At 30.0% G+C, this 576,716-nt stretch overlaps 2 protein-coding genes across 3 annotated transcripts; both read left to right on the forward strand.

Moving 5' to 3' along the window:
* Positions 1-24,541: 24,541 nt before the first annotated feature.
* Positions 24,542-479,148, forward strand: LOC148232216 (uncharacterized). Its single transcript, XM_088191623.1, has 8 exons — positions 24,542-24,666; positions 115,204-115,242; positions 200,721-200,960; positions 209,335-209,505; positions 209,853-210,059; positions 213,365-213,505; positions 309,980-310,067; positions 478,972-479,148. Exons 3-8 carry the CDS (start codon positions 200,786-200,788, stop codon positions 479,003-479,005), a joined length of 816 nt encoding a protein of 271 aa, XP_088047749.1. The 5' UTR covers positions 24,542-24,666; positions 115,204-115,242; positions 200,721-200,785; the 3' UTR covers positions 479,006-479,148.
* Positions 479,149-484,369: 5,221 nt separating this feature from the next.
* Positions 484,370-485,541, forward strand: LOC148232217 (uncharacterized). Of its 2 annotated transcripts, XM_088191622.1 has the most exons (2): positions 484,370-484,510; positions 484,601-485,541. In XM_088191622.1, the coding sequence occupies exons 1-2, from the start codon at positions 484,417-484,419 to the stop codon at positions 485,497-485,499; spliced, it is 993 nt and encodes a 330-aa protein (XP_088047748.1). In that variant the 5' UTR covers positions 484,370-484,416; the 3' UTR covers positions 485,500-485,541. The 2 variants fall into 2 exon arrangements, with proteins under 2 accessions (XP_088047748.1, XP_088047747.1); XM_088191621.1 differs by having other exon boundaries at positions 484,384-485,541.
* Positions 485,542-576,716: the final 91,175 nt, after the last annotated feature.

Raw genomic sequence — 576,716 nt, forward strand, 5'->3', positions numbered from 1 at the left:
TATTTCATAGATTTAGTGTTAAAATAACTATTAATATAGAAAACAATAGTTATGCGTTAGTTAAAAACTTATTAGCACATTAAATTTAACCTAATATCTTTTATTATTATTTTAACATCGATCTCATGGAAATTATTTGCATTAGAAGTTGAATTCTAGTATGATAATAAATATTTAATTAAATAACAATAATTTTTCTTAGTAATGAGTTTAACAATATAATTAACACATTTTCTTGATTCATATTAAAATTTGTGTTTATTTATAATTCGATTTAATTAACCCACACACGTTCTGCTTATTTGTGACAAGTAGGTACTTTATTAACAGTAGTAATAAATTATTATGTTATATATGTTACAGTGAAAGTGTATTACTACTATAGTTATGTTATATTTTCACTAGAGTCTCAGTGAAATCATATCTAAATACATTTTAAATGGTGTATATATATTTTTACTAGAAAAATATAATTTAACTGAGCGTAATAAAATTTATATGCTACTTAAATTAACCATTGTCTCAAGTGTAATCCAAAAACTAACGAAATGAATAAACCAAAACTTACTTTACTTAATGAAATTTTAAAAAATAATTATAGTTTGTAAGCTATTTTTTATCGCATTTTTTAAAACTAAAAATACGCACACCAGATCATCCGTTTGTTTACAAATACAGGTTCACTGATACTGAGTTAGTGAAATTGTATTTATTTTACTATTTATAGCTTTACTAGTAATGCACATGCACAAAAATATAAAAAAATATGTATCATACATATACATATTTTTTACTAAATATTTAATATTATTGGCAATTAAATTTAGATTTTAATAATTAAAATGTAATTTATCTTATATATAATTGTTCTAAGCCGCTTTCGACCGCGCTCGCTTCAGAATTGAAATGCTCTACGTGCAATTTGTAACTCTGTAAATCATATCGCTCTGTATGAACGGTTGGTAATAATACACGAAAATTAAGAGGCTCTGACTGTCGACAAATAAAAAGTCAGCATTTATATATAAAACAAGATGATCGGCAGCAACGTGACAGTTGTTTATAAAAATAATTTTCATTATTTTTTCATATGCCTTGTTCGATTTGACTGAATATAAATATTGTAATTGGAAAATAGGTACGTTCTAACTATGAAAATTAAATATAAACGTAATGCGTGTAAGGATTAGAAATGTAAACTGATTCAACTATATAAACAATTATAAAACAATTTTCGTAATGTTCCATCGACATGCACCGAAACCGAAAAGTGAGGCAATTTGCAATACATAAAAATTTTAGTTTCTTCTGACAAATAATTATTAATAGTAAGAGATTCATACAATAGTTAATAACATCAAAACACATTATATTCTTATACATATATAATTGATCTAAGACGTTGGACTTGAGGATGTGACTTTTTCATACTAACGTCATATGTCCCTATAATAATAAAGCGCCGTAAGCGAAGAATATACAAGTGGGTAAAAGTCATAAAAAAATTGTATACAATTGCATACATAATTAAAATTAATACAGAGCAATAACGTATCAAAAAAACATTTCAGACGTTTGATTTCAAGTGTGTCAAAATATCATATCTACATTGAAGAGTTATAGCAACTATTGTTCATTACGATCATTTTTTTAAGATTAGCCAAATTCTAGCTATTCACTTAGAGCAAACATATGTTCTTTAAAAAGAAAATACTTTAATCGTTCATTGAAAAACACGATTTAGTGTAATCAATTTGATTGTTATAAAATCTTTATCGTATTTATTGTACGCTAAGTATTTTTATAGATGCCCTTTTTTTAGGTGTTCGGTATAGTTTCATAAATATGGTAAGCTTATATACACAAAACCTATGCATGGTAAAAAAGCAAATAGCTTTAAGTTCTCGGAGTTTAATTTAGCACAAATAGCTTAATTTCCTGATTTGTTCTCATTTTTAAAAATCAGTACAAATCAAAAAAATATTGATTACCAAAAAAGTTGACGATCCTGTATATGTACACTCCCTAGCTGCGGTACCTTACGACAGTGAGAGACCGACAGCTAGTATTATATACATATATAATTTTTCATATATTCGCCGTTAATCTGGCTTGCTTTAAAATTGAAACACTTAAATTGTATTGCTGTGTATAAATAGTGTGAGATTTTATATGAAAATTGAATAAAAATATTTAATTTAAATTAATAAAAAGCAAAATTAAGTTTGCTCGATTGCTTTCCGAGCCCAAAGAATTGAATTGATTTGTTTTTAATTGGAGGCTCTGGCTGTTGACTTATGAAAAATCGGCATTTAAAGAAAAAATCAACATGGCTGGCAGCAAAGTGACTTGTTGACAAAGTTGTTTATAAAAATAATTTTCCATTTTATATGTGTATTTGCTTTTATTAAATATAAACATTCAGATTGCAAATTAAGTAATTACGTTTTAGCTATGGAAATGTAATATATACATACATAATGTGTTTTAAAAGTATAAATGTATTATACTATCCCTTAAAAAAATATGAAACATAATCTTTGTTATAATATTTTAACTATTTAAAAATGGCTTTACTAGCACATATGCTCACTTATTTTACATTTTTTTGTTGGCCTTACACTTTATGATATGTTTTTGAAGTGCTTTATCAATAAAAAAATATTTTTTTAATTTTGATTAAATATTTTTTTATCTAAATATTATAAATTAATCATTTATATGATTTAAATCGTCAATTTATATGAGATATTAAATTCCTCAATATCAATAGGTTCATCACATCAGAAATTTATGCTCAAGATTGACAGCACCTTTATGCTAAAGAATTTGTATCCATCAAAACTGTGGAATGAAACGCGGTTAATTGTTGAATCATAACAATCATATGAACACTTAAAAGCGAGTATATTTATTTCCAGAATCCCATTGATCCACGGCCTTTTTTTTTCTTTTAAATTTTCAATTTGTTGTCACCTCAGCATGGCAATAAATAAATCTCAGGAATGGTCACTCAATGTGACGTAGATTAAATTAAGGGACGACAGCTTCTATCATTGTCAATATAATGTCGCAATCTTACGAGCGGAACATTCAAAACACTTATCCGTGCTAGCAGATGAAAATTATTCATCAAAAAACATCGTGTTTAATAATACAATATAACTGGGAATAACTAAGTATAAAAGCTATAATATACTGTATTAGTATTAGATTTATTTAATGATTATGATATAATTAATATATTGTTTGTCATTCTATAATATATTAATTTGCCGTTAGAATTCCAAGAAACTATGTTACGTTGATAAAACTAATTATCTTAAAATATACCACAATGACATTTAATATCAAACTGGAAAGTAATTATTTTCCTTGTTGGTCGTTTTAATTTGATTAAAAATTTCATTATATTAAATTTATAGTTTTTTATATGAATTTATATATGTTTAATTATACATTTTTTATATGTTATTAATTTAAAATTATTTTATAGATCAAAAATATATTTTACAGAGAACCACTTTTGAATTGCAGTTTCACATTACGTCACTCACTCCGAGTTTTTCATTTATTGCAACGAGAGTACTTTACAAAATGAAATATATCCAGATGACTAAGTGCACTTTGACAATATGGATATATTGTACTCATATACAGCACACGTCGAATGTCGCTTTCTGTAAAATATTTTTATCTTTGCGAATTGTAGTAATACCAATAATTCCTTTCATTTATAGAGATAGCATTTTGTCCATTTTAAATAATAAAAATAACATAGACTTTATAAATAAAAATCGCCACAAACAAAGACCTCGTTAGGATCCGGGCAAAGTTAATCGAAGTTAGTTAAGTGAGCGACTTGATAAAGCGGAATGGTAATGGGCAGTGACTTGTTCACCTTATTTTGCGCAAGTCTTATGTTTTCGCCTTGGCTCGTAACACGGTTAGACCCCTGAAAGTTGTTACGTGTTCTCCTCCAGACCTCTCAGACGCAATTAAGTTTTTTCCTTCTGTTCATTTCTATTGTGATTAACAATGGGTTGAATTTTTATAGTCATTTGTGGTGATTATGTATAAAAAATAAATTTTAACCTTATGACTGCGATGTGTAAATTAAAACGTATTATACTTTTTAAAATTGTTAAACTGTGCAGTTTTCATTGCAGTGTTACACAGCGTAGAGTGCAATATTTATAGCTTAATAAGAAACAATACAAAATTGGTTCGATCTATCAGACTACTATAATCATTAAATATTTTTTAACGTTTATATAATAGCTCACAGAAAAAGAGTTTCAGTTGAAACACACGCATTGCTTTGTAAACTGACGCAGTCTTGCAAATCAATGTCACGCTTTTGGAACATTTATTTCGTCACTTTTTTTAATTATATTCTTTTAAACGGAAAAATTAATGCTCAAAATTGTTTTTATTAATGCACGGTTTATATATGAAAAATTCTATTTAATACTCAAAATTAAAGAAATATTTGTTTAGTTATCAATAGTTAAATAGAATGATGGAAGATTTTTTATAGATTACAATTTAATCGATTATGTTCGTCTAACAATAAAAAAACATTTACACACTTTATAAATTTATGTTTTTTTTTGTGTTTCATAAAGGCGTAAGAAATATACTATTTTTAATGTGAATTGTTCCTAAAATGATGATATCTGAAATCTAGATATTTTTTAAATTTATTAATTTTTTCGCTAATTATTTCTTATTAAAATTTCCCATTATATGAGTGAAATGATTTTAATATAAAGAAAAAAAACATTGTCAATTAAATATGTATATGTTTAAAATAATACAAAATTTAAAGCGAACAAACGCAAAATTAATTCAATACATTAAAAAAGTACTTAATATTATTATGACTTACGAAGCTATCATTTATTTATAAATATGATTCGAACTAGGTACTTAATTAAATTTTATTTTAATTTTTTTTAGTAATAATAAATAATTTTTAATTTAGTTATTTTTTATAAATAGTAAAACATAAGACTCATCGTACATGTTTTTAATGTGCTATTTTGCAGAATACTTGATTAGAATCTGTATATCAGTTACACTGTTATTTTTAAATTATGTGAACGATATGACTTTAAAAAGTAAGACATTAATATATTATTGTAATTAAATATTTATTCTTGTACTTGCTTTATAATTTTATTTTAGTTATTAATAGATTAAATGCTGAATTTTATTACTTATTAGAAAAAAATTTAGTTTATTTTATTCATTAAAATTTTTTTAAAATTATATTGCATATTTGTTGTAGGGATGGTAAATTACATTATAATTTATTAAGTATATATTTATGAGATTTAAATAAATAATAAATATAACTGATGTGATTAACCCGGGATACACAATGAAATTGCACAAAAAATACATATTTCAATTATTACACAAGAAAAAAAATACATTTGATTAAATTACAAAGAAAAAAATTACACACGCAAAAAATTCACATTCTTTAGTAACGTATTTAACCCTTTCAGTTTGCATATAAAATATTAAAATCAGAACCAAAAATATACTTTCCTTCATATTTTTTTATTGCTGATATAATGTGATTTTAAATGATTTTTTAATATTATACATTAAAATTAGTATGGAAGATTTTTTATATGTTATAAAAATAAGAGTTTTAATCTATATAATTAGGAATAAATTTTACTTTTTGTAAAACTCTCTCTTATTTCCCCCTATTTTTATAATGAAAATTTTTATGATCATAAATGTGTAACATAGCAATTAAATTAAATTACCATTATAATAATAAAGAACATTTTTTTATTTGAATTAATTTATTATTGCCAATTGATTTTATTAATAAAAAATATACACATTTTTGGTTTAGTTTACGATAATGTATACACACATCGAAAGGGTTAAATATGTTACTAGAGAATGTGAAATTACTGCAGTGTAAAATGTTTTAATTGTGCTTCCTTAGAAATTTCTTCTTGTACCATTTTTCTGTGTAATTTTATCATATGTAAATATTTCTTTGCTAAATTTTTTTTTGTGAAACAGAAAAAAAAAAACAGTTTCAGTGACAGTAGAGATAATTTTAGTTATTTTAAAAGTATCAAGGGGTTAACTGCGGCAAATCTCTTTATTGAAATTTAGTAATTTTTTTTAATTATTAATATTATTCTGAGATCTATGAAATCTTACTGAATTTAATTTTAATACGTCTATAATATTATAATTTTTTAAAGTTTCAAATAATTTATATGGATCTATAGAGGTGTATGTAATTTTTTTTAAACTCCTTTTGGAAGTGCAATACTATACTGATATTAGAACAAAATATATCGTCAATTTGAATAGTCTATGAAAGGTTATACATACGGATAATTTTAAGAGAAATCTCATAAAAAAATATAATAGATAAAGTATACATATATAACTAAAATGTTGCAGTACTGCAAACAATTAGACAAATTAAGTAGAGTCGAGTCAAAAACAATGTTATATTATGTATAAATATGTTTCACTTACTTATTAAATGAGACTAAAAAGCCATATTTAATTAAAATAAGAAACTTAAGCAATTCAAATGGTACAATGACATTGTTATTTAGATTATGTTTAACTTCCATTATTTAGTCTAAGAGGGTCGATTCGTTTATATACATAAACACATAAATACACATACATAATAATATGAAAAAAATAATACCGTATGAACCTAAATATTTTATCATAAGAAAGCAAATAATAATGAGAAATGTTTTCGAACGTCATATATAATGTATGATATTACAAAAATAAAATTATATTAAAAAAGGAAAAAATCTTCAAACGAGGATGTACGTAATTGTTTCGTATAAATATAATATGATATATAAACGCTGCATTGTGTTTCCTTTTATACTAGATTTTCTAAATTGGATACAAAAGAGAATAATCTCATTTTCATAATCTTTGTGTAACGTTTTTTTAAGGTATGATGTATAAAGAATTATTTTAATCTTATGATCCGAGTTTTAATGCTATTAATAAAATATAATATGATAATTACATATGCATATAATTAATGAATGTATCTTTATTCAATAATAATTAATAACTTAGTTTTTAAGGTGGCAATTTTTAACGTTTTATGTGATAACAAGTAATACATTTTCAATTAAATAATTAAAAAAAAAATATTCTATGTTTGTGTAAGGGCATTTTAAGTAAAAACACCATAAGATAATCTACGAAAAATATAATGGTTCTATTGAAAAAAAAAATTATTATAAATTTGCACAATTATAATTTTATTTAAATTTTTAAAAACTTATTTATTTTAAATTAAATACATTTTTAGCAATTGAATACAAAATATTATACACAAGGATAATATTTTTCATTAATAGATTTTAATAAGTTGTATTTTACTCTTATCATGAAATTAAAAAAAAAAACATAAACTGCGATGATCAGAATATGAAAAAAAGTAAGTGTAAGTTTTTGTATAATTTACAACAGATAATTTATGAAATTTCTGAAGAAACTTTGAATGTTTTCATAAAGTTTTAAACATTATGGTTCAATTTATACCAAATTCGAGTTTGATTCACCAAAACCGCGCATAAAGCATTTTAACATGAACATTATGCGTTTTTCTCTTTTAAAAGGTTAAAATTGCGTCTGCGGTTGACGTGCGATGATGTATATTATATGTGTGTGTGAAATGTGAAAGTGATATAAAGTGAGGCGCGTTCGATATATTATGTTATGTACATATCGCGAGGGTCTTTTCAAAACACATATATATACACACACACTTTCGCCGTTAGCCACTCAAAAAAAAACTATTAACGTCCATGGATATTATTCAAATATACGTTCTGCCAGCGTACGAATATAGTACGAATTTACGAGTTGTAACTTTACGATCTATCCCTAGCGAGACATCTTAGCATCGCAAACGTTGGAAACGCTGGATAGGTCTGTGTTGTAAACGAAAGATGAGCAAAAGCATTTAAAATTAAAACGGAGCCGTTGAAGTTGAGATGATTATGACGTGAAATTTAAATAAAGCGAACATGATCTATATGAATTATTTAGTGACTTTGATTATTTTAATTTTAAACATAATTAATATTTTTATATAAAACACAATTAAACCATTTTAAATTATTATTTATAATTTTGCTTAAAACCTAAAACTTTTTTATAAAATAAATTAATGGCATTGCATTGATTTTTCTTTATAATTAGATCGATAATTTACGATTAGAAATAAATTTATAACATTTTCGGTTAATTTAATTTTTATTTATTAGTTTAATTAAAAATGTATTAACACTAATAAAGAAAGTATTTTATTAATGTTAGATAAAAATAGATAGTCAGTTATTCATCGTTTCGTCACACTCATAATTTATCCATTTTACGTATATTGGACCAAATACTTAATTTTGTTTACATCTTCCAGGATTATTTTCGAAGAATTACTCATACAAATGCCGGGTTTTATTTCTGAGAATATAATATGATCTAATATATTTTAATATTATTATAATACAAGGCCACATATCATATATTTCTTTGCATTTTTCAACGATCATTTATTTAAGCTATCAAATTGAGATCAGAAAATAATGTACATCGTCAATTAGGTTTGCTTTATTTTTATTTTTTATTTTGATGTATATAAGAGTATCACATAACACTGGTATTACAATTCAAAATTTATTTAATAAAAAATATCTGTCACACAATTTCTATTGTTGATATATATGTCAGACGACCAATTATATTTAACAAGTGGTTTTGCGGCGCAAACGTCTAAGCCCATACCACGTTATCTTCACAATTAAAATGGCGAATTGGCATACGTGTTTAACCTTTCAAACTTTATTTATGTCAATGAAAAATTTCGGATTTATATAAAAAATGAAAGGTGTTCCCGGGTTCATAAACGTAACGAGAGTTGATGAAAACAATAGCTAATAATTATTTAAGGCAATATGATAATACTAGATATAGCTAAAACTTGCATCGAATATTTAGTCAATAAAACCTTAATTTACGAACATAATTTGTTTTGAAAAAGAAAATTTGACACTGTTAATTTGTCGAAAATGTGACATTGCTTTGTCATTGAATAGATTTATGGCTAGCACTGTTAAAGCACACACGAGTGGTGATTTTTTATGAAATTTTGCACTGCTTTTCATATTTTACAGATATTTTTAATCTAATTTGAAGTGAAGGGTTTCTCAGTATATTAAAAATAAAATATTTGAGTCTGTTACTGTGGCTCAAACCCGTGGTCCCTGGGTTACCAGTAGAGTCTCCAATTACTCGAATCATTAACTACTCGAGTATCGAATATTAAAATTTTAAAATACTCGAGTACTCGAGTACTTTCGAGTATTTACCAAATGTACCAAAATAGCTATTATTCAAATTCGTCCACATATAAATAAATAAATAAAATACTTAGTATGTTAATTTTTACAATTATTTTAACTTCACGAACATACTTTTTAAAAACAATAATGCAAAAAGTGTCTCGAATTTAATATTACTGCTAACCTTTGGTTTTAATATTCCCGTTATGGAAAAAACCCTTTCCGTTGCTGTTGATGTTGGTCTTATTGTCATTAACGCGTTGAATAAGGCTTCTAATTTATATCTGTTCGCTTTTTATAGATATAAAAATTTTTGAACTCTCTTTTTATGTTCTCTTCTTTCATTCCCTTCTCTGCTTTTCTCTTATTTCCTTCGACTATTGACAAAATAGCATTTTGTAATTCTTCTTGAATAGATTTTTTTTCTTAACAATATACAATATTCTACTTCTTCTGATTAATGCGAAGAATTTAAATCTATATCCTGCGAAGATGTATTTGAGTGAATCCCTTTCACTCTAGAGCTAAACGGTTCGCAAAGAACTGACTTTACTTTAAATGCCTTTAAAACACACAATTGTTTTGATTTATATTTTAAGCTGAGGGATCAGTATAAACAATTTACAACACTTTACGCTACAACTGCATAGTCATAAAACCTAAAAAAATTTTTTGTTGATATTTCATATTGTTCATTGCCATAAATTAGATAAGTCGGGATTGTCGAACAGAAAACACAAAAGAAATTTCTCCGTCGTACCCACTAACATAGCCGACGACCGGAACTATGCAACTATGGAACTATGAAAAAATTATACCTGATAGTAGCTGCTCTAACTCGGGACTTTGGGCATAAACGCCAAATAAAAGCAAGACGTTAATCTTTACCGGACCGAGTTAAAGTTATTTTTGTTTCTGAAATATTTCAAAATTTTTTAATTTCGAGTATTAATCGAGTAATTTTCAAAATACTCGATTATCAAGTACTTGAAAAATAGACAAAAATACTCGAGTATCGAGTACTCGATTACTCGAATTGGAGACTCTAGTTACCAGTATAGACCTTGCGGACTACACTATCCTGACTTTGTTTCTTAGTCAAAATGCTATTTATTTGAAATAGAGATATAATTGTGAAGAAAATTTTTAAATTCATTTTGTACTATATATCGATTTACAGATTTAGCCCTATAAACATTTTTCAATTCAATTTTTTCAATCATTTATCAATCGGTTTATAAATTAATTAATAAAGTATTTTTTTACAAACATAGTTTTTGTAAGTTTGTATATTTTATAAAAATACTACTGTACTATATAATATGTATCTGCAATCAATCTCTTATGATGAAATTCAGTGATTTTTATGAAATTAGACGCTTAAACCGCTCGTGACTGATTAATGTTGAAGCCCGTTGAAACTAAATTATTACCAGATTCCAACGTGCGTGTTCATTCTGATGCCTTCTCTTCTATGATGTCGGGGTTTTTGATTTTGCAGATTTATTCATCATAACAATTAAATTCTATTAACGATTATTTAACATTTTTTTATATACGATTATATATATAGTATTTTATTAAAAATTTCTCGCGAGACTCAAATAATTGCTTGGTTTCCAAAGTATAACTAACTGAATTAATATTGGTGTTATACAGCTGTGTTTACCAGATAACTGACGCGTTTTACTTAGCACATAAGTATAGATACATTTAAAGTGTTCGTAAAGCATAACGAACTAAAAAGTTGGAAATCACTTTGGAGCACTCAGTGGCGGCGAGAATGCAACTTAGCCCATTTATGGCTGTCTTTCGTTTTGTTTTTTGCCCCCGCGACCCGACAATGGATTTATTTTTATTCCCGGCTTTTTGACACAAAGTCTTTCTTTGTCTGCCTCCCGGGCTACCTGTCTGCCCTGAGTGTATATATGTTTCTATGTATGCACGTGTGCTACTGTGTGTGACATAATTGTTTTTCCTCTCCCTCGCGGGAAATGAATTATTGTCGCGTGAACATCCTTCCTTGTTGTGTATTTTTTATATTATTTTTGCAGCAACTACCTCTCGCAAATTTGATACGTAAAGCGTTCGAGGACCTCGCGGATCCTCTCTTTCTGGTGTTCGTCCCACACTCCGTGCGCGTTTGTGTGTACCCTATGCCTTTTTTCAACGGGCCATATTTTTCTTTTCAAAATCCACTTTATAAGTGAAAAGGGCAAAGCGAGCTTTAAAGCGTTTGTAGATTTTTTAATTTTGAAATATTTTTTGTTTTATTTGCACGTGAAAGTTCTGATATTTGAAAATGCAATGATGTGATTAAAAGTAAACTGTTTAAAAATACAAATGAAAAGTTTGCTGAATTATTATTAGTATTTTGCAAGCCATTAAAAAATATCACGATGCTTAATTAATTGTGTAAAAAATCAGTGATTTTTTTGTTTTGTTGTTATCTTACGACCTATGTTTTTCTTAATTTATGATTAAGAGTAAAAAGTAGTAAGTAAATGAATGAAGTAATCACATTTTTTTATTACTTTTATTAAGAAAAATACGCGCAAATCTTACTGCTATAATTAAAGATACGACAAAAAAAAATTATATGGCTTAAAATTATTTTTTAGAAAATAATTTTTAATTCCACTTTTGGGTTTTTGCATATACCAAAGATCAAAAGCCAGATTTTTTATCTCAGCATAAAAGTAACCCCATATTTGTTATTTAATAAATAATATTCTTAAATATATTGTTGGTGTATTTCATGAAGATCAAGACATTCAGCTTTATCTCTTTATCAGTACCTGAAAGATTTGCATAGTTATTATTAAGATTTAATCTTGCTTGCTTCATGGTCAGAAATATGTTATAGTTTAATTTAATTAAAAAAAAACAAAGGTAGCTTTTTGGTGGATCAAAATATATTTATAATATTTTAGTTATAATTTTTTTATTCTAATTATAATTAAAAAAAAATATAAGTACAATACTATATAATTTAAAACGCACATTCAGCAACATACTTAGGATTAGATTTTTTTAACCTTTTAAATGGAATAATGTGTTTTAAATAAATTTAATTAGCATGCGTAGTATTCATATTAAAAAAGAAAACTAAAAGTTACTTACAAATTTCGCTAAATTTTGAACGTTTTCTAAAAATATTGTTTTTGCCACATTCTATTTAATAAACATAGAGTCGCAAGTTTCCAACTCTCAACCATAAGTTTTAAACCCTTAATTAGCATCAATAAAATATATTTTAATTTAGAAAATGAATGGTATTGATTTTAGGTTAATTCAAGGTAATAAAACATTATAATAATTTGAATGAAAAAATCTATATCTGTTTCTAAAATCATTTAGAGATATAGGTACATATGTATACGTATACAAAAATGTATAATTTTACTACATTCGAGTAAAATGAAAACGTAAAATTAATATTTTCTATGCTTTATTAAAGTTTAGGAATTTACATTTTTTTATTTTTCTATTAATCTATTAAAATAAAATAAACCGGACTTTATCAAGCTAAATATATTCAGTAATGTCATGAAAACAAGCAATCAATATACAATAAAATAGTACGTGAATAAAACCTGGCCTCTGATTGCTTGTTTATTTGTTTAGCTTTTATGTATGTGATTTAGAATACTACTGCATTAAAAGTAAGAAACAATAATAAAATAATTTATAACTTTAAAAAGTAAGTCTTATATGTAAATAATAACTTGTTTTACATTTCCTTATAAATATATATTATATATATCATAAATAATGAACATGTCCTATATTGATTTCATACGTCAAATATAAATATTGACATATGTGTATATATACAAAAATTTGTTGCGAAAACTTTAAGGAAAACTTATTGCCACAGATCAAGAGTAAAAGTTTATGATGTCAAAACTCCATAAAATATTTATTTTGCAGATATATTTACTTTCAAAAACAAATAATATATTTTTTTTAAATTAAGAATACTTCATTCTCTGTTAAAAATGGTTGTAGTTTTACAAATAAAAATTTAAAATAACACAAATATTGGTAAAAATATATCACTATATTTTTAAAGTAAACATTAGTGGTATAAATGAATAATAAGTATTCACATTACAAAATATAACATATAATTAAGGGACACGTGTATGTATTAAGCATATAATGTAACGCAATCACAATTATTATGTTTTTTTACGAACGATATAAAATATCGTTGATGCATTATATATTTAATATATTTTTTATTATGTAACGTAAAACCAATACGATCAATCAAAGGGAAAGATCGGAAGGTTTTATTTTCTATTTACACAATTTAATGCGACGCCATTGTGTCGATGCCAGTATAGAAAGGTTAATAAGAAAGGGAGATATTATCGTGAAAAGCCTCGCAGTAACATTTTTATTGGATACTGTTTATTTTTTATACATACACAAATCTAAATAACATCGGTGTACATATAGAACGAACTGAAAAAATATTTTTTATCATTTTTGAATACATTATAAAAAAATTATAGAAAAAAAATGTTAAGAAAGTTAAGAGACTGAATCGTAAAATAGTGAGGTTTAGCTAAAGACTTCAAGTAAATACTAAGATATAATCTTGAACTTGTATAAACATTTCAAAGAAAAAAAACATTATCTGTATATTTATGGTTGATTTATATTTTAAAGTAACTTTTCGTCAGCCGTATATATATAGATTTAAGGTATGTGCGTGGTGTTTTGTATAGGGATGAGCGATCGATACAAATTGTACATTTAACGGTAACAATAAAAGTGTATGGGGTTAATATTGAGATTAGTGCCATTAAGCGGCGAAAGGTCAAGCGTTCACCAAAAACCTTATTAGTTTGGCTTGTATGCAAATTATTCACTACGTTAAAAATAAATTATGCAGTAATTATTTTAATTCCATATAGCCTGTAGTTGCAATTAAAACTTGTGTATGTGAGATTATTTTTTTAATCAATTATGCGTGGTTTATTTTCAATAGGGGAAGGGTGAAAAATTAAGGTTTTAAGTTTAAATTGTAAGTACGTTTTAAGGTTTATTGTATAAATTTGGAACATGTGATGCCGTGGAAATCCATTGCTTTAGTCCCTTTTCGCATACGAAAGGAATTTAACTTTGGACAATTAGCAATTAACTCGAGTTAATTACAGTAAAGCAATTAAATAGTTATTTCATGGTCAGTAATTTGTTTTCTACTAATAATCAATTACGATAAGTGTTTAAAGAGAGATTTTTCAATCGATCAGTGTAGAAATTGCTTAGAAATTTATAATTTTAAACATACAAATTCATATAAAATAATTTTACAGTCTGCATAAATATATTTTAAATGTAATACATTACATTTTTATTTCATTATATAATTTTATACAGAAAAGGAGGGCTTACTTTTTGTTAAAACAAAGGGATACGAATATATATAAATACTTAATATTGTCGAACGACAAATTGTATCTTGCACTAATTTAGGAAAATTGCATCCAAACAAATACACAGCTAAAGGAGTATAATTGTTTTTGTAGTTAATTTGCAAGAAAATATGTTTAAAAAATAATGTATGTAATAAAACTTAGATGGATATAATGTCTTGAGAACAATATAATTTAATTTCTTTACAAATGATTCGTAACGATACTCAAACAGGAAAACTTTTAATGTTTTAATCTGTTTTTTGACTAATGTTCCGCGGGTCAACAACGAATGACTCGCAGACCGATGCCAGTCTGCGGACCACACTTTTAGTAACACTGCTCTAGAGCCCCTAAAAGCATTGTCAGAAAAAAATACTAGCAACTTCTTTCTGTTCTCTAGAGTTAAAATACAACCACATAAATTTTAATTGATGTATTTAGTTTAGCGTAAGTAAGATTGCCATTTATGCCTTTTAAAAAGTTATTTAAAATCATTGTAAAACGAAATTTTATGTAAAAAATATAATATAAATATCTAAATTTTTACTCAATAATATTATTTCATTTAAAGGTAATTTTTACTCCCCATATTATTCGATAAAATTTATATAAAATATTGTAATTTTTTCTCCAATAATTATTAAATATTGAAAAATGGGAACCTTAATCATATATGCTAACATATATATAATTGCTTTTTTCACTATTTTTTTCATGAGGTAAAATCGTTTACATTAAGCAAATAAATATTATTAAATATTTTTGTATTTGTTTTATAAGAATATTTTTACTATTGTCGTAATATTTATACTATTACTTCAGTGCAAGAAAGCTCATAAATTATTTTATTCCGGCTGAAAAGTTATATCTTGAAAAATAGTCCATGCACACAGTACAGTAAAAAAATACTCGTTACCAACTGTTGCATTCAAGGCACACACAATCTTTAGAGAACGAGAATGAAACAAGGTTACCAAAGACGTGGCGAGATTAAAAAACTTCTCGAAACAATGCCGCGATACCGTTGCATACACAAGTTTCAGCGGAACTTTTCCGTGCTCCTTTCTGATTTCGCAAATGTTCATAATACGTAATATTCTTATATATAAATATGAAATTGGCTTCACGGAACTTGTCATGACTCAGGACGATTAATATTATGCGAACTGTTTTCCGCGCGCTGTGAATACAGCAATGTCTGGAAATAGATTTTGGAATTCGTTCCGCGCTTGAAGCTCCCACGTTTCATCCCTTGATCTTGTAATTAATTCCAGAAAGCGTCTCGCGTAATATGTGCATAATTATGAGGACGTGTCTTTAGTTGGATAAAGTCTCTGGTAATAAATTGTGAATCGTGAAATAGCTAAGATTCTATTACGAAAAAAAACGGATGTTCTAAAATCGTTATAGAATTTTATAGTATATTATTAACAACTGTCGGGTTTTATGGCTTGTGTCTTTTGCAGTTAGTTAAACGCTTGAAAAACTGTGGAAGAGCAACGGGCAAAAATTAGACCCCTGCGGTACTCCAGAACGAGAGAAATACTATGCTAAATAAGTAATGAGTATCATAAAGTGCTTTGAAAGAATCTGTATCTGATTAAATCCTCAATTGGTTTTGAACAAAGATTTTTCTTATGATGTTTAGACGGTTATGTATTGTATATATAGTAAAAATCTATAACTATAAGTTTTTATTTATAATATTTTGCTATACAAAGAAATTTCCTCAACGGTATTCGGATGTAGATCTGCTCGTTCGAAATATTTTTCCTTAATAACCTTTTACAAACGATATAACTTTTTTTGTTAACAAAACCGAGCGCTACAGTTTCAGTGATGGACGTTGGGAATTAAACAGTTTGCAAAGGCCGAAACGACCAGGGGAGCTCAACCGCCGGCACGAGCGATTCACATGCAAGCGCACGTGCCGTTTTATGACGTCATAAAGCGAGGTTTCTGTGTAATTGTCTCTGCCATAGCATAGCCACGGACTCTAAGCTACCGCCATCAAATATTCATTATATCCCGTGCCGAAGACCGTTTTTTCTCTTCTTCTTCTTTCCCTCCTTGACCCGTTACATCTTTTATGCGGGACTCGATAGAAATTGCGAATTTATTTTGCGTTGATCCGCTACGCGTTTATGGCCGTCACTATTTTCGGCTATGGGTAACTAAATAATTTCTGGTTAAGGTCGCTTTCATACACTTTTGCCGTTTGCACTTTTGCATCTCAGTTAACAGTTATATAATACATGTTAACCCAAACCGACGTATTAAACGTAAATATCTGAGTAAAGTTCAATTCTACAGAATATTATTTTCAATAAGCTCTAACGTCTATTACGCACTAAATCAGGCTATATCGCTTTTGCCATTATTTTATTCAGAATCTTATAGATTTCTTGCTTTTAGTTTTCAGTAAAATTATTGTAAACTGAGTGCGTGATACCTCATTGTCTGCGTGTCGTTTATGTTTTCGTAGTTGCCGCCGACTCGCTGTTAATATCGAAATTGGCGTAAACGCTTACATGCAGATTTGATTTGATAGAGAAAGCCATTGTTGTTATATTTAGGTATATTTAGATCGTAAGATGATTCTGAAAAAATAAAAACAAAATAACAGAAAATAAGAAATAAATTAAAAACAAAAAAATATTATTTTGTATTTAAAAAATATGTTCCTTTTACGAACTATGTACATATATGAACTTGACAAGCCGGTGAAAGTTGGATTTGATGACTTCTTAAGGTTTGAAAACCCTAGGGGTGTGACTTCGTAGCCAGTGAGACGCTAAATGGAATCTAGTTAAAGTTCTTATTAGTTTGTATTACAATTGCGACATACAATTAATGGCGAGATGTTTTCTCCGAGCGGTGGTGGAAAAGCTGGCGTGAGGATGATGTCTGTGGGAGGTCCTTAGAGGTCTAGTAGGTAGCGTGGCAGCGAGTGTACAGCGGAACTAGATCCCTATCTGCTACGGAGGTGCTCGGTATGGAGGAGTTCCTCTCGGGATATGAACACCCACAACAGTATGTTGCCGCGGTTTGCTAGTCTCTTAAAGTATCTGCTTGGGTTTTCGAGTGGCTGCTCATGACTGCCATCTCCTCATCGGAGTCCAGGCTTAAGTATCTAGGGCTGTAAAGCTTGCTGATCACAATTGCTGCAGTCGCTTCCTAGAACGGTGAAATAAATATACGTTTTAGAAAGCGATATTCGCTTGATGGGAATTGTTCAAGGTCGTATTGAATTGCAATGATTATTTATTATATCCGTGACCGTTTCGCAACAAAGAAATATTCTCTCAATGACGGTGAATATTTATTGTAAGAACAAAACTCGTAATATTTATGCAATTTTTCTGGTCGTAACGAGAGTTGTGTGATTCATCCTTTCCTTGTTGATGGATGATCATTTTGGTAACAGTAAATTAACGCAAATTTGAGACAGAGACCCTTTCAAGCATAGTCATCTGTGTGTGGTCGGCACAAATTTATTTTTATGAGGGTATTAAAGTTTAACTTAGTAAAATTTTAATATCATTTAATATAAAAAAAAAACGTAAAATAGGTTTTGAGATATAATAAGGTGACTATATTTTTATCAGGGTTGCAAACGAGAAAGAAATAGAACATATATTATGCAACATAATATACATGATATTTATAATTTATGCAAAGTTCCTGTGAGGGGTTTTAACCACCTGTGCCATTAGTCACAAATAAGAGGTTACCATAATGACAACTTGAACAACGAAAAGATAAATGTACCTCATTAAAAAGTATCAAACTGTTACGAAAGTTAAGACATTAAAATAGGGATCTTAATATTGCAAAATACCAACCTAAACAATATAAATTGTGCACGGACATCTAATATCACGTTAACAAACCATTCTCACCACCAATAAAACAATTTTTTTGTGAGAAGTCGCGCGCCAAAGACAATTCGTTACCGATCACCGTAGCCATTTGAACCATGTTTTCTTTTAAGGCGTAAATATATTTTGGAGGTATGTTAAATAAGCGATACAATTGGTTTGTAAACATCCTCATCTGCGATTTGCCAGAGTTGTCTCGAGCGATCAATATAACAGATACGATACTTAGGCCACATAGGAGCATACTAAAGAGACATCGAGGTAGATACTCGGACAGACACAGGAGACATCAGCATATCATACAGAGAGTATCACAAAAACATGACATAACGATAACAATCCCAGCTACTCTACAAGCATTCAGCCGACAAATACAACTCGACACACAAGTGAAGCCTCTCTGACTTCCAAAAGCCGCATGCTGATACAAATTGATACAAAATAAATTGTAGAAATTAAATAAATGCCTAATTGCCACCCGTCACCATCCCGTCGCCAAAAAATCATTTAATTATAGTGCTCGTCTTAGTTTTTTAATTATCAAGGAGAGTAGGAACATTTATTAAATAAATAATAATATATTTGCTTAGAAGTAAATGTAATACATTTTTAAACTATTTAATAACTCATACATAAACGTGAGATTTTTTTAAATAATAAAAAATTATGATACTAAAATTTATTAAAGGCGTGTTAAAAATTAGAAGACAAATAAAAATATCAGTTTGTTTGTTAAAAAATAATACATTTGACATAATAAATATATATGTATGTATATAATTTGCATTTCACTCAAGTAATTTAAATGACACAACTGATAAAACATGGTATATATAATGACAAACGTAGCCTAATGTATTATTTAAGTACATTATATAAATATACAAATTATGGTACAAATATATAAAAGGGTGCATAATCTTTATCGTAAACTCATTAGTGATTGATCCGTAAAATATTAAACACGTTCTAATTTTAGACGTAGCATACTTTATTATTTAATAGCAAAGGCTAAAATAAAATGAAAGCTATAATTAATTTACCGAGAAATGTTGGTTTTATTTGAAACATGATCACCTTTACATAATATTTATTATTTACACAATATTTTTACTTTATAATTAATCTAGAACGGCATTTTTGTTATTGAAAATATAATATAATAATGAGAATTATAATAAAAAAATAATTATCGAAGTAATAAAAAATTTTGATATTGCGAACAATGGAAAGTCTAAAAACGTAACTCGTTACACCAAGAGGCAACGTGACACATTGTGAAAGGCTTAATAATAGATAAGTCACTTCGGAGGCGATTAAGTCGGACCGTTTAAAAGCGCCGCAAAAATATGAAAAGCTCGTTTAATTGTTTTTTTTTCAGTTTAGAAAGAGTATTCGACCCGCTCGGGCTCTTCTGTGTAAAAACCGACCCCGGAACAATTACAGTCAACTTTTTACACAGGGAAAACTTTGCGCCATAACGACGGTTTAAATTCGTGGCCCGTAAGTCAGAGGCGCAAACGATAATTCAAAAGTTTCGCTCTAAGGTTAGAAAAGCTCGCCAGATGACTATCGGTAGTAATTTTTTGCTTCGAACGTGTTGCAAATTAAACAAGGTGAAAGTGCGCCTACCCATCTCGGTTCAAGATCTTTGAATTTTTTTTCACTCAACAAACTTTTTATAGGAATTCCGTCGCAGTTGAGAGTTGCCGTTTCGCGAAACCGAATACATTCGCGTGCCACTTCATTCCGGCCGATAACGAACTCTTAAACTTTTTATTTGTTCGTAAAAAGCGTTTTAAACGCTGACATATATGTATATGTATATACGCGTACCTACAGACTGATCCATTATTTATTTTACATTTAAAAACCTAATGCTAGGCAATATGCTATTAACGTTTATTTTTATTATAATCCTCAATTAGAGTCATGATCTATAATATATATTATGTTTTTGTTCATAAGCTCTCCTCTATTTATTATTTAATGTATTAAAAGCGTCGCTCTACAACATCTACTAAGCCGATTTATATTGCTAGAATAAACGGTAGAGATGTTCTCTACCATGCATTATCTTTTTACGAACCAATGAGTTAGCGGATGCTCGGGTCCTAAAGCTTAGTTTGTATTGCGAAAACAAACATAAAGTTTACTATATTATTAGTTTTACTGGTCAGAGAACCACGCTAATTGACCCTAATTTGGGTAAAAAAATCGGAAAATTTAAGAAGTGAAACTGCAATTTTAAAAATAAATTTACAGAAGCATTTCTCGCCCTTTAAAAATAAGCATATATTGACTTTAGACTAAGAACAATTCAGATCCTTTATTTTTTATATAATAATAAATAAGCCACTGAAATATTAATTTTCAATACCGTTAATAACAATCTAAATTGTGTTGTCATCAGAATAGGTTTTTGTTGTTATTGTAATAAAGACAAAACATCATTTCTCCAAAACCGAAAGTAAAAATTATTTAATGAAATTTTAATTCTGTGATTTATTTAACATGTCGAAACATATAACCACTCAACGTGAGCGCAATCGCGCTCCTTTGCACTCAAATGGTTAATCATAACATACGTGCTAAAAACTGAGATTATTGTCAACATTTTTTTAGATTACTTTTAATTTTATATATACATTGAGTTATTTGATTTTTTTAAATATAAAAGTGATATAAAGATATTTATTCAGTTTAAAAAAAACGATAATTTATTCATTTATTTTCTATTAGAAACACTTTTATTTGTATTTTTTGTTTTTTATTACAAACTAAACAATTGAATCCATTATTGGAAAATCACACAAAGAAACGCCTCAGTTGTTATAAACGCTGAATGCGGATTGTGGTTTCAAAAGAAGTAGTGAAAATATTATGTTTTAGTGTGTGTTATAAAGAATTGAAGCACTGCATAACGTTGTAAAGGTACACACATTAATTAAATTAAATAAAATAGATTTTAATACGTTATTTATCTATTCATAGTATTATTTGTCATGTAAATTATTTCCATGCACGAAGTGTTTGTGCAAATTTTTCAGATTGATAATATTGGAACTCATGAATTTTAAGATCGAACTCATTTGTAGTGTATGCGTTCATGCGTAGAATTAGACAGACAGGCACAGGGCTGAAAGAGCTTTTGCGTTTGTCGAAGGGCAAAAAAGGTTTTTGAGCGAGAGCAAAGGTCACGATATGATTGAATGGAAAGACTTTTCCATAGCCATGTATTAAATGTATATAGACGAGGAGAAATCTTACAAGCTTTGATTCAATTTCGCGGAACGTTCGGACGAGACGTTTGTATTAAAAAAAAACCCACGTAGTTATATGATATTATGAGTCTTGATATGAAGTCGATGAGTACGTTTTTGAAAAAATGAGTAATATTATACGTTGATGTGTGTGGTTTAATTTGGAGAATATGAAAACCGTTTATTTATTAAACCGTAAAGCACTTTTTCAAATAATATAACTGCTATCACTTCGATTATTTGCGCAGCCATAAAATACGTTTTTATCAAGAGGTTTATTCGATAATATAGAAATTTTTGTATTGAATTAAAGGGTATCATATATTTTTTAAAAGGTATACGAATTTGAAGCATTATAACTTCTGATGGAATTTCATATTTATATAAATATGTATTTAAATTTCAATAATAGATACATTTGCTTTCAGTAATAATAATTTAAATTACAATTTAAGATTCATCAGGTAATTCATACTCGAAAGACCTGGGCTCAAATTATTTTTTGTTTTTAAATTTTTATCGTGTCTGGGATATTAAAATTAGTGAATATTATAGAATTAAAATTTCGTTCGATCTTCACAGATTAAAACCTTACAAATAAATATTATAATGAATAATTCAAAGTCATACATATAAGGGATAAAAAATCTCTAATAATACGCAATTTCAACTCATACAGAATATAACATATGTATAAAAAAACTTATATGCAAATGTTGATAATTTTAAAGTTGAAATTTTTTTTTTGTTGATTCCTTTAATTGTTTTTTAGCTCTCTAATCATTCATTATTATTTGCAATGCAGTACTTGTTGAATTTCTCATTGAAATCCGATTACTAAAAAATAATACTTTTATTAAACGTATTTAAATTTGCTAATTCGCTAATATTTAAAAAAAATATTTTTAGAACGGAATGTTTATAATATTTTAATGAAATAATCTTGGAACAGAATCTCTAGTTGCTAATTAGTAAAATTATTTGTGGCTAATACTAATTCAAGAATTCTCAATTAAACTAGTTTAGTCTATTGCTTTAATAATTTAGGTATAATAAAAAAGTCTGATCCTCCTTAAAAGTTAGAAGGCTTTGTAATGTAGTTAAATGGTTTATAAAGGTTCTAACCAGACTAAGCTGGTTTTAGTAATGATAAACCATGAATTTTGGCGAACTTCGAACAAGAGGTTCTGGTATATGATTAATTCTAGTTAATACACATTATGGAGTTGGGTTTTTTAAATAATAATAATTTAATTTACCACATTCAACGCTTGCATGACAGTTACATTCATTTTTGGGATTACACAGACCCACCGGTAATTTTTTCGCAGTTATAAATAACCGCGAGTGCTGGTTATTAGACACGAGCACCAGTGTAGGCATACGCGAATTCCTTAAGTTAGTGCAAATACGAGCAGGCATTCCGGTGGCAGCCTGCTTGAGAATAATTTATCGCGTTCATACAAAACATAATAAACACACTAGCGCGGGGCTGACAGAAAGTACGCAAATTAAAATTCAAAGTGTAACATAACTGTGTGCCGTTAGGGTCTCGAGCCAGAAATAATGGGGCTGTGATGTGATTAAATATGGTCGAAAGTCACACAGTACTCTCTTTTGCTCCCTCAAAGCCTTTTTGCTTCGGGGCACTGTACATATTTACTTGGGAATGCTAAGAATATTACATTATGTCGCTTTCATATTCTGAAAACAGTACGTTGGCGAAAGTTTAAATTTTAATAAAGTATACTACTGCTCTACAATCAAAAGTAAAATATTATCTTAAAATCTAGAATTTATCCTAGATTTAGTTACATGTATTAGTTTAGTGTTTAATATTATTTTAATTTATAAGTTTAATATTTCGCTCTAATGCTTAAAATAATCGAGAAATAAATTACGAATCACTATGCCGTATCATATATAAGAGACTTTCAAATATTTTGATTGTATGTATATATATATATATATATATATATATATATATATATATATATATATATATATATATATATATATATATATATATATATATATATATATATATATATATATATATATATATATATATTACATATTATATATAAAATGTAAAGATTCATAATCTAAACTATATTTTCACGAATTTATTATCGTGTCTGACTTGAAATAGTTAGAGAATACTACATTATTTATTGTTAAACATATTTATCTTTGACTTTCAATGCATTCATTAGCTTGTAAATGACATTGTTAGAGCATAGTATTATGCTTTATTTTTCAGAACAAAAAGTATGCAGCGTTTTCAATAACTTGATATTTCAGTGAATAGTTTTATTAAATTTAGTTATTTTTCATCGACGTTTACAGTAAAACCTACTCTTTTCTTCATAATAACTTTTATGTTAATATTTATATTATTTTAATTATTTTTACAGGTGAACTCTTTAATTGTTACTAGTGCAATAGTGACTGAACATTGGTTAAAGATAATTTAAACAATAGTGTTTTGAAAACTATCGTTCACTTTAAACCTGTGTGCTTCTCGTTGTTTTAAGTTCAAGTAAATATGTCAATTCTAATAATATAAATAATTAACATTGATCGTTTTAAAATAAATAAGTGCTTAAATAAAACCAGTGAATTAAAAAGTTTTGTGAGTGTTGTGTATTATAGAAATTTGAGGATTGTAACGTCATCAATATCATCATAATTTGCAGAACTCCTGACATAATGGGTAAGTACATTTATTATATTTTAATTTAATGTTTGGTCAACATTTCTATGATAGTTTATGAGGTATTTATCTGGTTGAATCATACTAAACTAATTGTTGTAAATTAAATTATTGTGTCCTTGTAACTTTAACATAAGTTACTTAAAATATTTTTTTAAGAGCAAATAAAAATTAGGGCAATTTAAATGAGCAATATATAAAATAATTGTTCCAAAAATCTATTTGTTTGTGCATTACTTTTTGACGGATTAGGTGCGAGTGAGCATTGGTCAACACAAAAGTAGTGTTTCTTCTCGAAAATTTCTCGAGAAATTTATTTTATAAATATTTTTTTATTATATAAAATTTAATTTGTACGAATATTTAAAAAATATTTTTAACTACTGCTCTTTTATAACGCTGCATATGTTAAGGCGGGTTCATGCCTAATATGCATACTTTTTGGAAGGTTTTATTTGAGATCTGAGAATGATAAAAATTGTTTACAAATTTTTAACGCTCGAACTCGCCTTATTTTGCTTATGTAATAAAAAAATTCATTCATACAAGAAATCTTTCTATATGCCATATGTTTGAAAATATGTATACTTTCTTTAAAGTTCGAAAGTATTTGATTGATCAACGATTTTTTTTGACTTTCTATTATTCTAACCGGCAGGCGGTTTTATCTTTGCTTTGGTGATCTAAGAATCCGCTCTAAGCTAAGCTCAAAATTTTAATGGTTAAAAAAAATTAATTGCTTAATCAAAGAAACCAGATATTGATCGATCAAAATCCAAGTCAAAAAAAAGAATGAATTCTTTACTTATTCTTCGAAAGCAAAAATATGTAAAATGGGGAAAGAAATTATTCGCCGATTATATATTGGCCCGACGAATTCTAAGCACCCTCTCTACTCCATTATTGGACAGAGAATTTAAAATATTTGATTCGACTAGTAAGAGAACAAATAATTTACATTGCCTATTTATACATTTGTTGTTGATTAAACCACCATCAACACAAAACGAGAGGAACTTTCCCATGGTCGAAATTTTTTTAACAAAAAATAAAATGAGGATGTTTGATTCTACTTTAGATGGCATATGTTCTTTAAAGAGTTATTTTAAGATTAATATGTACTAATGTATTTGCATTACTTTACTGTATTACATACATTTTTCATTCATCAAAATATATAGAGAAATTTGAGAGGTAAAGTCGAGAATTCTCATTTCTCGACAAATGAAAATCATCGAAATATCAGAATGCTTAGTGAACACCTTATGAATAACTCTCTGAAATGAATCCTTTTTAGAAGAAAAAATCCTCAAATTTACCTTGCATACATGCACAAACAATTAGTTTTATGGAACAAAGTATTTATTTAAATGCATACATTCTTAAACATAATTTTCTGTTAAATAGCACTTAAAACAAATTATGATTAACTAAAATGTTGCTCTTCACAAAGCAAACAATTTGTTCTACTACCCAACTTCTTGATCTAATTTTATAATATAAAATAAAAAACTAACAACTTCTTTAAAGCAAATTAACATTCGATTTTTTAAGTATTATAAAAAGCGTTATCTTATTGGAATCGATTGATTGCATTAAACGTAGGAAGGAATACTAAAATAGTGTTTTAGCTAGTAATATTTAGAGACCCATACACAGGATATTTATTAATTTATTTAAATTAAATTAAGACCATTATGACCTAACATGTTATCCTAATGTACCACGTTGGTCAAATACCAATGTATTGTATTATTACAATGTTGGTAATATTACATAAAAAATATATTACAAGTAAGATAAAAAATATTACATAGGAAAAAAAATTGCATAAAATATCTAAATAACCAAATTTAAGGTTTAATTAGTATCATTCTGTAAATATAAGCTAAACCCAATTAATATTAGTACTTCGCTTTATAATGCAAGTGTTTTGTATAATATTGATACTAGCGATTGTTATAAAATTATAATGGATTTGTATATATTAATATGGTTATAATTTTATTTGACCAGACTAATCACGTTTTCACATGCGCTTAATGAACCGGTTAGTTTAAATAAGTCTTCCATAACACCTTTAGGTGCAATAATTATAGTCACGGTAGGTCATTGAAGCACGTCATGAATGAACATGTGCCACAACTATATGTATGTGCGACATTCAAAAATAACCTATTGCTGCTCGTTGGCCGCAAATAGCACGTCTCGGTTTCTCCAAGTCTTTATTTCTTGTGTCTTATGTCTCTCGCCTGTCTCGGTGACTTAGCTGTTAAGTCAGCTTAAGCCCAGAAGCAATCGTGGATCGCCAAAGGTAAACATTCTTAAGGTGTAGTCTTCGAATGTAATCGTTTTGCCAGAGTGTTGATTCAATGTGGTTGTATTTATATACCGCTCCGAAAGGTCTGTTCCATATTTTTGAGTCTAATTGTACGTATTCCAACTGTTGTTTATTATGCGCTGTGTGCTCGTGCGATGTACTTGGAAGTCGTATTCAATTTGTAAACATTCAGTATTTTTAATTAATTTGAAAAACATGACTGTAAGATATAGTAATATATTGTTAAATTTCCATGAAATGTAAATATAGTCAGATTGAAAACATGCCATTTTTTATTTTTATTTAAAGGCTACTATTTGAACATAAATCATGTTTAATTTGTAACACTATAAGTATGTATACATTAAAGCACAATTCTCTTATTGTTTATTATTCTTATTTTCAACCCTTAGGATGCAACGGTATTTTTTCCACATATTCATTGTTTCTTCCTATACATAATAATGTATAATTAAATTCATTCAAAAACTATTTCATGCCATTGACAAATTTTTTAATTGTGTGATTTTTTGAGAATTACGTTATTCAATAGGATTATATTTTTAAGTCACAGTGTAATATTGTACTACAGATAAATCAAAGCAAACTTTCTGTGATTATTAAAGAAATAATTTATGGCTTTATAGTTGTAAATTATTAAAATCTGTAGTTTATATGTTTAAATTCATTTATTTTATTGTAAATTATTTTGGTAAGATTGGTTTTTCACGAAGCTTAGAATATAATAAAAGGTCTAGGTATCTGCCGTATTGTGTTAATCTTTGTGTATATTATATGTACGTACTAATTCAAACAAAAATATAATTGAAAAAGCACTTTTCGTACAAGAAAACCCTATTTAGATAATTTTTATAGACATAGAAAGACAATCATAGCAGTTATATAACAATGAGTTAAATTTCTATAAGAGTTATTTAGAAAATGCAAATATTTTTAAATTAGAGCTTAGGGAACTGCAGGACATCTAAGCTTTAAAAAGATGCTTTTCAATTTTTAATTATTTTCAACGAACCATTATATATGTACCTGCTTTTACGCGATTATAAAGTACAGATAGGTAAAATACTAGTTGATGATATTTAAAAAAAATAGTGAAAAAATGACCAAACGGCTTTATAAGGAATTTATTCGTTGCCGGAGACTGACTTGAAATAGGAACCCGTTAAAGAGTATTTTCAAAATGGTTTTAAGGTTAACTTAAGTCAACTGCTTAGTTATATTAAAGACTGATAGCTAATTTCTTAAAGGTTAATGCAACATTTTATTTTTTTAATTTTCTTGAGATATTGTTATCATGTTTACCAATGGTGATTTTGATTTTTTGCTGTCATTTAGCTAAAACGTCTGTAAGAACTTCATTTTTTTTATTAAATTTTTAACAGTAGTTGGCAGAGAGTTTGTATTATTTATTTTATTTTCAACTGTGCAACGTTTAATTGACTGTTTGATTATATTTGTGAATGTGCTAATTTCATCTTTGATGTATATTTCGTTGTTCAGAGTTTTGGGTTCCGGAAGGGATTCCTCAATATAATTGGGGAACTAGTCACATATTATTTTAGAAGTATATGGATTTATTAGATTTAACGAGTATAAGTTAATTAATGATAGCAATGGGTTGTAATTATAATTTAGGGTAATATGAATTTCGATATCTTTATAATCAAAAAATACTTTTTTGATTTTTAATATTTATTATCTCAGTGTAGCGTTATTTTTACTATAAACTTAAGTAATATATATTGCAAAACAAAGTTTAAATTATGTAAATCACAATAATTTTATTGACATTTTGTATGTATATATGCATATCAGGTTACACAATCTTTATGAAAAAGTGCAATAATAATAAAATTGTCGGTTTACTCAATTTATTAAAAAAACTCTTTTCATAGTTATAATTTACTCATGTAATGTTAGTAAACGTGATGCAAATTAAATTACACGCACACACATACACAATAATGTGTGTTACGTAAAGGCGCGAACAAATTACGAATACGTCAGGACTAATAGTAATAAACACGTAATAAAATTAAATCAACGTCCGCATTGTTGCCACTATTATTCCCCACATTTTTCAGGCGTCAATTGTATACGTGTAGAAAATCACGTCACGAACTGCTGAAATATCACGCGGAGTTTTGTCCGTACCAGTGTTGTTTTCATGTTTCGAAACGAGGGAAAGATTTATTTTTCGCCTTTCGCACAATGCGTTTTGAAATACGATTCATGTGACGGAAACAATGCTACCGCCGACTGTTACCCTGCCATAAAGGAGATAGGCGCAAACTAAATGGCGACCCGGTAATGAACGATAAATTTAAAGCTGCCGACCTCTGACGTCATTAATTACACTTTCCGTATAATTTATTTAGTGTACAAGCGGGGGAGGGCGATGAAAAAATGCGATTTGCATAGCAGAAACGATTTACTTATGTGATTATGTACGTTACATTATGTAGATCTTTAATTCTCGTAGTCGCTTTTCAGCTCTGAAAGACAAAGCTTTGATAAATGGTGAGCTTATGTACTCATATTTTATTTTCATATCGCAACTATTTTAATCTGTTTTTGATACTATATTGTTTCAGTCATGCATGAGTTGCATTATCTTGAGCAATCTATTCAGTTTTGCTAAAAAGCAATTGAACTAAAAAAAATATAGTGAGTGAGAAACAGTAAACTCTTCAAGCATATCTATGTAGATTATGCATGAGTATATTAAAAAAGTCTTATAGTGAAATTAAGTAGTAAAAAGGAAATACAAATTATTTCTTCTAGAATATATTAATTATAAACACACAAATAGCAAAAAATGGTTTTATATTCCGGAGCAATAAAATTTGTTTTGTAAGAACACTTGACAGAAATAATTTCAACACTTATTTATCTCTCGGTTCATTATGTATCCGAAACGTTGGATAGGTCATTGTTTGAAGCTAGGATTATTTTATTTATGTTTTTGGCGTAGATACTATTTTAGCTAAAGCAATTGCGTATACGACACAAAAACTAAAATAGGTATTTTGGTACTGTTAGATAGCAAAAGACTATGTGTTTATAAAAAATACTTGCGTACTATCGCTCGTTGTCGTGCGACTATTGGTTTTATAAAGAAAAAACTACAGTTTTTGCAATATGTATGTGTATTAATGGTTTCAGTATCTTGTAGAAATATTTATTTACACATGTTTATATACTTACACTTATATACTTAAATATACATTCTTTTGAAAAAATCTTTTGCAGCTTCTATTGTGAATAAAATTATTTAAAGAGTCATTATTACTGCTTATTATTATTTTGAATATAAGTGTAAAAAACATTCTGAAAGTTAGAACTTAATTTATTGATTATTATCTTTCTATATTTCGGTTGTAATGCTCCAGCCATAGTCACGAATTTTCTGTAACTGCCGCTTTGGTCCTCGACCATGTCTTATATACACGTTTTTGCGGTGGAGCAGTATTAATGATATTAATTATATGTCCATTTGCGTGTCATTAGTGTCTGTGTTTTGTAATTGTGTGACAATTGGGTCGGTGATAATTTTATGTGATTTTTTTGCTCGCAAAGACTAAAACCGGAAGCCAAGATTTTTAATTATGCTACTGTCATCTTATTTGTTCATTGTGATATTTTTATGAACTTAAATTTTGTTTTTCAGGCATTTCAACGCTTTTATCATAATCTTTAATTCTGATTTTTGACCGACACTTATAATATGCATAACGAAGATCTTACTTCATAGTATACAAAAAATGATTTTTATGCCGCTTTTAACGCGTTAAATGTTTTGTCATATTATACATTGCATTAAATGTTTTGTACCGTTTTGATTGCCGTTGGAAATCACAGTTCTATGGTTAATTTCTTTTTTAGTCTATGCTTGAAAACAATTGTTTCGAAGTTTTGATATTCCAAAAAATCTATAGTTATTTTATTTGCACTCATATAAAGCATGACTAGTTGTATAATTTGGTGACTAATACACAAAATACCTATATGAACACTAGTGTTTTTTAATTTTTATCGTATCTGGGAGATTGAATTTATGATTATTATCTTAGAAATATATCTATAAATAATACATTTTTATATATAAATCAGATGGGTAAAGTAAAGTGGGAAGTTTTATCCGGGTCTTGAAGGTTGACAATGCAAAATTAAAGGAAAACTTATTACTTTTTACAATATGAATTATTAATTATTATTCTTTATAATATAATAACACTCTTTTACGTTGATAACTTTTTAATAAGTCAACACAAATTGTGTGAATTGTATACAATTATTTATTTTATTACGTGTTTAAGTACGGTAACAGAAAATTTAGCCTACACGATTAGTATTGCATTACACGATTACTCATCAGCTTTACATGACTTTTCACCAAACACAGTAACTCGCCCTTCGATTACATAATGGAGAGTCGTGTACAGGGTGATTAGAACGTCAGTCACGAAATCGAAAATAGACTCGGGGCGAAGCGCACGCAGGAATTTTCCTTCGCCACAATTGAAAAGCGAACACGACACGACGTTTATAATTGATGACACGGAAAGATTTACGTTAATTGCCTCCGACAAACAATCCCACCGTTATCTTTCGATCGATACGGTGTTTAAGAAAAAAATCCCTAATGACTTTACCCATAGTTGTATATTTCTGGCATTTAATGTTCTTTGAATGACGCCGTTGGATTATTAAGATTGACGTTTGGTGAAAAGCATGTTAAAATGTTTACCGCGAAATCGCTAAATTCTTCCAAAGTGTAATGGTTAATAAAACAGGTGTAAACAAACTAGCTAAGGTTTAAGGTTTTAGATATTTTTTTGGGAGACCACTGGTTTCAATTATTTATAGATAGATTTGAGGATATTTAAAGTAAGGTCATTGATATTTTATTATAATAAATTATGGAATAATAATATATAAATTAAACAGCAATATTAAAAAAAATTAATGATAGGAAAAAATTTTTTTTAGAGAAATTCGTATTTATTTTGCATAGCTTTATTCTAAAGCATTAAAATCTCTACAGAATCACTCGGATCATTAAAAAAACGACAGTGCTAGCATCACATATTTACTAGCTCCATATATTTTTTTTAAGTATACTTTCATATATACATAATGTATACATAAATAATAGTTTTACTCCACACGTTTGTATTAATTGCTTGAATTGGAATATTTTCGACTCGTTTATTCTATATAAATATTGACTCGATTCTAGTTGCCACGTTACCATAACTTAATGCAAATATTATACTTGTATCACGCAATATACGCACACATATGCGTGCTAGTGTATAAATTACTCATACATCGCTATTATATATAACACAGTGAAAATTTATTCAGGGTTCGGATCTTTTGTGTAATGTTCGCTCAGCAAGAGGCAGGATAATGACGTTTGAGTGGGTCTAAAGCTGCGTATCTGTTCGCTTGACAAAGGATAGTTGGATAACGTAATAAGAAATTTAACTATTAAATTAATCACAAAATCGAAATAGTAATTACGATAGTTGAATAGTTGTGAAATGGTGTGCGAGCAAGTTGCGTATTCATATAACGGACGTTGAATTAGATGTAATTTACGTTAATGTATTATTAGATAGTTCATATCATATCATGGGCTAAAATAACGTTATCACTAAGAAGCTAGTATAATAATAAGTTTTTTTTTTATAAAAACAAATAAGTCAGAATAAAAATAGAATGATTTTAGGATTTCAAAAAATTACATTTAATTAGGTTTTAAATATTGAAACATGAAAATACATGTATGCATATTTTCTGACAGTTTTTGGTCAGAAAGAATCTGTTATATATTTATAACTATAGTTTAAACAATTATTAAAATCAATATAGTTTTTATTATAATAATGGTAGTTGTAAGTGTTGTTTATTTATTCACAGTGACATATTGGGTTAGCATATGACATGTAAAAGCAGTAGTAACAATAACATATATGTATAATCATATTTATACGTTGAATTAATATAAGGCACTATCAATCACTCTGTTTTCTTTTCTTTCACACGTATGTAAGTATGTACCCAAATACATAAATGTATATATCTATACATACAAACATTAAATGAAGTTATGAAAACATAAGGGGCTTTCGCTGGAATTCTTTTCTTTTCGCCACCCCCCCTGAATATTTATTTTCGATAACAAATATAGGCCATCCTCCCCTACGGATTTCCTTTTGCTTTTTCTGTTCGCTCGCTTCACACATAAAACAACGAGGGGTCGAAGGAGAGAAAAAACCGAGGCCGAAATACAGGTGAGATATTTCTTTCCGATAATGTTATTTATTGAATGAAAGTAAATACATAGAAAGTTTGGCGAAGTTCGCCGGCAGCTCGCACCCACCCCACACCGCCGAAAGCTTTCATAAAGTTTCTTTCTGGCTAAATTGAACCCTTAAGAGGTATTATGAATTGAGGTATTGATATGATTTTAGAATTAAATTTGAATATACAGTATGTACCGTAAAAATGTATATGTAACGTTTATTTTCATGGTTTCCTAACTTAATATTTACCCATTTATTAGAAAGTTTAGTTTGATCAATATAACATTATTTAAAACATACAGAAATTTATAAACTGCTTAACAGAAAATCATAGGCAGGTCTTAAGTAATATACAAATATAGGAAGCATTAAAAATTAATTAGATTGGATTGACATTAAAAAAAAATATTTTCATAGAAATAAAAATTAAATTTATGTACTGAAGTAATAAAAAAATAATATTTGCACGAAAATAGCACCAGAAAAAAAGTATAATTAACAATAGGAATTATAAGAATAAAATACAATTACTAAATAGTTTATATCAATAAAAATATTATATTTAAATATATACCATTTTTATTGTTTTTAATAATAGGCATAGCCTCAGATGATTTTTTGCTGTTTACCGGTTTTACCAAGATCCCGGAATCATTTTTCCGTCGTATCTTTTGTTCATGCAGGATGCTTTGTTAATTTATATTTTAACAGCTTCCCACTTAGTCTGAACAGGGGGATTTTTTTCTTTGTTTAAGTTTTAATTGTTTTATTTAAAAAAATCTTTGGCTAGAGCTGTGTTTTCCTCAAATATTTTCAGCGTGTTTTATGTCTAGATAATCTTTGTGATTTTTTCCTCTTGATTTGAGCAATGTAAGATTCATGCAATTTACACAATATATTTAAAACATTCCCTGAAAATTATTTGAAATAAATAATTTAGAAATAAGTACAATTAACTAATTTTTAGGTTTATTTTAATATTTTTTTTCATTTTAAAACTGATCATCATTTTTCAACAGGTTTTCCCAATGCGTCATGATAGTTATTATACAAAAAGTAATAAATATACATTCATACATATCTAAACACAGTTATGGTGCACTCTTAAAATTGATTTACCACATCTCACAAAAAAAATTTGAGCTTTAAAAAGTGATTCATTAAGCATAAATTAATTAAATCTAAAATTTAAAAAAAAAATGTAGGATATAAATACGGATACGACTTACTCCCTTTTGTAAAGATATCGTAGAAAAATTCTTTGAATTCTCTTTAACAACAAGAAGTAATTCACTTTATTCGGGTTTCATACAATGGAGTCATATTTGTGGACGCTACGAACTAGCGTATCGTACAGAACGCAAATCAGCAATAAATTATTAAAGTGACATGAGCTCCGCATGACGAAGTTGACCGTTTTCGACGCCTTATTGCAAACATTGGTGATTTGCATAGAAAATCTTTATTGCTGCTTAAAAATCGCTCCCAAGTCATAGACGGAAGTATTTCTGTTTAAAACACATCCGCCTAAACCAGTGTTTCTCACGGTGGGGCGTACGCCCCACCGGTGGGGCACCACGCCTCAGAGGTGGGGCACCACGCTTCAGAGATGGGACACCACACTTCAGAGATGGGACACGTCGGAAATTATCAAATATTCCACATATAAATATAATTTGCTCGTTCACGACTAAATATACCCACGTGCGTAGGATTTCTTAAAATTTGGATTTATACCTGCTAGGCATTACGAATGCCTACCTTTTTGTCTTCTGTGTGAGAAATCCTTTACCAATGAAACAATGAAACGAGGTCGTCTTGAAGCACATTTGAAGGCAAAACATAGTACTCATATTAATTCAGATATTATTTTCTTTCAAAATCTTAAAGAAAAATTTGGAAAACAACCAACATTAACAAATCTATTTTGTGCACAAACTGCAAGTATTGATCGTAGTCTTGAGGCTAGTTACCAAATTTCATTGCTCATCTCTAAATGTGGAAAAACCCATACTATAGGAGAGGATCTAATCAAGCCATCAATATCAGCATTTCTTAAAACAGTTCTACAACAAGATGACAAACTCGTGAAGGCTATGCCCCTCAGCAACACTACTGTTTGCAAAAGAATAGACGAATTGAGTGAAAACGTAAACTAGCTTACGTAAGATATATTTATAAAAGAGAATTTGCAGAAGAAATGTTATTCTGCAAATCATTAGAAAGCACTACTACCTCCAAAGATATATTTAATAAGCTAATAGAATATTTAGATGTTAAAAATATACCAATGAAAAATATAATATCTTGTGCTGCAGATGGTGCCCCCAATATGATAGGAAAGAAAAATAGCTGCTTAAAATTAATGAAAGACGAGAATCCAGATATGACTGTGGTGCATTGTGTTATTCACAGGGAAAACTTGGAGGCTAAATACATTTCACCTGTTCTAAATGAGGTACTAAATTCCGTTATAAAGTGTATCAATATGATTAAAACTAGTGCTAAATCTGAGCGTCTCTTCAAGTTATTTTGTGAAGAACAAAATGCGGAACACGTAAGACTGTTACTTCACACTGAAGTAAGATGGCTCTCAAAAGGAAATTCCTTAAAAAGATTTATGGAATTATTCGATACCCTTTGTGATTTTTTAAGCAACCGATCTGATATGAAGTTTTTGATGACGGTCGTCGGTAAAGCATTTGTAAGCTATTTAACTGATATATTTGAAAAATTAAATATTTTAAATAGCCAACTTCAAGGATCGGAGAAAACACTTGTCGATGCAAAAGCAAAGATATTTGCATTCACCACTTTTATCGAATTATCTAAAAAAAAATTTTTTAACAACAATTTTGCAACAATTTACTGGCTCCAAAAATGTGAAGTGACTCATAATGCTAAACGTGTTATTTTGGACCATCTGCAAACTTTATCAACTGATTTTAAAGAACGATTTGCTGATTTAAAAGAGATACATTTTCCAGCTTGGTTGGCACAACCAATGCTGGTAGATATTCCAAATAAAAATTTGTATGAAGAAGAACTTTCGGAAATGCAAAATGATGATTCGATTACAAATTTATTCAATATAAAAGGAATAATGGCATGAATGTGCGAAGAAACTAACACAAAATATCCTAATATTACTTTGCATGCTAGAAATTTATTATTACCCTTTCCATCATCTTATTTAGTGGAATGTGATTTTAGCGCCATAAGCGATTTACTCATTAAAAAAAGAAATCGATTGAATATTACAAATAGAGGGGACTTAAGACTGAAATTACCCAAGTTAGATCCAGACATAAAATTTCTTTGTAGCAAGCGTAAGTGAATTTAATAATTTAATAATGGATTAGGCCAGGGTTTCCCAAACTTTTTCAGCGACGGAACACTTGACAAATCCGAAAACTTTGGCGGAACACTTAGCTTATTTTTTAGGTTGGGTAACTCATAATAGTAATATCATTTATTTCATAAACATAAAAATTCAAATAAATAAAGCTCCTAATGACTTTGGGTTCTTAAATTACAATTTTTTTCATATCAGGCATAATATTGATCAGTTGTATTCTCAGTTTTTGGATTATTTTTTTCTTCGATGATAGATGTATCAGTAGAAGTATTTGGCATTTCTTTCGTCAAATTTTCTGTTTTCAGCCAAAGATCCATGGGTAGTTTTTGAATAATATGTAAATTCTGTAATATTTTTTTTTGTCAAAATGGAAAAAAAATCTGTATTTTAAGCAACCAGACTAAATTAATGTACAAGAAAATCAATTCTTTTTATGCAAATTTTATTTAAATCATTTATATTTCTAAAAGTATACACCCAATCCTGTTTTAACGCAATAAATTACAATAGTTTCAAGCTTTTTTATTAGATTTATGAACAATTTTTATGTATTAGCAAGACTAACAATTTTTTTAATATACTCCAAATATTTGTGAAATATCTATTTAGACTCCGCGGAACACCTATTTTGGATCCGCGGAACACCAGTGTTCCGCGGAACATAGTTTGGGAAACCATGGATTAGGCATTACCATTTTATTTTATTTTACTTATATTTTTAATTTGTATTTTGTAATTATTTCAATTATCATATACGTTTTGAAAATTTAACTACTGTTTTATTAAAAAAGATGCCGGTGGGGCATATGACTTTTGAAAAGACTACGGTGGGGCATGGCATAAAGAAGGCTGGGAAACACTGGCCTAAACTGTAAGAAAATTCTGCCAGACTAAGGAATATAGAAAATGTGAATGTATAATATAAATTATATAATTCAGATGGTTATTTGATATTGTTGCTTTCTATGTTGGTCTAATAAATTTAGTTTTATTCTTAGACATACATAGGTTACCTTAAAATAAATATGTTTTAAACTAAAAATAGCTTAGAATAATATTTCCAATATTATATTTTAGGTAACATTTATAAAAAAAATATTTTCTGTTTTACTATATTTAATTGTCTATCAGAAAAATATGTTGCTTTTTTATACATAAATCTCTTGATAACTAATACGTGTGTAATAAGTATTGATATTTGTCAGATTATCAGAAGATTTTCAACAAATATACTGATTTCAATTGATGGATGATACTTTTGCGTGATGTATTTGACGTCATGGAGTTACAAAAGAAAGCTTTCAACGATTTATCATAATATTTTATTTATTACATTTTTTCACGCAATTGATCATCGAACCTTTGACGCGCAAACATTTTAACTATAATCGTTAAACACATTACGTTCGATGTACGATAATAAATTCAGATTAAACGTTTGTGTGAAAGTCAATATTGGGAAAATTTACAACGATCGTTTATAAATAAAAAAATCCATTTAACTCATACTTTTTTAAAATATATTAACTGCAAACGGTCGCATAACAAAGGTGAAAAAAATACCACGAGCTGCCATTGGTTATTTAAACCTTTTCTTTGTGATGCTGACGTATTTACACGCCAATAAAAGACCAGCTTGTGTTAACAATAATGTATGAAACCCTTTTGCTGCACAAAAGGGTTGAAGGCTATGAATGGCGTATTGATGACATATGGCGGGCTGAACGGATTAAACTGCGAGACTATTAAATTAAACCGATTTGATTGACTGGGGTGCTTCGTTAAATATATCGAATTTCATATATTAAACGCTTTATTTGAACTTACATATACATATGTAGTTTTGGTGAATACATTTATTAAAAAGTTTAATTAAAACTTTCATTTGCGAAATTTCATATTTAATATTTGATTTATATTTTTGATGCGTTCGAGTATTAAAATTTTTCACTACTACTACGCTTTTATGAAATATGATTATATACAAATCTATATAATGAAGGTGATTTATAGAGTTAAAAAAAAGTTCTCAGTAGTAAAAGTAATTTATATTATACATAAATAATGGACATGTGTAATATTGAAACCAGCGCGAGATTATCTCTCGTCTATACCTAGAACCGTGAGCGCGGGCAACCTACGCTCTTTGAATCTTCCTTATCTCTTTTACGCAGTTCGAGTGTGATCTTTTCCGGCTCTGTTAATTTCCCTAAGGTACCGATAGGGCTCATAAAATTAACCATCGTCAGGCACACCCGAGAGCGAACCGATCGTTAATTATGGCCAAACCGATAATGCGGAACGTCTCTAGATTTCGTTGCGAGCGAGCGAGATTTCCGGAATAAAACACGCCCTGGATCAAAAATTCATATTCGCGAGCCGGGGGGAAAGTCGTAAAGAATCTTGTTACGCTTTTATTTCGAGGGAAAGGGACGTCTTCGGCGTTAAATATGTCATGGCGCTGTTAACACTATTCTCAGTTTATAAAGCGCGTGCGCGCGCTCGCGCGTGATAAAGTGTCGCTTTTTTACGCAGACTATAGATACGCAAACGTGATAAAAATGTCACATTAATATAAAATATCTTTCGGATTATTGAACCTCGGGGAGCCAAATGGCGCACGAACTTACACGGCCCAAGGATCTGCGAAGCCTTCAGCGCGCCACATTTCACTGAACGACTCAAACAAATAAAGATGCAGTACATAACGCACGCATATACAAGGGATAATGTTGACGCCTACCAATTATGGTTGAAACCTAAAAGTCATATGTGACACCACCCCGCTCCCCCCTATACTTAACAAAAAAACGCTTTAAGAAATAGCTGAAAACTTGGGAGTCGTTTAGATGCAAAATTTGTTATCTAGCCCAAATTATTTCTTTGAACACAATTTTTTTATATTGAGAAACAAATGAATCAAACGTTTGCAAAATATTTAAAATTAATAATTTAAAATACAAAAAGTATAATTTTGCTTCTGTTCAGTTCTTAGATACTTGAAGAACATTTGGAGGAGGCAAAGACCCATCTTTGTTTGTCGGGATAATAATGATGATGATAACACAATAGTAATAATTTATTTTATTTTCAAGCTTCAAATACTGTATTTATACTATGAAAACTTCAATTTTAAGATAAATTATTTAATATAAATATATTCATATAAAAAATTGGTATTTTTTTACTAATTTTATTATCAGTTTTAAAGCTCAATATAATTTTTCTTCTTTATGTATTATAAATTTTTGTAAGTAAATACAATCAACTTAAGTAAAAGACATATTTGATAATGTAAAAATTTGATCTTTCAATTTAGTTATCTTTCATCAATTTATTTTCCAATGTTATAATACATTTTTTTTTTACATATTTTCATATATGTATATACTAAGGATTTTGTGTCAAAAGGATCCGAGAATTCCCAGTTATCGTGTTATCTTGTGTCCCATGACTTGCAAAAATATTAATCTGTCTATACAAAATAAAAAAGTTACTTGAAACGTATTACTAGAAATATTTGCAACGCTGAAGTAAAAATATAAGTAAAACGAAATAAAAAGTATATTGGTAAAATTAATTTTTTCTTAATATATCTCTCGGGATATTTTATAATTTGTATATGTAGAAAAATTCATAAGCTTACGTACACATATTAAAAAAAAAATTGTGTTAAGCTAAGTTAGGCTGTGGTATAACTGAGCCTAACCTAACCTAACTCGAAATATTTAATAATTCGAGTAAGTAGAAAGATTTTTAAATTTAAGTAAACGCGTTAATATGAATATTCGGTTTTGGCTAAGTTAGGCTACAATATAATTATTAATTTATTTATAAACTGCTTGTAATTATTATGATTTTTGTATCTTGACACAAATTTTAGCACTTTGTTATATTATCAAATTTTTTTTTTTAAATTTAATCGTTACTTTACTTATTTATATTGTATAAAAGACATATGTTAATTGCGATATTTTTTTCAAAATTAAATATATTTAATTTTAAATTAATTAGGCCTTGTAATTAATTTTAATTAAAAAAATTTAAAACTTTTCTCTTTTGCCATATATTAAAAAAATTACCGTCATTTTGTTGTTTTTGGAAAATTAGGGGTAAATTTTAAACTTTGATTGGTTTTTCTGAGCAAGCATATTTTTTTCTTGTTAATTTTATCATTAATACTACACGTGTTACAAGATAAAAATAACATTTAAAATCAGCCACTTATAAATGACCTATAATTTATATCTGAATTAAATAAGTCATTAATTCAATAATCTATGTGAAAGATTAAGCATAAGCTATTATGCATAATAAAATATTCTTAATTTTGGTTATCGTTATATTATTAACATGAAAAGAATTTTTGCTTTGAAACGACTTATAATAATTGGATTAATATGGTATTGAAAATTTAATTGCCATGAAGATAATTTCTAGAAAAATAAAACGTACAAGACGTGGTACAACTCTAATGATAAAATATTAAATGAAACAAACACCTTAATAATTCCAGCACTTATACATTAAATTTATTCCCAGAGGTTTTTAAGCTATTCTTATCAGTAAAAACATATGTTTTATACTCGGAAAATTTTGATCTAAAGTGCAAAACCTGTTTCTCAATAAATGAAAATGTACCTTATTTCATATAATACTTTATTTGATAGTATAAATTTTATTAATCAACTTAGTTTGCCAGAAATCGTTTTAATATCTCTAATACGTAATAAAATTACGCACAATTGCATAAAAGTCTAAATATCTTCTTAGTGTCGTTTTCTTAGGTAAAAGTCATTAGGCAAATAATTTTATATCTAATTTTAGTATTTTTATTGATGTATAGAACACATTAAATATTTAAAGTAGTTACAAAAAGCATTCGTTTATTATAGCTGTATAATAATATGAAGTGTTCATTTTGGTTTAAAAAGCTTTTAATATGAAAACAAATTACAATTGTTACAGACGATTTGCTAGAATTTAATTTAACAAGCAAAGCTACAACAGTGTGAACATCAAACACCACTGTTGCAATGAGTGGTTAAAGCAATCGATAATAATATGAGCTTCTTAACGTATTTTGAAAAAATAATTTTATTAGTCAGTCATTTATATGATATAAAATTAGTTATAAAGTGGTAATAATAAACATTATTTATCTCTCATTTTAAACTACAGCTTAGCGAGCAATAAAATAAAATATGAATTAGACTTAAAAAATGCTTTTATAAATATTTTTTATATATTTTTTAAGCATATTTTTAAAGCGAAATTGAATATACTATATATAAAATTAATTAAAAAAATAAAAATAATACAATTACAGAAAAGTGATATCATAGATATTTTATTTTATTTATTTGTTGCAGCATCAATGGTTTACAAAATATTTAAAACGGTAATTTACAGTAGAGCTAAGACTATTTCGCTTTTTTTTAAAGTTGCATTATATATTAACCTTTATTTAGTGACCTTAAGCAATCTGCACATTAAAAAGGTTTTTCTGTAGTTAATTATTTTTTTGTATTCTATATTTGTTTTATGCTTTTTAAGTGAATTTAATGTATGCTTCTTAAGTATAATATCAAAGCGAGCTTTAGTATACTACAAATAAAATGATGTTATACTAAAAAAGTAATTTTAAAATTGTTTAAAATTTATATATTTTATTGTATCAAGTATAGCTTTACGAAATATTTAAAAAGTTAATTTACAGTAGAGCTGAGAATTTTTCGGTATAATTTTAATGGTACGTTATATATCAGCCTTTACATTAAATATGTTACCATAACAGGCAAACTTTTGCGCTTTTTAATTATTTAGATGTCGTTTTTTATAATAACCAAATAGTGATTGCCTTTATATCGCTAGTTTATTTTAATTAACTCTTTCCATTTTTATTTTCATGGCTGGTGAAATTGCTACGCGCCTAGAAGGGGTAAATGCTAATTAAACGCCCGATACAAATTATTTGTTTCTGCGGCGGTCGCCTTGATTGAAATAGTCCATTTTTCGAAATTAAATTTCGAACGCTAGTTGAGAGAATCCGCATCGGAGAGCAATGAACATAAATAAACCTATCGAATGTCTAATTTTCCAATTCTTTGCTAGCAGATCGTAACAGCGATGGAAACCTCGACAACAAACGAAATCAATCATCTCGATTCGCATTACAATTTCAAATTTATTAAGAATATACACAAAGAAAGCAATTAATTACTGGACTCCTTATCGAGTTTATGACCACTTTGAGCAGTATTATTATTACACATTTTTGTAAAATTAAGATGATGTAAGAAACACAAAGCCGATTCAAAGGTCTTTCACTTATTTTTTAAATATACAAATTTCATATTTTGAGGCAACCGTTATAGTCACATCAAAGTTACTAAAATTTTGTTAAAAACTAAGATTAAGATATGCATAAATTAGGATATGTATTAAACTTGAACTTTAAATCTATGTAGATTAAAAAGTAAAATTGTAATAATCTCTAATTTTTGAATGGCCGGCTACGAAAGTGCTTTTTCAGTAATGTCCTTACCTTATTATTTAGAATGATACAATCGATAGGACAATTTAAAGTATTGGAGTAATAGATAAGTTTCTCAAATATCTTAAATCAAAAATACAGTTTAACAAAATAATTTTATATCCTCTGGCAAAAGTAAATGCAATAAAATACGAATCTTATCGTTTGAAATGAAAGAAAAATATCGTTCGTCGCATTTTTTTGTTCATCGAGTCTCACACGAGCGGCTCTTTATTTGATCTTTTTCGTTAACGAAGCGCGCCGTAGCGATAGAGGCGGAGATCGGGATGTGATTTGGCGATAAAGGAAAAGCGACGGTTTCGTACGGGAAATTAATTTCCTGTTGATCAAAGAATCACAAGCGAATAATGGCGTATTAAAACGCTCCACGAGAGCGACGAGTAATTGGCGCACGTAGTACATTTTACATACCTACCTTTTAAACTTCTTCAAAGTATAAGGTATAAAAATATACATACAATAGTTAGATAAAAGTATGAAGAATAATTCGAAAATTGATTAGCTAGTTAAATCAGCATTTAGTCAATTGTGGCGTAGTCCGTAACGTCTCAGAATAGTATCTCTGAGGTTACGGGTTCGAGCCCCTGCAGCGGCACTCGAATTTTTATTAATAAAAAGGCGCTGTTATTAAAAATTAACTGGCTCAGCTGCATTGATATCTATGGATTATAAATTGTATATTACTTATTATTTTTTAATGGAAATACTTACGTACTTGTAAGTATTCATTATGTCTGATTGATTTACTCAGATGGTACAGATTTGATTGTTGTAACACATTGAGAAAACTCCATACATATTAGGAAAATCGTAAGAATTTTTATCCATTAAAATATTTCCGACCTCTATTAAAAGCTTTTAAGAAAGCATGAATGTTTTCAAACATCTGGCACAGACACAATTTTTATGTAGTGGTTGTAAAACATTCTTAAACATATGTTCAACTTTAAATTTGAACAAAAAGGGCTCTGTGAATTTTTTTAATAAATCAGCAAATTTCTCGATACATAAGAATTCTCGATTCAGAATTTTATTCCTAATAATTCTCAAACAAAAATAAAACAATATCCGGTATTATATAGGCGTATCTTATTTACTCTTCTGGTATAATATATCTTACATAAGTTCTACCCTATTACTGCCATGCATCTTAGATACTTATTTATTTATTTATTTATTTATTAAAATTATAACCATCGTGACCTGACAGGCAAACCTAATGCGTCACGATAGTCAAAAGTACTAATACATCATAATACATACAAATATAAACAACACAAAACAACAGACACAAATCACCTAACAGGTGTGCATTGTCCCATACGAACTGAACCAAAACTTCATAAGTGCAAGAGAAAATGTCAATATTACTATGGACAGAATTGAGCAGATAAATAGCCTTGGCCAGAGAAGAGTTGGCAAGTGCTCCATTTCTACACTTAACAGGCAAGAATAGTGGACGCGACCGAGAACTATATCCACCTTCAGGAGCCCACATTTGAAGCTGCTCGAGCACTGAAGGATTGTCTACGATGCCCTTGAGCAATTTCCAGAAGTGTTTAATTACATAAACGCTTCTGCGAGTCGACAAAGAAACGTATCCCAGGGCTCCCAAAATAAAAGCACTGGGAAACAAGAACGGATAATACCCGTATTCCTTCAAGTATAAATATCGAAGAAATTTACGTTGTACATTTTCCAGCTTCAATTCATTACATTGATTCAATACGCCTGGGATCCAAATGATGGAGCTAGTTTCTAGTATGCTGCGGACTAGAGTATCATAAAGAGTGCGCAATACTAAAGTATTCCTGAAGTAACGCGCATTTCTCAAGATAAAACCGAGTATTTTTAAGGATTTGCTATGAGTCTCTGCAATGTGCTGGCTAAATTTCCAACGTTCTTCGAAAGTCACTCCTAAATCCTTAGTTGAAGAAAACCTTTCCAGAAAATATCCTCCTAGATGGTATGAATATTTTGCCGGCGTTAATGACCTAGAAAATGAAATTGTGTGACATTTCTTTACACTGAAAGGCAATTGGTTATAGCAAGCCCATTTCCATATAGAGTTGAGATCCTCCTGTAGGTCGAGGGAATCAGAAATCGAATGCATTTTCTTGTAAATTTTCAAGTCATCTGCATATAATAAAAAATCTGAATGCTCTATTGCTGTTTCTATGTCATTAATGAACAATAAAAACAACAATGGACCCAAATTGGATCCTTGAGGTACTCCAGTAAGGGTCTTATATCGTTCTGAAAAAGAGTTATTATACTTGACGAATTGATATCTATTGGTCAAGTAATTTGAAATTAGATTTATGAGATCTTCAAAAAACCCGAAATTAGATAACTTTTTTACAAGTAAAGCATGGTTAACTTTATCAAATGCTTTTTCAAAATCTGTGTATATGACGTCCACTTGTACACCAGAGTCCAATGATTTTGAAACATAGTTAGACAAAACCATTAGATTAGTGACAGTGGATCGAGATTTACGGAAACCATGTTGTTGGTCCAAAAGAATACACCTGCAATGATTAAAAATGTATTTATGCAAAACAATTTCAAATAATTTTGCAGGTGATGAGATCAAAGCTATTGGCCTGTAATTGTCAATCTGAGATTGTTTGTTATTGTTTTCCACAATTCTGGAAAACAATACGATCTCAAAATTAAATTAAATATAAATTTATAAACTTTGTTTGGCCATTTGGAATCTCTAAAATTTTAAAAAGTATACGTTGTACAATGTCAAACCATTTAATTTTAATCTTATTGATAAATTAAATTCTTAATTGTGAAAAAGATAATAGTTTTTGTAAACTTACTTAAACATTATACTTCTTCGATGTTTATATATCAAGTGTCCCATTCTATTTTTTTATCTTATTTTTTTGAAATGGTTTCGTACATTACTATATATTATATAATAATAAAAGTTAAAACTACTCGCTAAAAAAATCTTTATTAATATACTAACTTGTGAAGACATACAAAAGGCTAAATCAGGATGAGGTGAATGTTAATTGTTCTACTGTTATTAAAATGCACAAGGATGAATTAAGAAAAAATATTTTGGCTTAGTGCGAAACTAGTCAGATTATTATCGCTCAAACTAAATTGAAAAGCGTGTTTATTTTCCAAATAATTAACGCTAGATGCCAATCAGTAGTCATGTTTAAATGTTTGCTTTTATATATAATATAATGTTAAGTATAGTTTTGATCTGTTACCCAGTTTAAATATTGCTTATATGTTTATAAATCAAATGTACCAACAAAATATGAAATTTCTGTAAATATCGAGATAAACTGAGAGTTAACGTGGAGCTGGTACAAAGCAATATTGATTACCATATCGGAGGGATGTATGTGTGTGATTGCGGTCAGGACGCGTACCACTGCATCAATATCACTGACGGGGCGCACTCATGAAGGCTTCCATTTGCCCGCGCAAATATTTGCAAATGAAATTTTATGTTTGCTATTTTCATGTCTCTTTGAACCACGACTTTCAACGGAGGAGAAGAGAGGTCTCTGACGTAAACCATGATATATATTATATTATAAAACAATTTCGCTTTGTGTTTTTAAATAAAATATGTTATCATATTGTGACAATATATGTTTTGTCTCGTTAGTTACATAGATACATGATACATCCATCAAATTGTTTTTGCCTGAATACCAAGGTATAAGTTAAAGTATAGCTTAGCATATTTACATAAATATGTTATTCAAAAAATTTATCGAGAAAATGTATAATTAATCAAGTAATGGGAAACCAAATATTTTACTTGTTCTACAGAAATTCCCAAGCGTAAACACTACTTCAAACTATCCGTCTTTGGAAAACAATACCAGCGTTTCACTATGTATATTCTTAAATGAAATAATAACTAATTTGCCTCATTTTACTAGTAGAATTGTTTTTAATTAATAACTATTTTCCCAGAAATGTGGAATTAAATCAGTGATTATCAACGTGCGGTGCACGAGCAATTTTATTGACACTAATTGTAAGGTGACTGATTCTGTTATACATGTTGTGGAGCATTTGGGTAAAATGATTGTGATTTAAATAATAGTTTTAAAAGAAATTGTTTTCCCACTTTGAGTAATACAAAATATCGAGAAGAGCTATTAGAATTGCAAAATAATGAATTTTTAAATACTTGTAAAATTGATTTTTTTTGTACATATTTACTTACGAAAGCCAGATTAAAAATAGTTTTAACTATGTGCATTTTTATTTGAAGCAGCCATTTTTTTTAATTTGGTAACTATAAAATTATGATAGAGAAAATATAGATTTTTGAAGCATTGAAGTTAGGGTTCACTTATCAAATAATAAAAATACAGAAATTTTGAAAACTAAAAAAACTTTTGAAAATTGCATGAAAGGTTCCAATTAAAAATTATTGTATACATTTCAGCTTTCTTATTTCCATATAATTAGCAACTATTTATTTTCATATTATTATTACTTAACAATCTTCTGTTGATTTCTTCCTTATTACTTTAACTGTTTTTTCTTTCTTTTATTTTTCTTTTTCATGGACGCCAAGTTTGTTATTACTGGAGGGACATTAGGATTTTAAAGATGCTTTGGTGAATGTTAAGAAACACTGAATTAAACATTTCTATTAAATGTTTTCAAACGATAAATTATTGGCAATAATTAGTAATATTCCAATACTTAATTAGCGATTAATGTCGATAGTGTAATTAACTATGATTCGCGAAACTGATTAAAAACAGGGTTTAAAATTTGTAACATGAACTCATCCTGTATATAAAAAATTTAATACATCCCAGCATGCAATCCAATTATCGCTTAGCTGCAATGAATTATATCGTACTTAAAAACGTCGACGTTTAATAATTAGCGAAATTACGTGCATTGCAAATCGTAGCGATAAATCTATCGCGTTAATTAGTACAAATACATATACACACACTACGGTGTATAATTTGACAATTAAAGCCTCGTATGCAAATCGATTTTTGGTTATTGCTAACCAATAACCGTAGTGTTTGAATCTATAATTATAATGGCGTCGTGTATAGCAGGGATGGGCAAAATTTTAAGGACTGCGGTTTACTCGTTAGAACATTACAAATAAATCTTGTTAAAACCTCAAATTTTGGACCTTAAAAATTTATATAAACTTTATTAATTGTCCTTATAGTTTTATTATTTTAAGTATGGCCGAAATAAATTATGTTTTTCTAATAATAAAAAAAATCACATTTCTTGGTTAATTCCATTAGCGTTATAGTTGGAGGCTTTCATGAAAAATATTCCCATAGAACAAATTTTACATCGTCTTCATTTTGTTTTTTTACATCTAGGAAGTGTTGCATCGATCTAAACAAACGGTAGTCGGAAGAAGAAAGATTTGAAGAATGAAGGTTATTGGATAAAACTTTCACATTACCAATTTAATTTTATCTAGAGTCAATTTCGCCACATGGGGACGCGCATTGTCGTGTTGTAGAACTGTTCGAGGTCTGTTGACAAATGCAAGCCTTTTTTATTTCTTCGTGAAAACGATCCAGCTGATCACAATATAAGCTTGCTGTTACTGTTTGACCAGGTTTAAATGTTTCATAATAAATAATCCCTTTGCAATTCCACCATACAAAAAAAACTTGTTTTACAGTGAGCCCAGGCTTCTTTAGATAACCACTGTCTTCTAAATTTATCATCTTTGCCATTTACGTATATCTAATGAATCACCTACCATTATAAACATGATTTTAGTGGCTGTATTTGCAATTTTTTGTTTTGTAAGTGGTGACCGTTCGCTTAACATGATAACAGCGTTTCTTATGACTTAATTTTTAACTGCTTTATAATGTGACTAGAAACCATTTTAGAAATTCTTTTAGAAGAAGATACAATTTAAATTAAATATTGTTGATTATCACACGTTTCTGAGTGCTTCCAAAAGACTTTCTACCGTCGCCAGACTCTGGGAATATCAACAATTTTGAGTCACGATGGATAGTTGATTTTGGGTAGTTGACCAGAATAGAGAAGATAGTATACTTTTTTTGCCCAGGACTGGTTGGGCTCTACAGCAAATACTCTTCTGTTAGATGCTGTGGTAATGCATCATATGGAGACTTAATTAAGACTCCCTGAAACTGCGGCATTTGCACTACATTCACGGAGCAAGGTCTTCTTTAGAATGTCAAGCAGTAATCTACGCCTTCATTTATAGCAGTCTAATTAGCGTTGCTCATTCTTTGAAGAACATTTTTATTGTAGTCCGTCACTCTAGTGGTTTTTATTCTCCGTAAATGCAGCTCTAATGACTAGGTGTTTTCTGTGTAAGTTTGACGAGCCAGGGGAAAAGCCGTGGCGTTGAGTCCAAATTCAGAAGTTGTCTCTGTAGTTCGGGGTTATATCAGCAAAGACTATATGTTATTGCTCGGTCATGAAACAAACACATTATTTAGTTAAGGTGGAGAAAAGAGAGTTTTTGGAAGTAAACCTTCGTAGATTTTGATTACTCGTCGAAACATTAGTCGACGAGTCATCATTTTATATTTTTTCTTGGAAGCGGCTTGGAGTAACATATGGTTTTGTTGGCTTAACTTATTTGCTATAAATGTATGTAGTTAAATTGAAGGAATTTTTGGAAGATTCTCCTAAAACAAAATGCTACATTTCAACTGTTTTTTTGCCTAAAGGATCATTCTTTAAAAAAAATCGCAGGAGTAATTTGATGGTAAATATTTTAATAAATTTTATTTTATTATAAAGTACAAAGGTATATTTAAGGGATTAAATATATAATATATTTTATAAATCAATTGCGATTATAATTGTAATCATAAATTGGTTGCGCAGTGAGAATATTTTTGGTAATTAACTACGTTTAAACGTGTCTTGTATTAAGATGCTTAGTTTATTTGTAAGATAAATATAAATACGACATTAACTGTAAAAATCAAAGCAGTAGAATACTATTATCGTAAACAAACTCATTGAAATAACGTCGTTCAAATTTTCTTTATTACTATATTAATGGCTATTTCTTAAATGTTTAATACAGTAATAAGATCAATATACATATGTTTTATTATTATTTTTATTATCACATTTATTTTGATTAAATTATTATTATATTTGTAGAAGAATGCATAAAAATAATTTATTAACCATTATTACTCCCGCGGGCTACCTAAAATAGCGCTTTGGCCATCCCTGGTTATTAAAAGTTATTAAAAAATTGTAATTGAAGCTATGTCAGCGACAAGAACAACAATTCGACTTTCTTATCAGACAGAAAGGAAACCACAGATGTGTGAAATTGAAAACGGATCTCTTTCTCTCTTTAAAAATAAACCTAAATCCTGCGTCATCTTACAGCCGAACAGAACAAAAGACACTTTAACGAATTTTCCTTTGGATACGCGAGTATATCGATTTATTTTTTTGATAGTAAAATAATGTGTTTCTCCGCGTATATGTATCAGTACATGTGAATGTAGTATACCAGTCGCTTTACGGCCGAGTGGATCAGTACCTTGTCCTTTGTGCTATGTGCGAAAATAGCCAAATATCGAAATATTTCAATCTTATCGTTTTAGTTTGGGAAAATATATCGGGTTTTATACATCTGTACATATGCACACGGCTTATAAAGTACATATAATAAATTACATTCCTATTTTTAGGTTATACAAAAATATGCAAAGTGTACTTTGTTAAATTAAATTATGTTACGTGAATAATATTTTATTTATATTTCATGGATTCCTATCTGGACATAGATTAAATATTATTATTAAAAGTACTTTTAGTTAATGCATTCAGGCTAAGAATTGTGGTAGGCTTTAGTATTTAAATATTATAATATGGTTTTTTTATTAAAAAATAGCCATTTGCTTATTCATAACATTATTTTACTCCCATAAATATTATATGTATTTATATAGAAATGATTTTATATATGTATGTATAAACAGTCGATTCGGATCTTACCCATTTATTATTTATAATTATTGTACGTACGTATATACTATATAAGGTATACGCTAAAATCGGTTTGTATGGTGGTAAATAGCAATTAACCAAAGCCGCAAATCCACACAGTTTCCATTTAGAAGCTCGAAGACGGGCGCGAACTGCGATCCTATCAATCCTATTAATGTCTTATTTATGTTGTAGCTTTGTTGTATTATTGCTCTAGATTAAATTGAACCAGAGTTTTAAAACACATTATATAGTTCTGAGTTTTAATTGGATTTTTTCCATTATTCTTTTAAAATAAATAAGGATTTTCATTTGCCACACGGATGAAACCACAATATTAATGGTTTGTTATCGCCGCTTTATCGCAATAAATTTAGCCCAAGATCTCTCTCCAGTATAAATTGCTGTCACCGTTTAACTTCGGCAATTCGTCGAATTGAAATCTGAGAGCATTTCGCCCCCGGCTGAAACTCAAACTGAAACTCGTATCTGTACCGAGACTTATCCGACATCTCCACGGTTGTTATTGAAAACGTGCCTTCTTCTACTGCTACCAGACGAATGCTGTTTGCATACACTTCAGGTTGCTAGGTTTATATCTTTCCGGCGTCAATAAGGCTTCTTGCAGAACCTTATATACATAAATATATACATATATAGTGTATATGCTGTTTCAATTTTCGCGAGAATGATTCGAGTCGCGATGCAGAAACAAATTAAATATAATATTTATAGTCTTAGAAATAATATTAAATAAATTAAAGACGCAATAGAATAACATTTTTTTACTTAAGCACTTCATAGCATTGCTTTAGATTTTCTTTTGTATACAAATATTTTGAAATTGTTTAAATGTATTCGATCTGTTATGGACTTCTGTGATTTAGATTCTCTATGAGATGCTTCCATCAATCGTCTGCCCGTTGATGTCAGAAAGTGCCATAGTGTACGATCAGCTTTGTTATGAGGAACGCATTTCACTTTGAAATTTTGGTGACGAGTGTATAATCTTTTTTTCCTTAATTTTTAATAAATACATCTTATGAAAGTATTTCATAACTGTTAAAATGTGTATTGCGCTTTTTTGCGTCAATACGACGACAATGATAATTGTAAAATCATTTTATGAGTGCCGAAAGGAGCAAGCATGAGACAATACTGGTCGAATAAAAATAGTTTTCCTTTGGTTGACACATTTCCATTAAGTACGTATTGTAAAGGTTTTATATGTAAATTCTATAATAATAAATTTTAAAAATATTACATTGACTTTATATATTTGTATCTTTCAAATATTCATCCTATATAATACAATCGGTTAAGAATTTATACAGGCCTTTAAAAATTCTCGGACAGCCTAATATTTTATGCGTAATCGAATATGGCAGAAATTCGGTAATTTTCTTTCCGATGGACACTGATGTGGCGCCATTGCCCGGAAAAGTATGCAAGATATTTATCAAACGAAAACACAAGGAAAATATAATGGTAAAAATTAGGCCTTTCCCTTCTCTTGAGTGGAGAACAAAAAAAATAATTGGAAAATCTTCCGAAGGAGAATTTTTTTTCTAATATTATAAGATATTATTTCCGCATCAGCGAAGGTCCCCAAAAAGGGGGAGAACCTGAGATTAAGGATAACGATTTTGCAAAAAAAAATAATGTAGAAGAAAGAGCTCTCGTTGCATTTTCCGTCTCTCCGATAAGCCTTTATTATTACATTTAAATGAGCGTTTTCTCGGTAATAGAATTTAATTAATGAAATATCTTCTTTCATACGGCGTAGTATTATTAATGTCTTTTCAGTTAATTACGCATATTTGAGCGCTTAGTATAGAACAACGAAATTAAAAAATGCGCATAAAATAATAATTGCTTAATAAAACACATTTAATAAATATACTATATTTTGTGTATAAAGATTTTCGAAAATATCGGTCTAAATTTAATTATGTACTTCTTGAATTATTATATATTTTAGAATTAAAATAATTTTCAAGTAAATGTCAAGGGTTTTCTATTAAAAATATATCAATTATTTATTTAGTATGCGTTTAGCATTTTTAGTTACAATTTTAAAATTACGCTTAATATTTATACGTTGTAACTTTAATGAATATTCACATGTGTAACATATAAATGTGGCATGTCGACAATTTTTGTAGTATAAAAATTGAAATATTATTTACAAAGATAATAGAGGATTATTTAAAAAATACATGCCTTGTTACTGAAGAACGAATTCTTATTAATAAATTTCAAGAAGAAATGATTTTTTTTTGCACATATTTTTTTTATTATTATGATATTGGCATTTGAAGAAAACATCCCATTGGATGTCTCTTCGTATTTATTATTATAAAATCTAATTTATTTGTTTATGCTTATTTACTATTTTACACTTATTATTTTCCATGTCTGTCAGGTATCGTTTAAGTCTTCTGGTTTTGTCATGTCTACAGTCAAGTAGTTCAGTTGCTATTTTGTTTGGGTAGAGTTTTAGTCTATCTCTGTTTTGTCCAGATATGCACCAGTTATTTGACCTCTTTTTTGTTGTTATAGTATTTGACTATTTAGCGAAACATTTAGGCAGGTCTTTTTATTCAATGTGAACGTTACATGCGTTGATTTTGTCGTGCTTGTTTTCATTGATATTCTCCAAGTTTTCATCCATTGTTCGATTCCGTGAAGGTTTTTCTGGAGGTTTTCTGACGCTTTTAATGTGTCATGATGAGAAGCGATCACAACTGTATCGTCCGCAAATGTCGGTGTTGTTGCTGAACCTATCTTTGGATATCAACTATGTATATAAGCTAGAGTACCGGTCCTAATACACTTCCCTGTGGAACTCCGCGTTGACTTTATTGTACCTCTTATGTAGGATTCTAATAATTTATAATTTTTTTTTGACAGTTTTACTTTTATCATATAGAACAATATATCGTACTTTTCATCGCTTGTCTCGAAACGTTGCTCGGATATTTTTATTGAGGTGTCATCTTCATAACTGCGACGTGCTAAATCAATATATTTCTACATATTTAAAAATACAACATTATTATTTTTTTCTTTCAGGTTTACATATTTTTAAATTTATCGCGCGGGGTAAAATTTATTAAGTACCATAGTTGCACATTCAATACAATTTTGTAGGGAATCACAGTATTTTTATAAATAGAAATAAAAAAATATGGTGTATTAGCGCAGTCTGTAATGGTTCAGACTAGTAACATTGAATCTACGTATTACATCTTGTTGACAAGCTTACATCTTGTGGTTAACCTAAAGAACGGTGTTGTACAAAATATGTACTTCCCTCCATAACTTTCAGATTTAATATACACCTCTCATACCATTTTATTATTTTTTTGTATTTTTGTTCTCTTCTATGAACTTTTCTTCGAATTTGAGTTTGAAATCCGTTCACGTCTCGTACATGAGAAACGACCAACGCCGACGCCCGGTTTCTCTCGCTTAATGAGATTTTTTCATTTCACTGCATGATGAATGCGACAATTCAATGTCTTTAGAAAATTATTATTGTCGTGTTCCATATTAAAGTTAGGATAATGAAAACGGACACTTGTTTATTTTTGAAGAGAATCACGTTAAAGTGATACCAATCTGTGTTCATACTATTATTTAATTATTCACTAATCTTTTTATTTTACTTATTTAAATTTATAATTGTGTTTAAATTGTCCTATTTTAACTTGTTAAATAATTACTTTAAAATTACATAAAAAACCTAAACATCTTGTTCTGTATTATTACTAGTGACTTGAATAATGCATTGTAATAGAGTGCTAATTATGGAATTAAATCCTCAGCTAAAACTACAATTCCGCAATTTTGGGACTGGTCCCGGTATCGTGAAAAATGTAATTTCCGATATTTTGTGGATTAGTTTTTCTAATCCCCTGATTCAAAAAATTGAATTGCTTAGTGCTGCTAATTATAATATGTTCTATATTATATTAGTAATATAAAAACAGGCGACTAATTAGAAACAAGGGTAGAGGAACACTGTTCCGTTTTATTGTTATTTTATAGTAGTGAAAGTGTACAGCAGCGTATTAAAATGTATCATTTATTGGTCTGGTCAGAATCTACTATGTTTCAAAGGCAGACATCTCGCTTGTGACGTCATCATAAATAGGGATACTAACCGCGTCTGGTCATTATAGATTTTGTATAAAACGCAACGGGGATTATGTAGAAAAATAATAATGTGCCACTTTTGCTTTATATTATATATGTATTATGTATATTTAGGGATTTCATTTTTTTTTTATTAGTTTTCAACTGTTATCTACAGTTTCAGATCTAAGGTAGATTGCAATTTTACTTGTGTATGAATTAAGGCACAATAACAAAATGCTGAGAAATATCAAAAACGAAAAGGGAAAGGGGATTCATCATGTATATATATGTATATGTATGACGAAGGTATAGGGTAGCAGGAGAACTACACAAAATACGATTTATATTGTAGTCTTGAGACCCATTCGCCAAGAACATCTTTCTCGGCGTAACATTAAATGTTAGACCTTTTCGGAAATGTCAAAGGCGCCTCGGTCTTGATGTCAAAAACTGAATAAATAATTCACCGCGAGTGCTGGCACGCGCTTCGAACGAACCGCGCACAGGGCGGCCCAGAAAGTGCGTAAATTCTTTCGAATTTCTTTTATACTGATCGTATCGGGCAGACGCTTTACGGCTCGGCTCGTATCATTGTTCCCGCGATGACAGTATTAACTTTGACATTATTTAAAACATACACACTTCTTTATTTCGTGCTTGACGAAATGTTTATGTTGGTCTCTTTAAGGTTGGTTTGGTCGTTCTACGTGAAACAGTTTTACTATTTCTTATCTAGAAGTCTAGAGCCGTCGAATGCCCATATTTAAAATATATTTTGCTTAACATTGATAGACTAAGATAATAACATAGACTTGTATAATTTGCGCATTGCACTTAACATTTTTCCTTTGCGCTCTTAATCGTAATTGTATGCTTTGCACTTGAGCCGGTAATATGCAATATCTCGTTCATAATATATGTTGGACGTATAAGTAAAAGAAAGTAGCGTAGTACTGATGGATAGGAAGTTGTGTTTATATGACCCAGTGATCCATTAACCGCAGTTGTCGTAGTCGCTCTCGATTTATTCTGAACAAATCTTTATGCGTGGTATCTACACAATTTTTAGCTACAATTTTTTAAAATCAGAATCTGCTGCTGTAACTCCGTGGCTTTTCTCATCTAAGTACTTATTTTTTATTATCAAGCATTTTTTATAATGCTGATTTGAGACAGCTCTAATGAATCGCAGATAGGGATATTTGTGAGCCAATTGCATCAAATGTGTTTGCAAGCCACTTGCTTGTTTCTATATTGAGACGTAAACACATTTCGTAGTATGTCCAGGAAATTATGCAGTTGGCCCGCAAACATCTCCATCTGCGATTCGCCAGAGCTACCTTGAACCAGCTCTGGCGATGTAGCGGTCACGGAGTCACAGCATTAACATTAACCAGTTCAACGCCAAGCAAATTTCTATGAATTTGCTCTGTAGGCCACCATTTTCAACCCTTTAAATTATTATGAAAGTGGAACATTATTTACCTGGAAAATCACTGTTTACTTTCCTTTTTATTAATTTTAACATAAAAGTGAAAAAAAAAGCACAGAAATAACAAGTTTTAAAAACCACTGTCAGGGCTGCCACACACAAATATTATATGTAATTTATATTGTATGTGGTTCATATTATATGTTTTTGGTTGTTTTTAATATTTGTATGGGACACGATAATTTCCGTTATTTTAATCAAAATCTTTTATCAAAATGGCGGCTACTTCATATATTTAAAAAATTTCAACTTTGTCAAAAAAATTTAAAAAAAAGTAAATATGGCAATAATGGAATAATATAAACAAAAACAAAATTCACATTCAACAAATGTTTTTTTTTACAAAAAATTGTGTTTTTTTTATCATTTAAAAAAAATATTGTAGCAGCCCTAACAACGTCTGTATGCTCGATCGTAAATAATAAAAGAATGGTTCAAAAATTCCACATTTTAACGATCACATTCTATTTAATAGATGTCTCTGTATTAAATTAACGAAAAAAAAATCAATTTTATTAATAAATGTGTCCGTAATAACATTTGCGTACCTGCACGCGCTGGCGTTTGACGGTCCGACAGCTTTGGCGTGCAGGCACGTCACTGGCGTCTAAAGGGTTAATTGCCCAGAGGGCATTATGATAACACATCGTGACCAAATTTACCAAAATCACAGCCGACAATAATGCAACTAGACATACCAGCGAAGATTCTCTGACTTCCAAAACCTGTCATTTCAACTCAACTACCTAATAGTGGCACATATGTGATAATTTATATATATTTATAAAATTAATTATTTGACTGGAAAGTCACACCCCTTCAGTCTAAAAATCCGAAATTAATATTTGTTTCCTAGCTTTTATTTTATATTAATTTTATTTTTTTATTTTTACTGAAACATAAAAAGTGATAATGGTGAAAGGTAAAAATAATTGTGCCATTTTAAGAATTTCAACTTGAACAATTTAACCACATTTGGAATTGCTCTAATGATTGGTCATCAATACATATTATTCAATTAAATGTCATTATCCGAAAAGAAATACAAAGGATTAGAAATAATACATATGCAATTAGGAACGGTTAAAATATTTTTACTTAAAATAAATAACTATTGTATATTCTTTTAAAATTAATAATAAAGTTCGTAATTGATCATTCTGTATAATACAATTAAAGCCCAGATAAAAAACAAATTCATTGTACATTCCCAAAATCCATAAATTTGAAACATGTTTTTAAAACACACGCCATTTCAAAGTATGCTTTTTCATTCGTAAATAAACATAAAGCAGAATAAAACGTATCCATAATGTAATTGAGCTTTTTAATAAATTCCAACACACGAATTGCGCGGTACTTACGTACCCAAAGCATAGAGTAGAAAACCGGCCCTTTACCATTTGTTTGAATAAAATTTACCGTTGTGTACTGAGTGTATTTTGACAGTAGCGATCTATGTGTGTGCTCGGATTGTGTATTGCGCATTTAAATCAAATAACACACAAAAATATTATACGAATTTATATGGCACGTCTGCGAAACGAGTTATTCCTCTATGGGCTTTGGTCTTGTTTGTGTTTCGTGACTAAGCATTTTGTATTTCTTTTTATTTTTTTGTATTCGGCATGAAATAAAAAAAATACATCGAAAATATGATCATGATTAATTTCACGTTCCTTATGCGAATTTATTGTTTTGGCCTAGTTGAACTTTTTAAAGTAGGCCAGACATGAAATGGTAACGTTTAACCGAGAGTTATTAATATAATTCCTTAAGCATTATTATGTATGCGAGCATTTGAATATTAATTAAAATTATGTTTTAGTAACTGCGTGTACATATATAAATTATGTAACTGACCAGATTTTGCTTCAAGCTAGTTTTATTCCTAAGTTTTGACACAGTTTATTGGAACGTTAAATAACCCGAAAATTAATGAAATGGGTCGGAAGCTGACAGAATCACAATGTTGCCGTCTTGTTAAGACAATAATGAAATTAACATTTGAAAACTAAATAATAATCATACAACACTAAAGTAAATAAATATATTAGTACGATTGTACAATAGGAGATTATTTTCTACATTTATTTACTAGCTTTATGCTATCGTTTCATTCAACATTTGACCATAGACGATGTTCCTATTTTAGTTATTTTTAATTAACAAAACATAAAGGTGTCACAATAACAGCTCCTTTTTAATTTTTTTAATTAAACACATTAATTAATCGTAAAGTAATAATATTCTTATTTCGTTGTAAAGTACAAATGTTCCGATTATGTATGAAATGAAATATCGGACAAATGCGCATCACGGCTCTCCTTGCAAACTTTAAGATAACATCGTTTCATAATTGAGGCGTTATTGTGGCAATAATACGTTAGATCTCCGCCTTAAGCTCTCTGATTATTTGTGGATTATTGCCATACAAATTTGACCCAAAAGAAAAAAGTCGCATGGTGCTCTCCATTTTAGCATGAGTTTTAACAATAATAACGCGTTTTTTTATATTTACTAATCGCAAGATTTACCAATATTTTTTTTAAATGACTTATGTAAAAAAAAATGGTGCGAAATTTAAAAAAGGCGCTTTTATAGGAACACCTTTATAAACTCCGATGATGACATTGATCATGATAGTAGCGTTATTTATCTCAAATTAACTATCACATTCAGATTTTTTAGTAGTTTTTTTATTGTAAAGTCGAAGTCAAAATGAAATGGAAATTCATGTTGCTTAATGTTAAAAAATGTTAAATGTTAGCTTCTACCTTCATTAAACTGTGTTGCGTAAAATGCAACTTTTAGAACTATATTTTTACATTGTAAATTTATATTTTAATCATATTATTTGTAAAAAAACGTCTTTTATTCGTTTTTCAAGATTAAATTTAGTAATGTATTTTCTTTTTATTTCCATGAATTGTTTAATTTATGGTTGAAGTTGGCAACCACTACTATTTCATAGAAAAATAAACTTATTGTGATAAAACACATTACTATATTCAGCATCGATACCAGCCAATAATTTAATAAAAAAATATTAAATGTCTAAATATTGATTTAGTAAATCGCCGATACTACAGCATCTATAACATTTTATTGGAAATTTTCTCAATATGAAATACTTGATTTTAGTAATTTATATAAAGCGAATTAATAGATTGTCTATCTCTCACATAAGGCTCTTATCTCTAGCAATTTTAATTATATTCAGTAATAAAAGTGGTGTAATTTACTTCATTTTTTTACATCATGCACGTAAATTGCAGTGTAGCGATTTCTATGAACGCATTGAGATACACAATTAAAATGATTTATATTTCTAGTAAACTGTTTTTGTCGATAATTAATTTTCTTGCTAGGACGCAGGTTAAGCCGCCCTACCATAAAAGAATCGAGAATCTGTAACTAAAAGTCACTAAGAATCAATGGGTATAAATATAACGCTAATTCTTGTAAAAAGGCATTAGAATACAAATAAAAATGCGATATTGAAAAAATATTAAAAAAATTTCTTGTGGATCATATCTTTCAACAAGTAGTTAGTTAAAAATCCAGATTTAAGAATATTATAAATTCATTACATTTGTATATATAATACTTTTGAAATGATCTATTTTTAATCTGCCTTATTTATTTTGCACCCTATTTTCATATTTTATTCTCTAAATTCTATTCCTTTCACAGAGACGCTTACGTATCCTTACCTCGCCGATAATTAACGTATATCTTATCTTTGTGCGGTTAAATAAAGCCCGAATAAATATTAAATGCGTGTCGTTAAATCTCGGCATCCCCAAGACACGAAAAGTGTTACTTCACTCCGGGTCGAATTAAATATTTAAATGGCGCTCGCTCCGGAGCCGGAGGGCGACGAAAGGCGTCTGACGGAGTCTACTCTTCGTGATGAGAGCTTCCTCAAGAGAGTAAGAGAGAGAGAGACAATCATTAATTATTACACTAGGATTGTCGACGTGCAAGCAACGCGAGGACAAAGGGTACACACCCTTAAAACTTGTTGAATTATTATTTTCCACCGGGCGGTGGTGGAGCTAACCAGCAGCCGACTAGATAGACCGGTACCCAGACGCTCGATTTTACTTAACTAGTCATTTATATGAAGGAATTAGTTTTATAATAAGCAATGGCTGTATTGTAAATGCCGTAAAAGGTCGAAGAGTAATGATGCGTACTTGAAAAGACAGGTCCACCAAAAGCGGTTTTACCAACGTTGATAATAATTACTATATTTAGTATATAGCGTAGATGTTTAGTTTACAAATTGCCATTATAGCACTTGAACTACGTGAAATTATAGCAAGTATTATATAATACAATGTGGCGCAATAAGTATGATCTTATAAGTAAAGGCCACTATTTTTGCGAATCGCAACTTATGCCATCGTAGTTTTGACATTTGCATATCAGAATGATGTAAAATACGCAACGATATATGATAAAATCATTTTGGATAGGTTAACATATTTGTTTTTGCAATAAACTGAAAATCCTTATATAATTTACATTCACTTAAAGTTACTGTTTTGTGCGTCTTTTATGCTAAAAATATGATTAATCCCTACTTTATACACGAATTAGATGAGTTGGGTTTGGAGGACTTGTTGTTTCAGTAATACGGCGCCACTTAAAACACAGTGCATGAGACAATAAACTTTTTGAATGATTTTCCCTGGCCAACTCTTGTTTTAGTAATTTGTGATAAACAGCATTTGGCTGATATGCCTGTTCTAGACTATTTTACCTGAGGTTATATAGTTATTAGTTTATTTAAAATATATATTCTCTTTTAATGCCATAAAAGTATGATAGAAGTAATGGTTAATGCTATAAAATATTAATTTCATTATAATTATCATAATATTTTGTATCATGGTGGACAATAGTCTATCATAATTTTTTATACTCGATATTATAAACATTGCAAACTCTGATATGATATTTTTTTTATTCATTTTAAAAGGTATAGTAAAGCAAATAGTGTCATACTTTTTGCGCTACGTTTTTGCGTCAAGTTTATTTAAAAACTTCTGCACAGTCAATTAGCGCGTACATTGTTTTTTCTGTCAGGCATCATTGATAAAAAAATAGTTCATGCCAGTCGCGTATTCTATTTAATATTTTTAAAAATCCTAATAAATTTGTGTGTATGTATATGTACATTATTAAATATGTTTATTATTTATTAATGTGAAAATATTGCTAATATTAATTAAGTTTTTTTTTATTTAATTATTTTTTATTTAGAATGTACTTAATTATACTATGGCACTAAACATCAATTACATAGACGTGTAAATTTTTATTAAATTTTCTTTAATTCTGTAATTTTTCTTATAATTTAATATTTTTAATATTTTAATTGTTAGCAATTTTATACGTAGGCAAAAAGGCTCTTATTTAATTTATTCAGGTCAATGTAAACAAATCTACAGCCCTGGTTAAAATTGTAAACTAGTGTATTTAAATGAGTTCAATGTTTCATAGATTTTACACTTGAAACCTGAATTCTGTCAAAAAATTTTGTGAAATTCTGCTACGAGATGTCTTATCCAAATTATCTATTAAGCACTGATTGTAAATATCTTATAAAATATTACTTTAAGTAAAGATCAACAATCCACCAATTCATGTGATTTGATTTGCAAATTTTAAGTAACTAAGTTACTAAATATAAAGAAACGAGTAATAAGTTTAAACTAAAGTTAGTAAGAGAATATTAACTAATTTATTAATCTAATTTAGCTTGTTGTGACTTCAAATGGATTCTAAAACTAAAAAAATCTCTAGTCGAGGTGTTTTTTTTTCAAATAATGAACTAAAATCGCCTTTTGAGAGGTTTAAAGAATCGAGTTTTGAGAGGTTTAAAGAATTACTTAAAAATTTAAGAAGATTTATTTAAAAAACATAGAGTCAAGTAGAAAATTCAAAAAAATATTGTATTTAATATAAATTAGTATAAAATATATTTGCTTAAATAAATGTAAATTGACATTATTCATTGAGCTTTAGTGACACTGAATTAAAAGCTTTCATTATGATTAAATAATTCCAATACTAAAATTGTATGCGTGTTCTGCCGGAAAGCTTTCACTATTTCATGAATGTTATTCGTAAGGCATACGAAAAGTGCCATGTATTCCTTAATTCGACGACCGGACAGCGGCATACATAATTAATGCATCATTAATAATTCATATAACGAGAAATATCGATCGAGACGAATTTCATTATTAAATAAGACGTAATATATGGTGTACTTAACCGAAATTCGCTTTTGACGTAGAAACTCGCGAACTCGGATAACGCTGATGGCATGACTTTGCGAAACAACGATAACGAATTCGGAATTAAAGGACAAAGATTAGACCATTTAGCGTGAATATATTAGAGTGGGTATGTTTATTCTTAACGCACGGGACAACTTCTCTAATCTCCCTTCGGTATTCGGATTTAATTAAGGTAAGCCGGATGTATAAAGATAAGTCATGACTTCATGTACGCGGGGCTTTATGATGTTGACGCTTGTACATGTGAGGTTTCGTACCTACCTAGCTTTTGTGAACGACTAGAACTTTTTCAATCAGTAGTTGGTTGTTTTTGGTTGCGGAAAATAAAAAAAGGTAATTTGCATCGGACGATAGACACAAAAAATGCTGCTGGAATTTCGGCGAAAGCTTTTTAAATGTGGGTCCCTTTGTATGTTATTTTTTATCCAATGTAAAACGTATTAAATTAACGCTCTTGATGAAATTTCTGTTTAAGAAATTAGAAAAAAATACAACTAAAAGTAATTTAAATATTAATGGAATTTTTTTGGTGTGTGTGATAAAATATTATTATAAGTTTCTGTGCGGCTTTTTATAAAACATCATAATATACTATTTGATGTTATTCAAAGGTTTTCCATTAAATTAAATATAAATGTGTTTTTAATAACTTATATATTATATTATATTATATATCATAATGTATTTTATTATACATGACCAAATATTGCATTTAAAATATTCGAATTAAAATATTATTTCATGTTAATTTATTCTTTGCAAATTTGCTGCTTTTAAAATATCTGCATCAATGGTTTGCATTTAAAAAATAAAAGTCAACTTTTGCGTTAATTATAAATACAAGCATAATATTTTCACGCATGACATCCGCGTTTAATATATTATAGAGCTTTCACTCAGCGACTTAATTTGTCCCACGGCTGATGCACGGCACCGCTTATCTCCCTCAACTTTTCCAGATATAACTCAATCGAGCTTGAAAGCTCAGCTCATGCAGCACCCCCTCTCCTCATTCCCGTTCCGAACTCTCCTCCCAGTCTCATTTTGTCCGAAAACATCGAGAGCGTAGAGCTTTCGGCCGTCCATCATTGAGTCGCTTTGGCAGCGTGACAAAAAAGATCCTGTGTGTGTTTCAAGCACTAATCCGTCCGTTCTGTAGGATATCTTTTGAAGCGGTCGGCTATTTTTCACGGCGGCGATGAAAAATTAAGTCGCAGCTCGATTTATTACAGAGCACGTGACAAACAAACGTCGCGCTTTGTCACGCGCGCGTTAATTGCACGGAAGTCGATTCGGTTGTGCGTCGTATGTCACCCGTCACGCCTCATATGACCGGTAAGCGGTCCTTGCATAAATCATTTTAATTTGAAGCGATATGCGGGAGCAGTGGTGGCTCATTCGAGAAAATGTAAAACCACAGTACCATGTATACATTACTATAATCTACAAACACATTATACATAAAAATGTAGAGCGAAAAGCTAAAATATGTAAGCCAGCTCCTCTTAGCTTCCGCCGACAACATCTTTGTGTCTGGAAATCTTGTTGTAAAGTTTAATGGCTCGTGTTAAAGACATGTTCTCGATCGCTTAAGTCTTACGACAATTAAAAAAAATGTATTAGGATACTAAATCTCCCTTTAATCTCATATTTTAGGTATGAAATATATTGTTGAGATTACACTTGTTAACATTTTTGCAACAAATGTTTGTTTGCAACAAGCATTTAGAATTTTTATCATTGAAAATTTTATTACACGTAAAATTTATATTAAATATAAATAAATAATTGCATATTACAACTGCAAAACATTGTATTTAAGACTGGAGCAAATATTTAAAAACAGTAAATACCTTTATTATGAAAAAAAAATATACTTAAAAAATATAATCCAATGCCAAAGAGCAGCTATAATTAATTTTATTAATTTGCAATTTAATATTATTAAAGTAATATGCTAAAAACAAACCTCAAATTGTAGAACTTTCAAAGAACATCGTTGACATTTATAAAACAAATATGTAATTGAAAAAAAGTTATTTATTTAATATTATTTTAAATATAATATTATTCCACAAAAAATGCTAAGTAATAAAAAAAAAATCTTTTTTAAACTAAAATATCACATTTAGAGGCTTTATTTTAATTGTAAAAGGTTTTTTGTTTTTTTCTCCCAAATTACAACCAGAATCGTTTTTTTTCATATTCTTATTTTTTTTTATCAAATTGGCACTTATAACAAACTGTAAACATGAAAATGGTTATAAACTAATAACACGTGTAGTATATATTTTATAATTAGTGTATATGTTAAATTATTTATATAATTGAAATAAACGTAATTAAAAACTGTAATAATACTTTTTATAGCATGTTTTTTTAAATACCATAATTAATTTTAAAAACGTACTATAATATGCAGTATAAAACATGTTACTGATTTATCACATTTTAATGTGTACAATTTGTTTAATAGCTATTACAATATAATAAAAATGGGAATATAAAATAAAACACTTGTGATTACTTTTTTTCAAAAAGTAACCACAAGTGTTTTATTTAAAAAAAATAACTAAAATACATTTCACTTAAAGATAAAATAAAAAAATAAAAAAACCAATGAATTAAGTACTAAATTCTAAAGTAATATGTACTTCGACATTTTGTGAATATATTTATTGAGATTATGAGATTAGTGGGTTAATGTAGTTACGCAAAATATTTGTATGTTATTTTCTGGTACGGGAATAAAAATACTCTTTTATTGTTAGTATTTGTAAGCATTTATAATTATTTTTTATGAATAATATGAAACAGCTTATTAAATTTATATGGTATTTCTATAGCTTTATTTTGGATGTCTTGTAATTTCAAAATCATAAAAAATACTTGTTTATATATTAACATTTTATTTTATGTAGTAAGTGCGATCTTTAAATAATATATTGTTATAAGGGCTGAAAAGGCGGCAAGCCCTTTATAGCGAAGTTTTAAAATGTGTTTGTTTAATTTGGGCTTGAATTCCAGGTATTTAATGCTTGATTTTCATTTTCCGTTACTGCCTTGTTCTCTTTGGAGAGGCGGTGGCAAAGTTTGCCTACGTTTTGTAAATTGACTTTGTTTTATTCTGGGTGATTTTAATTTTCCACTTCTCATAATATTTATTTAACTTTTCAAAATAATTTTGTAATTTATTCGCGATTAGCTAAGAGCGTAAGCACTTGTTAAACTAGCTGTATCATCAGGGGGATTGGATTAACACGTATTTTTTAATTTCGGGATATCTTTCTTTGAAAAGAATCGAAAAAAAACGAGTGTTCGTTATTTAGTTAAACAACATAGCTTCTACTTTTTAGGTATAAGCGTATTAAACGTAGCAGATAGTAGTATTATATTTGTATATGTTTGTAAATATAACCATCACGCTACACTGCGTCGAAAGCATTTTTTATATCTAACATTAAAATACCATAATATTTTTTATTTAAAACTGTTAAATTGATGTGTTTTCAAGTGATTTTCGCAGAAGCTAATCTGTTAATAACTCTATGTCTCAGAGATTATTTAAATTAATTTTTTAATCAGTTTATTAAACTAATGGGGTGAATTAGAATTGTAGAATTCTTTTTGGGCTACCCTTATTATTATTAAAATAGTGTAGTAACTGCTTTAGCGTTTTCATTTCATTTTATGCTTCGCCAATTCAAACTTTTTATGCTACGAAAAGTCAGTGTTCAAATATTTCACCAGTTGCAAAAAAAATAATTATGTATTTTTGTTCATGTTGATTTAGTCGTATATTTTTATAAAGTTTTACTTACCACTTTTTCTCAAACATAAAACTTTTAATGAGACTCAACGAATGTACCTTTTATATTTTAGTTAGCCACACAGAAAGAGAGGGATTATGAGATATAAAACTGGTTAAAAAAGACGCAACTAAAAAATACCATTAAGAGCTAAATGGAGAAACTTACTGACGTCCTCTGACATGGACATAGAAAGTTGTATAAGAAGAAATATTTAACTTTTAACTCGATAATACAGCGGTTAGTGGAGCTAACTTTCATGCCTCTTTTACTATTTTTAACGTTCCGATTAGTGTGTCATATCATATATAAATCGAGTTGTATTAAATTTGAGGCAAAAATTTAGCGAAGTGTTATTGAAAATATACTTTACATTAATATAAATTATGCATGTATTCGTATAAAGAGAGAATATAAACTCGTCGAGTCGTTCGAATGCAAATAAACGCGTTCGAGCTTCGCTTTCATAAATATAAATAAATGTTCACGAATGAAATACGTTATAATCTAGACCTTAATCGCGCTTTTCTGCTTTCTCCGGGCTTGTGTAAAAATATTTCCATCGTGTTATAAGTAATTTGCTTACGGAAAATGGAGCTTTCGTTCGCGGCACTAGTTAGCGAAGCGAGAGTTTATTTCGTTAATCGGAAACGTTGCCCTGCATGTGTCTGTTTTTTTTACAGAATTTTAATTATATAGAATGTCTTATGACTCATCGAACATACATATAAAATAATTATTATGATAATTATTTTAATCATTTAATTGCTTTGGGGTACACTAATGTTACCATGCCATAGTACTAGACCGTTATTATTTTTTAATCATTTTATAATTGACGTGATACGTAATACGGCTTACGATAAAATTGCTCCAGTGTGTACGACAAACAAAGCGTCGTTAAGTATTGTGTTACAAATGAGGCGGTTTTCTTGTTCGCCGTAGTAGCTTTTAAATTCTAGAGAAATGTATAATATATGTACTCGTATTGTGTATGTAAATTCGTAACTTACTTTATTTTTTTATTATTAAATATTAGTATTATTAAATGCGCGTATAATGCTACGATTATGAATTTTCAAAGTCGTCCGTATAATTTCGGGCTTACGTAATGTTTTGTGCAAGTAGATTATTTTGTGTTTACGAGATGTACTTTGGTCTTTGTGCGCGAAGAAGAGATTAAATTGCAATTACTACAAAGTTCTAAAACAGACTAAATGTATACAAATATACCTTTATTGTGTTGTTTTAACCATTTTGTAAAGCGTAGAATCTAAATGTAATCAAAATAAAATTATTTGAACCGTAAAACATTATTCCTGATATAATATATTTAACAATGAAGTAGTAATATTTAAATTAATAATAAATATTATAAGTAGGTCAATTGTAGTACATATTATATGGTTTCTCAATCTTCACTATCATTCGATTAGTGGTGTAGCTCCGCTTAGTGCGCGTTCGGATGTATGTAGTCAAATTTTGATGAAAGTTCTGACTTATAATCTGAACGGAAGTGAATAATGTACTTTATGTGTGCGTTTATAAATGTTTATTCTAAAAGGAAGATGTACTTTTGCTTACCTATACTCAAAGCGTGCACTAATTGTGATGATGTGGGTGTGATTAAATTTATCTTTCTTCGTAGAATCATTTACAGATGAGATTTAGCAACACTGCACTTTTCGTTCCGCATTCCACATGCTGTCAGTATTGTTAATGCTATATCTTATTTTATGTAAAAGCGTCAAATTGCTCATTTAAGGATGCTAGTTCTTTTGAATATTCGATCGTCACGTTAATGTGTTAATTCATAGTCAATGCATATATGCGACAAGTGCTTTATATCTGGCCATAATTCCAATCCAATTACTTGCAATCAAAGTCTGAATTTATACTATGAAAATAATGTAACGAGGGTTGTGCGGTCCAAACCCTTTACACAATTGTCTTGTTTCCTTGTTGATGGATGATCATGATGGTCATAGTAAAAAGACAAAGAACCTTTCAAACGTGGTCATCTGTGTGTGGTCGCTACAGGCACAACAGGTTAGCAATATTTAGCATCAAAAAGTTTTCAATCATTGTCCGGAATCAATCACAAATGATGACACAGCTGGCCATAGCTATTTAAAAAAAAATATGGTCCAATTATTCTTGCTGACGTAACACCGCACCAAATTATACAGATAAGTGGATGGCACTGACGCTGATGAGCCCTTCTTGGATTTTTCGAGCCCCAAAGTCTGCAGTTTTGCTTATTAACAAACGTGTAAAGAAAATTATCGTTTTTGTCTGATAAATATTCGAGTTTAAAGGAATAAACAAGAGGCTCTTCGGATCCAATGGATTCAATTCTTGCACTAATTTAATTTTTCATAGAACAAGGTGCAGATTATTCTTTAAAATTCTTTGATGTTCTGGAAAACTCAAGCTGTGATGAACGTCGCTTGGTTGATGTTATTGCATTTTCAGCAACGTTCAATCGTGGCTGTAATTTAAATTGTTCGCGGCCTTCCTGTCTGAGAAAAGTTTGTAAAAAAGGCAAGTATTCGCCTTATAGCCAATTGTGATGGATAATTTACAGTAATAAAATGAAATTTTAATTATTGTGACTATTTTAATTGTTTTCCACCATAACCGCTGTTTTAGTTTAGTCTAGATACAAGAACAATGCATTTTCATTCCTTTGCTGCAGTGCTTAAAAATAATGCGGAGAGTTTTAATTTGTATGCGAGTTGCGATCGCTAATTGCAATGAAAGCCCACACGACTGTATTGTATATTTTCTCTGTTACATATAATATATAATATAGGGATACATACGTATACTAATGATTATAATGCCGTTAGATCCTACGTCTCCTTTTTGCACGATTTCGGTTTAATATACGCATTCAGAAATTCCTCACTAAATTGAACCCTTGCTTATATCGCGCGAGCGTAATACCGTTGAATGAAAACGTCACAGTTTTGGGTACAGGACAGACGAGAAGTTTTTGTCGGAAAACAAGGAGACATCCTGAAACGCTGACAGCGACTCCATCCCCTAGTCTTAATATGATATTATTCACGCCTTCATTAATCTTCCCCCATATATCCACGTCCGATGATGAAAAACGTTAACGAGGACATCAACGACTACCTATTTTTTACAAAGCATGATCGATAAGGCGGATAAATAATTCTTGAGTAAAATTTGGTATTTTAAAAAAAACTAAAATCTTTTTTTTAATAAGATAAAGAGTACCATCTCATTGGATTGTTATTGTTTTCTTCTTTATTTTACAACTGACAAGTTTAGGTGAAGTAAGTTTTTTTTGTGAAATTACAACTCAACACAGTGAAATGGTTACATAAACGAACTATTTGGGCAGAAACATTGCTCGTGTAAAATGTTAATTTTTAATAACGCTCCGCTCCATTAACGACATTAATCTCGGTTAAATTTTCGTGGCAGCGATTGTAAACATTTTTAATGGCGACCCCTGCGCACCGGCAGTCGGCAGATGGTAAATCATAATTAGTCATCGCCGTCCATTCATTATTTGAAGAATTCTCCCGTCGAGACAGTACTGCCGCCCGGACCATTAAGAGTCACGGGTGGATTCCCGGATTTTTTACCGGTATAATACTATGTAGACTTCACGCTTCGTTGGTCTGAGTTACACCTATAATCCACACTGCACAAAAACGACAGACATTTCTTCTCTCAAAGTAACGTTAAGCTATTTTTAAACCTTAGAAATATTTTTCTCTCTTCGTTAAGGTATATGGTAAGAGTAGAACGGCGTATATAGTAATTAGATCTAGCGTTTTATTCAACAGTTTTACTTTTCTAGTCTTCAGAGTAAACCTTTATTTAATATCTAATTTATAATTTAAGCTTATCTTTTTAGTCTCAGAAATATACTTATATGCCTAAAATGATATATATCATATTTTATCTAGATGTGTATACTTGCAAAAGAATCGAGAGATTTGGATTTTTTAATTAAATGTATATAGATATAATATTATCAATCTTATCTTAATATTATAAAAATCCGTAATGGTAATGAGTTAATTAGCACTATTTTTATTTTTAAGATAATCTGTAATTATGTATCTAGCTACACCACTTTCACATTAGGTCTTTAAATAACTTATGAAGAAAAAATATGTAGTTTTTTTTCCAAAAATAGCCCTCCCTTTCGTAATCGATTCAGATACTTCACTTCGGAATCTTTTAACACAACCATCATGAGTTATTACGGCCTTTGGTTGCGTCGTCATATTTCATATTATAGTGTCGGATCGTGTCAACATTTCCAAAATAACGGTTCACTAATTGTGCAAACTTCACGATTTATAACCCACGTGACTAATGCCATAAGCGACAAGGAATGCCAGTACTAATAACAGGATGGTTTATATGCGGCACGTGGAGCGAAATATGTAAAAGATTTAGTGTCCGAATTGAGTGACACACGTGTCGACTATTTAGAGTTTCAGGAAATTTACACTCAGATTGAAACATCATACGTTATTCATAGTGTTCTCGCCTGGATTTTTCTAGTAGCTTGGAAAATGATTTCTAAGAAAAAGTGTATTTGACTCTCACTATTAAACGTGTAGTCCAAGTGTATTTGACTCTCACTATTAAATGTGAAGTCTTACAAAAAAGTTTATATAAATATCAGTTTTTTTTACTTTCTATAGGTTGATTTAATTTTTAAAAATAATAATTTTTAAAAAACAGCATACATATATTTTTTAATTAATGGCGAAAAAGCATTCTCCATGAAATCTAAAATTTTTTTTAAACATAAAATAAGCCCTTGTTCATGATATATTTTCACTAAATAAGTATTAAAGTAGTTCATTCTAAAGGTCTTAAAATTAATTATTTTGAATAAATACTTTAGAATATTCACTAATATTTTTTCTAAGCAAAAATAGTTTTTAATTTTCAAACTAGTGAATATGATTTTATTTGTAAAAAATGTATTAAATTATCTGTAGTTAATTCAAAAATTAAATCTTTGAAATGAAAAAAATACTACGTGAGCTACAAATTTTTACTAAAAAGTTTAAAACTATTTATAATACATACTAATCTCTTTAGTTGCTCTCATAATATTAGCAAATTTTATAATTATTGGCAATATAAAATAAATATTTTTTTTACAAGTTGGATCAAATAATTCTATTTAACTTATTGGTTTATACTTAAGTCTTAACTTATATATAAATCAATGTGTATTTAAGTCGTAAAAATATTATATTTGACATGTTTTTATTCTTGAGAAAAAACATATTTTAAATATATTATTTATTTATACTTATATGTATATTATAATAATATATAATAATAGAAGATTATTTGATACGAAATATTCCATGAAAATGCCAAAGTGTATTTACTATCAATTTTAAATAATCTTATTTCTTGCTTGTAACGTAAATCATACATGTGCATATAGACGTGTATTTATTTTTACGATTTATAAAATTTTACCTTCACATTATTATTGTGCTCAGCATTTTCCCTTTGTGTGTTATTTGTCATGTCAAAATTGTACGTTATATCAAAGAGAATGTTTATGTAGAATTTGTATCGCGTTTTTTTATTATTATATTCAAATTTGTGTACAAAACATTTTACCTATTCATTCGGAATAATAGTAAATAATATTTGCTTTTAATATTATGTTTGTATTCATACTGAAATTTCATTTAATTTCGCAATTAAAAATGTTGTTGTTTACATTATTTTAGATTAAAAAAACTAGCTAATATTCGAAATACGCTATATAAAATTGTCGAATGCAATTTAGCTGTATTTATGGTAATAATTTGCAACTGAAATATAAATATTGCGCCGCAGGAACAATATCGGCGGTTTTTGCGCTGGACGCATCAGATTTAATAAATCAGATTTTCGGGTATATGGCTCGTTGGACACAATAAAACTCACAATGCAAATTTGTTCATTTTTGATTACATTGAAGCTTTTATATAAAATTTGACAATGTTGATATGAAAATGTCAAATTATACCGAAATATGATTTTACCTGCTTTAATAAATCGTATTGTTTATAATAGTTTAGTTATTACCATATACGTTTTTGTAAAAAATGTATCTTTTTAATCTTAGTTTATATACACAGTTTGTATATCTACATGCTTAAGATTTATTGTTTTATTGTAATGTATTATATTATAACATACAAATTTTTAAGAGCGTATCATAAAAATGTATTGATAACCCAAAATCCAATATAAATATTCTTTTGACGAAAGATCAAACTTTTACTTTTTAAGTATTTAAAAATAACAATAAAATTAAAACTTTAGTTTATGATATATTGATATTTTGTCGCTATTATTTCAAATTTAAATCTTGCTTAAAAATATTATTACATAAAATATGTTTTATTACGTTTAAAGTAATTTGCAGAGCTCAGTGCAAATATAAGTTGTCAAAATTAAATTAATATCCATAAAAAATGTCAAAGAAAATACAAGGACAAATAATAGATCGAGCACATTAATAGATTTAGTATTTACCAATACCAAAAGAATTTATTGTAAAGTAAAATCAACTCCAAGAATAACTGACCATTCTATTGTATATATTTATATAGAAAAACATAATGAACTTAAGGTTAAAAAAACAAAAAAAATTGATATTATTAAAAAAATTAATTTTAATAAATTAAGATTAGAATTACAAAAATGTTACTGGAATGTAGATAATATGGATGTTAACATGATATGGAACAAAATTTATAAGAATATAGTAGATTGTAAAACAAAAAGTCAATATAATTTTAAAAAGGAATATCGTTACAACCCAAAACCGTGGTTTAATGATGATGTTAAAAATGCTATAAAGAAAAGAGATGAGTCATACAAAATTTTTCAAATATTAAAAACAGAACAAATAGAATATAAGTCTTTAATGAAAAATGGAAAACATACACACAATGTAGAAATATGGCAGTCAAAGTATTAAGAATGGCTAAAAAGAAATGGTATGAAAAATTGATAGATGAAATACAAAATGATCCAAATAAGATGTGGAAATCAATAAAACAATTAATTAATCCAACTCAGCAAAACGACATAATAAAAATGGAAATTAATGGAAATATATATCAAGATCCTTATATAATAGCAGAAAAAATGAATACATATTACATTGAGAGCATAGAAGAAATTGTGAATTCAATACCAAGGATTAGTAATTTAGTACAATATAATAATAAAGCAATAATTGTAAAATTTAGTAAATTTAAATCAGTATCATTAGATGAAATTCATAACATAATATGTAAATTTAAAAAAGGAACTAGTACTGATGAACTAGATATAAATATAATTAAAGAAACATGGGAAATAATAGGAACTAAATTAAATTATTTAATAAATAAAGCACTCTCCTTAGGAGAAATGCCTGAAAATTTAAAGATTGCTACTATTGTACCTATACCTAAAATAAAAAATAGTAAAAAAGTTGAAGAAATGAGACCAATCAACATGCTACCGTGTATAGAAAAATAATAGAAGAAGTAGTAATCAAACAATTAAAGGAATTTATTACTTCTCAAAACATAATATGTGAACAACAATCGGGATTCAGAGAAAAGCATTCCACTGAAACTGCATTACAAGTAGTGATAAATGATTGGCTGTTGGCTAAGGATACAAACAAAATCATTGGAGCAGTTTTCTTGGATTTCAAGAGAGCCTTCGAAACAATAGACAGAAAAATAATGTTAAAGAAATTGGAGAGTATAGGTATAAGTGATATAGTTTTAAGATGGTTTAATAATTACTAATATAAAAGAAAACAAAAAGTTAAAATAAATAATGTATATTCTGAAGAGAAATTAGTGTCTTATGGAGTACCACAAGGGTCTAAATTAGGACCATTGTTATTTGTTTTGTATATTAATGATATATGATTTGCGGATGACACATTAATGTATTGCATAGGTGATAACATTAAAGAAATTTTAAATAATTTAAATAATGAATTAAGTATATTAGAAATATGGTTAAAGAATAATGTACTTAAATTAAATGAGAATAAAACTAAATGTATGTTTATTAATTATAAAACAGTTTTAGATAATAGTACCAAAATAGTAATAAATAACTCTAGTATAGAAATAGTGGATAATATAAAATATTTAGGAGTAATTGTTGATACAAAATTAAATTTTAAAGAACATTGTAATTACATATTAAAAAAAATTAGTAGAAAAATAGGTTTATTATCTAGATTAAGAAATATATTAAGTATAAATACAAAAAAAAAATTTACAATAGTATAATATTGCCCCATTTTAATTATTGTGCAACACTATTAAATATGTTAAATAAATTAGATAAACAAATGTTGCAAAAATTACAAAATAGGGCAATGAGAGTAATCTTAAATAAAAATAGATTAACTAATTGTAAAAGTATGATTGATAGATTAGAATGGTTGAATGTTCAAGAAATATTGAGTATGAATGTTTTAGTATTTATATATAAGTTAGAAAATAATATGTTACCAAAATATTTTATTAAGTATTTAATAAGAAATAAAGATGTACATAAATATAATACTAGAAATAGAGAAAATTTAAAGAAAATTAAGTATAAGAAAACGAGTACGGCTAGGGGAATTATGTACGGAGGTTTTGATTTATATAATAGTCTTCCAAGAGAAATCCGAAACAGCAAAAATATAACGGGTTTCATAAATGGAATAAAAAAACACCTTCGTACATATAGAAATAAATTATAATATTAAGACTTTATTATTGTATATTTTTATTTTTTATTTCTGTTATGTATTTTTTATATATTTTTATATATGTTTACTAAATTTGTTAGATGTAAAGATTAGCTATTAAGCTAAATAAATTAATAAAATAATAATAATAAAAGATAAATATTTGCAAAACTTTTTGTTAACTTTCTCTGTTTTAAATCAGCCCAACTCGATTTTTTGTAATATTATAAAAAAATCTTCTAACCTCTTGCGATTATGTCAAAAAATTGATGATCGTTGGGTTGAAATATTTTGTCTCATTTCAAGTTATATTTATATTTTTTATTAATACTTATTAATTTATATTTTATTTTAAGTCCATGTCCCTAAGCTATTTCACACATCAACTCGGATTAATACCGTTTCTAATATAAAGATGTTAACAGAAAGAGCAAAAGCACTCGATGTTCTTACATAATCAAATTGTAATTTCTTTTTAGAATATATTAATTATCAGATACATTCCTACGGGATTATGATATAAATAAAGGATTAAGAGTATATTGTAAATAAATAATACTTTATTTACATATTATTGTAAATTTTTTAATACTGCCATATAAAATGTAAAACATAACAGAGTTATAATATTTTATTCAAATACTGTATGTATTTTTATCGGTATAAGTACAAACAACACAATTTATTACATTCATGCATACAAGAGAGATAAAATATAAAACATTCATTTAATAATAATAATGAAAGCGGAATAATTTAGTTTTCACGCACAGTGCCTCCAACAAAAGTGTCGAATCCAATTTGTTTGTATTCATATGCGTAATTTGCAACCGAATATATAAACACAATTGAACGCCGAGAACAATATCGACGTTTTTTTTGCATCACAGCTTTCCGTTATATTTTGTATGCGTATTTTGCGAAAAACGTATACATGCATGTGCTTGTGTATATTTGTGTTTTCGTTCATTTTTCCGGCGAATTGTGCGCTCTCAACAATGAAGCTGAAATATTACAATAATTAAGCTCGGACAATGGGCGCGCTGGATTTTCATGAAAACTTGACCGCAGAGCTTTGGTCGCACAGCACGCTCGTGTTGCCAGCTGCTGTACAATTTTCACGGTGCACACGGTCAATTTTCATTTCGTGCCCTGTCATTTTAACCGTACAATGACGCAGCACAGGTGTGCGGTTATTCAATGTAAAATAACATAAAGTCGTAAATATTTATATTCGAATGTGCTCATCACAATACATATCGGTGAGAGATCAAACTGGTGCCTTATGACATTAATATCAATTATGTTATATTGACATACATACTTAACGGTGAGAGATCATAAAGTGTAAAAAAGCTTGAGACCTAATTAAGTTGAATATATATATATATATATAGATACGAGGTATATTTATAAAGTGAAGATTGGCTAGTAAAGTAATAATATTTTTTACTCGATTTTTGCAAGGGTCCATGTGACTAGGTTCATTGTATTTTATGTGCAAAAAAAATCTGCTGCTAAAATTTACCGGCAAAATGTTTCTGTGCATCTAAATGATTTATGAATAATTGGCATTTATAATGTAGTTGAAGCACATCAGAGAAAAATGCTAAGCGCTTACATATTATTTAACTGTATGATAAATGTAAATGAGTTTCCAAAACTGTTCTTGTAATAAGTGACAATAACATTGGGTGTCAAGAAAGAGAGCAGCCGTGAGAGTTCCTTAAAATTAGAAAATACACATGGTAGCTATGTAATCAATTTAGAACTATTTTACTTGCTTTGTAAATGTTTTATACCTTTACATCTTAACTTTTTACATATACCTTGTATGAATATATAACTGACACGGGTCTAAAAACTTTCTTAGAACTAAATTCTTTGTCAAATATTCAAATATAATTAACCTTAACCAAAGTATTATATAATATGATCTCCATAAGGCAAAGGTAAAATAAATCAAGCACATATATTACAAATACATTTCTTATTTATTCTTTTATAATGTAAAAAATGTGACGTTTAAGGATTGTAGCTTACAGAAATTATTGGCAAAAAATGTTTGGTTCACTGATGATCTAATTACTTCTATTACTTAAATAATATTTTTATTGACCCCATTACTTTAAAATATATTTCCATTAATATGGAAAAAATACACAGACTCGTTTTTAATGTTAAAATTAGTAAGCTGCAGGAAAAGATATACATAATTTATTATAAAATTAAATTTACATTAGATACATAAATTTAACATTTTTTAAAATTATTTATGGACATATAAATAATATATATTAAGATACTTAATGTGTGTATTAATAATGAATTTTTAAATTACATCATACTGCCGATTTATGTTTATTATCAAGTTTAGCAAAATTATTATGATAGGCGAATTTTGAACAGTTTTTTCAGTTCATGAATATTTACGATTAGATTATTACTTTTTCCATTTATTTTGTATTTTTAATAAATTATGTTTTGCGTTGGTAATATAAACATAGAAAGCTTTCGCATAATTTATAGTCTTTTAATGTGATTTTTAACTAGTACATATTTTAAATTAGTAATAACATTACTTTATTATAATTGTAACTGTATTTATACTATTTTATTATCCAAATCTAAGTAATATTTTAATGCAAATCTCTTTATTATATATTAAAATTTAATTAAGCTAACAAAATTATGGTACCGCATACCGTTATTTAAATTATTAATTATTTTTTTATAAAATTATGCGTAAGGTCTAATAGCTTTACGTCAATGCACCACACATAAAATAATATATATTATGGGCAATAAAAATCTCATATACTCATATATATATAAAAAAAATATGTACGTTTATTACATTTTATTAAATCAATCTATATCAATCGTACAATATTTGTAAATATTTATTATATATGAATTAATACGATAACTCAAGAAAACCAGAGAGAAATATGACTTCCTGTTTCGTTTTTGCTGTATTTGTGCGTGGTAGAAACGCCGGCAATATAGTCTTGAATTAAACTCGCTCGATTCTGTATGTGTACTTAAAAAAATATTTTGAACTTCTTTAATATTAAATTAATGAATTTGTACCAACTGGGTAAGTTGGTCAGACATTATAAATATCTAAGAGCAAGTTTTAACTACTGGACGGAAAGTCTGGTAATCGGTGACATCTATATAATTAATAATTAATTTTTATATGTGGATTCATTTCTAATCAATAAATTTTAATTTGCAGCTAGAGTCGGTTTATGATAATAGTGCATTTTTATGAATTAAAATCCGAGTTTGCTGCTGTGGCTCGAACCCATAGCCTTTGAATTACCAGTCTAGAGCAAATGGACCTCGCCATTTCCACTTTAATTTATTGGTACTACTGCAGATATTATCCCAAAGATTCGAGAAATAATTTTTAATACCAAAATTTAGCCTATAGATTGACACGTAAATAAGTGTTTTAAGTTATAAAACTAAACAGGACACTGAGCGTGGGTCCAAGTTTTACCCTGGGATTTTTCACGACGCTTTTACCACCGGCCGCCCATTCATCACTGTGTTTTATTGCGGGCAATTTGCATTTGCGAAATCGACGCTATTGCCGCCGAGCATAAATTATATCGTGAACGGGACGATACTCTGCCGCTCGTTCTGATTCGTATATGATTTATGCTCACAGTATCGGCAAGTTGGAAAACGGGACTAGAATCAGCTCTGGGATTAACCACAAGCATGACGGGAGTGCAAAATTTTCGGTCTATTTTGCTGCATCGGAAATAACTTATAGTGTGAGTTCATCTTTCTGTTCGTTTATTACTATTTATTGTATATTATAAGTTATATAATAGTTTACTTTAATTAGTATTCATTATAAGTATATATTAATTTAAATTATCAGCATAGACATCTAGAGAGATTAACATAACTTCAATTACGAAGTTGCCAGTGATGTGGTATACATAGAAAGGTTCACACAGATAAAACGATCATCATCTTTATTAACGTAAATGTGCAATATTATAGGACAATTTGCATTTAGCACAAATCCGAACCTCATTATCAGTGCTCTCGGAGGTGTACACGCGTTTTCGCTCTGGCGAAGAGGGCAATCGTTTTGGGGGGGCCTTTGTCAGTACCCGTGTCACTGAGCTTTCGTTCTCCGGTGTGTTACTTAATACGTTTGACTCGAGAATCAGGTAATATAATGCGAAGGCTCGGCTTATGAAAGGGACGTTGATCAAAAGATACGGGCGAAAAGTCTCCTTCGAGCATGTGTATGTACATATATATTATTATATCATATTAGATACACGTGTATACTCTCTGAATGTATAGGATAATATTAGCACACCACCTTAGTCATTGTTGAATTAATTTTAAATATGAGATATATTAGGAAAGTACGGATGGAAAGTGCAGAAAATATTTACACATGGATATTTTGTCAATCTAGAATTTTATTATACATCTTAAATCTAGAGATAATTTATACATCCAAGTGAAAGCCTTTTTATTTATATTAAAACAATTACTGTAACGGTTTATTAGGATTTAACGTGAACGGGTTTTTGTCCAACAATTTTACAATATTTTAAGTCTACCGCTCAATGGGAATTTTATACGAGTATAAAATGTCGGTGGCGTCGTCACGCGTAAATAATATTAATATCAACGATTTAACACATGATTTTTATTATATTCAGGTGATTTAATGGATTTAACTATGATTACTGGAATGTTGAGTTTAATCAATTATATTTAATACTTACATACCAAATAAGATTAAAAGCTTAATCAATGTCCAATACCATTTCTGTGGATTTTTCAGTCAATGTAGCTATATATGTATATGTTTTACAACTCGGTTTAGTCGATCGATGGCGAGATTAGAGCTTCTAAACACAAATTTTTTAACATGAAAGTGTTCATTTTGTATTCTTTTTTGCATATTTTATAATATTTGCGAAGGACAGTTAATTTATATGTGAAAATCTGGAATAAAACGCAGTATGTACCTACGTGTTTCATAAAGTACTAATATGTCAGTTTGTTTTTATGTGGATAAGAAGTAAATTTTTTAAAAAGAATTGATAGCAATTTGTAAATCTTTTTTTTATTCCAAATCTAAATTGCACGTGATGTTAGTATAAAACGTCATTATCATCAGTTTCTGCAGGCACTGATCGTTTAACAAATTAAAAGTAGTGATTATAATCAAGCTAAAGATAGCTTTGTATCTATGATTATGATTTTTGTTTTAATTAGTTTCAAAATTCAGATTTCTGTCGGTAGTGATTTTATATATATTAATAAATGTATTAACATCATCAAATTGATGATAAAATAAAACATATGTACCTATATTTAAAACTAAAATTTATGCTTGAAATATTTCCTGTTTCATCTTTTGAAATACTAAACAAATTAATAAAGACTAATTTTGGTTAAATTAAATCAATAGTCTAACAATTATTATAATAACATATGCGAGTCTTTTTAATATTGTTTTATCATATTTGCTTTAATTTCGAACAATTCAAATGTATCATTATATGTTTGTGTCTTAGAAACATTACAAGTACAGCAGTTTTGAAAAAAATATTTCAAAGAATTGAATTTCAAGTTATTGTAATATTAAAATTAAATTATTATCATATTTACTATTTTCTAATAGCAAAAACGTTATTAATATATTTAAGTATCAGTTATATTTTAGATTATTACTTATAATAATAGTACATATATGAGTCTTATTTTGTATTTTTTCATCAAAGAACTTTTATTAAAATATCTTTAAATATTTTTCAATAATAAAATACATTAATATATTTATTATTAATGAGTAAAATACATTTATTAATTATATTATTAGTTGGAGTGATAAGTTGGTTGGAGGTTTAATTAAATGAAACGTAAATAATAATTGGTAGATTCTAAGAATATTATACGTGTAATTTAAAACTCTGGTTTTGACCTTTTGTTTGATTTATTTTTATTATTTAATTCTCTGAAGGACTATTTCTTTTTATAAAATACTAATTTTAATTAAAAATTAATATTAATGGTAAGTGCAAATGTTGCAAAATCATGCAACGGTGGTTTTGTTATATTTTTGAAAGGAGTTCCTCTAAGATTTTTTGTCTGTTGGCGATGATACCGGTTATCTTAAAAGGACGAATTTATTTGTAATTTAAACCGTGCTAGTTCTACATTTAGTTATTAAATTGTTAATTGCTAAAAAGAGAAGTTTTACTAACCTATTATTTCTAAAAATCCGCTCAAAAATCGTTGTTTTAATGCTTATGCATAGAAAAAATGACTGGTTAACAAGATATTGTACAAATTATAAATTATTCTAAATTACATCACCACCTATGGCGAATAACATTTTAATTTAAATTACATTTCTATTTTTAATGAACATACCACGGGCCATTGAATATTACTATTACTGTGCTCTCATTGTATAATAAAAAAGCAAGGTGTTATTGTGAAGTTTATGAATATTTTTATAAATCATAAATATTTGAAAACTTTCACAAAAAATATTGCTATTAAAATTAACTTCTAATACTATAGAGATTGTGAATGATTTTTACCTAATATAAGAAATATTTACTAGCATATTATTTTCTGTTATATTTTACGAGTATTTTTTAACGCTGAAAAATACACATTTATTTTAGCAATTGATAATAGATAAAGTTTTCGGTGCACCACTTTTGACTTTATTGGATAAAGTTAAACATCTCGATTGAATTGCTATCTTACTTATTGTCATTGCTAAAGCACAGCAAATTGGGAACTAAGGTCGTTTAAATAAAAAAGGAGAATCGGTTTGAATCAAAGGGATTTTAGGCATAAACGCCTTCAAATGTGTTCAAAGCCTTGTGTGCATTTACAATCTCCTGCGGTCTATTGAACATCTCAGATCCTCAGTAGGGTTATAGGGCAATCAACCTAAATATTTTTTTTGCGCTGTGGTAATATAATTAGATTTATGAAATTTCAGATCTCAATAATGTACCTTTTAGTATTATATTTTTCCATTATTGGCAACCTGTGTCATCTACCGAACCAATAAACTTATTTGATGGATTTTTACATTGATTGGCTTGCTTTTAAAGCAATATTATAGAAAAATAACTATTGTAGCCATTATTTATTCTTAAAATTAAAGATTTTGTATGGTAATTAAATATTACTTGAAAAATTATAGAAGTCTTTTTTAAGTTTAAAGTATAACATACTATTATCAGTTGTTGCTGATTCAAGTCCAAGTTTTTTCCGCGAAGGCGTATATAATTTTACGACGAGAAGCTTATGAACTTTTTATTGCTCGAGAGTGAGGAGTCCTCAGCGCCAGACCAATTACTGTGCTGCGCAAGAGATGGCCATCAAAAGCCAAATAAAATCTGGCACACAGCGATGTCTGCCTGCTTTTCTGGATTCGCGGGAGCTTTTAAAGCCCTCGAGAAAAAGGTCTATTAAGCATCCGAGGCGGCTGGGAAAAGCGCGCCCAGAACGAATCAGATAACGCCGTCGGATTGTATTGAGAAGTGTGAGGGTTACGATTTAGCAAGAAAGCTCATTTGCGGATAAGTGTGTATGTGTGTTCGCTCCGCGGGAGCTTTCCTTTGGGGAAATCGTTGATTAATACAGTTGGCGGTGATAAATTGACGGCGCGATGAAAAACGGCGTATTGAGACGTATAAAGCACGGTTTTGGGCGTTGTGTTATGTATGCAAGGTGTGGTGAAAAAGTTACTGGACTGTTTTACTAATCAGAAAACTGGGATAAGAATGTGATACTACAATATAATAAGTGTTTTTAAGCTTAATGCTCTGAGATATCAGTTTTTTTATTACTGGATTTTTAAGGTTGCTTTCTGGCTTCATTTTTGGACCCTTTTTGTCGCATAATATTCGTAAGCGAATGATATTTTGACATGCGGTTTATCTCGACATTTTCAGTCACCATCCAATGGGGATGCGATCCCAAATGTAGGAGCCGGTCGATTCGAGCCGAGTGAGAATATTGAAACGTAATCCTCGCGGGACTCGTTTCGTGGACGCAAAGTCCTGTTGAAAGAGAGCATCTCCATTGCGGACCCACACCGGAAGTAACTTTCTCGAATCGAACCTTAAAGCTGCTCTTTCCACTTTAAAGCGCACTTCCGAGAAAACTTTTGCATAGTGTAAGTGATACGCTATATAAACGTGGTGCTTTTTAGCCAGTAAGTATATCTAGTGAAATATCATTTCAGATTTGAAAGTTTCACTTCTACCTGCATAAGTGGTTGTGGTCGATATTAAAAACATATGGTAATTTTATTTTAATAAGAAAGCTGTTTCTTAATATGCTGTATTTCTATACATTGTCCGAACGAGCGCAGTGAAAAAAATAAGTGACAATCGCAGACCAGGTGGGAAAATTCTGTTAAGGGTTAGTAACGCAGCAGTTATTTTCTCATCTCACTAAAATAGCAACAGTACATGAGAACATCTTATTTTATTTAATATTATATATTAAAATCAAATATTGTAAAACAATAGTTTTACACCAGAGGGTTATTATTAGGTACATATTTATTGTCTAACAGTTATTAAAGGTTAAAATATATTATATGTACTTACTTTTAATAACAAATTACCGAATAGATAAAACGATCAGTTTCCTTTGTATTAATATCAAACGGAAAATTACGAAACGCCTAATATTGGTGCGAAGAATTACCAGACGCTTAGCATGACAATAATAACGCAATACAAAAGCAAAACGCGTACAGCAAAGCGGTTACGTAAATACTATATAATAAATAGATACACAAACGTCAACACAAATTCTCGCTTGAAAATACGAATGAACGGATGTATTATGCTAGTTTCTATCATGGTTATGTTTATATATGAAAATTAAATGTCTGAATTCTAGCTAACTATTTACTATATGTTAGTTCAGTGGCAGTTCTCTACAACTTGGGGCTATAGACTATGTTTACAGAAATAACGGGGCGCTAACATTGAACCAATAAATTAACGTATTAGATATACAAGTAACATAATAATATATTTGTAATTGGTTAAATTTACGTTTAATTTATTTGAAATCGAGTGAATATGCTTTGACAGATCATACCTAATTTGTATACATGCATACCAATGGTGGTGAAAAGTTTGTGAAGTTGGAAATAACAAAATTGTGGCGCTCAGTGTCAATCTAACTCTAAATTATAAAAAAATCAATATAATTGTGAATATAAAATTTACAATCAATTACATGTTTAATGAGCACGCATAATACAACACTTGATAATTTGATTTACTGAAAAGGAAAAATAATTTTATTTTCATGGGATTAGAGACACATGATAAAATCGATATTGTAGCAAATATTTTTTTAGGCAAAGAAGAATGTTACGATACCCGTAATACCCCTATATATTATTACTTATTCTTGGAAGGTGTTTCCATCGAAATATTTCGTGAATTTAATTATGAATATAAGTACATTAAAATAATTAAATTAGAAATTAAAAATCAACCCTTATGGAAGTATTTTAGCTTTTGAATTCTTCTAACCTTTTCTCTATATATTAGAGTAATACATCGAATATTAAAAGTACTAATGTATTTTTATAGTACATCAAAAGTTGTATGTATTAATTTCTCATTATTAGAGAATTTTCAATATTTAATATGTACATTTTAGCTCCATTTCAATTAATCGTCACCATATCCGTGAAATTAGAAAATTTAGTTAAATCTAATCTATGATGGTCCTAGGTAATCTATGATATCCTATAAACGATAGAAATTGAAAAATATTAAAGTCCATATCGGATTGGAACACAAATCATTTTTGCTCGATAGTTAGCGATTTTTACCACTTGTCTATCGTGCTGGACATTTAATTTTAGGACTTGTAATGTGATTTTATTTTTACTTTGTAATGTGGATATGCTATAATTTACATTAATTTAACTTATTCCAGCAACATTTCTTATTGCGCTTTTTTAGGGGGCGTAGCCCTTGGGGTGGTTGACCTCACAGCCAATGAGACTCTTCGGTGAATCGTGCGCAGGTGGTGATGGCCGTTAATGATGCTCAGGGCTCTTAGGCTGCGTGCGGCGAGTGTCAGGTGTGATCTTCAGGTCTGTCGGTGAGGGCGCGTGACTGGTAGATCTTGGCTCTCTGTTCGTCTGCGTCACTGGCTCTGCTGTCTCTGTGCCTCCGTCTCATGTGGTGCCGTGGACCGTCTGCCTTAGGCCGTCTGTCTTCTCCTCGTTGGAGTCTGAGCTTATATCCTTTAGGCTTAGGGGGATGCACGCTAGCTGGCCAATCGCGATTATGCAACGATCTCCTAGCCAATCGCTGCAGTGGCTTCTTAGAATTCGAGAAATCGGACGTTGTGTTTCCGAAAGAGAGTTTTTCGGAAGGGGTTTGCATTGTAATGATTGATTGCGTCCGTACCATTTTGTCACAAAAGAGATTCTCTTAACAACCCGTGTTGTGTGTGGTCAAAAGAAATCCCTCTTGTGCCATGATGTTTGTCTCATTGTCAACGAATGAACGTTTTTGGTCACTGTCATTACAATGAGACAATCGCCCTTTTAAATGTGCCTATATGTGTGGTCGCCACACATTATTATTTAATATTCTAATTCTTACATCAACAAATTATAACTAAACATACTTATATTATAATATATAACATAAACAAAAATTGAAAAAATACCTAATTTTTTAATTTATTTCTTAATGCAACTTTTAAACATTTAAAAATTAAACTTTTTGCCTCTGAGAGTCACTTAGGCCACGCCACAAATCCTTGTAACAGAACTGAACTTATAGTAGCAAAAGTATCATGAAAAAAACATTAATTACCGCAATTATCATGTCTTATAAAAAACACTAGTTAACTGATAAATTGAGTCATATTAATTTGTTACTCTGTAATTTCTGGCTTAATTATTTGTAATACAAGTATTTTAAGTAAGGTAAAATTTTCAATATAATGATAATTTTCTTAGCTGCTTTATTTGTTTAAACGGTGTGATTACTTCACAAATTTTCCATTGTTTTGATACGCAGTAAAGCATACATGAGCTTTTTCGTCATTGCATCGCATTCATGTATTTTTGAAGAATATAGTAGTTTTTATAGTTAACAATTGGTGTCCAGGTCATAATATAAGTCCTAATGTTTGGGTATTAACCAAAATTCTGATTTAGGTAAAAAATCAGAATAAAAAATACCACGAGATAAATAGATTAAGCTACATATTGATAAATAAAACCTTTCTTTTAATGGATTTAACTAGTTATCTAAAATATATAATGAGAGCTTAATATTAAAGCATATTCCCACTATCTGGAAAATTTATATAATTAAAAAACCTAGGAAAGATTATCAATTATCGTCGCTTAGTAAAACATTTGAAAAGTTAATCTTATGTGTGTGTAAATTTCTATTTTTTTCTATTATTTGCTTTACGTCTACTTTTTTAGAACTTAATTTTGACTGATAGTTGAAAATTTTTAATGAATAGCTATGCGTTAGACCATGGTTTCCCAAACTATGTTCCGCGGATCCAAAATAGGTGTTCCGCGGAGCCTAAATAGATATTTCACAAAAATTTAGAGTAGATTAAAAAAATTGTTAGTCTTGCTAATACATAAAAATTGTTCATAAATCTGATAAAAAAGCTTGAAAATATGTGTTAAATATTTAACATTGATGTGTATAAAATCTGGAGGGAAAAGTTTCATAAGTCGGTGTTGTTTTCTTTTAACTTTAAAATTTGATCGTATTTAAACAATATTTTTTTTGTTAATTAATCACACGATATTAGTGCTTGTTATACGAATTTTATTTATGTGACTACATATGCTACTAGCAGTCACTGTATTTTGCATAGGCATGCACTGTTGACTAAAAAAATTTCCACAAATTTAAAAAATGTTATGAAGTAGCCGTGAAAATGATAAACTATGTAAAATCTAGACCTCTTCAATCCAGATTATTTAAAATTTTGTGCGATGAAATGGGTGGTGAACATGAAGCACTTTTATTACATACTAAAGTGAGATGGCTATCCAGAGGAAAAGTACTATTAAGACTTTATGAACTTCGAAATGAATTATTAGTCTTCTTGAAAGCACAAAATAATTTGCAACATCATTTTATAAATTTTTTAACAAATCCTTCCTGGTTGATATATCTGCATATCTGGCGGATATTTTTACAAAGTGAAATGATGGTAACTTATAATTACAAGAAAAAAGTGTTACAATTTTTAATATGAGAGATAAAATTGAATCTTTTGATAAAAAATAACAATTTCAGATTTTATCGGTTGAATCTAATAATTTTGATTGTTTTCCTGTCTTGGATATGAATGTTTAAATGAATTGAATTTTCAAGTAGATAAAAAAGTTTCACAAGTATTTTTAGAACACCTATATTACTTGAAAATAACTCTTTCGGAATATATAGTAAGGACGATTCCTGGGTTCAGAATCCATTTTCCGTGACAGTAAAACCAGTGGGCTTAAGGGATTATGAGAATTTAGTTAATGACTCTGATTTGAAACAAAAATATCAGCCATTAAATGATTTCTGGGCGAGTCTGACTGAAGAGTTCCCCAAGGTGTCAAAACAAGCTCAGGTTTTTTTACTTCCGTTTTCCACGACGTATTTATGCGAAGTGGGATTTTTTAAGTATATTGCAACAAAAACAAAATACAGAAATAGACTTTACGCCACGGCAGATATGAAAATACAACTAACCAAAATTGTGCCTGATATAAAAAAAATTGTTATTTAAAAACCCAAAATTACCAGTCATTAGGAGTTTTATTTATTTGTATTTTTATGTTTATTAAATAAATTTAATAACTTTTCTTTAATAACATGTTTTATTTTATTATGAATTACCCAGCCTAAAAAATAAGGTAAGTGTTCTGCCAAAATTTTCGGATTTGCCAAGTGTTCCGTCGCTGAAAAAGTTTAGGAAACCCTGCGTTAGACTATAATTAATTAAAGTGAAATTAAAGAAATTTTGCAAATAAATAAGGCCTTATAAGAATAACCAATAACACAGTAGAACTAAGCAATGTAATTTTACATTGGAATTAAATTATGTTCGTATTGTTAAGTGTTATACTATATTTATGACTATGTAGTTAAGCTTACCCCAGGCGTTTGAATCTCGATTTACGCATTTATTTTATTTCGAATACAGGTGTGATTGATATATAAAAACGCTCGTAAATAAAACATTACCCGTCAACAGGGTCACCCTTCCCACGCAATGTACGTACGAGGGTTAATCCTCAAATTTTATATCGGCGATAGCTCTCCCTGTCGTGTTCAGGGTCGAATTAAAACGTAAAGCCTTCGTTATGAAAGTCCGGCTTTATTGCATCCGATATACGACCATTATTATAATCACGTTACACAAATAAATTTATCGCGTCGTTTCGGGCCTGCAATTTTACGAGAACACTCGACGAGTCAGACCTTCCGTTATACGACTTATGTCTATGACTAGGGCCGTTCTATGCCGAAACACGCCGTTAACGCGCCGACCCCGTAAATACTTTTGCGCAATTATGACTTAATTTCAATCGATCTCCAGAAGTACCAAGCTATGAAATTTATTGGCTTTCGGACGACCTACGCGGTGGCGAGCAACACTTTTGGCAACTTTGACGATGGGATTTATCACCCATTGTTGCGATGATTTATTGCCCAACTTTGCCGGCAGGTGATTTTATGTGGAAGGCTGAAATAAAAAAATAATATTTTGTGATTACATCAAAATCGAAAATCGATTATATTACTTGGTAATTATTTTTTCTATATATGATAAAATATCGAATATTTAATTGGTACATAAGCTATTCGGTAAATATTTGCATTTAAGCAGCTCATAACCTTTCAAAGATTCGATATCTTAATCCACATTTCGCCTACTGATAATAAGGGTGAGCTTTGTAAAAATATTGTTTATTAATTTAGGAATATAAATAACAACCCTATTATTTAAGTTTTTTATCCCAGAAAAAATACATGAATATGTATTATTTTATGTCCTTCAAAAAAACTTTGTTAATATAAAAATAATGAATAACTAATTCCAGAATCTTGTTATTTTACTGCTAAGTATTTTCTACTTGCTGATGTATTGAATTTGTAATTCTGTTGAAATAGAAATCTCGAGAGATAATATTATTATTAATAAAAATACAATTTTATTCATATATAAAATATATATTGAATGGTAGTGGTTTGAGTTCAGAAACAGAGGTGTACGAGTATAGTCACCGTGACGTCACGGTACATTACTGCTTCTTCTCGTGTATTCTACGCAATTACTCGCGCACTGGATTAGTCGACGGTGCTTTAGGCTTAAATGCTGCGAAACCCTCTTTAGTATAAAATATATATTTTATACTTATTCATACATGCGTGAACTTTATATAAATATTTTATTTTATGATTTAACGGCGAGACTCCTATTCAAAATTGTGTTAATATTACAGTATAATTTTAAACTTACTATTAGCATAACATTTAATTGAATCGAGAGAATGGTGAGGTTTGATGGCCTACGCTTCATCATTAAAACTTATCACTTTGGGTCAAAGTTAGAGAGGAAATATTTACTTTGGCCATATTAACATACAGAGCAGTTCTCTAAATATGAGTAGAGAGCAAATGGTGTTTGATTGTTATTATGAATAACATTTTAAAAATCAGTATGTAAATAACTTTTAAAATTTAGATAGTTTACTGTTTATTTTAATAATATACATAATTTAACAAACATTATAATTATATATATATATATATATATATATATATATATATATATATATATATATATATATATATATATATATATATATATATATATATATATATATATATACTATACATGTTACTAGTTTATACTCATTTTCTGTTTACAATTTGATAAAAAATAAGGGATTTAAAATAAATTGTAGGTTGTTATAATTCAAGAAAAAAAAAACTGATTTGATCTACACTGTCCTATAATTCTCTATTATATAATTTTGCTTCCTACAAATTCCCATTTAAATAAAACTTAGATTTTAGATGGTTTAGTAACGTTGTATCCTTATTTTATTTTTAATAATAATGTTATGTTCCAGTGTATGATTTTATTGTCCTTAAAAAAATATGTCATCAATTACTAATAAGCCCCAATTGCTTTAATCATTAATTTCAATTTTCGATAACAATGAAATAGATTTATAATTCTTCCCAGATGGTACTCAATTGCTAAGGCTCATAATCTATTTTGGGTTAATTATTATTATTGTATTATATTATAAACACATGGTGAGGCCGTATGAAAGGCGGCCAACCATTAATTTAGAATTATTATTTAAGTTTCTGTGTGTGCACAACGCAGGTTCAAACATAGAATTTTGGCTGTGCGAGCAAGTATGTGCGTTCGAAATAACCCGTAAGCAGATGTAAAACAATGCGGTTGTGATGTGAAACATTGTCGTTGGGATTTCGTATTTAAACATATGAGAGACGCGTATTTTAATGGGGAACAAAACTAAACAAATACCCTCCAAATCCGCAATTTCGGCATAAGAAACATACACGGAGCATTTTGAGGCTTTGTTCCGTGCACGCGCCCCGGCCGTGACAAATGAGTAATATATTACACATTGCGCATTATATGCGTAAGCACAAATATGTATGTGGGCGTCTATTATAAATTACATAATAACGACAATTTGAACTAAACCTTTAAGTTCATTATTACGTTTATAAGGCACGGGGGTATCGTTCTCTCGGGACTAGAAAGCAATAGCCGCGTGTTTTCGTGGAAGTGTTTCTGCAAAACGTTGATTGCTTTGTTGATAATTTTGATTCACGAATATTGTTACAAAAATAAATATAAATACATCTTTGAAGTTATTTATAGAACAATAATAAATTAAACATGTTTATTTTTTGTTAGAATAGCAGTAGTAAATATTAAGTACCTCAAAGGGGACTTTACGTGCTTTTGACGCAACCATTCGACGACAAATCAACTTTATAGTTTCATGGAGTATATTTGCGCAAATTTTTATTTAGCGCGGGCGTGTTTATGCTAGATAAAGAAAAATATCTCAAATACAAATAAAGGACCGTGGATTCTCTGCCACATTTAATACGCTCATATCTAAAATATATGTTGTTTCTCGTAATACTGAGCATCCGATACCGCGTAAAATGTTTGCAGATGTTCTTCGGGAAAGATTGCATCTATACATGTGTGCCTTAAATCATAGGTTCTTAAAGTGGGCAATATCGCTCAGCGGTGGGCAATGGACGATTCTCAGTGGGTAATTCTGGCTCTGGGGGAATTTGATGGGCGATGGAAGAGCCATGTAGGGCGACGAAGAAGTGGAAAAAATTTTTTTTCAAAAAATATTGTTGTGAAAATTTCTTTTAGTCATTTCATATTTATAATAAAATAAATATCTTTTGCATAAAATATTATATGTTTTAGGATCTTTTGAAAGTAGCCGTTGTAATACTTTTTTTCAGGTAGCTATTGATCAGACCCGACCCGTTAGGGTGCTTACTTACTAATTACGATTTTTTTTAAATTGCGAATACTATTTTTATAAAAAGCAATTCTTATTTATATAAGTAGAAAATATTTAATATAAATAGCAGATATTAATTACAAATTACAATTTAATTGTATTAATTAGCACTGTAAGAATAATAAAAAATATTTATTTAATTTGCAAAAAAAATTGTCAGTAATATTAGAAAAAATCTTGTGTGCGTTTTTTATTTTATCAAATATGATTACAATTTTTATTCTACGTTCTTTTACTTGTTAATTTTAAAAGTGTAAAGTTACATATACATTTTGGTAAAATTAAAAGAATATTTGTTGATTGTTACGTTACAATTTTTTATTAAATGAGATAAAAATATAGTTTTCCAAATTTTGCAAAATGTTGAAATATGGTTAATAAGTCAATTTTAAAACAATTGTAAGTAAATTACAAATAACTTTTTCAATTTTATTAAAAAAACATAGAGAAGCTTTGCCAGCAGTTAAAGTTAATATAGTAGTAGTTTAGATTGGAAATTGGGCGATTTCTTATTTTTATGAAACGTATTAATAATAACAATAATTAAGTTTACAAGCAAGGTCGGAATATTGTAGTCCGTATGATCTTGTCTCGTAGCCCATGCACAGGTTCGAGCTCCGGCAGCAGACTCGAATTTTTATTAATAAAAATTTACTATTATTTAAAACCGACCATCAAATTGACATCTATTAGTTATAAATTATAATATGCATTATCTATAATAATAAATTTTATTACATCTATTAGTTATAAATTATAATATGCATTATTTATGATAAATAATATGGCATATTTTGCATTGTAAATATATTATTATGATATATATTTTTGAAAAAATATATATCATAATAATATATTTACGATTTATTTTTTTAATATGGCTAACGGTTATTAAATTTATTTAAACTGATTTTCTATTTTCAAGCTATTTTCAAGCTATCAATCGTTCACGACTGTAATAACAATGCCTACGTATTTTATGCATTTATTTTTTTAATATTTCTTAGAACTTCTAACGACTGTCTTGTGCTTATTGCGCTTCAATGGTCATGCGTCTTTGTTAAAAAAACATGCGTAATTGCTTTCTTTTTTTTTTGTTAAAGTAATTATTAGTAATTTCGAATTATTAATTGGGTAATAGAATTCACAGTAAAATATTATTATGCAATTTGATTGTAATAATTTAATTTAATGTGGAAACAATATTTATTGCTTTCTCCGAAATAACCAACAAATATTTTAAATTAATAGGTAAGAAAAATTGATTAAATTCGAATATTTTAAATATAACCCCACTATTATAACCAAAACATGTATGTGATAGAATACCATTATTTAAAATATACTTGTATAATGTGAACCAAAAGTCACATTATCATGTATCAGATTTATTTTATTTTTGTTGTAGATTCTAAGAATAGACACTGTGTGTACATAAAATAAATTACTGATAGATCAACGTGTATGGCGTATCTAATTTTACTTTGAATATTGTTGAATCGTTGATACAGACTGTGATATTATCCATTAGGAATTGATTAGAATTGAAATATAAATATGGAGTAATGGTAAAGAAATATTATTTTTTTATGATTAAACCGTATATTTCAATCAAGGGAAAAGCGTGCTAACAGAGATTTTATTCGTTGATTGTTCACGAGCGATCACAAGCATAATAATGTTTATACTCACTAAATGTTTGTATTTATTAGTTGTGTATCATTACACGAATATCGGAACCAAGTGCGTATGTGTGTTGAATTCATAATTATATTGTAAAATTGCGGCAAGGGCAAGGCAAACAATCAATTACGTGCCACGTGCCATTATGGGGTAAAGAGTGCTTAAAATTTCGCCCGTAAGCCTCTTTACATACACACGTACATATTTCGTCCGTAGAAATAAAACTCGGCCCTTTTCGTCGGGGAGTTGTTTCAAGACACGCCAGGTCCGCATTTTACTTGAGCCGCCGCGGGGGTGCGATATTTTATTGCCCTCCAACCACCCGCCGCTTCCACCCCACATTTTCGTTTAATTGCGGCGGAATGCGTCCGTGGACTTTACGAGCGTCTTTCGCCGGCAGAGTGGCACAGTTTCCCACATTCGCAGAGCGGAGAGTCATCCGCTTTTATTATCCGCTTAATATTTCCTTCCGCTCTTGTCGGGGAGGGCCTGCCCTGGCTGAGTAGCGATAACCGCTACATGTCGCACGGCTCCAGCGACTCATCCGTCTCGAATTGTTTATTAATTAATTTTAATCTAGGACTAATGCCGGAGCCGGAGATTAGTCAGTGTGCCGGGGGCGCTCATTTTCGAGGGCTGGGGTTTGCCTTTGTGTGTGCTAGTGTTTTATCTGCTGAGATATGTTGTTTACCGAAATTGTCTTACTGCATAACGTATTGAGGTTCATCAATTTTTTATGAACAAGTTAGTAGAGAATAAAGTCGTGCTGTATACCCATTTATTATTTTTCACAAAGATTTATAAATTAGGTGTATGAAAATTGTGAAACTTGGTAATGGATATCTTATTTAGTACGTTTACGTTATTTATATTACTATTTTTTATAAAAACAGATAATTTTAATATTTTTGCTTCGCGTTATACTTTAAATATTATTAATTAATATCTATTTAGCTTTAAATTAATTAAATATTTACTATTTATCAGTATTCAAAATATTATTGTTATTACGTATATTAAAAAAATATTTTTTAGGTGTGTATAGCAAATAAATAAAAAACCTGAAAAACGACACAAATTAAATAAGCATAATAAATGCGAAATTTTAAGTGCTATAATTAGTTTATAAATTAAAATAATTTTAAATATGACTCGCCTATAATATCTCAAAAAGAATGCTTAATTATATTTTTTTAGAACAGTACAAAATATTATATAATTAAATTAATATTATTTATATTACGAGTTTATCGTGCAATTTCATTATTAATTTTATTTAAACATAATATTAAAATGTCTTAATAAGAATAAATATTAATAAGAATGTTGCATCTATTGTAAAAAAATATATAGATAAATGTTAAAATTTTACATACAAATTTTATTCAAACTTTTAATGAGAATAAGCGAGCTGTAACATTTATATTTTAGTTTAACCACACGAAATTATAATATTTAAAACCTTAAAGTTAGTTTAAAGAGACAACCAAAAAAATTGAAAAACTCACTGACGTCCCCTGACATGGACATTAAAAGTAGCATAAAAATAAATACTTTAACTTAATAAAGCTATTGGAGCAAAGTTTAAAATTGCTTCCATTATTATTATTTCTCTGATTTTGGTAAGTAAAAAATATTTTGAAATTTTAATACATTTAAAAAACTTACTATTAAATCGATTTTTTATTGTGTTAGATGACTAATAAATAGTCAATAATTTAATTTAATTCAAATTCTTTTTTAATGATAAAATCATTGAGAAGGTGCGATTGAGGTAAAGTCGTAACATTTTTTTATTTGTTTTTATGTTTGCGTATTAGGGGACATTTTCTTTTTTCTGGAAAAAAACGTCCGTCGAGGGTTCTATTAGGGTCAGTGCTTTTTGATAGTCTATCAGCGGCCATTCGGTACACGTGATCGCCCCATTTAAGCTTTAATAGTTTTTCGATAGTGGCGGCGGCGAACAGGTTATCTTGTGTCAACCCGTTATATAATTTTCATCAGTGTGAGATCGGAAAACAACCGAAAAAATATATGTCACGCATTACCGGGCGATAATTTATTTTTATGACTTTTGAAACATACACTCTAGCTATGCTTACTTAAGCAAGCTATATTTAGTATAGCGTTTTCTTTATGTGACCAAGTATTAGATATTTTATATTGCTGATTCGAGACAAATTGCGGATGAGGATGTTTGCAAGACAATTGCAACGCTTTTTAGACACATCCATGAACTTTGTATGTTCACGCCTAAATAGAAACGTTCCATATGGCCACTCGGGTGATCAATAACCAAGAGTTGCAGAACAATAGTATATATTCCTTTCCAAATACAGAATAGTTTTTTCTCTCATCCATTGTTGTAAATATCTCTCTTTTCGTTTCTTTTAAATGGTCGTTTGTATATATTTTTAATAATTGTGCAGATGCTTAAAACCCATACAAGTAAATTAATTATTTGAATTATCTGTTTCATAATAAAGAAGTATATCAGCCAAGAATAGCCAAATTACTGTTTTTCATAAGTTCGGCGTAAAGTAGAAATCACTGACATCATTTAAAAAAAAAAATTACATACCTCGCTTTACTAAACATAATTATTAAAAGCTTTAAGAAACGAGCTAAGAAAATGAAATAAGCGAAGTTGACATCTTATATTAGAAATTAAAGCAAGTACGTGTATCATTAAAACAACTCCCTAAAACGCTAGTGTCACAAAGTAAACGTTATACTCAAAAAGATATTTTTATTTGTTTTTACCTATTAGACAATACATATTAAAAACTTTTTTTAATGAAAAAGTTAAAAATCTTACTTACCGAACGACAAGAATTTATGGCAAAAGTAATATTACTGTACTGTGACTTGTGTTTTGTATGTTAATATTTTTTTATAGCACGCATTAATTTAATTAAGGTTTTGATTTAAATGTGTAGTCGTAACGATATTTTAAATTAAATTACCGTGTGCCTGTTAGTTAAATTGCGCACAACTCGCAAGGTAAATTATGAAAGCCATAACTTTAATTCTATCAAACGTACAATTTTAACTCTACTTGTAACGACCAAGTCCGTCATAAACGAAACATTGTACGTATGCGTTATATTAGATTTTATAATTTAATTTAGTAACGTCGTAAAAAGCGTCATATTCCACCAAATCTGACACTCAAAATATTGTATGAATACAAATGTGGAATAACTTACGTCGACATAATAGTTTCGCGTCGTAATTTATACGTCTATTTATTTACCCTCGTCCTTTTGGTTATTCTGCACTTTTTTACGACCTTCTCGGCCACTTTTATCCTTTGATAAGTGTATAAATTATCCTTCGACCCGGGCACAAAAAGCGTTTGTCGTGCATTAGGTTATTAAAAATAAATAGAAAAAAACGTGAGCCGTAAATCTTACGCTCATAAATAAAAGTCGTTAGGCGCAAAGAATTTTCAGACGTTATAGATACAGCCGGTGGGGAAAAATCTTCGCGCCACATCAAAAAGCGTGTTACTTTTTTTGTGCTTTACTCACTTCTGCGTAATAACCATTTTTCTCGAGCGAATCAAATGGGCGAGAGACGCGAGCAAAGGGCGTGATGATGTCGGAATCGAATTAGCTTTTTGACAAAAAATAACAACACTTGAAAAATAAGTTTTAACAATGTGTTTCAAATAAAAAATAAATATATATAAATATAATAATTTTGCCGATCTAAGGCGTTTTCTTTTTTTCAATCATGTATTTTAAATTGTTTTAAGTATTAAATTAAATTAGGCTTAGTCGAAAATATTTTTTTTGATCTAATAAATTTTTATCAAAGTGCTAAATTTTTTTTTTCATGATATATACAGTTTACTCTAAATTTTATGGCTGCAAAATATCGGTGTTTAAAACATATTTTATTTTTTTAATCAAAAATTTTGAATAAAATAAAACTTTTAGTGAAAAGAAAAGCGAGTAATGGGACTAAAATAAAAAAACCTACATTTTAATTAAAATAACCAAAATGGAACACACGTGTATAGACTGATTTTCAAAGATTGGTTCAAAACCACAAGTGAGAGATTTTTTATAAGTGTAGGCTTGCCACAGAAAGCAGCATTGTTAATATATAATGCTTTCTTATCCAAATAAAAGCATATTGAAAACGAACGGCGGTCTTATAGCTGTGAAATTTTTACTCTCTAATGTTACAAGTTTGATTCAACCCATGTACCAAGGTGTTATATCATCAATGAAACAGCTTTACCGTTGATTAGTTTATGAAAATAAAAATGACGACATTGGATGCTATACATAGAATAGCTAATGATCAGTAATACATATTCGATCGTGAAGAAAGATTTTTCCTGACTTGAAAATATATGTATTGGATTCTGAAGAGACAAGTTGTATATCTAAAATATGCAGATTAATGAATAATTTTAAATGCTTGGAAAATGTCGATCAGAAAAACATTAAGGAGTATTTTATGCTTTACTGGTGTGGATATAGTTTCTATTCTTACTCAAACAGAAGATAAAGATGATAGTGAGATTACAATTCATGAGAATACTAACAATTACATTAGTCAGAAGATGGTACTGACTGAAACTTTACTGGACAACATTGATCAAAAGAGATTCGAATAAAACGATATAATAGCTCTTAGAAAAAATCGTTCTGATATTCAAAACATATTGAGAGGTTCGTAAAAGCAAACGAGAATAGATTATCTGTATTGTAAAATTTGATAATTCGGATTATCCGTGTTTTTTTTAATATTTGTGAGTATATTGTAGTATATTCGAAACATAATTTTTTTAGTAATAAAGTAGCTTAGTAAAACAATTATACTTTGATATGATATTGTATTATTTAACTCTCTCTAAACAAATATTTATATTTGACGAATCAGAGTTATAAAAGTTTGCTTAAAATTAACTTAACATTCAAATATATTCAAAAGTTATTATTTTAGATAAAACACTTTTATTCCCATAATTAAGTAAAACATTCAAGAGTCTTAGTTATTTATGCAAAATAAAAATCAAACCTTACGATTGTTAACCTTGCGGAATAGTCCTATCATTATCATTAAACGTTCGAGAGGGCCCGCGGGGCTTGTTTCTTATAAAATTACACGAGCTGACTTTTACTGTGGCAGTTAACATAATTGCCCAGGGAAGGAGGAGGAAGGCACACAAAATAGATACCCACCGTTTAGTTGCCATTTTTACGTTTTGAATGTCAAACGAGCGGAATCGATTAAAGATAACCGATCGGAGCACGCACAACGATTTCATATAAAAAGGTACTTTCATTAAGTAATTTATCATTACAAAAGCACAAATTTTTAGATTTATGTACGCAGGTGGTCAATTTGTCATATTTTTATTGTCATATCTTATATATGTGTATGTGTGTGTATGCGAACGTAATATGCTAATCTTTCTAATAATCTACCCAGCCCGCAATAAATGGTCCAAAAACGTGGATGGGACTTCGGGGGAGGCAGATTACGACTCGACCGGGCCAAAGGGATTTGCTGCTCTAATCTTTTGTTAATACACCGATTTAAGGGAAGTGGCCGATCATGCCGAATTTCCCTTTTAGGCAAAATATGCCCGGCGGAAGGGTAAGGAAGAGGAGGGCCCCGATATCCGGAAAAACACATCGGTTTAACGGACAAGAAGGATTCATTTTTGGGGTTATATTTTTTAGCATAATCGCTTATTTATAACGCTATTTGGGATATAGAAAATACATAATTTATAATGTAATTTTATTTAGTAACTGTTTTATTAGTATTTTTAGTAATAATTGATATAGCAATCACATAATTTATGCTGCATAGCATCACTATAAGATTTATTGATATTAAATATTTACAGTTTTTTGTGTTGTTAGGGATAATTAAATTGGGTTAAGTAAGATTAGGTCTTATATCCGCGACTTTTGTTTTCCTTTCATAATACAACTATTATGAAAAAACCTTTCATAATACAACTATTTCAAAACATTAATAAACCAACAGGCGCTGTAGACGCGAAAATTGCATAACCTAGACAGCGATCGTTTTAATTGTCAGTCAGTAACTAGACGGGATTCGGTCGTAATTCAATCTCAGGTTTCTAGGACAAAGGATATCTTAGAATATTCGTCCAAAAGTGGCAGGGGTAGGTTTTCGGGTATGGGTTACGTTCTATATTACCCATCTATATAGTTATAGGGTGAGCTTGAAGATGATTACAGAGCAGGACTTGACCCAGCCGAGCCGTCGAGAAACCTAATTGAATTCGGACCGTAACACGTTACCTCATAACTTATACATTTAAGAGAAACTTAAGTTCGATTGGGGGCATACTGCACCCTGAGCACGTATGTGTTCAACTTTATGAACCCAAACACGCAACTCAACCCGCGAGACTTGTAAAATATGTGGGATTTCGAAATTATCCTCGTACATATGCATGTTAATTATTTAGTTGTTTAGACGCAGTAATATTTAATTAGGATGTGTGCGTAAATTAAAAATATATAAAACCGAAGATCTATTTACTGTGCTAAGTTTGAATGTTCGTTAAGGATTATCTAATTGCTTAAATAATAATTTTATTCTGTAATAAATGAGATGTTTTTGATACCAAAATGTTTCTAAACTTAACCTGTAAAATTAAAATTTTGAATAAAATTATTACTTCAAAATTAATTACAACGGCGGCTAAAAATATTGTCTCTTGCATAGCTACTATCGTTGATAAATTTATCAGTTTTAAAATATTTGCAGAATATAATCTGGTAACATATGTTACACCGCAGATTAAACTAATGTGATTTTTATAAAATTTTATTTTTGTCTCAATAAGTCCATAATTAGGATTAAAACTTGTCATGAAAGCAAAGTTAGATAGAAAAATTGCCAAAGATATATTTCAGAACCACTCTTGTTTCACTTTTGGTCGATGAGGGTGGGATAATTTTGAAAAGGAACACCCGCCCCAATATATTGTTCATTTAATCTCTAAATGGATTTTGCGAAATATAATAGTCGGAGAATTTTGCATCATGAAAATTGTGTGAGATATATATTTCATACAAAGAAATCAAATATATTATTAAAATTAAAATAACAGGGTATTCGGTTCTTTTAAAAACGCGCAAATACCCGGGTATACGGTTCCAGTTCTACCCAGGTTGGAAGTCCTAATTCTTCTTCTGTGCATCTGCTCAATATGGTGCATTGAGATCTTCATATATTTTAATGCATATACTGAAAGTTGGTTTATTTTGTATGGGACAATGATCCGTCTCAAGCCTATTTTATTATTTTTTTAAAAATTAAAAAAAAATTTTCTGTTATTATGTCCTGTCATGTAATAATAGTTTTAATTTTGTTAAAAATATAACAACAACTAGTTTATTACTGGAATTCTGGACAATATAGCAATATTCGAGGATGCTACAGACTAATGTGTCGTACAGAATGGGAATCGGAATGGGCCGATAAACATCCTTAATGCTTTAACGATGTGTGTTCAAATCTTCATCCATGCTCGAACGTTACTCCCAAGACATCGACATAAACATTTCTAGTTAAATCACTTTCGCCTAAACTATAAGAAAGTTCTTCTGGGAAAGAGGATCTAAAAATGTAACAATGTGACACAAAGTAGCAATGTTGAAAAGTGTTTGATTGTTACACGACTTCCTCCGCATTTATACGAATATTTTGAAACATTTTTAGGTCATTAGAATATAATAAATATTAGGATTAATCAATGTCAGAGCCGTAAACCCAAATTATATTTTTGACTCTAGGCTAAAATATTTGGTTTGTTATTTAACAATTGACTATTAATTTATTAAATTACTTGGCCATACTTAATTACAGTATTAAATTAGGTGAATGGTCACTTAGCCGAGCGTGCCAACTCGGCAGCTGAAGAGTGTGTGAGATTATAATTTAAATACTGTTTTTTAATTTTGTTATAATGAATTAGATTTAATCTAGAAATTTTTTCTTAGTATTTAACTATATGAAATTCTGGTTAAATTTATAATATTATTTATTGTATTTTATTATGTGGTATAGAACTAGAAAGTTTCACGTTAATTCCTCGAAATTATTACGGCGCGAGTAATTAAATTCAGCGTATATTCCCGTTGATAAATGTCGGTTATGAGTCGAGTTTTCTGGAATGGGGCCGTCGGTTAAATTCAGTTTTCGCCCTCGGGGTTTATTTCCCGTTTTTAGCCGTGACCCCGCCGGTTTCAACTCCGAGGATAATCCAGTGCTATTTTCCACAGTGCGCCAGGGTAAATATTTATCTGCCGCGTAGAAGAACGGATCCGACGGGAAACGTCGACGTCTCGTTAGCGGAACCGGAACTGAAATTTTATACGAGCTTAAAGCGCTGGTTCCGATGTGCTAATTCGCCTTGATTGTGTCCGTGTTACAAACTTGTTTGAGTCAATGTGATACTTTGATTTTTAAAGGATAATGTTAAGATCGACGAGAAAAACATTTTTAACTGCGCGGAATTTCAAATGTAATTAACGGTGTGTAAATAATTATTGATTTTTAAACCACGAAAACAGATTAAAATTAGAAAGATTAGAAAATTGCTTTTACGTTGTTGAATTGATTGACCAAAAACTTCCAAGTTGTTGCTGATTTCCAATAATTTAACCGCTTGGTGATTAAAATGAGTTTTAGTATAGCATATGTTAAATTGGCTCCTTATATTTTTATAGCATAAGTAAATCTGTTTTTCAATAATATTTTTTTTACGAATATTCAGATGTAATTCAGGTTTTAGTATCGGGCGATGATGTTCAATTCAGATCAATCAAAATTGTTGTAGCAGGCAGTCAAGTCAGATTTAAAGCTAGTGGAAAAATCCTAGTAGAAAATTAGAAGTTGCTTGAGTCCTCAAATAGTTGATGTTTGTGCCTCTCAAAAGTGTGTGTCGAAGTCAGTCCCTCTTTATCTGCTCTTTTATATCTGATTTAGTGAGCAAGTGTCAACCCTTTTATTTTTTCTCTCACAGAATAAAACTTACTTAAACTAATTAAGCCTTATTGTCTAACGTAGCCTCTATAATTTTTGCCCCTTCAAATGAAGCATGGTATTATCTCTTTGATGGCTATATATATATGAAACTATTGTACAATAGTTGGTTCACAAAAGTTTCAAAAATCACACTTGAGCGAGATAATGCCTATTGTATTGACGAGTACAATAAATTGCTTAGTGGTGATAAACAGTAATATAAGTTTAGATTAGGGTGATCAATCGATTAAAGTCATTTTTTACGTCTGGTTATTGTATATCGATAATAAAAATATTTTTGAAATAGAGCTTCTAAAAGGCTGTATCCCAAAAATTATTACTTGACAACAATACCCTAATTTCTATTATAAATGTATCCTCAAACAAATTATCATAACCTCAGTTATAAGCAATAACAATAACAAAAGGTATATGTGTGTCGCTTTAGTGAGAGTTCCAAACGTGTGCAAATCGCATCATCCGATTTTCGACCGAGCTTTTCCTCCGTCCAGATCGAAATCGGTCCCTCTCTTATTAGATGGTATATATGCAAAGCAGAACATGGTCCTGTTATCTTGTTCGGTGTTCTGGAATGATGCCGATATCTAAATGGACCGAAACTTGCCCCTCCTCACGCCCACTCCGAAGCCTTCCGGGGATTTAATGGATTGTGGAATTTAATTAAATCAATATTCACGATTCGAATCGATTTTGGAAAGCGCATAACACATGTATAGTAATGGGAATAAATTAGCAAAAAAAATAACTACAAACAGCACACGCGTCTAATAATATTGGGAACGATAATAAGTTTGAGGGAAAATATACAAATAATATAATAAGTAGATAAAAATATGAAAAGAGATATGAAAGAGATAAATTACAGGTTTGATATGTTAGACCAGTGGTCGGCAAACTTATTGGCCGAAGAGCCAAATATGTACATTACAACGATTCAAAATAGTTCTGAGAGCCAAATCTGTTTTTTAATTTAGTAAACCTTTATTATAATTTTAAACCTTCATTAAATTACAGGTACACTGAATAAAACTTGATTTCACACTTAATAAAGATTTATTAGTTGATAAACAATAATATGAAAGTAAGGTATCCATAAATTTAAATCATGACAATGACTGACAAACACTTAATGCAAACAATGTCCTTGCATCTCCTTGGAAAGTTTCAGTAGGTCAGGTTTATATGTTGTTGTTTTTAATTTTAGGCATGATTCCAGGTTCTCATCAATAAGACAACTTTTCAGTTTACTCTTGATAAAGTTCATGATTGAAAAGGTTTGTTCGCATAAATATGTAGAACCAAAAAGGGAAAGAACAGCAAACGCAAGTTTTTTCAGCGGATCTTAAGAGTCAGGAATACTATTCCAAACGTTGAAAAGGATCATGACTTCATTCTCCAGGTCTTTCAAAGCAGACCACTTGTGTTGTGAACTAAGATCACATTCGTTCTTCTCTGATATTTCCAAATCAATACAAAGACGTTCAAATTTGGAGCTTCATATTTTCTTGTTTTTTAAATCCTGCAATTATATTTCAAAGTTACTAATGTCAATGCCAAAAGGAGAAAATTTCAACTCAGTTTATTGTTGCATTAAGAAGATTTTTGACGAATGCTAAGGTCGCTTTGAAACCTGCTGAGAAATGCTTTCCTCATACTTAAAATTGTTGTTTTGAAATGGTGTTTGTCAATAGAGGAATTATTTTCTTGGCGATGCTTTAGCAGGCTCGGAAAGTGAAACAATGTTTCCCTTTCAAATACTTGAGCAAAAGCGTTTTAAAACGTTCCCTCTTGATAACCATCGAACCTTGTTATGAAGCAGAAAATCAGCGTACTCACTCTTCATTTCAACTAAAAATTCTCTGAATTGACGATGATTAAGAGCTTTAGCTACAATGGAGTTGATGATCGTGATCACTAATCCCATAACTTTACTAATTTCTTCCGGAAATATCTGCGCACAAAGCGCTTCTTGGTGAATAATGCAATGATAAACCAATATCTCGTAATTATTTTTTTCTTTCAAAATGGCAACAAACCCTTCTCTGACGCCAGTCATACTTTTGGCCCCGTCTGTAACCGCCAAGTACGCAGATTGACAGCCGTCATACTACTACGCTGCGCTGCGCCCCTATCGGAAGAAACAGATACTACGTCAACGCTCACGTACACATTCAACGTTGCATGGAAAGGACACTCGACCAGAATTAGCGCCCGGGCCCGTGGATATTTGTGCCAGAGCCGCACTCAAGGAGCCAAAGAGCCGCATGCGGCTCCGGAGCCGCACTTTGCCGACCCCTGTGTTAGACGATTGACTGAAAGATGATAAATTAAAGTTGAATTTAAAAAACACTTTTGAGAAAGTACTTAAGTAATATAATGGGTCGATGTAATTAAATACTTAAGTGCTTGTAGTGTTAAAGTTCATTATTTGAGAGTTCATTATTTAGCAAAACAATATAGCTTCGACATTTTAGATATTACCGTATTCAGTGTATATGTTAACAAGGGGCTTTAAAATATTTTAATTTATACATTTAGCTATTGTGTATTTCTATGTCTAGCATTACAAATCTCGTATTTTTTAATAGTAAAATTGTCAAAATATTAGCATTGTTTTTGATAATGTGTAAAACATAAAGCTAAAATTTAAAATCAGAAAACTCTACCCTTAATATTTAATCAATAAAACACATTTACATCCCTAATAAATATATTAGCAGGTGTACTTCAAATTACTGTGCTAGGACCGATATTTCTGTTATACATATATGTATATGTATGTACGTATGATAAGATGGCATCACTATGAAGCTTTTAAATAATCTATAGAATGACCTAATATAACATACCCAAAAAGAGTTAAGAGGTCTTAAATTTGCATATACAGCAAAAAAAATTTTAATGAAGATATAGATTTAAAAATTATTAGGTGGAAATTTTGATTAATTATATATAATATAGAGATTATATTTTAATGAATAATACATTTTTATTATTAAATAATTTGTACGAAATTGTAGATATTTTGTTGTGAAACAAAATAAGAAACACTATTTTATTATTAAATACTAAGAAAGAAATGCTTATTACATATGATACACTAAATATTTTTTTTATGGATCAAATAGATCCAACACGAAATATTGTATTATTTAATAAAATCAAAAGCTCAAACAGCTGGAACTTTTTACGTTAATTAATAAATTGTGATGTTGTTACCCGTCAATGAGAATCTCCTTTATGTTTAGTACTATATGTGATTGTTAATTAGAGCGAGCATAGATTGTATTAAGCTACATGCATAATAATACACAATGTATATACTCTCTTGTTCGTGACATATTTGGCCATTATTACGTAGTGAATATTCACCTTTAGTCATGCAGGTTGTGCCGTCATAGAGTAAACTACTGCAGTTATCTTGAGCAAGTAAGCCGCACGATTTTACACACATATATAAGCAGCTTTAGATTGCGTTGTTGTAATAGATTCCTTTTTTTTAACAAGATAAGTTAAAAATATGAGAGAAAAAAAAAACATATTTTGAAATTGTCTTTTAATATTATTTTTATATAGAAACAAGTTGACGATGAATTTTAGTAGCACTTTATTATTTCGAATCATTCGCTAAGCCAATTTAATCATTGCTGTTACTAAGGTGTGAAAAAGTTTGCCTTATTAACGGACCTTGATAAAAATAGTAAAAAAAAATACGGATACATTTACAAAATAAATAAAAAGGTACGAGTTGACTCATTCAATCTCACTCATTCTTGTTGCTCAAAAGGTTTTCACTCAATAGGTGTTTACGAGTTTCAAGAAAGAGACAATGAGTTGTGTTTTGTCACGTAAAATCGCTACGTTACTACGTTAAGTATTATCGCTGTGCTCGTCTCACGTGTCCCGAGCACGCGGCTCCTGTAGAAGACATGACCCGCCCCAGGCTATTGTTTAAGCGAAAACGCTAACTTGTACTACATCGACCAATCCTATTATTCTTTCCTCTGCTTTTCCACCCCAAGCTGTGTGTTCTGTTCCATTTCCGAGCTTTTTCGCCGACCGAGTACGAACACACATAGGTCCAAACCCTAGGGCACGATAATTCCACCCTCTCAGAACTAAATTAACCTCTCGGACGTCTCGATGCTTTCTTATCATCAACCGATCTGCGATTAAATTGTGGTTATTTTAAGGACGCGTTTGCGTTTAACGAATGTATTTTTATTTCATTTAATTTTTAAACGCGAAAGTAAATTAATTAAAATACTTTTTGCTAACGCCATTGAATGGACAAAAAAACACCGAATAAAGATATTCATTTAATATATATTATTCTTTTCACGAGGGAAAATCTTCGATACTGTATTGTATGACTATGTATTTAACCAGCACGATAGACTTGTTGTATAAGTTGGTGACTAATACCCGAAAGACCTGGATTTGATCCCATATGAACCTTGTGTTATTAAATTTCTATTGTATCTGGGAGTTTGGAATAATTAATTAAAATATATAAATAAATGTAGTCTAAAATTATTGTATTAGTAGGGACAATGAAGTGTTTTATATATTTTTCGATTCGACTAATATTTTTTTAAATTTTGTTGAAACCATTGACGAAATTACTGTAAATACCAATACCAAAAATATCACATATAATAAACATAAAAAAAATCATATCACATTTATTTCACATGTCACTTAGTAACATCGCAAATATGAAAATAAATCAGCTTGAAGCGAAATGGCAATTCTAGGAATAAACACATTCTTACGTTTAAATAAGTTAAATGGCTTCACAAGCAACCGCGTGTCTAAAGCTTGTCAGTAGCATTATTATGTCACTGAAAAGCCTTAATAGTTTAGAAACTTTGATGGTAAGCTTATGCACTTGGATTCCGGGAATCTAAGAAGTAAATTGTATCAAGTGAAAACTATTTCAACAACATCTATCTTATAAACAAATTTTTTTAAGCATAGCCTTTACAATACATTTTCATACAAATAAAAAAATCTGTAAGTACACACATATGCCACTTTGGCGCATTTCGTCCATCACTTTTTTTGTGATACTTGTTTAACTAAGGCCATCGCTTTGGGCTAAGGAAAAAATATCTGTATTCAGGATCACCCCTTTATTCCATGGAGATTCGTTCGTTGTTTTCGCAAGGGCCGCAGACGTGATAGTCGCTCTACCTCTATGGTAACTCCGTTTCGAACAACGGATAACGTCTTCTTCGTTGTTCACCTTTCGCTTAAACGTTTTCACTTTTAAGTGCTAATAAAGAGAAAAAGAAAACAACGATGTTGATTTTTTATGTAATCACCGAATCGACGCGAGTTGTTGCTGTCGAAAGCTCGTCTTCTAAAATCGTTGTCATAATTCGACACTTTGCGAAGAAGCGACAATAGTCGTAAAATCTCAACTAAGTGTACTTATTCTGTTCAATGTTATAAATCGATTTAAAAAACGATCAAGGTATAGAGAAAATGTATGTAATATAAAATACATTTATTTTATATTTTTTACAAAAAAGGCTATTTAAACTGTAGTTGCAATGTAAATCAAAAATACAATTTTAGAACTAAATATTTGGTTTCAAAAATTATCGTATAAATTGTTGAATCTTGTAACTTAATTTCAGCATTAAATTTCTTTTCTACTTAAAAACCTATATTTATATTCTAAAGTTTATTAACTTTATTATTAATATAAAAATGCAAAAAAGGTATTTTTAACCTTGTGTTGAAAAATATTATTTTAATAAAAAAAAATAATAACATCAATTAATTTGCTCAGATATAATATTTTTTCAAAGTTTAAAAGCAGCATGTAAATACATTTTATGTATTTAATTTTGTGGCATATAACAACATAAATAAACCAAAATAATAATCTTTTAAATTAAAACATTAATATAAAAGATATTAATATATTTTATATATAATGTTTTTATGATATTAGTGTCATTGAAAATAGTTAAATATAATACTTATTAAACTCAAATAAGGTTTCATAACGTTGTGTGCTTCATCATTTATATAATATATTTAGAATCTCTGAAGTTGAGAGCTAAAGTGCTTTGCACATATTTAACTTACAAAATGAATATAAAAACACATTAACTACTTTAATTGGATTCTGAGATAATATAAATATAAATGTATTTATATTATATAGAGAAAATACGACAACATAAGATATTCTTCATTAGTTATTTATTTGCCATATATCTATCTACAGTAAAGTAATATATCGAGTAGCATATTACCTTTGTCTCTTTTACTGTATAATGTAATATATGAGACTGAAGCTCTCAAAGCACTCAGTGAAAGAGGTAAACGAAACTATAGTAGGATTGAATGGCAATTAACGTTTTCGATCAATCTTCGCAGAGTGTATTGTATACACTTCTGTACTGATACATATCCAAGCTCAATAGGTAATATTTTCGAGCTAATATCACATTTTTTATTTTAGGTTAAACGTATCATTTATTTGTTACACGTGAAACCCACATATAATGGTTTTGTCACATATGGTAAGTGACATATTTTCATAACATAACATATAAGTTGCTCCATAAGTCTTTGCATTTTTAAGGTGCGTGGTAAATAAGTAATAATTTTACTGAATTAAATACATATTCTCAATATTTTTCTACTATTATTAATTAAGCAATAAATCATTTAATATCGTTTTGTAAATCCATTTTTGTAAAATATATTTTTCACCTAAAATCTGTTGCAGGGATTTAAACATACAATGGTGGATGATAAAGGAGCTCCAAAAAAATAAAAGTAAAAATTCGCAGAACGAAATTTTAAGAAACATATTTGACATTTATGTATTTAATAATATAGCTTTACTGAGATTATTTTATCTCCACTACCATTGTTAATTTAGAGTTGAAAATATCGAAACAAATAATATTCTATTACTAAATACCATCATTGATAGCTTTGTAAATTGATTATATATCACGAAATTTGAAGTGTGACTTAGTGTTCTGTTTTTAATTGAGCTTAGCTTTGTGTAAGCATATGTATATGATGTAAAAAACTTGCTAGGGTCTGTTCTATAGTTTGAGCTTTAATATTCAGCACTCCAATATAACCACTAAGTATTGTTTTGCCTTATCTAAAATTTTTTTGCATTCGTTAATCGTACAATCAGCGTCGAAAATCCGACGTCGGATATTAATCGGGGCAGATAGGCTAACGAAAAAATATATATATATGTGTATATATAATTTATATATATTTTTTCTTTGCTAATGCGAAAAGTTGCAGTCAACAAGAACTCGAGTCGAGTGCTAAACTCGTTAAAGCGGATAGCGTTTACCGCTCTCGTCCGCCGCGAACATGCTTTCGCAGATTAAAGTGAGCAATGGCCGAGATAAGTCGGCGGCCGGTTATAAATTAAAAATGTAAATAAGATAAGAGGCGGGCCTCGGGATCCTCGCGCATAAAAATTGCCCTCGGATCCGCTTCCTGCGGGGCCCGTAATCACCCGACCAGAAACGGCTTAATTCGTTTGCCGCATTCACTTAACGGCGGTATCTCCTCGCTGCCTGCCTGCCTGCCTACCTCTGCCGATGAGGAGGCAGTCGGTGGCGGAAAAGCGGAGGAAAACGCTGGAAAAACAACGCTGCCATCGAAGACACTGCCAATAATAATCTAGTGAATGTGCGTGACGTAGCAACGATTGAAAAATCTTTGCCAAATGTCTTTAGGCTTAAAACTCTCTCATGTTTATTTTATTAGATCGAAATTATTGTTCATTCTAGTGTAGATACATTTTAGATATAAATTATAATTGAAAATCAAGATCGAATGTAGCGAAATATATTCCAAGTAATAAATAACAGGCAAAAATTGTCTTGCTTAATTTTCACGTAACTCAAGATAAACACGTAATAACGAAACCTTCGCGATTCAACTTTAATATAAATAGTGATATAAATTTTACTTGAGTGATTTTGGATGTCGTAGCTCTGTTATTTTAACTGGAGATTTTAATGCAAGATAACTTGATTGGAATTGTTTTGGTGCGAACCGATCCGAGAGAATTCTGTTTGGATATTTGAACGACACAGATACGATTACAAACACCCAAATATAATGGAAAAAAAGAGAATAAAATTCATACCATTGGTAAATAAATTGACCTACGATATTTACCGTAAAATTGAATAGCTGTAAAGCGACAAAACAAAATCTAGCCAAAATTTTTTTGAGAAAATAAACTTTATTATTTCATTGTTAAACACGGAAAATAACATAGAGAAAACTAATTTAGAAAATTATTAAATGCTAGCCAGTGCTTTTGCTACTTATAAGTAGCCACAAAATTATATCAACATGCAAACCAACAAAAAAACTCAGAAGAGTAGTTCGTAAAATAATTCATATAATCAGGCAATTAGCATAGTGAATCCAATGTAAATTTAAGTTAATTATTTAAAAAAATCTTTATTTTATTACTTCTCACTACTAATCAAAAATATATATTGAAAGATTTGGGTATTTTCTCATTATCATGAAAACAGCTATAATGTATCCAATTAAAAACATGAAAGGTGAAAGCGTTTGGATCTATTATCATCTCATTAGCTTTATTATCTAAGCTTCTTCCTAAGGCAAAAATAATCTCGATTTTGTGAAATGCATTTAACGACTCACTAACTTAACAGACTAAATGAACACATTTCCTTTAATTTCAACATGAAAAAGTACACGATAAAAAATGCTAAACATAGACAAAGTATTCGAAATTGTTTGGCACAACATCATACTCTATAATTAATCTAAATATAAAACCCCTAATTGACTTATACCTATAATACGCACAAAGGTTGTAAAGGTCGATGCTACACCTTTGTTGTTTCGCTTATTAATGAACTCTCGATATCGCGTAAAATTCTTGCTGGAGTATCGCAGGGTAGTTTTATCAGGACTTTCCACTTCAACTATTATTTATTTAATACTAATATTATTCCCTTCTTAAAAAATATCCAACATCACAATTAGTTTTAATGGTCTAAGGGAATATGTTATTGAGTTCTATTTAAAATTTTATTAACTGTTTTAATAAATAAAAAAATAAAATAAACCATAAACAATCTGTAACATCTTTTTTACAACACGCAAATAATTCTTGCCTTCATTTAATAAGATTAAACAATTATTATCTGTTTTTTTTTAATCTAAAACCGGCTCTTAATATGTGTGAAATCTGAACTTTTAAGCTTTTTTTAGCTGTTTTGAGCCTAAAATTTTATATGAAAGGGTAAAAGTTTGTGAAATTTAACTTGAAAATACCTTTCTATATTTTTACTTTTTTGAAGTAAAAAATTTAGTAGTAAATTTTTACTGGCCGCATAAATTAAGTGTGATTATTTTTCTTAATATTAATTTTATTATAATTGTACGTATGTTTTTTGTTTTCTTTTTAAATCGTACACAGGTGTTTTTTATTATCAATGTTTTTAGAATCAGAGTATATTTAATTATTAAAATATGTAACTAATTGCTACTGTTTTTATTAAAATCCGAAATATGAAATTATTATTAGCAAAAAAAGATAAAAAGTTTAATAAAATATGTCTAATACAAACCTAAAATTTTATTAATTGTTTATTTGTTCTACAACGTTAAATATATTTTATTATCATAAATAAAATTTATTGTCGAAAGTAAAAAAATACATTTTATTGAATATTTAGTAATTTAGGCAAAAAAAATATTGTTTCAATTTTTATATATGTTTACATTTATTTATTTATTTATTATTTATTTATTATTTATTTTATTAATTTATTAAGCTTAATAGCTGATCTTTACATCTAACAAATTTAGTAAACATATATAAAAATATATAAAAAATACATAACAGAAAGAAAAAATAAAAATATACAATAATAAAGTCTTAATATTATAATTTATTTCTATATAATAAAAATATCAGTAATATTCTTTATTTAATTTAAATTTTTTTTTATTATTTAGTACATAAAAATGACGCTAATCTAAACATTTATTTCATAGATTTTAGAGCAATTGAGATTAAAGACCAAAAATTTTAAAAAATCATAAGAAAATTTTATGTAACATAAATTTTGTAAAAGTATCGAAAATATGCAATTTGTAAAAAATCAAATTAAAAACTAAAAACTACATTTAATATTTGTGTAATAATTTTATAACGTAAGTAACTACATTAAGAGATAACATTAACTGCTAAATTTTATAATATTATTTTAGTTTATATAGAGTTTAATTTTATTAACTAAACATACCGACAGAGACATATGTATTTTAATTTTAATTAATGTTTATTTATAATAACAATTTTTATTAAATTTATTTATTTAATTTTAATTTTTCATCATAAATTTTTACTTAAAGGGATTAAAAACTGCTTAGTCAAAAACATTGTTTACAAATATTTGTTCTTTTATAGTGTTTTTTCCACTAATATAAAATAATAATTTTTTACTTTTAATTTTAATACATTTAAGATATTCTCTATAAGCTATAATAACTTATTATTAGAATATTTTTAATACCCAATAAGTACGACCTGGCTCGATATTTATTAATCATTACGATATTCATACGTTATTAGAAAGATCTAGATAAACCTAATCTGTGATGATCGATTGGAATTAAAATTATATAATAGTCACTAATTTTGATCCGCCACACGATAAAAATTTAAAAACTAAATATGAATATATTTTTTTGTTATTGTTATTATACATATATATTGCATATAAATACATATTTTTGTAGTTATTTTTTTGTATATATTTATAAAAAAATACAAAGTATTAAAACATATTTAAAAAAATGTGAGTTATGTAAAATCGAAACCTTATAGAAGATATTATTAAGCATTTAATTATACATATAAATCTCTGTGGCAAACATATTGTTGCACGATGTAATTATTATACGTTGACTTGCACTCATTCATATTAAAATCGTATCCTATCCATTTTCCCCATAATCTAATAGAAAATGTTGGGATTACTTTACGAAGTAAGCAGGGGTTAGTTATAAATTATGCACCACTCTTATCTTGCACAATGCCTACCTTGAATATATAACAAAAGCGAAAACATTACCTAAATTTATATTACTTAAAAATTCTAGAGTGGGTTGTAATATATTTATTGTACTTTTTTGCTCTTAATCAATTATATTAACTTGGTTAAATCAAACTTTATAATTTTTGTATGAGATAAACGAAAAAATCTTCAATGTTTTTAATTTGCTCGTAATATATTATTTTCTTGAAATTTATATATAATATGTAGTAGGTTTTAAAATATTCATAGCGAGATTATGAACATAATACGACCGCATTTTGTTTGTGACGTGAAATTATAAATTGCGTATAAATATGACGAGCGTTTGTTTTGCTTTCATCCGACAATTTGTTAATAGCGAGATATAATCCTCTTAACCATGATTGAATTTCAAAGTACATTGTATATAATACGTTGCTGTGGTGTGAGCCGTTTTTGTTTATTAAGCGCAAAACGTACTTAATTATACGTAAAATTTGTTTTAGTTAGGAATTTTTATTGCGATTTTTGATTAATTTTTAAGACAAACGTATAATTAAGAATTTATATTTATGTCGCTCAATACTTTGGGTTGTAATTATATGGTAGTCTTACCATTTTTAAGACAGATTAAGGCTTTATAATTATATTTTTCTAAACAAAACATCAACTGTATATTTTTCATCATTTAGAAAACCACGTTACCTATCTAAAAATAAAAGAGCATTTTAATCAATAATTCTTCCATTAGCTTATTGAATATTACAAAATATGATTTTAATTTTTTACCAATGTATTTTACCATTGTTTTTTTGTATACTATAAAGTAATTAAAAAGTATTTGTATGTATGTAATAATATTAGATTAAATTTTTATATAATACAACATACAGTAGTTATAGTGATTGTTGACATAAAAGCAATTATTTTACTTTATCCTTATTGTATTACTTTTATTAAACATATTTTTTTTATTTTACAGATACTTCAGAGTTAAACCGAGAAGTTATTGCTGCAAACGGTGAGTTTACCTTGTACTCTGTAAAAATAACAATTATCTTTTGGCCGTCACGCGCTATGCGCCGTATAATTCAGACAAAGTTTAAAACTGCTTCTCGCAAGCCACGTAAAAGTCTCGGGCAATTGTAAAGTAGATTTACAACTTTTGGCGTTTATAACTACTTAATTTTTAAGCTGCGAGTAAAAACAAATAGAATCCCAGAGTAAAAACGCCAGCTCGGCGCTGTTGGCTCGATTTATAGTTGTGTCCGTGAAAAGAATCGCGCAAAACGTTAAAAGGGGGAGAGCGAGAATAATTTAAGGGGCTAGAAAACTACGCAAGATTTAGCTTGCGTACATATATTGTGTATCAAGTAATGATAAAAAAAAATATTTTATTTTGAGTCTAATCATCAAACAGACCATATTAATTTATATTAATTGTCTAGCAATTTAAAAACTTAAAAAAAATGAGGGATACATCCTCTCAATATGCTGTACTAAAATAATTGGGCTAATGTTGAGCATTGCTTTTTTGGCGATATTTATACAATTATTCGAAATTATTCATGGATCATGGACTTTTAAATGAGATCACTCTTTTGAGCATTGAAATCGCAGTGTTTTCTTTTTCTTATAACTAATGATTAATGAAATTTAGTTGTGATCTACCATTAAATATAATTTTTGCAACCACTAGTCTGTCAATTCTGAATATTGAATCTCAATATTTTTATTTCTTTTAAGAAAAAAAGCAAAACACAATAAAACTGCATCTGTTAAAAGCCAACGCACTTTGTTGTGAATGATATGGTCTAGATATTTGCCATCTATTTAATTTTAAAACTATTTAAATTGCCGATGGTAGAGCGCTTTTGCCTCAATGTTGTTGGTAATCTTAAGTAATTACTAATTCTCTGCGCAAGTGCTTCTTGATGGATCATAAATTAAAACATTAGTACCTCTTTACCTTTTTGAATTTTCTGTTGCAAATAATTAATATTCAAAAACTATAAATATATGCTTGCATAGCAAGATATGCAGTTATATTTATTTAAAGTAGAATATATTTAATATCTTAAGGATTTTGACCCTAAGGGTTGTGACGTCGCGGCCAGAAAGAAGCCACTTGAAACTGGTAATAATTTATTGTTTAATATTACATATATTGCGACAAACTATGTTGGGCGAGTATCGTTTTTCTCTGAGCAGTGGTGGAGAAGCTGGCGGAGGGATGATGTTCAGTGGATGGATCTCGGAGGCTTTGTAGTGATCGTATTCGGGAGTCCCTCTCTGGCCCTGACCGTCTATGACCGTATGCCGTCTGTGACCTCTCTTCATTGGAGACGAGCCTTAAGAGTCAAGGGTTGCAAAGCTCGCTGTCAAATCACAACCATGTAGCGACCATCCAGCCAATTGTTGCACTCGTTTTTTCGACCAACAAAATAGTATGTCCATGCCTCTAGAAAGTGACATTTGCCTGATGGACATCTTTTCGAGGTGCAACGGGAATATTATGGCTTTACGGTGCTTTTTGTCTCCTAGTGATATATTGATTTCGTGCCCGTTTTCATTGGAGAATAATTACGTATTATTTATGTGTTACCATTTTTTCTGAACGTAACAAAGGCTTTTGTTTAGTCCGATTCTTTACACTCTATTGTCGTTGATCTTTATTATACCGTGGTTACGGTAATTATTGCGCGAGTTTCAAGAAATTTTTTTCAAAACACTATTTATGAAACATTTTCACACCTTATAAAGAAGTGAAAGTTTTTTACTCATTTTTAATTTATTCATAATTATTACAAAAAATAAATTTAATTGTATAAAAGCAGAAGTGCTAAAAGTAACTTTATATGTTAGTGTAATATATTGTTCAGTGTTTACATAATAATATAATGTATGAATTTAGTACTTTTTATATGTATCTTAACTAGTAATAAGCCTCTTTCTGTCCCCGCTCCTGATAAATTACTAAATTATTACCGCAAAATATAGCTCAAATCCGGTACACTGCAATACCTGCTACATTTTGTCTCTCCAGTGCTCACCAATATCTTCTCTTTTCAGAATAATATATATCGAATCAAAGTATTTCACGCCTGCAAGCTTGACACCCATAAGACAAAGCGAAAATCCGCGAATCGATATAACGACATATTTACCAACAGCGTCACAAGCGTCGCGACGCCTTAGGGAAGCGACGCAGTACGTAGCGGTAGTATATAGCCCGAAAGGAATAAAACGGCAAGTTTATGTATAGCCGCCGTACCCCGTAACTGGCTTTCTTAGTAAATTCGCGTTAGGGAGCTCACGTCCGAAAAGTTTACGAAAGTGTGGCGTGTGTGTGTGTTGTGTGATATACGGTCGTAGCCAGACACACGTGTTCCGGTTCGGTCGTGTCCTTCGTACAAATGACGACCCATATAGGGTAGTTTAGGCGTATTGTGACAGGCGGAATATGCCTCATACTCTTCCACGCAGAGCTGGAGTTATTAACCTTTTGATGTGAAACATTCTTGTTACAAAAATGAAGGTATGTTAGTTAATTTTTAAATAGGTATTCAAGGCGTTAATATTTTTTATAGATACTAGTGAAGTTTAGATAAAATTACTTTTTTTCAAATTAAATTATCTAAAAATACACATTATTAAGTACAATGATTTATAATCGGTTAGCGGTTAGGGTTCATATAGCTATTTCTCAATTGCAGCGTTGTTATACTTGCGCGTGTTAGATCTTTATGAGTATGCGGTTCGTTAGACTAACTAAGGTTTGTTTATAGCAATGGCATTATGAACGAGCTAAGTAAAAAGTAATAGTGTGAATCTATTGGCTTTAACGGGCTTGTTCATTCTTATTTATCATCTTAGTTTTGGTTTTGTGGGGGCCTGTTTATTTGGTTGACCATGAGCCCTATTGTGACACACTGGAACACTTTGACATAGCGGTGAAGTAAGCAACCACGACGAGAGTACAGCGGTCGGCGGGGCCTTGATCGCCAGCCTCATAACATTCAATAACAATAACTATATACATGTACTTCAATAATAATGTACTTTGTTGCTTCTTTAAGTCTCCATTGTTCAAGTTTTTTTCGTGCTCAGACTGATTTGCTGCGTGCTATAGAAAATTTTTCTTGTTCACTTAGACTCACTGTGTGTTATTGAAGCACTCGCTCGCACTTACTTACCGTGTGTATAAAAAAATACACATTCACCAATGCCAAGACCTCCGCCTCTTCACCTAGTTTCGCAATTTTAAATTGCTAGAGTGGAGTGCTGTAGGGCCCAATTTATTACGGCAAAAAAACAATAGCCGGTGGGTCTCGTCTGTTAGTGTCATATCATTCAATATCAATAACTATGTTTACTTCAATATTCTAATTGCCACTCGTGCGCTATGTTTTTTTTAATATTAATGGACAACTCCTAATTAAATATTCATACTATAATGCGTTCATTACCATTTGATTGTTAAATACTATTTATTGACATAGGCTGTAGAGCAATGTATGCCACAGCTTCTAATTTTTACACACATACATTCGCGCATTCTAGAGCCGAGTCACAAGAAGAAAGTCGTTTGTTTTTCTTCAGAAATTTTGCTAGTCTCATATATCTGATTAAAAACAATCGTCAATATCGTAATAACTTCTTCGTCTAGTAATTTTATTGGTTATGCATGTGTGTATATTATCATTTCCTGAAACTTTTTTGACTGCATTTTTATAATATATTTGGACTTTTTAATAAAAGAAATTTAAGTAGTAATGACAAAAATAAGTCATACTAAAACATAAAAAAATTAACTTACGAATCCCTGGTGAATTCAAGGATTGCTGAATACGAGTTGCGAACCTCTGCTGTACGTTAAAGGGCTTACCGGCTGAAATTTGAAACGGCCTACGCGAATTCACGGATAACTTCCGCTTCCGGATAACACCTATAAGTCGGACCCATTAATGGATTGACACATCGTACGGGAACAAACAGCCGCTAATGGACACTGATGGGGCGCAGCTAGCCACTCTACCTCGAAGGTGATTAGCACATACATGTCTGATTATAAACGTATACAAGTAAAGGTCTTGGCAATTCAAAGATATTATAGGATCGCATAATTAATAAGTTATGATTTTCATTAGCTGGAATTACAAGATACAGAGCTTAATTGCTAGAAGATGATTTCTTTTCAAATGTAAAATACAAAGTAATAAATTTTCAGTTTTTTGTTTTTAAATGTCTTAGTTTACAATAAAATCGTATAACTACAAAAACTTTTTACATTGAGAAATTAAGACAACATTTCTAATAATTAAATTAGTCACATTTATATGTATGTAGATATTCTAAATCTATATTTTAATCTTAGCTTCCTAATTATAGATAATGTTTTCAATATAATTATGGCAGTGAACTTGATACGTATTATGAAATATACAGATACTAACATTTCTTAAAAACAATGATAGGCGTTGATTAATAATTAAAAATATAATTTTAAATATGTAAAGTTTATATTTGTTTTAAGGCTATTCTATTCTTCAATATTTGATAATGTACGGGGCGAAACATTTTGCCTACAGCAATATTGAATGTAACATAATATCTATTTTATGCAAAACTCCACAGTAAAATATAGATCTACTACATGATACATAGAATTGAATAATATCTAGATAGATAAATAAATAAAATCAATTGCTTTTCTTATATTTTTTTAATTAATTCAACTAAAAAATATATTTGATTAAATTTTGCAGGATTAGATAATCCTGTCTGTGTGAAATAGTATAGGCGTATAAGCGAATTGTATATGCATATATGTATAACGAGAAGTATAACGTAAGCATATACACAGTCGTATATCCGATATCGTTTGCATACGAACAAAAAAATCCAACGCTTTTTTCAGACTGATATATAAAAAGAGTGAATAAAATCGCGTAACGAATTCATCAAATGTTTCTCTTTATAAAGAGCAAGCTTTTATAGGTCGTAAGGATACGGGGCGTATTCTTAGAAAATTGAGTCTGATAAGAAAATTGTTCATCGGGGCTTATGTTTATATGTATTTGAGAGAGGCACCCTTTGTATGTTGTGAAAAAAATATTTTATATACAAGGTGATCCAACAAAAAAAAATTAGTAATGCTGCAGAAAAAATAATAAAAATAAAAATAGTAAGATCTACTCCTATTATATTCATATATGGTTTTAAGGTCTACCAATCACTAAAGTAATATGCTTCACTTCAATCTTTGAAATAAAGTGATCTTATTATTTATCTTCTTAGTCAATATTATCAGTATTTTATCTATTTAAACATTTTGCAATCAAAATTGTAACATTTTTTCGGTGGCAATTGAGTTAAAATTATTTATATACGATACAGAGTAGTTTTATGCAGCAATAAGATATAATGATTAATGCTCATTTAATAAAGTAAAATTTTTGGAGCCACCTTGTATTATACAGCATAAGTGTAAGAAGCTTACGCGGCTCGAGAAGGTTTAAAACCACTCGCATTCGTTATTCCTCGTGCACATGACAGTGCCCTCGCGCTGTTGTACTCGTTTGTCGCCAGCGGTGCCTCCCTTCCGAACCTTTGAGAATCAATGGTAGTATAATATGTAGAGCGTAATACTTTTACAACCCTCGGCGAGAGTTTGATCCTCTTTTTACGAGAATTTGCGTTCTCGGTGCGTATTTATATAATTTAATACGAATTTGCTCATTCCTAACGCGTGTGTTTGTGCATGCGATCAAACGAAAGTGAATTTTTTGAATGTGGAATGTTTACGTTTCGATATACTCGTATAAAAAAACATGTACTTCTGTATCTAATGTAATATGTATGTATTTACATGTACACGCGCATGCTTCTTATCCCACGCAAATGGAAGCGAATTTCGCTGTTGCTTGCGAAACATTTAACCCAAGTTTTGCATTTAACAAGAAAAATAATGGTGATTTTTAGAGAATATATCGATCTGACACTTATGCCGTTTCATTTGGAATAAGCTGAATCATTTTAACGGTAATATAATATTATACGGAGTCGTTATTTATAAGTATAATTTGTATTTATTTATTTAAGAATCATTTTCACAATAAGTAAAAAATTACATTAAGATTAATAATGAATATAAAAATGATAAATTTTAAATATTTACATAAAATGTTTTAAAAAATAAAATATGGAATTAAAAATTTTAATAGAGAGGCATTGATAAGTTACATAATTTTCTTACTATAAATAATATTAGTTCAACAACACTGAGGCTGATTAAAAAAAAATATCATATTGTTTTCTAAGTATCATTTTCACATAATTTTTGTTTAAATAAATTATACAAGTCTTTCGCAATTTAATCTGACTATAAGTAATTAAAATATAAAATAATTTCATTATTTATCCCCCGTCATATCAGAATATTTTAAATCAGTTCATGCTAATGAAATGATCGATAGGTGGAAAAATATTGTATATTTAGAAATAAATTATATTTCGAATCATTAAAATAAAAACTTAGAAGCGATATTTTTCTTTTAATAAAAATACATTTATTTTGAGATTATCAAATAATATTAATAAAAATATTTCATCATTATATGCAGCAGTTTTGTAGAAAATGAATTATATTTGGATATTTTATGTCATAAGTGAGTCAGTTGCATTATTTGCTAACCAGATTAGGAAAGCATGTTCGAGAAAGGTACTAGGTTATTATACAAGGTACACAATGGCAAAAACAAAAGCTTTATTGGATATGTTTTCTGTATGCTGATTGACATGCGACACCTAAATCGGTTACCATTTCTGAAAATTATAAATAAAAAATAATATTTTGTGTAATAAATTTACACTTATCCATATTTTTAGAATTAGGGTATGACGAACTTTATCAAAAGCGTTTTCAAAATCACTATAGATGGCATCTATTTGTTTGTCTATATTGAGATTCTTCATCACTAAATTGGAATAACAATGCTGATTCGTTGCTATTGATATTTTATGTTCTGTATTCATATAAGTATTCTTTAGAATTGTCTAAAGCTTACCCATAAAATATGATTTCATATACTTTGGATGGTGCTGATATATTAATCTTTTTTCAAATTAAACACTGACCTCTAATTATCAGCAAAGATTTGTTTTCATTTTTGTGAATCGAAGGCAATTTTGTTGTTCATACATCGGGAAAATATTTGTTTTTATTAAAAGTAATAGAGAATGTGCGCTATGGTCCTGTATTTCTTTAAGCATACTAGTTAAAATAAAATCAGGGCCTATCGTTTTTTTTGCAAAATTTCAAAACTTGCCAGAGCTGCGTTGAAAATATATAATATTTTAATATAGACACCAGAATAAAAAATTAATATATTTGTATACAAAGCTAATGATAATATTAACTTGTTCATTAATGATGCGACTGAACGGTTGATTCGCAACCTGGAAACCTGGAGTTGATTGGTGGAATTTAGACGACAGACTTCTCTCGAAAAGCTTTGCAGTATTTTAAAGCCGTATAATGTGCACGTGTTTAATCAGTGGTTTTAAGTCAAATTAAATTTTACATTAGGTCTGCTGCTTTAGAACAGAATTTTTTGGTTCAGAATTTTGTTGATTTGATCGCTTATAAATATTTTAATAAAAACGAATTATTACTAATAAAATATGTGCATATAAAAATCGACATTGTTATAATAAGTGTTAGATGTTCCATTTTAAAACCATGTATTCGTTATACAGTCAAAAAAACAAAAAAAATATAGATTAATAAATAAAGTTAAGAAGTTATAAACGCTTTTTGGAAAACTCATAATTTTAATAATGGGTTTTTCGTGAATCACCTTTCGAATTGTCAATGTCAAAGCGAAAAAATGTGACTCTCGCATTTTTGTTGTTCCGAGGTCGGAACTCAGAAGCAGAAAATGGTTTTGTTTAATTTTCCCTCGTGTATTCTTCGCGGCCCGTGCACAGATGTAAACTGCTTAGAGAGAAAAGACGAGCGTTCCTCTTTCAGACTCGAGATAGAGAAGAAGGAAAAAATCAGGTCACGTTATTATATCGGACCTTTGTATCAGTTTGCTGAATGTCTTTGTATTATTATTCGAATGGTGCTCTTTAATGTTATTGCTATTTACATTTATTTAAGCATGTGTAATTGGAGTTTGTTTTACGATATTATAGCAATTGCTTTAAGTATTGTATTAGATTAGAGTCTAATTTATAATTTCTTGTTTTTTTTTTTTAAAAACACCACATTATCCTAATATTATGATTCTCTTCATTATGCTTTGTTGCCTTTGATCTATTCAAAATAAAAAGCAACATGTGTTTTCTTTGTATTCTTATATAATAGTAACGTACCAAAAAATATATTGAAATAACTGATAGTTTGCAAAAATTATTATCATGATATATAGAAATGGCAATTGAGTAGAAGAGCCTGCGGTGCAGTTTTATTTTTGTGCTATGATAAAAATTATTTAATGGTTGTGTAATATTTAACAAAATATATATTAAAAATATTTTGTTAACGCATTACCTTTCAGATATTTTTTATTTATTTAGTAAGACTTGCATAATAGCAAAAAATAATTTATGTAAGACAAAATATTTATTGTTGCAATATGTAATGTATTCAGTAATTTTATTATTATTTTCTGTTTTAAAAAGTATGGTCAGAGATCATAATGAATTGGTCATAATTTCATTGATTAACTATAACTTTGTTACTGATTTAGCCTAAATTTGCGGATACATAACCATATGATAATTTTATATTCCAATTTGTACTACTGATTATAAGCGCTTGCGTCCTGTTTATGAGATGTTATTTAAAAAACATAACATCTAAAAAATATTATCCTCTCTGTGTAAATGAACTTATTATTATAAGACTGTGTGTGCCAAGATTCATTTTGAATCCACCCGTGAAAAGCGTAAAAACTATTTATTGATTATTATTAGTGAAAGGGATAAATGACGAAAAGAAAAAAGGGGGTGTGATTTAAAAAGCTTTTGCACCTGTGATGTAACCGATATGACCTTAGAATTCACCGATAAATTTATTTTTAAATGGAAGCTATTCTATTTTGAAATGCCATAAAAGCCTCTTAGGTGTTTACGCTTATCCGATAAATTCTCGGAAGGCAATTCAGATAGCAAGCTCATCCGAGATATTTGTCATAAAACGACGGTGCGGAACACTGAATCTGCTACTGCAAAACTGCTTGTCAACTATAACAACCCCAACACATGCATAGATAGATTTTCACATACATACATATAGCGTCCTGGAATAACATGACGTAACGGGAGGCGAATCAAAGCATCAATATTTATTCAACTACGAAAAAACACTCGGTGATGCGCCATATGGATATATTGAGATTTAGTTTTACCTCTTGATATATATGATATATAATTATTAAAATATTATTATTTTATAAGACGGTATATGTTTGTATTAAATCGATCCATCTGTTTCGTGTTTGGTTCCATTAAAATTAATGTAATATTGCGGCATTTAATCGAATAATTAGTGCATTCGATTTACGGGTTATGTGTTGTTTCACTGATAACCTATTAGTTGTTTATAAATTTCATAATGTGTACAGAGAATAGGTATTAAAGCAATTCAATATGGTACAACTGATCTATCAATCTAGGTTTTACGGATATTTATTTACATTAATAATCACTCGTAGAACCTACACGTAACTTATAGATATTTAAAATACTTCTAACTAATGTGTAGATGAAATAGGGATAGAGAAAAAAATACGGCAAATATTAAGACAAATAAACGAAAATTATTTTTACAACTTATATAGAAAATATTTTTTGATTGGGGTCCATTTGTTTTAATTTTAGATTACTTAAAATATATAAGTTCTAATAAGATTAATTTAATTAAGTTAAACTTAAATTAGAAAAGTATTTACTAGTAACTAATTAATACTGTTCGTATCTAATTTTAATTAAATGAAATTAATCTTATTAGAACTTAAATATTTTAAGTAGTATAAAGTTGAAACAAATGGAGCCCCATTAAGTGCTTGGTTATATTATGCATTTTATGTTGTATTTTTTCGACAGGGCCTTAATTTATAGCAAAGTCACTAAAATAATTAGTACATTATGAAGTATTACCGTTCAATAGATGTTAATAGTGGGTCAGAAAATTTCGGTAAATAGAGATTCAAAGATATACATAAATCAGGAGAAAAATAAAACTTTTCGCAGAAATTGCTAAATGGATCAGATTTTATCCAAAAATAAAGTATTTTTTACATAAACTCCCATATTCATAGTCTTCAGTGCTGGAACATTTAAAAAATATTCCTAATGTGAATAGAGTGGGTATTTAGACGCTGCACTAATTAAGAACAGCTAAATATTTTTTTTATTAAAAGTCGTAATTAAAAATATGAAGTGGATAGTTTACGACAATGTTAGGCAAAAAAGACAATGGCTTTCGTCAAATGAAACAACGGTTCTAACCCCTAAGCGAGGGTTAATGCTTTGAAAGGTTCTTCCGTACATTTGGTGGGATGTTTGCGGTTTAGTTTACTTTGAAACCAGGTGAAACAATTACTGCGGAGGTTTATTGTCGACAATTGGAGAGCTTAAACCATAAGCTGATAGATAAACGCTCAAGTTTAATTAGCCGAAAGCGGTAATTCGTCATCACGATAATGCACGCACACTGGAAAAAATATCAGTGAAAATATTTAAAAGGTTCATATTTTCTGAGTATCGCACTTTTTATTCAGGTCTATTGAACACAGATCAAAAGATAAAATGGTGGTGTTAAAAACTAAGCTGTGTATTAAAATACACAATTTAGAAAAAAATGACTTGAAAAGTTACAAAGATATAAAAAAAAGTATTGTATAAAAATATACTATAGAATGAAATTTAACCATATTTTTAAAAAATAATCAATATTTTTTTGCCTTATCCGAACAATATACTATATAAGTACAAATTAAAAACATCTTAAAAATTTATGAATAAAATATAAGTATTAATTTAAACATTAGTAGCTTCAGTAAAAACCAATATATCTTTTTTTGCAGTATTATATTTAATAATTTAATAATATTAACATACTCCAAGACAAAATTTAGAAAATAATTTATTTTATGGCTAAAGAACCTCATACTTTGATTTTATTTTTAAAGCTTCTGATTCAAAGATTTACATATATTGTAGAATAGATTAACTAGGATTATAATAATATATTTATACTAAGTATAGCATCTTACATGTTAATTTAGAAAAGAGTCCCAAAGTAGAGTAGCTGAAAGTTGATATACCTACTTCAGTGGGGCCAGATTTTTTTGTACTAACCTAGCGAGAAAGCGTTCGCCGTGGGTGAAGTTTATAAAACTTATTAAAAACTCGATACCGTGAAAAATTTCCCGAACACATAAAGAAAAGTTGGCGGCGTCAACGAAACAAAGTACTAGTACTATAGCGGGACTGTCTCATAAATATTTAAGCATTTGCATAGTGCTAGAGGAGGAGTGCCTGTCAAACTTCAACAGACAACACGATTCTGCCGATGGTGGCAAATATACCATGACAAGACATCTCAACGTCACAATGATACTGTCAGATAATCGTAAATAACTTAAGGAGTAACAAAACGGCAAAAATGAAACGAGCGATCAGAAAAGATTCTTAGATATCTGTCTAGATCTGAAAATTATATTGTTGCAATTCTATTTCGTATGTGAAAGATGGAACATCGAACCTTGAACCGAAAAACATATGCATTTTAAAAGTATAAATATATATATCTATATAATTATTAAAAAATGAAGACATGATGTCAGAATATTAGCTTTGAGAGATTTAGAGAAATGCTGCATTTGAAAATACACATTTCTCTTACTTCATTATTTGCTTGACAAAAATCTTCTAGATTAAAATTTAAAATAGTTAGCTTTTCCATGTTTTATTCATTCTCAAGAAAAATAATTTGAAGCTTTTTTACACAAACAATGAAAGTTTATTATAGATGCTAACTTTATTTGTATAATTATGTTTTTAGTAGACCCCCAATAACACGGTAAATTGGGGTAGTGCTATTTGGGTGCCCCTTACTTTATGTGCGAGCGAGCCATAGGGAGGATATCTCATCATAAGCGCCTGATTCGTACGTACGTATTGCAAAAAAATTGTCTAGTCTTGTAAAAATGTCCGCAATTTACCGTGTTATTGGGGGGTCTACTATACTTGTTTTTTAGACATTGATTATAATATTATTATATTTTATTATATTATAATTATTGATTTTCAAAGCAGATTTTATTTTTTGTATGAAAATCTCTATAATTTTTTTCATGTAATAGTATATAACCTATGGCTGTAATAAAAAAAGCTCTGTGAAGTTCAACAGATTAAATCGGAAGAGGGCTGAATATCAGCTAGCTCTTGGGGTCAATCAGTTTCAGGAAGTCGATCGGAGAGCCGTACTAGATCCAGACAAACTTTTTGATTGCTGAATTCTAGCTCTGCAAATTTCAATAAATGTTCTGTAATTTTTGAAATTAAGAAATGCTAAAGCACATTGAAACGCTCAATTTTCGACTAATTACTTTGTGCAACTAGACCTGTGGTAAAATTTATCCTGGTGAATAACTGTTTCTTAAAGACAATTACCTGCTGTGCTACGTATCCTTTTAAAGTATCATACATGATTTGTGATTTCATTACTGCGTAATTGCTTTTCTATTTAATTAATTGGTCTCGTTCCTTGTAGCTTCTATTAGACGGTATGGTGCTTTTAAATTCTTTTAGCTTTGATGCTGTTTTTTTATAAAACTCAATGCGCAATTGAACGTCTCTTCTGCGAATAATCATGAGCAACTATTTTATGCAAATATTTGTTAGTTTATTTACGTGAAACTTTTTCGCGTATCGTTGATTGGTTTGATTGTTTCGTCGGATTTTAAATGGAATTTTACTAATTTTTATAGCTACGTGTTTGAAGTGTAATAGGTATGTTCATGCTTTATCACTGTTCTCAATGATAAATATCAATATAATTTGTTCAAGTAATAAATGTCTGTTATTTAATAGTTGATGCATTATCCAACAATTTTAATTGTTCTGTGAGTTTCTTGTACACTGACACAACAAGACGTTCATTCAGGATAATGAAAAAATTCCTATCTACAATTAAAAACAATGGCTCTCTGACGCGACGCTGCGAAAGGTTTCGCTCCGCTACAAGATATTTTCTAAGGGAATACTTAAAATTCTTCGAACAGACCCGACACAGATTTTCCCTCCGCTCTAGTAACTTCCGAGTGAAAGAGTGAGAGAAGAAATAAAGGCTACCTGGTCTGAATTAATATTTTTGGGCGAAAAATGCCACCCCAGCCATCGGAGCCGTGTATATTTTTCTAAATTTTATTTATGCGCAAGAAGAAGAAAACGCGCACGCTTATGATGAAATATATGGCGCGTATCCGAACGTAGCTTGTGCGCGAGCTTATCTTGTTCGAAAGCCTGATTTGCCTTCCGAATATATTATATATTTATAGTATGTGGCGTGTATTTTTTGAGCTTTTAAACTATATATTGTATCCTTGTTTTATCTCAAAAAAATAATATTATTGTATATAGAAAAGTTGAAAACCAAAAAAAAATATTTAAGCTAATTTATTTTTCTATATAATTGAATTTATTAAATAAAAATGGCAATGACAAGCAAACACATTTATAATTTCATAACAAAACTTTATAAGTATATATATGATAACTCGTTTTATATACAATTTAAATTAATCTTTGATTTTAGCTGTATAGGTTTATTTCAATAGGATATTGTCTGTTAGTTTTTTTTACTTTTTCAGTCCCTTTACTTTTCTTTCGAAACTTTTCTTTAGTAAAATACATTAAAAAATCATTTTAAATAAAACTTTAACTAATGATGAACAAATCTTTTAAATTATTCAAAACTTTTGTATACAATTTTATATTTATGTATTTGCATAGTAAAAAAGCTTTTTGATTAAATCATCAGTAATTTTTGATTGTGCCATATAAAGTTTACTGCTGTAATTTGTGTTTTGTTGATATATAAAAATATATTTTGTTGTGTTGATATTTAATTGTACTTATTACATTGATTCGTTGAATAATGGTATTTTATACATATGATATATATAATAAAGGGCAAAAATAATATGAATGCCAGCGTAATAATAAGTAACACTAGGGTAATAAAAATACAGTAAAATATATTTTGTTGCATTTTTAATTATTTATTTTTGTATTACTGTATTAAAATATAGTTTAAGTCATTTCTGTATGTTTTATATGTGTTATACATATGTGTTTAGAATAAATTGGATCAACATTAAATTAAAATTAATAAATTTTCTCCTACAAAGTTTAAATAATCTTGTTTATATAATGTGTAGTGATTTACATTTATTAAATATAAATATTCTTGTATAATTTTTTATTAGATTTTATAATTTTTACTTTGCGTATGATATGTTATTCTACGAAATTATTAAAAAATATTTTGTATGAATCACTACAATAACAAAAAAAATTAGAATAGAAAAAATACTTTGTATTTAAAAAAAGCATATTTTTAATCTAAAGCTTAAAAATATTTATTAAATGTACCGAGTATTAAAACAAGCATCTGGCATATTAAGTTTTTGTTTGTCTAACCTTTTCTATTCACTATTTAAATATCGATGTATTATCTAATAAAAAATAAGAGTTAAAAAAAAAATTGCCTCTAATATAAATACCGTGTAGCTCATTGAACATATACCAAATTCTTTCTTTATTGATTTAATCAAATTCGACACCTATTAATAAATAGCAAATGTTATCGAATTTTGGCAACTCAAAGGATAGGGACAAATACTTCAAGGTTTTCAGTTTTTCGCTTTATGTAACATTCAAATTTATACTATGATTCTTGCAGCTAAATAATAAATAATTTTACATTACTGTTACACTACGTATGTCTTAAGATTGTGGACAATTAATTAACGTATTTCAAACTCAACACGAGATGTGTTATTTTTTATACTCCAACGTCGAAGCTTGGTGATTAAACCCACCAGCTGGCCGTTAATACTTTAAAACACTTAAATAGTTTAATTGACTATATCAAAACTTGGATTTGTCAAGTTTCTCCTTTACATTATCAATCTCTTATATTAATTTAAAAATATGGTGAATGTATTCTTCTTGATTTAGGCATGTAAAATTAAAAGTCACTTTTTTTTATTTAATTAAAGCAGTGATATAAAAGTATACTGATGATCAAAAATCAAAGAGTTTATTTCATAGAATTTCTTTGGACATATTTATAGTGCGCAACTCTATCTAAAACGGTTATTAAATATCTTGATGTGGCACCATATGGCTTTTTTTGTAGTTGTGCGGTAGTCGTTCTATGTGGGTCCGAATAGTAAAAGCTATGAAACACAGTTGGCCAGAGCAATATCGTGCCGGCCGACGATATAATGAGGGTGAAGCGAATGTTTGCGAAACTCCCTGTTGAAAAGAGGTTGTCAGTCGACAACAAACATGACGTGCATGCGCTGCAAATGACCATGATGACATATTGTTAAGGAACACGTCGCCATTGTAACGCGAGCGGTAATTATGACGCCAAGTAATAGTTACACGGTAAAAGTAAAATGTGAGCTTAAGTTGAAGCTAAAATGTTAAGTCCTTGAAGATACGACTCTATTCTTATCATTTCTGGGCTAAGTGGTATTAAGTTTTGACTGTAACTTTGCTCATTAAATGCATATGAATAGAAATGATATGATAATTTAGAAAGCTCTTAAGCTTTTAGGAAATATCGTAGAATATACATTATGTATAAGGGTACGTTTTACAGACTTTGCTAAAATAGTAGGAATCTTTAATAATTGAATTAAATTTTATGCAAAATAAAAAAAATTATGCTAGTACCATAACATATTTTAATTATATTTTTAATGTTTAGTGATAGTTTAAAGTTGCAACCCTTTTTGAAATGTGCTTTTTTATTTTTAGTTTTTCCGCAGCAAAATTTTTTCAGATTTTCAGTTATGTTCGACATACTTTTGTGTTAGTCTCAGTTTAAAATCCCCTATGAGCCCTTTTCAGCTATATCTTTTAATTTTTTTCTAAAAGCCATAACTCACGTAAACTTTTAAGAACCATAAGCTTATTGTTGTGACCCTTTCGCTTAAGTTTGTCATGAAATGAATGTCGTTCAGCGCTATTTTAGGAATCCATTTAAGACAATAACAATTCATTATATTCTATTTTAGGATATTAAAGCTCTATTTGTCATATTAACTGTGCAATTCGATAAGTAATTTATAAACAACTGGCTAATTTACTATATAAAATAAATTATTATTAACACATAACACAACCAAAGTAAGCAAAATAGCGTATTAATGCAAAATTTTAGGTAAAACTACTAACTTAAATATATTTTTTAGATTATGCAGCATTTAACGCTTCTGCAATTAGAGCCAAAACTGTATTATTTACATGTTACAGTGAATGTGTATTTTTCTGACCAGTTATATTTTCACTAGTATAAATATAATTTCACTAACTAGGTAAGTTCAAATATTTCATGCAATTGATCTACAATTTCACTGGTAAACTATTTATTAACAGTGTGGATAATTCGGCACTTGTACTATGCTACATTTTAAAACTGAAACGCTATTGAAATTATGTTTCCTTAAGCCATGGGTAACAAACTACGGCTCGCTGCCTATTTTAATCCGTCCCGCGAGCTAAGGTTAACAATTCCTAAATCTGTACAATTTCAAGAGATGTGCTCCTGTCGAATTAAGGAACAAAATATAATCGTATGTTGTGCTCATATTGCTTCTCTTTTCACTGTTACGTTATGCAGTTATAATTCGACAGCGTCTTAGTGTCCCATTTTATTATCGCGTAATTTTTTTGTCATTTTATAACATACTTAGTCACTGTCAAAGCTAGAGAAAAAGAGTGGACTTGGAATATTATAACTTTAAAGCGAAGTGGAGTGTAAACCTTTTTTTGTTATGGTATTAGATGACAAAGTATTATGTTTATTATACGTTGATATTATGTCTATAGTAAAATAATACAATATATATGGCCATTACTAGCCTAAGCACTCCACACAATATTCACAACTCTCAAAAAAGTAAGAAAATGAGGCTATAAATAAAGCTAGTTTACGTGTAGCTCATATTTATTATTAAAGGAAAGCCATTTACCAGTGGTAAATTGATTAAGTCATGTTTTATTGTGGCTGAAAAAATGTGCCCAAAAAAAATCCTAATTTCTAGAACGTTTAAGCACATTGTGAGTAACATCAATAGCCAATTAAGTAATAAAGAAAATTTTTTTTTTTTTTGCCTCACCAAGTGCCAAAAATATGATTTTTCCCAGATTTAGCTATGAGCAAGAGAACGACTTTTATTAGCATTTTGTTCTAAATAAGTTTATTGTTACAAAATGATCCTTTATATTCTTTAATTGGTTTAAATCATAGCTCACACAAGTGCGATATTTCGTCTTTAAATGTGTTTTGAATGTTTTTATAGATTCGTTGATCAAAGAGTGTTCGCATAACGAATATCATTAGTAACTGGTATAAAACCAAAATTAATAAAACCATTTTATTTTAACCTCAACATTCATCGTTTCTTTTCCTTGCAAAGTCAGGTTTGCAATACTAAAAAAATATTTTCTACAAATGCAATTTCTTAACAAAAACAGTCTAGACCGGTGTTTCTCAACCCACGTTAAAAAACAATGTCATTGAAACTCAATTTGACAGTTGCGAAATATCGATTTGCTGTTCATACCCAAACTTAACCTAAACGAATTAACAAAACCCAACTTGACATAATGAAGGTTCAAAAACCATAGTTTTTTTAGAACCAATAATTTACCTGTGAAAATGCATTCGGATCTTATTTCATTAAAATGCCAGTAACAAATATAACACTGTGGCATACAAACCCTTCGTTTGAATACGTCATCATATTGATATATTAAAAATCTATAAGTTACATTGCATATTACAATAATATAAACTTAGATTTCGACACTTTTTAGAAAATTTAATGATTTTATCGTTATTATTTTGGAATTTATGGTTTATGAATGCAAACAGCTTGGAATACATTTATTTTGTAATGCAAGATGCAATGGTAAAACGTCTACAAAAAATGTATTTTTAATTGGCTAAACGAAGGTTTGCCTCCAAATGGCTATTCAATTACATCTTCCGACCATACACCCGTCATGTTGCGCCATTACTGCCGAGTAAATTAGTAATAGAAGGCTGCTGGGCAAAGAAAAGGGGAAAAACAGTCTCTGACGCCAGCTGGCTGAGTTATAAACCAGGCTGGCTCATCAAAAGATATTTTTTTCGTATAATACCTTATTATATAATACAATATATGAGTCGGTGGTCGAGACTCAAGAAGTTTTTTTGCCTCGGGGAAAATATGTCGCCGGAACCTTATCCGCAGTTTATGCTTGGCCATAAAATAGAACTTTGGCGTGTTGGCGCAGATAACTTCAATATTTGTTGACGCGACGGCGATATTGACAGTATCCATAAACAATGGAAATGAAAGTGGATTCATGAGTTTTTGATTTTTTCGAATGCGGCAATATTTTTTATGGATAATCTCTATCTTTACATACGAATCCAAGTAATAGTTCTCAAAGTTTGTCATACCGTTAGGTTGCCTCAATAAAAAACTCATAAATGTATATTTTTATAAATAATGTTATGCAAATAAGAATAAATATTTGAACTACAGACATTAATCATTAATAAAAAAACGGGGTTCTTCAACATTATTTTATTTTTATTAACAAAGTGTTTGAAAATTTTCTATTAGAATTATCTAAAGCTATTAAACAATATACTTAACTCTTAATTTGGATTTAGAAAGAAACGCTTCTCCATGAACTAAATGCTCATAGAGATATTTCTCAGCAATATTTATTAATTTCTCTTAGGCTTTTAATAGAGTATAACATAAAGGTATTATTGAAAAATTAGTAAATTAATCCAGAAAATTACTGCTAATTGCTCGATTTATATACAAATATTCAGGGTCTCTTACAAAAAACAATACTCTTATTCAGCTTTAGCAAAAGTACCCCAAGGTAGCTTCTTAGAATACTTTATACTGTGAAGATATCAACAAGAGTCAAACCCATGTAAAAATTTACTGATGACACTGTAATAATGACATCTAGTGAATCAAAAACTGAAGCAGGTAATCACACACTACGTGTATTTAACAAGATTAACCAGTACTCAATAAAATAAAATCAATATACGTTGTGCAATAATCATATTAACCTGCATACTTTCCTCAGTGGAGTACAAATTATACAAGCAGAATAAAAAAAAATTAACTGAAAACACCATATTAGACAAAAAGAAGCTACTTCGACTAAAACAACGAGACACGTAGTGGTTGATAGGGAGATACTCTAAACTTAACTCAACTCAATCAGCCTATGATTAAACCGATTTTGCCATATAGCATCCAACTTTGCGGCTGTACTAAACAATCAAATCGACTAATTATTCAAAGCTTGTGATGCTTATCGCTACGTAACTAACTAGAAAATACACAACGATCTTGACATTAAATGTAAAATAATCCAAGACTATGCATATAAACAGCAACTAATTCCAACATACTAATATTGAAGTCATACAACTTTTGGACTCATTTTAAGTCATACGAATTAGGCATTTAAATACATGACATTATCAACCGCATCTATTATAAATTAAAATAATTAAAAAGTTAGATTTAAATTACTACATAAATATTTATACGCAATGTTTAAAAATATAATTATTATAATGTATGTATAACTGATCGATTAAACATAAAATTATACAATACATAATTTTTTTAAATATACCAATACAACAATATGATTTATACTAAGACTATATAATGAATGGCTGAAAAGTTTCTTTGCTTTTTATATGTTCATATTGCTTTTGAAAATGGATTGTCTAATTATAATGCGATTTGCTTCATCGTTTTATATCTCTTTATCGAAATCCTTTCTTCGGTTTCTATAAAGTTTCCAGACTGTTTTATTACAAATACTAATTAATATTTCATAATTTTTGCACTACCACAATTTTGAATCAAATAAATATTATTGAATATATCTAAAAAAATGTTTTTGCTACAATTAGTGGTATAGATTTTTATAAATTTATATTTATACAAATATATCAGTAAAATAGTACCTAAATTTTTGCCATTTTCGAGATTAGCATAGCGACAGTTGTTTCCATCAAAAGCTAAGGTTGCGGTTTGAAATTTGGAGCGTTTTGTGCCGTTGTGGTGTCGCGTCGTTGCGAACCAAAGTTAACTTTAACCAACGGATATGAAAGTCCCTCGGACAATTGAAACTTTGCGCTTTGTCTTTCTCTCAGTGCGGATCCGTTTGCGGACAAATGTGAAGTGTAATGTCAGTGAATTTCGCTATGCATTAATCAAATCACAGAAAAGCTTCCTCTGCATCTCTCTGTCCAAATGTTCAAAAGCATTGATTTCGTAAACATGTACAAATGCACATTTGCTTTCTTCATTTTACATAAATATTAAATTAATTAACTATATAAAAAAAAATTAATATTTTTTATTACTCTCACTTAATCCCTACATTGGCTGGTTAAATCTATTTATTTTGACAAAAACAAAACTGTACTTTAAATTTGCTTAAAACCCAAACTAAAAATATACTTGGAAGAAGGCATGTCATAAATACAATATTTTTTTAATTAAAATCCTAATGTTTTATTATTTTTTTTAATTGTTGATGTTTATACATGATCATTAATAAAACGTTAAGTTGATGCTGCGATTAAATAAATATGCTTTTTATAGTTTTAATTTTAATAAAATTTTATTTTTTAATTTAAATTGTAGATTAGAAATAGTTAATATAATATTAGGTTTTATTATAAAATATTTTTTTTACTAAAACATTTATTTTTTAATTTATTTTTTACACCATGTCTATGTGTCCTCCCCTATTATTTTCTCGTTAAATCGTAAATTCGATGCATTCAAAATGTCCTACGACTTTGTTGCACTGTTTTAGTGAAAACGAAAATAGAATTACGTATAAAGCGTATATGTCACACAAATTATTAAAAGAAGTCAATGATAAGTGTTATTTTATTTATATTAACAGCGTTGTTTTTGCTTATGGGATTAATTGTAGGTAGTATTTTTTTCCATTGTAGTATAGATAGTTTATCTGGATTCGCATTATTTTTAAGAAATATAATACTTGTTTCTGCATACAATATTTACTTATGTATGTAAATATTGTGTGCTAAAATAAAAATAATAAATGTAAAGAAAACATTTTTTTGATAGCAATATTGTAACGAATATCTATATGATAATAATAGTTTCGAGGTCCACCTTCAACTTCCGACAGGCAATTATATTATAATATTATATTACAACAACAGTTAACGCTAGACAAAGGAAGCAAGTAACCTTTGTTAAAGTGAACAAGTCATAGTGTGTAACTTGATCATCAAACAGCCTTAAGTTATAAAGTGTCCAAAGTTTGATCGTCTGAAGTAGTTGTCCATTATATTGTCATAATACAATAAATTAATATTATTTATTTTACATAAAGGATGCATTGCAACATTCCCAGACGCATCTGCAGCTTCAAGAAATTGCATCCAAGCTAAGTGTAAATTTTAGAAGCCGCACAAAGCGAATCGACGATATATCGACGTTCCGACACTGCAGACCATTATTTACATACGAAGTGGGTCAGAAGCAACCCCCGGTTTAGCTTTGTCGTTACTAGGTGTGATTTAAAGCTGGATATAAATTTTCCCATGTGAAACTATTTCGCGCATGAAACATTTTAAATTTACAGCTGTGCGGCTTATTATTCATTAGGTACATTTATGTGTTGCTATATAATGTGCATTCATTTTAGGCGAATCGGTTTGTAAGAAGCTTGTTAAGTTGTTGAGAAGGGTTTGTGGTCGCAAAAACTCTTGGCTGTCTATTAACCGCAGATAAGTACCCTAAGAGCCGGTTTTGCAACTAGTCTTATTCAAAATAGTAGAGCAACCCTTAAATTATATTATTCGTCATAAATAAAAATTAATCTTTTTATTGTTTGCTTCATGATTGATTAGAAAAAGCATTCTTTATATTCAGTTATCATTAAATTTATATATTTTTAATTGAATTTATGAGTATCGAATCAATGTAACGTTAGTAAATTAATTAATTCAATCATGTATTCCAAAATTCATTTAACCAACTCAGTAAATATGGTACACGATAAAACATACCAACAACTCAAAATAAACAACAAGAGGTAGTAAAAGTTATATTTATCTTTGTTTATTTTATTTGTAAGCTTAGGCAATTTTGAAGCTAAATACTATAAATGGAAACGAGTTATTGAATAAAAATTACTAGCAATGTATCAATATGGTTCTTCATATATTTGATTAAAACCAGCGGTGTGCAGGTTATTTTTAATTTGTGTTCAATGTTTTAAATCGCCTCAGTAGCCTTGAGTTCAAGCTTTATTAATTACAAATTAAGCACCGCGTTATAAAACAAAGATTGAATTAATCAAAACTTAGTATATCTCAAAACTTAATTCTTAATTTTATTAAAATAGGTGGTTTTAAGAGCCTTCTTGCACCTTTAGAGCTTGCTTTTATCTTTTTTTGTAGAATTTTGTATTCTCAGAAATGATACATTTATACAAAATGGCAGCAAAATGATTTTAAATAAATACAGTAGCGGAAAAATTATTTGAAAATATTCTACATAAATATTATCGATCCTTGCAAACAATTTGTGGGGACCGTTTTATGTCTCACTTCGTTATATGTGTATTCTGGCGTCTGGCATGGACGAATGGTGACGGGATTAGACGCAGATTAGACCGCTGCAGTAGTATTTATTGTAGTTATGAATACTATAATTGTTACATAGTTATTGAGCGTTATAAACTATGGAAGGGGAGCTGCCAGTTGTCAATCAAAAAAAAAATGCGTTGCTCTTCCCGCAGCCACGCCACTGTTGCCAGAGTAAATAAAAGCTTGTGGCTGAATAAATCGGCGCCCCACATGATTTTTCTTGATCGACACATTTTTGTACTGTCGCAATTCCAATTACATTTGGGAAATATGTAATAAAATCTCTTGTTAATAATATTCGAATATATTAAAAATATACGAATTTTAAAACATTATTAAATTTTGGTTTTTTAATGAGCTAATAAGATTTTTTGATTTTTAATTACATCAAGAATCGCAATTAAAATAAATACTGTGGCGACTGTCGACCACCATAAATAGTAACGGACAAAAAAAGGGCAATTGTCTCATTGTTAATGCCCGTAACCAAGAATGTTCACTGTTAATAATGAGACAAACATCATGGCACAAGAGGGATTTCTTTTGACCACACAACACGGGTCGTTAAGAGTATCTCTTTTGTGACTAAAACGGTGCAAATGCAATTAATTATCACAACAGCAACCCTTTCCGTAGAATTGGAAAGTCGGAGCAAGCAAAAACTCGCTTCCAAATATGCAACATCCGATTTCTCGAATTCTACGAAGCGACTCCAATGAATGGCTAGGAGATCGACGCACAAGCGTGATTGGCCAGCAAGGGTGCATCCCCTAAAAGAATATAAGCCCGGACTCCGACGAGGAGACGGCAGTTGATCCGAGTTGATCCGCAGTGGACACAAGACCTTGGCAGACAGCCCGAGGCAGTCAAGCGAGACGCTGAGGCACGAGACAGAGACCAGACGCCAGAGAGCAGAATCAGCGGCAATCGATCTACCAGCAGCCTTCCTGAGGAACCAGCTACGCGCCCCCACCTGACACTCCTGACACCTGTCGCATGCAGCTTGAGCCATCCTGAGCATCATCAACTGCACGAACTCCGACATCACGAGAAACGTCACGCCATATTCGTCCATTAACAAACTTGTAAATATAAAATAATAAACAGTCTAATAGGATTCGACCAGGAGTCTCATTGACCGCGAGGTCAACCACCCCTAGGGTTACGCTCCCTAAAATACTTTAAGACAAAACATGTTTTAGAGTGCCGCAAAGATACAATTTAATCCTATATTTATATTTTATATTTTGTTTATACAATACATGACAAACGCAGAGGTTGTTTACTTGGACTTCTTATTTTATACTAACGATTTTAAAACATTAAAATTCATATTGATAAGAGCGATTACTGATTCTTTATTTGTACGACATTATTTTAATTCATTCAGTAAATCATTATGTGCCATGTTGTAAGATTAATTAGAATCTTTATTACTCTTGGCATGTTTATGATCGAGTTTTTTAAATTCAACATTGCTTTGGTTCTCTTTTTTGTTATTTAGTCTTAAATATTCCATTTTTTTTATATATACAGGCTTTACCATAAAAGTAGAGCACCCCAATAAATGTGTTATATCCTAAAAAATCGTGAAAATAATAATAAAAAACCGACTAAGGTTGTTTAAAGTGTTTATTTTAAGCTTATTTTTAATATTTAGTAGGCTCACCTTTAGCCATAATTACAGCTGCAAACCTTTTTGACATGACTTTCGGGTAGACGGAAACAATTTTCTCCATTCCATCTGCAATTTTATTTGCAACTTAATTTTGGGTTTGCAATTGTGTTGGTCAATTCTTTTAATTTCGCTCATAAATGCTCTATAGGATTTAGGTCTGGTGACTGTATAAGCCATCCTAAAAGCGTCAAACCATTTAACGCAAACTAACCCCTGCTTTTAGTGAAGTTTGGCATGGAACGTTTTTTTGCTGGAATTGGATGGTAGCGCGGTCTGTGCTTGGAAATATTTTCTAGTAAGAATTGATTAGAGTGGATTACAACATTGAAATATAAATGTGTCTATTCATACTATTCTCGCAAATATATAAGTTTCCTACTCCTGTTGTTGCCTTGCAACCCCAGACCATTAATCTTCCGCCATAATATTTGACTTTGGATACTACGCAATCAGTTAGATATTCTTCTCTGACTCTTCGACGCACTTGTACTACACCAGGGGTCCCAAAAATATTAAAAAATAAAATTATTGCTTTAAAATTTTTTGAATAAATTTAGTTAATATTATTTTTATATTAACCAATTTTAGTCTAAAATTATCTTAAAGTTGGTTTCGCCGGACCAAATGACTGTTTTCAAGCCCACTCTAACCTTCAAGTTTTATTTATTTTTGAAAGCCATGATTTATGTGAGGCTTTAAAACCTCTGAGTTACATATTGTTGAGCTTTTTTCTAACCGTCCGAAAAAAATGGACAGCCCTCTGCATGCAGAGACTTCAGCAGTCAGCTTTGAAGACATTTTTTGACGATTGTTAAGGGACTTGTGAATCAACATTCGATCTTCGTGGGCAGTTGTCTTTCGTTTTTATCCAGTTCTTGGCTTTGATTTTTAATAACCACATTTGTTAAACCGTTTCAAAGCATTTTGAACTGCGTGTCGTACACAATTAATGTGTTTACTAATTCTCAATATATTCAGTAAATAATATGCAATATACTAATACAATAAAATTAAAATCGCTCTTATAGCTTCTCTTAATTCGCGTTTTTTTTGATATTTTTGAAATGTTTATGTAATATTTAAAATAAATTATTAATTAAAAAAAACTATAATGACAAATAAAGAAGGAAATCACGCAATTAAAGCTAGACATTTTAACTTGCATTAAGTGAGCAATTAAAAACGACAAATTTCTTTGTATAGTTCTCAGAATTACGGTCAAAACTATCTGCTAAAATATTTCGGTCAGACTTATTAATTAGCATTTTTTAAGCTTAAAAAAGTCGTTTCCATTAGCATCGATTAGCTTGGCAATGAATTTTAGCAGTGATTTCTTTTTTCGCACAGAAGACACAGATCACTGATCGAACCTTGGATCTTAAACACAGGCTTTAAGTGCATCCTTGTTATTTACATTAAAGGTTTCATGTTGTTTTGTATGTGTTGTATAAGTGCCTGAATCAAAATATCTTAATAAACGTAAAATATTAATGAATTATTTTTATGGTTAATTTAAGCATATCAATTTATCTGGTATAAAAAAACTAAATTGCTCATTAGAGTATTCGCCCTTTATGTACGGTAAAAAAAAGACGGAATATCATATTAAAATTGATTTTTTATTATTTCATTAGCATATTTTCCGTCGTATTGTAGCACAAACATTGAATTTTTAAAATTTCATCTCAGAGATAAGATCTGTCGTGCCTCGCCACGTCTGACTATCACCCAGAAAAATAATCCTGGAAACTCGCTAGAACGACAGAATTCTGTCACTCCCACCCCCGTTCCTTCCCATAATCCCTTTCTCGCCCCCCCACCTTTCACCTGGCGTCATAAAAGTGCCGCGCTTGACCCGTTTCCGGTTCCGGATTCGACGCACATAAATAACCTGCGCCGTTTGATATATAGAAATTCATTTTATCCTCGGACGTCCGATGTCTAGAGCCAATTTCATATCGGAGTCGAATCGGATGTTTTCCGAGATTCGAATCCGAAGAGATATGTATAAAACACATATACACTACATGCATACGTCGTTCTCTTCTCTCCATTCTTTGTTGCTTGTCGGCTGACTTCACTTGCCAGATAATATAATATATTCAAAATGCGTCAAGCTTTAAACAGGACGTTTACGTGGGATCTCTTCTGAATTTATTATGTTCAGATTATCGACGATGGCGATGGAGCCACTCTCAACGAGATTAAATACGATTTGACGTAAGTGCCTCTATTTATGGCCGAGAATCCCTTTGTTGTCAAAACAAAGGTTACTTTGAAATGCTTGAAATATTCAAATTTAATCGCGTCTAGACAATTATTGTCTAGACGCAAAAAAATAAACATGGCAAAAATATTAGTATTCATTCTATAATCTAGCAATATTGTTTAAATAAATACTTGCAAATAAATAGTGTGTTATAACTATAATTTAATTATGTAAGTACCATTAGCTAATGGATTTAAAACAAGCACCAAACAAATTAAAAGTTGATGAAATCAATTTCTTGATTCAAAAGACGATACCAGTTGATTAATTAAATGAACGAAGCAAAAGCTACAAGTTAAGTTATAAAACTCCCTGAATTCAAACTAACACAAACTAACTTCATTTGCCTTTTCATTTCAAACAACATTAGTTAACAATTCACATTGTCTTCGCCATGACAATACTTGAATAGCAAATAATTAAAAAAATAATACATCTCTTATGTTTTATTTTATTTGTCAATGAAAAATGAGTAAGGAGTTATGAGTTTTCGAAATTTTCCATTTAAAGTATCTGCCAAAAAATAATTGATATGTAAAAAATAAAAATTAGATTTTCTGTTTTATCCCGACAGTGCATTGATTTTTGCATTTAACTTTCGACGATTTGCAGAAAATCGCTTCATAAACTATATTACTTAATTATAAATTTATATTGGTTTAATAATATATTTATAAATAAGTATATTTGTATTTCATTAGCTCATTCGATTTATTAAATGGGATTTACTTTTAGCCTAAAGTCATTTCTTAGTTTTTAAGATAGGTTTTTGATTTTTTTTACTCGGTTTTATTATCAGGAAAATATCTAAAACCTTTTATCATTAAACATGCAGAGACCTTTTTTACAATAATGTATTTGAAATATGACCCCATCGCTCATAAAATAGAATTAATATTCATCGAAAGTTCCAAAATAAAATAATGACACACCAACGACTGAATGATACATTTAGACACTTTTCATTTTGATGACACGCGTGGCGACATTTTTGCTAAATGATGATGGATTATCCATGCCACATTTTGCCTACACGCGAACCACAGTACCTACACACAAAATACACAGAATGTATTTGTTCGAATGCAAAGCACAGAGCCGGCTCCGAAATAATACCTCGAAATGAGCACGCCTCGACGCCGAATCAGCCGCCATTGAAATTTGGAAATAATCTAATCACGCGGCTCCGATGGAACGTGATGCTGTGGAGTTCCATTTCGGCCGGTTTCTCTCTTTTCCACCGGAAAATGCCCAATGCGGCTCTGGAATCAGTCACAGACACCCTTCGGGAACGTGACTCTGCTGCGTCCTGGGCGGATTTCAATTTTTCCGTCATTACGCACCGAGAGGCTTTGCCCGATTGAATTGTTTTATTTTGCGTGGTAGATGAGAAAATTGCTACAATGTACTGTATTGTATAAAGTGCCTTATAAAATATTATTATAATAAGAAGCTTACCCTAATATGGATTACCGTAGCGTTTCCAAAACTTCCAAAAGCAAAGTCCGCTTATATATACATTTATATATTTTTAGTGAAAACACTTAGCATTACTCTTTCTTATCAGACAATTCATAAATTACTTTTGTAATGCTTTGTTATAAGTAACATAATTTATTTTGACCTCTGGGGTTTAAATTAATAATCCATTAAGAATGCTCACTCTGCAACATAAACATGTATATTAAAAAGCATAATAATTCTAAGTTAACCCTTGATTAAAAAAACATTAAGATCTTACTGAAAATTCAAATCTCTTAAAATGCCCGTAAGTAGATATTTGATTAAATGCATGGAATGAAACACTATTTGTACAAATTTTTGCGCAGAAAGTTAAACTGTTGCCTTAATTAAATTTGTGAGCATTTTTACGTCAATTTTATTTATTGTAAATTCTACGATGGTTAATAACATAACAGATTTAACTACCCAGTTAAACACAATCAACACTACTAAATAAGTTGCAAGACACTAATTACTCAGTAAATAAATGACATATATTTTAAACAATAATCATTTCAAAACAATCAACAGATGTCACAATCTACAATCTACATCTACCTATATAATATTTTAATTATTTATAAAGTTCCGTAAGATTGAGAAAAGATAGGAAAACTTTATCTGTAATGATCGATCGGAATTATAAATATTTGAACATCACTAATTATCCGGACATTTACCGGACATTAATAGAGATATATGAGATATATAAATAGCACTAGAGTTGATATGGGATGCAAAAGCCAGGTCTTTTAGGTATTATTCATTACCTTTATTCTTTATCACGTTGATTAAAATGATTGTGTACCTAAATATTAAAATCAAGATTATAATGCATGAATATTAAGACATGTATAGTAGTAATTGTAGAAGTTTTATACTTTAATATTTATAATTTCTTAAAACTGTTGCTTTGATAAATTTATAACCAATTTTTTATTGTTTTTTATAAGTGATTAAGTTATAATATGATGCATTTTACATATATATTAGTTTGAAATCTAAATAAAGTAAAGTTATAGAATAAAAATCATTTTTCATAGTGTTTGCTGTCATTGGCTTTTTGCTTGAAAGTATTATATATTGATATTAATGTTTTTTGGTGAACAATTAGGTGTATAAATTATAAAATAAAATCCTGTGTAGGGTAGTATTATATTTATTTAGCAAATGATTTTAACTATATAATTGGGTTGTCTTTTATGGTCAAGCATAATAATGAATATGGTAATGTAACACAATTATACGTAAAATTGATATATGCAAAATCAAACCTAAATACAATTGTAGATTATTGATTACTATAATAACAACATTATTAATTTTATAAAAAAATACTTATATTCATGATAAAAATGTGTTTTTTTGTGCGTATAATAGCTGTTAAAATCATCAACAAAAATCGTAAAAATACTAGACTAAAAATTCAATGTATTAAATAAAAAGAAAAGTAATTTAAATATTATATGTTATGATAAAAATTTCATAATATATTTATGCTCGAATTTTCGATGATATATTTATTTGATAAGACTTCTTTTGTGTATCGAAACCATTCTATCACCGTTCGTTCGCCGCAAAGATCGTTCGGAAAAATCGATGACGGCAAATGGAAAAGCCTTGGACACTATCAATGAAAACTCTGACGTCCACAAGAATCGCGGAAATGCGGTACTGCTAGATTAAATCAACGCAAAAAAAGGAAAACGACGAAAGTGGAGGAAAACCGAATCGCACTGAATGGGTCGAATGGACGCGAAAGGGGGCTTTAAGCTCGATTATGTGAAATTCGCTTAACAACCAACATACCTAATACACGGAGAGATTCAAATATATATGTGCATGTACAACAATGTAGACATGCACATAGATCAGTATAAGGATTATCCGCAGGCTTAACATAAATTTAATATAAAGCAGATCATAATATTAAATCAAAAATTAAATCAAAGCGTAGACTCAAATCTCAGAAAAAAAGTGTACATGTTTTTTGATAATGTGTTATGTAATTATACATAAGTGATCGGACATACATTTATTTTTGAATAAGGTCATTCAAGTCACACCAAATTATCTTTTTACTGTTATGATTGATAGTAGAAAATATCAATCAACATTACACATTCACATATTTAACCAACATATAATAATCAAATATTTTTTTACTAGCTTACAAGACAAAAATGTTATCGTTAGTGATATGCGTTGTTACTACTTATTATTTGTAAACAGTAAAATATATCTGGCAAATATTTGAGTTCAATGTAAAGTAATCATTAAAATGGGGATACAATAGGCATCACAATTTTTGGCTTGTAAAACATGTTTAGAATAAAGAATGTATAGTGACTGACTAGTGCCTGATCGACCTGCGTTTAAATACTAAATATTCTGAATTATTATTATTTTTAGTTTGTATCGTGTCTGTAAGATTAAATTTGTTTTAATGATATACTTATAATCCTGCTTAATAATAAAAAATACGTTAATTCTAGGTTTTCCTAATTTCATGAATTAATATTGTTATGAATAATTTTAATAAAATTGAGCTAGGTCCTGTAAGTCGTAACAATAGTTACATTTATAAAATCGATGTCACTAATTTATGGACTGATTTTAGTCTGGTATCTCATTACTTATTAGTTGTCCTTTAAGTAAAGTTTTTTGTTACAAAATAAATAGATTATTTTGTAGCGATTTTTACCCCAAAAATATTTTTTTACTTATATATATTAAAATATATTCTAAATATGAATTGAAATATATTCTGAATATAAATCTAAATATATTTTATATCACATCAAATATTGTTAATTATTTGAAAACAATGAATTTTTCTGACGAGATTTAAGGGAAGCAAAAATGATTCATGATATTGAGTGGAATGTAATTTCACATATAGAGTTAATATATCTTAGTGACTCAAGCTGTCAATACTCTTATTATATTTGTAGTAACATTATTAAGCTCGGAAGTTAGTTTTATATATATTAATTGAATTTAAAATACTTTTATTTTATATAGCAATGCTTGTTTGGCTTGCATTAACGCGGGTCATGCGATAACTTACGGAATATTACCGTAAACACGTTTTACACACTTTTATCGCATTTTTTACGATTCTCATGTCTACATACATATGTACGCTTTTTTCGTCCTGTTGATTACCAATTTATTTTTCGCTTAATTCGCATCACGAGCAGCATTTTCGCGTAAACTGGTCACGCTCGTGTCCCTCGTAAAACGATCGTCAAATGCCGGACGCACTGCCATATTTATTTAAGTCTCCACGAGGTTAGCTATACTCTTTCTGTGTTTATTTCGACTCGTCTTGAAACTCTGCTATGAACCAGCTTTGGTCCATTTTACCCCGAAATCCGAGCAAACACGGAGACGCTTTTATACGAGCACTTAGCGAGATGCGCGCCCCCTATTAGTTGCCGGGCGGGGATAAACTTGGGCCGGGGAGAGAAAAAAAGTGGCCACAATTTGGGTGCAAATTAATGGCGGGACCGGCTAAGTGGATATTTGACCCGTTCCCAAAATAATGGTCACCGTAAAAACGTCCCTGATTAAGTGATCTGAACGCTGCGCGTCCGTTTTCACCGGGTTAATCGGTGATACGTCGACACTCTGTTGTGAACAAATGTAATGGTATAAATTTATTATTTTTCAGAACATAATTGCCTTTTATTTATTTTTATTAAAAAATATAAGTAATTATATATTTTTAATATTCTTTCTGTTTAAAACGAAGGTAATTTTCTTTTTCCTCCCTACAGTAACATCCAAGTTGCTGTCAATATGCAACCCACAACTATAAAGACACCATTGTTTAGTGACATTAATTTTCTGTAAAGTCAGTATTTTTATAGAATTTAAATAACATATAGCTTAACAACTATAAATATAATTTCTCTAACTGTTTCAGAGAAATCATTTTATAATATAATATCACCGGTAAATATATATTTTTACTGGGGAAAAAATAATTAAACTAATCGGCGTTAGTGAAATAATATGCTGCTCTCAAAAGTCTACGAAACTCATTCTAACAGTTTTTATTTAAAATGAAATCTAACCTAAAATAATTAAATAACATTACCTATAATTTTTGAACTTTTATTAGGACAATTTGAGCTTAGTAAATACGTTTTGGTTACGTTTGGATTTAACAGCAAACAGACGTTTCGCTACTGTAATGCCTGCACTATATTCTCTGGAAGCTGGCCAAGGTTGGTCAAGGACGGAGAATATAGTGGGTTACATCGGTCGAGTTCGGTTCTGCCCGCTCTAAAATCTCTCAGAAGTTGTCCGAGGTTACCGAGAACAGGAAGTAAAGTGGGGGTAATTCAGTCGACTTGGCCAGCTTCTAGCGCTTCCGAACATTGTCGGCAAAAGGACCAAAGTCGGAGCTGCTCTTTCGAGCGCGAGCGGTGAGATACTTCCCCTTTCGCTCTCTCGCGTGTTAAGTGACGAAAGTGAGAAAGATAATGATATGGTTTTTCGCAAACTGAGATAGAACGAGTAACTCGGTTCAATTTTAGTATGCGCGTAGGCGTCCTATGGTCAACACGCATGACGAGCGCTGCATCGTGTTTACGTGGTCAAGTTATAATACCACATGCTTATCGGGGACTTAAACAGACTCTTTTAATATTTTTGGTCACCAAAATATATTAATTATATTTTTGATAGTATATTCTTCTAATAGATATCGTTATTATATTTTTTTCATATAAAATAAAATAATTAGTAGTACTTGATTTTGTTAAAAAAAATCGTTTCAAATATCCTTATGTATTTTCCTAAATCGGTTTATATAAATGTCACACCATAACGAATTCTTATTTAGAATCGATGGCGACAAATTATAGGATAGTCAAAGATGTAGTGTTTGTATTCTAAAGTATCATTTTTATGTGTTATGACATTTTGCAAAAGCCGACAAAGATTTTGCGTAAATTTAATATTTACGACCAAAAAGTTTTCACTGATATTGTATTGGTGAGTGCCAACACAAACTTTTATAATTATCAGTAGTGTAATTTTATTATTATGACAATTTAAAAATTAAGATTATTTGGCACATTTTTTGATCGTGCGCTAATATGCGTGCTGCGGCTGCTGTCACGCTGTGCGTGACAGCAGCCTCCGTGCGGACGTCGTTTACGGCTGCCGTCCGGACGGCATATGAAATTTATGGCAGTGTGGCCGCTACTCGGAAGTCGGCGACCTCGGCCGACTTCAGTTGAACTTCGGTTCGGACAACTTCCAGAGAGTGTAGTACAAGCATTAGAGTAGATGCTAATTTTTCACTAATATAAATATTATTTCAATAACTAGGCCAATTAAAATGTACAATTGACTTATGCTTTTACTGATCAATATCAGTCAAATCGTATTTATTCATTGCGCGGATAATTCGGTGCCCTTATGTGTGAAACATTTTGTCCTTGACATAAAATACGTCACCCAAGAATTTAAAAAAAAAACGCTGTCAGTTTTTATTAAATACAAAAATATTATGCGCTTATAGTGCATTTTAAAAGCCTGATTTTTTAGTGAATTAAATATTTTTTAGATATTTATAAACTGATGATTTCAATTCATTTTATAAAAATAGATTTATGATTTATTCTTTAAAAATCAGAATAGTTTTTTTAGCGAAAATATATTTATCAACAAATATAAAATTTCTAATATGCTATAAATCTAATATAATCAACTTTATCTACTAAAAATTTTTTTTTAAAAAATTACAATGTTCCAAATAGAGCAAATTTTAATTCTTAAAATATTTATAAATATATATTAAAAAGTCGAAATATAAGATATTTACAATAAATTAGTTTTAATCGAGATATTTAATTTTGTGATGAATATTTTATAAGATAACGTAAAATGTATTTTACCATTCAAGTACTGATGACGTCCGACGTGTCATGAATGTAGAACTATCCTGCATTCAAGACGCTTCATGGTAATCATCGCCGAACGATTATCTCCGGTCAACTCATTTCAGCGTTCCCGAGAGGATCGTCTGAAACTTTTGACGGAACAAAAATCGCAACAACCCTCCATTGTCTTTGATATCTGAGGTGTGATGCGGAAGTCCCATTGTTGTACCACACAATGAGCAACAAAAGGTGGAAGCGCTTTGCAGCGACATAATCACGCCGCTAGTAACGAAAAGCCAAGTACGTACCCGTAAAAACGTGCAAAAATATTATATCTATGTAGGTATAGTGCAAGCTATACCATTCAGAAACAATCGCCGGACTTCAGAATTGCCAATTTCAAACGCTTTCCTATTGGACGCATGACTCAGATATTGATTTTGCATAGAACATTCGGTAATGTTAGTTATAAATGATCTCGATGAACGCTAATGCATTTACATTTACCAACACAATACTAAATAATAACTGCATTTCAAATATCATTTATCGCCATCTTGAAATTATATATGCTATATTGCAACTGTCACGTATTCAATCTGGGTCAACTAATTTTTACGTGTTAATTGTACCTAAGAATATTTCAGTTTTGATTTTCCATATGATATTTAAATGAGGCAGTGAAATTGTAAGATGTGTTTTGGTTAAAGTAATTTAATTTTTACGCATTAAGATCTTTAAGTGGAATTAAAAAAAATATAGCATTGAATATAGCACGCAATTATATTTAATAAGGTGGGTGGTTAGTGTAGGTGGGAGATTGGTATTATTTCAAGTAAAATTTCTTCGAAACGTACAAATGAAACACGTTTTTTGAGATAAAGAAATCTCAAAATTATTTTTTAAATTACCATTCGCAATGCTTTATTTTTAGCTGAAAGCTATTTATTTTAATATGTTTTATAAATAATATCTTGTGCATATTCGCGTCACCATTTATTTAAATTATTATTGAGCTCGTACATTTCGTGTTTTTTTTATTATACAATGAATTTTAAAATTTCATCAGGCAGCACTTTCGCGAATTTTTCGGGAATTAATGTTCTTTTTTTTGGAAATTTATTTTTGCAGCACAAATTCGGGGCAAAGAGGTGTCCCACGATGGCTCGTGCTTGCGCAACACATTTCGGGAGATATCTCCTTCGGGTATTGTGGGTGTAATATATGAGGGTGGGTACAGGGTGGCACACACAGATCGCGTTATGTCACACAGGGTGTACCGGCAAAGGTGAACGCTTAACGGCTGCTCCGACCGCGCAAATTCGAAACTGATAACGAACGCTATTGATCCGAAGGTCCTTTGAATTTTTGCATGCGATTAAAGCTTTGACTTTGCGATTTCGCTTTATGGCACACGGGTTGATTTTTTTAACGAAATATAAATAACATCTATAGAAAATAAAGAAAAATAGATAAATATTAGTATGAGGTAAAAAATTAGCTATAGGTAACTAATATTTAATATAATTTATGTATATTATCAATTAAATATTCTACGCTGTCTTTAATAACACAACCAATTTAAGTTAAAAATTCTACACAACAGCAGTCAGAACTTGTCAAAGAGTATATTTTGGTTTTTATGTATACATTGCTATTTTATTGTCATTTTTTGTTATATAATATCTTTAGTAAATATAATTTTTTATATCAATTTATATGTACCATAAAGACCATTCTAGATTTAAAATCACTAGAGATTTTTGAAGTACTTTAAAAATAATGTAAAGTTATACAAATAAGGCACTTAAAAAAACTTGCTATTTGTGAAGAAAAAAAGTAGGATTGGTTGGATATTTTATTAGCTTACACAGTATTTTTATTAAATTTGTATTACAAGTATATATGGGTGCTTAACATTTATAATTTTTATTAATGTTTTATTAGGATCACTCTGTATAATTCATATATTTTATTTATCGTGTTATTATATTATTTTATATCAACTCTTTTTTTCTTTGAAATAAATGTGTCTGGAAGCAAAATGCTTGGAAAAGATATTAATGCTAGTCTCACTATATTTTTCATAAATAATGTATCGCTAGCGATAACGCCGAGGTTTAAAAGCTCAATCGTGCACACATATCTATGCAAATAAAAATTCGAACAATAAATTATTGAAAGAAGCTGCGCACGATATATCTCGGGCTACAACAAAGCTACAATATAAACTCTGCGGCCGCTGGCCATTTTGCTAAAACATTATTCGACACGCGGTTATGTGTATTTGGCTCTGACTTTAGCAAAAGGTTGGTCGAGCTTTGTTTTATTTTTTATTTTCAAATAAAATATGTGAAAATGTAGCAGAGCGGTAAAGGGCGAAACAAATTGATACGTTTTATCACCGCATGAAGCACGAATAAAACATCCATAAATTGGGCTAAAACAAGGCGGCCGGCCCGTGGGCCATAAATTTTTGAGCATGTACAAAGATCACTCATGGGAATCGAAAAACAATAGCTGCGGCCCTTGGAAAAAATTGAAGTTTATTGCGGGCCCGCGGCGACCGATTTCATAGAAAAATTCGTGCCCCGGAAGGGCGAGCTCTTTTGTACCGAATTTATGGCCCACTGACTGCGGCACGAACGGGGCCGCACAATGAAAATTTAATTCCAATCGCTCACCGCGCGGCCATAATCGAATTTCAATAATTGAACATAAATTCGACTTCTTCGAGGGCCAGAGAGTCTTCGAATGACGAATTCGATCTGTTTGCCAGCTGAGAAATAAACCGAGTAAAAGTGTTTCTCAAACTTTTTTATATCGGTTAAAATTATTTTGAGTAAAGGGTTAAAATTTATATAAATAAAATATAATAGCGTAAATAATATTTAAATCAATATATTCAATTTAAAATTGTATCGTTTATCTAAGGCTTAACATTTAGGAATTTATAGCGTTTATTGTAAAACAATCAAATGTCGCAAATATTTGTAAAAAATAAATGTTTTTTAACGACATATAGATAATAATATATCTTAAACCATAAAGGGCAACAAAGTGAAAATATAATTTTAAAATATATGTTAAGGCTAATTTATTAATAAATAATCTTAGACTACAAATAGATTGATATATAAAATTGACAAAATTGAACATAATTTGAGATATAAAAGGCCAACTAAAAGTCTGGTTATTGAAGGGTTTAAGTATAAAAAATCACAAAGCAAATTATGTAAATAAGATAGCAAAGTTACAACCGATTGTGACGTATAATTAATTCCTAAGAAAGTATCTACAATATCTACAATAATACAAAGAACCTATTTGCAGGAAAAGTGTATTAATTTTTAAATATAATAATTGCGAGATAATATTGAGCATTGCTCTTACATTATTAAATTATATAATTTTATTTTTGTATTATCACAGTACATAAAAAAATATGTTAGTATACTTCATTATGTTATGTTGTATTTTTAATATCCAGGTTTCCGCATTCACGTCGGCGTTTACAACTAACATGAATTCAGATTACACTTTGGAAATTCATAGGCTTTATTAATAAATTGCACACGCTACAAGTAAAATATAATGTAATTAACAACACCATTCACGCGGAAATAAATAATTCAACTCGATTCTTTGACAGGAAACGATCTATTAATCATGTTATATACAATCATTATACCGTCATCAAAAGCGTGATGAATCGTATTTTCAGTCACATAAAAAGCTAATGTATGATAGCACTAAATCTAGCACAGCTCTCGGTATGCCTAGATGGTTTTAATTATGTTCTCGTGATGAATCATCTGGACGAAAAATTCACAACGCGCAAATTGCCTCATCCAAAAGCTTTTTTGCCCGAAAAAAGCAGTAATAATAATACATTTTCAACGCGCGACCCTTGGTACGACCCCCATTTTGATAAAAGTGAGACCTTCATGATCTCCATTTAACCCCGATCGCGGGGGCTGAAACAAAAACACTCATTAAATAAATTCCCGCGAAAGTTGCGCAGGGCGCGAGTCTGCTAATCCTTTTTTACAACTTCGCAAATGCGATCCACGAAACGGAGCAAGCACACAGTGAGCTAAAATTTAAGTTGTGTCGCTCATTTTTTTATTAAATTTAACAAATTATATATTTTTTAGGTTTCATAATAAATAAAAACAAATAATGCGCTTAAGTGATACTCGTATTTCGTAAAATGCTTGTATTTCGTAAAATAAAGCTTTCACTACACATTAAGTATTTAATATATCGAAGGCATTAAATTACTTAGAAATATTACAACTATTTTATCATGTGTATTTGACACATAAAACTCACATTCTTAAAATTGCAAGTAAGCAATACAGACAAGTCTTTAAAAATTTATTGTAAATGAAAGTATCATTGCAATATGTTTAAAAATATTTATTTTGCACGCGTAACTGAATATTTTTTACAATAACAAATTTGTCAATTTAATTAAATAAAATTACATATAACGCTTATTTCTGAAAAAGGTTAAAATAAAAATACCCAATGAATGTTTCATGAAATTGAATAGTATAGTTTTATTTTTTGTATATAATGCAATGGTATAATTATGCAAATATATTTTACCAAAGTTTTCGATAAGGCATCTAAGATTCTCGGCTTTGTTATATTAATAAGTTATTGGCGACTCGCGTTCTGTACAATACCCTAGTTCGTAGCGTCCTCGAATATACTTCTATTCTCTGCAATCCGAGTGAATTGAAGAATTCATTGTTATTGAAGAGAATTCAAACTTTTTTTTACAGATATCTCTACAAGAGATGTCTGTAAAAATACATTAATGTATTTTAGCTGTGATTATTATTATTTTATTATTTTATTAATTTATTTAGCTTAATAGCTAATCTTTACATCTAACAAATTTAGTAAACATATATAAAAAATATATAAAAAATACATAACAGAAAGAAAAAATAAAAATATACAATAAAAAAGACTTAATATTATAATTTATTTCTATATGTACGAAGGTGTTTTTTTATTCCATTTATGAAACCCGTTATATTTTTGCTGTTTCGGATTTCTCTTGGAAGACTATTATATAAATCAAAACCTCCGTACATAACTCCCCTAGCCGTACTCGTTTTCTTATACTTAATTATCTTTAAATTTTCTCTATTTCTAGTATTATATTTATGTACATCTTTATTTCTTATTAAATACTTATTAAAATATTCTGGTAACATATTATTTTCTAACTTATATATAAATACTAAAACATTCATACTCAATATTTCTTGAACATTCAACCATTCTAATCTATCAATCATACTTTTACAATTAGTTAATCTATTTTTATTTAAGATTACTCTCATTGCCCTATTTTGTAATTTTTGCAAAATTTGTTTGTCTAATTTATTTAACATATTTAATAGTGTTGCACAATAATTAAAATGGGGCAATATTATACTATTGTAAATTATTTTTTTTGTATTTATACTTAATATATTTCTTAATCTAGATAATAAACCTATTTTTCTACTATTTTTTTTTAATATGTAATTACAATGTTCTTTAAAATTTAATTTTGTATCAACAATTACTCCTAAATATTTTATATTATCCACTATTTCTATACTAGAGTTATTTATTACTATTTTGGTACTATTATCTAACACATTTTTATAATTAATAAACATACATTTAGTTTTATTCTCATTTAATTTAAGTACATTATTCTTTAACCATATTTCTAATATACTTAATTCATTATTTAAATTATTTACAATATCTTTAATGTTATCACCTATGCAATACATTATGCAATGCAATACATGTGTCATCCGCAAATAGATGAATTTTACATTTTTTCACGTTATTAACTATATCATTAATATACAAAACAAATAACAATGGTCCCAATTTAGACCCTTGTGGTACTCCATAAGACACTAATTTCTCTTCAGAATATACATTATTTATTTTAACTTTTTGTTTTCTTTTATATAAGTAATTATTAAACCATCTTAAAACTATATCACTTATACCTATACTCTCCAATTTCTTTAACATTATTTTTCTGTCTATTGTTTCGAAGGCTCTCTTGAAATCCAAGAAAACTGCTCCAATGATTTTGTTTGTATCCTTAGCCAACAGCCAATCATTTATCACTACTTGTAATGCAGTTTCAGTGGAATGCTTTTCTCTGAATCCCGATTGTTGTTCACATATTATGTTTTGAGAAGTAATAAATTCCTTTAATTGTTTGATTACTACTTCTTCTATTATTTTTTCTATACACGGTAGCATGTTATTATTGTATACAATTCACTACTTTTCTTGGCGTAACATTTACATGAAATAACAATGTTTGAATCTGATACTTTGAACCCTCTCAGACTTTTATTTAATTTAATTTTGAGATCCTCTTGTTTTCCAGAGTGTGTAAATGCTCTAAGGTCACCCCGATTCATAAAAAGGGTGTAGAGTTTCACATTGATATTTACAGGCCAATAGCGTTGCTTTCAGCACCTGCAAAATTACTTGAAATTATATTACATAAATACATTTTTAATCATTGCAGGTGTATGCTAAGCATACTATGCTTCTCAAGCAGCAACATAGTTTCTGTCACTCTCAATCCACTGTCACTAATCTAATGGTTTTTACTAACTTTGTTTCGAGATCATTGGATTTTGATTAACAAGTTGACGTTATATAAACAGATTTTCACAGGCATTCGATACGGTTTATCATGATTTATTTGTGAAAAAATGGTCTAATTGAGGTCTTTTATCATTCTGCAAAGAAGTACGAAGAAGAAACGCACATAATTATTTTACAATTGTTCTTTGTAGTTTATTTTACAAAATTTTCAAAATTATTTCCTTCATGTATATATATATAATATATGTATATCTTTATTTTATTTATTTAAATAAAAAGTACAGTTCCTTTTCTTTTCTTTAGTTTTGTTTCGTCCTTCTAATATTCTTTCCGACTAAAATTGAATTTTGGCTCAATGTGCGTGTGACGGTAGGGGTAGGGTCTCAAAATTTCGGCGAAACATCGCAGGTCCGTAGATAAATATTTTATCGCCGGTCCGCGGGCGAACTTGGGCGATGATCGAGAAATTGCGGTCGTTCGACGGTTAGAGTGTGCCGGGGAAAACTTCTGTTTTATTATGATGTTTAAGCTCGCCTCGTGGAATTGGGCTCGTTGTTAAACGAAATGCTCTGTTTTGTGTTCTTTGCCGAAACTTTAACATTTAATTGCCACTGTTACAATGGCGCGTATGTATGCGAAGAAACGAGAGATGGTTGCAATTAAATGTTTTCCATTTGCCATATTAAATTCTTTACTCTAAAAATGTGCTGTTTGTTGGCGAGTTTATTTCGTTAGAAAGAGTTTTTTCATTAGAGTACAAGGAATAGTTAAATTTTTATATCTATGCTTATTTTTTTAATATAATATATAAACATATTTACATATTGTAAATTTAAAACAAAACCTTAAATACTGTTTTCGTTTTGAATTAAAACCAAATGTAATTTATTATTTTCATATAAATTTATTTTGTATATACATATATTTGTTTTATTTATGTTATTAAATATACTATTCGTTAAGTGAAGCACTGGCCTTACTAAATAGCTCATTTACTATTTATCAACCCGAAATTCCCAAGCTATTCGGGATTACACCATTAGTTACGCATTGATCCATTCAAGTAAATAACAAAACATAAACTATGCATATTTATTAAGCCCGCAATAAATTTATTGCTTATTGAAAATGTAATAAATTATGTTTGAACAACGCGCAGCTTTGTTGTTTAGATTTGTGGATACAATTTTTTTATTTGCAAATAAATATAGATATGTATTGATGGCCTTTAATATAAGTAAATTAACTGCAATATATCTTCTTTTCCTACTTAATTTTTTTGAATATCCGTTCTATTTGTAAATTAAATATTAATATTTTTTCTGTCAGTTGGTATAATAATCAAAAAATATTTATTAAGGAACTATAATTTTATTAATATATGTATCATAAAATTTGATTTAAAATATTATAAATATTATTGTTTATAAATATTATTGTTATGTAATTTATTTACTATAAATACATATATTAAATACTAAAAAAAATGCGATATAAGTGTATTATAATTTAAAACTTTAGTTGTAAGTTACTGTAAGTATCTTACGACAAGCCACAATAAACAAAGGTAAATAAAAATTGTTCAAGTGTTTAATTGGTAATTAATTTCATTGTTATCTTATATTTTAATTTCAACACAATCTTACGTACGTGTACACTATTAAAAAAAATCTTAATAAGAAATATATTGTTTTAATTTAATTTAATTTTTTTTATTTTGTTATAAAATGTGATACTTCTGATATTAATTTTATTCATAAGTATTCTTTATCTAGAAATATATTAAGTCAAAATATTTTTTGATGAATATATTACATATTTATATATACTGTGTGTATTATATATTAAATTTACTCCCTAATATTATTTTTAAATATATTTAAATTCAGTCAAAACGCATTATGTAATTCCTACATACGTAAGATTGGAAAAAATATACATTCACAGGGAAAAACTAAGAAAGAGCTTTATCACGTGCAAAAGACGGGGCATAAAAAAGGCGGAACCCAAGCTAGTAACGAACGTCTTTTTCTTTTGAAATTTTCTTTGCTCGCATACAGCAAAGCGAAATTTAATCAATTATAATTTCAGCACTGACATATTTATTATTTCGTTTGCATCGTAAAAGTATGAATTTATATTATAATGAAAACGGTAGTACTATCTGTTCTGCAGCGTCAATCTGTTAAGATCTAAAACCCGTACATAAATAGAGCTAGCAAATAATTAAGGTAATGGAAGCCATTATCACTGATACATTGCAGTGTACATAAATTAGCTGGATTAGAATCTGAAACTTACCTAGACTCGGAATAAACACTGTTACGATATGGATTAATTAAATTACTATGTGCGATTAATTCCATTTTAAATAGACTGCGTAAACTGAGGTAAGCGTAAACTATTATGTACTAGAAAATATTGTTACAGTGTTTATAAATATCCACACCACAAAGTTTGCACAACGTTCTAATTTTTTTTCTGTATGAATTATTATACTGCAAAATGATTAAACATAAATTAATACTTGCAAAGCAATACAATAATACAAATTTATACAAGTTGATTAATTTTCTGCAAAATCCAAACCATGCAGATTGATCAAGCTCTCAATGCTTAACTCTTGAACACGACGATAAAATCCGAGTTCATACGAGCGTGTATGGGGTTCGGTTCGGTTCAGCTGTAACCGAACGTATCTACGTTGCATCGCTTTTCGCTCTTCCGCAGGAAGAATGATATTCATTTCCGTTTTGCGGAGGTTGCAGAATATGAATGAATGTTGACAAATTACGTGGCCACCTCCTCCATCGTGCACGTGAGGGAATTTTAAATAGACTCAGGCAAGCATTACACATTCATCCACCACTACTCCACCCTAAAAACTAACTGAAAGAGGGTGTAGGAATTTTTTTCCTACGTGGGAGTGAAAAACTAGTACACACACAATTTGTCGCAAATAATGGATTCTAAGCACTAGTCGCTATATTTGTAATTTTTCACGTAAAAAGTACTATAAATAACATTATACACAAAAACGTATATATTTAGGAATGTTTTTTTTATATTTAGATGCTTGTATGGGTTTATAAATAAACATCTGAAAATGTCACTTTGACTTGACCATTCCAATACATATGCCATGCTTATGTTACATTTTAAAATAGTTGAAAATTAAAAAAAGCTTCACAAGAAAAAAATAAAATAAATACTACTAATATCTTAGTTAAGCACTGTTTATTCAGACTTGTGGAAAAAAAATTGAAATTGAAATATAATGTCACAAGATAAATTAGGAATATTTTATTCAAGAAAACCATATAGTTTGCTGCTATTTTAATGTGTAGAATAATTATTTATATCTTATATTAATATATCAACTGACAATTTATAAATGTGCCACATAATAATACAAAACAACAAATAATATTCCCAACATTCGTATACTATACATTATTTGAATAGTTAGAGTGACATATATAATATTAGTAAATATAATAATAAAGTGTGATGTATAATATTAAGAAATAGCGTAAAATTATTGGTTCGTGAGATCGTGAGGTTTTTTGGGCCTCTTTGTATATATTCTTATCACATGAATAATTTGAGCTAAAAATATAACCTTAATACATATTATTTGTTGTGACATCATACCCTGAATAAAGCCTTATTCCAAACATACAGTCACGATTATTAGACGGCATTTAAAAGGTATGACGTAAAAGCAATTACTTTCTACATATAAATTATAACGAGTTTCTCGGCAGTGTTACGGTTAATCTATTATTTATTCAACTACAAAGGCTGAAAATATAAAAAATACATATTTAAAATATATATATATAAAAATAATTAATATAAAATATTTATAAAATGTGTCTTGAACCTTGAAATTTTGTGTATGTTCTAAGATATTTTATAAAACGCTTATTTCAATTCAACAATTTTAAAAATAATATATTTTATACAATACAATATCGATTTGAAACCATTTTATTAATTTACAAAAAAATGCATTACTTATTTAGTGAAACAAAAAAGCTTCTACTTCTCAAACATGAGTGTATTAACTGCAGTAGTTAGTTGGGGGTGGAAGGGGGGGAAGTTTTATATTTGTACAGTTCGTGAATTAAACCGTAATGCAATACCGCGTCGAAAGCTTTGTCTATATCTAGCACGAAAATACTTTTTCATTTTAAATGAAGAAGTCATTATCATTTTAATGTTAAATTATTAAGTTGATGTTTTTAGAGTTTAATATAAGAATAATAGATGTTTAAAAATATATTTTAAATATTAAATTAAATTTATTACGCACCACCTTGTATTAACTACTTTTCTTCATATTAGATTCAAATTATCCATATATGTAATTTCATAATAATTATATATGATTTCGCTTGAATTTGACGTGAATGATGTAAGCGTATTCAATAGTATGAAATTTATGTCGTAGCACGATGTGTAATTTGTACGTTCATTACTAGTATTAAAACTCCAATACGTGGTTACGGTTAATTAATAAATGTCACGTCGTTGACGATGCAAACGCCACGCCACGAAATGCCATACCTACGAAAGGAAAACATGACGAAAATAACGAGGGTGGATTTCGGGGAGTCGTCCTGTTTGCTCGTGACGTTTACACAGTGACATTTATACGCTTGAAAATAATACAAACGAAATGCGGAAATTGCCACCTCTCGTTTCCGTAACATCGAGATCTTTTTGATTTTTCTTTATTTTTACTTTTCCAGGTTGCTACCTGTGTTTGTTTACTCAATTTTTGCGATTTAATTCAATTCAAGAAAAGCTCAACTTAAAATAAATACATGCTAAGATTGTTCAAAATTTATTTACTAATAAATGATACGCTACGATAGAGTTAAAAATCATGAAAAGCAGATTGCCTGACGAGCCGAGCCCATAATCCTGATTTATTAATTGACCAAAAATTAAAATGTAATTAATTTTAAAAATTCAACATCGAGAGCCACAAGCTACTTATTGATTTTAAAGCTGCATATGACTGATAAATAGAGATGTATTATATTTAGTAATCTATTAAAATTAAAATTTATTACGTTTATTTGAACAATATAAATTATTATACAGACATACTTAATATATTGTATATAATATACTAGTAACCCATTTTCATGTTTACAATTAGTTATTAGATAAATTTATTAAAAAAATAAGAATATAAAACATAACTTTTGTGGTTATAATTTAAGAAAAACAATTCAAAATCCTTGAAAATTAAAGCGAAAAAAAATTTGAGTTACAGGAAACCATAAATTAAATGATAATTTACTTTGATTTATTATTTATGATGCGTTTTAATTTGTAATGACTAGGATTTAATCATTAAAAGGCTCCTTAAATGCGACATTGTTTATATTAAAATTTTTCCATAATATGCATGTCTTGAATAATTTTATTTATTTCGACTATTATGTATCGCCATAAGGTCGCGTTTAATTAGTTTATAAAACAATTTACAGTCACTTAAATTAACGGCGACAAAACGATATCGTTAAACGTTATTGGCGATTAAATTCAAGTTTCAAAAGTCGTTCGGGCCAAGCGCACATACACATAATATATAGCCTCTGATGAAAATCGTGCGCCGAGAATTTTCCCCACAATAATAATTGACCATAAAATCCATACTGGAGCCACCGCTCTGTCGCCACGTTAGATTAGATAAGTAGTAAGAAATTGTTGGCATTACTTTGCCGACTTAACATAACAACTTGGCATATCATGCGATGGTTGAAATTGATATTTGAAGTCAATTTCGCTCAGAGCTTATTTCGAGAGTGGTCAGTCACGGCAAATATTCAATATTTCATATATCAATTTATAATGTAAATATCTCTGTATATGTATTAAAGTCCTGAAATTTAATTGGTTTGGAATATATTATAAAGCATTGTTTGCGCTTGTGTTGTTATAACATTTCATGTCAAATTTAAACGCTTTCTAATTTGTAATATGGCAATTTATTATTATTAATTGTTAATAATGTCCATAGAGCAGGATATGTTCTAAGAGTATATTTTAGCAAAATGGAACATTTTAAATATACCAGAAAATATAATGGTAACAATGTGCTTATTCTGAAGTGAAACAACTATGCTGCTACGATATTTAATTAAAATATTTGTTTTTATAGAATTAGTTTACGTACGTATGTATGTTAAAGTTCATTGTTTAATATTATATAAGGCTTAACATAACTTTTGTTCAGTTACTTTATGAGGGAAATTCTTGGCGTAAACATTTTGCGGAAAAGCGTGAGATAAAGTAAATCGTATTAAAACTTTGCTGTGTGTAGCTTACATATTGAAACATAGTTTTATATAATATCTCTGTCACGGGTAAAATAAGCGTAAACAATATTACAAAGAAAGCGACAAAGCTATCTAGGAAGCTGCAATATTTATCTCGTAAACCGGAAAATATTTCGCGAATTTAGTTCACAACGCAGACATTAGATATAGTTTGTAGGATTGTGTATGCAACAAGTTGTCACATATATCATAGCATATTTTGTATGAATTATTGTCGGCAGAACGTGTGTTATTGAAAAATAATAATAACATAAAGCACTAAAATATATAAAAGAAACATTTATTTATATAAATACATTGCTCTAGATTTAAAGATATAAATATTATATAATACACTGCAATACTCAACATTAAGAATATTTTGTTAATGTAAAGTAAATTGTTAAAGGTTAACAGATAAGCGCGATTGTGTATCATTTTACACTTATCTTTACGTTTGATGTATGACCACTCAGCTTTATTTATATTCAAACAATGTCTCATTGTTTTAATGTTTGTGGAGTTTATGATGTATCTACATGGAATCTGTAAAACACATTATTGATATTTAGCCGTAAATATTTAGGGATTCTTAAACTATATATAAACCTCAATGCAATCTATGTATATTATTTAATAATTATATAAATTGGCAAATAGTATATTATTTTTTTGGCAATATTTGATCCTCAGGCATTTCCAATTATATATCTGGGTTAAAAAAAGCTATGGTTCAAGATTCGATACTTTGATACTACTTTTGGGAGTGAAAAATTATATTTAGCAAACTCTCGACGCTCTTTGCAGTATCATTATTTATACATTAATTACATTTATGATTTTACGAACATATTTAGTGTTATTTTGATTGATTATGAAATATTATTTATTATATCATAACTTGTATTGTGTCATATTTACATGTTCACGCACATTTCTCACGTTTTCCGTTGTAATGTTTTAACTTGGAAATTTTATTGAGAAATAAATTTCACCTCGCCGCTACGTTTCGAATAAAATTTAATCGTGTTATAAAATATTTTACGTTCAAACTGGCCGTACTGAATTCCTTCACAAAACGCGAGATGAAAGCACACGAAACCGTAAAATATCCTTAAATAAAATTTACAGCCGCGTTTATTATCATTTCGCCGATTCGGCGTTTTTACACCGAAAGTCCAAACCTGGAAAAAGTGTATAATTATTCAAAAAATATACAATGTCAGTATTATTGCATTGTTTACTTTGTGCTGAAGTCTACATAAATTAAGTTTGTTAAGCTAAGGATTTTATTGTTCTATTAAGTTATTCGGATTTTGTATGCAATTTTTAGTTGAGACACTTTTTCTTAATTCAATGGTTTTTCGCAAAAGTTAAAATTCAATATGTATGCAAAGTCACGGTTCTATCATCAAGATCGAAAGTAAACTGTAAAGTTTTAATGAAATTTGCTTAAGTGGAATTCGCCGATTTTGAATCTTCAAACGAACGAATTTTACAAAATCGCTTTCGAATATAATGTAATTATAACGTAATTTCAATGTAATTACAGAATCGTAACAAACCTTTTGATAATATCTTACGAATCAGCATGAAAATAAATATATATATTGTTTGATGTTTATATAAATATTTATTCATGACAAATTTTTATTAAAATTACATTTACCAAAAAAAGTATTTTTAACTTTAATTTGTAAAAAAAACGTCAGAGGAATTTTGGGGTATATATAAAAATATTTTAATTTCAATTTGTTTATCTTTAATAAAATAGTTTTAAATTCAGTTTTACTAATGCTACAATCCATAATAATGATCATTCAGTTTTAAGTTTATCTGATAGTATAGTAATAAAGCGAATCAAAGACTTAAAACTTTTTTAATTTTAAACTTTAAACTTCAATTTAAAGCTTTGTAATAACTTTAAAACAAACTTTATTTTAAAGTTATTACAATCCAAATTAGAATCTTTTTAAAAATTATTTTTAATGTTGTAAAATTTTATATGGAAATACGTTTTTTTAGATAATTCTTCTTCTAAGCGTTTTGTTGATAATATGGCTATTTTAAAAAAAAAAATTATAAAAAAAATCCATTTGACGTAACTGTTGAAAAAATTACTAAATTTACTGGCAAATGATACATTTGAATTTTTACATAAAAATATGAATATAACATAAAATATAATAAAATAACATAAAAATATAAAGAATTTTGCTCCATTTTTAATACTAGTTTTTGGAAATACACACTTATGTGTATAAGCATTATTTGGAATTTAACATATTAGATCAAATGTCTTAAGAAACAATATTACTAGTTCAGTGGCAAACGTCGACTATAGAGTTGCAACCAAAAAACAAACACATTATTTGAAATAATTATTGTTAAAAATATTTGTTTTAAATCTGTGATTTTTCTTTACTATATAAATAATAATATGCCTATATTTTATTATTATTAAAATTAAAATTTAATTATGTTACATTTTATTGTATATATTATGTTAGATTTTATTGTATATGTATTCGAACTTTTTTTTATAGAACATAGCAAAATTCTTACTTCAGCCTGAACTAACCCTTATATTAATTGCACAATTACTATTTGGTCTTTAACCTAAAATGTTTGAGAACTACTAGTCTACGTCATTTTATTATTTTATATACATACATTAATATAGCAAAACATGTACAAGCTTAAATGTAAAATTCAATAGTTTGAGGATCCACTACACAATATTTAATATGCTCTTTTCTACAAGATGGATATTTTAATCGTATCCAATTATCAGTGTTGCGAAAAATATGTTTTTTCTGTATTGTGTAAAACAAATCTGCTTTGTCAAGAATATTTTTTAATAAGTTTATATAAATTAATATTGATGAAAAACTTTAACCGCCCAAAATCTTGATGTTTGATAATTTGTATTTAATTTAATTTATTGTGAAATAAATTTAATTTATGGTTAAAATTGAAAAATCACCTGAAAAATGCGTGTGTGTATACAAAAAGTAATTAATAATGGATTTGTATTTTATTTGCTTAAATAAATTAAAAGCTAGTAATGGAAATGTATATAAATATTAATAGCTATTCAATGATAGTATCTCTAAGAAATAGCATGTTTCAATTGTCATTCAACGCAAATTACACTGTCAGTCCTCTTGTTTCAAATCTGACATCTGAATTTAGTGTCAGATTAATTAAAAATAAAATACCACTGCCGCAAAGCGAACCGGACGATTTGTCAAAAAAGTTTCCTCGAATTAGGGCAAATCGTCGGGATGCACGCGAGGTCTAACAAAGTGCGGTATTATGTATACAAATTTAGGCAAGGGGGAGAATAAAGAAAGGGTAGCAGAAAAAAATACGCGCACATTATGGCATATTCTTAGAGAAAAGTCTTACGTTCGCCACAAGTGTAAAGTTCGACAAAATTGAATCGGCTCGAAGCTCTGCCTTCGGGCTTCATTCATATTCACACAGTGATGCAGAAGGGTGAACGCGAAAAAAGGCCCATACGATAAATGACAACGTTCGTCATAAACGCCCTGTTGTTGTGGGGTTGAATTCGCGAAAAGTTGCTCTAAAAAATATTAGACACACGCGCGAGAAACCCCTTTCGTGTTACTTTGACTATACCCACCTTGACACACTTTAGGGTCGCTTGTGACGTAATTTTTTATAATAAATATGATTAAAACGGCCGCGCGAATATATTTCTGTAATATTTCTTTGTTATTTTTTAATTTGTGTGAATTAAATTGCAGACAATTAAAACCATATTTACTAAGAAGTGGTGTATTGAAAGCTTGATTGTACATAATGGCAATTAAATCATAATATTTTTTACATACAATATTTATGAGCTAACGATAATGTCAAGCTATAGTTAGGGTTAAGCCTCGAGTGAAACCCAAGAATAAGAAAGCTGGCTTTTGCGATGATTGTAAATTTCAGTTGATTATTTTGGTGTGCTTTCAATATGGTCAAATGTAAGCGACTCTTAACAACCTAATCTCCGATTTTAAATTATGCTGAGCTAATGATAAGTCTAATATTTACAGAAATCTGAGATAGGTACTTAAAAATCTAAAACAATCACGTTCTATTTGTCCTTCTCATGAACGACCTTTTTATGACTTCGTATATATTTTTATGCCAATAGTTTTTTGAGTTGTATTTTTGCTCGCGTATTAATTTTTAACTTAATTGCTTTGTGCATTTATACATTTCAATTTTTGACGATCATTTACATTAACGCTTATATTTAATGCTAAACAACAATTTTGTTGCATTTAATATTGATTGTTTAAATATTTAAAAAAATAATATCTAAGTTTTAAGTTTAATTTCAGAGCCAAATGTGTGTCAAAAAGCTATAATAATACAAACATATTTATTGAATTATATTTTTATGAGGTTTTTTAATATTTTGAATATCTTTTAAGAGCTTTTAAAAAATATGAGAATCAATTTTCAAAATTTGAGGCCAAAAGGGTGTGTCTTTACAACCAAATAGACACCGGAATATTCAAAAACAGTTTATTTAAAAAAATATAAATACACTTCCATATATACAGAAATGTATTTGCTGATATTGGAGTTGAAGTAGAATGTTGTGAAAGCCATAAAGTATTCGCTGGCGTGTCTAGTTTGTATTATTGTCGGCTGTGATTTCGCAGAAGAGCTAATAACTGTCGCGATGTCTGGCTTGTCTCAGATCGTATCTGCTGCTGTGACTTTGTGGCGTCTCCTCTAATCTGTCTTCTGCTTCTTATGATCAAGTGTGACGTATTTTATGTTCCTGGTTCGAGACAGTTCTTGCGAATCGCAGATGAGAATGTTTGCGGGTCAATTGCATCCCTTCTTGTACACATCTATAAAATGTGTTTATGGCTTAAAAGAGATACGGTTCAGGTGTTCACTTCGGCTTTTGATCCATACTTTAAAAAAAATAAAATAACGTCATTGAAAAAATATTATACTGCCTTATTTAATAATATAAATTATATTATTTTAAAGTTTTTATAAAATTATTTATACACATATATTACAAATAGCATATTTTTATACTTTTATGAAATTAATTATGAAAATTTTATAATCAAGGCAATTCAATTTTGTGTAAGGCAATATTTGATGACTATTAGGACGTATGCATAAATTTATTTTCATTCCACTATCTCTCTATATCATAGATTGACGTGATTGTTTGAAAACGGGAGAGATGAAGGTATGTATTATACATATGTACATAGGTACACCGCGGACCTCTCTGCTGGAAATTGATTTTTGACAGAAGTCAACTTGTGATGAAGGAAACAGGATTCTGCAATATATATGATAATATCCTTACATATTGTGGATGTTTTTTTCCCGTTCGACGTCAAATGTGATTTCGACGAAAACGTTTTTTGCACGCATAAAATATGATTTTTTTCCATATAAACGGTTGTATTATAAAAAAAGAGCGTGATGTAAGCGAACCGCAAAAAGGTAATACGTTCGACTCTATTTTTTATCTAATAGGTAATTTCTATGAATTTTATTCAACTTGTGCGTTGTCTAATAACAAAAATACTATTGGCCGCTTACTAGTATTTTTCTTGATATATTCACATTAGCCATGTTATTTTATTTTGGGGGTTTATAATTTATAAATATTTTTATTACACTACTGTATTCAGTTGCGTTTACTTATTTATTGACAATAATTATTAAACACAACAATAAGTGCATAATATTAAGACAACCACTAATAACAATAGTTAACAGAAATTTTGACCGATGATTAAGTGTTTTTATCAATAATACTAATTAGATTGCTATATTTACTGAGGATTTTAAGACGAAGCAATGATAGGTGACTTTTTTTGTTTCTCACTTAAGAAAATCATTTTCTGTACTACTTGAAATTTATATAAATAACATTAAACGCATTATAAGATAATTATGAAAATGGGTGTAAATTGAATTTTTGTATTTTTACTCAAATGTTTATAACTTTTATATTTTCCAATTGATTTTGACAGTCACTTATTTTCTTTATAATAGAACGGGCTTGAGCTTTCAATCAAAGATCTAATATTTTTAATAAATTTACGAATAGTGCTTAAATCTGATTAAAAAGTATTGTATTATAGAAACAGAAAGTGAAAATTCAATAACCTCCAATTTCATATAAAATACTTTGCAATGAGCCATTTAAAGCGAAGATATTTGTAATAATTTTTTTTTAACAATGTCTTGAAAAATGTACTACTTTTTTAATTTTTGATTTTACATAGAAATTAACTGTCAAATTGGATTAGTATTTTTTTATATTTGTCAAATAGTGTAATTAATTAGTAAATATAGCAATATAATTGGTATTATTTTTAATAAAAAACACTGAAAATATCTTAATATATTGCTTAACACAAAGTTTTTGTAATTAAATATTTGCTGAGTATTCATAAACGAATTAAAATAGTTATTAAATGAAATATCTAAAAGCACTATAAATTATAAATATGTAATATATATAAAAAAAAATATCATGAATATTTAATTGTTCACTTTTAATTTCTACACGAGCGAGAGCCGCCCCTAATTCCCATAAACCCAAATTGAGTTATTTAATGTCACGTTTTAGTAGAAGGACACTTAAAATACTGGCAATATTTAGACGAGCAAGGGCGAGCCGCTAAGTGCGCTGCAATAAACGAATAAATTGTTCGACGGCCGGTAAGAAAATTGGCCGAGAGCGGTAAGTGGTTTATTATGTTGTACAAAGTAATTAGATTTGGTAATTCTGGCCATCGGCGAGGTGTTGGGAAAGTTAACGAGGGGTCCACCCACCCCTGGGTAAACTCCAGATACAGGAGGCGAACCATCCACCCACCGGTCAGGTCGTTGTCGGACACCGCTTTGTTTTGACGACACCGATTTCGACTGTGACAAATCTATCGGAAAAATCGCACGAAGAGTTACGGGTAGTTTCGTGATAGAATTTTTCATGAACAAGAAAAACAATTTATCATATATAATAGTTCGAAACATGAATGGTTTTTTTTAAATCAATAATAAAAGTAATTGTTACACTCTTAACGCACAGAATTCTATATTTTTATACAGAATTATTTCCATGTTTGATGATTTCAAAATGTAATGTTCAAGAAAAAAATATTTTTAAAGCAAAATTATAAATAAAGAAAAAGTAAATACACACACACTTTAAACACCATGTATAATAACCAGTTAATCAGCTGTTGACTATAGTTTTAAATTACTCGAAGGCGTTAAATCAATGATTAATATTAGTACCTTAAATTAGCGGAAGAGCTTTATATAGCTTTGATTAAGCATGTACGATGATTAAAAATAATCTATATAAAGAAGATAATTTAGTACAACATTTTTTTTTCTTAAAAACAAGGAGCTCTTTGTTAAAAAAACTTGTGTTGATAGTTTCTTTCGGAGAATAATCGTGCAATAAAACTAAAAATATACTGTCTTTATCAAATTTTCTGTGGAGTGTTCCAGTTTTACCTATTTGGGAACACTCTCCGCTTTCGTACAATTCTTTGCCGTTTTGTCTTGTTACGCCTCGTCTTTCGTCACAACACAAGTAAATAAAAAAATATTTATTTTCACTATGTCTGCAATTTGTGTGTTGTTTTTGGTCCTCAAAAAACAAACATCCACGATGCACAAACTTTTCAGAAGTAAATATATTATTTTCTGACGATTCATAAAATTTTTAAAATATTGAATATATTTTTAGGAAAATGGATTTTAGTATCATATACACCTAATCGTTTCAATTTTCTAGCACTTTTCCCTATAAATTACATTTAATTGGCGGTGGATTTACACTACCATTTTCAGTGAAAAATCACTTAAGGTCATTTTTAGAAATTTATCAATATTACCGATTCATATTCGATGTGTACCATCTGCCTAAAATTTTATTCGATTTTCATTAGTAATAAATACACTTTCAAAATGCAAATTTATTTTATATATTGATTTTAATTTTTTCGTTCAATCTGTATAGGTAAAGGTCGATTTGCATTATTCATTAACCAACTATCCTTTATGCAAGGGGTCTATGTTGGAAAATTTCGAGGTCCGCCCCGCGGAAATTGAAGTTGTAAGGAGGGAAGCAGCGATATAAAAACGACGCCGCCGACGCCACTGGCTGGTCCAATAAAAACCGGCACGGAATGAAATTCAAATGAAGTTTCAGACCCCACCAGTTTTGAGAGCCTTTGACCCTGTCCGTACTGCATTACCCGCAGTTAACGAACGCCTCGGACGGTTCAAGTTTTGATTGCATCTTGCGCATTTCCGATTCGTTTGATGTTCGGTCTTTTTCGCCTTTATTGACTGTTTGCCGTTTCAATTTCGCCATGGATTTTATTAGTTTGCTTTACTCAGAGGATTATTATGGTTTTCAATCGGAAACGATTGGTGCTGGTAAATTAAATTTTTGTATTCTCTAATCTATCTATACAAATTAAGTTGTTAATCTATACAAACTAGTTGAGGCCTGTTTTTCATTCTATTTCTGTAGTTTGATATTTTGCTTTTAAATCTTTTAAACAATAAATGTTACAATATTACTTGAGTCATATCACATTTCAGAGAAAAATACGTGACGGTTATTTTGTAAAATATCAAACAAATCAGTTCAATTTTTTGTTGCTATATAAACGCTACTAAAGCTTGCGAGTCAATTGGTTAGCTTCTTGTTTTTATTGAATAGTGACACAGTAAATCATGAATTAAATAAAATATCTTATTTTTTATGATATAAAAAAGTAGAGAATGTTTTTTATCAAAATATTGCTAGCTGTATAATTAATACACAATTCATACCTACTCCTAACACTTACTAAAGAGTAATATTCTCGAACCAATAATTGATATTTTTAAATTATTAGTATAAAAGCTACGCATTTTACGAGATAATTTCAAAATAAAATAATAAATTCCGTTTGGCTTTAAAGGAATATCTACCTGACAGGTGACGTATTTTGGACAAGTAGCAAAAATTAAATTAGTTTCAAACAATACTAAGCGGAAACTTCGTTACACCTTTTTCGATAATTTGCATGAGATTTTTAAAAACAATAAAATATTTTTATTAAAAGTGAAAATAAAAGGCAAAGCATATTCTTAGAATTGGTACTGTGGATTGGTATATATAATAATTATAAAAACAGATTTTGATGTGCTAATCCGTATATAATTTACAACAAAGGGTTTATTTGTTAATAAAAGAAAGGCTACAACTCTAGTATTACATATCTTGAGTAATGTTTGAAGTTACAGTCTTAACAAATATTGACTATTTTTTATTTAATACAAATAAAAAGAAAATTTATGAATTCTTATACTTGACATAATTGCTAACTCGTTACAAAAAAACCCTACAAATCTTTTGTATCTGTAATTCTCCCATACTTACTAGTAATGTGAAAGAAAACATTAGGTAAAAATCATTAAATTCACCTTATAATATATTCATAGTGATTTGAAAGCTGACGACAACAAACACACATATTAACAAATTGCATGGCAACTAACATTTGATAGTAATCGTAAGCATTATATTATGAATTAATTATTAACCGAGCTTATATAATTAATTTACGATTCGTTTAACGATCACGCGATGTCAGTCATTTGTGGTTATTATAAGTTATAAACAATGCAGCTCAAAAATTACTATTTACATATTAATGAGTAGGCGTTAGATAAAAGGTTTTTAATACATACATACGTGACTAATATATGAGTAAAATTTATGTAGAGGACTTTTTGATGTCGTCCTAACGATATCCTACATATGAGCTTATGGATAGAATTCGTTATTGTTCCATAAATATGTCCAATGCGTTTCCCTAGGGAGCATATTAGAGTCTGTCGCTTTATGTGGTTTCTTGTTTTGTGACCGGTCCAGATTATGGAGGTTCCCTGAATCAATTGAGACGGGAAAGCGATTGTCGCGTGTTATCGCCCTATTATAGACCTTGTTCAATGATTGACGATTGCCTTGTTTCGTTTTATCGCACAGTCTATAAAAGATTGGCTCCAAACTATAATGATTAGACAGATTCGTTAAAATTAATTTGAATTTACTATGTATAATAAGAATTTTAATTAAGAGGTATAGATTTTTATTTTGCCATTTCTCTAGTAGTTAAAGTATATTTTATTAATCGATAAGTTCCTCTGGTTATTTAATATTTAACTAAATAAGTCGTATATATATTTTTTGATACATTTAGTAGCTAAAAAATATAAATGTTATATAGATTTTTTCGAAAATAATATGCATATTATCTAAAACGAGTATCACATTTATAAATCAATTATTAATTAATTTGGAATAGCCATGTAATTTTTAAAAATTAAAATCAATATTTTTGTGGCGATATGAGACGTAAAAAGTATAAAACTACAGCTGAAGAGATAGTAATATTTTTTATTGTGATCGGAAAATATTCGCTAAAATGACTAAAATATTCATAGTAGTTTTTTAATTTAAAATCAATGAAACGGCGCTTGACTGTATAGCTTAAATGTGCGGTATACACAATACATAATTTAATATATAAAATGAATTTCTGTCTGCGCATTTAAATCGCGAAATATTCTAAAGCCACCCCTACTCCATCACAGCCCCACCATCCATTATGTGGCAAATCCTGCGCAAGTTATTTAGGCGTGGGTTTTCTGCGGGTACCTTTCGGCTCCGTTCGCATTTATTTACCTAATTTTGTGACCATACAAAAGCATTTGTTATTGTAACCTCAAGTTGGAATTGAAAATATTACGCGTTGCAAAACAAAGACAAATTCGGTCCCATTGTTTTCACACTCAGACCGAGGCGTTCAAGATACGCATAATGATAATATTTTAAAATAAATTAACGAAAAAAAATAACAACAAGGGTAACCAGAACAATTGGAGAGGTCAATTCGCAGACGCTTAATAAACTTTTGTGTGTGTGTGGTTGCATTGCAAAACTTATTATCTCTGTTTTTAACGACGCGCAATAATAGTGAGCTTTCTGGATATGAACTCAGTTAACTGCGACTTTCGACGCGCAATCCCGCGGGTGGACTTTGGAGTAATTTTGCTCGCGAAATACCCTTATGCGGTTAGGGTTTAATGCCGTTAACCCTTGGCTTTGAATGTATATTAATGAAGCGAAAATCGTGCAATAATCTTGAACGACTTTCACTTTGCCCGTGTGTATATGACTTGGGTAGCATAGGGTAGTTTTAATTTTATGTATGACTCACTCAATTTCCGCAGAAATATTGTACCTAATAAAAAATATTAAGGGGTAACACGCATACCTTTAATTATTTGACTCAGAACATTCCAAGGTGCAGCAATATGCTAACTTTAAAGGATACACGTGTGAAGATAGATAGCTTATATATATTCTCAAGAGTTATTTAATCAGCTATAGATTTACAAAAGTAGTTTTCGTAAAGATCGTTAAAAAATGTCAGGAACTTAAAGACACTGGTTTTTAGTCTATGGTAAAAAAAAATTGGTAGGTTTATTCTAAAGGTAATTTGAGTTAATCTCAATTCATTTATAGCCTTTAATATATTTTTTATTTGATATATTACTGTTATATTAACTTTCTAAATAACCATTGTTAAATTATAATTTATATTTATATTAAAAAGTGTTAAAGGTCATATTAATTTCATATAGCTATACATTGAAAACTTACATAATACTACAACCAGGCAATACACTTGTCTTGCATGAGAGAGATACAAATTAATAATCTCTAGAGATAATTACGCTTTCGGTATTGCCAGCAAATGGTTTAACATTTGCAGCCACTTATATGTCAGAAAAGTTAATAACAGTTTATTATAAAAAAACGATTGACCACATATATACAGAAAGATGAAAATAATAATTTACCTTTGCTATGGTGTGAGAGTATGTACCGTGGTTGTCATTGGTTGCCAGTAATATTTTAAGTGATTTATCACGTGCTGAGAGTATACATCTTTTACACTGGTCTTTCGAGGAAACTTGGACGTATAAGATACGAGGCCAATTGAGAGGAAATCGCATTAGTCTGACAACACCTCTAAAAGTCAACCCATTTATTAAAAGCTAGTTAAAGGTAATATATTGCTTAAACAACCATTTGATAATCACAAAAATATTGTTTTTTGAGTGTGTCTTAAGCTTATAATTTTTTGATTTTGCTTTTTTTGCTGTTTTTTTTAATATGTGTGGCTATTGTGCAATATTGGGTGCTTTGCCAATTTAAAATGTTTATTGTTGAGCGCCTATTTATTGATGTTTGCATTACTTTTAATGTTTTGTTAAAACTCCTATCTTGTACATTTTGTTGATGAGCTTTCCGGAAGTTTATTTTTATTAATATACTCGATATTGGTTCTTTGATAAAAAGCTCCTATAAATAATCGACGTGTAAAGTTAGAAATAAAAGCCTTAAAAGTATTTAATTTATATTTTTGTATACAATATTTATCAACGGCTTGTATGAGCTTTGAATTAACGAATACAGAGAATTACATCATGTTTAATATAATTTTTGCTCGTATAAAAAAAATCTAAATTCCTGTATTTTTATATTTTATACCTAAATATAAATCGGAAATTATATTGTTAAGCTAACTTCAAAGTAAAATGTTTTTATTATTTATCTTTTTTGACATATTTTTGCTAAATATTATGTAATATGTAATAAATTTTATAGCAAAAAAAACAAAAAGTATCCAATTATATTTAGTTTACGAATTTTAGTTTTGGATTGTCTTTATTTGATGTTTTTTTTTATATTCGAATAATAAAATTTGATATATAAAAAATACTGCAATAAGTAATGTGCCTCTGATCGATTATTTTAAGTAAGTTTATTATAACTTTTCTTAACACAATTCGAATACAAAGTATTGATTTAAAATAAAATTTGTATTATAATATTATAAGTATTATAAATGTAAGTATTCATAATATACATGCTAAAATTGCAAAAATATATATAATATATTTATATATATTAACCACATATATTTCAAGATAAAAATGTGCTTTATTAACTATTTTATCGGTTGTGCTTAGTTTTTGATGGTCCGCGGAGCATCAAGAAACCGAAATATTTTTTTTCACTATGGTTACGAATTTTTTCATTATGGTTACGAACATGATTTTAAAACAAAATATCGGAAAAATATAGATTTTTTTTCTTTGCGTGTAGCACTATCTACAATTGAGCCACGACTTGATAAGCTTGTAAATAATAAACAAGGTTACCTTTCGCATTAAATGAATTGTTTTTATATAGTTATGTTTGTTTAAAAATTTATTTTAATAGTTTTATTTATTTTTTTTAGTAACTTTAGTAGGTTTGTTATTTACGAAAGTATTGTTTTACCATGTAACAACATTTATTTTATAATACATTATAATCCTGTATATTAAATATTTTATAATATTGTTTGTTAAAATAATACATAGGTCTCATATAAAAAACAATACTAGTGCGTTTTTTTATTTTAAATCAACTTTGATAATTAAAGCTTAAAACAGTTATTATTAAACGGTAATAATATTGACGTATTGAAAAAGAAAAAACTAATTATCTTAAATTTTATTTAATAGTCATATAAAAAAATATTAATTTGCTACCGGTCCACCAATTAAAAAAGTTTGGAACTCACTGTATATAAAAAAAAAATAAAAAAATAGTAAAATATTATATTAATTATAAACATATTGTTTGTTAATCAGCCGCTAAGCGAAATTATTTTACATATGTTTATGGTTAACGAGTATTGTAAAATGTATTTATTATAATATAATTATCTGATAATATATATGTGAATAGCATTTCAATAACTAATTGACCAATACTTACGTATAATATTCTTAAAAAAAATAAAAATATTTTTATTTGCTAAGAAGAGCTATCCGATATTTTTGATTACATTCCTGTCCGGATCTTAGAAAGGAGAATATCTATTTTCTCTTGTTGTATTATGTAACGTGTATGTGTGAGGGTGTTTGTGTCTGTTCTCTATTGCTTTGCGGTATTCACTACATAAAGACGGTCGAAGTTCCATTTGGGGTTAATTGGGTAAATTGTACTCTTGCTGTGGCAACCTTGGCTTCGGATAGGTCAAGCGCAAGGAAGATTATTCCTTCAAATTATTTTGAGACCTCTCGTTCGGTTCACTCCCCATTCTTTGTTCCGGTTAATTTGTAGGTGGGCATCGTTTGCGACGGATGCTGGGAAACCTTTCGCTAAATTAAACAATTTGTACTTGTCGAATGTTTCTCGGAATTCGGGGTAGAAAAATATGAATTCTTCATTTTTTTAATTAAAAATACCTAATTTTTTTGAGGTTGATAATTCAGGATCAATTTCACTGTCGAAGCATTTGATTATATTCAAAATGAATAAGGGGGTAATAAGCATTATTGACCTAGAAAGTTCTCCAAGATTTAGAGATGCAAATCGCGATGTTCAGATGAACTATATGTGAGTAGTAAGGATATACAGGGCCACTGAGAGCGAATTCGGACCCTGGGAAAACAATGATTCCGGGCCTCATGACAAAAATCACATTTTTTATATTTTTTAAAATCGTAATATAATTTCTTGCATAAATAATAATAGGTACGAGTTAACCCTTTCTATGCTACAAATAAATATAAAAATTTTCTGAAATCATATTTTTTGCGAAATATTTTAAGTATGCATTAAAAATTATTTAAAATATCTACTCATAATATTTATCTGATAGTTAGTCGTGTTTTCTTTGCTGCTCAGTGTTACCATATAGTGAATTTCCAGTCCAGGTCAAAACCAATAAAATCGTGCTATTGCGGTGAAAACGCTCGATTATTAAGCGTTTATTTTAAAACTTTTTGTAGCAATTTTACGAGTGAGAATCAAATAGAGTACATATAAACTAAATTTAGCATAATAAAAGAGCGCAAAAAACAATCAACCCTTCTCAGAAGTCAAAAATCTACGTCAAAAGCAATAAAATCGTGTCGTCGCTATCGCTAAATCTTTTTTACTCGTAAAATAAAACTTTAGCTCCTTCGCGCATTTCCATGATAATAATAGTAATTTAATTGGCAAAGTAACAAAACCTGCCAGATTTGTCACCCAAGTGACCTTAGCTAATTAAGGTATGGCTTCCGACATTGTCAAACAAATATACTTGGGCGCGGTTAAACCTAACATTACACATGCCTCACCCGTATGGGCGCACCTTTTTAAATGTCGCAATCTCCGTAATCCCTGGTGTCGTACTGCTAAAGCTGAATGTATAATTTTTCTCTATCGGATTTGCTACACATTGCAGCGCTCTATGTCTTACCAGTCATCACTATGAAATAAAATTCACCCCTTTTGGCGAAACCATAGTTAGTGTCAAAATTTACACATCTACCAGCATGCAAGCTTCAGCTGGTCATAGCCATTAAGTGTGCTGCTTCTTTGATCCATCCTACCAAAGGCATGCACATCTATCCACAGAGCGTTTTAAAATCTATATGGCAGATTCTCTACAAATCACTGTATAACTCAGACGTACGACATTCAAATATTATATTGGTAAGATTTTTGTAAAACATTTGTTTTCAAAAGATTTTCACTGTGCTAAAAAAAGACCACTTTATATAAGTAAAAAAAAATTAAATTAATTACAATATACACAACTAGTATAATTAACCATCCTATATTAAAACTAAAATCGTTACGAAAAAAAGCCCTGCATTTTTGGTTCCTAATGATATTTTACTTAGCTGATTTTCTCTTTGAATGAGCTAATAGCACATAAAGAAATTAAATTAAAAAAACAATAGTAAATAAAATTATTTAAAGGAAATAAAATATTGTAAAAAATAATATGAATCTCGCTTCAAAGTAAAACGAAAATGTAAAAAAAAATCAACAAAGCTATTCTCATTTAGTTTCAAAGAAATATACGTGCATCATCCTTTATCAACATTTCTCTTCGTATCCGAACTCGCGTGCTTGTTTCGAGAGGCAATAATACCTTCCGCTTTCTCGCGACGCAAAATATATTTTCATAGTCAGATTCTGTGACGAATCTTCGATTTTATTGCCTACGCGGAGTCCATATGTAATTCGTGCGGATCAAAAGCACCCGTGATGGGGGGAGGTATAGGAAGTTATTTTTTTTCATTCGCAACTCACACTGAATGGGTTGCTCTGTTTTATGGTCATGATATAAAACTCGATATAGTTATATGTGAGATTCGGGACACGCCTTTAATATATCCGACTCGGTCAGCTCTTTTCGTTCGTGGGGAACGCGAATCCCGGTGCCCGAATAAAACGTCCGAATGGGGTGACACCGTGGGAACGGGGGGTGGTATCTACGGGGTGGATATATATGTCTCCCGCAGGACGCGCATAAAAAATAAAAGGGATTTTAAGGTGTCGTAAGAAAACTGTCATTTCGGCACCGACCATTATGCGGCCCGAGTGGGGCGAGTCAAATTTTTCACGTTACTGAGAAAATAATTATGGCAGATTTATTTAGATAGAATATTTTAAGCTATAATTAGAAAAATGTATTTTTAATAGTAACATTTACTCAGAACTGTTATATTTAATGTAAAATTATAATACAATATTTTATTGTTCATATGTAACATATTAAAACCAAGGAAAATACATACATATACCAATTAAAAAATATTGATAAAATAAAAAGATTGATAGACCTAAATGGCAAGGATCCTATGCCAGTTAAAAATTATTCAAGTCTTCCAGTATGTATGTATGGATGTACATATAAATTTTGATAGCAATGACTATACAATAATACGATTATTAATTGCTACAGTTTGCTTATGATAAATATTTTAAATGTTTAAACAATCAAATTAAATACATATAGTCAAAGAATAATACAAAAACGGATTAAAATCATTGAAATAAAATTTTCGCAATAAAATAATAATATTTCATACAATTCACACACAATTCACAAGTAATTAAAACCATTGTTTAGTCGCGCTTCATACATTTAACATACATACGGATTAATAATTAGGGATGACTAATATATAGGCAATTAATTAATTGTATTATTATGTACATATATTAAACACATTACTTGAAATAATGTATAAGGTAATTTTTGAGAAAGCTTAATTAATTTTTTTAATTTTATTTATTTGTGTATTGAAAAAAGTATATATTTTTACTATACATATACATATGTAGCATACCGAATTGTAAATACATAAACAAATTATCATGTTATCCAATAAATAAATATTTATTTATTATAATATATGATAAATTATATATGTATAAGCAAATCAAACTTTACAATTCGATATGCCACTTTTGATACACATATGTTTAAACATTTTATTACATAAAAATATTTTTTTTTCAATAAATTATAGCTGCAAAATTATTTTTTTTAAAGTTAAATTTTACTAGGATATATGTATTAAATTACTTGTATAGATCAGTTATAATTATAAGCCTTCAATTATTTTTCGTTTACAGTTTTTTTATTGTTATTTCTGTGTAATTTATTTAAATTTAAGTGTTTTTTGATAAACATAGTAAAATTTAATTAAAGGTTCCAATAAAAATAAAACCACTTTTGGCAGTTTTCGCAATGTGTTTGAATTACATTGTTTCTGATATAAGTAGTTTTCTGTTAATATTTGGTATAAATTCATAAAAAATACATATTTAATATGTTTAAATTATAATTAGATCATCATTAAACACAAAGAGTACTTATTTAATATTTATTATAAAATAGTGATATTTATGTTTACAAAAAATAGGAGCAAGATCGAAAAATAGAGTCAAAATCGACTATATTTTTCAATCTTGCTTTTTTGATTTTGCTATGATATATTAATGCAATTGTGCAATAATTAAATAATGTTACAAATTACTACCCTTACTGGACGCCAGCTTTTCTCACAATACGCAGGTTGATTGAGTTTATCATTTGGAAGCATGTTTATAATGAGTTGACCTGTTTAGTGTAGAGTCTCCTCCCGAAAGGAGAACATCTGCAAGAACAAGAACAAAAAGAAAAATACCAAGACAAATACTTATAGCGTAAGTGAGGCGACTTAGGCGCGCTCTCAGCGCCGCCGGTGTTTACAACTTTGTGATATTAAAACACATATCTCCCGCCGCCCGACAGCCCACCACTCTGTGCACACAATGCGAAGCCTTTGTAGGAAAAATCTGATCAAATAATACCCATCCGCCCATCCGCCCACCGGCGCCACCCTTGTTCTGTACCCGTTTTTAATGCTCTTTTTTCAAACGCGAAGCGCACTGTGCTGCTGACTTAAACTTTGAACGGGACTTTAGAAGTGTACAAAAATAATTCGATACGGATTTTGTGTAAGCTGTATAGTGTCTCGTTAGATTTACACTTAAAAAAATAATTGCAATATTGGAGCTGAGTCATAAAGTAGCTTTAAATTTAAATTTTAGAGATTTTAATCCATTTGATTAAAAAAAGTTTTAAGACGTTTATGGAAGTAAGGGTCGTTATACTACTACTTCTCCAACCTGTTTCTAAAACAAAGGACACTTAAAAGTAGATGCAGAAGAACCGGAATTACCAGTTTTGATAAATGAAACTTTAAGGAATAAAATCCTGATAAACTACTTTGTACTACCTTGCAAAGATGATACTCGTATTACATATGGGTTGTTTCGAAAGCTTAACGTAAAATATAGCAAAACACAACTTTGTAGGTGAACATATTTATTTTGCATAACTCAGCAATTTTCGGTACGTGTATTGCTGTGTCTATTCGATGCTGATTTTTTGTATTACAAGCTATGATATTTACAGTTTTATAATGATAATTGATTTATACATACGTGAAATTTGATTTCATCGAATATTGAGAATTTTAACGGCGAACTCAATAAAAGCATATTTTAAGTTAATTGGGTCCAAAGTTCCTGTTGAAACCCATCACAAAACTACTTGGGTAAAGGTACGGGTTTTTATTTTTGCCAATAATATTTTGAAGGTATTGGTAAATGTTCACTATTTATCTGACATAATGTAAGATTATTTTTTATTTTATAAACATTTATTTTGGAATGGAGTTTTTATTATATGAAATAAAAAAAAATGATACCTGGTTGAGTTTGCCTTACCCCTTCATATTACACTTGAAATTTATATTCTTGGTTAATAGCCATGTCACACAGCTTATTTTCACAAGTTATTTATAGTAAATGGAATGGACATACCAAAATATTGATGTATTATTTATATTATATATAATCATATATGCTTTTATTATATTATTTTATCCTGCTAAAACTTTTGCTTTTGCGCAAGGATTAAATTTTAAATTTATTTTTTCTTTAATATTACAAGTAAAAATAATTTTAATAAAGTAAAATTTAAGCTTTTTAGTGCGCTTTCTGCAGCGTTAAAAGCTCGCAGCAGGCAGGTGAACGAGCGCGCTTTCGATTCGCGCAGCCAAAACAAACTTTAATCGTAAACAAGCCAAGTCGGCTGACTTGGGGTCTGCCTGACCCACACCACTGTTCTCGGGGCAAACGTATCTGGCATATCTAGCTGGGTCACCCTCTGCACCCCCGCCGATAATAACTTAACTCGCCGAGCCCAGCCGAGCAAATAAAGATAGTGATATTTTTCGCCGATCGCTGCCGAAAATTCCCCCTAAAGAACCTCTTCGTATTTACCCCGTCTCGGCCTGATTAAAGGTCCGCCGGAAAGTTGGGGCCACCCAAAAAGTCAACAAGTAATTTTGGCGTTTTTCAGAAGAATTTGCCGCTCCTGCAAAACTTTGGACTTTTCATTTTCAATTACGTCACGGCCAGTGAAGGCAATTTTTCCTGCTGTCTCTCTCTCTCTCCGTTGAAAATAAAGTTGAGCGATGATGTAAAATTTTCGCAGAGTTATTATTCATGATTAGGCTGTTTTTTATTGTGTTTTTTATCTGGTTATTTGCGAACGTGCGCCGTTTGTTCCGGTAAAAATGCCGAATTTGTTTGTTCGATCCTTTGTTCGGTCGTATGCTTACATTTGATTGTATTTTACGTTTGGTTATACGAGGGGGATAGATGAAAAACGCTATTCTCTAATATATGTTTTTTTATGGGAAATCCAAAAAAACTCTTAAAGGCGCTATACTACAGATTAAGAGGCAGCGGGTTCAAGTCTCTTCAAACTTCGCAAACTAATACGTTATGTTAAGGCAAATGATAAAGAAAACAAGTCATGTAATATACATGTACCTGATCAATTTACTTATACATATTTTTTACTTAAATTGTAATTTTATTAAAATAGCATTAAAATAGCTTCATTAGCATAAAAAATATATATGAATAAGATTTATATTTAAATAAAGTATTAAGAAAATAAAATGCAAAATGTTTAAAACGAAAATAATGTTAAGAAAGAAATGTTTTTACCCAATTCCAGCTCTACTTTTTTCTCTAGCAATAGAGATCTTGCTCTAATGTTTAATTCAAAAAGATCTAAAAATACTATTTTTTGCTTTAGTTTTAGAATAATTCAGTGGGTGTACACATGTTATCAACAATGCGGTGTCACGTCTCACACGTCAAATGTGTTTTTACGGGTTCCAAAGAAATTCTCTCGAAAATAATATAGTGTAAGTCTAGTTTTAACAAGGCTCTATTTTTTGTATGAATTTTAAGGTTGTATAAATATATATGTATATGTTAATATTGATAGAATATTTTATAATAATTTTATTTTGATATATTATTTATGACACAGTATCGAAGATTTTATTTTTGTAATGAATCTGCATATAAAAACGCTTTTTAATTCACACACAAATAAAAAGAGTAAAGATACATTGGCGCGGCGTTAAATTAATTAAGTCTACGAAATTGCCCTCATTAAACCCGAGTCTAATTTAAATCGACGAAATTAAACGCCCGCGTTCCTTGCAAGCCTAAATAATTTTGCGCGATCCTGCCGTTCAAATCCAGGACTAATTTGTATCTAATCAAAAATATTCTTCTTAATAAATATTAAATGTGTTTGGGTTATAACGCCGGAAGCCTGGACATTTTAATGAATTTAATTCTGTAGCTTAATTATATTTTGCGGTATTAAATTTATTTATTATAACAATTTTTCATAGCCATTTATAAATAGGCAATTTTGAAGTTAATTTTATTACGAAAATGTTTTCTCAGTCAGATATGCAAATGATCTTTTGAAAACTTTACAGACATTTTACATTAAGTTAATATTTTTTTAATACAGGTCCAAGTAAAGATTTATACATAGCTTTGTATTTTACTCTTTATTTTTCTTTCTCTTTTTGTTTATATATTTTTTTTAATTAGGACATCTCCGTTTAAATATACAACAAAAAGTAAAGTTTAATCAAAAAGTTTATTTTTAAATACTGAATGAGTTAACTACAGAAAAATCTTATCCTTGACATTTCTTAGACTGGTAAATTATGATAAGCAAACCTAAGGTCTTGTCTTTTAAGAAAATGTATTTCAGCTCCAAGTAATGCAACCCCACATTTCCATCCTACGAATAAGACCATAGAGTATTTTGGTACAGCAGTTAATTGATCTGACATATAATTTAACACTACACTACATTTTTGATTTTGTACCTAGTGTGACACTAATTTAAGCAGGCAACAAGCCTCTATCAAAAATACTTTATTTTCTTTTAACCATTCGGTAATATAAAAAACTATTTTAATTACATCATATAATGTAAAAAGCAATTAAAATAATATTTTTTTAGCAACGTTTGTATCCCACACTTTATAAAATACGAAGCAATTTTATGACATTGTACAAAAGGGTTGAAATTAAAAAACCGTGCTTATTTATGACTCCGCCTTAAATATTTTATATATAGTCACACAATAAACGCCAATGAGAGATTTTAGGATGTTTTGCGACCCATTTTAGGTCGTCAGTGAAATATTTAATTTAAACGACGCGACGGGCGATTATATCACATTTTTTTGGACGCTCTGGATGATTGATGTCCGCGGAAAACCGAAAAACTCGCATAAAACATTCATGAAACAATTTGGAGCCATGAATCGTCGTTCGGTCGCTTCATTCGGTCTATCAAGAAGGCTAGCCGCACAGTGGTCATAAATGCAACTTAATTTCGTCAATAAATTTTTAGCAAAACTGCATGAAAAAAAGAAAGGTTAAAAACCCTAATTGACGTGATTGATCAAATGGGTAATTTTAATATTAATTACAATTACTAAAACTGATCTTTCAGATATAACACAAATTTAAAAAAACGTCGTAATGAAACACTGAAATATCAGTCAAAATTTCATACTTTTACGTTTTACGATAACTCTCTCGGATTAATTACTATCTTATGAAATGCTATATATTATATAAATAATCTATAATTTTAAATTCCTTAGTCTAATTTGCATCTCGCAACCCATTGTGCGTTCGTTGTCAAATTGAATATTAAACTGACCCGCGCCCACGCGATGATGAATGGCCGGTGGTTAAACGGAGTCTGCTAAAAACACAGTAGCCCAAACGACAAATGGAGATGTCTTGTAGGGCGGAGACGAAGAGCCCTGATTGATTTCAAATATTTATCGTAGAGATTAGCGGTCGACGGAAGCACTTTTCTATTATTTACAAAGCTTCGCATAGGTGACCCTCGTCTGTTTGATATAATTTGACACTTTTCGGATGGTGCTGCGGTCGCCAGAGATGAATCTTTAATATGGATTTTTTATTCGGGTACACCGCATGCCGTATATTTAAGGTTGAGTTGAATTAATTATTTAAAATGACTGCAAATAAGTATGGGGCGTTACGACTTTAATTCTATTCACTTACCCGTTAATAATAGGGGAGCTCTAAAAGTTCGCGGATTGAGAGAAAAAGACATGTTGTGGATTATTGGTTAATCCAGTAGTCTCCAAAGTAAAATATACGAATCAATACGTAATACAACAAAACAAGCATTAAACATTTTTTAATAATTTATCAATAGTACTAACAAGACAAAGTATTCTAAGAGTAATAGCTGTGTAAGCAACCGTGATGACACAATTGAAATAATAAATCTAATGGATCAGATTCTCGAAAACGTTCTGGAACCCAAAACTGGAATTCTTAGAGAATAGTTTAATTGTCAACAGCACCATTCAATAGTTAAAATAAATGCTTAGCGACCTACAACTTTTTTCGAGAACTCTCCCAACGCTCCTAAAAATAAAAATAAATGTTTTTTAGATAATTAATAATATTAAGAGGGACTATTTGGTTATACTGGGATTCCAAATTTAGATTCCAATTCAAGAATGCTGTGAACTAAAGTGTCATATAGACATGAATAACTAACGTATCGTCAAAGTGAAATGCGTTCCTCATAACAAAGCCGAGCATCTTGTAAGATTTATTGCAGACGTCGTTAACGAGTAGAGAGAATCTCAACATGCTTTCAAAAGTGATTCCGAGATCTTTAGTAGAAGTTTTTCAAGCCAAAATGTTTCTACTGAGATAATAGGAATAATCTTATAGAAAAATGTCAATTTCAAGATCGAAATTGCTCTGTAAAGATGAATCCGCATCAGATTGAATGCATTTTAACATGTTACAATCATCTGCATACAGAACAAAACTTGAATTTTAAACTGCAGTATTCATATCACTAATAAATAACGTGAAAAGCAGAAAGTAAATATAAGGTGAGTGTATTACTTTTTAATATCAAACATCAAATACCGCTTCAAGTATTAAAAAAAAGTTTTTTATCTTGAAGGTTCATATGTATTTTTAATAAATTAGTGCGCATAAAAAGAAGTCAAATCGTTTTTGTAATATAATACTAGTTTAATATACGTCTTAAAAATATGTTGATAAATTAAAACACTTTTTAAATATGTGTCATTTAACAATAGATAATGTTAAATTAGCGCAAATATATAAATAAAACTATTTGCCCGTTGATCAGTGATTTTCTAATACACATTTTGCTATTGACTGCTAATTTCAACTTGTAAGCTAAAATTTCAATGATTTTATCAAATCAGGTTGCCATAAATTGTTCCAGTATTTATACATTACATTAAAAAAAATGATGTAACGTCATGTGTATTATTTTTATGTACTCTTCGTACACTTACCCCATGAGACCTTGATCATAAATTTTTGCACAAACTATATCTCAATAAATTTTCTATTCCAGACCGATAAATCTTGCGTTTTGTTACTTGCCATCACAAATTTCAGATCCCAGAATATATAATTTGGCGTTTACATCAACCAAAAGCACTCATACTACACCCAGGACACCGTGTATAAATATTAAATATAAGGTTCGAAACCTCAACGTCGCAATTAAAATTGTAGAGATAGTCGAATTAAACGTTCAGTAACCCGTTATAATTATTATATAAATATGCTGAGAGCATTATTTTTGCCCCAACGTTAATTAAAACTGGATTTCGTGCGTGTTATGTGTAAATAAGTCAATAAAAGTATATAGTTAAAAACAGAAATAAAATGGCACGCCATATTTAAACTTTGACTATAAAGTTCGCTCGACAGGTTTAACGCTTTAAAGTCTTAAAAAAGTTTGAATAATACGAATTCCTATTGGGTCAATATATCTATTAATTTGTTTAATAATTTATGGAATTGTATTATATTTTACGTATTTTTTTATGAAAATATTACGTTGTTAATATCGTTATTTGTCACTATCAAGATAACAAGTCATAATTGAAATACAGCTTTCTTTTAGAATCCATTAAAAATTATTTAAATTGCACCGAAAGCCTTCAGAAAATTAGTCTTTTATATTGGCTCAAATTTTTTCTTCCATTAATCGATTTGAAAAAAAATTGAAATATATTTAAATCAATTAAAAATAGTTTATTGCATTCACTCATAAAAAATATTATCATTAATGTAAAATTATCAATACAACTAGTATAAAGTCAAAAAATGTAATGTCTGCAGTAACAGTATAATTATTAATGTTTATGTTTTAATATTATTATATAAAATAAAATATATTTTACATATACTATAATATATAAATATGTGCTAATTTTAAAACCATTATTGCCATATTTATTATTTTATTCTTGACTGTAACTATGCTTTTATTATAATAAATTAAAAGTTTTTCTTAGATTTTTAATATGACTGTAAATTATATAAAATCTTATAAATAAATTATGTACATGAAAATATAAGCAAAACGTATATATATATATTTTTTAATTTAAAAAAATAAAGTTGCAATGTAAATGGTTAGGCTAGATCAAGTAAAAAATATTTTTTCAAATACCCATATTTATATGCTATAGAGAAATTATTAAAAATAGGAGATTGAAGAAAATAGATAATTAACGGTAAATTATAATAAATAATAATAATTAAAAACATAAAAAAGCATTATCTATGATAATCGATTAAAATTATAATATATAACATACTTTTTCTTGAGTTTTTTTTATCTCACGAAGGAATATTGTAATAAATAATTAAAATTATACCTTTCTATATCAAACTCAATTATATTGATTGTAAAAATAGCCGATAAAAGACTTTGATTTCCGTATGGTATCTCAATACTTATTAAGTAGTTTGGCTTATTTTATTATATATAACGCCTGTTATGTTGCAAGGTAATATTTACAATAAATTAATAAATAAACATTCTGCGTTTAATAAATAAACTTATATTATGTGAATAGTAAAAACTAACCCTTTGCGTTAGATATAATATTAATAAATTATTAAATACACAAATTACATATGGATTATTTATAATTTTTTTTATGTAGGTCTTTTAGGTAGGTAAATGGATCGAAAATAATACAAATATATGAAGCTCGCATGGATATTACTTTGACAAAACAACATAAAAATGATCGTAATATTTCCGTACTACGCATAAAATAGGTTAAATTATTAATATAAAACACCAGCATTCCCGTTGAGTTAATATCGGTATGGTAATATTGAAAAAATGGTCGGTATACCGGAAGACTTTTCAGATTTGTTTGGTTCTTTATATATGCTGTTTTTTCATAGGTACAATTTACGTAAAAATATTAGCGTACGCTCTCTTTTCTATATGTTGGTGTAATTTTAAAACTTTTTTTAGATTAATTCATTTTGCAAAGATAAATGTTTAAAACATGTGTAAATAATGGTTGAATCAGTGGCAATAATGGGTATCTTTACATAGAAGGGGAGGCAGCCAATATAAACAATCATTTCCCTATCACATACATGTAATATATTGTCATGTAATTATTACTGCACAATTTTGTCCATGTGGTTAATGTTTTAAGCAATCGCTCTTCTTACGTTGTGAACAATTTGAATAATAAGACACATTACAAAATCTTATTACTATTATTCGTATTTCGTAATGTGTAAGACGCGTTTATTTATTTAAGTTTGTTTACCATGTTTAAGAATTCATCTTAAAGTTGTACAACCATCTGATATTATTCTCGTTAATGAATATTAATTTTCGCAGAAATATTAATAATTAATCAGCAAACTTTTTAATCTCGCCAAGCAATTAGCCGAGCCGAAGTCGCTCGTGGCCCAACTTGGCTTTTCCCAAGTGAGAACCTGGCTGATGAGTATTGGTTGTCTTAACGGGAAATTCCACTGTTACCCAAAACACCTTAATTAGTACAAACTCGATAACCTTTTAAAAACAACCGGCGTTCGAGGGCCTCCGGGGGGGTTAATTTGTAGGCCAATGCACGGTGGTTACTAATTTTTTCTTTTCGAGGCTAAAAAGCAAAGTTTTTTAGGGGCAAAAAAGGAGATATATAGTGCGGCGCCATTGCGCGAAATTTCTTTGTTCCGATTCGTGTTCAGAGTTGTTAAACACCGAAATTGCGCCATCAACCGTGAACGAAACGCGAAATTGTAATTTCGTTATGTTCTTTAAATATTAATAAAACCCCTCCACGACCAGGGGGTGTGTTATTATAATATTTGTTAATTAAAAACCATTTCGCGCGTCATAAAGTTTTATCGTCATTTTGCGCAGTCATTATCGGAAAATGTCCCGAAAAGATAACGTCAACGCGCCGAAAAACGATAACGAATTTGTATTTCGACCTCATATTAATTATATAATACTTCGCAGTGTATTTTTGTGATAATATATTTTTTTGGAATATTCTTCACTCCAACCCTTACATATTTAGCGCCTTGTGCTGCCATCTGGGTGGTTTGAACATTTGCTAAATTGAAAATGTTCGAGAATATTTTCATAGATGGCGATAGAGTTCTGAAAATCTAAATATTATTTTAAATAATATAAACTATAACTATTTAGATCTTACAACACATAAATACTATGTAAATAATTATTATTATTATATTCTCATGAAAAAATATTATTTCATTTAAATATTTTTTTTCGTTATAATGTTTTAATTATTTTAAGCTTCATATATAAAATTTATCCTTGTTATTTTTAAATTAATAAGACCATTAAACTAATTTAGGGTCTGGAAATTAATTTTGCTTTATTTATTTTTATAAAATATCATCATTTTATAATGTTCACTATTTTTTAAATACAAATTGCCATTAATTAAATAATAAATTATATAATAATTATTTTGTTAAATATACATAATTATTAAAAAAGCATTTTAAATATAGAAAAATTACTATATAACATATGATTAATCTCACTAAATATGAAGCAAATCGTATGTTTTCTTTATATACAGTTGCGATATTACAACGCACAAACGTGTTTCAAAGGCAAATTTATTTATTTATTTATATTTATGGTAAATACAAGTTTAAATATTTATTTATTGAAAATATTTCAATGTACCGTGCCAGACGGTAACCCAATGCGCTACAGCGGGATAAGCACAATCGTATGTTACTAAGTCACCAGACTGATATCCAAGTTTGCAAAATAGTTTTATTATTATTAATGGATCTTCCAGCCTATGGCTGCAGTCGCTTCGTAGAACGGCGAAATAAGTCTACGTCCTTAGAAAGCGACGTTCGCTCATCCAAGGTCGTATTGAATTGACATTTCCACAAATGTATTCCAAAATTCTCTTAACGACGGAGAATATTTACTGTGAACTCATGTTCTGTGTTGTCTCGCAAATTCTTTAAGCTATTATGTTGTTTATCTCCATTGTTAATAAATTATCGTTTTTGGTCACAGTCATTAACGCGAGTTTAGGGTTTATTGATCAATATTTATAATTAAAAATTGTATTGTATTGTATTGATCAATATTTATAATTATAAATTGTAAAACTAAAAATAATAAATTATACTGTAAACTGAACTACATTAAAAGTCTACTAAAAATACACATTGATTTCAAGTGTGTTACTTAATATAATGAATAGTAGATATTTTGTTAATGATTTTTAAAAGTTTTTTAGCATAGCATTATATGCGTAGCTGTTATTGTTTTTAATAAAATGTGTGTATATAAAATGTCTTCTTGAGTGACAGTTTCTTAACTGAAACTTAGTTGCTTCACAGAACTACGTTAGAAAACAAATATAAAGAATCAAGCATGACATACGACATTAAATTTTTTATTAACATAGGAGCAAACTAAACTGTTTTACTTTACTTAAATATATATATATATATATATATATATATATATATATATATATATATATATATATATATATATATATATATATATATATATATATATATATATATATGGTTAATATTTCTAGGAGTCGGATTACTCCGCGTACTTTTTTGAACAACCACATGCTGGGCTTTGCCCACACCGGATGTTCATATTCTCAATTTTCCCCTGAGGATGGCTGGGCGAATCTGGCCGAAACGTAGGGACCATGATTCCACACGGAATCAAAAAAGTACGCGGAGTAATCCGACTCCTAGAAATATTAACCAAATATTTCTCCGCGAAAACGCATTCAACCACATATATATATATATATATATATATATATATATATATATATATATATATATATATATATATATATATATATATATATATATATATATATATATATATATATATATATATATATATATATATATATATATATATAATATATCGTATTATTACATTACGTCTATGTTAAATTGTAAGGCTTCTTCATAAAATATGTCTTAAAATAACACATTGAATTTAACATAATGTTTTTTATAGCATTTATGTATTTGCCTCTTCAGAAATTTATCCAATAAAAAACAAATATGAACCGAACATCATTCACGTATAAACATATAGAGCTACACGCTTGAGTCTACATCTATATATTTATATATGACACTTGGAAGCACACTCGAGTTTCTCGTGTCAAACGGCGAGTATACGTCAAACCGGGTATTAGATAAATTCCTTTTTATCGTTCCGTTTTGTTCCTTTGTTTCCCCGCGACAACCTCCCTACTCACACCAGTGCGTTCTTCGCTTGGCGCGCACACGCACCTAGAAGATCTTATAATATGTAAGAGAAGACACACAGACCCAGAAGCAGAAACGTCAGGAATTTCAATTTGAGAAAGCACAGAAACACACGCGTGTTCCTTTGCACAGACGCTCTGAAGCCTCTGCAAGAAACGGGCGGAAGTACTCGAGAGGGTCGCCAAGGCGACGGAGGATTTTCCCAGATTAAAAATATATATCAAGACTGATAATGAAACTCGAGCCAGCTCCTCGGGCAGTATCTCTCCGGGACGTTTTAAACGAAAAGTGGTGATGGTAATATCAAATGTCGGTGAGATTTGAAGAATATTAGACATATCGACTTTTATAAATAATATGAAACTCTATATATCGCTTGTTAGGTTGTATAAAATACAAGCGAACAATTCTTTTGATAAAAAGACAAGACATTATTGGTTATAAATACAAGCTATGGTTCTTACAATATATGAGTCTTTTGCTAAAAAGCTTTCATATAATAGTTCTAAATCACTATACCATTAATGGGTTACTTCACATACAAAAAATATTTTAAAGTCTATGTCCAAATAAATTAGATTAAAATACGAATCAATTTATAAATTTAATGTCAGCATTTTAAAAATTAGGTCTTTCGATTATAGATGCATAAAATACTGTCAAACCGGTGTAGCATGATAGTAGCATAAAATATCAATTTAGCATTAAAGACGCATAAGCCCAAGACTTATATTTTGTATGTAGTTCTATGGCTTGTTGTCATCGTGGCCCTAAGACGGTTTTTATAGAATATAGCGCGGTGTATATAAAAAAAAAAATATCTAAACAATAAAAATCAACAACAAAAATTATTATAAATGAGATGCATAATTCAATAAATACCAATATTATTTTTACATTATATAATAATTATTTTAGGTATCGAAGATTGAATATAAATAAAAATATGTTTAAAAATATAAATATATATAAATTTTGATGGAACACAAGTACATAGAAAACAAGATTGTGTCATAATAATACTTATTTTCCACTTGTAATTTGACAAACTGTATTTATATATTTCAAGAGCCAATGAATCTGTTCAGTTTATTTTAATTAATTAATCTGATTTCGAAGCTCGAACCGTTTCAGCAATATAATAATAAGGAGATCACGCGAGCGTAAAGAAGGCACCCGACCAGATGGAAAGCTAAGGACGCCTCGAAGGGACACAGAATTTTCGTTGCGAACCGAATTCGTCAAGAAATCGATCCTTTTTTTGTTAAACGTCTAATTGATTTGAACTGAGAGGAGCGATTAAAAAATCGAACCGAAAATGGGGGATATCCGTCGAAATTTTCCAATTATCGAAGGGCGCACAGTTTCGCCGGCGACTTTCTCGAGTCATTAGTCGGCAATTTGGGGCCCTGTGTTTCGGCGTAGAGGTCGCAGAGGCAAATATTGTAGATTCGGAGAAAATACGCCCTTAAAGAGTATCCCTACGTTTTCCTACGCTCGTTTACGCCATCGTAAAAAAATGGAACTTCCACTTCGTTAATGAGAATCGGCTTTCCATTTTTCAACGCGAGGACAAAATTGTAAATTTTAAAAATGCAAATTTGTTTTCTTACTGTTTGCCTATGAGGTGCTTTTACAACACAGGCTGTTTCTAAAACGAAGTAAAGGAAACGTATAACATAGCATATATGTATATTGAAGAAATTGTTATTGTTCTTTTGTAATATAATTAAAACTGGTATTCAAAATTATGTATTTTGTAATAAATATTAGTATTTTGAAATAAATATAAGTATCTTAAATTAAAAATTCTTCTCAAAAAAAAGGGTTGTTTTTGTGCTACTAATATATTTTTTTCGTAATGTGATGTGTGGCATAAACTATCGAAACAGGTTGATAATGATTTAATGTGGGAGATATCTCTTTTCATTGTTCAATTGATCGTTATAGTGATCTTTAAATTGTGAATTATGACGCAGGTAGTTGCTAACACTCACATTAGATATGCACTTTTAAATTTTTAATAACATTTAAAATATAAAGTATCTGTAGAAACACCTATACCTAAAAATTGTATTAACATCCAGTTGTTAATGTGCTTTTGCTACGTGTCTCTTAAATTTTAATCACATATTCAAATAATTGTGTTTGTGTACATATAATTTATTTTAATATTGCGTCTTTTGCTATATCAAATATTTATATGTATATACTTGCTAATTAGTAATTTTGCTATTACTAATTAGCAACACTTGATATTGCCAAATAAGTAAAGACCTATTATTTTTTAAACAAAATATAATATTTTAATTGGGAAATAATGATTTTTCTATTTAATATATTAAAATAGCATTGTAAAACTTGAGAATAATGAAGACTTTAAAACGATTAAAATTAAATTAAATAATTTGTTACAATTACTACTCTAATATAACTCTGTAAATATACAAAATAATATTGTGATTTATTAAGGTAAAAAAGTGAAATATTAAGTATAAATAAAAAATTTTCTTGTATGTTTTTGTAATGGTTATATTAATTTTTTTTTATCTTGATTGCCCCATAATATTTGTTGAATATTTCTTATTCAATGAAATCTTAGTAAAACACGACTTTACTGAATGAACGATATAACTTTATATATAATACTTTATTATGAAAAGATTTTCATTTGAAATTATTGTATATAAATAAAAAAAATCATTCAAGTGCTAATCTAATGTTGGTATTCATAATATAATTATAAAAAATAAGACGACTAAAAAATCAGCTACATATATATGAAGTAGTTATTTCTTTATAACAAAAAATAATTTATAATTTATATGAATGTATTATTAACAGTGTTCTAATTTATGGTTTAAATGATTTATATAATGTTGATTTATTCAAAAATATAAGAATTTAAGTATGTGTTGTATGCTTTTTCATTGTCATAAAAAAAAATATAAACATCACATCAAAAATTAATTTTACTTATACACTTGTCTAGACAGTTTCGGGGGAAAGGTCCTAAAAAGGATCTTCGGATCTCGGCGGGACGATGCCATTAATATCATACATACTGAATAAGTTCAAAACAATAGTTCGTTGCCGTTCTATCAACGGTTGAAAGTCAGTTCTTTTTTTCCTAATCTGTATTGCTTGTACATATTCTGAAACAATGTGTTTCGCACATCCATCATGCAGATAGGCGTTAACACATCATAAATCACATTTTAACAATGATCAACTGGTCAGGCTTTCGAACGTAACCGATCATTGTCAATAGTCCATTCCGGTCATTATTTACCCGGTATAAGTACCTGCAACATACCTGTGTTATAGATATGGCGGGCAAGCTTGCTAATAAATATAAACACAGCCTACGCTGTCTGAGAGCAACATCTTCATCAACGTATGGTGAGCCGCCTATTCGTCAGGGGTAGCTGAAGGCATTTACATTTTACATATTTTCCAATTAAGACCGCCCTGAACGTTCGACACGCGGCTTAACAACGAAGCAAGGGCGGCGCGTTATAGAGTATTAATATAAGGATATGGACTCGGTTAAAAAGTCATCTGACTTGGCATTGATTTGTGTTTAAATATACTATTTTTTAAAGTTATATAAATAATAGGTTATTCATCAAAGATTTTACAAATTAAAATACTTGTGTTCTTATTTATATTTATTTTAATTTTATTTTTTATTAAAAATTTGTATGTGCGCCAACCAAAAATTTTTTTAGCTCCTCATAGTTATCGCCAAAAACAACCTTGTATTTGTCAAGCGCGCTGAGAAGCTGAATAGCTCATACGAGTGAAATTCACGAGCGCTGGTGTCCTGGCAGCAACGGTAAAGAATAAGGGACGCGATCACGATATCTCTAAGCATTGATAGATTGTCGACATCGCCCATAAGTAATTTTAAAGAGCGATTCATTAAGTAGGCGCTATAAAATGTATGTAAAACAAACAATTGGAAGCTAAATCTATAATTTACGATAAAAATATTGTGATTTTATTTTTAAGAAAGACCAAATTGTATCACAGACTACATTTTGAAAAGATGCTTGTCTGGTATTTTATTTTATCCTCGCGTTAAACTGAGTTGTGGAAATGTCCTAAAGTCACCAGATTCATAAAAGAGTGACGAGCCATTGGTAATAACAGGCCAATAAATTTTCTCTCAGCACCTGAAAAATGATTTAAAATTATATAACATAAATCTATTTTTGATTATTACAGGTGTATGCTTCTCGAGCAGCAACATGGTTTGCGCCAATCTCAATCTTTTTTTTCAATTTAATATATTTTGACTGGTAATAAACCTTCACTGTAATCTATAAATATACACTTTACACACACAACGTCACAATATTTGTATTTTGTTAAGATGTTCAGCCCGTAAAGCGTAATAAGGGGGTACGTTTTCAGAGGCATTGATTATTAATTTTCTTCATGAAAATCGATCGCGTTCAGACGCAGTAGAATTTAAATTGGCCGCAGTACAATAATCAGTCACGAGCCGTGACACTCCGTGCCATTGACAGGTAATTAATGTGCGGTCAGACTCTATAAACTATGCTCGGGTTTGCGGTAACGAAATCTTAGTAAATTCTAGATCGAACACGCCGACGAGGAGTTGTTATACGCAAATTGTTACAGTTTTGTAACATTAATATGTATTGTGTTATTGTTACAGTTTTGCAACATTAATATGTATTAAAATGCAAATCTGTACAATTACCTACCCACTCAAAACTGAAATATGACTCCACGTAATACCCCTCCACTGGTCAATGGATGTTTGCGTCGAAAGTTCGGAAACGAAGCTCTCACACACGCCGGCGGTTGCTGCTAAATTATTATGATACCTAGCCACTTCCGCTTCCGCTTCGCATCCGAGCTTTTGAGTTGGTAGAATCCCTTCAGAGGGTGGCGAGAGGTGGACCCCTGTAAACATTTCATTAGCTATACTTTCAATACTCCTCTCTCATTTTCATACCCATATAGTATGATATTAGCACGGGACATCTATCGAAGTGGTCCGTAAGTAATGTATTCTTATTTAATTTTCGTCTCATTAGTTTTATTCATAGAGTTAAATTAAGTCTTATTATTAGAATAATTGTGCTATAAAATCTTTAAATGCAGCTCAAAGCAGTGCTTTACCTTACATATACGTTAACGCGAATTTATATTATAGTTAACATTCATACTCAAAGTTAATTTTTAAACAATGCTACAATTATTATATATCAATTTTTTAAACCAATTTAAGTGTTACTTTTTAATTTGAAACACTAACAAAATATTTATTTTTTTGAATAAAATAACTGTTTAATTTTATAGGCAGTTATCGATATTACGTTAAAAATATCTAATTTTTACTATTAGCTATTTGATATTTGCGCAGATATTAAAAGCTTTGGTAATTTTTAAAGACCAATTATTTGCCATAAATTGATTATATTTTACATAACATAAAAGTGACTTTACTGACTTTCTGTTTGCATCCACTCATCTACAGCGATGGCAAAATTTGTATATATATTTTATTTTGGCAGAATAAAGAGCGGTTATTACTTTTATCTAAAACCATAAAGTATTTTCAAGGTGATGTTAAGAATGTTTGTGTATTTTGTCAAATTAAAATAAATTAGCAAGAACTTACGGATCGGCCTGATTTGTTTTTCCCTTATACCACCTGCTATGAATGGATACCCGTCACGTGATTTTTGTACCGCCCCCACGAAAAGCGCACAAAAGTCTATAGGAAAAATAAAATCCGCCATTGAACGGCCATCGCCGCTTTGGGGGGCGATCGGAAAATTCGCTGCCGGATGAAAAAAAAATGGTTTTGCGCGAGGCGTATGAAAGCGACATGTTATTTCCGCGTTGATAAACAAAATTTTAATTTCGAGATCAAACATGCGAGCTCGTCGATTCAGGCACAGTGTTATATATATATATAATACATATATGTTTTTCATGTGAATAAACAAAAATGAAACACTATTCGCGTTTATAATAATAACAATAAACAAGGAAAGTGTGTATAAAAGCACGAAAAGCGCTTTTTTGGGGATTTAAATATTTTAAAAGATAACAATTATATTGTGTGTATTTTATTAAAAAAATAAGGTAAATAAAAACTATCGTGTTTATATTTACTATTTAAAAGGTTACGCAGAACTACAACCTGCAAATTTTATAGATGTTAATATCTTGAGGCATAACCAGATGTTAAATCATTTTATTTAGATTTTTTGCTATGATCTAAAAATGTTTTTGATTTAGTCCGGTTCAAAGTTTATGCTAAAAGTTCTGAAAATAATTTTAAGACCCGTGCACAGAAAAGTAGCTGAGCCAATGTTTTCTAAATACGATTTTGTTATATTTTAAAAAAACATTTACTGTGTTGATGAAAATTGAAAATAAAAAAAAAACAAACAGCAAAATCTTTTATCGTTCTTTAAAAGCAGTAATAGTAAGAATAAGTATAGTAAAAATACTGAAAATTGTCCAAAATGAGTACAAAAAGTTTAGGCACGATAAAAAAGTACTTGATGTTTGTTTCACTACAACCCCTAAAATTTAACTATCTCCACGGAACTGACGCTATAAAACCTTTCAATAAATATATTATAAAATTAAATATTTTTTTAATTAGGGCATTGAAACGTAGTTTCGATGTCTATGTAGCTTTATTTTTGGTCATAATATTTTTATTATAAAATTATTTGTTTATTTTAGGTTAAATTCCTTCAATTTATATCACAATTTTATCAACTTGAATGAAAATCTTGACAAAATTGAAATTCTCACACGATCACTTATTTCGCATAATAAAACGTTTTTAATCAAATAAATCGCTTCAAGAATAACTTTTTTCATACACAGGTCTTTAATATCATTCCTTCAAACATTTCCTGCACAATATTCTCCTTCATCTCGACAACAACGATTTAAAATTGAATTAATTACATTTCGTCAACAAAGCGTCGCACTTTCAAAAAAATTCCCTTCATCCGGACGACATTTTTTTATTTTATTTCCCCCGTTTCCTACCATCAATATTTTAGCACGTGAATAATTCAATCACGTCAAGTCTTCCGGTGTCTTTTCTGTTCTCATTTCCCTTCAATATACACCATATATATTTACTTTGGCAGGCTCCCGAGCCGATGCCACTTCGATACCTTTTTCGGCTACACCAAATTTTATTTAGCGAACCGAGAGGATTTCTCTTGTAAGTAAATTTCACCGACACGCAGGTATGCTTATTGCGTTACTTCGACTTCTTTCCGGCGACGGAATCTTTCTCTGCCACAATATTCGTTCAATTCTGTTAATTGGCTACATTTCTAATATTTATTCTGATCGATTTCGATCCCCTACTCCCTAGTCGATGCGGTATAAAAAATCTGTGTAGACGTTCATTAAATATTTCCCCGCGTTTTGTTTACCATCCGCTTATAGTTTCCTCACGTTTCCGTCGTTTGGACTATTGTGCAGCTCAAACATTATGATCGTCTGCAAAATGAGAAACCATTGCAATTGTTGAGAGGGGGGTATAAATACGTGTCGAAACACTAATCCGGAGGATAGCGTCTCGCAACTCGGCGCTACTGTATTGACGGACAGTTTTTTTATACCGAGCGAAAAGCTTTCTCCTCTGTTTTATTTAAAAATGTCTATTATGTGTTTTTAACTAGAAATAAAGCAGCTTTTAGTGAGCATTTTGGCAACAAAACTACTATTTTACATAGTAATAAAAGTAAATATTAATTTTGCTTGACTATGTTTAAATGTCGTAGACTAATTTGTATACTAATAGTAAAAATAAATAATTTATATATCTATTTATAGAAATAAAAAATAAATCTTTCGATTTATTTAACAGACACATTAATATTATCAGTTTTTGTGTTTCTTTTTTAATTTTTTTTAGTTTCTTGAACTAAAGCTTGAGCAAATATTGCTTAAGATTTACTATTCAAATTGTAACTATAATCCCCTAAGTATATTTTTAATATCAATCGAGTGTGTTTTAATAACTATATTTATTTTAAATGGATTGCAAAAAAATATATATAAAATAATAAAAAAATATTAAACTTTTTAAAATCATAAAATAATTTACATTTTAAATATTGTAGAAAAATATATTTTAATCGAAGTTAAACTAAATTTATTAATAATAGAAAGCTAAAAATAAACAAGCTTTGAGACGGCTATTATCTGAGTTTAATTAAAAAGTTTAATGTGCTAGAAAAAACAACTAAAAATTTATAACAGCTGAGAGATACATTATCTACTTATGTACATACCAAATTAAAACCTACTTTTAGTCAAAATGAGCGTAATTTTTCGGTTTCGGTACTTAATTTGACAACTCATGTTAAATGCATTTTTTATTAACATTACTTGAAAGTAAATTATTAGATAATTCATACCTATAACCTAAAATTAAAAAAAGTAATATTTAACATGTAATTTAAATTGATTATTGAATATTTTGTCGAAGCAAGAGTCTTGAATTTATCACAAAAATTAAAATATAGTATTCAAAATTATTTAATGATTTTTTGTTTTGTTTTTGTTTAGTGTACTAAAAAAATTCAAATGATATAATTTATTAATTATATTCTTTTATTTGTTGCAGAGGTATCGCCATGTCTCAAGACGTCGCTTTAAGCCACTGACTCCACAGGATCGATCCTGATCATCATGGAGTCGGACGTTATGAGTAGAAACGGCCGAAGGTCAAGGGCCGGTTCCCAGGGTGGAAGCCAAGGAAGTCGCCGAAGGGAATGGCGAGGTAGCAGCTCAGAGGACGAAGCTCCTAGAATGGACCCTCATGTGTTCGCCTCACTCTTGGCCCAAGCTCACCAACAATACACAGGTGAGTTATTTTTAACATATTCGTCTAGTATATATTTCCTTTAGAGCTGGGTATCTTAAAATCAACAAAAATCCTATATGTACAATGAAGAAATATATATTGCAATATATATTAATCTTTTCGTTAAGTACAATATTATAATATATTAATATAAATACACGACATATCGAATATATATTTATATAACAATATTAAAATATTTTTAGAATCAAACCCTAATAGAATCATCATATATTTTAAATATTAATATATTCACTTATCAACTCATTCCTTACTTGATTGAACAAGACGATCAAAGTACGAAAAGCTTTTTTTATATTGAATGTCACTGGTATATTTTTGTTTCATGTATTTCATTCGTGAAACACAATAACAGGAATCGAGGAAGACGACTGAAAAACCATTTCCCGTGGGTCTCTTCTATCACAACGTCAGATTTTTTCTTCGAAATTTCATCAACCCGATGGGTTTTATCTTTGGAAATGCCTTAAAATAGAATTCATATTTAAAATGTATGAAATGTGACTTGTTAAGAATTTTATTAAAAGTTATGTTTAAAATTGGTACTATAAATAATTTCTTACGTTAACATGACGCTTAAGAATTTATCAGAACCATGACCACCTAGACGAGGTTTCCTTATCTCTAGTCCTGTGATCGATCCTTCTACCAGCACAATATCTCTATTCCACCAAAACAGTTGCAGTTTTGCGAGCTTAAATATTGTATTTTAAAATAAGGTATATTTTATGTATGTATATTTTCTACCCACTTAAGTCTTTAAAATTTAGCGAATGATAGAGTAATATCATTTTGTTCTTTAGGGCTTCTAACATGCTACTAATATAGAGACTGCTTAAAATTTAATTATCTATGTTTCAAAACAAAGAAACGAAAAAATAATGTACCTCTTCGGAGGTACATTATTGTTTACATGCATTCTTTCTTCTGCAAAAATTTATACTGTTTATATGCATTTATTCTGCTGCAAAAATTTTTTCTTCACAAAGTGAATAAGACTATATATGAGCGTTGGCCTTTTAGTGTCGGAAAAATGCCTTATTATGTCCTTTTACCGATCTTTTTGAACAAAATAATATTTCTACAATAACGTTATTTAGAAAAACGTTCACCAAATATATTGGAATCACTTTTGAGAGCATGTAAAAGTTTCTCTCTACATGTAAACGTGGCTTATGAATCTTCGGCTTTGTTATACATGTCCTCTAATACACCTGGATTTGCAATATATTTGAATCGGGGTATAAAATTTGTAAACCTTGATTTACCAAATACTCCCTTTTGATTAAAAAAGTTTAGAAAATGTTCTTAAAATACCTTTGTATAAATATATTTTATTCATATTTATTATTTTTTTATGTTGGAATACGATTTTTAGAATAAAGTATCTCGCTAAGCATAGTTTCAAATTACCGAAGAGTGTTGTACATCTAACAATACTCGAAGAATTCTAGTATTGTTCTGGAATGACTTCGAGAGTCACGATTGCGCCCTTTTCTGTTCCTCATTAGAGCCAAGACCTACGCACTAGCCATCTTGCTCCTTAATACGCAATCATTGCACATTCATATATCTAATGTCAGCTATTAAAAGGTGGTCTGGATCATATCATTACATTTTAATATTTTATGAAAATGTTATTGCATATTGATTTTTTTTACAAAAATTAGCAAGTGCTTTACCAAACTATTACCTGATATGCCATATTCAGCAGAGAATAAATCAGTCACGGTGCTCCCAATTTGGATCAATCCATCAAAACTTTTTAACGAAAAGGTAAAATTAATCCAGATTGATAGATGGTCTCGAGCGACCTTTTAACTCCTCTCGCAATTTCGCATGGGCGCCCTTAACACTTACTTATATCACGTCTGAGGATCGTTCGAAGCACTCGGGTGCGTGTCATCCGAAACGAAATTAAATCTCATCTCTGCTACGGTACAACCTGTATGTGGGTGTATAATAGATAACGCTACGGATAGAGCGCCAGTCGAGGAGATATAACAGGGGATTCCAGCTTTGAGTTTCTTCTCGGTAATAGCCGCTCATAAAGGAATATAACGTATGCTTGAATTCATTAAGCCAGATTTATCTTAGCTCTTAGTCGTCGTTGTGCAGCTTAACTGTACAATAATATTAAGCCTAGATTAGTGATAAATATATGCCTACTAGATTTGGATCCTCTACTCTAAATATACACGTACGTTTGTCCTTTTGTTGAGTATAAGATAATTAAAAATTATAATATTGTACTCCACATATACAGGTTTGAATAGTATTTATTTTTTCTATATAGATAATATGCGGTATAACAATGCTTATATTTCATGTTTAATCACTTACTTAAACGGTCTCATTGTTAGCCGTCAATGGCTATGAGTTCTATGAGTTCAAAGATTACTTAAACCAGATTTAATCCGCTTTTGAGTAAATGTGCTTGAGTTACTAGATATGTTTTGTTAAAAATATACTGCTACAATTACAATTCGAATCGATTCAAATATATTTTTTTATTAGATTTTTGCAAAAAATATTTTTATGGTCATTATTGGGAAAAAATATTCAGTTGCTTCAAAAAGCTTATCATTTTCAAACCAAAATAAATTAGTAATTTTTTATTATTAACAAAACTTATTTTTAAATTTAAATTTACCTGATTTTTATTATTTTATATATATTTGTATTGGTTAAAAATATGTTTTATTAAATTTAATTGCATTTTTGATTAAATTTAAAAAATACAATAATCTTTTTTAGCAAGTATAATCAATATAAGTTTAAGTTATTTTTTTAACGTACAAGATATTAACAATTTTATTGAATGCACAATAAAATTGTTAATATCTTGTACGTTAAAAAAATAGCGCATTACTTGATCATTCATCAATAAGGATAAACTATATAATAGTGGGACCACACAAAAGCCCTCATTACGACTATAAAAAAAGGGATTTCCATGCATTGAATGAATATTTCTTTGTCACAAAACGGTCACAAGAAACAAGATATTACCGGAAAATAAAAAGCACCGTAAGGCCACAACTTACCGTTGCACAATCCGACCTTGGAGATGTCCATCAAGAAAATGTCATTTTATAAAAGCGTATACATATTTTGTTGTTCTAAGAAGCAATTGCAATGACTGGCTGGATGATCGCTGCATGATTGTGATTGGTCAGCAAGCTTTGAGACCCTAAATATATAAGACTGGTCTCCAATGAGAACCAGGCAGACACTAGCAGATTCAGTCCGCCCGCGGACAACATACGGTAATGGACGCTCACATCCTGGGAGATTCCACCATACAAGCACCGCAGCATAGAGGGTTCAACCTCCGCGATACTGTTGCTGCCATACCAACCAGAACTCTAAGGATCTTTCACGAACATCGTACCTACGCCAGCTTCTCCACCACCACTCGCAGAATAACAATCTCGCCCATCATTGTCTGTCGCAATATATAATTTAATCTAGGTTTATAGTCAAAACAAAGTTTCTTCTTGTAGAATCAACGGTTTCTAAATAACAAAACCGTAAAGAAAAAAATACGCAATTGCTAGATAAAAGGCCTATTATTTTTAAATAATAATAAACTGGTAATTTTTAGTTTTACCATTATTTTTTTTAATTCTAAAAACTAATATATTTACTAATAGACGCGTATTTTTCTCGTCCAAGAAAATAGACACGTTCTCTAATAAGAATAAATTATTTATTGATCATAAATATATAAAAATAAATATTATAAATTTTCTGATTTTTGCAAGCCAAAATTATCATAATACTATAATATTATATATCAAGAAAACGTTAAAAGAAGAATAAACTAAATTAAGTTTGGTATGAAAACTACAGACAAGATTTTGTATGAAAACCTGTTTAAATTAGTGTAATTGCTAATAATATTTTACACATTATAGATCTACCACAAATTTTATTCAAACATATAATCAAAGATGGGTTAGTCTGAGCACAACCTGGGTTGGAAAGTGGAGCTTTACGACATTCGAAAGTTGAAGAACGGACAAAATCGTATACGAAATTCAGACAGTGGAACGATAATGTACACAGCGGTGAAACTAAGGAAGCAAACTCCTGACGAAGGTTCAACCACTTCCGCTATAAACAGGAAACGTGACAAGCGAACAACTCTGCCAACTACCCTCATTTTTCCTCTTACTTAAACCGAGCAGAGCGGAGAGGTCCATTAAACGTCTCTGCGGCTTAACTCACTTTAATATATTCATTCTCAATATGCGACTTGCATAACGTAAATAAATTACATCTAAAAAAATAATGTCTATGAAATCTATAAGATCGTAATAACACTGTTCGGTAATAATTATTGTACCGTGCAATAATAGCTTTAAATAAAATACCAGTAACCGGAAGAAAACAAAATGACAAACGGCATTCTGGTTCATTAAATTTTATTTTCATTTATTGAACGGCAATAAAATCGCAAGGGGAAAGGTAGCAGTGCCTAGTACCTAGAAACGTAAAAGAGAGGCAGATGGCATTGCTGTCGCTCGTTGTGCTTTACCTTTTATTACATCGCTGCCTGTTTCCGACGACAATTTGATGATTGTTGTTAAAATGAATCGACGCTCGTTAAGGATGTTCTAATTGAACTAGGCGCAATCTCAGATGGGTACTTTGGTGTTTTATGGCTGTGAGGACGATTAAGGTGTTTCTTGTAAAAACAGTTGTTATATCGTCTCATTATACATTAAAAATACTTAATTTTATAATACCTGAATCATTTTAAAAGTTTACGTGATTATATAAACGAGAGATATAAGATAGGTACGGAACCAAATAATTTTAGAGATTGACTTGTTCATAAAATCATTGTCATAAACAGAAAGAAATTAAAATTAATTAAAGATCAATGCAAGATATTTTAAAATAACTAAATTTTATTAAATCACTTATATTTTAATTTTGTAGCTACTGCTTCATATGAGATTTATTTAATATATTATTTATATCTAATATTTTTTATTTTAATATCAAATTTATTATATAATTTACTAGCTCATGTTATTATTACGTATCATAGCATACATTGAATTAAAACCGAACAATACCGCTCGCGTTGTTAACCGATATTTTTCCAAAGGGCAGGGGTTGTACTTTGGCGGGCCGCGAGCGATCGACCCGCGCACGATGTAACCACCCCTGGCGGCGTCGTTCCCCTATGAAATTACCTGATTAAATTTTCATATTCAATCTTGAGTTGTTTGCCCCTGAGACGCGGCTCTCTCCTGGAGGTGGTTTTACCCACCCCCATCCCTCAGTACTTTGGTTACAAATCCCACCATCGTGGCCCTTTCTGCCCAAGGCGATTTTCCTTACCGCAGTATTTGTATAAGATACCCCACCTAAACGATCCCGACATGCCCTAATGAAAACATTAACGAAAGTTACTGCTGTCGTTCGATTCTGGCCGTAATTAATTAATTCACATAAGCACATATAATAAATGTATATATTTAATTTGTAGTTGTGTAATATTGTATCGTTCTAGCATAATGAGCTTTTAAATATTATTAGGTTATGATAAAATTATGACCAAAGCCTAAACTAGTTGGTAAAAGTATTGCCAAAAAATATACTATAAAGATTATTTACATTTTGAAGCCTAAAAACATAATTTTTGCGTATAAATTTTCGGGTTTTTGAGGCCGAAAGAGCATGACTTTGCATCCAAAATAGGTACCGGAAAAGCTAGTAATAGTTTATTTTAAAAACATACATTAATTACCAAATATGTAGAAAAATGTAGATGCCGCTATCAAGCGATGGACTTAATAGAAATAACAGATCATGTTCTTTTTTGCTGCTGTGACTCCCTTGAGTGATCTTTTTTGTGAACAAGTGCTACATCTTTTAAAATGCTGGTTTAAGACAGTGATGTTTGTAAACCAATTACATCGCTTGTTTTTACGCTTAAAGACGATAACCAAATGGTTGAATAAAAATAGTAATATGCGCAGATTAAAATATATTGTATATAAATCGCGACCTTTCCAAACAAAGATTATTTTTTAGGCCGTACTTATGTGTAATTAACGTTTGGAAACGGATGTAAAATATTTTCAATTAATAACGCGTTTGTTTTGTTACATGATATTTTTTCCAATATTGTAAAAATATTGTGACTTTCCAGACCTGTAATCTCTCCTTTTGTTTGCGTGAATGATCGTCAGAGTGACCTCTAAATTAAAATACATTAGGCAGGTGGTTTAATCACAATTTAAATTTTTTAGGAAAGAAAAATAACCATTTTTTTATACAAAAATTATGGGAAACTTTTGATATTGATATAGACCAAATAGAAATATAAATAATAATATAAATTGCCATTAAAAATGTTAGATTATTTATATAAAAATATTAAAAAAAACTGTGTAGTCAAGGGCTTATAAGATTTAATGGAGTAAGGTGGCAAAATGTATGATGATAATTTTTATTATATGATTTAATATATTGTAGGTGCCATTATTTTTCATTACATATTGCATATAAAAACCTAAATCTAATGTGAAATCCATGCTCCATATAAAAAAATGCCAAATAGTGGATCTTATATTTTTTATGAAAATTAAATTTCTCATGGAGAATATCTAATATGTATTAAAAATAAAAATATATATATATATATATATATATATATATATATATATATATATATATATATATATATATATATATATATATATATATATTGTATACTTAAAACATAATTGTAAATTTACAAGAAGAAGCTAAAAAATTGGGGCAAGTCAAAAAATACTTACGAGTACGATTAACAGTTTATCGCTTATATTGATTTTTTAATATTAAGAGGATTTTTTTGATTAAATGCATTGTAGATATTTCAACTTATAATAAAGTTCCTAAATGATTTTACACAATTTTTGTACTGAGTTGAACTTAGTTTTAGCCTACATAAATAAAATACAATTACTTATAAAATGTATTTTATAAGCATGCATAGTTTTCAATTATTAGAAAAATCCTTGTTGTTGCGTTTTCTTGAGAATAAGTGTACGTTATAAGATTCATATTTCTATTATTAAATCTATCTAAATTTATTTTTAGGTATATTTTTAAATATTTATAATCTAAAAATATTGAATGATAATTAACAATGATAAAACTTCATATAAAGACTTTATGCATTAAAAACCATCATAAATATTTTATTTTTAATATATATTAATATTACATTATATCTATCTGACTTATATAATATATAGACTATAAAATACACATAGTGTTGTATATATGTTTTTTTTATTATTCAAGATATTAAATATTCTTATTGATTGATTATATACATTATTATTTGATTACTTAAATTTCAGATTAATAATATAGTATTTTTTATATATAACAAATATCATGTTTTAAATTAAATTATTTTCAACCAACAATTATAGGGACATCTAATTTTTGTAAATTTCTACTTTTAAGTGTTATTTGGTCAACAAGATTAGATTTTCTAGACACTAATGAAATTAAAACTTATCACTTTTATGTATATATGATGTCTAGTGTCCTACCTTAATTTTCATTAAAAAGTGACCAAAACAAGACTAAAATATGTAATTAAACCCGTAATTTATTATAATAATACATATCAACATGCGTATTTTTTTTGTAATTATATATATTTTTAATTTCATGTTATAAATTAATAGAAATATAGCAAAAAACAAGGTTCTATAAACACTTATTAAAAAAATATTTAATAAGTTCTAAACGCATATATAACATAGTTACAAAATTAGACTTTAATAAAATATATTGTCCTTGGACGTTTTTTTAATTAATTCGCGTAATTAATAAATTCAAAAGTATAGCAAAATTTGCTAAAAATAAATTTGAGCTAAGAGTTTTTATTTTATAATTATACTTATTATTTAATTTCATAGAAGTTTTTATAATAAGTAATTACTTTTGTAAATACTTTATATTTGTCATATATATATTTTTCTGCAATAAAGACAGTATAAGATAAATAAAATTTGCTTCGCATATTATTTATGTTTGCGGTCCAATCGCATAGTCTCATCTAAACGTTAATGGGCATCTTATATAATGTTACGTAAAGCCTTCTTGAGCCCTGAGGTCAACCGTGGCGATAGAAACTCCCTACAAACCAGCATTATTAACCATCCACGGTATTAATGATTTCACACGCCCGTTTGTTTACCCCCAACTACCCCCAAAATGTCTCCGCACCGTTCCATTCGAAACCCTTCACCTCCCTCGAAGCAATGCTTATCAAGAGATCGTTTTAATAAAACTTTGCACCAAGAACTAATTAATTTATGATTTTTAGGTGACCATAGATCTTATAGATCTGATTGCGACGAAGGTGGGCCAGGGGGAGTTCCGGGTGCTCCGCGTTCTCCAAGATCTCCTCAACTTCGCCAGTCGTCACCATTTCCGGTTGAGAACACTAATCGCCGCTTGATGTATAATGCTAATCAAGATAGGTTGAGGCCTAATGGTAATTACGCACAGTTTTTATATGTATGTATGTAAAATGTACATTAAAAATATTAAAAATAATATATTTAATAACGGGCGTAAAATGTTCCTATGCTATTTAATATAAATTAATTCATGTCTGTAATTTTCTTTATTTTTTTTATTAAAAAGTATTTATTTTTATCATAAATTATTTATTTATGTTCTTTACTATGATGAAAATACGTTTTAGAGCATGGTGAAAAATTAATTTATAATATATGTAATATAATTTATTTATCAACATTGCTATCAGTACATTTTAGTTGTTTCTTCTAAAGCAAACATCAGAAGTGAGAATTATATGTGATTTTATTTTATTTTTAGGAGATATCATTTACGCTAGCAGCAATCCAAAGAAACTGCCGTCGAATTCTAGTTTAAGTAGATCCGGAAGGGCGGTGGGTCGCAGGAGTCGTGGTCTAACACCGTCCAGTAGTGCTTCGAGCGGTCTTGAAGGTCCTGCACTTAGGGGACCCGAACCTTACGTGCTTGATCAAGATCCAAGATTGGTCGGACTTTGTATTACTCATGGTAAGTTTGTTTATTAATATGCCTATGCACACACTATAAATATGTCTGTACCTATACACACCAGCAGTTTGTTGAAAGTTAAATTGATTTTGCGTCACCCACTATGCACGAGGATGTATGAGATCAACGAGGCCGTAGCCTGTGTGTGATTCAATTTCACGAACTTCACCCCGTGGAGCCAGACAAAGCCAATTTGTCAATTTGCGAAAGGGTCGGGCGTTTTTGCTTATCGGGTATGGATGGTGTGACGTCATTTAAGAGCATTATCCATGTGTAGGGTATGCTTGCACATTAAATTAAAGAAATACAGGATAGCTAAGAATACTGCAATTGAAATAATAAACACTTTTAAATATGATTTTTAAAATAGTTTTCGTTTACTTGACGAAAGTCGTTATAAAATAACTTTTTTAAGTAGTCCCGATTTAAGGCTTCATAATTATATACGAGATATACGAAATACTGCTACAAATAAATAAGAAAGTTAAATATATTATTAACTGTTTTGCAATAAAAACAAATTAAAACTTTTTTTTATAGATTTATTTGTCTTAAAAAACCCTTCCAATGAATCTATCAACTTTTATTTTCAAGTTATATCGTTAAACTTTAATTGTACGAATAAAACACAAAAAATCTATTATTAAAACACGCAGTAAAAAAATATAGATGTTCTTTTTTAAAGTATTTTTCAATCTCGGGTTTAGACTTTGCTATGCAGCAGTTAGCAAGGTGTTCCTAATTGTCTTGCAATATAATTTTAGGAGCAGAACAAGTGAGTTTAATTAGTTTCCAAATATATTTAAATATATTCGTGAAGTTGAAAACTACCGAAAAATAGAATTTGTAATATTATTATTTATTTAATATAAACATAAAATGCTTGAAGCTTTAAATGAGTACAGAGTTTCATTTTAATTATTTTTGCTAATCAAAACACTCATTTAGCTGCTGTTTATTTGATCATTATTGACAGAAATGGATTGCAGCAATTACTATAAAACTCGGTATGATAAAAAAATACCACTATAGTAAATAGTAAAAACGTTATTATGAATTAAATTAATCATTTATTGCTTTTACAAAATTATAAAAATTCAAAACCAGTCGTTAAAAAAGATCACAGCTGCATTATATATATTTGAAAATATTTTTATTTAAAAAATTTCGGCAGTAATAAAGTGATTTTTTTTCATTATCTTGTATGCTACTTCTTGTGTATCTTTAAGCTTGATTTTAGCCGTTATGAATAACTAAAATATAAGATTATTCATTTTGTAACAGATTAAAAAATATACACTATACTGTAGCATGCATCATTAAAAAATTGACTACCTGAGTTGTTGAACTGAGTTAGTGCAATATTCGTCTGGAAAGTAAAATTTAAAAATTTTGGTAGCATAATTTTAATAATATTATGGCATGCTATTGTTAAATAAAGTTTGTCATTGATCAATATAAAACATCTAAAAATGAGCTAACATTGCTATTTTACAAATTTGGTTACAAATTTTGGCTTAAGTTAATTTAATTTATCATTTAATTTTTTTTGTAAAATCACCGATTTTAAAAGCATTTTTAGTTTAAAGGAATGTCCTTAAAGAAATAATACATTAATAATATTTAATTTTAAATTTATACTTTTGTAACACTATTAGTCTTAAGTATTTCAAAGTGAATTTACTTAATAAATGCAATAATTTTAAGTAAATCTAAGAAAAACTCCTAAGAATGTGTTTAAAATAAGCTTTTCTTATTTTTTTAATAAATCAATACCATCAGCAATGAAGATACTTACAAAAAATATCATGAAATCTTAACATTTTTGAACAAGTTTCTTGCTCATTAAAATGGAGATTTGCTGATATAATTACACACTTATTAAATTATTAAAATCAATTAAGATTTAAAACACATTATTTCAACAATGAAGTATATCGTCTTTTAAGAACTCGCGATTAATATTGATAATTATAAAAAATGTAAGCATAATCAATTTAAGTATTAAGCAACTAATATACTATTTTATTGACGGTGCTATGTGATATTCTTAATTACAATAAAAATAAACATTGGCTACCTTTTGGGTCATACTACATTCACGGTAAATTGAACGCGAAAATTATTATATTTTTACGTAACAGATCAGTAAATTATATTATTAATTTGGCTAAAAGCATCAGATTACATGTCTGTAACTCGCAAGTTTTTCCCTAAGTATTTTTCCACCGTCATATTTGGAGTAACGGACGAAGGTTTACGACCAATGCTTCGACGGCTGTCTGCTCCGAATAAAAGTTTTATTTATAAAGTTACTTTACTTTTCCGTGTGCCGGGAAAATTCCGAAATTATTTCTGTATGTATTAGATAAACATATGTATACACGTAAAAGTTACGGACGAATGTTGTTTGCATATTCGATTTGAAACTTTTCCCGTGTTGCTCTCATTTCGGCCATCGTTCGAATCGGATTTTAGATTTTAAATTTTGTATCTCAAAGAGGTCAGTTATGTAACGGAATGTTTATCTTTGGATGCCTTTTAATTAACTTTTAAACTTTCGAAGACGTTTAACTGTTTAGTGGGGGTCTCTCAGTTGACATAGACGGAAACTGTTGTATGGCTTTCGACTTAATTAATCTCGAGGCAAACAGTAATTATGAACCCTGACCCTAGGGGTGGTATTGTATTATTTAAGGGCGCATCTCAGACAGAGCATGCTGCTGGCCCAAGTCGTAAACCCTATCTTTTGACGATCGTCATAAAGGTCTCACCCTTCTTTTGACTGCTTTTTCTGCTCCACGTGGCAGCGGTCACCGACCACGTGGCACGTGGAATTATTTTGTTTGCCCTAAAGCTAAGTAAAATATATGTCATTTTACAGAAGAAAATGCATGCCAAGATGTATTATCCTAATGCTGTTTTTAATACTTCTCGTAAACGATGATGTATGCACATAAATTGTGTTATAACTATAATAAAATAACAATGACTAAAACTTTATTCCGTTTATTAAAGATTATTGTGAAGATTAGGCGTAAATATGAGCACTTATTAAAAGCATATTATTAATCGACGTTTTATCAATTTACTTCTGAATTAATAACATAAACAAGTTGTTACAAATATGTGGCAAGAAAAATCTTTCCTATATTATTTAAAATCATATATAAATGGCCGAATAAAACGCAGAAGCCATTTCAGACTCTTTAAACTGTTGTAACACAATAAATAAATTATTATTTATTTTTATCACTGCAATAAAATTAAACTATATTAAATTTAAAATATCTACATAATTTTAGATCCTGGTGAAGATTCGCCACCAGAGCCAGCGCCACCAGAAGTACCTCCTAGAGGTCCATCTTTGCGTAGAAACGGAGGAGTACAACCGGTTCAACCGACCGCTTTAGAAAACGTCCCAAACTGCAACTTTTACAACGGAGGTGAGTCTTTCTCTATTCAAAATTACATTATTATGTAACCTGCACGTAAACAAATTTAAGTTCTCTACACACAAATAGAACCGTTTGACTCGTAAGATAATTTACATAAACTCTCGTTTTGTTTGCGGTCCAAATTAAAGTTTCTCCCCTGCGGTTTTCCAACAGTTGCGATCCATTAGTTTAATTTGAGCACATCCATCCGTTCGGTTATCTTTCACAATGAGAGTGAATTAAACGGTTTGCGAGTGTTGTGAACTCAATCCGGGCCAGTTTAATTTCCCAAGTGTTTCCCTAGGAGTGTAGTAGAGTAGCGGTACATAATTCGACCCACTTGACGATTGACCGATCGTTTGCTTAATGTATTATCAAGATTAATTTAATCTGATTTATATTATTTTTATTTATTGAATTAAGTGAGTCTAGTATATTTGCAATAACGCATTGCTCACGCGACAGAATACTGTTAGTATCTGATGAAAATTCAGACGAAATATTTATCATCATTTGACAACAGTGTAAATATTCAAATTGCCTTATACCATAACTAAGGCGAAGACGTTAAATTGAATTTTCGAAAAATTGCTTTGATGTGATGCCATTCGTAAAAATCTCATTTCTTACATCAAATTACATTATACAGAAACATATACTTTCATGTTATTCAAGTATTCAGGTATTAAAGTTATATTGATTGTACAATTACGTACTTCAAACATATATTTAAACAGTTTTTTATTGCTGATAAAATGTGAACACATATGAGGCTACAAAATTATAATGATCAATTTGTTTAATTTAAATTAGTTTCTGTATTACAGATATTTTTTATTAATGTTGATTCATATATGTACTATATATTAAAAATAAATTAAAAATATACATTAAATATAAAAAAGTAACTTATTATAATAATATAAACAAAAATTATCTGAAAAAAATGTTTATATTTTAATGATATAATATGATTTTATTTAAAGGCTCACAATACAAATGAGTCTAGTAACTCTGGTCATTGTTACTGTGAAGCTCAAATTATTTAGTATGGGGTGAGATCTTGCGTTTTATATCGAATTTGTTTACTAACTCTGTAATAATCTATTCTCTAATACTATTATTAATTTTCTGTTCTAATACATCTTTTGATTATTGCGCTTTGGCCTTCTGAAAAATCACTGGTATTAAAATATTTTTTTGCGGATCTGCTAAATATTCAGTTATAGTAGACAATTTTTTAATTTACACACCGTGAATGGCACAATTATGCATTTTAAAATGACATTCATATTACTTACTTGTGTGCATATATTTAACCGACTTCGTGACACCCATACATACACGAGATGAGGCAACAACGAGCTACTTCATTTTGTTTCTCGGGCAAATTCAATTGGGCCCGCCGCTATAGGGCAAACATTTTGACCGAGCAGCAAATAATAGAGTTGAAGTTGTTAATTTTTTACGAGGCCTTCTCTCCGGTAAACAAGTGCCGGGGGTCAAACAAAGAAAAAGGGATCAGCCGGCTAGCGCGGCGGCATGCGGGACGAATAATACGTCAAAAAGTTTCCAGCGGCCCTTGTTTGTTCTTAAACTCGAGTTAAGAATTATAAATCGTCCACAAACTCTAGACCCGCCATACATACTAGTACGTACATACGTTACGCGATAGTCCTGTAGGTATTAGTTTGCGGGAGCCCTTTAACGTGTGGGCTTTTTGCGCGTGTTTATTCACGGCGTGCTCTTGATGAATTATACTTGCTCGGCAAGTTCATGATTAAGAATAATTTTGAAACATTATTAACGACGCCGCGGAAAATGGTGCTTACTGGGACACAGTGGGAAGAAATCTTATTCTAGCTAGATAAAATAATATCAAAATGTACAGATTTAAGCATCTTTAGCGATTACTGCTGAATAAAAGTACGTAGAAACTCACCCGATTTTAATAGTTAATATCATTATATTGATTTTATCGAATTAAAGATAAGCTGAACCCTTTCTAGCTAGGTCAAGTAAAGTTATTTAATTTTGGTTTAAAGGACTTGCCCCTTAGCGTCGGCGTATCGGTATATTTTTGCGTTAAAATTAATGAAAAATTATTCTTAAATATTGAAAGAGTGGAGCGAAAGAAAGAGATTTTAACTAAATTACTTATAATATTTAGAAATTCATTTTTTTAAATACAGAACATGAGCATGAATGGATTTAGTGAACCTGAAAAGTCTTGAATCTGCTTTATTTTCTTCTCAATAATCGTTTTATAAAAACAGATCATTTCGATGTTAAATCTCAGACAATATATAGCAATCTACACCTTTCACTTTTCTTCAAAAACGTGACATATTGCTACTCTAAATTAACAACATGGTTTTACCATATTTTAAATGCTTATGGTATAACTTTTCAAAGCTTATTTTAACGATGATATAAGCTTATTATTTGCATTATATTTTTACTATCCGAATATTTGTTAGCAAAATAATACATGTGATTAATTTAATCGATCTAAAAATCTATTGAAATTCTGACTTTAATTTAATTAATAGTGTTTTATTCGTGTTTTTGAAATAAGTTTAAAAGTACTTATAAGTATTCTATATTGGGTTTTCGACCCACTGCGCCTTAATTCAGTACCAAAAATTAGTTCGCGGTGAATTATTTTAATTAATGATCTGATATATGCGTGCGTGAATCAACTGATGAAGGCTCTTGCATCATTAGACGCGGATGTTCATTAAAATTGCGGGCGAGCTTTCAGCAATTTGAAATTTTGACGAGTTGGCTGCATGAAGTGTGCGTGATATTTAATATGGGAATAACTTTGGGGTCATTAACATGCCGCCCTATATATGTATAATATGTTCAACGCATTATATACTGCGTATGTTGTGTGTATGTTTTGCGCCAAGTTAGATGAGGTTTCCGGATAATATTAATAAGTACTGAACTACGTTTAAAGTATGTATATAATATATTGAGTTAAGTTATTTTTCTTAATTTGGACGTTTTAATGTCAACTACAATATACTATCGACTATCTGGGGGCAAAATAATTTATATTCTGAACTTTCAATTTTTATTTGGTTTTAAAATATGTATTATTTAGGGGTTATGGCCCCAAGGGTGGTTGACTTGCGGCCATTGAGACTCAATGTGAATCTAGTAAGACTTTTTATTGATATAATTACATGAGTGCGACGGACGATTATCGGCGAGACGTTTCCTAGAAGCTGTAGTGAAGCTGTCGTAGGTGATGATGCCCGTGGAGAATCTTCAGGGTTTTTATGGCTGCCTACAGTGGACGTCAGGGGATAGTTCTTCTTGTGGTGAAGGTCGTTCAGGAGTTCCAGGTTGTCTCTCTGCGTCTGTCAGTGAGGGATCGTCTGCTGGTCTCTTAGGGTGGCTGCTGGTGACTCTTACTCTCTGACTGTCTACTTGTGAGACAAAAGTTGATCGTTTTTTTCTGACCCCCCTTCCAAATAACGTCACTGATTTTAGACCCTATTATAAATATAGCTGCAGCTACTGAATTTCACACCATAAAAAATTTAATAATTGATCCTCCTATTGACTTAAAAACATTTTATTCCGCGTTAAAAAAGTTAATTGAAAAAAAGAATATTAGATAACAAAAATTAGAATTTGCACTTTGGGCTTGCGTTTTTGCCCAAAAATATTGGCCTTAAGATGTTGATGTGTAGTTGACATTTAGAGAGATGAAAAACATTCCAATCAGATTACCACTAAATGAAAAGAAAATTCGTGGATTTTGCGAATACATTCTCGAAAACACATCCTGAAAAATATTGCGTTTGGTATATGCTAAGAATTTATTAACATTCCTTAAAGTGAAAGTGAACGCGGGTTTTCGCAAATGAATCTAATTATTACCGCCAATAAGACTAATACAGTTTTGGCACTTTTGTTTATTAAATTCGTCGGACCACTTTTGCCACTTTTCGTTCCTTCGAAATACGTTGATCTGTGGTTTCTCAGATTTTATTCGGCTTTATCAGTCGAAAATTGGACAAAGCTTTGGAAATCACTATAAACTTGTATTCAAATATATGATGTTTCATAATTTTATTTTACATTTAGTCTTTAGTTGTATATTTGTATTTGTTCATTTAACTTTAGTTTTGCCATATCTTAAGTAAAGAAAGTGCATAATAAATTTTGTTTAATTTTTTACGCGCTTCGTGCAATAGGAAAGGCTGATTTATATTTCATTCGAAGGATATTTGAATTTAATTTTCTTTAGTAAAAATCTTGACAAGAATTATATTCCGGCACTTTTTTATTACATAAAAATGCCCTGGTTTAAACCAATCTTCGAATATCTCACTATTTATCCATTTTTTGATTACAATAAGCAACATGAAGATTTTTTTAATTTAGTCCACTAAAATGATCTAAATTTTTTTGCTTCTAAAATATTATAAAAAAAATTTAATTTAAAAAGTGGATTTATTTGATGCACGAATAAACTTCAACCGGATGGATAATCGAGATTAAATTGTATATGTCATATATAATAATATTATCTACAATAATAAACCATTATTTAAAATGTTTCAGTTTAATCTAAAAACAATTTCAAAACATATTTTTGCATCACTAAATTATCAATCATATATTTTTTGTTTGCTCATCAAATAAAATATCATGTATTGTTAAAAAATCTTTACTGTTATTTTAAAAATAACATTAAATCCATAAGTTTTTTTACAGACTGAATAGTACTTTCTTGTTATTATTATAGACTAATAACTTACAATCAATATATGTTAATAGGCACGGGATAGTACCATTTTATTTTAATCATTTATCACGATATTAATTTGTAAAATTTTTACAATTAAGATCTAATCTGTAATGATAATTTCGATGTTTTTGACACATTTTTTCACAAATTTAAACCCAATAGTCATTAAATCTGGCTTATAATATATTGAAGCTTTTCCCTTAAAAGCTATTGCAGTAATATTTATAAGCATTTTTTTTTTTTGAAGCTATGAGAACATACTAATATAATAAGCATAATAAAATATGTTGGAAATAGCGAATTTAAGCGAAAGAGCGCCATAGCAGGCCCCATTATGAAAAATGTATTCTTGCACCTAGTTTCAACCCGAAAGCTTATTGGGGCTCAAGAAGTTGGCTTCAGTACACGGCATGTATCAGAGCCTGAGGGTAATAAATTACTTAGTGCATCATTACACGACGGTGAACACGGCATACTGGAGACCGTTGCCAATAATGTGATTGCCGATAAATTACATTACGGCCGATATAATAAAAAGGCGAACATTGTACCCCTTTATGGGCGCAGTTCTTCCACATGTAAAGTTTTCCGTCGCGACGAAGGGATTAGCTCCTGCTGTACGATAAAGCGATGATTCGTTCACTGTAAAAGGCTAACGTCCACTTAAAACTTGAATCGTAAATCCGACTTATAATAAACTACTATATGAGGCCATTGAAGCCCGGTCGTATAAAATGCGTAATTCAGTCGAATCAAACGCTAAATCCTTTATGTTATTTGAAAGAAGGTTTCGTTGAACTGGGCATTAAATTATTTTAGATTATGTGTTTGTGTTTAAATTTTCTTTGCGAAAATAATTTTAAATAATAGTTTTTTAAAATTATATATAATTAAGCAACCAATTAATAATTATTCATAATTACACAAATAAGTTTTTTAGACTTCAAGGCGATTTATGCGTGTATAAAAAATAACTTAGTTTTAAGTAGTAGTTCCAAGTTAGTTGCTTAAATTCATTTGCTAAGACCTACTATACTAACAGTAAAAGTAATTATTTAATTATTGCTGGTATTTTATTAGTCTATATATGTTCATAGTTTCCAACATTTAAACCAGCAAAAATATGTTTCTAAACAAATGTTGGGTACCCAATAAATGTTTTTTTTTTCATGAAAGTATTGTTTTTGGCTGGATTAAAAAATATTTAATAAAGAGGAAAATTTTATAAAATTTGATCAGAGAGAGCTCGTTTCATATTCACGTATCTATAAAAACATCATATAATAATAAAAAGGGCATGTGAAATATTAATCGCGTGTTCTATGGTGTAAGCAGCTGCATTATCTAGACCGATTTTTATCTGGCCCGAGAAGAATCTGTCCAGATATAAGTATTAAATACAAACACTGGTAGATTTTTAGAATGTGTTAATGCTTGCGAAATCTGCACGATACATAGAAATTATTAGATAAAAATGAGAACATAACTTCTATTTGCTCTCACCTAAATTATTTATAAAAATATAAATAATTTAGTTCGAAATATAACTTTACTAGTATTTAAATAATGTCTTAAAAATTAATTTTACTAATTCAGTGGCAAATATCGAATATAAAGCTGCAACCAAAAAGTATTAATTTCTGTTAATTTTCTTTAATACCTCTGATTTTTTATTAACTATCTATATTATTATTATTAAAAATAAATTTAATTTTTAATAACATTTGATTGGCTTATTGTCAGATTTAATTGTATATACGTATGTACGTATTACAAATTTTAAATAAATTTTAGCAAAATATGTATTTTTCTTACTATTTAGCTTTCGACCTAAAAATCTATTTGGCTTTCGACCTAGGAAGTTTAAAGACCCCTGGTTTAGGTAAAGCTATTGTTGCTCTAGGTGTTTAATTTATCTTCCATATATGTTTAATACTAATGGCATATGACTATACCAAGCAAGTTTCTGTATGTGAGTAGATATTAAAATTAGTATGGTTATCCTTCGTAACGTTATAACCTGGAAAATTGCGTTAGTAAATTACAATAAATTATTGATTTATTTTAATATATAATAAATTCTTTGCTTGAAGCAAAATAATTGAATATTTTTATGGATTGTTATATTCAAGCGGTGATTGGGTGTCCTAAATACAATATATTTAATGTATTGCTCTATAGTCATAAACCGATCGGACATATTTATTTAACAAAGAGGGTTCAAAGGTCAACCAATTTTGTATAAATATAAATCAACCATAATATCATCTGAAATCGTCTTTAAAATTCACTGAATAGCACATGGTAAATTTTCATTAATTTAGAAACAAGCAACGTATAAAAAATGCCATTTTTATACATTTGTTTTACTAAAAAAATATGCAAATGTTTGCTTCACATATTACACGTATGAATATGCGACTAACACACGTTTAATATCTTACACTCGCATACAGTGGAGTCGTAATTCAGACGTTAAGCGAAAAAATAAAGCGCACAGTCATTACGAGCGTAACACACGTTCATGACGTTCTACAATATACGCGTTTGTTTTTTGTTTTCTCTCTTTTTCCGTTGAATGAGTATGGGCTGCGCGCGTGGCCGATGCCTTTATATTCATGTCCATAATAAAATTACCATTTCCAAGCAAAAAAGGTAGAATATAACGTAATAAAAATTAATGATGGACGAAGTTTTCCGGGGGACGACTGTGCAGTAGTTATAGCGTCTGGATCGCCAGATAACTTTTTCGTGGATATCACTTCGGCAATTGTAACTTTTTACACAAGGCAAAGTAGTACTGGTATTTTTTGATCAGCCCCCACATAGGAAAAAACGAGGCCTTCTAAGTATATGTATACTACACAATCGTCGATAGAATTCGAGGAATTGTAATTGCGATGTTGGAGAGTCAACACGGAATTTTGAGTAAAACTACAAATTTGCATAAAAATAATAGTCAGTAGAATAATATGGTTTCGCGGTTTGGTTAGCAGCTTGCTGCATGCCGCAGCGTTTTGCGTTCTAACAGTATTTAACTATAAAAATATTTATTAAGTCGACTTTTAGAATGCTACTCAAATGTATATACTGTTGAGAAAAAATATACTTTAATACTCACCAACGCGTTTGTTAGATTATTTTAATAATAGGGCCTAGTTATAATTATCTTAACTGTTTTTCATTAACACTTAAAAAAAAATTTAAATTTAATTCTTAAAATATATATATATACATATAGTTTTGGTCAATGTTAAAGCACTTGCCCTTTATTTATTTATTGTAAATCTTCCATTGCAACATGACATGATGCAAAAGGAGCAGAACATTGCCTTCAAAAGCATCCATTTTCTAGGTAGTACATTCACAATAAACATTTTTATTCAAAGGAAAAGATTGTAGTTTTTTGACGGCGTTCCATTTGTGTTAAAATTTGTTTGCAAATTATTGATGCTAAATGGTAAAATATTAATTAAATAAAAATATTTTTACTATTTTGTGTAATCCCAATACCATTTTAATATAATAAAAATATTAAACACAAAAAATCCATTCTATAAGTCAATTACTTCTTAATGACAATGATTAGTCCACGTTTAATTATTATTGTAAAATCATTTTAATAAACCTTTAATCGTCACAGTTACATTTTTAAGCAAATTATATATTAACTGTTTTTCTTCAAATCTTCAATAGAATCTATTTTACCGAATAATTTAGGGTCATGCCCATTTCATGTGTATTTTCGCTTGAATTTTAAGTCTCTCTGTTATTCGAGACTTTAACAACAAACTGTATGGATTTAGTTATCATTTAAAATTCGAAGCCTAATTTAATAAGTGCTAGAGCGACGTTTAATAATAATATATCAATTATACTTGTTTAGCAATGAAATTTATCCATGGTTAAATGCTTCTTCCAGAAACTAAGCTAATGAGATGGAGTGAGCTACTCTTCCCCAAATAGCTTGGATTCGTCCCCAAATAGATTATTAAAAGATTATGTCTATTTTATTATTTTTTATTTACCGTAAAGTAATTTTAATGATTTTTTTATTAAATAAAAAACAAAGTCATTAATCAAAATTTAGAAAAAAATTCGGTATCTTAAAAATAAGACATTGTTGAACTTAAATAAAGTTTTTTAATATTAATATAATTTAATCTATCTGCTTCTCCATTACGAATATGCACATAGCTTATTCATTTTACGACACGAAAAAACGCTATCTTCCAAGGGGTTAAGGGCTCGGTGGCTTTTCGTAGGCGAAAAATGGCGTTGAACAGAGTCAAAGGGGAGAGAGACGCACTCACTTGTCGACTTCCAGAAATTGAATTTTGAATCCCTCTCAGAGAGCCACTTTACTTTTAACCGCGCACTTTTATTGTACGTATGTAAGGCTGGAGCCTTTTTAAAATGTGGCTCTTTGAGAATTACGCCCGCTAACTAACTGAATCCCCCGCACTCTTTATTTTCACTTTTTTTCGCTCCAACTCCAAGAGGGGCGAACGATGACTATTTATTCATGTATAAGCTAGACTTTTGTTCAGGTAAAAGCTTTCTTCGTCTTTGGCTCGATAGTAGAGAAGCGATTTATCTGAGGCGGTGCCCGCTCTCGTATCTGTCTTTATACTGAATTAAATTTTCAGCTGTAGGTATTTCTGCAATTGCTGTGTGATCTTACCTGAAACTACTATATTTATAATTCAGACCATATGTATGCTGTTACAAGCATAGCAATATAATCTTTTTAAATAATAGGAAAACTGTATTTTTATCGTAGAAATGTATGCATTAGGAAGTTACAAAAGACTAGTTACTTGCTTTGAGATCAAACAATCTACAAAATATTACATAACACAACTGCAGCAATTGACTAATTGTTTGTATTTAACAGCGCTTAAACATTTACACACATCGATTAAAATATTTCTTATGAAAATAAATCATTTTTCATAAATATTTTAATCATAGTTATGTCGTGTTTATTATTAATTCAAATATATTAATTACCTGAAACTTTGTGTGAGGCGGTCTTTTGGGTTGATTTTTAGTAGACTCGTATAGTTACTCTCCAAATATTCATATTATTTAATATATAATAGAAAGTGGAAAATAACGATTTTATTTTTATATTTTAAGTTTTGTTAGAACTGTTTTTACTTCAACGTCACAGGGGAAAAATCTCAGAGAACTTTTACAAATCAAATTTTTTTTCAATCAACTCGGTTACAATCGCTGGCAAAATAAAAATAAATTAAAAATAGACTGGGTGGAAAAAATTGTCCATTGTGTACGTCCGCGGTTTAATTTCCGTCTGGCTCTGTGGTTGACGAATGTTTTTCTTTTGGCCAAGGCTTACTGCGTTCGTTACGTTCAGTATGTACAGATACGGCGGTAAATTGAAACAAAATAAACGTTTAATACCACGGCGTAATGATACAAAAACAATCGACCAGGGATAAAACTCAATTAACGCTTCGTCCCGTTACGTTGGCAGCAATCCCCCACCACATCATTCGCGGCCGTCGCACTATGCGGCTAAACGATCATATCGTGATAACTTATTAATTAACAAACATCTTAAACGCCTGTCTATCTTTTGAGTACTTCTAGAAATACGCTAAAATTCATTTGATAAGAATCTGTATTCCTGTCATTTAGTGAAATATTTGAAAAAATAAACCTGATGCGTTTAAAAGAATATTAGGGGAATAGAATTATTAAGGAACAGATTAGTTTCCGCGAAAATCATTCGACAACATGTCAACTTGATAGTTTAACGGAGCACATGTGCGCAAATTTTAATATGAAAAAGGAGTACGGCACTTTTAATGTTAGATATAGAAAAAGCTTTCGACACAGTATGACGGTTTAAATATTAAATTATACAAAAATTAAACCTTTGCTTAATATACTCATACATGAAAAGCAGAAGTTATGTTGTTTCACTAAATGTTGAACACACGTCCCGCGTAAAATTTCAGCTGGAGTTCCTCAAGGAAGTTTACTCGGGTCGTTCCTTTTTATTTTGCTATGTAGTTAGAGTGTACTAAGCATATCCATTGAAAGATGTTATACAAATTATTCTAAATCTCAGCTGTGAATGAGAGTAAAATGTAAATATTATATACATATGTAATTTAATATATTATGATATTAGCAGTTGTAAAACAATCCGAATTGACTTTGCGTATTTTATTAAAAAAATCAATACACAATAATAAATTATAAATAAATATATGTATATGTATATTTTATCAATGTATTTATGTGTACATCATGTGCTTGCGAATATACCCTGATAGAAGCTTCAATGAGTGCTTTCATAAGTTTACTCGTCGACGCGATTTGAGGTAATCATATCCCATCATACATTGCAGAAATTTTGCGCACAACCATTTTATTAGAGACTATTCGGTTGCTATTAAAATATAAAAACATATGTTTGTTTTAAGATAAATTAAGTGCTATAGAAACATATTATAAATACAGTTTAATTTGAGATAGGCATAGACGTTTGACCGCACTGTGCGTCGAACGTTTTTGGACGTATTTGCATGTGTTCGGTGGGAAAATGAATTAATAGCCCGTTACGTCGAGAAAATCGCTTTTCCAGACTGCTCGCCGTATCTCATTTTCGTCAGCGGTACACAAACGACCCAATTTTCGATTAAGCTCTTTTTTATTGTTATTCTTTCATTACGCAGAGTCAGGACGTTACGGAGGATTAAGGACGTAAATTCAATTCGGACGAGCGAGACGAATTTTTCGAGTCGGTGCAATTAAAACGTGTACTTAATTACTTGTGAGAGAAGATTAAGCCTTTATCGGAGTCGTAGCTTGAATTTATGTACTAAAAAGATAATCCATCGCGTATAATGGAAGTAGTCAATTTAATTTGATATTTGCTACTATGTTTCAAAGTTTTATACACTTCTGTTAAGTGACTAAGACGTTAACACAAATTAAATAAAATTATGAATATATATGACTTGATAGAAAAAACACTGTACTGTTTAAAATATAGCACAACTGTTTGTTCTAGCTTTAAATAATATCGGTTCGAAGTTAAATTTTTATTTTGTGTTACTTTCTGATTTCTTTGACTTTTCTTTTTATAAAAATAACATGGAGTCTTCTTATATTAAGTACATATATGCAAAATTTGGTCTATTAAAATAAATAAATAAGCTCTTACACCTTTTGTGATAATTTTACTAATCAAATGACACTAGGAATGTGATTTATTTGAGGGTCTGCACCCTTTCAAAGTTGCGTGTCTTTTTGCATACTGTTTACAGAGGACCGTATATTGGTTAAAAAAGGTTCTATCATTTGATTTGCAACAGTGACACCGGCCGACGCCTCGGACCGACGCCAATTACACACGTCACGCATGAGCAGTTATCGCGTTGCCTGGAACGTCCCTGATAATCTAGTTAGTATTCATGGAGTATGCAAATAGTCGCTCGGCTATGAGAACGGCCTGCGATGTCGAAGCTTTCGAAAGCTCCCGCCGGGGAGCTTTTCATGAATAAAGATTTCCGAAGCGAACGAACGTACCGTTCGCTAGCTCGCTGGCCCGTGGACGTGTATCGTCCGAGCTGATTTTGCAATACGTGTTGAAAAAAATACCTGCAGTTATGCCCTGGCATATCTATATTAAAACGCTAAATTTAAAAAATCAATAAAGATAGTGAAATATACAAATACCTTCATCATTAGTCTCCTTCAGTGAGCATCTCTACTCCGTTTTGTTAATGGATAGTATCTATTCCAGTTTGAAACTCCGATTAATTTTAATTCTTAATATATCATATTCAGAATAATCTCTCTTCTTTTAAACAATGCATATATTAAATCGTATAAGTGTGAGCGAAAATTCGGCAGGACCTGATTTCAGTTTGTATGCTAAAAATACAGGACCTAATTGCACATACACTGTTATTTGTTTTTAACCTTGCATTTAAAACAAATATTTTATCCAATTGAAAAATATAAAAACGATTTTCATACATAAAAAGGAAAACAAATCTATGATAGAGAATTAAAGTCCAGTGTCAATTTTATTAGAAGCAGTCAAATTATTCAAAACCATAATTCATAAGTATGTTTCAAGCCATATCAAGGATACTTGATTGATCAATTTGCTCAGTTTTACTAATTTTTTTAAGATAAATCTCGAGATAGGCAAACAAGTAAATGTCAATCACACAAAAGCTAAAGACTATTAGAAATCACTTTTTGCAGATACGCGTTAAAAGCGCAATAAACTAAAAACATTTACAAGTGCATTTTCTTAAAATATACCAATTGCAGAGGAAATAATACAGTAATTTAAAAATTCAATGCAGTATCAGCGACTATTATATCGACTTGATGTTTTTTTTCTAAAAATAGATATAGTATTAAAATATTAAAATAAAAAATATATACATAATTTTTGCATCAAAGCTGAACGAAACTTTTGCTTATACTCCAAAATATACTATCAAAAACGGTCGTTCAGTGCCATTTCATGAAACAATGGTATGCCATTGACAATTCTAACAGCAGGTGGAATGCAGAACAATTAGCGCAGTGTTGTCAAAACTCCATTTGTTCAAACTTTTCACACACAAATCCACTTTATTTCTCATGAACTCTTCAATATTCATTGATAATCTCTCTTATCTTGACTCAAAACGATCAAAATAAATACAATAATATGCATATGCATATATATATATATATATATATATATATATATATATATATATGTGTATATATATATATATATATATATATATGTATATATATATATATATATATATATATATATATATATATATATATATATAAATTTATATATATATATATATATATATATATCTATATATATATATAGATATATATATATATGTATATATATATATATATATATATATATATATATATATATATATATATATATATATATATATATATATATAGATATATATATATATATATATGTATATATATATATATATATATATATATATATATATATATATATATATATATATATATATATATATATATATATATATATGACATATGTGAATACTTATAACCTAATTATATATTTATTTAAAAACGTTTATTTATTTTACAAAATTATTATTGTACCATAAAAAAACATCATGTATTCAACCATTCGAGTACGTTTTTTAGATTAAATATTTGTGTTATATTCTTGTGTCTTACTATATTTTAAACATATGTACAAATATCTAATCGAACATAATGTATAAATTCACACGTATTTTTATTACGTAAAGATATTTTTACTACGCAATTATAAATAGCTGTTTTACTGTATATTTAATAATGTATTTATTCAGTTTGACCCAACTAGAGAATTTTAAAGTGTTATTTAAACATTTAAAATGTCCGCAATAATAGATTAAAATAAATGTAATATGTATGGTGGAAATATTCAATAGTCTACATATTAAAATATTTGTTTAAATTGCTATTAATAATGATTAACTAATATTCTGATTAATAATAATACACGTTTTTAAGTTTAGCATTGTCTCTGTGGGCATGTTTTAGAATAATTATTAAAATAATAAAATACATTTTGAGAGCAAAATTTGCCTTACACTTAATATCAATCAACAATTTCTTGTTTCTTGAAAAAGGTATTATGAACCTTTTTTTGATTTAGCGATCTAAATAAGTCAATATTTACTTTTCGTTCAATTAATGATTATTAACACACAATTTTTAAGAAATAATATAGTTGCATAACCATAATACCAAATTATATTTTTTTATATATAAATTATATTTAGCAGCACATCATCGTTAAGCAGCTGAGTAAATAATATACGTCTTTTATTTTTACTATAATAATATTTATAATTTTAGTAAACAAGTGTTCAGTAAAAAACGAGGCAATGTCGTGTTTATTTACCGCTTAGATTGACGCTCAATCATTCTTTGCTATTTTGAAAATAATCGTTGCGTGTTAATAATCATTAATTATATATTTATTTTTTACTATTTATATTCTGACTTAAACGCTAGTTAAATATGTGAATTAATAACTTATTTATATTATGGTTACACACGAATAACGTATTACATTATCGTATATAAAATTAATTTTAAAGTATACGTAAATTATTTGATCTTACACTGATGTACTAAAACATTTCCCTTTATAAAATTAAAATTATATACATACATATATATATTTATCGCTCGTTTTACATATTCCTGTTTAAAACATCTTACTCATTTACCATATTATATGCTGTATGCCTGCAGCGCAATTAGCATATAAACATAATATTACAAAAAAATAACATTTCATGATATAACAGTAATATATTTATTTAAATGCAAACGGCTTTAGTGAGAAGTTACATTTTCTTAAACAAGTTTTATTTAACTTGAAGGTGACCAGATTTTTATGGTGCAAATTACAAGTTTAAACTTTATTCCATATAAGTTAAATGGAACAAATGTTTATGTCAAAGCCTTGCATTTATGTATGTAATATATATTTAAAACAGTGGTTGGTAACTACATGAGCAATAAAGCTCCATTTAAAATAAAAAATATCTTGTTCTTCTTCATTCGAAATCTTAAACACAAGATATTTTGATAAAACGGAGGATCACTGTCACCTAGTATTTACAATTTAACGTGCATGTTTACGTGGTTCCAATTAGCGCGTTACGCGCGTAAAATTTCCACACCCTTCAACGTCTGAGAGAAGCTCACAATGCTATCTTCCGCACGAATCAATCTGAAAAGTAACCCACCCTTTACATGATCGCTTAGCGAGGGTTACTATACGGCCCGCGTGGAATATCTCGCCTTCGGGCCATTTGCCTATGTGGCACCGCCGCCATTCAGACACGAGGTCTCCTCTAAAAAGGTAACGTGGAAGCGGAGGCACAATATGGGTCATCAATCATTTAGTTTTCAAGGCAGACAGTTTTTCTTTAACGGCGTGCGTCGAGTTTCCTCGACGACGAGACCCGAGAGTGATGCATCAAAAACCTTTCACGGCCCCAGTGCACAAACGAACACAATCTGTCAACCCGGGAGTTCGCTGATCCAGTGGCATGTTTATAACACATTTGGCTACAAGCAACCTCCATTTTCGCCATAGCGCGCCAGTTTAATTCTAGAAGGATCAATGAATGGAAAATGTGAAAAGAAACGGTTCGGCGAGGTTTTGCACTTTGCCACTTAAGGATGAAGTCTGGGGCGTTTAACCCTTTCAACTCGGAAAGTGGGTATGTCTTTTTTAATAGAATGAAAATATCGTAGATCGGTTGTACGGGTTTGTAAAAGAAAGTCAAGACTAATATTGGTTATTTCATTACCATTTGTCTTCTTACAGTGTATTATTTTTACCAGCTATTTGATAAAAGTTATTTATTTGGTTATTAATTTGTTTTATTAGGTATCAAATTACTGAGCCTATTTTTTATTTTTTTTTGAAACACTTGATTTTTATTACTGTCAGGACAAAAAGCACAATACAAAAATTATAACATAATTCCAAATAATATATCTTAAAAATATTGTTGAATATTTTTTTTTCTTCTTCCTAATAAGCTACGTGATTTACTATGTATTCAGAGGGATTTTTTAATCTTTGTTTATTTATTTAAAATTATTAGCGACGTATTTTTAATCCTAAGTGAAGTTTACAACTAGTGTTTCTAGAAAATAACAATTTTTTTTTTTTTTATTTCTCTTAAACATTTTTTTATTTGTCAAGTAGTTAATAATATAATAACATTATATACATATATATCAAAAATATACTTAAAAATACAAAGATATTATGAATTATTATTTTTTAGCCACATGTCCATGATTTAAATAGTTTTGTTTTGACGATTCTAAGAAAAATTATCCGAAAAAGTAGAAATAATAAAAAGTAGTGCGTAAAAATACAATATAATGGTCATTTTATGAAAAAACAGACACAGGTATTTTCAAACTTGCAAAATAATTTTAAATGCTCCCAGTTAAAATTTGTGCATTACAAACATATTTCTGAGAAGTTATAAATACAAAAGGCGTTATAGCTGATTGCGAATAACAAAGCAAGATAAAATACCACAAAGATAATTCCAAATAAAATTATACATATATTCCTGTTCCGTATTGATATATAAGCTTTCGGCTTATTAATTATTAAGTAGCAACAATAGCAATTGATAATTTGTGTGAACGTTAAGATGTAAAATTTTCTCCTTAAGTGGCTACATAAAATATTCGTGTTTTGTATGATTTCGGTAAATATAATTGTGATTAATCAAGCAGTATTAGACAGAAAAATTTAGGTAGAAAAATACAATATCATAAATATTTGTATTTTTTCAAAAATCTTTTTAAACTATTTCACGCCAAACTTAATTTAATGCAATTCTTGTAAATTTTGAAAAATAATAATTTATTTTTTAAAAATTAGCTAACAAATTTAAATTTATTAATAAAATTAAAATCAGTTACTTTTGATGGACCTTTAAACAAAAAGCTTATGAAAAAGCTTAATATGAATAATATTGAATCATTTTGTTCTTCTTTATTTTTTGGAGCGCAAAATTTAAACAAATATTATTTTATTTTTAAACTATTGATTGCAAATTAGGTGCAAAATATGTGATTTAATCGAGATTCACCCAATTCATAAAAAAGTTGTACCAAATACGATGGAAAGTCTACCTGTAAAATCTCAGTCCATATTTAAATTATTGATCATGGTCATTATATTGTAGTAAGTTTGTAGGTAAAACTAAAGTAATTGAGTCATTTTGCGGTGGTTTTTATAAAAATCGATTATTGATTAAATAATTTGTAAATATGATAAATGGACTATATTTATAAAGATAGAGGTATTTTTTTGTATTCTTGTAAACGCAGGAAATTTAATTTATCTCTTTGGAATTTTTCTTGATTTATTTTTGCGCTAAAATTTATATTTTAATTTTAGTTGTCGATGAATTATTTTATACTACTATAAAAATATAACTGTTGCTCTCAGTGATATTTGTAGGGAATATATTTTTTTCGAAACGTTTTTTTAATTGGCTAACAATTATTATAAAAAAAAGTCTGCATCGTTAGCAAATAAAGCACTTATATCGATTCTTTTCAATTTTTATTTAGAAATCGCTTTTTAATATTATAAATGGAAAAAATCTTAAAAAATAAACATTTGCTAGATTAAAAATAAATTTGGGAAAAAGATATCTTTTTAATGTTGCAAAATATTGGTCTTCTAATTTTTAAAATTTTTAAGGAACGAACTCTAAACTATGAATTTTGTGTATTATTAACAAATTTCCACTAAACAAAAAAGATCATAAAAATGAAAATTCATTTTCAATATAATATAACAATGAAATAGATTTTTACTTATACTTTTAGAGTTTTGAGCAATACTATTATAAAATATTTTTTTAATGTTACCTTGTCCGTGTTTCTTGCCTCTTATTATATTATATATAAATTCCTATAAATAGTAAAATATTTTAAAACTGAAACATGCCATTGAATAGTATGTTAGCGTACTGAAACAATCTCAGCTCATAAAAGTTTTAACCTCGCTTGTCGTTGTCAATAAACCCTTTACATGAAACTATTTCAAAAATGCAGGATAGCTTATATGTATTTAAAATATACCCAAAATATGTATCGATCATATTTGGAAAACGTTAAACATTTATAAATATCATGAATATATATACACAAGTATATTTGCGTGTGACTGTGAGCGGTTGTGCATTAAGAGATTTAGTACGAGCGAAGAACATTCTTCGTAACTGCGATTTTTATCTACAGCACTGCCATCTGCATTTGTAAGTAGATTAAGAAGCCTATTTTCCAATCCTTATACCAGCTCGGCAACAAGGTCGACAAGTAAGAGAGAGAGAGAGAGGACGGCAGATAAGGGATTCGTTCGGTTCTCATTTTATATTCCTTATGGCCCGCGAGATGTAAAAGGAGAAGAAAAAAATAAAGGGAGCGCCAAGAGAAATAGGAATTTTAGGGGGTCGTAACTCAAGTGGGATTACAAAATAAAATGTAGAAGACTGTGATATTTAACAAAGGAATCGTAAACGCACGGGGCACAGAGAGATGAGTTTTTATTTTCCTGAAAATCTATTCATTCGCTGCAGATAACAAGAAAATGGTTTCCGGTTCTCTGATGGAGCTTTTTTTTACATTCGCCGCCTAAAACCGGCGCCCCCTCGCCGCCCCAGAGCCTACGGTACCTTTTAATTCATGCTCTTTGTATGGTCTCCCTATAAAGAAAACATTAAATTATCATCAAAGCAATTATAATAGCGCTTCGTGGAAAAATCGGCGGAGCGGATGCCACAAAAAAATCCACGGTTATTCCCCATCTTTTGCCCTTGTAAACGCGGTACATGTGTACGTTTCTAAAAATATCTCTCTTCAAATATACTATGTACATAGTACATTCGGGATAACATTTAAAAAACCTTTTTTGAATAATACCTAATACAAAAGCGTTGTTCTATTTTCGTTACATTGGCAAATATGAATATGTAAGTTGCCATTATATTTTATTTGTACTTCATGGAATTATTTTAATATATTATATTTTCATAAATTAATTACAAATTAATACATACATATAATAAACTAACATCGTTTACGACTATAAATTAGTTTACCGCCTGATATATATTTTTTTAATATGATATAATTATTAAAATATTTGAGAAACATTTTTTTCGTTTATAGAAAATATATCTGTAAAATAAAGAATTAGCGATATGATTTTACTAAAATCAATTTAATTAATTATCAATATAGAGCATATTTTACAGAGCAGATTTACACCACTCGATAAAAAAGGCAAAATTTGTGATTTAAATTTCAAACTTCCAGTCATCTTCTTCACATTATTCGCTAATACCTGTATGGATAAATTATGAAGTTTGGTTCTGCGTAAAATTTCAGCAGAGCAATTTATAAGAGGCGTTATCTTTATTTAATACACTAATGATATTCATATAGCTACTGTAATTCCTCGACTTTCATCAATTGGTTTCGAAAGTTTTCGTATAAGTGAAAAATTCTTATAATCGAACAAATTTTATTCGAGCAGTTTTGGATTTAAAATAGTTTAAAAATATTTTTTTAATCTCCTTTATAACACAATCTGCTATTATTGTCTTCCTTCTCAGTCCACTGTGTATAGCAGATACAGTACTTGTCCCAAAACCCTTCCTTGTGGCACACCTGAAGAAATCGGGAGTCTCCAAGCCTAACTGGAAAGTGACGATCGGTCAAATATGATTTATGTGTTGATAATAAATTATGACGAAGTTGTCGCTTATTTTTTAAGAGAAGTCTTGAATGTCAAATGCTAGCAAAATTTCCAAAAACACAGCAACACAATATTTTTTCTCCTCCATGTCCATGCTAATAGACTTCGCGAGTCTGTGAACTTGTTTCACTGATCAAATTGGTGATTAGGAATGATTTTTTTTGAATATAGGGCTTCATTCTTTATAATATAAGTGAAAATAAAATAGTCCCACATACAAATTGCTTGAATAATAGAGATCGTATTCAAATGAATGTACATTATTTTAACGTTTTTGTTATAGTCATATGGCGAATGAACTGTTTTATCAAAAACCAAAAGGAAAATATGAAAAAGTAGGTTAAAATATATTCAATATTTTCTTACCTCTGGCAAGCAAATGACAAAACCGATATTTAAAAAATTTTTGAGTCATCTATGATCTACAATTTTATTTAATTTTACATCTTATGATTGTTTCTTATAAGTTTGTTCAATTTAAATTTAATTATTTAATACTACGAAATGGTTTTAAACCATTTGCTTATAAAGTTTGTATGTCTTTTTTAATAGTGTAATGAACATTTATAAAAAAACATGACGCCCTAATTTGGTATAAAGAGCAGATTTGAATGTCTCTTACGTTTTTTTTAAATTAATTTTGCCCCACCTTGTTAAATTATATATAACTAATTTTGAAAACTATGTCATAAAAAATTATATAAATATCTTATAGTGTTTGAGTGAATTTGTTATCCGTTAATCATTTAAACATTTAATGAAATCTTTAAAACTCAATCTCGTTTAATCGGTCCAAAGCCTTTAGAGGATTAATTTGCAATTTAAATTTTCACAACAAACCGAGCATTACGCCCAAAGATTAATTACATTATGAAGAAAATATCAGCAGCCTAAATTCGGTTTAATTACGGACCATAATCCCAGACGGCTAAAAAGAGTTCAAATCCAATCCGTACCCAATAGTGAGTAATAAATATATTAAACTTTTACACAGGCAATAACAAAGCAAAAAAGGAAAACAAAGCGCAAAAAAGAGTATTCCCGAGACCGTTTATAAGGGAATAATAAATTCCGGTCTATCCCCCCCAGCGATGGGAATGTTAATCGGGATATTTTTCGTGGGCCAAAGTGCGAACGTGTTTCTTATAAAGACCGTTCGAGGACCCCGAAAGCATTTTTACCCCTTAAGCTCCACACCCCACTCGCGAGGGATGTAGGGCTCGAGGGCCATTATTTGGCCGTCGCACTCGGCCCTTCCGATTGTTTTTCCTCTTTTTCCTCACAACGAGCGGCTCTAGTCTTTCTTTCTTAAAGCTTTCATTACCTAATTACTTCAGTTATGGACGCCTCCGTGTGTCTTTATTATACGAACAAATCTCCCCGATAGTAACAGAGTACGATGGGCACCGATTCGACCATTAATTCTTATTCATTTAGTAATTGCAGCTTGTTTAGTTAGTTTTATGTTAGTTTACATTATAGCAAATAATTTACATCATGACAATAAACTTCAAGGGAATGTTTTTTATTTAAAAAAAATATAAATAGCTCTTTAGTATTATTTATAATTATTTAAAGTTTACATATTTTTATTATTATTATATGTTTATTTATATGAATGGCAAATTTATAAATTATTACTAATGTCAAAAACTTTAAGTCGCGTACAATTTGAGTAATTATTGTAAATATATCGTCAGTACTTATGTGTTATTAAAATAAATTAAACCAATTAATAAACCAATTAATGGCAATATAATATAGAGAATTTTCCCTTTTGTTTTAATTCAATCATTTTAAGGCTTATTTAATATTTTATATATGATGTAATCAACACTAAACTAAGGTTTAAATCTGCGATTTATTACTGTTTAACTTCTACGATTATAAATTGTATTATATTAATCAGAATCACTTATTATTAATTAAATACACAATGATTTTATGATTGAAATAAAATATTTTTCATCTATAAACGCGTGGTACTTTACAACTAACAATATGTCAAGTCAGACCGAGATCAAATTAACATCCACAATAAAATGCAACCGTTGTCCCGTGACGTGAAATTGCATTAAATGATTGATTGTCACTAATGCGCGCCAGACATAATTTGCTGTCCGCGAACTACCATTAGTCACTCATAACATCCGCCGTAATGCAACTTTAATTCTACGTTAGCGTCTGCTTTATAGTTTTTCCTTTTGTTTCCTACAATTTGTAGCAAAGGGGTAGATGGTGGGGTGGTCTATTGATGCTAAACCTTGCCCTAGGGCGGCTGGCTGCACAGGCGTGAAAAAAAACACGAACGACCGGAAAACGCAGCCGTAATTGGAAAACTTTTCAGATTGTGTGCATGCATAATGAAAGCGCGACTTATCAGGTGTCGCCCCGGTAGATTTTTTTCATGATTAAGGGTTAAGGGTGGATAATCGCGTAATAGCGCGGAAAAGTGTACTTAACACGATGGCGTGACGCTTTGGCTCTAAACATCGTTATCGCTGCAATATTCCGAGCAATCGTCACTTGATTTGCTTTTTGCACTTAATTGTACGTATGGCAAATGTATACCATAATATCACATAGCAGTTGTTTACAATTAAATATAATACAATTTAAAAAAATAACTTTAATCAATATGCATTGGTGCTTAAACATAGGTAATTAGTTTAGAGTAATATGAAAAAAAATAGTTATTGATTTATTATTTTGTCCAATAATTTTGATTGTTAAATTTATACAATATATTAATGCAGTACTAGACCTCGAATATCGTCGTTATAATCGTTGTTGAGTTTCTGGTCAATCTCCTGACTGATCTCTGGTGGAGCAGGAGCAATATACTCTGCAGTATCTTAAGGATATAGCTCTTGTGAATGGTCGGTTTGAGTCAATTTAATCTAATAAGGACGTTATATATTATAAAATTAAATTCTATTTATATAAATATGTTTACTCTCAGAAACTAGGAATGCGTTAATTTTGCTTGTTTCACGAAATGTTAGCGAAATTGTTTTTGTATTGCTAAAAAAGATCTACGGTGACTCTGGAGATTATTGGGTTATTATGTCTCGTGTAATATTTTTATAGTTTTTTTTGGTATAATTATAGCAATGTTCTTTATATAATTTTTTATAGGATATACATATATTTGCCATGTATTTTTTTAATGCTAGAATTAATAGGTGTGCTATATATACTATTTTAATCCTTTTATTTTGAATAACTAGGAGCTTAAAAAATAATTAATTACTGGTGTTACTAATTATTAATTGCTGAGCGAGCGTATATTATTACCAATTAATTTAGTTGTTAATAGAGAAAAACTATATTTTTTTTGTCAATGCACTTTTTCTATTAAATATTGGTTTTAGTGCAATGAAAAAATGTTATGTTAAATATTTATTAAACTTAGATTTAGAGGTTTTTGTACACTTCATTGAACTTTTGTCATTGGTAACATTCTCACATCCATCTTCGACACGTTTAAACATACAATGATTGATTTCAGTTTTTCTAACAACTAATACAATAAATATTTTAAGCTTTGATTACACCATTTTGAATGGATATGGAATTAGATAAAATATTTTTAGCACCTCATAACCCACTATACTTTTAAACTAATTTCACATGTGATTAGTTCAGTCAATCAGGAAAGAAAATCGATTTTTTTAAATTTACATCGTTGCTTAGTGTCAGAGCCGTAACGGTAATATTTTAATTAATTATAGTTTTTAGCTATAATAACTTACGAATTTTGTAAATATTTTTATTGTATCATCCTGTATCTTAACTTATTTGAATACTATATATTATACATGCATGTATATAAATTTATGCTTGAAAAAATATTTGTCCGTGCATCTGGATTTTCATGCAAATTTTCGGGACAAGAGATGAACCCAGCGGGGTCGAAGGGTCTGCTCCGAAATAGTCGGATATAAAATGCAATATCCTGTGTCGGTCGGTAAGTGGCGCCGCAGAGGAAAAGCGGCATGGCGGTGAACCAAAATTCAACCCCTTGGCAACCCCCTTTATATATTTATCTCCGACCGTGCCTTGACTCTGCGTTGTGATTTTTCAAAAAGCACCTTACTGTGAATACATACAAACCTAGGCATTATGCAAACGCACAAATAATATATTAATGTAACACCTTTACGAGGATTTATCATATTTTATACCTGCGTTTGAAAAAATAATAAATAGCATTCGATGCGCAGATGACACGGTTATTCTTGAATATGCTAAAAAGAATGTAACAAAATACAATATATGTATATTTAAACTAAAATATAAAAAAGTACGATATTAAATACACCTAAACACACGAAAGAAAAAATCTATATAAATATGCTGATTTAATTTATTAAAACAATATTTATTTTTTAATTTTAGTGAATATTTAAAGTAAAAAAAATAACAAATAAAACTCAAGTAATTTTTTAAATGTAGTCTTGTTAGGTTTGTTTAAATATATGTTATATTGCTATTTATTTAATTTTTTATATATTTAGTTAATCTTTGTTATCCGCAATGCTCTTAGCCTTAATTTTAGTTCATATTATGGGTCTTATTATATTAGTAAAATTTCAGTATTTTTTTACATGTTCTAATGTGGTTTAACTGTGTGCAATGGACACTTTTATCGGATTAAAATTATTTGACCAGTCGTTTAAAGTTTGGCGAATATTTATTAAATATTTTATATGTACAAAATAAAACTGAAAACTTAGCACTACCTAACTTGATACATTCTGAGAAGAATTCATGATTTGACAAATATATAAAAAAATTTTAATCAGTTGAAGTGGCGGCTTATTTTTATCGATTAATTTGAGCTTTCCCAAAGGGATCGAGTGGTTAAAAGTATTACATGCATTTTATCTAATATATATATTTTATATCTTCAGCATCCTTCTTTCTCTTTACAATAAAAAATATATTAATTTGTTATTTTTAAGCCTGCGGCTAGGAATCATTATAAAATCGACATTGCGTTCTTTAAAAATACAATTTCATCCGTATAATGTTGTTCCTTTTTTACTCCGCATCGAATTACAGTCACTCTTTTGTGCGCGAATATCAAAGGGAATTTTAATTTGTCGGTGAAAGTACATCATATTAATTAAATATACGAAACATGTTTTTCGTTTTTATGTCTAAACAGAAAACGAGATATAAATATGATATGAATATAAATTGTGGTGTCATTCAAAAGAAAGTTGAAGAGTATAGGCATATACTTATATATATTTTTTGCTGTTTATTAAACACAAAAAATGTATGAAAGACATGCAAAGGCACATATCAAAACAGATACTGAAACAAAAGCTTTTCCCAGTACGTTGCGAATATAAAATAATTTTAATATTATAACTATTATTTAATTTGAACTAAATAAATACAATTAAAAATTATTTTTCACCCTTGAAATAAAATATTTGATCACCTGCCTGTATAGATTTGTTCAGTTCATATAAACAGCCGTTGACTGCATATTTTGTTAATGATAAGTACCTATCCTAAGCTGGTCGCAATAGAAAGTATGAAATTAAATGCCAATAAACATATATGTACAAATATTGCAACCTAGACTCTTTAAAATCATATAAAACCCCTGCTTTTATTTTAGGTATTTCTTCTTTTCTGCTGCTGTCATTTATATATATTTTAAACTATCGTATAATTTATTATATGTTCTTATATGGTAAACATATAATCTGTAATATGTGTTTCTCATTAAAAAAACGTTTTTTCAATCAAAGCTTTCAATTTTTATTATATATGTTTTTTCAATACGTGATCAATATTTAGGCAAATGATTAGTAAAATAAATAATTGGTAAATCATGGTATTTATATTTACGTAAACAGCTTAGAAATTCTACTATATATTGCTTAGTGAATGCTGTAGAGATTTGTAGGATTTTTTTCAAAAGGGTGTAGACATCCTTGTATTTCTTAAAAAATATTTTAATGGTCACTGCTTTAATAAAAACTTCTCTGCACTTTTATGGTCGAGTAAATATGTTTTTTGGAAAAGCATCACTTATTGTCGTCTGAAGACTATGATTCATGCCACAGTCTATCAGAGGGGCAGCTTCTCCAGGCCTGATAATATTAGGGACATCATCTTTATTTTTCAATATGTTGAAAAAAATAAGCTAAAAATAATTCCGAATGAAATTCAATCAAAATTATTTAAACCATCTCACGAAAATCCTCTTTGAAATATATTTTATAAAAATAGAATTATATTTTGTGAAAAAAAATACAAAAAAGAGATAAAGCTAATATATATGATATATATCAAATTTTCTTCTAAATTGAATAAATGACGTAACAAATTAATGGGATAATATTTAATGCTGGATAATATTTTTTTCTCACTGAAAGAGGGTTGGCGTTTTTTTGGTTTGTTGCACATATTGAGTCTACATAACGGTAATTTTCCTGGATTAGTTAGATTAGAAGTGCTATGTTTACATGAATTCTTTTTAATGGAGCATGTTTTAAAATTTTGAGCTGCACAAGAAAAAAACAGGTGAAAGCAGGTGTATAATCTTTCAACAATAATATAAACCGAGATCATTGTGGAAGTTAGAAAGCCTAAATATTTTGTTATTATGTTGATGCAACACCAGCTTTATCTCATAAGGAACAAACGACATTTATTATTTGTTACGTTAAGTTAAACGTATTGGAATTTTCAATTGAAAAACATTTTATATTAACCTTCATCCGTCCCTCAAATCGACTGTACACTAAAGTCCCTCGGGTCTTTTTCGACCCAGGTAGAAATTTTTGACTTAAAAGAAACAAAATGCAAATTAATTAAATTAATTTTATTAGTAACAGTAATATTGACTGTTTACGAATAATAAAGAGCGATTTATGGGTTAATTATTTGTTTATTACATTTATTACATACATTATAGGAAAGTGCCTTACAAATAAATCTTTTACAATATTTACATTCTAATGCATGTTTATTGTCCGATTTTGGGCAAATGTGACATCTACCTTTTTTTTTGAACACGTATCCTTGCTGTTGGTACTTCTAAAGGAGATGTAGTTGTGCATTTTTGTTCTAATATAAATTGTTGTCTTTTATCAATAATTTGCCCACGGTTTCAATGAAAATTCTCCTTTGATAATTTTTTTTTATATTCCAATCTGGATAAACTCATGTAAATATAATAAATGCATTTGATATAGATATATCTAATATATTGGCAAAAAAAGTAATTGGTCGTCTATTTGTTTTTCTTCGAGTACTGTAATTGGCTATTTTTGCCTAAGGTATCAACTCCTCCTTTCGTTGCATTATAATCTAATATAATGTTTGGTTTATTTTCAGAACCACCTGACAATTCCTTCCTTATGTGAAGAGTGCTCTGAAGAACAACACATTTCTTTTTTTTAGGAATGTATGACACTAAAGATGTATTCTTTGTAATTGCAAATTTTGAAGTAAAAATTGCTTTGCCTCTTACTTCGAGCAATACGGGTGGAATTGACGTTTTATTTTTTTGAATAGTGCCAATCATAGTATTTTTTTTTATAAGTAACATTTGACCTTGTTCATAAGAAGTGAAAAAGTTGTCAACTGTTACATTTCTCCCATCAAGTTGTTGACACAAATCTAAAGCCGCTCGCCTTCCTTGATTCCTTTCAGGTGCTTCACCAGCTACTTTTCCAGTGTATATATCTATATTCCAAACATAACTATTTTTGCTAGCACCCAAAATGTAATCCCATATTTAGCCGGCTTTTTTGGCATGTATTGTCGAAACGGAATTGTATGAAATCAATTGCTCATCGATTATTACATTTTCGCCCAGATTATAAAGGTATGGTAGTATTTCAACCCATTTATTCTAAAGTTCTCGAATTGGGGCTAATTTGTCAGTATTTCTTTTAGCAGCTCGTGTACTACGATCATCAAATCGAATGACTCGATATAATTTTGAATCGTTTTAGTGACATAGTAGCCCTGAATATATGTCGACCCTTTGTTTCGTGCCATAAATTTTCCAAATCCTCATTATTCAATTTATATATACCAGCTAACAACAAAAGTCCAATATATGCATCCAATTTGACAATATCAATATTTTGCAATCCTCTTTGTACACGATTTCCTTCCAAAATGGTATTTTGAATAATAATAGTTTTTATAGAATTTGTAAACAATAATTGAAATGCAGAGTTCTGTTGATATGCGAGAAACAGCATACCTTGTGATTCCAGGGGTAGTTCTAATCATGTTTGATGATGATTGACGGCTATGTTGAAGGCTTTGATCGCCATTTAATACATTTATCTTTAGAAAGATATGATGACGATCCAGGAGGTACATCATCTATGTCACTATCAGAAGTTTCAGTCAATTCTTCAATATGATCTGACGTCTCTGAGCAGGTATCATTTCCCGATGAAAATTCAAGTAAATTATCTTCTATTATAATCACTTCAAAAGAGTATTTCTTAGAAGGTGATAAACAATAAACATCTGTTTGCGCCGGGAATTCCAATAATTTGACCTAAAATAGACTTGGGTCATTTTCGACCCGAGGGACTTGAGTGTTACTTTTTTTACAAGAGATAATCCAGGTAACATATTTATTTTTTCTTTTCAAAAATTAGTTTATTATCTCAACAAAATCAAAGTCACGAAATTACAGATATGTAGTATTAATATTTTAAGATATATTTGCAAAACAAAATCGCTTCGGGTCGAAAAAGACCCGAGGGACGGATGAAGGTTAACAGGTTAAAAAAATTTTAGCTGATTTTTAAATTTGAAAAAGGAATTCATAATAAATTTTTAAAAACTATGTGAAGCAAGGCTACAATATAGTATAATGGTGTAGAAGCAGTTATTTTGCGATTTCTGAAAGAACTAAATTTGCTTATAAAAATTTGTCCAAAGATTCTGTACAATATTTCAATGTTTTAATCAAATACATATATAATACTATTGATTTTATTGTCATGCCTACGTTTTATTGTGTCTCTAAAGTGTTAGTTGCCCCGGGCCTTACATTCTCTTTGAAAAGCCTCGGCAATTCGTATAGTTATATATTGAAATATCAAATTGATTTTAGGGGTGAAATTTTGCCATTCTACGGACAAGTTTCTCTGACAAATTTACAGCTACAATTGGTTTTAAACTAGCTGTCGAGTGTCACTCATAAGATCTTGTAATTGCTGATTTTTAAATTTTATATGCAAAGTTTTACTACTATCACTAGGAAAGTTTATAAAATCTGCTACAGAGCAATTATTATTTATAATTCAGTATCTCTTAAATTATTAAGCGATCTATAAATGAATTTTTTGAATACAGCGAGAGTTGAAAAAATACACAATGTAGACAGAACATGGATGTGCCAAAAAAGACGGAATATAGGGCAACCAAACACCCGAGGGGAATTATTGACCCGGTCTTCCGTCTTTCTCGGCACCGTCAACATGGAGACAATGCGGATACATCGGTCTCCCTCGCGAGGATGCACCATAGTTATGCCACCCCTGCACTCCCACCACCATTGCCCAGCGCGGATCCAGCGACGGCCAACCGGTGATTTGTGATGCCCTTGAGCACCAGCGAAAAAAGCCGCACCGTTTCAAAGTCGCTAATGGTTCGTTTATATTTTTTTATTCGTAACTACCTACAGTTAAATTGCGGACGATAAAAGCATCGTTTGATTTAACGGCGTCGTTTGTTCTACGTTTTATAAACCACGTGCGTGGTTTATGGCGCTGTTTCACTATCCTATCATGCGATAGCAATATATATGGTTTTCAAAAATGGCAATCTTCTAAAATTTCCAAATAAAAATTAGCATTGAAGTATGATATAATAATGAATTTCTTTTGTAAGCTGATACTAGCAAACTCTTAAGTAAAAGTAAGTGTTAAATTACCGTTTGAGCAGCATGAACTAACATAATGTAACTTTATGACAACCTTAGCTGTCTCAAGAATCCTCAAGTACCTCGTGTTTCAACATCTTTAAGCTACTAAAATGTAAATGTTTTCAGCTGGCTTTATAATTATGAACGTCTCGCCGTTTGCTTGTTTTGCATTGTCAAAGTCAATAGTTGCGTTGACTTTTATACAAAACTCAAATTTAGTAATGTTTATATTAATTATAAAAAAGTTATAATCTGCAAAATATGATATAATTAACTGGAAAAGCCTGGAAAAAACTTATTTATCTCACTCTTGCTTATACTGTATTATATGTACAATAAAGCGAAGACGTTATTAGGTATTGAACCAATCCAAATATACAACTTATCTATGTTACCAAGATATAAATGTAACCAAATAAGGTCACAAAATGTACGATCTCAATATTATCACATTACCCGAATTAAACCCCGATTATCATGTAAGCGCAATAAAAATGTTGGCAAGCCCTCGCTTTTCGATCAGGGTTGCGCCTCGTCGCCAAGATAATATAGCTGAATCTGCAAAAAGATTCTGAATATTTGATGCTCGGATTTTATGCGACTTTCGTGTACAATGATTCGTTGCACCGCACTCGAGATTTTTTATGATCAATCCGAGATGCCTTCGGCTGCCGCGGAATGGACCAATAAACCAACGCGAGAGAGAACAGTTAAAGAAGACCGTTTCTCTGAATTGATTGCGCTTGTGTCCTCTCTTTTCGCTCTCGCGGATTATTTGCTTTGCTCGCTTTTCTTTTGAGCACTGTTTGCCGTTAACATATTATATTTGTAGCGTAATGGTCAAACATGTCGCAAATTATTGTTTGTAGCAAAGTATAGCAATTACGTAGTGTAATAAGTGTAATCAATAACTAGTACATAAATTCGATAATTAATTGTATAAACATACTATTATATACAACACATATAAAAGGCTGATAACTATTTTTGTGGTAACAATTTAGTCGTTAGCTGCAAAATTATAAAAATATAAATATAAAATAACGGTGATGAAAAAACATACAAATAAAAAAATAAAAACCCTATTAAATTATATTTAACTTAAGATCTGGAATCATTTAAATGTTGTTTTCAACCTCTAAAGCAATATGTGTTGTAGAATTTTGTGTTTAAATTTAAATTAAGGGTTGTTATTAAACTATCGTTGTCATCTATACACGAGATAAGTGGGTTAATGTGATTACGAAAATTATTTTTATAGTATTTTCTGGCGTTTTTTATTGTTAATATTCATAGACTATTATAAAGTTTTTTTTAAGATTATAAATGGTATATTATATAATATTTCTCTATCTTTATTTTGGATGACTGGTAATTAAGTAAAAAATAGAAGTCCTGTTGTTACTCACACTGAACAAGCATATGTTAAAATACGTATGAATAATTATTTTTTGATTAATTTGCTTAAATTTAATATATCTTCTAATGTAGTTTTTTTATGTAAATATGCACATATGAGTAGATCTTCTTAATATTTTTATCAAACGTGTAACGAGAAAGTAATAGTAATATAGCCAATCCTGCAAAATCTGTAGATTTATCAATTTTGATATTCACTGCAAAGTCTAAGTCAATAAATAAGCATTTATTCTATGTCAGTAGAAAAGTCTTTAATGTGTTGTGAGTCAGTATTATGAGATAATTGTTCTGCGACTATTTTTTTCGTCTTTCACATTTGGCTTAATGAGTGTCTCTCCAATTGTATGAGCTTTACCATTAAGTACAATGCGGTAACTCACGCGATAAGATGCCTCTGCCATTTTAATTTTCAGTTTGAGCAATTGTAATCATTTTAAGTTAAGCAATAATCATTTCAAGTGTAGACTTTTTCTGGCTGTCTTTTAATAAAGTACATGTCCTTTCCTTCGCGATCAGCATGTATCGTTTCAAAGTTGCTACGAAGTTTAACTATAGTTAGATAACTGTTTGGGAGTATTCTCTGCCATAAAACACGAATTTAATCAGGAGCATCTGAATTGCTAATAGAAGTAAATCCCAAATATAAATATCTTTCATGATACTTCCGTTTTGGTCTGTTGAATGGTGACACTTTTTCATTAATAATAGATTTTGAATCAACCTCCTTTTGTATATCCTTTTTTTATGCAAACGTAAATAAATGAGTTAAATTACCACGTCTTATTTTAAAAAATCATCTTTTTGCAGCCTTGGTATTAAATTAATTAATATTTTCTTTTTATTTTTCTCATAGGAAAAATTATTGTAAACGATTTTACATAATTTAATAAAGTTTATTATATATTTATTTCATAAAATAGATTTTTATATATTTTTATTAAATTAATTAAAACAATATGGTTGTGTTATTTTAGTATTAAATATTAAATTTACCATAGTATTCGTATTAAAAATATGCTATAATAATAAAAGCTCTAGTTGGACCGTATATTTTAAATCTACCTGTAAATCGGACTGAAATTTTCTCCTTTTGTCTAGCGAAATTAAACCAAATTGCGAATCACATACTTCACCGTTTTGCATCCGAAATAAAAATTCTTGCAGCGGGTGTGTGCGGCATATATAGCAGAAAAACTGAGGGTGTGTTAACAACCCTTTTTGTTATTCACTTCGCATTCAATTCTCAGCATCGGACGCTTAACTCCATTCTCTCATTTCGCCGAGTTCTATTTTTTTAATTAATGCCAGAGAAGTCACATGCAGCGGACAGCGAAAACTTTTCGTGCGTAATTAGTGCTAGACTAGACTGTGGAAATTCGCACTTGGTAGCAGCAGCAGAGCACTGGGTAGCAAGTAACTAAGGGGATTATCTAAAAATGCAATTTGCACTGTCCGAGCTAATGAAAACGCTGAGAAAGGGTTTTCAATTCCAGAAATTTCTTGAAGAATGGCGGATTGATTAATATTTGTTCAATCAGAGGTTCCCAATTCCCACACGTAATCAACGTGCGTCCCCCTCCCCCCACATTCGCGGTACTAATATTAATAGCCAGCCTCCCCAGATGCCCTGGCAATGATATATTCCAATTCAAAACGTCTCTATATCAAAATATTACATTAGATTCGACTTCACCATATTTCACGAGAACCCTCCTTATGCATTATGTTTTATGTGTGTATATGTATAACGGCGCATATTTTGGAATAATGTGCGATTGTTAAATTTGCGTATCTACAATGTGTGTATGTGTCTCTATGAAATATTACCAAAAGCATGAATGTTCAATGAAATATCTGTTATAAATTATTATGAGTATCTCTTGAATTATTAGTGCACATTATAATTATAAAATAATAATTATTAATACATTATTTAATTAAAAAATATATATTTTGAAAGACTCAGATGGTTTACTTGTACTTATAAAAAAATAAAAACGAGAGCCAGAGCTAACAACGAGCGACTCCTGCGTGGATTTTAAACATAAATTTGGCGCCCCAAATTTTTTCGGGAACTAGGTGTCACAGCAGTAATTACCTGGATGCAGATTAATAAACTTTTCGGACAAAATTTCATACATGATATGTCTATAAAAAAATTATAATAATCTCATGTATTCAATTAACAAATGTGGTGTAAAACAGAAAACTTATACGTTTATCGTGAAAATTTGTATGGAAAATGATTTACAAAAATATATTTTTAAATATACTTTTTTTGTGATGTAAAAACTAGGTGTAGTTCAATTTAGTAACAGTGTCGCATAAAATCCACCGCACCACCGTGTAGGTGTAGGTTCAGGGAAATGTTCAAATTAACCACGACGGTTTAATTGAGAAGCAGCGCGCACCCCGTGGGCCGCAAACGCTCGGCATTAATCTAATATTGCAATTAATGCACTCAAGTTAACTCGGTTTGCCGGCTCGTCCGCCATAATAGTCTGAATCTTTCTGCACAGTTGCGGCCGGCGAGCTCGCATGACGTAAAACGAACTCGATTACGGCACACACACGTGCAATTGAATAGTCTCGTGTACCATCACGTTGTACCTATTGATGTATGTACTAAATCTATTGTGTCGACTTACGTGACGAGATGTGTGATACTGAGCGAAAAACGATTTAATTTTCATGAATCTTTCGAGTAGAAAACGCCACTACATATATATGTCCAATTCAGGTGTCCGTTTTAATTCAATGATACAATAATGTACAATGTGTCAGTTGTCTCTGATCAGCATAGTATAAACTTATCTTATTAACTTGTCAAATAAAAACATTAAATAAATGAACCCACCTAATTGGCGTTAAAATTAAAAAAAAACTAAAAAACGACAATTAGACGCCTTAAAAAATTGTACCCCACTAATAATTCTCTTTGGAAGATAAAAAAATCAATTAAAATTTTTTATTCATAGATAACTCAGTTGAAAAACGCCAAATAATATTTGCTCATATGCGACCTCAGTCACACACACAAGGAAAAAAAATTGAAAATTTAGTTTTAGATGTGTTTTCAATTGACAACGATTAGAAATTTTAAATATTGCCAAGTAGCTCAAAAGGCAAAATGTCCTGGACTAGATAGATTAGGTAACATTAGCACTCTCTTATTATCGAACATTCAAAATGCATAACTATTTCTTAAGTACTTACCTTCGGCTTAGAAAATCGTAATAATTCACCCTATCAAAAACCAAGGAGAGACCCAACAATTTAAATTAATTACCTCCCGATAAGTTTACTTTCTTTTTTGAAAAAAATAATACTCGTAAGGCTTAATAGAAAATAAATAAAGAGTTCAGTTTCCGCAAAAAATTCTCAACTTCTTAGTAACTAAATAAATTTAACACTTATCTGCTAACAACAATATGAAAATAGTACAGGCGTAATATTGATAGATGTGAAAAAAGTGTACAATACTGTGTGTCACAATGGACTTATATACAAGTATAAAGCTTCTGATTATTTTCTTTACACGAAAAATAAAAGCTATGTTGTTTCACTTATGTATGTAATCATGTATGCTGATAATACAGCCTAGTCAGTTTCTACGGCCTTAAACAAATATTTTAACTATATTTTTACAATCCGCCGGCAACCTTTACCTTCACTTTTAAAAGGGAAAAAGGCAGAGAAAGAGCGTTAAATTTCTGAGCATTCACCAGGCTCTCTCTGGTTTTTTTCTCTCTTTAAACTTGAACTAAATTTAAAAAAAATATTGTATTTTTTAATTTGTAAACAAGAAAATAGTTATGATCTAGTACCTTGTATTTCATTACATATAATGTGCAAATCTTAATCTTATATATAAAATAAAAAATATTAAAAAAATTCACCAAAATCTTGTTTGTTAATACCTAAAGAAATTAACTTAGATGTGTATGTATGTGCTCCCCAAAAGAAGCGTCATAAACATGTCATGTTCTAAGACACTTAAATATATACATTTAAGCATCTTACCGCAACCACCTTATTACAGTAAAGCACATAAAATATTTATAGCATGTTTCCGAAGTATTTGGAACCCTCTTAAAACTAACAATCATTACCATAATCATTTTTACCTAAAAGAAATGAGTCTATTATTGATAATTTTCATAACATCATCCATTTTTTAAGTCATTGTTCTATTCAAGTTTGCTTGATTTATAATGCAGTAATCGTTTATTGTCTTTTAAATCGTCATCTGAAAGTTTTTTTATTATTTTCTTCTTTACGACAATACGTAAAGAACCGTCTGTTTCCATATATGTTGTTTGTTAAAAAAACTCAATAATGTTCATTTAACTGCTTCAAACGAATTACAAGTTTATATGTTTATAAAATCAGTAAATGAATCTCAATAAAATTTAGAACGAACGTTAGCACAGAGTTTGCTATATTTTTTATTTTTCTAGTAATTTCTTGGCGTTATAAATTACTTTGCAAATAACAGATTTTTTTAATAATTGTTGTTGCGACGTCAGATTTTTTTTGGACTTAAATATTTTTTTATTTACATTCATTGTACATTTTTAATACTTTTGTATTAAGTACATTTGCTCTCATAAACGGAAACTTTGAAAAAAAGGGTCATCTCTTCGGCTTAAATCAATCCATAATTTCTTAGTAGAGAAAAAAGTGTTGTCTTGTTATAAACTTAAACTTACATAAAAACATTTAAATTGGATAGTAATGTTTATGTGTTCAATCTCATACAATAACGCTTCAGTCTTCATATTCGAAGTTTTTAGAAAATATATTTAGATCTTTCTCATTGATGCATATTTATAGCACCGGGGGTCACAAAAGCATAACATAAAAGACGACATTAAGACTTATTTTAACAATAAATAAAATTAGAAGGTGTTTAACCTTTTGAATCATCTGGGTCGCATCGCTGAACATAAAATTGTCAAGGGATGAAAAAATATTTATTTTTGACTATTGTTTAACTTATATCATATTACTAATGGGTCAATTAGAACTCTACTTTTTACACATTTTTTTACATATTATTCTTAATGTAAGGGATAAATTTGTTTTTCGATATAAGTGCATCAATATATAGTTTAATAAAAAATAAAGCGATGCAAAAAGTAGTTCAAAGATGTTCGTATAAAAGTTCTGTTTTAATATTTCCTAATGTATGCTTTATATTGGAAAAATTTAACGTACTCTTCATAAAATACTTAATGAATACAGACATACTCGAAGTGCATGGTATCTGTCATTATGGAGTTATAAACATAAGAAAGTCCGTTTTGTCACAAAAGGGACTCAAAGGGTGTTGTGTGGTCAAAAGAAGTCCCTCTTGTGCCATGATATTTGTCTCATTGTTAATGAATGAACGTTTTTGGTCACGGTCATCAACCATGAGACGATTACCTTTTTAAATCGGGACCTATTTGTATGGTCACCACAGTAATATTGAGTTCATTATCAAATCCTTTATAGAATTTAAGCCATATCTGTGACGTCAATGCTTTCATCTAAAGCTATGTAATAGATCTTAGATTCATCTCTAAGTTTTTAGGACAAATTATTTCAGCTACGCTTTTACGATATACTTAAATAAATTCATCGTTAGCCAATGGATTTGGGAAACATCTTTTTTCTAAGCAAACGTTTAGGCGATTAAGCGAAAAAGCATTTTTTTAAATAGTGGATGAGATTTTTGCCACATTTATATATTTTTTGTAAACTGAAACTGCACATTCTTTGCAGTTTACTAAATTATGAAAGCAATGAAACAAATTGCTTTTAAAAATCAAGTTTCGTCTGTCTTTTTCTTATGAAACGCTTTGTTTTGTAAATTTTTACTTTTCATTTACACGTCTTATTAATAGAAAATCTAAAAATATTGATAAAAATTATCATTATTTTTAGTAGTAATAATGTTGTGGGCCATATGCGTTTGTCTGTATTTTATCTAAATAGCAATGATTAACAATAAAGTTTTTACATATAATGTAATTTATCATAGAAAGGTAAACAAACTTTTCGGTTAATAATTAATCTCATAGCCTAAAATAAAGCACAACAAATGGTCTTAAAATAGAAAACTAACGAAAGTGTATTTTGCGGGCGCGTTTATTTAAATAATGGTTTACCTCTAACGTGACGAAATGCTACCATTAGGGATTATGAATCCACAGTGCAAATGAAAGTTCTAAGCAGGGTTAAACCCGCACTTGAGATTTCAGAGCTTAGTCAATCAGTCAGATCTGACCTAATTTATTTTTATAGTATGAATTGAATGAATGTATTATTGACTACGTGAAGCGGTTTTATATTTATTGAAGTAGACTGATTCAATTTCAAACAAGTAATTCAAATATACGCATTCATTGCATCGTGCACTGTGAACACCATCACAATAAATACGATCAAATTCAATTTGAACCATCAACGTCCAATTCATGACCCGAGTACGCATCCAATCGCATAATAATTGAAAATTTTAAAACACGTTCCATGCACTACAATGTTGCACATATTTTTTAATATCAAACTGAAATGCGCTTAATTGCTTTGGATGTAGTATTAGAGACAAACACGGGTTAATACGTTAACTGAACCACTAGACTGTGGTTAAAGTTTGATAAGGGCGGTGGTTTTAACATAACACGCGCAAACTCGGAAAAGGAATTTCAGCAATGTGTTTTACTTGTGCGGGTACGCAATTAGAATTACAATGCGATACACGAGATAGCATCTAACTTTGCATTTCAATGGTTAAGACTTATTTGATTTCTCGCAAGGGATACTTTGCGTGTTATTTATGTTATATTATATTTATTTTTCTGGTCGTAACGGGGGCTTGTGTGTGGTCGCCACAAGTTTAACTCAAGATTTGAGACGACAAACAACGCTGATTGTACCAGTAATCAATATAGAGATGATCCAGGGCATTATTTTCCACCCAGATATTGACGTTACATATTAGTTTCATGTGAAAATCACGAATCGATTGTATGGATTAAATCGAGATGGTCCGAGGCTCGATCCCTGCGGCACCCCATAGCATTTCAGTTTGACTAGCGAATAAAACAAATCAAAAACAGCAGCGGAAACCAAAATAAAATTACAAGGGGAGCAACTTCGCGGAAAATGACAATAAATAATTAAAATTCTCCCAATAAATGTCCCTAATTGCCGACCGCAGTTCGGATATCCCTTCGGCCCTAATGTTATCTCTCGCTTCTCCATACACAGAATGCCAACTCGCACGCAGTCGCTGCAAAAGACATAACGGCGTCCAGTTTATGGCGGTCGATTCGGGGCATTAAAAGCGAGATTACAACAAAACGATCGCGGTCAAATCGAGGTCCGCCAAAGTAACAAGTGGCGTGAATAGTGGACGGGGCAAGGGCCGACAATGGGTCGCAGATGTCCGCGTTTTGTTTATCTTTTAATGTCATCGCGCCTATCTGGCGACAACTTCACGAGGGCGCCATTCATCTTGTCCCTTTTTGCCCGCCGGGATGTTCATTTCCATCTGATGGTATCTGGATAGTAAGCGTGTGCCATGCCATCCATGGTGTACCCCGTTTTGTATATTTGCCCTTTCCGGCCGCTCTCTTTGCTGTTTGCTCAGGGTCAACAATTGCTATTGTTTTTCTAAATATTTCACGTAAACGTAGTCTGATTTATTAATAAAATATTTTTACTTAAACCTTTGTTACGTGCTTGAATAGACTATATACTAGAATGCTGTAAATACACATTAAATAAAATATATTGTGCGATACCAAAGCCTAGCAAGTGCAATGAAAAAAAATTATGTTACAAAAGTTGATATTCCAGCAGTTAGGAATAGATTAATATTTAAGTTAATATATACGTATTGGATTGTTTGTGCTGTGGTTCTGAGCTATAAAATCACCAAGTCATCTCGAAGCTCAAGTTAATTCATAGCAACTCAAAGTGATGCCATGACTTTTCTCTGGACTTGGAAAGTGTAGACTTAAAAGTCTAGGCACGTTCCGGGTCATCTGTTCCGATCTACTGAAAGCAAACTCCAATTTATTTTTAGTCTTAAATCGAAAGTAAATCGTTTAGATCGCTTACTAATCATACATGATTTTGGTAGTCCTATAAGTTTGTTTTTATTATAAACCTCTTGCACGTGTACTACGCTTAAATATTTGCGTAGAACATGCAACAGTATAATTTGTTGGTTTTGCTACCTGCTCTGGGGAGAATGTTTTTGGCTGGCCTTTTCTTATCCGTTCCTCTAAAACGGTATATATTCATTTCCTAATTGTGATATTGCTAGTCAATTGTCCCTGAAATTATATTCTATTGGCACGCTCAAATGCCATTGTTTTTGTGCATATGCAAAATAGTGATAAGTTTTTCTGAAATTTCCTGTGGCTGATTTATAATTGCATCTTGAACAATTAAATCGCATCGATTTATGATGTATCAAATGTATTACGTTGTATTTAGTGTCTATTGGTAGCAATGAATATTATCAAGGGTTTTTCAGGTTTGATACAAATTAAGGTAGCGGAGGGAAAGAAGTAAATATGGTTTAAATAAAAACTAGGTCGCATGAATTAAAGTATGGAGCAAATGAATATTGATATATTTTTTTTCACACTTGAAAAAAAAATATGAGGTTCTGTATTTAAATTTAAGATTTATTAATAATTAAAATTATAAAATATATGTAATGTCTGTAGAGCATAAATTTAATGTATATTTATGCTTTCCTTTATAATATATTTGCCATCGGAACTATATTGGAGACTGTGAAAAGTCGATAATTTAGATCCGAAAAATTTTTGGAAATTCTTAAACTCAAAACGCGATGGCCAATCCTTACTATCATCGATGAGTTGGAACAACATCAATTTTGAAGGTTCTGAAGAGATTGCAGATGGATTTTCTAGGTATTTTCAAACCGTATACCATAATGATGGGTCACATTTAGAGTTTAATTCTAATTACGATGAGACTCATCGCTCATGGTCATCTTTGTTATCAATCAAAGCCTTTAGTCTGGTTGATATGGAATATGGATTTAGCAGACTAAAGTCCATTTTTACCTCGGGACCAGATTTTATTCCAGACTACATTCTGAAAGGATGCAAGTCTGGTATTTTACAGCCTCTAAAATTTATATTCAATTTAATTTTGAGATCCTCTTGTTTTCCAGAATTGTGGAAATGTTCAAAAGTCACTCCAATTCATAAAAAGGGTTCCAAATCTCAGATTGACAATTACAGGCCAATAGCTTTGATCTCATCACCTGCAAAATTATTTGAAATTGTTTTGCATAAATACATTTTTAATCATTGCAGGTGTATGCTTCTCGACCAACAACATGGTTTCTGTAAATCTCGATCCACTGTCACTAATCTAATGGTTTTGTCTAACTATGTTTCAAAATCATTGGACTCTGGTGTACAAGTGGACGTCATATACACAGACTTTGAAAAAGCATTTGATAAAGTTAACCATACTTTACTTGTAAAAAAGTTATCTAATTTCGGGTTTTCTGAAGATCTCATAAATCTATTCTCAAATTACTTGACCAATAGATATCAATTCGTCAAGTATAATAACTCTTTTTCAGAACGATATAAGACCCCTACTGGAGTACCTCAAGGATCCAATTTGGGTCCATTGTTGTTTTTATTGTTCATTAATGACATAGAAACAGCAATAGAGCATTCAGATATTTTATTATATGCAGATGACTTGAAAATTTACAAGAAAATGCATTCGATTTCTGATTCCCTCGACCTACAGGAGGATCTCAACTATATATGGAAATGGGCTTGCTATAACCAATTGCCTTTCAGTGTAAAGAAATGTCACACAATTTCATTTTCAAGGTCATTAACGCCGGCAAAATATTCATACCATCTAGGCGGATATTTTCTGAAAAAGTTTTCTTCAACTAAAGATTTAGGAGTGACTTTCGAAGAACGTTGGAAATTTAGCCAGCACATTGCAGAGACTCGTAGCAAATCCTTAAAAATGTTTGGTTTTATCTTGAGAAATGCGCGTTACTTCAGGAATACTTTAGTATTGCGCACTCTTTATGATACTCTAGTCCGCAGCATGCTAGAAACTAGCTCCATCATTTGGATCCCAGGCGTAATGAATCAATGTAATGAATTGAAGCTGGAAAAAGTACAACGTAAATTTCTTCGATATTTATACTTGAAGGAATACGGGTATTATCCGTTCTTGTTTCCCAGTGCTTTTATTTTGGGAGCCCTGGGATACGTTTCTTTGTCGACTCGCAGAAGCGTTTATGTAATTAAACACTTCTGGAAATTGCTCAAGGGCATCGTAGACAATCCTTCAGTGCTCGAGCAGCTTCAAATGTGGGCTCCTGAAGGTGGTTATAGTTCTCGGTCGCGTCCACTATTCTTGCCTGTTAAGTGTAGAACTGAAGCACTTGCCAACTCTTCTCTGGCCAAGGCTATTTATCTGCTCAATTCTGTCCATAGTAATATTGACATTTTCTCTTGCACATATGGAGTTTTGGTTCAGTTCGTATGGGACAATGCACACCTGTTGAGGTGATTTGTGTCTGTTGTTTTGTCTTGTTTATATTTGTATGTATTATGATGTATTAGTACTTTTGACTATCGTGACGCATTAGGTTTGCCTGTCAGGTCACGATGGTTATAATTTTAATAAATAAATAAATAAATAAATATAGACTAGTAGTAATAGTTAAAAAAGCATAAATTAAATCATGTAGTATAAAAGATACATACTAATTATGAATATGGGAATATGATCTTGCCAATATACAAATAAACGAGTATACTTTTAAGGCGTTCAGAAGCCTTGTACTTGTTTTGAGAATAAATGACATATTGAAAATATTGAGTGAGAGCCTAAATTGTATTCTAATAAAATAAAATGGCATTATCATTTGGTGATATTTTTTTATAAAGAATTCTTTATATTATAAAAAATATAATAATGCTTTTAAATATAATTGTATATATAATAATAAGCAATGCTGAATGATAAGCAATTGATCTAAGAACATTTCTAAAACACACATCTTGTAGATAAAAATAATCAAAGGGCAAATTCTTGGATTTTAATATTGAAAATTGTAATAAAAATGTATAAGTGAACGACTAATCCAGGTGCAGTAAGCTTATTTAGAGTTTTTAATCTTAAGCAATACTTCGTCATTTATTCTTAAAACAAGTATGAAAACACCTGTTTAGACCTTCAGAAAACTTGTGTTCGATCAATCGAATTTAGCATATTCATCGTTTTCAATTACAATGGTAAAAATTATCTCCAGCACCGGGTCCGTAGTATCGCCGCAGCGCCTCAAATTGACAAATGTAATTAGGGTTACAGACGCCGGGTACAAAGGAGGTCCATCCCTGCGGACTGTTTGAGATGCTGAGGTTGGGTGGAATCCGCTGACCTGTACATAATTTTGCAAATTGGTGTTTACTGCAGCTCCCTGCATTACTTACACTTAGTCGATTCCTATTAAAGTGTGCACCACACCGCAACAACAAGCGAACGCCGCAACATTTCAGAATAACAAAGTTATGACCTTAAAACGATAATACTTTTAAATCTCTGGACCTTCACTTTCTATTGTATGTACTAAATATCTTATCTCGGGTTTCTCGAACAAAAAAAAATTAAAAGCCTTTCGAGATTAAGTATTTTTTCGGAAAATTGAATTTATTTTTAACTTTGCATTACCTGGCTTTTAACTTGTTTTCAAGCTGCTCTTAAATATAATTTTTTTTTGTGTTTATATTGCGACATTTTTTTGTAAAAAATTATAGTAAATAAAAAATTGCAATGGACTAAAAAATTATTATACGGGCTAAGGAATAATTTCAACATTACTAAATATATTAAAAAGTTCAGTTAATTTATACATATAAATTAACAAATCCATTTTGATCTGAAATAAATACATTTAAAATATTTTTAAATCCAATATTCATACATTAAAATTTCGAAACTGATGCATTCCGGAATTTTTGCTTTCCGTGAGCCTAAAAAGTGCCGAGAATCAAAATCTCTAGTACGTACCATAAGTACAATAATTTATCAGGATTATTGCGGCCCTGGAGTCATGCGGCCCTCTAAGCTCGAGCTTATTAAGCTTACCCGCAAATCCAACGCTAATTATTGATGTAATAATATGTATTCCCGCAGGGCCGTTATCCTATTTTGATAGTGCAAGTATTAGCTACCATATTATCAGACGGTATAATTATCGGATGTAAAATTGGATTCGGCTGTATTTTCTTTTCAGATTTCGACTTTGGTGTCAAAGGCGATTTTCCAATAGTATCTCTGTGGGACCACGTGCGCTTCTATAGGATTTGAACGGTCCTTTGTTGTCGGAAAAGCTTGTGCTTTCACGTTTTCCCGATAAGAACAATGTGGTTGTCAATCCATTTGACGTACCGTAGCCGCTCTTCAAAGAAACCATTTTGGGAGTTTGCCTTTTTATCATATGATTCGATAGCACTGGTCAACAATTTTTTTTCTCCTATTTTATAACTATATATTTTATATGCAAAGAAAAAATATGTTGGTTCTAGTTTTGATAGCATTCAAAATAAATAATAAATCTTGTTTTAAAATATATCATATGTTATAAGTAATATTCTACATTATTTGGATATATATTCTTAATATGTGACTAACTTAATATAGGACTATGTTTGATAACTTTATTCTGCAAAATTGATCACATACTTTTTGTATCCAAATTATTTTATAAATATTTATGAACAATAAAAATTGTTTCGTCGACATATATCATCGCTAAGCTCCTATTGATCTACCGTCCTGGTGATATAGATTATAAATATACGTATATGTCTAAGCACGATACTGTCCGCATAAAATTTTAATACACGTTTGATGACATCTTTGCCTTTGAACGTCAAAATAAAAAAAAGTGTACAAACGTTAAATTTGTATACGATGCGACCGTGTACGTCTCTAAAATTGGATTGCTCCCAAGACCTGCGTATAATCAGGCCGAGATCAAAGGGAGCGGTTTGTGTCAACGTGCATTATATATCACTTGCTCTCGTAACGCTATGGTAGTCGACCTCTGGTTTCACACACATGGTACTACGTATGCCCACCCACCCGCTTGCCTACCCTCAAAGCGCCACCAATCTAGGGCGCATATATAATTGGTCATATGGGTTTATTAGCATGTAAAGGGTTGCGTAGGTATCATATTCAAACCAAATCGTATGTCAGTCTTGCGGTTAACAGTGCTGCAGAATCGTCCATGATCTTCAATTTTGACGCACTTAACCTATATAAACTATTGTTATAGAATTAAATTACTAAAAATATTCTGTTCTTAATACCTTATTCGATACTTGTAATACACTAGCTTATAAATTTATTCATAGTATATACAATTCACTTCATGACGAACCAAGGCTTTAGCCCAATCTGCAATGTTTAAAAATGTTTTACAATTTATTTTGACGTCAACCATAGTACCAGCAATAATCATTATAAACTCAAATTAAATATTTCTATATGGGATAAACTCCCAGAACAAAACTTGCTTGAATAAAAGTTTACTATATAGTCACGGTAGTTGCACTACTTTATTTTTCAAGTCGGTTGCAATTGTCTGCCATTGTCAATTATATGATATGGGTCATTCATACAAATCTTTACCATTTTCATCTCACGATTTGTAGTTGCCGAAAGCTTAGTTTATGTGCTTTAGTCTTATTTAAAAAAAAGGATATTCAGTTTTTTATCTAAGCGTTTATTAAAAGATTAATAATACATGTAATTAAATCAAAAATGAGTTGCTAGTTTATAACTATTTTATAGTTTACAAGAAAAAAATTAATTGATAAAAATATTAATTAAGGCAAAAATACAGAATGCTTTTATAAATAAATTTATTATTTAAATTAAAAAGCTTGAGAATATTAATAAATATTTTTGATACAATATTTAACTGGTATCCTGGGGCCACTTAAAAATAAATCTATGCCTACTATGTGCTTAGCCATTTAATATTTAAACTTTGGTTTTAATTTGATCTTGTCATAGTAACTGATTTTGGATATTAGTGGATTAATATGAGCTCTTATTATGACTTAATTTTGAAAGATTTAGAATTGGAAAAATCCATTATAAGCAAACTCATTGAACCTGATTTTTGCCATATGCTTAGTGAATTTATGTTTGGAGTCCAGATGTATAGTCTCGTATTATTTGCTGCAGCTCCATTGTCCACTTATACTTGATGAGATTGGTAGTTAACATATTTAATTAGTTTGATCTTGGTTTATTTTATTTGTCATTTAATATAAATATTTATTCATGTTTAATAAAGATTAGTAAAAAGCCGTAAAAATGATTGTGTGTTGTCAGTGTACAAGCATAAGTCAGTTATTGAAAAATAGGAATGTCATTAGTATTCATAATGAATGTTTATTTAGCTCATTAAGTTTTTGAGGCATTGAATGCGTTTCAAAAAGACCAATTTGATAGGAAAGAAAAATAAAATCTCTTTAATCTACAATGAGTGAACTTGGCTTTTTAGTTGTATCCTTTATATCCGATAATGTATTGTACGAAAACGTAAACTACGAGCACGCACGTGTTTTTGGCGCCGCAAAATAAATGTATGAATTATTCAACCGTCTGATATACGAGCGTGCACCCCTTACACGTTACAACGCGCTGAATAATTGAAACTCGGACAATTATAATCGGGATACAACAAACCTTTAGTTTATTATTTAAAAGGCAATGTATTAAAATTGTTTGCCTGGTTTAATTTTAAATTAAAGCGCCCGTGCGCTAAATTCACAAAGTGCTGCGTTCTCTCTTCGAAAACGTTTCAATTAATTATTTCAGGTGTGTGCGTTTATGCTTTATGCATAAATTTGTATTGTATGGTTGAGTACTTATTTTTTATATTATTTTTAAATTTTAGTTTACTTGGTGGTGTTTATTGAACATTTAATTAATTTGTGCGGCGGCAATCGCGCTGTGGTTGCTATAAAAATTGTACAATGTGGTTAAAGTGCTTTTCAATTATATTGTGTTTTATTAACATTTTATATAAATAATAATTATAACAAAACGAAACATGCAAATTTGTTGCATAATTTTAATATATTATTTACGATAATCACTTTTCATACGAATGTCAGCTAATTGAAATTTACTATTAATTTATTTATTTTAAATCTTTTATGACAGGCGTTATTCTAATTCATTTAAACGAGATAAATACAATTAACAACTACTTATTAAATCAGTGACATTTATTATATATAAACTATTATTATATGCTAACGATCAATAAATGTCACTATGCATAACCTAGATTCATTTGACGATTTAATTGTTTATTTTAATATTCATCCGTGAGATCAGAAAAATCTAGATAAACATAATCTGTGATGATTAATTAAAATTAAAATTATTTAATATTCACAAACATCGATCTCCCAGAAACAATAGTATTTCAAAAATACTAGGGTCCATATGAGATTCGATCCCATATATACCACAGCTTATACCACATTTCTATTAGCAACGTTTAGCTTGAATATTTAGCATTTAGCACTTCTATGCTCAAGAAGACAGCTTAAATCTCGTGCTTAATCCCTAATTTAATTTTTAATACTATTTTTAATTTATTTGGTATAGTAGAGACAAATTTGTTAGATATTTAAATGACTTTTAAGAATGTAAATAAAAACTTAATATTATGATACAATAATACGAAGCACTATGAAGTTGAACAATCATATTTTTTATTTTTCAATGAGTTGTCAACTTTTTTTTCCAAAAGTATGTATGCCCAAATATTTATTTATTGCGTGCAATTATTCATTTAATGTATATTTTACTATTGTAACTAGTCTCTTATAAGAGATTATAAATTTTATTTAAGCTGATAATATCAGTTACAATCAAATAAATATTTTAGTTAATTTTCCTAAATATTTAACAAATAAAACGACATATTATGTTAAAATATTTATTATAAATATATGAGGTATATTTATTAGATAAAATTACAAACTAAAAAATTAAATACGGTAACTGACGTTTCGTGGATTTTTATAAATAAATTATCAGCAATCAATTGTAGAATTGGTGAACTTTCCACTTGAATTTTTCACTTGACATGGCAGTGAATTGTTGTCAGTGAACTTTCCAATACTTTATTAAAATCTTAAGCGATATCCAGGAATTTCATAAAATTGTGCAGCTTTTTTTCAAGGCAAAATTGTGAAATGAATTAGCTGCTTGTCCTTAAAACTGTTTCCGGTACCGGTCTTAGCACTTCAGTTTATATATATTTTTAGAGGTGCGTTAATAAGAATGATGAAAAAATCTTTATTCTATGCGAGTTAAAAATGCAGATTTGACCAAAAAAGTTAGTAAAACTAGGGTAAAAGATCGCCGAATCTTTCTAGTTGACTCGATAAACATACATAACTATTTTCATATGAGAAAATATAAATGTTTATTGTTGTATGATTGTCCATTATTTACTAATTGTGAAATTAGCACTAATTTAACGCGAGGTTATTTAGAACATCCATCGTATTCGCATCGTATTTGTATTTAATTTTTAAAATAGACTGTTCTCAAAAATAAATGTTTTAATGACACAGAAATGTTTTTACCCTTTTTAAAAATTCTTTGATAGAAGGAGGCTTACCTAAAAAAAATTAATAAACATTTTTCCTGTTTAATAATTGTTGTTCTCTTTGTTGGGAAAACAATAAATAAATATAAAACAAACAATAAATTATATCGAGTTTAAAATTAAATAAATATAAACATGTTGATAAACAAGTAGTTAATAAGACTTAAATTTACAAATCGGTTTTGCCAATATTTATAAGTTATATATAAGTTAATAAGGCTTAAGAGCAACCCATGAATGTTTTAAAAGGCAAATAAAATATTTACGAAAAGACCGATTTTACGCATAGAAAATATATTTTTTTTTTAATTATTATGAAATATTTATTTAAGTGTTAGATAGTAATAATATATTATTACCTTACTAAAATCTGTTTTATATTACCTCATTATCAAATTTTCTGGAATTTTAGAAGCCAAATTGGCAATAAGTAATTTTTTGTTCCATAAATACTCGAGCTTGAAAACTATTTTACTATTGTTAAATTAGCTGCCTGGAATGAAACTCAGGTCTGTAAACTTTTTATGTACAAATTTGCAAAATATACTGGTTTAGTAAAACAATCATTAGAATATTATTAAAAAGGGAAACAAGAATGTCACTAATGATTTTATGTATTTATATATCAATTTATTTACGGTAAATCTTAAGTGAGGAATTGGATGTGAGATTCATAAGACACCGTTTTTTAAGAAAATAAAATGCTGGCATTGTAAGTGATTATTGCTTGTACTGTAAAGAGAAACTTACAGAGAATAATATTTTTTTTTATTTTATAGTTGATTGAAATTTATCTTATATTTAATTTGTATCCTAATACTAGTATATCTATACAATATTTTATATATAATACATAGGTACATTTTATTATACTAGGTCTATATAAACTAAGGCTGTATATTTTACAATGCATACTGTAGTTGCAAACCAGACAGGACAAAAAGTCTAACATTATCCCGTTGCTTGTGACAGACAGTATAATACAATACATCCATTCGAAGCGCACAAAAAAATGATTAAAACACCCAACAATCCGACAATGAATAGCTTCGGTTTTTCGAACGAACGCTCTCACGCGTTCACCATACTACATACTCCGTACATAGCACACCCATAGAATGCATTACGTCATTTGCAACGTCATTTCGATTCGGAAAACAAGGGTCTCGTCCGGCGCCCCCACCCGACAAATGGGGGCCCCCGTCAGCCGGCGCAGACCGCAGACAGCTCCCGCATGAATCTGCGGCTTCTGCCCTCCATCCATTTCGTCGGGGGCTCACACCGCGTGTAATCCGCCCCCTCGTCGAAGACCCATGACCCCCCTGAGCTCTTCGGGGCCATCATCAGCACTTAATAAAGCACACTCGCATGCTAATGGATGAAGGTGAAATTTAGTATAATTCAACGCATCAAAAACAATTTTTCATTTGGTGTGAGTGAATGAAAGGTGCTGACTCACCGATATTGCTAAAAAGTATGTCGCGTTATATAATATAATGCATATTAAAACCGTATCATTGTTCGACCGAAGCAAATCGCTTTAGTTCTGCGCATAAGCGTGCGGTTTTTAACAAATATTTTTTTTACAGTAAAAGACATACGCCATTAATTATGACTCTTATATTAAAACTTTAATTATGACAAAAATAATCTTAGTTTTAATTTTCATTACACAAGTTATGACTCACGATACAACACTTGCTTAACTTAAGTATCTAAAACATAACATTTTAAAGATTATGTGCATAAAAATATTAAAATTAAATAGTAGTAGATGCATACATCCTATTTCAGACAAATTATGTCACCACATTTCGGCCTTCACTGGCAATTTTTTTTACCTGCAACTATGTCTTTCATTTAAGTATATTTTCTATTGAAGTATAACAGTTATGTTTATGAGTTTAACTAGTATTTTACAATTGAATTCCAAAGTTTTGGTGTATCATATAATTTGTGTCAATAGTGACGGACTTATCGTGATATTTAAATAATATATATGGCCGTCATTTGATAAACGTATTTCCAATTAAGTTTATTTTTTTTGTACATAAACAATGATGCATATAATAGAATTTTCTTTTATGGTTATTAAGACAAAAATACATAGAAGTCACGATTTAAAATGTTGACGTACCTCTGGCTTAGTATTTGATACAACTTTATCTGAATACATATAAAATACATATTTACTTCAATATACGTAGGTGTAAGTAAATAAATATCACACAACATTGTTAAATCTTGCACAACCAAGCTATACGATATTGTTTCGATTTGAGATAAAATCTGCAAAAGGGAGCGAGTGTCGACTTGAAAATTCTCTCTTGGGGGCGAAATGCACGTGGTTCTCAATACCATATCCCCCAGTCACTTTGTTATAAAACCAAAGTCTCTATCTGGACTCCCAGAGGATTTCGCAACACAATTTTCAGATAAACTTAAAATAATGGAATATATCTGTATATACTTACATATCGCGGGAGCTCAAAGTAAATACTACATTTTAAACGCCAAGAAAAACAAAACGGAAAGGCGTATATTTGGGCAAGAACATTTTAGCTAAAAAAAATCTTCTTTAAGCAACTACAAAACTATTAAGAGAGTGAAACTGTTGACAGGGGATAGAGAAGAGAGAAAGCGCTTAGAAATACATTTTTCATGTTGAGTGGCTGAGATTTTTTTGTATAATTAATCTTTGTTTATTTTAAACGTGAATTTATATCATATTTATATGGCATGATATATATACACAGTAAAACATTATGCAAAATAAATTACTACGCAATAATTATTAAATCAAAACCTCTTAACTGACTTAGTTTTGCTTAAAATAATCATCGCTTGGTTGAACAATATTATCTCATGGCTCACTACAATTATCTTAATCAGATAATTTGTACTATTACCATATTAGTAACAGTATTATCCAGATTTCCATAACTCTGTTCCGAGAATGCATCTATAGTCGAAACAATAATATAATTTAAATTTAAAATAGTAATATTATTACACATGTTCATAAGTGTTTATAATTTTCGTGGTAACAAGTAAACTTGCATTAAAATTATTTTTATTATCTACTGTTAAAATAACCTTAAATATATTTCACAATTAAAGGGCTTATGTATGATATCTATTGTATATACACAAGTAATATAATGTAGTTTACAAACTGATGTATAGATGTCGGTAATATTATATATCCTAAAATAATAATTGTAACTTATAAGCAGTTGCCAAATTTCGAGGAAATTTAATAGTTGTTCGATATAAATATGGTTTGATATGAATTAAATTGAACATTATACTGTATTAATTTTTTTTGTTATTATAATAATAACGCGTAATTTTGAACTAGGTGAATTATGTATTGGGTTATATAATATATTTATAACTATTTTTTATTAACAACTGTTCAGACATGTGTTATTAATAATAAAACAGCATAAAACCTCCGCATCGTCAGCAAATAGAGTGGTTATTACATTTCAGTTGGGTTTAGACGAAAAAATGTTTGTAAATATTTTAAAAAGCATGTTTCATAAAAATTAACTTTATGAATAAAGAGTGCGGTTTACCACCTAATTTTTAATTTTAATTCGAAAATTTTTTTAAAAATAGGTTTTGGTAATTAATATATAAGGCCTTTATGGAAATTACAATTAAAAGCCTTAGCAATTATTATTTTTTAGACTGACAGTTGAAGTACAAGTAAATAAGTATAAAAAGCAAAGGATAATTGACAAGTTAAGAATAAGAAAGCTAATTGAAAATTAGTGCCAAGCTTGTTTAATTAATCGTAATATTTAATTATGTATTTCGAAAATTTTTCATTGCAACATATAGGCGTTATCTTTATTAATTACAACGGGTGATTACTGTAAAAACTTTAAAAAACCTTTAAAAAAAGAAAATAAATTTATTAAACACCATTCTAAAATTTGCATTGCTTATCTTTTAGGTATTTCACAATCATTTAAAAAAACATTTAAAAATTGTTATAAAAAAAATACATTTATAGCTATCACTCATTCTGTTTATTACCTTAATTTAGTAAAATATTTGAAAAAATAATCCTTTCAAGATCAAGATCTCTCTGAAATAAAATTACAAAGGAACAGTTCGATTGTGTGAAAATCACTAAATAACACACTAACTTATTAGTTTGACGGATAATATATTCGCTAATTTTATTATAAAAATGAATACGGATTTTTTATTGTTAGATATAGAAAAAGCTTTTGACACAGTATGGTATTACGGTTTGATTCACAAGCTGTACTATAGTATAAGATCCCTTATTTCTTAAGAGACTTCATATTCAATTTTCCATTTCTCTTTATAATTTCGTTCGTATACAATGTATATGAACGATATCTTAAAAAAAATGAAATACGTGTTTATCTATGTACGTTTACGATACAGAAATATAATGAACGCTTACAGTCATAAATCAAGTGTAAATTAATTACTTAGTCTTTTTAAAATTTAAATACATATTTTACGATGTGAATAATTAAAATCAACCAGAATAAAACAAAGTCAATTACATTTAGAAAATCTAGACAAACTTTGCCACTGCCTTTCAAAAGTGAACAGTCACGTTAAATATCTGGGCTTACACCTGGGCTTAAATTTAATAAACATATTTTGAAACTTCTCTACAAAGGGCTTACTGATTGCGGTCCTTAAACTGATATTTAATACACAGTGTCTAATATTTTTTTTTCTAGTTCCTGACCAAAGCCATCCACCTTGGTATCTAATAATTCGTTCTCCCTTTTATTTATTTATTTTTAAGACAAAAAAAAAAAAAACCTTTTTGTTTTCAATTAAGTTAGCTTGCACTTTTTTTTAAATATTCATGTTACCTTATTAAGGTTTTTAACTAATCAGTTAAAATGATTTTTATTTTTGTCATGTAATCGCGTAAAGTGTCTATTTATAAATTTTTATGTATATTTGAGTTTCGGACAAACCATTGAGCATTTGTCGCCATTTGATATTAAATAGAAAAAGCGCACTTATTACAAAAAATAAAATATTGATTTACAATAAATCAATATTTATCTGTCCAGTGCCACCTTTTTATACTAATCTTAAAATACTTAATATTAGCCTTTAAATACCAACAATCAAATAAAATTGTTATTTTTATACTATAAAATACTATAAAAATATTTCGCATAATCACTTTATCAATAATAACATCAAATTTAAATATTAGCAAGAAATATTACAGCTAAAGGCTGAAAAACACATATCAATATTTTTAGATTTTAGCTAAATGTTATTAAATCAGATACAGAAATAATGCATACACTTTGATTAAAATCAAAATATTTTACTATTCGTCTAAAATAAAATGCTTATATAAGTGACCCTTTTAACTTATATTTTAGTCCATTTTTATTTTTCTAATCTACAATACAGTAAAGTACAATATGCTGATATATTATAGAGTATAATTTTTACCTTATAAATATAAGTAAAAATAATGTATAATATACAGTATATTTATACCATGTCTTAAAGAAGATATTCCTCATTGATTATTTCCTAAAAGCGTTTGAGTTTTAAGAAATAATTTTTAATAAATTATGAATTAGTAGATAGTTTCGAATTTGAGTGTTTGTACTTGTAAGAAAATAAAATATACATTTTTCTATGGTATATGTCAGCTTAACTGTACCTTACATCACAATATCTTATATTTATGTTTATCATTTAAATTCAAAAATAGATACAAACAAGCCAAATGTATGATACATAAATTCGATAGGAAAATGTAATTAATTTATACACCTGACATTTGAGTAGCGAATTTCACACTTGATTTGCCACTGAAATAACAAGATTTTCCCATTTATCACCATCAAATCAAATTGCAGACCTGCGTTTCGCAGAGCGTTCGTTTCATTCGCTCGACCGCTCACCATCCGCTACACAACCTAATGAAATTAAATGACCTTAAACTTTAAAAGCGCCAGATTCTCGCTTTTCGGGGTCTATTTTAAGGACAGGGGGTGAGAGTTTTTCGACGTCGAACCCTCGTCGCGCGAGTCGCAAATCAAATCACGGACGAGCAAACATTTCCTAGAGCCCCGCAAATGTCTTCACCGACACCGGTCATTCCAATTAACCTCTCTGACACCGAAAGTAATTTGCCTGATTCAAATCCCGTCGCCTTTGTCAGTAGTCGAATCACGTCGTCCTTGTCGCTCTTCCTCTCTTTCATTCTGTTCCAGGATTTATATAGCACTTTTCAGTCAATGTCTCTTCTTGTCCCTTCTTTATGCTGTTCCATTTTGAATAGATTTAATGCAAGGCGAACTTTCTTGGATGCATTGCAAAATTCTACCGCAACATGTGTTGCAAATTAGTTTTTATGAATTCATGAATGCTGTCAATGTCTCATAAGTACTTTATATTGATAATAAAAGAAACATAATTAAAACCTTGTTTTTAAAATATGATGAAAAAATATTCAATCTATAACTGACATGGTTTTTTATTTTATTAGTTTAAAAGAAGTAGTATTAATTATCTTATTATACCTGTTTTATCAATATAGTTTTGAATAAATAGTTTATAAACAAACTAAAAATTAAATTCACCAATAATTTAAATACTAATATTAGGCTCACTTTATTTATAATATAAATAAAAGTCACTTTATTTACATCATTCTAATTAATATAAAAATTTAGCATCTCTAAAATAAGTGTCATAAAAAAATTGTTAATAAAATAAACATCGTATATATTTACATGGTTTTGTTTTCTGACCTTTCTAAAATTTTTTTTTTTATTGATACAAGAGCAAGAGATGAGTTCATTATTATATAGGTGTATATATAGGCTTTAATATTGATTGTAATGTAAGACTTGAAATAAAAAAATTCTCTAAGAAAAAGTATTTTATCTTTAAATAAATATAGATGACCTTCATGAACACAGATGAAAGTCAAGGAAAGTCACAAAAAAACTCTCGCAAAAATAACAATAAAAACATTTCAGAGTTTAATTATAGTAATTTTGCAAATTTTCGGTTGAATTTTAATGTACTTATCAAAGGGCGTAAAAGGTGGATTCCTTGGATTCGAGGAGTCGACTTTGGGTACAAATTGTGAAAATGACCCTTCCCCATGGGGACGCGCGGGCCGTCACGTAATCTGGAAAGGTGTTTTGTAAGCTTAATTGTGGCTATTAATATGTGTTTAGCCAATTCCGCGGAATTCAAAGTGGATCATTTGCATATTTTAAAGATATTTTTTGCCCGGCGAGTGGCTTTTTTATCGGCCGATAAAGGCGGAAAAGTCTAAAGGGGGCGTATCGAAGGCGTGAAGACTCTTTTATATACAGCTCTGTAATTACTTACTTACTGGAAATTAAACTGTATAATATGTAAATGCACATGCATGTATAAGACAAAGTGAGATAACCTATTTGTCGGGTAATAACCTAAAAGTGGATATACATATTTTTAATTAAATTATATATTGGTAAATATGCAATATATGATTTTAGTATGTGTAGGTTTAATATATTTTTTATGTATATCTACTCTCTATTTATTTATAAGCACGATAGATTATTGGTATAAGTCCGTAACTAATGCTTAAGAGACCCAAGTGATTATTAGATAAAAATAATTTTGATCGATCATCACAGGTTAGATTTTTTTGTATTTTCTTAATCACACAAAAGTAATTTAGGCTTACTATATAAGGTACTTTGATCGGTTCTAACATAATGAAAAATCACAGATTGTAAAAATTTACATTTGGTAGTAAAATTTTTCGCACAATATATTTATATTTCATTATAATGGAGCCTTAACATTTAAAACCATGATGGTGATTATTTCAGAATTTAAGATGGTTACCAAGGATTAATAGTTACAACAAAGATTAGATATTTTACTAATCTTAACTTTGTCAATAAATTTATATTCACTAATAAACACTAATTTTTTAATACAACAACAAAATTTACAAAGTATAATTTTAAAACATACACATCAAAAGTTGAATATTATATATGAGAAAAAATTTTTCATTTTTTCATAAAAAAATGATTCAACCTGTTATTAAGAAAAAAATTAGGCTTTAAAGAAATGTGAAAGTAGTAAACCATGTAACTTTAATATATTGTATAATTTTACTAATCTATTTTTTTATTTGTTACAGGTAACTATGCCGAAAAAACATATACTACAGTACTACAATATTCGGTGATGTATACAATTTCCATAATTTAGTACGTGTAAAAATTATTACTAGATTGACGAAAATCTATCATAACCTAACCTAACCTAGCCTAGCCTAGACTATATGATATATTCATCTAACCTACATTTACGAAATAATAGACATTGCTAATCTGTAATAATCGTTAAAAGTTTCTGTCTTTAATCGTTTCAGGAAACAATTCCTGTGAATTCCTAGAGTTGGCAATACTCCGAAATTTTTATCTTTATTCTAGCTTATTTTTTATCAAAAATATTACAAGTTATATTTTTTTTAATCATTTGTGTTTATTTATATTAGATTAAGACTGTTTTAGCAAAAAAATTATATTACAAATATAAATATAATGTTTAAGGACGGAATAGCGTAGTCCGTAAATTCTCAGACTAGTATATCTGAGGTTACAGGTTCGAGCCCCGGCAGCGACACTTAAATTTTTATTAATAAAAATGTGCATAGCTGCAGTGACATTCATTAATTATAAGTTCTATAGCATATAATAATTTATAATCAATTATATAGATGTCACCGATTCCCAGACTTGAAAATATTTTTATAAATATTAAAATATTTTTATTTGTCATCTTTGTCACGATAAGTACCGTTGTTTTAATTAATTTTATTTGCTTATATCTGGTGGTTATATTATTATGTAATTTGATATCTAAAAGCTTCCATTAAAATACTAAAAATAATACAACGATTTAGTTAAAATATTACAAACTGGCGTCGAGGTTGCTTTATGCATTTAATATTTATTTTAAATAACTAGATATAATTTACGTATCTGCACATTCTCAACGATTTGTTTTCCATGCTTCTTCGAGCATTCTCGAAGATCTAGACCGAGCTCGCAAGGCGTAAAGTAAACGTTTAGTTCGAGTGGATAACGAAATGAGGTTTAATTGTCCCTCGAACATCCCCTCGTCAATTAATCGACGGGTTTTCCGGTTGAGCCTGAAAGGTCCTTAATCGGTAGGCCCTTGGCTGTGCGCCACCCACCTCCAAACACCCCACGAGGTGGCCGCCCAGCGTCTGAAGGGAGTGATTAATTCGCGACGGAATTAGTCGAGCCTGGGTGCGAGAGACCCGTCCATTGTGATTCGCGTTGAAGGTGACTAATAAACTGACGTTCCACCAGCGCCGGCTCTGCATACTAAAATCATTAATTTAAAGGGCCTCCGGTGTTTGCCCTCGAGGGACATCAACAAAAAACGCGTCTGTCCGTTCCGGTGCTTAGTTTCGGACCCAGTGGAAATTTTGACGTAGTAGAAACGTTTCGAGAAACTTTCCAAATTTACTCGTAGTTCAAAATTAACATATTTATGCAGAAAAATATAACCAATAACATTCATTCAATTTAATATTAAATAAGTACGAAAAATGTTTAGAAAGTCAAGATACACGGTAAAAAAAATATAAAATAATTATTTTACTTCGTTGGCAATACTATAATTATTGTGTCCGCGTGAAATCTGTGTGGGGACCACACAGAACCACGTTTGTATAGAACCTATTCTCAAAACTTGCGTAATTACTGTGACTAAAAGTAATTATTTAACAATAGTGCGATTACCCAAAGACTCTTGTTACGACTCTCGTTACGACCTTAACTAAAACGTTTTCTCATAAATAACAGGCAAAGATTCATTGATGCAATAAATGAATATTTATTAGTTATAAAACGGTCACGGAAAACAATATATCACCAGAAGACAAAAAGCACTATAAGGTCACAAAATTCCGTTGTACAATTCGACCTCGGAGATGTCCATCAATCAAATGTCACATTCTAAAGGCGTTTATTTGTTTCATTTTTTTAAGAAGCGAATGCATTGTTTGGCTGGATGATTGCTGCATAATTGTAATTAGCAAGCAAGCTTTGTAGCCCTGAATACATAAAGGCAGTAACAAGCACTTGGCAGACTCCGGCAGACACTCAAAGAGACTAGTAGACGCCCGCCCGTTTGCGGACAACATACTGTCATGGACGCTCATATTATGAGAGAGACTCCCAAACACGATCATCGTATCCAAAGGAACTGCTTCCAGACACTGTCACTGCCATTTCACCTACAAGACCTCTGAGGATCTTCCGTCGACATCATCTCTCCGCCAGCTTCTCCACCATTGCTCGGAGAAAACATCGCGCCATTTTCACCTGCGTCTTACAGGCCGTGAAGACGTATAAAATTGTCGAATTGTTATAAAATAGTTTGCTGCTTAACATGAAATGAGGCTCAAATAACACGGCAACATCAAAGCAACATACTCCTCAATGTGGACAGCTTTAAAAGACGGCTGAAGAAGAGTAAGCTGTTCGAACTGGTCAAGTTATAATTAACTCATTTACTATTAGTGATTGTGTAGTGTAGAACAAAAAATGTTTGTACCTCAATGGATGAATATAGAATTTAAAACAATAATTATTAAATATAGAGGTAAATTAATTGTTAGTCATAAACAAAGCCAGTTTTGTTTATGGCACAAAAATATGTACAGTTTATATTTAAATGGCTACAACATTTTCTGTATAAAATCAAAAGCAGATGCTGAAATGTATACAGTTTTATTTATATTATAAACAGATATTTGTAGAAAAATAAGTTCATGATTTATGCGTTAGTATCGAAGGTTAAGTAATGTTTATGATGAACTCTTTCAGTATGTGTGGGCTTTTGTTCCTTTTTTCATAGTGAACTTCATATAGTTCAACTTTATATTCACTATCCTGCTATCAATTAGCATTCTACAGATCTTAGTGAAACTGTTTTGTTAAGAACTAAAGAAAGAGATCCTCATTTCTTAACATATAGGGAATACTCCTTAATATGTAAATAAACTAAAGCTAAGTCAATTCATGCATGAATCGCGTCATTAAAAGGATCTAACCTCGTCTACCGTCTGCATCCCCCTTTCGCAGCATTTTCGATTCGTCCGCCTCTCTCTTCTGAATGTATAAATAATGTTTTCGTTTATTTTATCTGTATGCAATCAAAGTTGCTTAGCGTCGTGTCGCCTTCCGCCTCGACGAGCAGATTGCGCGTCAAATCTCATCAATATACATGCATCCAGAGAACGACCACCCTGCAAAAGCGCCGATCGTCATTAAATTGTAGGCTACCCACCCCTGAAAAGAGGGTGGCGACACGATGGCTCATCACACCCCCTTTTGACAATATCTATAATAAGAACGACGACCGGTACCTGCCCCATGTATTTGCTACGTACTGAATCGTGTGCTCGCATATTCATTGCCTGCTTAACATCTTTTAATATAAAGTGCTTTTTACACAGTCGCCGCACTCTGTATATGTATATTATTAAAATATTTTTTATACTACTACTACATAAAGGTGGCGCTTTCGAAAGTTTCGCGATCACACTTTAGAAAAAGTGACCATTCTTTCGTAACTCATTACGTCGAAATATATTGAGTTTGGATCAATTTTTTTACTATATATTTAATTTCAACAGTGAAAATGTAACACATAAAAACATCACTTACGCTAATTATTAATTTATATAGTATTGTTATTTTTTATATTCAATTGTATATTTGCTATTGCAGTTTTTAAAATGACATTTTAAGGCAATTTTTTTTAATTATACAACCCCATTATTACCCAAAGAAGCACCGCAAAACTTGCTATGCAGAAATCGGTAGATGGTTCAAGTGCTTGATAAACCCATCCAAGCAAAAGAATACTTTTCCCTCTTGAAAAAATAGGAGGTACCATACAAATTATTATTATTCAATTGAAGTTGTAAAAAAGTGATTTAGCTATTTTGCCCTCGATGCGGTTTAATATCTGGTAAATATTATAAATAGATATTTCTAATAATTTTTAATGCCTAATGAAAATATTTCACATAAAATATGATTTCAGAAAATAGTGGCTAATTTTAATATTTATATTTAGAATGAAAAAGGTTAACTCATATATATTATTATTATTTATTCAAGAAATTATATTGCGATGGTAAAAAAATACATCAAATGTCATTTTTGTCATGAGACCCGGAATCATTGTTTTCTCAGGGCCCGAGTTCACTTATGACGGCCATGCCATATTAGTAGCATGAACACAGATTTTGACGACACAGGTGAAGTCACCTTAACACATATTTAATTATTTTATAATTTCATTGTGAAGGCGTTGTATTAAATGATGTGTAACCGAGTTAATTTACACTTATGGCTATCGATATATCTACCCTCTACCATTTTCAGCTATTAGATATTGTTGCGATAGTGTAACCCACCATCCTATTAAATAGTTAAATTGCAAATTATTTACTTGAGATAGTTCTAAAGCCGCCATACTATCTAGCAAAACCGATAATGTGTTGTCGTCCGTTGCATTAGCGCCGCTCGCGGACCGTCGGTGTCTCGCCGCTATATATGTGTGGCTTACTTAGAGACTATATTTTTCCACCCCCGCCGCAGATATGGCCGTATTGTTGTCCGGGCGTTTAACACCACTTGGCACTCGCTCCGGCCCAAGATTAAACTATTTTGCGAGTCGCGGTCTGTTCGAGGTGACGTTGCGGGTTTGTACCCATCCCGGCGCAGTTGCCGTAATAAGTCGACGGAATGCAATGAGCTTGTGTATGTTTATGACGTTGCTATCTCTAATTGGAAAAGTTAGAGCTTATACTGATACATACGCATCCCTAACTCTCCAGGAAAGAGGCAATGCAGGCAAAAATATTTCCATCAGCTGAACTGACTCTCAATTTAAATTTGTATATTTTTATTTAGATGTTTTACTAAACTATTTTTACATTATCCATCATAAGACCCTATTTAGCTTCTGAATGCTCGGTCGACTAGTACGACTTCCTATTCGACCGAGACTAATTTACTTATTGGATTACTCGGCCGAGTACTACAATACGCGTTCAGACATGGCCGAGTACACTTACTGAGCTAAGCATTTGACAGACGAGAACTATGCTGTAAGCAGATCGCAGTTGTAACGATACAGTAATATTTAAGCAAGGTAATATTTATATCTTACAATAAAACTATTGCTTTAAAAAAGTACCTGTGATATTACACCGATGAAGTTTGAATTCAGACATTGTTAAAGCGAATCTACTAATAAATGTTATGATACACGCAAGTAAATGCCATCAAGAAAGTAAAATTTTTATGATAAAAGTTATATCAATAAAGTTTGCTTTTATTGTAATATTTAAAATACTATCTCATCGTAAATGTATACATGTGCGTGAACATCAAATGATTTCAATCGAATATCGCAGGATGCGGGAGAAAAAAGTTTTAGGAAGAATTTAATATTCAATAAGGCCATTGAAGCGTGCTCGAGGCACGGAGAAAATTTTATCAGATTTATGCATAATCAAGGAGTCTTTCAAATCAGAGAATCGCCAAATAAATCTAATAATCACGATGACCTTTTATTACTCCTCAATTTACTGTATACATATATCCTTATTACAAGTATTTGTAACATTTTTTTAGCGATAGCTATGTACAAGATGGGCCAATAAATTTAGATAAATTTGCAGACGACAAATATATAATATTGTCTATTTTTATAAGAAAAAGAATTTTATAATTAGGTTAATTAAAATTGATTAAAACAATGCATATAATTTCTCCAGCTTCTTTTTAAATTCATATTGATATTTTAAAAATTTGGGTTCCAACCATGTAAACAAATAATTTTATATTTATTATACAATATCATTATTGATAAATATATATTTACTTATTTGCAATAACGACCTAATAGCACATCAAATTTTAGTACCGTCTAAAAAGGATGCGTGATAAATAATACATTATATTCTGCGCACATTACTATTGTTCTTCAAATTATTTGGTCACAGATCGCTAAAGTGACAATCAACGAAATCACAGCCCACAATAATACAACTTGACACTTCAGCAAAGACCCTTTGACTTCCAAAAACCACATTAATGATACAATACCATTTTTGATAATGTGGTAAATTAAACCTAATATAAAATCTCGCTCTAAATTTACAGTCTTAAAACCCTAAAATAATATGACTACTACTAAGGAAAATTTAATACATCGATTTTATATGATTTGTTCACTTACTGAAGATTCTTTCATAGTTTTTAGGTTTACATATGGCACTAGCTACTTTTATTTTTGCGATGATTAAGGAATGTAAAAGTTTGATTTTTTACATGAGGCACCATGACCATGACCCTTTTAATTTCCAAAATAAAAATTCTGTGTAGTTATTAAATTTACTAACATTTGTACGTAGCAAACACAAATACTATTTAAATACTTGTTTATGTAAACAGTTTTTGATAATTACCCGATGAAAATCGTAAGTCACATCAAAAGTACCAATTTGCGCTTCAATAGATCCATGCCGAATTTCTCCGGTAGTAAATCGCGTTATTTGAACGGAACTCGTACACACAGACGCGTCAGTTCAAACATTCGAACCTTTGTAATCAAGTTATCAATATATAGTGGACGTCGGTCGGCGTCCTTTGAGCAAACAAAGTTATGTCCGTTAGTGCGGACATATCAAAGGGCATAAAGTACGAAACATCCGATCGTCTTTTTTATGGTCGTCGCGTCCGAGATTTGTTTGTGCGCTTGGGTCGTATTTGTCCTTTTGTTTTTGATCGCACTTATGCGCCTCATTGTTTTCCCAGTCCGACCATAATTCCCAAAAGAGCAGCCCTGGCTTCTTTATCGTCCGGCCGCGCCCGGTCCGGTCGTAACCTTGTCCTTTTTAATAAATACAATTCGGCCCCACCTGCTCGAAGGGCCCGAATAGGGTAAATATTGCAGATACCAAATGTTGCTACACTTAACGCCATTCGTTTAAAATACGTGTAATATTCACACGCTCAAGTATTCAGTGGGCGATTCCGTTTTATATATCATTGCGAGAGCGACCCCAGATTCACCTGCCAAGCCATTCTGATACTTATTCCTTATAGTCGCAAGCGCTATTTTTTTAAAACCCTAATCAACGCACACAATCCAGAATTGCTTCCCGTCATCAGGCTGTTATTCATTTTGTCAGCCGATAGATCGCCCCTGGGGGAGATACGGAAATTCTTATTTAATATTCCCAAAATTTATTTTATACATTATACAACCCTCAGAAAAGTTCTCGCCCTTCTGATCAGTACCAGAGTGGAATTGCGCGTTTTAATGCAAAAGTGCGAATAAATTAAATATAGAAGCTATGAGTGTGTTTAGAGCTTTAAAGTATTCGCAGCCTAACCGGCTGCAGCGAATAAACTTCGGTCGGTAAAAGTTGCTTTTGATGCAGATTTAACAAATTGGACTGCCGCCAGGGTATTTAGAGTGGATAACTTGCATTTTAGATTGCTCCGCTGCTGGATAATTTCTCTACTCTATTTGGAGACTATAAATATGATACATGATAAACATACTCATACGCTCAACAAAATCTAATGATAGCAAATTCCATGCTCTATTTTAATTCGTTTACTGATTTGAATAATAATTTTGTACTTTAACATGTTTGCCAGTGTGATAAACTGTTTTTATACATATAATTACATACTAATTATGGATATATCATAAGTTTTTTTTAAGATTTCTTTAATTTTCTTTTTAAAAATATTTTTGTACAAATATTTTTAAACTATAAGTTAATTATTTTTAATAATTTATTATGATAGACTATTGTACAAACTTAAATATTAAAGCTGTGTTTTGTAACCTATAATATACACTAGGTAGATATTCAAGTAGAAAAAAATACTGCCATAAAAAGCAAAAGATTTTTTTTGCACTCTACATTATATTTAAAAAAATTATTAAAAACAAACTTATATTACATTATATAAAAACAATTGTTATCACAAATTAACTACAAGGAACAAAAATATTTAAAATAACTTGTTACAGTATTATATTGTATCGCAGTACCAAGAATGAATATTACCATATAAGTTCATTTAAAAATAAGTATTCCTATATCAACTTTAGAGGTTATGGCCCTATGGGTGGTTAGCTCGCAGCCAATGAGACTCAATGTGAATCTAGTAAGACTTTTTATTGATATATTTACATAAGTGCGACAGACGATTATCGGCAAGACGTTTCATCCAAGCGGTAGTGAAGCTGTCGCAGGTGATGATGCCCGTGGATGATCCTCAGAGTTCTTGTGGCTGCTTGCAGCGAACGTCAGGAGATATTTCTTCTTGCGGCGAATTTCATTCAAGAGTTTCAAGTTGTTTCTCTGGGTCTGACAGTGAGGGTGCGTCTGCTGGTCTCTTCGGGTGGCTGCTAGTGACTCTCACTCTCCGACTGTTTGTCTCTCTGGCTGTCTTCCTCGCTGACCGTCTGCCTCTCCTCATCGGAGTCCATGTTATATACTCTAGGGGTTAAAAACTTGCTGGGCAATTGCATATATGCAGCGATCTTCCAGCCAATTACTGCAGTCGCTTCGTAGAACGGCTAAATACGTCTACGCCTTTAGAAAGCGACGTTCGTTCGTCCAAGGTGGTATTGCATTTTTCGGAAACGGTCATGGATGAGGTGTTTCGCCTTAAAGGGATTCTCTTAACGACGGAGAATAGCTACTGTGAACTCGTGTTCTGTGCGGTCCCGCAAATCCTAAACGCTATTATATTATTTATCTCCATTGTGAATGAATAATCGTTTTTAGTCACAATCATTAACGCGAATTTAGGGTTTGAGACAATGACCTCAAACGTGGTCATCTGTGTGTGGTCGCTACACAACAGTTAAAGAACATTGCCATAATCATACCGAAAAACACTACAATATAAAAATATTACGCGAGACCATATTAACCTACCAAAACTTAATTTTAAAATAAACATAAAATGCCTAAGCACATATTGCTTTAAAGCAGTGTCTGCCAAACTGTTGATACGAACAATACCTGATCTAACTATAAATTATTTTATGTTAATTTTATTCGAAGAAATTCAAATTAAGCATTTTTACTGCTGTTGAACTAATATTATGATGTTTTATTTTCTATTGCATCAGCAGCTTACAATACATCTCAAAAGTTTACCTTTTAATTTCTTGGTAACTTTTTAAACACATGCAAAAAGTTTGCAAGAAGTTAAAAATTTCTTCAAAACTATTTTTCAAGTATTTGTTTTTTCGATATCGGTAAGCTGTAAGATATTTTTTTAACATATACATATAAAATTTCTCTTTTATATAACGTACTGCAGGATATTTCTTCTTTTTTTTGGGTATGTGTCACTCGTTTGCATTAATTCATAATTTAATTCTCCATATTCACATTCATGTTTGTATATTGTTTAATTTCTCTTCAAGATATCTAGATGTCACTTCTAGATTATCATGCGAGGTCAAAATATCTGTATCGCCAGCAAAGGCGCAACAATTATTTTATCGTAGAGAAAAATAAATTCATTAGTAGAAAGAGAGAAAGATTTGATATTCCTCATTTTGCGCGATTTCAATATTTTGCATGTGATATAAAAATAAAATATAAATTTATACAATGTTTCTTTTTATGGCCCAGAGCCGTATGGTCACCCTCCGCCACTCTCGGTTCTTTCTTGGGGGAAAAAATCTCATTTCGTATTTCGCGCTACACGTAGCGCGCGTTAGAACGCGTGCATTCCACTATCCGCGAATATTTATTATGTATTTATGAGATATTCGAGATTTGCTGCGAGCTTTCGGGGTGAAAAACGAAAGGAACGGTGGGGCGAAGCCAAAAAATTCAAGATTCGGAAAAACGAGAGAAAATTCCTCGTCACAATAAACACCTCGACAAATGCGATTACGACATTTTAAAAATTTATGGAATGGAAGCCGCGGCTCAAGATACGCGACCCACTTTTTCCTCGCTTTCCAAAAAAGTGCCAAAGACGAATTTGGGTTCCAACGGTGACAAGGCGGATTCATATGTAAATATTTTCAGATTTCACTTTAATAAGCTGCCGACCGTGCTGAGGTTATCTTCAAAGTTTATCGCATACACAACCCATGATGTATATGCAGAAAACTTGATGACGTTCATAAATATGTACGTATATCATATCGGGTTCATGCATAAATAATGTCGTATATATTTGTATATAATTGTATTAAGAGTTTAATCATTTATTTGACTGCATTCTTAATTTAAATATTTTACTAAAATAATATGAGTATCTAAAAACGCAAACATGCAAATTATTTTTCAATTATTTAAAATAGTAAAAACAATAAGGAACCAGATCTGTAGAATCGAGGTATCAATCATCCCAATTGAGCTTCTTAGACTTATAGTGCTTAATTATTACCAAAGCATTGTCAAATATCAATAAACAAATCTTGTGACACACGTCATACTTAAAAGATAATTATTAGACCATTCAGGTTTCTCGCTTGAAATTCATAATAAATGCAATATACCTATATTTTAAACTAAGGTCAGTATCAAGTATTTTCCTTAGCCTTCCATATTCAGTGACTAAAGATAGTATCAATAATTTAGGGTATGAAATAATTAGAGCCACAATCCGCTATTGTTATATGTATGTTGGCAGTTTTAATTATTCAAGCAATCGACCAATTATTAAAATTAGCATATTTGAACAACCAAACGTGTTTCACTAAACGAATAACCACAAGCTCTCACAGCTATATATAGCAAAAACGTCAAAATGTCATTTAAATTGAGCATTGCCAATCAATCGCGGTCAATTAAAAAGAGCACGTGGCTAGTGCACGTGTCGCCTAATGAAAAGTCCTGTTTTGGTGTAATATTGACGGAACCGACATCTCATAATGAAATATATCCGACCGGCATAACGCTCGTTATCTCCCACCATAAACTTGTGGACCGGTCCGGAAAAACATATTTAGATAAAAAAAATAATCCTCTTTAGCTGACCATTACGGCGGATCCCTCTGTTATCGGTCTCAAGCCTCCCTCTTGCCTCACCGGGGGTGGATCGGACCCCAAATGGCCAGAGGGATATTATTTTTGAGTGCCGGCATAACATCATTTCGCCATTATTAATAATATTCCAGACCGATAAATTACATGTTTAGACTGTTTACTAACAAGGAGTTAGGTTTGGATTAAAAAAATACTGAAAGCTTTAAAGTTAACTATATTTTTTGATTAAAATTTACAATGCGGATTTCTAGAAGGCTTTAATTTTTCAACGACTTACTTTCGTAACTACATATTTCGAGAATTGTCGACAATTTTTTTTCCAAGGTGTGCAATACTCAAAAGAGTACTTAAAATGCTTTGTAGTGATCCATTGCTATTTATTAATGCCATAGACTATACATAATTCTTTGCTCAAACGTTTGACTGAGGATTTAAAAATATTTAAATAAATTTTAATTTTAATGGTTCTTCATTTTTATAAGATGATCAAGTTAAGTGTGAAGAAATATGTATTGTATTAACTGAAAAATATGGTTAATGAATGTTTTTATCTTTTTAAGCACATTTTACATTAGGAACTTTTTTTAAAATATATCTCGCATTCATGACCTCTTTGATTATATAAACATTATTATAGAATTATAAATACTACGTTACTCTTACATTCATATATCAAGATCAGAATCAAATATCTTTAACAAATTTCAATTGCATGTTTCTTAGAACCAATAATTTCCCTTTTACGCCTCTAAGATAAAAATCACTAAATAATGATGCAGCTTTGTTATAAGATTTTAATTATAGGCGTTTTTGGCGATTTCCATATTATTTTAGAAAAAAAAAATTCCCAGTTTACATCAGACTACTACTGGAACTACTGAAAAAATCAGACTGAATTGTCACCTATTTTATTAAAACCGCTAAAAATCAATATATGCCATAATTCACGTGAGATTCGATTTTATTATAATTATTTATCCGTGAGATTAGGAAAATTTAGTAAACCTAATAGGTGAATGTGAATCGTAATTTGTAGTATATATATTAATCTCTCAGACACAATATAAATTGTAAATCACTATGGTATATATGTATATGGTTCGAACCCAGATCTTTCAGGTATTGGTAACTGACTTAAACTACTGGTTTATTGTGCTGCTGTATTATATATTTATACATATATTATATAGACATCTGAAAGATTACCAACAGCCCACTCAAGTTGTGCTCGTTTCTCAATCTCTTTGGATTGCTCGTCTATATTTGGGGTGACCTTTTATCGAAAATATATTTTCCTCGAAAGCTTACGTGCCATATTTGAAGTATTATTTTGCAAAACAAATATGTTTATTAGATTATATTAATACTTTTATACATTTATATTGAAATAATAGTTAAAATGTAGCCAATCTATGTAATTAAGAACGGCAATCAAGTGTTTTACGTTTCCACAAACCGTTAAAAATGTAAAATTGACGTCGTTATTGCCGAAGCTCTCGTTTTTTATTATCGCTGCTGAAACAATCGCCTGCCCTCTCAGTGCGGCCCTGTCAACCCCCTTTACGTCACTTTTACTGTTGTAGACGCGAGCTGTCCGAATGGTGAAATTTAATTTCACTTTGCGGAACGTAAAATTTTACAGCGCCGTTACAAAATTCGAAGGTAATCGGATTTTCGCCTTTAAGCCCCCCGCCGCGTTTCCTTTAACGGCCGTAAATAAATACAATCGAAAAACGGATTTAATCAATCGACGTTAAATTTTCGCGTTCAACAATGTTAATGATCGAGTTTTATTGCGTTGACGGAGCAAGCGAGGATTGACTCGATTGTGAATGCTTTAATTCAAGGAACGGATTTATCAGTTGTATTCAAACATGTTTTAGAAAGACAACTTAGATGAGAATTGTCTAATCTCACTATTGAGTGAAAATGGCTTAATAAGTGGCACTTTACTAGAATTTTCTAATAAATTCACAATGAACATCTAACATCGCAAATGTCAAGTATGTATCTTATAAAAGTTGTAGTAAAATAAACTACCCGATTCAGTTAACTTTTAACGTTTTATTTTTTTTTTCCATTTGAATTAACCGAATGTTCAGCGTTAATAAAAATCTTTATTGACTTTTTAAGTGTATACTTCGTAATGGATCTATATTCCAATATTTTATCTACCGACGAAAAATACTTAAACAATATTGCCGTAAATTTTCAATTAAGCAATTTAACGGTTAACGTGATTTCGGAACATAAAACACTTGATTGCCGGACTTAATTACGCAGATTGGTCGTATTTACCTATCCTCACCCATCTACAGCAATCTAATCCTCAAGATTAAGACCCTAAATTATTCCGAGATTGGTTGGAGGTCCAAATTTATTAGGTACACATTAGTCTTTAGCCACCCTACAATGTCCCTCCATGGCGAAGCAAATCGGATGAGTCCTAAACGACCATCACGGAGGGTCATCAGCGAGTCGACCGCGCCCTTCGACTGTTTTCCGATGGAATCATCCCTTTAATGTATGGCCTACTTAAATTTCAGACGAATCATGCAAAGTAATCAAATTGCTTTTGCGTTTTAAAGGATGGATGGATGTAGTGCATTGCGAGGCACGATAGAGTTCGGTTGGTCATCGCGATTAAATCGTATAGGAAGTTGCATGACAAAAGTGGGTTGTTGTTTTGGTTAGTAGGAAAATAGGGCGGAAAACAAGGTTTTGTTCGGTAAAATTCCTTTGATGTTAAAATTGATAATATATTTTGAAACGCCAGCCATAATTTAATAACTTAGTTAAAATATGTATCTTTATTATATACTTAATTTTATACCAGGCTTTATTTCCATGTTTCCAATTATGTCGTTTGATGTGTTTAATTTGATTTTTTTATTTACTAAATGCATATAAGTGTTATTATTGATTTTTTCTTGACATTGTAGCATCAAATTGCTTAAAATTCTGGTCCCATACTTAATAAAGTCAATTCGAATACTAATATTTTTATTTTTTATTTTTTTTCGATTAAATTAAGACCATCGTGGCCTAACAGGTTACCCCAATGCGCCACGATGGTCGAAAGCAAATTATAAATTTATAAAACATAAAAAACGTATATATATAAATAAATATAACAATACTTAAACATAACAAAAAAAATTATAAAATATTAAAATTAAAAGATATAAATCGGATCAGATCCTCGTAGCTAACATTAAATAAATCAATTTTCAATGCCAGCGTATTAAGGAGCCGTATGGCCACAGCTATAGGCGAGTCGGCAAGTGTGGATGTCCTAGCCCTAACTGCCATCAAAAGAGGTCTCGATCGTGATTCTCGAAAATGTTCCGGAACCCAAAACTGGAATTCCTCGAGAATAGCTGGATTGTCGACAGCACCTTTTAGTAGTTTGAAAAAATGCTTACGACATACAGCTTTCTGCGAGAATTCAGCGAATCATATCCCAACGCTCCTAAAAGAAAGGCGCTGGGATATAAGAACGGATAATAACCAAATGTCCTTTTGTAAAGGTATCTTAAATACCTTTTTTGAATTTTTTCTACTAAAAGGGAATATTTGGCTATTCGGGGATTCCAAATTATAGATCCCGATTCAAGAATGCTACGAACTAAGGTGTCATAGAGAATGCGAATAACTGACGGATCGTCAAAGTGAAAGGCATTCCTCATAACAAAGCCGAACATCTTGGAAGATTTATCACAGACGTCGTGTATGTGTAGAGAGAACCTCCATTTGCTCTCGAAAGTGATTCCGAGATCTTTAATGGAAGTTTCTCTAGTCAAAATGTTACCACCGAGATGGTAAAAATAAGCTGATGGCGAACGGGATCGAGAAAATGACACAGTATGGCACTTTCCGACACTAAAGGGCAGACGGTTAACGGAAGCTAAATCACTTTGTAGAGAGAAGGAGTTCGCAACAGATCGAATGCATTTATATAATTTTAAATCATCTGCCTTCAGAAGAAAACTTGAATTTTTAATTGCTGTATTTATGTCATTAATAAATAACACAAAAAGCAGAGGTCCCAAATTGGATCCTTGAGAAGCCCCCGAAGGGGTAAAATATTCTTTTGACAATCGGCCACTATAGGTTACAAACTGTCTACGATTGCTTAAATAACTCGAAAATAACCGAGTAAAATTATCTGAGCAACCGAGGTTCGACAATTTTTTTAATAATAACGTATGACAAACTTTGTCAAAGGCTTTCTCAAAATCTGTATACACGACGTCTACTTGAATTCCGGCATCGAGAGAAGTTGTCACCGTTTTGGTGAACGACAGAAGATTAGTAACAGTGGAACGGGCAGGACGAAACCCGTGCTGTTGGTCTAATAAAACTTGCTGAAAGTGATTGTAGAGATATTTATGAATAATTATTTCAAATAATTTAGCAGGAGCTGACAACACTGCTACTGGTCTATAATTCTTTATATATAATTTGTCACCCTTTTTATGAATAGGGGTGACTTTTGTGCATTTCCATAGATCAGGAAATGATGATGTTTTGAGAATCAGATCATAAATACATTTTAGAGGAGCAGCGAGACTGACTTCGCAACCCTTCAAAATAAAATCGGGAATTAAATCAGGTCCAGAAGAACGCCCTGTCTTTAATTTATTAAATCCGTATTTAAGATCTGAGTGCTCAGTTTCTTTGATGGTCAGTACTGAAGACCAAGAACATGAAGTAGGAAGCGACTGAGCAGAAGTCGAAAAATATTCCTCGAAAACAGAACGAAAATATTGCGCAAAACCGTCAGCAATATTTTGTGAACCATCTAATGTTTTATCGTCGAGGTTCATCACTTTCGATGTAGACTGAGTAGCGCGTTTAGTGCCAATGAATTTTCAGAACGCTTTGGGATCATTAATAATTTGTTTTTGGCAATTTTTGTAATGATTGCGATGACAGGAAATTATTAAACACTTAACGCGTGCTCTTAATGAACGAAATTCCTCGAGAGCAGATGGATGTCCCGATCTCTTCCATAACTTATGAAAGGCGTGCTTTCTTTTTAGCAATGAGATGATCTCATGAGAAAACCATCTAGGATATGACACGTTAAGCACTTGAGGGCGCTTTCGAATAAAGAGCTGGTCGAATGCACTATAAAGAACCTCATAGAAGGCCGCCAGGGAAGATTTAACATCAATGCACCCGCCTACTCGGCTCCAGTCCAAACCTAAAAGTAAATTATTTAATAAACCAAAATCTACACAATTTCCAAGCGACCATCCGAAATCATTCCGATCGCTCACGCATTTCAACTCATTCGTAGTTATGCCATTTTTATTTATATTTAATTTTATCATTAGCGCCGGGTGATAATTATCTTCCAACACCAATACGAATTCGCTCTTAATTACTATGCAATTATTTACATTTGTATAAATTAGATCTAATTTGTCACCAAAATTATTATTTACACAATTTATTTGATTTAAATTAAAAATATTACTTATTAAACTTACTTCAATACTGGCACTAATGTTCGTAGGTAAATTAAAATCACCCAATATGATACATTTTTTCTTATATATAATATAAGGAAAGTTATAATATAATATATATATAATATAAGGAAAGTTTAAATAAAATGATAAAAGATATGACGTGTAGTAGAATTAAGGCCTCGATTTAGGCCGCATGGGCGTATGTATTGAGCACATAAAAAGGGCGTAAAAACGTAATCATACAGGCGCAGCACAAGGGATGTAGCGTGTTCTCTCACCACCCCTTTATGCGCGATCATAGAATAAAATAGCCGCTCATAATAGACACCATGCTTTTTACTTTAGCTTTGACCTGCCCGCCGCCAAAGCTAATCGTCACTTTCCATGGAGCTTTACTTGTGCTTAAGCATAAGTAAAACAATATTATGGTTTTAATTTATTGTTACTTACAATTTAGCTAAGGCTAATCGTTATCTAAGATAAAGTTCATATACTCAATGAATAATTTAAAAATCATATTACCGACTCTATATAATTCCTGTTATAGTCGTATTTTTTATAAAATGAAACATATATTTCCCTTATTTGCATATTCAACTCGTAATTTTAAAAATTTTTACTAGGAAATTCAGTATTAATCACGAAGCATACTTACGACTTGGAAAGTTCACTTTCATTATTTTAATAAGATTTTTAATAAATTAGTTAGTTGCTCACCGTTTTTAAAAATACGCTTTTCAGCGATGTTGTGCGACTACCTTTACCAAATCGTCACGATTGAGCGATACAAAATCGAGCAGGGTGGGATTTAAGGTAAGGGCGGATGTCTTGTTTTAAATCCGTCGTCGGTGAGGATAAAAACTTTACCTGTGCAAACGATAACAAAGTTACGGGCCGGGCCCTTAAAGCATTTTATGGACGTGTAATACGCAACGGTTTGATCTTGGGGGTTCTCAAAACAAAAGCATAAAAACCTCGTTGTTTGCCATCATCGTCCACAGTCGCACAGCTGGAGGCAATCGATACCCATAGGGATTTTATATACCTAATATTTTCCAAACAACATCGCATTATCTAATATTTAATATTTAAACTTATATACATATAGTACATCGATAAAAGAACTAATATACATATACACCATTAGTACGATGTGTAATACACTTACATATATTTTTCATGTAACGCATTTGCAAATAATAAATTTATCGTAGATAAACCATACACAAAAAAATTAAATAGGGGTTGAATGATTTGCTTTTAAATATATGTATTTTAAAAAGAGCAATAGAATTTTTTTTAAATTAAAAAGATCAACTTAAATATAATATTAATAAACAATATAAAATATACACATTGCTATATAATTTGCAGCATGCTGTTTTTCATCAGTTAGATATATCTAATAAATAAAAATCAGCATGCTGCAAATTATGTAACAATGAACTACTTAAATAATAAATGAGATATAAGATCGTTAACCTATAAATAAAAGAGGTGAAAGTTGTAACACATTTAATTTTAATTTAATCGATGCCGTGAACTTAAACAAAGTATATAAGCGAAATAAAATAAATTTGCCATACAACTATAAATACTGAAATAAAACATATTACAGGCAAATAATGAGTACTTCTTTGTTATTATTATTAAATGGTTTTACGTCATATATATTTTCAGACGTTTACAGTATTAGGTAATCAAAAGATCTAAAAAACAATTCAGTAAAGTGTTGGTATAAAATGTTTTATTGAATCTCTTATTTAATGAAAAATTTTACGAGTAGACAAATATTTTCATAAAATTACCGCAATAAAAACTTTAACCTTTGAATTGAACGTTGAGAAAAAGCTCTTTCCTACTAATGTTATCCTGTACGAAATGCAAGCGGGGCGAAAGGACATCAACGTTTATCCTCATACAAATTGTGTCTATCCTCAATTCTCATAAATATCAGACGTTATCTGAGGAAGGTCCGCACCCAGTTTGCCCAGTGTTGAAAGGATTCGTTGAATATGTAGGCAAATGGCGGCAATTCATTCCGAATGACAAAAAAAGGGTCTGAAGAAAAGATTGACAAATGATGGCGGAGCGTGCGCCCTGTATACATACGTACACGGAAAGAAAACGGTATACCTTTTTTCGGTAGGTCCTGTTTGCGGTCGTTTCCACGACCCCTAGGACAGGATACGAAGTGACACGTCCGTGGAAAAGCATGGAAATCATTGCAAACCTCTCGTAAAAACTCGTTTTGTCAAACAGACAAGGATAACGTTTCCGGTTTTATGTATTAGGTCAGTCTGAAAGTTCGTGTGTTACATTTGTCATAATCATTACATACCTTCTGTGTATGCAAAGCTATGGGTAGTCACTTTATATATCTTTCACATCTTATCGTATTATTTGATTATTATGAATAATGTAACGCATTATTCATAATAATCAAGTGTTTGTTTATATGTATTTTAAAAATATGTGAATATTATGATTAAGCGCATCCGTTTCATTATGTTTCAGCATGAACACAATCGAGCTGCTAGATTCTAAAGGGTTCTTATCCGATACGATAGTCTACGGGTTATAGGCAATCTCTTGTTAGGCAATTCAGATACAGCTTATGCATACAAACGAGGTTTCCACTGCCGTGGAACTCCATTATTGTTTCATATACCCGTTTGGATTTTCGCATTATTGCCGTTGCATTGTAGTTATAGCAAATCCTTGATAGACCATCGACATAGTAAAGCCAGAAAGAGCTTTTCTACTCTTGATTGAAAATTACAAATAAGATTATATTATATTAATTTTATTTTACCTAACTTTAGAGAATTTATTTTGAGAAAGGTGGTATAAAAATATTTAAAATAAAATATAGGTATATAGTGAAGTTTAAATAGGACTAATAAGACAATATTTTTAACCATTTAGAGCTTTTTTAAAGAGGTATAGGTATAAATATATATTTTATTTTAACGTTTTATTTTGTGTTATATTTTATTATATCAAAATGGTTATAAATTAGTAACATGTATTGTATCTAAAAGTATGTTTGTAAATTTGATCATCATATAAACGTATTATTAAATAAATGCTTAAAAATTAAAGTGTATATAGTTCAACGTTCCTTTAAATAATTAATGTAGTGTAAAGAGTCAATTAAAGACAGCTTTTGTCAAAATTAAAAATATTTTCATGACAGCTTAGATTTTTCAAATAAATTTCAGTCTTGGTTCAGCGTAGCTTTCTTGTGTAGGAGTTTGAATAAGCTCTTTTGTGATCTGAGTCGTGAGTTCTTTTTCGTTTTTTATTACAGTTTGAACATGTTTGATTTGGCAACACTGCACTTGTCTTTCCGTATTTCACCTGCTGTCGGCATTATTAATACAATCCAATTTGTCAATGTATTAAACAGTTTAAAGTTAGTTTTATAACACATTTCGTTTCGGCATCTGCAAATATAAAAAAAAACAATTCTGTGTCTATAATTTGGATAAGAAGTGGAAGCTCTAACGTTTACTGTTGTATAGGGATTCGTCGTTTATTTTTGATATTCGTCCATTCTTTAAAAGTAACACGAATCTAATCATCTTTGTCAACATATTTTTTGTATCATTGCTTAATAATACTACTTATTAAGAGGCGTAGATATTTTATAACAGCTACTTCTATGTTTTGCTCATGTATGGCTTTAATCTCCCCATTTAAAAACGTACCTATCGTGTATAAAAACTTTTTTTTCTATACAGAAAAATGTTAATTGTTTCTTTGTTAATCATATGTTTTAATTGTATTGTCGTTGTTAAGATAAAATGACAGGGCAACGTGCAAAAATTCTAGTTATTAAAAATTATGTTCAAAAAACAAATATCACAATACTTTCACCTAGGGACAAAAAGGGTCAGACCCTTGTAAAAAATCTTGGAATTAAAAATAAATGCGGGATGTGTTTTATCACCGTATAAATAACGCGTGCTCAGCCCCAACAAGGCGTGAATAATAGAGTTCGAGAGCAATTAGCCGAATATTGTTTTGACGTAGAAAATATTTATGGCGCGGGTAGTACCTACAGGGCGTTTAAAAAAATCACGAGCAGCTATTTAGAATCAACTCGGCCAGTCCGGGGGCAGAAAGCCATATTTCATTTTACACCTTTCGCGGATTGAAACAAAACACCGGGCTGCATTTTAATATGCCGTACAAAGGTGACCCCTAATACCTTTCCCAAATAGTTAGCCTACTCAATTTGTGGGTTTTGGAATTAACATATTAAATTTACAAGGCAAATCAGACAGTTGTAGGTTTTCACGGCTAATGTCTAAATTGTTATTATTCAACCGTAAGTGAATAAATATTATTGCTGGAGATATTGCATGGGGCATGCGAATGATTTCGATCAGAAATTTAGAATAGATCAGATGGTATTTTAAGTAATGTGAATATAACATATATAAAATCTATGAATATATCTAATATTTATAATGTGAATAGTAAATAATGTTTTTATTACCAACTTCAAAGATATTTGGTCTATATTTTATACATACATTCATTGGTGAAACTACAAGGGATATTTGTAAAGTGAAAGCACACAATTTTATTTTGCGTTTGTCATGTATTTTGAAACTCTTCTTTATTAGTGACGTAATTAATCTAAAACATTTGAGTCTAACGCCATAAAAAAATCGCGCCTGCTTTATTTTTTTGGGTAATTGGTATAATTCATAACGAATAAAACCCACGCAAAAAAACCTTCGTTACGCAAAAAATGGACCACATATAAAAATGTCCGCATATATAAATCAAAAGATTTCTTAGTATAGTATTTCAATTTACTGTCTGCCTAATAATATTTCAGTATTACCTGAGTAATGTAATCTTTCATACTTTTACTTCTAAGTAAATTATAACAATTATATATTTATTGCCATAAACATATACAAATATTATTAAGCCTTAGCAGCAGACTATCCTTACTAAAGTATTATGAATTAATGGGATTAGAAATTAACATGATGATATTAAACACATATTGTTAGATCAACGTCTGGTAAGCTGGCCAATTCAGTTATATTTTTACTAAGCTAAGACTCAATAAATTTGCGTATAATTTAATATAGATAAAATAAATTAAATCATCTGATTTTATTTAGCCTGAAAATAGTTGGGAGCCTTCAAAAAAATAATTGATTTATATTTGCTATTTCAGTTTTCTAGCATCTTACTATAGTAGCTAAACAGTTATTATATCATATTAAATTATAAATTTTAAATATAAATTAAAAACAGATCTATAAAAAGAATCTAGGATGATGTCTCAACAAATATTTTATAAATTTAATTATAATTTTATTACAAACTCTAAAATTTCTGAATTTGATTATCACGTATGAGATCATTACTTTTTTCAATAATTAATAATGGACTTAAAAACATTCTGTAATTCAAATTATTAAGAAATGAAAATCGCAATATTATCACTCTTACTAAAATAGATAAAAAATATTAATATTATATGTACCAATATGCTATTAAAAAATATAAATGTAGAGCTTTCGACGATCAATCTTTCTGTCGAGCCATTGACGGGGTATTTGTTTTGTGGTAAACCGACTATGGGATATTGTGTGTCCCGACGGAGAGCGATCCAGAAATCCTGAAAAGTATCGGAATTGCCTTAGGAGATAGGATGAAAAATGGACACGATGACAAGTTAGTGTGGGCGAACGATATTTTAGATTTACACAATTAACTAACCACCTATATAAAGCGCAATTGTTGCTACAAAAATAATATATTTATTTAATGCCACAGAAATGACAAGCCTAATCTTTACAAATTTTGTTTGTGCAGCGTGACTTTTTTCTAATAAATGCTCTCTGGGATTTTTTATTAATGATACAATATTATTTTTATTATTATATACATAGATTATTGATACATAAATTTATTTACATTACCATATTTTTAAGCTACTTGGTAAAAAATATGGTTATTGGTTATTCAAAGTAATATTAACAATAGTCTCGGCATCTTTTATGGCATTACAATAATCGCATCAAATTCTTATTTTAATAGAAATTTATTAAAAAAATATATTGCTATCGATTTTTTTATGATTCATACGATTCGGTTATTTATAAAATATATTTCTACACAATAACTTCTTTTTCTTTTTAATATTAATAAATAATAAGTGATAATATATATTGAACAATATTCTTAAAAAAACACATATATATAAAAACCAATACGCTATATTCATATCTGCTTTTTACAGAAGAATAATGTTGAAGAAATTATAAAATATCGGTATAAGTGAATTAGTTTTAAGATGGTTTAATAATTATTTAAGAAAAAACCTTTGTGCATTAATAAATACATTATTTTTTATTTTCTGTTTATGTTATATACCTATTACATGTACATTTAGTTAAAAAGCTAAATAAGTTAATTAAATATAAAATAATCGAATAATTTTTTAACTATGCTAAATCTTACACAAATCTGTTTTTATTTACTCTATGGATTAATAAGTATCGGATATTTATATTACATTTCGTGGATTTGCGGTACGAGCATGTTACAGTGAATCGAGTCCATACAGAACAAAGGGTCCCAAAATCCCAAAACACTTTGTCACGTCTATCAGTTGAATGTTTCATTGTCGTTACTATCGGAGGCGTATCAACTTGCGAATCAAACGATTTGGCGATAAATCACACTATTACACGTAAAAGTTTCGTATAAAAAGGTACAAATCCGTTGGGCAGAGAAAATCGACACAACATTTATTTTATATATATTTTTTTAATTAGATATAACAGAGATTTTACTTTTGCCTAATTATAATCCATGTACTCTAATTTTGATTTATTATTTATATATTTTAAATAATAATTTATATTTATAGAATCGATGAAAATAAAAAAACATATTAAATGCAATTTTCATACATTATTAAAGTAATAGATTAAAGATGCTGTATCGTAAAATATAATATCTGAATATAAAACGAAATTGAAAATACAGTAAATGAAGTTATTGTAAACTGTAACTAAAATAATATTAGTAAATGTGTACGTAAAATATATTAATTGATATAGCATATTTTTTTTTAATTCCCCTATTATAAAATGTTTTGCTACAGTGGATTATAAACTTTATGTTATGAAAGATGTATTTTTTTCTTACATTTAATATGATTTATATAGCTGGTGTATTAAAGAAACGTAGATTTGCTGAATAAAAAAACTTCATAAACTCAAATTAATATGGTTTTTCATATACATATATTTATTATATTTAGAAATAAATAAACTAGCTAAAAATACATAAGCTAATTTTCATCATAATAAACAGAATAAATAGTTTTATAAGTGATTTTCATACATAATATGTTTCTTTTTTTACTCATAATATATGGTATCAAGAATAATGAAGTCAACATTTTGAAGGTGTATTTTACTTTATAATATAATTACTTAACTACTAATAGTAACATAGTTAGACATTAATACAAACATATGACTCTAAAGGTCATTGAATTAACTTACATTTCAGATAAATTATGTCAGATGAAACTTAATTAAAAGTTAAAAGGCAAAAAAATTGCAAACCCAACACAAAATAGATTTGCAACCAATTATCTCGGACTTTAGAAAAAATATTTAATTTATAGTTATCCTGGTAAATCGCTGATGGGCAAGTTTTGATAAATGTCAGGATAAAAAAAAATAAAATTATCTCGAAACATATATTTGAGTTTATTTAACCTTAAATATTCTTAACGCCTCATTGTAATCAATAAATGATTTTTTAGTGTTTCGTCAAAAGTATTATTATTGAGCTTGATAATAAAAAAATGAAAGTGTGTTATTATTATATAATATATGTAATGATCGTCATAAGTCGAAACTAGGGTAAAACTACTTGATATTGTTACTTTGTTTCCAACATTCTAATACATATGCTATACCTTACATCTTTATTAGATCAAGTTGTTCAACTCAATTGTCAAACTAACAATACAAAATATCTTATATTTACTTTTTAATATTTTTTAAGAACTTTTATTATATAGTGTATGAGAACTGATACAGATTTGCCTTTGTAAAAAAACCGTGGATAATAGATTCACTGTTACTTAACATGCAATGTTTTTCCTCGATGCATAATTAAGCTATTTATTTATTTAGAACGTTACATTGCATTTAATTTATTAAATATAACAACACATTTATACCTACACACTTTTAACATTCAAAAAGTGTATTATATAAAACGATTGTCAAAAACAGGCATCGACATTCGTTTCCATTCAGATTCGAGCTATTGTTCGTTATCGCGGTATCCGTTCCAAAAATTGTATAACTGAAATATATGCACTCCACGTACATATGTATAATCGCGAATATATTGCGAAAGCTCTCGCAACATCCACATGGTTAGCAAATCGTATCCGGTACTTCAAATCCAATAATTGCTTTCAACCCAGTTTTCTTCCGTGAAATTGCAACGTTCTAGCACGCTAGCCGGGAAAATTCTATGAAAATAAAAGCTCCGAAGTTTGCGTGACCCGTGACTGAACACAGTAAATTATTTGTGTCGTTTAAGCTTAATATTCAATCGCACTTTCATATGCTGGCGATATGGATTTGGTTGAGATATTTTTGAGCTCGAATCTCACTCTTGCGATTTTGTAGGTGTGTTGGGTACAATTTGCGATAGGTGGGTTTTGGCGCGTGCCAGGCACGCAGAAGGCTTCGTGTGCCGTTAATAAGTAATAATTCATATTTATACGTGTTTATATTTTAGTGATGCTCACTCATGTTTATTTATTGTTGTAAATTTCAATGTTATATAAAACAGGCGTTAACAACGAGCAATAGCAATCATTACCATTCTGACGCTTAATGATTGTCATACACTTCAATGAGATGTCTCTGTATTTTTTTTAAGTTAACCGCTTTGCAGTCCCGTAAGTCAGTCTTTAAATATATTTTTTGATGTTTACGTTTCATCAGTGTTTTAAATAATATTGATGTTATGGTGCTTTGAAAATGACGGTAGCTTTTTATTTAAAAATTTGTTTATAATACTCATTTAATAAAAAAATGTCAGCGTGAAGATTGTCTATAAATTAGTTTTTATTACTAGCGTATATTGTTTTGCGTATTGCTTTGTAATAATTCAATTAGTAGGTCGAACCAGTATCTTTAATTTTTTTTGTATAATGAAATTAAATGCTTCAAAGAAATTTAATAGTAGTTATACGAGCAATACAAAACAGCACAAAATTATTTATTATGTATTTTTTAAATATACACTAAATAATTTTTATCTGCATGTTAAAAAGCTCGGCTAAATAAGTGTGTCAATAATTTTACTTAAATATGTATTAATTTAGGTTTGTATTTAATATCAAATAAAAGACAAGAGTTTTATAAATACCTTAAAATTATTATAATATTGATTTATTACTTTGTAAATAATATTATTTTATTTTAACAATGCTTAGACTATAATTTACACATATTTAGGTAAAATTTAAAATGAAATAGTATTATGACACGATTATGTATTAATATTGTGAGGCTGTCTAAATATTTAGAATTTAAGATTAATGGTAATAATTTAAATTGAAATTTGTGCGATTATGTAAATTGTTGTAATTGTTCTATATTTTTAATTGTATTTTATTCAATGAGTCTTAAGATTTCATATATATATAATAAAATACTTATTTCAAGCAAAATGACTTACTATGTAATTCGAATCCCAGACTTACGAATCCGGTTTAAGTATATATTTCACTAAGGAATTATAAATTATTTTTAAAATATTTAGATTTTAATATTCAAAGAGTATAGCTAAAACATGTCAACCCACTTAATAGTCATACTTTCTGTGCTGTCTATGTAAGCTGCTTAAAAAAACTTTTTTATATAATCGAATTTATGATTTTACATATTAAGTTCGGCAATAAAATACATCAATAAGATAAAGTAATCATGCCACTTTCCTCAGTCTCTATCTAGTAAAAATTGAGTTTATATATTTATTGTTAACGCTCTAGTTGCTCTGTTATATCCAATAAACAATAATTTAAATGATCTCTAAACATTTTCACGAATTCTAATAATGTTTTATATATTACTCCACGTAAAAAACTTACAATATAAATCCCTTTTAAAACTAATGTTTAAGTATGTTTAAATTTGAACATAGATAGCGTCTGCTATCTTCTCAATAAACTTACATAAGTAACATGATAAAATCCCCTATGGGATTATTTAAATTATATTACAAATTTTCGTTTCGCCATTTATATTTATATAACGTTAATTGGCATATTGCACACTGTCCGCTCAAAAACATAGGCCTAGGGCCGATCTATAACGTATTGTATAATTAGGAACATCGCAATAATCATATCGAGATCGGTTTGGTTGTGTCGGCAAAGTAAAGCAATCCCCGGTAAGTCCCCTAGGGGCTCACAGCGTAAATCGAGATGGGGCTGAGCCTCCTTCGAACACGACCAATAACGTAAAACACCTGACCTTCACCCGGTGAATTGTCGCAATTTACTTACATATCTCTGAGATGACAATTTGATTGATTTCAAAAGTAGAAGTTATGAATCATTGCAAAAGACTTACGTGAATATACTTCAGTGAAGCTTTAGTCTTAAATTGTTATTTTTATCGATAACTCTATCGTTGAGAATGGTCTTAGGACTCCCGCTACTTTCAGAATAATATGTCAATTGAACTTTTTAGTCAAGTGTATTATTAATATATATAAAAAATAAAAAGCCATTAGTAGTTGAGTAATGTTTAACTAGAAAAGTAATATAGTATATTAATTAATGCATTGTTACTGCTTATCATTGATGATTGTAATCCAAATGTTTAACTGAAGATTTAGGCGGCTCAATATTGATAACCTAATTGAAGTATGTCGTTAAAAGTAAAACAATGGCACGGTCTTTCAAACATATCTAGTTATCAATACAAGGTTTTTAATTAAAATTTTAAGAAAATAATAAAAATATTTTTCCATATTAAATTATTTATTTTGAAATAGTTTGCTATTGTTAATGATAATAAATTAATTTTAAATATTTATTTATTACTAAATATTTTTGCAGCGTTTTTTAGCAACCTAACATTTATTCAAGTCGTCGTTTTAATATTAAACAATTCATCATCTCAAATTTGTTTATTTATTATAATCAAAAGTTGATCAAAAGGAAAGCGTCCACAGATAAGTCAGTCGACGTCGAAAGTTGGTGAACGTCAAAAGCAAGAGTGTCGGGGCCACGAAATCTCGACACGGCCGCATCGAGGTGAAAATTCGCATAACAAAGTCAAAAACCTTGTCAAAAGTAATGATAAATTCATAAAGGGCGACAGCGAAGTAGTCAGTCGTAACGAGAAACGTTTACAATGTAAGTGGGGAGTGATTTATTACGGAAAACCCTCCACGGAAAATTCCGCTGCGAAAGGAAAACACGGCCATGTTAATTTTGAACGACAATCAAAGCATTGTTCGACAGTTTGCACAAAGGCGTCTACCCATTCTGATGGATAGGATTTCGACGAAACAAGATCAAAAACCTATTACGTTAAACGCAAATAAACTTAAATTGTTTTCTTTGGCGAAAATTATTGAGCTCTCCCGGCTGCCTATCAATAACATTGTATTAAATTTATCAGCTACGTTTCAATGGCGTTTTAAGTAATACTAATTATTATTATTAAATGGGGTTATACGTACTATGAAGGAAGGTTCGATCCCACTGCTGCGGTATGCGACACGACACAACAAGAATGTCGCACAGTAAACTTGTAACGAAGATTGAGAACGATCTTTAGATGTATTATTCTGCTTCTGGTAGTATAAGCAACATATTAGCTATATTATCACTATTTTAATGACGTATAGTCTAGACAACAAGCACAAAAATATACATATATTTCTTCCTAATAATATATAAAAATATTTTTTTTGCTATTTTAATATACATTTAGGCTATAAAAAAAATTTAAATATCGTTTCTAAATATAAATTACCTTCATTGCGTGACAATTTGTATTACTTTATAACGATGTATTATTTTAATAAAATAATACAAAAATAACTATTTTTAACTCAGAACGTATCAAGAAAAATTACACTGTGTTTATATAAATTTGTTAAAAATATAACTAGTATGAATTGTATGTACGTACTATTATCGATTATTATAAAAATAAAAGATTTATGAAGCGTGAGTTACATTCGTGATAGTACAAGCTATTCTCGCTGTGCTTTGAATGTTTTATGGTGGTCAATGTAATTTATTTATAGACAGTGTTCGCATGTGTAAAAATTATTACAGTTTGTGTTATTTAAAATGTTGCATTATAATATAAAATATTTATTATCTTACAACTATAATTTATTTCAATTATTATGAGTTTTAATTTATTTCATTTAACGAAAAATACAAAAATAAGTACAGTGTACACTCAATTATCCCGGTTAACCTAGCCAGGACCAAGCGGGGTACTCGAAGTCCCCTAAGTCGCTATTTTTAGCTGTAACTTTTTAATTACTAATGTTAATAAGTTCATATTATATGTATTCCTGTATTAAATCATTACACATATGTTCTGATAATTTTTAGTAGATTTCATACATAAATAAGGATTAAAAACAAACATTTGTGATGAAATACATTGTTTTGATATTTTTGCGTGCATTCGTAACATAACAAGAAGAGCAGTTGGGATAACATATTTTGTTTCGCTCACACTTACGGTTATAAATGCATAAAATGTGTATTTCATCCATTAGGTGCGAGCGAGATATACATATATCGCTCTGGAATGCGCACGATTTCCGGTGTCGCACGAAGAAACGGATGACGAAACTGCGCTTCTCAATTCGCGTGGTATTTAGTTGACGGCAAATTTACTTTTTTCATCGTGTTTTTGTGATTTCATCGTTTTATATATTAGTGTTATAATTATTAATGAAATTTACATAATTACATAATATTTAGGTATGTAAGAAGTTTTATTGTCATCATTATTTTTATTACATAGTGTTTTTTTAGTGTAACATGTAAAAACAATAATAATAATAATGAATCAAAGGCAATATAAAAATTTAAATTAAACATTTCCGATTAAATCTATTGTTTTGGTCTTTTTGCGTGCATTCATAACATAACAGAAAAAGCAGTTGGGATAAAATATTTTTGTTTCGCCCACACTTTCGGTTATAAATGCATAAAATGTGTATTTCATCTATTGGGTGCGAGCGAGATATACATATTGCTCTGGAATGTTTATGATTTCCGGTGTCGCCAAGCACCTAACGGATCTCTTGCAATTTTTGAGACAGTGTTTATTCAATACGCGCGGTGTTTATGTTATATACTCTGATTTTGAATCTATGAATTCCTATAATTATATAATTCAATAAGATTGCGACACAATTTCAACGATGCAACGTAATTAGTTCATCGACCTAAAATCGTGATATACGAACGTTTGTTTATGTTAAAGCAATTAGAGCAAACAAGGGGTCTATTCGGTATCATTCGTTTGAACGAAACCATAAATCGATGGGACACTTGAAACTGGAAACAGTACTACACTTGTTCTCTTTGTCACAAAGAGATGATGCGTCACATGTAGTCAGAGGGTCGATCGAAGGGACAAATCGATGGTGTACATGTTACCTTATGGAATGTGTCATAAGGAAATGCGTCACGTGTGCAATGTATATAAATATGGGAATCAAATAAAGAGAAGACACTTGATATTGATCTCGGAGAGAGAGAATATTGACGATAATATGTAAAGCCCTGCACATAAATTTATAAATGAAAAAATAAATATGTAGTAAGTAAATATATTATTTTTAATACAATAGTTTGAGAAACAGTAGCACTTATCGCAACATCGGGTAGTAGTGGGGATAGCGGACACTGTTCTGCCCGCCCACAGTGATGAAAATGACATGCTTCGATGATGACGCTTCTTAGTGTAATTTTATTTTACGTAAAAATTCGATAAAATGTTATAAAATATAATAATTCCATGATATTAATATATGTAATGATTGTTCAAATGCATATACTTGATTTTATGCTATTATTTCTTGTCGAAAAGGTCTAAAAATTAGTATGAAGATCGGGGGTCTTTCCGTACCCACGTTGGGAGCGTACGTTTTTTTCGTACACTCGGTCCGGTAAAGGTTAATTGTAGCACGGATAATTAAAAAGCACGGATACTCCGAAATATTAATTTTTATTTGGATTTAAAATATATTTTTAACACAGATTATTAATTCATGTTTGCCTTTTAAGAACCTTTGAATATTTTTTAAAAATTAGTACGATTTTTTCAGAGATATTTCATCGTTATATTCGATGACTAATGTAATTGTTAGTCTTTTTTATTTATAATCTTATCATCACTCGCTTCCTCTTCTGTTTGGATGACAATATAAACTATATCCACATCATAGCAATAAAAACTCGGATCACTTAAATCGTGATCAAACTACTGCTAGATGTTATTCTGATCAAAATTTTCAAAGTACTTTAAATTTTTATTAATCTGAATATTTCACATGCCTTAGTCTCTTTAAAATTCAATACATACATGATTTAATTTGGCAGCATAGTTAATTAGAGAGCTGTCAATATTCACTCTTGTTCAAAGTATAAAATATTAGTTTGCATCAACACATTTCCGAACCACTGAAGAAGTGCCACTGGCTTAAGGACCATAAAATAAAATTCATAAAAGATGAAATAGCAAACAAATACACGACATTTAGACCATCTGACATACCTGACAGACATGACAAATAGTGTAAAATAGTAAATTATTATAAACAAATAAATTAGTATTACCTAAAATAAACTAGATTTTATATTAATATATATTATATGAAGAGGCATCCAATGGGATGTTCTCTTTACATGCCAATATCATAATAAAAAAGTACTTATTTTATATTAATTATTATTTTTTTTATATTATTTGGGATAAAATAGTTTTAAAATTTCAACGAAGTATTACATAGACGATAGGAGCTTATGTTATATTAATTATAAATAACTAAATTTTTTTTGAAAAATTAACTGAGCACTTAAACAGTCAAATCAATTTTTGCACAAATATTTTACTTGCGTGTATAACTAATAATTTTATTTTTCTGAAAAATCTATAAATAAAAACAAGACAGAAGTAATCTTGTATTCTTAAATATAGTTATATTAAAAATTAATCTTGACAACTGCAGCATATAAATAATGCGATTTGTTTCAGGAAGACAAGTTTTTCGTATTTCTTGCTAGATTTGCTAAAATGTGTTTTGATTAATGTTATATCCTTTAGCTTGTATTTATCGTTATCTTTTTTTAATATAGTCGTCTATAACTCAAATCACAGTCGCTATCAGGAGATAAGATAGAAAATTCCGAATAGTGGAATATTGATTTTATAATAATTGAAACAGTTAATTAACACTGATACACAGAAATAAATGACATTTGAAAAGTACATGTTTAGCAACGTAGATGTTAAGCAATATACTTTAATAAAAAAATCTATTAAAAAATCACTTTCACAATATTGATTTTTAAATGTAATATTCCCAATGGATAGCAACATCTTTAACTCGTTAGTTTATCCTCTGGAGCTTTCAAACGAGCTTTTTTCTGTACCCGGCGATCATTTGTCTCGAAAGCACTGTCACCTGAACGAATCGTGCTCAGACACTATTAACATATTAAATAAAGCACGCGACTTCCACGACACGTAAATCAATAGAAATCAATTTACACCCCATAATTTTAACCGTGACCGGTGCCCATATGACTCTCCGACCCCAACTGTATTTAAGTATTTATATATTATAGAACGGTCTTTAAAACAAACAAAGGCGATTTAAACATTTGGGAACCAGTTGCGGCAGATGGCCGCTGAAATGAATTCGAATACGAACAATGAAGCTTCACTCCCCCTCAGACGCCGGTGCTTAATGTTCGACAATTTCGGTGACAAAGTTTAACTGGCAAGATTTAACCGTTTGCGCCAGAATATTAACATCGATCAATCAATTAAACGATCGTTTTGGCCTGTCGGCGGCTTTCAAATTGTTAACAATTTATTTTGTTTAATGCAGTTAACTGCTATGTATATTGTATATATCATAAATTGTGCATCGTACATTTCAACACATGTGGGTTTCAATTTAATATTTTTTTTTTAAATATTTTATATAAAAATATGATTTTGATTTAAAAACACATTAGAGCTTTTATCATAATTATTATTTAATAATTCATTTTACCTGTCAAACACTTCTCTAACACGATTAAACAAAAAAATAATAAGTTTGTAATCACAACAATGTCTTCAATAGTTAATACTATTATAACTCTTTACATTTACCGAAATTTACAGTCGAATTTCAAAAATCAACAACGCTCATTTTTCAAAAAAAATTGACACACCCGTATATTCATAACGCAAACTGACTTTAGAAAATATATTTATGAAATATGACAACAGTGTCAAAAACTCTCTAAATTTTATTTTTTAATGATATTCATACATTGTTTTTTTTATAATTTTTTGACCCTTTTTCCGTTTTTAAAATATAATAATCTTAGTTCCAGGAGATTTTGATTTATATCAGAATCATAGAAAGAGCAAAAATCGTAGCAGACGGTTGCTCTAAATACAAATCTATTTAAAGCTTATTAGATAATTTATTTTCATTGTGTTGTGTTTTACAAATAAACTATCCTTTAATTAGCAATTAAACCATCTAATGTAAAAATTAAATTAGCATGTCTAAAATTGAACTATATCTACAGGCGAGAGAATCTTAAATATTATGCTATTAATTTATAAGAACCGATACCAAAGCTTATTTCAGCACATGACAAAGACTTTATTTAAAAAAACATGGACAAAATGGGCTTCTTTGTAAAAATGGGACACCACCGTGAGAAAACATTATTCGAAAAGTAAAAGTTTTCTTAGTTTACATTTACGACCCCTTTTTGAGGGATCCTAAAGGCACTGTGACTTTGCACTTATAACACCCGCTGCTTATATATCATATTGTTTTTAACTGAGCCGTGCTATAATTAAACTTCCGTTAAAGTAAAACGTTTATTTTTAGCATCTCAGAAATGTTTATTAACGAATTTCTAAGAAACTTTTAATTTTATACTGGTCTTATTTTTCTGCGCTTCTTCATATTTATAATTTTACAAAAATAAGACCTATATAAATAACATTGTGGTTAAAGAATTTTTAGAATATAATCTGAAATAAAATAATATTTAAATTCGATAATAAAGATACTTTATTATGAATTTAGATTTAAAAAAAATAGCTGAATCACTTTGGTTGCAAATGAGCCAGTGAATAGATATACAATATAGAGTTTTACAGAATAATTGATATATAAGATCTTATTATTTTTTAAGTAAATCACAATTTGAGAATTTGTAGTTTTCAGCCAATTTACATTGTTTCGATTGTAATTGTTGTATCATTGGAATGAAGATATTTCATCAAATGTATTTTAACTATTGTTTTATTAATTTATTATTATGGCTTACTTTATATAAGATAACCTAATAGTTCGAAGATCTTTAAATATGTCTATTTATATATTCAAACGACTTTTTTAATTTTATTTATAATGACTTTTGCTTCATCTTGTAGGAAATAAAAATTGTCTTTCACCCCTGTCGTAATATATAAATATAAATATTTTTTTATAAATACTGTTTGATACCTAAAATAAATGGATTTATTCAATATTTATAAAATCACTACTTTTGATAATTATTTGTAGAAATATTAAAACATATATTTTAGTTAAAGGAATATATTTTATTAATTAAATAACAGTAATACTTTTGATACAAGCTAAACAATATGCATAATTCAATTCAATAAAAGTTCATTTGTGTAACGCATATGGGAATATTTCAATAAAGCAAATTCGCATTTATGCAACACTCGCCCTATAAATTCTCTCGTAGCCAATTTAAGGGTTTGAAAACATTATTGTACGAATTACACAATATATAATACAAGGGCCTGCGAACGTATCGCAAATTATATGACGTTAGTTAAATTCGAAAGGTTAACTCGAACGAATTATTATGGTTATGGGGAGAGAGGCAGAGTGCCAGAAAGGGCATAATGGTGTGTATATTTAGCCGAGTTGCGGAGATAAATTTCGCGTAAGAGTTTCGAGAGTAACAAGTGTTTCCTCAATAAAAAAGCAAGGGCGAAATTGCCGAGCGAAGTCGTGAAAAAAATATAATTAAAGACTCCCCGCTCCTATTATTTGCGGTAACTGCGTTTATTAACGCAGTAACCGTTAATGTTTTACGACGCAATATGAAATGTGTTACTTTAAATGAATTGTGGCCTGCGGTTATATTTTTCACCCCTGTAAAAGCCTGTTTTTAGACTTTTACTATCGAGACTGTAGTATATATAAAGATGAAAGAGGCTGGCTATAATCGAAATGCATTTGCAGTTAATGCGAAATAATCACACATTTTTTGATAATATTGCTATTTCACGAATAAAGCTTAAAATATTATTTATTATTATTAATGTATTTTAATTTAATGTTTGACGATATTAAAAATGATGTTTTAATCTGGTTCAACTCTTTTTTATATTATATAAAAATTTAAAACGTATAAGAATCTTTTCACTTACTTTTTTTCTTATGTACCATGAGTCAATAGAGCGTGCAACAAAAATATATTATCGCATATCGTAATGTTTTAATTAAAAGTTGCACATAACTGTTAAATTGTTTCTTTGGAATTCAATGTATAAGTATAATATGAATGTTACTCGCCCCATAGTGAGCGTTTAAATTCAATTATCGGTCGTAAATAATGTCGAAGCAATTCACGGGTCATTTGTCTAAGAATTCGGTATATAATTTACAGTGACGCATGTTTCTCATTATACACACACGTACCTACCCTTATTCGCTTCAACCCCGCGACTAATTGCTTGGATCGCGTGAAACGCGTAGGGTGGCAATGCACCCCCTCGCTGAATTAAAGTTTTTAAATGCCCTGCTCGATAACATACAATTCGCCTGTGAAAAGGTGATATAAACAATAAGACAAAGCTTTTATCAGTGGATTGAAAACTTCCTTGTCGATATTATTTTAACAACACAAATGACATACGTGGACTTTGATATGGCTTAAAAATTAAACACAGAATAAACTGCGTGGAGCAAACTTTTTTGGAATAGTTTTTTTATGGTGTCGAAAATTTTTTTGTTAAATTTATATTATTATTAATAAAAATTTTAGGAGTAACGTTGTAAAGAGAAAAATAATAGAAAATCTTACTTAGTAAACACACAGTTTTTTGTGGTTCATGTATAGTTGATAATTACAGAGTTAAACAATTCACACTTAATGTCATCAATATGTAGTGTTTAGATACATATGTCATGCATTAGTTGTGTCAGTACTCATAATCTACAATTTTACATATAACAAATATTTTATAAAAAATGGTGTTTAAAACTGTATTTACAACTGAATATAATTTTCCATTTCCCATAATACCATCACCCATTGAATTATTGAGCGTCCAGAAGCGCTATAAATATTCAACCCTCGGCTTGCGGATATATGCGCGATGCTTTTAGCCCCACTGCGGTGTTATTGTCAATATTTGAATTACTTCCTGATCATGGCGATTTCATATCCATTAACCGGGTGCTTTCAGTAAAAATACACGTCGGTCGGGTTCGGAACACTCGGGTTAATTGAAACCTTTGAAACAAAAGGTGCCCTGGCGTGCTTCCCGACAATAAGACGTCGGGAAGCGCACACACTCTCGACAATGGCCGGTCACGTACGTGTGCGCCATCATGACTTGTCGAATAACTATTTTATCATCGTCCCCACCTACGCCGAATAATAAAATGACAAAATGGCAGTTATAAAAATATAGCACTAATGGAATCTTTATTGTCTTCGAGCCGAGCTTTTACGGCTGATGGCGATGTGCGGTCTCGCCCCACTGCGAAGCTTTATTGAAATCGTTAAAGGATCTCTTAAATATTAACAAAAAATGACCAAAACTCTTATTTTAATAAAAATTATTTAAGAATTTATCTCTTGAGCTTTTTAAAGTGAATGTTACAAAATTCAGTAACAACATATCCAAACTATTTTTTTAACTGCATTGTAAGGAAACGTAACTAATTTAATAATTTTAGTTCAAAAGTTTTAAGAATTTTTTTCACCTTTTTTTGTCCTATGCCAAGCTTCTCTAGCTTGGCTTCAAATATGGTTTGTTTATTGCTGACACACTCTCCTTGAAAGAGACTATAGAACTCTGATGCGACATTAACTTATTTTTTTATAGAGACATATATCCTGCGGAACATTTTTCTCTCAAATGAGTTATTCAAGGGCCTTTTAACCTTCGTATTTATTAACCTCACTAAACTATATATAATAATTTACTAGTTATACGTTCAATAATAGTTAAATGTAAGCATGATACTATAGTTGTAACTAGAAAGAAATAATTTAAATTCATAAATAAGGATCTTTTAACCATAGCCACTTTGCTATGGTTTTCAAATAAAGTGAACTAAGTAAAAAACGAAACTAAAATTTCCGACCATAAAAATCGCTGCGCAATCGACCCTGTATACAGCCCTGATATATACATTATGGGTTATTAATTTGCTGTATGGCCGGAGAAGGATATAGAGTCGAGTAGAGCGGAATTTACGACCTGCCATGTAATATTACAACTTCATATAAAATTTCGCAATATTTGGCTTTATAGTTATTGGAGCGAGGTTAGAGCCACTTAACCGCATTTCATCACAAATGACCCTAAATCAAACGTGCACACCTGATATGTCTGTTTATAAATATTATATATAGTAAAATATTCAATATGCTACACGATATATTTATTATCTTAAGTTTGTGTTATAATTTAAAAAGAAACACTATCATAAGCTATTATTGTATGGTCGGAATAGCTTAGTTCATAAGGTCTAGACTGGTATCACAGAGACCACAGGTTCGACCCACGGTAACAGACTCAAACATTTATTTATACAAATGCGCTCAGCTGAAAAATTACATCTATTGATCATAAATTGTAATACACATATTATTTTTATAATTAATTATATTGGTTCCACCTGGTAGGTATTCTGACTAACCCTGTTGTAAGCATAGCAGGTTAAAAAAAGCCTTGCCTAAAAAAATAAAAACTATTATTATACAATGTAATCCTCATTTGCAGTATAACTATTATTGTTACAAACTAAGTCGACCTTTAGTGACATGCAACGATGTCATAAAAATAATAACATGGATTGACCTAATCGACCAGATTAGCTGCGGCGAATCTCTGACACGCGGAAGATATTTATTGACACGCTATTCTAATTTCTATATTTAAGTGATACAATATCCTGCATTGACAACATTGTTATAATTTATTGTCGATGCAGAATAATCGCTAAGATATAATGTTGCTACAGTTGTCATATATATATATGTTAAAGTGAATATGTATTATTTAATAAAATATATTTTCACTAATAAAAACGTAATTTAGCAGTGAAAATGTATTAAACAATTGATTTGTAATTTCACTGATAAATATCAGTGAAACTGTATTGATTCACGACCAAATAAGCAATGTGTCGCCTACTATTGTTTTAACTAAATTTGACAGTTGCGAAACTTCCATATGCTGTTCAAACCCATACCTACCCTAAATTTATTATATCCAACTTAACCCAATGAGAGAGCAAAAGCAGTAGTTGGTTTAAAAATTTGTATTAGGTAATATTGGGCTTAGTTAATTCGCTTAGATTATGTTTGAGTTTAAATACCTTGGCCTTAATAGATGATGTGTCTCCTTATAACTTTTATTAAACATGAAATTCATCAGAATGATGGTAGGTAGTCTATAGATAGTTTTTTTTTTATTTTAAAGCACACCAATAAAATTGTATCTGTTCGGTAAATATAAAAAACATTTTTATTGCAAATATTCAACTTTAAGAAAATTTTAAACTAAAGTTTGTTGATATAAAAAATATATTTATTTAAAAATTTATAAAGCAATAATTGCTGTTCACCTGGAAGTCATTAGTTGACAATATGCCAAAAAGGGTTGCAGCTGTAAATAAAGCTAAGGGTGAGCCTACTAAATATTAAAAATAAGCTTAAATTAAATAGTTTTTTAATTAATATTTTTAAAGATATAGCACATTTATTGGCTCATTATTATGGCCAAGTCTGTATTTATAAAAAAAATTGTTGTACCATTATTTTGAAATACATTATTTATCTTGTTTCTTAAATAAATATATATTTACTATATTACTTTCTTTTGTTTTAATTTTTTTACAATAGATACCATATTTTTATTTAACAAAATTATCGTTACGATCGCCTTCTAGCAAATAATCGAAGTTTTATTATTTTAAACCAAACCTAGTACAAAATATCATTATAGTTTAATTGCTCAATTGTGTTTTAAAAAGTGATTGCAGGTCTAATTGTTCAGTATCGCTTAAGTGCTCGTTATGTTCAGTTGCGTGATTTCGGCTTTTATTTTTCGCTATAATTTTTGTTATTTAATAATTTATTTTGAAAAAACATTTAAAAAACGCGAATCAAGTAAAGCTAAAAAAACTAATATAATTTTATTGCATTCGCATATTGCATATTATTGACATTGACTGAAAAAAACGACCGCTTTTTAACTAACAAATAGTGTGAAGTCAGTGATGTGTGTGATTGTGTGATTGTGTTGTGTTGTGTGACGCTAAAGTAAGATAGCAGTGAAAGTTCAATGTAAGTAAATTATTGAGTTATTATTATTTTGTATTTACTTTCCAAATTTAATAAATTCATCAAGTTGTTTTTATACAAAGTGTTGATTTAAATTATTGTATTTTACCTGAAATGAAACGCTATTGCTACCCTGGCTAAATATTATGTTTTAAAATAGCTTTAAGCTTTTAAAATATAATTAAACTGTTGTTATTGATTACTTCTCCTAGTTATTTTGAAGAGTATTCATAGGAGTGCTAGATACCAATCAATAATTGATTTTCTTGGGTTTCATTTAGTTCAGTCGAATCTAAAAAAAAACACAAAAAATCAATTTATAGTTTGGCTTCTCTAGCCAATTAAAATTACAGCTTAAAAAACTGTAATGCCAATTTTTTGAGCTACTTAAGATTTTTTCATATAATAAAAAAAATATGACATTTAAAGCAAACGGCTTATCAAAATTGCGTAATTGCTTTCTACTTTAAATAAAACGCTTTCTATTTTATTTATTAATCTTATTCACGTGAAACTTTATGCAAAACATTCTTTTGCGTAATATTGATTTGCTTAATTGTTTTTTAAAAATTAGATTTTCACACAAATATTTCATAATTTAATAAAATCTAATATCGATACAAGCGGTTTTTATATATTGTCATTTTAAATTCTGAGTAGCTCACAAAAACTATACACAGGTACTTAAATTCATATTTTTTTACAGAGTACATCATGGCAGGCAGTCCCAGGGCAGAGAGCAGAGCAGCTCGCTCTCCCGTGTCACTATCGAACACATCATCCAGCCAACACAGGTGAGTCTCACGCGCGAGTTAATAACGTTAGACCTACCAACCCTCCCCATAGCACCCGTTCGGGGGGGGTGGAATCCACCCTCCGACCAGACAATGCGACTGATGATGGAGAGGTCGTGTTGCTGCGCTTTGATTCAATTTGCGAAACAGGATGCCGGCGTGCCTTCCGTGAACCCAGTCCGTTCGCCCTGTAATCATCGCTTGGCGACTCTTAAATTAAACTACCCTTACATTTGATACGTTCATTACGTAATCATAAAGCTAACGCTGTAAATTTCCCGGTATTATAATACCCGGTAGTCCAAGCTGATACTCTGGTCCGTTCGTCGGAATTATTACAATCCCGGAAACCATATAATTTGATAAAAATAATATATCATTACTCTTCTTAATGTTGAATTCTCAGTATGTATTTAGGATGATTGACTAGAAATTTTATTACAATATATTTTAATACAAAAACACGTACGGAGAATATTTATAAACTAAAAATACAGTCTTGAATGTATATTTTCGAATTAATTTAATTTGGGATTGACACCATGAGTCTTAATGTATTTGTTGTTTAGATTTTTGATAATGTATAATAGAAAATTAGTTTCTTAGAACTGTTTAAAAAATAAAGTTTTGCGAATTTGACATATATGGACGGTAGAAAACTGATATGAAAAACAATAAATTCATCAGTGATAACAAATAAATTAATACTCATTTGTAGGGCAAGTTCGTATTTTGTTGTTGTAGGATAATTAATGGTTTGCGTTTGAACTGATTTCAAAATATTAGTAATTCTGGGTTTTTTGAAACTAGCGCTTTATCTTCTTGTAAAGCTTTTCTAGCTAGTTCGGCATATTTTAAATAATGTTCATGTTGTGTCATCAGATTTATTTTATCTTTAATATTGCGTGACGTTTTAATTTGCATATTGAGCGAATCGCACTTTTAGCACGTGAATGAAAATTCTTTACGTGGATGATGAAAGTGCTAATTGAATTTTATCTTAAAAATATTCTATAAATTTTTTCCTTAACATAACTTGTGTTATCTTCCTATTTATCAACGTATAAATTGTACATTTTTTTATATTCAATTCAAAGTTTAAAAACTTTATATTTGCATTGTGAGACCTTGTATAATGGTTTTTTGATTGAGGAAAACTCTCAATGTGTTCCTTCAAGCGTTTTACTTCTTTCCCATTGTTTTTTCTGGAGAAACCTTCCATTCTACCATGAAAATCTTCTCCAATTGTTTTGCATTGAGAGCACGGTCAGCTCTTCCTTTAGATATATTAAATGTGTTTAAAAATATTTTGCATACTAAAATTTTTGCTTCTTTGGTATTTAAATAGTATTTAAAACTGCAAGTTATTTGCGTTCCCTTGTAATTTCTCAGTCGCTTTCTTCTCTTAGCACACTTCTGTGCAAAACTATTATAGTATATTTTATTTATTGTAGTCTGAAAGACTCTAAAAGTTTTCAAAATATTGTTTCCTCTCTTCGGAATTAATTCGATTCGTGCAACCTTGCTTGCAGTGACAGTTTTTATTTCAATTTTTTTTTCAGGAACAATTTTTCCTGTTTGTGCAAAAATTTGTTACCACTATTTCGTTTAACTTTTATTTTTAAGCTTTCTTATCGTCATTCTTCTTGGCTTATCCAGAAGTTTCCTCATCTGATGATGAATCTGACAGTTCCAATATTCTTATTTTTTTGTTAAATTCTTTGATCTGTATTTATTTATCCCCGTGTTATCTTTACTTTCTGATGGGATAATTCTTCCGTTCTTACTAATGTTCATAGGCCTTATTTCTACAAAATAATAAGCAATACAATAACAATGAATATAATGATCATAATTATGAAAATAAAAAAAGTATAACTAGGATGGACAAAATATCTATATTGTAGAACGTTATTACAAAATTAACTCAATAAAATAACTAATAATAATAAAATAATAACATAAGTAACGTCAAAAGATAACTTAATATAAATTGTAATTGGTTATAAAGTTGTTATCTATTTCAAGTAACAACTATTATTTTTATAATAATTTTTACATACCGGTCTCACTGTCCTATGCGACTACAAAGTCATAATAATTATAAAGATCCATTTTAATTTATTTTGTATATATTTTTGACCTTTCTTTATCTTTTAGTTTCACAATACTTATAAAATGATAAAAATAATTGTTAGTTCCCCGGTAAATATGGAAAATAACTAACAAAACATGGTTTTCAATTTTTATTTAAAATATTTTATTTTGAGTGGACTTGTCTCACTTTTAAATTCAACAAAAAATTATTATTGACCAAAATATATCACTAGTAAAACATTTATACTGTTATTTATAGATGTAATTGTAATTTGATTAAAAACAGAATTTTTAATGAAAATTATCTGTAAATCTTTTCCTTAATAAAATGAATTTACCCTACTTTTAAAATCAATGGCTCATTTCTTTAACATGAACGTAATTTTATTAAGCTATTTTCATAAACATATTTTTAATTAATTTAATTGTTTATTACGTCATTGATGGTAATAGTAACAAGCGATAAATGTCATGATAAGTTTTTATTTACTAATGGGCAATAAATGCATTTGGAATTGCCATGGGCATTTTAAAAAAAACTGCTAGCACGACTTTGCTGCATTTGAGTCCTGCTGAACTCTAACACAAACGGTAATTTCCAAGTTGAATTTTTAGAAGTCCTTTATTTTTATATTATTATTACTCGTGTATATAATATATTTTATTGCTTTAAGTATTGGCTTGACAGGTTAATGTATAAATATTATCTTATAGTTGGCTTATTATGGTTAAGACAATCCCACTAAAAATATAGTCCCTTTAGAAAAAAAAATTATGTATTTACAAGTTAGACCCTTAACCCTGACTTGTATATATTTAGAAACGTCGACTACTTGCATTTAAAACATTTTCTATACAACCTAAATGTACAATTTAAAGTTTAATAAATGTCTAACAAATCCAATGTTTCATTATGGATTGCATAAAACATGTTATAGAAGGATACACTCATGCAAAAATCATTTTAACAGTACATTGAAAATACGTAGCTAATAAAATTTAATAAAAATAAATAGTTTCTCGTTTATAGTTGTCTACTAATTTATGCTCTTTGGTATAGTGACATAATATAATTAAAATAATTTTATTTTAAATTAACTTGTAGTTCAAACCCACATGATTAATAAATATTTTTACAATATTAATAATAATACATATTAAAATATAATATTACTACTTAAAAATGTATCTTGACTCGATTCAAGTTTTTCGTACGTGTAGATTTCCTCAAACGTTTACAACTAAAAACTTTACGTTGCATGAAAACTTGCACGTGATGCTACTTCGCTAAACTTGCAAGTTTAAGGTTTTACACAATAGCTAGACTATTTATTTTTATTATTATTATTATCAAGTTACATACTAGCCAACCTATTTTATTAAAATAAAACTGACTTTGGATTTCCATGAAATATTGTTCCTTTATCAGTCGGCATTAACTTTTTAATGTTATTAATTATATATACCTTTGTAAACTACATACACGAAAATAACACTCATTTTGCATTTGCGTGCAGATAGCAAGTTCTGAAAGGGCAAACGTCTCTTGTCTGAGGCAACGAATTAAGTTCGTCGCCGTCAAAATCCAGACCGCAGTTAGTGCGATTGTTGCTCGTGGGATGATAACAAAATATGATAAGGCCAGGATAAGGGCAGACTTGGATGTGATTCATAAGGTGAAACAGACGGTTCATAATGCGATTCAGCAGTATCGCACGGTTTTGCGCGAACAAGTTTACTCACAGCTGCCACGGAGCAAATATACTCTTATTACCTTAACTGAATTTCGGTGAGATGAAGTTTATGAGAGGTCTAACATCTATCTTTGTAACTATATATATAATTTTCACTAAGATATCTTTTGATTGACAGTTGTTCTATTTTACACTTTAAGTTTGCTCTCTTTAAAACGTCTGAGTTCATGCAATGCTCCTAAATATTATATTTAAAATACGTTATCATATTCATTACCAAATTTTATATTCAATTTAAAAATTTTTTGGTGTTACTGTATTTTTCCTCTTTAATATGCTGTCTTTAAAATTTTCGTAAAAATTATTATTATTATAGTTATTGGACAATCTAATTTATTTTAAAAAATAAAATGATGTTTTCTTATTAGCATTGAAAATTTGTTTTGCAATCACAGTATCATATTAAAAAAAATAATGTAAGCGAAAATTCTGTCTTGAGATATTTGAGTTTAATAATTTTAGTTGTTGAATGGAAAACTGACAATGTAATCTTATATGTTTACTGGACTAAGTTAAATACTAGTTATATGTAAAACAAAATTTAACCTACTAACATATATATTTGTTTTGGAACAAATACTATAAAAAGTCTTTAAAGATCAACGAAAAAGATGCTAAGTCACATATTTATAAGTTATTTACCGTTTTTCGTGAAACTGACCAGGTTTTAATAAGGCTAGATGACCAATCATGCTTTTAAATGATTTATTTGCTCCCTTAAGAACGATACCGTTTTGGTATTTATGTTAGATGCTGATTGCTCTTATGTCTGCCTTATGTTATTATAACTATGTATGGCTAATTCAATAATTAGGTATAATATACCGAATTTAATAAAATAAAAACGTAAAAATATTATTATTTTAACATTAGATATAATGTTGCTAAAAGTCTTGCACAAACAATCACTTATATGGGATAAGAAGCGACAACAGCGATTCTCTAAATCCTTACCAAGTTTGCAACTAGGTAACGACGGTGGCTAAACCAACTTTCTCCGTTACGGCGAAAACTAAAAAAATAATAAAAATAAAAAGCCAAAGAAAACAGTTCTGGGATATTTGGCGAATGAAATTTTCCGCAGGCCAACAAGCGTAAGCCTTCTACAGGAGCAATCACTCAGAATTGGATCGCAAAGTTCTTACTCGAGACTGGAAGTTAGTTCCGGAAACACGAGTAGACAGTTCAAGTTATCGGCTGTTGATGTTCAAATCTTTGAAAACTTTACACCTGTTTGTGCCGAATACTCGAAGCGAGTGCAAAGCGATATTATCATAATTAAAATGCACCCGAGAGGTCTCGATTTCTGGTACGTATTCCGGAAAGGAAATCGACTAGACTTAATCCTCCAGTTGCTAACTTTTCGTATTATACATGCCAAGTTGGTGTAGTAGCAGGTGCCTAGAGCGACTTACATGCTCCTAATGTCTTGTTACGTTCAACGGGCGAATACAAAACAATATCGAGCCTTTGAGCTTCAAGAGTGCGGTTTGGGTGACTAAATGACTATAGATATAGCTATATATATAATTAATTATAAAAAATCATACTGATTAAATAAATCAGTTATGTAATGCTAATTTGCGTTTTTGATTTACATACATATTATTGAGATGTAATGATTTATATTCTTTGTGTTACTAAACAATCTGAGAAAGTTCATTAAAAAAAGTAAATAACTAGCGTCAAAATATTACACATCAAAATAGATGTAAATAATTTCATAATAAATAAAAATATAAATACAATAAAAATTTAACAAAGAAAAATTCTAATAAAATTTATATTGCCTTACAAAGCCTAATTGAATTTCATTTTGATAAAAGACTAAATCAAATTTTGTAACGTAATATGATTAGTTAAAAATTCGATCAAACCATTTATATGCGACGCAAATTCAATTAGTCGATCAATCAAACATATACCTAAAGCGCTGTATTTTGCATTTGACAGAATTAGTAACTGATACTGCAAGTATTTTTTTAGTAATTATTACTGCAATATTATATATAATGATTTTTTTCCTACGGTAGCGGACTCAGTTTTTTATTCATAAAATGTAGCGCATTATTTAAAACCAGCTTCAGCTGCACATTGTAATTTTTTTATTATAAATAAAAATACACATAATTATATGCAATTGATTCATAGACTGAAAGGTTCGGTGGTTAATATTTACTTGTATGTATTCCGTTTGTCTGATTGATTCACCATATTGTAGCGCATTGGGCTTTATAAAATTAATTAGTGATGTTCAAAACTTTTGTTAACTTACCAACCGTAACAACCCAAGTAGGAAGTCGAGTGTAGCTGCATTCCGCGCAATGTATTGAAGCGAAAGCCTAATTTAGTAACGGTCGCGATTGCCTTATGTAACTATAGAACTAAATGTGACTAAACTCTATCACATCAATCGGACCCTTGCTCAAAATGCAATATTTTCATTTTACTAGTCTTATAAATTTACTTTTCGAATATCACTTGTAGATTAAATTCATATTATATAATATATTATTAAAGTATCACTCTGAATAGAATCAAGAGACAAAGTTGACACTTTGGCTCCTCCAACTCTCCGTGTACATTTCGATACAAGGAACCTCAGGCAAAGTTGGGTTTGTCGAGCGACAGATGGCTGAATTGGGAATAAATTACGAACGTTTAAAGTCCGTCCCTGGTTGCCAGCGATGTGCCCGATAGTGTGCACCCACTTAACTTTTGCCCCAGGGGCGGGGAAACAGGGCCGCACGCACCTACGTTAACTTTGAAAGCTGTATTAGAATACGATTAAAAGTTTTCGCCTCTTTGGGGTTTACAGTGGGGAGCTTTGATAAAAAATCGCGTTGTTTCACTAAAAGCATCTATGGTATCTTTCGAAGTTTTCCCACGTTGCAACAGAGCCTAAAATACAACAATAAAAGAGGGAAAACTTTAAGAAGCGATGAAAGTATTGTACAGCTTGTGACACTTGAAAGAATCTATATATGTTATTTTAATAGTAGTAATTAAATGAACTTTTGAAAGTGTAAATTATTAATTTACTTAAATTATAACTAATAAATTATATTATAATAATCGATTGTATTTTTGCCACTTGATATTTTTTATTGTTATATGGATGAAAATCTGACTTCACTGTTAAATAAATAAGACTAGAAAATTTAGATATTACTTTATTTTATCAAATAAAGCACTCATTTTTTTGCTCTTTTTGTAAATGTGACAATTTAAATTCTCATTAATAAATCTTGTAAAGGATTCTTATTAGATTCTCGTTGTATATTTTTAAACTGTAGCATTGAGAATGCTATGCTATATCTGAAATAATGTCTTAATTATTAAATATAATACCACAAGCTGTTATTAAAAATATAGTGAATTTATTTTAACACATAATTAATAATTATACTGGGGGTGGTATCAACAATCCGTTATTTCTCGGCGACTTTCAGCTGCTAGATAGCCACTATCATGTCCCACATGCTCAACCATAGCACTTAAGAATATTATTTTTTCTCGAGCCGTCTAGCGTCCTAAGGAGCTTACCAAACGCAAAAATATTTTCAGCAATAGCTACGAGGAGCTGAAAAAGTATGTAGAATATTACTAATCTATTTTATGTAAGCACATGAAATTATTATTCATTTGAAAGCCTATTAAGTGATTGGGAAGCTTATCAAATAATTGCCAGATTTGTTATAAAAAATAAATAAAAATTAAATATATAATTTATATTAATACATCTAGTTAATACCACTTTCTTTAAGTATATATTGAAAATATTAATTTAAAAAAAAAAAGTATCTTATTGTATATTATAATAAAACAATATAATATTAAATTATAATATAATAACTTCTTGATTCCACAGTTTCATAAAAGTACACTCCATAAGTTCAAACAGAAAACTAACAAGATATAAAACTTTGATGTTCATAAGGCGCTTCTTGATGAGCAAAATAATTGCATCCAACGGTTTTTAGCAGAGCACAAGCAAACGTAGATTTTCCTAAGTTTGCGACCGTTTATCCACCCCATCGTAGTAGAAATGATAAATTTCATTTTCTCGTCTCACGTTTTTCATCTTTGAATGCTTAGTTTTTTTATTCAATTTTGAAACGTAACGAGATTCAGCGCGTTTTACAGTATAAATATTGAAATATTACGTTCGCGAAATGCCAACTTGTTTTATTTATTTGATTTTTTTATATATATATAACTTTGCATTTTTTTATTTATGTAAAAAATATGCAAATCGTCCCCTCAAATGAGCGTCTAGACCTTAAAAATATTTTTCGATTTGTCAAAAATTTTTTGCCAAATTGGAACAGACGCAAGTCGCACATAATTAGCATTAAAATCGTGTTTGAGATATGACCAAGATACTGACGTATAATCAAACATTTATTAACAGATTTAATTTTTTTTATATATGTAGCTATGTAGTAGTTGTACTTACAAAATTAGCTGTCACATCAATGAGAAAAGTATGTAGAGATAAATTATACTGCTAGAATAATTATTACTGTCAAAAGCCATCAGTGGATAAACTGCAACGTATTGTCATAAAATGGTAAAAAGAAAACATTAACCACGCTATGCAACCACCTACATCATAGCACTTATTCATCTTAGAGAAAATTTGTTAGTTAGTATCATTTTAAAGGATTTATTGAAAAAGTAAAGAGCAAGTTGCCTGTATGCATATATGTTATATACCTAAGCTATATACCTATTCACTGGTGTCGCTATTCTGTGGTCCTGAAAAGTGCAACACGCTTTAGAAGTTATGAACTAGAATAGCAATAAGCATATTGCAATCCAGACTCTCTCAAAAAAATAGAGGCTCCTGTCAGCATAGTGTTTTTTTATATTTTAGGTAATAGTGGTTCTAAAGCATTTGAAGTGATTATACATATTAACTTTCTAAAAAATCTGCGTATATGCTGCTGAAATCGATGCAAAATAATTGCTAGAATATGAAGTAAGTGCTGCTATCGTAGAGAAATCCTTTTTTGGTTGGAAAATTTTAGCCTGTTACGTGCTTCTTTGCTACTTTTTTCGTTCCTTTTTAATGTTTTTAATAATTGTAGCCACTCTAATAATTAGAAAAATTTATGCATAATCAACATTTAACTTTTTGTTGCTTGTAATATTTTTTTATAATGGATATCATTTTTTATCATACTAAATTATTGCTACGTGTCATTAGCTAATATGTATGTTCCACACAACCCATAGCAGTGAAGTTAGTAATTTTCTTTGGCATTGTATTGCAATTATTTTTTCTTAAACTATTTTTTTTTTGATACGCCCAATGTAACGTCAATATTAAAGTAAATATCAAAATATACATATATGCTCACACTAAATTCAAAACCATCATAGTCAGCCAAATTTACATTTCTTGTTGCGATTCAATAAAACGTCACGAGTGGCCCACCGACCCTTCGGAGCGAATCTCTTGAAAATATTCGATATTAAAGATTTCCTGTACGGTTGGTTGCTGCTACGTTCATATGTGTATGTATATATGTATGTGTATATTTTTTATTTATGCCCGCAACCCGAGTTTTCGTGTTCTACGAGCCTCTCGAGTGGCTTCCTGAGCCACTCGATCCGCAATATGGAAGATAGTGCGGACGGATTGAGGCAAACGCGCAAAGCTTATTGCTAAACACACGTACACAACCACATGTACAAACTGTGTTATATCATGTAATATGTTTTGAGATTTTGCAACGATTTGCAATAACATTTGTGTCATATTTCAGCACTTTTATCTTGATGCTGAGGTTTCTCGACTCATTGGTATGATGAACTTATTTATTTAGTTATTTATAAATATTCCTACTTATCTGTAATAATGTTCCTTAAACCATTATTAGTTCTATTGCATTCTTTATGTACAAAAGCCTAATTATAATATTTCCGGGTATTACAAGTTTTTACCAATAGTGCTAATTGCAGTTTGTTTAATTATGCAGTCGTGTTATTTAAATATATATTCTTGTTAGTTAAACCTTTTGTCCAAACGAGTAGTTATTTCCCTTTCTTATGTTCCAGAGTGTCGTTTAAATGACAATGGCGTTAACTGCGCAACTGGACGCCCTAATACGGTTATAAATTAAAATATATATCTTAATGACTTTTATATGTATTTTTAAACTAATCTATATCATTTAATGTAAATATATAATATATTAATGGCTGTTTAGAAAAGCAAGTAATAAAAATGATAAATTTTGTGATAGAAGTTAAAAATTTAAAAATAAATATATACCTTATCTTTGTGGCCAATTTATAAATTATTATATATAAATATTATATAATAAACTATACGTTACATAAATTTCTATATGCTAGGTATATAACTTTATATCACTAAGATTACAAAGATATGTTTCTAACGCAATTTTCAGTGCTTTTTTTACATAATTTAACTTAGCTGAAGTTTTCAATTAATTTTTAAGTAGAAATAAATATATAAAGCTATATGAACGCATAATAATTCTAATTATTGCTTGGTACAATACACATATGGAAAAAAAATGTGTTAGCTCCTCTACTTTTCATAAAAAAATATTCATATTCATTGGTCCTGCAAAATATATTTTATTTTCTAATTTATGAATACATATGTTGTATTTTTGATTTTATTATTAATATATTTTTTTTTAAATTATATATTTTGAGGATGCGAGTACGTAATTGCATTCTAATATAGAGGCATATCTAACTAATTTTCAGCTAATAGTTTAATTAGCTAAATTGCATAATTTGAAACATTGCTAACATAACTTCCCATAGTTTACAACGCTATTTATTGTCTTTTGTGTAGTTTTAACCACAGTTTAAGCAGACAACTAAACGAAAACCTTTGAAGTGGTACACAGCATAGCATAGCGATCGTAGAGTAACGAAAATGCCATTCAAAATCTACCTGTGCGCTGGAACGTATTATGCTTATTTCCACAAGGCTTAAGAGCAGGTCATTAGATATAGTATAAGTACGCTTTAGACCGGCAGATTATTCACTTTACAGGCTTTCGCTTATGAAGGAACTAGTGGTGTATGGAGTAACGGTCTGCAAATCTAATTCTTGATGCAAATCCCAAACGGGGCACATGTGGTGGGTTTATTCCGCGGGGGTGTTTTACATTGATCAACTGCACATAGGGATTTGAAACTAAATAAAAATTCTATCTAACATATGATGAGGTTATTTAATTCTAAGATTGCTGCTGCAGCAATGCACTGGAGGCAAGTGAAATCAGATTAAAAGTAAAGCAGATTATCATAGTAGATTATCAAAAAAAAAAAATATATTATTTAAAATAAAATAAAATAGTAATTGATAAGCAGTATGAAGCAATTTTAATTTAGTGTAATATTACAATAGATAAAATACGATTTTAAAAAAGTTAAAGCTTCAGAGAAATCGTTGTTTTATAATTAAGTAGTGGTATGAATAATTGCATTTAAAAAATTACATTTTCTTGAAAACGTTACAAGACCAGCACGTTATAATTTACATAAATATAAAATACTCGTTTATTAAAAACCACACCGATACATTAGATTCTCGGAACGTTTACCGCAAATTTTGTATACATTCTAAGAATAAACTTATCAAATGTAGTGCCGTCATTAGCGACTTTGTGGTGCCCTCTGACTTTGTGGCAATAAGTTCCAGACAATTGCCTAATGTGTTTCGTCTGACTTTGTGCGAATATTTACATCCATTCGAAAACCGCCTCGCTTTATCGCAGAATCGAGACGAGTCGTTCTTTTGTTACAGTGTCTTTATCCCGCCGGGAGATAAATCTGATTATCATCCAATGTGTGAAGTACGCGTTATTTCGTCTCATGCCATATTTCAAAACGAACTACGTGATCGCAATAATTTCAGTGTTGATTTTAAACGAATTTTTTTAGTATTCGCAACATGAAGATGGTGATTCAGATGTCTGTCTTTCCAATGTGTGTATATACAATACATATATAACATGTCATTTAATTATTGTTATTCTTAACTTATGTATACAGTTGTTACACAGTATGCTACTAGGGAATGGATTACAATGGTGTGATTTACATTTAATAATAAATATTTTTTCGTGGGGGAAGATATTAAGGGATTACCGTTTAGAATATGAATTGATTGTATATTACTAATTATAACTAAATATTATATTGTATAAAAAAAAACAAGTGATTGAACTGAATCTGACATGGCAAAAAATTAAAATCTGAAAATTGTCAAGTTCACAAGTGTAATCTCAGAGGCGTTGAAACGGTTAATGCGCCCGCCAGCGCTGAAATAATCGAGGTTGAATATTAATATTTTCCTCGCAAAAAATAACGTTGTGTATAAATATATAGAAGCGCTTAAAACATTTTATAAATCAATTACGGTGTCGAAAGCTCTAAAACGCTTTATAATTGAGTTTCAGAAACACGCGTGACTACAACTGAAACAACGGGCAGCAGAGCCTTTTACTGAAATTGGCGGCTGCGCTAACAACTTTTATGTAGGAAATGCATTGGTCTTGTATAATTAATTAAAAATCTAATTATTCTGTTGCTTAATGGGTCATAAGCGTTGCTCCGGAGTCTTTAACGAGTTTCTGCAGTAACAATGAGATACGGATAGACCGTAATACTATTATGTTTAGAAGGTATACTAATCATGTTCCATTAGAACATGTGCTGTATTTATTCTAAGCCCTTTATTTTTTAATATAAATAAATAAAATACGAAATTACAATATTTTGCTAAACATATTTTTTATTTAATTGATATTTATTAAAAATATTATATCTTAATAATAATATAACTTCATTTAATTTATTTTATGTGAAACTTAGAAAATTGATATCATCTGAGAGTCAATCTAAATTTTAATTAGTTTTAACTTGCTAGAACTTCTCTCAAATAAAATAGATTACATAAAAATAGTAAGAAATATTTTGAGAACTACGTTGGTATTTAGATATGACTCAATTAAAAATCAGGTAGAATATTAAGGTTATAGTTTTATTGTTGTGTTATTGTAGACGTTTAAATGTTTTCTTACAGAGCTTGCACACCTTTATTAAATCAGGGCAATATGTTACTTGGTAATTTTTCATTAGGAACATTATATATTTAATTCCTAATATACATTCAATTTATTGTATTAAAGGCAAATTTCAAAGTTTTATTTAACTCTGGTCCGACAAATCTACTCGGCTTTTATTCATGCCAATATATATGGTTAAATTTTCTCCTCTGATTAAACAGATTAACATACTTTAAAGGATTGAAGACTCTCAGTGGAGGTCCAACAAATGAACTGAAACTGTCTTAGTCTTCAATGAAGCTCTTGCTTGGATGAAAATTATTGTAGATTCATCAGCAAAAACCTGCGTTCAAATTCATTAATGGCATTAAGAATTGCAATCGAATGCAACAGTTTTTTCTGATGTGTCCATTAGAGAGTGTATTTACGATTCCTTTTTTTTCATTTAATTGCAGTCTGATTAATATGTTTTTTTAATTTACATTTCTCCAAATGTCATTTGAGTTATAACATTATAAGCCAATATTTTGAAGTATGCGATACCACTACGCAAACTCATCGTCTTTGCTATCAAACAAGATTGTTTGATAGCAAAATTAAAAAAGCTGATCAAACAATCTTGTTTGATCAGCTTTTTTAATTTTGTTTAAAATGTGGTTTAGTCAATACAAGGATCTTTCTTGAATATTTTTTAAAATAAATAAAACTCCACGAAAGTAAAGATCACGCACAGCAGCAGAAACGCATTTATAATAGGGCATTAAAAAGTTAAACTAGTATTTTAATTTTCTCTTATGCATTAGTACTGTAAGTTTAAACCAAATTTTGGTTATTTTTGAAAAGCGATACACATCAATCCTAGGTACAATAAAAAATCTGTAAATGCGATTTTCCTTTTCAAGCTATCATAAGTGTATATGGCTATTTTAACTCTTGTAGTATCATGCATTGCCTCTTTGAAATTGACACAACAGATTCAAAATTATTAAACATAACCAAAAATGTACGCAAAATTAATGCCACCCATGTAGGTACAAGTTTCAGTAACTCAGCCCCAAATAATTCTGCACATAAATGCAACATTTCCCGAAGCATGATATATTATCACCAGTTTATTATTTTTATGACTGTATAACCTACTAAAAATTCTAGCCTGTGATCAGCACAATCCCAATCTGTAATAAAAAAAAAACGTTCTGGCAATAATTTTTTCACTGCATTTTTACACCCTTACATCACAAGCAACGTAGTCGCTCACCAGAGAAATTAAATATATTTTCAATAATCTATTTTTGTCAAGAGTAATGCTATTAAAGAATGGAAACATACATCTGTTATTTTTTTTGTTTTAATCTTAAAACAATTTTATCGGTTGATTCACTTCAAAATCTTGAATAGAGAATTGAACATATGCTATGAGGCTAGTTTTTTTGTAGCTTATTGTAGTAAATTCGTCAACTATAAATTAAAACTTATTATTAGATGAAACAATTTATTTAACCACAGTTCTTATCATTTCTTTACTTGTATGATTGACGTAGAATAAAGAATATGATCCATTTCAACCCCATTTAGTTCTTGAAGATTAATTTCAGTTCAGAATTATTGAATTATTGATTTTCCTTTACTACTTTATATGCAGTTTGAAAAATATTGCAGTTATTATATTTTAGTGAGAAAATTACGGTAAAAAATCGTTCTCAAGAGATGCTTATTCTAATGCTGCAGCAGCAGATGAGCTTAACTATTGCTTCTCATCTTTGCCAGAATAAATCTCATTATTGATCTATCCTTAAAATAGTTTAATTTTAATTTTTGTTTTAACTTTAAGAGTTCCAACTCTTCAACAGGGCGATTGAAGTTCACATGGACCAAACATCGAATTTTCAAAAGTTACATATAATTCGAAAATAGGTAGCAAAACGCCGTTAAATGCAATAAATGGCATGACAAAAAAGCACTGATTGTAAGCTTTCAAGTTATTATTTATTATTTTATTTTATTAATTTATTTAGCTTAATAGCTAATCCTTACATCTAACAAATTTAGTAAACATATATAAAAATATATAAAAAATACATAACAGAAAGAAAAAATAAAAATATACAATAATAAAGTCTTAATATTATAATTTATTTCTATATGTACGAAGGTGTTTTTTTATTCCATTTATGAAACCCGTTATATTTTTGCTGTTTCGGATTTCTCTTGGAAGACTATTATATAAATCAAAACCTCCGTACACAATTCCCCTAGCCGTACTCGTTTTCTTATACTTAATTATCTTTAAATTTTCTCTATTTCTAGTATTATATTTATGTTCATCTTTATTTCTTATTAAATACTTATTAAAATATTCTGGTAACATATTATTTTCTAACTTATATATAAATACTAAAACATTCATACTCAATATTTCTTGAACATTCAACCATTCTAATCTATCAATCATACTTTTACAATTAGTTAATCTATTTTTATTTAAGATTACTCTCATTGCCCTATTTTGTAATTTTTGCAACATTTGTTTGTCTAATTTATTTAACATATTTAATAGTGTTGCACAATAATTAAAATGGGGCAATATTATACTATTGTAATTTTTTTTTTTTGTATTTATACTTAATATATTTCTTAATCTAGATAATAAACCTATTTTTCTACTATTTTTTTTTAATATGTAATTACAATGTTCTTTAAAATTTAATTTTGTATCAACAATTACTCCTAAATATTTTATATTATCCACTATTTCTATACTAGAGTTATTTATTACTATTTTGGTACTATTATCTAACACATTTTTATAATTAATAAACATACATTTAGTTTTATTCTCATTTAATTTAAGTACATTATTCTTTAACCATATTTCTAATATACTTAATTCATTATTTAAATTATTTACAATTTCTTTAATGTTATCACCTATGCAATACATTAATGTGTCATCCGCAAATAGATGAATTTTACATTTTTTTACGTTATTAACTATATCATTAATATACAAAACAAATAACAATGGTCCTAATTTAGAACCTTGTGGTACTCCATAAGACACTAATTTCTCTTCAGAATATACATTATTTATTTTAACTTTTTGTTTTCTTTTGTATAAGTTATTATTAAACCATCTTAAAACTATATCACTTATACCTATACTCTCCAATTTCTTTAACATTATTTTTCTGTCTATTGTTTCGAAGGCTCTCTTGAAATCCAAGAAAACTGCTCTAATGATTTTGTTTGTATCCTTAGCCAACAGCCAATCATTTATCACTACTTGTAATGCAGTTTCAGTGGAATGCTTTTCTCTGAATCCCGATTGTTGTTCACATATTATGTTTTGAGAAGTAATAAATTCCTTTAATTGTTTGATTACTACTTCTTCTATTATTTTTTCTATACACGGTAGCATGTTGATTGGTCTCATTTCTTCAACTTTTTTACTATTTTTTATTTTAGGTATAGGTACAATAGTAGCAATCTTTAAATTTTCAGGCATTTCTCCTAAGGAGAGTGCTTTATTTATTAAATAATTTAATTTAGTTCCTATTATTAATTTTAAATCCTTTATTCCATTTTCTCTTAAAAAACATATAGTTTTAATTGGCTTTAAGTCTAGACAATTCAGTCACAAGTTTAATTATATGCTTTATGCGTGTGTATGCATGACACTAAATAAAAAATGCAAGCTGAATATTGAATTGGGAAAAAGTCATTAGTCGCGTGGTCTTTCGACTTTTCCCTAATCCCAAGACTTTATATTAAATTTTCAATTAGTTTGCGTTTTTCGTTTGCCGCTTAAAAAGAAATGAAAAATATTATTCTAAGGTGAGACAAAAAAGTGTTCTTTAAAGCTTGTGTTAAAGCCCTTTGTTTTAGGTTCAATGTAAATAATTCTCAATTATTTACTTAATTTTTAATAATAAACTCAGTTTTAAATCATAGAAATTTTAGTTAAAACATATAGTATTATTATATAATATATGATGACAAGATACCAAGATGCTGCATAAATAACATTTGATAGCTGACTTATCGGTATTTTTTTCAATCTTTCGATTTGCTTAAACATATTGAAACTATCAAAGCTAATATATTTGTGTTAGAAGTTGTGATTATACGTAAAAAAATTAGGCCCTGAATGATATTTTATATTTAGTCTATTTTAAGCAAAGATTAGCCTGAGATTTATTTTTAAATATTTATAAAGCTTACGCTTGATAAACGAACAACGTTTTTTAAATACAGTTGCGTGAGATAAAATTAATGGTTCTGCAGAGTACTAGAAAAAAATTAACTGCTTCGTCTGTGACTAGATATCTCAACTATTTTTAACTTCCATATTGATATTTTGTATCGCCACGAATAATATAGCTGTTATAGTGTGCTTTAAAGTCCAGACTTGTTATATATTACAAGGGACTACGTTTGATTCCCGCATCACAATCAATATTGTAGGAGTCTAAATTCTACGAATTAATTAAGCTAATCAAAATTGTTTTTGAGCAAAGTTCCATTAAATAAGATAACTCAATATTACGTAAACAGATAACGGCCATTAGTTGTTTCTAAGAACGAGATAAAATAATTGTATAAAACACTTTATATTTAGACGAAATCCATTACGCAATTTTGAAAAGCTGTTCACTTTGAAAGCTATGTTTAGATTTCGTTTTAAAAAAAATTAAACACGTATTATTTTATAGTGGTATAATATATTTTCAATGAGCAGTGTTTTATAATGTTGCTTAATCACGTCGGTTCGTGTCATATAGTTAACTACACAGAAGGCAATTGTTTTATTAATAAAAATTAGTTAGTAGATTTCACAAATCTTGTATTAATTGATATTTTAATAAGTTTAGATACATCACACTGATTTTTTATTGGAAATTTAATATATTTACATACGTGTACTATGAAATTTTATGCGATGCTCTTTGCGAAGGAATATTATCGAAGTATACGTTAATCCAATCAACGGCTGGAATTGACTGCCATCGCGACTTTGATCTTGGCTATTTTTGAAAGCGCTACCAATCAATTTTGTCATGAAAGGTTTATAGCAAAATTACTTTACTATCGCAAAGGGTGGGCGTACGTACACGCCAAATGGCTGCCCTTTGATTTCCGCGCACTTTATATATAATATATATGTATATTCCAGGAGCCTCAAAGCGCAATCACACTCTACGTAAACTTTTTTCACATTTTAAAATTCAACCTTTTTCACTTTCCTGTCATTGGCTCTTTCGCACTGGCACTCTATTTTTTATCCCAAATAAAAATGAAAGCATGCCTTGGGTGCGCGTTTATAAAAAAAAATTTAACTTATTTTTTCCTCCATGCTATTAGAGTGCCTCAACAGTAAAATTATGAGTGTATTTTCTAGCATTATATAATATTATAAAATAAAAAACAGAGATCAGAGCACAATACTTTTATTTTTTCATGCATCAAACCAAAGGGGAGAAAGTTCTTACAAATTGTTTGTTATACATAATCATTTTGCTTACAAGTATATTATAACTGTAAGGAACTTTGATTACTGGTAGATACAATTCAAACCAGTTTACTTTATTAATTTATATTTTATGATTACATTGTAATATTGAATACAAAAACAACAAAAGTTAGCACATTGAATACGGCTACGGAGCACATTATCTGAGGGCACAGATTCTCGGCGAAATGCCACCTAGGGGCTGCTATTCGGCGCGCTAATGAGGTCGCCATATTTAGAAATATGAAATCCTGTAATCCTACGAAATGACTTAAAAGTCTCTGTATAGCTTTAAATTATATATATAAATATTAAAAAAAAAATTTGGTTCACGCCTAAAAAATATGTTCTCCATTCCACTTTAATTGTTCCAAATTAGAAAAAACTCTCTGAGAATGGCTACATTTTTTGTGAAAGTATCTCTGTAGGCTGCGATGCGATCGCAGATCGTTGTCGGTTCATCTGCAGTGAAGCTTGGATCTTGACGAATAGTGGCCCACTGTTAAAAGCCCCGAAAGTGTTAATAAATATTTTATAAAATAAAATTTAAAATAAGTTTGCTCTCCTCCCCACTTTGGTCGACGATCCAAATTCAACAGTCTGGGTGACGCAAGCTCTTGATATAACTGACGCATTTAAACGAAAAACTTAAGTTTCTTCGTTAAATTGGGACACCATGAGAAACCTAGTAACAGATTAAGCCGCAAGGCACGTGCTATAAATCAGAAAGGATTAACATATCTGCCGCCTTGATTATTCCTAAAGCGACCGTTTCTGACCTGCCTTAATGGCTAACGGAAATTCGTATTCAAAAAACTATTCACCCTTCTGTAATTGGTCATCTTACTAAAAAAAAGGGCGGACAACAAAATCTACTATGAAGGGGGTCATGGATATAAATACTGGAACGTGGAAAACCAGAAATCACTTCCCATCAGACATTTTGTCTAATAATTTCCTCTTATTACTTTACCTCACACAGTTCATCTGAGAACTTACTCTCAGAGATTTTTTTTGACACTACTGGCAACTTCACTTGAACATCCACGTTAAAGTTCGAGCTGTCAGATTTTCAATAGCCCTCGTTTCAAGGCTTACAATTTGATCAGAAGGTCTATCTTTACTCTAAAAAACATCATTTTTTTAAACATGCACCCATAATTTTTTTTCACAATTCGGTAACTAGAAAATTATTATAGGGGATTTTTGAAGCGTTAAAGTAAAGGTTTAATTATAAAATGAAAATAAAAATAGAAAACTTGAACTGCAATCAAAATTATTTTACGCATTTTAGTTCTCCAATTTTTGTATATTTCGCAACTATTTATCACTTTATATTATTATTATTTAGTAATTTCCTAATTATTTTTTATGCAGTACTTTAACTGTCCTTTCTCATTAAAATAGGCATGGTAAAAATAGGTTGAGAAACACTGCTCTAGATTAATTATTTAGATTTTATGACAACTATTAAATTTATTTTTATATACTTTTTTTTAATTCATTCACTACTAATATATTTTTTTCTGTCACAATAAATTATCTATACTTTGCAAACATAAATTTATATCTTAAGTTTATTAATATATACATATATGTTTATACGTGTAATTTGTTGAATTGGTAAAAAAATGTAATTATTTCAATTATTATTTTTAGGCAAAAATTTTAACGGTCAAACTTATTAAAAATATATCTCATTTATTAAAATCATATATTTGATGCTGATAAAAGACACCTCAGCAGACAATGGTGGTCTGCATACCAGTTTCTGTTGGGGTTGCTGACAATGGCGTCGCTTTGATCTCGCGCCCTCTCAACCCTCACCTTTGATACCCTTCATCCACCCTATGACGGCCATTGCACATGGATACGTGTAAATACCGCTAGGATTAAACATACCACTCTAGACAAAGCTTCGCGCAAATTCTAAATTAACACAATATATGAATTCCATTTGTCTGATAAAAAAATTGCAAAGATACCATTTCGATTCGACCGGAAATATCATTGACTGGCGCTCGTTAGGAGTCGTTTAATTGAATTATATGAAAGTTTCCCACCTGCTAACGAGCGATAGGAAACACCGAAAGTTGGCCAGAAAACTAATTATCTGAAAATGTATTTTTCGAAAGGTCCATTTCTGTAAGAGCTCTGACCGAAAGTATCCGAAGTAAAGTTCTGACAGGCGCTGTGAGATAACCGATCGGAATCTGCTTCCAACTCTCAAGTGTCCAAAGCGTCTGCAGCTTATCAGAGGCAGCTATTAATGTAGCCGAAACGTCGTGAACATCTCTCGGAAATGGGATTCGGCTAATATACTGTTTTTACCTTTTATCCATAGGTACGCAAGATAGACTGATTATGTATTATTTAAAAAAGAAAATACTATTTAAAGATATATTCAAATTTGATTGGTAAATCAAATAATATATCAATATCTAATATTGCACAGTTATATAGTTTTTCTACAATGGTTACAAAAGAGCTACTTTATAGGATTAATTTTATTTTGTATTTATCTTAAGATACCATCGATATTTTTTTTGATATATTAAATGATATTTGTAAATAATAAGGGCGTTTTAAAAATCAATCAAAAGTTCAAAAGAGACTATTTTAATATGAACATGTAAAACGTTTCTTGTTGTCGTAGTAGTTGTATGCACATTTCGTCTGAGTGGCCAGACTGTTTTATTGACGGCTACCAGCTTGTATGACATATGTAGAGAGCACCTGCAATTTTCCAACGCTTTCCCACAGTTTTCAAGTCCCTTGCATAGGCGTCAGATAAAAACATATTTATATAAAAATATAATTATACCTTAACCAAGATTTAGAATCTAAGCCTAAGATGATAGGCCGATCTCTGGTAAATATATTTATGTATATCTGGTACGTCTAAAGACGAAATCCAATTATACGCAAGGGGATAAGCGTTAATAGATTCGCAAAGTTATAATTTCGTTCGCGGACAATCCGGGCTCCAGCTTCCGCGGCGTCTAATCGCCTTCATAAAACTTAAAGCGCTATTTTATTAGGGTGGCTTTCCGAAGAAAATATTGTTTAATTAAAAAAAAGGTTTAATCTCTCGAGCATCGCCTTATATTTGGGTCGTGTTAATTCCATTAAAGGGACTTATTGCTTTTAATTGCTTTTCGAAAGGCGCGTTCATACCCTTAATATTAAACTTTTTTCTACACAAAATATATTACGCAACTATATTTTATTTAGCAACATAAATATATGAATTGGGATAAATAAACACGTTAAAATATATTTAAGAAATAGTAAAATATTATTTCTAAGAATAATATTATACAACAGTATTGGTGATAATAAATAATTAATATGAACTCGAAGCTTTTGTATCATATTTATTTTACTAATTTATTAAACTAATAGCTAATTGTATAATACAAATTATAACAAAAACAATATAGATATTTATTTATTCTATTATTAAAACCAGGATTTTTTCTGTTGAGTGCCATAGGAATAGTACTATATATATAAATTCAAACCTCCGTACAGTATTTCCTTGGCTGTACCTTAATTTAACTCTTTTTTATAGAGTAGTAAATTTAGGCACATTTTTATTAAATACAGCAAAAAAATTAATTAGTCGAGCAACATAATACAATATTTTCTAATTTATAGATGAATACTAAAATATTATTCTTAAATATTCTTGAAGCATAATTTTTTTCTAATCTTTAAATAATACTTCTACAACTAGTAAATCAACTTTAAATTAAAACCATTCTCATTGCAACATTTTGTTATTTCATGAACAAAAAGTTTGTAGATAATACAATATACTATTGTAGATTATTATTTTGTATATTTACATTTTTTAAATATATTTTAGGATCCTAGATAATATTAATAATTTTTTCATTATGTAATAACAATATTCATATATATTTAATATCATTAACCATTTATTTGTAAATAATAATTATATGAAATATGTTTATTATTATGTTTAGTAATAACTGACATGTTTTTTGATCATGAATGATAATTATACAATGAGTTTTATTCTAATTTAGTTCAAGTGCATTATTCTTTAACCATTTTAATTTTTTTAACCAAGTTATCTACCTTATTTGTGGCACTCTCTCAAAAAAAAAAATTAGAGTTCTGTCCGAAAGCATGTACTTCACATTTTTAATTACTAGTTATTATATCATTATTATATATACTAAAAACAACAATGGTTTTAATTTTGTTGTGAAACATATATTAAAGGCAATAGATAATTTCTGCCTCAAATAAAAACGTGCATTAGTATATATAATTGTTAGTAAAATAATAACCATTGGGGCATTTATTGTTTATATTGTATATATGTGACAGGCAAAGTAAAAATTTCGAAGACGCATACATTACCTAGTCAATGTATGCACTGTCATATCACTTTTAAAGTACACACAAAAGAATATAAATTCTTTGTATCAATGTAACTAGTTATTGTATGCTCTCCCTTTTCGATGTTTGGCAAAGTATTAAAAATTAAAGGTATTTAAAAGAAATATGTAAACGTCTATTTGATAATGTGTATAGTTCAGTTTTTAAGTATATTCGTTATAGGGAGTTATTCATGGGGTATTTACTGTTTAACGCTAATTTTTTTATTAGCTCTATGATTAGTTGCTCACCGTTAGGTTTGTGGTCAAACACGCTCGTCTGTCAAATATTGTTCATTGACGATGTAACTAGTTCACACACTCACTATTGAAAACATTCATTAAAGTATATAGTAAATTTATCATTTTAACCCCTAACTAAAATCTATAGTTTGTATAACTATTGTTTTTGACATAGTAAATAACAGTTTTTAATTACTAACACATTTGTTTTTATATATTAACTATTTCATTTTTGCCAATTATAATTATTAGTAAATAATATTTTGCATATTAAATAAATTAATTATCTTTAAAATTTCACCAAAGAAGTGAAACTATCCCCATTGCAAACTCTTGTCAAAGGACTCGAAATAATTAATAGGCCTGTCGACAAACATAGAGTTTATATTTGCACAAGTCTAATGTGAACAACGTACATACATACGTACTTCAAACACATTTGTGCATACAAGACATAAATAGTTTCGTCACGGTGTCGAATATTACTATTTTGATTTCAATTTAGAAACATTCGTTAAAATTGAAAATAACTATTGAACTAGTGTGCAACGGTCGCCAGGTGAACTGTGAAGAACTATTTTTCGTTTTTCTCTCATTCTCCGTTTCGCAAACGAGAGAACATGCAGAACAGTGTTTTCGAACGGAGCGACTCGAATTTCACTCGTCCGACTAATGGGAAAGTGTTATTTTTTTCCGCTCGAAGAAAGAAAAAAGGAGAGTGCATAAATCGAATCGAATTTCACAGAGATGTTCCCGACGGCCACATTAATAGCCGCCTCTGATAAGCGCCAGACAGCTATGGGCTGTTAGGTTTAAATTAATATAGCTATGAATAACATGGCTACATATTTTTCTCAGTAATAGTCTGAAAGACATTAAATTACATTTTATTATTATAAAATAGATTTATTTTATATAAGTATAGAATAAAATATTTGTTTTATTAATAATGTACATAACTCCAAATACAACTTCTTACGTTATTATCAAACCATAATCTTTGTTCTACTGCTCAAATCACTCTTATGTTTAAATGGTATTTAATTATTAATTTAATCTGCCAATATAAGTCGTCTTTCCTTAACAATGACAAAGTCTTTTTAGATTTATTTAAGATACTAAGACTCCTCGTTGATCATAATGCCCATTGCTCTCTTTTATTAATAAATTAGTATGTGATTTTTCGTTAAACATGTTATGAGTCTAAATTTACACAGGTGAAATTAAAATACAAAATAACGAAATTGATAATAATGGATTTTTTTAAATTATTATTAAAACGGCTTTTTAATGTTTTTAATTTTGCAAATATTGATAAATTTTATTTAACAATTTTTACATTTCTTTATATTTTAAAAAATGTATAATAAATATTGCATAATATTTTAGAATATTAAAGGCTTAAATCAGCTCAGTGTATGAATCCTACTATTACGTTTAATTAAATCTCTGATTATATAAATCTAATAAAAATTAAACAATCTGTGTACATTTTTGTACAGATTATTTTATTTACACTATCTGTCATAACCACATGTTCATTTTAAGATCGGGATTAATTTAAATTTTTTGGCAGTACCATTGCGTATTTACTTTCTATTCTTTTACATAACAGTACTAATTTTTAAGTTCAATAATCTTATAGCAGATAATTTACCTTGACTTACATATTATAATTTACATTTTACTAGACTGTAATCTTAAATTCAATTCGTAAATTTTCCATTATTATAGCATCATTCTAAAAGCGTGATTAACATCGACTTTTAACAACTAATTTCTGCATCAAACTAAGTAAAGCTGAAAGTTGTCAATATTTTTGTTTATAAAACCTAATAACTAAAAATGAACATGCACATTTTTTTTAAATACATCAAGTACAGCATAGGCCCAAATGCACTACCCTGTAGCACGCTAGCTAATTTGTTGCCTTAACCGATTGAATCATATTTGTATAGTACACTAAAATATTGATATTCAAGATGTTATTTTAATAACAAGCAATATCGCTTCGGGATTGATTTTATAAGTTTAAAGTTTAGCTCTTCATGCCAAACTTTATCGAACATTTATACCACATTCGGGAAGATAGCGTCGCATGACATAGTTATACTACACGCCAGGCCAATCATAGCATATCTCGAAACTATACTGATAAGTAGGTCACAGTTTTTGTTTTTAAATATGCGTTTCAAACTCTTAAAAAACTTTTTGATGACACGAAAGTGATCTAAACGTTTGTATTCTCATTTATTTAGAATCTGGATAAGCAATGCAATTAATAAAAAGATTATGAATAAAAAATCCACGTGGTATTTTAGTTTGTTTAGTAGTTAATTAAATTATTATTAAAATTGTATATCCTTGCTAACATTCATTCTTCCACTTGCACCTAAAAATTAGCATCGAAATAACTTCACTGTACACCCTTATCCGGGTACCGGTAGCAGCACCGAATGCCTCGTCGCACCAGCGAACTTTAACGAATATCCGCATAAAATTATTAGAAATGCTCAGTGGCAATATCAATTTGGACGTGATTTCTGCACGTTTCGCATCACCGGGCCCCGCAGTCGGTTATCTCCGGTTGCCAGGTAACGGGGGAGGTCGGGGCCAGGCTAGGCTAGGAAGACGACCCCTGGCTGAAAGTCGGGGGCCCCCCAGAATCGGGTGCCCGTCGTTGCCCTCCCCCCCCCCCCCCAGACAGACGGCCGTTTCTGTTTTATTTAGACACAGAGGCCGTCGGATGATGGTGTAGATAAAGTGGAGGCGGACTTATGAGCCGGACGGCGTCCATTCCCATTCAATATCAAACATCAACCGACGGAGATATCGTTTTAGTTGCCCCGGGTATCATTATGAAACTTTAATATTGCTTCATACTTGCGGCGAGGGTATGAAGCGTGTTACACGCGAAAAACCGTATGCACGTGGTCGATTCATAAATGTTGAGCAAACTTAAAATGGAAATAATTACACTTTGAATCCGGACGAACGTGTGTCTTTTGAAACTCATTTAAGCTACGCCCGCTCACAGTGACATTTCCAACACGAAACTTTGTGAATACTACCTATCACTGTTTCATATAATGTATGATATTAAGTACCTATACATATTAATGTGTAAAAAAAATTAACTTAACTGACAAATTCCATATGTAAGTATCCACTACAACATTTTGGATACAACTACAAGACTACAACTCAATTTCGCTGCATCATTAATTTTGCAGAAAACGTATCAGTTTTTTTAAGCCAATTCAATTCTAAAATATTCTGCATATCATAGTTTAGGTTAATTCAAATTAATATATATTTTAATTTATATAAATTTAATTTCTAATCTAAAGTCTAAGAGTTAGCTATAAATTAGGTGTATCAAAACATAATATGTGTTATAATCTAGTAAATAAAAATTTATTTAAAAATAGTATTTTGTCGAAGCAAAATAATTAGTAATTGTTGATTTTCGTAATAATTAAATAGTAATTGTTTATAAACCACATTCCATATTTCGATCAATTTTTAACACAATGTTTTCCAATTTTATATATAATATAATATATGATATTAAAATATGCGTAACTAATTCATCTTCAGTTATTACTTCATCAATAAACAATTCTTTGATATCATTAATATTTAGGTCTTTAAACCCTTCTCCTTCAAATGATATTGACAAATTCAATATTTCTGGATGTAAGGATGTAACGACCATATATTTTTAATCACTTCTCGCCATATTTAAGAAAAATACATTTTTCTTGACCGCGTTAAAGTAAACAGGATAAATCAGGGATATGTGTAATATTTCACTTTTCACATTTCACAATATTTATTTATATATATTTTTATATATGTAAATTTATAAATTATTTGTAAAGTACAATTTTTGTATAAAAAGCGATTTAAAAAGAAAATCTTTATTACTATTAGTAAGTACATACAATTCAATTCGTTTTAAAGTCCGATAAATATATGTTCTCATATATAGTCAAAAATCATTTCACAAAACACCGTCTTTTTGCCTTTTATGGTCAGTAGAACTTTATTTATTCTGATAGTTTAAGCAACATAAATCTTATCCATGGCGTAATTTATAATATTCATTATTGAAGCAATTTCCCGACCATATCACCAACAGCTATAAAATACGTTTAATCAAATTAACGGCTTGTATTAACATATGACTTTCACTTAAACATGACTTACAAAAATCAGGAGAAATTTCGTTTCATACAGACACAATAAAAACTTACTAAGCATAACATAACATATTGATAAAACAGCTTAATGTTGACTGTTTTTTTTACTAAAATTTAATTTTATGTTAGAATTTTGAGTATTTTATTACTATAAAACTGTAGATTTATATTTTTTTTAAATTATATCAATTTATTTATTACTAGATTTCTATTTTTTTAGAAATACAATAAATACATAAAAAGTATATGAAAAATATCTATATATTTTTTAATATTTCTCACATTTCCGCTGATTTCAATGTAAATAAAAATACGGGTCTGTTAATGTTTGACGTTAAAAAATCTTTAGACACAATGTGTCACGACGGTTTAATATACACGTTACTTAAATTTAAATTTTATGACTATAATATAGAAAAAAATATTTTTTATAATTCTTAGTAATAAGCTATCGGTAACATGTTTTTTTTTTGCTGGCGTACCCCAGGGATATATGCTCTAACCCTTAGTATTAATTAAATGTAACCATGATTCTTTATATTATAATAAAAAAACACAGTAATATTTACTATAATTATGAAAATCCCTATATAATTTGAATTATATATTTTGAAAAATAGTAAATTAAAGGGCTCAATAGTTCTTATTTACTGCTAAACTTTGCCTACACTTTAATTTTAATATTTTTTTTCTCTGGGTATATAATAATTAAAAAAGGAAGTTATTACCTTAAACTTTACGTTTTTTCATTAATTTTGTGTATTTCTTATCTTGAATAAATTTTTCAGTTCAGTAATTTGTTATTATGCTAAACTTAGTTGATATGGTTAGTCCTTTGAAAATATTAAAAAATAGTTTTAATTCAATATAATTTAAAAGTATAAGTAAGTAATTTTTAAATAAAATTTAATAAAACAGCAATGATATTCACATTTATTTTGAGCAATATTCGTGTGTTGCTCTGGTGTACTAAATTGCTTCATCTTTCATACTAATATTTTTCCTGCAAATTCAAGTATGTACATTGTAGGTTGGACTGTAGATTAAATGCATTTTTGCGCAATTTAAACGAATTCTCAACACTAAATTAACTTTGCTATGCGCTTGCTATTTACGGATCGAGTCCCCCCGGTGGGTAGCCTAGGTGGTGCGGGTGGGTCACCATACTCAGCCCACCAGACTACTTCCGATCCATAAACAAGGCAGGTCTATTGCAGCAGCGAAACTCCAATATCTCCGTCGTGAAATCTCTCTCGCTTTCTCTTTTTCTCTCTATCTATCTCTCTTTCCTTTGAAACTTCTTCTGTTAAAATTTTGATGCAAATGAGATGCGACGCATTCGAAATGTTTACGTTTGCGCGCACCGGCGTCCAAATCCAACTCAGCTCAACTCCTCGGGTTATTTTATCCGACACTAATTGGTCTTCGTCTTGCAATATATTTTCTTGTGCATCGCATTATGCCCGGTGTACTAAGGTATTGTTTTCTTGGGGGTTGCGATCGTCGGAGGTAAGACAATCTTTAATGGAAATTTATTGCAAAATGGATGCAGTACAATCATAAGTTTTTATGCTTAATGTTGTTTCTATATATTTTTCTTAATTAAAACATATATATCACGATTATAAAAAAGTTATAATAAGCGTAATTTTTTAAGATTATGTTTTAATTAATATCTGAAACCGTGTCTCGATTATTTTAACGTTTATCTTAAAATCCCAAATAACACACTACAGCGATAAAAAGCAGCCGTTTAAATTGAAGTGTGAATAAAAAAATATTCATTCTTTAAAATTATTATATAATACATTATTTATATATGGAAAAAATGTTCTGGAAACGAATCGTTTCGTCGCGCTTTCATCCGAGCCGCGGTTGTGGAAAATTGGAATGAAAACATTGTGTTCGGATTCTGATGAAATTTCTCAATTTTCGCGATGGGAAAATGGCAAAGGAACCTTTGCTCTCTATGTTTATGCAATCAACTGTGTCTAAACAAGAATATTATCAACAGCAGATAGATATGGAGTGAAAATGACTGTGTAATAAATACATGCCACCTATATTTAAATACAAACAACAATTTGGTTTATGTATCGGATAAAAAATAATAAAGGTGAACGATGATTGAAATTAATAATCGCAAAAACAATTAAAAAACTATTAAACATCTATAGGATATATTATTAGTTTTGAGTTTAATTTGCTTTCTAATTGCGCATATAGATAATTAATTAAAAAATATTTTACTGTTTTTAAATATTAAGAGTTAGGTAAATTATTTAAATAATTTCTATTTTATCGTATTTAAAAAACATAATATAAAATTAGGTTTTCCTATATTTTCCTAGTCTTACGGATGAATATCGTATTGATTAATTATTGGGTGTAAAAATATGTTTCTTGAATAATGAGCAATTGTATCGTATTTTTAATATCCAATATGTACAAACATAGGTCTAGTAGCACTTTAATGGATTGAGAAATGTTATTTTTAAATGTAAAAGGACACATTCTTGAGTCTGCCCTTAAAACGCAAACCATTATTTATTTAGATAAATAATTACTGGTTTGCGATTAAAGTGTCATGGGGTCTTAAACCCATTTTATTCACCAAATATCAAGCAAATATTTTCAATCAATCAGCACGTCATAATTGAACAATTCCTTAGGGCGTTATTATTCTGAGCACACGCATCGAACATATCCCTTCTCGTCCCTCCGCTTCAATTTCGGACATGTCTCGGTAATTGCAAGGGGGAAAGCCAAGACTGTCCATGGATCCGAAGGATCCGGCTGCAACATCATCAATCAAATAACGTTTCACTTGTCAAAAGTACACATCGTTCATCGTCCAGAAAAAGTATCATAAGGACCTATGCACTCAAAGCAAGGGATATTTAAACGCATATACAGTATAAGTATACACATACATAGACTGTGTGCTCAGTCTGGCGAATTACCATATTAGAATCTTCGTCAACACCTTCACATCTAAAATTTGTTTTACAATAATATAATCGTCTGTGTTTTCTTATCGACGCCAGCGGCTTTGTTATTCAGATGAAAAGGCACGTAGGTGATAATACAATTATGTTCAAATTCATTTTTCAAATACATTTACCATGTGGGTACATATAGTGCTAGCTACATTTGTATATATGTTTCAAAGCATAGTTTTATATAATCGATATTCCAATGTAGGATATTTACAATGTAAATAGACGTTTACACGCTCCTAGCGCTTTTACGAACGCATGACTGACAGCGTCAATATTTCTCCGCACTACTATATGCATACATTTTATCGTCGGTTCTATTAATACTTCTCTATAGGAATTGGATTTGTATTATTTTAACCAAATGAATATCTGACTCCAAGAATTGGAATTTATTATTCAGAAATAAATATTTAGTTTGAAAGCTCGATGTTAATATATATATTAACCTAATCCAATTGATATTTTTTTAGTCTGTAAATAATTAATTAACATGTAAATGTAAATTAACTTAAACTTAACTATTTTAATAATAATTAAAATATAATGCCAATCTTCACAATTAATTATTAATTAATTAAGTTACATGGTTAGAATTTGCAATACCATTAGTAATTTAAATATGTAGAAGCGGTACGCCTGCATTTAGCTTAGTAAGAATTAAACCCGACTAATACGTAATTTTGACACGTTTCTTTTCAATTAAATCATAAAAAATAATTTTATTTTTATCATTATTATTATTTAAAAACATGTTAAAAATAATTAAAATATATTATAGTTATAATATACTGATATATGTATATTAACCAGAAAGTATTTTCATCTAAAATATTTTCTAGTTAATATTTCAATTACAAATATTATTATAAAATAATTGATTCTATTTAACTCAAATCGTAATTTTACATAGCTATATTTGAAAACATATATTTATTGAATACTGATATTTTCAAATCAGTAAGCGGAAGTTAACGTGTTGACCCATACACAGACGACCACAAAGTCATGGCTGAGACTTCAGCCAAGTATTGGGCTCAGGCTGGGCCATTGTAGTCCTAATGTAAGACGGATGGGCAACACAACATGTGAATACAGAATCTAGGGGGTGCGAATGCGGCGGTGGTGGTACACACACCCCTCGAGCTATCGCAAAACTTGCCTTTGTCGCATACTGTGCGACGCTCTTGCGTCCCTTCAAAGACTCAAAGGACGGTTCAAGGTGAACAGGCTCAAGAAAATCAAATAGAAGCGGTCGATGGATATTCAATTTTCCTTCTCATGAAAATCACAACTTTGCCGGATAATTTTTCTCGTGATATGGCCACAAAGATTTATGAGGGGCGGTCCCTGCTGGATGCTTACTCAAAGACAGGACTCATTTATTAGAACTAACAATGGAATTAGGGGTCAGGTCGGTGCTCGGCAGCATCACTCGCTAGCACGCCATGTTATCTTGAACATGTGATCTAAATCGAACTCGATGTGTAATAATGGAATATTGTGAAGATACAGATTAAATGTTGATCAGGAATTTTTACGAGCATAATAAAATATTTTTGTTACTTAGAAAATGAGTTTCTTTCACTAATCTGACTATTGTGATTTTGAAAATGGGATAATCAAATGATTAAGTTTTTCGTTGATATTTTTATTGTGTATCATTAATGTGTAAAATTAAACGACGTTCTTTCTTAACTAATGATTAGCTCATTTATACGACGGTTCTTTATGGTTTATCCTTAAAATGATCTGATGTTTTCGAAACAGAGTGATATGGTCCACCAATGACTATCATCGAGTCAAAAATCGCTGAAGAAGTTAGTTGTTTTATTATATATTCTTAATAACCTTGCATATGCAAAATGTTTTTTCGAATATTGTTCTCTTACTTTACTAATTCTTAAAATTTATATTTCCACAATATTTTAATAATATGTTTATGGTCTATATGAAGTTCACACGTATGATAATGTTTTTTCAGCTACAAATATTTACACTATTTTTAAAGTATTTTTGTTAATTTATTTGTCTGCTGCAAAAGGATTTTTCGGCTATAATTTTTTCACGTAAATTTGATAAAAAAGGGGGACTGTTTATTGATTTTCACTAAAAATATAGGTACTCATAGATACATATACTGCATCAAAACTATATTCGTGAAATGTGCACATTCTTTAGAATTTCCCCGTACGTTAGGCATTCGTGAACGTCGTCAGTGTCGATTTCCCGAAAGTGTTTGAATAGAAAATCTGTTTGAAAAGGTTCGACGCACTTCTGCTTTCACCCCGACAATTTCCCCGTCACGCTATCTTCGGGGAAAATGTGCATGCATTGTGTTCGCGCGATGCAACTTTTCCTTTTTTCCCTTTCGCCACTCAATAGGCAGGGCACACGGACTGGATTATGAATCCTTATCACGAACTCGACTCGATTGAATTGCACGCTCGTGTGCAACGGATAAAAAAATAATTTCACCGGTTTAACTGCTTCAGTCATGGTCGAGATTCAGTGGTGACAATTTTTAAGCCACGTGGAGCTAGTGAAAACTTTTAAAATAGTATACCATTACTTTAGTCCGCAGTCGTTGAATTAAAATTTAGTAAACTCTAATTCAAAATATATTATAAAAAGTCAATATTTTATGTATCGAATAACTATTATAAATAAAATATTTAAAAACAGTTTTTGAACATCCTTAAAATTAGGGAAATTAATTTTTGTACTAATATTAACAAAATAACAATATCATTGTTGTGTGTGAGTACAATATGTTTACATGTATAAACATTGTTTATATACTCATACAAGAATTAACACAATTACACTAACAAGGTTATTAATGAACACATGTACGAATAACAATTCCCACGGAATTAAGACATACATTCACATCACTCTTAGCATATTAAATAATTGATATAATTTCTTTGAACGAGCTCCAATTAAGGAGTACAAGAGCAAAGATGCGTATCAAACATAATAAATCACTTTATTAGAACATATTGTGGACGAAACACGAATCGTATCAAAGCCATTAATTATGTTTAATAAGATATTATTTGGATTTTTCTCTTAACGACACAAGCGTCTCCATCGATCGTTATTTCGTATTGTAAGAGCGAACAAACCGCTGCTATCTTGACAAGACATCTGAACGAACGAATTTCTAATTAATGGCACTGCGATAATGTTATATTATTAATGGTATGCAATACTGTATATATGCAGGCTTATACTTCAAAAGTTATATTAAAAGGACTATCTTTAAAATGCAATGCTAAATTAAACAAATATTTTTGTTCAAAAAAGCAAAAAAGATCAATGATGACGAGCATAATGAAAAATTAAATTCCAAATAATCTGTTTTAAAAAGTTAATTTTAATAATATATAATTCAATACAATTGTGTTTTTAACTTTAGTATAAAAATTAGAATATGAAATAAAATGCTGTTAATTAAAATTTGAAGAAGAAAACTAAAAAAACCTTAATTGATTTAAGTGAAAGAAAAAGGAAAAAATAAATAATACAGTATTAAAATATATTTATTATTTATTTATTTATTTTATTAATTTATTTAGCTTAATAGCTTATCTTTACATTTAACAAATTTAGTAAACAAATATAAAAATATATAAAAAAATACATAACAGAAAGAAAAAATAAAAATTTACAATAATAAAGACTTAATATTATAATTTATTTCTATATGTACGAAGGTGTTTTTTTATTCCATTTATAAAACCCGTTATATTTTTGCTGTTTCGGATTTCTCTTGGAAGACTATTATATAAATCAAAACCTCCGTACATAATTCCCCTAGCCGTACTCGTTTTCTTATACTTAATTATCTTTAAATTTTCTCTATTTCAAGTTTTATATTTATGTACATCTTTATTTCTTATTAAATACTTATTAAAATATTCTGTTAACATATTATTTTCTAACTTATATATAAATACTAAAACATTCATACTCAATATTTCTTGAACATTCAACCATTCTAATCTATCAATCATACTTTTACAATTAGTTAATCTATTTTTATTTAAGATTACTCTCATTGCCCTATTTTGTAATTTTTGCAACATTTGTTTGTCTAATTTATTTAACATATTTAATAGTGTTGCACAATAATTAAAATGGGGCAATATTATACTATTGTAAATTTTTTTTTTTGTATTTATACTTAATATATTTCTTAATCTAGATAATAAACCTATTTTTCTACTAATTTTTTTTAATATGTAATTACAATGTTCTTTAAAATTTAATTTTATATCAACAACTACTCCTAAATATTTTATATTATCCACTATTTCTATACTAGAGTTATTTATTACTATTTTGGTACTATTATCTAACACATTTTTATAATTAATAAACATACATTTAGTTTTATTCTCATTTAATTTAAGTACATTATTCTTTAACCATATTTCTAATATACTTAATTCATTATTTAAATTATTTACAATTTCTTTAATGTTATCACCTATGCAATACATTAATGTGTCATCCGCAAATAGATGAATTTTACATTTTTTCACGTTATTAACTATATCATTAATATACAAAACAAATAACAATGGTCCCAATTTAGACCCTTGTGGTACTCCATATGACACTAATTTCTCTTCAGAATATACATAATTTATTATAACATTTTGTTTTCTTTTATGTAAGTAATTATTAAACCATCTTAAAACTATATCACTTATACCTATATTCTCCAATTTCTTTAACATTATTTTTCTGTCTATTGTTTCGAAGGCTCTCTTGAAATCCAAGAAAACTGCTCCAATGATTTTGTTTGTATCCTTAGCCAACAGCCAATAATTTATCACTACTTGCTATGCAGTTTCAGTAGAATGCTTTTCTCTGAATCCCGATTGTTGTTCACATATTATGTTTTCAGAAGTAATGCTATAAAAATAATATATATGCATTATATATTATTTTTATAGCTTTATTTTTGATGACTTTGAATATTACTTGTGTTACTACTCTTCGGATAGGTATATGTTAAAATGGGACTTTTTTTATATTTGTTATTAGTTTTCTCATAGATTTTTTTTGATACTGAACCGTTTTAATGTATTTTATACAGCGTGATGTAAAATAATAATTAATTTACTTACGTTGTTCTGATTCAGTTCATCCAATAAAAGTATATCTGTTCTTTGCCATTTACTGAAATTGCGCTTATTTGGCATTATTGACATGTTTTAAATAAGTTAATATATCTATAAAATTAACAACAGGATATAAAAACACAAAATTGTACGGGTATTTTTTCAGAATGAAACAAGAAGATTCTTTAAAAAATATGTTGGTTATATAATATAATATATATATAAAGCTCAAATCTTTGGATTACAGTAAAACAGCTTTTATTTTCATTCCACGTAATAAAAAAATGTTTAAATAAATGTGTTGTATCCCTTTAATTAATATATATTCGAATCAACACCCATTCGACAGCATTAGCCATTAGATTGTAGCTTCAGCTAACGTAATAGATCTCTCTCTGGAAATAAATTAACGTTAGAAGCCCCGCGAGGCGATTTCTCCTATATCCGTCTACGTATCTACGATACAAACACGTCTTCACGTCGCTACTGCGTTAATAGAAGAACGCAATTTATCTGTCTTCAGACAAAGAGTCACGATTAAGCCGCGACTTCTTCCGTTGAAACTTCACACTCTTGCGAACCCGTAAATGTGTTTGCGGTCGAAGTGTGCTCCTCTCCCTCTCTCTCGCACTAATCCATTAGCGGAAACTTCCTAGTTCATTACGGGGCGACTGTTCGTAACACACTTAAACTCTTAGCTATTCGCGAAAAGGAAAATAATTTCATTTATAACAAAACACAAACAGGATTGCGTTGCGGTGGCGGGAGGCAAGTTAACCGTTAGGATGCGAGGTATGCCCTCGCCGTGTAAGCCAGAGAATCTCAAACCTAAAATAAGATGAAAAAAATCTCGACGAAGTTTCGCTTATTAAAAAGTAATCTATTTCGTTAAAATAATGAATGTAAAAATTAAATATAATGTTTTAATTATTCAATGGCAAGGGTTCTTAATATGTGGTATGTACTATATCCTACGCCTCCACGGAGTAGGTGAAGACAGATGTTAGGGGAGCGATATTGCCTCTCAACTATAAATTGTTATACCCGTATTTATACAAGACAACAAAGTCAAGGAAGTACAGCAAAAATTACTGTAAATTCTGATTTATGTGCTTAGCGCGGATCTATTTTAAAAATTCTCTGTATCGATAATATGATTCTAAAACCTTGATATTTACGTATTTGTTATAAATCTTTCGTTTAAATATGACAGGCAACTGAATAAATACAGTCAATAACTACAATATTAATTACAGCTATACAATATTTGGTATAACTATGCGCCCCTTAACTCAATTTTATTTGATCTATTCATCTTTGCCATAAGGAAGATGTAAAAGTACCTTAATTGTAGAATCAATCCCAGACTTGATAAAAATGTAATAACACAAGGGTCCATATACAATTTTTCAGGTATTATACACCCACTTTAACCACTAGTCTATCGTGCAATATTACTACAACAGCTTGATTTTATTAAAAAAGTTGAGTTTTGGAACTATTCAAAATTACTACAAAATATATTCATAACACTGGTTGAAAATTTTTGACGAATTTTTTATTCCTTCTTGTATGTATCTTGAGAATCTTTGCAACGTCCAGCAATAGTCAGCTAGCATAGATGGGCTTCATTTTCCTTGGTAGCGCTTCTCCATAGCCGCAATATCATATCGACATTACCCAAATTTTCAGGGAGGAAGTCAAGATTAGAGTATAGAAAGTGGATTTTTAAAGACGTATTACATTTCATATATTTGTTAGACGTTAGCATTTCGAACACAATGCTAATATCATTGTCAGATCGGCACGTGAAATAAAGTTTATATGCCTTTTTTTCCAAAACCGTCATTATTTTTCTTTGAGAAGCTGGTGTAAACTCACCGCACGTAGAACAAGCACTGTTTTTGCACTTTTGAGGTATTTTTTACAATTTTTTTTCACTGTTTACTAACAAAAACACATAAAAACACGTGCTCAGTTAAAGAGAGGTTAGAAAAGTGATAGCAGTTACTGTCAAACTGAAATTTGAGTCAAGTGTTGCCATTAAAATCGTTGGAATCAGTGTTGCTTCCCGAAAAGAATTAAGTTACATACATTTTACAAAAAATTAAATCTCACTGAACATGACGTGATAGAAATCATATTTTGACATTTCTGAAATCAGCGCAAAATTTTCTATCGGAATCAGGTATTAACAATAAAGACACAAAAATTGTGTTGACCAGTGTTGTAGGATTATATAATAGCTTTGTTTTTACTCAACTCCTGGTCTGTGTGTAACGGGCGTTATTTTTTTATACAAGTCGCGGTACTTTAGTAATTCAAAGTAGTTTGAATTTGTACGAACTCAGTGAACTCAAAAGTTATTGACTTGGTATCTGTGTATCCATGTTTAGATCCATAGCAGCCTGAGAGAAGCTTAGTGCTCGCCCACTTTTTGCTAGCATAACGATGATCTGGTTGTGGACGTTTGAACATGATGCAATATGCTATCTAAGCAAGTTTGGAACAACTGTTTTTAAATATTTTGAATAATTCGTGAGGCGGCATTCTCGGATTCCTCATGCTTTCCTTTGTATAACAAATAATATATTTTTTGTGTAAAATTACTTTAAAACCGGGTAGTAACTTCAATAATATTACTTAGCAATGCTTTTGGTTGGAATAGTGTTAAGAAACAAAGGTACAATGGTGTTACTAAAAATGTTGCACTATGTACATGACCATTAAATATGTCGTGTTTTTCTTCAGCTGAATCAAACCACAATACTGTGAGAGCTTATACAAAAGGTTTGCCTAATAATCCAACAGATCCAAACAACTTAAAATCGATAAGAAAATAAAAAATCATGGGCCGCAGTTATTGAAATCAAAATTGTGAAATTTATTCTGCGCCTATTTAACGCAACACAAAATATGTATTATAAGATAGTACGGGAAACAGTGGATCTTTTACTACAACAAAAAGCAATAAGCATAACCGATGGAATAAAGTAGGCCCCAGAGCACTTCACTCAACATAAATTACACCTAAATAAAAGTATGCTGACTATTTGGTGGCCTGTGCTTAGTATAATCCATTGAACAATTGTTGCTCTTACTGATCTTATCCCTCTTAACAGATTTGTATAACTAATCGCCTAATACTCAGTGCAAGTGATGAATTATCAAATAGGTCGTCCGCCTTTTATCGAACCACATCTCTATAAATGCGCCAGTTTCCCGAGTGTGGTGTAAGCACACCATAATGGCGCCATGAAAAGCGTATTTTTTCATGCGGCGCGTGTCGGGCCCTATAAAATTTCTTAGCACGTCTTTGGACACGCGGATAACGAGTAGCGTTTCTCCGCCGTTGTTTCGCGCAAATGCAAAAATAAAACCGAACGGTGACCCTTTCGCTCGACCCTTCTGATGGACCGTGGAATGGGCAGGGACGCTCCAAGTGCAGGGTGGGCTAACGGCCTTCCGGAGGGGTCCTCGCATTTTTCACCGTTCAGTATTCATAAACCATAGCGGGGGCCCCCGCGCTTTTCCAGTACGTTGTCGCCGTAAACTACGACGAGGGACTCAAAAAAATTAGAAATAAAATGACGCCACGTTTTTTTAACATTTTTCGTAAATACATATACATCTAGGAGCCCACAAATAATATTAGTTATTAACTATATACTCTATATTTTTTTTGTTTTAATTTAATGTAGAGAGCAACCTTATTTTTCATAGTAAAATTATTTATTATATCAGTATGACTTTATCGAGAGTCAATCAGATATTTTTTCATTCTTAACCAGAATCCTATTCTTTAAAAATGTAATTGGCCTAACATAATTTCATAAATCTAAATACAGACGGTATAGTTAAAAAGTAAATATATTATTAATATTCATTAAAAACTTACATTAAAATATAAAATTGTTATTGTATTTTTGGTCGCACAACAGAATCTATTCGAAAAACTGTTCTGTGCGACTGTGTTAGGCCCTATGTTATTATTTCGTTATATGCTTCTACATTAAGTATCCACCATTCAATGGACAGGATTCTAGAATTAGTTTAGATCCTGAAAGCCAATTGCCTGACGGCTGAAATGTTTAAAGGAAGGTTTCTTGAATCGAAAATCGCAAAACAATATTTTTTTTAAAATATAAAATATTGCCACATTTGCGCAACATTTACAAATAATTAGTTTTATGGGTTTAATACTGTTGATAATACTAAAAAATATAATTTTTAATACTTCACAATTGGTAAATTTGAAGTTTGGGTTTTAGATATGTTTATTAATTGTTTTAATGCCAATTAAGTCATCGTTACTTGCGCTTTTTTTATATTTACGCTTTTTAGTATCACAGACGCCACACGAGTAATGCGCAAATTGTAGTAATGTAAATAAATAACAGTTTTTAGAATATTCGCCAATAAATGCAGTCAAATAAGTCTGCTCCCTGTACTCTCAAAATTATTTGAGAATGTGTTCCTGGCACAACCCAAACCAATGATGGAAATTTAAATCCAGATCATGAGTTTGACTTCAAAAGTCATCACTCAACAATTGATCAAAACATAAAATATCACATAAAAGAAGGTTCTCATTTAAAAATAATAAATGCGATTTTTCTAAGCATATAAAACAAGCTTCTGATAAATTCTTTGATTAAGGGTTTCTATATAAGCTGCATACCTATCTTTTCCATTTTATTATACAGTCTAAAAATCTAATCTAATAAACATAATTTTTAGTGTTAAATAATGTTATAACAACTCAAAATTTCATAAATGTAGCGCAGGAATACCTAAGGGATCAATGCTAGGCCCAACTATGTACTAGACTAGATCTACTTAAAACCAGAGGCGTGATGATAGCTATCTTTGATAATGATACTACATTATTAGCAACCCATTTGCACCCAAATTAAGTATTTTAAATCAACAAAGAAAGTAGAAAATCAAGGTATACCCAGTAAAATCAATCATCATTTTATTTATTTAATTTGAGCTAAAGTAACTTATTATTTGATTTTTTAAATATTTATTATATCCCCAGCTTGATTTTAATTGCTCATACTGATAATCATCCGTATGATTATGAACATCTAAGTAAACCATATTTGTGATTATCAATTAAAATATATTTATTCAATAATCACTCAATCCGATCTCCCAGAAACGATAGAAATTAAAGTTTCGATTAAGGTTAGATAGAATTCGAATAGTCAGCGACTTGTACCACTCGTTATATTCACTTTAAGATAACAAAGCTACCAAACGACACACTAGGTACGAAGCTCTTACCAAAAAACAATGTTTATTTAAATCGAAGATTTCCATTGTACCACTACGTTTTGTAGATTATATAATAATATATAATTTTAATTTTATGCTCATACTTCTTTCTTCCATTCATCTAATACTTAAAATGCTTAAATAACATAAAGATTAGCGACATAACACATTCCTGTCTCAATCTTTATCAGTTTGTATTTCATCTACATTTATAAAATATTTGTCTGAATATTCTGCAATAATGCATTTAAATAAAATATAATACATTTAGTTTTTCGTTTTAGAGCAATCATTTTAGAATAAACTTATTAAAAAAATATGATTACCTTTCTCGAACTATGATTTCGTAGAACAAAATACCATTTTAAATGTATTACGGAGATGACAGCTGTGGCGCTAGATAACGCCAAACAAATTTTAAATTGTATTACTTCAGAAACTGATAAAAAGGGGATCTCAGTTAGAATTAAAAATTATTTTGCTCCTCAAATTCAATTGGACAATGGTGAATATAAATAAAACCATTAACAAATTAGAAATATAGCAACTTTTGTACTCGGCTTTACCGGTGTTTTGTTTCAAGATATATTGTATTCTTTTATACTTGACTATAGACGATGATATTTATTAAAATATTTTCTACTATTTCATTCATGCGTTTTGGTATTTCGCTCATAACATTGCAAAGTAAATAAACAATAAGAAAAGTTTATTTGTATTCAACCAATTCCCGTCACATTAATCAAATGTTCTTGTGATTTATTTATTGTCCTGGTAAAGGCAATGTGAAGTCCAAACAAAAGCCAATAATTGTAATCAATAAAATTATGTGTGAATATATATTTTCGCTTCTAATGTGCCAATTAGAATTATTTATTGTCTTTACAGCCAAATCAAACTTTGCTTAATTTACACATAGCTATGCTTAACTACATTGCTTAAATCTGCACAAAAGCATTTAACCCAGATTACTAAAATAGATTACTCAGACTAAAATATATAAATACTCGTTTTTCTTATATTTGTTTAATGTATCTAGATAATTATTTATATAAGAATTTTCTTGCGTAACTTTTTTATGCAAAAACAGATAAATATATTTAAATAAAACACATAAATGAAACAGCTTAAATTCTTTAATTAAAATAAAAATGGCAATTATGTAACAATTATAGCAATAAAAAAATTTCAAACATATTTTGTATGTCAACAAAATGTACATTAACACATATAGTACATGCTATTATTTTTTAATTTAACATTAACTTTAAATTTACAATGAATAGGTGCATACTTCTCAGTTTTGACGGAATCGCCGAACAATGTCCGAGTGTTAGAAATTCGACCGCTTCTCGGTTTGAGCATTGATTGAAAATATTTATTATTGACGTCGGTGTAGTTGTTAGCATTGTTTACTAAGTCCCTACAGGATCGATTGTGGGGCTGGCCAAACCCTGAACATTGATTGAATTCCTGGCGTTGTTTTCGAAACTTGAATACCTGCTGCAACCTAATTATATCAACAGTCAAAGAGATGCTTCCTTTGACGTTAGATGCAGCTTGGTGTTACTGCTCTTTTAAGCAAATCGAATGAAGGATTTGTGTTAAAAGAAATTACAAAGAGCAGCTAATGTACTAATATATACTTTGACTGATGATTGTAAAGCAATCTTCATTATCAAAGAAAAAACGCAGTAGAAAATTTGATAGTAGAATATGATTGTATAAAAACAAATATTTGCGTATAAATATTCTAAAGAATAAATTTATGGGGAAAGTAAAAAAAAACATCCACGTACTACAAAAAAGATTTGATTAAATAACTTAATAAACCGGTAATAATATAAATCAGTAAAATATTTTTTCTGAACCTAAAATTAATTGATATAAATCAATAAAAATTTTGAGTAAATTATACCGGATTTTTTATGTAAAAAATTAAAGAACATTATTTTATTTCAAGCATATTAGAGAAAATAGCTCGCATGTAGAAAAATAATACAGTAGTAGTAAGCCAATAAGTTTGTAAGCAATGAATAACAATGACAAAATATTTTTTTAATAAAATATGTTTTTACGTAAAATACCTAATTATACCCTAGCACCTAGCGTATACATTATATTTGTATAAACCTTAGGTTTTTATTTAAGTATGATAGATCTTAGATAAAAATATATTCCTATATTTTTCTTTCTTTATAACTAGTAGCTTTTTATAATAGTAATAGAACGTTTTAATGAAAAAATATGTGTAATTAATTTTTGAAATTAAATATAGATAATTATAAAACAATCACGCAGATGAAAAGGCTGAAAAAGATTGTAAATATATAATTTTATAAATATATTTTTATGCCTTACCGAGGCTCATGAATTCTTGAGAGTAATCTTTAGTTTCTAGAATAACAATCTAAAATATTCTCCCAAAGTTATAAAAAATTGATTCACCCAAGTATGTCAAGATGGAAAGTAATTTCCAATATTGGGTTTTAATAATAACCATTGAGCTGTGTGGAGTGGTTTCTCCGGTTCTTGGGAAGCTAATTAGATTCAAGTAACCTTGCTTAATCGAGGCGAATTCCTGAATAGACCAGAAAAATACTTCACTGCCACTCACGTCGAGTGGAATAATTTCCGCCCGCTCGAATTTCCAAAGGGGAGGTTAGAAAACAACATAATGGATAATTAAAATAATTATATATTTATTTCACGTTTAGGCAAATATATACGGTAATTTGCAATAGTTAAAATTAAAATATAGTGGAATATATTCGCAGTATTGAGAATGATTTTTTAACCCTGCACTCTTTCAAAGTAATATCGAGACAAAATGGTAGCGGTGCCATTTTGTCGACAGGAAACGGAAGCAGTTCTGCAACGTGATCACTCAGAGCACCTACGAGACTATTTTTAGCTTTCAGCATCACAGGGTATTGGGTGAGTGGCTGAAATTTGACATAAATAGAACGGGAGTACATCAATATATGAATAAGTAAATATATATTACATTATTTATTTATTGTAAATATTTCATTGGTAACTACTAAGTAGTGACACGCGAGACTGAAAAGTCTGTAAATCAGTTACGTGTAGTTTAATAAATATAAACGAATATTACAGCTTAGCTTATATATGTCACTGTATACCACCTTGTGCTAAAAATAACTTTATTATTCGGTACGATATTCATCCATGAGATTATAAAAATCAAGGAAAACCTAATCTGTAATAACCGATTGAAATTATAATCTTATATTTATCACTAATTTTTATTATTATTAATATAATTTAATTAAATATTTCAGAAACAACGTTTTCAATTTTCCATCCGATCCAATTTCCTTGGATCGTTTCATGAATGCTTAGGGTCTTCCTTTTTAAGCAAAAAAAGGAGAAACAGAAACACAATTCGAAATTTGCATGTTGATCACGAGCGACGTTTCGTCGCTGGCAAGGTGGCATGACCCTCCTGCGGGAGGATTAGCTTCCTTTTTTCGGTTTTATCGAAGCAAAAGTTTTCGGATCTGGCCGTGGTAATAAACAGCCGAGTAACGGTCTAAGCGAAAGCCCCGTCTAATTTATGGTCACATTACAATTGTAAACAAAAACAACAAAAAAAGTAAAATGGCCAATGTTAATGTATAGCCGCTTGTCCCCTCTCCACATCTAAATTATCCGACCCGACCAAATGACTTTCAGTTTCAAATAACCAAAGCAATAAGCCGCTACCGCGGAAATAGGGATTGGCAACCGTTTTTAATTAATAGCATACATAAAAAATTATTTATAAATTTTATTTTTAAAATTACGCTGTATTATATATAAAGCTATATCAACAAGCTGTCTGTCTTTATCACTTTGAATATGATGACCATTTAATCTTCGCGTAAATATTACATTACCTCCTTTAGTTTATACAACCTTGCCGATCCATATCAGAGACTCGTTTGCCATTGCTATTGAAGTAGCTGAATGAGTTGACATCGATAATATTTTTTAAAACTTAATTTGCATCAGTGACGATACTTCTGTACAAGCTGTAGAAGCGCAGTTTATTTTTGGTATTATATATCAAAATAGTCTGGCACTGACACAAAAAATTAATGTTAACTTTGCTTATTTTACTATTAAAATAATTAGTGGGCGCTCATTATTTTTTATATTTAAAATTTTAGCTTTCTTAATTCTATATTCTATAAAAAATAGCTTTTAAGCACTACAAAACTACTAGTTTATTTGCAATTATTTTCATATAGATGAAAGTTATAAGCATAAAGGCAATTAGGTAAAGTATTTCAAATAGAAGTTATAAAAAATATGTACGCTATGTTACTATGTGCGATCAAAAGCACCAATATTTGTTTTTAATAAGCAAATTGGAATACATATAAACGTGTTTTGAATCAAATATAAAAACTTACATTAGCGCAGAATTAATTTTACTTTTAAATCATATAATAAAATTAAAACCATAATTTATTTTTTAATGAAAATAATGTAAGTTTGATAGCAACATGAATTACGTGGTGTTTTAATTAACCCGACACTATATTTTGTATTATATTATTTTCATTGAAAGAAGAAACCAATGTACAAAAAAACTTGATAATACTAAGTAAAAAAATAATATAATAAAATAACTCAAGAATTATTTTATTATTTTATTTTTAACGCTTGTTTAGTCTCAACAGTTGACGTCAACAAAATCCATACTCAGAAGCTTAAAGCAAGTAAGAAATCACATTACATTTTCTCATAAAAAAGTATAAAAATTTGTGTGTTTAAACAATTTTATATTTATTTTACGCTTTCTCAGACGTTCGTTAGTTCAACCTACAAAAGTTTTGACGCAGTGCTCTTTTACACATTTTTTTCATTATTGCATTCTCACACATTAAATTTATCAAATTGTTGTCTATCAATGTCATCGCCCGGAGGGAGGGTCACCATGTTTTGGAAGCTGGATGAATGGTGCCGGACGAAGGATGGCCTCCCAATTATCCTTGATATATGGCCCCTTTACTTCCTAAAGGTCATTTCGCCCTTGCCAATATGTCAGGACGTGAATCTCTTTGGACAAATCTGGCTTGGGGTCAATTTTGAGATTACATTCCATGGTAATTTTCGCACTTGCCATTATTAAATTACATATTGTTCGTCTTTCACAACTATACTATATAAACAACATGTGGTAGAAAGTGTGTGAGTGGAGAATTTGTTTGGTCAGTTGAATAAATAAGGGGTGGTGGTTTTGTTATTTAATCGATGTTCGTTTAGCTACATCGATCTGTTGGTTTCAAATTAAAAAAAATACGTGTGTTAAAAAGAGCTTAACGCTGCGATTAATATGAAGTCTAGACCCATAAATTCATGAGCTGTTAAAAGGTTTAAAGAATGTAAAAGTTTTTTTATGGAGTCTTTAATTCAACTGACGAAAAATGTTTGCGCTTGTACAGTTAAAATTTAATATGAAAAAAGTTTGCATTTAAGTTACAAATATTAATATATATATTCAGTATATATTAAAGTTTCTTTAAATTAATTTTATATTTGTACAGAAGAAATATGACTTTATAAGCTTCAAAGCTATAAAACAAATATAGTAGCACCACAAAAATGTATCCTTTTTTATATAAATTAAATATTATTTTAGCATCAACGCAATAAAGTTAAACATGACGACCTTAAATTTAAATTACAAACTTATATAGGTAAATATTTGATTTGTGCATCTTAGACAAATACAAGTATAATTTAGCTATCCGAGATTTATAAATATATTAGCTGGAATCTCGTCAAACTAAAAAGAAAATTTTGTTTTAATAACAAAGAACCAACAGAATTGTTCTATATACAAACACAAAAAAGTATATTTAAATTAAGAGAAAAATATTTGAAGAATGAGAAGCCATATATCAAAATTGTCTCTATTAAAGGAAGGCAGTAATGAGATTGCAAACTTAAAAGTGTTTTCAAATTATAAAAAATCCGTTAGAAATTTTAAGGTTTACTTTTATATTTTTAAAATTATCTACCTATATTAAAATATACTTTTAAGTCGCCAATTATTTTTAGCAGTCAATCAAATTAACATAATTCTCACAAATAACATCGTTCCGTAAAAAACCTACCGGTGGGTGATTAATGGCTGCCGTTGCTATTTTTCATTCGCAAAAAAGCTTCCTTTTTCCATCACGTTTTACCTAATTGAATTAATTATTTTTTTTAATTATCGTGATTACACACTGGTCCTGGGGGTGGCTAATCACGTTTTGTCGGCTGCGTTTTCATCCCTCGAGCGACCGTAAAAACCGTGAGAGAGCCGCAAGCTCGCGCATCTCTGGGGCAAACAGTGCTTCTCAAATATTTGATTATCATGTTGTGTGCGGTGGTATCGAAGCCGTGTGTGCCACTAATGGCAGGTATTATTATGGTGGTCGGACCCTCGGGTCACGGAAGGGCTTATCTTGAAGTTGCTAACCATCTTTGTTCCGGTTGCGGTACGTTTTAAAAGCGCCCTTATCCCAGATGAGTGTGGCTGTATTTATGTTATAGTCGCACAAATTCGATGCAATGAGCACTCGTAAGCTATGTTATATGGCTTCTTTGTGACGCTGTATTGTAAATGGTACATTAAAAACTGACTATCTGTATAAAGATTTTTCAGGATCATTACTATAAGAATATAAATATTTACTTTTATAGTACCGAGAGAACAGAAAATATATCAAATAAAGGTATACCTAATATACTATATGTGAATTAAGATATATAAATATTAGCTGAATAAATAAAATTGAAAAAGATTTTATACAAATATTAGTAGAGATTCTAAATTGTTATCTCAAAAATAATATTAATTATTTAATATATGCATATGATAAAATCAAATCATAAAAATACATAAACACAAGACTATAAGTGTAATTAGCAATTATCATGTGTTGTTCCTTTTCATTTTGAAACATTTGTCAAGAATCAAATATCCTTATATTATATGTACCTACATATATTAAAACATTTTTTAAAAGTTACTTTTTCTAAGTAAAATGTATTTTTTGCAGTAGTAGTAATTTTCCACATCTAATAATTTTAACAATAAATTATTATTTCGAAAAATAATTAAAGCATTAACTCACAACGAGTTAAAATTATATTGCAATTATGGATATTTTTTTTAAAAACCGAGGCTTAATACGATCTATCAATCACCCTTTTAATATTCTCTAAAAAAATAAAATATGTCATAAAAATAGTTTTTTGCTTAAAAACAAGTTTGATATTAAGTCGATCGGATCTCCATACAAACTTTTATAAGACTCATTTTTCTTCAGGTTGGAAATACCTATGTTTTAAACTTTGACTAAGACATGAAATTTTGTTATAAAATAGAATTTTTAAAAATCTTATATAATTCGCTAAAAATAAAATATGTCACTTTTTTGCATAATAGTGGCAAATTAAATTACTGAATATTAAATTAACCAAATAGTTTTTAACCATTTATAAAATTCTCACATATCCAATATTTCAAGCCTCAATATTTTTTGCAATTTCACTGTACTGAATGTATAGTGCATTAAATCTAACTTATTTTCACCTAAGACCACCGACAATAATAATTATAATTGGATAACAATTCCTAATAAATATTATTATACAAAATAAAAAATACTGAAAAAGTATATACAACTGGACCTAATTATTTCTAAGAAAATTTAACAACTCAATTATTTTAATAAACCCATTAAAAACATTGCAAAAAATATTTTTAAAACAGGATAATCGATTTCCAAAAATCGTTGTTTTTTCATTTCATCTTCTTTGGACGGGGCACGTGAACTGGTTTAACCGCAAGGTATAAAGGTTGGGCCCTCTTAACATGGCACGTAATTAAAGGGCCCCAAAGCGGGGGCCATATGGCGGGCGCGGGACCCCTAATTGGGCATCCTCTGGGCTCGAAAAAATAATGGGGCATCAAAAGGAGAAACACTGCTCGTTACACGAGGAACGAAACGACTACCCTCCCCAAGAACGTGGTTCGTTATCTCGAACACGGGTTAGCCGGCCTGAGAAGAAATCTCAACATCTGTTCTTTATATATTATAATATAATATACTACACACGATATTATCTAGATGATAAAATAAAAGAGCATAGTAGGATGCAATATGCGAAACATCGTTAGAATCGCTTTTGTAATCGGACGTCCGTCCAGAGAAAAGGGATTAAAAACACACAAAGGGTGTCTAGGAATAATGGTTATTAAATTCAGTATATTTTGTGCATTGCATTTTTTTTTTTTTTTTACTATTTTAGATATTTATTTTAAGATTTAAGAAATTTGAAATGGGAATCTTTTAAAGCAAAACTAAATTACATCCCTTAATAAATTGTGTTGTAAACGATAAATCGAGAATAATTGTTTTCTAAATTATTAACTAAAAGCAAATCATCAATAAAAATTTATCACATAACCTTTTTAGACTCAGCTATCAATATACGAATATGGAAATATAGTTAGCTTAAAATTTTAGCAATGAATATAAGTTTATTAAAGTTAAACATCGACACAGAAAATAATGAGAAGCCTACAATAATTAATTAATTGCTATTTACCGTCAGCTGTTTTGTTGTATTATATTTAGGTACTATGTATTAAACTCAAATTTAAAACGTAATTCGTGAGAAAAATGACATGAAATTATTTTATTAACTTATTACGTCATATACAATTTTATCCCATTAGAGAATAAATACGTCTCGTCATAGACGAGGTGCGGCTTGTATTCTTCCATTTTTATTATTTTATTATCATTCCGCTTTGTGCCTTCGCGGTGTACGGACGCACCTCGTGCTCTGTGCGTAGACCGCGCTGCTGTACACACTCGGACCTGCCAGCTGCGCCGCTGAACAATTTTTCTCACTGCCTACCAAACAACAGCGCCATGAAAAAGGCGCAGACGCGTAAGCGTTCTGTGGGGACGATTAAGGCGTTCCTTAACCCCAGTCAAGATTCGGAATGGCAACTTCCGAAAAAAACTGCCAGACCATCCACTGAGTCCAGGAGCCCCGGACCAACCCCGAGCCAAAACAGGTTCGAAAAGCTTCCTGAGGTATTAGGAAGCAAATCAAGCAGAGTTCCGCCTGTGATCATGGAGGTCACGGGCTCACATCTTCAAACGACGGACCTTATTAAATCCGTCACCAAATCCAGCAACTTCACGTTGCGTTACACTGGAAAGGGCAACGTGTCCGTCCAGTGTTCTTCGCTCGAGCAACGAGCCTTACTAATGGAAGGATTGAGGGGGCAACGCCCATTTCATACCTTCACCACTGACGAGGACAAGACAGTAAAGTCTGTCCTGAAAGGACTACCAGAAGTTCCAACTCAAGACATAGCTGCTGACCTCCAAAGGCAAGGACTCAATGTCGTCAAAGTGACGACAATGAAGACAAAGACGGAGGTACTAGGAGGTTCTCGCCTCTACCTGGTTCAGTTCTCTTCGGATACCAAGGCAGCTGCAATCAAAAACATCCGGTACGTTTGTTTCGCCAAGGCCATTCTGGAAAGGTATAAGCGTAACAATGGACATTTAACCCAATGTTTCAGATGTCAGCTTTATGGACACGCAGCCAAAAACTGCCACCGAACCCCACGATGCGTCAAATGTACCGGCAGCCACGCAACCGCTGACTGCTCGAAAACGGATCGTGAGACACCAGCGAAATGCATCGGATGCGAAGGAGATCATCCGGCCAACTTCAAGGACTGCCCTCGCAGGAAGGAGTATCTTGTCCAGACTCAGAGGAGACATCAAAGGCCAGCTACTGTCGCGGCTGTCGCCCCGGCTGCACCTGGCCCGACATTTAACTTAGTTCAGGAGCATTTTCCCGCACTCCGACCATCCCAACCGGCTAAGAACTTCTCAGCTGCGGTTGCTAATCTCAAACAGGCTCAAAGATCACAACCAGAGCCGACAGCAGCACCAAACACCGGCGCAGAGGATGCCCCCATGTCGTCCTCGGATCTACGGAAGATGCTCCTCGTACTTCAGGAGATTCGGGTCAAAGCTGGCAAGTGTGCGAGCAAAATGGAGATAGCCATCATGATGGTAGAGTACCTTGATGTCCTCTTCTAAGAAGAAATTGAATTTGCTGACGTGGAATTCACGTGGAATTCGACACAAAACTGGCGAGCTGGAGCTATTGATCAGTGAGTATAAAATTGACATTGTCATAGTTACCGAGACGTATCTTAAACCTCACGTTAAAATATCTTTGCCGAACTTTGTTTGCCTCCGGAGAGACCGACTCTCAAGGCCAGGTGGCGGGGTTGCGATTTTTATTAAAAAATCTATAAAACACGCGCGTATAAATCCCGACGTAATTAACTTAGAATCTGTCGCGATCCAAATTAATAATAATAATAAAATCATCACAATTGCTGCCGCATACAACTCACCCGGAGACGAATTGTTGCAGAGTGATCTAGATGCTGTGCTTGGACTTGGAAGCTCTGTTATATTAAGCGGAGATTTCAACGCCAGGCACTCGCACTGGAATTGTTCTAGTACCAATCGATCCGGTACCATGCTCTTTAACTACTTGCACGATACTGACACGGATATTCACTTTCCAAATTCACACACACACTATCCTTTTAATAACATGTCTCCATCAACTCTTGATTTCGCATTAGTCAAAGGTTTTACGCCAATTTCGGGGATGCACTGCATCCAAGCTCTATCTTCGGATCATCTTCCTGTGTTTTTTGCTCTGGAAGGCGATGTTGAGGTCATCCCTGAAATATTTTTTGACTACGGAAGAGCTGACTGGAAAGGTTTTAGAAGTTTCATTGAATGTCGTCTACACGGCGCTCCACAGATATACACTTTACAAAACACCAGGCAAATTGACGATGATATTAATTTTTTTACAAATTTAATCGAGCAGGGTAAATTATCATTTATACCGACGCGTAAAAATATACCAAATAAAGTAAAATTAACTCCAGAAATTATCGAATATATAAAAATCAAAAACAGAATTAAAAAGCAATGGCAAAAAAATAGATCACCCCAGCTTAAAACTTTATTAAATAAATTAACCAGTGATATCCGCGTAAAAATCCAAATAATTAAAAATGATTCATGGTCGCGTAAACTGAAAAAACTAAATCCAGCAGATAACTCATTATGGAAAATCGCTAAATCAATTAAAAATAAATATTCAGACATTCCGCCGTTAAAAAATGGAGACGACATAGTAACCTCGAACATACAAAAAACTGAGGTATTAGCTAATGCATTCTCTACATCCTATGTGCTAACGCAAAATTATACGCATCTAAAAACCCAGAATAAAGTTGATCGTTCAATTCAAAGACTTGATAAAACTAGAATAGATAAGAAAACTATTAACGAAATTACCCCGTTCGAAATTTATAACATTGCAAAATCACTTAAAAATAATAAAGCTCCGGGAATTGACCGATTAGATAACATCTTAATAAAAAACTTTCCATTTAAATGCTTTCATTTCCTAACTAACATATTTAACTTTTGCTTATCTATTGGGTATTTTCCAGGTATCTGGAAAGTTGCAAAAATAATTCCGATAAAAAAACCCGGTAAAGCTGATAGCATCCCATTAAATTACCGACCGATTAGCTTACTACCGTCCCTAAGTAAATTATTTGAAAAGATTATCTTATCACGTTTAAAAGAGTGTCTAAATGGTAAAATCATTGATGAACAATTTGGCTTCCGCGAAGGACACTCAACAACGCATCAACTTAATAGACTCACGGAGCACATTTCTGCGAATTTTAATAGGAAAAAAAGCACAGGATTTTTAATGTTAGACGTAGAGAAGGCATTTGATACTGTGTGGCATGAAGGGCTAGTATACAAACTAGATAAGTACAAAACCCCACACTATCTGATACAAATTATCCGATCATACCTTCAAGATCGAAGCTATGTCGTCTCCTTAAATAACGATAATTCGACACCGCGTAAAATACCAGCCGGGGTTCCTCAGGGGAGCATACTTGGGCCGTATCTTTATATAATATATACAAACGATATTCCAATTTTAAAAAACACCAGTCTCTCTATTTACGCGGACGATACGGCCGTTTTAACTAGTTCATATGGTCTTAAACCAATAGCAACAAAACTACAAAAATCTTTGCATAACTTAAATAAACATTTAAAAAAGTGGAAAATAAAAATAAACGATGATAAAACTGAGGCAATCATTTTTACGATGCGCCGGCAACCGTTGCCTCCGCCTTTAAAAACCGAGCAGGGCAAAAACATTGAATGGAAAACGAGTGTTAGGTATCTGGGTCTTCACTTAGATTCTAAATTAAAATATACAAAGCATATAAAAGAAGTACGGTCTAAAGGGCTTGCCGCCATTTCGGCTCTGAGACCCATTTTTAACAGAAAAAGCGCGTTAACGATTAAAAACAAAATTTTATTATATAAACAATTAATACGACCGATATTAACATACGCTTGCCCAGTGTGGAGTAATACGTGTAAAAATAATTTTAATAAGTTACAAGTAATGCAAAATAAAGCTGTAAAAATAATTTATAACACCCCATATTATACTAATTTAAAGAAACTCCACACTCGATATTCTATACCTACAATTAAAAATCACATTATTACTAATACGATAAATTATTACAAAAATATCTCGCGTGAACATAATAATAAATTAATTGCAAAAATCGGTAACTATGACAAAGTCACACTAAATTTCAAGTATAAACATAAAATGCCTAAGCACATAATGCTTTGATAGCAAATCTGTAACCACGACTTCAATAGCCCCAGTTCGTAAGTGTTATTTTTAATTATGTATCTTATATTTTATTTATTTTATTTTCTTTTTCTTATTGTATAAAGGTTTTAGTATTTTCTCCTTAAATTTTACTTATTAAATATTGCATATTGTTGCCTCTATTCTTATTTAAACTATTGTAATTTCGCTTGTAAACATGATAATGGCTAAAAGCCAGAAACATGTAATTTATAACTTGTATAAAACTAAATTATTTTTGAAATAAACATTTATAAAAAAAAATAAAAAAAAAAAAAAAAAAATTATTTTATTATTTCCCGTATTGAAAAGGGTATATTTGTGAACTTTTTCTAAAAAATCGCCTTGCAGTCTTTGTATGTAATATGTATGAGTTTATATATGTAGATGTAACGATATTCACTCTCTCGGGCTAATCATATTTGCTCGTGACAACTGGGTCAGATCGTTAGTGCTACATTTAAAAATGTTTTCGGTTACTTTGAGCCAATTTGTAGATATACATAGCAATTCAGATTAAATTATTAAATATATTATCAATCGAATTTAATTTAAAACATGAGTTGCAATAACAACCCTCGTATCAAACCGACAAACGTGTTATTCATAAGGTTCAATTTAAAAGTATAAGGCTATATGGCCTCACATAACGCCAGGTTGTTATTTCTTATATAGTGGGGTTGTCCACTGATGGCCTTTGGTGGTAGGGTATATATCCAACAATCCGTGGCAACCCCGTCCAAAACCACCCCTAACATCGCGAACAATTGGGCAGCAGAGTCATAAAACGAATAGCCGCTCGTCCCACCGTGCTGGTTTGTACAAAAACATTTTAATAAAATGACAATAAATATTAAATTATAACAAAACCCGGTGTAGTAGAATACCTAGGTGTATAAATATTTATTTTTCGGCTTATATCCGACTTTGAAGTTTCGACTGAAGACGAGAGAGCCAATTTTCTCTGCACGGTCAAACTATGTCTTCGGCGTGTTTACCGTTCCTTCTCTCCGACTCCGTGTAGTTGTTTGCAATATAAATTATGGAACTGCATATGCAAATTTGTAGAATCGAGTCGCTTAGTACGCAAGCTTTCTCATCTCCGACTTTAGATTGGTGCAAGTCAACAAATGTTGGATGGATAGAAGCTGAACTGTGTTGCAATTTCTCGACTGCTACTGCGTTGGCCCGTTTGAGTAATCAGAGCGTGAATTTAGCAATGCAAAGTTAGCAGTGCTCTGTGAATGCGTATCATTTTTAGATTTATATTCAAATGAACACTTGCAATTGTAGCCAACGATTTTAATACTTTATTTATAAAGAAAATAATAATAATGAAATATAAAATCAATTTCAGTCTCACAAACTTTAATGTACAATAAAATCATGCAATTTGATAAGCCACACAAAAAAATATATTAGCAAGCTCTTTTATAGCTATAGAATCAAAACAAGGTATTTATGTTTCTTGGGAATAAATTTTTTTTGGAAAAGCAAAACATCTGGGCTTTTTTCAGAAAGTCTAGATAGTGTTGTAACTGTTTAAAAAAACATCTGTGAGTCCTTTAGGATTAACAAGCAATAATTTAGTATGTACTTTTTGCACCTATGTATACTGATGTTTTTCAGGTAAAAGTTCCTTTACCCCTTTTTATATATACAAAAATAATGGGAGCGAAACATTACCTTCAAAAGCAACCACTTTCTAGGTACTACTTTCACAATAAATATTATTGTAGTTTTTTGACGCGGCTCTGTTTGTGATAAAATTTGTTTGCAAATTATTGTTGACTTTATTGCTTTTCGAACGTTTGTAAAATATTAGAATTTTGGTCAATAGGAGAGCGCAAAATCACTTCTCAGAAAGCAAAACTTTACGTCAAAAAAAATAAAATCGTTTCGGCGCTGCCACAAGTGGGAACGCTCGGTAACGACCGTTACCACTGAAATTTTATTTCTTTTGACTTGAATTTTTGCCTTTTGAGAATGAATAATTGTTTTTTGCGCTCTCATATTGGGCAAAATTCTAGTGAAACATTGCCTTTAAAAGCACCCACTTTCTAAGTAGAACTTTCACAATAATCATTATTATTCAAAGTGACAAATTGTAGTTTTTGACGCAACTCTATTTGTGTTAAGATTTATTTGCAGCAAAAAAATAAATAATACATTTAGTTTCATATGTTTTTTCCTAAGAAATCTAAAAAAACAGTCTCGAATCTATCCCAAAAATATAAAATATTAGTTTTTTCGGCTCTTTTAATACATACAAGAAATAAAAGGAGCGGAACATTGCCTAACAATCCACCGACTTTCTAGGTTGTACTTATACAATAAACTTTATTTTTCAAGTCAGTAACTTGAAACTTGATTTTAATGCAGCAAAATAAATAAATAATTCATTCAGTTTAATGTATTTATCAGTAAAAGAAAATCTAGAAAAAACAGTTCCAAATCTATCGAAAAAATATTTTTTAAAATATATCATTTTAATAAAACTATATTAGAATACGTTTTTAATAGTAAATATATATTTTTACAAGTAAAAATATAAATTATCTCGCAAGTGCTAGTAAAAATTTAGACGATTTCAACATTTACATACAGCTAATGTGTATTTTTTGGTAAAGTTATATTTTCACTAGTTAAGACGAAATACATTTTCACCGTAGATATATATTTCTACTAGCAAAAATATAATTTAACTAATAGGCGTTAATATGCTTCTTTAAAATGTCTATGAAATTCAATTCGACGGTTGCAAAACATCCATTTGCTGTTCAAACCCAAACCTAACCTAATAAAAGTTCTAAAACTTATTATAGTTTTAGAACTTTTATTAATTTAAGTCTAAAATACAAACTAAGCCAACTCATCTATATCTTAGGGCAAATAAGCGGAAGAATAAGTACAGACAGACATCGCGTCTCATATATTGCCCCACAGTTTGTCTGCAATTCGATATTACACTATGTTTTAAAAAGATTAAAGCTATCCTTATTGATATTACTATGGACTTCTAATTTAAAAGGGCTGGTCAAAATATATTTAAACCGAATTTCTGTAAATAGGAGGGCGCAAAAATAGTTTTCACTCCTCAGAAGGCAAAAATTTACGTCAAAAGCAATAAAATCGTGTCGGTGCAGTAGCAGTGGGAACGCTTGGTAACGATCGTTCTCACTTCAACGGCGACGGCACGATTTTATTGCTTTTGGCGTGGATTATTGACTTCTGAGTAGGGATAATTGTTTTTGCGCTTTCCTATTGACCAAAATTCGGTTTAGATGTACTTTATTTGATTTTCACTCGTAATAATGTTGCAAATTTTTTAATTTAAACGCTTGATAATCCAGTGTTTTCACCGCGCTTTTGCCCTGAACTAAAAATTCAGTATATGGCAACACTGAGCAGCAAAAAAACACGACTCATTATCAGATTGAGTAGATACTTTTTATAATTTGTAATGCCTAATTATAATATTTCGAGTAAAACTTGATTTCAGTAAATATGTTGCAACGATGGCTAATTTTTATATTTATTTGTAGCATAAAATGGGTTATTTTTTCCATGAGGCCCGGAATCATTGTTTTCCCAGGGCCCGGGTTCGCTCTCGACGCCTCTGACTATAACACGTTAAAATTTGTATATAAATTCTATTCAAAAGCATATAATTCGGTATTAAAAAATATTTATATTTATTTGTGCTCTCACTCTGTATCCCTATACAAAGTTACCATAAGCAATTTACGAATATAGCGTGGCATGCATCCAGTCTAAAATAATCAGAGCTCGATTGAAAATTCCCACCGATCAGCAAATTGTTTCACCATTGCATCGCCCGCGCTGAATACCAAGACCGCATCCCCAATAGCATTTCTCAAACTGATCTCTGAATATCCATAAAAAAAACCAGCAGAGCTCAGCAGCGTTGAGATAGGCATTGATATAAAGAGGAGGAACACGTACAATTTATACTATCCGAATGTAATACAAAAGAGTGTATTTGCTTGTACAGGGGGGTGCAATTAGAGCGAGGGTCTTCATCTTGGAGAGGAATTCTTCTTTTGCAGCCATACGTGCGTCTTCTTCCACGGCGCCATTATGCATTTTGGGCTTTTGGTTCATAGGGCTGGTACTCTAATATAGTATACGTGTCGCCCTGAGGGTCGAGGGCGTTTTCGCAGTCTCTATCATCGCCATCCGAAAGGACATAAAAGAAAATTTATGACCGCACAACCCCATGGATGTCTCCTCGGGCGAACATGACGCAGTTTCGATGAGGAGACTCTTTGGAGATCGATTGAGGATAACATAATAAAATTGCATTGTAAAAATATTTAATATATAAATATTGAGTTGTCTCATGTTGAATAACTAGTTTTCAAACAGTTAAAAGTAAGATATTAGCTAAATAAGTTAAATAATAATTTATTCTTAATTAGGTTTTGTTATTTTTTTCAGTTGAAATTGTTTTTATTTTTTTTAGTATTATGAATTACTAAATATACAAACTTAGATCCTAAAAAATATACTAACACTCAAAAATGTAAATGAGATCATTGTTCCTAGTTACATTGATTAAATAAAAATTTTATTAATAATTCTTACAGCTAGCGTTTTATCTGTCAAATATATTTTTTAACCTTTTGGATATTTATCCAAAAGGTTAAAAAATATATTTGACAGATAAAACGCTAGCTTTTATAGCTTTTTTTATAAATCAGTAATCTTTACAAAACACTGGCAAATAAACGGTAATGAAGAGCAATTAAGAGCTAGTGAATATTTAGTCATTAAAGAAATTGCACAAGTAGAGTAGATAGTTTTGAAAAAAAAAGACTCCACCAATATTCGTATTTTCTGCAATTTCTAAATTATTATGTATCACTTCTACTAAATTAAAAAAAACTGTATTTGATATAGCTTTATACAAACATACCTACATAATTTTATGATATTATTTTAAGTACATAAGTCAAATTTTGGTTAATTTGAAATGCATCATCCGACCCAATAAACCATCAGACGATACACCACATTGGTGCGCATTAGCCGTAGCAAACCATAAATTTTCATTTGCTCTTCAATATTTGTATGCCGGCAATATATCACTGTATCATTAACGTTGACAAATAATGGGCACAAATCTGATTTTCTATTATCGATACTTCCCAATAATACCCATACCATATCCATAGGACACGCGTAATGGATTACCCAAAAAGCACATACTCAATAAATGGTTGCGGATTATTTATAAAGCTGCAATTAGTTCTATAAGTAGTATAATATAATAATACGTAATATCAAATTCAGACACGTTTCTATTGTGTTTTAGAAGTCAATTGAATGGGGGAAATTTTATCTTATTTTTTCTTGTTAAATTTAAAAGTTTAGTTTCGACTTAAACTCAGTTCATCAAGTTTGTATTCAATAACAAGTTTATGGCAAGGAAACCCTACAAAGTTAGCGTTTGAACTCGCGACACACAATGGTGTTGCATTGCCACTTTAAATTCAAAGGTATAACTATATTATATATTAATAAAATATGCAATAATATATTCAATGCGAAATATCTTTAGAATTTTATTATTATATTAGGTTACTTTTCTTTTGGAAAACTTAAACTTATTTTATATTCTTTATTGCTCCATCTGTGGATAAAATGTATCGATTTAACCTTCACGCCATTTATGGCTCGAAAAAGAAATGGAATTCTCCCGTCGGCCATATGGTCGTCGTCTGAATATAAATAAGTATTATTTTTGCATTGTTCCCTGCGTTGTTCTTTTGATTAACCCCTATCGAACAAAAGGGAATATAAATAAACGATAACGATAATTTATTTATGATATTCTGACCGTTATTCCGTTACGACCGATTACAACGGCGACGAAGTAAACGACCACCTGTTTATTGCTGTAGTAATTTTTATTTATATTTTCAATTTATTACCCGATTATTGCTATATTTATATTGTTATTGTGTGTATGTAGAAAAATAAAAACATTTAAATGCACACTGAACACATTAAAAAACCAAATTATTTTCTAAGTATCTTAAAGAAACAGTATTTATTTTATAAAATGTGTTTTTAATATGCAAATATTTTATAATATTAGACCATAGTAAGCATTAAAAAATAAAGCAAATAAAACACAAGATCAAATTCGTGAAAAGCTTAGTTAGTTATTTTTAATTTAAAAAAAAATAGATTTTTCTTTATGCATTTTTTTTTGCAAATTTTAACGTTATTAAAAACATATACAATATGTTTTTATAAACTATAGGGATTATCAAAAAATGCTATAAAAACAAAATATAGATTAAGTTTTAAAGAGATTAAGTAGTTAATTTGTGCCACCTTTATTAAAACTTTTTATATTTTTCATTATTCTTTATTATTCTATATTGCATTTCACTTAAATATAAAGGCGCAAACTTTCACATTTATTATTAATTGCTGTGCGTCTGTAAAGAAACTAAAATAAAGCTGTGTATACAAAAAAAATATGATAATTGGTGATACTAAAAATTCTGTATAAATACTACAAGGTCCATACGTCAATTTTTAATTTAAAATAATACTATGCTATTAATAATAAATAAAATGTATATTTAATAAATACAATACACAAAATATGTTTTATGAAATATATTTTCGCCTAACAAATATTTTCACTCAATACATGTGTAGTTTTTTTTACTGAATAGTATACAGCATACTTCAAAATGTTATTATAAAACAAAGCCTTACATCAGCTGATCATTATTTGACAGGTAGTATAGCTATATTTAAAAAAAGACAACCTGCAACTGTCAGCCTTTTTATATTTTTTTGACAAATAATTCCGTACTTGTCATTGGCTATTGTAAAGAGTTTTTTAAGGCTTTGTACTTAAAAAATCCTTTAATACTAAAATTAATGAAAAGGTCATATTATTAATCCTTAAATTTAGCGAGATTTTTTAAATCTTTTTATGCTGGTAAAATATGGAATTGCCATAACTTAATTATTCTATAACAATAGATACAAATTGATTATAAAATTTCCCCAGAGCCCTGCGTGTGTAAAGAGGAGGTTAAACAGATGAGAATTTGTTATTTTCTAATTTGTTATTATGGGGGATCATATTATTGAAAGATGCATTAAAATTTGTTATCAAAAGTCATCAATAAGGATAAACCAGACAATAGTGAGATCACACAAAGGCCCTCGTTACGACTAAAACTAAAGCGTTCCCCCATTAATAACACGCAAGTATTCTCCGGTGCATTGTATAAATAATTTTTGTTTCGAAACGGTCACGGGAAACAATATATCACGGAAAGACAAATAGCACCATAAGGCAACAACATTCACGTTGCACAATTCGACCTCAGAGATGTACATTAAGCACTTTCTAAATGTGTATACATATTTCGATTTTCTAAAAAGCGAGTGCAAAGATTGGCTGGATAATGGCTGAATGATTTTGATTGGTCAACAAGTTTTGCAGCCTTAAATACATAAGGCTAGTCGCCAACGAAGAAAGAGTTGACACTAGAAGACACTAGCAGACATTGCCCGCCCGCGGACAACATACGGTCATGGACGCTCAAATCCTTAGAGGGTCTCCACCATACGAGTACCGCAGCAGAGACGGATCATCATCCGTAATACTGTCGCTGCCATATAAAGTAGAATCTAAGGATCTTTGACGGACATCATCCCTGCGCCAGCTTCTCCACCACCGTTCGGAGAGTAACGATCTTGTCTATCATAGTCTGTCGCAATATGAAATTTAATCTTATTAAATTCTCATTAGTTTCCATGTGAAAAGTCACACCCTTCAGGGTTAGAATCACTAAAGTGGTAACCCGAAATTAAAAATCATATTTATTTTAACAATTATTAATTTGCACTACCTTTTATTGCATTACAATATCAAAACTAAAACATCTGCAAGCAAGATGTTTTAGTTATCTTTTAACCCTTGAAATCCATTTTTATCTTGGTTTTGTAGTTGTTTGTATGTATATGCACTCATCCTCTGTTTTACGCGATAGATATGTTCCATGAAATATCGTGTAAATCAAGTGATAGAAAGAAATTTGTAATAAAGCGATCAAATAGAATACACGTAGCGACATGCGTGCACTCCAAAACGACACTGCATGGGCAGTGGGAGAAGTTACAGGTGAAAGTCAAGTGATTGCCATTATCCCATGCGTTTGTACACGCGTGGAACCAAATATGTTTGATTTGTAGTATTTAAAAAAAATGAACAACAATAAATAAATACCGCGTAAATCAAGGGAGAAGTGTATTTATTTGTATATAATATATACACACTTTTTTGCCTTTGTATTAATACAATGTTGATAATAAATTATTTATTGTTTATTATTGAAACAAAGAAAAAATATAAAACCGTCCCAGTTCCACCACCTGATAGCGGCAGCTATACATATGTATACATATTTTATGTGGAAGGTCAATGTAATTTAGTTGTTTAAGAATATTCAAGGCTAACTTATGTAATACACGTGTTTTATTAATCGTGTTATTTGAGCACGTGAATTGAGTTGGCCCTGAATATTCTTATCGTGCTTGTTGAGTTTGCATTTTGAATCAATATTTAGCTCACTGATTTATTCGTTGTTATATTATAAATGCATCATCATGATTGTGCAGCAATTTTTCTCTTAACGATCGCTTTTATATAGCACACGAAGAACATTTGCAGACCGAACTACACATAAACTGTTATATGCAAAATTTACGAATGCTCAATAAATTTTAATAACTCTCTCTCCTTATCACTGGGAAAAATCGAAATTTTCCACATTTCACCGGGCAACATTGTGATTTCTACTATTCCTTATTTTCTTGCTATCTCTCTCCGCTTCAAATGATAAAACACAGCATCCCCGGTACAGCGCTTCAATATCTAAAGTGCATTTTTATATTTCGAGTCGGTTTTACGGCGCGGACTTTCAACCGTGCACGTAAATTTACGGTTGAAGCTCCGTATCCACTTACGCTTAGACAATATTTGACATTGAAAGCTTCGGTTCGATGCGATTGCATTCGGTTGACGACACCTGATATAGTCGGAAAAATATCGTTTTGTGTGTTTTGGCTGTATTGAATGTAACTCGCCATTGCAGAGAACGTTGTTTTTGCCGTTGCAGCGAGCATACCAAATTTATTGATTATCAAGTACAACGTGTGTTGAAAACATACAATACGATATCGAAATATTTAGACAGACGTGTTTTTTAAAAGAATTGTGTTTATCTTCAATTTTCTTCGGGTGCCTTGAACTTTAAAATGGATAAATTTAAAGCGAAAAGCATTTACATTTATATTAAATATTTTTTTATTTGGTTCATTTTATTTCATAGGATTATTTTTATTTTTTAAAATAGCTTAAGTTAATTATAACATATTTTATTTTTTATATATTATATTATCTTTCTGAATAACAACTCAAAAAAAAACTAATAATTCTACATAAGCACACAATAACATCATATTTCAAGAGCAACAAGAACTGTAGACGTTTGATCTCGAAGCGCACAATATTCGCGTTTAATCGAAATCAGAGCTCCGCTAGTTTGGAACACGGAGATTACTTAACAGACGCACAGACTAGCTAGTAAACATATTGCTGACAAACTTTGAAGTGACATCTGCAATTCCTGGATTGCTCGAGGACGTTATCTGGCTGCGGACCCTCCTCCGAACTTACTTTTTATCATTATTATTCCGCTGCTTTTAGTGGAAACATGTGACACGGGGGGGAAACGGAATGAAGTTGTGATGAGGGTTCAAATAACTTGACGTTGACATTAATCATAAAAGAAAACATATATAAGACTGAACGCCCAGTCATTTGGGGGTTGTCGAATAGGTAAAACAGTAAATCTTTTAAGGATTTGGGACGCTCAGGAAAAAAGGTTTTGCAAAGGTGAAGGATGTACATACAGTATGTCTTTAGTATAATAGAGATGAAATAGAATAAAACATCTTTAATAATATTTTAATATATTATACAGTGCATTTTTTGTAGTATACTGCTAACCAAATATAATTAAAATTAAATTTGTGCTATGTATGTTAGTGTCTACTCGTTACCATTTATTTTTTTTTCCTTGTTTCAGGTGAGTCTACATTGCTACTGTGTCTACATTGACTTAGCACGTAAGTCATGCTCCGCGAATTCGAATTTACTTAAACGCAAGCATTATAATTAGCACAAAATTCACGTAAATTACTATCTTTATAGTTAACAGGATAACGTAAACAAAAATAGTAGTTGAAAGCCCCGTTCTTTGTTTTAAATGTGAAATATCAAAACTATATTACAACGTGTCGTAATTAGGATGTTGAGCTCATTTTTCATCGAGCCATAATACCGTAGCTGCCTTTGTGCTTTCAGGGCCTTATTAAGTCTTATATAAAAATTCCTACGTAGTAAAACTATAAAACGTAAAAAATAGTCTGAATCAATTTAATTATATACTAAGTAATATTGATATTTTTTAACTGAAATAATACCCAAACAGCTTTTACGCAGTAAAAAAACTAATAAACTTATAGCCTATAAATTTTATTACAAATATTATAAATTTATATTAAAATTTATCGATTCTATATTTGAATTATATTGTATGGTTAGCTAATGCGAGTATCAAAACTCTTATTAACAAAACAATGCTTAACATTTGTGTAATAACATTAATACATAATACAGTAATTAACTATGTATATAGTGTCTCCAATCGGACAGAACAGATTGTGAAAAAATAGTAGAGCTAACTTGCACTCAGTTCAGTCCAAAATAATTAGATTTAAAAATATTGTTCTAGTTTAAGAATGTGTAATTAAATATTACACATTTTTATGCAACTGCTGTTTTAACAAAATTAATAAAATCGAAATTAAAATATTCGATTCATTCCCAAAAATTAATGTCATTTTTTCAATAAAATAATAAAATACTTTTAAATATTTATTTTATTTTAATGATTCAAAATATAGTATCGTTCTAAAGATATAACCGTCTCCCACCTTTCGTTTTTTTTTATTTTCATCAGCATTAAATATTGAAAGCTCTGTTTAAAAATATTCCGATAGCCCCCTTTTCAAATCGTGTTAATTTTTTCCATCTGGGAAGTGTTGCATCGATCGAAATATGTAGTAGTCGGAAGGAGAAAGGTCTGGAGAATAAGGTGAATAAGATAAAACTTTCCAGACAAGTTCCTTGATGTTATCGAGAGTCAATTTCGTCACATAAGGACGCGTTATTTACTATTCGACTTTTGTTGACAAGTTCAGGCTTTTTCTTTAATTACTCGTGAAAATGATCAAACCTAGGCAAACAATAAAAGCTTGCTCTTATTGTTTGCCTAGGTTTGAGAGTTTCACATAATCCCTTTACAATCCCACCATACACACATAACTTGTTTTACAGTGAGCCCGGGCTTCTAGGTAGGTTTTGCTACTTGACCTTTGGTTAACCATTATCTTTTGCGACGATTGTTATCGTACAACACATATTTCTCATCTCTAGTTAATAAATGGCCAAGAAAAAACGACTCGGCTTTAAGATCCAGAAGCTCTTGGGATATGTGGATATACGCCGGCTTGTTTTCTTCGGTTAATTCGTGTGAAACCCATACACCTAGTCTCCAAGCCTTTTTAATCTTCTTAAGGTCAGTTGATAGATAATTTGAGTAGAATTTGCTTTAATTTCTAAAGCCAGGATATCATCATCAATCTTTGCTAGTACTATTCTTGATATTGTAATATTCTGTTTGATATTTTTAAACCATCTTAGATATTTACGAAGACTCGTAGTTTTCGGGTCAGAATTTTACAACCGTTATCGTCAGAATTTATATTACATGGGTCAGAATTTACAGTAAAAGTCAGAATATAAGCAACCAGAATAAATATTCAATGCTCAGAATTTATAATAGTCGGTCGGAATTTATATAAATCATCGGAATTTATATGAATTTATAGTAAATGCTTAGAATTATTTTGACAGATGAGCTGATTCATTATATATTGGCAGTTGGTGTTATCATATAGTGTTGTTATTTCTGTAACGCTGAATATTGGTACAACTGTTTGATCTATAATTCGCATATCAGCAAAGTAAATGTATTAAAAAAATATATAAACAATTTTTTTTGTATTAGTGTCTGTGACGATCACAGCTGTTGCCATAGTCAAATAATTTGGCTTGTATTTTTTCCCGATTCATATGTCGTTTTAAATACATTTGCGTCATCCATAAAATTAAATAGATGTGTTGAGAGTTATTCATGGTGTTTTCAATGTTCTAGCCCAGTGGTCAGCAAACTATTTTAGTTGCGTACCCCTTAAACGACAAAAATATAGTGCGTACCTCTTAATATAAACATACGTTTGTAAATAATCGAATTTAGCTTAAATATTTGCACTGCAGTTGTCAATTTCTCATTTCTTTGCTGTTTAAGATAATGTTATTGTCAGTTGGCGTACCCCCAAGTATCGGGTCGCGTACTCTCTGGGTCTGGGGTTCGTGTACCCAACTTTAGAGACTATTGTTCTAACCAACGCTATGATACTCTCGCACCTAACCTATCAAACAGCTTAGAGTGCGAGTGAAATATTTCGTTAGTTCTAAAATAAATAATATATTGTCCAATAATATTTTTAATTGTTATAATTTTTTTTTATTTCACATGATTGATTTTTTCTATTTTTAATCTGAACTTATGCTATTTTTATTCTAACAATTTGATATATATTTTGACCCTGAATAATATAATTATGACCATTTTTTTAATTTCTGTTCGTCCTATATTTTTATTCTTACCCTTTCTTTATTTATATTTATTCTGGCCTACAAGAATATAATTATGACCACTGCTGTTAGTGATACTCTGACCAAGATTTGATTTTTATTCTGACTCAAAGATGATTTAAATTCTGAATATTTAATTGGTTCTTATTGACATTTATGACTATCTAATAAATCACTACTTAACAAATGTTTTAAATGGCAGTAGTTGCAATTTATTGAAAATTCAAATAGCATTACTTGTTAAAAAATTTGCATTCATAAATTTTTAAGCACAATTTTTTTTTAAATATTTGATGTGGAGTGCAGATGTGGGTCAACACAGCTGTGGGGATCTCATTCTTAAATTTCGCTTTAATGAGCAAAAATGATCATTCAGCAATAAGAATAAACTATAGTGTATAGGACCACACAAAGACCCTCGTTACAACTAGAAAAAGGGTTTCACATAAATATCACACAATGATTCTCCGCTGCATCAAATAAACATTTCTTTGTTACATAATGGTCACGGGAAACAATATATCACGGGAAAACCAAAAGCACCGTAAGGCGATAATATTCCCGTTATACAATTTGACCTCGGAGATGTCCATCAAGCAAATGTCACTTTTTAAATGCGTATACATACAAATATTGGCTTGATGATCGCTGCATGATTGTGATTCGCCAGCAAGCTTTGCAGTCTTCAATGAGGAGAGGACAGACACTCGAAGACAACTAGCAGACAATGCCTGCCCGTGGATAACACACATCCTGAGAGAGATTTTACCAAACTACGAGCACTGCAGTAGAGAAGGATCAACCTCCGCTATATTGTTGCTGGCAGATCAATCAGGTCTTTCACTGACATTATCTCTCCGCCAGTTTCCCCACCACCGCTCGGAGAATAACGATCTCGCCCATTATAGTAACTCGCAATATATGTAATTTAGGGTTACTAAATCTTAAACAAATAACAAAAGTATCAACGGTCAAAGCCCAACCGACGATTAAACTTGAATTTTAAAAAAAACCGGGATTACCTAATTTATATAATTGGAACATAAATTACGGTAGTTGCCGATGAATATAGAGTATTTTTTTAAAAACACGTTGGATAACGATGATATATAAAACGCACAGGTTCTTATCGATTGCTATGTTTCATATATGTAAGATGGAAGCGTTATACTGGTGGATAAACATTATACAGGTAATCCCTTCATGAGGCTAAATCACTTGTCCATATCTAAAGGTAGAAAGAGACAGGCGATCTTTCGCCAGATCTTATGTTGTTTTTATAAGATTACATTAAACTTTGATCGAACGTTCTGTAGCGATTCAATGTTAATATAAAAAATGATAAAAATCGTAAAAAATAGATTACGAAGATTTATTGTGAATTTCGATGATAATCGTGATAAAAAATATAAATCATAAAGAATTGAATTGTTTTTGTAATAACGAAGTTTTCATCTAGTTTATATTACAAAACATCAAAGGCAATAAATGTTCTATTAAAAAGGAATCTAACGTCATACACACGACGTTATATTATCTACGTAGAACGTAGACATTTCCCGTGGCGGTTAAGTGCGCTTCGATATAAGTGTCGTGAACCTGCAAACTTAATCTATTATATGGCCATTAAACCGGTACAAAGCGGAGATGGCTTATTACGGGAACGGGCCGAGAACGCGTCATGTGCAGGACACCCAAGACTTGAGAGTCCTTTGAAATGGCAACAAAGGACCAGACCTACCGTGCTCTAACCCCTTCGCAGCCCAGAGCTGGCGTATAGTTGACGCTATAACCAATTTTAACATACTATACCTACTATAGATTATACGTATATTATCGTACAGCGAGACAGGATTATAAAATAAACGCTTATGTCCGTTAAAGAGACAAGACATTTAGATTGGATTATCCAGATGTTGACGTTTATATTGAATTGAGTTCTTATAAATGATTATCTATATGATAATCTGTTTTGTTTTGACTTATTCTATCACATTGATATTTGAAATATTAGTACTAAATTGTAGATCAAGATTAATATATTACACGATAAGATGACCGGTACATTTCATAAGCTTTCACAATAATTGTCTATTATTTCTTGCACTGCATATTCTCTGTCATCGGCTGTTGTATCATTCCGTCCATTTCGACGCTATATGAATTTAAAATGGTGTTCTGTTTAGCCAAACAGTCTAACCCAAGGTTATCTTTAGGGGGTGACCTTGTAAAGCACACGTATCTTGTCACTTGAATAAATCAATGGTTTCTTTTATAACTGCGTATAACTTTTTGCACTTTTATATAGGCAATTGCCTTGTTTATTACAGAAAAATAGCATCACATCTTGCCAGCTAAAGGGCATGTGCCACTCAACCTAAAGCAGTGAAGTAGACAAGCGTGTAGCGCCACATTGTTTTGGTATTGGAAAGTATATTTTTAACAGATTGTCCAATTAATCTGTCAAATTGATATGATTTTTTTTATAAAACAAGGTTTCTTTGTTAATCAAAATTTGATAGATCGTGCGATTGTTATTAACCTGTGCACATTACAATGTACATAGACTTTAACCTCTAATACTTTGTACAACCTTAGACCATTTTTTCACTAAAATGTATTGCAATTATTCACTATGTTATATACATATGCATCGTGCTTCTAAATGAAATAATAAAACAAAATTTAATTTTGTTTATTTTTTAAACAGAAATAAAATTGTTGTACATATAATAAAAATATTAAGTTTTTTATTGTTTTTAACTAGTTAGTTTTTTTCGAGCTTTGTTTTACAATCTAACGTAGACGAATTAGTTCTGGGATAAGATTGTAGTGGCTTTGGCTTAGGGTGAAATTTTATTTTATACTTTTTACTCTCGCGAATGGAATTATGATGTCGCTCATAAAAATGTTTCAATTTTTGCACGCGTTTTATGTCCCTCGCCGAAAATTATCTCAGACGCCGCACCAGGGGCATTAAAATAAATTTATTTGTGAAATGATTGCTACGAAGAGCCGAAATTACCGCCACGGAGTATAATTTTGCGAAATGCTCCATGGCTTAGTCTATTAAACCTGCAAGGATAGCTTTTATATGAGTGCATGTGAAATAGCAAACGAATTTTGATTTATTAGTAGTAATAAAATACAGAGTATGTATAATTTGGAGAGTGACGAAAAACACAACAGAAATATTTTTTATTAACATTTACATATATCATATAGTGTATATATATCTATATAAGAAGTAAAAAGAGTACCTAATAAATTTTAGTAATATTATTATATACATAAATTGTGATATATTTAAATAAAATATAACATAACATAAACTTCTTAAATAAAAGCGTTGCGGAGTCAGTCTCGCTGCTCTTCTAAAACGTATTTTTGATCTAATTCTCAAGACATCATCATTTCCTGATCTTTGGAAATGCAGAAACGTCACCCCTATTTATAATAAGGGTGTTAAATTGTGTATAAAGAACTATAGACTAGTCGCAGTGTTGTCAGCTTCTGCTAAATTGCTTAAAATAATTATCCATTGATATGTCTTTAATCACTATCGACAAATTTTGCTGCACCAACAGCATGGATTTTGTTCCGCATGTTCCACTATTACTCTTCTATCATTCACCAAAATGGTGACAAAATCTCTCGATGCGTGAATTCAAGTATATGTCGTATATACAGATTTTGAAAAGGCCTTCGACAAGGTTCGGTTGCTTGAATGATTCAGCTCGGTTATTCTTGAGTTGTTTGAGCGATTGTAGAAAGTTTGTAACCTATAGCGGCCGATTGTCGAAAGAATATTTTACCCTTTCAGGGGTACCTCAAGGGTCCAACCTGGGCCCTCTGCTTTTTATTTTATTTATTATTGACACAAATACGCCAGTTACAAATTCAAGTTTTTCTCTGTACGCAGATGATTTAAAATTGTATAAATGCATTCAATATTCTCTCTATAGAGTGATTTAGACTCTAGGGAGATGACTTCCGTTGACCGTCTGCCATTCAGTATCGGTGGGAACATTTTGACAAGAGAAACTTCCACTAAAGGTCTCGGAATCACTTTTGAGAGCAAGTGAAGGTTCTCTATAAGTGCACGACGTCTATGTAAAATCTTTCAAGATGCTCGGCTTTGTTATGTGGAACATCTTTCACCTTGACGATCCGGCATTTATTCGTGTTCTCTAATACACCTTAGTTCGTAGCATTCTTGAATCGGAATCTATAATTTTGGAATCCACGAATTATCAAATATTCCCTTTTAGTAGAAAAAAATAAAAATGATTTTTAAGATACCTTTATAAAAGTACATATGGTTATTATCCTTTCTTATATCCCAGCGCCTTTATTTTAGGAGCGTTTATGAACTTAATGAAAACTTTAAATATGGATGATTTTGAAATTGGCTTTTTAGTTGTTTTTTTATTGTAGCCACTTTGGATTTAATTTTTTATTGTAGTCACTATATTTAACTTATATTGAAATAACTATAAAATACCCGATCTTTAAATTAAATTATCAGGAAAAATATAACTTTAATACTACAATATATGTTACGAAAAAATTTTAAATGTGTTTCACGTTCTATTTAAAATACTTTGGTTGCTTATATCAAATCTTGAAGACAATGTACATCCTTAAAAGTGCCTGACCATTGTTGGCTTTGCGACACGAGCCCACGGAATGGATATCGGATATGGAACCACTTGCGGCCTAAGTGAAAGATCGCGTGCTCGCGACGAACACCGATCCGACAACGGGGGCTATTGACCTGAATTGGAAAAAAATACAAAAAGTTTATATGCGCGTGAATGAAAAAACTAATCACAAAACGAACAACATGACTAAATGACAGTGGTGACAAATGAGACCGGTGCAAGGTGGCAGGCGCGTGTCGGTCACTTACACGATCATTAGACCGAAAACACGATAATCTAGATTGGCAAATTGGGCAGGTGCTCGCTCAAAGTTTTTACCATAGTTCACCAAAGGTAGAGGTCAAAAGATTGATTATTTTCGATAGATAAATCTAGCGAATTAATTGGATTCATTTTATCAAAGGTTCATCGTCTTTGAATCTATCGGCGAGACGGGCGAAAAAAGTATGAACTATGGATTTATCTGTGAAGATATTAATTTCAAGATAAATATTTATACAATAAATTATTTAATTAAAACATTAAATATTTCTAAGCATACGCTTTCATTATATAAAATAAACTGCTCATTGAAACGGTAAAATAAGATATAATGATATTATACCTATTTTATATTGTTATATTTTTTTCCTAAAATCCATCTTAATACATTATCAATACAATTATTATATTTATTTTTATTTATTAAAGTATATATCGATAATAAATAGTTAAGTACAGATATTTTACACTAGCTAAAATATATATTTTTTTACTATTTCTTAACGCAAACCAGCTGAAATCAACACGTGTGGCACTAATGCTACAAATTTTTAAATTTTAGTAGTGCTTTCTCAAAGACAACATATAAATACAACTGCTGCAATTTATCAAAAAATTTAAGATTATATATTTATAAATAGATTAATAGATAAAAAACCTTAATGTTTTTTTATTCAAACAGTAAAGGCTCAAAAACTAATTTCAGATAATCTCACGCCATGATTATAGGTTATTATAAAACTGAGCCCACGTTTAGCACATTGTCTTTTTTTCTAATATCATAACAGCATACCATAAAATAGGAGCACATATATAATTGCGTCGAAAAACTACCTGAACGATAATCATAATCGCCGATTCGCCTTGAGCGTCCGTCCCGATAATGATCCGATACCGAATCGAATCTGACGCATAAATCAGACGAGAAAAGGTTTCGCCAGAAAATCCAGTCAGCAGAGGGCGTTGTGTCGCCGTTTTCTGATAATTTATTCCGAGTCATGTCCCAGCGTTGTGTGTGATTTTATCGGGCTATGTTTGCTGCGAAACTTTCGGGTCACGCTGTAGTCATAGGTACGAGGGCTGATCGAAAAGTTCTCGAGCTTCTACATAATATATGTTTAATCTTTCTTATAAATGATTAGCCAATGTTTACTTTAAAGTACTATCCATCTATATATGATTACTGCTATTTCCGTTAGTACCTGCGTGACGTGAATGCATCTTATGCTTTCAGTTTGGGTATATTCTGTGCGAAAAAAAAACTGCTAGTTAAATCTCTCAGTATCAAAGATTAAAAAACGGACATATGTCGTGTTCTTTAAGCATCACACTAAGTTATGATATGCTTTTCAAAATACTCATATGAATACTTCATGCTTGATTGGTTACTCTAAGATTTCGCTTTTGAAATTTTTGCGCGCGTTGGTTGTCGAAAAAAATTGAAAAAAAATGATTATGTTGTAGAGTTGATAAAAGCTGTTCTAGAGATAGGTCTTCAAAGATTAAATGTTTAATAAATACTTTCTGGACTATATGTCTTTACTTTGTGTAGATGCGCTTTTCTCTTCTTTAACACATGAGATCATCCGTTAACATATACTTCTAGTCTACTTCAGCCAAATAGTAATATTTCACTTTACTGGTAATACACATTCACTGTAACATATATAATATTATACATACATATATCTATCTGAATCCACTTTAAGATTATGTTTCATACATCTAAATTTTAAAGAAAATTTTGTGGCAAATCGTTTGTTTATTAAGATAGGTCTTAGTATAATAAAAGTATGTATCTCCATATATTTTTTTACTTATTAATCTTATTTATTTAGCTGAATTTAAGCACTTTTTTACTAATTTTAATTAGTGGTTTAACAGGTTGAGGTGTGTTTATTCTGTCAGGCAGAACTTTGCTTTGATCATATACTTAGTTAACTCTGAGATAGATATATTCGCCTTCTTCTTATAAGCAAAACGACCCTCACTTTTAAATATCACTTCGCTCATGCTGTAAACATTATTCTTATATTCCATTAATATCCCATCGACAAACTATTCAAGAGTTAAATAACTTTTTAATCAGTCCTCTTTCATATATACGTATATACATACATATACACAATATACGTATATAACTTTTGTCTTGTGTGTGAGAATTTTCATTTTCGGCTTTTAATATTTGCGTCACCTAGTGATAAAGCGGATCAACATTCGCTCCGTATCATTATTATATTGTACAATATAATATTATGAACGTGTGTGTGCGCATTCGCACTTTGTTAATTAAAATTTTGATGATTCTTTGATATCGCAACGCAGCCGTGCGGCAGAGCCATGAAAGCCAAGTATTGATCGTTAAAAAAATGTCGTTATATTATATCCTTTGTATGTGTGAGAACAATAATAAACCGCATATTTTTGAAACGGTTTCAAAATGTTAAATTAACTTTTATTTATAAGCGGTTGTTTAATTTTCGGACGCGGCCGTTGATATAAAAGCTGTAACTTTATATTGGTTTTATTTCATGTTAAAATATAATGCCTTAATAAATTAATTAATATTATTATTATTATTATGAAGTCAAATTGTTTGTTTGATATTTAATTTTTTAACAATTTTAATATATTTTTTAATAATTATTCATTGCGCGAATGATTCGGTACGCTTCATAAGATTCCCATGTCGTCTGTACGAAGTACCGTTACACGAAATAGCATGCTTTATCTCTTTCTTCGTTGCGTGCGACACCCCTCCTACTTTTATTTCTAGGAGATCGGCGTCAGTTCTGGATTGTTAAATGAATAAATTTTGATAATCTACAATACCACTAATTTCATTATATAATTTTGCTACTTATGTATCTGATTTTTTCAATTTTGCGCGGAATTTCAAAGATCTTTTAAATAAATATAATTATTATAGTCATTATTAAATGTGTTTCTACTATTGTTGTTTCCAAAAGCAATCAAATATTTGTATTTATTATAAGAAAAGAGCATTATTATATAATAAAAATAAAATGGTCAATATTTCTTTAGAAGCGCAGGGTAACGCCCCCACGGTGTATGGCTGAGAGGCAAATAGTAGTGGATTCTAATTAGAATGTAACGGTAAACCGTTGAGCTCGATAGGGAATCTTATGATGCATTCGGTACATATACGTTCGGAACATTTTGACATTTACAGGTGATGTTTCGCCCTATAACTATTTTTTGAAAGCAAGTTTGCTGATGGCGTACAGGATTTACCAAGTGGTGTTTACAATTTATTGTCATTTTATATTAATATTAATTAATATATTAATTTCACTAGAATTTTTCAGATTAATTATATCTAATAGAAATATAGACCTATTGGTGAAAATATATTCCCATATGATTTTATTAAAATGTCAGTGAAAAATAAAATTTCCCTTGTAACGCGTACTATTTTAAAAAGTACTAAAAATATTCCCAGAAGCTAATTAAATAAAAATAATAGCATAACCCAACTTGAAACATCGCGTTATACACAGTTTTTGTTGCTACGCGAGTATATAAAAACAATGATGTTTAAGCGGACTGCCAAAAAGGAATTGTAAGGAAAATTGATATCAAGCTAAAATTTTTGGTCCTATTGACGCTTTAACTCATATTTAATAAAACTGGCACGGCTTAATAATTTGTATATGTGTACCTTAAGATAAAAACCTAAAAAGTGCAGCTAAAAGCATATTGCCGATCGAGTTACAAACTTGAAAATCCCTCTGTTGCCAGTTTCACGCAAACATTCAAATCCAATACACTTACCGTATATAATAGATATTATAAGATGAGAGCAGATTTTCTTATGATGCATACATAACTTATCAAGAAAAGGCCAGGCAAAAGAGTGATTATTGTACTTATTTTTCTAATAATACATAAGTTAGGACCTTGATGTAATAAAATTGCTTCTCTTCCGACCTCAAAATATAAAATAGTTTAGATCAAATCTCACACCAAATCAATACAAAAAAACGTCGACACTATCAAAATTTAGTCGACACTATCAAAATCAGAGATTCCACATCGATTGTCATATTTGGTCTAGTCAGGTCGTCGTCTTGTATCGCTAAGTATAAACTCAAGCTTTTAAACCACTTTAAGTAATTAGGATAATATTCTACATAATTTAAGTAAAAATTATGAAAAGAAGATTTTTCAAAATATTTTTTCATCATTTATGTGCATTCTGCACTAATTGTGAAATATTTGTTTAATGTCTGCTGATGTTTAAATGTCTGTTGATTTGAGATTAATAATAGTTTGCAAATTTCTTTAGTATAAACTATTTTCATATCGAGATTTTACTGCGTATAAGATAAAATTTTCTATAAAACAAATAAATAAAGGTTATTTATTCAAGGAATTAAATTCTCACATCACAATGAATAAAAATATTTTTTCTTTTCAATCATCTTATACGACGTTCGACTTATTTATCATATTGAAAGTCATCTTCAGGCCTTTGTTCTCCTTAAACATCGCCAAAACTTATTTTAATGTCCTTACACAAAATTAGTTCATGGGACATGACTTGCCACAAAGGGACACGTGACAAGTTGACGGACCGTCACGCCCCAACAACGAACCACACCTTCATGTCAAAACGCCGATAAACACAACCTGGGCTCCTGTCATTCGGATACCTGTCATCGACAGGATGACTTTATCTCAGCATGAATAATTCAACAGGGCGACGCTTCATAAAGTAATCTCGAACGCGATATCTGCTCAGCTCCATGTATCCATAGGTATTAAACGTAGGGGGATAAAAGTTCTTTAATGCTTTTGTCGTATGTCCACATCACATTTTGCTGTTATGACAGGAAACATTTCAACTTCATCATAGGGATTAAAAATCTGATTTCAGCCGAAATATACGCATGTATATGTAAAGCCTTTACCAAAATAATAAGAAACATTATTGATTCTTGGATATTTAAGATAATACTAATAAAAAACTATCAAACTTTTACACCTAACTGCCACCCTTTTTGTCACAAAATCAATTTTCTTTACTTAATCTGCAATTTGTAATTGCAGTTATATTTCAAAACCTTATTCTTTAACATATACTACAAAAGATCTGGTGAGTTTGCAGATGGATTCAAACTGTTGACCCCTTCGACAATTTCGAACAAAGTATGGCAAGGAAAATATTGATATCATTTATTGGTCATATCGACTGTTTTTATTTTTATTTTGTAAGTAAATTAAATACGTATTTTTGAAGATTTTATTAAACAATATTTTTATATTGCCTAGCATAAACGTATCGCAAAGTTGGATTTGTCAAAGTGTCCAGTATTGTGTTATCGGACCCGTCTTATTTCGAAAATTACTTTCTTTACCCTTCTGTTCTCCGTCTGGGATAAAATAAAAGCATCTCGCAGACTTACAGATATTATACCAATTAGCTATGCTAAGCCTCTCAATGGTTCTTAAGAGTAGTTTTCATTATCTTTCTGGTTCCTGAAATTGACTTCTCAAAATATTTACTGAACCGTTTAAACGTACTTTAAACAATAATATGATGTTGTGATTTAGTTCTTGGACATACAATACGATTTTAATAAAGGGTTTATAAAACATTAAAAATATTAAAAAAAAAATTAGGCGAATGAAAACACAAAGCATGCATCAAAAAATAAGGGTCGCTTTCTAAGGATTTATTTTTATTCCAACAGTAAGCAAAAAGTATAAAAAAGTTGCTTGTATTATATCAAAATACCAGTTAGGACTACTTGGTAAAGATTATTAAAAAATTTTAAAGACTGTTTAATATATCCATACAATCTCTAATATCCTGTTTTTATTATTATTAAATTATATTAATAAAAAAATAGTGAAGATTCATTGTCAATTGTAAAAAACAAATCCTTTACTATGTATTATATAACAGATACACCATCTGTCGTCAATCTCGTAAGCGCGCGTTTTGCCATCAAGAATTATGTTCCTTTGTATCCTAATTGATCAGAGAATCGTTGCCGTGAACCTTTATTTTTTTCTTAAAAAATTCCGGGTGTCTGGAGACAGCAACAGGTGTTGAATGCACCGACACGCAATATAACAAAAAAGAGGTCTTGTGCCCATCAAAGGGCCGGTCTTTGGATCACAAAGAAATCGCCATATGGTCCGATCCAGAAAAAATCTGTATAAGGCTTCACGTTTGGTTGAATCGATTCGCATACTTTCGTAGCACTTTGATTTACGATAAGAACATTTTATTTTTGCGCTGACTTTATCCTTATTGGATTTGATTTTTTTATATTGTGGGATCATCAGAGCAATGAATAAATTAACGCATGGAATGCGACGTGTAGGCTTTCGATAATTTCCGGCGCAATTTATTTTTAATAATAATAAAAAAAACATAATTATTATTGTATAATAACGTATTAAAATCTAGTGGAAGGCACAATGTTTTTTTTTATGAAATTTATAGAACAAAGGCGCCGGTACTAAATTATTTTTTTGCATACATATTAAAATTTCAGATATTACCATATGAAAGAAAAATAAAAATTAGAAAAAACAACTATTGTTAGATATAATACTCGATTTAGTATATTTTATAATATATGGTTGAACAATGAAACATAAATTTGTAACTGATTATTTTTTTTAAATTCCAAAACTATTTAAGTATTAAAATATTTGTACTTCAAGACAATCAAGGTCTACTAATGATATATAAATTAAATCTCGAAAGCAATTTTACTAAATACTAAAAGAGTTACTTGAAATTTTAATATGTAATAATGTTTAAAAGACTGATTTAAAAATCGTATATGTTATATAATATATGTTCATAATTAATAATTATAAATCGAATTTTTAAAACATCTGGGACTTTGCAAGCTGTACTGGCTCACATGAGCAAATTCAGGCTTATCATTGAAAAACAAAATTATAATATATCACAATCATAAAACTCGCGTAGTCTTATGATGCTCAGATTTAGGCTGTGCCTTCCATATCTACATAACATAAATATTCTTGAGAGATTCCAGAATAAATTTTCATTATATCAGTTTAAAGTCAAATAGTTTTCACTTTGAACTGTTTTTATTTCCAATTTATGTTTATTAATTATAAAAATGTGTTAGATAATAGTACCAAAATAGTAATAAATAACTCTAGTATAGAAATAGTGGATAATATAAAATATTTAGGAGTAATTGTTGATACAAAATTAAAATTTAAAGAACATTGTAATTACATATTAAAAAAAATTAGTAGAAAAATAGGTTTATTATCTAGATTAAGAAATATATTAAGTATTAATACAAAAAAAATAATTTACAATAGTATAATATTGCCCCATTTTAATTATTGTGCAACACTATTAAATATGTTAAATAAATTAGATAAACAAATGTTGCAAAAATTACAAAATAGGCAATGAGAGTAATCTTAAATAAAAATAGATTAACTAATTGTAAAAGTATGATTGATAGATTAGAATGGTTGAATGTTCAAGAAATATTGAGTATGAATGTTTTAGTATTTATATATAAGTTAGAAAATAATATGTTACCAGAATATTTTATTAAGTATTTAATAAGAAATAAAGATGTACATAAATATAATACTAGAAATAGAGAAAATTTAAAGATAATTAAGTATAAGAAAACAAGTACGGCTAGGGGAATTATATACGGACGTTTTGATTTATATAATAGTCTTCCAAGAGAAATCCGAAACAGCAAAAATATAACGGGTTTCATAAATGGAATAAAAAAACACCTTCGTAAATATAGAAATAAATTATAATATTAAGACTTTATTATTGTTTATTTTTATTTTTTCTTTCTGTTATGTATTTTTTATATATTTTTATATATGTTTACTAAATTTGTTAGATGTAAAGATTAGCTATTAAGCTAAATAAATTAATAAAATAATAATAATAATAATAATTTAGATTGCCTTTTTACATAAACAGAAACAATATATAACAGTTATTGTTTATTATATTGTGATTAATTTACTGTTTCAATGTCACGATCAAAGAATGAAAAATTATATATTTTACAAATATCTGTGGCAAAGTCAAATACGAAAACTGGTATAAAAGTTTAATTTTTGGTTACAAAATTATTTTCATATCTCTAACTAAATTAAAAATGAAGAAAAAACACAAACTTTGCTTCGAGAGAAATAGACAAATGGGAATAATGATGAAAAATTTAATTTCGCTTCAGCGAATGACTGCAGACAAATCGTACAATATGTCGACTTTTTTTGTCCGCGAAGGACAATTTGAATATATTTAAATTTTAACTGAAAGCAGTCACCGAACAAACCGATCGTGCGTAACGGTTTAATGGTTGAAATATGGTGGAGCACCGAAAGAAAATGGCCGCACTTCCCATATCCGTTTCCTATAATATCATACAATGTTCCGTTAATAAAAAAAATCATAGTCTCCAGTCATGTATATAGATGAAATTTAATTTTGAACTTTATTATACTACGATTTCATCGACGATATGATTTTGTACAAGTGTCTGTAAATATTAAATAGCTAATATATGAACTGTTATTGTCATAAAAATATATATATTATTAACCCTTTCTAGTATTGTATAGTTGAAAAATCTTTATGGTTATTTTCCATGAAACATCACAAACTCCTGATATAATTATAAAGTGAATCGCTTACTAGCACGTAAAAGTAACTATAAAAATATTAAATCAAGTTAGAATTCTTGAAATAAATATCGAACAATGTGTTAAATGTACGGTGAAGAAGCCTTTATACATTTCCTCTTACAAATCTCTTTTCTTTTCTTTCATCTGAAATTGAACTATTGTCCAACTTATTTTCTATTATTTTATGCGTTATTACTTCCAATAATAAAAACATCGTTTCGTCAGACAGAAACTGACGACGCAGTCTTCACTACCCAGCTTTTCGCGAATACAGAAAATAAGGCAAGAAATAATATCGGCTTTCGGATTATGGTCATTGTATGAAAATCTCGGTTGGATGAACGTCAATAAGGCAGAGTTGGCAAAAGTCTACCCTATTAACATCTTCACGTTACCACTATAATGCTGTGCACAAAACCAATTTTTTTCACTTCACTTTTCCGCCTATCACACTTATCGCCACATTGTGTTTCTTTGTCAGAAAACGCGCTCTTGCTGAAAGCTCGCTTAATAAAATCGGTTACGGGTTTTTGGCAGTCTTATCCTCTGTCTCTATAATTAAAAAAAAACAATAGCTTAATAAAACATTTAATATATTCAAGTAAATAAATATATACATATTATTAACTTCAATCTTATCTCAGATTTTTTTGTTTCGGGTAAAACCAGTCATCTTACAGTGTACGCAAATTAGTACACCAACAGGATACAGGTAAAAATGATGCTCTGTACTAAACGAAAATAAATTTAAATGGTTATCTTACGTACATAGACAAAGTTTAATAGATAGTACGCGACAATAGAAAATGCGCCCACCTCGAAATGAAGGATGAGAGTCGAAATGAAAATTTTCCCAAAGCTTGTCGCTGCGAGGATAGCAAAGGAAAATAAATTAAACCCCAACAAGGGAATATTGCGAATGCTTAAGATGATAAGTATCAAAATTGGAGTCGTGCACGTCTCTCTGTCCCTCTCGTGTAATTCGCTTAATTTTAATTAAGATTTACTAATCTGCCGGCAATCTAACTCGGGAGGGCAAAATTAAAAGTTAATAAAAAGCCGAACCCGATTATATGACAGGACAAAGGGCCCATCCGGCTGTACCTTATCCCTAGCATCTTACGAAAATTATGATAATAAAAGTCTATGACAAGAGGACACACGAGGGGGAAAAATGAGGAAATAAAAAGAAATCCGAAGCAGAAATTTCACTACGATAAATAATGAAGTCAGCTATCTATATTAAAATATATCAGCAACTTTTTATCTATCAGTGAAAGCGACAAAGAATGACGACGACTGTTATGGCTTTTATAGTTAAACATGCTCATCACAAATGCCAGTAATGCAGAACCTTCTGTGCTCTTGTTTCGGTTGCTCAAAATCATATATGTTAAAGGCAAATATTTATTTTTAAAATAATCTTGATGAATAATTACTTTGACAATGATTATTACAATAATTTTAACAATTATTCATCACTAAGACACGTATTTTATAGCTAAATGTAATACAGATATTCTTTAATTATTTAATTTAAATTTTAACTTTTTGTTTTTAATCCATGCATTTTGGTTGAGTAGGGAATGTTATGGTTAGGTAGGGAATAGAGAATTTAATCGATTTGACACGAAGTTAAATTAATATATTTTTTTGTGTATTATTCTTACAAATTATGAGTTTTATGGAACCACTTGGTTTACGTATCAGTTGGACATATAAAACAACGTTTAGTAAATGATTTTTTTTATGTAGGGAATATATTGTAGAATTTAATCAAATTGTCAGGAAGTTAAATTTTATATAATATGTTTTTGTGTATATTATTCTTATAAATTACGTACCCTATGGAACCACTTGGTTTACATATCAGTTGGACAAAGTTTTTTTATGCTATTATATGTAGATAGTGTTACAGGATGCTTCTAAATTTCCCATGTTTTTACATACAGCACTACAAATACGTGATTTATGTATCGTAGACGATTTTTGCTTTTCTACATAAAAATACATTATAAGACGCATAAGTGTTCCAACTACATGCTTAAAAAATTATTTTTTATATAATATATACTTAGACTTAGGGCAGTGTTTAATAAGATCAACTTAATATTAAAAAGATTTGTGTTTTATAAATATACTTTACAGCCTGATTCATGGGGATGTGACGTCAAAATTTATTAATTTTTTTTTCTAAGAAATTATATGAAATTTTTACATATCCTCGTTTAGCGTTTTTTTCAAAATTTTGCATATTGACTTTTGGCAGTCCAAAAATTCTACCTTTTTCGACGATTTGCTCTAAACTTTAGAGCAAATAAAATTTTCACTGGAAACTGAATTTTTTGTAGCAATAAGTTGCCCATGGTGTTTTTAGATATAATCATAATCTATATATATATATATTTAAAAACATATTTTATTTATTTGGATAAAAATACTTATATTTTATAATTTGAATAAAAAATCATTAGCTGTGAAAATGCATTATGTTCACCTGTATAAATACTATATATGTACTATTAAATTTAACTTTTTATGATTCCTCAATATGTAAATGAATGCACCGATATGTATCATAATTCGCCCAATGTTAAACACAATACACCTATTTATACACCCGAAAGAGAAGTAATTTATTTTTATTGTAAACGATATACGATATCTCTTTTTTGAAATCAATACAGCCCGCTCAACCTTTGTTAGCGCAACAAAAGGACCTTTTTATACACCTGGCACCGAAACGCAAATAAAGGTACACATTTTTCTGTGATTACCGTCGGAATATACGGTGGTATGATCCAATAACGCCCCGTCGTTGTTTGCGACGGAAAACAAGAATGCGGAGAAGAACAAGGAAAAAATTTAATAAAAATAATAATAACGTAATATCATTATGAAATGAGTAAGAAACGAAAACGAAATATTGTTCAAGTGGATATCGCTCGAGTTAAGCCGCGGTGACGGGGTTAGATGAGACCAGTACAATTCCATTAGTCTTGGGCTTTATTGCCTTTTGTACTTTATTTGATATAGAAAAATAAAGGACTATTTAATTTGCCCGTAGAATACCTCTACCCTTTCTTCTTCTTCTTCTTCATATTTTGCAATTTAATCAAAATTTAATTTGCCTCTCTGTGAACCGTGCATTAAATACGAATGATTAATTTGCTTGAAATATTTGAAAGTTCTATGCTAACAAACTGTAATCACAAATTTGTTGAATTTGTGATAATATTACATGTGAAATATATATTTTTTAATTATTTTAACTAATAGTTATTATTTTTGTAGTGGATGTTCAGAAAATTTTAAATATTATAACTGATAAAATAATTAGCGTTCAACATATTCGTCATTAAAATTTCTTTAATATTTTTTTAGAAATATTTTTTTTTTATTATTTAAATAAATAAAACGCACTGCTATTTTTTATTAATAAAAATATTTTACACAAGAAGTGTACAAATTTCTGCAATTTGTAAAAGTCATGAATAAAAAAATATTTAAGTGATACCCCAAACATCAATAAACAGCAATATGCAGAAATTAAAACCAGGCAGTTGTCAAAGTGCAACGTTTTCCTCATAACAATTTTTGAAGATTTTTTCAGACGTCATTTATGTTTAAAGAGAATCTCCAATGGCTCTCAAAAGCGATTTCGGGATATTTAGTGAAAGTTTCTTTGGCTAGAACGTTCCCTGCAGCTCCATCCTATATATTTATATATAGCTACAAACTAAAAATACCAAATTTCACTGTTCAACGACAAACCCTAACCAATTTCTTAATTCCCAATAACACTTCACTCAAAAAAAATCGATTTACGATTTCATCATTCGATTAAGCATTTTATGTGTTTCATTAGACAGAGTGCAAATCGAGCACGTCGTTTCGTTCCGAGATAATAATATTTAATCGGATTCTGGATATCAATTAGGCATAGGCGTCGTAAGTCGCACGGGGAACAAAAGTACCATTTTTCTTAATTCATCCGACCAGGATAATCCGGATAACCACATTCACTCCATCTTTCTTTTATTACGCATTACTTGGGTCTGCCATTTGGCCCACGGACTGATCGGTCCATCCCCCAAGAAGACCTCGGAACGGTCTCAACTCAATTATCTTTTTATTTTCCTGGGGCCGCAGGACGATCGTCCTTGCCACGTGGGCCACTCCTGGCCCGTGCGTGATAAAAAAAAGTCATACAGGCCGCTCATAAAATTCACTTTGGTTTCTGCGTATACGACCCGGGCAAGGGGTCACGGATAAAAGTCATACATGTCATAGTCGTAACACGCAACACGAGATAAAAGTGAAAATAGTGTTGTTGTGGTTTTTTTGCTTCGTGATGTTCGTGAAGGATACGTAAAGTCTTATAGGTAAAGTCGTAAAAGTGAAAGGACTATGATTAATTTAAAAAATAAAGGCACATTTGAAGCATCATATGCTGTTTATTTAAAAAATCAAGGTAAATGCATAATTTGTTTGAAAATATGTTTGAGCATAATACGGTTTATTATTAAAGCTTTCAACATTATAGCTTAACTACTTTTAAATTAAACTCATTAAAGATATGCACAATGCTCTTCTCTGAACTATTTCCAGTGTTTGAACTGTAATGAAAGTTCATTACAGATTCCTATAGACTTGATTATAGCTTAATAGAATAAATGTATTTTAAATGTGAATGAAACTTATATTATAACTTAAAAAGCCCACAAAACGCTTTTAAGCTACAAATATGAATTAATAAATAAGTATATAACTGAATTATTCATTTTTAAGTTTACATTAGTAATATAGTATTAATTAAGTGCACTATTCTTAAATTTTCTTTTTCCCAAAATGTACTTATCCTACGTTTATTCTTTATTCTAAAATGTGGTGTTAAAATATGTATGTAAAAATATAAATATAACTGCTGATTTGAAAGAAGTTTATTTCATGTTTTTATTGTAATTAATGAACATAATATCTTATAACGGTCGTTCACATATTATAAACTGGCATCTGCCTATTTTTTTAACTGTTTAATAAATTAACTGTATACATATTTCTATTTGAGGTCCTTACTAAATACATTCATGAAACAAATAACCCTTTTTGAAATTCGATACGTATGTTTGATATATACCCAATCATTTTTTTAGTAGATATTTACTTCCGTAACATTATATTATACATTGAACGATAATAGACATTAAAAAAAGTGTTTTCAAAGCGTATTTACGCTCATATTTTTAGCTCGAGGGGCGAAGCAACTACTTTTGTAGACATAGGACGCACTCGTATATTTCCCACGCGAACCTGAAAAATATATTGAAAAAGTTGTTTTAGAGCGAAGCTACTTCACAGGAAACATTGGCAATGTACACAAAGGACCAATTTACAAGTCGCGTTTACGGCCAATATGCAAATGCAGGATCGTATTTTTTTCTTTTCCCATCTACGACATTGTGCTAGTGCAACTGGGACAACTAAAATTATAGTAATGGCAATATAAAATAATTAGCTCGACTTCTTTACATTTATAATAATTTTATTTTAATGTATAATTAAGCTAGACTTTTTATTATTCATGTTGCATTGACGGTATCCACTGTAGCTCTATAAATCATAAAAACATATCCCAAGTGTATTAATTATTTAAGCTTTAATAATTAATTCATCGAACTATAGTTCACTTAAAAATGTGTGGGCTTTTATGAAAAATAAAATATTAAATAAACAGATGTTACTTAAATTAATAAAGTGTCTATATTATAAAATAACTAATAAGTTTAAAAAAATAGTAGGTCCTATTATGGCATCATATAAAAATTTTAGAAATCTTATACTATGTTAAAAAAAATGAATCAAAATGTTTCTTTTATGCTTATAATAACACAAATTTTAATTTAAAAAGTATTACTCACTCTATAGATATAATAACATGTACTTACTAAGTTTTATTGGTAAAGTTACTTTCATAAACGCCTACACATTTTTATATTTATCAATTCATGTGAACTTAGCAGCTGATGTGATAAATATAATTTAAAATAATACTACCGCAACTTTTCCAATACAGATAATTATACATCATAAAAAATACTTTTATTTTCTTAGCAATTGAACAATATGAATATTAGCTACATTTTTAAAATAATCTATAATGTTAACTGTATATATTTTAATATGTAATGCCAGTTTCGTATCCTTTAAAAGATCAGTGGATACAATTCTTTATATTAAAGTTATAAATAAACAGATACTTTTTAATAATTCTTCTCTTCACATTTCATAAATTAAATTTGGTTTATTATTAAAAATTAAAAAAAATATTTTATATTTATTAGTAGCATACTTAAAAAATTAGTACACTTCTAAAAATATTTAATAATTAAATTGAGTTCTTAATATTTATTTAGTTATTAGTAATAAAAGGGAGTGGTGAGTGAGCAAAACATGTCTGATCATTTGATGTTATCATTTCACCTTTTAATAATGTTATTGTTGCTATTTTAAACAATTACAAGAAATCATATTTGCTCGTTTTGATATTTTCGTCACGTTTCAGAAACATTACTTGAGCTTTCAAGATATTTATCGATCTTAAAAAAATATTTAATTTATAAATATTTCTTATTTTAATACACATTTTTACCTCAAGACGATCCATTTTATCAAATATAATAAAATGTTGTTCATATTCTATTTATTTTTTCTTTGTTTCAGGTGAGTGTCCAATCCAAACGATTCTTAAAATTTTGTCTACATTTTTGTTGCATGTAAGTGGTTTTTACAAATGTTATCGTTAAATAGTATTTTTATGGACAATATATAATATATACATAAAAGGAATCAAATTTACAATGGTAATAGATTATTCAGAGTTTAATATTTTTGGTACACGGTACACCTCTATTCCGCGGTTTGAATTAAGTCTACGCCAAGGGGGCAGTAAATTTCTCAAAACACATTTCATCGTTCACAAACGGGTCCTTACACGCAATATCTAAAATAGGGATCGCGTACGTCATCGTTATCCTGGCTTATGTGTTTGGACGCGGTTAGCACTATTTTTCGAGGACCGTTCCTTTTCGGTTTCACAACCCTTTCAACTTTTATCGTCGGCGGATATCAAAACGCGATCAATATTAACCCTTAACAGCTAAAAATGTTAACTTTAGTGGCGAAACTAGATCAGTAATTTGATTGACAAAATCTAAAAATATTTCTAATTGTAAAAAAATACAGATCCTCTTGTCAAACATACTTGTTTATTTGCTCGACCTCTTAGTATGGGTATTTCTAATTTATTATAAGCAAGATGTTTGTAGAAAAAATATATTATATAGTAGCTTTGAGTTTAATGATCAAAAAATATATTCAAGCTATTTAAAAATATATTGTACCAAACATTACAGTATTTTTATATTTTTATATATAAACCTTAGTTAAAAATTAGTTTTGTATTGAAATTAATTGATTACAATTCAGACTATTCATTTTATTGTAGTAGTAAAATTGTACCTATAATTAGAGAAACACCAGTTTATTTTTAAAGTGTTATCAAATCAAATTATTCAGAGGTTATTCAAAATTCATATAAACCAAACCAAGTGTTACAAACAAATCCATTATCGAAAGGAGCCATTTGGTTCAACTTAACTGTAGTTTGTAATTTGTGTATTTTACACGCCCTGCACTTTGTGCATTGCATTGCAAAACGGAGAGGTAATAATTTTTATTTTGCCTATTTATTCCAGGTGAAATATTTGTCCCTGTTTCCGTTTAAATTTAAATTAATCGTTCCGGGTTTTTTTCTTGTCTTTAGTGGCTAAAAACGAGCGAAAATATTTTCTAGCAACGACACAAGTTCTCATATTTTCGGCACGAAAGTCGTAAACTTAAAGCTTTGCAAAGGGACTTGTATGATTCACATATTTACAAAATATCTAAATTTTATGAATTGGAAATTTCATAGCACATACACAACATATTTAAAACCACCATAACTAATTAAACTCATTCATTTTCGTATGATAAAAATATTATTCGAAGCAGGAACACTTTTATTTGATAATACGTATAATACAATACGTCCTAACATCACCAATCGAAATCTACCTCAAATTAATCCGAAACTTGTATTTTCACTCAGCAATAGTTTAAATGACTAAATCTTAGTATGTAACCGCAACTTGTATTACAACTGTCTCGAGTTGTTTAATATTGCCTCGCTTCAAACAATTGCTGTAACAATACAGTCTCCTCCGCAAATTTTCTCGTGCTCTACAATACCGTCCGAGATTTATATCAGTGGCTTGTTTAAATTCTCCGGCCTAAGTTTTTAATATAAAATGCCAGCGACGGAGAAAAAAAATAAGCTTTTATTGTGTTTTCCGCTAGGGCTTCTTAAATGTCGGTTAATTTAGCGAAACATTGACCTCGGATGAAGGGCGCTTAATATCGTTTTATCAGAGCACATTTTGAAATGAAATATCTGTAGAGAGAACTCGTTTCAATTCACTTACAAATGCGAGATTGTTTTGGCTGGATAATTTTCTTCAGTAATTACATTTTTATTGTCTTATCCACGCACTAATTTTGTTAATACATTTTTATGCATCCACGAAATACAAAATATATTAATTTTCATGCATTGCAGTAAAAAACTTATATAAGATTTTATTGAAAAATTAAATCTTAAAAAACTAACAGAAAACTAGATCTCCAATAATAATAATAGCACCTTTTATTATTTTTTGTAATTTTTAACAACTTGATAATAAAATTAAATTGCTTTTAGACTGTTTCACATATGGTAACAAAGGATTCTATTTTGAAACCTTATATATTTCTAACGCATATAAATTATATAATATTTTTATAATAAAAGGTACTAAATTAATATATTTTTTATCATACAGTAAAAAATCATATTTTTTTCTGTAGACATAAAATAGTTCTGTTCATGAATCAGTGAAAAATATGTTGGGTAAAAATATAACATTAAATCTTATTTTATTAAAATAATATTATTGCGTTAGCCGTTTTTAAGAAGTAGATATAATGTTTTAATTTTTTAAGATTTTTATCTTATATTTATTTAACAAAAGTTGAAACATGTAATTTTAAAATAACATTAACTACTTATCAATCATAAAAAAATGAAGTGTCTAAGATTAAATACGAAGAATAACACATTTAACATTTTTTTAGTTATCCACATCATATTGTTATTCAATAAATATTACAGATTAGTTTTCAAGTAGTTTATGATCAAGTCATGTGTTCTATGCATTATTTATTATATTGTGTTAGAGTAGTGCATCTAAATATATATTTTACTAATACTTAAATCATCTAAAAAAAACGAAATATCATATTTATATTTTTATAGACCTCTATCAAAAAAAAAACATCTTGATTAATTAAAAAATCATTATAATATAATATAGATTTAAATAATTTATATTTGATTAAAAAGATGTTTTAAAATCCTTTGAAAAATAGCATTAATTTCAATAATAAATCACATCACTAGAAATAATTTTAAAGTTAAATTGATATATCAAATACAGAAAAGTTATGTTCATAGCTTATTACCCATAGTATTTGAAATCTATGTTTTATATATTTTTTTTATAAAAAAATCACTCGCACGAAATCAATCGTAACAATGATATAAGCTAGTAGCTGAAACGTCTCCTAATGTTTATCTTATCCGTGCACCTGTCTATTTGACTCTCGTCTGGGACAATCCTAAGGGACTTGGTGGCAGTTCTGCAGCTTGTCGAGTAAACAGCTAAAAACAAAGATAACGCGCCAAAGAGATGGTAAAGCTTTTGCTAGAAGCTCGAGAGATATTTGATTAAAGCTAGTAAAATGCAATCGACGACTGTAATAGATTTCAGATGAAGAAAGATAAAAAAATGTTTATTGGTCTCTGTATTCAATTTAAAACATCTCGGTTAAAAATATTCTTAAAAGCAATAAGCTACGTGTGAGAATAATAATCGTAATTCTTTGCTCTTATCGCCGTTGCCACTTTAGTCTTGTCCGTCGATGGATGTGTACATAAATGGTGCAGCATAATTGGTGTTAGAAGCCTGAGTGAATCCAGCTGATGGATATGAAGTGAAAATTGTGGTAACGGGTGAACGACACGTGTATGATATTTATAAAAATGCGTTAAAACGTCAACGCCATGGTTAAAAGCTTCACACGAGTTACATATTCAACAACTAATTAAATTCATAATAAAAAAGGTATTTTATTTAAATACATAGTAATGAATTTATGTAGTGTGTGAATACACAAAATTCTATATTCACTTAATACTACTTCAACTAGATATTTTTATTATTATATATACCTGTTTCTTTAGCAATGCGAAAGCACATAATAAATTTAACATCCTTACTTCTTCCTTTATAACAAAGTTAAGAAGAGATCTTTTCAAACTGTCTCCGGCACTGTCTTTGTATATAACATTTGCCCTCTGAATGGAGACTTACACACACATTTTATATATAATACACATAACGTACATCTAGATAGCTAGCTTGATGTATCCCGACTCGCGAGGGTCTGAGGTTAACTCCGGTTAGGCATAATATCTCGGTGTCTTAATTGTGTTATCCGGGCTGGAGAGCATCCCCCTGTGGACACACCCCATCCACCCTGATATCCACCTCGTGTTGTGCATTTCTATCGGTGGATGAAGCTGGCTGCACGTGACCTCGCGCTGGGGGTGTTTCGAGAATGTGGCAAAAATCCAATTATACGCCACTTGCAGCAAATCACACTCAATTTCTGGTGAGGATAACTCAATAAGTTATCCTGGTGGCAATCTTTCGTATGCGGAATGCGTACGCAATATGGTGCTTGGTGTGTTTAATATGTCACACGTATTAAACCCGAGGCAGTTTTAAATAGTTTATCACAAGCTAAGTCCTATTTCATTCTTCATCGTCCATTAATTGACAATCACTATCATAGCTTTCTTAATGATTATTCTCCAACTCTCCACACTCACATATTTAAGCTATGCTCTTTTTTCTCCCTGAGTCTGTCCATATTTTAGATATTCGTTTAACAGTCCGAGTACTCGTAGGCTTTCGAAGAGTTGTAAAATTCACTTTGTACTATTGCCTTTTTATATCGATCTGGTCAAAATCACATTCTACTAATATACTAAACTTGGCTTTATAAAATTTAGACTTATTTAGTAGTGAGACGCGATTATTCAATATTAAGGTGTGTACAACGACACAAGATATGTATTTTTTAGACTCTTGATCATGATTTAGCTAAGCATTAGGATTCTGCGCTACATTTTATTTTGGCACTTTTATAAAAAAATGTATACAAAAATTATATTATCGTCAAAAGCAGTCCTTTAAAAACAGGTAGTTTGGAATGTTTTGTAAAGATTTAAGAGGTAGACACCTCACTTCTATGCTATTGCAAAGTGCGTTAGATATTTTGTGCAATAGTGTTTCAAAGAGCTTTCGAACTTGAAGGGAAAATTGCAATTTTCCCTGATTAAAACTATGGAAACCTTCAATTGAAAAAATATATATGTACCATGTTTCTTCTTCAAAATCATTTTTGCACCAGAATGATACAAAATTGAACAAATACCTTTTTACTTAACATTTGCAAAGTTTGATAATGCACTTTTTTTTACAAAGTTTGCATTGTGCACATAGTCTATTTGTTGATGAACATAATGATGTATTTTTATTGTAAAATTTTAAAAACTAACAACTAATATGAATATCATAGGATATTTAAATAAAAAATATATTTCTTAAATTTTGTTGAATCAAAGTAGATAGTTTTTAAGACTTTGTCAAGCAATTTCTAACATCATATTTATGCGAAAAGGGATTTTTTGCATTAGATGCTGATAAATCAAAATATCACAATTTTATTAACTTGTGCTGATATACAGTTCATTTATATAAATAAACTTTACTGCTATTATTCTGTACTTTTTTCAGTTTTTGAAGAAAAACATATTTTTTCTATTTATAATTATGTTATAAAATCAGAAGGGCGCAAAGATATTTTTTTAAATGTGGGGGCGTAGTAACGTACAGACTGAAAACTGCTGCATTAGAGGTATACCGTTTCTATTTGACTTTTCTCTATCAACGTTCAGTATCAATCTAACAAGCTGGATTTATGAGCAGATTTTGACTCTGTATTTTTTGTGTATTCCACAAGGCAAAGCTTGTCATGAAATTGACCATGAGAAACTAAATTGATAAGGATAAAATAACATAGACACATCCTACGGACCTGCCCGCCGCGGGTGCCTTTCGGACAAATCCGATCATGTGCGGTGAGAAAAAACACATATTTGTCTGTCTGCTGTCCGTGCTTAAAGTGAACAGATCGGACTAGGACAGGCAGATCCAAACACCACGTTTGCACACATGTGCGCTTTTTGTTGGGGCATTTTTAAGAAATTTCTTCTAAGCAAATAAAACCACCACGTATTCTAAAAAGTTTTTGCTCTTTTGAAAAAAACATCAGACAACGGGTTTTTCTTATTTTTTTTTTAATAAGTATTAAGACTGATGTCTGAGTTCAGACAGTTTGCGTGTGTGGCGAATCTGTCCTGGTGTCCGTCGGACATATATGTGCGTGTGTGCTTAGCTAAAAGCAGTTGTGTCTCGTGAAGATAAAATATAAAAGCGGCTTGCATAATTATTACTAGAATTATATCTAGGTTTTAAAATACCAGATATAAATTAATTGAGCTAGAAATATTTGGCGTTATACTTTCTAATCAAAACCGAAGAATTTCCTCACGCCACCATCTGTAGTAAAGTTTTTTTTAGATTGTTCGGAGTGATAATTTGTAGCATTTCATGCTCAGATAAAACATTTTTACTAGTACGAGATACCCAAATCTCGTCAAGAATTATCTTTGATCTGCATGTAGTTAAAAATTTAGTAAGCTTTGTCTTAGTATTTAATTACAACATGCCAATGCTATGTTAAAATTGTCTATTCAATGGTTGTAACAACTCAAAATCTGTAGCTTAATTCCATCGTTGCTCCTAATTATGGATATATAGAAGTTTATTTTCGGCAAAAAAGTGCAGTAGGTGTTTAAGCCAAATATTTGTTTTAATATCTATGCACTTTCCATACGCTAGAAGGCTTATAGTAATCGCCATACCCTTTTTAGTTTAATTTATATTGATATAAAAATATATTACATAAAATGAAACGGTCTTATAAAACTTAAATTAAAAATAGCAAGATTCTTTTATTTATCCAAACAACGTAGCTTTAATATTTAAAGTATGCGCATAACGTGTAGGGCTTTGTATTTTTTGCCTTTTCAATAGAAACTAGTGCTGCATTTTTTTTTAGTAAAATTTGCAAAAAAATGTCGTTATGTTAGAGTTATTATAGATATATTGAGTACTTTTAAAGCTAAAGGATAGAATAATTAACGATACAAAAACATATATTATAATCACTGTACTGACAGCAAAAAAATTCAACAAACTAAAATAATGAAAAATCAAATTCAATTCTGGTTTACTGGTTTTGTATATTTCATTTTTTACCCAAACTCAAGTAGTTATCGAAAAAATCAGCCGCGCAGAAATTCTTCGAATCGTGTGCGCTTTTCCATTTCGCTCACACACCTTCAGCATTGTTTTTCCGATTTTCCAGGCGTCAGAGTATGCATCGGCAGTTCGCTGTACGCCGTCTCGTTTCGAAGGCAAAACATTTTAATTGGTTTTAAAGCGCGAGTTTACGCCGCCGAGCAAGAAACCGCGGCGCCCCCGCTGGGAGTCGAATCACCGCCGCCCACGCCGCCCCACTGTGCGGCCAAATGTCCTATATCGTGTCATAATACAATATATCCACAACTACCGAAGTATTTTTTTCTTAAAATAAAATCAATATTGCGTTTATGCATAATTAATATATATATATATATATATATATATATATATATATATATATATATATATATATATATATATATATATATATATATATATATATATATATATATATATATATATATATATATATATATATATATATATATATATATATATATATATATATATATATATATATATATATTTATATATATATATATATTATATATATATATTTTTATATATATATATATATATATATTCCGGTGTGGTTGATAGATCTGAACAACCACATGCTGGGCTTTGCCCACACCGGATGTTCATATTCTCAATTTTCCCCTGAGGATGGCCGGGCGAATCTGGCCGAAACGTAAGGACCATGATTCCACACGGAATCAAAAAAGTACGCGGAGTAATCCGACTCCTAGAAATATTAACCATTCAACCACATATATATATATATATATATATATATATATATATATATATATATATATATATATATATATATATATATATATATATATATATATATATATAATCAACTATTTATATATTTTTAGTTCCGGTGCTCGTTATAACATATAGTTCTTTTAAATTGTACTGTGTGATCATTGCCATTACACATAATCGGCATTCTTGTTATCATTCTGGTTCTACAAGCCAGGGGTGAAGGAAACTGGTTTCATCCAGGATTATCCTCTAGCGTGCCTTCAGAAAAATCTTTGTACTTAGATAGACCAGTGATATAGTCAGTGACTAATACACAAAATACTTTGGTTCAAATACTACAAAAACCTGAAATTTTGCTGAGTCCGCGACTATTTGGGTGTTTTCCAAATAGTGATCATAAAACCGGCCTGAAAATGTACAAATAAAGAGTATTTATACCAATATTTCGTAGATTGAAACGTCGTCTGATGGTATCAACCATACTAAAAAATCAAATTGTTCCTTCTTCTTCACCGGAAAACTTTTTCGTCTCTAAAACAAAAGCAAAAGCTAAGCTTAATGCTCAGACCTCACAAATTGTAATAAATTCTATTCAACTAACACAACCTGGCTAATTAAATATTTACCGCTTTAAGGCTTCTAGTTGTCCACATGGAATATACGGCTAACCCACACACAGTGTTGTATATGTATAACTTTAACGGCGTCAGTTTCTCAATATTATCATTTAGCATGCTAATATATCAACGGTACTTAATAATTATATATTATTTGAAGTATATAAGAAGTTTATTGGATCGGTATCGGTCGTTTGGCCGCACTGTGCACCCGCCCATCGTTATATCCGGTGACAATTTTTGACGTTAAACGGAATCTCGGACGGCAGAGTAGGGAGGAAGAGAATTGAAATGTGCCACCGGCCCCTGGAAACGACTCCTTTTATTGCCTTATTTCCAGCTGAAAATACCCTGTCCAGGGAATTAGGCCGCTCTCACATTTTAATGCGACCATTACGAACTCGGACGCAGTTTACGACAATAATTGCCGTTAAAAACCGCGCGACAAATTGATCATTCCACTAGAGCTTATACTTTAATTCATAAAAATCTAGATCCTTCTTATGATCCTAAACTAAACGACAGTCGTTAGTATGGTACTTTCAAAATGAGCCGTAATATTTTTTAAAAAGACCGACCGTCAAAAAAGTGCTTGAAATGATCGCTTTAGTACGTGGCATCTAACTATTAGCAATAACAGTGTAAAATTTTAAGTGACTTGTACAATCAATGCCACAAATTTAACTATAAAATATAGTGTCAGTAAATTGTTTAGGAATCTTTTTAATATGCAAACAAAGTTTAAACACAATGAAGCAGAAACTACAATACAAGATAAATATATTTTTTAATTTGGAGATAGAACTGTTTAATAGGAAATTATTTTATTATTTATTGGTTCAACAAAAGATCACCACTTGTCAATTATCACCACTAAACAATTGTCCGAACTTAGAGATTTTACATCTGAAAATTCCTTAAGAATCGACACAGACAAAATTTGTACTGTTTGGAAGTTTCTATTGACAACTATAAGATATTTCGGAAGCTTCGTTTACCCAAAGCTGTATTGAATGTTGATCAATAATAATAAATAATCATACGTTAGATGTTCACTTTACACAAAAAGCATAAATTTTGAAATAATGAAAAAAAAATACCAAATTTTATTTTTACGATCAAGTAACGTTTCTTGGCTATTCATAGCGTCTAAGTATCTTATTTTAGTTGCGTGGTACGATTTATAAAAATGATATTTAAAACCATGCTTCACCTTTTAAAATTCAGGTACAATATTGTGATTATTACCATTTTACAAACGAACGCATTTTTATTTTAAATCATAAAATACCATCATTTTCAATAATTTTGCAGCTCTCTGTTATTCCACAATTTTTTTTATATAATAGGATAATGTGTCGGGGATTACGAAAAATTTACAGCAGTTCGTGTTGTGTAGATTATTAAAGATTAATTTACCGTATCGATTCGCACCGCAACAATTCCAGTGCATGTGTCTCGCGTTGAAGTCTCCAGTTATTATCACAGGTTCTCTTAGGCATTGAATTCTATGTCAACTTTGTAAAAAGTAAAACATGTTATTCTAAAAGTGTAAACCACCCACAAATAAATTTACACTTTTATCTCACGAATATCTTCTGTATGTAATATATTTTAAATAAAACAAGCTAATCACGCAATGTACTTTATGTGTGAGAGATCGATTGAAAATATCGTCTAAAACGCAACTTATATTTTTGCCATCATTTTAAAAAAAAATTGTGTGCCATTTTGTCTCTGGTCCCAATTTTAATTTGATTTCAGGGAAGCTGAAAGCTTTCAGCCCTTTCGGTTATGGTCATCGTATACTCGTAGCGAGCGCGGTTTTGTGCCGTGCGAATTAAAAACGGTCCGAAATGTCGGCTCGGTTAATTGGTACCGGTATGCCGGGCGGGTGTTCGCTAACCGCGTCAAAGATATATTTGCATATATGCAACAAAAGGCTCCTCGGCTATGTTACTATTTAGCGCGCTAATATATTCCGCTCGTCTGCTACCCGAATGTTGCCAGGTGAATGTGTAATTAACCGTGGCACGATTGGCCCACTTCGCGCATGGAACGTGATTTTGCCTTCGAATGGATTTTGCTATCTGACTTGAGGCGAAGCATTGAAACTTGATGACCACCTTTGGGAATTGATACTAGGAACATTTTAAAAAAATATTTTAAAATTGAAAATAATAAATAAAATTTTTTTTTTATTTATTCAAATTCATAAAGACGATCGCAACCTTACAGGTTACTCCAATGCGTTATAATGTTATAATGCTCAAAAAATAATACATAATTTTATTATATATTTACGAAAAAATTTGTGAGTGTTTTTTTTAAGATTTGATTTTATAATTATTTGCAACACTTTTTCCAGCAACAGGCAATTTAACAACAGTTTGTCTTGCCATTTCATTATGAATAGACTTACGCCAGAACAACGCTTGTAAATTGTGCAAAAAATATTTCGAATATCGTGGTTCAGTCTACGAAACTTACTGTGCGCTATGACCATTTTACGGTCAACATAAACGTCCATCCGAGCAAGTAATTTAAATAACCATGGATCGTTTTCACACCACGCATACTTTAATCGATAATATGCATCCGCAGAGACGTCGTACAATGCGCACCAAAGAGGTTGTGTCTGCTGTGGAACGTAGTATTAACGAGGACCCGAATGATTCGATTTGCCATCGTGCTCAGCAATTGTACCTGTGTCCATCCACTTCATGGAAGATTTTGCCGAAAGATCTTGATTTACGAGCTTACAAGATCCAATTTGTGCAAGAATTGAGGCCGCTTGACCATCGTATGCGTCGTACGTTTGATGTTTGGGAAAAAAACTCCTCATTTTCACCACAAAATTTTGTTCAGCGATGAGGCTCATTTTTGGTTGAATGACTACTTCTCTTTTTACTTTAAGTGGTTGGTTTATTGGTCCATATTTCTTCAAAAATTTTACTGGCCAGAACGTTACAGTCAATGGTGAACGTTATCCACTGCTTCAACGCATATTTGCTAAAACAAACACAGTGCTTAATTCTGCCTATATATATCGTGATGAAAATATATATTACTTAGAGTCTTATTATTTTTAAGTTGTTGTTGAAATGCAACTAGTGTTGAAACTACAATCTTAAAAAACAAAATGTATTATAATTAGTATTATTGCCCCTAAAAAAATCTTCAATACTGCATCTACTTGAGTCTACATAAAAGGCAACAAGAAACCGTTTCGTTACATACATTCCATACTGCAATAATTTATAGTCCAGCACAAAATTTGCCACCTCTGAAAACTGAATGTGCAGCTTTGGGGCGTCTTTAGTACCCTTTTTATAGTTATCCTCGCGCCGGCCCTGTTTATGCCTTCGGGGCGGCTGGCGAATATGTGTCTTAAATTGCGAGCGTTCATATTTTTCCGGCCCGTGGGCGTGGGCCCACTTTGTGCGATATTTATGTGAACCTGGCAAGGTGGGTTTCGTTTGACCCAGATAGGGTCTTGTCAACCTAAGTAAAATTAATGAACTTAGCTCGGGCCTAATTTGTTGTGAAATGAAGATATTTTTTCATTGCGGTCAACTGGACGTGTGACGTTAAAAGCACAACAGAAAAAAAGTATACAAATGTAATTTTGTTTATGTGCCTATAATTGTGTTTGTACGCAAAAGGAATGATAATTTATTTTTTAATGCAATTATGTGTTTAAATATTATGTTTTATTTATTTTAAATTATTTTTTCTTGATAAATTAACACAATATAAGTATATATTATAAAATATGCTATGTAAGTACACTTCAAATATTATTTTTTCGAACCTCATCTTTCTCTTACTTGCCTTTTATTTATTATGATTAAATGATACCATATACCAAGATAAAATATATTAAAATAGCATTTTTTTTATATAAAGAGTTATTTTTTTATAATTTGGAACACATACACATTGTCTTCAAGCTTTTTCAATCTTCTTAATGTGTATTTGTATATGCACTGTTGAATCGGAATGGTTTAGTTTCTCGGTCAGCTGGTAGATAATTCGAATAGGATTTCCTTCCATTTCTGTAGCCATGACATCTTCGTATATCTTTCCTGGTTATCACAATAATTTAAGGCATCTTTAACTTGTGCAAATATGTGATAAATCACATGCCACTTTACAAATGCTTTTAGAGGTCGTAGTTGCCAGTTTTATTTTAAGAAATTTATATAATAATATGCAATTTTGTATAAATTGCTCACATGAAAAATTCAGCCTTTGTAAATTTTAGGGCCAATTTTTTTGAATATTGGAATTTAAATACAAAATATTTATATAGCTATCAACGGTCAAGCAAAACTGACTGTTTAAACCTAAATTAAAAAACACGTTAATTTTGGGATTACCTAATATAAATCAAGCTATCGTATTTGATTAGCAACATCTTAATGATTGTATATCGGATTAAATCTAAATATTAAATATATTAAAGTATCGACTTTTTGTAAATATCTATATACTCGAAGGGTCTACGAAGGAACAAAAACGTCTACGGCATGGCAGTCGTAAGTTACATTTTTCGCTTTTGAAAATTACGGTAGGGTCCCTGTGCAGAGGCCGGGGGCCCTCGATAAGGAAAACTACACGTCGGGCTAGACGTCAAAGGAAAACCTCCACCATTATATGAAATTCCGAGAAACTTCCTAGCCTGGAAGGGAAGCTCCGCGATATTAAACCGAAGCACCCCGGGATCACGGCTGAAAGCTTGGGCCGTAACTTGAGCGCGACTAACGACTTAGTAGTATAGCCTAAATACGACGCGAAACACACACATTTGTATGTCGTTCGCAATTACAAACAAGATTATTATGTGTGGTAAGGGTTGATTTCAAGTGAAGCGCGCATAATCAAAATTATTAAGGAAAATATTATTGATTGTAGCGTCCCATATACTATTAATTTTACTTACCATATTTTGCATACCTTGCTTTTCACCTAACATTAGTAAATACGAAAACTAGCCTAGATAAACGTCTTTTGCATTAATATTTTTTTTAAATATATTGAGACAACTTCATATAATCAAGGTAAATGCTTTATCTTTTTGAAAGCAGCTGGTTTAAATGCAGACATTATTAAATGCTCCTAATTTATATATAGTTTCAAATACATACAATACATGTTATTAGTTTATAACTATTTTCATGATAACGATTTAGTTATTGGCTGCAAAAAATAAAACGATGGTGGTTACAATTTAAGGGGGAAAAACTAAAAAAATCTTTCACAATTGAAAAATGGAATTTAATGAAAAAAAAACAGTTACTAATTTATAAATATTTAAATAAAGATCTTGAACCATTTATATATGTTCTATAGCCTTTAAAGCAATGTGTGCTTTGGTATTTTGTGTCTAATTTATTTATAAAAAATGTCATTTTTTTTTTAAAAATATTTGCTTTGTAAAAAGTATTCGTATTTGGTATCTTGTTATTACTATTACTTTTTTTTTTGTAAATTATTTATACACCTGAAACTTGAATATTTATTTATTATTTTAAGTGTCTCATTGTCGTACTAAATCAGCAACACGCTTTATTTATTTATTTAAACAATACTGAGTCAGATTATTGGCAAGTCACAATATAATAAATAATCAAATAATAATTTATTTTAATTAATCTTAAATTATAAAAAAATATACTAATAAATCTCATTATTTTTTTTTGTATCAGCCCTGATGATGGTCTTGAATATTATTTAAAATTATTAATTTTGCTTTTACGCTTTCAAACAACTCCAAAAATATTTTAGATAAATTAATTATTTGTGGAATGTGCAAAGCCTAAGAATTCCAGAAACTCATTTCCTTCTTTTTTTATTATATACATAATCATGAATAATTTTTAACATATTTTATATGATTTTCCCTTTTTTTAAAAATGCATCTGGCTTGGTGAACTTGCGCTTATCAAGGCACTTTCTTGACACATCAAATTATTCTACAGGATATGTGATACTACAAGTGTAATTGACCAATTAGAACAAACCAAGAGCTTCATATATTTTTCCGAAGAAAGATTATCTTTAGAAAAATCAAAAAAGTACGTTAAGTACCATATCACACACATTGATTGAATGAATATTACACATCCACCAAGACAACTGTTGACGGTTGAGGATCAGCTTATAAAAGCTTCGGTAATTGGACGACGCCGACATAGAGAGATATACATAAAGCCGGAGTCTGTATTGCGCAAAATTTATTCTTGAAAGAAGAGAATGTCAAATTGTAATTATTTTTTCACGGTACATCTATTTACATTGTTATGATCTTCTACAATATTCCAACCAATAGATGCAAGACCAATCGAATATACCATTAGCGAGATCTTTAAATAGCTATCTCCAGAGTTAGGTATATTTCATATTTTAAAAAGTGCACTTTGCATGTGATGTTACACAACTACAATATAAACTCTAACGAATCGAAATGTTGTACCCTATATCTTTTAGAGTGTACGTATTTTGAAAATTGAAACGGTACATCCATACCGTCGAATTTCCTCTTTTTCCCAACGCGAGTTAAATGTACCGCGGTAAACGTATCGGCGAGGGTTTTTCGCCCCTCGAGTGGCATAACTGTTGCGGTTGCCTCAATTAACATCGGACTCTCGACAATGCTCCTAGTTAGGCCCAGTCACTATTTACATATGTAAAATGGGACTGTCCGCGAGCCCATTGTTGCGCACCCCGGGTATACATATTCGTTTATCACACGCTGAATAGACAAATTGTAAATTATGGTCGCATCCACGTTTGAAAATGACAGATGTAGTACATGTGTCAAACCGACGGACTGCATGCGTAAACAGTGCCACAAAATTAGGGCTAATTAACTTGCTTTCATAATTATTGTTTTTGCATATCAGTTGAAATATCAGAAAAATGTGCTATACTACAAATTATATTTGTGAGAAAATATTTTAAAAAGATAATGAAAATATGTTTATATGTGTTATTATTATACTAAAATTATGTGTTAAGCGCATACCTAATTTTTCTAATGTTGTCTAAAAAATAGAAGATAAAATATTTTATATATAAATTACAATGAATAATTATTTGTTTATCATCCAAAGCACTTATTATTTCGAGCGTAATGTTGGTGATATGTTACTTCCAAGCGACTGAGCAAAACACAAGACGGAGAGTAGATCCAGCGCACAAAAAGACGTTAAATTGTTAAAAAATAACAACACAGCTTTATACTATCTGCACAGTTGGTAATCTCTGATGTTCCGCCAGCGATGTTATCAAGCGAGGAGCTTTTCGCGTTTCCGGAATGATTTAGTCAAATCTTTCTATATTCGCCTAGAATCTCGCGACCGTAGGATTATCCGCGTTTTTCTTTCTGCCAGTCCCCTTTCCAGACGAGTTCTATATTTGTATGGTTGTCGAAGGTTTTTTCATCTTATTTCTTCTTTTTATTTTTAGAAGCCGACGCTCTATGGTCGGATCTATATTTGAGCACCACTTTCTGGTAATACCTATGTCATAAATATTGAGTCACGCTGGTGAAAATTTAAAATCCTATCCAAAGGAAAAGCTCTTCTATCTTTGGGTTATTTTTCTTTCGCGTCACGGGAAAAATGACAAGCCGCTTCCTTGTATTTTGTACCCGGTGTCGATTCAAATTTATATGTTATGCGGGAAACGTAAATTTGATACGATCCATATGTATGAGCCGTAGCAATAGGATTTGAGATTGACATAAAACATATTTAAAAAAATAAAATTATTTCCTTCAAGCTTTATACGCAAAATTTTCTTTAACAGTTTTCTTTGAGCATAACGAGGGATATCCGAAAAATAATACAAGTTTTTTATATTTGTATTCTTGCGCGAAATGACCTCACTGTTTTTTTCTTATACTTAGAATCAAATTTTGCACAATCCCAATTAACAATAATCTAGCACGGCTTTCGGCAGTTTACCAGCACGTGTGTTTATTCGCGCCGTGTACTAAATGTGCTTGATCCGTAACGCAATGTATTATGAACGCCCGAGCGGTTCGTTTTCGCCTCGGGTCATACACAGTTTACCTGGCTGACCCCATCACCTTTAAACCCCAACCCGACCGAACAACCCTAAACCGACCGATGCTTGCAAAGTCACAATTTTTACCCCCGAACGCTGCGCGATCCACATACACGCACGCAACGGGAAAAGGGAGCTCTTCGTATATTCATAATCCAGAATCAGAGTTAATTAAATTCGACGATAATCTGCTCCCGAAGGAATTTATCGAACGTTTCATTAAGAACGCTGCCAGGGGCACCCCGGGGAGACTTCATCTCGCTAGGGTGGACTGAGGGATGCTGCTGACGTACCAAACTAAAACTTAGCGGATTTTTTCCTGACACCGCTCGATGAAACTAATGTAATTATAATCGAGACACATGCACGATCGCAATCCGTTCGATCGCTTAATTCAATTTCAATTCAATTTGCATACTAATTACCATACTAACTGATCGAACTGAAACCAATTTTTATGCTTGAAATACATATATCAATGGCCCTAAGCGTCTCAAAAAATGTGACGAATATAAACCTAAGCTAACTGATTTTTATGATTTAATATAGAACCAGCTACATAACATACCGTATTATTATTTCATTTAAATAAATAAATTGAAGTGATTTACAAACTTTTTCTTCCCAATTCTTCGTAATTTTAAATTTAGTTAAATTGTGCTTATTATTATGTTATTCATTATTAAGTATTTTAACTATTATTGATCTATAAATAGCAAATGGTGTTCAGATTAGTTTCACTATTGAGTTAAGACCTTTTATATTTTATTGACCAATAATTTTTTTTTATTTTAATATTATGTGTCATGAAACAAACGGTGTAAAAAGGACTGAAATAAAAAAAATCTGATGAATTATTTATTTAAAAAAGAGCATGAACTAATTGAGTTTATTGAAAATTAGTTTACAACCAAAAATGTTTCTGTTCCAAAAATGAGAGATTTTTTAAAAATTAAAAGGTTGCCACAGAACTCAGTATTGATAATAGATATTGCGCTTTCTCATCCAAATAAAAGCATATTAAAAATAAACGACGATCTTACAACATCAGTGAAAGGGTTTTGTCGTGCTGATCTTTTCAATATTAAAGATGATGACTATCAATTTCTGTAAAAAAATTTTAGATTTGGAATAGCACTATTTCGATCGTGGAGAAAGGTTCTTCCTAACGTAGAAATAAATGCCACTAACTTTTATTCAAAGGGGATTCCAATTTAACAATATATTAGCTCTTACAAAAATACGTGCTGATATTCGAAAATAGTTGATAGATAAGAGATTCTCAAAATCAAATGAGAACAATATTAATAAAAAAAAATGTATTATTTTTCTTGTAAATTTATTTACAAGAAGAATAACACATAAAACTAAATTACTTTCGGATTATCTGTGTTTTTTTAATTATCATTGCCTTTCTCTCCCGCATTAGATAATTAAGAGTATACTGTATTTATATATTTAATTGATAGTTTTGCTTAGTTAAATGTAATAAACTCATAATTATTAATTATAATTTTATAAACGTTAAAAAATAATTTACTTGTTATTGTTTTAAGATTTATCAGATTCAAGACTGTAATAATACAATAAAAGCTTAGGGCGTTTATTTAAAAAAAATTGAAAGCCTGTTTGTATTTTTTATAATGATTTCGTTTTGTCTTTGACATAAATTGTACGATCATTATCAACCATTTAATTTGTAATTTATTGTGTTTTTTTTCCAACAATTGCTTAATTTTAATGTGGTAAAAAATCAATAAATAAGTTTTCTTTTACAATGATACAAAAAAAAGGTAATTCTATATTGTTGTTTGTGCAAAGGCATGAGATTCTCGGATTTAGATATATTATTTATCATGTGTAAGTGTTTATAAATAAATTCTTATATATGAATAAATTAATCGTACATCACTAAGAACAAATTCATTCAGATTTTTATGTTTTTCGGAAACTTTCTTAGAATGTATGATAGTAATTTTTAATTGCCGCTTAGCCCCATTAAAATTATTCAGACAATATTTAATTAAGTAATCTGAGCAGATATATTATAAATATTATATTTAACATCCTTTTTGCGTCATGTTATTTCTTATTAATTTCACGTTTCAATAATCTTAATATTAGTAATCCTTGTATCCAACCATTTTCCAGAAAAACAATACATTTCTTGTTGGAAAAAACATGTTTTTCTCATTGAAACCCAATTAGACGGATTTAAGCATACAAGCGTACGAAACAGCGATCACATTATCCGGGTGACTGACTTTTCTGACGCCCGTTTTTCACGAAATTTTCCAGCACCTCATCCACCCTTATTATTTGTATATACACACATACGTCTTTGAAAACGTTATACATAGGCTGATTCCATTTCCGGAGTCGCGGATTCTCTTTTAGACGAATGACGGCGCCATAGATACAAGCAAGAAGAAATGCGAAAGAAAAAATCCCCGTGCACCGGATGTTGCACGCAACTTCCGCTTTCCGCCTCGTATTTGTATCCGGTCATGCGAATAGAATCGTTCACAAAGCAGGGGCCACGACAATGTACACGAATAAATATTTATTCAATTTGGTGTTATTGTGCATATAAATTACGTTTGCTTGTGGAAAAATCGTTAATTTATTGCAAAAGTTGGATTCTTTCGTAGCCAAGTTCATGTAAAGAAACTTTTAAATTGCAGCTTTTATATAAAGCTATAATTTACTAAGAACTACTAGCATCATAGTAGAACAGTAAATAGTTGATTTTTTTATCAAATTAATAATAATGTAAAGAGGTTCATTTAACTTTTTCTCTATACACAAACGTCATAACAATTACTTAAATATTTTTATAGCCTTTATAAAATATTTTTATAACTCACGTTACATATTTAATAGTATATAATTAGACTGTTTGTTAAATAATGGAGGTATATTAATGAAAATTCTATGGTATTGATTTATACATTAGAATTTATTAATACATTTATGATACATAAAAGACCTATCTTTTACCGCATGTAAAATTGTTCTCATATTCTTTGATACTATTGAATATCCAAAATCTAAAAAAAATATAATTTTGCCATTATTTAAATCAATAAGCTTAATATTTTATTATATGTTTAAGTGTTGCTTCAAAATTAAAAATCATCATACCCAATGATTTTTGTGCAAGTATTTAGTCTTGGTGTTGCCGAGCCCACTCTCATCCTCTTTTTAATTGCCTACATAGAGTTAACTTCCTTGACGCTTTTGTGATAAAATTTATGAGCCTCCGTTTAAAGATTTTCATTAGCAAGCTCTGAAGACACCCTTCTTTAGCATCTAATTTAATTTAGTCTTTACGCAAACAATAAAAATATAGATTGGTCGCTTTCTCTAAACCGAACAATAATATTGCCAGCCCAAATTATTTTGCTTAGATTCTTTACTTATAAATTACCATTTATTATTAAGTACCAATTAGCATTAAGTAACTTAAACACATTTATTTATTTCAGAAAAAAAGGATCGAATTAAACTACATATTTTTTATTGTAAAAAATCGCAAAATTAATTAATTCGTCTCCTGTGTCCAACTTAAGCTCGACTTACGTCGCCAATGCCCATTAAAACCCAACTTCTCGCCCAACAACTATCCCATTCCACTTTCCCATTGACGAGAGAGACTGCTGACCGCTATGGGTACACGAAAACTTTCGACTTTGGCAATGCAGACGGTCGACTTCTAGAGCCAATTGTTAATTATCCAAGATGCCCTCGGTCACACAGCGTGCTAGGTAATTAGCGCTTTCTCGGCTTTTGTACATTGTTGTGGCTACCTAGCTACTAGCGGAGATTGATTGCCCTTGTAGGTGTAGTTCATATCCAAAAGATTAAGTATAATATATACAATGATATTATTTCAATTCACATTCATTATTGAAAGCTCTGCATTCAAGTTTTTTATATAAACAGTGATATCACTTTAATAGCGGCTTCAATGCTTTTATCTCATACAATTCTGCGTTATGATTATTTATTAATTAAAATTAAAATTAGTGATCATAAAATGCACGATGTTCCTTGAGATAATTATATCACACAAGTTTTCTTTTTGGCAAAATAATTTGCATATAATTGATTAACCTTCTATATTGAGCAATAATCACTACACAAATGAACACAATACTTTTTATTAAAATAGTATGTTTTCATATTTTTAAATTATTCATTGTAAGTCCAACGATTTACCATGAATAATTTAAAAATATTACAACCCAAAATCCTACTTCCAGAGAATAAAATAAATATATGCAATAATCAAATACTAAAAGCATTATTTTAAATGGTAATTAACATTGCTAAATTAAAATTTCTTTTAAATGAAAAAACACTTAAGTCAATTTTAATACGTTCGGTTAATTTAGAAAACTGTCTATGTCAATTTAAGCTTTAAATTGTATGTTTATTTAAAGCTACATGCAATATTTGTATATCAAAATAAATTAAAAATCTAGCATAGTATATAAATTTGAAACATTGTGTTGCGTAATATAAGAATTTATTTTAATATCAATTCCAATGAAAACCTTTAAATATATCGAATGGAAAGGAACATGACTTGGTCCACTTTCATAATTATGGGCTCAAATTTATTTATTAAAATCGTGGTAAATCGTGAATAGTAATATTTCATAACTATAAGCTGTAATAATAGCTTAAAATCAATAAAATAGATTTTTTCAATAAGAGCATTATTTTTTAGCATAGAAAAGTACAATTCTTAACATATTTTTTTGATGATTGTATTCATTACAATCGCTATTTTTAGTATATTGTCTATCATGTACCATTTTTTATTATGTTAGAAAGCTAAGTGCGACATCTCGGCTTAACAGACATATAAAATCTATTTTTTTTTATTTTTATTGTATCTGAAAGGTCCAGATTTGTGATTATAAGATTTAGTAATAATAATTCCGATCTAGTTTTTTCTAGATTTGCCTAATCTCACGGAGGAGTATCGAAAAAAGAATCAAACTTGGTCACACTTAATGACAAGTATTGATTTAAAGCTGTAATAATTATTTATAATTAATAAAATATACAGACTTTCATTTCAGTCTGGTGTTTCACTACTTATTAGTAGTTTATTGCATTTACCCTGTTGTAACACATCGTTGTATCGAAATAATAAATACATAAAATCATAACAGTAATTCAAAGCCTAATAATATGTACAGACATATACATACATTAGATGGTTTATCCTTATTAGGTTAATGTAATAATCTTTCAAAAACTTCATACGGCTTAACATATACGTACTTAGATAAGTGAAGCGCGTTGAAAGGATAAAGCTTAACTAGCAGCTGATATTGTTAATGAACTATTAGATAATTAGAAAAAGAAAATTACTTGAAAGGGAAAAAGTTTGGAAAAAGAAAATAGACTAAGAGATAAAGAAAGGGTATCTACAATATATTGTATTTACTGCTAATGTTTCGAATTAAGAACGATGATTAAGCATAACATAAAGCTTAGTGCAGTCATATTTTTGGATGACAATATAGCATGTACGTATCTATATTCTCTAATACCCGTAATTGGGAACCAGCCGGGTATATTTATCGTCATGGTGACGCCTTTCGGCGAAAGCGTCGATAATTCGTAATGTTTGCGTGCGTGTTGTGCCGTGCCCCCTAGTCATCCGGAAGCTCTGGGGTATGCCGTAGTCAGGAATCGGTCCCCATGGATACCCTCTCATTTCATATTTCATCATCTGTCAATTCAGATGAAAAAAATACGGCTTAGATGTGTCTCCGCGGACGAAAAACACATTAACTAGGGGAGGACCGAGCCGCCAAACATGGTCAGACTTTTACGTGCAAAGGTAAAAATACACATTTTAAAATTATCAATATAAAGGTGTAGTGCCAGAGGAGCAATAAAAATAATTTATATTTTGTTAAAAGTATATTATATTACCGCATATATCAACCTGCATATTAAATTTATTTTTCATTTTCAATAAGAGTTAATCTGCATTTAAAGTATGCCACTTCAACTACTCCTCAAAGGCTAACATTTTTCATATGGCTATCATCTTTGATTAAACTTGCTTCAATTTTATCAGTAGTAAGTACGTATTAAAATTGTCTATGCCTTCTAGATTCTGGTGCTTGAATTGTCGGGATTCGTGCCTTCTGGCAACTTTAACTTAAATTAGTGGTTTTATACGCTTTATAAACGATATTTGGTATCTGTTTTTAAATTATATTTGCGCCGATATAAAGATTTAGAATCATTGGCTGAAGCTTAAATGTACCTGAGGGTTGGATAAACGCGCGTTACTAAAATCGATACGATTATTTTATATCAAGGTAAGCGTTAATTTAAGTGTGCGCTCAGATATCTTACAGAATATTTTCCTATAGCCTTAATAGGCATATTACAAAGTATTTACTAAATAATATGTAATAACATACTTATTATGTATATAGTATGAGTTTATTGAATAGCTTCACAGACAAAAAAAAACACATTTATTACACAACATTAGAGAATATTTAACTGTGCATATGAAGGGGGATCTGTTTGTTAAATATGCAAAAATATTCCGGAAAAACGAAGTGAAGATTATCCATCCCCCAATGCCGTCCGTAATTATTTAATTCAGCCACGAGTTTATTGTTATTAACGTTAGTCACGCTCCTGGTTTGCGCCACTGACGTCGGAATGCAGAAATTGTACCATTAGAATATAGTATTAGGTGTATGTAGACATGTACAATATACATAAATGGTATAACTTACTTTTTTAAATTAAATATTCGTTTCACTTAATAAAAATACTTATGCAAATTAATTTACCCTGCGATAAAACTGTATGAAAAGATGTGTTCACACGAGAAAAAAATATTTGGTGTAGTTAGGCTATCTTGATTGTGTCGTATTATTAATATAATTTATTTCTTCTTCTTGAAATTACTATATGTTTTAGTGTATTTTTTAAGAGTTGCTCTCTAAATGGTTTTTATAGTAATATACATATACGTATGTATATTACTATAAAAATCGTAAGCTGGTGTAGAATTTTATTCACTGTGGTTTATTTTGTATATAAATAATATAAATAAAATAGTTGCTTACTGTTCACCCACTTTACATCAATAATATATCGACCAATAAATATCATACAATTATTGCTGCCTTATTTCTAGAAAATAAATATGATTTTGTACTAATGGTTTCAGTAAATCATTTATCGTTAAGCACTAATTTTTGCCATGTTCGTTAAATACTAAATAATTTTAATATTTTAATAAAATTTATTAACATGTTTAATATTAAATATTAACATTGTGAACCATTCATATATTTTTTTTTGGAATTTTGCAACATTGCTCAAAAGGGCTTGCTGTCATTGCGACCCTTAGACTGATATTTAATAAATAGAGTGCGATTAACATAAAAAATATATTTGTAATATACAAGCAATTAATCAAACCCATCTTAAAATATGCCTCTCGATGTGTAGTAATACCAGTAATACTCGTTTTAAAAATAATGCTATAAAAATAATATATAATACACCTTTTTATTCTAATCTTAAATAGCCTTTAAATACCCACAAGCAAAGCACATAGTCTTTTTTGTACCAAAAAATATTTCGCGTAATCACATAAACCCACTAATCTCGTGTATCGAAAACTACGATAAAAACAATAAACACTCATCTAAATGCTCCTAAATGACCGCATTTTTTTCTTTAAATTATATAGTACTCAACTAATTATTAATATCAGTTGGAATGTTATGATATATACATGTAAAGAAATAACTATAATGTAAATTCAGTCTGTCTAAAAATTAAAATTAAAAATATTTTGAAATATAAATTATTCAAAACCATTATGTAATATTCTATCCTCAAAAGACAATGCTCTAACATCTCCATTAAACCGCCATCTTTTACGGTTATCGCCTTTAAAAAGCGCCGTACGTGACACACCGCGAGTAACATTGATAGTCACAATAAAGCGGTTAAAATGAATTCCCCACTCATTTCCCGCGACGATCGTAATACAACCGAACCGAGGGCGGAAGGGAGTGTAATTTGGCAGTTTAGTCAGGCGAAGGGCTGCAAAAACCGCCCTGGAGGCGCTCAATAAAAATACGCGGCTATTAATCGCCGGCATGCAAATTAATTACTTATTCCGAAATATTAATAAACCGCTTAAGCAGTAATCTTCGCCGAGCATCCGAGGAATTATTAATTTGGCTAAGGAGTGAGAGCGGTGACGGTTATCGTCGCTAAGCAAGCGTTCAATATTTATATCGCTTTATAACGATGCGATTTACGCATTAATATTAAAATTTCTTGCTGCAATGCAGAGTAACATTATAACAGTAACATTGATTTCCGTTTAATGAAAAATAATCGTTGTTTTTATTTGAGCCTTTATAAATGTACACAACAAAAAAAAATATTTTTTGTTGTATACAATTAAATATTTTATTAAAGTATATTTTTAAAATTTTTAGTTTACAAAAAAAAAAATTAGACAATATATAACAAAATACTATAAAGGATAAAAAATAAATTAAAGCAACATTATAAAAACTCCCACTATATTGTCGCTGCCACGCCACCTACAAGACCTCTGAGGATCTTACACCGACAACATCCTTGCGCCAGCTTCTCCACCACTGTTCAGAGAAAACACCTCGCCCATCATAGTCTGTCGTAGTATGTAACATAATCTAATAAAATTCTAACTAGATTTTACCTGCGAAATTATAGCGAAAAAAATATTTAAAAAAAGCGACGATATCTAAAAATATATATATATATAATATTACTTAGTAAATCACTAATTCTACGGCATTTCCACTTATAAAATATTTAACTCTTCACCATTAGGCCCCTAAAAAGAGTTTTCACTGGCATATATGTACATACATAAGTGTGCAGCAATGACTATTTTTTAATATATTTTTAAAAATAATAATAAATTTTATAAAATATCTTATTTCTCACACAAATGAGTTTTTGCTTTCCTAAAACATTCTTAACATTACATTTTAAATTCACGTCATGTAACATATTGCAAAAATGTTTTATATTGTGTTACAGAGCTAACGAACCAATCTGAAAATAGAACAGTTCAGAATTGCTTCAAATTGAGCGAGAATTTTCATGGCAATCATTTTTCTGTACGTTATATTTATATTTTTAATACGTTGTAAAATTAACTATTTTCTGTAATATAAACATTATCCAATTTACGATCCATTAACTTGCATAAGGATCCATCGAACTAGACTTACTCAACTTGAATACAAATTAATTTTCTTTGTATAAAACAACTAACTTTATTGTTCTACGAGAATTAGCAAATGCATAGCTAATGTAGTATTAATTTATGCAACGATTGCAGAGTACGCATCCCTTATGTAAATCAAGGATCTGCACGATATACACTGAATAACTCAAGTAGTGAAATTTTCCTAATGTTAATTATATAATGAATATTGTTTTTTTAATTTATACATATAATCTTTTGCTTTTGAAATTGATTTTTTTTAATGCTGCAATCTTAAAACAAGGTAATAAATGAGGCTGAATAATGAATTTATCTGAGATATATTTTACTACCATTTTTATATCTAACCTTACCAAATTAAAAAAATATAATACAATTTAACGTCTCAGAATATATCTTCAAACAAATTGGAGGTATATTCTTTACATCTTAATTATTTTGATTAATCATAAAAAGGTATTCTATGTTATTTACGTATAATTTAGATATTTTGCTTTTCGGTTTGTTTTTAAAAAAAAATTCAATGTTATCTTAGATATTTATTACCTGTTTGTAGTTATATTTGATTTTATTTTATTTGTTTACAATCTATTTATTCATGTAACAATAAGTTAATTTTTCTGATTACGATATTGAAAAATTAGAGATTAGTTTTGTAGTGAATTATATTCATCCTTAAATTAGGTTAGTTAAATTATATTAGATTATTTTTAAATTAGAATCAATCGTTCGCCCTGCCGTTTGTGCGCTGAAAATATGTAATACAAATTCGGGCTTTATAGATTTTTAATATTATATTAAAATTAAGCAAATATAAAAAAAACAATCGTAAATATGCTATAAGTACAACTTTATTCTCACAATGCTCATTCAATTGACAAGAATAACACAATTGACTGTCAAAATCATATACTCTCCCCCACGATAGCCAAAGGAATGCGATAAAAGTGGAAATCGCATCCGAGGGCGTCGGAAAATCTTTGATCCTAACGACGTCAGGGGCATTAGCGTCGTCAGCGAATCTGCATGACAATCGCACATTCTTATTTGGCATAAGACGATGCTGTGGTATATACATATATAGTGCAGAGAGGTTTTATTGCAATTCTTATTCTAATGAAGCTTTCCTCTTTGAAAACGGGGACGAAGGGTGGGCGGGGGTCCAAGTAGGGCTATGCCCCCGAGAAGGGGCGCAGCAACGTTCCCGGCATTTAATTAATCCTGCGGCGTCCAATAACACACAACAAACCGGCGAGGACACGTCGGAATTTGATATCTGATAATTTGGTGTACTGTCGATATTGTACGTGACATCTGTCATATATTGTGTGTGTTTCCGTATATGTATGATAATGCTCTTAAGTGTAAATATCATACTAATCACAATAACAACTAGTCAAATTGTAAAAAATGTTTTCGTGCTTAAAAAATACACATGCTTCTGTGCTTTGGACATTCTGATTAATTTATTTCTTTATTTGTTTCACGTATGAACTTTTAATTATGATAATTAAAAAAATGTACTGCTACTGTACGTACTGATATTTAACTTAAAATGTATCAAAAATAACATTAACTTCATATATTGCAATATTTATGGAATTGCAAAGAAATAACAAAATCAAAAAATGCTTAATCCAGCTTATAACATATAATAATATAATTTTCCATTATATTTGAAATTATTACATCCTTTATTAAGTATAAAGTAAATTTTTTGCTATGTTGTTCAATTAGTATAATTACAACATTTAACAATTTCACGAGTACTCAATTAAAATAAATTTTCAATTAGATTTTAATCATAAAACAATATAACATATTGTGATTAAGCTACTCAAATTATTTTATTACTTAATAATTTTTAAATTATGTATTCTTATGAAAAAATTTACCGCACATATTATAAATTTAATTTAATAACATAATATACAGTATAACTAAAAAATCCAAACTAAATTTAGACTAGGGCTAGAATCAGATTATATATGAAATATACCCATTTACTTTTATACATAATTTTAGTTTATTATTGTTAATTAAAAAATTCATTAATACAAAATTATTTTTATTTTTATTTCATCTTAGTCTATGTATATGTACCGTAAATTACTACTCTTTGTGTGGAAAGGAATGCGCGATATTTATTTATTTAAATTAAATTAAGACCATCGTAATGCAATGCGTCACAATGGTTGAAAACAATTGTATTATTTTAATACACAAAAAAATATATAATTGAAATAATACTTTACCCCTTCAACGTTATGCTTCACTGTTGAAATTGTGATCCGCAGTGACACGAACTTTTTGCTGCTAGCGGATATATACACACCAAAAATTTTTTTTTTGTTGTGATATATTTTAAGACATGGAGCTGCGTAAAGTGGTGATCTGCTGCAGTCTTCACACCAGTATTTAGATTATTAGACATATTCGTCGTTTCCAATGAGTTTTGCTAAAATTTTCAAAATGCGGATATATCCGTTACACCTACTTTGCAAGTACTTTTGTCACGACGGATATATACGACATATCCACTTAAGGGGTTAAATAATAAAATTTAATGATACGAACCGGACCAGCTCCTCTTAGCTGACATTAAATAGGTGTGAATTTCGAAATCATAGATAATCATAGATCATCGTAGATAATTCTTCGGTGCTCGAGCAGCTTCAAATGTGGGCTCCAGAAGGTGGTTATAATTCTCGGTCGCGTCCACTATTCTTGCCTGTAAAGTCTAGAACTGGAGCACTTGCCAACTCTTCTACGGCAAAGACCGTTCGTCTTCTCAATACAGTGCATAGAGATATTGCTATTTTTCGTGCACATATGGGGTTTTATTTCAATTTGTGTGGGACAATGCATACCTGCTCAGGTGATTTGTGTCTGTTCTTTTATTTTGTTTTCGTGTTTTTACTAATATCTGTGTATGTGCATATATGAATTTGTATGTATATATGTATATCTTTGTATGTATTTTTTAATTGTTTTATATTTTATGCTTTTGGAAATCGTGACGCATTAGGTTAACCCAGTGATCGGCAAACTTATTAGCCAAAGAGCCAAATATGTACATTACAACGATTAAAAAAAAATTGAGAGCCAAATTTATTTATTAATTTAGCAAACCTTTATTATAATTTTCCAAATCAACACAAAGACGTTCAAATTTAGAGCTCCATAATTCCTTGTTTTTTAAATCCGGCGCGTAAATGCCAGTGCATATTTGTGCCAGAGCCGCACTTAAGGGGCCAAAGAGCCGCATGCGGCTCCGGAGCCGCACTTTGCCGACCTCTGGCGTTAACCTATCAAGTCATGATGGTCATACTTTTAATAAATAAATAAATATTATTGCTTTCATATAGTAAAACTTTTCTTATGAATTGAAGCAGAGCTGCTTTATATAACATTTAAAATACTTAATTATGACTTTTTGTTTCTGTAACACATTGCCTTTATAATGAAATTCTCGTCTATATTAATTTATACTTAATTGGATTTCGTTCACATTTTTTCAATAATATGCTCCAGATATACCCCATCTATTCACATTCACAAATCATCCATAGACTCACTCCAATAACATAAGCACGTGCGCGTGCGCACATCGTAAGGATTATCTCTCGCCAATCGATGCCCATCCCTATATAATAGAGAGAGGAAAAAAATCAAATCACATTTGCTCGGATCATATATCGCTGATAATGGATGCACCTTTGCAAACAGCGTGCGGGGGAGACAGTTCAAATAGATTGTCCCCGTTACAATGTTTAATGCCCGTGAACGCTCCGTTTGGCAAAGTCTCCCCTCTCGCGGGACAATGCTGCGCTAATAATAATCTGTCCAAAGGTGTACTATACACACATACATAGATAGGTACTGTCCGATGTAATCATTTTGATTGGTCACGCTGATTAAGCCCATAGATATTAGGGATATTTAATTGGCCCCTCCCAAGTTATGCCAATAATTGACTTCTTGCGACCGGAGAATACTAACTCAGAGATAATTGTAAGAACTGAATCCCTAATTACTAGTCAGTTATTTTGGAATAAATTGCTACCTAAATAGAAATACTTTAATATTTGAAATTAGCATTGACATTAAAATACACAAAAATAAACTAGTTTGATCCAACTGCTATCACATTAAATATTACACAGTACTCAAATTGTGAAATATATTAAATCTCGTAATTAAGCTTATAAAAAAACCATTGTCCAACTCTCCCTAATGATTATGTATGAATATATATAAATGCAAACATATTGGGATAATAGTGCACCCTGTTCATTGGGACGTATTCTCCATGACGCTGATGGATGAAAACCTTCAAAGTTCTCGTTGCATATTCAAATCGACCCCGAACGGTGGGGTAGATAGATAGTTGCATAATGTGGTTCAACGGGAATGGAGTTGTCTTGGTGAGTGACACTAAGCCTCTTGAGTTCCCTGCGAAATTGTCAATTGTCATTGAATGAATCATGTCGCGGTCTGAGCCGACGTAGTAATCTGACACTTGTGTTTGAGTCACCCTAGACGCGTGTTTGTTCGCCGTGAACGATGTATTCAAATGAGATGCTATGTTATTATATATTATTATTGAGTGCTGTGTATTATGTTTATTGCATTGTGTATGCCGGATGTTATACGAGTACATGTAGTTTGTTACATCATGATATCACATCTTCAAATTGTCGTAGGTTATTAAGAAAAAATAAATAAAAAAAAGATTATGCTACGACACTGCATAATTTTTCAACATATAAAATAATAGTTAATTAATAGTACAAAGCACAGGGTGTTTCAATAAACTTTACTTAAATTAAAAAAGGAAATTATATGATAAAACGTTTAAAAAATTAGAAAACTTTTTTATGTAATAATAATTTTAAGTAATAATATTTAGTTGTACCAACAATAAAAAAATATATTTTAAAAATACAATATTTTTTTAAAATAGATTTAAAAAAAAAATGGCAACACATTTAAATAATTACTTATTTTAATTATATAGTCTAGTTTACCCTTTCTTTAGTTAGTAAAGAAAAAAAATAGCATTGCATTCTTTTCCAATAATTTTTTTTTAAAAAAACATACATTTCGCGTCATTTTTTCCTATATGTTTTATATTTAAATATAAATAATAAGACTTGCTACTATTTAACACGTATGTTAAGTGAAGCATATTCCATAAACTATTTGCGTGAAAATCTATTTGAATGGTGATAAAAGTATACAAATAGTTGAAAGAATTTCATGTATGTACTACCTGCTTTTGTTTTCACTTCGCCAGCCATCCTTATCATCAAAAAGGGTGCGGTCGTTTTGGTATGGTTAGATTTACCTGATATCAATGTATTTATTTTATGTTGACACGTCGCGTATGTATAATACAAAGATAGAAAAAATATAAAACATGTTGAATTCAATTTTTTTAAATTTCACCGAAATATCGCCGGTGGGATTTTTTGCATAGGTAGGATGGGCCGATATTTAAGCCTTCTTGGACTATTACTTTGATATCCTACCTCGTTAAAACTACTTAGGATAATCCCTTACATTATTTTATTCTACCCTTTTGCTTTCAAGCAATATGGGCATTGTCGCTTTCGTAATTTGAAGCCATGGAGATATCGTTTTTAACAAATAAGGTGTACGGATTCAGAAAAAAAAATTCGGTACTTCATTGTGTAATATCGGTAGTACCGATTTTCAATTTTAGTCCCAATACCGGTATAACCGGTATTGCAAACCTCTCATAAGAAAACCTACCAAAAATTCTGAGCCTGATTTGCTTTCCGAATTCAATTTAAAATGTTGCAAAGTCAGTTTTTCTCTATATTAAGCATATTTTTTATCTGATTTTTAAGACGTCATAATTTTCTAATTTTTTATTACGTACAATAGACACCTATAAATATAAAAAGGGTGATAAATGGTTCATTAACAACTAAAAATCCGTTGTAGTGTTGTAAGCTCCTACTAAAATATTCGAAATAATTATCTTCCAAAATTTTCAGCGTGTTTTGTTGAACAGCATTGTTTTCACCTCGCCCGTTCCACCGTCACTATCCTCTTGTTTTTCGCCAAAACAGTGACAAAATATCTTGATGTGGGTATATAAGTAGACGTCACAAATACTGATTTCTTAAAAACCCTTGAACCAAGTTTTTATTGGTTATTAGTAACAAAATTGTCGGACCTCGGTTGCTCAGATGATCTAACTCGATTATTCTGAACTATTTCAGCGATCGTAGATAGTACGTAACCTATGGCGGCCGATTGTCAAAAACATATTTCACCCCTCCGGGAGTTCGGGAGTACGGACGTTATAAATTCCAATTTATTTTTGCATGCTTTTAAATCGTTTAGATCCATTTTATCTGTCACTACTTATAATGATTAAGATTCTCTATTGAGGTGGGCTTTCATCAACTCTCATTCACCGGCAAAATATTCATACGATCTCGCTGAGAATGTTCTGTCAAGAGAAATATTTACTAAAAATCTCGGCATCATTTTTAAGAGCAAGCGTAGGTTCTCTTTACACGTAAATGACGTCTGCGATAAATTTTGCAATATGCTTGGCTTCGCTATGAGGAAGGCGTTTTCATTTTTGTTTGAAACATTTTAGAATCAGGATTTATAATATGGAGTCCTCAAGCAATTAAATACACCCTCTTAACCGAAAATTTTCAGAAATGGTTTTTAATATACCTTCATAAAATATTTAGTTATAATCCGTTCATATATTTCAGTGCGTTTTAAAGAGTTCTAGCAGAAATTTGTATGTCGCAAAGCAAATCTCAAGTTTTGGGTTCCAAAACGTCTTCGAGAATCACGTTAGCGTCTTCTTCTGATGCCCGTTATTAAGAACGTGGCTTATGATTATCCCCATCCAGGTACTTAATAGCTGGTATTTTATTCAATTTTTATATTTTTTATTATATTTTTGGCCTTCTTTACAAATTGGGTTAACCTGTTAGGTCGCCATGGTTTTAATATAATTTAAATAAATATTTTTTTTAAATATTAAAAGTAAAGTGAACATTCTTAAAAATACTTGCACTTTACTAGTACGTTTTTTAAAATATTTTATTAAGACGTTTATACAACATTACTTCAGAAAGAACACATAAATCCAAAGTGAATTGTTTGTGTATCCTTTTTATCAAATTAATTGAAAGGACTTGACCGAACCTTTTTTATGCATTTATGTTCACTATGGTATTAATTAGCGATATAAACAGTTATTTTTAACCGAAAATTATCATTTATAGACTGCGATTAATCGTTTTCGTATTTTTAAATAGTTTCTATTAAATTACAGCATTAATTAAAAAAAAAAATAAGAATTAATAACAGTAATACGTATAAGTGAGTTTAAATATTATGTTAATATTTGCATATATAATATTATGTTAATATTTACCATAATATAAATTTAGTGTTCAGTATGGATAAACAATATTGTTTTAGCAAATATATAACAATATTGTGCCTTAATTTTAAGTATATTTACACAATTTTTATTATATTTAAACTAATTTTGCTAAATATTCTTCAATTATAAGCTAGTAATAAATTTGTTATTTTTTAATTATCAGCCAGTTTAGTATATGTTAAATAAAATATTCCATTTAAATGTTCATTGCTTGTCTGTTAATCGCTATCAAAATACTTTCATTGTGCTAAATTGTCATTTTGTTTTGTTCCACGTTGACTTTTTAAGAGGAATAATATTACTTTTTTTATTATAAAAATATATATACATATTTTTTAATAAATGTATGCTAAATATTTTGTTTAGTAAATATAGCCCCGAATTAAGGCTAATTTCATTACAAAATTTATTAATAAAATATTTTTAAAATTTGCGTCACGCAGCCAAATGGGACTGGTTTTTGTTTAGGAAACTAGCAGTGAATTATGAAAATATTAAAATACTTGATATTTATTAGTAAAATATTTAAAAAAAATACATTATTTAATTCTGAAAATAACATATTATTAGGCACAATAATCAGTTAGATATCTAAAAAATCCAACCAAACACAACCAAATTTTCTCTCTTGTCATCAAAAAATAGTTTCATATTTTTAAATACTTCTAATCGATTAAGACCTTTAAAGTTTTCACGATTTGGATCAGCAGCAGTTATGGTTATCAACCTTTTTTTTTGGTTTTGCGATACTTGCATATGTTATAATTTACCCTGTTTTTGTCAGTTTTTTGTTTTTATTATAAGGGTTTGTTTGCTTTCTTTATTTTTTTTATAAATCATCTTCATTATTTTAAAATGTATCTAAAAATATTTCTAATACATACGTTTTAAGCAGTCACGTGATCATTTTTTTGCAATTGTGCTTCACAACGATGATTGCAAATTTTGGCCTAACATGAAACCGCCGTTCTTACCGTGAAATATGACTGAGCGAACATAATTCTGGCGCGCTCATCTAGTATGTATGACGTGTGACAGAATTAGAATTCGTGACTTATATTATTTGCCTGCAAAATAAACACACACACACACACACACACACCGACGAGCAACTTCAGCTCAGAAGTAATCAGCGATATGGAATCAGAATTAATTGCGGGAGATGAGAGCCCGGGCGCTTCGCAATCAACACCAGGGGTGACTATTACAAAGTGGCGCCTTGTTTTATCAAAGTTTTGTTCGGTTGAATTTGAATGAGGCTTAAACTATAGAGAGGTAACCGAGACCTGGATTGTTTTGCTTCTGGTATCATATGACACGAACATGATTTGTTTATTATTAGATTAAGGAATCTTCTATGTTACAAAATTGAATAGCTTAAATACATTTATCAAAAAGAATATATTTCTTAAATAAAATAAATATGCCAATAAAGCTATTTTGAATTAAGCTTATAAATATACGACCTACATCGATACATGGTGATTTTTACAACTGAGACCGAAGACTGGCATTAAAATGGTACACGGGAACGACGGCAATGTCAATTAGGTTTGCGGTGAAACTTTGACTGCAACGAAAAACGGACGTAAACCTGCAGGAAGCGGAAACAGCGGCGAAAAGTATGGCACGTGCAACTTTTCGCTCGGCACTCGTAGTACACGGGAAATGTCCAAACGTATGAAAATTTAATTTTCCACTGTGCCCGGATCAAATGCTAATAACGGCATGGAATCGAAACAAATTCGCTACAAGCTACAACACATTGTAACTAGATATGCTCTAGAAAAATATATAGCTATGAACAAGCAAAGTTTTGTATTGGCAAAGCCTTAAATTAATTGGGTTAATAATATAGAAACATATTTACAAAAAGTGTATAGGTTATTAGAGCTTTAATTTATTTTAATGGTAAGATATGTACAACCAGAATTTAATTATTTTATCATAATCACATAACATGTTTTGATATCACGAGTTATTCAGATACATTTTCACAAAAAAAATATATATTAGATTATATGTGTCTATATCCAGTTTAATATGTATTATAAACGGTACGTTCTTTGAATTAATATCGAACTTAAACCCCGTAGCAGAGCGTACAAAAAGCGATACATACTGCATGATAGGGTTTAAATAATGCCCTGGGCATAATTCTGCCCACCCCACCGCCCGTCTTAGCCCTTCATAAAACTCACTGGACCGTTTTCCTCGTCTCGTTGTTTTATTTATGGTCAGTCGTTTTCTCTCATTTAGAACCTTACCGCAGCATTCATTATATCGGCGGAGAAGGATGCTTAAACCGCACCACGAATATTATATTGTAATATTATAATTTAATCTCGCTTTCTGAGTGGTTTTGACATGTTTGTCATATTATTGCGAGTGTGGTTGGGTTGAAATGTGAGTTGTAATTAAATATTACTTTTTATTTATAATATGGATTTTATAAATCTAAATGTAGTCTCTTTGCCACATTGATATTTGTGATTTGTACTTAAATTATATTTTAATATAGTGAAATAATTTTATTTACAAAATCTATTATTTTGCTTATAATTAAATTAATTACATTATCATTTTATATTTTAAAGACTAAGATTCCAATTACAATTAAAAATAAATTAAAATGTGAGTTTGTAACGAATTATTTCTTAGCAGATTTAGTTTTATTTTGAGAGAATGGTAATTAAAATTAACATACATATATTATATGGAGCATTATTTTTATAAAATTTTAATATAATATTTAATAAACCACGAAGAGTAACAAAAAATTAAAAATAGAATATGTCAATCATAATAAATTTTATCTGATATTTTATATTTTATAATTTATTGATTTACTGTATCAAACAATAGGGAGTTTGTCTTTAGACTGCTGCTTATAGGTGACTGCTAGGCTGTAGACCAAGCCCTGATGTCTTGGAACTGTTAAGATGTTTGACTTAACTTCACTAGTGAACTGTAATGTTAAGTTCTAACAATTGTATTGTCCTCACTGATGAGAAGAGAACCAATTCCGTTTATCCTCTTCTCGCATCGTCTAAGGAGGTAATTACAGTAGATGAAAAAAATACTACATACCATAACATAAAACAGTAAAACAACGTCTATTATAGTGCATAGATAACCATTTATAAAAAATATCAAGGACGCCTTTTATCTACTCACTGACATTTTGTAAATAAAACTTTCGTTAACAAACAATATTAACTCTAAAAATCGGCAATATGTTGCGCTTGTCTTTGATAAAATCTGCTCAGAATTTGTTTTCACGATTATATCTGTTATCGTAAGACGTTGGGTATTAACGTGCACAAAAACTGCAATAAGCATATTTGTTTACTTGATCGTTTTTCTTTTAACTATAACTGCATTGCAAAATTAAATTTTGCTTTTTTATAGTATTTTCTCATCAGCCAAATATTTTTTTTGACGTAAAAATTTAGGCGTGAATTATACTTTTTCAACAAAATGTTGAAATCTAATTTAAAAATTTGACTTAGAGAAACACTTTCTTAAAAACTTTTATAGAAATCAATGTAATCTACAACTTTGCATTGAAACATTGAAACCATTATATACAAATTGCAAATTTTATCTATCTTTTTAAAAACTTTAATGCATAAAGTAAGTCTCTAATAACTGCCGTAAATTTGGACTAAGAAAGAGCCTTACAGAAACTTTTTATCGAACTCATTACACTTCTTATTTAAACATTTGCCTTTATATACAAGTTGCAAATGTTTGAATACAAAGTTATGTCGAAGAAAAGATTATTCTAAAATGATTAATTGCCATTTTAAATACATTGAGATGAAAATCTGTAACCATTGATATGTGCTCTTTAGCTTATATGGTTAATCATATAAACTTTTACAGTGAATGCAAATTTTTTTTTTAATTGTTTCTGATACATAAAATTAGTGGTTAATATGGTTACTTATATAGTATTTTTTTATATATAATTCAAAATATTTTTTTATTGCTGTTGTTTCATATATAGTATTTTTTCATAATTTCTATAAAAAAAACATTTTTTTTTATAACTGGTGTTACAACACACAAAAAAGGCTTAAAATGATTAAAATTAATTGTTTGTATATTAAGATTATATTTTTTGTGATAATCGCTTTTCTGCCTTTATATTTGGTCAAAACACGCAATGGCAGCAAGCTCTCTTAAGCTAATTTAAAAATATGTTTATTAAATTTAAGCTTGCATTCCAAGTGTAAGCCCAGATATTAAACGCTTGATTTCCATTTTCATTACTGCCCTGTTTATCTTGGAGAGGCGGTGGCAAACTTTGTCTACGTTCCGTTAATATAATTTAATCTATTTTATTCTGATTGATTTTAATTTTCGAGTATTATTGTGAAAACCGAATTATTCATAAATTCTTTGAAACGCATAAAAAATATTTCTTTGAATATTTTATTAAATGTAATGTTTATAAACTGATGAGCTACAGCTAATCGGGCTTTTCTATCTAATGACTTGAACAGTTTTATAAATTCGTCGGAAAATTATTAAAATATATACAAACGTTAAAATTGCGCTTTTTATATGTCGACATTTTATTAATACAATACAAAAAAAATATTAAGAAAAAACTGTATTGATAATAACAAATATGATCAATAATAAATTAAACTTGCGCAAAAAAATAGTAAAAATGTAATAAAAATAAGTCATAGTTATTACAAAGAATTTCTAGAAAATATTCTTCCTTACGTCTTCTATTATCACAGTAAATTTTAAAGATAATGTAAATGTTTTAATGTCTAAATAACTAGAAACTACGTATATTTTGACTTGCGGTACACATAAAAATGTAGTATCACGTTATTAATAGTATTAAAAGCAATTGTTAATTTAGCACGTCATGAGATATAAAACATTTTTAATATTAATGTATTTTTTTTAATATGCGATTTTTGCGAAGTTGCGATCTTTACCAACTCATTAATTTTTAAGAATATTAGTTTTTCCGCAATAACCTTTAAAAACACTATAAACTTGAAAACTAAATATAATTGTATTTAAAAAATATATTACGAAGAAATCGCAACATTATCTTATACTAATTTGGACCAAGAAACACTCTTATTCCACTCATTAAACTCTATCTTCTAGGCGTGCGCTGAGAATATTTTTAACCAAAGCCCGGCTCGTCGTCTAATCTCCCTCGACTCACTAAGTACCTAATGCCTCGCAACGCGATCTCGCAAAGGAACTTTATTTGCGCCATTGTAATCAAATAAGGCCGCAAAGTTACCCTAATTACCGACCAGTTATTACGTCCGCAGAACAGGTGTGCCAGCCGAACCACCCACCCCTGTTCTGGAACAGCTCATTTTCTAATAGGCACTTGCGCGGCGAGATAGGGGATCCGGGGTGGATTTTACATTATTATAATTTCGAGATTAATCAAATGTGGACCGGTGATGCGTTAAATTCGCAACCCTCTCCCTCGATGCGCCCTCGGGTTCTGCATACGATGTGGAGCACCTGCTTAGTAACTCGCTCATAGCATCATTTAAAAAATCTACTGTAATTATAACCAATGTTTGACATTGCCATTAAATAATTTTTTAAAACATCATTGCTCGAAATTTTATATCGAAATAATTTGAAGAAATTTAAAGAAGTTTTGTATATGTTTTTTATACACTGTTTAAATATTATTTATGTAATTATGATAGCTTCATAAGTAGGCTAGTAACTTATTTCTTGATGCTTATGTGTTTATCTACCATGGTTAGATCATTAGTGATTTTTTTTGCAAGCAATAGCTAATCCGTATCATAATTTGAGTTTCATTATTGTGACCGATTATTTTTTGTACCATTTGAATGACATTTTTGACTTATAATCCATTCGAGGAATACAAGTTTTTTATTGAGCATAAAATTTAGATCTCATTGCTTAAAATAATAAATTATTAATTTGTATTTGCCGTGCTTTTATTTTATTTAGCTAGAATAGTGGGTTTTTGCCCTTTACTGACTCATTCCTTTTAATACTTTAATACAGGTACGACAGTTTTAAGGAATGTGCTTTAATTATTTTCGAGTTTTAAAAATAGCCTGGCAATTTGACATATGCAGGCTACCTAAAATATGTTTGTACCATTATAAATCATAAAATTAATAGATTATTTCATTGATTTTTAATAGGCTCATTTTATAATAATATTAAGATAATGTGTATTTCAATAAATCATAGATAATCTAAGCTTCTAAATATTAATTCGATCGACGTATCAATCATGACATTATCCCCACATTGTTAGAGATAGACACGGCATGGCGCATAGCGCGCATATCTGACATTATCCTCAATTGCAGACTGTGTGCGATACGCGCTCAGATTAATTGCTATCATCGCTTGCCCGTATCGATCTGGGACAATGGCAAAGGGTGGGTTTTTGTACAAAGTGTGGGAAAAGAAGCAGCGAGGGTCAAAAGAACGAACGGAATGCCAAATAATGAACAGGGATGGGCGCGCACGTGCTCATCCAGCCACGGGGCATAGACTTAATGGCTATATGATTACAATCTGAATCATGTCATACATAATAAATGTCATCAAATTTATACATGAAAAAAAATATATGACTCGCTAAGATGTTGGAATTTTTGGACAGTTGTGAAAGGCGTCGAGATAGGGAACGTTAACATTGGTAAGTTAGGAGAGTCATATTTTACTAATCAAGTTAATCTTGAAACTACAATATTCATTCAATAAGGCAGCCCCATTACGTTGTTTACCGTTATAATATATATATAACATTTATTGTGTAACTATTACTATCGCATTTGTTACAGGGTATGTTGCCTAGAATATAAAGGCTTTAAATTACCAATAAATTTTATATTTAAGGGTTTATTAAATTGTTTTATTTAAAATTGTATGAGACAGGCAATTTGTATCTATTTACTAGCAGCAATGTGTTTCTTACAATCGACAAACCCTCTTTAAGCTACAAATGTTATTTCTCATAAAACGTAAATGATTGTTTAATAATTAAACTTAAGTCACGCATATTTTTTTTACGATTTGATTATAACTTGATTTATTTACTTAAATAACTTGATCTATGCAGATTTACCTGTATAAATACTTTCAGTCTGCAAGGTCTCGTTATAAAGTTATTTTAGAAAAAAATCAACATAATTTATCGTTTTACAACACTTGACAGTTTGACAAACTATATGATTAATAACTACATACTTATTTTAAATAAATTTGTAAAAATAAAATTCATATTATACAAATAATATTACCTTCAATGATTGTTTTAGTAAAAAATGTAGAATTTTTTATATAGTATATTTTACAAGAGTTTCTTAATAACATATATTTTTGTTAATATAAAATTTAAAGCAATCTACTTCTAAGGGCAGGTTTTGCTCGATTTTTTTCTTAATCCTGTTGACCACAGACTTCAAAACGTCTACAATGCCTGCTATTTTCATTTGGAAATGTTTAGTGTTAAATAATAATGTCTTCACTTCTGCACATTTCCTTAAGGACGTGTTTAAAGATCTAGCCATACTTAAAAATATAAAAATAAAGTTATTGTCGGAAGTAAATTCCGAATGGAAGTTTGGAGAAAGAGATTTCCGAATGAAAGTGAATTATATGCGCTTATATACGTTTAGTCATTGAATGATTTAGGGGTGTAATTCGATTTGTTAATTTCGTCGCCTTTATTATTAAAATATTTAAACAAGAAAAAATTCAAACTGCTGCGTTTGCCAATGCAATACATTTGATTTTTTATAGGCTCCAAATTGTAGTTGAAAATGCTTTTAGTTAATCGGATCGTCACATTTGTCGGCATAACAATGACACTTGTCAGAGGGTAGAAAAAAATAATTGAATTTATTTATTGCGCTTTTAACGCTTATTGCGATAAGTTTATTGTGCCTGACCAATAGTGTATTTTTTGATCCCTACAAAATATTTTAAAGGTGAGTAAAAAAGCAAAACTACTTAATTTATTACACGTAATGTCAATTATTATGCTTTTTCAATAGCTTTTTCGATTTATTCTTACACTATTCGACTGTTATCTATATTCAAGGATTAAATAAATGTATTTTGTAGCTTCGAATGTGTAATGGTGAGGAAACGAATACATAATTTTCATAGTGAATGTGGATAAAATTATTAAGATCGTCTCACTTTCGACATCTAGGCATTTTTCAAAATTGATATTACTCTATCCATGACAAGCCTGGTTCAATATCGGAAAGAAGGAAAGAATATCCCGAGATTGTCCACGCTTTAACGACTATCTGCCCGCGCCATTTGGTGCCATGATCGATAGCGAACAATAATCGCCGTAATCACGCCGGAGGAGAAAGGAAAGGGGTTCTGGCGTTATGATGGATGTTGGAAAAAATTGAATGTATGCTAGGTGCATAATGCGGACAGGGCTGCTTTAGGTCTCGCTTCGTTCACGGCTCATTGACATTCTCGGTTTCGTTGGTGTCCCGTGACGTCACGGGCGACTGATCCGTGGGGGCGCCTGGGTTCAACCTGCGCCCGGGGACGATATTATCCGACACGTGTACAGGGGGCAGAAGACATTTCGAGCTTTTGAAATTCAAAAGAAAAAATTATATTAAAATAAGGGGTGGTTAGAGCCTGCGGGCGCTGGGAATTATTTCTATGGAGTGCAGGGTGGTGTGTATATGTATTTGGGAATTAAGATGGCTTCTTGGTCTTTATTAAAAATTGGTATACTTGTGCTGAATCTGGCATTTTTATGTCGCTGGTAAAAACCCATACAAATATTAACATTTAAATTTGTATTTGTTTTTACTGCCACGAATTTGTAAATACTGACAAAAGGAACAAATTTACCAGATCTCAGTCGCAGTTAGGTTGTGCTTGCAGAATGGCTTGTGTTTATTTGGTCATTTTTTTATATATAAATGTTAGTATTTATAATAAATATAATTTGTTATAAATCTTTGTATTATTGAGTAAAGTTTATCACCATTTTTGGTTTATAGTAATAATACATAGGCAAAGCTAAAAATATGGCGTCAAAGATGCTTCGTATCGCTAAGCGGAGCGCGTGTCACTGTAGTTATTTATTATCGATTCGCGCTCTGTACGATACGCTAATTTGTAGCGTTCAATAATATGGCTTCATTGACATGAATCACAGCGAAGCAAATTACTCTGTTAGAAAGGAAGTTGCTGAAGAGAATTTAGCGTATTTTTTGTAGATACGTCTATAACAAGGAATGCGAATTCTATCCGTATTTGTATTCAAATGCTTTTTTGGTATAGGAGAAAACTGATTGTAACGTTAATTAGACCCGTATTTAAATTATATAGGAAAATATATTTTTGCAAATATATCGTTTTGTTGCGAAGATCATGGTTGAAGAATCATTCATCATTGTCGCGAATTTGGCATTTTGCAGGTTATAATGGAAAAATTTTTGGTCTACTTATAAATATAATATCGTGATAAATATTCTGTACAGTTAAGAATACAGTTAAATATAAACTAAATTATTTATTATATTAACTAAATTATTTTGTGATTTATATATATTATTATTGTGTTACCAAAGTTTTACTATCGCTAAATCGGATTAAACACAGCGCCGACAATGACATGTAACGTGCATTTTTAACGTCACCGCTGATCATTGAAAACGCGAACAAAGGGTCGCCGGAGCCGAAAGTTTGAAGCACCCAGGCAAAATATGTATGACAAAGTTTTGACATGCCCCATACCCTACACTACCTGCGACTCCTATCTATCATATTTGGCAAGGTGAGTGGTACCGACTCCACAATGGACGCTCGAGCCACTTACGACAAGCTCGCATCTGCTCTTTTCACTTTGTTCGCAAGCTTTATACGGATCACTAGAATGTTTTATTGCCCGATGAAAAAAAACGCACAGAAACCATTGTTAACATCACGGAGAGTCGCCTTTATCTATTGAATTTTATACTCGTCGAGTGAAAGATGTATTTTTAATATGGAAAAATATAAAAGTATCGATTTTATTCGAAATATAACAAATATACAATTTTAAGTATATTTTAAAAGTTGTAAATTATAAAATTTATACGTATAAAAGTATTATATGTAGTCAACCATTAGTGATAATTTGGAATAATTACTCTCGGTGTGGAATTACTTTGTGGTCCACCATTTTCGGGCTATAAAACTGAAGTGGTGTGACTTTGAAGCTAAATAGACTCCTGAAAACTAGTAACAAATTATCACATATATAGAAAAATGTAAATGCCGCTATTAGGCAATGAAGTTGAAATGGCAAGTCTCGAAAGCCGTATCACGAATGCGGCTTTTGATAGTCGGAGAGTCTTTGCTGGCTGACGAGTTGTATTGTTGTCGGTAGAACAATTGAAACTTGCAATTGAGTGATGTGTTTTTGCGATTCTCTCTAGACGATTCGCTGTTGTCTTTCATGTAAATAGTCTCATGGCTCGTCTCTGTTGGTGTTGCGTCTATCCGGCATTTCCTCTTCTGTGATAAAGTATCACATATTTTATAAAAAAATCAATATCGAAAAATTAGAGAATCGTTGAAAGAAATGTATAGAGCTAAATCCTTTAATCTCTATACATTTTTTTCAATTTATGCTTTTGACTTAAAATCAACCGCCCCTCATATGTATATACATATATATATATATATATATATATATATATATATATATATATATATATATATATATATATATATATATATATATATATATATATATATATATATATATATATCGCTATGAAATTGTAAAAAAAAACATATTAATCACAATGATTCCTTCAACCAATAACACAACCGTCTGCCGAGTTAAATCCATGTGTATATGACAACAAAGCATTGTACTGCCAACAAATAAATACAAATCTACGACAGGGATGCTGCCCCCAAATCGGGAAAAGAAAAAAGAGTGAATTATTATAACATGTGCGGCTGGCATGCTTAAAAAAATATTTGTTTGGAATGTTTTTATAATAAACATTTTTGCCCTCCCGTAAAATATGTTGCCGCCATATGCTTCGATAGTTTTATATTTCGCCCATTAAATCGCATTGTGCGAGCGTCATATCAATTTGCATCTGAGCATATTACTCTTGGAAGCAGTGGAGACATTTTTTATAATTTTTATGGAAAAATCTACGTAGAAAAGTATACGTCTATGTGGAGGCAAGGCAGAAAGCCGATTAGATAGAGTTCTATACAAACTCTCAGGAAGGAGGTCTTTCGCTTCTTTTTTTATCTACGCTCTCTCTTCCTGTATTTGGCCTCGATCCCCTTTTCCTTCGCCTATCTGCCACGACGAATTTCCATGTTTGTGTGTGTGTACCTTCTTAGGTACCTATGCATGTATGTACGGTCGAACTTTTCGTGTTATTCTGGAAGATTTTTACGTTACTTTCGCGGCGCAGAATCCGTAAGAATAAAAAAAAAGCATTGTCGAATTTAAATCGCTTGTGCTTTGGGTGCTTCCATTGTGCGAATCTGGATTTGCACTCAGGTATCCGATAGATTTTATACAAACTTATAATATATGATGAACTATTGAAAATTTATTATATGGAATAATAGCTCTTAACTTTTATAATAATTCAACCACATATATGTATTTAAATATTTTAAATGAAATATTTCATTGACGTTGCAACTTCTCTACACAATACATGAAATATTACAAAATATATCACCAATTTGGCACACTAGTCTTCGCGTGAAAATTTAGGTTGAGGTAAATACATTTCAAGTATCACAGTATATCATTTCTACCAGATAAGTCAATCTATCGATTGTCATGTGAAAAGCAAAAAACTGTTATTAACCCAAGTTTGTATGATCTTTTAGATTTGTCTAATACACTTTTTTATTTAATAGGTCCGCATACAAAATAATGAAGATATCTTTAATCATTTTACAATGTTGCTCTCATTTCAATAAATTGATCTTGAGAGACTTTTTTATAAAAAAAAATTAAGAACTCTTTAATTTCATTAAATTTAAGCAATACTGACCTTGTTTAATCTGGTTATATTCTATAACATCGGTATATCCGCATTCAGTTTCATATTTGACAGGTCTGTCCAATTTATTGTCAGACATTTTATATTATTGCGCCCACTGACAATGGAGTTGTCAAATGTTCTTGAGACGTTTTTTTATGACTACTTACTTTGGATATTAAATTTTCCAAAAATGTGTGTTTAATAACAATCACATATTACGATTTAAAAAATTTTAATAGCCTTAAAAAATAGACTTACTAATATTGCTCAAATAATTTGATTAATTTATCAAACAGTTAAATAGTTACCTAGATGCTTATTTTTAATATACGTTTTAAATTTAATTAAAAATACTAAAAATAGGTTTTTCATTTACTTTTTTTGAAACATTAACAGTAACTGTGTTGTGTTTACGGATTAAACTAAATTAATACTTTCTTCCTAGTCGCGCTATTTGAAACTCTATAGTATATTTCAGATTATTTAATGATTTTTTTCTCTATTAGTGCCCAGAAAACAACTTTGCCAATTTCAATGCCACAATACTCAGTATTTTTATCATTGTTTGAGATTTTTATATGCAATACCCAATAACCATTTTTATGTAACTTTTCGAATTTTCTGTGTAAGTTTTTGTGAAATGATCTAGCAATTTAATTGCAGAAAACTCTGATATATTATTAATTGAATCCCAAATCTATAAAGCATTAACAGTACATGGAAAATCATTATTAAAAAACTCATTCAGTGTTTTTTAGACCAATCTGTATATGAAAGTATTATGAAAAATGTACGCTCGTGATATTGTATTTTAAAATATTTAAATAATTTTTTTTTACATTTTTTTAACCATATTTTTATGTCTAAATATAACATATTATCTTGACACATCTACAGAAAAAAAAAAAGTAAAAAGACATAGATGCTGTATTTATTTAGTCATATTGCTTTAAATACGCAGACGAATCGATACTTTCCTGATCGAGACATAGTCAAAAGTCATTAAGAATAAACACAAACCTTGGAGATATATTTTGAGAAACTAAATCCAATTAAGTCTTTATTGTTGTGTTACATTTCACAAGTAGATATTTAAAATTATTTGCCTTATCTTCAAGCTATGTAACATTTATTTATTATATTTACATTTCGCAAGTGCGTCAAAATAATTATTTCTACATTAATACCGTCCACGTCTTTGGCATTATTGTGCCATCGTTAAAATGAAGAGTACCATCGAAAATTTAAATTCGCATATTCCATGAGCCCATCGTCCCTTTCGAGTACACGCTCGCGTATTATGCTTACGCAAACATTAGGTTCTTATCCCTTTTTAAAGGATTACAGGAGTACAATGAGACTCAGCCCACCGGTTATCCACCCACCTCCTTCCTACTACTTATCAGATAACGCTCTTGCTTGTACGACACACGCTCATATGCGGATAATCCGATTAATTTGCCGGCCCTTGCTTCCGCTCGCTAGATAGAAATTCAATTGACCAATAACAATTTAATACGTCATGTTACAAACGAACCAAAAAGACAACAACAGCAAAAAATCTCAAATATATCTATGATACTTGAAAATCAGATTTCAATGGCGTTGATTTTGGCATAAAATCTGATTTTGTAATGCATCTAAAACGATATTTATTTTTGTAGTACAAATTTGACCATCATAATACTCTTTTATCTTTATAATTAAATCATAATGATAAATAATAAATTTACCATTAGTTACGTGATAATTTTTAAAATTATACAATATTAAATCTAGTTGTATTACGCCTGAAATCACGTTGAACATTTTATCGTCCACATATTTCACTTTATAACTATGTCAATCGGAAATTACCTCATCAGTTTTCCCATTTCGAACGACAGTCGCGTACCATATTTATTATGTATTAAATAATTTTAATATTTAATCGAAATCAGGATTCTAAGCTTTAACCTTAACCACTACTACAACCCTTTCCTTCTATAAAACTTTGACATTTCGAAGGTCAAGCACCTCCCGAAGACATTTTCGCCGACGGGCGGATTCGGTCGCGGAAACTTTAATGACTCATATCTCATCCGCCGAATCCGGCCCTTTGTTTTTCGTCGAGTGTCGCCGTTAGTAAATTTATAGGTAGACACAATTCCAACATAGTCCGCCCTTTGCCTTGTGTCCTTTGTTAAGGGTTCGGAAAAACGTGCGCAGACTAATCTGTGACAACACCTGGCGAAACGATACAAATGACTTCCAAGAACTTCGCCGAGCCATTATTATGTTTGGCAACTAGCCCTTTGTGCGAAGAGCATTAGGGCTCATCTTGTAGGATAGGTGTTGCAACAAATAATCGCAATTGTTAAAAGTCACATTAATATGCGGCGGTGGATCTATTGATATTGTTCAATTTAGAATATATATCCAGAAAAAATATTAGGATTTTTTATTTGATCGCATTTACATATTTTATATGATCGCCTACATTTCTATGTAATAAATTCTGGGAAATTGACTCCTGAACACTGGACAATGTGAAATAAGATTTATAGCAAACATATGCTTGTCATAATAATACTCTCACAAGACTAAATCTTGAAATATGTTTTTGCAAATATGTTTTATTGTATTTTGTAACGTTGCTCTTATATTTATTTATTTGCTCCAAGCATTTCACTAATATTATAACAATTAAACGATACATGTACACATCATATTTTGCATTTGTACATAAAATTACCAGTACGTTAAATACGTAATTTACTATATTTATTTTAGTATTTAGTAATAATTAATTTAGTATTTAGTTATAATTAAATTTGTTAAGGATACTTAATAACCATCTTATCAACACTAGCAAACACAATAAAGCATGTAAACAGTAATTATTAGGTTATTAGAATATTGTGTTGAATAGTGATATATTTTATTTGCCATCTACATTATACGGAAATAACAAATAATAGCCATGTTTCTCCAACACAACTTTGTGTCTATTACTCTAAATCAGAGATGACCAATCTTCTGGAATTTATTTTTAATTACAACTTGCATAAATATTTGGTTTAATAAATGATATAATTTTACTTTTAGTGTGCTTCATACGAGAATAAATAAACGTATTCTTTTAGACTGCAGTGTATTTTTTATTATGCAATTAGGTCTAATTTTTATAATTATATAACATTTATAAATTGCATATCTGTATTAAAATTATAACATTATATTTACAGTTTCGTAGGCAAATTATCAATGTCAAGTTGTTTACATACTACTTTTCAGAGTGCTTACAGTACGCAAATGACTTACAATTTAAGATATGTTAAGATTACAAAACATAGTAATTGTTCCATTGAGTACTATGACAATGAGTAGAAAATATTAAGAAGTGTAATCTCGAATTAGTTTGCATAATTTTACCATGTAATATTTAGCAGTATTATTTATTGGGTGGAGTGAAATTTCACTTTTATTTGCACGGCTCTTCAGAAAGGTGCTTAGTATTTTGTTTCGTTATTACCATTGAGCTAACCAAAGAATATATGCATTCCTAACGTTTGTATCATAAATGTTTCTGTTTATCATAATGAAAGAATGACGTAAATTCTCTTTATTCATAGACATTTAAAAAATCAAGAGCTCTTCACTGTTCGCTGTTTGATTCAATAGAAGTTGAGAAAGTGAAAAGAAAGTATTATTTATACAGTAAAGTAGCTATTCAGAAATGAATTTCATTCATTAATTCAGAGATGATATAAATTCTTAGTGTCATAAAAATATGTGAAAACTTTTTCATCGACCTTATATATGTTTTTTGTTGTTGCCAGTACAATTTCGTTAAGTGGATATTTATTTTCATGTGCATATGTTTATTCATTCGTCGAATGTGTCGCATATCGTCCTGTAAGATCTAAGTGATCAACCCAAAATAAGACATACGCACAAACCTCAGCAAAGGAATAATCTGCATTTTTCCGGTCTTGCTTATCAAGATGAAAGAAATCGTCATTTAGCGCTACCCTTGCGATTGATTCCCCTCGAAGAAAAAACAGCTTTGAGGATGCTCGCATTAAAGAGCCGAAAAAAGGAAAGAGTGTAACAGTATAAAATAATCTAAAGGGCCCCCTCCATTTCTTCGTTTGTTTTACGCCCGTCGGTGTTGAGAAAGGTGAGAAATATTTTTATTTCGAAAAGCTTTTAGCGTCCGTGGGATATATCCCATCAACGGGCGCACTTCCGCGACGACCCTCGTTAGGCGAAATCAAAGTATTATTCTGTGGAGGTGGTAAAAAAGGTCCGTCAGGTCCGAGACTAACTTCTAGACCAGCGGGTCAATTAAGACTTCGTACTTTGCTTTGATAGCAGCGCGGAATTGAGTACGAGTATCAATAAAGGTATCCTTGGGAAGCTTTCTTCGGAGCTTTTTTCTTCGCGCGGAGCTAGAGAAAACTTTTGCTAATTTGAAGCGTCTTATTATATTACGCGAAGAAAGTTGTACGGTTAAAGCTCTACGCTCTTTTATGATGGGAATATCTAATAAAATAGAATGATATTGCTACTATGTATTCATTCTACAAATGGTTCTAATTTATATTATTGCTACAAATGATATTCAAAAATTGAAGGCACAAAATCTAAAAAATATCCCTGGCATAATAATAAATATATAGTTCGTAACAATTATTAATATTGTTAAGTTAGTTCATCGATAGCTAACAATAATTAATAACTTGATTTTTAACATAGCTTCAGGTAAATTTAAGTTATTCAAATTAAAAGCTCCGTAATTATTTCACTGTCTAACAATGTTAAACATTTTTGCTCAACCTTTCAATATATTTATAAACCGGGTGTGTTGTAGCTAATAATACATCAACGCTACAATATTATAATATAAACAATGCTTAAATCAAATTCTGAAAATAATAATTAAAGCATTGCCCCCACTGTATTTATTTTTAGCGTTAAAATTGTATATCTTATTGTATAAGTTGCAATAAATTAATATTACGAGTAAAGTTATATTTTCACTGAAATCAAATCCAAATAGATTTTCCATGATAGATATATATTTACATTAGTGAAAGTTTATTTTAATGAAATTATAAACTGTTCTGAACTACCAAGATCACGATGATGACAAGGTTATTATAAACATACTGCTTTTAATTATAGATTAAAAAAAGTATTCTATATAAAAAAATAACTAGAGACACAAATTTTTGGCTTTTCATATTATTTCAATTAATAAGTAAATAAAATGATATTTTTTTATTTGGAAAATAATTTATTTAGATTATAAAATAGCAACAAAAATTATAGTGATGTATTAAATCTACTGCTGATGCGTAACTAAATTTATCACAAAATTCAATACCTTTATTTATTGCATAATTATGCTTTGATTTTATTTGTCATTATTATTTTCTTGCATTCATATTCTTTTTGTAATGTAAACTGAAATTTTATAAATTAATTGCTTAGAAAAATACGCGTTAGAAAAAATAGCATCAGTTCTTAAATTAGCGCATGGTTTTATATATAAACAGGATGACTCAATGTATGTTACAAAAATAAGTTATAAAATTTAAACCTAGTGGAATAATACTAAACTATTTGCCATAATTTAATGTTAAAATGATTATACAAAAATGAGTATAACAAAGAATGTCTAATTGAGTAAGTCGTCCGAACCATTGATCATGCTCATTGCGACCAATGAACCTTACTGATGATTATTGAAGGCTATCCTTGTTCTTTCACTACTTATATTCATAGATATATAATTATAACGACTATATCAATAACTAATAATATATATTAAATTAATTTTTGTGGTAAAAAATATTCTACTAATAAAATAAACAGGTACTCCTCATCTATCAAAAAAGTATGAATCATATATAACAAAACTACTTCTTACCAGGATCTGGTGTTAACTTGATAATACTTGTATACCTTAATTACACCGGCAGAAATATGCTCGTTTACATGTATATTCTCAGAATCTTCTTTCGAGTGCTTGGATTTTCATTAGTTTATACTTAGTTTTATTTCTCTTAAAAACCACTTTAGAGCATTTATTCTATATTAAATAATCAATGCTTGTTTGTGATCAAATTTTATATCATAGTCATAGGCTTGGAATATTTTTTTTAATAGTAAATTAGTCAGTGATCATCTTTATTGAAAAATAAATTAAAAATGCTTTAATTTCTGGAGCAAAACTAATCTGCACGCAAAACACCGGCAGCGTGTTCACCGCCGATAATACCCCCATTATTAACGAGTATTGTAAATGGGATAGTCATCCCATCCCGCGGGACGTCCATCACGGTTGCACAGTTCTGTTCTGAGGCGCACGAACGCCTATCACGGCCGATCGAGCTGTACAGGGTGGCACAGCAATCGATTAACACAACTGGTTAATCCCCGAAATTAAGTCTGCACGCCCGTTTGTTTTGCATCGCGCTCATAATTGGATGCGTTTGATTAAATTAATCCTTTGTACCGTACTGATGAAAATATGTATGTATATGCATACCTAGAATAGGTCGGCTATTCACCTATGCTCGCATTGGACGGACAATGTTTCGATAAAATAAACACTCCTACAGGATGGATCAAACAATAGACTAAGTTGAGTGTTTACTTGAAATGTTCAATTTTATACTGCAATGTATTTATAAACGGCTAGATGGGTACATTTTTATTGTTTTGTTTTAGTAGATGGGTTATCGCTAACTCTTATGGTTTCACCCGAAGTATCAGGTCTTCAACAACGCCTCTCCTCCTTATAAATTATCCGGGCTGAGCTAATTTTGTAATAATGTCTAAAATTAACTGAACCTCAAAGTTAATATAGCAAATAAAATCGATTACGATTTATATAGTTGCTGAAAATCTAGATAAGTGTAAATTAACATCATGTCAACTTGTATCGCTGGCTGCAAAGTTGAAATCATAATTATATAATACTAGCACCTACCAGATAATTTATATTTTTACTCGTAAAAATATATATCTACTGGGGAAAATATATCCCGATATGATTTTACTGTAATGACATATCTTATAAATATATTTTCGGCAAAGATTCGAGACAAATTTATTCTAGATTTTGTTTTAGGAATAACCACATGAAACTAAATGAAATATTTATTTATTATTCTGCAATAAATCTAGTTGTCAAATTACTGATAATAAATCTATAAAATCATTAAATTTATTTGTACAAATTTAATACAAACATTAAATTTATAATTGTAAAATAAATTAACAACAGCACCAGCTGCATTATTTCAGCTGGTACTGTTGTTGATTTTTCATAATTTTTTTGCTTCTTCCTAAAGTATTGAATCTGAAAATTCAGATGAATTATTAAATTTACTGCTACTAATTAACATATGTTGATTATTTCCTTTCATATCTAATATTTTTAAACGTTCAAAAAGCAATAAAGTCAACAATAATTTGCAAATAATTTTTAACATAAACGGAGCCGCGTCAAAAAATTATAATCTGTCCCTTTGAATAAAAATGTTTATTGTTAACCTAAAAATGAGTGCTTTTGAAGGCAATGTTCCGCTCCTTTTATTTCTTGTATGTATAAAAAAGACTGAAGGAACTTATACCTAAAATACATTAGTACATACGACTCAAACAACTATACTTCAGTTCAGATTCATTATTTGAGGTTGGTTTTTACGTCGATTTTTCTTAGTGTCTGGTCCTGGGAGCTTGTCCCCTCTCCCCCTGCCTTTTCTGCAGGCTTTGTTATTAATTAAAATAATGGATATAGTGACTATGTTAAAAAATAAATAAAAAATTATAAATCAATCCCGAAATTAAATTCTCTAGAAATACTATTCTACTCAATATAATTAATTAATATATTTTTTCAATTAGTATATCATAGTCATTAAATATTTGACTTAATAAATTCCTGATAAAATAAGTAAAATGAATTAATAAAATAAAAAAAGTGCCATGAAGAAACCAGGATATGACCTAATAAGCGGCAAAGTGATAAAAGAATTACCAATAAAAGTCATCAGATTAATGACCATCCTGTTCAACACAGAAATAAGATTAAACTACTTTTCAATCCAATAAATGGTTGGTAAAAACTTAATTTTATTAAAACCTGGAAAATGAATGATAATGAAAAGAATATTATAAATATTATTATAAAAAAATAAATTAACCGGTAATAGAGGAACAGAATATTTCACCAAATCATCAATTTTGTTTTAGAAAAAGAGCAAGTGCATATATGATAAATAAAAAAATCTCAGTCGTATTCTTAGATTTATCACAAGCTTTTGAAGTGTTGCACCCTGGACTACTCTATAAAATTAAGAGACTGCTTTCACACATGTTCTTAATAATTAAATCATACGTAAAAGTTAAACACTTTATGCATGATGACTGCAAGATCATCTTTCAAAACTTCAAGCTTGGCTTTCTAAATGACGAATCAGAGCTAATTAAACTAAATTAATCCATGTTACATTTACGCTGAACAAAGATACTTGTCCTCTGGCATACCTTAATGGGAAACGGATACCATAAGAGTACTCCGCCAAATATATTGGAATTCATCTCGACAGAAGACTGACCTCGAAAACTCATATTTGGAACAAAAGGAAACATCTGGTACTGTACATGAAGTACAAAGAACACATAATTCAAAAGGGGTGCTTTAGTTTGAATCATTTATTCGATAAAATATAATTATTTTAATATACTTTAGATTTAACTTAAATAATATTCGGATATATATTTTAAGAGACTAAAAATATTTTTTCGAAAAATATATAAACGCCTAACACTGGCAATAAGTCACGTATGTGTAATACGAATGGCGTAAAAAAAGTAATCGAGTGATTCGTCCTTACGTACTCCATTTATAGTTTTATTTTCTTACAATTCAACCGAATATATAAATGAAATATTTAATTCACTGAAGAAACCTTTTAACCTAATAAAAATTGAATGTTTTCCTATGCGAACTGACCTTGAAATATGAATGAATATAGTAATATTTTTTTAAAAAAAAAACATTATTGCTTTCGATTCGATTAAAAAATAAATAAAGATATATAATTTAGTGGTTTCATATTTTGCTTATGTATTTACTTTTTATTAATAGTAAATATAACTTAATAGTCGCAATGGCGGCAAGCGTTAAATTCATGTTATAACTACATATTTTTTATATCATTAAAATCTTACATTTCTTGAAACATTTATTTAATTTAAAAAAATATTTTTGTGACCCACTCACAGATATAATATATTTCAGGATAAATTAAAAATAATTATAGATGAATAATATTAATTGTTAACATTATAATAATAATTAAAATAGTATATTTGGCTTTCTTACATGTTTTTTGTACATATTTATATATCATAAATTTATTACTTTTTTCAATAATATTCCTATTTATATATTCATTAAGGCATGACCATCTTACTTTTAAAATATTCCTGCCATTGAAGGATTTGAATTCTCTTAGAAATATTTTTAATTTTCTCTGGCTTATTGACAAAAAGTTATTTTTTCTGAGCTAATATCGCCCTGCTTGCATTAATTACGGGTGTGGATCTTCGACAATGGCCATCGGGATCCATCATCTCGGTCTAGCGATTCGCGTGATTGCCAACCGCCGGGCCTGAATGGGTTATCTTCGGCACAATGCTCCCGCGGGGCATAATGGAATTAATTTAGAACCTTGCGATATTAACTTGTACACCTGGAATTATTACTGGCAGGTAAACAATTGACCCGGCACTAACGACCTTTCGTCCAGAAACGGGTTCAAGGGTATCCGCCGGGTAGTGGATATGTATTCAAATCGACTCGGATGGAATGGTATTTGATTTTATTCACTCTCTTGAGTGAATAGAGTTAATATTATTGAAATTGGGTTAAGTTCAATATATACCAGGTATAATGTTCCGGAGTTTTTGATCGAAAAAAATAGTCTTATGTTTGAAAATCTTTTGAAATTCGAGATTTTACATCAAAGTTAAATTCAGTTACCGAAAGTATTATTCAATAAAATTTATAATATTGCGCAATTTAATTACGCATCTTTGTGTATCGTCTCTGAAAAATGTGATACATTTATGACTGTTGGTCAACGATTTTTTCTAAGTAATTTACATAGTATATTTAGAGGTCATAAATAAAAATTGCAACAATGCAGATTTTACATATATTACATATTGTTTTTAATCAAAATTTTATAAAGACAGTGTTGCTGGGGTACTTGAATATAAAATATAGCACTAATACGGACATAAAGGAATAGATTACATAATCTATTCCTTTATGTCCGAAAGAGGTTTAATGATTCATAAAGTGTAATAGTAAAGATTTTAATATTTCTCTTGGCATAAAAAAATAACCAGATGGTAATATTTATATTAATTTCCGTTGAAATTACTATTTAAGCACTAAGTCACAAAGGTGCTTCGATAATGTCTGCGGAAGTAATTATTAACTTTTTATAAAAAGTTCTAATCATATAACTTTTTTATTCTCAATAAAAATGTTTCAAGAGCTTCAAAAAATAGTCTTCTTTTGTTTTATCTTACCGCTGATACTGCCTTTACTTTAAAGGCTTTAATATATAAAATAGATCAAGGAGTCGTCTAATATTATTTAGAAGGAAATAGTCACATCGTCAAGAAGGAAAGATAAAAAAATCATAAAATAACCCACCTACTAATATGAGATGTAAAAAAAGTAAAGTTCTCGATTTTTAAGAATAAAAGGTAATCGTGAATTAGAATCTATAATATTTTAAGTATTTTTCTTGTTTCTTATGCTATATAAAAAGCATATAAAAGTAAACTCCTGCTAAACTAAAATTAAACTCTTTGTTTTCTTGTAATAATAACGAAATTTAAATTATGAATTCAATTAAAGATACAAAAAAATCAAATTAATAAAGCTATATTTGGATCTATATTATATATATATATACATGTAGGAATTATTAAGTCTACTTCTGATGGCAGTAAAATCAAAGTTGAAACATTTATGAGGAAGTTGGAAAAGGATAGTGCCAATTCTGACCGCGCCCTTGTGGACCGTTATTCACCTCTCTTGACCTTAACCGTCCGTATTGAACTTCGTTTTTAATCAGTTTTATTCTTCTAAAATTATTTTGAATAAAAAATACACACATAAAGCTATAAATCTTTTAGAATGATAAATATGTTTGTTTAATAAAATTTAACATGGTATAGTTTGCTAGTTTTACACCATTGGAAAATATGAATGTATTTATTTGTAAGACATAAAGGAATTTAGTATATCAGTTATTTATGGCAAAAAAATTAGTTAAAATTTTCTTTTCTTGAGTAATACATAAGCTCATATAAGCCAAACAAGTGGAGAGAATAAATTATGTTGAGCTATACAAAGATATAAATATATATTAATTACTAAAAAATAATCAAATTATCAGCCATAAACTACATCAATAGATTGTGTTGTATCTATAGAGATAAACTTGATTACTTAGAAAATAATTTGTAATACGGAATAAAGAAGAATTTGGGAGTAGCTTCTAAAACATTAAAAACGTGTCGAAAGTTCACCTAAAATTTTGATTCAGAACAATGACTCTTTATTTTTCTATTTTCTCTAACTTTTCCGCAGAGGTCTCGTGGCAATTCCGCAAAGTTGCATAATGAGACTGCGCCCGTGCATTGTTTCTCTTTGGCTTTAATCTGATATCGTTGCCGCGAAGCGACAATTTATTTGTTATGGGTGTTCTTACCCCAGTGTTCGCGACCCATTTATTCCGGCCGAGACGCCGCCACTGCTCTGCGTACGTTTCCCAAACATTAAGTTTTCTCGCATAAAACATCGCACTAATGCCGGCTATATAGCTGTGCTTTGGAGGACAAAAACGAAATGAGCCGCAAAAAATACGTTATTGTCGTAAAATAGCGTTTTTACGTTCAACATTCATAATCGAGCGAATGGAAAGAAAGAAATGATGGTGAGAGGGGAAAAGATTGAGAATCGTAGAAACCGAATAAACACGACATTAATTGAATTGAGCACATATTATATACATAACCGTCATATATATTATAATTCTTGGGGTTTATATGTATCACTAGAAACTCACTATTGGAATAATTTATATATGAAACTTTTATTCGAGTCTCCAAGCTTTTCAAAGTTTAATTTGAAATTTATGTTATGTCGGTAGGTACTTAGTTAATTATTTAAATTTAAATTATACAATATTTTTATTTAGTGATAAGTTTTTTCAAACGGAAAATTTTTATTTTAATAATTAAAATGTTTAATTTAGAATGATTTTAAAACGAGCCGCTAAAAAATATAGTTTAATGTACGATTAAGTGATTCCAGTTGTCACACCTTAATAACAATTAGGGATTCCAATCCCGGGCCAAAATTTTGATCCCGGGATTTCGGTATTGCAATTAGTCGATCCCGGGATAATTTTCATGTTATTTTATCGATAAAAATAATTTAAAATGAATAATACAATAAATTTTTACATCTGTTTTTTATAACGTACAATGTATAAAGTACGTATAATTTTAGTCTTGGACTTAAAATAGAAAATAATATAATAAAAATAAAAAAGGGAAGGTCTTATATATTTATTTGAGAAGAAAAAAATGAACTTTTGACAATGTATGTACATACCGTCTTTTTCCGAAAATAAGACATCCTCCGAAAATAAGCCCTAGCGTGATTTTCAGGAGTTTTTGGAATATAAGCCCTCCCCCGAAAATAAGCCCTAGTTAAAATAAAATGAACGCCAACATGTGGCGATTGAAATTCAGGATGGAATTCAGAATTTGATTAGTTATGACTATGTTCCAAAAGAAAATGAAATGACTGTATTTGAATAAATTTGAAATAAATGTAAAATTCCTATATAAAAATAAATATTAATCGAAAATATATAAATTTACTTATTGTACGTGAAAAGTAAACCCTCCCCCGATAGTAAGATCTAGCTCATATTTCGGACCAAAAAAGAAAGTAAGACAGTGTCTTATTTTCGGAAAAAGATGGTATGTACATTCATAGACACAATTAATTGAAAACATTATTTTGAATAAAACTCACGAAGTAACATCAAAGCATCAAGTGTTTTATCATTTAGCCTTGATCTGATTTTGGTTCCTAAGCAGCCTGCTGCTGAAAAAGCACGTTCAGACTCACAGCCTCAAAGATTCACAGATGACACGTGCAACTCGCGCAAGTTTGTACACGAAATATAACGATGTTGTCAATAATAATTTGATTGTGCTTGATAAATCAACCAATCCGAAAAATTCGGGATTATCTTTTATAATCCCGGGACTCATCGGGTATTGAAAATCGACCGGGATCCCGGGATCCCGGGATTCGGGATCCCGGGATTGGAATCCCTAATAACAATATAAGATAAGTTGTCAGTTTTTTTGCTTATTTTATTAATATTCTAAATGCAAATTTATTACTACAGTATAAGACAACCTTCAAGGTGAATAAAAAACAGACAACAATCAATTATTGTATTGGTATTGCAATATTTTATTTGTTTTTTTTTATAAAACATGAATATTATTTACTTATGACATCATGTGACACGACGATTTAACATTTGAATCATTATCTTTTTTAACCCAATGCGTTAATAGTATTTCAAGTATTAACGCAGACAGGAATGTTTACACCTCGGGTAAAAAAAAAGATTAGTAAATTTGTTCAAACATCGTTTTCTAGATATTTTACAAAATTATACGTCTTCCATTGTACGAATAACTCTATTACGAGATAGGGAGGTAAAAAAAGAATAAAATAGGTCGCCCTATCAAATCAAACGCACATTAGCATAATCGTTTTGGCGAGAGAGGGAAAAATCGCTAAAAGCCATTCGCCAGAGGAACTATGGGGCGACGATTTTGAATCTGAAAAGACCCCGTCGGGGTGAGTTAAAAAGAAAAATAGCGGCCAAGTGATTTTAGTTAATTCGAAACACAAAGGCGTCCGATAACAATGAGCGGAAAGTTACGCCTCGGGAACGGAGCGTGAATTCTGTTAAAATTTTGAGTTTATCCTAAGGCCGCCCCCTTGTATCACCCCTGCTGACTCCTTCTCCGGCCCTGGCGACAGTGTAGAAGTGGCGCCCTAGAAGCATCGTACTTAATGGTCGTCAACTTATCACCATATAATTATTGCTGCTAGAGCAGGTATTGCAAAAATCTTCGAGATACATCCATAATCATTTGCAATCACGATATCTAGATCTTAATTTTTTTATTAATTGATTGTTGTCTGTTTTTATTTACCTTGAAGGTTGTCTTATACTGTGGTAATAGATTTTCCTTTAGAATAATAACAGACTAAACAAAAAACTGACAACATATCTCATATTGTTATTAAAGTATGACAACCAGAATCACTTAATAAACCGTGAATTAAATTTTATTTTTTAGCGGCTCGTTTTAAAATCATGCTCATAAGTATTCGTTTTAAATAAAATATCTTTAACAATAAAATTTTTAATTTTCGTGAAGACTCGAATAAAATATTCCAATAGTGAGTTTCTGGAGATACATATAAACCTCAAGAGTTTATGGTATATATGACGGTTAAGTACATATATAAAAAGTGCTTAATTTAATTATTATGATAAAAGATAAAAAATTGATAAATCTATACATGCATTAAAATTTTTTGGAAAATTTTCTATAAAATTGAAAAATCATCGTAAGTCTGTATTGCATTAAAAATAGCTCATGTTGTGTTTCTTGTAAAAAAATTAATGTTTCGTGTCTTATAACTTCTGCAACCAAACCAAATAATCAATTCAATTGAGTACTGTTCACAATTACCAAAATTAATAAGCAATCAATTTTAGGTAGCCAGAGAGATCAATTAAAATAGTAGCTTTGCATACATCTTTAGATGGTGAAAATTTACTATATTTAAACTCCTGTCAAAACACTAAGAATAAGTTTTCAAATTACAATTTTTAAGAGAGTAATCATTTTCTTAAAATCAGTAATTAAACTTTTTCTTTAATTTAATAACGACTGAAAACCTGGATAAATGTTTGTTTATTATTGTAATAGTATATTTAACGTTTTGAACAATTAAATTTAAATGTATAATTATACAATGTTTCACTGTATATTATATTAACACTTCTCTGTTAAAGGAAAGTTCTTGGAAGGGGACTGCTTTCAGTGCGTATACATTCATATGTACATATGTACGTTTTTTATGTAAAGCGAAAAAAATATATTCGTACATCTAAAGCGCCGGTTCTTTTCAGCAGAAGACATAATTTTTCGTCGCTTGAAATAGAATGAAATTTTATGGGCAGTTTGTTCGACTCGCTTCCGCCATTATCATACTTGCCCAGTAGAGCGTCTCGCTCACTCTGTATAGGTAAATACTGAACTTCTGCTGCTTATCGTCGTATTTATATATATAAGCCCGTGTTGTACAACAGTAATAATGTAAGAAAGTTTATCAAATCTTGACAGTTTATAATTTTTAATATGACTATTCTACAAGGGTTTTACAAGGTTCGCATATTATCCCAACTTATTCAATATGACATGATATTTTTGAAAGCTTATATTAAATCAATTAACACCAAATAAAAATAAATTTAAAATACCAAAGAAATTTTTAATGGAGTTAAAAATAAATTCAAAAAAAATTAACAAGCTTTCTCATAATTATAAAAAACTAGAAACTCTTAAAAATTATTAAAAGTAGCATTAACAAAATATAAATATGTTTTAAAAATTGTTTTGCAAAAAACCGAAAATTATCTTATTTATTTATTTATTAGAATATCAAATAACATCAGTTAATTGTAAGAAGTTTTAAATAAAATAAACAGTAACCAGTTATCTTTAAACCAAACATGCTACTTCAAATAAATTAAGAGAGTTGACAAAATTAAATAGTCGTAATTTGGGTAAACGTACTTCCTTAATTTTTAAAAAAAAATTTTAGTTACAGTATTTATCCCTTTACTTACTTGACAACTTTTTTTTCATCATCGATAAATGTGATTTCTGAGTATTCAGCTTCTAAAATATTCTATAAATTTATACAGAATTTAATTTGTCACTCTAACAGCAACAATAAATTGTCTTTGCGCGTTCATGATCCTCGACTTATCTGGCAAGGGGGCTTTCGTACCATCCAATACTCGTCTCTAGGGCCTCTTATCGAGCAGGCTCATAAGAGGACCCATACCTGGATCCATTATACCGGGGGACTCGTCCTTATCAGCATCGAGTGTAGGTCGGTGTAATGGGTACTTCAATTACCGCTTACTCGGTACATACGGCGTATCGCCAACGGTTAACTTAAAGTATTACGACCTCGGTGGGACACTCGCATGAAACATATTGTGTGCCACAAAAGTTCCTGGAACATTTTGCATGTACACAGGTCAGCAGGGATTTACATTTTAGATTGTAAATTGAGAGTTCAAGATTGGAACGTTATATGTAATAAGGAATTTAGGACTGAAAAATAAAATTTATTTTTCAATTCGCATGGCTCTGAAAAACGAAAGACCTTTCCTAATTTACTATTTTTAAAATATAATTATTTAGTGTTTGATGTATTTTCTTTATATTTTATTTTTCTTATTTACTGCAAGTATGTGTCAATTGGCACCCTTTTACATTCAAACACAGTGATATGATGACCTTTACAGGGGGATTTTGAACCTGGCGTGGGTTCATTGCTGTTATAAATTTCCACCTAGTTGGTAAGATACACATGTATACATATACACGTAATACCCAAAGGTTATGCCCGTATATACAGAACAAAAGGACCTTTGCTCCGTGCTTCGCGCAAGACAAGAATGTCGGCGAATCTATTGTCTCGTCAAAGGGACAAAAGTATGAATATTGCATCAAAGTCGGAATGTCATAAACATTTTAATTATGGAATAAATACAGCTCTGCCCCCAAAATAATAATAGAACTGCGCTCAAGGAACGATTTCAGTAATTCGGCTCTTCTATTCTAAGGATTTGTATTCATAAATGCCTTGCAAAGTAAATTGAAACTTTCAGCATTCCGACATAAAAATCAAAATATTTGATTTCTCTTGATTTATTATACTATTTCATAATTTTTCTAAAATTTTAACTAGCGACGTTGAATCGATATTTTTGATATTACAGTGTTAATAATGAAATATTTGCATCGTCATTAGCTAGTTTCACTATTGTTTACATTATTAAATCACAGCTGGAACATCAGCAATGACTATATCAATATGTAATGGTTTAGTGCAATTTTGCTAATGTTGATTTTACTGCTTCATTCAAATCTGTGAAAAAAACATGATCTATAGTAAAAGCCAGTTATTCGGTAGCATTAAATTCGTTGTCAATATCTCTAATGAAATTAAATTTTATCTGCAAAATAAGTGCTGAGACTTAGAGCAAACTATTTCCTTCACGCTTTCGATACATCCTTAAATAAATTCATTATCGTAATCTGATTTGATTTATTTAGAATTTTTTTCACCCTATAACTTGCTTTAACCGATAAATGAGAAGTTGACTTTTGAAATGCATTCTTTTCAACTTATTAAGTTTTAAAGACAATTTAACAAAATGCCTTAAATATCACGTTTTATTTTTTTTCAATAAAAAATAATTGTTAGTCTTTTTTTAATTAAGTCGTTGCTTTTCGAATATATTTTATTTTTAATTCAATACTTTTATTATGATATTATGTAAAATACATAATGTATGTTACGATTAAATTATAATCGATGTCCAATCAAAAAGTTCTTTAGCCACCTATAAAATATATGAAAGATATCTATCTTAGCAGTTGTTTGATTCAGTACAGAACGATAAGTAAAAACACTGTACGCAGATCGTATTTTAGGGCAAATAACTATATCTTTAAAGTGTAGAAATAAAGTGCGTGATGCCTCTCAATAGCTTTTATAAATATTTGTTTAGATTACACAGTAATTATTTTTTCACAATAAATTGCTTTCAAGAGAAACTTACTTATTCGAATATTCATAAGATACATACTACAAAAAAATTATTGTCATTGTATTATATTTGTTTTATTTTTATTATCATTAAATCTTATCAAGATATCCCTTGTAACGATTAATTAAAATTTATTTTAAATTTTTATATACTATCACATAACTACCTTTTATGGTTTTATTCTCCGGGGAACGTTGTACTTGTGCGCATCTTTCTATTACATGCCCTTACCGTAACAGATACACAAAATTGATTTTTGCCACCAAGACAAGACGTGTTTACGACACTCGTGCGCCGAAAAGTGTTTTCTCGCTCAAAGGGTAGGTAAAGGAATATTTCAATCGCCCTCTGAAAGATGGGAGCGGAAGCCTTTCACGTGCTTTTGCCGGATGCAGCTGGGATTTGGATCGTAAACGACGCCGAAACAGTACTCGGCGTTGCAAGGGCGTCGCGACACAGGGCCATAAAAGGACAATGTCGACAATGGCGTCGCTACTGGTAAAATTGTGGACGACGGGTTCAATGGATGGAGGGATTTTTTTTTTGAAGGGAGGCTCTGGATAAGCGAATGTTTTTGTTTCCCTCGCAACAGTAACGGCTTTGTGGGGCTTGGGGGTGGTACGATATACCCCTTTCGCCCACCTTTAGCGACATATTTGTTTTCCTTTATAGAATAATTCAAGTTGAAAAGCTGTTGTGCCCGTGGCGTGTAAGCGAAGCACCTGATGTGCTTGTGCACGATAACTTTAAACAGAGATTTTGTGTTGAGTGGATGTATGAAAAACTGTATTGAATTGAAGCTCATTGTGTGCTTATATAATTTGCCAAATAAAGTATATTTATATCAAATATGTAACTGGTTTTCTATTTAAAAATATAATATAATGGTTTCTTAAAAATGTGCAATAGTTTTAAGAAACACAATTTACATAAGAAGCGTTGATCAGTCAATTAATCAATCGTCATCAATATCAGTAAGGTACTAATAAAAAAATTGTATTTTGAAAATCATATCATGTCTGATATTAAATTTATAATTAGTAGCAATTCATCTAAAAGAATCATAGTTTTTGGAACCGAATTAGATTGGAATACTATTAAAATCATGGTGCGTATCCTTGCTTTAAAATAGTATTATAACCACTATTACTAAATTAGACAATTTCATGGTAAATTTGTAGGTATATCTTATACTTATGTATGTTAGCATGTATTATGCTGCACATTGAATATAAATGATACGGACGCAGGCATTATTATCGAGTCCATTGTGTTGCGTATATGTGATTTGTCGAAGAGGAAAACTTTCCTGTGCGTTTCCAAGAAGGAAAATGGAAATATTTCACAATGCAACGGAGTCGATATAAGTTTTCTTATTATTCGGTGCCCGCATTCTCGGTACCCAGGCGAAGAACCACCCACTTCTCACCCGTGTAACTTTTAATAAAATTCTTGCATTTACGTGCGCGGCGAAACCTTCGAGTACCGTATCAATATTCATAGCAAAAATGCGCTTACGGTAACCAAACCGGTATTCGCGAAATTGGAATTAAAAATAATAATAATAATATGAGGTTTAATTAATACATCAATTTATATTTATTTACTGTAAATTAACTGTTGCAAATACAGGTGCTACCATTATAAATTACAACTAGATAACACACAGAAGTTGATAAACATTTATTTTAAATAATATATAAGTATAAACAAGAACATATAAATAATGGCCACATTCAGATTATTTTTTTACACAAGCCATCTGCATCAGACAAGTTTATTAAGCTGTTGCAAAAATATCTGCTAACATCCTTACATGGCCTCTAAAATTTCATTTATAAAAATAATTAATAAATACCCATTTTTATGCACCGGCTAATTTGTGAAACTGATTCCAGAATAAGTTTATATGTAGCTGCGTTTTGGGTCGGTGATTATTAATTAAATTTGTAAGGAGCATTTGATTTATACCAACGCAGTCCAAATTTTTTTTCTTCTTTTGCAAAGTTATCGGGGAGAGGGGGACAAAAAATTAAAAATTAAATATCACATGAAAAAATGTTTTAATAATACGAAAAGATACAAATAAAATCGAATTACTAAAAATTAAAAAAATATGCAGACCTCTCATTAATAGGACTATTGTGTTACGTAATTGACTACCAAAAATATTGAATGTCCATATCAATATTTGTTGTCTCAAGTAGCGAGAATCTTAAGTGCAGTTTATATCAAATATTTTTTTTTAAATACGTTTATTTCAATAATATAAATAATTTTTAAGACACGTTTAATACATAAAATAAACATGTTACTGGTTTATAATCATTTTCATGTTTACAAAGTAATTAGTTTAATTAAATAAAAAGTATAAGAATATAAGACTAATCATTTGTGATTATAATTTAAGGGAAAGTATTTTGCTTATTTAATAAACCATTCATTTTAATTTATTATTAGCATTACATGATGTTTAATTGGCATTTAATGTATGTAAAACCTAAATTACATACAAATTAGTAAAACCTTTACAAATTTTCCACCATTGTTTTAATGCTCAAGCAGAATGTTGTGGCAATATTAAAGGCCACTTAATAATGGCATGTAAGTTGGCGGTGTAAAGTGCAAGTGTCGCGGTCTTTTCCCATGGGGTGTGACCGGGCCCCCATACCTGGCTGCACTTGCTTAATAACCCGAGCACTTAGTTCCTTGCCTGTCAGACCACAAGTCCCCCACAGTTTCCAACTTGGGACTTTCGATCCTTTTGCCTATCACTAAATATACTACATATGTATGTATACACAATAACCTAATTGAGTCTCAATTTAGGCCATTTTACAAAATCAATACGTTGGAACACCATTGAAAAACCCTCCAACCTTTTGCGGGGATAGCATGACGAATGGCCATTTTTCAATTCGAACTAGTAATGACGTACTTTTCGCTAGAACGACGTTTGATCAATCATCCTGTATAATTTCACCCCTAACTCCAATCGTAAAACGGGCATCGAATCTCATTTGCAACTAATGCGTCAATTTATTGAAAACTGTATAAAAATCGATTTCTACGCTTAGATTAAGTGAAAATACAGCTAAGAGATACAAACAGTAAAGGTTTTTCTGTATAAACATAAACGACTAAAAAGTTTGCACAGTAAGATAAATAATTAAATCTATTTAATTTACTAATATGTTTAACAACATAAACATAATAGTTTTTAAAAATTATAACTTTATTTAAATCACAATATTCTACTTATATTTTCACATTATTTTTTCTGTTTTGGAATTTACCGTTTATAAAATTTTTTTATAAAATTTAATATTCCAAAACAAAACTCTTATATTTTCGAGTATTTAAGATACTTTTCGCACAGATTGCCTTATTTAATTTTGCTGCGAACTTTTTAACATATAGGTAACGAAAACTATAAGTATTGCAAGTTACCGAAACAATTTAATATCGATTAATAAAATATATATTTATTATTTTATTATTATTTATAAATATCAATTTCTAGTAATTTTATATAATTATGATTTGGGTTGACACCTCACTTGGTTTGACCCGGAGACTTCGGGGTTCAGCTAGTTGTCTTCAGGCTCCGGGCTTAAGCATTTTTTTTAGGTTATGTAGTAAATTCCCCACGTAATTATATAAGATAAATAATATTAGATTAGAACCTAAGAACTTGTATGCAAATATATTTGATAAATCACTTATATGAAAATTCAGATATATGCGTATTTTTTAATATTTCTGGTAGCTCAAAGATTTCTCTCACTAAAGATTACTGAAACTAAATCTATCTTATTTACACAATAAAGGGAGCTATTCAACAAAGCTATATATAAAAAAATGGTCTGGCCTTGTCATTTAGTTTGGTGAGTTGTGGGCAGCACTTAGTGGAATCAATAGTTTAATTTAGTGACAGCTGCTCGTAGTACACAAAATTTATTTAACCCCTCTTTTTTTAGATGCAAGGCAGTAAGCCTAAAATACAGGATGAATATTTATCATAACTTATTATATTATAAATATTTATATAAATATGTTAAGCACCAATGTTTTATTCAAAATAAAAAGTGACTATTTTGCTAAAATGATTTGAATTCTAACAGACATTCTTATAGTCCCCTGAATTTTATAAAATATATTTTTAATATTCAATAAAATGCCTAAAATATTATAAAATGATAATTATAATCTTAAAAAATTCTCAACCCAACTTGCATCAGGAAATGAGCTTTCTTTCGTGTTTAAGATAAATAGATATGACATTTTGCGTAATATTGCATGATTTTAAGGGTGTACTATACATGCATACATGTGGTTATAAAAAGTGAGCCTCGGCTCTCATTTACGCAGTCACAAGTGAATGCACCTTTGACAAGTCCTGCGGGATCTGACGCCGTTAGAGCGGAAGGGAACTAAATGGGTCTTCCTTCCTGTCTCCCTTTCCATCTCTTTCTCTCTCACTCACTTCTTCTCCACCTGCCGCCCTTCCCTATGCTTACGCGCTGTTTGCTGGTGCTCGTAATCGCCTCTCCTTGCTCTCCTCATCCCACACAGCCTGGAACTCATCACCCCGTGCAGGAAATCATTTTATCGACTCAATGAGTCGAATTGATACTTCCTTATTTTCGATGGAGGCTGCATCGTCGCCGACGGGCTGCTGTTTTGATCAATATTGAGGGGATATGTGTTTATATATAATACATACATCGTGAATATACTGCTACATACATCAATTCACTGTAATAGCGTTACAAAATCAACTCACACACTTAATTAAATTAGTAAATTTGCAGCATATTAATATAACTGTATTTATTACGGCGAATATTCAGAGAGTTAGGATCAGAAATAAGTCCAGAAAATATTTATTTTATTACTGTTTATTATTATATTTTAAAACTAAGTAATAATAGTTTTAGAATACACTTTATTAAAAAAAAATTATTAACACTAATTTATTTTGACGCTACCAAGTTTTATGATTTTTATGTGTATATTGCGATTCAAAATAAATGTAACTTAACTTTCAATCCACCCCAGCTAGCAAACGTACATACCATACCTACTTATCTATTATACTATACATAGAACGAAAAGTAGGTCCCGGCTTGATGGATTTCAACAAAAACCAGAAAGCGATTAACCTCTCCCCTTTTGTCGTAGTCGTCGGAACTGTGTAATAAGTGTGAAATTATGAAATTCGATACGGCCAAATGGAAACCGCTGGAGTAATCCTTCAACGTTTTCAGTGAATCATTGAATCGATTTAACTCTTCGCAATTTTATAATACACCGTGTATTTCAATCTTAGAACATCGTTAAAAATAATGATATCTTCGAGGAGTGTTATTTGATAGGTAAGTTGGAAAAAATGCCTTCCGGAGTGTTGCTGGGAACAAACACCATATGCTATATTTGTAGTGTGAAAAATATTTTTTTATTGCGTGACCCTTTATTTATACATTATTATAAATTATTTATTCTGAATGTTTAATTAAAATAAAACAGGGATATATAAACGTGGCGAATGTAAACTAAATTATTGACCGTTGACATAATACAACAATAAATTATATTATCCTTTTTTTAAATATACCTACATTTAAGGCATATTTTTTATAAATTTACGAGTTGTTGCTAAGGAAAAACATTTTTTTTTATTAAAATATTAGCTTAATAGCATAATAAAAATACGCTTTAAATTTCAGAGTTACTCGAAACGCCATCTTTTGGATTTTCTTGAGTATTTTTATAGACCTTTAGCAATTTAAAAAATGCCACCTGACCACATATAAATGCTAACCATCCACACACGAAACCATTACAATTTTATAAATTTTATTGAGTATATAGTATCCATATATAGTTTTTTAAATATATAATTACAATTTACAATCCCGGGATGGTCAAGTTTTTGAGAACCCTGAATTGCAATTTTAGCTCGAGATTGGACTACTTATTTAAGATTATCACGTAATGTAAAATATAAAATCTAAGTACTCTGATATTTTTTATATATAAATGTAATAAATTCAGTAGTTTTGTTTTTAATTACAAGATATTTTTTATAAGATTATTTAGAATCGCTGTAAAAATTACATTATCATTAAGCTTAACAATGTTTAAATACTTATTTTAGTATGTATAACAATATAAAGATTGATCTTGCTATATTTTTTTAAAATTAAGTATATTTTAAAATAAAAATCTACACAATTTATTCAATAAAAAATTAAATATTAATTTTACTCTTATATGTTTCATATTTTTAATAGATCATAAAAAATGTTTGTGATTCCTTACAAAATACTAAATTTTATTTGATATATAATATTTTACGTACATACATACACACTATTTATTGTAAAAAAAATAAAAATACGATTTATAAAATATATTTTCTCTGAATATCTTAGTAAATTTACCTTCAAATCACATAGATATGATTTACTTCTCATAGAAATGTTTGATTTCTTAAACCTTACAAACAATATAGCTATAAAGATATATTTTATTTTTAATTTAAGCAATTTAATCGAACATTGAATTATCATTTTTTATTTAGCTAATTTATTAATTTATTGCTTGCACAAAAAATGTTAATTAAATTCAAACAAAATATTTTTCATTGTCATTTCTATAATATTTTTATTATTAAATGGTCCAGTTATTAGTACTTCAATTTATTTAGTCCTTGATCCTTGAACAGAGTTTTTACAAACATTTTTATATATAATTTCTGACAGCTATTAATGTTTAATAATAATATTTGATTTTAATATAAATTTTAAATAATATTAATGTGCATATGTCCATAACTAATATGCAGGTGTAAAGGCGATATGCAAACGGAGAGTTGATTTGCTTATTCATGCTCGTATATTTACCATATTCGAAACCCGTTTCCTCTCCTACACCCAGCGATCCAAACAAGCAAGAGGGAAATTTTCTCAAGAGGGACTAATTTGGCAGAAGACACTGCCCTTCGGAGAGTCTGATCCCGTTACGAACTCTAGCATGTAAAATTCAAAATGTATTATAGCACTCTCGTAATATTTATTAAATTGTACTATTGGGTAAGTGCAAAAAAACTTTAAATATATAGTACAATATTTTTTTATTTAGTATATTCCTAGTTTTCTATACTCTAAGTAAGCAGTCTGAATTCAACAGCACTAAATTATTAAATATATTGACCACATCGATAGAATATGTATATTTATATGTTTCGATTTTTAGACAAAATATTTTTATTTTTACCCATTGCTTTGCTTAAAACTAGTGTTAATTCAAGTATAGTTACCTGAGGATCTGAAACTTTTAAAATGTGTTCTTCAGCCTTAAGTTTATCTTGCACAATTTATGTTAGATTATTTAATAGCTCTTCTTTTGGTTATATATGTTAAGCTGACAAAATCGAGGAGTTCTTCTGTCACATAATTTAACTGTCAACACTTCTTATGATAAAAGTAAGTTGAGCAGTATCTTTGATATTTGTTATTTTATCCAGTAAGAAACAAACATTTTTTTAAGAAATTGTATTGAGCGTCGCACAATTTTAGATGAAATATCGTTAATTATTCTTGCCACAGTTCGATGTGAAACTGATGGAGAGAAACGATCGAGTTTTTCTGGACTGATTTATTTAACAGTAGGTTTCTGAATTTCGTTGAGTTGAAATAGAATCACGAAAATTTAATTGTCTTTTATTTTATTAAAAAAGTACAATTCTTCCTAATCATTCTGTTCTCGTACATTTTTCATAATAATATATCATTATAGTTTTAAATAGTACTAACAATATATTGTATGCCTTTTTAAGCTAAATACTATTAGAATCTGTATATATCGTACATTTTAAAAAAATACCCTCCATTTAAGCCAACATGGCCGCTGTGACCATTAAGTGCTATTACGACAACGCCCATGGCACGTGGCTCAAATTACAACCCATTAACGCCCGTCACCAGATTTGTTACCCTCATCCCGATACTGTCACCGTGCAATTACACTCATTGTCTTACATTAAGATTCCGATCGAGTCCCCCACCCCCCCTCCCTCCTCTCCCATAGCGTTACCACTAATTAAACATCAATCAGGCCGTAGCTAAATCCGCGCATTGATCCTCAATTTGCATAATGAATGCGAAGATAACTTTCGAGCGGCTTCTGCGAAAAATCTTTTTTACTTAAAATAAGACTTTTCGAAACGTTCGAGGTGCACTTCAGCACGCTTCTAAAGTCCCAGCGGAAAGGACGTGCTGGATCGTAGGGGCGCGATTCAAACAGGTTCTGCTGCATCAGGTGCACCAGTTCACGTACGTCACGTTGTATCAATATTAGTTTCGATGGCCATAATTAAAGGATATGGGAGGTGGGCAATAATTGTCGTGAAAGCCGATTTAGCGCACGTGCTGCCGATTCGTACGCCTTTGGTGAAGGTGTTGAATTTTTATGGCACAGAAAAAAATGTTTTACGCTTATTGCTGGTATACACTCTACCATACACAACCATACTATATGTATATATTTTTAAAATTGGTAAAAATATTAAAAACCAACTCAGCTTAACATATTACACATAACAAATTAGTAAATTTTCTACATGCAATTTATTTGGTCACAAGCTAAGCGGAAACACTAGCGTGGAGGCGGCAAGAGCAACACCATTGATCTGGCAACCATAACAAAAATACGATGGTCAGCCAGCCTCTTATCATTTGTAACAACAACAAGTAACTTTATAAATAATTTCTATAAATTAAGTACTACATTAGATATACCCAATCTGTGTCCAATTGCGACCCGTCACCATCAGCCAAACCGCAATGTAAGATAATTTTTTATCTTACATAAGTATTTATATATGTTTTAGGGAATCAAGTTATTATCGTGTTATATGGTAAATATTATAATAAAATAAAAATATAAATTTTAATATCCACATCGTCTTCATATTCTTTTCGACGCTTGATAAACACTGATGATTCCGTAACGTCTCAGAATAGTAGCTCTGAGGTTGCGGGTTCAAGCCCCGGCAGCGGCACTAAAATTTTTATTTATAAAAATACGCTTTTATAAAAAAAAACGACCCTAGCTGCAGTGACGTCTATTGGTGATAAATTATATTACACATAATAGTTTATAAATATTAATATAGATGTCACCAATTGCCAGAATTTCAATTTAGTGATTAATATTTATTTGTATGTATTCATTATATCTGATTGATTTGTCCCGTTGTAACGTATATAAAATTATCTTACATTAGACCACATTTTCATTCATTTCATAATTAAAATTTAGTTGTGATATTGTATTTAATAAGTTATAAAATACATGTTAAGTAATCTATTACCAGATTCAGTGGCATAGCTAGGGGGCGGGTTGGTGAACCGCCCAGGACGGCACTTGTTTGGGGTCGAAATTTTCGCGATGGAAGAACCTTGTGTGTAATGCGTTAAACAATATATATCCAGGAATAGCTAATAGCTAATCTTAAAACAATAGACAACAGTTTACAAATGCTTATTTTATGTTCCGGCCGGTCATAAAAATATTTTAGGCCGGCCTGAAAATTTGGCCAGTTTCTTAGTTCCTTAGAAGTTATACCAGATGTTCCCAATTGTTTGTGAAAACCAGTAACATATTTTATCAAACTTAAAAACTGTTTTGCATATTTTATTATATGCATATAATATATAAAGTGTATGTAGTGTAAAGCTGGGGGGGGGGGTTAAAAGGAGTCACCTGCTCCAGGTTTTGGCATATTGAAGATATGGATTAAGTTACAGATTTTTAGGAAGATCATATTTTGTATTAAATAATTGTATGGGGGAGGGGGACAAAGTTAAGGACTGAATGGATTTATTTTTTCTTTAATTAAGGTCATTGGCGATATATGTGTATGTGTATTATTGCTTGATAACAAACATAACAATACACTATATAGTTTCAATTATTATTTATAGAAGCTTAAGTCAACAACGTACATTAACTTTCAACATTAAACATAAGCTTTCTATTATTCTCAATTCATCGGTGAAAATTGAGAATTTGGAATTATGATTCACTTTATTAATATCATTATTGAACACAATAAACATGATTGAGTTAATATTATAACCCTTAGGAATTTTATATATGGCAATATATTCTAACAACTTACATTTATATTTATTTCATATTAGGTATATAAATAACACAAAAAAATTAAATAAAAAGGTTACGGAAAGAAATATAAAAAAGTATCCTTATAACATAATATTATTTGATGTAAAGTTTTATAAAAATATTTAACTTTTGACGTGTAGAATTTATGTATAAAATATTGCATAATTTGTATAAAACATCTAATATTATATCTACGTATGCAAATCGTGTGTAACATGGTAACTCCAATTCTAAAACTTCTTATACAATCTACTATCTCTTATGTGCTACGAAGCGTGTAATGAAAGCAAAACTTTAGCTATCTGTGTGTATCAGCAATTAGTGAAGTTTGCGTGGCCTTCGGTGTGGTTGCAAAAGTAAACGTAAGATATTGTCAAATATGTTTTCTAACGTTTGCGTATTCATAAACTTAAAGACATATTCTTTTAAAACAAATATAACTGCTTCAAAACAATTGCTTATTTGTAACGTGGCGTAACTTTGCGATACTGTTATAAAGATACAATTCATACATAGCATATTCCACATACAATTATTATTATAATATGGGTACGAATTTAATTTACATATCCATTATCGGAAATGCTTGCACAGACGAATGGCATACACGAATGCAGATTTATTTAATCGGGGATTTAAGCACCCTTCCTGCTGGCTTTGCTAATTACGATACCCATTCTCATCGTTCGAATGCTCCGAACTAAACCCTTTGACTGGAAATATCTTTATTAGTTTCCCTCGGTCGAAAGGGATGACAAATGCGAAATGCCTGCGTTCAACCAGTCCGTCCATCATTTAACCCCAAAGCTTACCTACTTTAGCTATTTTCCATTTTTTTAAACTGCATACAGCAAAGGGCGCAACATATTCAAACGAAAGACTATTGACTGGAGCTTGCAAAAATATTTTTCAATCTTGGGACAATGGTTTTTTGTAGGCACGTTACAAATTTATCATTATAAAATAAAAAAAAAATAATGGATACCATAGTTATGACATCAGACAAATTTTAATAATTTAATGCGAAAAGTCTCCGACTTATATTTATTATACAATTTTCAATTTCTATCATATCTGGGAGGTAGAGATCAGTGCATAATATAATTTTAATAATACACAAAAAAATATAAGATAAATAATAATGCATTGAAATAAAAAATTCTGAAATAATAAAATTAAATTATACGTACCGGACCGGATTAAACAGATCAGTTTGCGATGCCAGCGTATTAAGGAGTCCAATGGCTACAGCCATAAGCGAGTTGAGTAGTGCGAACGTTCTGGCTCTAACTGACATCAGAAGACAACGCGGTCGTGAATCTCCGTTGACACTACAAAACGCAAAACTGTAATTTCTCGAAAATAGTTTGATTATTGACAGTACCCTTTAGAGCAGGGGTTCCCAACCTTTTCGTTTTCTTAGAGCGCATTCTAAAATATCGGTAGGGCCGCGGGCACCACCTATTTTTTCTAGGGATATTTATAATTGGACAAGGGTAATAAATAATAAATAAAAATAATTTCAAAATAATAAAACTATTGTTCAAATTACATACACACAAAGAAATGTACATACAAAACGATAAACAAAGTAAACAAAAAACACACATACCAAGAAAACTTTTATAAAAAAATATAATATCAATCTGTCAGTGTAATCTTTGGCATTGTATTTCATTGGCCAGTGCCTTATAATTAGGAGAGTATGACGATAATCCTGTTAGCAAACAATCATAAAGATGCTCATTGGTGAGTCGAGATCTATATCTTGATTTTATTAAATTCATGTTTGAAAACAATGATTCGTATAAATATGTCGAACCGAAAAATGATTTAATTTTAAATACCGCTTTTTTAAAAAATATGAACATTTCTCTGTCTACTGTATTCCAGAAGTCCTCTGATATCAAGGATTTTAGCAAAATATCATTCTTAAGGTACAAACTTTCTAACTCTAGTTCTTCTGCCTTCCCTTTAACAAGATCTGAAATACATGCGGCTATTTCCATTACATTTATTTGGCAAGTAAAAGTATTGATACAGGAGACAATTGGCTAGATATTTGTAAATTACAGACATCTCTCTTCAAACTACTTTTGAAGCACTTGAAGGTGCTTAATAAATAATGACACCTTTAATTCATTGTTACCTAGCATTTTCTTCATATCTCGGCCGACTTCAGTTGTAGCTTCGGTTCGGACAACTTTAAGAGAGTGTAGTGGAGGCATAACAAATAAATAAAAAAAAAAAAATTTTTAATTAGTGTTTGTGAAAAAAAATCTACTGCTGTCGAATAGTGGCGGGCGCACACAAATCGGTCTGCGGGCGCCATGGCGCCCGCGGGCACGGGGTTGGGAGCCCCTGCTTTAGAGGTTTGAAATGCTTAGCGACGTTCAACTTTCTACGAGAACTCAGCGATTCGTACTCATGAAACATTTTTAAATTCGCTTATTGCCATTCCAATGTATTGAAACACCACAATACGAGAGCGAATATAATATAACAATTATTTTAGTATTAAATAATAATTTTTTGCACCACTGAGTTGATCAGATTTTTAGTGACAGATTCTGGATTTTGCAAATATTTAATTAATGACGTCAATGTCTGGTTTCTTTGATTGTATTTTGAGATAACATTCTTTACTCTATGATTTTGAGGATCTTGTCGATGGTGCTGGAGCTTGTGCTGGAGCCGATGCTGTCCGGATAGGTGACGTGTTCGGTAGCGGGGCGGGGCGGCGGCCGCGGCGGGGCGGCATGCCGTGGTGGCGAAGACGGTGGTCGAGTCGATCCGGTGAAGTCTGGCCAAGTGTTGACTGTAGTATCCGTCCCTCTATTTATATGATTCGTGCGGCGTACGAGAATGGTAAACAAATTATGGTTGCCTATCGCCATAATATAATTTCTCTTTAATTGCCCGTTGAAATTTTAAGCTTAGCTCAGAATTGATGTTTCCTATTATTTTAACAAAAAAATTAAGGCCCCTACGGTTGTCAATAATAATCGTGAGACAATTGTCAATAATAGCTGTTGCTACTTTACAAAAACAATATTAAGAAAAATAGCCCTAAATTTTTTTGCATTCTACCGATTCCAATGCGTAATTTATTCTTATCGGAGCGGGTTCTTAGATCTCCGAATCAAAGATAAAGCCGTCGCCGGTTAAGATAATAGAAAATCACAAAAATATTGTTGTTCATTCAAATATTTTCAATCTTTTGAGAAAGTATACTTATTTTCCAAAATCTGACACGAACATCTTCGGAAAAGTTTTTTATCTGAGTGTCTTCATTTATTACATATGCAATAATAAAGCGAATTCGAGAGCTAAGAATTTGTGAACAACTTTTTGTCGTTCCCAGACCGTTATTAAAACCTACCAGAAAGTATGCATATTAAGCATGAACCCGCCTTTACTTATGCAGCTTCATAAAAAGGGCAGTGATTGTAAAAAAAAAAAATATTCACTATGCAACAAGCACTATGCGAGCGATTCTCAGACAATTTCAATACCGGTATTTACAGGTTTTTTTTCTCGGTAATACATATATTGAAAATTACGGTACTATTGCAATCCCTAGCGTTAGTCCAATGCGTTATAATAGGATAAAAACTATTGAGTTAGTAGTAAAACACCAGAATAAAATCCGAATTCTAAAATATAAAATATAATTCAAAGTAGGCTGTATGGTGTGAAATTCTATTAAATCTTATTGATACTTCTTCTGTCTATATAGTTATTGTTTTTTAACCAGCTGACTCGCGCATATAAATGTATGTTCGGAATATTCGCAAGGAGTTTTGCAATTTCGAAAACGGATATTTGCTCTGATTACTTCCACGTTGGCACAGCGAGGATTTAATGAGACCTTGGAATGTAATATCACGTTCCCGTTTTAGCCATCTTCTCTGCAAAGTGGGATAACATTGTCTTCGTCGTATAATTTCAGGCTTGTTGTCGGTGAAAAACGTAAACATCGCCATCGCGTAGAATTTGTAATTAATCCCTACAGCCAAATGGGAATTTGCCGACACAAGGTAGCTCATTAGTCGAACAATTTATGTGTGTATAATATGCATCTTCTCCCCCTTTCAGTATAGTATCTCTTTACAACAAACGGTATTTTATGATATTAGGTAACTTATGTTTTTCTTATTGGTATATTGAGTATAATCATGATTTTGTCTTTTTAAAGAATTATATAATTAACGATTAAACATTAACTTCACATATTAAATGCTATATTATATACAATAGCAAGCTTAAATATATAATTGCTTAAATATATATATGCTTAAATATAGCTTAGATATTTTTAATTAGTGTATTAACAATTTCACGTATTAATGGTTAATTAATTTAATTAGTGTATTAATAAATCAATAATTTTACTAACAATTCGGAATAATATATACGTTTTTAACACTTTACCGTCCGGCAGTTTCACTACCAGACTTACGCTAAATACCGGCACTTTTTCGCAAAACTTCGCGAATTTTACCTTTTTTATTTAAATTTATGTATCTTTTGATACGGTCCGAATATTTCGTTGAATTTTTCTAGACATGTTATAAATGTATCAATGCATCAATTCAAGTTATTATTAGATGGTTCTCAACATGTGGTTCGCCGGAAATTAAAAATAAATATTACTTTTCCTTATTATTAGATTTTTAAAATGATTATCTTGATTTTAAAATTATAAAAACGAATAACCTAGAAATTTTAATAAAAATAATTTAAATTGACTTAACCAGCGGTTCTCAAACTTTTTTTAATTTGTTAAAACTTTTTTCAAGCAAACTTTTCTTTTGTATTGTGACTTTTTTACTAATACGAGTTTACTGATATATAATTCATTTGCAATATAATATTCACTAACCGTTGTAATTCACTCCATCGTAATGTGAAATTTTCCAGGCACATACACAGATAATTTACATTGTCTTTCACGTGTAAATCACTTTTCACAATAACTAGTTATATAATGAAAGTTTAAAGTGTCTCGATGTTTTACTGTTTTTCGCAATTGCAACAATATTACCCCATATCGTTTATATTTGGTTTTAAATATTCGTAATTTTGCATTTTTCAGATATTCTGGTAAAACCGGATTCTTCCTTATGGTACCACAGATTCTATTTTTTTTCATATATATTTTTTTTGTTATTTCAACACTGTTATAAAAATCGTCCATATAAAGATGATGCCATTTGTATTTATTGTCTGATGTTAGATGTGATATTGAATCTTGTAACGAAATTCCAGGTCCTGAATATATTTTAAATTTCGATATGTCTCCTGACACTAATTCACATACCATTCTTATCACTATACCGTACTTTATGAGCTTACTGGGGTTGTATACGTGAAAATTTAATCTTCCACACCATGGGATCATACCCTCATCCAGAGATATGTTTTGGCTTGGTTTGTACATATTTTTTAATCTTTCGGAGAAATAATCAATTATTTTTTGTACTTTGAACAGTAATCCTACATTATCAGGAACATTTTCATTATTGGAAAAACACAGGTAACGTAATATTTGATAAAACCTATTTCTACTCATGGTTTTTGTAAATATCAAGGTTCCTATTAGTGGATTTATTGTCTAATACAGGTGTAATGAGCCCTTTTTTTACCAGGCCCATTAGCAATATCAACTCAAACCAATTTTTTAATTCTGATACCGTTACATCCACCCATTTTTTAGATTTTATTTTCAGTTTGTATCTGTTGATGTGTCGATTATAGTGTCTATTCGTTTCTTCTGCAATAACGGGAAACAAGTCATCTTCAATAAAGTTTTGTGTCTTGTTAAGTGTCTTCTAAATATTTTTCTTGTTCATCTTCCTCATTGCTCATGAGCATCATAGCATGTGGACGATTTCTTTCATGAACAGAGGAGTCTGAATCACTATCACTATAATTTTCATTGTCACTTGGAATATCTATATATATTTAACACTATATTAAATAACATAAACTGTAATTATTTTCACGTAGATTCTACACTCGTATCTAACTAAAAAAAATATTTTATAAACAGTTCGTAATATTTTTCGAATATTCACTCGAGCACACGAAAACCAGATGCACTTCACACGATAGTATAACTTAAACTTAATTCTTATCCATAAGTTTTTATGTGTATCGTGCTAATAATTCAAAAATATTAACTTGAAAAAATTCACACTTTCTAAAATAATGTGTCACTGAGATTCGGTATTTCCAGTAAGCCAGTATTATCTGACGGGAGATAATATTTACTCACAAAAAATATGTTGGAATTTCCTTATAACAGGATAGAAAAAAATACAATAGAATCTTACTAATCTGACAATCTTGAGATTCTCAGTAATCCAATACTATCTAATGGTTAATGATATGATACATTTTTAGTGTCTTGTACTTTTTATATATGTACATCGTATTTTTTAATTTTATGTAATTTGACTTTATTTCTAAATAAACCCATTTACCCAATAAATTATTTTTAAATATACATATTTATATGTTTGTGTATAAAATATCATATTTTTTCTTTTTTTACACCGTCCGAAAAAAAAGCGTGCTGGATAAAAGTTTTTAGAAATTTGAAAAAGTTTGAGAACCGCTGGTTAACTCAATTTAAATTATTTTTATTTAAATTTCTAGATTACTTGCTTTTATAATTTTAAAATCATCAATCAATTTTAAAATCTAATAATTAGGAAATGTAATAATTAATTTTTATTTCCGGCGAACCACATGTTGAGAACCACTTAATAATGGCTTGAATTGATGCATTGTTACATTTATAACATGTCTAGAAAAATTTGTTAAAATATTCGGACCACATCAAAATATACATGAGTTTGTCTGGTAGTGAAACTGCCTGATGAAAAAAATATAAAATATATTTATAAAACCTTCGCATTTGTCTAAATATAATTAAAAAAAAAAAAAATTAAAATAAAATGAAAATTCATACATTTATTTAGTCATCTCTTAAAAAAAAGCAAATAAAACACTAAACATATATTTTTAATTTGACATGGTAACAAAAACATACACAGGACGCCAATTGGCGTCTGCGGTGTTTAACTTTTGGCACACTCAGAACGCCAATTGGCGTGAGCGGTAGGTAAAGTGTTTATTTGATTTTTATGACACGTAAGATCTTCATGCCCTATGATTTAGAATAGTAAGAGCAAAATGTCGTTTTTAAGTCAAATTTAAGTCATTATTTTTATTGAAATCATAACTCTATTCTATAAAACTTCAACTTTAGAACATACTTAATAAATTTATAGTTTGATCTTATGACATTTTGAAAAGAGCAAAAAATCATCGAATCTCTTTATTTTTATTTTTTATTTACAAAACGCTTTTCGTTGAGTGCTTTATTTTCATTTCTTTTTCCGCACTGGGATTTTCACGAAAGTGGCTGTCTGAGCGCACTCCGCGATACATTTATATACGTTCAGAAATTATTTGCGATCGCGTAGATTTAATAAGAAGAAATTGGAAAGGAGTCCTGACGAGAAACGCCAGGGAATAGCGCCTGCTTTACGTTATACCTACAAACGTGTATATTCCCCCTTGCGTCTTCCCGCTTTCTTACACAAATCTATTTTTTTTTATAAAATAACAAAACAACAACGCCCACGTCAGATAACTGGACCGTTGTTGTTTTTTACGTATAAATATATTTTTCCACTGAAATACTTCTACTTTTCTGTTTTCCATTTCTCACGTGACGAATTTTTTCACGTTCACGTTACTGTGACGTGGCTCGGCACTTATACGACCGGTTTATTCGTTCGTCTGGTTCGATGATTGAATTGAACATGTTTTTGAAAAATATTTTTCCTTTGAAGCATTAACTTTGTTTTGCTTTATTTTATACAAACATAATAAATATACACATACACATATTAGTTAAAGAAGTTCTACAAGGATTTATTTTCACATTGGTTCCACAATATTTTTTCTTAATTATCGTATTTTACACAAAGGATAATGCGATTATGAGAGAATTAAAAACATTCCATTCTATGAAGTTTTCAGTATTCTCTATATCAATATAAATATAGCTTGCAACTTAAATTTGAATATTTACACAGAATGACAGCTCTATACACAAAAAACAATTTGATGTTCACATTTTGGAACATGTTGTTCAAGTGTTTTATATTTGCTTTAAAATATTATTTACAATAAGCATACGTGTTCGAAAAAAGAGAAAAATAATAATAAGCGCAATTCAAGGATAAAGCAGAAATAAAATAAAAACTTTTATAAATATAAAAACGTCTATTAGCACTCCAGTGCAATAGTGTGAGTCATGCTTATCAAGTTGACTATTCTGGGTTCAAATTATACATAGAATCACGACATTTTTCAATTTCTCTTGGGTCCCGGGTGATCAAAATTAGTGATTATTATAATTACAGTTTGATCACCTTTTATTATAAATGAGAATATTTTTAAAGATTTTTAAAATCAGCGTTTTCTGTATAGTATATGTTTTAAGATTACGAATTATCCGTAAATGATAATTCGTGATCATGGCTAGAGAATCGCAGCCGAAATATAGAAAGAGAGTAAGCAAAAATATATGGGTGAATCCCGATATTTCAAATATATATGTATATATATATATATGTAAAAATACAGAAGAATATACATGATGTGATCTTCTAGCCAAGTTTAACCTTATAGTGTTAGATAATTTACACTCGAGAATGTAAATTTTACATGTTAAATTATTTTTTAAAAATGTTTTGTTTTTGTTTCAGGTACTACTTTCATGATACTACAACGCAACCATAATCGGTGATGTATTTTAATTATGGTTATTAATATTTAAAATATTAACTTAGTATACTAGAGTTAAAAATTGTTGCAAATTTAATAATAAATTATAGTACAAATAAAAACCATTGAAATAAAAATAAATGCATGATGACCACCAAGTTAAAACATTTTATTTTAGACGTGATTAAATTCTTAGTTAATATTAATTTACTGGCGCAAAGCAATCTATACCACTCTATATTTAAGTCTAACACTGTGTAATTATTATTTCTGGCTTATATTTGATATTGCTAATGGTCTGCTTTTACATCAATGACGTTTCAGACACAAAAAAAGAAAAACACTGCGCGTATACAAGATTAAAGGGCCATAATGTGTTTCAGCTCATGCAGTTTTAATTAGCGCTCGTTCTTTTTTCACTAGTACCTACAAGCCGATAATGAAAATGGGCTTAAGGGCTGGTGGCTAGTGAATCACATTAACGCGGATGCTCTAAATGCGCTAATGAACCACGCCGCACTATAAAAGCGCGTAGCGTGGCGTGGCGTGGCTAGGCGTGGTGTGGTTGGTAACCGTGTTCCGGATCCTATTAATAACGGCGCTAATTGATTTATTTACGCCTTCTCACACGTCCATCCTCGCCGACATGGGCTAACTAAGATAGATTGGTCACACATCGAGTATTTCGTTACACCCTGTATATATTGGTTTATTGTATGTGTATGTATGTATATCAGGATGGGGCGCCGACATCGAGGGGGTGTTTTTAATTGAAATTTATACTGAAAAATATTGGACGCCAGCCGGCGATACCTACCTACGAACAAGAGCCAATTTGTATAATAATAATAAAAAAACAAGGCAAAACATCCTGTATTTTTCACGGGGAAGACGAAGAAATTAGATAATTGATTGGATTATGATTATTTTAATTTGGTATGGAGTTAAAAGAGTATTGTTTTCTATTTTTTGTTGTTTTAAAATATTTAGGCGCTTGACTTACTAGTATTGCTCAGGCAATTTGATTGAGGAAAACTTAAAATTTTTATTAAAATGCTTGCGCAATATTGAATTTATTTGTGAAATAAAACATGTATGAAAACACATTGCGCAATTCATACCTATTATAAGAATATATTAATGTATTATATGCAAATATTCTAATTACACTTTATTCATGTGTTTTTGAATCTTATGTAAATTATAATTTTTATAAAACATTTGTGACAACAATTGAAATTCTATATACATCGTTTCTTACGTCATTCTATAATATTTACTTTGAATAAATACACGTCAACTAGAAAGCGATCAAACATAGTATATTTTGATTGTAAGGCTAAGTGAAGGTTAGACAAACTACGTCCGCAGGGTCTAAAATATATTCCAGCCAATATCTTTCAATAAAAATATGAAAAGAAATACTCATATTACCGTATTCTAGCGGAGACAATAGTTTATAATTATTTAAAATAATTCTCCCCAAATATATTAACAATCACTGTCAGCAAATCCTGGTAGATCAACAGTATGGTTTTTATCTGAAACAATCTACGGTGCTCGACGATGGTGTCTTATTATAATGATAACGATTGTGATTATATGGGAGCTTAAGTACTATATTTATAAATTTTAAAAACCTCCCACAAGATTTGTCATGACATTTGGACCTCAGATTTTCTGATTCTAAATCGGTTATTTAGAAATTATTTAAATAATCGCTGTCAGAATATGTACCGTGTACTTTTATGCATTAGAAAATGCCATGACGTGTCGTTTTCTAGATCTTAATTTCTAGTGGAGTTAGTTTTAAAGAGCTGGTCCAATTTATATTGTATAATTTTAGTATTTTAAATTACAATTCAATAATATAAGTCTAATTTTATATTTTAATATGTTACTTTTATGTTAGATTATTGTGACGCAATAGGAATAAGTTGGCTATATTTTGTGTCTCTTCTTGTCTATATTCTCTTACCGCCTCTTTGTCAATGTAACCAAGTATCACATATATCATAAAGATTTTATGCTTGCGAAGCAATTGCATCGCTTCTTGGACACACCTACAAAAAGTGTTTACGCCTTAAAGAAGAAACGGTACAGATTACTATTCTGGTGATCAGTAACCAAAGGGTTATATTGCCTAGCGCGCATCCTTTCCAAACAAAAAATAGTGTTTTAGCGATACATACAGGTGATTAACATTTTGAGATGTATGGTCTATGATATATTTCCAATAATAACGCAATTTTTGGTCATGATATCTCTCTCCCATTGTTATATGAATATACTGGGTGTGGCCCGACCCTACCTTCAATATTTTCGATCTCTCTTTTCGTTCTATTAAAATGATCGTTGGAATGACCTTTAAATTATAACAAATTGTGCATGTGGTCGAGACCCTTGCAGTAGTAATAAAATGTGATTAAATAAAAAAATGTTTTAATTTATTATCAACAAATAATATCTACAAAACAAAAAAAAATACAATATATAAATATAAAATTAAAAATAATAAATAAACAAACCCAATTTATACTAAAAGAACGGTAAGATGTTCTATAGAAACGAGAAATGTAATGAAATTGAAAATATTGATAAATAAGGAAAAAATCGTTAGAATTGTTATTAAATATATGCAATAGTAATACAATGTTTTATATTTTTATTTGCAAATTATTTTTATATTTAAATTTAATAATTTTAATAAATCTGGTTCAATATAACTCTATGATTGCTTTCTTTATATGTATTGCTTTATTTTTCCTGTTTATTTCTATTATATATGTTCGTCCCATTTCATTTCCTTCACTCAAGTGTAAATTTAGGGCTAAATCAAGTGAAAAAGTTTTTTTTTATTTGTTTTAATAGCGCCCTATTGCTTCTGTGATTAGTTCATGAGAGCCATTCTCACCATTATCATCAGCAACGACATAGTGCTATAACTCACTTTTAGTCTTGTCTACTTGACGACGCACTGTGGGGTATTTGCCCGATCTGGGCGGCCAAAATAATGTTTTTACATTAGTTTATTCCATAAGTGCTCTTAGTCAAATATATAGTGTTATAAGCGAAAATAAAAAAAAGCATTTTTAAAAAAAAATTTCAGACAATATTTAAAAAAAAAACTAAACAAAACATGTATACATATATATTTTAAATTGTTAGTTCAACGTAGATGAATTCCATGGTTCCTCGTCTGAAACCAGTTCTTCCTCATCCAAAGATTGTCCAATTGTATCTAGATGAGGTTCTGCTGGAAGCAACATGGCTACCATATCTTTTAAAAAGAGTTTACTTTTTTTGTGTAGTGCTAGTCGCATTCCTGTTATGACAAGATCTGAACTTAATAAAAGTATGTTTAGCACATCCGTATTACAAGATACTCTTGAAAACTTTCGTGCAAAATTTCGCCGATATAAACGGAAATGTTTGTCACGGGCTTCAGCGGCCTCTTCCGATAATTGGCCTATCGGTACAGCTGGACATAGAGCTTTGCAGTTTGCTTAGAATAAGCAGAAAATTTTTGTAATCGCACTATATTACTATATAATAATAAATAACTTAATATAACTTCCAAAATAACTTTTAGACGATATATAAATTTTAAGTTAATTCCGGTTATTTGTGCTGATAATTCGTGATCTGCAAAAATCTTCCACTGGTGTTGCCATCATTCGTGTTGCCGTAACCCCGTTTAAGTACATCGACTAGTAAACCCATCTTCGATCGAAACTCCTCTTGTATTGGTGTCTTTTTTTGCTCTACTATTATTTTATCACGTTCTGTTCTCAGTTGCCATTTTTTAACGGGTAATTTTTATGATAAATGTAAGGATAAACTCAAAGAAACGGTTATGCCACTAATACTTGAACCTACGTTTATAACTAGTAGGTTATTGTTATTTATACGATGTATAAAACACTAGGATCAAAATATATGATGATGTATCGACATTTTTTCGTTATCAACAGTATCAAAGCTGAATGGTCGTGCAAACTTCACCACGTAAAATGCTAAATACAAAAAAAAAATTATGGGTCACGAAGTTTTATAAATGTTATTTATATAATAATAAAAAGTATTCTACCATAATTTTATTATAGTCTTAATCGTTTTTATTTTTAAAATATGTATATTTGGTGATTTAAAAAAAAAAAAAATTATTAGTACGCTATCCACATTTTTGTGTTTACTGATTTTACCATTATGAATATATAATTAAAAAATCACAATAATTAGAAAAGTTTATTTTAAATTTAACGTTAACACAGTAACTAATTAAAAAGTTATGGTGGTTTAAATAGCTTAGGTTCTAATTTTTGCGAATCGGCCCCGCCACATTTTTAGGAATAATAGTATGCAATTTGATAAAAACCGCAAAAATCCGCAGAAAATAATAAAAAAAAAATACCTGAGCTTCATATTGTATATAAAATCACTATTAAAAAGTGGTAGTAAATATAGCTAATGAACTCAAAATTAGAAAAAAAAAACAGGAAAAAATACTAAAAAATGGCACCTACTTAAAACAATATTGTGTGTTTAATATGACAACTATTGCAACAAAGAGCTATGAAACGTAGAAACACTTACCTGCTTTATTATAATATAATCAATTGCTTGCATTTTTAACTGTACTCAAATAAAATAATAATAATTGTCCAATGTATGAGTATACAATCGACGCCGAGAAAACGATGCGTGCACACGAAGGGATGACTGACTTCCGACCGATCTTGGGGGCGCTAGCGTTATGCAAGGAGTGAAGAATTGTTGATTATTATGCGCAAAATTACCAGCTTTTTACAGAGCAACTTTTTTTTTACCTGCGCTTAAATTTTCATAATTGACTTTTGGCCACCCAGATCGAGCAAATACCATACCGTGCGACGCCAGGCTCCTGATACAACTCATATAATTCATTGTTGTACCGACGACAATAATTGCCGTCTTGACAAGTTAGTCTAAAAATCTTCCTATAAACCCTTCGCTCAAAACCTTGCAGCCGCTGAACCTATGTCCACGTATAGCACTCTTATACTAGCGCTGTTTTTACATATACACGTGCTATAGTTTTTCTGGATATACTAGTGCTTTTAAAAGGTCTATAAATAACAATGAAACCCAGTAACTGTAAAATTATTTTATAATATTATAATATTACTGTAATTTCACATGGAATATATAAAATTATGCAAAAACATGTTTTACATACGTTTTGTAAACATTGGTTTATTACGCAGTACATATCCACATATGGGTGAATAACATTTTTTTTAATATTTACATTCACACACTTGAATCAACTTGGTCTCCAATTTCACGAAGAAATGGCTAGTATATAAACCACGATAAAATCTGTACTCAATTACTTTCATTATCATTGTCGACTGTGTGAGATTCAAAGCATTTTCGGCAACATAATGAAGGGTCTTTTAACATTTTTGATATTGTATTCTGCTGCGTTCTACTTGACCGACGCTGAAACAACATTGGAAGAGTCAGATCCGGCGCCAGGTCTAGGCATAGCTCCAGCGCCAGCTCCAGGTCTAGGCATAGCTCCAGCGCCAGCTCCAGGTCTAGGCATAGCTCCAGCGCCAGCTCCAGGTCTAGGCATAGCTCCAGCGCCAGCTCCAGGTCTAGGCATAGCTCCAGCGCCAGCTCCAGGTCTAGGCATAGCTCCAGCGCCAGCTCCAGGTCTAGGCATAGCTCCAGCGCCAGCTCCAGCTCCTCCGTGTCCTCCACCTCCTCCTTCGAATTGTCATCAATGTCCTCCGAATGAACATTACGGCCCCCTCGACAAGTACGAAAACACATGCATCGTCCCAAAGCTAACGTTGACCCGCCCCCCATACACCGCAGCCAAACTAGGATGCGTCTGCAATGATCTACTTAAAAGGGACATCAATGGTAAATGCGTCGCTCCAATTTACTGCATCGGTGGATGCGGCTACGATAAAAACGCCTATTTTGCTGTATGCGGAGATCCGTGCCCCGCGACTTGCCCTCCTGCCCCAGGTGCACCAGCACTCAGTTCGTGCCTTCCGCCGACTTGCCCAAATCCTCCTACCCTAGAAATCGGGGCATGCAAATGCAAAGAAGGCTATCTAAGAAACTACAAAAACAAATGTGTTCTTCCCGGCGACTGCAACAAATGTCCCGATAACGAGGAACTAAGATGCGGCACAGATTGTACCGAGACAACCTGCAAAAAATTTGTAAACACTTGCACCCCAACTGTGAGTCCATGTGTCGTCAAATGCTATTGCAAACCTGGATTTGTACGTAACTGTAAAGGCAGATGTGTTTCAATACAGAAATGCGCAAGAAACTCGCACGAAATAATAGTACCGTGTCCAAAAAAATGCCCAGTAACTTGCGCTAACATGGCCAGTCCCCCTCTATCCACTTGTACCGTAGCGTGTCCTAATAATTATGGTTATCAATGCAAAACTGGATACGTTCAAAACGCAGCACTACAATGTATTAGGCCATGCAGATGCTAACATTTTTGTTTGAAATAAATAAAGATACACTATAAACTGAAAGTTATTTTATTTCGTAATTGTCTTACATAATATTTTGAATTATTGAAGTATTTTAATTCGTAAACGTTTTTAAATAGGTTTTAACTAAGTAGGTATTTAATACAGTTTACGACTACAAACAAAACCAATACAGCTAGTAGCAAATTGGTTCAGGCAGAATTTGGTTCCATTCTAATTCTCTCACAAAAATATTTGCATAATAACATCAAAGTAAAATTTCGATACAAACACATGATTTAGGAAGAAAAGAGTGTGAAAATATTTTCTTCAGTATCTTAGTGTAAAACTGAGCAAATTTTTAAACGGATATCATTAGATATAATTTATTTATTTATTAAAATTATGACCATCGTGAACTGACAAGTTAACCAAATGCGTCACGATGGCCAAAAGTATAAAATACTACAATTTTAAAATACATACAAAGATATACATATATACGTATACATACATACAAATATATATATACGCACGCACACACACACACACACACACATATATAAGTAAAAACACGAAAACAAGATAAAAGAACAGACACAAATCACCTCATTGCATTGTCCTACACGAATTGAACCAAAACCTCATATGTGCACGAGATTAAGCAGACGAACGGCTTTTGCCAAAGAAGAGTTGGCAAGTGCTTTAGTTCTAGACTAACAGGGAAAAACAGTGGACGCAACCGAGAACTATAACCATTTTCCAAAGCACACATTTGGAACTGCTCGAGACCGTAGGATTGTCTACGATGGATTTAAGCAATTTCCAGAAGTGTTTAATTATATAATCACTTATTCGAGTTGACAACGAAAAGTATCTCAGCGCTCACAAAATAACAAGAACGGATAATACCCGTATTCCTTCAAGTATAAATATCGAAGGTATTTACGCTGTACTTTTTCCAGCTTAAATTTATTGCATTGACTCATTACGCCTGGAATCCAAATAATAGAGATAGTTTCTAGTATGATGCGGACTAGAACATCATAAAGAGTGCGCAAAATTAAAGTATTCCTGAAGTAGCGCACATCTCTTAAGATAAAACCGAGCATTTTCAACGATCTACTGTGAGTATCTGCAATGTGCTTACTAAATTTCCAACGCTCATCGAAAAACACCTAAATCCTTAAAAAAAGGACTGTCTAGAATATATTCGCCGTGATAGTAGGAATATTCCGCTGCCATCGATGACCTTGAAAGTGAAATTATGTGACATTTCTTTACACTGAAAGGCAATCGGTTATAGCAAACCCACTTTCATGAAGAATTAAGATCCTACTGCAGGTCGAGGGGTTTCGAAACGACTACACTTTCTTGAAAATTTTCAAGTCATCTGTATACAATAAAATTTGCTTTACTCCCAAGTCCCAAATCTCATTGAAAACTGCAAATATGCTTTAAAGCCAGAATTGTCTTTTTAGTAATTACTACTCTTTCTGTGTAAAAACATAAAATTATATTTTTCTTGTTTTTAATCATTAATTGCGCCTGTTATAATTTAGTTAGATTGAAATGAGAATATAAAAAATACGTAATTTTGATATATCGATTACACAGATGTCGGCTTAAGTGTACATATTTATTAAAAGTAAACGTATTTCACATATACAGATAATAAATAAAACTATACATATGTATTTAAAAAGTTTTATATTACACTACAAAATGTTTGTAAGAATTTGATAGATGTATTAATATTCTTCGACTGGTATTACAAGATACCTGAAATCACACTTAGTTAAAAAGTTTACATACCATAATTTTTTCTTCACAATTCATCTGAAATATTATTATGCATCCTTGGGGTGATTTTTCTTAAGTATCCCTTTTGCTTTTTACTGCACAATTTAACATATATTTTTAAAATATATTAAATGATAATTTTTTTTTTGTATGAAGGGCATCATGGCAATATGTATACTAAATAGCATTTATAAGATTGTAATTACGTTGTGTACATACAATGCTGTTTCATCGTCATTTGCACTTATAAGGTACTGAATAAAAAGTATGAATTAAATCCTACAGATGGCGTTTCGAATAGCTCCAAAATTGAATGCGTATTTTGCTCCTTTTCTTCTTGTGTAGCCTTTTATTATTTTTCTAATATAGGGCTACACAAACTTTTTCTGCTATAAAACACTTCGTAAATCTTAAGATTTTAATGGAAAACCTTTTTTGTAGAATAGGTAATAACATGTATTTATTTAGTAATTATTTAAAACACAGAAATAAATGAAGTTCTTAATGAGTCAAAGATTTTGGATCCTTGAACCGAAAATCTTTTTAAAATTTGACACAATATTAAAAAGTAGAATTTTTACATCTAATGTGGCGTCCAGTTCCTTAACTTTAGCTTCATTGCAGTACAACAAGAAAATTCTGCATCACATATATGTATATGTCGCAGTATAAATTCACCCAAAAGTTCGCCTAATTTTGATGCATAAAATTAATTATTAACAGTGTAACATATATTTTTATTATTATTATTATTTTAGCTCATATAGTTTTTGTTGTTGCTGATTATATTAAATAATAAACAAATAAATGACTTTCTAAAGAGTACTTTAGACATGAAAAAAAACATTAACATCGTTTGTGCATACACAAAATATTATATTTATGTATATCAATTTTATTTTATTGTTCAATCAAACTATATAATATGTAAAGAAATATCAGTTTTCATTACTAACTTGGGCCCCCTTAATGTAATATTAAAAAAAAAAAGTAAAATTTCATCTTCTCGTTCTTAGTTGTATATACCACCCCACAAGCACACGTTTTATGTTGCTCACATACACACAGATATAATAAACATCATTCGCAGTCCGTTAAATCCTCTATAAAAGTCAATCCTGATTCATTCCACCCCACAAATCTTTTTGATCGCGTCAACTATGTATGTTTGTAAGCTCGTGTAATCTCCGCAAGACTGCTTTTCTTCGGCTGGCACTTTTTCGTTCAATATCAAGTCCATTTGTTAAATTTAACTTAAATTTAGCATTGCCTCGATAAAAAGTTATGCTGTATGTACATATGTAATAGTTTCATTAAAAATGATGTGTATGTATGTGTATGTAAAAGTTCAAGTGGCAATTCATCGGCACTAACAACGAAAGCCCCAGTTGGCGACACCTGGTAGAGAGAGCGACAATAATTCTTATACACGAACCGAAGAGGAGTCCATAAAAAAATATGAGTTGGAACAAATTTTAATAAAACGCAATTCTGTGTACGGTTAACGCAACTGGGGTGGTACGACGGGGGATTTGATCCGGCCCAATAAACTCGCCGCACAATTCATTCGCCACTCTCCATTTTCTCTCTCTCTCTTTGTATATATATAAAAAATATATATTAACTCCACTTTATTACTTTTTATGGACGGTAGTGATGTTTGAATTTTTATTTTTATATGGAAAAAGACTGATAATTACACCGGGGGAAAGAAAAACATTTGCAAAGCTTGCATTTGCTTGTGCTCTTGTATTTGTTTTGTTAAATCATGTCCATGCGCAATCAATAAAAAATATTATGTTTTTGCTCTGTTTATTTATTTTTCATAGAATATACGGAATTTTAAAAATCAATATGTTTTTCAACATATTGTAAAATTAAAATAAAGCTCTTTCTCTTTGGTAAATGGATTACTTATTATAAATACAAACATTATCTATTTATTTTAAATTAAATAAGAAGTACATTTTTTTAATTTATTCTACGTTTACTTCAATATGATAAATAATTTTACAAACAAACTATTACATACAAGCTACTGGTTAATAACCATATTCACGTTCATAATGTCGTTCACATAAATCATTGGTGGTTACAGTTTAAAAAAATAAAGGCAAGGAAAAAATAAGAAACCTTAGATTTAGTTCTAATTTAAAAAAAAATACCTAAAGATCTGGAATCATTGATACGTGTGCGTTGCCTTCTACAGCAATATGAGCTTATACTAAAATATAAAGTGTTGATTATTTAGTAAAGCAACATCGCTTCTACTTTCAGGTATAAGCGTATTAAGTGTACATGATAGTTAGGGGTCTTATCAAACCATTTTGAAATACCGTATCGAAAGCTTACATTTTATATTAAAATTAAATCATATATGCTTCGTTAATTTATTAAATTAATATGTTGTCGAGTGATTTTCGCGGAAGCCGATCTATTCGGTAATATTTTTATTTCCAAAGATTCATTTTAATAATTATTTTTCTAAATTGCGGTAATATGTTGATGCATTGGACAGTACATAATTAAACGTCTAAAATTACTAGCTTATTTGAAGTAATTATAGTGTTTTTTATAGGGAATATTTTACTTTAGCAAATAACCGTATTTTCTGCGTAAAAAATAAATATTTTTATTTGCAATATAATATGAATATTTTGAAAATGTTTTAAACTAAGAAAATATATAAATTGCACGCTGCATTGTTTATATTTTATGATGCATGATTCACCAAAATAGCAAAAGCAAAGCATTCGAATAACACGGCAACTTTTGTTTCGATATGTTTGATATTTTAATTACAAATTATTTTAAGTAAAACACTTCAAAACAAAAAATATTTTCGAAAATATTATTTTGAAGCATTGTCTTTGACAAAATATCGTCTTTTATCGACCACTTCTGGATACCTACTAAATTTTTATACCAGGGGCCAGAGCAACACTCTATTACTCATATTACTCATTATTTTTTTACATTTACGATTATCCGAAAGAACCTTTTGAGAAAGAAATGCATAGATAATTGTTAATCTGTTTTTTCACAATGTGATTAATGTAAATGTTCTGTGATTTATTTATATAATTTTATTTTATTTATTGCACATTTAATTATTATTTTCGAATATCACAATTATATTGATTTTCGAAAAATTCTCGCGTACTTATTTATTTCTACTAATATTAAAAGTAACATTAAATAAATTTAAGTTAAAAAGGTTTATGTAAATAATATAGAATAAAAAATACGTACAGTCCGTCCAAGATATGAACGCTCATCGTCACAGTACTGGTGAGAAAATATAATAGGGTGACCATGTGAAATTACAAGTGTAATTAATTTTTACTTTTTTAATTTAATTTGTCGAGGAAAGTGTAAAATATCACTTTTTTACCTATTTTGTTTATTTATATACATATTTAACTCAAAAACATGAGAGCAGTTTTGGTATCACTCTCCAGGTTGAATATCTGTTCAATATAATATTTTTAAAAATACAATATAATATTACAGCAATTTATTGATTACAAAATACCACAATATGACAATAATTTATAATAAAAATATAACACATTATAATTTTTGATTTAATTTCCAACGTATGGTCACCCTACCCTTAAAACAGCCCTGATTTAGTATTGGTAACATTCTCCTATCGGTGTAAACAAATTCGCGGAAAACTGTGCATGTATGCATGCATGCGTACACGCACCCTTATTTCCAACACATCGATGATGAGCGCTAACATCTTGGAAGGACTATAACTACTTTATACCTATAATATATACAATTTTGCCTAACATGTGTGATTTTTTTTTAAAAGATTAATAAACAAAAAAAAATTTGTTAGTGTTTTAGAAATTAAATAAACAATTAAAAGCAATAATATTAAGTTATTACAGAAATAATAAAAAAAAAATATTATATGATAATATACTATTAAGTTTGATGTTAAAAAACACTAGTGAATATATTTTAATTACTACTTATTTTAATTATATCGTCTAGTACAGACTATCTTTAGTTGGTAACAGAAAAAAGTTACATTGCATTATTTTTCAATGAAATTTTTTTTAAAAAAAACAAGTTTTTGAAATACGTTTCTTATTTAAATATAATGAATAATACTTACTTGTTACTAATATTTAGCACTTTGGATGAAAATATTTCCGAATAAAGATAAAACTGGACAAAAAGTAGAAAGAATTTTGTGTATACAATACATGCATTTGTTTTCACTTCGCCAGCCATCCCTGTCATAACAAATAGAGCTGTTATTTCTTTGTTAGATAACAGAATTACTGGAAAGTATTTGGTACTGTTAGTCTTGCCTAAGATAAAGCAAATGTATGTATTTTATGTTTTACATGTCGCAGTAGTACTGAAAGTAGTTTTTTGTCCCAATACCGGTATTACTGGTATTGCAATTTTTAGTTGTAACATGACATATATAATCCAAAGCATTACAACTATCAGGTTGTGCGACATTGCCAACTACTCTCTTAATTATAATTTTATTTTATTATTTACTATTCACGACTTAGCTCGATTTTATATTAATTATTTAACACGATACTTATCAGCGAGATTAGTAAAATCTAGTAAATCTTATGATGATCGGTTGAAACTATATTTTTAGTATAATCATTAATTCCTATCTTACACACAATAGAAATTAAAAATAACAAGGTTCCATATGCGATTTATACCCAGCTTTCAGGTATTAGTAACCCAAAATATTACCATTAAACCAATCATAAATATAACACAAACAATAATAATTTTAGGTTTGTTATTTATTTAAACCTTAATACGCAAAATAATTTATATTATATATTTGTCTTATTTTTGTAAGCGTGTTTAGTATTTAAAGTCAGTTTAATATTTTTTTTTATAAAATATGATGAAGAAAACGAAAAAATTGTAGTATATGCCTGATATACACGTCTTGTTCAAAATGTATTTATTAATAAGCCAAAATATGCTTAGCGACTAGCAAATTTCGAAAGACGCCCTAAAAGCCTTACCGTCCATATTGTCCATAAACACATTACGCACTTGACTCCTTATTATTATTTTTTCACCCTCCCCCAGAAGCTTTCTTCCCGAAAACTCTATGCAGCGCATGTAACGCGCTTATTTATGACTCACAGTTCATTTTTCCAATCTTTGCCACGGCGAGGCAGGATACCCGGACGCTATAAAAAAATATATTCTCTCGCCGAAATTTTGCACAATCTTAAATTTCAATCATGTAAGCTAGATTGTAAGACTTCCTGCGCCTTTTGATCGTCCCCTTCGCGGGCGCCCTTATTAGCCGACGACTCGTGTTGTGTTATTATTGCATCAGCAAACTTTGCGCATCCACCCAAAAAATATTGCGGCATATACGTAAGTAGGAAATAAGGGGGTTGGGTGTAGCTCGGCAAGGGGGAAATTCAGTCGGTGATGTGAAAGATGACGGCGAAAAAACGCGAGTTGAACGAGAAGAAAAAAAATATTTGACACATATCTTATTGTTTGACTTAATGTATTATATAATATAGAGCAAAAGTTATTAATCTATGGACATGCCTCATAAAATAGATCTTGGTTGCTTTGATAATTTAACTCCGTTGTACCTGACCTTAAACATTCCGTAACCTACAACGGCTGATTGTCAAAAGAATATTTAACTCTTTTAGGTTCTTAACCCTAAGGGGTGCGACTTTGCAACTAGAAAGACGCCATTGGTAACTAGTAATAATTAATAAAATATTATTACATATATTGCTAAAAACTATTGTGGACGAGTATCGTTATTCTCCGAGCGGTGGTGGAGAAGCTGGCGGAGGGATGATGTCCAGTGGATGCTCCTCAGTGGTCTTGTAGTTGTGGAAGCGACGGTATAGTGGAAGTTCGTTCCTCTCTGCTGCAGTGGTCGTATGATGAATTCCCTTTTTAGCCTTGACCGTCAATGACCGTACGCCGTATTTGACTTTTCCTCATTGGAGACTAGTCTTAAATATCAAGAGTTGCAAAGCTCGATGATAAATTACAGCATCGAGCCAATTGTTGCACGCATTTTTTCGACCAACGAAATATGTCCACGCCTATATAAAGTAACATTTGCTTGCTGGACATCCTTCCGAGGTCGAATGGTGCAACGGGAATATTTTCCGTCTCCGTTTTTCAACAAAGAAATATCTTAATACTGAGATATTCTTTATTTTTCAGAAGCGATAAATTAACATTATTTTAGTTCAGCGTCTAAAAAAATACCAATACCTGTCTAATTTCACTCAAATTTTTTCAGTTTCTTATATTTTTCTTAAACTCAATCGCATGTATGAATTTATACCACCGTTGTAAAAATTTTTTTCCAAAAAGATATTTGGTTTTCTATTTTCGATCTTAAATTTTTTGGAACCATCGACACAAACCAATAAACCACGAAACTGCCTTTACATTGTAATATTATGCATTGGATTTCGTCTCATTTTCATTAGGCCAGTTTATTCAAGGCTCGGGGATTTGGCCATTTTTTCATTTTGCCATTCGAGACATTTAAGTGCGTTCCGGAGCGGTAATAGCTCGAGAAAAGCGCAGATAGCAGAGGGGTTCCACCGCCTGCAACCGAGGAAATATGGAGGCAAATTGCAATAAGCCGCCCAGAAAAAGACCCCAAGCGCATATAGAGGATGGGGGTTGAAAAGAAACGGTGCCAAAGGGACAGGATCACTCTCGCCCCCGGGAAGGATCGCAAAGGATTATTTTTACAATTGTTGTTAAGTTTGCTCGACATCTAATGACTTTGTCCGGGGAGACGTTTCTTATCGATTTACGTGAAATTGTTGGTTTGTCCTGTTTTCCTTTTGACCTGCCGATAGAGCCGCGAGCGTCTAGAAGGTTCGATCCCTTATGGAAGCATCAAAGAGGGTCGTGTTGTGGTTGCGAGGTAATGTATGGGTAAGGAGGCTAGGGGGCCAGATTGACTCTATAAACGTATTCAGAGCATGTGTGATTCATAACATTTTCTAAATAAATATTTTCACAATTCTAGACTTTAGGGTCAGTATATATTATTATATTACATATATAATGAGCATTTATTGTGTTATTTTAATTAACTTTTTTAATTAAAAAAGCAGCAAAATACATGTATACTAGCTAGAATCCATGTTATTGAACAACAAGACGAAGTTAAAGTATTTCAATTATCGAATTTAATTGAATATAAAACATACAAAGCCTACATTAAGTGCTATCCGCTTGTAAAACAGAATTTCTACACAATTAAATGATATGCATATATATGTATCACATATAATAAACTATTTGATTTAGACAGCATTATTTGTTTGTAAATATTTCACGGATCACCTAATATCACATCCATCTCGAAACATTAATTATCCATAAGTAATGCTAAAAAACTACTTTTTGTTTGGAAAGGATGAGCGATAGACAATACGTTCCAAACTGCGCATAAATACCTTTTGGTTACCGATCGCCAGAGTGTCCATTTAGACCGTTTTACTTTTAAAGCGTAAACACATTTTGTGGGTATGTCTAAAAAGTTATAAAATTGTCCTGCAAATATCATCGTCTGCAATTTGCCAATGCTGTTTCGAAACAGCATTATAAAATATGTGATATTTGGCCATTTAAATGAGACGTAGCGAAAGACGTGGTAAGAAATGTACCATCAAGAAAACTAAGCACTTAGGTCCTAAATACGGCTTTGAGAAGTTAAAGATGGGCGTTCTTCTGGACCTAATTTGATTCCCGATTTTATTTTTAAGGGTTATCTCGCTGCTAGTAGTATAAGTTGTTTGAAAATATGCATTCTACATAGATTGTAAATTATATTTTATGAAACACGACGTTCATTGGTCTATTTTACTTAACCCTTAAATGCACGATGTTTACAAATTATAAAATAATAACAAGAAAAGAGTAAATCAAGATGAAAATTTCGGTTATTTTATCAACAACACCTCTTGTGTAAATTTTGTCGCCTGATTATAAAACCCATGAAAAATTAGACCTCCAACTAAATTAAATAAATCAACGTCACAAATGTACTTGGGTTTATGCAAAAAGTATTGCAATCACCCTCCTCCAACATTTAATTTCGATGCAATTGAAGCGTTTTTTTACGACCGAATGAAAAATTAATAAATCTACGCCATTAGGGGGTAGATTGTGGTAGTTATGGAGACACAAAATCGTAGGCAATTCTTTCGTCTGATTGTATGATTCAAAGGAGGGCTCAAACGGCGTCGCATTAGTTCTCGTTACAAAAATTACCCCGCCCGAGCGTAGGGGTAGAAGCGGCTTAAGCTTTTATATTCGGCAAGGGGTGTTATAGGGTGCCGAAATTGGTGAATTTGCAACGCCGGCCTTGGACCTGCGAAGAGATAAAGGAGGATAGGTGAGCGAATATTTTATAGTGTGTATTTTATAGGGGAGTGTGTCTTGAGCCAGCTAAGTTAGGCAGGAGGCGATACAAGGAAACATAAACGTTGCCCCAAAATCACCCCAGCGAATTATACATTAAAATGAGTGATGGCGATACGTTTGCACATAATTTTATTTGGCAAAATGCAGCCAGTGCAAAACTTTGTAATGCCATTTACTTATTGAATGCCCTACGCCAGCACATTAGGATTCATACAGCGGATTTGCGAGAGAGACCCTTTTGGATGATTCATACAGTAATACTACAAAGATTTAGTTAGTATGATACATTCCTGCAATAAAAAATAAATTTTAATTTATTTTAATATTCAAACAGCGTCATTTCGATTAAATAAATTCTAATTACGTATCAATGGCTAATTATATTTTTTTTTATAAATTAATTTTTATAAATGGAAATAAGAAAGTCACTTTATATATTAATTTACTATTTGTCAACAGTCACTTATAAATATTGAAATGATGAAAAAAATTGTGGCATCATTGTAAATTTAAAATTCCTTTTAAGTCGGTCACTTTTTGCGATTCTGGCAAAATAATGCTCACTTGCGGTTGTGTTTTCGTACTCAACTTATACATTTTCCCCCGAACGAGAAAAAAAGACATCGAGGTTAATGTAAATGAGAAAAAAAGTTTACGACGCCGCTGCCGCCTAAACATTGCGTAAATAATGAATTTGCTCTGTAATATCTGTCAAAGAGCAACGTCAAAGAGTTGTTCTTCTTTGGCGTCCGCAAAAGTTGGTTTACCCCCAGACAGACAGGGGTAAACGCCGTTTCTTTGTGATGACTCTCCGACGTAAGGGAAAACTTTAAAGGTCCCCTCCGCCTGAAATTAAATTTTAATATAGACAAAACCCCCCTTATTCGCGTCTAACGGTCGACTGGATTTATTTGACCTCTAAATTCACCCCCGCCCTTGCTCGAATACGAATAAATATATATAATATAATAAATTATGCACGTCCCTCTAGGCGTCGAATCAGAACTGGAAAAGTTTAGATTTGAATCTATTTTATATAAAATATGATTTATACTATATTAAATTACCATATTCATCCATTAGCTTTTGCATATATGTATACTTCAAATTGTGATTGTAGTGACATATATGCGTAGAGTATTTGGGAAGTAATGATAAAGGCTAATAAAAGTAGAAACAATTTTTTTCTCGATTAGAAATATTGCCGTTTATTTGCCACAAATATTATGCTTTAAATAGCAAAGCTGCTGCCTAAATACATCGATAACCTTTTAATATTTATGTCAACAGATAAACAGGCACGGTGTGACAAAATAGTGCCGTGTATTAAAAGCAGATCAAAGGACGTTCATGACAAAGAAAAGAGTAGAAGACTAATCGTTATTACTCAAAAAAATAGATTAAGAAATAGTTTTGCTATGAGTGATCCATAAACTATATGTATGTACATTGTCAAGATATATCCAAAACTTTTCTTTATAAATCCATTATCAAATAGACCAGACGCCTGTTGGGTCGAAAACAAAATAATCTGGTGTATGTCTTGAAATCAAAAAACTTTTTAGACTCACCAAATGCTACTCTTGATTCAACATTCTTAAAAATATAATACAATCTAAAATTAATTTAAAAATAAAATAAGACGTTGATCTTTGTAATATTTTTATAATAAAAATTACCATAGGAAGGTTTCTGAGTGTGATTTAAAAATCCATATGATTTTCCCGAGAGGTCAAGAAAACGTTACGGCACCTCAAGTCGGGTTCGTATTTTTTTCAGGGACCCTCGCTTTTTTCTGAAGCCAGATTCAGACTGACATACTTTTCAGCATATTAACGACCTTTCACAGAGCCGGGGAATATATATTGTTATGTAGATGACATTACTCGGGCTTTTTTGCCCCGAGACCGTCGTTGAAAGTTGCCCGGAGATATCGCGCGATTTATGGTCACAGCATTTTTTTCCTCTCCTACCCAACCCTATCCACGTGCTAGCTTTCAGCGCTCTTGTGTTTTGTATTTTTGATCATTTTATATCTTCGATCTGGCCGCCACGAACGCAATCTAAGTTTACCCTATTTATAAGCTTTCGCGGAAAGCTGCAAAAACTCATTTTTACTGTGTGCAAGTACGGAAAATTGCCCGAACGTTATACGTGGCGTTCTTTTTGTGTAATCATGATAAAAAGTGTATATACGGCTTCTATAGCGAATGTTGTATTTTTATTATTTTTTTAAATCTATTATAAAGTTTCGTACAATAATAAATATGTGGAACACCTGAAATGTATTATACCTCTCCATAGAAAAAATATATTTTCCATTTTATTAACATTTTTTTAACATTTGGGATTTCAAGTGTTAAATGTAAAAAAAAATTCTGAATCATGATAATTTTATACTGTTTATCTGAACTATTATATATGTAATTATTTTAAGCTGCTTCAGCTTCCGGACGCGCTACGTTCATTATGAATTGTTTTGCTGTAAATCGAATCGCTCTATATAAACGGTTTGTTATAATAAATATTTTTAATTAAAATTAATACAAATATAAATTAAGTTTACGCGATTGATTTCCGAGCCAATTCTCAGAAGTAAAAAATATTCTCAACAAAAATAATAAAATCGTCCCTTCGCTATCTTAGTGGGAATGCTTGGTTACTGTATTTTGTGTTGATAAATTTACTGAACGGCCATTTATATGTTTTTTTAATATACAAGTCCTTAATAATACTTTCATTTAATTAAAAAAAAATGTTAAATCTTCTCTAGATACATTGTTAAATATGATATATAAATCAGTGGGACCTATATAATTATTTAAAAACTAATATATTTTACAATCAAAAGATGTCACTAAGCACTTTATTCATTTTATTAAAATTATTCATAACGATATTCAACCGTGAGATTAGAAAAATCTGTGAAACCCTAATATGTGATGATCGATTGGAATTATAACTATATAATGCCAGCCACTAATTCTGATCTTCTAGATACGAAAAAAATTAAAAAGCAATATGATTTATATGGGATTTGAGCTCTGGTCTTTCAGGTATTAGTAACTGGTCTATCGTGATAAAGCGCACTAAAAGTAGCTGGTGCGCTTTATGGTAACTGGTGTACTGGTTTTTGTTCTCAACAACAAATAATAATAATGTGCTAAATCACGCTTTTATTTTATTCAATAAAAATACGAAACATTATTTATATAAATGTAAATTAAAAAATATAATATATTTATTGTAAAGGTATAAAAATTTAATCGAAGAAATGCAAAATTTTATTATTTTAGCTACAAAAATACTATAGCTACAAACCAAACCGATAAATAACAATACAATATACAGCTTATAAGTGCCCTTTAATCAAACACCATAGTTTGAATATCTGATTAATAAATTTTTAATTAAAACAATTAGATACTAAAAATATATTTTTTTAAATCAGAACGAATCAAAAATAAAATTTAAAACACAAAAAGTTGAAGGTCCGGTATCAACACGCACTTGCTAGCTGCGGTACCTCACGATAGTGAGGTACAGACTGCTAGTTTTTATAATTGTTGTATACAAAATATTTCATGTTAAGCGATATTGGGTACATGTACACCAAAGTATGATCCGTAATGGCTTATTTGTAACAAAATTGGTTGGATAAAACGCTTACCTAGACATTTATAACGTAATTAATATGCATAGCAAATCTGCAATTTGTCCCCGCAAATTTGTGAGAGTCGCCAGTTAATTTAATTAACAATGCTGAATTATCCATGACTGGTTATTATAGTGATATGTAACGTCATTGTTACTGTATATATAAAACAGCAAAGTATAATATTTTATGTATTAAATTATTACGTTTTTTTCAATCTATAATATTTTAACGTTGATAAGAAAAATTATGGTTTTAGTACCTAATGCCATTGCTGTATTAAAAAATATAATATTTTACTTGTAGAAAGTCAATAGAAAATCTAAAACTTTAAATGTGTAAAGAGCAACAAAATTTGAATTAATATACCTGACTTTCAATTTAGATTTAAAAATTTTACCTCTTAAACACTTTACCATGGATTTAGTATAATAACTTTCTTACTATCATAAAAAAATACTGCTCAGATATATTTATTGATGTATTACAGATTTTTTTGGAAAAATGCCAAATTAAGAATTCTCATTTCTCGAAAAATTATAGTGCAATTTTTTGTTGAAACTTAAATTTGTACGAATATTTTAAATGTTTTACTACATTTTTTTTATAATGGGCTGTTAGTCAAAATGGTGGTAATATAATTATAACTTACTTAGCCTTATCATGTATGTGTTTAATTGCATGTTATTCAAAAAAAAAAATAGGGGAAAATAAATACCAACATAAGTCTGCGCATTAATTTTCGTTCTTAAATTTATAAATGTTATTGCTCATTAATATTAATATGATGCTTTCGAGTGAAATGCGCGCGTGTAGTGTGTATATATTTATTCTAATACAATGTAAACAAATTTATTCGAATGCGATACGTTCAAATTTGTGCCCGACACCCCGGCACTTTGTTCAAATCACCCCAACCGAGGCACCTAGTTTAAATTTACTCACTTTTGATGCGAAACGAGGCCTACTAAGAAAAAATACACACACGCAAAAGTGGCGAGGCATCGGAAAAAATGCGAATTTCTCGCACGGGAAGAGAGCGAGCGAGATGACAGCTTTGTTTCTCTTTCAGTGGAAATTTTCCCTGCCCATTCGGGAAAATTTAATAACGATAAATGCCTTAACTTTTCGACGCGCCGTTAAAAATGTCGTGTTTTTATTCAGCACTAAATTTCGCGTCGCGACCCCAACCCCGACGCTAAAACTTCACGGGACACCCCGCGGGCACCGCAAACTTTTCTACTTTTAAGTGTTTAAAAGTTGTGTAATACAAATTTTATGTGTTCAGCGATTCGCCGGTGTAATACTACAACGCGGGTGTAATGAAATGTGAAACATTAACGGCTCAGACCGAATCGGACTCGGATCGGAATTGTCCCATCAAAGTATCATTAGTGCTTACAGAATCGATTGGTTACATCCAATTTAACTGTGATGGTAAATAATGGTATAGCCGCCTTTAAAATATTGCAAAAGTCCTCAAAATAGGTTAAGCCAACCAAATATTTTTACCACGTATTTAGTTTAAACTGATATTATGATACAATTTTAAATTTATTGTTGATAATAAGCATTTTATAAATGTCGAAAAGTTCATATAATAGTATTGAATTTATAAAAAATTACTCAGACCTAATATTTAGAAAACGTTTGTACATCGATATATAATTTTTATACCGCGCGCGTGCTATTTCTGATAAATATAAGGTCTACAGGCCCCAGTGGCAGCAAGCTCTTTAAAGCAAAGTTTCAAAATGTGTTCAAAAAAATCCACATATATTTAACGCTAGATTTTCATTTTACATTACAGACCATATTTACTTCAAAGAGGTGGTGGGGACGTTTGTCTACGTTTTGAGAATATAATTTACGCTGTTTTATTCTGGTTGATTGTAATTTTATCGCGGTTTGTTACGGTTCTAAGACCGTAAGCACTCGTTAAAATTACTGAATATAAATTCATAATTTAATTTTGAGATGTCATTTGTATATGAAATCATAAAAAATGGTCTAATCAAACTTTTTTGAAGAACTGTAGCTGGAATTTTACGCGGTATCGAGTGTTCATTATTAAGTGAAACAACATAGCTTCTCTTCCTCAGTTGTGAGCGTATTAAGCACGGCTGTGGAGTCGGAGTCGGAGTCGGAGTTGGAGTCGTGGAGTCGTGGTGTTTTGGCTGGAGTTGGAGTTGGAGTCGGAGTCGTGAAAAATGAGCGACTCCGAGCATTTTTTTAAATTATGAAATTTATGAATTTTTAATTGCGTAATAATGAATGTGTATAGCGTATGAATATTAAACGTGTAGGAAAACGCCAAAAATACCTGATAAAATTAAACTTTTTTGAGTCGGAGTCGAAGTCGGAGTCGGAGTCGGAGTGGAGTCGTGTTGTTGGTAAATATCGGAATCGGAGTCGGAGTCGGAGTCGTGTTTTTTTTTAACGACTCCACAGCCCTGGTATTAAGTATAGCATATAGTCGGGAGTCATATATTTGTACAGTTTATGAATCAAACCGTAATGCCATACCGTGTCGAAAAGTTATCTACAGGCGGCCCTCGACTTTCGCACATAATTGGTTCCTGAAAATGTGTGCGAATGTTGAATGTACAAAAGTCGAGGGAAGTAAAAAAAATTGAAATTGTGTGTATTTTAAAATATTTATTTATCAAGTAAATATAAGATGTTTAAGAGGCGTTTAAGTGGTGTTTGCTGGTGTTTTCTTTAAAAAGGTATGAAGAGTTAACTGTTTTTACCATTCTTTTTCTTTTCTTCATATGGTATTTTATAACATGCTATGTTTTTATTGATCGCCCCACGCACTTGAGATATGCGTTCTCCATTAGGATCACAATCTTCCATTATATTTAAAAATGTGTCAATGAGCGTGATGGTTTTATTCATATTTTTCATTGTTAAAGAATTTTCCAAAATAAACCTGTCTCATCTACATTAAATATTTGGCTAGAAGAATATTCTACATCTTCAATAATTTTGGATAATTAGGAAATAAATTCTTTTGCAATATCTTTATCCGCATCAGCCGATTTTCCAGTAAATTTTATATTATGAAAAGAATACCTCGTTTTAAAATTGTAAAACCAACCGTTACTTGCTTGAAAAACCGTGTAAAATTTTTTTTTATTCTATTCTTCCAATCCTTGTGCAAACTAAGAGCTTTTGCTTGAATAATTGAAATACTCAGAAGGACATCTTTTTGATATTGGTCATCGATCTACTATGACAAAGATTTTCCATTTCATCCATGTTTTTTTTTGCTGTGTTTTTTTGAAAACATATCATTAAAGATTGTGGAAATATATCTTTATTTTCCACAATTTTGAACGTATTCTTTAATTATATTTTTATTCTGCAAAATTTAACATATCGTAGACTTGTTTGTATCATACGAACGTCCGATTAAAGCAAAAAAGATTCACCGCTATCAGAACGTTTTTTAAAAAAAAATTAAATATAAAAAAAAAAAAAATTTTTAATGTGCGAAATAGCGAATTGTGCGAAAGTCGAACGTTCGAAAGTCGAGGGCTGCCTGTATATCTAACATTAAAAGACACAAACTTTATTTCCTAAATATTTAAAATATTCCCTAAATTTTTATTCCCTGAATATTTAAAATGAAGCATAATAACTAAATAAAAAGTAAATGTTCCAATATATTTTATAAATAATAAAATAAGTAGCTCTTTGCGACATTCTGTAATTAAGAATTAAATTTTGCATAGAAAGGAGTAACAAATATATACAAAACAATCCTATTTTATTCAAATAAAAGAGATGCTTATTTGGGTATAATTAATAATGAATTAAGTATACTAGAAATATGGTTAAAGAATAATGTACTTAAATTAAATGAGAATAAAACTAAATGTATGTTTAATAATTATAAAAATGTGTTAGATAATAGTACCAAAATAGTAATAAATAACTTTAGTATAGAAATAGTGGATAATATAAAATATTTAGGAGTAATTGTTGATACAAAATTAAATTTTAAAGAACATTGTAATTACATATTAAAAAAAATTAGTAGAAAAATAGGTTTATTATCTAGATTAAGAAATATATTAAGTATTAATACAAAAAAAAAAAATTTACAATAGTATAATATTGCCTCATTTTAATTATTGTGCAACACTATTAAATATGTTAAATAAATTAGACAAACAAATGTTGCAAAAATTACAAAATAGGACAATGAGAGTAATCTTAAATTAAAATAGATTAACTAATTGTAAAAGTATGATTGATAGATTAGAATGGTTGAATGTTCAAGAAATATTGAGTATGAATGTTTTAGTATTTATATATAAGTTAGAAAATAATATGTTACTAGAATATTTTAATAAGTATTTAATAAGAAATAAAGATGTACATAAATATAATACTAGAAATAGAAAAAATTTAAAGATAATTAAGTATAAGAAAACGAGTACGGCTAGGGGAATTATGTACGGAGGTTTTGATTTATATAATAGTCTTCCAAGAGAAATCCGGAACAGCAAAAATATAACGGGTTTCATAAATGGAATAAAAAAACACCTTCGTACATATAGAAATAAATTATAATATTAAGTCTTTATTATTGTATATTTTTATTTTTTATTTCTGTTATGTATTTTTTATATATTTTTATGTATGTTTACTAAATTTGTTAGATGTAAAGATTAGCTATTAAGCTAAATAAATTAATAAAATAAATAAATAAATAAATATACTCTTATAATCTTCTACTATTTAATTAAAAAATGTACATCGAGTGAAGCTATTTTCGCAACCAAAAAACACCCCTTTGTAATTATTAATTTGTATAAGTCACATCAAATCAACATTCACCATCAGCCTGGAATTGTGGCAGCCGTGTGACATTTTTCACCACCACACCCGATGTTATCACCTGAGTTCCTGCGTGCCGTAAACAAATTAGTATGCACGGGCCGTATCGATCCCGCGGGGCACTGGAAGGGTTAAGGCAAACCCCGGGGGCGCGTCTCCCCGGCAAATGGGGGCACGCGCTCGCCCCCCGCGGCTCCGGAAGACGCGCCGGATGTGTCTTCACAAAACATTCGTCATGACATCGACATATTTATAGGCCGAGACAATTTTTTTTATTAACACATATTTCGCTGCCGAGCGCCTTTGCCTCGGAGAAAATGTGTACGATTTAGGTACCCAGATTCCTCCGTATATCATATTATGTCAAAGACAATGTTTGTTATTTCTATTCGATATCTCTTGCGCAACGAGAAAATTCTGAAATATTTACTTAAGCGGATGCTTTCATATCCTGGATCGGCGTTCTTTATATCCGTAAGTAGCGATAAGTTTTAAAACATGTACAAGGAAGTGCAGTATCGAAATTTAAACTCTCAATGTTAGCTAAGTTTATAATTCACTTATGTTTTGTTTAAAATTATGTATTTATATAATTAAAATAGCTATGTTTTTAAACTAATACCTGTATAATGCTCAACTTTTAACTATCTACAAAGTCACCTATATATGTATGTAAATGTACATATGTCACTTCCATGATTTTTCTTAATTTACTTGTATGTTAAATAGCAATTTGTAGATGTATTTTAAACAGTGCTACTCGAAATGGATACATAAATTAGATTCTAGATTATGAATGACGCACAAAAATAACTTTTAAATGAGTTTTAACTTGTTTGCAAGACTTTGTTTTTAGATTGTTCCAATGAACAAATACATCGGCGCTTTCTTACAAAAGGTTTGACGTATTTGATAATATTTAGTATTTCACAATAATTTAAAAAAATATAATCTTCAGACTTTTCACAAGTATGTGAAATTCACGACAATACCCAAGAAAACCGGCCCTGGTCCAATATTTATCACATTAAGATCGAGACCCCCGCCGCATAATCTGACCCCAGGCCGCTTTGCACACGCCTTGGCGTTCATTATTAGCCGTGGTACAACCGTCTCACATTATGATTGTGTGGCGCAAATTGGCTATGTCGCCCGATGCATTTTACGAGCGCCTCTCGCTGCATAGCCAGAGACCGCTTAATGGGACCATTCCCCAGCCCCAGCGCCAGCGCAGGGAAGGCCCAATATGACATGGCAACACTTAACCATACACAGCCATCGCTACGTAGCTTCGTAGCTCGTAAAGCGGCTATCCTAAGCTAAGCTAGGCGACTCGGTTAAATCGTGCTCGACCAGGATTTATCGTTAATAAAACGCAATAAATCCGAGCGGATCGTAAACCGAACCGCGTCTCATAAGCCAAATAACCCATTCTCGCTTATTACGATTCAATATCTCAAGCCCGCGAGCACGCGCGTTTAAGCGCGCGTAAAACGCATCCGACCGCTTCCGCAGGTGCCATTGTAATTAAATGATATAATATATGACGCGACATGTGGGTGTGATATATAAAGAAGCGTGCAAACTACAGCCGAATCACTCACACTCTTGGGTGCCAGTTAATACGCCATGATGAGTAAGTTTTCAGATATGAGAATCACAGCACAAACCATAAATATATTGTAGAGAGCCTTACTTAACTCTGCGTTAAAAAGTCAATTAAGCAAAGGCAAGAGAAATCGCTATTTAAGCAAAACGTGATATGCCAGAACCTAAAAAAGTTTAAATCACCATAGACTTTTAAAAATGATTCTAATCCTTTGGGGTATGACTTCGCAGACAATAAAACGCAGATGGAACCTAGTGAGAATTTTATTAGATTATATTTCATTTATTGCGAGTTATTGCGAGTGTCGTTTTCTCCGAGCAGTGGTGGAAAAGCTGGCGCAGGTATGGTCTCCGTGGAAGATCCTTAGAGTTCTGATTGTTTTTTTTTTTTGTTTAACGCGTTTATTTCAAAAATATTCATGGGTACAATAAGATACAGACATGTTAAATACAGTTTTGATTGGCGTGGCAGTGACAGTATAGCGAAGGTTGATCCCTTCCTGCTGCGGTGCTCGTATGGAGGAGTCCCTCTCAGAATGTAAGCATCCATGACCGTATGTTGTCTGCCGTATGGCGGCTTCCAGTCTCTTCCAGGGTCTGCCGGCGTCTTCGAGTATCTTATGTATTCAGAGCTGCAAAGCTTGCTGATCAATCACAATCATGCAGTGATTGTTTAGCCAATCGTTGCACTCGCTTCTTAGAACAATGAAATATGTATACGCCTTTAGAAAGTGACATTTGCTTGATGATCGAATTGTGCAACGGTAATGTGATATTTAGCTTCCCGTGACAAATAAATATTCATTCAATGCACTGGATAAGTCTTATGTGACCCTTTTTTTAGCCGTGATAGTGATCCGACTATTGTCTAGTTTATTCTTATTGATGAATAATCACTTTTAGTCACAAATATCAAAGCGAATTTTAAGAATAGTATCAAACATAATCTTACATCATATTTAAATAATGATACCTGGATTTTTATCAATAATGATATTTCGACGAATCTTATACCAGGATACCTACGTATGCGAGATGTAAAATTCATTGTAAATTTAAATAGTACAGTCGCTTTGAATATGTGACGAGTTATCCGTTGCGCAAGAGGTGAGTCGCCAAATTAAATTTCGCCAGGTCCGTTGAATGACAAAAAATGCACACAATTAACGCTTTTACGACGCCCATGGGCAAAGGACTTCGCCGCAAACAGTGAATTTGCACTGCATAATGCATATCAAATCTTCGCGTTGCACTCGAGGCCGATTTGCTCGAGAATTGTTTGTTCGTGTGGCACTAAAAAAATACGTGTTTTACATGCGAAATGCACATAATCGTTGACATGTCAGCGAATGGTAATGTTTACGATTGTCATTGCCAACTGGCATGTTTTCGTTGCAGCATACCATTTTGAACAATGACTGCACTTTTCGTAAAGTGGATAAAGTGAAATTCTTTGGTGTGCATTTCTAAAGTATAAGACATCATTAACATTAACTTGAAAGGTTACAATATTATATAAACTTATTTTTACAAATCCAAGTGCTTTAAAAAAATTGCAGAACATAAATTAAATAAAATATGTTTTTATTATATGCAGACCATTTAATAATTGTGTTGCATGTTTTTTGTGATTAATAAAAGGTTAAAGAAACACGTACATTTTTTTCATTTGTAAAGGGGTAAAATTGATTTATTTTCGTATGCAAAAACGTATTATCAATAATTTATGTGCAGCAAACAAATAATATATTATATTTTGAAAATATATACACATTCATTAGATAAAAATAAAATATGAGTACAGGAATTTTATTAATAAATTATTTTTAAATCACAGCAGTTTAGAAATTCACCGTACAATTTGTGCAAATATACGTGTATATTTTCACTGTAGTAATGCGTCACATAGCCTCCAAATTGTCTTTAAGATCGGGATTAATTTTGAGGATTCAATTTTATACTTGCCCTGACGTTGTCGGTGGTTTAAGGAAAATGAAAAAAAATCTGTCTTCTAGAGATCGTCTCATCTCTAGAAGACAGTAATTCTTCGCAGAATTCTTAATCCGTCTGTTATAAGATCAGTAATGGTGTACTTCTACGAAATGTGGGTCAGAGGGACGCTTGGTACATGTGGGCGAAAACATACAAAACATTTATTTGTATTCGGGACCAAACATTGCATTTTTCAAGTAGTCCTGTTCATGTTTGTATGTACTCTGATAATGAATGTTCGCTTAAATACGCAATCATTTAAATAATGTTACATATAGCGAGACAAAACTTAGGGAGTCTAATGACACAAAAACATTTCTGTATTCACTGGCCTTCGAAAAACGTATTTCTGTAGTTTACTAGAGCTTTAACCCAGCAACGTTGTGCTTATAGTGCGATATTTAAATGGACCAATAAACTTCTAATTCCGTTTTCTGTAAGATTGGTTTAGTATCTGTTGCTTAAAATCTGTCACGGAATAATTCTTATGGCAAAAAATTAATTTTAAAAAAGATAAATAAATGTAAAATATATTTAAATTTTGTGTTTTTTTATAAGAAAATGATCAAAAGATTAGAGATCTGAAGTTCCACGTGTTGGGTACCGAAAAATGTGCGTTTAATAATATATTAAAATCAATAAACCTATTATTAGGCAGAAAAAAAATAAGAGGTGTTCTAAATATATTTTTTTATCTTCAATATAATTTTCGAATATTGTACTTTTTCATATAAACTTTTGTATATAATACGATATTATTTATCTTCTGATTTATGTGTTCCAAATCTAATTACTTTATATTTGAACGGTGACCAAGACGAATTTACTTGATTATAAATTACTAAATTCGAAATTAATTTTCATAAAAAATGAAACATTTTTCCTGGTAGTGGAGAGATTCTTAAAAGTTTATTTTGTAAAAATATTTTTTTTATTTATAACTATTTTCAAATGGCTTTCACGTGCAATACAGTGGTACTAACATATTTACGAATATTTTTCAAATAATAATAATATATAAAATTATTAGATATATTAATTAGAATAGTTCTTTAGAATATGGTACAACTCATAGTAATATTTATTTAATGCATACTTCTTGATTCAGATACACAAATATATTATATAGAAAGACTTGGGTTCAAGTCCCACATAAAATTTTGTGTTTTCCAATATCTATTTTGTCTGAGAGATTTAAATAAATGATTAATTATCGATTATCACAGATTAGTTTTCACTAAATGTTTATAATCTCACAGATAAACATCGTCATAATATTAATTAAAAATTGTTTTAATTCAGACGATTTATTATTGGATATAACACAAATTCTATAATAATAAGGTAATATACCTTATAAAGAATGTCATACATGTATATTAAAAAAAAGCTGTTTAATAAAAATATTTAATAAAACTTTTTTACAATGCAACTTATTATAATGAAGCGTCCCTTAAGCATATAACAAAGCGCATAAGGTTTTTTTAAACCATAAATTTATTTTCACGCTACGGGCGTTGCACCTTTCGACATTTTCATCCCTTATAATTGCCATTTATCTTCACAACTCGTGTAAGGGATTCATCCCTTCAGCTCACGGCACAAGAGAGTGTTGTGCCGAATTTCACGGTGCAAAAAAGCGTTAAGATTGGAGGGTTGCTTTTTTTATTTCTCCAAGCGTTTGCCCTAAATATCCCGCACGAGCTTATACCTTTGTATATGTACACACATATCACTACATCAAATTTCCCAAAGGCAGTAAAAAACAACCCATCACCACTGGCGTTCGGATATATTGGCTGCAATTAATCCCCGGGGCGCTCTTGGTGAGTGATGGAACAATCACTCAGAGATACTAACACATCTCGGCTCATAGATATATTGCCTAGCTGACCATTTTCACTTGCGTGAAGACAGACTATGCAAGCTTATGTAATTTTAATAAAATTTGTTTAACTGACGACAGATTTCTTAATATATAGCGCCATTTTATATTTGGTATACAAATCGGTTAATAATGAAATATAGCATAGTCTAGATCAGGTACTTCTAATATGTATGGTATACCTCGTAAGGGTAGATAATAACTGATTCTACTTCGTATTTATATAATACAATAAAACGAAAAATATTTTTTTTTTATTATAATATTGCGTAAAAAATAAACAATTTTATAAAATAAACAGTAACGTGCGTTATATTGTTTTCAACGATCGAATAATTGTGACAATACGACAAGTGATCGATTATTTTTTTTTAGTATGCTCCTATCAGTGAGGGTAATAATATTCAAACTAACGTGTTTTTAACACTAAAACCAATAAAAAAAGTGCGAATAAAAAATCCTTCCCCGCGCGATGTGAAAAATTGGAAAACTCCTGATGATGCTGGGACAATCTTGGCAAAATATAGAGACTAACTCAAAAAAAGAAGAACGGTAATAAGACCACGTAATTTTTTTTTTTTAATATATATATATATATATATATATATATATATATATATATATATATATATATATATATATATATATATAATATACAATTACACATGTACATAATATATACACCAACCCCCGCAATAAAATGTGTTGTCACTTCGAGTTGCGGTCCGAGTGTTAGTTTGCCACCCCAACCCTTAACTCGACTAGATAAATGAGTTTTTATAATTGGGCACTAACCGAGCGCCAAGGGGCCATTTTTTCATCGTTTCCACGCCAGCTTATTATTTTTCAGTCGGCAAAAATTTCCCTTTATCGAAACGGCGTCGGATGTAAGTGCGTCGTTGCATTTAGACGCCTTTTTGACGCGACGCCATAACGCAGCGGCGCCTTCTCAAGTAGACGCAATCAATCATAAAACTTCTCGAGATAATTCAAAATCAGCTTAAGTTTGTTACTAATGTCTTTCTTTTGAAATTATGCAGAGTTGGGTTCTAAATAAACAAATCTAAATTTACATAGTTCTGTTATTATTTCAATAAAAAAAATCCTCTTTATTTTTAAAGACTTAATTTAAAACAGAGTATGACTATAAAGTGATTAATCGTTTTTTTAACATATAAGTAATATATAAATAAAAGCCAAGAAAAAATAAAAATAAAGTAAAAATTAGATACTTAATAAGCGATACAAACACTTTTAAATATTTTACTTTAAACAATGATTACTAATAAATAATTGTATTTATCAGTACAAAAATGTAATATTATTTATATTTTTTTTTATTTTCAATTTATAAAACATTAAAAAAATCTAGTAATCTGAAACATATACTAAAAATTAAATTAATATTTTAAATAAAAGGATCTTCTTGTCTTTAAACTCAAGTAAGTTGAAGTGAAATAAGGATAGCAGCTATTTTCACATTGTGAAAAGAAATTATAAAAAAATGACAGCTGTTGCTTAATTAAAACTAGGGTAATTCTAATTATATATTATTTATTCTCTTATATTAAAATATTTTTAAGCCAACTAACTGCTTAATAATTTCGGAGATGAATATTTATTTAGGTTAGCGAATAATAAAAGTATAATTAGGAATATTTTTATTTGATTAACTACGAGGAATTAATAATCATTAAATAGCATAAAATTTAGTATATAAGTGATTCAAAATTGTGACTTGTTTGTTCATCACGGTTAGTTAACTACAAGGTTAAGAACTCCCTTTTACGCCTCTTATTTTCTTCAAAACACAAATATTAAGCAAATGTATCTAGATGGTTATTTTTAAAACTTATCTACTATATTTATGACATATGTTTATTTCTTTATGTATGTAATACAAATTAAATTAATAATAAATAAATAAACAACGCTTATTTATTATATAATATATAAAATATTATATTAGCGACTGCGTAATACACTCCAATTAAAATATTTCACGAGAGTTGCAGAAAGCAACCCCAAATATCCTATGTTCGTACTATACTTGCAATGACATACAGTAAGTAATTATTTCAGTGTAAAAGATTACTCAGCATCTAAATTTCAATTACTGTATCTCTCCTCGCTACGACTAACAAATCTTTCGAAGCCCCCTGTCATTCGTATTTAATCTTTTTACATTTCTCTCGTACTTATCGTCTCATCGGCTTGTCACACTCGTCACACTTTGCGGGGAAACCACCCTGAGACGTAAAATTAACACTACCCCTCCGACCGATGCTGTTCCGCATAGACGAGTTTTCCGACTGCGTGTCTAAGACTCCTCTCCTAGTTACGTTTTAAACTTTATCTCCTATTTTGCTCCTTGGCAGCCTCCCTAACCCTTTGCGTCTTTCTACGGTCGCGCTCACCCTTTCCTTACTTACGCTCTGCATCCCCGCAACCCTTCTATTGCCGAAACGATTCTTATATCTACAGGCACACGTGTATATGGCGTGAATGAAATGTATTTACATTATACAGGGTGTAGATACACACACTTTGTATAATCACCAAAGACACAATATAACACACGTGTATTTGTTTTCTTTACTTATATATTTCAGATTGGTTTTTGACATTATCGCTTAAAAATCATCGTATTTAAAGTGAAAAAAGTAAGCAACTGTCTTAATGATTACCTCAAGATAATTTTGCATCGATTTGAATATGTAGCAATTAAATGGCGCAATGTCAGGAGAATTTTCCATTAAAACTTATGTTCTGCTAGTCATTTCATACCTATGTTCTGGGTAAGAGTGTTACTGTTATAGCTGCAATATTTATAGTAAACTGTTTTTACACTCCTATTATTTAAAAAAAATATACTTTATTAATTTTTGCCCCTATTAGAATTCACTAATTAAATAAATAAATTAAAATATTAGGCTACGTTATTGCAAAATTTTACTTCATTAATGATTTAATTTAATATTATTTTTTCCATTGCCTCATATATTTCTATATAACTATATATTTAATTAGAAGGTCGGTCATTTAACTTTGCAAGCATCCTGTAGACGTCCGCGGGAACAATCGCCACCCTTAAAACGCGAAACAAGCCCAAGAAATACAGCCCGGCTGCTGCGCAGACTAAGATTAAGTGTATTTATTTAACGAGAGAAGAATTTACTTTTGCCTAAAGGTAAACAAAGATGTAGAAAATAATACCGGGCGTATTGCCGACACGGGGATGGAAGCACCACCTCGCCAAACCCTGCTAATGACCGGTTACGGATGGGGCTGATTAAAAATAACAGCGGCCCTAGATACTTCGATGGGGCAAACAAAAACACTAAGGATTTGTATTCGCCAAAAATGATGATTTGATTCCGGGCTTGAGTCTTTTTACTTAGGGTTGGGAAACCGAGGACGAAATAGAAAATTTTATTATCTAGTTTATATTTTTATTTCTTAAGCACGTGTAAGAATGAATTAATTTTTTAGTCCAATAAAAAACAATTAAAATCTAACAGAAAATGCTTTTTAAAAATTTACTAAAATCGAAACTAATCTAAATATTGTTTTTTTTTAAGTTTTGGTTTCATAGACGTATTTACTAATCGTGTAACGACGAGCTATCATGATAATCCCATAAATCAATAAATACATATGTTAAGCAAGTTTCTCTGCTAAAGAGGCTTCTTTATGGTATTTTAGATTATTTCAGCTTACCACTGGCCACAATTTTTTTCTGTTTTTTAAACAATAAAATAATGAGGCAAATAATCAGTAAGTTTTTAAGTATTTAACTTAAGCTTCAACACCACTAACAAATAGGTTAATTATGTTATCTTCCTAACTAGCAAAGTATTTTAAAATCAATTGCGATAATGACATTATTTTTTGTTAATGCAAAGACATTAGAATAGCACCTATTTTGCATTTTTTCCTTTGCTGTATTATGACATTTATGATTTTTTTAAATGTATATCCCTAAGAATCATTTATTCAGATTTTTATGTATTTTTTTAGTTTTGACGTTCAGTGTAAGAGTCAAGTGAATAAGTTTTGCTTCTATAAAAGCTTAAAAATTATTAACAATATTTATCATTTGATCCTAAGAAAATGATTAAGTGAAATTAATTCTGTTCTGAATACTTTTCAGTAAGAAACTTTTAATTTTTGGTAATTTTGTATTTGATATTTTTTATGCAAAAAATATGTTTTAGAAAGCGTTTATATATTAAATAATATATTATATGTCTTTAATGTATATTTATATATGTTATATATTACAATTAAGCGTGTACAAGACATTCTAGAGTTATTTAGTTGCACTAATAAATAATTCGAAATCTTATGTTTTAAACATGAGAGTTGCTTACAATAAATACTTGTGTGCAAAAATAGTATTGCAAAAGTAATAAAAACGTAATCAATAAATATACTTGAAATTTTGACATCATTAGACTTTTAAAAAAAATGCTAGATTTCGGTCTTTGACTATTTTCTATATAACATCATATATTATTTAAAATTAAAATATTGCGACATTTAATGTATCATGTTTATATTGCTCTGACCTAAATTTGATACTATACTCTTTACTTGTTTATTTCCACAACACTTCCATACAAAAATAGACACGCCATTTTCATAAACATCCATTTATTACCCGGCTTTATTGCCAGTCAAAAACAGCACAAAAAGTATCAAAAAATACAAACCCATAATTAATAGGGAACAATGGCTAGAAAAACTTTTCTTAACGAGCAATTATCTTACTTTGTGTTATTTTTGCGCTCTCGCCAAGAAACTTTCCAATTTGATTCCATTACCATTAATAAAAAAATATGTAATTATGAAGTACATGGCAATTATGGCTATATGGATATCTTACTTACTAGCATAGATATCGTATGTTTATTGTCAAAAATAAAAATATATTAACGGGCACTAAATTCTACAACTTTTGTGTTCTCTAAAAAGGCTGATATTCTATTATATAATAACATTTAACTAATAAGTGTCAAAAAGCAATAATCTTTTTATTAATTAGTGAGAGATCTAGATGTTTTAAGGTAAGAGATGATATTTTAAAAACAACGTAAACTACATACAAATATATTTATGAATATAAAACATATTCTTAAAGAAACATTACACAAGAACTAAAAACTTATGAGAAACTTATCTCTGCTGAAGCTACACTAACTGGTTATGTAAAATAAATGGATAGTGAAGTACAAATAATTGGATAAATATCCTCGTCAAGATTAAGTAATAAATGTTTCTTCCCAAGTTGTGGATACTTAACAAGATTGGCATTGAATGGACTGTTTCAGTTGCAAAATTTCACAATCTTAAATTTATATTGACTTTGACAAAATTAATAGAAATTTTATCGGTTTTTGGCTACGATTTTTTTTATCATTCGTCAGAAAATCGGTCTATCATATATAATAATAATATTATCTGGCATAAGAATACATATGATATTATTATAAAAATTCACTGTAATATTTTAATTTAATAGCTGTTTTGCTTGCCTTGGAACTTTAATTGCTATATTAAGAGATTTAGCTATTAATGAAACATTTTTAAAAATTGTAGAAAATAAGAATCACATTTTTTTCTTGTACTTTCATTTTAAACATTTAAGCAAATTATTGATTAAATTTCGGGCATAAGATATATTTATGAAAATCTTTTAAAAAATATTGCTTAAAGGTAAAAATAAATGAAGCCCAGAAACTTGACATTACGATGAAATTAAAAATAAAAATTTGATAAAGCAAAGCATTGAAGTTCTACAATCCTGAGCTTTCATCTAGAACATCAATAATTGTTTCAAAGCTATCAGAAAAATCAGCAAGTGATTCTATTCGTTCTACTCATGTTGATTAGCATTAATTTTTTAAAAACTATTACACTACGCTTTGAAGACTAGGTTAGAAATTTTATAGTTTACCTTAGTATGCCAATAGAATTACGAATGGTCAGGACAGTGAACAACATTTACAGATTTTTTTGAATTTCTTATTATTACAAGAAATTAATAATATATGTATTAGTGGGAACTAAGAATCAATACAGATATTATTACCACACACTCACTACAATCATTGTTAAATAAATTTAGGTAGATTTCTTTACTTTTCGAATATCAAATGCATCTCTTACCAAAAAAAGTATGAGAGAAAATATACTTTTATCATTATATAATTTTATAATAAAAAAACACAGTTTTTAATGAATATCATATCTCAACATACAGTTAACCCTTTATAGGTAAAACGACGCGCTGGGGTAACAAGATACAGACAAATTTCCAACTGGGGGGAAAACAACCCTCAGTCGTAAAAATAATATATACCCATTGTAATTATCGTTATTTTATATTCTCATTGTGTATATTGTTTGTTGTCTATTTATAGAATTATTTTATTAGTATTGTTTTAAAGTTTCGCGGGTTTAAATAATGTATGTCTATGAGAATGCTATATTTTCTGTCCCATTTTATATTTTATTAAAATCTACAGCTAAGTGTAATTCAATGTTTCAAATCTCGAGTGAAATTTCATTAATTTGGCAGTGGACCGCCGACAACCATTATTCGGATTCTTAGCGCCAACAGTTGCCCCTTGGAATATAATTATTGCTAATAAAACAACGGGATTGTGGGGTAAATGTCGCCGGGGGTGAATATCAAGTACGTCAATTAAATGTTGCCGTTATCACATTCGGCAGAGACAATTTATGCCAGAAAGTGGCGGCGAAATAGACGGAGATATTGAATTAATCAAAGGATTTATGGCGAAGGGGTGAGAGGGCAGCTCTCAGACGGATTTGTCTAAAGGATTATTTCTGAATTTTTGATCAGTCGATCGATCCGAAAGAAAAGTAAAAGTTCTACTTGCAAACTCGGAATTAAACTTATGATAAGGAAACCGATACAGAAAATGTTTTTTTATAGCCTGATAAGCAAAATATTTGGCTTTTATTAATTCTACATAATAAAATGGAAAAGGCAAATCAAAAGATTATAAAAGATCAAATCATTATATTTGTAAAAAATATATACAAATTAAGTAAAATCATATTTTTTGAGTCCACGATACAATATTTACAGAGTTTACGATAGCCTAATATTTTGGTATATCAAAACGATTATGCTCTTCATTAAGAAAACTATATTTCTTGTTTCTAACGTTATTGAAATAAATAATAGAAACATATGTTGAATTTTAGACAAAGTTTTTCATTAAGCAAAGGAGAAACTACTGAGGCCTCGTAAACTTTGCCACGTCACGTGGGCGATATCATAAACAAACACTTAAAATAAAGCTTTTATTTTTGATTATCATGTACCTATACCTCTTAAATATTCTACGTATATAGTTAATTACATCCTTCGTATATAGAACAATCCGCAAAAATAAAAATGTAGCGTGCTTCCTCAATGGAATAAGGTAACACTTTTGTACAATATTAATTAAATTATAATATTGAACTTTTCTCATACTCTGTTTATATTTATATTATATTTTTTATGTATGTTTTGATTATATTTGTTTATTGTGTTGTAACATTTAGTTATATTAGCTTAATTAAAAATTAATTGTAAATAAGTGTAGTTCCTGTTTAGCTTTTAACACTTTAGGAACTTTGCTCAACGCTTCAAATCTAAGAAGCGGACCTGCACTTAAAAGCCCTATTAAATATCGATATAATAAACCTTATATGTCCTATTCTTCTTTTATCTCGTCTCCTCATTGTGTCTCTGAGCAACAAAGACAACGAAACGTAATATGTTTTCGGTAAAGCGAGACCCACGCAATTACATACATAGATGCCCTTTCATTAAAGCGTAAGTGCGCTTGAAACTGATATATGAACAGACCTTTTAGATGTATTGTTTTTATTATTGATACAAACGCGTATGATAATATTATTAAAAATAGTCCTTGTGATATGTTCATATTTTATACCATAACCGCCTTATCATAATTTGGGAGCGGCTTTAACGTCACGTGTCAAAACGCCATTGCTATGACTTCAAAGGTGCTTTTTTCGGAGCTTTAACCCAACCTTGTAACCGTGACGTCACCACATCCGCAAAGACGCAAAGCTCCACGAGCTATGGAAGAGCGGGAAGCCCCCGCGATTTATGGTAATTCATATTCATTAGGGGGAATCGAATTTCATGCGAAAATCCAATATGTGAGAGTCAAATTTGAAACGTCGACGCGACACGGCAGTCAAGTTGTTATTAAAAAATATATATGTACTTATATGGTATCATATTTAAAAAAACTTCTTAGGTGACTCACCCTATTTAATAAAATCTGTAATTTAATTAAGGCGTTATAATACAAAAGTAGCTATATAATTATCTTACTGAAATTGATTTTAGTATAATATATTGTAATAAAATCAAACTTTACTGTCAATATATATATTTTTTAATATTTATAAAAGTCTATAGAATTAATAATTAATAAAAGTCATTTTTTGATTTGCTTCATGTGCAAAACTAGTATCTTTTTGACATTATCTTTCAAACGTCCAGATATTCATGTTTTAATGATGTATTAATGATGTATTTACGAACGTATTATGAATAGAATGATGTGAGAACTATACTTTAGGTTCTATTTTTTATGTAATGCAGCAAAACGTATATTATCGACTATAAATAATAATAATTAAAATATATTTTTTAAAGGCTAACCTTGAAATTGAAAAGAGGTTCATTAAAATTTATTAATTTTAATGTGTTACCCATAGGCGTAAAGTAAGAGTGAAAGGCTTCAAAATGTGAAAATCTACAATTTTATCATTTTTCAAGTTATAATATTAATATAAATTTGCCAGAAATATCTCAAAAAATAAAATTATGTTACATATCTAAGAACATTTTATTTTAATAATATTATATTTAACCTTATAATATTATATTATTATTCCGTTATTATTCTCAATAATAATAAAAAATGTAAGCTATCGTAAAAATAATACATTTTTTTATTCATAAAATTTCAATGCAAATCGTTTCTGTAAATTTTAAAAATATTATTATATAAACTAATACATTATAACGAGCATTTGATATATTACTTAAAAAAATATTTTTGTGTAACAAATTTACTTTTCAATTTATTAAATATTTTTTTGTGATTTATAAAAAGTTTATTTTAGGCAATATTACTACTTTCTCGTATGACTTTTTTATTTTTCGACGCGATTATTCGCAACATTTTATTAATAATGAATTTCGTCGATAATTAATCTGTTTTTATTTTTTTATTTAAAATCAAATTAACTACTAGTTTTCACATCTATTAAAATAGACATGAATGCTAAAATCAGTTCTTTGCACAATTGTGTTATTCTTGAATATTTGTTTCTAATTTTTGAATAATTATTTATATTAAAAAGTAAAAATTTAGGTTATGTAAGTGATATAATTTTACAGCATAAGCGGCATAATATATTGAAAACCAGAGGCCATCATTAAGTGAAATCTTGGTCGTAAGCATTTAACTTATTAGCTTAAGTTACCATTAAATTAGTTATTACTCTATAAGCTAGATTGTAGTAAAAGTAAAGAAACTTAAATTGTATTATTAAAAAAGTCAAGTATTGATATAAAAATAATTGAAAAGTTTATATTACTTAGTGTATCAATATCATTTCTCACTGTAGTGAGAACATCTAAAATATTTCTTAAAATATTAATATCGACCTAAATCTATTTGTTACAATATATTCTCATAATTAATAGTATAAATACTAGATTTTTTTCTCTTTTTATTTACAATAATGGTAGTTTAGACATCAAATATTTTTTTTGTTATATTTGCTAAATATCACGTTTTCTTAAAAAATAAAGTATAGATAAAACAGACGACACTTTAATTAATTTCATTTTGAAAGTGCTTAAAAATAAAATAATATCAAGAAGAGTAAACTGACAAACTAATTTGTTTCGCCTTGTTAAATTTTTAACTGTGATACTACTTGCTTTGGTTAAACTCAAAAATTGTTACATTTATATTTACAAAAATTTTTTTGATATTTTTTTTATTTCATATACATAAACTTGTATCCCAAAATTAGGAAAACGGAAAAACACATACAAAACAATTAAGTAGAAGTTACTAAAATACAATAATTTTTTAGTTTAATTATTAAAAACTATTAATAAAGTAAAACTTTTTTTTTTAAATACATCAATTTATGATTTAAGTGATAAGATTATTTATAATGATTTACTTAGCTAGAGACGTAAAACTACTTAAAAATAAATTTATGCCTCTTAACTTAAATGTGCTTAGATATTTTATGTTTATACTCAAATTATGTTTGATCTTGTCGTATTCACCAATTCTAGAGATTAGTAAAATAATAAGGTTGCGCGTTATATTTTTTTAGTATTTTATGGTATTACTGTGTGTAATAAATTGTTTTTATTGCTTTATTTTGAAAAACTTTTGAAATTTGAAAAAAAGATTCTTGGTGTTACTCCACACTATAATTAGAATTAAAATATATTTTTAAAGGCAAACCTCGTTACAAATTGTTATTGAAAAAAGGTTCATTAAAATTTATTAATTTTAATGTGTTACCCACAGGCGTCAAAGTAAGAGTAAAAGGCTTCAAAATGTGAAAGTCTTTAAATTTTATAATTTTTCAAATTATAATATTAATATAAATTTGCCAGAAATATCTCAAGAAATAAAATTATGTTACATATCTAAGAACATTTTATTTTAATGATACAATATTCAAAACATATTTTTTATGTCTAAAAATATTTTAGGTAAATAGGTTTTTAAATTAATTAAATAGGTTTTCAACTCTGTGGGGTGTAATTTAACAGCCAATAATACGCAGATGGAATCTAATGAGGATTTATTACATATTGCGACATGTTTACTCCGAACAGTGGTGGAGAAGCTGGCGCAGGGATGTTGTCCGCGGTGTTGTAGCAACAGTATTAAAAAGTATACTTGTATATTTATATACAATATCCTGTTTACACTGTATTATAAATATTTAAATAAATAAAATCAGGTAACTCTAAAGCATTGAAATTATGTTATATGTGAAGATGAGATTGTGTAAAAAAAGATATATAAAATATATATTTATTGTATATATATCTTAGCATTTCGGATTACTTTTTTAAAACTATACAATAATGTCTCTAAAATTATAAACAAAGTATCATGAGTATGTTCAAAAAAGACCACACACTTTTGAATTTAATTTAAAAAGTAGTATATAAGGCGGGTTTTTTTTTTACAATATAATAAAAACTATATACATCCCTTGGTTATATACTGTTTTTTTTTCTATACATCACTTTTACTCTACTTTATTTTCATAGTAGCTGTAGTGATAAAATTGTTTATTATAGAATTAAAAAAAAAAGATGAACGTCAATATGTATTGTTTTACGTCGTTGCTGTATCAGAAGTCACTTAATAATTTAGAATGTTTTTAGTAGGCTTATTGCTGATGTATAAGCTTAAATAATATTTAATTCCGTTTGACATTTATTCGTGGAAACGGAATAATTTAGATTGAAAATGTGGCAACGGAAATATAAATATTTAGGCCGGCGCAACGCACAACACACAAAGGAATCTTAAAGAATCCATTCCTCAGCCCGAGTCGCTTTTGAAATTCAAATTGCATTAATACATTAAACACAATTGAAAATCTTACTTTTGCATATTTTAAAACCCAGGATTTGCGCGCGCGAGAAATAAATAAATAAAAAAACAATTAAAACTGGCGACGGCCAACATTAGCTGACAATTGATTCATGAATTTTATTTCTGTGGAAAGTAATACATTTTAATTTAATTATTAAATATGAATAAATGTATTTTTAATATTTTTAATTAATAAACCTTTTGGTTTATGTATACGACATTATTAGTTGTGTTCTCAGTCATTATTATATAAAAAACGATTTATAAATACTAAAGTTTACTTTAAAAATCATTATAAAAGCAAAGTTTATTATATTAGCGATTTGAATTGGTTGGATGACATGCATTTTTTGAGATTTATCATCAATATAGCGAACAAAGATGCTGATCGCTGCTACAAGAAAACGCACTCTCACAATAGTCCATATTCATTAGGCATTTAACCTAAAGGGGCATTATAATCCTTGATGACTTGCTACAATCTGTTATTCCCGGATATATCAAATAATATTATAGTTAAGGTTAAAAGTATTTAAGATTAATTTGACACACAGATATGACGACAAAAAAATTGATATATCGTTGAAAGTTGACATATGACATAATATAAAAATTGAGTGTGCTATGTTTCCACCAACTGTCACATTTTCGTCAAGTTTACTGCATTTTTTTAAATGCAGGATCTTCAAAATTTTCACAATGTGGCGACCACAAAAATAGATCCACATACAAAAAAGGGCAATTGTCTCATTGTTAATGACCATGACCAAAAGCGGTCATTCATTAACAATGAGACAAATATCATAGCACAAGAGGGATTTCTTTTGACCACACAGCACGAGTCGTTAAGAGAATCACTTTTGTGACAAAACGGTACGGACGCAATTAATCACTACATTGCAAACCCTTTCCGAAGAATTTGAAAGTCTGGACAAGCAAAAAACTCGCTTGCGAAAATGCAACATCCGATTTCTCGAGTTCTACGAAGCGACTGCAGCGATTGACTATGAGATCGATGCACAATCGCGATTGACCAGCAAACGTGCAACCTCTAAAGGATATAATCCCGGACTCCGATGAGGAGAGGACAGAAGGGAGAGCAGAGAGCCAGCGACACATTGGTCGGAGACAGCAGAGAGACGCAAACGATCCACCAAACCAGAGAGAGAAGATCTATCAGTAGCCATCTGGAGGAACCAGCCACGCGCCCTCACCGACAGACCCGAAGATCACTCCTGTAACTCCCGAACCACTCGCCGCACGCAGCCACAAGAGCCCTAAGACATCACCACCTGCGCCACCTTCATCGCGAGAAACGTACCCGTAAAACAAAAACAAAAAATATTTAGTTTAAAAAAATTTAGTTTAACCGAATAACCGCTGAGCCCGTATAGTAATAATATTTAAATTTAGCTTTAGACCCATACAACAGTTTCCTTTACACGTGTTAGATAAAGTAAAAGCCGAAAACGTGGTTTTGAAAGTTTCTTCCGGACGCCGATTTACTTCCGCTTTATTTTATAGCCGATATCTGGCGTGGACGTACGAGTACGTACGTCATCGCATGTGTGAAATGTTTCTCTTGTAAACGTCAATTTCCGGCTGATACGCCATTGACGCTTTCAATCTGGCCAACGTGAACGTCGCTAGTATAAATATTCAGTATAAATAAAGTGGCAGCGATTACCCGCCGTATAATGCGGGGCTTGCAACGACACGTACAAATTACCCGGGCGCCCGCCGCGACTCGTGATCTATGCCTCGGTCGAAGCGGATTAACGTGTCGTCAGGTATAAACGTGACCCGACTCGACGTCCGACGTGCATATTTCATTGTAGAAAAGGAAAAGTCGTGAAAAATAACAATCCGGGATCAGCATTTAGAAGTCAGGAACGATGGATGCAACGCGACGTGTGTTACTTTGATGTACTAGAAAAACATGCTAAACTTATGCCAAATAAATACTATAACAATAATTGCTACTAAGTATACATAAACAAACTTTTGGTTCACAAAAAGTATTAAAATTTGTTTCCTACTTTTTTTCTAGACTTACTCAAACTAACTAAATACAAAAAAAATGTTTTATCAATGACTAAATATTGGGGTATATTTAGTTTCCTCAATGTATATGAACCCCAGAATGTTTAAAAGTATGTAGTCGCAGGTTTCAAGCAACGTTCCCTTATCTTATCTATCTTCTTTGTGTGCTGTGCGGTGAGCGCATGTCCACGATCGTCCCCCAAGTCTATATCCCTTCGAAATTCCTTCCATCTCCCACGGGAGGTGCGAGCAAATACCCGCCCCAAAGAAAAGTTAAATGAATAGCAAAGCTGCAATTGATTCACGCTGCCAGAGGTTTATACAAACAAAGCCACCAGCGCGGATCGAGCTATCTTCCCTGAGTAGTTTGATTAAGAATCGAGATCTCAGATGAATGCTCCAGACTCCTTGTAGATCGGTCGAGCCGAGCACGCCCTTGAGATTAAATTCTTCATCTCAACAACAATGGACCCCCATTGACACGAGTAGAGGACCGTGTTACGTAATACTCCTTTTTGAATTTGATCGTTTAAGAGATTTTTGACTCGAGAACAATGGTTGCATCTGCTAGAGGCAGTGACGCCAAAATGCTCCCCCATCTTGTCAACGTTTTTTGTATTATACACACCCTCCTGCATTGCCAATATCGATTATTATAACGCGCACTTGCATACCTCAGTTATCAAAAAGGGTTCTTATGGCATAATGTCGTTTGAAAGGGGAATTAATATTAATTAAATGCGACGTCAGCAGATCTAGATTATAAATATGTAAAATTGTTTAAAATAAAAAAAATGCTTAGCTTCCTAGGTAGTTTCAAGTTGCCGTCTCGACGTTAACGTTTCGCCTAAATGCGACATTGAAGGTTTTTCCAGAAAGCGCTTAAGAAGCTTGCCCCTTAATGCTTCCTCTTGATAAATAAGAATATGAAGATTTGGTTAAGTAAGTAAGACCTTCATCGGCGCGGCTCTCAGCCCGGATTAAGCAAAGCTAAATCGTACCCTTGCATATAAATATACAGCAACCAGATTCAGGGGTGTTATTTAAAAATAAATTTTATAGCAAAAAAATAAAAAATCATGTATGTATTAGAAAATAAACTACTCGCTTTGTGGAAGTTGTGAAAGTTGTGAAAAAAATATCAGCGAAAGTAAAGGTCAAAGCACTCTAAGTGGTCTTGGGATTTTAGCGGGTTTAACAACCCTGTGCGTCGCTTTGTCGAGAAGCTGCAAAGTTTCTTTAATGGAGGCCTCGTGGCTGCATGACAAATCTTCCCACTTGCCGAAATAACGACTTATATTCAGCTGAATGTAAATAAGAAAACTGGTTCGAGTCCAAGTTCTATAATGCAAAGCAGTTATAAATTGCGGTATTATTTGCATAAAACGAATATAACAGAAAAAAAACTATATATAATAGATCCTAGCCCCGAATCTTTATTACTCTTCTCCGTTTGGAATATCAAATTAGACTTGTAATAATGCACATACAATATTAATAAAATACAACAAAAAAAAAACTGTTTTCCGTATATTCTCGATTCAATTGTATGGCATAAGATCCTGCAACGGTAATTTTTAAAGCATTATTTTTTTTAATTAAAAGCCCACGCACCTCAGATTATCATAGCTTTTTAAATATACATTAACCTTACAGCAAAGTTAAGAGTCAAATCATATTATAGCGATAAATTAAATATAATAATACAATCTGTTAAATCAACTAATAACTAATGATTCAAGAACGAAATCAGTATTCCCATTAAATATATTTTTTTACATTATTATTTAAAAAATAAAAAAAAATATCATATTTCCGACATCTTAATATTTTGTAATTTTGTAATAATATTTTGCATCCATCCATAATCACTACCTCTTTTTTATTTTTTTACAAAAACATTTATTTAGATTTATTTACATATAATATATTTAATATAAATTTATTTATCGCCTAACGATTTTTTTATCAAACTGAAAATGAAACACTTTTACTACTCTTTTCATAATAAATTAATATACATATACAATTCGCAATCAAATCAATCTGTAACTTTTTTACCACATTTACAATATAATACATGCATAATACACAAATATTAAAGGACCTTAGATTTTTGAGATACTCCATTATATATTTGTTACAAATTACTTTTATTCTAGTCTTAAAATGATTTTAGTATTTAATTTTTTTTTACTTCATATATATTTAACGGTATATTTATTTTATTCAAAAAGTCCTTTGAAAATCAGTACCACCAGACCGATTATTATTTTAGTCGTTCATTTCTTATGTAAAACATTATAAAATGACTTATAAGGCTATCTCCGCTTAGTGTTTCTCTCAAAATATTAATTGTACAGTAAGATATATATAATATGATGAACATATTTTCTAAAGTTTATGTTGGTTCCTTGACATAATTTTTTTTATTATAATACGGGATGATATGGGCGTTTCTGATATATTATTGTAGGGAGGCTAAATGTTTATCTTATAGTGGCTGGTCATTTTGTTGTAACAAATAAAAAAAATCACTGACTACTGCAATAATTAGACATCAAAGAATAAGTCTCAACAATATAATGTTGAAAATTGTTTACATATTTAAGATTCATATAATGATAGAGGGAATATTAAGAACCTAATTGTGGCTGAAGATCCTACGACATTAAACCACACAACCCTGACGTCACTTTACAACAATTAACTAATATGCACTCAAACGATACGTCAATGTAAAGCACATATTAGCAAATTGATTTTAATCAAACATAATTCTAAATACCAAAATTACATCAAAAGCATGTACTCACGCCTTCGATTATTTGATTAGGGAAACTATCAGGAAATCGCTGTGCGTCAAAACAACACGTTTAGTTAGTTCGTCTCAAGTAATCTCGTCTCGAGTGGGTAGAATTGTAAATCTGATTACGAATTGTAAACTCGACTATTCGCACACCCCAGTCCACGACCGCCGGGCTTAATTATAGTGGCGTCAAGTACGATTAAAACCGGATTGTCGTGTTTAATTGATTTCATTCATTTTCTATCCCTGTGTGACCGAAACAGACAAACTTCTCGCCCAACCCCTGGCGGCTCTTGTCTCACCCCTGCATGCACTCGCTTCCGTATTATTTATTCGCTTAGTACTGCCACTCTGGGGGTACTTTTTAATTGATTTTTTTTTTAATTTAGCTGAGAGCGTCTGATTTTGCTTAAGAGGGTTTTTTAGTTTATGCGATTTAACCTCTTGACAAATACATGGGACGGAAAATTATTATATATATTTACAGTCGGAAAGTTTAGAGCAAATTAGTTCATGGAAAAAGATTTTTTATACAGATGTCCGGCTTGTTTGAACTTAGTTAGTAAATGCAGAGAAGCATTACATATACGTAAAATATAATCAAGTTATAAGCAACTACTGTGTGACTAAAATAATATTAATAGTAGGCCATACTTCTTAAATTCCAAATCTGTTTTGAAATGTTTTTAGGAGGCAATTTTTTATTTGTATTTCCATTAACCATATATTTATATATATAATATAATTTTATTGGATTTAAAACGACACTATGAAACGAATTAATTGTTAATGTCATGCTGTCCCAAATAGTTGAATATTGTAAACACAAATTCAGATTAGAAGCTAGAAATACTAAAAGAGGTATTCAGAGCCGGCTTTTGAAATGTCTGCAAGCGGGATGCCATCCATTGCATTACATACTGTGAGCGGAAGGGTCAAGGAAGTGGAAATCAGAGCTTGAAAGCTCTACTTAACTTTCAGAAAATATAAAAAGATTGCGTAATAAAAATACAAGAGGAAACGAAACTTTGATATAGGTATAAATAAACCTTTATTTATATAATTTTATAGCAACAATTAATTTTTTATTTATTTTATTTATTGCTGATGCACTTTTGGTGCTGTGTATGTGTGTTAAAAGAGCAAAACTTTTGCTTTGCTTTCTATTATGTTTTTTTTTTGTTATTGCGTTTTTAACTGATTATTTGTTTAATGAAAAAGGTTTATGAAGGTCCTTTGTTAAAAATCTAAGGAATGGTATTTCTCATTAGATAATCTTTTAATAAAATCGTTTGGAATTCTTACTAAAAACAGTATCAAAATATCATTGTTTTCACATCAAATGGGATTTGATAAATACTTTAAGGAAATTTATATTTGTACAAAAGATAAAATTTCGTTTCTTAGTTACCAGAATGCGAATTTTAAAATCAGCTGTGCATAAGTTATCATCACGTAGACAAAATGCTTGGATTATAGATTGCGTAGCTTCTGGAATATCTGAACAAATTTCTTTAAATATCACGGAAAACTCATGTTTTTTTAGTACTTATATTATGAAGACTGTATCACCGGTCTAATAAGCATTATTTTAAATTGGTTATGTTTTAAATAATGTCACAATTTTTTCACTCACTGTTTACATATGTAGTCGAAAGAGTGATTTTAAGACAAGAAAATGTTTACTGCCTCTAAAGCAATATGTGCTAATAATAAAATATAGTGTTGACTATTTTGTGCTTATATTTGAAAATAAGGTTGTTTCTATCATTAGTGGGTTGGTGTCGTTACGCGAAATATGTTTATAGTATTTTCTAATAAATCGATATATTTTTAACTCAGGCCAACACAAAATTGTTATTTTCCCGATAATTACAGTGCAGCGAAACTAGGTTTCTGTCACGCTAACGAGACGACCCTTCCCCGACAGAAAGGTCGAAAATGGGTGAAGTGAAAAAAAAAGTTTGACGAGTCATTAGCGAAGCGTCTACGCCGTAGCGGATATTAATAACGGAGTGATTCGTTAATTTGTCTCGCTATTAAGTGATATTCGCTTTACGACGACAGCGATTCTTCGAGCGTTCCAAAATTGGTTTAATTTGCAAAGAATGGCGGACAGGCGGATTTCTGTCATTTGGATCACTCGTAATACAACAACCGAAGCCGTTGTCAATTATTTCTAACGCTTGAATATACGAACATTATATAAATTTAGATATAATACCGACTTTGAATTATATTTCAAAAATTAATTATAATAATTAATAAAATATGTGCATAATACATACTTAAATGAGATTTGTACCTGTGACCTTTTAATACTCATTAAAATAACACTACTTCTATAGAACATGTTATTCCATCCAATCCTTTCCTAACAATGCTACGTGTAAAACTCCCACTCGAAAAAGGGGATAGAAAATTTATTTATATTTTAATTAAATTAAAAAAGCAAGCCCTTAACTATTTTTACGATTAGGGTACGCAATAATTTCTTCGAGAGGGCCAAGCACAAACAAAACGAACCCAATTACAAGACAAAAAATATATTTTCAAAGAATGCACATACATAGAAAACGGGGGCGACGAACCCCAAAAAAGTGTCACTCATTAAAAATTTAATCAAAACATCCCTTTTATGTTCACACATACACATACTATATAGATAACATACGTTATAAAAATACCATCGCGTATCGATCGGGAACGGTGAAGTATTTTTACAGCAGCCGGTTTTAGTGTCGGCTTTAAAACCTCACTCGAAATGTACCTAAAGGGTTAAAAATGTAAACGCCGATTCGGTATATGAGACAAAATTTAACGTTTCAGATCTAAAATCGTTGTTATTGGGATATCTTAAGTTTTCATTTGAATGCATTCTTGTAATGGATTATTCTCAAGATTACAATGTGTTAATTCAATAAATATACAAATAGTACATAAAGAAACGAGAGAGTATTTAAGAGCTAATTTTAATGTTTTAGTATCGGAATAATAGATGAAAAGCATAATATTTTAAGTTATTTTCATCCGATATTAAAAAATTGCTATTCTAAGAAATGACTTTTGTTACTTACAATTAAAATTTCCCACTTCATATAAAACGCTTACTAAAAACTCCATGGTTAGTAACCTGATCTTAATCTTCTATATTCATGTTTTTACAGCATGTTGAAAAATGCGAATATTTTTTTGTCATAATATGGAAATCCGGTCTTTGAAAAAATAGAGTTTGAGTGAGTTTAAAAATAGAGTTGATAGTGAGTTGATAGTCCACGATATTCATAACATTCGACGCCAACACCACATGTCAATGTATCTTGAAATGTTTCTTTATTTTACTCTCACCGTCTGATTTAAAAGATTTTATTTCATATTTCACTTAAAATAAAATTATTTTATTCACATTTTTTGTGCTAACACCAATGCTTTTAATTTATAATATTTAGATGAGACCCTATTCAGCATTTATGCTCTGACACAAATATTCGGTCAACGCGCAAACATTCGACAACCGAGACCCAATTTTGTAAAAATTTCCCCATGATTCTTCGGTATGTGGTCGCATGCGTCATTTTCACACTAGATGAGCGCTTATTTTTTTTCTCCTCTTTGTTCGGGGAATAAGGTCACGTTGACATTTCCTTTTGAGGGCCGAAACGAGGTCAGTTTCGGGAGTGGCCCGTTCCGGAACGAGCGCGGTTTTTCACGCTCTCGTAAACGTGTGTTTTTCACGTTTGGCCACCAATCACGGCGCGAAAATCCCAGCTTTTCACCGTCCCGAATTAGTGGGAATTCCCCTTATACGTTCGGGAATACTCAGGAGAGCTATGCGATAGTTATGTACACGAGTTTCAGCTGACGATGCTACTAGATATCAATACTGCCATATATTATATTTATACTACTATGTTTTATGTATTTTTGCATGTGTATTAAATCTATACAATAATAAACAAATTACAGACAGGAGAGGGAACAAATTCCGGGGGCCAGTTCTCTGGAAAAATCATAGCAAGAATATGTGTATAAAAAAATAAAAACCGACCTCAAATAATGAATCCAAAGTAAACTACAGTTTTTTAAGATGTAAGTACAGATGTATTTCAGGTATAAGTTACTTTAGACTTTTTTATACATACAATAAGTAAAAGGAGCGGAACATTTTCTTCTAAAGCACCCACTTTCTGGGAAGTACTTTCACGATAAACAATATTTTTCAAAGGGACAGATTGTAGTTTTTTGACGCGGCTCCGTTTGTGTTAAAATTTATTTGCAAATTATTTTTGACTTTGTTGCTTTTTGTACGCTTAAAAAATATTATACATGAGAGAAAATATGCAACAAATGTAAATTAAATGAATCTGAATTTGCAGGTCAAATGCCTAAAGAAGAAGCAGAGAAATAACAAAAATCAAAAACAGGACCAGCTGAATTATCTTAATAGATTGTATTATCAGTACAAATAAAATAAAAATACATTCAGTTTCATGTGGTTATTCCTAAAAGAAAATCTAGAAAAAATATTTTTTTAAATATATAATTTCAGTAAAATCATATCGGAATATTTTTTCACCAGTAGATATATTTTTTTACCAGTGAAAATATAAATTATCGGACAGATGCTAGAACAATTATATGATTTCAACTTTTCTATACGTACTAACATATATATTTACATGCTTATCATTATTTATTTACATCCAATGTATGAAGGGTGCAGTGAATGTGTATTTTTTTGGAAAAGTTATATTCTCACTAGTTAAGACCAGATACATTTTTACCAGTTGATATATATTCTACTAGCGAAAATATAATTTAACCTATATGCTGATCTAAAATGTCTATGAAGCTCAATTTGACAGTTGCGAAACGTATATTTGCTGCTCAAACCCAAACATAACCTAATGAAAGTTCTATAGCTTTTAATAGATCAAGTCCAAAATACAAACTATGCTAACTTATCAGGGCAAAATAAGAGAAAAAATACGGACAGGCAGACATCGCATCTCACATTTTGCTCCATAGCCATAACATTTCGGTATTACACTATCTTTTAAAAATATGGAAGCTATCCTTACAGATATCACTATGGACTTCTAATATAAGAGGGCTGATCAAATTATATTTAAACCGAATTTCGGTCAATAGGAGAAGGCAAAAAACAATTATCACTTCTCGGAAGGCAAAAATTCACGTCAAAAGCAATAAATTCTGTCGTGAAGATTTTAATTTTGCTGGGTGTTATTAATACTTAGCATAGTATGTGTTTTTCTCTAAAGATAGAATGTCCCATAGAACTTTAAATTTTGCGTATTAATTTTATATTAAGGAAAAGAAGTGACTTGTACTGTTCCTGATCTGTTCTTTTAGCAACATAACTTTATGTTGTTATGTTGCTAATTTAAATTGTTAATAAACTCTTCCAAAATATAAGTTATACAACATAAACACGTGTATTCTAGCTCTTTGCTTTTATATTTTTCCATGAAAAGTTTGCTCTTTGAAAGTGTTCCAACAACTCTCCTTCGTATATAAAGTACTTCTAATTACACAGTGCTTATTAAGGTTTTTTTTTTTAAATATTGAAAGATATCGAAACATATCAAGATATTTTATTTTGTAAGTTATCCTATATTTTATATTTTATATAAAATCATATGATTCTTACAAATAATGCCTTAAATATATATTGAGTCATGATAATTTAATATACTTGGAAAATTAATTAATTACGAAAGAGATTTATAAAAAATAAACATATTTACTAATTAGTAATTATTGAAAAACCTTTCGCCTCACACGATATACGTATTGTCATAAAAAATAAGAAAAACCTTATACGCATGGCATTTAATGCCTCTAAGAAATCGTAAATTAGAGTAGTGTTGGCTTTTCATTAGCCTAATACAGAGAATCGATTCGATCCGATCAAAGACAGGACAGACTAGGGACGTTATTCAATATCTACAGCTGGACCCAGAGATTTTGAGAGGAAGACGATATTCAGTCTTTTCTGACCTATCAAATCACAACATAATGACGAAGTTTATCAGAGCAGGCTTTCTTTTTTTGACGTAACAGTAATGCATCTACTTTTTGAAGACTATATATAACATTGTCTCATTTTGTGTCAAACTCATCAATTCATTTTGTTTTGTGTAAAATACAAAACATTTAAACAATATAAATGTTAAAAATATAACTTATAATTTTAATAAATTCAATTTACACGGATCTTGATTTTAGGATAATATCAGACATATACATAGTCTATTTTTAATAACACTTCTTAAAAATGTGTAAATATGTAAATAAAAATGTAAATAAAAATTTCTGTAGAAAAAAAAAATTTTTACCCTAATTTTAAGAAACCATTTGATTTTAGCTAGCGATTAATTAAGCTGCAGTTTGTCTTTTTGCACTGAAAAAAACTGATCAAATAAATATTATTGCCGTGTTTATGAATATACATGGTTATTTTAAACTTAGAAGTAAAGTTTACCTTAAAAAATCGAGGGTGTAATCAAAATTTCTATTAAGCATATTTATTTTTGCTTTCCGAATATTTCTTGCATAATATAATATTAAACATATTTTATTTGTTGCTCGTTTTATATTTATAAGGCTCTACTTTCAAAAACAACAAAACGAAAATTTTCACACTTTTAAATCTTCGCACGGGTATTCACACCTTCGGAGGCGATAAGGTAAAAAAAACTAGGAAAATAACGCCGCTATTCCAAGATTCGGGCGAAAACGGCGAAGCTTTGTTTATGGCGAACGGCGGTGGAATAACAAAACTAGGGAAAGAAATAACATTTAGCGAACTTAATTGCCCCAAACAACGATTTAGGGCTTCTCCCAAAGTTTCGGCGTGCTACGGCGGGAAGTAGGGTGGGGCAAAACAAGGAGTGGGGGAGGATTCCAGGGGATGACAGGATGCGATCCCATTACAATTATTTCCCAGGGTTATACCAGAACCGGTTGCTTATTGAGTTTCACCTAAACGTATCATAGACGAGCAATGATTTCGTTACGCGCCGATTTCCCGAAATCCTTTTTTCAGAGTTTACGGAAGAACGACATATATAGAAACAAACATTCCAAATATATGAGCCCTTGTGATGTTGTCACCTAAATATAGAGTAAAACTTATTGCTCACAGTAAATAGGAAGCGGATTCCAATGATTATAATTAAGACTAAAAATAGGCTATTTGCTTGTGCCATTTTAAGAGCAATATTAATAATTAAGTGTATCAAATACATGTATACAATAATTTATAAAGGCTCATTACTATTTATTTATTTATTTATTTTATTAATTTATTTAGCTTAATAGCTAATCTTTACATCTAACAAATTTAGTAAACATATATAAAAATATATAAAAAATACATAACAGAAAGAAAAAATGAAAATATACAATAATAAAGTCTTAATATTATAATTTATTTCTATATGTACGAAGGTGTTTTTTTATTCCATTTATGAAACCCGTTATATTTTTGCTGTTTCGGATTTCTCTTGGAAGACTATTATATAAATCAAAACCTCCGTACATAATTCCCCTAGCCGTACTCGTTTTCTTATACTTAATTTTCTTTAAATTTTCTCTATTTCTAGTATTATATTTATGTACATCTTTATTTCTTATTAAATACTTATTAAAATATTTTGGTAATATATTATTTTCTAACTTATATATATAAATACTAAAACATTCATACTCAATATTTATACTAACCAACAAATTGTAAATTAAATATATTTACTAAAGTAAAATATTGAAAAGCGACAGTAAAAAGGAATTCGATGATATATAAAATTAAATTTATATACATAAAAATTTATAATACATAAAAAATATTTTTGTATAATATAATGTTATTAATTTGTTATAGTTTTATGATGTAATATTTTAAGCAAATGTTCAGAATATAGTTGTAAAAAGTTTTACAAACTCGACGGTTAAATTTTCAAGCTTTCAACGCTTGAAAAGATCACCGTTTAAGACAATGGATGCGCTCGGCTGGCGACGAAGCCATCTTGATCCTTATGAACGTGAACATGAATTGAATTTTCTACCTAACGGTGAACAAAATCAATATGTGGCCTTTACGTTGAAAATTTCCATGAATATTATCTAGATTTCATTTATTGTGAATTCCCATGGAAGTTTAGCGGTTCGCTCAAATCTGATATTCATAATAGTAAATGATATATAATGTTGCAAGCTATACTTATATGTAATATATTTATTGATTACAGTATAATTGTAAATTAAACTGGTTCATTCTTTTTCAACCTTATTTATAAGTATTGTTCTCAAAATATGCATCTAAAACAGTACAGTTGCGCTTCTTAAGTATTATGTTTTAGAGCTCTACAATTGATAAAAATAGTGAAAAGCAAATACAAAAAATCTTAGTAGCTTTATTGCATATATTCTAAATATTTAATCCGTATTAAGTAAAAACATACCAATCAAATAATATTATAAAACTAAACAATAAAGGGTTGGCAGATGCAAAATAATTTACGATATCAAAAGCATTACATAGTTTAATAATTACTTTTCTATTACAAAAAATTATAAAGTTTGCTTTTGCTAAAACTTTTACATTTTTAAATATTTATTAATAAATAAACTAGAATATTTAATATTAAATTATTTTTTTATGATATGTTAAAACATTTTTTAAGATATGTAATTAAAATTATAGATTAACCTGTAATATAAATGAAAATATGTAATTATGATCATTTTTTGTTACAGGTAACTACATTTATGATCGTCTAGTATTCATCGCTACACTGACTGGTTATGTATTTATTATATTATATAATATTAATTTATAAAGTCTAAATGATTATAATTAAAAGATTAAAAATCTTATCTTTAAACCGCTTCCATATTAATACAGATAGATTTAGAGTTAGTCAATATCAATGTTGACATTCAAAGACAATTCAAATGTAAAATACGTAGTAGAATTTTTTTTTAATTTAATTCCCAATATAAATATTTTTGAGTTTATAAAGTGCATAAAGTAAAAGATCCAAAGACATAGAAAATGTTTACAAACTCTCTAGGTTAAAAGAGCCTTTATTTGTTGACCCCTGACCTATCCACGACATTCAAATAAAACCAAAGAAAACAGTCTGGGACTAGTAAATCTAATAAACTTTATTGCACGTGCATGTCACTAATGTTGGATTAAGTTTTACTTTTTGTTACAGCTTCCGTTTCTACCTATGTATTTATAGCATATTTGAAATTTTTAATTTAAATCAACATTAAGACCCATACTTCTAAAGATTTCTCACATACTGACTTTCTACTAGATGCAATAAAATCCATTTCCTAAAAATTTGCATAAAAAAAATATATGGGGCATTTAATTTACTTATTTTTTCAGCCTCAAACCATTCATAGGTTTACTTAAGACTTTATTTATGAATTAGGTTTTTTAAATGCGTTAATTATACTCTATTATATTTCTTTATTTACACATATTTCACATTCATAAAAATAAAGTCCTAAAAATATCACATAAGCAATATAATATGAAATAGTGACTCATGAATTTATTCTAATCTGTCTTGAAAATCTTAAAAATTATTATCGTTGAGTGCTTTCCATATTTTTAGCATATCAATAATCCGTGTATTTATTTAATCCAAATACTTCAAGCAACAAAACTTTTTAATACAGTTATTAATTACAGTAAAAAAATGATTCCTTAAGAGACTACATAGATGCATTCTATAAATGCATAAGAATCAGTAACTCAATTTTTTTTCTGTGTAACAATAAAAAAGCCTCTTATAAATGTTTGTTTTTATTGTTATTTTTAATATTAATAATATCTAAAAGTATTATTGAAATTTTTCTTTTCTATGTAGTGTTTAGAAAATGTATATACTTTAATTTTGTTAATAATACTCAGCATTTCTTTTCACTTTTTTCGGCTTATTAATCTGGCAAAAAACTAAGTCAAATAATTTTACGGTCTTAAAAAACCGTTCTATATCATCTAATTCAGATTTCCACACATTTAAAAAATATCATAACCTAACAAATATCACATTGATAAAAATATCATATAAGCTATCAAAAAAAAACGTATCTTTCTTTCCAAAAATCTATATAAAAAAAATACTGATTTGAAAAGGTTCAATAAATAAAAAACATATCTTTTCACATTTTCACGCAAAGAAATCTACCTAATTCTAATGGGACCTACAGACAAATTGTATTACTTCAGAAAAATGTCAAAAATATTTCACGTTAATTAATTAACATTTTATTAATTACTAATTAGGAGACACACATTTCTGTCGAATGGTTGAAATTTTGATATACATATCTACTACAATACATATTTTTTTTATCAACAAACCATAAAATGAGCACCGTATTCAAAAGCAAGAATTTTTTTACAATATTAATAAGACTTGTTTTACTTTTAATTAATCATATGTTTTGTAAACTTCAATATATAAAACAGTGATTTTTTAATAATAATTCAATAATTTTATTTTATTCTTATAATATAAATATCGCCTAAAGGTGTACAATATTTTTTTCCTCTCTTATTAAATTTATATTTTGTAACGTGTCTAGTTTCCAAAACCATGATTTTAAATTACATTTTAAAATAAACAACATAATCTTTTAGTTCTACGGTTACTTATGGGTTAACCAACATAAATGGATCCAATTAAAACTACTCCAACTAAGAAGCATCGCATGACACAAAACAACTATAAAAATTCCTACTTTTATATAATACTCCATACATATTCATAAATATCTAGCTACAACGCGCTATATATGTATATGTATATTTTAAAACCCTTATTGATTGCATCTTCCCTACTTTACATAATATGAAAAAAATCCTAGATTGATGCAAATCCCTCGCCTGTGGCGCCAGAATCCACGAGACATGAGCGATGACAGTATTTATTGCACCAACTTTGTTATTCAAATATAATTGATAACGGCTTAGTGAATATCAAATGACGCCTGCAGGGGACGTGTCATCCCTTCGCGGGCCCGAGGGTACCTACGGCACAGATAACCTTTACTAAATTTAAACCTAAACTGAATGCGTATAAGTGGGTGTGGGGGTACGCGGGGCCCCCGAAATATTGATCGGAGATAGACTGGTGGCGTGAGCCGGTTAAAATTGTCTTACGAATATAGACTTTGTGTAAAAGATCGATAAGGGTGAGTTTTGAACGGAGCTATGTTAAGGGATGAGGACAGGAACTTCGCTCGGCGTCGTTTTCGGCGTCGGTTTTATGATCGGCGTCGTTCCGTATCTATTTCGGTGTTCGATGTTGTCGGTTTAATTTGAACGAAACCGAAATTTGTCCGGTTCGGTTGTTTTCGACGTGACGCTAGGGTGTGCGTAAAAACGTGAACGTAAAATGATATTTTGTTTCAATTATATTTTCTATAAATAGCTTGCTTTTATATTCAATATATAATAAATATTGCATGACAAGATTTCTCTATTATTTTTTTATGTATTTAATTTCCGTTATTTTTAACGAAAAAAAATCAATTACTTTATTTATTCACTATTTATTAAATCAAATCTTTACTTATGTAAGGTTTCAAAAGATTTTGCAAATAGTAAGCAAGCGTTTTAATTTTTTTTCCTAATATCCTTCATATGCTAAAATCGTTTTCTTTTGAAATATACATACAATGCGAGTTTTACAATGTAATATTCGTATAGTCTGTATTTATAAATAATGTCAATACTTATAAACACAGATTAATACAAAGTTTATAAATAAAAATAAATGTTTTATAACTTTTTTAAATTTCAAATATTTACAAAAATGCTAAGATATATCTAATAAAATTAAAAAAAAAGAATATATAAATATAAATTTTATTTCTTTATAGGTAGTACTAAATAAAACTTACTTTTTATTTCTATAAATTTGTATCAAATTGCACACATATATTTAAATCCTTTACAAAAAATTTATTTATTTACTGTAATGCTTACGATGCAGTATGACATGCGTAAGCCCAATGCGTTACATGTGCAACAACTACTAAGTAAGTAGTGAAACACCAGACTATATAACTATACTATTATATAAATCAGTGACATATGTTTTCTTAATTATGAATTTTTTAACAGCTTACAATCAATCATCAAGCTCAATTTTATTCAAGTTAATTATTACGATATTCCTCCGTGAGATTTAAAAATCTTTGAAAATCTAATCTGTAATAATCGATCGGAATTATTATTTTATTAAAATTACTAATTCTATCTATATAATAAAATTAAAACTACTTTGGAAAAAAATTCGAGCCCAGGTTTTTTATGTATTAGTCACCAATTTTTTCCACTCGTCTATCGTGCTAGTTTTGTCACATTCGTGTAATTATTTATTAACGGAAATTGCCTTTCCGTTTACTATATTACTAAAACTAAATTTTACTTTAGCAAAACATGTATTGATAAAAAAAAAGAGAGTTTGACGAAGACAATTTAATTTTGTTACACCTAGAGAACCATTCTGAATAACTTTAATTTGGATTTAAACGTGAATCCTTACATATGCTAGTTAGGTTAAATAGCTGCTAATATATGCGTAAAATGCGTAATAAAACATAGTGTCCTTAATATTTTTGCGATTGTGGTACTATTTTATATTTATTAACTTATTATATTTTATCAAACCTTAGCTTATTGCTTATATTAAATGTATAATTTAAATATGTTTTTATAATTATTGTAATTGTAAAAATACATATTATTTATCAGGTGATAATATAAAAATGTGCCACGACTGCTGCATATATTAACAATCGTGCCACATAGTATCAAAGATTTGTTTGACATCAAACATAAACAATAAATAAATTGACAAAATTGTGCTTTTTAAGCATATTTAGTTATTACTCCTGTAATATATTATTATTTTATTCACTCACACTATGACGTCTGACAAAATCGTCAATAATACTAAAGCCTAAGCTGACTGTTTTATTTTTGCATTACCCTATAATATTAAAAATATAATCAATTATACACTATAATACATTATTTTTAATATTAATTCAGTATTGCAGCATCAATAAAAAAAATATATTTTTTCACTGCTGCTACAATTTATTATGATAAAAGTCACAATTTAGCTTTTTATAAGAATTTCATTGAAACTCGAAATATACGCATTACACGATTCTTTGCATAAAGTTTAGAGCCGATGGCAGTGATAAAAAAAACGTGGCTTTCCGCACATTCGAAAAGTTTCGCCCGAAAATTATGCACAGCAGAAAGTTTGACAAAAATTTGACTTTCGCTCATATTTAAAAAATATTTTTATACATTTTTTTTGTTAAAAAAATAACTATACATTCAAAGACATTCCTCAGCGCGAGTTTCCGGTCAAAAATGCGCACAGAGCCATTTTCGCGGAAAAATCCCCGAGGCTTCCACGCAACTATTCGTCAACATTTTCGCGTGTTGAACAATGCGTCATTTATTTTAGAATCATATGTATAATAGCAAAAAAAAATTCGCTAAGCAATTATGTGTCGGATAATAAATATAATGCAATATAAAATAATAATCAATCAGAAAATATCAACAAGATATATGAATATGATATATTATATATTACAAGAGATTTTCGGAGAATAGATATACAAGGCTTCTTATGATAATCTAAATTTAGCATCAAGATATAATATATGTATTTAATAAAATACAAAATTATCAGATCATGTGATATGAATGACTCACTTTTATTTTACATTTTTTTTATTAGCTGCAATTTTTAAATATAACGACGAATACGCTTAAATAACGAACTACCGAAATATTTTTATTTTATTTCCGCTTTATATAACCTTTAAAATACGTCATTTTTTTCCCGGATGTTTGTTATTTTAAAATTTTCTTACTATTTAAAAAACCACAATGATTCACAGATTAAGAAACCAGGGGAAAAAAGCTAAAATTCGGATAAATTATCGCCGTATTAGTTTTTTGCCGTCATTAAGTAAAATTATTGAAAAAAAATATCATTGCGCTTAAAAGAATCTCTGAGGAATTATATTATGGACGAATAAATATGTTTTTTTCATTCCTAATATTTTGTATAAATTAAAAATAATTGCAATGGTCCAATCCAGTTATTTATAATTTAATAATATGTATATTTAAACGTTTCTATAATTGTTTGTATATACGACTAAAAATAACCGTTTATAATAAAATATAATTAGCACTTACCAAAATTTTCGGCGTCCTTTTTCTGCCTACAACTGTCACAGACACTTTTATTTTCACCGTTACACTTAAACCACACTGTATTATATTTATATTTATTAATAACACTTTTTTTATCTATATCATATTTATATTTATTTGTATTATTAACATTTATATTTATTTTTATTATTAACACTTTTTTATCCATTTCAATATTTTTGATACGTAAAAAACATTCGTCAATATTAAGAGCAATTTAACAACTTTTGCACATGTATGCAGTATATTTCCTTATTCCATGTACATTTTCTTCTTACATATTTTTTCCCACTTTTTATTTTTATTGTCTGATGGTTTTTCAGCTTATACGAAAGCCTTTCTGGTGGATCGACAGCACGGGCACGACAAGATGTGGTAGAAACTTGTGAAATGTCTTCATAATCGAGAGATTCCACTGACTTCTGCATAGCGTCACTCAAAAGAAAATCTTTGAATTTAATTTTACTGTTACGATTCAAATGTTGATAGACACTGGAAGAATAAAACATTGAAATAAACAAAAAAACAAAATTTTTTGTTTATTCCATTGTTTTTCAAAATAGTACGAAATATATTTAATACATTATTCGTTGAGACATATATTAAATCTTAATTTTTTCCAAAAAGGTTTAATCTCTTTCATCCATTTTGGGATGATTGAAAATATTTTTTTTTAATTAAAATCATAATCACAGAAGATCACTGTGAGAAAAGCAATTTTCGCGATATTCTCGGTCGATAGTTCAGAAGAGACTAAATATACTGCATTCCTTCGATTTTAAAATACATTTTTTATCTGTGTGGAATTCCTGAATTCAGGGTGCGTCATATACTCTAATAAATAAATTTTCAAAAGGTATGCCTCAAAATATTTATGCAAAAAATCATAAGGAAGCTATAACTAAATTTATTTCATAGGGAATTTACTAAAAAAGGTAATTGTTCAGCCTTATTCTGCTAAATCAAGTTAGACAAAAAAAAACATGCGGTAAGCTGTTAATATGCTTTCAGTCAGATGTAAAGGTACAGTACAGCTTTCTGTAGCAATATCTCTCACTTCAATAACTCATATGGTTTTGAATAATTTTCGTAGATCTCTCTATCTATCTATGCTCCTTTTTGATTAACTTCTACTAACCACCTTATACACGTCTTTGTTTTATGTCATAATAGACGCGCATTTTAATTAAAAATAAAATTAATATAATTAAAAATAAATATTTTAAGCATGGATAAAGAGAGTACACTGTATATATTGTATTATAATCCCAAAACATAATTCTATACAAATATTATTTTGACTTTGTATCTTCATTTACCAAATATCCCTCTTATGTTATTACTGCAATATTTAAGAAGCTTTGATCTTTGAGTTTTTCCACGTAATTTTATTCGCGCGCTCTCACATTAGCCGCGCATTGAAAACTTGCGTGCGTCGCGCGCACCAGTATTAAATAATTTCAAAGTAATGCGCCTCAGGCGTCTCTTTTCTTTAAAATTTTAATATAAATGTAAAAGCAGTCACGTCTTTTCCGTCTCACATGGACGAGGAGGAATGTTTTCCATAAATACGGCGCTTTTTCCCGAGGCACACACTTGCACACGGCATGAATTATCCATCGGGAAAGCAACGGGGGCGGCACAGGGATAGCCTACATATTTTTTCTTACGTTACATTATAGCCCCGCGCTTATACGACTGCGTGCATACTTTGGTATAAATGTATACACGTGCTTGATAAATCAGAAAAATCATATTTGCCCGAAGCGAGTCTAAAATCGAGAGGGCGTAAGAAACCTTTGCAACCTAAAGACTGCAATTCGATAGAAGAAATTAATACTGTAAAAGCCAGCTTAGACAACAATAAGAGTTTTGGTAAAAAAATACTTTACTAATTCTACATATAGATGTATTAAATAAGATGATCTTGATTTATTTATTTTCAAACAGCGATTATTTCCAATAATCATTTACCACTGACAATCATTTTTATCTGACTTTTTGTCCGCAGTTTCTTCTCTCTTTTTCAAAGTGAAAATAGTTCGTTATGTTAGGTAATTTAATCAACTAATTTTTATAAATATTTTTATACACCGCTAACGATATATTTGCAAAAACTATATATTTATAACATTGCATTGAAGTTTATTAATTAAATTGCCAAACTTCGTATAATCAATATATATCATTATGAAGTCAGATTTTATTTTAAGTATTTATCACGATATTCGTCTGCGAGATAAAGAAAATATTGAAAATCTAATCGATTGCAATTTTTATTCAATAAAAATCATAAAATTAAAAAACAATAAGGTATATATATATATATATATATATTGGATTCCAACCCAGGTCTTTTGGGTATTCGTCATCGACATATACCATAAGTGTATCGCGCTTGTATATATATTTATATTATGATTTTTCTTTAAAATATGTTTAATATAATTCAAACTTAATAACATTTCCCGAATATTATTTGTTACCGGGAAACAAAACTTTTAAAATGAATATTTCCGGGAGTCTCAGAAATCCAGAGAAAATGGAAAATTGTGAAATAAAAAAAATGTGATATAAAAATGTTTTCAAGAAATAAAATGAAAAAATACAGAAAATTACCTAATTAAAAAAATAACAAATACCATATTCGTACAGTTATCAAAGCATCCACCATATTTTGCAATTTTTTTGTTATGCTTCTGTATTTTTGTTCATTTTTGGCAAAATATCCGACGTTTATATTTTTAAATACAGCATTAAACAAAACTTTAATTTATATCACGAACTTGCTCATAATATTTTTTACATGAATTTGAATTTCCATTTTAATTTCATCACTTTCAACGTCTTGGATAAATAATTTAATAAAAACCTCGCTAGCATAACAAGTTATTACAAACTTTGATAATGAAAGCAAATCTTAGGTAGAAGCAGATTGCAAGATTTTCTTTTCTTTGCTCGATAATTTTTTTTCCGAAAAATTTCTCCTTTTTTCTGGTAAAAAAGGAACAAAAAATGTTCGCTTTTTGAAAATCTGACAAAAATATTTTTATATCTTGTTTCAAAATAATATAAAAAATTTTTTGTCAAGAAAAGTGATCGTCCATTTTATTTGCGTGATGAGTTTTAATTTAATTTTTTTATATACAGATAATATTTTTTAAAAAGAGATAAAAAAATCGCAATTTAAATTAATGGCAAAAAGTTAATACAAATCTGTTGTATACGAAAATCCGTAAACAAATTAATTCAGTCTAGAGACAATTGTGAAAACAAATATAGATCAGAAACTTAAACGAAACGAAAAACGAGATAATAATGGTCTAGGAAGTAGCTCTTAGAAAAAAGCTAGTGTATCAATTCAAAGGGTACACACTTAAAGATTGGATAAGTATTTTAAAAGAAACCCTGTTAGTACAGTTTAACCCTTTGGACGCGTTAATCAAAAATAATATTTAATTTTTTTTTTTTTTTGAAAAATGCGAATTTTACCTTGATACTGTGTTTAAATGTTCTAATTTTTTTTTTATTAAAAATGTCATTTTATGTTTATTCACAAAAAAAAGTTTTTTCTTGAAAAGCATTTTTTTACTGATTTTTGCGTAAAGTGATAAAAAAATCAATTGGGCAACTTTAGTCGATTTCCGCGTTCAAAGGGATAATATTATAAACAAATATATTTTTATGATTTAGTTTAAATGTCAAAAGTTTTCAATGTTTTTTTATGTTTATTTTTACATTGTTTTAGTGTGATTATAAATAAATGCTTAAAAATCAGATTATACATATATGTATAATATAATCGGGCTAATTTATTAATTACGAGATTACAAGACAGCAGTTAGATTAGCAATTATATCAATGTGTAAAAATCGCATGATTACTACAACCTAAAAAATGTTAAAATCTCACTTTTGTATATAATATTTTTATATTTACAAATACGGTCCATATGACCTAACAAGACTACCCTTCTTGGTACTATCAACATTGTAATAAATCAAGAGGGAGTAGTTCAAAACAGACCTGCATATTTTAAAATTACTCTTTGAGGCATTAAAAAGTTAAAAAACAATATGCTGTCCTTGAGCTTGGATAAATGATTCCTTAATATTAAACCTTTTTTATCCATTAAAAAAAAATATATAATAAATAATATTTCCACAATTTTTATTACGCAAATTATTTCAATGCAGTATTTGAACATTATTATGTTTTAAATAAATTTATCGGAAATATTTGGTTGATGCTTTTTTGGGCTATCCTGACAGAACGTTTTGTATTAAATTCAATTTTAATTATTATATAATTAATAGTGATAAGCCACACATTAAATGGTACGTCTTTATTGTCATTTATACTATCATTAGATAAAGCACAGTTTTGCAGTTCTCAAAGCTGATGACAAAAAATCAAGATTAATTTTAGGCATAATATTTTTCAAATGCGTTAAACCTATTATCGTCAATTGTACTATCGCAATAAAAATATTTTGCTAAACGTCACAGGGCCGAAATAAAACACGGTCGATTCTCCCGGTTGTTAGGACGTACGATAAAATCTTGCAGCTGTCACTGTAGCTCCTTGCAAATGCTGGTCACGTAAGCACACGTGAGGAAAAACAAAGAAAAAGCGCTCTACCAAAGGCTCGAGCGTAAATATAGAGCCTACCAAATTAGAAATGTGTTTACCAATATGGCCGCGGGCACGAGGCCGCAAATTTCCCTTTGAGAAACGCGTGCTCTTGATTAATATCCCGTTTTGGCAAGGGGGTCTACAAAATGGCAAATTTCATTCTATGCGTCAAGTCGTTAATTGCTATAGCTTCTAACCTCGTGTGTTTAAATAGTCATTATATTATTACGACTAATATTATAATTTCAATGCTTCATCTCGAACGACCTAATTTTTATCATCAATAACACAAATTGAAATATGCAATTGCTTTAAAAGTAATTCTAAAATATTTAGTGGAGGTTACTTTCCTACCGACATTGTAGAAATATTTTAATGGAAAATGAGATCGGGGAGATCGGTTTAATATGGTATTTTCTGACATAAAAGGTAAGACGCTTGACGAAAGCTTATCTCTACATATCGAATACAGTTAAACAAGTTTAAAGTATCGGAATACAAAAGAAAACTGAAATTCGCAACTGCCATATGTATGTATGTCATTAATGAATAACGAGAACAGCTTAAGGCCCTGATAGGGCACTTGTTGAACTTCCGAAAGGGTGAAATATTCTTTTAACAATCGGCAGCCATTAACTACTAACTGTCTATGATCGCTCAAATAACTCGTGAATAATTGAGTTAAATTGTCTGAGCAACTAAGGTCTAACACTTATTTTCACTAATAACTTATGAGAAACTTCAAAATCAAAACAAAACAAGTCAAAATCAGTATATATATACAACGTCTATTTATGTTCCTGCATTAAAACATATTGTTATGGTGAAAGATAGGAAAACTACTATCAGTCTATTTTTTTTGAATTAGACTAAAGATGTAGATAATTATTTTAAAAAATATAGTCAATAGTTATTGATATATCACCCTTTTTATTAACAATTTTGTGCCTTTCTAACGATGTGAATTTTTGAGAATTAGATAAAAAAAATACCCTTTTGTAACGCTTTAAATTTAAATCGGGAATCAAAACACCGTAATAAAAGCACGAGAATTTCTTAGCTTTTTGGAAAATTTTTAGACAAGAAAGCTTTTTGGAATAACTGATGTGTTATCATTCTGCAATTTAAATCTTTAAATATTTTTTTAGGGGGCGTAGCCCTAGGGGTGGTTGACCTCGCGGATAATGAGACTCTTGTGTGAATCTAGATGGATTGTTTTATTGAGACATATTTACATGTGACAAATGGACGATTACAGCGTGACGTTTCTCGCGATGAAGGTGAAGGTGGCGCAGGTGGTGATGCCAGTAGATGATTCTCAGGGTTCTTGTGACTCCGTGCGGCGAGTGTCAGGTGTGATCTTCAGGTCTGTCGGTGACGGCGCGTAGCTGGTTCCTCCGGATGGCTGCTGGTAGATCGACTGCGTTGCTGGCTCTCTGCTGTCTCCTGCCGTCTCTTGTCTGGTGTCTCAGCCGTCTCGTATCTCTCCTCATCGGAGTCCGGGCTTATATCCTTTGGGGGATGTATGCTAGCTGGCCAATCGCGATTGTGCATCGATCTCCTACCCAATTGGGGTAGGAGATCGATGCACAATTGCTGCAGTCGCTTCTTGGAACTCGAAAAATCTGATGTTGCATTTTTGAAAGCAAGTTTTTTGCTTGTCCAGACTTCTTAATTCTTCGAAAAGGGTTTGTGATGTGGTGATTTATTGTGTCGTCCGTTCCGTTTTGTCACAAAAGGGATTCTCTTAACGACTCGTGTTGTGTGGTCAAAAGAAATCCCTCTTCTGCCATGATATTTGTCTCATTGTTAATGAATGAACGTTTTTAAACAATGAGACAATCACCCTTTTAAGTCTGGACCTATTTGTGTGGTTGCCATATTGCTGTAAAAATTAACAACTCAGATATGAACAGATATGCAAAAAATTATAGGATTCTTATGTATCCGAAGAAAATTAACGCAGACTCCTGAGAAATAAATTAGTTATCGCGGAAAAGTTTACATTTAGTCAACTATTTAATACAATAGTTGATAGTATATGTAAGCAAATTGAATCCCGATTTTCTTCAATGTCTAAATTGGAATATTTTCACCTCCTGGAGAAATAAAAATATGCGCAATATAAGGAAAACTTTCCAAATGAATTAATCAATAAACTAAAAAAGTTCTCTGGAACCTTATTTGATTATAGAAGATTAAAAAACGAGCTAACCGTTCTATATTCCTTTTCCAATTTTGCAAAGAAGCTTATTCATGAACTTGTACAATTTATAAAAAAAAAAAATAATGTTGAATCAGATGTTCAGGAAGTATATAAAATAGAAAAATTAATATAACTCTTCCATGTAGTACTTCTTCAGCAGAACGTTCATTTTCTGCTCTGATAAGTATTAATAGTTGTTATCGAAGTATGCAAGGCCAGGAAAGAATATGGAGCCTAAGCTTGATTTCAATGGAAAAAGGACTCCTTATGGAATTAAAAGAGAAGAGCATATTTTACGAAAGCGTAATTAAAAAAGTTATGTCTAAAGAAAAAATAATAGAATTAACATATAAATAATAATAAAATTTGTTTTAAACATTTTTGCACCTTTTTTTAATTTTTCGTATACAGTACACCCACTACGTAATATACTGACAAGTAATATGCTAAAAGACAATAATAAAACTAAATATGTTAAAAAAAATATAATGTTTTAACGAAAGCAAACGATAATTTGTTAAACTGTCAGCTTTATGGCGTTTTTCGGAATCAATTAACTAATGGTAGCTAAAATTCATTAAACGCCCGTCGAACGGTCGTCAACGTCAATTGCAAGCGAGCGGTCGCAAAACCGATGGCCAAAATTTAAATTCAATTTGAAAGGAAAACAATAAACGCCCAACGCTTTTCCGGTGCGCTTTTCACCGTCGCGAAAATGCTTTTGATTGTCGCGCAAAAACGGCAAATACGTTCAAAAATATATTCCATTCGATACAATCTCGCAACAGCCAGATTCACGCTCATCGGCCTATGGAAAAAGTGAACAATGCTAAATTAAAAAAAACAACAATGCAAATACAAAACATGCACGCACAATGTATACTAAATAAAAAGCTTTAGAATTTCATTAAATCGTTTATTTCTTGCGCAAATATTGTCTTTTTTTAATAGCTTTTGCGTAAAATTTTCGCATTATGCTGCATATAAAAACATAAGTATACTATTAGTTTTATACGACAATTTTTTTATTTTATATTAGTTTTAATGATTTATTTATTTATATTTTAGTCTGACTCTATTAATAATACATGTATTACTTGAGTAATTACTTTTAAATAAACATACAGTTGAAAGTGTTATTATTATAAATATGACATTCTCATTCGTATTAGCGACTTTTATAACGAAACTCTTAAACTGGATAACTATTATTATCAGGTGAGAAGGGTCTTCTAATTTTTATTACAATTATGGCGAGGGGCGTTAATGGGTTAAATATGCTATATTTTTCGTCGTGCGGGCAATTTGCCCGTCAGCTCACGTATCCTCGCAGGTGAGGGACTATGAAAACTTTCAGCGCGGTTAGTTTAGACCCGCGAATCGAATCGGGGGTCGGCAACCCTCGGTGTCGGCGTGCAATTTGAGCCGCAAAAGGATCGGGTGACAATTATGTGCCGTGAGTAATGGCCACCCTGTACATGATGGGACGGATCCGGTTTATATTGCGACACTAATGGAGTGCCACGGTGTTGTTTGCGCGACGGATGAAAATTGCGAGAATTAGTTATTGAACTTTAGATAATATCCAGCTGCGTAACTAGCCATTAAGGCTGTGTATCAATATGTATCGCTTGTGTTATAGCTTATTATAATGAAAAGCTGGTTATTGCATCGATTGACAATGTACTATATGTTCATATTCATATAATATTGGAATTTCATGGACTAATTGTGGTAAGACTTTCTTTTAATTTTATTATATTATACACTTCAATAGATGTGATTGACCATTTTGCAATCCAAAAAAGCAAAGTATTTTTATATTATGCTTATATGATATATGCCTAATATTATGCTTGCACTACACTCTCTGGAAGTTGTCCGAACCGAAGTTCAACTGAAGTCGGCCGAGGTCACCGACTTCCGAGTAGCGGCCTCCCTGCCACGAATTTCATATACCGTCCGGACGGCGGCCGTGAGTGACGTCCGCACGGTGGCTACTGTCATGTACAGCTGGCATATTTGCGCGCGATCGAAAAATGTGCCAAATAATCGCAATTTTTTATTTGTCATTTTATTAAAATTACGCTACTGATAATTTTAAAAGTTTGTGTGGCACTCACCAATACAATATCAGTGAAAACTTTTTGGTCGTAAATATTCAATTTACGCAAAATCCTTGTCGGCTTTTGCAAAATGCCATAAGGCATAAAAATGATACTTCAGAATACGAACACCACATCTGTGACTATCCTAGAATTTGTCACCATCGATTCTAAATAGGAATTCGTTATAATGTGACATTTATATAAACCGATCTAGGAAAATACATTAGGATATTCGAAATGATTTTTTTAACAAAATCAAGTACCACTAATTCTTTTTTTAATTATTTAATTTTATATGAAAAAAATATAATAACGATATTTGTTAGAAGAATATACTATCAAAAATATAATTAATCCCTTTTGGTGCCCTAAAATATTCAAAGATGTCAGTCAGAGTCTGTTGAAGTCCCCGATAAGCATGTGGTATTATAACTTGACCACGTGACCACGATGCAGCGCTCGACGTGCGTGTTAACCATAGATACTGAAATTCAACCGAGCTACTTGTTCTATCTCAGTTTGCAAAAAACTATATCATTATCTCTCTCGCTCTCATCACTTAGCACGCGAGAGAGCGAAACAGGAAGTATCTCAGAGCAGCCCCGACTTCGGTTTCTTTGACTTCGGTCCGCTTGCCGACAATGTTCGGAAGCGCTCGAAGCTGGCCATGTCAACTGAATTACCCCCACTTTACCTCCCGTTCTCGGTAGCCTCGGAAAACTTCCGAGAGATCTTAGAGCGTGCAGAACCGAACTCGACCGAAGTAACCCACTATATTCTCCGTCCTTGGCCAACCTTGGCCAACTTCCAGAGAGTGTAGGCAGGCATTAGACTTAAGCCACGTATATATTTTACCTGATTGAGTCACTTTATGATTCGCGCTTTTCTTTGGAAGCTATAGTAATGAGATTGATTTAGAGATGTTTGTCTTCGAGTATTAGTTTGAGAACTTTAATGAATCTGTTACTCTAGTTAAATATAACATTATAAATATGAAGCAGCTCTATAATAACTAAAACAAACTGCTGCTAAATACGTGAAGTGTGAGATTATATTAAATGTCAGGTACACATATTGCCAAATTAACCCTTAAAAAGTATGATAAACCATTGAACCTTGAATTCTATTAAACTATTAGAATAACTGCATCTTAAAAAAAGTTAAAAATCAAGTGTAGATCATTTTCTATGCAAATGAATCAATTAAAAAAACAGTAGTGGGCATCGCATGTATCCTATTTTTTATATAACGGTGTGTTCGAATATGATATATAATATAAATATTATATTTATAAAAAAAATAACTACTATTAGTTTTTATGTATAGCTATTTTTTAAACGCTATTAATTAACGGTATAATAATTAACTATCAAATTACACGTAATGGCGGTGTCCATTTCTGAAAACAAAGAAGATCCCCGTAATGAATCTGGCCGACCTCCCTTAGCGCACAGCGGCCCGCGCTTGTTCCTTGTAAATTATTAGACATGAGGAGCGCCTTAAAAGTCATGCGAGCCGGCCGGACAAGTAACTCTGGCCTAATTTATCGACGGATTGCCCTCGTACCTTCGCAAGGGTAACGCGGTGGTACCCTTGCTTGATTTACTGCCCTTCGCGCGTAATTCATGCGTTATTTCGCGGAACAACTATTATTTATGTATATGTACACAACACAATTAAACGTTAACAAACAATTAACCCATGGACAAAATTCATTGGTATCGATTTGTGATAGGTGTTCACTTTATTATTTACATGTATAATAATCTATGATGAAAAATCGTTTTGCTCGAACAACACATTTTGGCAAATATGATTAAACACCAACCGAAATTAAGCAACCGCGTGAAAACTTTTGAGGAAAAGTCCGTTGAAAATATGCAGCAAGAAGTTCTAAGAATAAGATCTAGTGACATGCAAACCCTAAAAATAACGAAAAAGGATCTTGCCTTCTAAGTAATTTCAGTGCAATATGGGTGAAAAATTATTTCAAAGGTTAGGCAAAACGATATCTTTTAAGATATACGTAATTACTGCTGATTTTTTTATAAAGATGTCGGTTAGCACGTTCTAACTAAAGGATAAATATTGACAAATGTGATATCCCTTCAGTTTAAATGCATTTTTCCGAAAGTATTTAGTATGCTTATGTACGAAATGAAAGATTTTTTTGTGGTAGAGGTTGTACAAAGTTTCATAACGTAAATGTTTCATAGTATGGCAAGTACTATTTGATAAAACTATACAAATTAACCTAAGTGTATCCGTTTTGCTGCTGATTTACATTTGTACTGAGGATTCTGTGTCGAGACAACCCGGGAATTTATTCCCGAGAATTCAAAGATTTTTAGCTGTCTCGAGTCCCGGGAATTTAAAAATTAATAACCCGGGACTCGAGAAATTTTACAAAAATATGTAAAGAGTGAATTTGATGTCGAGCTTAATTTATGTCTCGATATGAAGACAAGGTGGAATTCCTTATTACCCATGATCTCGAGATTATGAAAGTTACGAAATTGCATTAGGAAATCATTCAACGACTAGAAATAAAAAATTCAACTATAAAAAGGAGTTTCAGATATTAGATTCAACTATCAAGCGAACTCCGAATCTAGAGCCTTTATTCAAATCATTGCTTACAATTAAGCCAACATCTACAGAAAGCGAGAGAGTTTTTTTTACATCTGGAATATTTGCCACAAAAAACAGGAACAGGCTATGTGATTCATCATTAAACGCCTTGGTGTTTTTAAAAACATATTTTTCCTTACAAAAGTAAAGGTAAAGTTAACTTAATATTGATATAAATATTTCGATTAAAAAAATTGTAATAAATTAAATTTAAATAAATATCGAATAAAGTGTTTTTAAATTGTTTCAATAAATTTTCACCTATCGTACCTATAACACAAATAATATAAGGTAATAATAATAAATTAATTAAAATTAATAATAATAAGTTAATTGAAGTTAATAATAATAAGTTAATTTTTTAACATAATTTTTTTTCATGATTATACGAAAAATAATCAAAGTCTCGAGTCCCGGGAATTCCCGGGACTTTAAAAATTTGGATCATGAGTCCCGGGAATCGAAAAAACCCGATACTTCAGAATCCCTAATTTGTACGTATCTTGAATCTCTCTGTAACGTCCAGCAATAGTCGGCTAGCATTGATGGGCTCCATTTTCCTTAGTACCATTTCTCCACAGCCGCAATATCTTGATGTGAGCGCTCTCCGTGCTCGTCGCTAACATCATCCAAATTTTCGGGGAAGAAAACAAGATAAGATTGTAGAAAGTGGATTTTCAAAGACATATTTTACAAGAATTTTGGACACATTGCTGATAAAGGCTTTTATGGTTTTCGAGAAAGTTTTTGACTACGTTCTTGAAGGTTGACCAAGCGACTAGCTCAAACTATCCCAACACTGAATTGAAATCCAATTCCTTATTTCTGTTCCCACAAAGATTCCTACTTTTATTTTTGCATTGCTGATTCTGGAAAACTTTTTATTCAAGTTCTTTATCCCATATCCATCTTTAGATAAGCCTTTGACAAAATTTTTCATTAAGCCCAACTTTATGTGTATGGGTGGAAAAAGGATATCTTCAGATTTGACTAGAATAAAATAGTGAACATACTTTGAGCCAGGGATAAGGTGCTCTCTGGCAGGCCACTCCTTCCTGGTGAAATTATTTTTCCTGTCTCTACTATCCCACTCACACAGAAAACAACAATACTTCGCATACCGAGTAATAGCCCCATTACTTTCAGGTCGCCACATATTTTCCATCCGTATTTTTCATATTCAATTTTTGTCAACAGCAACTTCATGTTGTCGTACGTCTCTTTCATATTTGCAGCATGGCCAATAGATATGGATGGTTGAGAATTTTCATTGTGAATCAAAACAGCTTTCAAACTCACTTTCGAGGAGTCAATAAAAAGTATCCAATCTGTACTGTTATGTTGCAAGCCAAGAGCTGATAACAGACCTTCAGTGTCTCGACAGTAACATAGCGTGTCTTCCATTGCAAAATAAGGAACTAAGAGATGATGCCGGATTCTAAAGTTAGTAATTTTAATATTCTTGTAGGAAAGATTCCACTGTTGCAAGCGCGAATCTAACATTTCTGCTTGCAGCTTTGACAAATTTAGGTCAAGCATCAGAGTATTAAGATTACTTTAATTTAACAAGTGACGCTCTGTAGACGTAGACGCCTTTGTGAGAAATTCGGGATACAATTTTTCGTCATCCTCTTCTGGAAAAGTTTTCTCTAATTGAAAATTTTCTGTATATGTAGACTTTTCTGTATTTTCTGTATTTGTTGTGACAGACCGGCCGTATGGCTGATTCGAGGTTTGGGTATGTGATATGCTGCTTCTTTTTCTTTGAACACACCGATACGTTTGTCATGCAGAAGTAGCGATGTGCTCCTTCGGCTTCTTTCAAACAACATAGCTTTGTATGAACCTCGTAGGCAACCCCTGAGAGTTCTTCTATATCGTACACAGCTCACATGTAGGTCTATGACTTGAAATAAAGTTCATACGCCTTTTTCTCCAAAACCGTCATTATTTTTCTTTGAGAAGCTGGTGTTAACTTATAACAAAAAGAATCCACACTGTTTTTGTACTTTCGAGGAATTTTTACTAAAAAAATTCACTATTTACTTAGAAAAACACATCAAAACACGTTTTTTTAAAGTGAGGTTTGAAAAGTGATAGCGGTAATTGTCAAACTAAAATTTGAGTCAAGTTTTGCCATAAAAATCATCGAAATTGGTGTTGCTTCCCGAAAAAAAATAAGTTGCAAACATTCTGCAAAAATTAAAATCCCATAAAAACCGAATTAGTTATTTAAGTTAAATGAACGAAATTGTGTTAATAAGTGTTATTATTTTATCACATTAATACGGCAACATATTACGGGTATATTTTTTCATCTAAGTTATTTTCTTTCCATCGACACAAAGTTACACAGCGCATTGGCGCCAGCCCCCAAACAGTTTCCAACCTATTACGCAAATTAAATTCTCAAAACAGAATCGCAGACTTGTGCAGAAGCGTCTTGAGCGCAATTAAAGCGCGCACGGTGTAATTAACTCGATTTGGCAAACTCACATATTCGCACATACGAACATAGGTGCTTGTAGGTACCCGAGTGTGCACAAGAGCGTGTTCCGCATTGTACCCGGAGCATTCAATTGGCGGCAATGAGTCGGCAAAAGTGAAGGGCGGCACTCCAGGTCCAGGGACTACTGTCCGGGCAATAATGCCCGAGCCGGCTCTGTTGTGTGTAAACAAGTCGACTCGCTGCGCACGTAATTTATTCAACTCCGTCCCTGACCGGAAGTGAAACTGCGCGCCCCCGGGCGCGATGCACAAGCTACGGCCCAAATAAGCGTGTTTTGTACCTGCCAAGCACAATGAACCGTGTGCTACCCTTGTACCCTTCCGAGGCGGCGCAGAACACCACCCCCTGAGAAAATTCTCACACCACTCAACCGAGCAAAAACTGAGTCCTTTTAAAAACCATTACAGTATACTAGAGTCTAACAAAAAATAAACGCTCTCGACCTTTAGTGAAAGTGCGCAAAAAATTGAGAAAAAGTAAATTCACATACAGAGTGGTCATAGAAAAATAACGATATTTTAAATACACATATCTGATGTGATTCTACTAATACAAAAAAGATGTATTATAGTTTGAAGAATTCGCACATTCAGGAAGCGTCAACAATTAGTTGACTCATTTCTATGAAATGTAAAATACCCTAAATAATGGCAGTTACGTCTAGGGTTTGCAATACCGGTATTACAAAATAAATCTATTTTTTTCAAATTTTCGATTAAAATTTTATTTGTTGAAAACGATATCTCCGTGACTTTGAGCTACGATAACGACGATTCTCATATTGTTTGAAAGTAGAAGCGGAAAATAAAATGACGCTTATTGTTAAGACGCATCCAGAAGCGGTCAATGAAAGACAATATTTTGTCAAAGATTGTGTTTTTCTAGAATAAAGATTTGTCACCCGCATTTTTAAATTTTTTTTTTCGACAATGTAATGAATGAATACATCTGAATAAATTAACGGGACAGAGAAGTTTTTGTACAAAGTCGTCTTTTTGATTTTTATTTTTACTCGTATATAACACAATAAAGAATCGGTATTTTTAGAAGTACCTGAATGTAAGGAAGATTGTTTAAACGATTCTTATTGTTCGAAACACCAAATAGTCAAACGAATAATTGATCATAAATGTCGGCAACTTAAGTCGGTATTTGACCTGCTTGTTTATTATATTTCTAAAAAAACGTTAAGACGACAATATTTACTACATCTTTATTTAATATCTTTAAAGAAAATGTTCCGAATCTTGAATCCTTGGATTTTTTTGCAAAATTCACAAGCATGTATTAACATTCAACAATATTTAACAGCATAAGCTTGGCAACAAAGCATTTAATAAATTGACACTTATTAGATAAGCCAACTTAACAACCTTTAAAGATACTAAACATGACAATTAGGTATAGTTGTTATTTAATTATAACTAACTGTCAGTACTTCACTGTCGTGAGGTACCGAAGCTAGCGAGTGTGCGACTATCGGACCCTCAACTTTTTAGGTTTTAAATATTATTTTTGCTTCATTAAAATCGTTTTGCAGCTGTGCAATTTACAATACAAATGTAAAGAGATCGTCTGAGAGATATGCGGTTGATCCTAGAACATGTTTACTGTTACCGGGCTTAATAAAACTCGACATGGAAATGACTCTTTAACTTCTAAGACCTGATATTTTGGTTTATTAGATTTTTAATTAGAAATTTTAAGCTAGAAATAAATTTATAAAAATGGATTATTGATCATTTTAAATTGATGCACGTCACTCAACAGTATGTTTTTTTATATATTTCCTGGATATCACTAATATACACTATCTGATACTACATGATTCATGTACCAACGTTTTTACTTCTGTGCATAGTGGTCGGATATCATTTATAAATCAAGCGCAATGGCAAGAAAGATTGCACAGGAGATAGCGAAGTTATTATTTTTTGAAGTGTCCATCGCTTCCGAAAGTCAGACAGTCACTTTTATTGATTTTGCAAGGGAAGAAAGAGTGTCTGAAAGTTAGTCGGTGTCGCGCGACCCCACGGAACCGAAAACAATATATCACAAGTTTTACGGCAGACTCGTGCATTTAAGGTCGCCTTACATAATTCACCATAGGTGCGAGAGAAGAGGGAGCTCACAGAAAAGCTCGATTTTTAAAAAATCATTGAAGATTTTTCAACAGTGAGGTTGTTAACCCTGCGTGCCATCCGGCAATTAAAGCAAACCGCGCAGACTATTAAGGGCGGGTGTAGTGTTATGACACGACGCGTGGCTACTTTCGGTGAGTTATTGTTTCGGAGGGCCTCGTCAAGAGGCGCCGATAAATAATTAAGGGACTAAGGGTCAAAATCAAAAGAGCAGCGCCCTCCGGGATGAAACTCTAGCGCGATTCATAGCCGGCCTCCCAAGCACAAAGCCTCGTATGAATAATGGCGTGTTCCTGGCGACCACCTCATCAAACATAAATCAGATTAGGGCGATATCGTGCTCTTGGTAAAGTTTCAACGAAAATCGTCTCATTAATTTGTTCATCTTGCGCACGACACGCTCGATTAGCGAGATGATAAAAATTAGGATAATTCTCGAAAGCGATCGTGAAAATGTTAAATGTTGGGCTTCGTGCTCATGAAATTTTACAACTTAAGATATTTTTGTAAAATATAATATAATGAATATTTTGGTAATAATATATATTTTATAATATGTTCAAACGTGTTTTTATTTTAATTTACTATCTTAACATTTCTTTTAATTAAATACGTTAATAATAATATTTTACTATATTATTGACAATTTTATTAACATTTGCTGTTTCAAAGTTCAGGAATTTTAATATTATTTCAGAATTCATACATACTTTTGATTTAAAATAAATATCACAAATATATCAATAGTTAAATTTAAATTTACCCGTTAAAGTATACCCGTTTTGTCTCGTCAATCTGGCGCCTGGCTGCAAATTTTAATCGCATTAGCTCGATCCAAAGCGATTGGTCACCGTGTGTAATTCGCCATAACTAACTAATACCGCTTCGTCCTTTTGGCCCAACTTTTAAATGATTAATTCGCAACAGCAGCACTAGGGATTTTGATGAATTCGACCGGTCAAACGCGTCAAATCCCATTTGAGCAGAATGCGAGCAAGCACTTTGGCCTGTGCATTATTCCGGCGCACGGCACATACATGCATTATGCAATCGATGCAATTATGAACACTTCCGGCGGTGGCCTATGACGATACTAAACCGTGAGGGTGTATTTGTAAACAGGGACGTCGAGAATCAAAATCTAAAATGATGTAAGATATTATTTTAAGGATATTTCCTGGATTGCGCGAAAACAATTCGATAAAGTCTAGAAGCTCTCAAAGAGCAAGAGTCAGACAACTTTGTTGAAAATTTCGGTACTAATGAGCATTCTGATAATATTTTTTTACTTGGAACATAATTTAAGAATTTCAAACAGAGGGTAATAAATTTACTATAAAAACTAGATACAGTGAAAATAAAATTTCTGTGCAAACTTGTTAAACAAAAATCCAATCTCTAGTATTAAAAATTGTTTATAGCTAAAATTTAAACATACATGGAGGCTCACATGCATTCGAGCACCGCAACAGAGAAGGATCAACCTCCGCTATACTGTCACTGCCACGCCACCTACAAAACCCCTGAGGATCTTCCACCGACATCATCCCTCCGCCAGCTTCTCCACCACTGCTTAGAGAAAACAACTCGCTTATCACTGCATAGTTTATCTATGTCAGTAGAAATATCTTTGAAACAGTACTATTTGATATTTGCATTGCTTCTATGTTTTGACAGCTGCTCATTAACACGTTACGCGATTCACAGTTTAATGGTTACTGAGTTCATTATTACCAATATATGTAAGCACTGTCTTGAAACGATTTTTAACCCGTTAGCCTTTGGAATTTATGATATAATATTTTTTTAACTATTTAGTTATTATAATATTAAAAACATCTTTTGCTGAAACTCTAATTAAATACGTGTGTTTTTTGTTAAATGAAATTTAAATTATAAAATGCACAAATTTATACAGAGGCTATTTAAAGTGTTAATGAGTGTCTCTGCAATTGTATGAGCTTCACGATTAAATGCAATCAGGTAACTCACGCGATAAGATGCCTCTGTTGTATTTTAATTTTCAGTTTTAATAGTTTTAATCATTTTGAATTTAGACTTTTCCAGTGACGCGTCACTTTTTTAAGATTTTTGAACATTTTTTTAGCGCGGGCAATCGACTTCACAAATTGGCAACTGTTGACAGACTCATGACAGTCAGCCATTACGTCAGCTCAACAAAAATAAAAACCAATGGGGAACAACTCGATGCCATAGTTGAAAGCTCATTTTAATAATATTACATTCTTTAAATAGTGGGACATTTTGAAATTTAATTAAGGATAGCAACCTGGGGACGCCACTGTTTGTCAAGGTAAAATACGTTATGATGACGATATTTGAACGCAGCCTTCGCGTGAAATATGCATCACAGTTGCGGGAGCTTTTGTGGCTAACCCTTCGGGTGCTGGAATTGTTGATGGTCAAAACAGAATTTCGGTATTTTGATGTTTGCTGCTAAATTCGCGACGAATGACATATTAAATGTACCAAAGGTATCGCATGTTAATTATGCAATACTTGGTCGTATATTATTCCTGCTACTCATATTTAAGGTGCGTTTGCACCAAATATTTGAGTGATTTTAATGATAAACTAGATTGATAACGTCAATACAAATAATCTAATACAAATATGCTCAAGAATACTTAATGCTGTTTATAGCACCTAAAATATGCAGGGATTAAATAACTATTCTCTGTAGTAATAACTTGAAAAATAGTGTTTAAATTTATAATGATATTACGTATTTTATTAATGGTAAAACTAAGCATTTATTAATATTAGGTTATAGTATATTAGTAATGCAGCAATTAGATTATATTATTGTCCTTTTATAAAATAAAAAAAATCATTCACATTTGAAATCATCAACCTAATTTAGATCATTAATATATAAAATAAACAGTAAGGTTCCTAAGTGACAAACCTGACGAACACCCTATGTAATACAAATGGTGTGGATTAGTATCCATTTACCGTCACAACTCGGCTTCTACCTAAAATGTATTATTCAAGCCATCAGACGAATTATCATTCGCCAATTCTGCATAGATGATCATTAACCGAAGACAGATTAATGCCGGTTGATTTACGAGCGGATAACACAAAAACTTAAATGTAATTTCAGTCGTTAACAATACGTGTGGGGACACGAAAGCGCTCCCCTAAAATAATTTACCCGCGTTTAGTGGAAACCAATTTCCTCATGCGTTCTATAAATGAAACTCAACACGCGATTGCATTTTTCATTAAAAAGTACTCGATTTAATAAAAAAAAAATATTTGGAATATCCACAAACTAGATGTATGATTAAGCATCCTAAAACAAACAAAACGTGTTTGCGATCCATATGTATATTGATGCAATATGTTCTCGTATAGTCTACTATTTGTCTTAATCCAATGTTAGCCAAATATAATATAATACATAAGTGCAGTTTAATTAATCAGTATCGTGCTTTCAACGCGTTATCGATCGCTTAATGAAACTCGAACCGAACATACTGCAAACAACAACTAAACTATATTGTTAAATGGACGTTATCTCATAATATGTTATTATAAAAAAACTGTAGAATATCATAATATATGTATAATAATAATAATGGTCGATTTTAATATTTATTATGACTGGTCAGAAAATTATGGTATCATAGAAAGATGAAATATTTATTTTTATTACAATAGATAAACATAAATAAGATATATTAATATCTGAATAAATATAGATATTTGTTCAGTAAACATCATTTCAAGACTTTCAAAATGATTTTGGAAAATTAAAGACGAAAAAATCGGCATTCTCTGATTTCATTCCAGTAGGTAAGAAATCATGTATGTTGTATATACTTGGTGATGAATGGATACTAAATTTGTGAAATTTTACTATTACTCTTCTTTTTGTCATAAAGATTAATAAAAATCTCAAAAAATCTTTCCTTTACATATTTTTCTTAATAAAACTTTTGCGATTCTCGCTTACCTAAATATAATGTAATACATCCTCACGTCACCCCAATTCTCTGACATCAATTCCGAGGTTATGTTCGCTCTTTGAATGAAAATTTGCGGCATCGCGTTTATGTCAGCCCCATTTGGTATATGACGAGTAAGGACGCCTCATATAAAAATGATGTAGCCTAGAAGCTAGCCGTTAAATACCGGCAGCGTGCATTTTGTTCGGTATGCGTACACATTGCGTTTTTTACGATGCAATAAACGTGCCTTGCGAGTGAGTATCTTCACTCCTTGCGTGTGTTTCATACGGCCCTGATGCCACGACACTAATGATACGACTACCAGGCGCCTATTTGTATTGTGTGTGGCTAGCTAGCTATCTGAAGGAATATCGAGTCCTGGACGAATGGTTCGTTTGACCTAATTTCCTCCTGAAACGCCACGTTCGGCCATAAAGGCTAAAAACAATATCGGCTCGCGCGGGAGTGCCTCGTAAAAATCACAGTTTAAAGCGTTTTATATCTGAGTGACGTGTTGGCGCGGAACGATGGCGAATCTAGTGTGCCTTAGAACATAGATATCTTAGAAAGCATCTCTATTTATGTGATTCGATTCAGTTTGAACTAAGAATGTGGTTGTATAACGTGTTGCAGAAACATTCCTTATCAATGTATGAGCAATCAAAAATCTTTCATAAAATACAACATAACAGACTTTTACAATACCGCAGCGTAAGTCCGAGAATAAATGCTCTCTATCTCCGTATATGTATACAATAATTTGGTACATCTTTAAATATAATTACAATTGTACCACACAACAAAAATAGACCGCTTAGATTCTGAAACACAATCGAGCACAACCAAAAGACCCGATGACGTAGTTCACGTAAATAAAGCCAAATAAAGTGTATTTTTTAATGCATCGGTGTAATGAAAATAATTGTATTTTAACAAAGACTTCCCGCGCAATTTACTCACTGAATTCTGAAAATCATGTAATATTTACCTATAGGATATGGCTCGAAAATAGAAATAAATTTTGAGTTTTAATAAATACCATGTGGAGTGAGCCTCATGCTTGCATTACACTCTCTAGAAGTTGTCCGAACCGAAGTTCAACTGAAGTCGGCCGAGGTCGCCGACTTTCGAGTAGCGGCCACACTGCCACAAATTTCATATGCCGTCCGGACGGTGGTCGTGAATGACGTACGCACGGCGGCTGCTGTCATGTACAGCAGGCATATTTGCGCGCGGTCAAAAAATGTGCCAAATAATCGCAATTTTTAAATTGTCATAAAATTAAAATTACGCTACTGATAATTATAAAAGCTTGTGTGAGCACTCACCAATACAATATCAGTCAAAATTTTTCGGTCGTAAATATTAAATTACGCAAAATCTTTGTCGGCTTTTATAAAATGTCATAAAGCATAAAAATGCAACTTCAGAATACGAACACCACATCTGTAACAATCCTAGAATTTGTCGCCATCGATTCTAAATAAGAATTCGTTATGGTGTGGCATTTATATAAACCGATCTAGGAAAATACATAAGGATATTCGAAACGATTTTTTTTAACAAAATCAAGTACCACTAATTATTTAATTTAATAAGAAGAATATACTATCAAAAATAGAATTAATCCCTTTTAGTGCCCTAAACTATTCAAAGATGTCAGTAAGAGTCTGTTGAAGTTCCCGATAAGCATGTGGTATTATAAATTGACCACGTGACCACGATGCAGCGCTCGACGTGCGTGTTAACCATAAGACGCCTACGCGCACACTGAAATTGAACCGAGCTACTCGTTCTATCTCAGTTTGCCAAAAAGCATATCATTATCTCTCTCACTCTCGTCACTTAACACGTGAGAGAGCAAAAGGGGAAGTATCTCACCGCTCGCGCTCGAAAGAGCAGCTCCGACTTCGGTCCGTTTGCCGACAATTTTCGCAAGCGCTCGAAGCTGGCCAAGTCGACTGAATTACCCCCACTTCACCTCCCGTTCTCGGTAACCTCGGACAACTTCCGAGAGAACCGAACTCGACCGAAGTAACCCACTATATTCTCCGTCTTTGGTCAACCTTGGCCTACTTTCAGATAGTGTAGTGCAGGCATCAGAGCTGTTAGATGAATATGCTCTCTGGTAGTTTTAACATTTTGTTTTACAAATCTGAGATTTTATTACGCATAAACAAAAATATCTAGTCGCCAATTTAGCCATATTCGTTTGACAGATGAAAATAAATCATAAAAAATATCGTCCATGATAAAATATTAAATGTACCATATACAATAACAAATATAGTTTGTATTTATTTTATATTATCTTATTTATTCATAAATTACCTTTCCCTTTAGCTTGTATTTATATTATTTTTGTAAGTAATAATAAAATCATTGGATCGATGGCATTCCATATTGAAACAATTTTTCTTTCAATACCAGCCGGAGTGGAGGCTCTCTAATTATACATTTAGCTTTGTATCTCTGTTTTTAATTAAAAGCAGTTTCTCGAAAGCGATGCAGAATATTTCACGGCCCAGACCTATGTATATAAGATCCCTCCTCTGCCTCCGGGTCATAATAAATTAGCACCGGGCTCACTTCCTCGCCGGTCGGGACAAACAACACGCACTTTTAATAGAACCTCAGTACAAGATCTTGGAATGGATAAGAATAGAAGATATACAACGTCTAATAATAACATTTACAAGTATAATAAAAATAATAATAATATACTAACGCCAGTTGAACGTTGGACAACATTATCTCGTATTATTTATCATTAACTTAATCAGAATAATATAGAAAACATATCATATATGACAAATAATGACATAAGGGTGTCTCAAACAAGGTACCCTTCCTCTATAACTTTTTACTAAATACCAAGATATACGTCATATTGATCTAAATCGTGACCACGGAGATTAGATCATCTATTGTTGCTCTATGAAATTTGCCCTTAGTATTCAATAACCATCCTTTATCCCATGAATACGAATATATTTAAATATATCTATGTAACCAACCGAGTTCTTAATGCTCCATTTGCTCTAACGCTTTGTCAATATCCAGGTTTATCGTGTCATATCTTTGCCATGGATGTGCTAAGAATAAAAAATCAGCATGCTCAGGACTTTATTAGATGCCGCCCACTTAATGCACCGATCGTTCACCACCGATTGGGAGGGCATTAAGAGTTCATTAAACTCAGATCGATTTATCTCATTGACAAGTTACATTACCGGCCGAGCCTCGGGAATGCTCGACACGTAGCCGATTAATCGAATAAATTTCGTTTTGTTACGGTTCCCTTTTCTTATTATTACAAGACCAGTCGGAATCTAACAGTAATATAATAACGTTGGAAGAAAATGGCATTAAAATAATGTTATGGATGTTTCACTCCCATATACGGAGCTTTATGTGTGAAATTGCATAATTTTATTGTCGCACCTTAACATTTATGGTTCATGTTAAACGTCGAAAAAAATAGTTTTATATATGAATTTATCATGATAATTGCAACTTTATGCTTTAAAATAAATCTGAAGTGAAGTTTACAATCTCCTGTTGTGCGCATATCGAACGGTATTACTTGATTTATATTTACAATATGTATTATCATCAGTACATACTAATCAATAATACGAATTAAATTAAATTAATATTGAATATTTTAATACATTTCATTTTATTTTATAATTAATGTAAAAAATATATAAAATTATTTACTGACTTTAAAACAGTTATTAAAGTTGATACATTTTAAATTACTTAAAAAATGTACAGATAATTCCTAATGTATGGTGAGAAAATGTATGATATTTGTAATATAACTAACTACAAAAAATATTAAATCGACTATAACATAACTAGCAAAAACAATTTTGTTTTGAACACATATTTAAATTCGCAAGTAAATGTAACAAATGCTATTTTTACATGACAGTACAATCGAACAAAATGGCAGCTGTGAGATTATCCCTCAATTTTGTGTTAGTGTATGTCTACATTGTTCTAAATACATTAACACTTGTATGTTTATGTACAATAAATATAATAATATGTAATATTATGTACACATAAAGCTCAGATTTGGATCTACAACAGTCCACTTACACGCGCTTCGACCGCACGAAATCGGCCATTATCGCAGTTTGCCGTACACGCCTACGATATGTAATTTAAATCACTCTAGAAAGATGCAAACGCCGATAAGGTCATGTTCGAGCTTTATCCTAGTAACTAGGACCTAGTTATTTATTAGATATGAAGGCTGAATGGTGCAGCGTGACTAATAAAACGAGGTGAGAATTAGACGTTCCACCAAAGGGGTTTTGATTATGAAATATAATAAAATATTACAATTTTATTTGACTATTAGATATTTTATTTAATAATAAAAATATTTTTTTTGGTCAGCGTCTTGTTTCTCAGGCTCACTAATAAGTCTGAATGACGCATGGGTTTACTAGCGTTTTAATGGGTGTCGGTTTCTTGAAAAAAATCTAGTTAACGACTGTGTAAACGTCATCATTGATCTTATCGGAATTTCTCTAGATTCATCCAGTCACCGGCGATGGGATAGAATTTCGATCAGTTTCACTAAAGCACCCACATTTTTTCATATAAAAAAATGTTCTACACGGTCGCGATCGTTCCATCTCAAAAAGACAAGTTTACGAATAAATAAATAAAAAAACGGCCATGTGACACTTCTACGTATTCCTGGTGTATTGACATAAAAAGTAATGACTGTGCATTTATGTGGAGAGGTAAACAACCATTACATAAATCTAAGCTAATATGTTTTTAATGGTAAAATAAAATAAGATTTAAGAAATATGATATAAATTTATAAAACTATTTAGTAAATATTTAATAGATTAATAGTAAGACAGAAAATACATCAATTATGTTCAATCTTAATTCACTCGCAATCGTAGTAATATATTTTATTTTATTTATTACACTGAAGGGATTATATTATTTTTAATTTGTTTTTCGTATACGTAATATAATAAAATTCTGTATGGTATTTTTATATATTAAAACTATTTAATTATAAATTTTTAATAAATCACATCAATTAATTAATAAGTGGTAGGTATTTTTATTCATGTTTTTACGTAGTTTTCAAGTCATCTTGAAATTTGATTTATGCTGACTAAAAACTCTTTCGTATCATGTCAAAAAAGTGATGCTAGTATAAAATTTGACCGAAGTTCCTGATTGAAGTGAATTTAATACGGCCGACTTATATTGTGTGTGGAAAATCCGAGACTTTTTCAGCTCTCGATCGTCTGGCTAATTTTGTTCATTTTTGTTATTGTACTATTCGAAAATCTGTAGAATTGACAATGATGTAATTCTATAAAATGTTCAATCTATGGTACATGACAGTATCCTTTGTATTTGGCACCGATTAATGGATGTCTGAGCAAATACTTTAGTATAAAACAGAGAAACCATACTTCATTATATTAAAGTCACCAATAAAGCAATTACTTTTGCATGCTATTTACCTGGGAATTAATTGAAGAAATATGTGTATTAAAATAAATATATTGTTCCATAAAACGAATTATTTATGCATTTATGTAAAGTAAATCTTTGGATTTTTTTCTTTGGAAGAGGATTCGTTGCAGTTACTGTTCGGAAAAATGCTCGTTTGCAACTAATCTGTCCAACAGTAACGCACAAACAATTTGTTTTATGGAACAATTATTTTATACATATATTATTAATTTAAATTATCCTCAGTACTTTTATGAGCTTTTAGCAAGTCCTGAAAAAATATCGTCACAAAATTCGCAGATTTTCTGCCTAATTTTTATATTGGCCTAATTACATACATATGTATGTGAGTATTCTTTTTACGCAGAATAGATAAACTATCGTAAATGTTTTTTTTATTTGGTTTTATTAATTATAATTTTTGTTTATAAAATATAGGTAATAAACCAGTGACTTGAATTTGAATAAAATATGTATTTCTCTGTTTAATTCAATATATTTTAATATAATTTTGGCGACAAGAGGTGACGGGTGGCAATTAGACACAGATTGAGTCACTGCAATAGTATTTTATGAAACGATTTGAATTTACAGTTATATGTTGTTTATAAATACAAGGGGCGCGGGCCCGCAATCGCGCGCGAACGCGCTGCAGGTTGCCAGTAGAGAATCCGTCACGTCAGTGCTACCAGAGCGCCGCCAAGTTGTGGCCAAAGCAAATATATATATATAAATATAAATAAGCCCCTATATAACTAAAAAAACTGTGTTTCATAATCAATTGCTCAGCCCATAAAGCGCATACCTTACCAAATATATGATTAAATTGAGCACAAAATATATGACATACATATGATGTTTTAAATATATTTATAGCAACTAATACACTAATTAATTAACAAAAGTATATTTTTTACAGCTACTTTAATACCAAATAGACTATAAAAATATATCAATAATTTAATATAGATGCAGAATCTCAGCTTAATGGAATTCTATAGATGCAATGTAGCATATTATATTAAAATCGATTTTTCCCTAGTATTTTCATAAACCGTTTAATAAAAATATTTTAATAGGAAAATTAAAAAAAAGCGGCGCAACAAAAAGTTCTTCATATGCAACGGGCAATACTAAAAAATTCTCAAAATGTTGAGGAGCACTACTTAAGACCTAAATTAACATACAGAAGCGTCACTTGTAACATCCAGGTCGTTACCAGTCAAAATGTGACTGACACATATTTTATCCGAAATAATTGAAGTCTTCCGTTCCGAAATCGTTAAAAGACAGACCTCTAGACTTTGCCTAGCGCGTGGGATACCAAAGCTTTGCGCAACAGTATATGTATATGTGTATGTAAATACTGATACATCAACAAGATTTTTACCTAACTCACCAATAAATTATTCACCCTGATTGCTTAGAGAACACGTTATTTTTTTCTATAAATAAATAGAACCGTCACAGTTTGGTTGCATTTATCATCGGGTCGCTTGTTCGCCAGATTAGTATTGGCACTGGGGTCATATGTCGCAAATGCAATTTTACAGAGATTGTCAAACTACAATGAGGTCGGCCGCCAGCCATGCCAAATTATATTTTACGAACGATAATTTCATTTTGTATCCATTTTTGGCTCGTGTCAAATCTGTGCAAAGGGCGCAAAACGCGCAGGGGTGGAGGCACCTTTTCCGAAAACCACCCTCGTTGTTTCGTGTATACCATATATTATATATAAATGTATGTATATGAATATACCAGCTCCAAAAGCTTCGCATTTTTACGCTGTATAAAGTTGCGAGACAAAATTAGATTATTTATTATTTTAAAAATAAATTCCAGGTAAAATTGTGTGAGTTAGGCAGCATGTTTTTGGGACCGTATATTATTTTAATATTAAAATAAGTTTTACTTATTATGTATGTTTATATTTAGTATCTATTCAGTCAATTAATTGCCTCTATTCATTTCTGTAGTTAGGATTTACTAGTTAATTTATATAATAAAATTTTATTTATGTATATGTGTAATATGAAAATAAGTTTAACCTAATATATTACCTACTTATCTACATACGTTTGTTTTGAGACGAGCGAATATAAGCTAATCATAATCAAATCTGTATTCACAAAGAATATGAGATCTGCTTTGAAATAAAAACCATATAAAAAAATAGCTATGTACTATGAATTTTACATATGTAATATTTACTGTAGGTGTAAAAATATTATAGAGATTTACTTATATAAAACATCAACATATGCTAACAGTTTTAAAATTAAACAAAGAGTTAGACATTCAATTACATTTAATAGCAATTATTTTTTTGTCAAAGATTAAATAACGCTTTACAGCAAGATATTAATATACAACTTATAGCAAAACAAGTGTAAAATTGCTGTACATTCTAATTATTATGTATTACATTTAAAGGTGTTGATGGTATTTTTCCAAAGCTAGTCATCAAATTTAATTTACATAATAAAAATACTGCATTAAAAAATGAAAACTCACTGCATATTTTATTTTTATAAGCTTACCGAATAATGTTATTTTAGACAATACATAAATATGAATTTATTCGAGGGTTGGGAATGCGTGCTTTATCGAATTTTGAATAGGAACAGTTAGAGCCTATTACGTTTATTGTATTATCTGGGACAGTTGCCTAGTCTGGGTAAACAAGTCCATTCTGCATTCCCTTCCTAATTCAACAATAACACTCGATTCCCCTTTTCATGTCCATCAAACACGGTAAATCTCTAATAAGTACCGTCTAAAAATTTGTCATACACATGACGGGTGATTTCCAAATCATTACTTAGTCACCCTATACTTCGATGTATTTTATTAAATATAAAATACGTATATCGCAAGAATAGCAAATTTATATGGAAACGTAACATAATAGGATTTAATTTGATATTTTATAAAACGTAACAATCCCCCGGACGTTTTAGAATCCTTCCTTTATATATTATGCAACGATCATGGCAATGCAACAATATGAGATTCTTTTCTTCCCATTTTTTCTTAAAAAAAAATATCTGAAACGTTCGTAACGAGAAATAAGCCGATTACCAAAAGTGCTGAGCAAATAAATATTTTTTGCAATATTTTTTCTTGAATTCTTTTATATATAACATCACAAAGGAGGGGAGCATGTTTCGACCCCGCTTGTTGTGTGACATATGCGTTTTTTTATTATACTGATGGGCAAAAATAGGGCAGCTTGTATATCTTTTTTCAATTAAAAAGTAAAGCTAACCAATAAAAATAAAATATAAAATAACATTTAAATTAGAGAAATCTTGTTAGTTGAAATGTTTACAACCATTCAAAGTAATTCGGATTTATTTATACCAATATAAAAATATTATGCAAAGCCTCGACGATAAATGTTAGGTAGATTCTAATTCCTATGTTAAGTATTTTAATTATTTAATAAATGTAAATTTTAATTATAATAAAAGATATTATATATATAATACAACATGCACACATATAATTATATGCTTTACTTAATTTAAGTATATTTAAATAAAATATATAGTTAGTAAAAAATACGTATGTATAATCTTTCAATGCCATATTTCAACCTTGTGAAAAAAAACTTTAAAAATAAGTATAAATTCTTGAATATAATAATAATTTATTTTAATTTTAATATGAAAAAGTATATATATATTGTGTAATAAAAGTTCTCATATAAAGAATAGTATTATAAAATCAAGAATAATATTAAGTCTACCTCTCAATGACTAATATTCCATTGTATAGGAAGGAGTTTTAGTCCTGTAATGTAACTGACTAAAATACTAGTTAATAACGCCTAGCACAAACAAATAAAAAACTAAAAGATTGACTATGTAACAAAGCTTATATATAAACTACAAAAAAATTTGATTGAAATGATAATAATAGAGATTAGATATTCATGTAAACAGAAGCAAATGGTAAATAAAATAAAAATAGATTAAGTTTAGCTGATTCACAAAAATTGTCAACAGATATTGTGTAAAGGAAAAAATGAAATACGTAAGAGAGCAATTTAAAAAATTAAAACCTAAAGTTTGAGCTTCGAAACTAATACAAAACAATTCATAAGCTCTTCGTGCCTTATTGGAATAATTGAATTGTTATTGAAGTCATATTTTTATATCAATTTTACTCTCTGTTGATATTTAATCTCAGCTGTTTTGTATGAGAGAAGTTATAACATAAGTCAAAATTAATATATCAGAATTTTAAGGTATAATATCAAACAAAATTTCTATCAAATATAAAATAGTTAAATATGATGATGTTATTCACATAATTTCTAAAATATTTATTTTTAATTATATATACATACATATATATTTAATAAAAATGTGATATATTTATAGTGAACCATATTAATGAATCAATTTTAAAAAAGGTACGAAAAAAATTGCCTATATTTTCACTAATGTTAACTATTAGCAAAAAACTGATTCATGTGATTTTTGCAGGAGTTTAATTCTGATGATTTTATACTATTAAGATAATTTCGCAAAACTATACACAAATAATAGTTTAAATGTGCAAGCTCCGGACTATATTATGACTGCACTAAAATTATTTTTTATATATACAGCATTTCATTCTCAATGAAAACTTGTGGTCTGGCATTGTTGTGATAGATCACAATGTATTTTCTAATAACAACAACTCTAACCTCTAATAATCATCACTTCTTTTAGTTTTGTATATAGTACTTAATAGAACAATTGCATTTAGTGAAAGCCGCTCTTAGTACACGAAACCCTCCCTATAGAATCAAAATACACAACATAACTTTCATTGGGTGCAATCGAGGCTTTACTGTTTCACCCCTCTGTGGTTCTAATATTTTTACAAATACCGTTTTTTATGAATAAAGTTTATATTGGCATAAGTTATTTGAGAAAAAAAGTGGTTACATTGCGTTTAGTAACAAATCAATATCAGATATTCGGTCCACTATTTTTTTATCACTAAATTTATATAGGTAGTACACAAGTACTGAGCTTTTTTACGATTCAAAGCTTTTATAATTTTCTAATATTCAATATTCAATCCATATATATATATTTAATCCTTATCTAGTATTCCATACTTATTTTGGATGCACTTTGAATAGTATTTGTAGTAAATAAAATTGTATTTAAAAAGATTTTTTTAAGCAAAAAAATATCAAGTTAATTAAAAAATAAAAGTAAAAAACAGCGAATAAGGATTATTATTGATTTATCTACAATGCGAAAATGTTTCTAGTTCCAATATACATGTTCATTACTATACTGAAGAATAAGAGAGATCTTAGGCACAAAGTATTGCAATGTAATCATCAACAGCCTGGGAATTAAAAGATTTTTTGCTCTCGAGTCCCGGGAATTTAAAAAAAATAACCCATGACTCGAGACTTTCCAATTTAAATGTTATTTAATATATCCTACATTTATTTTCTTATGAAATTACGAGTCAACGAATTAGAAGATATTTTAATATCGTCGTTCGTGGTGAAAATGATATTTTCAATTAAGGAATAATCTTTTTGAAATTATTTTTAAAACCAAAATTATTTTTAAAACCGGCATTGTAAGAGTAACAATTGATAGAGCTAACGTTATGAAAAATATTGGACGTGAGAGTCCTGTCAAAAATTAACTTTGCCTAAATCATGCAATTCATCTAGCCGTTATAAACATTTTATACCGGAAAGAGGATGAATGTCAAACACATGAAGATTCCGATGAAGTAGACAACGACGATGAACAATATATTCAGCAAAGTGACTTTGAAAATAATGAAAGTGCAGAAATTCCAAATGTTTGAAACCGAGCTTTAAATGAGACTCGAAAAATAATCAAATTATTTCGAAATAGTCCAACGAAAAGTACAATTTTACAAAAATATGTAAAGAGCGAATTTGATAACGAGCTTAATTTATGTCTCGACATGAAGGCAAGGTGGAATTCTTTAATACTTATGATCGAATGATTTTTAAAGTTATGAAATTGCTTCAGAAAATCTTTAATTGCTCTTGACATAAAACGCCGATTGCCATCTCAGTAACATTGAAGAAAAATTAAACAATGTATTATTGAATAACCGCGAGAAATAAAAGATTCAACTTTAAAAAGGAGTTTCAGATCTTAGACTCAACTCCGAATCTAGATCTTTTGATCAACTCGTTGTTTACAATTAAGGCAACATCGACAGAAAGCAAGTGAGTGTTTTCTATAGCTGGAATATTTGTCACAAAAACCAGGAATTCTGCAAGTTGAAGCATTTACAATATTGGCTTCAAAAATAACAAAAAGAAAACATAAGTTTTAAAACTGGTTATAAATATTCTTTATCTTTAAAATCTGACCAAAAACGCATTTATTGTATTTAGCCGTTACTAAGAAATTTATAAAACATTTACACTAAGCTATTTTAATTAATCAGACATTTATATTTGAAAACGTTTTTTGTATGTGAACAATAATATGCACATGTATACGGATCTAATTAATTAAATATAGATATGTTACTCAACTACAACAAAAAATCCACAACACAGCTAGCTGGAGCGTATTGCAATGCTGGCGTCTTTTGTTAATTATTTACGTTGTCAACTGCAGCACAGTTTTATCTCATCGTACAAAAAGTACAACCGGATTTAATTGAATCATTAAAGTTTCTCTCCTAGTATTAAACACAGTCATATCTACATTCTATTGTATGGTAAATTCACATTGTACAGGAAGACTCAAAGTTATATAACTTATATATAATATAATCTACATCCTAATTATTACTATATCATGACTAACTAGTACCGGCAGATTATACCAACGAATAGTGTTTGCCTATTTATCAATAGTGAAATTCAACGCTTTTATTAAATGACTGATAATGTTGACAATATTTAATATAATTCAATATCGATAGTAAATAATTGTGAATCGATAGATTTTTTGTTGAAATATTTAATTATGACAGAGCATTTTGAATCACCCTATGCAGCACAATTGTTGATAGAGTGATATTGTTGAGCGTCCTCTCATAAACTCGTTCGTTACTCGATTTAACGTCTCGGTCACAATGGGCACAATGGCGTAAAGAGGGACCCCGTAAATATGATTCGGCCAGACATAGCAGACATGGCCTTTTGTCGTGCGCCGCCGTTTGTTTACCTACAATTCCTCTATTTGACTAGACTTTATTTCCGGGAAATTCCCAGCAATATGTCAACAAGCTCCGGCAACTCTTCCTTGTCTCTCTCTCAACTTTGTAGCGCGCGTAAAAAGGCGAGGGCCGATGTAATGCCGCTGTTTATTCGATGACCCTCCCTAGCGTTGGTCCCTTTCGCCTTAGTGCGCTGTATGCACTTTATGACTAATATACGCCATTTTATGACTGGTATTATATTCGTGACGCGTATTTGTACGTTATTTAATTAAATAGTCTGCGAGCTGAATGTATAATATTGTTGGAATTATTGCCATTATAACGAAGCTGTATTTGAATTACATGTTGTAATGTATATGTTTTTGATTGAGTGCTTTTAACAGTATTGGTCAAACAAACGGATAATAATTAAAGCCGTTCGTAATTTCGAATGAAACAAGTTTATATCCAAAAATAAAAAAATACATGAGGGAGAAAAAAATGTTTATCAGAATTATTAATTGAAATTTAAAATTGGGTGGGGGTATAAATTTTGCGTATTAAATGTCACACAATATTGCTTAACACAAGATAACGACTATTCAATGTGCGTTATTAAAACATTATATTTACTCACTATTATTCTGATAAAGTACTTTTAAGTATGTTTTATTAAGTCAAAAATAAAAAGACCCCAATATAAGGATGTAAAAGTGCTTTATGTTATGGATAAATATCTTCGAGCTGTTTTTGAGTTAGCTTAGTGTTAAGTCTATTAGATATTTTAACTCATTTTTGATAAAATTTGAATCACCATATTTTTTTCCTTGAGCTTTATATAAGATGTAACACACTTTTTGTATATAATAAGTCTTTGCCAAATAACAAACAAGTCAATTTGAGAGCCAATTGCATTACCGTCTGATCACACGCCCTTGGTAAAGCAATATTTATACTTCAACGTTTAGCGACCATCGATAATTACAAAAATGATCCGTATAATAATGCTATTTGATGCAATGTTAAGAATATTGTTTCGATGCGTTTGTGTTTAAACTTATAAGTATGCCCACATCTCTAGAGAGTGAAATTTGCTTAATGGAAATTTTCGAAGATCATTTTAAGCAACGGGTTTTAACATTAACGGTACTCAACCGTTATGCACCAAAAGAAATATTTTTGCTCTGTAAAATACGACGCATTGTTTACTTGTTCTCTTATATCCTAATGCTCGTTTTTTCTCTCTAGACATAACGAGGGCTATTGTAGTGGTCCGTTCAATTACAGTAAGGCCCGCCGAAAATAAGGGCGTTGGGACAAATTCTAGTTTTCCTTGAGAGGCGCAACGTGTAAAAAATCATTGCAAGAATATATTTTAAAAAAAATTAAAAAACCGACCTCATATCATTATTTGAGGCCGGTTTTTTACTTTTCTTTCAGATTCAGATTCATTAATCTGAACTAATCTATAGTTGTTTGAGATGTACCTATATACTGATGTATTTCATGTATGAATTCTGTTGGCCCTTTTTATACATATTATACAAGAAATAAAAGGAGCGAAACATTGCCTTCAAAAGCACCCACTTTCTAAGTAGTACTCTCACAATAATCATTATAATTCAAAGAGACAGATTGTAGTTTTTGACGCGGCTCTGTTTGTGTTAAGATTTATTTGCAGCAAAAAAATAATTAATACATTTAGTTTCATATATTTTTTTGCTAAAAAATCTAAATAAAACAGTATAGAATTTATCCCAAAATTATAAAATATAAGTTTCTTTGGCTCTTTTTATAAATACAAGAAATAAAAGGAGCGAAACATTGCCTAAAAAAACACCAATTTTCTATGTAGTAATTTGACAACTGGATTTTAATGCAGCAAAATAAATAAATAATACATTTAGTTTCATGCACTTATCACTAAAAGAAAATCTTGAAAAACAGTTCCAAATCTATCGCAAAAATATGTTTTAAAATATGTAATAACAGTAAATCCATATAAGAATACATTTTTACTAGTAAATATATATTTTTACAAGTAAAAATATAAATTATCTCGCAGGTGCTAGTAAAAATGTTGATGATTTCAACTTTTCTATATGTAGTAATAATATACATGTACATACAGCGAATGTGTATTTTTTGATAAAGTTATATTTTCACTAGTTAAGACGAAGTACATTTTCATCCGTAAATATATGTTTCTACTAGTAAAAATATGATTTATCTGATAGGCGCTAATATACTGCTCTAAAATGTCTATGAAATTCAATTTGACAGTTGCAAAACGTCCATTTGCTGTTCAAACCCAAATCTCAAACTTATCATAGTTTTAGAACTTTTATTAGGTCAAGTCTAAAATACAAACTAAGTCAACTCATCTATCTCTTAGGGGAAAATAAGCGGAAGAATAAGTACAGACAGACATCGCATCTCACATATTGGCCCACAGTTTGTCTGCAATTCGATATTACACTATGTTTTAAAAATATAATAGCTACTCTTACCGATATTACTATGGACTTCTAATATAAAAGGGCTGATCAAAGTATATTCAAACCGAATTTTGTTCAATAGGAGAGCGCAAAAAACAATCATCACTTCTCAGAAGTCAAAAATTCACATCAAAAGCAATAAAATCGTGCCGTCGCCGTCGCAGTGGGAACGCTCGGTAACGAGCGTTCTCACTGCGACGACGACGGCACGATTTTATTGCTTTTGGCGTGAATTTTTGACTTCTGATAAAGGATAATTGTTTTTTGCGCTCTCCTATTAGGCAAAATTCGGTTTAGATGCGATTTATTCGATTCTCACTCGTAATATTGTTATAAAAAGTCTAAACAGAAACGATTGAAAAATCGAGCGTTTTCACCGCGTTGTCACGATTTTATTGCTTTTGACCTGGACTAAAAATTCACTATATGGCAACACTGAGCAGCAAAGAAAACACGATTTATTATCAGTATTACCATATTTTAAATAATTTAATAGTAACGGGCGCTTTCAGATCAGATAAAAATATGGTATCAATAGTAAATTAATATGCACGCAATGTAAAGTTATTTTCTTGTAAAGCAAGCTCAAATAACATTTTCTTTATCGCTTATTTATCCCATAATTCTAATATAAAATGACCTATTCTATAAATAGTTAATAGTAAATCTCTCATCGGTATGTAGATTAATCAGACTCGCAGGCGTCAATGCTGATTAATGAATCCGAGATTGTTTCAACACACTCCTAAAT

The sequence above is a fragment of the Plectrocnemia conspersa genome, unplaced genomic scaffold (genome assembly GCF_051122295.1).
Source record: "Plectrocnemia conspersa isolate PC_06_02 unplaced genomic scaffold, ASM5112229v1 ptg000009l, whole genome shotgun sequence".
Lineage (NCBI taxonomy): Eukaryota > Metazoa > Arthropoda > Insecta > Trichoptera > Polycentropodidae > Plectrocnemia > Plectrocnemia conspersa.

Bases quoted from the DNA above. Each gene is read 5' to 3' on its own strand.
- LOC148232216 (XM_088191623.1), top strand. From the start codon at position 200,786: ATGGAGTCGGACGTTATGAGTAGAAACGGCCGAAGGTCAAGGGCCGGT. The intron at 210,060-213,364 runs GTAAGTTTGTTT...ACATAATTTTAG, and splicing joins CGGACTTTGTATTACTCATG to ATCCTGGTGAAGATTCGCCA. The intron at 213,506-309,979 runs GTGAGTCTTTCT...ATTTTTTTACAG, and splicing joins CTGCAACTTTTACAACGGAG to AGTACATCATGGCAGGCAGT.
- LOC148232217 (XM_088191621.1), top strand. From the start codon at position 484,417: ATGAAGGGTCTTTTAACATTTTTGATATTGTATTCTGCTGCGTTCTAC.